General features: G+C 40.0%; 5 protein-coding genes and 1 long non-coding RNA gene across 10 annotated transcripts; 3 read left to right on the plus strand and 3 right to left on the minus strand.

Moving 5' to 3' along the window:
* Window positions 1–379: 379 nt before the first annotated feature.
* Window positions 380–8,546, minus strand: SPCS3 (signal peptidase complex subunit 3). The gene is made up of 5 exons (XM_082680511.1): window positions 8,251–8,546; window positions 6,752–6,827; window positions 4,714–4,788; window positions 1,485–1,600; window positions 380–535 (listed from the first exon to the last, which is right to left on the minus strand). The coding sequence occupies exons 1-5, from the start codon at window positions 8,391–8,393 to the stop codon at window positions 403–405; spliced, it is 543 nt and encodes a 180-aa protein (XP_082536637.1). The 5' UTR covers window positions 8,394–8,546; the 3' UTR covers window positions 380–402.
* Window positions 8,547–14,629: 6,083 nt separating this feature from the next.
* LOC309838919 lies at window positions 14,630–41,137 on the minus strand. Its single transcript, XR_014298427.1, has 4 exons — window positions 41,003–41,137; window positions 31,770–31,911; window positions 17,412–17,537; window positions 14,630–15,762 (listed from the first exon to the last, which is right to left on the minus strand). It is a non-coding gene; the product is annotated as an uncharacterized lncRNA (long non-coding RNA).
* Window positions 41,054–91,927, plus strand: ASB5 (ankyrin repeat and SOCS box containing 5). Of its 2 annotated transcripts, none has more exons than XM_082680358.1 (7): window positions 41,054–41,491; window positions 83,199–83,278; window positions 85,932–86,039; window positions 86,965–87,115; window positions 87,284–87,418; window positions 89,401–89,592; window positions 90,599–91,927. In XM_082680358.1, the coding sequence occupies exons 1-7, from the start codon at window positions 41,143–41,145 to the stop codon at window positions 90,724–90,726; spliced, it is 1,143 nt and encodes a 380-aa protein (XP_082536484.1). In that variant the 5' UTR covers window positions 41,054–41,142; the 3' UTR covers window positions 90,727–91,927. The 2 variants fall into 2 exon arrangements, with proteins under 2 accessions (XP_082536484.1, XP_082536485.1); XM_082680359.1 differs by lacking the exon at window positions 41,054–41,491 and adding an exon at window positions 70,265–70,483.
* Window positions 91,928–101,562: 9,635 nt separating this feature from the next.
* SPATA4 (spermatogenesis associated 4) lies at window positions 101,563–106,882 on the plus strand (the record flags this gene model as incomplete). Its single annotated transcript, XM_082680373.1, has 6 exons — window positions 101,563–101,774; window positions 102,483–102,612; window positions 102,997–103,115; window positions 103,221–103,441; window positions 105,403–105,516; window positions 106,713–106,882. The coding sequence occupies 6 exons, from the start codon at window positions 101,563–101,565 to the stop codon at window positions 106,841–106,843; spliced, it is 927 nt and encodes a 308-aa protein (XP_082536499.1). The 3' UTR covers window positions 106,844–106,882.
* A 3,537-nt stretch (window positions 106,883–110,419) lies between these two features.
* On the minus strand, window positions 110,420–189,534 carry WDR17 (WD repeat domain 17). 4 transcript variants are annotated; one of them, XM_082680558.1, is made up of 30 exons: window positions 189,402–189,534; window positions 176,940–177,061; window positions 165,756–165,884; window positions 162,795–162,978; window positions 158,528–158,758; window positions 155,068–155,274; window positions 153,069–153,191; window positions 150,261–150,445; window positions 149,493–149,661; window positions 146,407–146,498; window positions 143,894–143,976; window positions 142,131–142,217; window positions 138,334–138,498; window positions 136,657–136,859; window positions 135,439–135,588; window positions 135,221–135,351; window positions 134,124–134,249; window positions 132,944–133,099; window positions 130,161–130,225; window positions 127,405–127,537; window positions 126,853–126,944; window positions 125,450–125,549; window positions 124,476–124,615; window positions 120,617–120,728; window positions 117,931–118,072; window positions 117,552–117,654; window positions 116,171–116,272; window positions 113,434–113,532; window positions 112,928–113,111; window positions 110,420–110,778 (listed from the first exon to the last, which is right to left on the minus strand). In XM_082680558.1, exons 2-30 carry the CDS (start codon window positions 177,003–177,005, stop codon window positions 110,659–110,661), a joined length of 3,879 nt encoding a protein of 1,292 aa, XP_082536684.1. In that variant the 5' UTR covers window positions 177,006–177,061; window positions 189,402–189,534; the 3' UTR covers window positions 110,420–110,658. The 4 variants fall into 4 exon arrangements, with proteins under 4 accessions (XP_082536684.1, XP_082536683.1, XP_082536681.1 ...); XM_082680557.1 differs by having other exon boundaries at window positions 155,068–155,319; XM_082680555.1 differs by having other exon boundaries at window positions 135,221–135,588; window positions 155,068–155,319.
* A 36,545-nt stretch (window positions 189,535–226,079) lies between these two features.
* GPM6A (glycoprotein M6A) lies at window positions 226,080–473,122 on the plus strand. The gene is made up of 7 exons (XM_082680420.1): window positions 226,080–226,182; window positions 438,863–439,055; window positions 448,446–448,602; window positions 465,021–465,174; window positions 469,178–469,254; window positions 469,788–469,853; window positions 472,756–473,122. Exons 1-7 carry the CDS (start codon window positions 226,179–226,181, stop codon window positions 472,906–472,908), a joined length of 804 nt encoding a protein of 267 aa, XP_082536546.1. The 5' UTR covers window positions 226,080–226,178; the 3' UTR covers window positions 472,909–473,122.
* The last annotated feature ends 103,594 nt before the right edge of the window (window positions 473,123–576,716 follow it).

A 576,716-nucleotide genomic window follows, 5' to 3' on the forward strand; every position in this document is an offset into this window, starting at 1 on the left:
TGCTTCTAAATCACATCCAATGTGAACTTGCATAAATGCAAGGCATAAATAGGGTTCTTATAACTCCACAGGCACCTGAAAGTTTTAACTACCCTTCATGCTCACTTCATATTCCATAAAGAATCATGGAAATACAGGGAATACTTCAAATATAAATATTTCACAAATCCTTCTCATGTGGCTGTCTTATTCTTATCATACTCCACTCTGATGGCCTTTGTTTGTTTTTGTTTGGAAAATTAAGTAGTACATTAACCTTTCCCTTCAAATATGCCTTTTGATGTTCATTCTTACACCAAAAAAAAAAGTTAACAACCCAAAACAAATAAAGATGCAAGGGAAGAGATAAACAAGATACAATTCATTAGGTACAAAAATATGCTGTTTCAAATTCAGAATAATTTAATAACTCTTCGTTATTTCATATGTATCTGGAAATGGGACAGATACATGTCCTGATCCTGTCACAAGAGGTAGAATTCCAGCATTTGGTACAACGTTCCAAGATAGGGTTAAAGTGACATTCCTGTTTCCCCTATAAAAAGATATAATAAACAGATGTCAGCAGAAACATTTGTAGTTCAATAAAAACATTTTAATTCAAGCACTGAGGTATCAAATACTTTATTTTTAACCAGCTATTCCTAATTGGAATTCTAATCTACACACAAGTTCTTCTCAAGTCGTTTGAGATCCGAGATGATGCTGGGAAACAGCAGCATTCTCACTGCAGGTCCCCCATAATAACCCTCCTCAAGTCACTTAAGTCACAGTTATTCGAGCCATCAACCAAAACGCTTAAATGAGTAAAACACAGAAAACAGAGAGATTTGAGCTAGAAATCAGGAGACGATGATTTGAAACCTAATTCTATCATTATCCAGATGGGCAAACCTGAATCAATCAAACTCTCTCAGGGCTGGAAACTTTTCATCTGCAAAACCAGGTTTGGTTAAAATAGCTCTCCCCTAAAATCCTTTCCAAAGTTGACCCGCAGAGCTTAAGAGCTAAAACTGACCCAAAAGATCAATCGTTCTAATTCCTTCATTTTGTATAAAAGGAAGCTGAGGTTCAGAGAGATTAAGTGAACCGAAACTAGAAACTTCAGCATCAACTCCTAGACCAACACGCGGCTTCCTCGTTCAGGTTCCCAGGCAGGCTCCTCTGACACCCCCGAAGGAGCCCTTTGACGACAGTCCCACTCCCGGGCCAGCAGCCCAGGCTCCCTGTACCCTTAAGGGCAGAAGCCCCAGGCCCTCCTCGTCTCACCATTACAGTTCCCATAATGCGAGAGAACTGGGCACTTTTTTAGACCTGGGTTTGCACGGTACTATTTCTACCCCATCTTCCAGTTCACATCTGTATAAATACTTTTCTTTCTCAACTTTTCTTTTTAGCTGTTTTTCTTTACAATAAAAACACATCACGTCTTTCTCTCCCCTTCATGTAACATCACACGTAAAAAATGACAAAGAATTGCTCACTTGAGACCATTTCCATCGTCAAAGAAAAAATACTTTGTTTTCATATCTTTCAGCAGCAGCTTTGGATTATCACCTCTCAGAACAATCTTGTCCCACAGAACAACCTGGTTCAGAGCCTACATTAAAATAAAAATTAATTAGATAATTCAACAGATATAGCATCTCTGTCACTTCAGAAGTATGTTAAGCGAAGAGTTTAATTTATATGAATGAATCCAACTTTGAGGGAACTGCTAAAATCTTAAAGCAGACAAAATGGTAACAAGTAGATAGACACAGGAGTGAAACTTCTGGACAAAAGAAAGATACTTCCCTAAAGGAAATCACCCCTTTCGCCAAGGCAACTGTATTATTTAGAGCCCTCAAAGTTTAATGCAAGGTTTTAGACTTACGTGCTCTCCAGAGTGAGGCCCTAGGAGAAACAGAAGGCACTAGAATCCCTAGAAGGGAAGCATTCTTTTAAATCACTTTTCCCTGTAAAATTTCTGAGACCCTCCAACCCTGTGGACACTACATGGTGCCAGGGAAACAGAGAGAACTAATCCCTGTAGATCACACTGCTAATACAGGTCACTGCTGCTAGATTATCTCATGAAAATTTATATATCTCCAAGGTTTTTAAATTATCAAGGCATCACTAAAGAAATGAAGACTTTTTAGGTTTTTTTTTTCCTTTAAGGAAACATAGGCACATTATTGTTTTACTGGCAAAATCCTAGAAGTCAGACAATTCTTTTAAGCCACTGCTTTGACATATCATAAGCAAGTTTCGTTTGGAAAATTAGAGTTACGAAATGGAGAAAAAGCACATTTGTAACCACTTCTAAATGCCAAGAAATGTGTTCTTATGAAGCTACCATCCATTAGCTTGTGAGGCCAACTGCTCAGCATTAACTAAAAAGAAATGTGGAGCAGTTAAGTTCTAAAAAGGGGTTCAAATCTTCACCTTAAACCCTCCAACATTAAACAGAAACATCAAGACTGAAGAACACAGAATCAAAGATATGCCAAAGTAAAATGACTTTTTATGTATATTTATTCATTCACCAAAGCAGTGATCTGTCAAATTCCAAACTGTATTAACTTACTGGCCACGCTGGAGTAAATCAGGGTGATGATCTGCTCAGGTGTATCCATCACCAAGAAGGTGACGTATTTATTTGGATCATTTGCTGAAACTTGTAGAATACTTGTGCTTACAGCTGTCACTCTTATCTAAAGAGCAGCTTTTTCTGTTTAACGCTTTGTTGATTCTCAAGGGCAGGGATCAAAACTTATTCAACCCAATATTCTTACTGCCCAACAAAGTATCCTCCATAAGAGATGTGCTCAAAATAAATATACAAAGAATTGAAGTGCTAATGATTCCAGTTAACTAATCAAACCAATCAACAAATAAAGTTGATTCATTTGTCATCCCTTGAAAATGAATATACAGTTCAAATACAATACAGAAGTAGACTCATCTCTTCACTACGAATTACCTCAGGCTATGCTGGTAACAAAACATAAGGGTAACTCAGGTAAAAACAACATAGAAGCATTTTGATTCCACAGATTTCACCTTTCGGAGTTAATGCACATACCAGAATCATTCACCTTACACTTTTAGGACCTAAGAAGATTTCTGTTTTATCAATATGCTATATAAGTATTTTAACCCTTACTCTTATCTTCAACAAAAGCTCTAAATCAGACTGGACTAATAAATTTCAGTCACAAACTAATAGTTTTAATAATGTTATAATAGGTTTTAATCTAACAGTTTAATAGCTTTTAATTATAAAACTTCTAATCAACTCTAATTTAAGATTAAAAAGACTACTTTAAGTGCTCAAACTGATGAGTCCTGTACAACTCAAAACAAAGTAATGTATTTCTCAATATAAATTAATTGTAGATATATGGCTTAATAAAAGACTATCAGAACAGCTCACATCACGTATTAAAAGAGGAAAAATATAAATATTTAGATGGATTTTAAAATAATCTAAGAGACGATTCACAAATTAGTTATCTTTACAGTTTTTGATTACATATCTGGGTAACAGAGTTGTAAGCACAAGTTACAAATTTCACTGATTGAAGTATCTTGCCGTCTATCTCTAATGGTAGCTGTGGAGAGAGTATCTTAGCTTAAAGAAGACTTAGCTGAGGAGTAATTCGACCGCCTCATTTCCTCATAACCCATAGTTCAGCAACATCCTGTTGGAGCTTATCACTGCAAACAGTCTCCAAAGATTTTTGATAATGAATTATTTTGAACCCAAACTACGCATCTTTATTTACAAATTACGTACATGATACACATTACTATTATCGTTAGATATATTATTATTGATAGTGAATGTAAATGTGCATTTCAAATAGGCTTCTTGACTAATGCTAAATTGTTCTCAGCCAACTATTTATTAGATCTCTTTGATTTTTTTTTTTAATCCTTTAACGTGGCTGTCAGCTCGGCCATTTTCCTGTCGCTCACACGTGTCTGGACCGTTAGCATTCTCTTCAATCTCTAATTTCTTTGAAAGAATTTTTTAACCATTTTTCCATTTGTGAGGATTAGTTTATTTAAAACTAGATGATATAATCTACTTAATTGGGTACACATTGCACAACTTTGCAAAATGCTGAAAGTGAACGGACACATGTATGCAGCAGGCTGACCGCTTGCCCTACAGAATTCCCCCTCTTCCTCCAGAGAAGGTGCGTGTTTTAGGAGGCGTGTGACTTAAGGACCCAGTAGAGTATCAGTGTCAGTCCACAGAGTATCAGTAAAATTTCACATCTTTTCCCTCTTACTTTAAATTGAGAAATACATAAATGGACTTTTGGCTTCCGGCGTGGCACACGAGGAGCTTGCAACTTGCCACTGCATCCTAACGCCAAGTAAAACGCTGAACAAACTGAAAATCTGGCAACTCTTCTTAGATCCATAAGAAAAGAAATAGTAGCTCTTAATTGTTTTCCTTATATATCTAGGCATTACCTTGCTTGCACCCCACTCTCGGGAACCACAATGCAGGGGGGCTGTAGAAGCAGACAGAAAAACAAGAAAGACAGAAGCTACCAAAGGAGATGAAGTTTTCTTAGTAGAGTCACCTTTCCATGGGCTTGTGATATTTACTAAATTACTCAGGTCAGATATTTCGAATATATAAAATTTATATTCTTTTCTAAAGAATGAGGTTTTAAATATCTATGAAAATACTTCTATACATATACTTACATTATTTTTTGTTGAATATTCGGCTGATAAATAAAGAAACAACTGCTTAACATTCCAATCAAATATATTTTCTAGATGTATATAAATTAAGGGATATATAAATCATAAAGCAGCATACAACTTTAAAACAGATTTTAGTTATTCTTAAATTAATTATTCATAGCAATACTGATACTAAAATTAAAAAAAAAAAAAGGAGAGGTGGCCCAGAAACATACTGGGCCTCTAATTTAATAAAAATATATAGAAGATGATATACTGTAAAATCCAGCTCATTCCAAAGTCAAAAAATATCAGTGAGATTATCAGTATCCTGCCCTGCTCCTCTAAGCATTACTACCTGAGATACTTCAATTAATACAAACTTAACCGAGAAATACAAAATTTCGTTTTCTGTAAAATCAACCCACTAAGTCTAAAAAGAAAGAGGACTTAGTATTTCAAGCACATATGATTCCACTGGAGTTCTGAGTATAACCAATCACCACAATATAACTTAATGTTAAGCAAAAGTGAACTAGGCTCAAGTAATTAAACCAAGTACGGTAAATTGTACATATTATTTTTGGACATATGCCAGTAGAGATCAAAATGTCTCAACCCATGAAGTGCTTTAGTAAGAGTACACAGCTGAATACCAATCTGGTTTCATTAGTTTGCACCCGAGTGAAAAAAACTCACCAGGATTAATTACAAGACTGGTGTGTCACTGAGAAATGAACTGAGTTAATGTTTGGATTTCATTAAGCATCATATGTAAATGGTTAAGTCATTTTATTATATCCGTTTATATACTAACAGCTACATGTTCATGACATTCCACTCTTAGATATGTGTATCCACTAAGAATCACTATTTTGGAATTCAGAAGCCTTAAATATCTCTCTATAAAAACAGGTACAATTTCAAGTTTTAGCAGCCATATTAAGAAAATCTAAACTACAAATGATGAAATTAAATTTCACTATAATTGCCCACATACACAAAGTTCCTACTTTCACACTAGCTCCAAACTCTCTCTCACTAGCTTAGATTTTTTTTTTTTTTAAGAGATGAAGACTTAAAAGCAAAAGTTTAACACAGGACTTTTCTGATGGTGTACTCTATTTCCTAAAAAAGTGCCTACAGAACTAATTCCTAGTCTACTTCTAAACCTAGTAATTTATTTCTAAAAAACTCAAGTTAAAAATAATTCCAGGCTAGTAAAGAGACTTGTCAGGTAAACTCCACAGGTAGATAATCTGCTTCCACTGTTCAGATAGTTGCTTTACACAAGTTCAAACAGTTCAATCTCCATAACCAACTTTAATCCTGGGGTCTTAAAAAGGCAGATGAGATCCCAGAAGTGGCAGGTAACAATGCTGCCAAGATAGTAATCTAAGACCCTAAGAGAAGATTAAACTGGCCCAGTGACCAGAGGTGTCAAAAGGTGGAAGTTCAAAATAAAGAGAAAATATTTAAATCACGTCCATTTTAAATAACTCTTTTAATTGTTACGATTTCTCTGACTCTTATTATAAAAGTACTTATAAGAAGAACGATAATGCTAATATGGTTTACCAATAATCATTTGACAATGACCTTCTGAATCACAGCAGATGCAATTCACTTTTTCAACATATGTTTCTCTCTGCTATCACAAAACATGGACATATTCTTGGGGATTGTACATGAAACGTTACATCTAAGTAGGCTGAGTAGTGGTTACATTCTTCCGTCTTTAATTTAAATGATCTAATTTTATCTTCTTTCCTAAATACAGATTCAAACTCTCTTATAGCTTTAGATCTATTTAATGTTTCTGTGAAGAATTTAAAGTGTGTTCACACAATAATAACTCATCAATCTATAAATACAAGTTTTCTCAAGGTTGAACGAGGAGGTATTAACACGACTATACTGATGAAAACATAGGCATAGAAATTTCCAAGGTCTGACTGATTCAATGGATAAACATACTTACTGTCCCCCAAATCACTAAATATGTATATCATTGTAATACTAGAGAAAGAGCGATGAAATATTTGCTAAAAAGGATATCAGCAGTTATATCAAATGTAATGAATCCCAGATCACTTCTTTCTCTAGGTCCAGTGAAGTCTTCTACATTTTTTCTAGAAATAAAGATAATAGTTTCACCATCCTTCATACATAACAGCATACAAAACTCACAAAATTCCTTACATACGTGAAAGACAGGGTCTAGCTGTATCCCACAAAGAAAAAAGTAAAAATCAGAGAAACTGGTAAGTGTGACAATAGAAACATTCTAATCCACTATAGAAGTAGGTCTTCAGCTATTTTCATTTACCTTCAAAGAACCCCTAACAAAACCCAGGGGGAGAAAAAAAGTGCTCATAGAATGTGGAAATACTCGATGTCAAGTGATTTGGTAGACTGGGTAGAAGAAAATTACATTTGACTGCAAGGTGGTATGGAAACCAAGATTAAATGAACAACTACTATTCACTGAGCACGTACTACGTATGCGTCCGGGTCAGGGCCACTATGTGTTTTTGACAATTATCTCAATCCTCACAACAGGCCTACGAGTTGGGTATTACTTCCACTTCAGACAAAAGGAAATGAAGACCCAGGAAGGTAGGAAGCTTGCTCAAGGTTCACAGTAGCTAACAGCTGTTCAGTGTGTACCATGAGCCACCCTCTTCTAAGCCCTCCCAGAGCAGACAGCGCTCGTGATGTCCAGCCTGAGTCTACCGGAATCTAAAAAAGAGTACCTAACAAACATCAATGCAGGGAGGAAAAAAAAAAGTAAGTGGGGAATAGCCATTAGATGACTGGCTTGTTGGCGTTTGTGACTTATAAATAAAACTAAGGTTGAAGACGAGGGAGCTTTCGTTGGAAGATGGCACAGATAAGGAGGACACGAGAACCAGGGGGGAAAAAAAGCTACGAATCGAAGAAAGTGCCAGAGAATAAAAATCAGCATAAAAAATGGGCATTAACGAAAGGACAATGTCATTTCAAAATTCTACTTCGGGCATTTTCGCAGATTTATTCAAGCGGCTAGCCCTTCACAAATAAAATTAAAAGCACGCCGCCTGGGAGCGCTGGGAGGCCGACTCCTCCCCGGGCATCCAAACCTCTCTTGCCAACTTCGCAGGCGCCGCGGGTACCTTCGGCGGCGGGACGAGGGGGACGGACCCCGCTGAGGGGCTGTCGGGGGGCGAGTCGGGCCGGGAGCGCCCGGGACCCCGAGCCCCGCGCCGGCGGGGGTGCGGCCGGGCTGGCCGCTGGGCTGGTGTGGTGCTCCCTTATTGGCCGGGTGCGGGCGAGGGAAGTGAGGCACAGGAAGGAAGCGGAGGCAGCGACCCGAGCAACGCTCGAAACGAACATTTAAGAGCAAGCCCGGGAAGGTGCGGCGGAGGGTGGGAGTCGAGGGAGAGCCCCCAATGGATCCGCCCGGGGGCGAAGGCCGCTCGGGGAGGCGGGGAGGGGAGGGGGTTCGCGCGGCAGCCCGGCCTCGGCGCCCCCCGCCCCGCCCCGGCCCCGCCGCCCGACCCCGGCCGTACTCACAGCATGATCCTCGAGACGTGCAGCCGCACCGGGACGCTCCGGTCTTTGAAGGCGGTGGTGATGAAGCAGCCGAAGGTGAGCGCCGCCATCACGCTCAGCGAGAAGGCGAACAGCGAGTTCGCCCGCGACAGCACCGTGTTCATCGCGGCCGACGCCCCGAAACCCGCTCCCCACGCACACCCGGCACCCCGTTCCGGCCGCGGTCCACCTCTCTGCGAGCCGCGCCGCCTGCGCCGAGCGTTCCAGGGTGGGGGGAGTGGGGCGCGCTGCCGCGGCCCCGCCTCCTTTCCGGTCCCCGGACGAGAGCGAGCGCGCGCGCTCCCGCCGCCTGGACACACCCACCAGCGGGCGGGACGCGCCGAACCGGAGAGCCGGAGCCGCGCGGGGGCCCGCCCCTCCTCGCGCGGCCTGGCGCCGCCACCAATCAGCGACCAGCAAGGGAGGGGCGGGGCTTCGCCGCGGAAGGCCCGCCTCCTGGGCGCTGGCTTCCCGTCGTTCGGCCCGCGGCTCGCCCACCATCCTTTCCCCGCCCTTACGGCAGGTGCTCTGGCGCTGCGGCTTTCTGGGTGCTTAGGTTCCGTCGATTTGCACTTTAAACCGGCAGCGGGGCCAGGTAGTTTGGTTTGTGTCCTGGCGTGTCGCGTTTGGAAACAGAGCTTTAGAAAGCGCCGAGTCTTCCCCTTTGTCAAACCTGGTCAAAGTTAGAACTTCGGCTTTTTCGGAGGGCGTGGGAGCCTTTACTTTACTTTCCACGCCCAACCTTAGACCAGTTCCTATTAATGCTTTGCCTTACAGCGGCCGCTAACGCTGTGTTAGCCGATAAGGATGCTGCTACCCAGTTTAAATAGTCCATTTAACAAGGTGTATTGGGGAGCTGAAAGGATGACCTCACTAGGTCCTTAGGATCAAAGGCGGTGGTGGCTGTGGAATCGCTATGTCTCACGAAGTATAATTTAAGTTTTATTTACATAAAATATTTAATATGTATCATATATAAAGAAGATATGTACTATAAAATACATAAACTTACAATTTAACATTAGCAAGCCCTCAATACATAATGGCCCTTAGGGGCCGTAGGGTTCATACAGTGCCAATCCCTGAGCTTAAATATACCGTCTGCCAACACCTTTGTTCCTTTTGCAACGAGGCTTTTTCGTACTTATAAAAATGGGATTCAGAGGGCCCAGTAATCCGCTGAAATTATTTTTTTTTTTAATTCTCTGTCCGTAAGCCAGAAGAGTTTACGAACACCTGAGATACCTGCAAACCAGAAAGTGATGGTATGATCCTGATGCTGGCTTACGTTGTCTATCGTTGAGCCCTTGCTTCTTTGCATTATTCATTAATCACTCAGTTTTCATACAGCCATGCAGTTAGAATTATTACTAAGTGCCTACTGTTCCAGGTAGAGTTCTAGGCTTTGAGAGTACAGGACTAATAAGGCAAAGTCCCTGCTAAACTGGAGCAAAGCCAAGTAATGAAAAATGGATAAACTATAAACTAAGGAGAGATCCTTAGTTGAGTTAAAACCTTAAATTTTTATCTTCCAGGCAGCCAGAGGTTATTCAATAAAGCAACGATTTATTGAATACTTAGCACAGTGCATAAACAAAACAATTAGGTATTCTTATTATAGGATGACTTAGAGAAGGGCTGCTTGTTGTTACAGGTGTTGATGTCCAAAGAGAGTATTCTAAAAGATACGGGACTGCAAGTATGGGTTTATGTAAGAGATACCCAGCAGAGTGGTCCAGCTGAACAATGTATGTATAAAGCATTAGGTGGAAAAGAGTCTGGAAAGGTATATTAAGGGCCTTTTGTAGAAAACCTGGCCAAGGAGTTAGGATCTTATATCACAAGAAGTTACATGTTAAACAAGAGTGGCATCACTGAACAGACAGCCATTTATAAGTTACATGTAGAGAGTAAGCGTCTGATGTTGACCACAAAGGGACAAAAAAAAGAACGATAGGGACATTTCAGAGTCAAAAATCTATGATTTAGCAATTGCTTAGATAGGGGTGTGTGCAAAATATGGTGGAAAGGAGATTGTGAAAGCACAAGTGAAATTAATATTATTATTATGACATCATGGCTTGAACTTGAGTGACTGGAAGTTCCAAAAACACATGCAAGTCCACGATAGGAGCAGAATAGGGTTGGGGTGGGGAATTCTCTTATTCTGTTGTAATTCTCCCATTGTTTCTTTGGATTGTCTAGATACTTAATCATACCATGTACATTAGAGAACACTTTACCTTTTCCTTTCCAGTTTTTAAATTTCTAATTGCATTCTCTTGTCCATCACAGTAGCTAATATTTCTAACAAAATCCTCAATAATGGAGATAATTGGCATCCTTTCATTTCTCCAGCAAGTAAGATAGTGGCTTTGTGATGTAAGTGGTGTGTGTGTGTGTGTGTGTGTGTGTGTGTGTATCATATTGATATCTAGGAAATATCCATTAATTCCTTTTTTATTGAGAAGTGTTCTTTAACATGAATGAGTGTTGAATTATTTTCACATGTGTTTTCTGTATCTTTGGATGTGATCGCATAATTTTTCTCCCTAACTCTATGCCATAGACTGAATGTTTGTGACCCCACCCCCCAAATTCATATGTTGAAATCCTAACTCCCAGTGTGATGGTATTAAGAGATGGGACTTCCAGTAGGTGATCAGGTCATGAGGGTGGAGCCCTCATGAATAGGATGAGTGCCCTTCTAAAAGAGACCCCAGAGAGGTCCCTTACCCCTTCCTTCATGTGGGGACTCAATGAGAAGACTGCCAGTCTATGAACCAGGAAGCCGGCTCTCACCAGACACTGAATCCACCGGCACCACGATCTTGGACTTCTGACCCTCCAGAACTGTGAGAAATGAACTTCTGTTATTTATAAGCCACCCAGTCTATGGTAATTTGTTATAGCAGCCAGAACAAACTAAGACACTCTATTAATATGATGGATTATATGAACAGATTTCCTAATATTGAACCATTGCACATTCCTGGAATAAACTCCACTTGGTCATGATGAATTAATTTTTTTTTTTTGCGGTACGGGGGCCTCTCACTGTTGTGGCCTCTCCTGTTGTGGAGCACAGGCTCCGGACGCGCAGGCTCAGCGGCCATGGCTCACGGGCCCAGCCGTTCCGCGGTATGTGGGATCTTCCCAGACCGTGGCACGAACCCGTGTCCCCTGCATCAGCAGGTGGACTCTCAACCACTGCGCCACCGGGGAAGCCCATGATGAATTAATTTTTAATATGATCTTGGGCTTTCTTTTCTAATTGTTCTTTTAAGTTTTTGCCATAAATATTCATAAGTGAAATTGATCCATGTTTTTCTTTTTTGGTCATAATATTATACTCAGAATATGAATTTGTAAGTTTTCCTTGTTTTTCTATGCACTAGGATATTTAAGTGGCACTTGGATTTATCTGTTCTTTAAAAATTGGGTAGAAATTACCTTGAGATGCTACTCTTCTTTTTTTTTTTTTTTTTTTTTTTTTTTTTGCGGTACACGGGCTATCACTGTTGCGGCCTCTCCCATCGCGGAGCACAGGCTCCGGACGCGCAGGCTCAGCGGCCATGGCTCACGGGCCCAGCCGCTCCGCGGCATGTGGGATCTTCCCGGACCGGGGCACGAACCCGCGTCCCCTGCATCGGCAGGCGGACTCTCAACCACTGCGCCACCAGGGAAGCCCTACTCTTCTTTTTTGATGGTTATTGATTTTTCATTGTAATTACCTATATGTGTGCTTTCTCCCTTTTTAATTATTTTAATTAGTATTTTTTCTTTGTTGAATTTTTTCAAAGAACTATCTTTTACATTTCCTAATTAAGTCTATAGTTCTTTGTTTTCTTATTCATTAACTTTTGTTTTTAACATTATCAACTATTTCCATTCCACTTTTCCTTGGTTTTCTAGCTTTAAGGATTAGACATTTAATTGACATATTTTCATTTTTATTGTTACGATAACCACTTCAGCTGTATCCTAAAATTTTTGATCAGTTGTGTTTAAATTTTGTATTTCTCTTCTGAGGGGTAGCTTAATTGTGTGTGTGTGCGCGCGCGTGTGTGTGCATGCGCACACGAGCTACATTTCCAGGAGGAGGGACCTTTTTCCTTTTGATGGTTTTAAATTGATGTCTGATTTTATTTTATGTAGACAGAGAATGTTGTTTCTACTCTTTGGATTACTGAGGTCTTCTTTGTGGCCTAAAATGTCACTTTTGTGAATATTCAGTGTGCACTGGAAAAGGGTATGTTCTGCTAATGGTATACAGAGCTTGATATAGATCTATGAGATCTATCTTATTGATTATGTTATCTGTGTCTTTTATTTCCTTATTAACGTTTTGTTATCTTTGTTTTCTTGGATTGAGAGAGATGTGTTAAAGTCTCCAAATTATTGTGTTTTTGTCTGTTTTTCCTCTCATCTTTATACTTTCTGCTTTATACAATTTGTTAAGTAATAGTATGTCTTCACTATGAATGGTGTCTTTAGCATCATAAAGTATTCTTCTTTTCCTCTTAATGCTTTTCGATCGGAGTTCTAGCTTGTCAAATGCCAAGATTGCATGGAAGGAAATTGACGCTGTTATTTATCTAAAATAATACTGTAGACCTCAGTTAAGGTTTAGCACTTTTTGACTAAATGTCTTCTCCTCTTTGATAATTTCTACTGAGAACCTGATGGCAGTTATGAGAGGAACAGCTGGAGTGCTTTGTCAGCACTTGAATAAATAGGGAGTGGTCGACTGGGGAAGACATGCTTAGTTACATTTTCCAAGAGTAGGAAGAACCACAGGGTAAAGGTAAAGTCTCCATCTTCTTATTTGCAAATAATTATTCTTCTGTAACACTGAGCCAAGAAGAAGGAAGAGGAGTGACTTAGGGAATACTTTAAATAAAGCTGTGTGCACATGGACAGTTAGGCTGTGGAAGAAGCAGATAAGCCTAAAGAGACAGCATTGTAATCACATATGCTATTGTTCGGGATGTGCAAAGTGCCCCAGAAGCGCCAGGCTACCCAAGGAAGTTGCTGCGGTGGAGTGTGTTATAGGTCTGACCCACTGAGGACTCCCGTTAGAACTATTTTTCATAAAGGGACTATAAATTACACTGTCCATCATGGAGAGTCATACATTTTTCTATCCCTTTCAATGTCCAGGACAGAACCTTGTACCTAGTAGATGCTCAGAAAATTCTAGTTGAATTGAGGTGCCCTGAATCCATAAACTATATTTTTGAAGAATTTTCACAGAAAAGATATACATGTCATACGCAAATAACAAGTATTTAAAGTATAAATTGGTAAAATGGTATCAAGTGAAAGCTAACTTGGATATGAAGGCTGAGGACAAATTGTAGAAGGCTTCAATGCCAGGGTGATAAGTTTGAACATCACCCAGGAGACAGTTGGAACCTTTGGGAATTTTAGTTCATTTGAATATAAAGGCCATGGGGTCTCTAGGTAGATAAGTAATTTCTTAGGGAAGAATGAGACTGCCAGCAAGTAGACCAGGTGAGAGATTATCACAGTAGTTCAGACATGAGATGATGAGCGTGTGAATCAAGGCGATGGCAGTGCAAATGGAGGGAAGGAGCAGATGCATCTGTGAATTTCCCTCCAATTTCATCCATAGCCTCTAGGTTTTTACTACATTGAGAGTATTTCCAAGGACTCTGGGAAGTATCCATATCAAGTCATTCAGCCCAAATTCCAGTCCTGGCACCAATTCACTGGCATTTCATGGATGCAGTTTCATGGAGGACTGTTTCACGGGTGAAGTCAGGAGATGTGAGACTCGTGGGTCAGAGACTAAGGACTTTGTTACTGGTGGCACAGCAAGCAACCCGAGCATCACGTTTGAATTGGTTCTTCTTGGCCTCCGAGTCCCTCGGGGGTGACCCAGAGGGCCCGGATGTCAGCTGTGCCCACATCATCTGCATTTTTGCTGAGGAATGTTAAGCTTGAGGAACGTACCCTTTTATTGCAAGCAGTAAGCAGAGAGACATCACCTCCTCCCTCAAGGTTGCCCGCTGCAAATACAACTCGAGAGATGGCCTGAGTAAAGAGAAGTCAGGGCTTTGCATGGTTGGCGTACCCAGCAAAACATGCGTGAACGCAGAGGTTCAAAGACTTCTCTCCCAGTGCGTGGATCCACAAGTTGTATGTGTTTCAAATTGCGATAAATGACAAACAGCCTTCAAAAGGTGGTGCCCATTTACCCTCCCAGGCACGGTTAACAACCATGGAGCTTTTGTTTTTTATGCTGAGCTGATTGCCAGTTTGCATTTCTGAATGTAAGGTTACAGATGAAATATGTTTATCGCTCATTAGTATTCTCTGTGAATTGCCTCTCCAAAATTGTCAGCCCCCTTTCTGCTGTGAAATGCTGTCTCTGCCACTTCCTTGATTTTTCTTGCCTGATTTTCAAGACCTCAGAGCTCTAAGTCCAGCCCACGTTGCCAAGTTTGTCTCTGCAACACTCACGTTCTCCCCTAGCCCCCAGTGCCTTGATCTGTCAGACTCCTTGTGCCTTAACTCTCGTTCCCTTCACTTAGAACGCTCGCCCCTTCTATTCTCCCCCTCCACTTTCTTCCCATCTTTTAGGTTCCAACTCAGGCTTCCCTGCCTCTTTCAAATATTCCTTGACAAGTTCTACTTACCTGGATTTCACTGCTTTGAACTTTTTCAGAAACTTCTTTACATTAACCAGAATTTATAACTTAATTTTATGTTATAATAAATTTTTATGGTTGTATCGTCTATGTCACCCTTACCTCCTAGGTTTGATTGCATGGATCTATGACTTCTTTTATATTCTATCTAGAGCCTCTTGGAGTACATATTATCATACGTGTATTTAACCAAACAGATAGCTTCAAAACTATTTTTTTCAAGATATTTGTTTAGTTAATGACTATTAAATAGACCATGCCAGTCTTATAATTCTAGTTCTATTCCTATGCATTTCTTTAAAGAGAGAAAACCAGAAAAACAAAAAGCTTAAGCAGAAGGAAAACCACTTACTGGGAATTTGAGGGGACAAAGAACTATGTAATTTAAACAAAACAAAACAAAACTTGTTGCTTTCAGGTCATTTTGTGTCTGTTAAAGTTTTTCCAAGCATGACTCCTATGGCACTAAGGAAATTTAAGAATATGTTTCAATTTTTGTTAGAGTATGTACCTTTATTTTCCTTGTTACTTACATGAAAATTACCCGTTCAGCCCAGGGCCCTTGGAATGAAGCAAAGAAGCAAATGTTTCCACTCAGGAGGCTGTGGGGCTTTTATAAGGTTCATCATCAGCCTCTAGAACATTCCTCCAAGCAGCCACTCATCCATACTTTTGTCCTTCCATTGTTGTCACTCTTTGCATCTTGGCTTTGCACTCTGGGTCTTCGTTCCTGTCTCGGGCCCTCCTTTCTCAGGCTGGCTTTTTGAACCTAGCCTTTCGGTCCACTGTCTTTGGCCCACCTGTGTGCGCTGTTAGCCTGCATGAGAGGTTAGCGCGTGGGTTCACAGCTGCCTGCCCCTCGTGCACAGGCCAGCATGGTTTATGACGCCTCCTCGGTCGGGGCATGGTGGCTAATTGGAAATTATCCCAGAGACCCTTGGTTTCCGTGGAGCTAAATGTCACCCTCCCAAGGAAAATGAAAAGCAAGAAGTCCTTCCGTATTCTCTAGACAATCAAAGACATCCGGAAGTTATTGGGATTCTTTGGATAGAATAGGCAATTACTATCCACCTTCTCTGCTCGTAGCATCTAGACAACTGTCCTTGCAGGAAAGTGAGAAGCTGCTAGTGAAGCTGAGGCGTTCTCTTAGTTGGAGAGCCTGGGCAGCTCTTCTCTCTTCCTGCGCCTCAGACTCACCCAGAAACCCACCGTTCCGACTGTATCTCTAACATGCTAGACATCTGGCTACTGGAAAATCCAGCTTCTAATCTGTATCACTGCAATCACTGCGCACACATCCCAAGGAAGCTCGTCCCAGCTGAGGAAAAGGGGCCTGAGAAAGGGCTGTCAGCCTCAGGCCAGCTTTGGGGCATCAGGTCCTAGTATGGACTTGGCCCAGGACCCTGCTATAATGAGTGCCGACCACCAAAGCTCTAAAGTAAGATCCAGACATTCAGACCATGCCTGGTGAGGTTTATTACTTCTTGCTCCTTTGCGTTCTCTTTAGTATAGAAAAGTTTTTAGATACCCACTGGCAAACAAAGCCCGCTGCATCTGGGATGGATATAAACGGGAAAATAGTTATGGGAACTGTGTCGAAGGGTTAACCCAATAGGCCTGAGACTGCTGTGCTTAGAAGTGCCTGCTTGCAGGGTTGGCCGTTGGCTGGCATCTGGGGACTCGGCTGGTAAACGGTTCCCTGAACTGGTATAAAACTTCCCCTAAATGATAAAAGCGGCTTACTGTCCCTAGACTGTGGGTAGAACCAATGTGGTTCGTGCCACACCTGCTCTCCTTCTGAGAGTCTGGAGTATTGGTACGTGCTAGGCAGAGGGTGACTTCATGACGATTCCCGTGTAGAAACCCTGGGCACTGAGTCGAACGCCTCCCTGGTGGACAGCACTGCACATGTGGTCACGGCCCCCAGCTGGAGGAATTGAGCACATCCTGTGTGACTCCACGGGGCGGGGGGGTCCTGGACGTCTGGGCCTGGTTCCCGCAGACGGCTTCCCGTGCACAGTTGCGCTCGGCTGATTGTGTTTTGTAATCCTTTCAGTGTCGTAAACCTTGGCTGTGAGCATGACTGTATAGTGAGTCCTGTGTGTCCTTCTAGAGAGCCACCAAAACTGAGGGGACCCCGACACAAGGACTATCTCCCATGTCATGAATCTTCACATTTAGAAAGTCCTAAAGGATTTCTACCAAGACATATGGAAACAGCCCCAGTCTGTTTTGTAAGGGGAGCTGCTGTCCTTGTCTGTGTTTTACCCTAAGTCCTGCACGTGCACTCGGTCTTGTGTTCCGGCCCGTGCTGCCCACATGCTCTGACCTACCGCACCGGGCACTTACCCCGTCTGGCCTTCAGGTTCCCTGCCTTTGCCACTCTGCTCCCAGTGCCCACTTGGGCCCTGCTTGTCCTGCCAACTCACGCGAGCACATCTGCCGGCGTGCTTGACCTTGAATTACCTGCTCAGTCCTGATTTTCACAGTCTTTTGCCTCCTCTCGTGTCCATGGCATTGGATGGAGACGCTTTCGCTGCTGCTTCTTAATCACTGAGCGATGCAGCGGCCTCATCAGCTCATCTGATCGCCCTGCAAGAGGAGTGAATTAGGCAAAATCCATAATTCCAGCCAAGTTCATCATTCTTTGTGTGAACGCAAAGCACCTTCATGCTCCTTATTTATGTGCGTAAAGCTGAAAAGAATTTAGAATCAATATATATATGTAACAGAGAAGGTTAGAAAACTCAGGGTAATACCTAAAACTGCTATTTTTTTCTGAGATTTTTTTTTTTTTTAGCTACTGAGAATACCTTAAAAAGTTAAAAATCCATGTAGAAATCTATTATTCTGTCTTAGTAACTTACAGAAAAGGAATAAGGAAATATTTGAATTCTTTACATCCTTACTTTGCAAGGTCCATTCTGAGAAAAAAAATTGTTTCAAGAGAACTTATTAGATTTCAGCTTCTGGGTGCTGAAGTATGTTCAGATTTTTTGCACTATTACATTTCTATGAATCCTTCTGTTGGAAGGAAGTAAAAAGTACCATTCAAGGGATGTGAACACACTACTAAAACTGGAATTCGTGAAGCACAAATTCCACTTCTGTGGTTTAATTGTGAGTGATATTGCGTGAATCAGTTCATACGTGTATGGTATTGTAGGAGCAGGTGGAGAAGCAAAGAACTTGTGACCTGGAATAAGAGCTGTTAACAGACGCTGAGAAAAGGTCGTGCCACGTGCACGGACGCAACCATGTCAGCAGGCAAGACCCAGCGCCCCAGAGACAGCTGTGGTTCGGGTGACGATCTGCATACGGGATTTGAGTTGTACGTGAACCCTTTGCGTGTCTTTCTGACCTTAGGCTGCTGATTTGTATAAGACACGTTTCACTATAAGTTATCATATTTAGCAGCTGGTAGTTTTTGTGACAACCTTCCTGGGAAAGATCCCAAGTGATTCCTGACACCAAGTGATTCTTGACACCAAGATCCCTGGAAAAAAGTGGTGAAAGGTGTCTTCCTTCTTTTCTCAAACAAATATAAAGAAAAAGCAAAATGTCAGTCAATCTGCAAACTACATTTCTTCACTTTCTATCTTCGTTGAGGCTTTGAATGTAGATATGGGTACAGAGAGGGACCCACATGACACATGTACTTCTCTTTGGTTCAAAGGCTTACAGTGAACTTATAATTCTCCTACCGAACCTAGAATTAGTGTTTTTAAGCTAACAATTATTTCTTATGTGTGTAACACCTTTGAAAATTTACTTAAAGGTTTAGGGAGAGAGTTGCTGGAATAAAACATGTAGATGATGGATATCTGAGAATATATCTTGATCATTTACATTAATTCTTAATGAAATAATTCCTGGTAAATCTTTTTTCTAAAGTTGGGTTTTCTAGCCACATAGCCTTGATGTAGGACATGTACTCATTGGGCTTGATTTTCTGATTATAAGAGAAGCTTTGCAAAGCTGTACCCGCATTTGCCCAGAACTGTTCTGGTTTAACCTTGTTGTACTTGAAAATTTGTGATAGTATTTCATTTTCAAAAATGTCTTGGTTCATAATAAGTTCTAAGATTATGCTACAAATACAGCCGATGGTAAAGAATTTGGACTTTATTCTAAGTACAGTGGGATGCAGTCTTTTTGCTCATTTTGTGTTAGTACAGCTATAAGGATTTTACAGTTGTCTCACACTTTATCTTCTGCCTACTCCCTTGTTTGTTCTTCTGCGTCAAGCTAGAAAAATTTTCCTGAATCGCTCCCAAGGTCATCTAGCCACAAAGAACAGATAAAAGCCCATTTCTGCCTTTCCTGGGCCACTTGACATTTCTACAAGATTACTTCTCTCTGCCTGGATTTCTAATCCTGCAGTTCAATTACTGTGTAAGCAGTCTTGCTATGTTGTTATAAACCATATCTCTATGTTTTAAATATTCTTGCTTATGGTACTTCTTTTCACATATTTTCTAACTTATTTTGACTGATCTTATAGCCGTCCAGTCTGCTGAAAATTATTCTGCTGTCCGCTTTCTGACCGTGGGCAGGTTATTGTACCTTTCCTTTGTAAAATGGAGCTATTAACACTACTACCTCATAGGGGTTATATTAGTCTAGGGCTGCCATAACAAAATACTACAGACTAGGTGGCTTCAACAACAGAAATTTATTTTCTCACAGTTTTGGAGGCTTTAAGTCCAAGATCAGCGTATGGTCAGTCAGGGTTTGTTTCTGGGGAGGCCTCTCTTCCTGGCTTGTAGACAGCCACCTTCTTGCTGTGTCCTCACATGGCCTTTTCCCTATGTGCCTGCAGAGAGAGAGCTCTCATGTCCCTTGCTCTTCTTAGAAGGACACCAGTCCTACTGGAGTAAGGCCCTACCTTTATGACCTCACGTAACCTTTATTACTTCCTTATAAGCCGTATCTCCAAATACAGTTAGTTGCATTAGGGGTTAGAGCTTCAACATATGATTTGGGGAGGAGACCCAATTCAGTTCATAACAGGAGTATCATGAGCAATAAATGAGATATTACATGAAAAGATACTTGGAGTAGAGTTTCATATTTTGATAATTTTAGGATATACTGAAATACATAAGATATTTCTATATATTCTAAATTGATATAATAGTGCTCAATAAACGTTATCTGCTACTTTTATGTTTATTATTTGTTTTTGTTCTTGTCTGTCCCTAAGACTTAGCTTTTTTATTTCATTCCTGCCCTCCTCTCTAAGTCAATCTGTAGATCCAGGCTCTCAGCCATTGGGTTGATCATGTACCAAACAGACTTTAATGAGTCGTTCTTCACCAAAATCAGTGATTCTCATATGTAAAATTTGAAACTGCTGTTCACACTATCTACAGGAAAACAAAAACTTGGAATATGAGGTAGTTGCTTCAATTGACCAGGGTGGACTCGGGCAGTATTATATACAAAATTAATTGGGAAGAAAATGGTATCTTTGACACAAGTCATACTAAGTATTATCTGAGAGAATAATTCAGTACAAACAATGATAACACTAATGATTCTTGTCATGATCTGTTGACTCAGAAAAGAAAAAGGGTTTAATTTTTAGTGACTTAAGTACAGCTGATGCAATTATGATACATGCAATCTTGCTATTTTATTATCAACTGTATTCATCTCATTCATCACCTCTGGGTTTTAAATGGTAACTGCACTCATAATGTAGTTAAATGCTGTATTAATTCTCCATCAAATATATTACAGATCCACTCCAAGTGCTAGACCAGATGTTCTTATGCCTTACAATGTGAACCATCAGAGCCAAGGTAGTCAGGAACAGTGGTTCCCAAATGTTGCCTCATCAATTGGCTGCAAAAGAATTATCCGAGATATTTGTTTAGATAAAGCTTTCTGGACCCACTGATTCAAAGCTCTGAGGATGTGTCCTGCAGACTTCTCTCCCAGTCAGACTCATTGCAAGGGCCCTAGCTTTCTAAGCACTGAAGCTCATGAACGCCACCAGCATGTGTGGTCAGGTGGCACCCCACCGTATTTACTCCTGAGATTCTTAAAACCTAAGAGTTTCGTGGAGAATGATTTGAATGCTGCCCGTATTTGTGGTTATAGATGGTAAGAAGGAGGGAACAGAAGGGGTCTATGAAAGTCATAGTATAGCAACGGAGAGCAAGGAAGCCGATCAGGGAGATCACTGAAGCTTTATTCCCACTGGTTTTCTCAGGCTAAATTGACATTTTTATATGAAGTATATATTCGACCCACACAATGCTTTTGTTCAGTCAATGCATTATGAGAATTAATAAGGTAATCTATTTCAAAGTTATTTGAAATGATAGCATTATATATATATAAAATCTCTAAATCCAATATTTATATATATATATATATGTTAGTAGTGTTTTTATTCTTAAATATAATAGTATATTAGACTGTTTAAAACAAAATATAATTCTTTGGTTAAGCCAACCACGGTAAAGAGGAGGAGCCTTTTATGCGTCATGAAACACTGGCTTAATGTTCCCATTGTGTTTTTTTTTAATATCTGATTGTTGTTATGCCAGGGAGATTTTGTCTCTTTAGAAGACTTGCTTTAATTAAAACGTGTTCATTATCTGTTTTATTGCTGCCTAAAACAACAATGTTTGGTGACAAAGAAGAGAGTCTGTTAAAAAATAAAAAAAGTTGAACAATAGCAGGCAGATTCGCTGTTACTATTAAAAGGATTCAAACAGAGCCTCCTACCAGAAACTGTAATAAATAGTTTCCAAAAATCTGCTTTGGAAGGTGCTAGCAAACAACCAATGCCAGTCCGCCTACTTCTGAAAATTCCGCTGCAGAGCGATGAACTCTAGAAGCAAAGAGAACAGAAAACCCTAGCACCAGCATCCTGAGCTTGCCTACTGAAAGTGGTGCCCACGCACGTCCTCACTGCCCCCGATTCACCTAGGAGTAAATTATTTGAAGACCCTGTGGAATTATAAAAGAAGCATTTCATTAGACCCTCAGTCCAATGTTTAGATCTGAGACACTATAAGTAAATCTCTCAAGCGGCAGCCCTCTCCAGTGAACTCAAATAATCAATTATAGTTCCACCGAGAGAAAGGCTTCTTCTGACTTTGCCAAAAAGCAGGCTAACAGCTGATCCATTCCTGAAGATATTCGTGCAGATTCTCAAATAATCACTATTCATAAGGAACATTCTAAGTCAAGCATCCGCAATTCTTTGGTAATTTTTTTGATGACTCCTAGATGAATCGGAGGCAATGAGGACTGACATCCATGTTTGCAGACACGGGTGTCTGACTGTGGGGGTGAGTGAAGCAGCCTGTAGAATCACAGCAGAGGCAGTGTAGTTTGGGTGGTCATTGGTGGCAGCAGTTCCTTCTAGATCATGGTAGAAGGTCTGAGGTCAGATAAGGCAGCTGCTCCCAGGACCCTTCTGTGCTGTTTAATTTCTACTTTCTTTCAGTCCAGTCATTACATAAAGGCTGACCTTGTGCAATGCTGTTTTGCAGTGATTTGATATGATTTCAAATCTGCTTGTTAATGACCAAATGAAGTTGTTTTTACGAGTGAAGTGGTTTTCAAGAATGAAGTTAGTGTTTTGCTGTAAAAGTGAGATCGCCTGTCAGGACGTCATCATCCACATCTGTGGTTGCCAGTGACCACTCAGTAGCTCAGCAGCTGAGGGACAGTGCTGTGGACTTGTGGGTGGGCCTCGAGATTGTTATATTGAGTGAAGTAAGTCAGGGGAAGACAAATAGCATATGACATCGCTTATATATGGACTCTAAAAAAATGGTACAAAGGAACTTATTTACAAAACGGAAGTAGAGTCACAGATGTAGAAAACAAACGTATGGTTATGGGGGGGAGGGGTAAATTGGGAGTTTGGGATTGACATATACACGCTACTATATATAAAATAGATAACTAATAAGAACGTACTGTATAGCACAGGGAGCTGTACTCAATACTCTGTAATGACCTATATGGAGAAAGAATCTAAGAAAGAGTGGATATATATGTATGTATAACTGATTCACTTTGCTGTACAGCAGGAAGTAACACAACATTGTAAATCAACTATATTCCAAAAAAATTTAATTAAAAATTAAGAATGGGTGAAGAAGCAGCTGTGACAAGGGGACATCTAGGTTATAAATACTCAGGAGTGAGTGAGGGCTGCCCGACAGTGTTCAGTCTGGGCAAGGCTGCCGTTCGCTCATCTAAACAGCTCTCCAAAGACCTTGGGGCATTAGCTCCTGCCAAGGTGAAGGCAACTCTTCTACCAGGAGTGGCCCCGGGAGGGGAGGTCTTCTTGCCCGCTAACACCACTACGGTCATTTGGAGCTACAAGCTCTAGCAACAGGGGACTTTTCACTTCTGTGCTGGCTGCTGGCCATCAGCTCTGGTTGGTCAACCTGTCTCCCCTGAGAGCCACTTCATAGACAGGTACAAGTCCCCTTGTCTGGAACAATAGCAGAATTTATCTACCGTTGGTTGGGGGTATGTTATTTCTTTACTGGTTTGTGAAGAGACATTATCCTGTATGCTATTGGCTTGTGAAATTATTATAATCCCCGCAGTGAACCTGTGTTAAATAAGTGCTTGGCAAAGACAACCTCCGTCTCCGAATGAGCATAATTTGCCACGAAACTAAACAAATACCTATTTCAAAATGACATTTAGTGGCATTTGACTTATCATTACAAGCCTGTCTTCTGGAATTTCAAGCCATTATGGACTTCCGAGCCTATGCTGTTACCTCATAATGAACCACGTTTTCTTACTGTTTTGTCATTCAGTTTACAGTATTTATGCTCAGCTTAGTTACAAAGTGCCAGGTAGCAACCAATTGCCAATAATTTATTAGGCAAACACCACGTAATATATAGTACTAGAATATGGAAATCATAGTCATCTGTGGCCATGTTTTCAAATTTATACTGATTACATATTTCTTTGGGGACAGTTTTCTAAAATGAAGCCCAACTATTACCTCACAAGATGTTTAGCACTGGAGTCTTCTCTCAGGACTTCCTTTTACGCAGTTGTATCCAAGCTTCACAAAGCACTGTCGAATTCTGGTGCCCTGAATCTTCTGCCGCTGCACATTCAAAATTGTGTCGTGCCGTCACTTTGATGTTATTCTTTGATGCCCGCCTTTCTTGCACTATCCAGTTAACCACCAGGTTCTGTCAAAATGTATCTTACGTTTATCCACTTTTCTCAATTTTTACTTCATTACCCTAGTTCCAGCCACCGCCTCACCTGGGCTTCCTCACGCACCCTCTGGTTCTATTGCTACTCTCCCGAATTCAGCACACACCAGCTAAAACCACCCTTCCTTGCTTTTAGTAAAGCCTTTCAATCACCTTCCATTTAATTTGGAATTAAATCCCATGGACTTGTTGCCACGTTGCAGTTTGCTCCTTCAAGAGGAAGTCTCCAAGACAGAGCCCAGCACGCAGGCGGGTTTGTAGAGAGCATCATGGGCAATTCCCCAGAGGACTGACAGCCAAGGGCGGTCAGCAGGCGGCACCGCCAGCAGCTGGGAGAAGAAATGCTTCCGTCCTGAAGGGGAATCTGGGTGACACATGACATCGGCCGCTATCCGTGGCCCTATAACAGCGGTCACGCCCCCTGCGTCAGCACCATCTCATGCCCGGCTTCAGGCACAGCGGCCCTCCATCAGGTCCTGGGAAACCAGAATCCTGGACTGCCCCAGGCCACTGAGCCTCCTCTTCGGTGCCTGGCCCCATCTCACGTGGCCGGCACTCTCATTTTTCTGGGCTCTGCTTAATCTTCTCTGAAAGGCGTCCCCTGGCTTCCCTGGCCGTAGGTCACGGCCGTTACTCTTCGTCACAGCACTGCCCCTTGTTTCCTACATTGCACCCATCGGCCTATGTATCTTTTAAGTCATTAGTATTCAGGTTCTCCACAAGAATATAAGCTCCATGACAAAAGGGAAAACTGTTCTGCTCACACTTGTTTCCCCGAAATCTAACACGGTGTTGGCACATAGTAGGCATTCGATACGTTTTACTGAATGGATGGATATAAATCCTCAGCCCACGTTTTCTGCTGTGGAAGCTTCGCGATTGCCTAGCTGAGACGATCAGTCAGACAGGCTCCATCGTGCTGCAGTAACATGTTAATCTCGGTGACCCGAAGCCCAGAGGGCCTCCTGCACCCTCTCTGCGTCCTGCTGGGGACACATGCTGTACTCACTCAGGTTCCCAGGCCAAGTGAGGCCTGGTCTCCTGGCTTCGTATTTGCTGAGGCGAGAAGGAGGGCAAATGGCCGACTGGGCACCTCGTCCTGGAAGTGACACGTATCCACTCCCACGTCGCCTGTCAGAGCGAGTCATGTGGTCCTGCCCCGGTCCAGAGGCCGCGTGGATTCCAAATCAGCCCTTGTCTTGCAGACATTGGCCAGAGGCCTCTGTCTGTGGAATCTCATCTGTTCATCGCAGTTAACACAGTTTTGACTTCAATGATGAAACCGTATTTTTATTTCTGGTCAGGTCTTAATATGTATGGCAAGTCTGGGCACATCACATGACAGTATTCACGAGAAGCCATTGTGAGGCACAAGCATTACCCAGCGCCGACACCAAAACCCCCATGGAAATAAAGAACTTAAGAAAACCCATTAGTATTTGAGAATCACTCCGACCGAGGAAAAATAAAACCTGCTTTAGCAATCCATTTACAAAGTTACTCCAAGAATTCCTAATTTTATCTCAAATCTGTAACAAATATTTTTATTGTTTGGATTGCCAGAAAATATAATTTGTGGCATTATTTCTTTAGATGCGTTGAGTTTAAGGAATTTGTGGCAAGTATCTTTTCCAAGTTATCAACCAACTGTGTATGTGTGTGTGTGTGTGTGTGTGTGAGAAAACGTGTGTGTTCACATGTGTACTGAGAGTTGTATGTATTTCAGGGACATTGTAGCGGTGATTAGCACTAATAATGTATCAAAGCAACTTTAAAGTGATTATTGAACATATAATAATTATTACAGTAACTTACTAGAAAAGCACAATATTGTTGCCATTAATTATAAGCACTAAGCAAATTAATGATTGAGCTTTCCCAACTAATGAGTTTTTCAGGTACAAGATTGAGAAAGAAGAAAGAAATGGGTTAAAAGCAGAGCTTGAGATATAGGTGTGTGGTTACTAGAAAGCATACCTGGCTGAAGAAAATTTCGATGATAATTGCCTTACAAGGTCACCTCACACAATTATACAAGGCGTAAAACATAAATCTGACTAGGAAACTTCGCCAGGAGTTTATTGATGAAACAAAGCTACCCTCCACTAAGGCTTGAATGCATTTTGACCTAGCCGGACATAATTGATAAAGTGGATTATCGTGAGATAAAACTGTGGAAGCAAAAAGCCTCAAGACTCCATATATTAAAAAGTTTCTAAAAGGGGATATTGTAGGCTATTTATTCCAATTAAACTGCCGTTGAATAAAGCTGCCCCCTGTTGACTGTGACCTAATGATGGTAATTCTGTGCTGGTGATTTATGATGATGTATTTTTATATCTACATGCAGAAGTGAAAGAGAAAAATGGATCAGCAATTGATAATTATATTTATGACTCATAACTGACCAACAAGTATCATTTTTACCAGTCACAGTCGTCCCAAGAATTCAAAGGCTACTTTTTATCTTCCCAACTTCCTTCAAATAATATTTATTGGTTTTTTTTGTCCTTGGGAAACCTATGGATCAGGGTGTAATTTCTCTTTAATGTTCAAGCCCAGGAACCTGTTTTGTTTTAAGAGAAGAATGCAGGCTCCATACGGACAGAGGCTGTCTTGTTTACCACCATCTGCCCAGTTAACATGTAGAGGCCCTCAGTGAATATATTTTTATTGAGCAATGAATATCACAGAGATTTGATGGAGTTAGACCAGGATCTTTCTATAATCATAAAAGGGTAATTTTATCAAAGACTTTTCTTCTCTCTGCCTTGTTTGTTTGTTTACTTTTAGTGCTACTCAACCTAGCAACAGAGACTCAAGTGCAAGGCATCACTTTCCTACTTTTTATGAATATTGTGATTGTTTGTTAAACTCCAAGATTCAACGCCTGTTCCTCTATTACGTGTATTGAAAAAAAAAATGCTTCAGGTATTTTGAACGGCCTTTATTTCAAAGGACTTAGGCGTAACCATTTTACTAAATATTATTGATCTATTGAGTGAGTGACATAGAGCTTTACCTTCGTTCCCTCGTTCTTCTGCCTGCGGATTATGCTTAAAAAGTCAAAATAACTTTGAGTGTAATTCCTCTCCTATTCTTCCAATCCTTTGAGAGATTCTAAACATGCTTAAAGTTTAACAGGGACTCTTTGGAGGGGAATACTTCTTCTGAACTCCTTATGCCTTTTCCTAGGTATAGACACTCAGGTGATCTCTCTCCCCCCTTTCCCTCCCCTGCACTGAGAGACTATTCCGATTGCTAAGTGTAGGGAGAAAAATCTGGGCATGCTCCCCAGCATTCCATGTTCTACCTCTTGGGAGCTAGCTTCTTACCAGGAGGAGGCATCTCTGCTGCCCCGTCAGGGGCACACTGTTCCCTGCCTTGCAGAGCGGTCTAATTCCATCCAGCAGTTGGGGGGATAAATGTTCCTAATTCCTAGAGCAAATGGATGGTATCTTTCAACCTAGCCTCCCTTGGTAATAAAGGTGATACATTGCCCCCCATCTTCCTAACTATTTGTCTTGTTCCTTGGGGAGGGATAAAAGGTGTTATTTACTGGACGCCCTCAAGCCTTCGTCATTTTGTTACATTGGCCGGGATCCCTGAGAAATAAGTGATAAGGAACAAAACCCAACACGGAGTTGTCAGAGCCTGGGCTTGGGGCTTGGACTTCCTGTGGGGCAGGGCATGTTGGCCTGATGTCAGGGACAGCTCACCCTGTAGACACAGTAAGCATGGCGCCTAAAGCCACGATACTTTCAGGGGCCCCTGAAAGTGTTTTCATTTCTCTTAAAATCTGAAGAAAGAAAGAGATATAATCCAGTTTGGATTTGTCTTTATACCAATGCAGTCATAAAGCATAATTTTTGATAAATTTGTAATAATGTTTTTAAATTTCAGAGCAGTGGTCCCTGAAGGCATAGTGCCTAGGGTCCACAAAAGACTTAAAGCAGCCATGCTGGGTGGCCTGCAGGAGCTTTTCTTAGACTGGTCAGCCGCCCACAGTGGTGCACTCAGCTTCTCACTGCTCCGACCTAAGTTACTCTGGCCGTGTGGATGTGGCCCCCGCTGGGGGTGTGCAGCTGTGACCTCTCTATTCTGCCCACGGGTGAGGGGCTTCTCCTAATAAAGGTAGAACTGCAAGTAGGGGAGGCTCTGAGCAAACAGTGCCCGGTCAGCGTCTTTCTGAAACAAAGGCACAAGGACATCAGCACAGGTGCAGTCTCGGAGTACAGGTCACTACAGCTTGCCCCCGAGGTACACCCGGCAAACATTTGCAGAGTGTGCGACCTCAGCGATGATAGTGCGACATGAGCCGGAATGAGCATTCATTATAGAGAAACAGGTCTTTCTGGAAAGAGACCTTTTAGGTACTAGAAGACAGAAGGTATCTGCTGCTTTCAGAAGGTAGGACAGCTGATTGCTGTGCTCCCGCAAAACACTAGAAACGTTTTAGAATTAAAATTGAGATGCCCCCGGGCTTCCCTGGTGGCACAGTGGTTGAGAGTCCGCCTGCCGATGCAGGGGACACGGCTTCGTGCCCCGGTCCGGGAAGATCCCACGTGCCGCGGAGCGGCTGGGCCCGTGAGCCATGGCCACTGAGCCTGCGCGTCCGGAGCCTGTGCTCCGCAACGGGAGAGGCCACAACAGTGAGAGGCCCGCGTACCACAAAAAAAAAAAAAAAAAAAAATTAAAGACCCCATTCCTGCTGAGATGTTGTTTGGCATCTGTCTCTATAAGCTTAGTAAAATACTTGAAACATGTTAGATTTCTGGAAACTTCACTATCCTCAATATTTATGGGTCTCTTTCTGTTGTTCTTTGTGCTGGTTCTGATTCATATCGATACACCTTTTTGTGTGTTTCCTTATTTTTCAGTGAGTGCTAGATATGTTTTTAAAAAGATGTATAGAAATAATTTAAGGCCTGTGATACTGTCTTCTTCCAGAGAGCATGCTTTTTGTTGTTTCTTTCTGACAGGTGCCTATGAGTACTAGCAATCTTGAGTCACCTTAATCCAATCTGCAGGGTAGAAATTTTCTAGACCATGTAGGTTGTAGTCCTTGAAAGCAGCTGGCTTACTTCTGGTTCATTCTTCTATATTTTATGGCTTTTGGATATCAGCTCTAAGTGTGAGCCCTGTACCATGGTCCTCGATTTGGGCAGCCCTTGTACTTCAACTTTTGTTTGTCCTTTCCTCCAGAGACTGTTAGGAGGATTGGTTAACCTCTCTGCCATCTCTTCCTGTTCCTAGGGCAAATGTGGCCCCAAACCCCTTGCTCTCCTCTCTGGATTTTCCTCTTGTCCTAAATTCTTGGTCCAATTACTTCTCACTTTCTTCAGAGTTTGTTGATATTACTAGGAACAGGGTCTTAATATTTCATCCAGAAATGTTTGTTGTCTCCACTGGGAGGTCTGCTCTGAATTAACTAGCCTGCAATTACCAGAAGCCAGCATTTATTTATTTTGTCAATTTTTATTTTATTGCATGTAATTCACTTAGAGTAAAATGCACAGATCTGAAATATACACTTGAGAAGATTTTTTTAAAATATCTATTCCATGTTACCAGCACCCAAATAAAGATAGATAATACTCTCATCTTCCTGGAAAGATACCTCATTCCCTTTCCAGTCAATCCTCAACTCCAACCCCAGAAATCATGCTTTTAATCCATATCACCATATATTTAAATTGTAGATCTTGAACTTCATATAAAAGAAATCATATAATTTGTACTCTTTTGCTCAACGTAAGTTTTTGAGACTCTTCTATGTTTTGCACACATCAGTAGCTTAATCGGTTTCTTGTTCAACTGTATTATATTTTATACATGTACCACAATTTGGTTATCCATTTCCTACTGATGGACATTTGGACTGTTTCCAGTTTTGATTCATATGAATGTATCCATTAGGAACTTTTTTTAGGATTCATCTTTTCTCATGGAAAATGAAAGGGCATTCAGATTTATAGTTAGGGCATCTCTGTTACTGGAGATTCTTACACCAAGTTACACACCAAGCTAATCTTCCAACCTCATCTTCATCCGTTGTTTCAGTTGCCATAGTTTTTGTTATTTTTAAATTTATTTATTCAACAGATTCTTGTAAAGCACTTAGTATGTGTTAGACATTGTTCCAAATACTGTTAAATAGTAACTTATTTAATAGTCCTGACAACCAGTTGATGTCGTTATTATTACTATTCGCATTCTATGAATGAAAACACAGAGGCACAGAAAGCTTAACTGACTTACTGGCAGTCCCAGAAATGGCAATTCAGAGGGTCAGGATTCAACGGCCCCCAGAGGCGTTGCTGCCTCTCCGGAAGTGTTCATATATGAGCAGGCAATACCTACAACATACCCTCAGATAACCCAAGAATAACTAGGCCCGTTAAATAGGCTGCAGATGTTCTTTATGAGAAACCATTGTCCAAAAGAAAGTGGGTCAATATTAAATGTGCTTGTTTGAACAGCCAGATTGTGAAACGGAAGGGACTTATCCCAACTCAGAGAGAGAGGAAAGATACACTTTAAAAACCTATTTGACCCCAATTAGCTCCTCACTGATGTTCCCTCACTTACTCAGACACTGATCTTTCGCTTTCTCCACATATGAGTTGCCAAATCCCCGTGACAAATACGTGAAGGGGTGAAGGGCACCCCGGTCTTGCCAGGACCCTCAGTCGTCTGGTGGAGTCTGCCTTCCCCACCCATCCACAAGAGTAATCTTATCTTGGTTTCGTGGACCTCAGCGTCATACATATTCATCTTTCTTTGTTTCTGCAAAATATTTCAAAAGCCCACTCCTGCCTTTGGTGATATTACAGACTAAGGCCAGTTTGAGGAGCTCCCCAAGGAAGCTGGACCAGGCCAAACTCAGAGGCAGTTACCTTGAAAAAAATCAAGCCACAATGTGACTGTAAGGAAAAACTGAGGGTTAAGAGTGTTTCCTGCATCAAGTGAGAAAGACAGGCGAGAATATAACACACTGAACCAACGTTGAGGTTGGTGGTCAAACGGAGGCTTCTCTTGACTTTTTGCCCCTTTTACATTCTGGGCCATCAGATAAAAGAGCACAAAAAGTTCCACAATCTCAAGAAAATCTACTGTAAAAAACTGGATATTTTATTTGTTCCGCGTCCAGGCTGAGTCAGCTGATGTTGATTTAACAGTGTGAGAGCAAGGACCTTGTCTGCCTGCTGTGCGTCGTTTCCCAGCTCACAGGACCTGCCCCAGCAGATTGTGGTGAACCGGGAGCCCTATCTCGACCTGCTCAGCAGAGGCGTAGGTTGTGGTTACTTAGTAGTCAGAAACTGCAATTTATTACTGGAGGGTGAGCTTGGTTATGATTTTAGAAACAGTGATAAAATCAGGGGCTCTCAAATTCAGGGGTTGCCTTTATTTAAAAGGAAATTGAACAAAATTCAGGCCAAATTCTCATACACTCTTACAAGTCTGTGATAGAACTATCATCCCATTTCATAGGTAAGAAAATAGACCAGAGGTTTAAGGAACTTGCCCAGGTTCACAGAGTTCACAGCTAGAGCTGGGTCTCTGAAAGACCTCACCCTAGCACTTTGTGCTGCCTTACCCAGTTTATCCTGGGACATGTGTGATGCCAGCTGACAGATGCTCCTCAGGGTAAATGCCCAGGCTTTCAGATGGCCATACAGCTTCCACTGTCTGCATTCCCCTACTTGTACAACTTTAATTCACGGGCTGGTTTAGGGTTTCTGTAATACATAACAAAATATATTGCGCTGTTACCATTGCCTTATTACCATTGCAATGATCACATCTTCAGATAAGGTTTTGCAGTTCCAGAACCTTGGTTTCTTTCTTTCTTTCTATTTATTTATTCATTTATCTTTGGCTGCATTGTGTCTTTGTTGCTGAGCACAGGCCCCCTCCAGCTGTGGCGAGCGGGGGCTACTGTTCGTCGCGGAGCACAGGCTTCTCACTGTGGTGGCCTCTCCTGCTCCGGAGCACGGGCTCTAGGCACGCGGGCTTCCGTAGTTGTGGCACGCAAGCTTCAGTAGTTGTGGCACACAGGCTCTAGAGCGCAGGCTCAGTAGTTGTGGCACACGGGCGTAGTTGCTCCACAGCTTGTGGGATCTTCCCGGACCAGGGCTCGAACTGGTGTCCCCTGCATTGGCAGGCAGATTCTTAACCTGTACCACCAGGAAGGCCCCAGAACCTTAGTTTCTTAAACGAGGAACCATGGATTCTAATCTGAGATCAGGTTTATTTCTAAGACCTGGAGTGTCTGCTCTCTTCCCTGTATCCAAGACTGTTGAGCATCTTTGTCCTGGGCCTGGGAAAGTGAATAAAATATTCCAAAATATTTGTTATGAACAAATTTCTTAGGAAGTTATAGCTATCCTTCATATCTTGAAGCAAAATATATCATTTAAGAAGACGTGTATATATATATATATATGCACACACACACACACACACACACACACACACACACACACACACACAAAGGAATATTACTCAGCCATAAAAAGGAAATAATGCCATTTACAGCTACACGTATGGACCTAGAGATTATCATACTAAGCAAAGTAAGTCAGAAAGAGAAAGACAAATACCATATGATATCACTTATACATGGAACCTAAAATATGACACAAATGAACTTATTTGTGCAACAAAAACAGACTGACAGATATAGAGAACAGACTTGTGTTTGGCAAGGGGGAGGGAGCGTCGGGGAGGGATGGATGGGGAGTTTAGGGTTAGCAGATGCAAACTAGTATCTATAAGGATAGATAAGGAACAAGGTCCCATTGTACAGCACAGGGAACTATATTCAATATTCTGTAATGAACCATAATGGAAAAGCATATGAAAAAAGAGTATATATATCTCTGAATCACTTTGCTGTACACCAGAAAGTAACACAACACTGTAAATCGACTATACTTCAATAAAAAAATTAAATATATCATTTATTTTATATAGAACATTGGTTATGAATCCCAGTTCCAGAAATGGGCCTATTTTCTTTTTTTTTTTCATCTTTATTGGAGTATAATTGCTTTACAATGGTGTGTTAGTTTCTGCTTTATAACAAAGTGAATCACTTATACATATACATATGTTCCCATATCTCTTCCCTCTTGCATCTCCCTCCCACCCTCCCTATCCCACCCCTCTAGGTGGTCACAAAGCACCGAGCTGATCTCCCTGTGCTATGCGGCTGCTTCCCACTAGCTATCTACTTTACGTTTGGTAGTGTATATATGCCACTCTCTCGCTTTGTCACAGCTTACCCTTCCGCCTCCCCATATCCTCAAGTCCATTCTCTAGTAGGTCTGTGTCTTTATTCCTGTCTTACCCCTAGGTTCTTCATGACATTTTTTTTCTTAAATTCCATATATATGTGTTAGCATACGGTATTTGTCTTTCTCTTTCTGACTTACTTCACTCTGTATGACAGACTCTAGGTCCATCCACCTCATTACAAATAGCTCAATTTCGTTTCTTTTTATGGCTGAGTAATATTCCATTGTATATACGTGTCATATCTTCTTTATCCATTCATCTGTCAATGGACACTTAGGTTGCTTCCATGTCCTGGCTATTGTAAATAGAGCTGCAGTGAACATTTTGGTACATGACTCTTTTTGAATTATGGTTTTCTCAGGGTATATGCCCAGTAGTGGGATTGCTGGGTCATATGGTAGTTCTATTTGTAGTTTTTTAAGGAACCTCCATACTGTTATTCATAGTGGCTGTACCAATTCACATTCCCACCAGCAGTGCAAGAGTGTTCCCTTTTCTATTGGGCCTATTTTCTAACACCAGAGGGAGTTCAATAGATTTCTTTTATGTGAGTACATGTCTGTAGTTGGCAGAGAGTAAAGTACTGTTGGAATTTGGACATTAGACAAACACACAGCAAAATTGTAGTGTTTATTATGCAATGGATTCTAATTTAAATAACAAAATAATAGGAATCATTATAATAAAACTAATAGTTGCTGAGCTCCTATCATGCACCGTGAATGCTGTGCATTACTGCATTTAAACCTGACAACATGTGAGGTAGATTCTTTCATAATAAGGCTTACAATTGGAGATTAAAAAAACAGATTTAAAAGGAGAGCACACAGGCAGTACACGTGCTGTCAAAGACACTGAAATCTTAGCATCCTAGACAGGGGCACTTGTAGATCCCAGTTTTCTTAGCCAGTTGGCAACATCCCAGGGCAGTTGACATGTTTTAGCTCTTTGAAGAAATGATAACTATTAATTGTAAAAGTATACCTATAAAAGTATACCTATAAAAAAGTATACCTAGGGGCTTCCCTGGTGGCGCAGTGGTTGAGAGTCCGCCTGCCAATGCAGGGGACACGGGTTCGTGCCCCGATCCGGGAAGATCCCACATGCCGCGGAGCGGCTGGGCCCGTGAGCCATGGCCGCTGAGCCTGCGCGTCCAGAGCCGGTGCTCCGCAACGGGAGGGGCCACAGCAGTGAGAGGCCCGCGTACGGCAAAAAAAAAAAAAAAAAAAGTATACCTATAAAAAGGCAGATGAGATCGCCACGTTGTACTTGAAAGATCATTGTAACATCATTTCACTGTTCACACGGCCTCATGCTTTGGATCTTCAAAACGATGCCATAAAGTGAAAGTCTTCCCTTTAAATCGTCTTGAAAATAGGTGGTTTGTTAAAATGAGAAGGTTACAACAAATTCTTAATCATCGACGATTTGGGCGGGGCCTGTCAGCTTCAGCCCAACGATATACTTGAGTATTCAGTTAAATACTATTTATAACCCAAATATGGCACAAACGTGCACTGTAGCTCAGGCCGAGATAGGGTGGGAAGACAGTGAGTACCCCAGACAATACGAATGTTGCAGCTCTAACCTGTGAGTGATAACATGAGAAGAGCTGCGGTGACAGAAGCTCAGGCATGAGTCCCAGCACTTCCACTTGAAGAGGCAGAATCTCAGCAGATTGCTTGGTCACTAAGTCTCTGCTTCCTCACCTTGTACGGAAGGGATGAATGATGCCTATGGTGTATTTTCTTTATAAGGACTCAAGAAAATATAAATATATCAGGACTTTTCCTGTAAATGTGAGAGAAATCCCAATCCACATGGGTTTAATTAACAACTAAAAGGAATGTATTATTTCATTTTACTGTCAAATCTGTATTACCATCAGATCCGGCTGCTTCAGGTGCAGCTAGATCCAGGTATTCAGATAAACGTGCCATGACACTACCTCCCCACATCCTGACTGTGCTTTCCTTCCCATAGCTCCTAGCATCTCTAGGGTTAGATCTTGCTGTCTTAACTTTCCCTGCTGAATAAAAGCATCTTTCCCCAAACTCTAGCAGCAGTTCCAGAAATATCTTCATTGGCCTAATTTGGTCAACTGTCCTTTTCTGGAGCCAGGAGGTCAGGAACATGGACTGAGGTTGGGTGAGATATGATCCTCTAAACAAAAGATGGGTTTGCAGAAAACCAACCAACAAACAAAAACCTCCATTACAACAGATGAAATATCTAGAACAATGAGTGCTTGGCATGTAGTAGGTGTTAATAAGTATATATTAATTTAAAATTAGAATATAGTTTTTAAACCCTCAACTATGTAGAGCTGCCAGCTCTCAGCCAGGTTTTTCTGGACCCCATATATGACTAGAATCTTTTTAACCTAAAGGAACCTCTACTCAGGGCTGACCACATAGGTCGATTTAACGTGACTCAGTTTTTAGGATAGAGGCTGTTCTGAGTTTTGGAGAAAGCCTGCGATTTTTCCCCAGAGAGCCTGGGTGAAATCCAAGTCAATCACAAGTTTGTGGATAGTATTTTATTCTTCTTATGGATTCTTCTAATGCTAGCAGGAATTACTCTTTTGTTCCATTATACTGGAAGTATGGCTAGAGGCCAGAAGCAAGAACTTACCCCCCAAAAGTACAGTCAAACAGAATAGAACACCTCTCATCCCAACTTCCCCCAACTAACAACATAAATAATTAATATGATGATTATAATCTTTATGAGCATTTATCCTTCATCAATAATCAGAGATATCTAATAGGAACCCAGGGCATCAGTATCTATAGTTCTGCTGTGAGTACGTTATTTTTTTAGGACAGAGGCATTACATCACAGTGCCTAAGTCCACGCCAGGAGTTTTGACAACGTGCTTTGTGAAGTATCTATTTCCATGATTACAGCTTTTGGGTAAGTGTAGACAAACTAATTAAACAGAACCTACAGAATGGAGATAAGGCTAAATTCAGTTATTAATTCCCTTTAAGGATTTCAACTTCAAGTGTAAACATTTCTGTTTTTCTTCAGATTCCTATGTATACAAACATGTAAAGCTCCCGCGTATTTTAACCATCTCAGACCTTTATTTTTTTCCTCGTGAGATATCATAAAATTAAAAAACAAGAGCTCTGTTTTTAATGGTGTCTTAAGCACAGCAGTGAGCTATTATCCCACCAATAGCAACTTGCATAATTTTTTCTCTTTCATTTTATCAGCCCGGCCACCATTGAATTTCAGATTTATGAGCAGATGACTTTTCTCAGTTTGTATTCACCGTGCACAGACCCTCCTCAAAATCCCTGTTCCGGAGCAGGGAAGATGACTGCCATTGTACTGAACATTAGCAACTTTGCTATTTGAAATGTAGCGCTGTCATTTTATTTTTTGGAAATTAGCAATAAAAAGTCACTTAGAGCCTTTAGATCTCTACCAGAGAATATAGGATCACATTTTTCTTTAAAGGAAATGGTTGTTTCAATGGGGTCACTCTATTTCCTCTACATAAACATCTTAAAAAAAAATCTTTATGCTAAGATCTATCAACTGGAAAGCACTAGAAACAGGCAATTTTTGTGATGTCCCCTTGACATTTTTAGTATAACAGCTTGGGTCAAAACTGCAGTTAGGTCAAAACAATTTAGCGCCATAATCTCTGGAAATGAAGTTCTCTCTTCTATGAGAATTGGAAGACTAATCTGGCCACATTTGAAAGTCATTATGATATTCAGCATCTGAATGACATGAAATTAAGTCTCTGAAGCGCGTGCGTGCGCCCACACACACACAGACACAATGCCAATTCACATAGTACCTGGGATGCTAAAGGAAGCTGATCAAGAACCTGGAAAGGCGAAAGATTAGGGGACGCAGGGGGCGCCTTACAGAGGAACTGTCCTCTGACAGCTGTACTGCGGGGAGGAGCAGAGACAATACCCAGAAAGGTGACAAAAGGAGGAACCCCAGGGGCCCTTTTTCTCTGGACGTTGCTCTGAGGATCACCCCTGATCACTGGAGTCCTAATTCCCATTCCATTATCCTGTTGAGATACTGAGTTGAAGGTCACCAGCGAACGCCTCCTGTCCTTTCCATGATCCTCATTCTTTTTGTTTTTACTCAGTGATTTGACCCTCTTTTGAACATTCAGCGTTGTTTTCAATGAACTAACTCTCGACTGCCCTGTTCTTTGGCCCTTCTATCGGCTTCCTCTCTGCTGTTTTAATGGGAGCTGCTCACCGACTCTTAACCTTGAATAATCGAGAAGTATTAGCCCAGTCACCAAACATTCCCCTTTTCCTTGGTTCCCAGGTGTCAAGCACACACAAGATTCCATCTCATGTAATCATCAGAGCATGAATAGCTGCCCCACTCATTTAGGTGCTAATTTAGGTACCTGATTAAATGCAGTCTTAGACCGACCTCTCCACTGTGTGTGTAAGTCTCTGTGACTCTGTCTCACTCTGTATGTACAAATCGTACTTGCTCGTTCAGACGGTAAGTGCTTAAAAATAGAAAATATGGGCAGTAACTTGAGCACGTATTTTAGAGTCATAACTGTGTTCAAATACTCTTATAGGTCACTAACTCCCTGAATTACACTTTCTTCATCTTTAAAATGTAAATGACAATAATACCCCTCCAGGATAGAATAAGATAGTAAATGAGAAGATTTATGTAAAACATGTGGCTTATAGTGAACTCTCAATAAATGATTTCTGAGTTTCCCTGGTGGCGCAGTGGTTGAGAATCCACCTGCCAATGTAGGGGACACCGGTTAAGCCCTGGTCCTGGAAGATCCCACATGCCGCGGAGCAACGGAGCCCGTCCACCGCAACTACTGGGCCTGAGCTCTAGAGCCCGCGAGCCACAACTGCTGAGCCCACACACTGCAACTACTGAAGCCGGCGCGCCTAGAGCCCATGCTCTGCAACAAGAGAAGCCACCGTAATGAGAAGCCTGCACACTGCAACGAAGAGTAGCCCCCGCTCGCTGCAACGAGAGAAAGCCCACGTGCAGCAACAAAGACCCAATGCAGCCAAAAATAAATAAATTTATATAAAAAGTGATTTCTTCCTGTGTTTTTATCTCCTCTCACATCGCCCATTCTAGTAACAAAACTGTTGAGCTCAACTTTGGTTTGATTGATCAAAACTAACAAGATCAGTTGGGATATACTGGCTAATCACCAAATCACTCTACCACATCCTCTCAACATGGTAAATGATAAAAGTATTTATCTCAATAAATCCCTTAAATTACTAATCAATATTTTATTTTTTAAGAAAACACAAATGCCAGGAAAATAGGTGCACAATATTTTTCATGTGTCTTTTAAATATTAATAAAATATGATGTTGCGTGGAAGGGTCTATAATGTGAAAAATACAGCATCTAGTTTATATTTGATGAGTTCACTTACTATGAGTTATTTTATTTAGCCTTAATTTTTATTTAGTGATACTAGAGCTAGAGATGGTAAAAGTTGCCAAGGGAGAGTTTGTGCTAACGAAAGAAATAGAGGTGGGAAATCAAGGAACTCATTAACATAAAGCGTGACATCTTGACCTAAAATCCTAAATACTGGAGAGCAGTATTTTTCTACTAGTAAAAGTATAAGGAGTTAAACTTACTGCTCCAATGATAGCAGTCTTATTGAAATAAAAGTGTTCCTCAACCCAAAAGAATCCAGTCCCCTGATGAGCTGATGTGGAGATAATTATAATAGCTCTTACTGGTAGAGAGGAAAGAGTGAAACCTTAGAAGACACTGAGGCATGACTTAGGTGGGTTTTATTTCTGATTCTAAAGCACTGAACTGGATGTGGGTGCAGTGACTCAGAGTATTGTGATGGTCCAGCTGTCCACGGGGCATGCCTCTCTGGTGCGTACTCATGCATCGCCACGCCTGGGGAAAGACTAACTGGAGGGTCATCTCCTCCAGTCACTTAACTAACACAATCTCACATTTAGTTACTTCGTCTTCTATACTCTGCAGTGCATTTTGTGTGTGTGTGTGTGTGTGTGTGTGTGTGTGTGTGTGTGTGTGTGTGTGGGGTACGCGGGCCTCCCACTGTTGTGGCCCCTCTGGCCGTGGAGCACAGGCTCCGGACGCACAGGCTCAGCGGCCATGGCTCACGGGCCCAGCCGCTCCACGGCATGCGGGATCCTCCCGGACCGGGGCACGAACCCGTGTCCCCTGCATCGGCAGGCGGACTCCCAACCACTGCGCCACCACGGAAGCCCTGCAGTTCATTTTCATTGCTTCCCAAAGCACATGTGAAATGGCACACTGGAGCCAGTGGATAGCTGCTTAGTCTAGTTCTCTGCCTGAGAGAACAAGACCAAGGGGCATTTCCAGAAAGAGGGCAGTGACTGCTTTCTAATATTTTATTTTATCTAATTTATTTTTCTGGGAACCACGCAGTCACTGGGGAAAGAAGAAGCCTGCTTTATCTGACACGTTTACTTTACAGCAATACCTCCTTTGTCTTAGGGATGTTTCATATAAATCAGTGCAAGAAACACGGCATGAAAAGCATGCAGCACTGACCACTATGACCAATCACTGATATGCTCCTTTATTCCCAGAAAAGCCACTTCTGTTTTCTTATGTTTTTGTTATTATTTGTGATTCCGGAACTTCTCGGAAGAATCGGGAAGCAGTACGACAATTAACAGGCCCCAAGCCTGGTCATGTAAATGTATAAACAAGCCCCCTGTATAATATGTCATTTTGTATCTTGGCGTATTCTTGTTGGCTTAAATGCCAAAATACTGTCTGTCACTCTACATTATTGTTCTTAAATAACTTACTCGATTTCTCTTCTAAACAGATAGCTTGCCTAAGGATGCCCTTATAAACAGTTGCACCTCATTTCTAAACTACATCAGATCGGGTTTAACAAAGATTATGGGGCTAAAAAATATATTGTTTTGCTTGGTTTGGGAGAGTCAAGATGAAATACTTACATTTACTTGAAATTCTCTGGATATTATATGTCCTCCAGGAAGCCTTTCTGGACTCTTCGCTACCAGGATTAGGCCCTTCCTCTTTGTGCTACCCTGTCCTCACTTGTATTTATTTTATGGTTGTTTTCTCCTCTAGACTCTGAGATCCTTGTGGCAGGGATTGGTCTGCCAGCATCCAGCAAAATACCTGACATATAGCAGGTGCTTAAAAAAGTGTTCAGTGGATGAATAAACACTCTAAGGTTATGAGCCTGTGACTTTCCAGTCTATCCACTTACACATTTTATTTTTCCTGACAACGGTGGAAGCCGCAATTTGGCGAATTTGATGAGTGATCATTAAACCATCAAGTCTTGGACTATTTGGTAATTTAGCTCATGGCCTACAAATACGACCATTTTCAAGGTTTGAATTGATGGGCGTAATTTTTCCTTGATATTATGAAGAGCACTTACATTAACACCAGGAACCCCTTTTACGCAAAGCCTTCATAGTGCCGCTGACACTGACCCCCCCCCCCCGCAAAGGGAAACAACAATCTGTATATAAATTTCAGTACCTGATTCTGAATTTCAGGGCAGGGGGGCGGGATGTCATTTTGTAGCCAGCACGGAAAGTCAGGAGTGTCGGGAAGCGGCACGTGTTGCCATTGCCCCCGCGGAAGAGTGTCAGACCAATAGCCGTGTGCGAAGCACTTTTATGGACGGTATAAATATTTTGAGCTGGAGGCATCGTTACCAGCTGCTATTTTCCTTCCTCAGGACCAGCTGTCCAGGAGCATCCCGGACCGGAGCCAGGCACATTCGGGACTTGGATCTGACCAAGGGCGGCAGCAGCCGGGCTGGTGCAGCGATGTCGGTGGTCGAAGAAAGCCGGCCCTTTGCTCAGCAGCTCTCTAACGTCTACTTCACCATCCTCTCGCTGTTCTGTTTCAAGCTCTTTGTGAAAATCAGCCTCGCCATCCTCAGTCACTTCTACATAGTGAAAGGCAACCGCAAGGAGGCGGCCCGGATAGCGGCTGAATTTTACGGAGTAACCCAAGGACAAGGTATGTGCACGGCCTGCGCTCGTGTTTCGTGTTGACTTTATCTTGCACGCACAGTCCAAGCAAACATCCCATGTTTCCCTTAGGGACTGCTTCAGAGCGAATATTCTGCCAACTTCTCATTGCGGGAAATATTTAACTCCCTTCATGGCCTCATAAAAAAGAAAATTACTTTTTCTGGGTTAATGAAATCAAGGCATCATTGCAGAAGAGCCTCACGGAAGCATAGTTTTAAATATATATCAATATTTTCCTATTCATAAATATTTCCTAACTTTTAACATTTCATGGGCCAAGCCATGCATTCACAGGCTTCAGTTACTGATTGCACTTCAACTGGCCTTTAATATACCTGAGATTTTATAATTTTTTAAATCTTTAGTTATATGGAAAAATAATTGTTATAAGAGAAGATTTGAAGGTTTTATTGGTTTCTCACAATTTTTATTTGACCAAGGTTAACCACTTCATTATAAAGTAAAGCACAATGTGGTGAATGTTAAGATTTATGGCATATGTTTTCCTGATGGAATTGTTGCCTTTGCTCAATTTGTAAAAAATTGATTATATGAGGGTAGGAACATGAATTAACAAATGTTAACATGTAGGCGACCAAGTACATCCATCATGCTTCCTACAAGAAATTAAAGTGTGAGACTAAATGAGAAATGATCATTTTGACCCTCAACCTGAAAGGCTGCAAAACCACTTCCATTCTATTGCACTGATATTCTGTATAATAAAAGCAATTCTTAGGATGGGCTTCAAGTTGACATTTTAATTTCTTAGAGCCTTTTGGTTAATTTCTGGTTTGAAAATCATCAGGCAAGCATGCACATTTTACAGCCCTACCTACCTCTAAAGTAACTTTAATTTTCAGAATCAAAATACACTATCACATAATTAGAGAGTGTAATTTATTTTTTTTAAAAAAAAAGAACGCTTAGAGTAGAAAGCTTGCCTTCTTAAAATCTGTTTTTCTACATTTTTCAATGTGTGGAATAACTTATTTTAAAATCTAGGCGACTCTGTAGATACATGGAAAGTTGAATAAAGGTAGAAAATCTTTTTTGGTGTATGAGATAGATAAGGAGAGTACATTTTTCCTGAGGAAGATTTTGTTCTTATGCAAAGTGAGGAACTTAATCTAAATGCCAGGATGAAACTCTCACAAGGAAGATGGAATCTAGAGAAATAGACAATATTTAATCCTTCACCCACCAGCTCTGCTTCAGACCAGGTATAACTATTTAAATGTGGCATACACCATGTTGGGAAATGGAATATTTTGTTGTTTAAAAACCGGCAAACATAGGAGACTAGATTTTAAAACAAAATCCATATTTTAATTTTTTAAACCCGTATTTTTAGATATAAGACTAAATAGGCTATGTGATCATAAGGTGAGAAAATTTACTGTCACGGGCAGCCCATAGCTCATTACCTTATACTCAAATCTCGTCTACGTATTGTGAGAATTGCCGTGCGTAAAAACAGAAGTATTGGCTAAAAACCCACCATTTTTGGTGGATTGAGAAGGGTTTTAGAGGAAGCTTTGGAGTCTCCTTTTGTACTTATTTACAAATATAAAGAAATACTTGTCCCCTCTTTAGCCTGATCTCAGTGTGCTCATGCTGGGAGGTCATGGGAATATGTGAAATGGCTTCCATGTTCCCGCCTACTTTTATGAGTCTGTGTTAAGATATATTAGAGCTCTAGGATTATATCCCAAAAAGGAGAGAAAGAAATCCACACTCACTAATAGAAAATACTTTTCCTGGGAATAAAAATGGGGAACATAGAGTTTTCAAATGTTTGTTTTCTGTTATTTTTAATTTTGTATCTGTTTAACAAAATTCTCCCTCCCTATAGCTTGCATTAGTCTATATACTAAACAATACAATATATTATTATAATTTTTATTCAGTGTAAGCATAGTTTGTCTCCAATTTTATTTTAATATTAGGAGGACAGTCAGGAACCTTACAAGCTCTTTCTTGGTCTACCTCTAAGAATTAATTCTTCCTTGCCTAGGAAATTATTACTGTCTCTATTTTAACATAGCTTTTTCTTTTATTTACTACTACTAAACTTATTTTTATTTTGTTTATGTTTTTATGATTTATCAGGCTTAATCATCTTTGTTTAATCTAGCAATTTCCTCCTTCCTAGCAGAGATTATCACCTTCATTCCATTCTGAATTAGGTTTCTCATTCCTGCTTTCAAGAATTATCACCTTCATTCCATTCTGAATTAGGTTTCTCATTCCTACTTTCAAGACTTAGCCAGATCATTCCACAACATTTCTGATGTGGAGCTGCCAAAATCCATGAAATAGGAGATGATGTGTGTATTTTCACGTCTTTCATAATCATGGAAGACCCTGTTGACAACTTTCTGGATGTCCTCCCCATGAGCTGTAGTGCTTTGGTATGAAATAAAAGGAACTCTGTCTTCCCAGATACGGTTGCAAATCAGCTCATTGTATTAGACAAATATGGAATGAGCTTTCTTAATGCACTTTCCAATCAGGCTTGAGACCAAGGTATGATTACACAACAAGAATACTGAAAAGCAACATGGTAACTAAAATCGCTTAAGATTGTTCCCTTCTTGATCCCTTTGCTATGCCTATAAACCTTAGAAATCTGCCTTTTCATCCCTTTATTAACTCTGCCATCGTATTGAAGGGGCTCGATAGGATTTTCTGTGTATCTGTCTCCCTGTATGGTTCTTGCTGTTAAGTGTCCTGGTGATAGTGTCCACATAGCAGAGGTCTAGTCTGTGTTTAAAGCTAACACTTGACTTTGAGACTGAGTGAGACTAACGAGTGGAACGGTGTCTCCAGCTGTAACATCAGACAGTACGGAGAGCAGGGGAAGACGCAGGGGAGAACACTGATCTTCTGGTATCACTCCAAGGGCTTGGAAGAAGCCATGTGCCACTAGTAACCCACGGACACTTGGAGAGAGAGCTCCCCTCCTCTGCTAAGGGTCATGCCTTTCAAGCTCTATCTTAGGCTCTGAGGAGAGTTCAGTAGTTTTACCTACATGTGGACAAGGTCAGTTCTAAGCACCTGTTTACTGAGCACCCCTGGTATGGAGGCATTGAAGAAACAGGATATAAAAAAGGGAAAATGTATTGTTCCCAACTGTAAGTAGGTTATTCTAGTTGAGGAGATGGTATATCTACATATAATACTTACTTTCCAGATACACTAAATACCAAATGAGCCTAAAGACCGGAAAGGTCAGTTTCCGATTTGGACCTTCAGAGACATTTTTATGGAGGAGAAAGATCTTGAGTTGACCCCAGGAACCCAGGAACGAGCAGAGGCAGGAGTTGGAGTGCACCTAGGATATTAAGAGACAGTAGATTTGACTGGAGTCGAAGTTTCATGCAGGAGAAAAATGGTAATAAATTGGGCACAGATATGAAAGAATTTGAACATCAGGCCAAGCAATTCAAACTCAACTTCGAAGGCAGTAGGAGTCACTGAGAGTGTTTGGTATGAGTGAAGGTAGGAAAATGGGAAGAGACACGTACAAAACGCTAATTTAAGGTTGATTTATATAGTAGTGATCTTTGGAGTTGGGCAGTGGGACAGGTTTGAAGTAGGTAGACCAGTTAGGCCCGTGCCCCTCATAAAGAGATGAGGACCTAGACTTGTTTGGTGGTGGTGGTGGTGTGGATAGAAAAGAAAGGATGACAACAAAAAATAAATAAAAAGGAGAAAAGGAAAAAGAATGAATCTGATGATACCTTAAATAGCATTGGCAGAGAGAGTAAATGTTACCTTAGGGTTTCCCAGAATTAGTTATAACAAAGGAAAAGCCTGTCATTCAGAAAGATGAATTACCCACCCAGGCGAGCCTGCAATTCCCAGCCTCTGCCACCCCAGAGAGCTGGGTCTTCAGCGGCTTGGTGAGTCTGGTGGGTCACCTGTCTCTAGTGTGAAATGTCAGTGTGAATCAGGAAGTCATAGAACTAGAATCTGAATTCCAGCCTTGCCCTTGATTTATTTACTGTTTATTCCCTTTGTTCCACCTTTTTATCACCAAGCGACATTCTGGTTATGACTTGGCTCTCCATCCGCGTCTGTCCACAGAGAGAGAATGTGCTGGCTTTTGCCCCTGGAGTGTTTCAGTCCATCTGACATTTATGGTTCTCGCTGTAAATTACTATGTTTGCATCTTGACATCACTCTTTAGTGCTCTGTGCTCTTTGAGTTGTAAGTCCACCTCTGAGATGTGATTTTGCTCCAGCTTTGCTGACAGATCAGGTTTCCAAGCCTGCAAGGCCATGGGCCAAATGTTAGAGGGTGGAAAATTCATCGAGGTAATGTCTCTGTGAGGCTGCTTGAGAAACAATCTAGGGACACCCAACCTCTTTGGGTGCTCTTTTCAGGGTTGAGGCTTTATATAGACTACAGAATGTATGTAGAATCATCTGGTAGAATATTTGTGCTTGTGATTTCATAAATTTGATTTCAGGGTTGCCATTAAGCATGCTTTGTTTGTTTTTTGGTGAGTCTGTTGTTGACACTTGGAAATAGGATATGGGGTAAACGTGCACCACTAGTCAAACGGCAAAAGGACTTGTCATTCCAGAGAATTAGTGTAACCTGGGTAGGAAAAGCAGCTAGAATTTTGTATGATGTAATATTCTTTCTCCATCGGTAAAGTCCATCCCAGGTTTAAAAACAGCTTTAAGAATTTAACTTTACAGCAGACGCCAGCAAGTGCAGCAGTCATATCCATTATACCTGTGCCCAAGGAACAACTTGTTTCATATGATTTTTCGTGCTACCATGTTGGTTGTCTATGAGGTTAGTTATGTTGGGAACATTTCTCAGAATCTCAGCAATGACACACTTCAAGCCAACCTGTAGAATGACTTCTTTCATGCTGTTCATCGTATAAAGGTGTAAAAATACCTTGAAGATGTGAGAGTTTGGGGACACATTTTCTATACTTAGGTGGGAAAACACCACCTGAGAATAACTGGAATCAATGGAACTGCTCTTCTATCACAACAGACACGACATTATAATCAAAAGTGCTACCAAAAAACATTTTAAGAGACTTTAATTCTGCCCATGTTCTGCTATTTTTTGGAAATGCCAGAGCACTTTTTTTGGAAGGAACCATTATAATACTGTGAATTAGAACAGGAATCTGGGAACAAACTTTCCAAGTTTACAAGAGACTTTGTCATAGTTTAATGTATTAATATTGTTCCTCTTCCTGTATATTTGGAGAAATGCATGGAGTTTTGGAATTAAAGAACTCGGCATAGCTCATGATAGCTTAGGAGGGATGAGTTTTCCTAGGGCTATTCTTCCCATACCTTTTACTTGTGTGTCTTCTATGTCAAAGGCCTGTGCTAGGCATGAAGGATAAAATATACAAACAAACCACAGTCCCTCTCCTAAAGATGTGTATAGTGTAGTGGGAGAGACAGAGAGAGAAAATCAAGTAATTTAAAGCATGGTGAGTGCTATTATACAAAGTGGAAGAGGTGCTCGGGGAGCACGGAAGAGCAAGTATGCAGATAAGAAGAGCTCTGCCTGGGGTTCACCAGTTAAATAAAAGCTGTGCTAAGCCCATGCATATTCTCTCCACAATCGTGCATGTGTCCTTATTCATAATGCTTGAAAGCTCCCCTGTTCCCCATTGTTACTCTCTGTTCTTTCCATCGCTCAATCTACTATTATTATTATTTCTAAGAATTTGGTTTTTTAGGAAAGAGCAAGTGTGCTCATTGCTTATCCACTAAGCCTTTTGAAGAATGACAAGTATTCTGGGGAACAATTTCAAAATGAAGTTTATATATAGGTGACATTGTTATAGTCAACTCTTAAATTTTTATATAATGAGGACAGTTAAAGGATGAAAACTAGGTCTCTGCTTTCCAATCTGCTATCTTTTTCAGAAGGTGGTAAATTATTAAAATAAGCTGCTTTTCTTATTAATTGACATAACTGATACAATTTTGAATTTAATTCAGTTCAATAAATACTTGGATACCTACTCTGTTCCTGGCACAATATTATGTGCTACATGTACGTGGACGGATACGTATATGTGTATATATGTGGGTGTACATGCAAATAGTTACCATATATAGTGTATGAGTTGCTTTTTGAGTAACAGGAGACTTGGGTCAGCGGAGCCAAACCTTGCACATATAAAACAAGCAAACAGCAAGCAAGTAGAAATTCATAAGGTGCTAAATTGAACACAGTGAAGTTCTGCAATGAATGTTCTCTAAGAAAGTCCGTTGGAAGTATCAGGCCCTTCCTGAGAGAAGGTGGAGCTCAAGGTGAAACTTCAAAGGCAGGACATATCTGGTTATGTACAAGTGTGGATGGAACCAAGCTGACTCTAAAGAAAAAGAGAACTTTTAGTTGTGGAACTGAACAAGCGTGGCTCATGGGGGCAAATGTTAAAGGATAAATGTTAGGTGAGGAGACAGAGACAGATGGTTGGTGCCAAAGTGAAAAATAAATACACATGTTCTCAAATCACACATCCAAAGTAAAGGGTTCTATTAAGAGTTTTCTAATGCCTTTACTGGATTCAGCCTACAAGAAAGAGTCACTAGGTAATGATGAAAATCAGTGCCACCATGAGTATTTTACAAAATCCTGTGTGTAATGAGTCAACATGTCATTACATGTGTTCCGTGAACTACATCTCAGAGAAGGTCGAATACCTCCTGGGCGCTGAGTCAGCTGTGCACATCCTCAGGGTGGCTCCATGGCAGCTCCTTGGATTCTGGCTTCAGTCTCAGCACATTAAGCTCATTTTCTAACCTGGGGAAGAGAGAGGAAAGTTTATCCCCAGTAACACATGGACCATGTCAATGAAAGCAGGGGGGTTATTTGGAACGCCTCTTCCTCCAAAATCACCCTCCAATAAATTTTTTTTAAAAAAGAAAGTGTTTGGTTACAGGCTATGTAGAACTTTTGGCATTTCTTCTTTACCAGCTGCATAAAGAACAAATCATTCATTCTTTCCAGCCCTCTCACAGCAACGCTACAAAGCAGACCACTGGCTTTTGAGACTGGAAGTGCCCCAAGAACATCAGCTCAGGGAAGGAGAGGCTTACAGTCTCATAAATTGTTAAATTGTTAGCTCTTCCAGGTGGCCTGTAATTAAGCCAGTCCATTCTGTGAAATTTAGGTTGAAGAGGACATATATTAGAAGGGTCTCTTCTCTCAATCCTGTAATTCTTCATTGGCTACTGTGGGATGAGATTTTAAAAATCTGTCTGCTAAGTAGATTTAGGAGTTTTCTAGAAGAGCCTCAGGGACTGAGAGACTAGGGCGGTGCCTGGGGACAAGTTCCCATGGGCCCCCTTTCCCTCCCTGAACAGAACAACTCTACTTCCGTGAATCTTCGGACGTTGGACTTCAAGAGACATTTTTCCTTAAACAAAAGAAGAAGATAATGTTTAAAATTAAACTGTCCCAGTTTATTTAAAATATTATGTGAGTTACATGCATCTTTACAGACCCTAACCACCCTGTAAAATGAGTCATAACTGAATATCCGTTCCACATTCTTTCCTAGGGATTAGAACAACAGCAAACATTTGGGGCCCGTCAGGAATGGACATAACTATGTCAGATGGCACAAAGGCAAATCTCTCTCCATGCGAGCAGCTAAAATTTCCATGTCACCATTACTTACTGAGCAAAATAGAAGCATTCAGAAATACATAAACTCTTTCCAGAAGGCTCATGGTCTTAAACTATGGGCAGAGTACAAACAAACTGAAATTCAATATGGAAATGCCATTGATGTTCTTAAATAGAAACACCAGGTCATCTCCGTCCTCAAGTGTGCAGCTTGATTTAAATGAAAACTGACAATGATGCAATTAAAGTTAAGGCCTGTGCGTTGAAACTCTGCTCCTCGAACGTTCCTCGTTAGTTGATCGAGGCAGGTCGTCTGCTGCCAAAGTGCTAAAGGATGCCGTTCTTCCTCTAAAGAGTTCTCAACACACTGTGATAGCAGTTAAGTAACGAGCATGTAAGTCCTAATGACGCTGTGAGTGAATTCCTCAGGAACAACCCCACACATCTTTGATTAACCGCTGGAAGATTGATGAGCCACTTCTGTTTTCCAAACTCGACCTCCTTCACTAGAGAAATGATGATTCCCCGTATCCATCAAGAGAAAGTAGTGATTTATAGAACGAAATGATGCACCGAAGGAAATTCTGAATTTCAGAATTTCAGAAAGCTTGGTGTCTTATTTCCCTCGTGAGCCGTGATCCAGGATGGGGAATTAGGACAAAGAAAAGAGCCAGTTCCTTTAGAGTGCAAATACATAAAATCACAGATCTGTTGAGTCTGGGAAGGGAATGAATGCTTCTTCATAGTGACTCTCCAAGAACTAAAAGAAAAGGAGCTAAAGGAAAATTCGAGCATTTATCTCTGTGTCTTTTCCCTGTAGTTATGATGAAACTGCTCATCCAGTAGAATCTAGTAGGGGAGTGAAGTTTTAGGGCTACTTACCATTTTTCAAAGAAATCAACAAAATGAGACTGGTTGGCGTTGGAGAGACTATCTCCTGTATAGTGAATATTAAGTCCTAAAACGATGCTTGCGTATCTAATTGGTGTGACATTCTAGGAATGTGAAAGAAAGGGAAATCTGTTTAAGTAAGCTCAAATTTAGGGTCCATTGAAAGTAACGAAAATATTTTTTAAATGATTTTTGTTTATGAAAGTTAATTAGATTCAATGATTGAGATTTTTGTAATCATCTGAAGTTTAATTTTTAAAAGCACACACATGAGCAAAACCCTGATTCTATAGCATTATAATGAATACTTTGATTATTTTAAAAAAATAAGATTTTCAAAAGACAAAGTATTTTACTAGAAGGAGAAAAAAAGTTTGTAATTATCTAAAAGCTCATGAGGCAAACTTGATTCCTGCCAAAAACTTGGATATTGAATTGTAACAGGACTACGGGGGGAAACTGCTGTTATTCTAGAGAAAGAAATTATAATTTACTAAGCGAAAAGTCAATTGGTCCTTGAAATAACTGAAATGGCAAATAGGAAAAACAATGCCTTGAATATTGAAGAAACTCAGCAAATATTTGTGGAATGAATGAAAGACCCCTGCATAAATCACACTGCTGGTAACATAGCGATTTAGTCACACATAAATTTTTCTATCATGGCACTTTTGAGATGTGTGGTCTTAGGAAAGCTGTTTAAAGTCTAGCCTCAGTTTCTTCATCACTAAAATGGACATAATGATATTTATTTCAGAGGGTTACCGTAAATTTTATACGGGATATAGTGTATTACCTAAACCACATGCCACAGTGTCTGGCCCCATGAATGTTAATTCTTTATATTGTACTTTAAAAAATTTTTAAAAACAGTACAAAAGTTCCCACAATTTAGTAACACAGAGAAGCATCAATAAGAAAACATGGTGGAATTATCATGTTAAATTTGCTAAACAGTCGCCATAAGCAGGTAATCACACTAGGACAAGTAAGTGTTCTGTCCCAGCGTCATGCTGGCTCTTCAGGTATATGATTTCAGAACTTACGTGGTTGGTTTTATTTAAATGTCAATTTAAGAGTAACAAGCCGGAGCCCAGTGAAAGTTTAAGTTAAGTTGTCAACTGTTTCCAGTTAGTAACGAAAAGCATAGAATTTCAAGCCAAATCCAACCGGCTCCTGAGATTTTTCTCTCAACCACGTGGCTCTCCCACCACTGGTCTTTCACATGGTGTGAACAGCGGCCTTGACAAAAGCAAGCCTCAGGCTCCCCAGGTCTCTGTGCCGTCTGCGGGATTTGTCTGCTGGCCCCTTCCAAACAGAATTTTAACTATTTAATATGCAAAATTTCCCCTAAATACAAGCAAAAAATGAGAAGTTGGTTCTGTGTCTTGAAGACTCAAGATATTCTTGTGATTCAGACATTTTTCTCTGACAGGCTTCACAAAAAAGAAGATTTTCTGAGCCATCACCTGGGATCGGAGCAAAGGGAGATAGCAGGCTTGGTTAGGATGCCGAGGACCTGGAGGGGATGCTACGTGGGTGGGCCAGTTCACAGCACAGGGTTTGTTTTGTTTTGTTTTGTTTTGTTTTTTGCGGTACACGGGCCTCTCACTGCTGTGGCCTCTCCCGCTCCAGAGCACAGGCTCCGGACACGCAGGCTCAGCGGCCATGGCTCACGGGCGCAGCCGCTCCGCTGCATGTGGGATCCTCCCGGACCGGGGCACGAACCCGTGTCCCCTACATCGGCAGGCGGACTCTCAACCACTGCGCCACCAGGGAAGCCCCAGCACGGGGTTTTAAATGACTTGCACACATTTTTTCTACCATCATATTACTCTGTCTAAGAAACTCCTCTTGCCAGAAATTCTTTGGACAGAAATGTTTTCCTGGGCAAACTGGTCAGGTACCTGGTTATGAGTAGACTGTAGAAAGCCTGGGCTTTTCTGGAAGGGCTTTATGATGAGTGTGTCACGGCGTGTGACAGTGACATGGAACAGCACACTTCCGGCTGCTCTGTTATCGTGGCCACCAGAGAAAGGGCTGAAGCTTCTTAACCTCCAACATCGCAAAGCCCGGGATGTTAACTTCCTCCGCCAAACTGTCCTCCTCACCCTTTTATTTTTTTCTTTAATCCCTGGCAGCTTTTTGGAAAGGGAAGACAAAAACCAGTACTGACAGCACTAACAGTGAAGAGCTGAGCCAGCCTGTTCAGGGATTTGGCTTTTTTCCTTTATTTTCTCTGTTTTTTTTCTGCCAGCTGGTCTCTCCAGGAAGCAAGCAAAACATAGTTTTTCACTGGACATACCTTACAAAAAAGTTTTTTTTTTTTTCTTATGAAGAAAGAGGGAAAAAACCCTTTTTCTTAAAAAAAAATAAGCGGACTGTATCTGGAAAGAGGATGCAGAATTATATCATAGAATCATTGAATAACCTCAAAGTCTATCAGTATTTTAAATTATCTGGGAACCTAGGCACAGGTTTGCAAAATAGCCCTCCAAGAACTTTTAAGGAACCCTTGCTTCTTTATTGGGCCACGGCAAGGATTATCTGAAGCTGACTAAGCCTCTACTAAGAGAATAGTAAATCACAAATAGTGATCGTGTCTTCTTTCTTCAGCAAGAGACCATTAAGCTGTACATAGTACCATGGGGGAACAGGAATATTAAGGCTGTTCATTGGCAGGTCTCGGGCTAGCGTCCCTCCTGCAGTGTCCATGACCAAGCTCAAGCGCAAGTCAGAAACCAGCTTTACTACTGAAAGCTTGGCAGGAACATGGTGATGGACAAGGAACTTGCTCAAATCAGAATGTCTTACGGTGACTTCACAAACCGGAAAGTAGCATTTCTGAGATCACAGCAGTAAGTGACGATTCCCCCAGATTTTCGGAAGGTAGCCCAGACTAGCGTAGTCTTTGGTAGACTCTTAAGGAATAATGCTGCAGATAGAATACTGGCCATTCGTTTTATGAGGTGATAGAAATCCAGCTCCGTGTTGTAATATCAGAAATTGAAATATTCTATAAGATATGCTATTTTTCAAAATAGCCAAATCTTAGGAGCTTTTAAAGCTATGTTTACAACTTGCTAAAACACCAATCAAATGTATATACACCAGAATACGTGCACAGTTTTGCTTCATACATTGTGTATAAAGCAGCTTTTGGTAAATTACTGAATTTTTATATGATCATGTAAACTTGTTACTTAAAGGAGTTCCTTTGGAAATAATCAATTCATTTTGTAAATATACATTTTTATGTACTACATTTTCTTAAATTGAGGTACATCTGTGTTGCTTCTCTAGTAAATATTCTGTGGTTAATAATTGTAGAAGGAGGAGAAAATGAGAAACGGAAAAAAGTAAACATCCTCTTTACCATAAAGTGAACCCTTAGTTTCTCAAATTCTCAGCAATTGAACTTAATAGGGGGTGGTCAGCAAGTGTCTTTCTATTTCTAGTTTTGACTCGACCTACCCCACACTTTCTAGTGATAATGTCATATTTTTATTGTAATCCACGAAGTCTTTCCACATACACGATCCTTTTTCATCTCATCACTGACCTCTACAAACTACTAGATGGTATTATGCTTCTTTTACAGAGATGGTAACAGAGGCTTAAATACATAGACTTGCTCAAGGTTAGTGATCAAGTTAGAGGAAAGTGAGTCATGAGCCCTGGTCTTCTGACGTTGCCTCTGACATCGCCCATCTTGACCATTTGCAGCATTTTGTTTGTTTCGTTTATACTATGAAACAAGCAGTGTTCTTTTTCCAGAGCTATCTCTGTGGCGGGTTGCAGTCTTTGTAATAATCCTTCCTAGACCCAGAATTACTTAATACTTTCTGTGCTGTTTTTTCCCCATCTGTGTGGTATCCCAAACAGATTCAACATTGACTGTCCCACCAAGTCAGCTCATCACCAGCTTGTGCGTCTCGTGAAGACAGAGGTTCCTTTCACTCTCAGAGGTTGGAAAGATGCCTAGCACATGGCGGGTCCTAAGTAAATATCCAAGGAAGGAAGGGAGAAGGGAAGAAGGGGAAAAGGAAGGGAGAGGGTGAGGGGATTCAAATTTAAAAATACGGATCTTACTACCACTTACCCCGGGGCATTGCCAATTCTAACCTTGCCTCGGCCAGTGGTGTGGCCCCTCTACATGCTGAATAAATGTTAACGGAGGGACTCTCAGAGTTAATTCTCAAAGAACAAATGAAGACCGAAAGTCAGTACTGCCCAGAAATTAAATCTATCACAAATGCCCCCACTCCTTCTTCTTAATCAGACCTACTGTCCCTTTTCTCTGATTCCTTTCAACTTTATGCCTTGGCATTAGCCCGCCTCCCCAAATAAAACAGACCCTCAATGTACATTTTTTAACAGGAATAGTTAATGGCTGTAAATATCTTCAAACATCTTCTTCATTTCATGTCAACTCAAAGATCTCTTGCCTTGTGGTGAGGAAAGCTAGTTGTTTACCTTTTGATTTCTCATTTTAAGTGAGTGCATTTTTATTCTCAATATTTTAAACTCTCTGAGCCAAACTTCAACTATTATGAAACGTTTTCTCTCTGTTCATTTAAAATTGAATGCTCAACATGGTACTTCAGAGTGTGTATCGTGAACTGAAAACACACCAGACACCAGATATCAGAACTATAACTGACAGGGGATCGCTCTTTTTCTGTCTCTACAGCAAACCAGGAAATTGTCAAGTCTTAGAAGGTGTTACAGAAGGGGTTTGGCTGATGTAACACTTGTTCTCAATACCTGCTGAGAACAATTCCTCTGGACTTCTGTTCTTCATCCTTTAAGCCACTCTGTATGTTACTCCTGGACCCCAGATTCTTTCTTTCTTTATTTGGCTGCACCGGGTCTTAGTTGTGGCATGCGGGTTCTTAGTTGCGGCATGCGAGCTCTTAGTTGCGGCATGCGAGCTCTTAGTTGCAGCATGCGGGATCTAGTTCCCTGACCAGGGATCCAACCCAGGCCCCCTGCATTGGGAGCGCGGGGTCTTAACCACTGGACCACCAGGGAAGTCCCTGGACCCCAAATTCTTTAGTACCTGTTTAAGTTAGCAGAGTGGTAGGAATAATAAAAATAAGTAAAATTTTAAAAAATCTTGCTTTTGCCTATACACACAACTGGCTCCTCATACACGGGCAGCTAGAGGATTACAGTAGGAGGAATGGTCTGTTTCAGTGTCAGGAGCTCTCTTCTCTGGGGTTAAGGTAACAACAGGGAGAGAGAGAGCCGTAGCCCCCCAGCGTGGGGTGGGCCTCCTATTGGGACGTAGTTGGGTGAGGACAGACTGCCCGCAGGACACTGGGCTGCTCTGCCTGAGTGTATGGGACGTCGCCTTGCCAGGCAAATTTGGGGCTGAGGCCAGTACCCCTGGGACTCTTGACTTCCTATGCTCTCTGCTCTAAGACCTACTTCTGCAAGCATGTTCACATGTCAGAAACACACATCAGTGTGCCCCCTCTTCACTTTTCATGACAAATGTCAAGATAAAACAAACTAGCTGCTGCCAGCGCCTAAACCTACCCTGAGCATGTGGTTAGTGGTGATAAAACTATTTGTGGCTAGAACTGCGGGGAGGAGATGCATTACGTGTAAACTGTTCGGCCATTAAGCCCTTGTCCGTGGCGCATATCAGATTTTCCTCCCCGCAGCTGTCGTCCTCTGACTGGAGAAGACGGGTTGCTAGTTTCATTCCTTGTATGGGTTTGTGGCCTTTTTAAAACTTCACTCTGGCATTTGGGAGAGCTAGAACAGTGTGATAACAAAGTGTGTAAAGAGAAGGAAAGGACAAGAAAAGTGTCATTTATGAGAAGAGTAAACACTACCCCAGTTCTTTGTTACTGCTCCAGGGGCTGTTCTAAACGTGTACAATTATAACCTCATTTAATCCTGACGAAAGTCTGATGACGTAGGTGCCATCGGTTATTAGGTCTGTTTTCGCCTCCCTTATTTTATGTTCACTGGTTTCGATACGTCTGCCTGTGGTTAAGGAGCAAATGTCACACGTTGGAAAAGCACATGCAGGAAGCAGACAGTCTGTTCCAGTCTTGCTTTGCTGGTAGCGCTCTGGGTTGCTCTGAGGACATCCCCTACACTCTCTCAACTTCAGTTTGTTTGTTTGTTTGTGTCTTCAACTTCAGCTTCTCTATCTGCAAAATGGAGGAGTTGGGCAAGATCGGTGGGTTTGGGACCTTTTATTTTTAAGCCATTGACTGTGTGTGTGTGCGCGCACGTGTGTGTGTGTGTCTGAATCTGGAAGCTCAAATTGTAAAGCTGCTGGAGTGGAAGCTGCATCGTTGGAAGAGAGAACCCGTGTTTTACAGATGCACTCAAGGTAGCTCTGCTGAACTCATAGGGCTTTTTGAAGCCATCCGTAAATCACAGAAGTTGATGGTATCTGAAGTCCACTCTTTGCTCTGAAACACATAGCGTTTCTTTCACGTTATGTTAACTACTGGTGAATCCTTTTTGTACCAGAGAAGCTTTTAGCACTCAGAACCCAAGCTACTCGTTGTGAATTTATCACCCCCGTGACGTCACCTGCCTTAATCCAGAGCATGTAGAATGTTCTCACCTGAGCTGCTCAGAACAACTGTCGTGAGTCACCGAATACGTGTAACTGCAGTGATTTGCGAACAGTCCCTGCACTCTTGCAGACGAGTTTTCACGTTTTTACTCTGAGGATCACCCAGGGTCATTTGACGCATGCTGTTGGCAGTTTTGCCCTCGAGCCACGCTTGGGCACTGTTCCATCCTCCCCACTGTGCACACTTTCGGTGCTAAGAGACAGTCCCTGGGTCATCTTGGGTGCTCTGTGTGTCCCGTGGAGGTGAACAGTAACCCCTCTGCACATCTGGGAGAAGGTCTGAAGTCTCTCACTGCCCTCAGTCGTAGAGCAGGTGTTCGGCAGATTTAGGCTGTCAGGGTGAGCAGGGAGGCCCCAAGAGTAAAGGACATCAGGGTAAGAAGAGCCAAGTGCTTCCTTATCTCTTACTGGGGTGTTATGTTTTCTGCTAACCTCATCCTCTATTTTAAAATCTTTTTGGCTGCCCTCTCTTTATTAATTCGCATCTTCTTAATCAAAAAATAAACTACATCAGGAAAAAAAATGAACAGAACTCATTTATAGAATTTAATAAAAGACTGTAAAGCAGAAACCTGTTTAACCACAACCCAAGTCAAGAAGTGGAGCATCGTGGGAAGCCCAGAAGCCCTCCAGGTAAACCTTTATAACCACAACACCCTCCCTGTCCCCAAAGAGAGGGCGACTAACTTTTATTGTAATCATTTTCTTGCCTTTCTTTCTGGTTTTCACTCCTCTGAATACATCCCAAATTGATAAGGTTTCATTTGGTCTGTTTTTGTTTTTTTAATATTTATTTATTTAATATTTATTTTTGTCTGCGTTGGGTCTTCGTTTCTGCGCGCGGGCTTTCTCTAGTTGCGGCGAGCGGGGGCCACTCTTCATCGCGGTGCGCGGGCCTCTCACTGTCGCGGCCAGTCTTGTTGCGGAGCACAAGCTCCAGACGCACAGGCTCAGTAGTTGTGGCTCACGGGCCTAGTTGCTCCGCGGCATGTGGGATCTTCCCAGACCAGGGCTCGAACCCGTGTCCCCTGCATTGGCAGGCAGATTCTCAACCACTGCGCCACCAGGGAAGCCCCTGGTCTGTTTTTAAATTTTATATGCGTTGAGTCATCCACTAAACACTCTCTCATGACTTGCTTTTTTTCACTAAATGATATGATAGGAAGATTGATCTATGCATATATGAAGTTCACTCATGTTCAATGCTATAAATTCCATTCCCAAGTTAGAGTAATTACAAATGATATTGCTCTAAACGTCCAGTACAAATAAGTTGGTATAGCTCTAGGACTGGAATTGCCAGGTCAAACAGCATGAATATCTTTTGTTTTTTTACCTAGTGTTACACTGTTTTCCAACAGGGTTGTATCTATAGCGAAACCAGCAGCATATAAGAATTTGTGGTGCTTCCCATTGTTGCTAATATTTGGTATTGCCAATATTCTTAATTTTTGCCGATCTAGCGAGCATGTAGGGATATCTTGTGGTTTAACTTTCATTTCTCTAATAATGCCATTTTCATGTTTATTAGCCATCTGTACTTCTCTTTTGTCATGTGCCTGCCAAATATTTTGCCATCTGTTCAACTGCATCATCTGCTCCTTTTTTGTGGGTTTTTAGGAGTTATTTTTATATTCTAACAATTAGATAGAAAATGAAAAAAACACTTGAAGGAGCTCCTTATAAATATCCTTTGTGGCTTGTCTTTTTGCTTTTTATGGTTTTTCTTTTGGTGAACCGAAGTTCTTAATTTAAAAATAGTCAAATTTATAAATCTTTTCCATTTTGGTTCATATTTTGTGTGTAATTTATTTGTTACAACCCTGCTTATTTCAAGATAATGGAAGTATTTTCCTGAATTCTCTTCTTAAAGCTTTCCTTTCCAGTTCTCCACTTGGAATTGAGTTTTGGAATGGTATGATGTACAGTTGCTGCAGACCCACTCTGAATAAGTGTAGGGCCTATCATGGGCTTTCTAACTGGTTACGTTTCCCCAGGCCTAAACCACATTATATTGGTTTCTACAGCTTTACACTATGTCTTGATACCTGGTAGAGCTATATCTATTTTAGAAGCAACTTCTGTGATTCCCAGAACACTTGTTGAGTTTACTGTTGGAATTCATTTAACCTGTCAGTCATTGATTTGAGAGAGAATTCACATCTTGGCAACACTTGACCTTCCAGTGAATAAACATGATATGTTTTCCCATTTATATACGTTTTCTTTAATGTCTCTCAGTATTGTTTTATTATTATCCCCTGAGAAGGTCTCACATATTTTTTGTTCAATTTATTCCTGGGTACTGAATTGTTTTATGCTACTACTATAAATAGTATCTTGTTAGTTTTTTTCATTTTCCACCTATACGTTGTAGGTTAATTTGTACAATTAATACAAATGAATTGTATTTACAATTAATTTTTGTATATTAATTTTATACCCAGAAACTTTGTTAAACTCTCTTATTAATTCTAATAGAAATCTGTAGGTTCTGTGGGGTGTTTTCAGTAGAAAATCATAATATTTGTGAATAATGCCAGGTTTCTTTCTTTCTAATTGCCATGCTACCATTTTTTAATTTCTTCTTCTTCCTTCAGTCTATGGATTAAAACCTTCAGCACAAAAATTAATTGACTATGATTCTGTTCTAGGTCCCCTTAAAGCTTGAGTCTGAATAAAATTTAAGGCACAGATATGGTAAAAAATAAATACAATATATAACTTTCAGAGAAGAGCAGGAAACAGAATTATAAAATTAATCAAATCAAAAGAACTAAAGAAGGAGAACAAAGCTACAGAAAAGGTGGAGAAAATACAAACTAATATAGGAAAAATAAATCTAAATCTATTAGTAATTTAAATAAGTATAAATTGAGTTCTCTAAAGATAATTTTCAGATTGACTTTTTTGAATGGCCCTTCTAAAACATAAGGATTCAGAAAAGTTGAAAATAAAAGGATCATGAGAGATGTGCCTCAGGAAATAAAAGTGTTGTCACTATATTAATGTGAGATAAGTAAGATTTTTAGGCAAAAAAAAAATTACTGGATGCCACCATATAATGATAACAGGTTGAATCTACTAAGAAACTGTAACAAGTCTGTGTATTCACCCAGTAAAATGGCTTCAAAATAGAAAATTGAAATACTGGCATAACTACAAGGAGAAAGAGAAAAAAATATATATATATATTTTTTTGCAGTACGTGGGCCCTTCACTCTTGTTGGCCTCTCCCGTTGCGGAGCACAGGCTCCGGACACGCAGGCTCAGCGGCCATGGCTCACGGGCCCAGCCGCTCCGCGGCATGTGGAATCTTCCCGGACCGGGGCACGAACCCGTGTCCCCTGCATCGGCAGGCGGACTCTCAACCACTGCGCCACCAGGGAAGCCCAGAGAAAACATTTTAATAGAATTATCTTAGTAATTGATAGATTAAGGAGACAAACACTGCTCACTATATAAACATATAGAAGAAATTTAAGAGGTAGCTCTTATTGGTAAATGGAACTCTAAATTCACATTCTTTTCATGTAGCTTTTGAACATTTACGAAAATTGAGCGTACACAGGGCCATAAAGCATGTCTTAAGAAATTTCAGATGTCTGGTATTATACAGACCAGAGGTTGGCAAAGTTTTTCTGCAGAGGATCAGAGAGTAGATATTTTCGTTTCTGTGTGCCATGTAGTCTCAAGTCTGCAGTTATTGTCTCAAAGCAAACATAGATGATGTACAACAGAATGGGTTTTGCTCTGTTCCGATAACACTTTATTTACCAAAACAGATGGTAGGCCAGATGTGGCCCAGGAGCCATAGTCTGCTGACCTCTGATATAGAACACATCCATTCCTCTCAGTTAAATTAATGTAGAAATCATTCACAAAATGCAATGAGAAAAAATCTCTTTATGTTTGGAAACTGAGAAAATATCTTTAAGTAACTCATAGGTCAAGCAATCAAAATTATGAAAAGAGCAAAATCAACTTCCACAGACTGAAGGAAGAAAATAATAAAGCTGCAAGTAGAAATTAATAAAGTAACTTTTTATCAACAAATTATAAACAAGCTAAAAGATAACCTGTTGAAAAACTAGTAATTAGTATACCTCTGTCAGAACAGAGCTACAAATAAACAACAGATGGAGTCAAAGAGAACAAAATAGCAGACGTTGCTGAAATTTTTATAAGTGGTTGTTATATAACAACTTAATGCCAATAATTTTGACTATTTGGATGAAATAGACAATTTCCTAAAACATATAACTTATCAAAGCTGAGTTTTTTAAGAAAGAAAGAACCTAAGTAGTCTGAAAATCACTAATATAATCATTAGTTTTTAAACTTCCTCCAAAAAATCTCCAAGAGTAGGTGATTTTACCAGTGGCTTCTACCAAGCACCATAGGCAGAAATATTTCTAACAGGTGAACTATGACAGTAGAGAAAACAAGAGACTAGCCTCTCTCATGTCACGGAGTCAGTGCCCTGTTACCTGTGGCGTCTTTGTACGGTGTCACCTTAGTTATCCTGAACTGCTTCCCAGAATCCCCTCTCCTCTGTTGTTCTGGGTTGGGAGCAACCAGAAGAAAAATATGTACAGAGTGAAGAGCCACCATCTTTACGCTCTGAAGTCTGCTGTGGACACGGCCCCACGGCTGCTGGCACAGGCCACTGCTCATCCAGCAACATCCAGACCCACGACTGGTTCAGCTCCCTCCCGACTGCCTCTCAAGTGGTGAAGGGTACCGGCTTCTCCTCGGGTCACCTGCATCTTGGAAGTTGGAGGTGATGAGAGACAAACACCATCCAGGTTTCCTTCTGGGTTCCAGTACATCCTTGCTCTCCCCTACTTCACATTCAGCTCTCACTGCAGACCTGCAGCCAGACAGTCTACAGTAAAGTCAAGCCCAACATACATGCAAAGACAACAGCCTTGCAGAGACTTCTTAACCTGCAACTGTGGAAGGGCCCATTGGTGTAAGAATTCCCTCGTTCTAAATATTGTATTCAGAGGGATCGAAATTTAACTGATACATTACCAGAACTTGAGAAGGTCAGTATACGGAGAATCAAAGGCTAATCTCACTCAGGAGTGTAGCTGCAAAAATCTTAAGTGAAATATCAGCAAACCAAAACTAGCGTGAGAAATCATCTTTCTAAGAAATGTCTTATGGTAAGGTTTCCTGTTTTAAGTAACATCCTGGCCCATAAATTGAGCAGAAAGATAACATCCTATTAGGAGATACAACCTTGCTTTTGCAGAAGCACACAATCAAAGCTGCTAAAGTTACCTTGGGACTATTTTGAAGCAGATCCCAAACATATCACTTGATCAATAGAGAGAAAATGGGTTGAACGATAGCCAGAATGAATGTAAGCAGAACAGGGAATGACTATTACCGTACGTAACGTACAGTAGCTCAGGCTAGGCCCTTAACTACAGGGTGGCGGTGTTGGAAATGAATGTATACGGACATAACTAAGGGAATTTTTGCGGGGGGGATTGGCATGATGAACTAACAGGTTGGTTTATGCACAGTTTCACAGCAACATCTGGGGTAGAAGCCCTGGGGTAATGTTTAATGTTATTAAAAAGTTATTAAGTTATTAAAAGTTATTAAGGCACTTCCAGTGTAGGACATCATGGCGCATTATTGCACATTTAAGAACTGCCATCAGTTCTTTGTCTGTTCAGGAAAAAACTTAGGTAAAATCCCACTTGACTGAATTCAGTTCGACTCGGCAAACCTGGGGACTGTCCAGATCATCTTGGCTTCATCACCACTGGCAAAACCTTCCGGAACCAAGGGGCTGTTGATAAGGATATTTGAGAGACTGCCGTCTTCCAGAATATTATTACCTCCAAACATGTGGCTTCTTCCTCTTTTAAAAAATTTCCTCATTTCTAATATTTTTAGTGTTTCCTAAATTTTTGACTTTTACATGAAAATGGCTGGTCTGTTATACATCAATGAGCGTTTCTTTCTTTGCAACCAGTAGACTCACCTGTGACATAGGATGGATGTATTTTTGAGCCTGCAACTTTACTTCAGCAGTGTTTTCTGTTGCTTCATTTTCATGGGCTGTCTTTGTTTGGTTGTTTGTTTTGTTTTGTTTTGCTTATGAGGTAGCAAAGTCACATCTAGTATACCAGAAATTGTTTTATATACACCATAGTCACTAAACAACTAATGAACCATGAATATCTGTAGGATTTACCAGTAACTGAAGTACTTGAGGGTTTTGAATTTGCTTTTCAACTTTGCCACTAGATAGAAAGACAAGATTTGATGAAGAAAGCATGAACGATGCATTTATATCTACATTATAAACTAGTAAGAATAATGCCATAAAAACTAACATTAATAGGGGGCTCACTGGGTACCAGGCATTGTTCTGATGTATGTATTAATTCATTTAATTCTCAGAGAAATCCTGCAAGGTAGGCTTGTTATCCCATTTTCCATGTAAGGAAATTGAGGCACAAAGAATTAATTAATTAAGACACTAATACTGGAACAAGTAGTGTTGCTGAAATCCGGCCTCTGTGCACCGGTGCCGGGCTAAATCTCGGAGGCAGAGTTTGGGGTGAAGTGGAAAGAAATAGCTCTATTGCTTTGCCAGGGGAAGGGGGCCACAGCGGGCTACTGCCCTCAAGACTGTGTGTCCCACCCGGAGGGGTTACTGAGGAGTCTTACAGTGTCCAAGGAGCAGGGCGTGGTCAGCTCGTGGACATTCTTCTGATTGGTTGGTGGTGAGGTAATGGGGAATCAGCATCATCGGCCTTCTGGCTCCACCTGGTCTGCGGTCTACGCTGGTGGGCAGCATGCGGTTAACTTCTTCCATCTGGTGGGAGTTTCAGTATCTGCCAAACAGCTCAAAGGACATGGCTCAGAGTGTTATCTACGGTCCTTGAGGAAGAGCTAAACGTTCTTGACTTTGTTCAGTGGCTAGAGTATTATTATTTCGTCTTGCTTGACTATGTTCCTTTCTTTCTGCATTTTCTCACTTCTCTGATTAGATTTATTCTTTGACTGAAGTTTTTCTACAGACAAAAGGCAGGTGGAGGACACAGGTGGGGGGTCTGTTCTGGGAAGGCCTCGTAGGGTCCTGCTCGGTTACAGGAGCTCCATTAGAAAGTGGCTCTCCTGACATCTATCAAATCAAATGTAGATAAATTGCTGATGTAAGTAAAATTGGTTAAAAAAAAAAAGTCACATCGATGAGAGTTTAAAATCTTTTTTCCTATGTATTGTGATTAAAAAATTAAGAATTTTTTAATGCAATATGTACTTTAAATATATGCTTAGCAGAGGTCTGAAAAATGTGGAGTCCTGCTTTCAAAAACAGAATCGCTCTCTTTGGTTAAATCTTCCTTGTTTATTTTTTCTTTTACAATAGTATCCTTCATTTTGCTGTTTTTCCAGTGATTTCATAGCTTACAGGCTAGCCAAGTGCTTTCAAAGATACCACGTTAAGAATAACAGCAACAGCAAAACTTGGTTTTTCCTTACTCTTCCGCAAAGATCTGGGCTTCACAGAAGTCCTCGTGATGGAAATATACCATCTGTGATAACGTCGTGTCCTCTTTATTGAGAATCACTGTTTACCACTTACGATTTATTAAACGTCGGTGAAAGTTATACACGTAAATCAGATAATTTATGGAAATCTCTAGCAGTTAAGGGGCACTGCTGCAACCTTGCTGTGGGAATTTCTGAGTTTGGCATGACTTGAAGAGCCTTTGATTCCCAGACATACAAAGGCTGCTTAGGTAGTGATCGAGGTTCACTCAATTCTAAGATGCCTCTGTAGAGTTTAAGGTTCAAGTGGGCAGTGACCACCTTTTCACTTTGTGTCCCCAGGAGGTAGCACCTGGTAGGCACCTAATAAATATTGAATGAATGGGTGAATGAATGAGTGAATGAATGACATCTCACTACCTTTATTCATTCATTACACAACTAGGAATTAATATACTTAGTAGTTAGAGTTTATGCTAGTCTCTCATGGCTTAAGCATTCAGGTATTTTGAATTAAAATTGTATTTTATTACTTTCTACATACAGGGATTATTTGTGTCTCTTAAAAAATCGTTTGCGTCATTTGGTATAATTTGAAATATTCCAAATTCAAGGGCATGTTTTATAACGTTATACAAGATGTTTGAAACATTTTGAAATTTTAGCTCTCAAAATTAACAAATATTTGAGTTTGGTGGAAATCACCTGTAAGAACAGCTAAAGGAGAATGACTCCTCATAATTTAGTTTCCTAGACAATGCAGACAGGTATATTTTCCTCAACAGAAGCCCCTTACCATCTTGTTTCAGGATCTACCATGAAAACGTGTTTTGTGTGGACATATATATTATTATTTCAAACTATATTGAACCGGAATTTTTTATTATGCTTATGGTTTTTTTCATCATACCCCCCCAAAGTTGGTAGCATTGGAAAGACCTTCTTATATGACATTTATTCTCCAAGGCTTGTGCACGCAAGCTAATAAAATATCCTTCATCACATGGTTTAGGCACCACCGTTACACGTGTGGTTTTGAAATGATACCAACTGTATTTTCGTTAATTGGGATTTTTCAGGCCTCTTTGGCCTCTCCTAACCACTCGGTTCCAACTAAGACAGGAGCTGTCATGGACCACAAGATGTCGCTATAGGTTTCCCAGCAACCTTTATGCAAGAGGTAGATAACCTTTGAAACAAGGGTTAACTTTAGGTAACAATCCCTCTATTTTTCCCAAGAGACTTCGGTCAGGTTTGCCCCCAGACCCCATCTGCCCTCATTTCCCATCACTAGGCCAATAGATGTAGGTACTCATGTTTAGACAAAACAATAAAAAGTAAAATGGACCAAGAACGGGGCTCAGAGATTCTTAAGAGTTATACGTACACGTGGCTTTGTAATGAGGCGCACAGCAAGGCAGCCACCAAGACCTGAATAATGGCCTTTTCCAGATGAGACTTTGCAAGGGTGGAAATTTGGGACTTACAGGTAAAGGGGCTCTACCTTATCTTCGTGATGATTTAAGACGATGATTGTGTCTTGTACTTAGTGAACCCTTGGTAACAGAGAAAACAAGCAATCTTTTTTGGGGGGGGCTTCTACGTTTTTTAAACAGACATTTAGAAAAGGGAGAGATCACTGGTTTTTGCCCCAAGATAAAGGAGTTAACGGTTACATCAATTTAGATATCGTTATAGAAGGCAGTTTATGAATTGAGTGTCTCTTTAGAAAATAAAAACTACTGACCTGTAGATGCTGATATATTGGAAGTACTGTTTTTGTGGGATTATGGTATAGTAGTTATGACTGCAAAGAGTCTGCATCTTTTTCTTTTTTTTAACTGGGATATAGCTGTTTTGCAATGTTGTGTTAGTTTCTACTGTACAGCGAAGTGGAGTTCCCTGTGCTATACAGCAGGTTCTCATTAGTTACCTATTTTATACATGTTAGTGTATATACGTTAGTCCCAATCTCGCAATTCATCCCACCCCCCACCTCGCCCCTTGGTGTCCATACGTTTGTTCTCTATATCTGTGTCTCTATTTCTGCCTTGAGTCTGCATCTTTTAGAGGTCTGTACTGAAATATTTATGGGTGGAACAATATGATGAGGTTTGCTTCAAAATAATCATAGGAATAGGGGTGGGGAGAGATGTGGGTAGGCTGTATATGAAACAAGACTCAGCATCAGCTGGTAACTGTTAAACTGGGTGGTGGATGGCATATATGTCGGAAATATTCCATGGTCATAATGGGGGAAGGTGCCAACCCAGATCCAAGCAAGAGTCTGTTCATCTTGATCTTCTTTTTCTGACAGTGGAGGGACTCCATGATCAAGTCCCCCACCTCAGGCACACACCCTTAAAAACCTTCACCTATGGGTTATTCACTCATTAGTTCACCTAAATACCACCTTTCCAGGGCAATGAGCTCCTGCACTTTGTTACTGTGTAAACTAAAAATAAATAAATAAAAAGAGTTTACTTTTTAAAAATCTAATTTAATTTAATTTTTTATACAGCAGGTTCTTATGAGTTATCTATTTTATACATATTAGTGTATACATGTCAATCCCAACCTCCCAATTCATCCCTCTCTCCCCCACCAAGTTTTCCCCCCTTGGTGTGCATACGTTTGTTCTCTGCCTCTGTGTCTCTATTTCTGCCTTGCAAACTGGTTCTTCTCTACCATTTTTCTAGATTCCACATACATGTGTTAATATATGATATTTGTTCTTCTTTTTCTGACTTACTTCATTCTGTATGACAGTCTCTAGGTCCATCCACGTCTCTACAAATGACCCAGTTTCGTTCCTTTTTATGGCTGAGTAATATTCCATTGTATATATGTGCCACATCTTCTTTATCCATTCCTCTGTTGATGGGCATTTAGGTTGCTTCCATGTCCTGGCTATTGTAAATAGTGCTGCAGTGAACATTGGGGTGCATGTGTCTTTTTGAATTATGGTTTTCTCAGGGTATGTGCCCAGTAGTGAGATTGCTGGGTCGTATGGTAGTTCTATTTTCAGTCTTTTAAGGAAGCTCCATATTGTTCTCCATAGTGGCTGTATCAATTTACATTCCCACCAACGTGCAAGAGGGTTCCCTTTTCTCCACACCCTCTCCAGCATTTGTTGTTTGTAGATTTTCTGATGATGGCCATTCTGACTGGTGTGAGGTGATACCTCATTGTAGTTTTGATTTGCATTTCTCTAATAATTAGTGATGTTGAGCATCTTTTCATGCGCCTCTTGGCCATCTGTATGTCTTCTTTGGAGAAATGTCTATTTAAGAGTTTACATTTGTGTCCCAAATTTAGCTTTTAAAACTGTCAGAACATGATCTAACTTCCTAGTATTTCAGAATGTCTTGAAAAGTTTATTCACACCGGTGACTTGTATGATTATGTAGATTTCGATCAAATTCCCTCTTAGATGTCAACTTTCCATTTTGAAGTATCTAAAAGTAATAAGGTTTCTCTCCTGTAGAAGTGCTCTGTCTCTCCGATGATTTCCAGTGCCCTTCTTCGAAGCTTTTGCAACTTTAGTATCACTTTATCACTGAGGATTGGCAACCAGACTAAACATAGATCCCCATGTTTTCAGATACGCTAACGTTGTTAAAACGGGAATAGAATGGCTCCTGGGAATAGAATTACCCTGTTTCATTTCCCATGTCCTTCTTACAAGGGTTCAAACTTCATTTTAGCCTTTGTGGGTAGTAATAGCATGCCATCTCCAATCTGTAATCTATCTCAGATACTTTTTCTGAGTCATGTTTAGAGTTCATTATCTTCTGTGAAATAATTTTTCTTTTTTTCCTTATTGTTTTATCAATACTGCTTTCTTTAAAACTTCTGCCTACTCGCAGAGCCCGATGATATCCCGCAATTGATCTAATCCACTTTTTTATTTACACTAGGCAAGATGCTAGATGCTTCTATATGTCTGGAGATTTCACCATGAGTTCTTATTTATACAATCATAGATACCCAGCGTTTAAATGATTCTGTGCCAAACATATTCACTTCACTGTGCATATTTTAATGAAATCATACAGCTGTGCATAATCGATGCAATCTTTCGTCCCTTATTTTCTCCAGTAAATAAACTGAAACATTTTCTTTCAATTCCATAGAGTCACTTTAGAAAACTACTTATACTTTTGATGTATTTAAAATTTATGTGTTCTGCAGGCCACACACACCTCAGTTAACTAAGTATGTGGTTATGGTCAAATGCAATGGCTTCTTTTCCCCCCGCTGCACTGGAAATTCGCTTATTACCCCCCATGGACTATAGAAAGCCTTCTTAAAGTATTCTTGGGAATTCCATTTGCAAGCTACATTTTAAACTAATAAGTTTTTCACTGCCCATTGTAAGAGGTGCAGTGGTGGACCTGTTGAATAACAGGTGTATGTACTCAGAGTACACGACATAGTGTAGGAGACAGACATAGGAAGAGGCCATTAGAAGACCAGAGGTCCAAGATTGTTAAGACCAAAAATGTCCCAATTCTTATAAGAAAGCATCCCATGTTTATTTTACAATAACAAAAGAAAAGTGCAAAGCCAAAAATTCAAAAGTTTAAAATTGAAGTTTCTTTTAGAAACAAAAATTAGTATTTACTTTCACTGTGTGGCTCGTGTAGGTCCTTGCACTCCCCTTATGGGTACCAGTGAGGGCAGAGAGCCAGTGGTTCATGAAAATTGGCTCCTGTAAATATGCTGGACTCCATAAGCCCCTTCCTGGACTACCTTTAAGGTTTTCTCACCACCTAGGAATGTTTCCCCCGTACAAATAGCCTCGGCTAAGTGTACCCCGAGTTCCAGGTTTACTGGGAGTGTCTGGCCTCCTTTGTGGTGATATAATATGCCCAAAGCTCACATACCACCCTGCCCTTTCATGTTAGTCCTAGACTCTGAATCAAAGAACGCTAGAGCCAGAAAACAACCATCTTCTCCAAGCTCCTCATTTTATAGAAAAGGAAACTGAGTTATCATTGTGCTATTTGCACCAGGTCACATAGTTCCAAGGATTAGAAATCAATCCAAGATAAGGAAAAGATATTCCCGGTATTCATTCGTGATAACTTTGAAGTAAATATTGGCAATGAAATGCAACAGCAGATATGAACACGGGAACTTATCTTACTCATGAGATGTTTTCTTCTCTTACTCAGCTTGTTATAAGAAGGCAGTACCCCCAATAATTTTTTTTTCTGTGTATACCAACAGAAGGTAGACCCTGGTAAGAGTGATTGAAAAATATAGATAATAGAATCTGTGACCATTTTTCCTCTAGACCAATCTCAGTAGGTTAATACCATGTAACAGGATCACCAGCTCAGTTAATCCCTGGTGCCCTGTCATGGTTCAGCCACTGCTCTTGACTCAGTCGTGGACCACGTTCCCAGTTCAGTTTTACGCACCAGCAAACAATACCAGGCACGTGTTTGGTTTTTCCTCTCTTCTCTCCAGCTACCCTTTCCTCTGCCTTTTAGGGTGAAAACTCTCAGCTGTACTTAAATTGACTGCTGACGTCTTTTGGTCTAGAAATGACCTCCAGAAAAAATCACAATGGAGAGCTATGCCTATATTAATAGGAAGACTGTGATTCTGTACGGAAGCCAATTCTAAACTTAGATCCTTACAAGATGAAAACATGAGCTAGCTACCAGCTGACCCTAAGGCACACACACTATTTATTTCTGAGAATGGAGGAGACAAGGCTCTCTGGTCACCGGCCACGATTGAGCTTTCTGGCTGCAACGGTGTTTATTGCTATCATCGACAGGCGATTCTACTTTGGATTGATTCGTATCGATAGATATTTCAAATAGGCTCTCATGTTTTAAAGACAGGGCTGTTTCTATTCTGTTTCCGACTAGCAAAGGCAATTTAACACGTTTTTACTTTCTGTGTCACTCAGGTAGTTAAATACTCAGCTGGCAGCAGCCGAGTTTCCACTTTAAAAATAGAAAAGCTACTGCCTTTCTGACCCAGTCCCACCCCTACCGGCCCTGCTCCCCGTGTTTCTGAATAGAGTTCAATGTGGAGGCCATCCTCCAGTCAGCACGCAGGAATCTCTGTGAAAGCCCAAAGGGAAGGGAAGAAGTAGTTAGAAATCCAGCCGCTGACCTTTTTGTTCTGGCTGGAGCCCTTGCACTGTGACATCTGGTTGTCTGGGCAGAAACGTCGTCCCCACTATGCCCACAGACAGTGCTGTTGAAGGGAACTGCATTAAGCAGACCCTCCCGAAAAGAAGGCTAGCGAGTGTAGAAGGATGCTCTTCTGAGCGAAAAGCTAGCTGGAGTATTCTGACCAGTCAAGGTTAGTAGAGCAGCCATTGCAAGTCTGTTGGTGTCCTGAAATAAACGATATTGACCTGTTTTTGCAAATACTAACTTGAAGCTGTGGGTGCTTTCCAGAATGCGGACTCTGACATGTAAACGTATGGCATGGCAAAGGGCTGCACTGTATCTTCACCTTTTAGCGTGTGGAAAATGCACCCGTGGACTCTTCCTTATGACTGTGCAGTAAACACTGGGTTGTTTACCTTTCTGGGTCAGCAGGTGTTTCTAAGTTGATGTGGGAGCAAGGAAAGCTGCTATTAAGCAGGAAAAGACTGTTGCCAAGCAACTAAATCTGGAAATTTCGAATCATTTAAATTGAACTATAAAGTAGGAGGGTGATGTAGGCAAAAAAAATGAATAGAACCACTTCCCTAAAGCACCCTGGCGTGAAGCTTTTAATTTTAATACTGGAAACATAGGAAAGCTATCGAGGAGAATAAGCACAGTACCAAAAAGCAGCTGTGTAAGGAGATTCTTTTTTGAAAGAATAAGTGTCAACTTTTGTAGAACATCAATATGGTCGATGATAGACTTAAAGGTTGGAAATACAGGTTTAGACATAAAAGTGACCCCCTACTCCCCACAGTGTAAGAGCTGTATTTACTATATAATGGTTGGGGCCTGATGAATATTATTTAGAAATTGTTATAAATTTAGAAAACATGCAAAACAAATTTTTAAGGAGGATAAAACACTGTCATTCCTTTAAAAGACCGAGAAAGCAACTTGATTCTTCCCCCTCACCCCTGACCCCAAAGTACATTTCCTTTTAATTTCTCTTTAACATTAAGATTGTCAGTAAAGATTAAGAACAAATTAGCATAGATAAAAAGCGGGTGACTACAAAGACAAGTTAATGATTCAACAAGTGTTTATTGAGTACTTACTATGTTCTGGGCACTGTGCCAGCTGCAGGGAAGCAGTAATAATAGTCTCATCATTCTCAGACTCTTTAAAGATCCAGGAGGAGTGCAGGCAATTATCGTAGAAAGATTATTCTGCCATTTCCTACGTGAAGAGTCAGTTATCTAAATATGTGCTTGACCAGAGTTATGAGCAACAGAGTTGGACACGGTGGTAAAAAATTTAAAACTAAGTAAACTCATTCACCTGGATGGGCCTCACACGCCTTCACTGAAGATAGACTCCAGGAGAAGTTGAAAATAAGCTTTAAAATTATGTTAAAAATCTAATTTTCTGTAAAGGAGATGTAGTTTTAGACAGTCCTCTTTGACACAGCTTAAATATATTGAAAATAGAACAAAACAAGAAATGGTCCATGCTTCAATTTAAAAAAAAGGAAAATGTCTTGGCAAACATTCATTAGATTTAATTCAAATTTTTCCAGCCTGTTAATGAGAATGTAAATAGGTCCAGTCTTGCTGGGGGTAATTTGATGACATGTATAGAAATTTTAAGAATTTACCCTAAGAAGATAATTAGACACATTCACAAAGATAAGAAATAATGTTGATTCCTCCAAACTAAAAGCCACCTAAACATCATTTAGTAGGGGATTAACTAAGTAAATAATAGTGTACCTATACAATGACATACAATTCTACAATATTTTAAATGACTAATTTATATCATTTAAAATATTATAAAATTATATTTTGTGCAGTGGAACAATGACCATGTGATATCTATAAATGAAAACAAAAGGTTAAAAGCAATATGAGTAGTATGGTTGCATCTTGATTAAAAATTGTAAATTTAGAAAAAAAGTTGGGAAGGATGTACAACAAATGTTTGTAATGGTTATATTTGGAAAATGGCATTATGATTTTTTGTGTGTTTTACAATGTATTTATTGTCCTATTTAACGTACCACTTTTATAATTAGATAAGAATACAGCTATTGTTGCTGTATTGCTATATTGTTGCTACTACTTCAAATATACATTATTATTATTATTATTATATGAAAATGTAGAAAACAGAATTCCACAGTTCTTTTCACTCTCAGGAGGTAACTCTTTGCTTGTTGAATTAGTTAGTTAGTTATAATATTTCTTATGGGCTCATTATGGATTAACAGCCCACACAGTACACTATAAGTTCTGGGGTTGAAGAGAAACTGTTGTATCATAAAATTGCATTGAACATTCCAAAGAACCAAATGTGTTTCCCGCTTTGTCAGTTACTGATTATAACTTGAGGCAAATCATTTAATCTCTGTCTTAGTCTGCCCAGGCTGCCATAACAAAATACCATAGACTGGGTGGCTTAAAGAACAGAAATTTATTTTCTCACAGTCTAGGGGCTGGAAAGTCCAAGCTCAAGATGCCAGCATGGTCAGACTTCGGTGAGCGCTCTTTTCCTGGCTTTAGACAGCCACCTTCTCACTGTGCCTGATCATGGAAGAGAGACAGAGACAGAGACAGAGAGATCTTTCTTTTTCTATAAGGCCACCAACCCTATCGGATTAGGGCCCCATCCTCATGACCTGATTTAACCCAATTACCTCCTACAGCCCTATCTCCAAACACACATTGAATGTGAAGGCTTCAACTTAGAAATTTGGGGCACACAATTCAGTCCTGTTTTAATCCATTCAGGCTGTCATAACAAAATACCACAAATAGGGTAGTTTATCAACAACAGAAATTTATCTCTGTCAGTCCTGGAGCCTGGAAGTCCCAGACCGAGTGCCTGCATGGTCATGTTCTCATGAAGACCCTCTTCCTGGCCCATTGCTAGCACCTTCTCACTGTGTCCCCACATGGTGAGGGGGCTGAGGATCTCTCTGGAGCCCCTTCTGTAAGGCACTGATCCCATACGTGAGGGCTCCACCCTCATGGCTTAAGCACCTCCCAAAGTCTCCATCTCATAACACCATCACATTGGGCACTAGGGTTTCAACATGGTAACTTTGGGGTGACACATTCCGTCCATAGCACTTTGAATCTCCATACAATGAAAATAATAATTTTATTAAGTTTTAGCAAGTTTTATTAAGGGCATGCTTTGTGTCAAACACTTCTCACATGGGGCCCATTGACCCTTACAACAACTAGAAAATGTAGATATTATCGCCCCCATTTTATAGATGAGCAAACTGAAATTTAAAGAAATTTACCGAGTTGCATTAGCAAATATGTGGTAGTCAGAGGTCCAGTCTAGACATTCCTTCCTGCACAGACCGTTCTTTAACCCCACTACACAGCTCCCCATGGCCTCTCAGACAGGGTTCTTGTGAGGATCAATGTGATTATGTCTGAGAAAGCAGAAAAAGCCCGAAGTAGAACAGCGGTGAGTGAGACTGATTTAAGAAAATCCGAGTTTGCAGACTCTGTACTAGCCGTGTTGGAAGGAGCAGAGGATTACAGGAGGAGAATGGGGCACTCTTGTTGGGGCTATCCGCGGGATTTTGGGAGGAGGAAGCTTGTGAGCTGGGTTTTGCAAGACGGGCGGGATGGAGCTTAGGGAGAAGCCCGTTCTAGTCTAGGGAGAAAGAATCTGACTCCAGGAGCTGACGTGGTCGAAAACGGCAGCCTTCTGTAGCTTCCGGATTAAATCTGGCCTCAAACTCCATCCCCCAAGCTTCCTTGGGATGCCGTCTTTGCAGCCACATCTCCTGACATCCTCTCCCTTAGACCTGGCGCAGAGGCTGGAGCTGAATCCAGCCCCATGAGGGAGGCACAGCCGGCCTTCAGCCCACGCGCTTCCCCCGATGAACCCATTGTTCAAGCCCCTTGTATCCCTTGAAAAAGGTCCAGCAACTCAGCTGCCTCCACGCCAGACTAAAGCGTGTAACTCTGTCCTGAAGGTGGGGACACAGGAGCTTAGGGCCCATCTGGTTCCTGTGTCTTATCAGCGCTCGGGTGCAGCCAGGGCGTGGACCTGGGTTCCTGCCCTCACGCAGGGCCAGCACAGTACACTCTGTCTCTTGCTCTCTGCCTCTCCCTCTGTCTATTCCTATCTCTCCTCGTTCCTCACAAGCCCCTCCCCCCTCTTTATTCTTCTTCCTCTTCTTTTCTCTCTCCTTCTCACCCTAAGGTACCTCCCCCCTCCCACCCACCCACCCAGGAGCCTAACTCTTCACTTAAGAGAAGCTATCTTCAAGCCACTTCTAGTTGGACTTAACCAGCCCCTGGAAGCAGGGCAGGAAAAACAAGAAGCAAAGCACAGATACACCTCAACAAGTCACTCTGCGATATGAAAAAGAATTGAGTTGGGGGGAAGAGGATAGAAAAAGGAAGGACAAGAAATTGTTTGGGGGAACATGCACAACCGTCCAGTTTAGCTTAAATGAGGGTATGTGAAGGTCAGTGGTAGAACATAAAACAAAGGGGAAGATCTAATCCATATTGTAGGTACCCTTTACTTCCAGGATCAGAATGTTAGACTATATTCAGTGGGGGACAGGGGGCAGTAACGTTTTTGAGCCTGAGAACGACAAGATTCCAGAGGGGTTTTCAGGGCAGCCACGTGCTGCTGTGAAGATGGAGCATTGTGCCCAGAGCAGGGGGGCTTCGCTGCCCCAGGAGAGGGGCGCTGTTTTCAATTTCCCAAAAGGCACTCTATGGGCTAGCTAGCCAGAACTCTAGCGCTTTTGGAAGTTTAATTCTGTGGCAGCATTCAGGCACGATTGGTGAGATAGAGACTGGTGTCAGGAAAACCATCTGGAAGGGTAGAGTCCAAACTGAATTCAGGAGGTTGCAGACCGTACTTCATTCATCTCTGTGTGTCTCCAGCACCCAGAAGGGTCAGAATTGCCTGGTAGGTGAATCACCATTTAATGAATGAATAAATGGCGGATGAACGTGAGGCACAAGATTATTGCTTAAGGAAGTACTCTCAGGGCCCATTGATGGGGACAGCAAGAGGCCTGGCACAGTTCAAGAACCAATGAATTTAGGAGCCAGAGCACCCCAGCTCTGAAGAGCCTCTACAGCTCACACGACTGTGCACATTCACCCATCAATAGATGTCACTAACGTGGCAGGTACTGGGCATACGGCAGTGAGCAAACTGCATTTCTAAGATCTGGTAATAAGCGCTATGAAGAAAGACACAGCAGGGAAGTGAGACAGAAAGAGTGCTGGAGAGGGGCCGGAGAGGACATTCTCACAGTCAAGGAAGGGCTGTCCCACGAGGCGCTTCCAGCGGAGAGCAGGAGTCAGCGATACGCCATGTGTGTATCTCAGAAAGAAGCCCCGCAGGCAGAGTCGACAGAAGCACAGATGGTCTGTTTGTTCAGGGTGGCTGAACTAGGACCACGGACACAGAGGACGTGTGGACACATCCTTGTAGGTCATAAGTCCCTTGGAGTTTACTGTGGGTGAGCAAGGAAGCCATCGGCATCTTTCTGACTTTACAGAGATCCTCGTGTTTCGGACAGACTGTTGGAAGCGCATGGGTGGAAACACACAGACCAGTCAGGAGGCTTTTGCAGTGAGTCAGGCGAGGGTTATGGTGGCTCGGACTAGGGTAGTAGCAGTGGAGGTTATGAGATAATAGTCGAAGCTGGGTTATATTTGAATGGCCAAGGCCAACGGACTTATTGGTGTTTGCCTGTGGGGTGTGAGAAATAGAGACAAATTCAGGCTCACACTAAGGCTTTGGGTCTTGAGGTACCTGGATGATGGAGTTGCCATTTACTGATAGGAGATTTGGGAGGACCACAGCCAGAGTTCAGTCTGGGGCATGTTAAGTTGTATTGTCTGTTTAGATATCTAAGCGGAGACGTTGAAGAGCCAGCTGGAAATACACGTCTTGAATTTAGAGGAGAGAGCTGGTCTGGAGATATAAATTTGGGATGATCACCATGTCGATAATATTTTTATCAGTGGGACTAGAAGAGATCCCCCCAAGAGTGAGCGTAGATTGATGCAAGAGCTTGCAATGAGGATCCGTGAAAAATAAAAGTACTACGAAGAAGTACCTTGTTTAATAATAACTGCCTCCCTGCAAAAAAAGCACAGGAAATAGTCAGTACATATGAAGTTCCCCTGAAAACTGCTGTACTTAAGTTGAAGACCATATTATTAGTGCTGGGTGACAGGAGGAAAGCTAACACCGTTGAAAGCAATCGAGAAGCAAAAAGGAATGGCTGGTTTTGAGAGAAAGGTGATGAATTTGCTTTTAGAAATGTCTTGAGATGCCATCAAAATATCTACGTGAAGGTCAAGTCAGTTCTGTAATGTGTCACTAAAGTGTGTAGGGGAGTCCAGGGAAGAGCTCTAGTTGGGAGCGCTATCCCTGTGCATGTGATGATTGTCTCTGAATTGTGACCATTTCCTACCCACTTATATCTCCTACAGGTATATGTAAGAGGAATAAGGTGAGCTAAAGCTTTGTTATCTTAAACAAGGTAAACTGCTCTATCTCCTGTTGAGAAGATGTAGTGAAAAGCTCATGGGACAGATATACGGAGGTACCTGTTTATATAGAATTAGGTTTGTCATATTTGAAACGTGTTTAGTACAAACGTGCTAAGTACTTTCACGTTCATTACGGCCCTGTGATGGAGATAGAATTATCCTTCCCTTTATGGTTGAGAAATCTGAGGTTCAGAAGCTTAAACAACGACCAAAGCTCCCATAACTAGTGTCTGTGCTGGACTCTGAACCTTCTCTCTTGATTTTGGATATTCATGGGGGAAACCACTATCTTCACTTTGTTGAAAATCTAGTCTTTTTTCTTGAGATAAACCACAGCGATGTTTTCACTTATCTGTGGTTTTTTTTCCCGTCCGGGCCCATACCCTGTCTTCTTATAAGATCAGGAGGGGCTCCTAGATCGTGAACAGGAAATCAGTCAGAGCAAGTGGCACATCCGTGCAAGTCAGTACATATACCTGGGGTTCCCAAGGCACAGCTCGCTCTGGTGGTTTCAGATCCGGACTTGCACTGTTCTTAGGAAATGAAAGACAAGCACATGTTCTGAGAATGGAAAGACAAGGACGGTCTCAATCTCTGAAGAGACGGCTTTTGGCAACATGTTACTTCCCCACTAATCAGCCACGTCCTCCAGGATTATGTGGCTCTGTTAATCTGCTAAACAGGAAAGTACCCAGTAAGGGTCAGTACATCCCTGGTGATTTTAAAAGTGTTTTATAAACTTGTGAATAGGGATGGGTCAGATGTTGTTGAACCTGAAGCTTAGCCACATCTTCGGATCTTCTTTAAGACAAATAACGCAAAACGGCATACAGAGTCCTAGAAAGTGGCCGCGAAAGTGATGGGTTCTGAACTTCACGGTAAATCGAGGTCCACCATGAGGAGGACTGTTGATTTAAGATCGACAGTCTGTCAAGTGTATTAGCGTTTTGCACTCTGATTCATATATGAAGATGTCATTGCTTTTCACCTTTCCTTGTAATCCCCTATTTGTGATAACTGTCCTGGCTTTCCCGTTCGGGACCACTGAGGGAAACTGGGTGTGACCCAAACCCTGAGTGCCATCTGCACCACTGCTAAGTCTGCTTTCCTATGAGTCTTGCTTCCACTTCTGCGGATGGGACCAGGATGGAGAGAAGGCAAAGACTTTCTGAAAACTGAAATGGTTTCATCATAGCCCCGAGCAGAGATCTAAGTGTAATGTTTTTATTTCATTGCACAGCACATACTGTGAGGAGAAAACAAAATGAGTTAGGAACAGCCAGCTTCTCAAAGAGCAGTGAGCAATAAGAAAAGGCAATTTTGAAAAGAAATCAGATTTTTCAAAAGTTGTTTTTCCTTTGGGAGGTGAAAGGTCATGTTACAAGGAGCTTAGAGCTCCATAAAATGGCCGAACAGAGCTAGCACGTGGCAGGTGATTTTTTGGCTGTTGTTAATGCTGATTGGAAAACGACATGAGTTGGATTTACCTCAACAGTGGCTGGCTTGAAGTACCGTGGGGAGATGGTGATTTAGGTATGGTACAGACCCCCAGCAATCTGTAAATACCTAAGAACGTAAATGTTTTGCTCTGGTAAGGTGATGTTTACAGAACAGGGCAGGCTCTCTCCCTGTAAATGATATACCAGATGCCTGGGAGCCCGTGTTGTTTCTAAATATAGGCGGTCACCTCCACTGTTGCTGCAGTGAGACCGTAACCGTAGACATTAGATTAGCTGGTGAAAGTGACAGGTATTTTGTAAAACAATTTTCACACTGGATGATTTATCCTAAGGAGTTAAACTGAACATTTTTTTAAAATCTTAGATACCCAATTTAAAGTCTAACAAGATTGTAAAGTTAAAAAGTTGCTGCAAATGAAGATGTTTATCTTCTGTTTGGTCTTGAGAAAGCTTATAAATCTTTCTACTATAAAGCATATCTGCGTTGAAAGGTAAGATATTTAATATTGAACACATTTGAATGGAAATTTGCAGTTGCTAACTTTCAGATATTGAAAGGGAGAAACAGGGAGGGGTGAAGATTTAGTTCAGAGCGGAAACTGGAGCGTGATGTATCCTTTGATTCTCACATGTTACCAGATTAATTATAGAAATTCATCTGAGGAATTAGAAGGAAGAAAATGAGAGGGGGGTGCTTGGGAGTTAAGCAAGCAGAATTCAAAACAAAAACTTTTTTTTTTCATTGACCTCAAGCATGTACTAGTAAATTACTAGTAAATTACTCCTTTACTGGACTGATAGGACTTTATTTCTTATACCTTACTTAGGAAAGAAACATACAGCAGCAGTGTTGACTGTTGGCTTAAAAACATTTATAAATCATTCAATCGCTTTATATGGTTTATTTAATTAAGTCGATAGCACTGACAATCATTTTGGTCAATAGATGCTGTTATCTATGGCTTGAGTTTCCCTACTTTTGGAGAAAAAAGGATTGTTCCTTAAAATTCATATTAAAATGTCCCCTGTCGATCAGTCCATATTTAACGAAGAACGCTAGGTGTTATTCGTGCATTTACATGGCAGGCACGCACTTGGCATGCTCATTGCTAGTCTGCCCTCAATCCTGTCTCATAGGTAGTGTTTTTCCTATTTTATGGGCAATCTGACTCGCAAAGGGGTTAGGTACTTCCCGAAGACCACCGCCCCAAGCTGGGCTGCAAAGCCAGGCCTTCCCGGCCCCTCGGTCTTTTTCCTGCGTGAACTTCTGGGCTCCGACCCGCACCCGGTTTCTCACTTCCTTCTGGTTTCCATTTCCTTCTCCTCCTCTCCTGCCCACCTCCTTCTTTAAGGCACCACAGGCAACAGGGGTCCTGTTTAAGGCAGGTGAGCAGAGCTGAGTTCATCCCAGGAAGTAGCAGGGCGGTGGCTCTCGGAAGCCTGGTCCCTGCCCGATGGGCCAAGGGAGCCCTCATCCGACACTGTGTGTTCTCGGTGCTTCTCTCACTGACCACCACCCGCCCTCTCCTGGAGACTGTGTGACACTTAACTCCTTGTTCGTGCCAGTGAGGTCATATGGAAGAGAGATAACAGCAAATGCACCTACAAAAGTTTTTCTTCTTCCACTCTAAGGGACTTAAGTCTTGGTGATCAAGAAGATGACAGCGGGGACAGAAAGCTATGTGACAGTCTTGGGGGAGAGCCCGGGCTGTGACGGGATGGTAAATTCAACGAATACTTGCATTTCTTTATTTTGGCCCTGGAGTGGCCTGGTTTCTAAATGGCCCTTTTCCTGCTTTTCTCTCTCTTTTGAACATCTGCAAGCAATGCTGAAATGGTTCAGAAGACTAACGCAGTCGTTTCGGTGGATAAATTGTATGCAAAACAGGAATACCTAGTACCCTCAGCTGCAAATATTGTTAGTTTTGCTGCCCCTTACATGTCTTCATGATGTACTAGAAAGAAATAAGTCCAAAATGAATCCAAAGGGCCATTTCTATAGGCTTTTCCCAGTCCCAACATCTGGCTAATTGCTACATTAGCCAGTGACAGCGGAAGAATAGGCGGTGATAGCAAATCGGCATCGTCCAATTCAGCAAACAGCTTTCAGAGGTAAATTAAGGATAATGACATTTATTAACCCATTATACAGGAGGGAGCACATGATCATTATAAATATTATAAATGAATATTTAACTTCAAACATATATTTAAGCGTTGATTACTTAAGACCTTATCAATTTACTACTGCTCTGCTGACTAAACTGAATATAGAGGTTTCACACATGCAGTCTGTTTGGAAAGTTAATATTATAATTTTCTTATTTAAATAGTCGCAATGAAAACTGATATGTTCTGAACTCCTCTAGAGTTTCACACTGCCATCAAGTTGTGTATGATTTTTAAAGCATTGAATATTATCTTCGTAGGTGGAACTTGAAACACAGTTGTTCGCCAAAAGAATATTATTTATGATGGTGACTTTTGCATTTTATTTGGTGAGAACATAATGTTTCAATTTCTTATAAATTACTATTTTGCTGCCAAATTTTGTCCTATCAACACATATTTACTGGGGTGCATTAATTCAATTCTGCTTTTAATAAAGTACAGGAGTGTTGCCCACTGGAAAGAAATAATACACAAAAACTAGTAACAGTAACTCTTTGTTCAGTTGAGAATTCTAAGATCTGGACGTTGGCTTTATTAATCTTCTGGGCAAGCAGGAAATACTGCTTGATGGGAAGGCGAAACAACGGCAGTGCAGTTGGAACTATAGGAGCATCAGCTCTGCAGTTAGACTATGTGACTCGTTTTAAATGTTTTCATTTCTTCTACAGCTCTCATTTCCTCAACTTTAAAACAGAAATATTAATTATTTATTAATACATTATTATTAATTAATGTACCTCAAAGAGCTGTGAGAACGAAATGAGATTCATACACACTGCTTAGACCAGTATCACACATGTAGTAAACACTATTCAACGTCAGCTGTGATTTCCGTCACTCGAAAATTAGCCGTAAGGAAAAGAAAGATTCGTATTTTCAATAATCCCCCATAATATCATGGGATATAAAAAGACTGATGGTTGTCAGTTGACTTCTGCCCTCTATACTGGGTTCACTGGGTCATTTCATTAACCTTGTGATATCTGTCCCACATTTTAGCCAGTGGAACTGTTTGGACCTCACTTGTGGCAAAGTTCTACTGTAAGACCATCATACAGAAGCATAGGTATATGTCTGGGCATCTTCAAAGATACGAAGTGTAGGAATAATGAAGTGGTTTCCTGACCTATATAAGCAAGCTTTACGCATGCTTTTCATGAAATTTATGTTTCTGACCAACAGCTAAGTGACTTTATTTAAATCGCACTAGGACTGATCAGCAGTTTATTTTTTTAATTATTTATATTTATTGCATCCTATGGACCCACAAAAAGGGTAGTAGACAAGGAGACAGGTATTCGCAAACCGTCACATTACATCGGGAAGACGTTCTGTCTTGTCAGCATTGCTTTACTTTATCAGCCGATGATACCCTGTAAGTGAGTATTTTTCTGATTGGCATAGTCTGTGTGTTTAATCACTCTAAGGTGATCTCTCATGTCTGTTAAATAAAACTGACAATGCTGGTCTTGCCTACAAGAAAATCACTGTGCACCAACCCAGTATCTTATAAAGTCACCTGGGTGGACCACAGCGGGGGAGGGATGGGAGGGGCAGGTGATGGATGGGCAGGTGCTGGCTGGGTGCTGAGAGGGGCCTGGGAGAGAAGGAAAAGGGGGCTTCTACATGGGAGGGCACTGATTTTCCTAATGGGGAGGGGCCAAAGGCTTGTCAGAAGAGGGGTCACTCACGGGGCACATGACAGGTCAGGACTTTATCCACCAGGGCACACGGTTGGAGGCTTTGGTACCTCCATCCGTCCACTGCTGGCACAAGGAGAATCAGTGACCCCGAGCAAGCCCTTGGTGCTCTCAGCACCATTTCAGACACCGATGAGAAATATCGTATGATATCAGTTATATGCGGAATCTCAAAAAACTGATACAAATGAACTTATTTACAAAACAGACTCAGAGAACGAACTTATGGTTACCAGGGAGAAGGGTGGCGGAGAGGGATCTTGGGGAGTTTGGGACTGACATGTACACACCGCTGTATTTAACATGGGTAACCAACAAGGACCCATTGTATAGCACAGGGAACTCGGCTCACTATTACGTAACAGCCTAAATGGGAAAAGAATTCGAAAGAGAAGAGATACATGTATACGTATAACTGAGTCACTTTGCTGCACACCTGAAACTACACTCCAATATAAAATAAAAAGTTAAACCAAAACCCCAGCGACAGTCTGCCCCTCCCAGCTTGTGACACCCCCTTTCTGGGACCCGCCTGGCGAATTGCAGTTTCAGGACTTGGAGCTCAGCTCCTTGAGACACTTGCAGCCCCTCACACCGAGGGCAGGCCACCGTCGGGGTGCAGAGAGCAGGGGGACAGCAGGGTGGGCAGGGGTGGGGAGAGGTCGGTGTGCCCGCTGCCGTTCCTGCTGATGGTGCAAAAAGTTGTTTTTCTGGGGTCTGCCTGAAAAACCATGAAACGGGGGCTTCTGGGCAGATCTAGTGACTTTAATCCTTCTCTTCTTTGGAGGGTAATGCAAAAGGTACAGTAGGTCTGGGTTAGGCCTATTCCAGAACATGCATCACAGCCCTCTGGGTTTGGAAACTGCCCATCGGGGTCCCTTAGATCAGCATGGAATTTCTGGGACGTGGTGAATCATCCTGGTCACTTCACTGAACATGGAGCCTCAATAATGCCTCTTCCGCGTGAATTAACTGTATCTCTCAGGGTTTACTCTGACTCACAGATTTTTGTTTTCTTTCTTTTCCGGCAGGTTCCTGGGCAGATCGGTCACCACTTCATGAAGCGGCAAGTCAAGGTCGTCTTCTTGCTCTGAGAACATTATTATCGCAGGTAAAATATAACGTGTAGTTTAAAATATGCCCTCGTCCCATGAGCGCATGAACGTTCGTTGCCAATAGTACTCAACTCAAAATAATAAAATTGCTTAATAAATTTGACTAGTCTTTTTAACTCATATTATTAGCCAAATTCACAGTTTCTCACTTATCTCCAAAACTTCTTTTTCAATATTTTGGTGTAGTCTTAGGTCTTACTGTTTCAGATTTCTCATACCGTATATTTGTTCATTGATAGTCATATTTAAGCAGGAAGTACTTGGAGGTATGTATTATTCATTACACATTTGTAATATGCTTAACTCAGCACAACGTGTACAGCTAATTGCAGCCTTAGTTCAGTCATAAAACATCCAAGAGGAGGTGATCAGACCGGATGCCTAAGCAGTCTTTTTTACATTATGGTGATCTGTAGTATGTTACAGGGATTTGCCTATGAAAGCTACAAAACAATCATTTTTACACCTGTCTGTGCATCAGACTCACCTGAGGAAAAACTGAAAAGCACAGATTCCTTATTGAAGTAGAAGGGACTGTGCCTTGGCCAGCATGATTTAAATGCACACCCAGATCTGGAAGTCCTTGCCCTGGTGCTTCCCAGTATCAGGCAGACAGGAATTTTCTCGGATGACTCCAAGGGAAGGAAGGGCTGTCACCCACTTTAAGCAGCGTTGCCGGGGGCTTGGAGCACTTGGATTCCAGGCTGGCACCTGAGGTGAATCACAACCTGTCTGAGCCTTCTTTTTCTCACCTGTACAGTGAGGATGCAGGTACCCCCTGTGGCCTTCCAGTTCTGGGATAACCCTGTGACTATGTTGTTTGCTCATGACTTGATGAAAAATACAATAAAAACTGCAAAAACGTCACTCACTTCTAAAGGGTAACCTCCCTGAAAGGGTCGTGCAGTTCTTGGAGAGGAGAGGAATCTTAGGATATTTCTCAACACGTAGCTCATGTCCATGGATAGGCCAGCCGAGAGGAGTCAGAGGATGCCCCCAGCCAGGCTTTGTGAGGCGGAATCTTGACCTTCACAGAAGCTTCTGTCACGGGTCACCTTAGTGGGCAGCAGCGGGGAATGAGCTCTCCAAGTCTGGCTGCGGGCTAGCCGATTCAAAACCCCCCAAAGGATAAGTTAAGGGATCTTAAAAAGTGCCACTTGCTAGTGACAGAGATTTGGGGTGATATTTATTTTCTTGCCTTCATTTTAAGATTCTTCGTGTCCATTCTGGTATTATCACAGAGCATGGTAATCTATAAGATGTTACGGGGGTTTGGTCATGAAAATCTTCCTATTATATTGCTTAGAACGATTGTCAATAGACAATGAATTACCAAAAATAGCAAGAAGGCTAGGAATCTCATATCCTAGCAATATTTGATTATTTTAGTCTGATATCGTTAGTTTAATTGGAATAAAAATATTTTAAGTTGTACTTAGTTTTCATTGAATAATAAAATAAAATCAAACATTTCCTATATGCTGGGCATTGTAATCATTATTGCTTTGCATATATCATCTCATTTAATCCTCATGGTAACCCTAAAATTTAGCGTTAGAGTAGTTGTCCAAATTAAAATAATTACTGCATTATGGAGCTTCAAACCCACATCTAACTGACTCTGTATTCAGACCTCTTAACTGCTGACATACAATCTCGTTGATGGGATTCAGAGCAGTCTGCCCCAAAATACACCCAGATAGCATATTGATTATTTTGAATTAAAGCTATATGAGAAACAGCCAGTATAAAGAAGGACACTCTGCCTCTCCTTTGTCCCCCTGAAATCGGGAAACAAAGCTCCCAGGGGAGGTGTCCTCCCCATGCTGGGCATCCTTGTCACCAGGGAAGGCGAACTTGGGGTGGAGGAAGCTGTATAAACAAACTTTACTTACTTTTAAGTTGCTACTCCAAAAGCCCAAATCCTTTTGTCTCGTCAAATCTTCACAAACAATTGATTCTTTGTTTATAAAATTACGTAAACAGCCTACGTCAGACAACTTCTAGGTCCTATACCTAATGGGGCCTCCATACGTATGAAATTAAACTTGTTTTTCTTCTGTTCATTGGTCTTATGTCAATTTGATTATTAGACCAGCCAAAAGAACCTAGAAGAGTAGAAAAAAGGTTTTTCTCCCCTACGTAGTCGTACCTATTTAGTGACAAAAATTCATGGAGCAACTTAAGACAATTTATTTTTACCCCAGTCTAGGCTGACCTGAAATTTTATATCCCCATCAAAACAGGCGATCCAAAAAAAAAAAAAAAAAAAAAAAAAAACAGGCGATCCAGCCTAGAAACAGTCTTCAGTTCTACAAAACAAAAGACAAAATAGCAATAGCAGCCAAAACAATTCATAAAGACAAAAAAAAAAAAACATTAAGGAAGCAGAACTTAGAGAAAACATTCAGAATCCTTTGGACACACTACGTAAGGCAGCGTGGGGTGCAGATAGGATGGTCACAACAGTTTGACTCAGGGGATCTGACAGCCGACTGGCTGTGGGCATTTGAACTGGCCGTTCCTCCTAACTAAAACCTGACGTGCCTGCAATTCTCTGATCTTTGATATCGCCCTCTAATGACAATTAGAGAGAGGATGTTTTCTGACGTTCTGCTCACATTTCAAAATTATTGATGTCACATTTAGGGCTATAATGTCAATGCAGTAACCATAGACCACGTCACCCCGCTACACGAGGCCTGCCTTGGAGATCACGTGGCCTGTGCCAGGACACTTCTGCAAGCTGGAGCCAACGTAAGTGCCTCTGAGAAGCGTTAGCCGTTTCCACATCACCCGGCTGAGAGAATCAAGCAAAGTGCTCAATTTGCTTCTCTTTCCTTCTTCGTAGTTTTCAAAAAATAGGAGAACAAAAATAAAGCTCTCAAATCGCCCCCTTGCCCTCTAAGCGGGCTTTCCAGTCACTGCAGAGGAATGGGTAGCGCGCTGCGGGATACGGAGTGTTCTTCAGGCTATTGGCTGCTTTCGAGATTCGAAATAGCCGTAGATGAGCATCGTTATGCCTGTAATGTTTGCTCATCTTTTCAATGATCGTTTTAAGATAAATTCTCAGAAATGGAATTTCCAATTTCAACTGCCATGAGCAAAATGGCTCCACCACAACTGTCATCACTATTACATTTGTACCTTTTTTTCCTAATTACAGAGTACCTAATCATTGAATCCTTTTTTTTTTTTTTTTTTTTTGCGGTACGCGGGACTCTCCCTGTTGCGGCCTCTCCCGCTGCGGAGCACAGGCTCCAGACGCGCAGGCTCAGCGGCCATGGCTCACGGGCCCAGCCGCTCCGCGGCATGTGGGATCTTCCCCGACCGGGGCATGAACCCGCGTCCCCTGCATCGGCAGGCGGACTCTCAACCACTGCGCCACCAGGGAAGCGCTGAATCCATTTTTGTGTATTTGATCCTCCGGTGTTTTCTTTCTCATGAGTCCCCTAGTTGCGCCCCCACTCCTGTGGATTACCTACCACATCGTATTTCTATTTATCCTCGTAGTGTTTAAGCTTTGCTTATGGATATGTGTGAGCTGAATAGCCTTTGTCATCTTCACTGGCCACATGTTCTCGATGATCTGTTCCCAGGTCACGTACCTGTTTTTAAATGCCTGACAGCGAGTGCTGTATGATTCTGTGACTCTCATTCTCAGAGCTCTGGTTTGGTTTAGGTAAATGCGATCACCATAGACGGTGTGACCCCGTTATTCAATGCGTGCTCACAAGGCAGCCCCAGCTGCACAGAACTGCTTCTGGAATATGGTGCCAAACCCCAGCAGGAGTCCTGTCTTCCTTCCCCTACACACGAGGCCGCCAGCAAAGGTACCCGTGACCCCAGCTTAAGTGACAAGGGGAGAAAGCTCCTTTGGCAACATGCGGTGCCCTGTTTATAGCAAATAACTGCAGGGAGAAACCTAGGTGGAGGTGTACGTTTTGCGGGGGGAACAGGTATTCAGGAAACATAAACTCACCTGTACTTTGTGTTGGCAGGTCACCACGAATGTCTGGAAATCCTCATATCCTGGGGCATAGATGTTGATCAAGACATTCCTCATCTGGGAACCCCTCTGTATGTAGCTTCTATGTCTCAGCAGTTCCACTGCATCCGGAAGCTTCTTTACGCTGGTAATTTTCTGTACAACATCTTCCATTCTGTTCGTACACACAAGCAATTATTCAGCTCCCTATTGATTTCTGTAAATAAGCATCTTTAAAAATTACATCGCATGGCTAAAAATGTTCTTATTCTAAGCATTCTCACATATAACTATAAAACCCATAAAAAGAACCTCATTTATGGTAACTCCACCTCAAAACTCCAAAAGCCATATAAAAGGTCATAAAATTAAAATCCTCAAGGGTGAATATAATGGTGCCAAGTATGTTTATCTCTGTGAACAAACCCATCAAAAGAAATGTTAGGGATTATAACTGATTAGATACCTTTTCTTCCAAGACTTTCCCAGACTTTGTAATCTACCTGAAAAGACTTAATCCCTCTTCACTTACTTGAAACAAACCAATTCCTCAAGGTTCAGCTTTAGCCCCTGAGAAACTACTCCTAATCTTTTGAGACCATAGTGATCTCTCCCACTATAGAACTGGGAGCCCTTTTAGGATATAAATTATGTCTTTTTTTTCCCGTCATCTCTTTTCCGTAGCACAATGCCTCTCACGTGGCAGGTGCTTCAAATATATATAAAATTAGTAAGCGGATTTCTATGGTTTTTATTGTCTATGACACTCATTTGGCCTCTGATATATACGGACATATATTTTTAGTAATCCCTTTCTGCGTTACTCACATCATCTTGGCAAAATTATAAACTTCTTCAAGCAGCGTCTGCATCCCTTTACATCTAGTAAGAGTCTTAAACGTGAGTTCTGCTAATAACGGCTGACAGATGGTTATTTTCTGGTTATATTCTCCCATACATTTGTATAACAGAAGAGTTTATTCTTTATCACCTTCTTTTACTTTGCTAGCAATATTCTTTTCCAAATATTTTATATTAGGTTAAAAAAAACTGGAAAAGTATTGTTAGTAACTGTGGATCGATTGTTATTCTCAGGCTCTGTTCTCCCATAAAACTGATATAACCAACAGAGTTTATGCTTTCTCTATGGAGATTTTGCTATGGAATATCATTTTTCCACTAACTGTTTTACATTTGATTTGAAAATATTGAAAACAATTACATTTATTGAAACTTGGCAGTAGCAAGAGGGCCGTAAAGGGACTATTAAAATATACTGCTTCTCATAAGCATCATTGGTTTTACCGATGGTATCGGACAACAGAAATGAGAAGGACTTGATGGATTTTTATTAATAGACATGTCTTGGTGTTGTAACTATTTATGTCCTGGAAAATGGGATTATTATTGTTTACAGTATTAAACAGTATGTATTCATTGCACATGATGACCCCCGTGTACCAGGGGCTTGCACTAAGATAAAACAACTATGTAATAGATAATTTAACTTGTAAGAGTATTTTAATATAAGCATTTAAAAACTTGCTTGGCATGCAGAAATATAGTGTGCCTTTCCGTTTAAGAGGCTCAGTGCCCTTATATATTTATTGAATTAAACTACATGAGTGAGAAGTAAGGAGAAAATCTATATACATTTTACCCAAAGAGCTCACCTATCTAGATTCATGAGTTTTCCAAGAAACCAAAGTACTTTATTGCCTTAAAATAAATGAAAAGAATAAGAGCAATAAGCTCTTGAATAATCCTAAAAACTATCCATGATGATGAAAAGGGATATGAGTCAGTCTAATTGTGCGCTCTTTGTAATACTAATTAATATGACTCCTTTGGGAACTGTTTAAAATTAAAAAAAAAATTTTTTTTATTATGAGATCTTTCAAGCACAGAGAAAAATGTTAGAGAATCTAACAGAAGTGTGCATTCTGCAACCAGCTGTATCACATTTTAAGATGAAATATGCATGTTTATGTATATTATACATAAAGAACTCCTTGCAGAAAGAGTTGAGGCCCTCTTTGTGGCTGACACACCTGCCTCGCCTTGGTGAGGTTAAGTGACTCATCTAACTAACTCTGTTTGTATCTACCATCATTCCTCATTTCCATGTAGGCGCTGACGTACAAAAAGGCAAATATTGGGATACCCCATTACACGCTGCTGCTCAACAGTCCTGTACAGAAATTGTAAACTTACTGCTAGAATTTGGAGCGGACGTCAATGCCAGAAACACAGAGCTTCTGAGACCTGTCGACGTAGCGACCTCTAGCAGTTTGGTGGAAAGATTACTGCTTCAGCATGAAGGTAAGAAGAACCCATGTGGGCATTAAAAAAGTTTTGTTTGCCTGAAGTAGATGAAATTTAAAGACTTTTTGTTGTAAAATAATGGGGGCTTCCCTGGTGGCGCAGTGGTTGAGAGTCCGCCTGCCGATGCAGGGGACACGGCTTCGTGCCCCGGTCCGGGAAGATCCCATATGCCGCGGAGCGGCTGCGCCCGTGAGCCATGGCCGCTGAGCCTGCGCGTCCGGAGCCTGTGCTCCGCAGCGGGAGAGGCCACAGCAGTGAGAGGCCCGCGTACCGCAAAAAAATAAAAATAAAATAACAATGGCATAACATTTGGAATATTTTTTGAAAGAAGGTAATTTTTGACCTTGGGCTCCACCTGTAAAGAAGGGATCATCTTGATTTCCTTTGTGCTCATCTTACCTAGATTCTATGTTCATTTGGTTAAGTTAAACATAGTGTTTCTTTTGACAATAAACAATATGTAATTCTGTTTAATATTTTAATAAATATTTGGAAACATGCCCCATTTTATAAGGGCATGCATTATCTATAACGTGTTATAGAAACATAATCATGAAGTCTTTTTGTTCTAAAACAGAAATTCTAAAGCCTGGTCCAGACACTGTAGTAAAACTTGCTATGTCTTAAATAGTAAACCTAATCTGAGAAAAAAAAATTTAAAAAATTCCCCTTTTAGTGCATAACACTTCTTGGGGCTTTTGATTTATATCTCCTTCTAAAAGCAGAAGTTTTTGTGAAGGTTGACATGCAACAATAATTTCATAAGCCTGAAGATTATAATGTTTTAAAGAACATGCATGGGCATAGACTATACCTCAATTATAATAAAGTGTTATAAATAAAAGCATTACAAGTGCTTATATAAATTTTCCTGGGATAATGGTCATACTCCTCTAGTTTACTGCAAAGCACTGTAGTTTTTTGTGGTTTGATTTCATGCATGTTACAACATAGAAAACTCCATTTTGATTTTAATGAACAAATACTTTCATGTCTTTTGCAGCTACCCCAAGCTCTCTGTGCCAACTTTGCAGACTCTGTATCAGAAACTACATTGGAAGACCAAGATTACACCTTATCCCACAGCTCCAGCTGCCAACATTATTGCAGAATTTCTTACAGTATCGATAAGGCAGTAAAATAATTCTAAATGTTTGAAAATCAAAAATTTCTATTTCATCTGCATAGTGTATATTTCATACTAAAATATGCTAAAGATAGGGGAAAGAGCTATGAGAACACCCCAGAGCAGAAGTGAAATAGCAATTTTAGTTAAAGTGTACTAGTACATACTATTGTTTTATGCATTTTTACTGTTTTTGAACTATAGTATGTTTAAAATATCTATATATTACTAGCTATTCCCATATATCCCTTTGTTGATTTAGAAAAAAATGAGAAATTCACCATTTCATTTTTAGAATGAAACAGAAAAATGTGAACCCTTACTAAAAGTATTTGTATATTATATTTTTAAAGGTCTATATTTTTCAAATAATGTGTTAGCTTTTAAATTTTGGCCTCTGTAATTGACTATCTCTGTATTTTTTATATTAATACGAAATAGGAGTATGGTTTAGAAAAGAGTAAGTCATAACCTTTTTGAAATAAAGTTGACTCTCATTCAGGAAACCCACCCTGTTAGATGTACACTTGTCATTGTAATGATTAATTCCGTAAAGAAAGGATAAATTGCCCCTTCCCTGCAAAGATCCCACTGGTCACTTCACCGCTTTAAATGGACCTATTTCAGAAACTGGTAGGACTAAAATGGTCGCTACTGCCCTCTCACCCTGAGAACTTTGGAACATTACACACCTGCTCAAACCATCTGAAGACCCTCTCCTTCTCAAGGGTGGCCTCTCAAGGTTTCCCTTCTGTGCCTTTACACGTATCACTCCAGCCTTCCCCCAGTTCAGAGACTGCTGATAGCTGGTGATACCTGGACCCAGGAAAATGAACTTCATATCTAGTTGATAAAGAGGCCCCGGGTCACACTTCAGGGGTCAGGGCAGTCCAAGGCTGTAGAAAATAGAAGAAGAAAAATGCCTTAACTTGTGGGGTTTTCAAAGAAAGGGACAAGGGGGTATCACTTAGCAAATGTAGAAAACTCAGAAAATGTACGCTATCTGTGGACCTTCATTGTGGTGTTCCTAACCCTTCTTACACAAAGCAAGGGTTCTGCATAGACTGTACTGCAAGGGAATGCGGTACGCCAGAAGGTATTAGTGTAGCGGTGTCCCCTAAAGGGGTGTATTCTCTTCTGCTTAACTGTACTTGAGTGCGATGTAAAACATAACTTAAAAAATTAAATAAAAATTTTTAAAAAGCCTTTGTGCCTTCTTTGTAATTTAGACTATATTTGAGTTTATTATGGATTTAGAAATAAGATAATCAAGATACTTATAACACTGTGTAAACTAGAAGAAAATATTTTGATGAGTTGTATATTATAAATTTATCAAATTTTGATAAAATATTTTGACGACCCAGGGGCCTAGTAACTTAGTTCTTGTTTGACTTTCAGAGACCCATGGGAAATAAACTATTATTGTATGTAACCCCAAAGTTACTAAGATTTGCATTTTTAAAAAATCATTTTAGATTTTCGAAAGTAGAAATAAGGCTGTAGCATGTTTGTTTAAAAAATGTCTTCTATGTGGGTAGAGACTTTTAACTTAGTCTGTTTTCCAAAATATCTCAGTTTAATAAATTTGTAGTATCCTCAGAAGAATATGCATTTAACTGTTGTTTTATTATAGAGGAACCCTATTAAGTATAATTATGTATTAAAACTGCTTTTATAAAACAGTTTTCTACTAGCATTTTCCCTGAGCTAGAGGTCATCTTGGAGTATAAGAGTAATGCAGGGCATCCCTCTTAATTGATCTTGTGCCAATAAGAGAAGTAAATATCAAATATTAAAATAAAAATTGACACTTGAAAATTTTAGTATGCTGGTACCTTGTACCTTAGCTTGAGTACAATTGTCTTATCAAAGATGTGTTCTAATTTACATATATCATATTTGTTAATATATTAAAGTGGGATGTTTATCCCTGGAATAAAGCACTTTTTTTTCCTCTTCTAATTAGTATTTGATTTTATAATGGAAGATAATGGGAGAATATGACTCAATTGCCCTAGCTTTGTTTACCACTGGTTTTCAAATCACTGTATCACGGGCAGTGAGAGTAGGATGGTGCAGATTGAAAATTATACCTTGAAGGTCCTCTAATCCAAATCTTATAATATATATGTCTGTAAAGGTGCAAGGATAACATTCCACAAAGACAAAGACAAAAGAAAAAAATACTACAGATCTTCCTATACTTAGTATGAGGTTACCTCCTGATCAACCCACCTTAAGTTGAAAATACCGTATGTTGAAAATGCATTTAATACACCTTCCCCACAGAACATCAGAGCTCAGCCTGGCCCACGATGGTAAAGTCAAAAAACTGTTAGGTCGAGGACCGCCTGTATTTGATACGAGATTAAAGAAATATAGTGAAATAAATACTGGAGTAAAGCACTGTTGAACACACTTATTTTGTAGGAAAACGTATTTAATTTCTATGATTGTTGTAACCACAGAGTATATTTGATGTTTCTGAGTCAGTAAACGGAAACACAGTGTAAAAGGATGGCCTCTTCTGAAAAGGTCTAAATGTATCCATCGTGTTTCCCTGGATGGCCCTGAACCCAGATGACTGGTTCTCCATTTACAAACAACTTAAAACAGTATCCTCTCCCTTGGGTTATTCACACTTTTTCACTCTAATTTCTCTACTTTCCTATTCTTTATAATTGGCTTATTTTAAGGTTTGCCCTCTCTCTTAAAAACCTTAATAATCATTCTCAGTCTTTTTCAGGAGGAAAATTTATTCAGAAAATTCAGGCCTTGCTACCTTTCCATCTGCTCTAGGATTTCAACAAAAAGGGGTGCATTCCAGAGACTATAAATGACCTAAATACATAAAACAAAACATCTCCTGGAATTTCTGTGCTAAATGGAAACATTCACTCTGTGTCATACAAGCACAACTGATTAGGTCCGGTTGCTAGAAATAGGAGATTTTAGTGTTTCTGAGCCCAAACACGAACAGATCATGCTGGCGAATCATCCGCCAGACAATGAAGGTTCCCAAAGGCTCAAGGAAGGAAAGGCTGGGGTTCTGGGGGGCGCAGGACTTGATATCAACCGGGAGAGGATCCGCCGGATGCGGGGGAGGAGAAGTGAGTCCGCCTGCTCACGGTCAGGACCGCTCCCACCACGGGAAGAATGTTTCCCTTCCGCAGGGCTCTGCAAAATCCTCCCACGTGAGGAGTGTAGGCGGAGAACCTATGAAACGTGAGGAAGAAAGAACAGGGTTACTTCCCTGCAGGAATAGCTCGGCTGGAGGGCAGGATAGGCCCTCGAACTTCCTTTACCCTGGTGCCTGCCTCCTGCATTAGACCAAAGGGATATGAGGATATATGTATACGTATAGCTGATTCATTTTGTTATAAAGCAGAAAGTAACACACCATTGTAAAGCAATTATACTCCCATAAAGATGTGAAAAAAAACAACATCAACAAAGGGATAAAGATGTGGAGAAAACGCTGTTTCCGATCTTCCCTTACCATAGACAAGAGAGAATTAGCACCTTACACCAGACTTTTAAAAAGAAAAGTTTGGGGGTTTGTGGGGGGTGGTTTTCAGAGTAGAAGCGTGCTGTGGACATGGAAGGAGCCATGACTTCATCTCTCCGTGTATTATTCTTGTGCCCGAGGCAGGATCCTTAGTTTTTGCCCTTTCCTCAAAATGGGCAAGCTAGGGGCTTCCCTGGTGGCGCAGGGGTTGAGAGTCCGCCTGCCGATGCAGGGGACACAGGTTCGTGCCCCGGTCCGGGAAGGTCCCACATGCCGCGGAGCGGCTGGGTCCGTGAGCCGTGGCCGCTGAGCCTGCGCGTCCGGAGCCTGTTGCTCCGCAACGGGAGAGGCCGCAACAGTGAGAGGCCCGCGTACCGCAAAAAAAAAAAAAAAAAAAAAAAAAAAAAGGACAAGATAGCATTTTGGGCCTGACGTCATCTCGCGGGCCCTGAACTTCGGGGGACCCAGGGGTATTGAGAGTGAAGGCTGGCCCTCAGCAGTTGCGTCTGGGTCCAGGGCTCAGTCTTTCTGTAGCTGGCCGCCTTGTTCCCTCCTCCCACCCTTGTCGTTACAAGGAGGAGGGGCTGCATCACCACTAGTCCCCTTTCCCAGAGGGCAGTGACTGACCCACACAGAGCATGCGCACGGGGCTGGGCCCCGGATGTGCCCTGCCCAGGCCCAGCACTGCCCGGGACTGAGCGCATGCTTCATTCTAGCCCCCGGGGCTCAGTATTAGGAGGACCCTGACTACAGACAGAAGCCACGTTCTCCGACCACAACTTGGTCAGTAATGGGCTCGATTTTTCCCAACTGCCTCAGTCTTTTGTCTGAGTTCATAATCGCTTGAGACTTCAGGAGGAAGGGTGTTTTGGATCCCCTTTATAGATCAACACAGTAGCTCACTCCTGTGCCCCAGGCCCACAGCCGCGGGGCTGACACATCTTACAGTCGACTTTGTCTCGCTGCAGCAGCGTGTAGAACAGCACATGGCGAATCTGAAAAACACGTGCACGACCTAACTTTTGTTGCTTCCCGGGGTTCCCACCTTCACGAGCACATATGCCGCCCCCTCATCCATCTCTCTGGGCACACGTGTGTACAGAGCCAAGTTCAACGGCGCTCGCCCCCAGCCTCTGTCCTCAGGCCTGGGAGGCTGTTCCCTTTCACTCATTGTGTTATCTTCACAATGAGGCTTTCCAGAACCCTCACTCTCCACACCCACAGCAGCGGACTTGCCTGCGCATCTATGCCTCTGCACCGCGGTTTGGCAGGTCTGAAATCAACCAGAACAGGGCCTGGCAGCCTCTACAGGAGGGACACTTGGCATCAGGTCATCATTGTCTTGACCGGCCGTCTCGTGCCTCATAGGATGCTTCCCAGCATCTCTGGCCTTGACCCACTCAACGCCTGCCCGCGTGGGCCCCAAATGTGTCCAGACATTACCAAGTGTCCCTCTGAGAACCAGTGACATAGAGTAATCCCTCAGGGACCGAGCTCACGGAGCAGCTGTAATTCCTCTCACGGACAGATGCCTGAAGACACATGCGAGGACGGTGTGGGGTGCTCAGTATTTGGATTTGCAGCATCAGCAGGACAGGGACAACTCTATAGGCCAAGGACCCAAGGACAGAGCCCTCTAAGTGGGTGGCCTCAGGTCGCTGCATAGTCTGCAGGCCTCTGGAGCCAGCAGACCTGCCCTGGAGTCTGGGACAACTTAACGTTGAAAACTGCCCTGGTGTGGGAGCACCCCGTCAATGTGAGGGGCAGACGTCCTTCTAAGTTCCCTCCATTGCCCAGAGGGTAAGTTAAATGCACACACACACTTCTACACTTCCCAAGGACAAATGTTAATTCTCAGGGACAGGATAATTCAAACACATAAGGGGGAAAAAGAAGTATTTTCCTAACTATCTCATGTTTTTGAGGCATCCCTCTCAAAGCAAAGTCAGCATTTTACATTGTTATGTTTCAAATTATTAGAAGATCCGTATCTATTATGTACATGAAGGCATAAGGCCTTAGGTACAAAATGACTCTTTGAAAGGAAGGACTCAACTTAATTCTCAGCCACAGGGTCTCAGTCTGGGGGAATGAAAGGCAGTGATTTTGGACTTTGTTATGTTCTCCTTAGGAAAAAAAAAAAAAAGGAAGGTATTAAAAGGAACCTCAGGGCTTCCCTGGTGGCGCAGTGGTTGAGAGTCCGCCTGCCGATGCAGGGGACACGGGTTCGTGCCCCGGTCTGGGAGGATCCCACATGCCGCGGAGCAGCTGGGCCTGTGAGCCATGGCTGCTGAGCCTGCGCGTCCGGAGCCTGTGCTCCTCAACGGGAGAGGCCACAGCAGTGAGAGGCCCGCGTACAGCAAAAATAAATAAATAAATAAATTTTTTTAAAAAGGAAACCTCACAAGATTTCTTCTTGATTTGTGTATGCAGAGGAAAGTTACATGGTCACCACAGCCATATATGCTAGTTCTAGTAACACTGAGTTGAGCTCCGCTCAGAGCCCTCCACTCAGAGGGCCCCATGCTTGACTTAATGGTGGTCTTGAAATGCTTAAGTTCTGAACAATGGGCCCATTTTTATTTTGCACTGTGCCCTGAAAATCATGTACCTGTTCCGATTCTGCTGTGACCCTCTAAACACACCAGTGAGTACCATCCATCTGGAGGGGATTCCTCCTCTTTGGGTAAGTCACACGGAGCTTTCTCAGGTAATTCCTTTGCCCCATGAAAAGAACTAGAGGGAGAACTTGAGGTCTCTTTTCAAATATCACCTCAATATGGACATAGTCTAAGTAGAAGGACGTGGCTCAGTAGGAGGCCGGAGTGAACTTTCTGTCTGATTCCAGAATCAGGGAGACCTCCCCACCTCCCCGTGGGCAGAAGCAGGCAGGGGCAGGTTACGTCCATAACAGCACAGATGTCCCTGGTTGAGCAGAGCACAGTAGGTGCTCACCCTCTGCATCCCCCCAACTCCAGCGTGCAAGAGAGGTGTGGTGTTGAGAAATCAAAACCGAGGCCACAGTTTGAAAATGCCCCTAGACCAAGTACCCGTAGCCACTCAACTAAAACTTGAACTCTCCAGACTTGCCCAAATGCTGATGCTGACCTGAAATAAACTTTAAGCTTGCTCCCTGTCGGTGTGACCTTGCAGCTTCCTAGCTAGTTGGCTACCTGTGAGTGAGCTTATACAATGAAAAGGAGTGTACGTTTCCAGTAAACAATCACAATAGAAAAGAGTGCACCGTCGCCCCTTAGTATCTGTGGCGGATCTGGTTCCAGTCCCCCTGGAATGCCTGAGGATGCCAAAATCCCGGGATGCTCGAGTTCCTTATAAAAAATGGCGTGGTACTTGCTTACAACCTATGGACACCCTACTGTATACTTTAACTCATCTCTAGATTACTTATAATTCCTAACACCACGTAAATGCTATGTAAACAGGTGCTGGCAGGAGGTAAATTCAAGTTTTGCCTTTTGGAACTTTCTGGAATGATTTTTCTAATATTTTCTATCTGAGATAGGTTAGATCCACAGATGTGGAACCCACGGGGCCAGAGGGCTGAAGGTCCTCACACGTTTACACTTTATAAACTGCGCTGTAATTGCCGAAAGCCAGCTTCTAGGCACTTTCTGTGGGAAGTCTCCCTGTCTGACATTGGCTTCTCAATCAACAAAATACTCATATCAAGTAAAGCTCTTCTGAATTTTCTCATGTTGACATAGGTCAACAACAGTTACTGACTGCAAGGGCTGTTTGGCTTGCGCAAAAGTTGGCTGGGTCTTAGAGGATGACTGTGGATTAGTGAACTTGTTCAGGAGGTAACTTCAGTTATAGCTGCTTTTCCATTTGAGGTATTGTAACTGAAAGCGGGGTCCGGCTGCTCGCCGCTCCAAAGCCAGTGAAGACGCCAGGCTGGTGGAAAGTTTGCTTTATTTTGGGTGCCGGTAACCAAGGCGGGGAGGGGAGGGCGGACTCGTGTCCAAAGGCCAGCTCCCCCCAGTGGCAACCAGTGGGCAAGTGCTTTTATGGGCAGAGAGAGGGGGCTGCCTGCAGAAACAGCACAGGCAGTTCTGACGGTCATCTTGAAATTGGTCATCTTGATTGTTTTAAGTACAGTTAATCTTCGGTTCCAGGGTTGGTTTGTTTCCATTTCTTGAGGCCAGTTCTCGGAATGCGGCAGCTTATGTCATGGCTACAGCCTGGTCACCACGTAGTTAACTTCCCCACCTGGTGTGGGTTTCGGTATCTGTAAGACAGCTCACAGGGCACGGCTCAGAATATGATCTATAGCCCTTGAGAAGGAACCAAAGGTCCTTCATTATGCTTAATGACTAAACTAGTATTATTTGGTCTCCTTTGCCATTGTTTCTGCATTTTCTCACTTCTCTGATTAAACTTATTCTTTGGCTATAGTTTTTCCACAGACAAAGGGCAGGCGGAGGACCTGGGGGACAAGGACCATAGGGTGCTGCTGTGTTTCAGTATCTTTACTGGAATAAATCGCCACAACCCCTAGCAGCTGTTAGGCTGCTACTGATCTGCAAAGTGTTTTTTCTCCTCTCTAACAGCCTGCAAGAACCACAGAAAGCCGCCTGCTTTTTTTGAGCAGGACAATAGTGCACGTTCATCCTCCTGCCGCAGGTCAAATCAATTTTCTGGCTCTCTGCCACGAGATCAGCAGAGGCTTTTGAGTGTCGTATCATCCCACAGAATACCCGGCTGGTCCACTCTATTCGTGATACCGTGGATCCAGTGAACGGGAGTAGCAGGTTCTTTAGCTGCCCTGGTAACATGTAGATAAGCTACTCTGAGTACGAAGCAATGTATGATTCAGCAGGAAAACAGAGTAACTCCACGAATTCAACAAGAATTTAAGATAAGGAAACGGTCAAACGGAACAAAAATGAGACCATCAAACGAACAGAGATAGACCCCTAGGGCTGGAGATTCTGAGAGTCTAGAACTTGAAGGGAAAGCCCTACAGACCTTTGCAGGGGCAGCGTATACAGCAGATGCTGATGCCTAAGGAGCTCAGAGGAGCGGTCCTAGAGTAAAACCCGGGGCTTGGAGTTCTGAGCGCTTCTCAGTGGTCGCTGAAACCTCTGAGGGAGTACGATGAAACCTGCTCCGGGAATGGAAAACAAAAAACAAAAAGCAAAAAAACAAAACAAACAAACAAAAAAACCCAACCTGGACGGTGGCACCAACTGCCCCTGCCCGCCGGAGCCTTGTTGCCATGGCAACCTTCATCCAAACAGCCCTTCTCCTTTCCTCTGGTCTCCTGGTTCCTCTCTAGTGCCCCCTAGTGGCGGGATTTAATACAACTCAGCAAAGGAGAAACTACAGTGCCGAGTTCCAGCTCCATGGGGCAGAACCTAGAAGGGTGTATTTGAAACAGAGACCTATTTGCTTCACAATTGGCACATTTGCTACAGGAAAAAATTCTAACTCCTCAGCAAGACTGTTCTCAGTCCAGCCCCAATCTATAGCCTTAACTTACCTCTCTAGCCATCATCACCGAAATCTTAGGGTAGCCCCACATGCCAAAGCCTAAACACTTTCTCTGACCTTAATGGGTTATTTGTTATTCCTTAAAACTCATAAAAACCTATCATATCATAGATCATGTCTGCTTCTGCTCACACTAGTAACTCTGTGTGGAACTGTCCCCTCCCCTCTTCATTCCACAGATTTCCATGATAGTCTTAGAAATATCATTTAAACTTACTGAGCCCTATGTGTGTACACTGTTCCAGGCTCTTCACTCATTTAACTTAATTTAATCCTTCAACACAACCCTGTGAGGTATATCCTATTTATTTCCATCTTTTACAAATAAATGTGGTTAAATAACTTGCCCAAAGTCACATAACTAATAAAAAATAGACCTGCTGCTCCAAAGCCTCTGCCTTAACCAGTTCAAAATACCGCCTTATAAGATTCACATCAAAGGTCACCTCCTCTGAGAGGACTCCTACACTCCCTCAGGCCAAATTATTTGCTTCCTCCCTGATACTAATATATTTTTACCATGGCAGAGCTTTTCAGGGTGCGTGATCTTTTTTCACGTATTTATATCTCTGTACCTTCTATAAATAATCTAGTGCACAGTTGCCCAATAGATCTTCCTGCAGTGATACTGCGGTATCTGTGTTGTACAGTGTGGTGGCCACAAGCCCCATGTGGCTACTGAGCAGTTGAAATGTACACAGTGTTACTCACTTTATTTTATTGAAGTTTATTTAAATTTCAATCGGAACAGCCACGTGGGGCTAGTGGCTACCATATTGAATAGTGAAGACCTAGTGCATAGCAAAGCACCGAATAATAATTCCTCAAAAAAAAAGGTCACCAAGTGAATGGATCATCCGTGAAAGACACATTGGGCAAAGTAAAAACACTTGTAGAGCTCCGTTTTTGTTTTTCTTTTTCACCACATACAGACTCACATTGGTTTACTTGATTAATAAACATGTCTATGAATACACATTCAACAAAATATTATATAGCTCCACTCTCAAGACCTAGCCCATATTTTATCTTGCACAATAATGTGTATTACGAACCACATTATTTTTTTTTACTGTAAGACTTTTTAAAGGATGTTAACAACTCTGCTGTGTAAATATTTAATTTACAATTGTCTGTCCCTGCTCTGCAATCCTTTTTTTTCCCCCTCTGTACTGTTCACTGATAAATCCCAAGTGACTAGCTCAGGGTCTAGTAGGGACTCAATAAATATTTTTCGAATGAATGAATGAATCATGCCTACTGGGGCATCTTTGTGAAGTGTGAAAATCGAATTTACAAATCGCTTTCGAATATGTAATTTTTATGAACACAGCGTAATAATTAAGGAAATAGGTACGTTAAATTTTGTAGCCATTAAGCATCTATTCATTTTAATTTTGAAGATTTTTTTCATTGGCATTTTGGAACAAAACCCTATCGTTTCCAATTTCCAAACAAAAATTGTCTTTGTCCTCTGAAAGGTCCTCACAACCTCCTCCAAATGCTTGACTGAAACTAGGCCTTCGACGGGGCAGAAACCACGATATTCAAAATGTCCATTTCTAAGGGAGGGCTCTAAATCGGTTATTCTTCACGCCAATTAAAACGGAGATTGAAAGCTCCGCCCAAGGCTTAAGCTCCCGGAACCGAGTCCTCAGTGAGGCCAGGGAAGCGCGTCCGCCAACCCGGAGCCGCAGGACCCCAAACTGGAGGACCCGTGAGGCCCAGGGCGCCCGCGCCGAAGCCCCAGCCCCACCGAAGCTCCGCCCCGCCGAGGCCCCGCCCCCGGTGCTGCCATAGAAACCCAGAAAGCGCCATGGCTGCCGCCGGTCTGGAAGGAGAGCTTTTGACACTGCCGACGGTACCCAAGTCACCGTCACTTGCGCCACGTCCAGCCGCTCCCATGCGCGGGAGGCCTAAGAAGTGTCTGGTCTATCCGCATCCCCCGAAGAGGTCCCGCGTGTCTCCGTCGGTTCTGCGCTGGCTCCAGGGCCTGGATCTCAGCTTCTTCCCCAGAAACATCAACAGGTGCTGGAGCAGGGCCGGCCCCCGTCGCCTGGCGGGAGCCTCGGTCGGAGCAGAGCAGCCCCGGGGTCCGCGCAGGGGCTTTCTCCTGGGATTGCCCCCGCCCACTCACCACACACACACACACACACACACACACACACACACACACACACCGTGCTTTCTTAGGGAGCTGACCTAAAAAAAATAGGATGGAGCATTTCACTCAATCGGTCAATCAGTCAATCAATCATTACAGAGACTTGAGCTAATACAGACTGCTTTGGTGACTACAAAAAAAGTAAAAGTCCAGGCTCTTTCTTCAGAGACACTGGACATTAATACTAGTGGCAGTTAATATTTGCTCTGGGCGTGCAAACTAAATTCCATAAAAATAATGACTTTGTTGCAGGCAAGGACTCTGGTTTACTAATTTCGGTATTCCTCAAGAAAGACACGCCTGAAAATTTCAGGGTACCTAGGTATCACATGGGCATCTTGTTAAAATGCAGGTTCGATACAAATGAATAGTTTGGGGTTCATAAAAAGAACACCGTGGCCTTTGGTGTGTGTCATCTTACCCAAAGGTTATTCCATAGCAGGTCCTCCTTGGAGCAATGGTACAACATTCTGTAAGTTGCTGCCAGTATAGTATATTAAATTGGTGTTAATGAACCATAATCACAAACTGTGTAAGTAACTGCATTTTATTTCCTTATTTTTGTGGATCAGGGATTTTTCAAATGGCTTCCTGATAGCAGAAATATTCACTGTACACTACCCCTGGGACCTTAAATTGTCATCCTTTAAAAACGGAACGTCTTTAAAAGTCAAGTTGGATAACTGGGCGCAGTTGGAAAAGGTAAATTAGCAACCAATGACACTTTTAACTGTTGAAAAGTTTATGTTTGAAGAGGTGTATTCTTGAGGTCGTGGATTTCTCTGTATATGCGTGTGTGGCCGTGTTTTAGGACGCAGTGCAGCTGGGTAGGCAGCTTGTTTCCTTGTATTGAAAAGAAGGTTATTAAAGTTTATGTCATGAGTCACCTGTGAAACTGAGCATACTCATTTCAAATTGGAGCGGGATATAATGGTTGATTTTCTTGCTGAGTAATAATAACTTAATTAACATGTTAAACCTCAAAATATTAGTTGAGGATTAAAGGGGGATTAAAGTGAATTCACAGTAATTGGAGATTTTTATAGAACTTCTTATGGTGAAAGTATTCTCTTTCTACTATTACAGTTCCTGGCGAGAAAAAAACTTAGATTACCTAAAGAACTAATCCACGGAACAATTCATTGTAAAGCCGGAGTACCTGAAATACTGATACAGGAGGTGTACACCTTGTTAACACATCGAGAGTGAGTTATTTGGAATTTTCTAGTAATATAATATGAAACTTTTGATAATATAAATCTTATTACTAAAATGGGGCTTGTCAACAATATTTATTTTTTTATTTCCAGAATTAAAAGTATCCAGGATGACCTTGTGAATTTCACAGACTACAGTTACCAGATGCAGTTGCCCCTGGTCTCCAGATCGACAGCTTCAAAGTCTATTAAAGATAACATTAGGTTATCAGAATTAATAGGCAATCCGAACAAGCTCAATAATGAACGTAAAGTAGAGTTCCTCCTCCTTTTACAAATGTTGCAAAGAAAATTGAGCAGAAAACTGAATCCAAGTAAGTTTTCTTGGAAATAGTCAACTGGGTTCTTCCAAGCGTAAGAAGGCTCTTCTTGAGCACAGATGAAAGAAAAGCCTGCCACTGTGCCCTGATTCACAGACTTGTTGTAATTTCATCTACTGTGACTTTTATTGTTATTAATTCAGTCATACTTATTACCATATATGTATTCATATCTATCATATTATTTTGTGCTTTTAATTTGTTCTCTGTTTCTTGTTTTTGTCTTACCTATTTTTCTTCTTCTTTTGGACTGAACTTTTATTCAAAGACTTTTTTCCTCCCTACTAATTTGGAAAATTATAAATTTCTACTCTCTTTAGTGCTACGCTAGAAACTTTAACATGCCTATTTATCTTAGTCTAAGAGTAATATCTTTATTCTCTTCCTCAAACTGTAAGGACCTTACAACACTAGGACACTGACCAATCCCTACCAGCCCCCTCCCCACTTCAGTTCTTTTGTTCAGCATTTTCGTTTTGTCAAGTTATTTTTTTAACACTGCAAAATCAGGTATCATTATTTTTTATACCGAATACTTGCTTACATTTAATCTGTCTCACTATTACTTCCACTCACTGGGTCTTGTCGGAATTCCTGGAACGAAACACAACCATTCCATTTAGTCATCAGTTTAAATGTCCATCTTAGTGCAGAGCTAACCTCTCTCTCTGCTGTCTTCTTTGGAACACATGTTCTCTTTAGCCACGGACATACCTCAACACTTTCGATTCTTGAACTGAATTCTGTTATCACCGGTGTTGATTTTTGAGAATGCTGATTTTAAGCTGCCCAATAATTAATTGTGATAATCACAGTTCTGGGAATGACCAGGGTGGTGTTTAAGCATAAACAGGGCATGGCTGATGAGCAGAAATGACCTTAGACACGTCTTCCAGCCTCGGTGAGGGTGAGCTGCTGAGGGGTAGGTGATCTTTAGAAGCACAGTGAAGCTGATGCCCAAGTGCTGCAGTTGATAGAATTAGTTAATAAGACATACAGGAAACATGGAAAATAATTTTGTCACTATTTTTACAGTACAAAAATGTTTGCAAAATGAAATAGATACTGTATGGTTTTACTTATATGAAATATACAAACATGTAAAGCTAACCTATGATGACAGAAGTCAAGACAGAGTTTTAGTTTTAGGATACTGTATGGGAGAGACAGGAAGCGATTTTGGGGTGCTAGCACTATACTATTTCTGGATCTGGGTGATGGCATCCCAGGTATGTATTCACTCCAAAAATTCATCTGTAAACATAAACAAAATTCAACTGTAAACATACGATTTGTTCATTTTTCTGTACATATATTACTACTGAATGAAAGCTTATTGGGACTTCCAGTGGTTAAGACTCCGTGCTTCCAATGCAGGGGCGTGGGTTCAATCCCTGGTGAGGGAAATAAGATCCCACATGCTGTGTGGCCAAAATATTTTTTAAAAATAAAATTAAAAATAAATTGGCTGAATTAAAAAAAAAAAAGCTTAACAAAAGACTAATAGGAACATAGGGATACTGTCTTTAAAGTAACTTTTTTTTTTTTCTTTTTTTTGCGGTACGCGGGCCTCTCACTGTTGTGGCCTCTCCCGTTGCGGAGCACAGGCTCCGGACGTGCAGGCTCAGCGACCATGGCTCACAGGCCCAGCCACTCCGCGGCATGTGGGATCTTCCCAGACCGGGGCACGAACCCGTGTACCCTGCATCGGCAGGCGGACTCTCAACCACTGCGCCACCAGGGAAGCCCTAAAGTAACTTTTTTAAAGCAACTATTTTGTGCATCAGAGATGTGAACCATGGTGGAGAGGGTTATTAACCTACATATCCACACTGCTCTCAGGAATATGATACAACAGATGTCTAAATAATTTGCTTAATTTCAAATTGTGGTGTCGTACTTTGACCATGGCCATAGTGAATTTTTAAGAAAGAATTTTTGTTTACATTTTATAGAATGGTTTGAGGTCAAACCAACACTGGGAGAATCGACTTTCAGTCATGGTCCTGCCCAAGCCTGTGGGTGCAAATGTAATTCAGTCGTTTCGAAGGAAAGAGTTGCTCCTGTGTGTAAGTTTTTTAAAAGTTTTTTCACTTGTTAAAAATGATGTTTTTGGGTTTTTTTGTTTGTTTAAAATTTCAAAATAGTTAAAATGTTGGTCTAGGCGTTCAGTCTAGGACGGTGCGGTAGGTTGGTGTGTGTGCTTTTGGATAGGTGGCGGGAGCATGCTGTCCGCTAAGAACCAGTCACAACAGGGGAAAATCCCAGGCCAGCGCTGCCCCGCCTGCTACTATAGGAGCCATTTCAATTCCGATTTCAGCTTAAAAAAGTGCGCCTGAAACGGGGGAAGCTCGTTGGCAGAGCTCAAAACTCAAACCTGTAGCAGCTGGATGATGAATCAGTCCTAAGGCAGATACAGACAACCTGCACACCTAGACTTCCCCATCATCTGTTTTACAAGAAGCCACGAGTTTAAATCCTGTTAATTCAGAAAGCACTTAACACCAAAGCAAACTGTAGCCAAACAAGGGCCGAAGTCAGCCTCTGCCTGACTTTTTGGTACAGCCTGCAAGTTAAGAATGGTTTTTACATGTTTAAATGGTTGACAACATACAACAAAATTGCACATAATGGTTCTGAAATCACAGCCTGTTCATCTGAGAAGCTTCTAATTATCAAAGAGAGTGGCAAAAATTAATTGTAAGAAAGGTTACCCTTTTTTTTTAACACTTAAGTTCCTCTCTTTGTTTACCTAAATCTAGCATCTAGCAAAATAGCGCGCCAAGGGAATGTAGATTTCTTAGTTGTCACTGCCCCTCATGTTAGAACTGAGTCACCTCAAGAGTCTGAGTGGCCGGCTTGGATGCCTCAGTGCAGAATTCTAGAAACCGAATTCTGAATTCTGCATAGTTGCCAAATCTAAGCACTATTAAAACCGCGGCACTGTTGCCTCACCTGCTTTCTGAAGCAACATCTAAAAATAGTTGAGTCATATTCAGTATCAGAGGCACCAAAATAAGCCCTGGGTATTTTTAGGCTCCACCGATGACTTTTGGAGATGGTGGCATTCAGGTTTTGTATTTCCGACTACTGTCATGCATGCTTTAAATATTGTTTACCAGACACTTAGACGAACCTGTGCTCAGCCTGTTGCCAATCGTTCTGAATATGTCTGGTATGTTAGAAACACAGATGGTCGCATACAATAGTTAGTAACCACAAATGGATTTTAATGTTGTTTATTTAAATATTACACCAAATACAGGTAATGGTGGCAATCCACTTAAAGAAATTCACATGAAGCGAGCTGGAAAACGTTCTTCTGACTCTATGAAACCTATCAGATCAGAAGCATGGAAAGGGGACCCAGAAGAGCGCCTGTCTGATGGGCTTTGAAGAAGCGATGCCACCACCTCTTGCCACTCTAAAGGGATACCGTCACCTAGTCTTGGATATATGTCAATAATAAGTAAATTAAAGGGGTGTCTTATCTATAGTTGGGCTGAAGAACGTATTTTTTAATTCAATTCAACAACCATTTATTCAACACCTGCACCTAGTAGTGTTGAAAATACAAAATCAGTTTAATTAGTATAGAATGAACAAAAATAATTTTAAAGGTACAGTTAAACATAATTCACCAAGACGGATGAGAATTCTTTCTCATAAATTTTGTAGGAATGGCGAATCTACTTTGTGATACGTTTTCCTCACTAGAAAGAGAAGAGCCATGCTACGGATATGCCCGGTAGTATTTATTTACACGTCATGTTCATCAGCAAAATTTATTCTGAATGATTATTACTGTTATACATAGAAAATCTTGCCCACTTCCATAAATAACTTTACTTAATCCATCAAAAAAAAAATAGTCATCTTTCCTGTTGATACTGAGTTGTGGGGAAGGAAAATCATGGTTTACTTGGTGTTTAGCAAACAATTCAGTTTGATTTTAAAAAATGCCTCCTGCTTGCTGCCATGCCCCATATTTTTACTGAAGGGAGACAGAAGCAGTGATATACTGACAGACTGATGATCGTTCATATATTCTCGGTAATTTAAAATTCATATTTGGAAAATTTCCTTCAAGTGGAATTATTCACGTTTTTATGCTATCTCATTAATAGTGTCATTTGACTTCCAAGATGAGTATTACTAATGCTGAATCCCATGATATGCTTGTCAATTTCCAACAAAACTCTATTCGTCTTTCTGCATTTTTGAAGCCTTAGAGAGTTTAATTCGAATTTCTACCTCCAGAGACTTCCTTGTTTAATCTTACCCTTCTGGATAGGTAACATTTAATAAAAGAAATTAACGAGAGCCCTGATGAAATCGATGACTTCTTGGGAAAGGTTTAGAAAATTATGAGAATAATTTTTAAACCATAAAATATAGTTCCTTAGGAAAGGATTTTAGAAACAAGTCTTCTGAAGCTCAGCTAGAGAAACGTCCAGAGAAAAGGATTAGATTTGGATAAACAGTCAAATAATAGGTTTCTTTATTCTCTTGACTCTGTTCAATCTCCTGAAAAAGCTACTCACTCATGGCCTGACCCTGGTTAAGTTCCCAAGACCCCTGTGGGACCTACGGAGAGTTCTGAAACTACAGGAGAGTCTGGAAGCTTCATATCATAGTGACTAAGGACATGAAGGAAGTGGGGATATGGTGAAAGTAGGTAACATCAAGAGCTTCTTAAGATGAGTTGTGTCAACAGAAGCCAACACTTCAGGCAAATCTAAGGAAGGTCGTTTTCTTCACAAAGATCTTTGACAGAAGGAAGCAGTGAACTATTCTCGGAGCTACAGCTGCCCCTATAGGAACAGAACCTTGCAATCAACTGGCAGAATGCTTATCATGGGAATGGAAGCTTCTGTGATATGCTGTTTATATTAATTAGTAAGCCTCTTTTTTCTCTCTTCTATACTAATTCTGGGGTTTATTGTAGTCACTGTTTCTTACAAGTGGAGAATCATCCTCCTGAACAGCCCAATCACATGATTTTTCTAGGTTTCTAAGCAGGGTCATAACCCAGATGGACAGCGCAGCCCTTCATACCTCTGATGACTTTAACCCAGAATTTAGCGAGAGATGGTGTCCTCTCACTGGTGGTTCTAGGGACAAGACTGATGTTCATCTTAGCAGTTAACTGTGTCATATCTGGCTTTAACTGCAGTATTTATTAAAATCATTGTCTAATGAGACTTCTTTCATAAAAGCATACTTAAACTTGCAAAATAATTTGTCCACATTATCAGTAATGTCCACATTATCAGACACCTTCAAATAAAAACAAGTTCATGTTCTTTGTTTGGGTTTTCATGCATACTAAATATAACAATGAAATTTAACTTTATAAATTTTTAAAACTTTTGCTTTTCACATTAAGACACATACAGATCAACATAGTCAATGACATTTTATGAAGAATTAATAGTCATAATATTAAGGTATAGAACATTGTTGAAGTCAAGGAATAACAGAATTGCATTTGAATCAATCAAATTTAGGCTTTAGACAAATACCGGGTTATACCTCAATGGTCTTCATGTGCTAAAGAGTTGTAAGATCTTTTTCATACTTTATACATTAAAATATTATTTCTTGCATTCATTAAAAATACAGAAGAATGTAACAATTGTTTATATATGTATAACTTAATACCTTTGAAGTATTTAAAGCACAGATTAGGGTTTTTAATCTATTTTAAAACAAAACAGAGAATGATAGCAGGATTTAGACTGCCACTTTTTAAGTGAGGAGATTTCAGTGCATATATGCCAATTAATAATACCTCTCACCTAAAAAAAAAAAAGAAATCTGAATTACACGTATCACTAAGGGTTAAAAAGTACTTCTCAGATACGATTTACATTACCCATTGCATCTCTGAGTTGTATACATTCTCTTCTATAACATTAACTATTTTCTTTATAAAATGGAATTTTAAGGCTAAAATGCTTTTTTTGTGGAGTTAGTAGTAGGTCAGTGTGATAGACAGGTACATAATATATATTGTTTTCTGTTTTAAGAAGCTTAAGAAAAATTTTAAAGTATTTTAAATGCAACAAGTTTAAAGATAATAAAAACCACCATTATTCTAGTTATATGAGCTCACTCCCTAATTAGACAAAACACCTGTATCATAAATCTTGTAAAACAGCTTGAGTGTCAAAGTACTATTCCTCCTAGTGTGGATTCATTTCGTAAATTTTGAAGTCAGAATTCTAGTACAATTGAAATACTTGTCACGCCTCAGGCTTTTTAAAAATATCGACAGATGCACTATTTTAATAAATATTTTTAAAACTTGAATTTACATAATATATGCCAAATTTCAACTAATACCCTATTTACTTACAGAAATTTATTTGAAACTAATTTTCATCAAATAAATTGTTTATTATAACTATATTATCATGTAACTTGATTAGCGATTATGTGAATATTAACTACATTAATCAACATTAATATTCATAAATACCAAATATCTTTTTAAACAGTGAATTATCATCAAATGCAAATTTTCACATAGATTTCACTGCATTTTGTGTTTTTCGCCTCCAATTTTTTTCATGCTTATATAGCCTATTCCTTTATAATTAGACATTTGAGTTTCAGCTACAGAACTTGGGAATGTTTTCTCTTTAAAAAAATAAAACTCAAAAGTACTTTGCGTACCCATTTATTGATATATATTAAACTTATAACTGAAAACTTCGATTAAATATGAGCTAAAACTAGTGGTTTACTATACATTTTATAGAGGACAATACCGGTGTTTGGTAACTGGAAGATCAGTTGTACACACCTTACATCTGGACACTTCAAGATATTCAGTCACCCAAGCACTCCAAGCGCCCACTGCACGTCAAGCACGATTCTAGGCGTTGCACTGTTTTATAAGTTTCAGGGTTTCAGCGATAGAATATTTGGGACCTTTCGTGCTTTGTGAAAAGTTGATATGCTCCTTTAGATTTGTCAGTCCTTCATAATTTAAATATTACCTTCCTCCCAAATAAGGAGACAGCTATTTTTCCTTGAAATTATATAAATATTTTATTTGTTGAAGTTGACAAATAAAATCAACTGTGAGTCCCCACTTCCCACCTCCTCCTCCAGACCTTTGGCTCTTGGACAACAAAGGTTAAAGGTAATACTAACCGGAAAAAGGTCTTTAAAAAACAATTAAGTGTGAGAAAAACCTTCTGTCAAAATGGGTTGAGTCGTATTCCAGTCCCCAAAGGTGAGAATGGGTTCACCTTTGCCCACATCAGAGCGTCATTCAAGGAGATGGTGGATTTCCCATCTTCAAGGAAAAATACAGGGCCCTGCACAGTGACAGTTAAGGGAAGAGAAGATGAGATTATGAATTTGCAATATGTTTTTAAACTTCCAGAAACAGACTCACGCGAATAAAAAACCACTGGTGATATTTAAGCAACACTGATAGGAAATTTATAAATAAGAGAAAAATTAGATTCTTTGAATTGCCACCAAATAGAGAAACATTTTAAAATACCTTAACATTATGCCCTGATGTCTTTCAAAATAGAATTTAGTTTTATAATTTGAATTCGTTAATTACAATGGCGCTGTCAGTGGCAATAGGTATTGCTAACCTATTAATTACTACAAAGTTAACATTTATAAAGGCATATATGCCTAATAATAGACTTTAATATACTTCACTCTTTTAATCATACAGCCTACATCAATACAACTGGGAAAATTATTTAAGCCAGAAATTCAACCTGCTCTCCAGAAGATGAAAAATACACTGCTATATATGTGTATATATAATTCAAAGTCCTGTCAACCCTGTGATTTACTAGCATATCTATAATTTAGTTATATCAGCTATTTTGTATGTCGAGGGTAGTTCTGAAGAACTAAATCCAAAAAAAACTTTCAATGTGTATCTCCCAGCTCTTAGAAGGAAAAGCATGATTTTACAAACACAGAATGGACTAAAAACTTACTTTCTTCATTACTTTCTAAAGTTATCAGGTTTTTTATCATGATTTCAAATGATAACAGCTTGTTGTTAGTAAATTATTTCTAGATATTAGGAAATCTATTATATGAAGTAGGCAGCTTCCTATTCACAGGGACTTGAAATTTTAGTTTTAAGCAGAACACATTGATTTTCTGCAGGAACAGAAATATCCTAGGAGGGTAGCCCCCCTCCCGCACCTCTGAATAAGTCATTTGCTCCCTAGTGTATGTAAGATAATGAATAGATCCTTTCCTAATGTGTGTGTGAGTGCAGAGAGGTTAGCCTGTGGAGTAGGTCATCTGTCTGTCTCAGATGGAGAAAAAGTCCTGAAGAGGAGAAAGAAACAGGAAAGTGTCCACTAGAAGTACATGCAGGGCAGTGAGTGGCACTGAAAATGTATTCTGAAAACTGCATAATGGTTTTTGCTCTTAATCATAAGTTCTTGAATTTACTGCTTTGGTTCTTTATCTCTGAACATAAGTGGATAAGCACGTATACAACTAAGTGTTCTGTCTGTGGTTTGGAATATATTGCTGTGTCTGAAGACTTAGTTTGTTTCTGGTGTCAAGTCAAGCTATAGATAGAGTTTACATGAGCAGCAAGATATTTAATTGGAGTGATTATCCCCCCACGTACCTTTCTCCATTGACCTGGCATGTCAGTGTTAGAAATGTAATTAGCTACGTTACATTAGAAATACAAGAGTCCACTTAGTGAAATGTGAATGTGCCCAAGAGGTGGCGTTCTTTTAGTCCCACCTGGTCTCCATTAGCATTTCATGGGGATTCAGCTCGGTTTACTTCTTGGGGACACCTACAACCGGTCCTGGCTCTGGGATGATGAAGGCTCCTCTATTTTCTGGAGATAATGGCACCCCTGGGTCACACTGGGAGGCTCTGACATCGTTCACCATCATTACTTTGATTGGGCATGAGGGACCATTCCTTGGGAATTAGCCATCCCTCATGATTGATCCCCGTGATTTTTAACTGCTGAAAAGTTCCGTAAGTCAATGTAAGAATATGCATAATATATCAATGATATATTATACATCTAACAGTTGTTAATTGCTTTCTTTGTGTTTATAAAATACAAATGGAGACTATAAAGTTAAATTTAATCTACTGAGATATAATAATTTGTAACTGTGTTGATTGTTGCTTTGTCTTTCTTATTTAATTTCCCTAAGGATATGATCTATATGTATTTTAAAACATTTGTTACTAAGTATATCTATTATATGAATTGCTTTTAGGAAAACAGTACCATGACTATGTCTCTGAATTTATTTCAAGGAGAGAGAAAACATTTATACCAAATATGGAAGCATTGAGGTCAATACTTTCTCACTGGGCCTCAGGTCTCTTTATAGGTACCTACTTTTATTCAGGTTGTGCTTATTTTAAGATCACATTTCAAAAAATAATGAAACAAATAAAAATGATGAACATGCACAATTTATGCCTGACATCATGCTGTACCTGGATTTTTAATCCTGTAAAACAAGAGATGTGAATATCAGAATGACTCGGTAGGTTTGACCCGGTCACATAATCTGGTCCAATAATTCCTCTGAGCGGTTCTTCTTTTAGTCTCTTCAGTAAAGTTGCATAAACCATTCTTTGTGAATCAGAAGGGGGTGTATGTGGAGATTCTTCTGATGATCTGTATTTTCAACAAATATTCCATTTTTAGTTTTGCAGAATCACAGGGTTGTTAAGGTTTAGATTAGAAAACAGTCCCTGATGATTATTTAGTTCTCCTTTATGAAACATGGCAAATCAACTTTAGACTCAATGTATAGTAAAATGAAGGACTTAAAAAAGGCAGGAAAGAGCGTTGTGAATTATTACTGAATATAGGCTCAACGACACAAGATTCATTATCCTGCCAAGATAAATAATGAGACAACCAAATTGTCAATAAGTCTGTCTGTCATATTAAGTGATACCTTCTGTATCCCAATTTTTATATCAGATTCACTCACCGGTTGATGGATCGTGTGCAAGCTCTCCATGCATCCAATTCCTCAGAAAGGTGTTCGATTTTTATAGGCACTGACACCTTCCGGCGTTTCAATAGCTGACTGAAACATGCGAAAAAGACATTAACATCTACCATCCGAGACAAAGACAGCAAAAGAGCAAATGAACTTTAAATAACTGCAATTTCAGATTTAACAACTGTTGTTCACAAATCTATGTGTATATGTAAATATATACACGTAGGGGGGTGTGTGTGCGTGCAAGTCCCTGGCAGGTCAAAGATATCCAATAAATATTGGTTGGATGACAGGCCGGGTATTGCTGAGTAACAGCCACGGCCAGCTACGGTGTGGCCCAGTGTGTGTCCGTATTAAAAATGACTCTTAGAAAGCAAGTGGAACAGTAAGAAAAGAATGTCAATTAGCGGAAAGCAATGGAAATGCTGATTTCAATTCTTTAAAGACAAGGATGTGTGAAAAAAAAGCAGTGAGACAGTGACAGCAGTGATCCATCACATCTGTGTATAGAAAACTGGAAAACAGATACAATGTTGTTAATTACGAGGCTGTAGGTAAGGAATTACTAGTCCTAGTTTCCATAAGTTACAAACTCAGTATGTTTTTCAAGGAACTAGTTGGTTGAAATTTAAAAGTAAAAGCTGTTTAGGAGATAAAAAGAAAAAGAACATAAGACCTTACAGGTGATATATGACTAAAAGTAAGCATTTCTATAATTTATATCTTGTGGTTAACTCTTGCTGGTTTGTCATCATTCTGCTGGGACATGATCAGAATTGGTGAGAAAAAATATAGAAATACCCTCCCCCCACACACATACCCCTAACATTTCAGTAATATTATCTCAAATCAGTTGGTAGCTTGTTTTTTTTTAACCTCAAATTATTGACTTAAAAATTTTTTATTGATAATGTAACTTGGCTCCAAAACAAATTCTTTAAATCCTATGGTTTCCCTGTCTACAGTTCTGCACTTGGTAGTACTTTGTCTGCCCAGTAGTTTTTGATGATCTACTGTAGATAGAGCACTGTTAAAGAGTGAGGAGAAAAACCCAGGTAACTAGGTGGACAGAGCACTGTGAAAATACCAGAGAAAAGCTTACATGTGTACACGGGGAATCACAAGGGTTTCACTCTGGCTGGAGCAGAGAACACGTAGAAGGACACAGTGGGTGATAAGGATGGAATGTGACTTCTGTGGAATTTCAAATAAGACTAAGGATCTAAAATGTTATCTGTTCACTAGTGGGGAGTCTCACCATCAGGGAGGCTAATGCAACTGTTGTAGGGGTGACAGGAGGAGCGGGGGTAGGGTGACTAGAGGAAGGGCTACCATAGGGGACAGTTAGTGAAGACGGTAAGTGTGGGTCCCAGAGAATGAGAAACGTGCAGGTGTGGGAACTTACTGCATAACTGGATGTTGACAGCGAGGAAGAACACCTAACCCTGAACCTGAGCATTTAATTCTGGACGACAGAAGTATAATGACATCATCAGAAGAAAGAGCGAACCCAGGAGGAATAGATGTGAGAAGGAAGATGGCTTTAATTCTGAGCGCACTGAGGTTAGCGAGCTGCGGGGCGTCCAGCCAGGCGCTGTACCTGCCTACAGAAGGGTGAGTCGTCCGCACAGAGGTGAGAGGGTGGGTTCTGAGGGACAGAGTATAGGCAGGTCCCGGAGCTCGCGTTCCTCTCTCTGGGATAACACGTTTCTAACCCAGCCACACTGTCCCAAGTCTCTCCTGCCTTAGGAATAAAATGCCTTCCTTGCATTGGTGATATGTTTTCAAGGGACCATTTTCTCTTTTTCATTACCAAAGTCATATAGAGCTGAACATAGCTCATTAAATAATATTAATTCCATGTGATACATCCTAGTGTTCTTACAATATATTTTCTAAATATTGTTAAAAGTTACTTTCGAATTGTGGTCATGCTGCCTGCGTAGGTCTCTCCTTGAGCGCCCTGACAGCAGGAATCTCTGTGCCCCCTGGTCAGGCCCACAGCTACACCAGACCTCCCCCCGGGGGCACTGGATTTTATTTTTGAGTACGACAAGCTTTAAGCACAATGGCCGATGGTCAGCAAGCTGTGAGAAAACACAGGAGTTTGGCAGGTAGGTTATACCTGAATACAATATGCTTCGCACTTTTGTACTGTAGAGATGGGAAAGCTAAAAGACACAGTTTTTCATCTTCTTTGGAAAGTAGGGTTACACCGTCCTGGCCAGTGGGTTGCAGATGCACAGCCCTAAGGAAGACTTTCCTTCCTGAGTCAAAGGGTCCTGCCCTCTGTGGTCTCCATCCTTTCACCCTTATCACTCCTTCTGCTTCGAATGTAGACCTAATACCCAGAGGGCTGGGAACTACCTGGTAACCTTGGGTCACTCAGGCAAGAGGAAGGAAGCCAAGAATGTTGGAGTTGAAAGCAGCGAAGAATCCAGATCCTTGATGGAATCTGCCTGAGAATGCCTACCTCGAGTGTCTTGACGTAAGACCAGGAACCCTTAGTGTTTAAGCTAGAATTAGGATTTCTATTATTTACACCCCAGTTCACTGCTAATTCATATCGTTTACTGCTGCTTTATTATGAAGCACATGCTTAGTAAATAAATACATGGATGAGTGCAAAATGTATTCGTTGCTTCTATGATGCACTTAGACACTAACCATCTCAGTGAAAGGTACTTCTCTAATTTCACAGTAGAAGAGAACCTGCTCTTACCTCGTGTACTCATAAAGTGCCGGGACGATGCTTTGGTACTGTCTTCTGATAGCCAGCAAAGCACCAACGTACCCACATAGTATCAGCAGTTCATTTCGAGCTCTAAAAGAGAATATATTTATTTTGAAAGATTCCGTAACTTGAGGTAAGAACATTCCTCTCATATACAGTTATTCTACTTGTGGCTCTATATTTTGATGGGTGACATTTATAGCAAAATATGCTTAGAAAGTTTTCTAAACTTGAAGATGTTTTATTCATCAGTTAACTCCTATTCAGACATGTACACAATAACATAAATTGTATTTTGAAATAAAAGTCTTTAAGTAATATTTAACTCTGCCTTCTTGTTTTTCTCTCTTCCTTGTCTGTTCCTTCATGTAATTTCTCCCCGAGTGATGCACTGGGTCGGACTGACGGATTCCTGGCATACTGTACAGACTGCAGGGGACGGCAGAGAACACCTCCTGCACACCCAGCTGGGGAAGTTTGCCAAAGTTTCACAGGCTCTGCACCATCTTTTCCACACGGCATTGCAACAAAAATAGCCCAAAGCCTCTAGTATAAATATATGTGGTCTCGGGATTTTAGTTACATGGATAACAATGTCCTTAAATGATACTTGAATTCAAGGATAGTGTCTATTTTTCAATTTCTAGCACTTCCACTTCTTTCCCCAACCTAGTAAGCTTTGCACACATGGAGATTTAAGAGATATGACCACTAGACAGACCACCGAGGACATGAGGTCCGGAACCATCCCAAAGCTCCGAATTGGCCCTATTTGAACCAGGTGTGTATGTGTGTGTCTGTGTGTACATACACATAACACACTAGGTATTAGGAAATGGGACCACTAAGATTCACTATTTGTTTCAAACTGACCTCTGTATTTTTACTTAAGGATAACACAAATTAAAATGGAATTTTTCTACACATGCACCTATCTGTTCAAGATGATCTTATTTCCTGATCTGAACACCAAAAACAATACAGCCGGGACCTTCCCTGGTGGCACAGTGGTTAAGAATTCACCTGCCAATGCAGGGGACATGGGTTCGATCCCTGGTCCAGGAAGATCCCTCATGCCGCGGAGGAACTAAGCCTGTGTGCCACAACTTCTGAACCCGTGAGCCACAACTACTGAAGCCCCTGCACCTACAGCCCGTGCTCCGCTACAAGAGAAGCCACTGCAATGAGAAGCCCACGCACCGCAACGAAGAGTAGCCTGCGCTCGCCGCCAACTAGAGAAAGCCCGCGCGCAGCGAGAAAGACCCAACGCAGCCAAAAATATATTAATTTAAAAAAAACAAAAAAACAATACAGCCATTCCGAAACATTACGTAAGCTCAGTTACGCATTTTGGAGAAAAAGTACTCACTCAGTACATGTATGCAGGAGTAATTTTTCAGTACGAACATAACTCAGTAGGTCAAGAACGGGGTAAACGGTATCCAAAGTCCAATTGGAACTACTGATGGATCCTGGCAAAATAAAACCAAATAAAAGATTCTCTAAATAATAGGATTAAAACTCGTTCGTCCAATTTTTAACTTATGTAATTGATTCTTTTCTGGTCGACGCTGTCTACTTCTTTAGTTTCTAGATCACAATCAGGTCCCGATACCAAACACGCAGCAATCTCTTTCCTCTTTAAATTCAGGACAGCTAGTGCTTGGTTTTAAGCCTTTTTATCAATATGAATGAAAATACCAAATAAAAGAGCAGATTTTAAACTATACTACCAACTGAACACGTACCTTTGATGAAGTCAATACCAATAGGAAGGGCCTTCTCAGGTTCTTGACTTAACAAGTAGTACTTTATAGTTTCAAACATATCGCCATCGGCGCGGGCTGCCTCAGCTAATTGCACACATTCTTCTACTGTGGGCAGCTTGCACTAGAAAATAATTGGTTTGATGACACTGTTACTAAGATTTATAGCGATAAAAGCAATAGCATTAAGTGCTACATGTTTCCAATATGCCTCCTTATTAAAGTTGCTGAGAACAGATGTAAATGAAACAATTTGTACTAAAAGCATACACTTATGGGAATATCTTTAAGATCTAATAACAGTAAATAGGGTATTACCTAATGAGTCAGTAGTTTTAATCACACAAATACCTAATAAAAGAGGTGAAAGTAGGGCTTCCCTGGTGGCGCAGTGGTTGAGAGTCCGCCTGCCGATGCAGGGGACGCGGGTTCGTGCCCCGGTCCGGGAAGATCCCACATGCCGCGGAGCGGCTGGGCCCGTGAGCCATGGCCACTGAGCCTGCGCGTCCGGAGCCTGTGCTCCGCAACGGGAGAGGCCACAACAGTGAGAGGCCCGCGTACCACAAAAAAAAAAAAAAAAGCAAAAAAAACAAAAAAAAAAACCCGAAAGAGGTGGAAGTAAATTGTCCTGATTGTGACACTAGAATTAGTACCTGCAAATGTAATTGAGCAGGAAATGCTGAAATTAGTTACTTTAGAACAAATATACTGACCAGTCTCAAAAACTACATTAAATGTAGAAAACATAAAAGGTACATGCTTACGTGTTCTCTACACAGTGATTTACTTTCACTTGGCCTTGAGACAAAGCAACTTTATTTCGAGTAGGACAAGCTCTCAACGTTTTTAGCTTTGGCATTCCGAAATGCCACAAAGTGGAGATCTGAGTCTATGAATTCATTACTGTAAAATGAAAAGCAACACTCCCAATCTTTTCAAATAATGTTTTTTTCTGTTAAAACTGAGAGTCTACTCCACCTTCATGTTTTTCTGCTTCCATAACGTAGACAGGAATTAAGTTATAAATTAGTAACTTAACAACTCAAATCAATATTTTAACTTAAGTTATAAATTAATTTTAGATAAAATTCTGACTTGTTCATGATATGTGCAGTTTAGGTGTTAAAGTTTGTTGGTTTGTTTCTAAGCAACACAGGCATAGTTTACTGCTGTCTTACTAGTCTTTGGCAACCACTGAGACGGAGCTTCCGCCGCAAAAAATATTTTGTGCTGTGACCGCAGATGAAGTGGTTTATCCACAGTTAGGTCATCTGTCTCCTCTCCTTGGAGATTTGTCACTCTATTTCCTTCTCACTATTTTTTACACCCCCGTAAGTTACTAAAATGGTTTATTCAATTTGTTTATTCCACAGCTTCATATTTTCCGTTGTTTAAAATTTAAGTAAACTGAATATTTTAGATCCCTCAAACTCTCTCAAAAAAATTACAACAAACTAAACTAAAAGAGCTCTCATGTATGTGACATTTCATATTGTTTCCCCATCTTTATTCACTGAATGCCAGTTATTTACTGAGCAACTACTATGTGCTAGGAACTGTGCCTGGTTAGAAAGAAAAAAGTTTCTTCACTTTGCTATATGTTCTGAGAGTAGAGGGAATTAGCAAATGGTTCCCACTGAAATTTCATTCTGACACATAATATGATAAGAAGAGTAGGTTGATCATTCCTGTAATTCTTATCCTATCTTAAAATTCCAAAAGCTATATGACTTAATATTTAAATATAATTTTTAGGGGAGTTCCCTGGTGGCCTAGTGGTTAGGATTCTGGGCTTTCACTACCATGGCCCGGGTTCAGTCCCTGGTTGGTGAGCTGAGATCCCGCAAGCCACGTGGCACAGCCAAAATATACTGTAATTAATACAATCTCCCTATTGTTGAACATTTTGATTGCTTTTATATGTAATCTTGGTATATAAATTCCTGTATTCGTAATGGAGCATTTTTAAAAAGCACTTTAGAATAAGCATGCCAATTTTATTATACTTCGCTGATTCTTTTAAAGATCTTAAACTGCCTATATTTAAAGTTAGCATACATGTACCTTAAGATGCAAAGTGGAAAGGGCTTGGATGTGAAGTTACAAACGTTGAAGTTCTCACCCCACCGTTAACTAGTTAAAAGTTCCGGGCTTCCCTGGTGGCGCAGTGGTTGATAGTCCACCTACCGATGCAGGGGACACAGGTTCATGCCCCGGTCCGGGAGGATCCCATATGCCGCGGAGCGGCTGGGCCCGTGAGCCATGCCGCTGAGCCTGCGCGTCCGGAGCCTGTGCTCCGCAACGGGAGAGGCCACAACAGTGAGAGGCCCGTGTACCGCAAAAAAAAAAAAAAAAAAAAAAAAGTTCCTTACCTTCTCTGAGTTCACTTTCTTTATAAATTAGGAACAGTATCCCCTGCTTTTCAGAGTTTCATGAGAATTAAGTAACAGATAGATAACAGATGTGAAAATTTAGAACAGTTCCAAACGTATAGTAGAAACTCAATAAATGTTCTTCCTTATTGTTATAATTTTTGTTGTATTTATGAGGGGATTCTGACGGGACCGTATATTCATTTCTCTGTGTGCGTCACTATTTGACCAAACCTAAAGCTAATGAAATCACAGCACTGCATTCCAAAGTAGAATACTTAATATCGTCAGCATACCTTCTCATGAAGATCATTTATCTCTTCGATACACCCCGGGTAGAAAGCACAGAGTTTTACTAACTGTAGTTCGCTGTCAGGAGTCATCAGGAGAAGATCAACGGCCAAATTCCTATTCACATAACAAAAGGGGAAACTTCCGTGAGGAAGAAAAAGCCTAAAAATAACATTTTAGAACTATTTCAAAGGAAGAAGACTCATTACACCTCCCTTGCTTTTCTATTTACATAAACAGTACTAATTTCCTACTTAGTTATGAAACTCCTCTAAATGTAGATTACAGAAACCAGAGGACGTGAAGAAAAAACATATTATGAAATTCCTAAATACTGAGCCCTTATATATTTACAATTAATTTTGTTATTATAGAATAATTCTCTAACCAAACTAAGTAGTATGAGACGTGTTCTTTGGAGCGAATTATAAGGCAGACTCTGTGAAAGCTAATTCTCACCAACTTTTGCTACACTTGCCAACAATGGACAACTGTACCTTCCAGCGCATGAAGCTAATGGATATTTAGATATTTTAAGTTTAGATGTATGGGTATTCTGCATATTTCTTAAACTTTAGGTGGAAATCAAAGAACAGAAATGCGGGTTCCCGATTTGCTTTCTAAAGATTTAATCAATGGAATAGATCATTTTGAAATCAGACATTTAAAAAATGTGTGGACTTCCACAGCTTTACATTAAAATATTTTGTATAAAATCATTTTTAAAAATCAGGAGGTGAGGAGGTTTTGGTTTCATGCCTCGTAAGAGAGAAATCACTAATTTTTAATGGCTTACGATATTATTATTCAATTTTCAAGAAAATGATGGACATTCCGCATGACTTTAGACAGTATTCCAAATGTGAAGTTACCACGGCTGTGCTGTGGGCTCTGAGTAAAGCCCCCTCCGCCTTCTTCGCGCAGCCTTCAGTAAAATCTAAATTGGTCACTCAAGTGAATAAATTATTTTAGAAAATATTAGGGAGATGTTTCATCAGAATACACTGAGTAAAGAACAGGAATAGGGATAAGTTGTACGTGTCAAATTCTCTATCATCATTGGGCAAGTAAATCTTTGAGTGTTCTTACAGGTTCCAAATTAGAGTAATTCATCTGTTCTTGATAAAAAGTATGACTTTATGTTTTCTGATACTAACATTTAATAGCAGTTTTTAATCATGTCCATGAGAATATCGAAATTATCATTTGCTTTTATAGTGTTTTAAAAAGCTGTGCTAAAATTCTACTTTAACTTCTATGAACTACAGACAAAAGTCTGACTTTCTTATCCTAGAATCATATCCTGACACAGAGAAATTTACAGCAATTCTAGCTAATTTTATTTACTTTTTAGGCTAGTTCACTATTTATTGAAAATTCAGTATGCCAGTAGGGGAAAATGTGTGTCTATATTTCTATATACTGATATAGACCATGAGTGATTTTGTACCTAGGTTATAGGAACTGTTCTCATTACTTTGTAGTTAGGTTTTATATAAACTATATAAATGAACTGGCATTCTGCAAAGCAATAAACCAAAAACAGTTAGTGATCATTTCTTAGTAAAGAGTTGGTATTCTAAAAACAAAATATGTGAATTTTTAATTGAAGATTTTAATAAAACTCGATAATACCTGTATCCAGTGGATGGAAAGCTAAAAAGAAAATAAATTTGAATACCGTGAATAGGCAATGACAACCAAGAAAAAGCAAACTTTTACCAGTGACTGTAAAAAAAAAACATGAAGTGTTCTCGGTTTATAAAATTACATTAGGATTAGATTTCGCTCAGAAAAAAAAAAAGCCAGATGCATGTATTTCAGCGTTTGAACTTTATCCTGGTTTCTGGTGCACAAACCTATGGCTATATTAAGAAAGGACTCTTGGAGGGAGTTAAAAGGAAGGAGAAGTTTGTTTTATATTAAAAGCAATAAGACATAGAGTCAGGTGGAAGATTTTGAAACCTCTTTAAAATTTAATATCCATGTTTCGCTACTTTTTTACCTTTACTTCTTTTTAAAGAGTAATCACATTGTATTTGAATTAGATGATGACTTTTAGCACAGCGTCAGTCAGTCACCTTTGTGGGTTAAGTAGTGTGAGTTAGACCTCGTGCTTTCGGTTGGGTCTGAGCCAACGACCATAGTTCTTGAGAGACGGCACTGGGTCCTCTCGAGGGATGGCCTGCGTTAGGTACACTTAAGTCTGAGACTGATGGTGGGGCACCACTCCATTCTGATGGGGGAGGGAGCTCTTACATCACTGTAAGATATGGGTAAACATTAGAATGACTCTGAGATTCCCGAATCTCTCTGAAGCCCCCAGATCCAACAGGAAAGGAGTCCGGGAAGCACTGCTCTTTTTCTGACTCAGCCCTGGATGAGGGGGCGGCGTAGTGTGACAGCTGCCATAGACTGAATGTTTGTGTCCCCCAAAAGTCCTATGTTGACATCTAACCCCCAGCGGGATGGTATTAGGAGGTGAGGTCTTTGGGAGGTTATAGGGACATGAGGGAAGAGCCGCGATGAATGGGATTTAGTACCCCGATAAAAGGGGTCACAGGGAGCTCCCTCACCCCTTCCACCACGTGAGCACAGCAAAAACGCAGCCAGTTACGAAACAGGAAGCCAGCTCCCATCAGACACCGAATGTGCCAGTTTATCTTGAACTTCTCACTCTCCAGAACCATGAAAAATACATTTCTCCTGTGTATCAGTCACCCAGGCTGTAGCATTTTGTTACAGCAGCCCCAGCTGACTAAGACAGTAGCTAGGAGTGCAAACACTGGAGCCAGTTTATGTAGCTTTGAGTCCTGGCACGACCAATTACTGAGACCAGAGGCAAATCAACATCGACCGCATAGTTCTGAGTGAACTGTCGCATGTTGCACGTAAGTGCTTACGACGGTGCATGGCGCACAGTGAGCGGTAAGGAAGCGTTAGCTAGCGATGACGATGATTCTCATCTGTAGTGTTCAACAGTGGCGTCTGTATAGCTCCATCGTAAGAGTGGGGGCCTGTGTGCAGGGAGTGTAGAGTGGGGAGACGTGAAAGTCCTCATAAACAAGCTTATGTAGAAATTTCCCAAGGTTCTACGTGAGAAGACAGAGGTCTAAAATCATCTTTATTCAACAAACACGTGAGTGACAGCACCATCTCCTTCCTCCACGATGAAGGACTGTCTGCCCTGAGAAGTGAGGGAGAATTGCTGTGAGCTGGAGCTCCAGGTCCCCCAGGGACTCTCCCGGGTCTGCCTCTTACAGCACAGCCCAAGTTTGTTCCAAGTGTCCGGCTATACCATCTTTATTATTACTCTCCATTAGAAAAGTGACTTTATTTTCTAAACCTCAAACTAAGACCCAAGATCTGACAAGAATGAGTGTAGACATGCAGAATTTAAAAAGTGGGAATGTTGGGCTTCCCTGGTGGTGCAGTGGTTGAGAGTCCGCCTGCCGATGCAGGGGACACGGGTTCGTGCCCCGGTCCAGGAAGATCCCACATGCCGCGGAGCGGCTGGGCCCGTGAGCCATGGCCGCTGAGCCTGCGCGTCCGGAGCCTGTGCTCCGCAATGGGAAGTGGGAATGCGTGGTCCTGATAATCTTAAGAAGTGCACATTTACTGTCTCATGGTGCTTTATGTGTTTGAAATATCACACGTTACAACTGGGCTACTTCAGAATAAGTGATGGCAGATTTCGCTACATAGCCACGGTAGTTCTCACTCTTAATTCATGCTCACATCTTATCTTTATCTAAAAGGGAGCTCCTATATTCTCCCAACACACATCTTATCAAGAGCAACTTACCACATTCAAAAAATGCTTCCATCACTAGGAAACTATTCTTTGACTTTAGAAATGCTCACCACATTGGAATCATCATGCACTTTCTCGCCAGCAGCTCGAGGGCATAGTGGGTTGCGGGTCCTGCCAGCTCTCCAAGCACTGTGCCCACACAGACTGCCAACTCCAGCTCGTTTCCGCGAATCAGGTACGCCATAGCCAGCTTGCTCAATGAGAAAAGAATTCCTTCAGTTTCATAGATGCTGGGCAGCCTCATCATTCCCCTACTGCATCTCATGAAGCAGATAAAGTTGTATTAACCTATAATCGATTATTCTTATAAAATACCGAGTGTAACATTTGTCTACAGTACTTATGTCAGGGCAACTACGGTTTTCAGATGGAAAAGCTGATAAAGGGACACAGAGCACATTTTATAAGGTCAGAATTTAAGAGTTTCGAGCCTTTGCTCACATTTTTGTAATTAATAACAGTCTCTCTGCAGTATCCGCCACATGTCCTTCAGTCCCTCTATCAGAAAAAAAAGTAAATTCGTAAAATCTTCCTCGATACTGTACAATGACTATCAATTATCCTTTAAGGCCAACACAGCTAAGGATACACGCAAAATAGAACCCACATCTTTACTTAATGGTTTCCTATTACATTAGAGGCTCAAATGAAAAATACCTCAAAAACATAACTTGCGAAGAATATACTAAAGTATCTATAAAAATAACTGCTTTCAAAAGTCAGGTATTCTGAGTCCAAGTCCAGTGACTCTTCCCTTTACCACACTCCTGCTTCTCATATATGATGAAATACTTAAAGTAAGGTTTTGACAAATATGTCTCTTGTAATAAAAATAAATAAATAGGTAAATAAAAAGATCTCATAGCCTGTACAGTTTATCTGTGTTTATTGGGCATGTCATCGCTCAGGCTTGGAAAGCACGCAAAAACCAGATCTTACATAGAAAGTCACCGTTTTATTCCCCCTCAAACATCATGACGTATCTTAAGAGCTTTTCATTCACATGAGCCATTTTGAAATGTACCTCGATATTATCCACAGCGAGGTGGCAACACGCGGCTAGGACTGCCCGGCCATCCTGAAAATACCATTCCGCCAGCTCTCTGCAGGCTTCCTGCAGGAGTCTAGGAAGAAAAAGTGTACGTACTGGATATAAACACAAGGACTCCATCATAAAAGTGAACTGATGCCTTTTTATAACAAGCTGCTTAAGGGATCCAACAAGATTTAATTTTATATCCTTGGTATAGGTAGAAAGCCTGATTTGGGGGGAAAATCAGGAAAGCAGTCTTTCTTAGCAGATGAGCTGATAAGGCTACCTGCTCTCCCCTGCAATTTTTCTTCTTTTCAGAAGAAAAGCCAAATTTTCAGAATTTCCCATCCTACATCGAATAATTTATGCCTCAGCTATAGGGGCAGTTAACCTTAGAAGAATTACAGGTTGAACAGAAACTTTTCAAGATTTAGGTGATGACTGGAACAGGGGTGGTGTAATGTTAGATCTTTAAAATGCCAAGTTTAGAAATGGCAGAGAATAACAGCAAAAAAACAGGAAGAAATGCGTTAGTCCCAACACATTATTTGCCTAACATTTTGTGATCATTTTTACTTGTCAAGTGTCCCAAAAGTTTAAATATCCTATTTCCTAGGGCCATGATAGGAGCTAAGAGAAGACGCAGAGGAAGGTAGATTACTGGACTTGAAAAAGGTCAAAAGGCTGGCGAATCCTAATTTCTATTTCTTTTAAAAACGTTAGTATTTGGATTTCATTTTTTTTTAATTTTTAAAAACATTTGTATTGGAGTACAGTTGGTTTACAATGTTGTGTTACTTTCTGCTGTACAGCAAAGTGAATCAATTACACATATACATATATTCACTCTTTTTAAGATTCTTTTCCCATAGAGGTTATTACAGAGTATTGAGTAGAGTTCCCTGTGCTCTACAGTAGGTCTTTATTAGTTACCTATTTTATATATAGTAGTGTGTATATGTCAAGAGACCTAGATGTTGTTCCAGATGCTAATACCAGGGTGTCATGGATTTTGAGTGATGTCAGGGAGATGTTATCCACACTGAGTCTAGGGTGAAACATTAATAAACAGCACATCTTACTTTTACTGCCTCTCCTCCCCAGCAGGTTTGATCAGATTTTAAAGATTTAGGTGCTTTATATGCAATTTCTGTACTGAAATGCAGTTTTTGCTTTTCTGGAAGCTACATAAGACGTGTGGCGGCTGTGTCTATGTGCCTGACATTTCCCTCCTCGTCTAGGGACGGATGCTGTGACGGAACATGACTGTGGTGAGAAATGCAGTTGAGGACACGAGACAGACAAGTCCTCTGCGTGCCAAGAAGGATGAACTGCCTTAAAGGGAAACCAGCCACAAAAAAGTATTGATCCCCAACAAAGAATGAATCGCTCACTCGTTAAAGTCTTCCTTGTAGATATCATCAGAATAAGAAGATCCTTTAGGTGTTGAAACATGGAAGGTTTGCATATTTCCCTCACAAGCAGCCTGGAATTTAATGCAATCTTTAGTTAATCTGTAGCTACCTGTTGATAATGGACCGATTTCAGAATATTCTTTTGAACAAAGTATATTTAAATGATGTTTGAAATTTATACTACGATTTGGAGATAGGCTTAGAATTAAAAAAAAACCAAAAAAACCAACCCATGAACTCTGTTGTATCAACAGGAAGCTTCAAGTGAATGATTACTAGAGTTGCTCAAGTGTATACAACATTCAGCAGCGTAGAAAAGGCCAGAGTTCAGAGATGCCTGCATGTTTAAAGATCTAAAATAGGTTCAGTGTGGCCAGAGCAAAGAGAGGGTGACTGAAATGTCCAAGAAAGAAGGTCAGGAGGTGGGCAGAAGCCAAGCCATCTACAACTCTGTCCATCACGTGAACATGACCTTCCCCCTCCCACACGCCCCTCCCAGTGTGTCCGGCCCGTGTCGTTACGTGTTTGTACCTGTGCAACAAGCAGAGCTTCTTTCAGCTGACCTCGTGACATAAAAAAATGGACTAATTTTTTCACATCGCCAGTGGCTATGCAGTATGGAATGACATCATCCTTATCTTCCTGGATCAGCTGATCAGCTCTCCTAATAAAATAACAACAAAGCTTTTTTTTATATAACATAGTAATTTCAAGGTTCTCAGTTTGACTGAGATTCTCTGAAGTCTCTAAAATTTGCATCAGAATCCACAAAGACCTAGATTTATAATCATATCACATAAGGAGGACAAAAGTTTCCTGAAATAGTAAACACTGTTAGTACTTGTTTCCCCTTAGGAAACTACAAATTTTCATATTTTAAAGGCAATGAACATTTCAGGTCTTAAAATTAATGTAGCTTAGCTATTAAAATAAGGAATATATCTTTCTGATAAGTTGTTACCTAGATAGGTGTGATGGGACATCTACTCTCAATTGGATTAATGCATACGTGGGTGTCTACTTCACTAAAGACAGAATTTTAAGCGCTTTAGTGAGCACAGCGACTGGCGAGCCTCTGAATGCAAGTAGCTAAAGAACCATTAAAAAGGATAATTCAAGAAAATTTTATTTCACTGTTACTTATATTTAACAAACATGAAATTTATTTGTTTTGATTTTTTCCCTACTCACTGTCATAACTGGCTATGTTTTTGCTGTGCTCATATGCTGGAAAGGGTTAAGGAGCTTTGCCCCAGGCAAGGTAGCTTGAAGGAAAATAATGTTCCCAATATGTGAGGGGGGAGCGGAGGCCTGATCTTGAAGATTATGAAGGATATACATGTGTCTGTCTCTGTCTCTCTACATCCATCACTGTCTGTCTGTCTCTGTTTCTCTTTTCCTGTTTTATGTCCCCATTACTTTCTCAGTGACCAACCTCGTTAATGCCACTCTTAACATTCAATCTCAGTTTTACTGAGAACTAATCTGGTATATTTAATTTACGCTGGCACCTGCATTAAACTCCATTTCAATTGCCAACCTTTGGGTGGGTGCAGTAGACACTTTTTTATTTAATAATAAAACAACAATTTTATTATTGTTTGCCTAGATCACTGTTAACAGTCTCCAGTTCATGGGGTCACTGGAGTCTTCCCTAACAACCAGGCTTTTACCATCTGACCCTGATTTCCCTGTTATAGCTGTTTAGAAACAATATTCTCTTCCTGGGCATTTAGAAATAGGACTGAGAGACTGCCGATCGATCTTTCTGAATGGCTGGATGCATAAAACATGAACTTAGGAGTTGCAGGGAGATGATTTTCTGGCCACCATGTGAACTAAGGAGCAGAGAAAATCAGGTGTTGGTTTTCAAAGATAAATGAAAAAGACTGTTGTTTCTTAGGTTGAAACAAAATTGTTTTGTGAAATAAATACCCTCTGCTAACCTGACTTTACTAAGGTTTCAGTGGGAGCAGTGACATTTACAATCGTGTAGTAATTGTACACACAACAGAAGACACATGAACTTAGAATTACTTTGGATTCTCAGAGCTTAGTCTAAGGAGCCTGCAGTCTGAGGGCTGGAGCTAGCTAATGCTTAACTTATTTGGGGAGAGTAGGTGCTGGGGAATGGTCCACTTTCCCACGGCTAATGCGTTAATCCTTCTGTATTTCATGCTTAGTCTCTGATTGATTTTATGGGTACACGTGAGTTACAGTTGAATTTTTTTCTAAACCCTGTCCCGTGAAATGAAAACCAAACTTCATTTTTAATGCCAGAAGCAAGGTAATTACTCATTAAATAGTCCTCTACGGTAACTGGCACGTAGTGAGTGCTAAATATCTGTGGAACGAATGAATAGAACAGAACAGAGAGCAGTCTATGTTTCCCCCTCAGAAGATACGTGGTGGAAGCCCTAATCCACAGTACCTGTGAGTGTGACTTCATTTGCTGATATAATTAGTTAAGACGGGGTTGTACTGGATTAGGGTAAACTCTCAATCTGATATGACTGGTATCCTTATTAAAAAGGGGGAATTTGGACCCAGAAACGCACGGAGGATAATGCCACGTGAAGACTTAGCAGAGCCTGCAGTGCCAAGGGCTGTCGGTAACCACCAGAAGCCAGGGGGAGAGCACGGACCTGATTCCTTCTCAGAACCTCCAGCAGGAAGCAACACTGCTGACAACTTGAGAGCCGGGAGAGAATACATTTCTGTTGTTCTAAGCACTCGGTTTGTGGTCCTTTCTTATGGCAGCCCTAGGAGACCAATACACCTCAGAAGAAATCTTGTTTGTTTATTACATTCTAGAACAAGGACATCCGGTTAACCTTGTTCAGTGGTAAAACCCTTCTTCATCATCAGAACTACCTTGTATACATGCAGAGGACATGGCAGGAATTAGTGTCCACAGAGAGAATTTCTGAGATTATTTATAGAATGACTATTTCACGAACTTTGCTAACCTTCAAGAAATCTTACCACTTATATTTCAATAGCAATACATTAACCAGTGAGTATGTTGACTGATCTGTCATTTCCTCCATCAACATGGGGGAATTTGCCTTCTACCACTGTTCTTATCAGATGTCAGCTCAAATATAAGAACGCCAAATGACTTATAACCGATTCATTTAATTTACTGTATCAGGAGATATAAAATTCAGTTATCATTTAAAACAACATAAAAGTAAAAAATCTCAAAGGCTACTAGCATACTTATATATTGCTTCTATTTTAACAAAATGTAAAACATCTGTTTGGACACAGACTCTCTGCCTCACCTCTGCATCAACTTCTTCCAGTATTTCACAGACACCCCTGGCGCAACTGACAAGGCTTTGTCCCACTAGAACAGGAGAAGAGAAGAGCAGAAACATACCCATTTTGATTGTACGGGCTAACTCTTAACAGACTTTTTTTAAAAATGAACTCATATTTATAACACAAGTTTTTATTAGAGTGTTTGGATTTCCAGGCATATTTTTTGTATACTATCTCATGCATTCCCTAGGGTATAAGTATTACCATAGTTTAAAATAAAATAAGATATATAAATTCCCTGATTTAGCAGGGAAAATCCCAAGCCTACAGAGAAAGAAAGAGAGGTGGAGGGAAGGGGGGAGCAGAGAGAGAAAAAGAAAAGAGGTTGGGGGAAGGGGTAGTACATAAAGTATGTAGTTTGAAAAATATACTAACTCACCTTCCCACACAATACCAGAGTAATCTGGTCTATGGTATTCTATGTTCTATTTTCAAAGTCATATATACACTGAAATTTTTATTTCACTGTTACTTATATTTAACAAACACGGCATTTACTTCTATTTTTATTTTTTCCCTACTCATTGTCATAAATTTTATTCATTGTCATCTCTCCCTTTATAATTGATATTCCTGTCTTCATATTTTAAAAATGAGACTACTACTAAAAGAAGCTCGCTGTTCAATTAAGGCTGATTGTGACTGTTGTTTGAAGACACAGATTTCACTGAATTCAAGTCTAGAAGGGAACTGAGGAGAAAATATTCTGAAATATCACTACAAAAATCAAAACTTCATTTTAATTAAGGCTCTCCGAGACAGGCAAGTTCTACTGCAAATAAAGCTAGAAAATTGGTAATTGGCCTGAAAATAATAGGTTAGGGAATTTTTAACACTACATTATTTATAATCATGTTTTTTGGGGGAAATTCATCTTTATTATAGTAGGGATGAATGGAAGAAAGAAATTGAAATGTAGATTAAATTAACTTTAAAATCACCAAGCTCTTTCAATAAAAACATGTGTTGCAAGTGAAAAGAATAAATGTTTTCCTAATCTCATACTATCAATTTTACAGAAATAGAAGCTATTTGTAAGGCGGTGATCATGAACAATTATAAGGACACCTATATTTCTAAAGGGTTGGAAGCACAGTTTTTTGGATCATTAAGTCCATTGATGAAACTGCACAACAGCAAAATTATTAGCTCCATAAGTAAATGCCTGATTAAATTATCTTGAATTAAACTGGAATTAAATATAATTTAAAATTATATACACCCAAATATATAACTCAGAAAGATAAAGAATTACACTGTTCTACCAAATTTATTTATTCTTTTTCTCCTTCACTTTTGATATTCTTTCTAGAAGTGCCCTGTTAATAAAGAAGTTACTTTTAAGTCATACCTTTATTTCTTCATAAGAAAAATTTCACACTGCTCCTAAGTTAAACATTTTTTTAGTTTGCAATTCCTTTTAAATAACATTTTTAAATGGTACACTTTATTATCTTAGATCAAGGAGTAATTCATTGTTTTTCTCTAATGTATGGGGAAATACAAAGGTGAGCTAAATTTAATTTTGATACAGTTTAATGTAATGTTACGGCTTAGTTTTACTTCATATTATTTGTAAGTATTCTTTTTTTTTAAGTTAGTTTTTTTAATAGATCTTTATTGGAGTATAATTGCTTCACAATACTGTATTAGTTTCTGTTGTACAACAAAGTGAATCAGCCATTTGCATACATATATCCCCATATCCTCTCCCTCTTGAGTCTCCCTCCCACCCCTCTAGGTGGTCACAAAGCACCGAGCTGATCTCCCTGTGCTCTGCGGCTGCTTCCCACTAGCTATTTTACATTTGGTAGTGTATATACGTCAATGCTACTCTCACTTCGCCCCAGCTTCCACATCCCACCCCCGTGTCCTCAAGTCCATCTTCTATGTCTTTATTCTTGCCCTGCCACTAGGTTTGTCAGTACCATTTTTCTTTTAGAGTCCTAACATCATGCTTTGTAATTATAAAATTAATTAACCAAGAGCTTTTCAGAAATTATCAACCATGGAATGAGTCCATGTCATTCTAATCTTTTATTTTTCATGGGTAGAATTTCTGTTGACCTAAAAGTACACATGCCAAAAAATGAAAGGCTCAATAAATCTTCCCAAACTGAATACTAATGTAACAAGCTCCCAGATCAAGGAACAGAAGCCCCTCCTCTCTTCTGCTCTATTTTAGTCACCACCCATTTCCCAAAGGAAACCACCATCCTGAATTTTAATAGAATGGATTCATCCAAACCTTTTTGGAAAACTCTGTTTTGTTGATTCAGTGCTCTCTGAAGATCAGAATGCGCCTTCACCAGCTGACCCTCAGAGGGGGTCAGTGTGGGACTGACAAACAGTATTAGCAAGGGGAATTCACTGGGAGCAGATTAGCCAACATAGATTTTTTTAGGAATCAAAGACTAGAGTCGAGGACAGTGGTTTTCACAGGTTAGCTTGTTGGGAAGAGAAGCTGGAGGGCTTAGAAAGGCACCTGTCATTGGGCTCCATCCCCCGAGTTCCTGATTCGGTAGGTTTGGGTGGGAAATGCACGTCTGAGGAGTTCCCAGGCATGCTGATACTGCTAGCCAGGATCTCACTTGGATAGCTACTGCTCTGAGGTATACCCCTGGTATCAGATTGGCAGAGAACCAACCAGGCCTGGAAGAAGATAAGCTTGATATTTAGTATCTAACTGAGACTTGGAACACTGTGTGAGACTCCTTGGTTTTGCTTTAATAGCACATTTTACCTCTCCAAGTTCCACCATCAGCTCACAGTATCTCCGGATCTGTCCTAATCGCAAGTGTATTTCAGCAGCTTCCTTCAGTCTTTCCTCTTTAGTAGGGACACCAATACCACCACCAAATTTAGACATCTTGACTGTGGTTAGTTCTTGGGCTTCAGACTGGTTAAGAAGAAAATGAAATGATCTAAATTTTATTATACAACAGTTAGTGATAACAGATCATTATAAAAGCATTATACAGACACATATTTTATAAGCATATAGCACTGGAAATTAAATATTTTTTTAAATCAATGCTTTTTATCTATAATATATAACACCTCTTTAAACACAATATTTTGGTGTGGTGAAGAGTAGGGCTTGGATATGCCTGGTGTGGGTGGGAAGAAGCTAAATCCCATTTTCCTTAAAACTCACCAGAAGTCCAGAGGCCAAAAGGTAGTGAGTGCTAAAGTGGTATATAACTGGTGAAAAAATATATAATAAATAAATAAATAAAAATAAAAACTAAAAATTATTCTAATTGGTTTCTATACTATCAATAGGTAACTGTTACAGTCATTAGGTGTTTAGTTTGTGACTTAGAAGGGTACTTCTTTATGAAAATAGCTGCTTCCTATCACCATCAAATCCACATCCCTGGCATTATTCTCTCCATGGTCTAACAATTAAATAGTCACCCATTGATACTTCATTGCAAATATAAAAGCTTTTTCTTCTTTCTGGTCTCAGGACTGGTTTACTGTTGGAACTGCATATCGCTTCATGTATAAGGTGACTAGTAGTTTTGTACTGAAATTCATTAAGGGATAAAATATGATCAGTTTTAATAAAATATATCCCAGAATACAGCCTAGTAGGACTCTGAGACAAAGATCAGAGTAGCCCATACATACAATCATCTGGGAAGAGTGTAAAAGGTAAAGCATTTCAAGGGCTTTCCAGGTGACCTTTGAAGAATTTCACGAGATTCAACCTATGAAAACCATGGCTGCCTTAATCTGTTCCCCAAATAATTGATACTCTCGTGATCAGTTTTTACTGAAGGTTTATGTCCTCAGTGTTCACTTACTTCAGTCTACCAACTCTAATTATATATGCAAAAAATAATATTCATATTTTAAGAGTGAAAAGGCGAAACAATTTTGTGTTTGAGTACATCACATCCGCATACTTTACTTACTGTTCGGAATGTAATCAGATGTTTCAAATGCATTATTCCTTTACAGTAGTTCTGAGGAAGTAAGCTATCATCTTGCCCTTTTATCACAGCAACTAAGTCCCATAAATTGTCACTGCCACCCGGAGGCTAAAAAGTTGATACAGAACATCCAAAGATAGAATAATGAATTAAAAACCCCACAGCATTTTGCACCTTTAAAAATATAATGCAGGCATATCTAACTTGAAAAATCACCAGGATAATAACTATACTCTATCTTATTTATTGTTTCTGGTTTCCATTTGCTTTTATTGTTTGTTAGGCCCTCTGAGATCCTTGTTGGATTAATGCATGCACCCAAATTGTCTATTGAGGACCAGAGGGGAAAAGCTTTATTCGTTGCAAAAGATCCTTGAATCACCCACAGTCCCAACAAATAGCCTCTATATATACAAATGTGTGTGTATAAGCGTGTGTGGTATAATATGAAAATTTTGGATATTTTCAAATGTATATAGTAGAAACTGTTATAATTTATAAAATAACACTAAATTTAAAATCATTTAAGGTCGGTGGCAAACTTTTTTGATTACATATTTTGTTAGCTCAGAAATAATCTCAGCTGTCTATTACCATGTGGAAGATCACGAATAGTTCTTGAGGTGAAAAGGGTCTTCAAAACAAAACACGCGGTTCTGAAGTGCAAGTAATAATTAAGAAGGAAAAGTTGATTTATTGCCAATAATAAAAGATAGTAATATCAAGGCGAGGGCCAGAATAGAAGGTAAGGAAGCATGCTGCTATAAAAGCAGACATGGAGACCACACAGCCGCAGCTGACAAGTTAGGAGGTAGATCGGTAGCTGAAGTACCCTAAAGGCTGTCAGAAATGCTACTGATTAGTCAATGATCGGTTTTATCAGTGTTAGTAGGGTGGAAACAGCAAATCGCCTTCTTCTGTCTCTTTTTTAATGTCTCATTGCCCTCACGACTTACGGACCATTTGCTTTCTTACACTGGGATGACACATGTAAATATGTGATAACTTAATGACAAAAAGTTGTCATGATTCACTTTGGCAAAGGGGAGATTTTCACATTTAATTCCTCTAATACTTACTGATAAACATTCTGAAAACCATCTTAGTTTTTTCACACGAGGGTTGCCACTTAGTTTCTCTATCTCCTGTTTGATGTCTCTTGACACTTTGCCACACAGCAGAGGGGGCATGCCTTGTTCTACAGCACAATCTGGAGAAGAGACACAACTCAGTGAGAAAACAGCGCTTATAAAATCGTATTTAGAAAGAAGATCTAATACACGCAGAGTTTCCATACCAGTGTTCCCGATAATTTCTTCCCAGGATCTATCTGCCAGAATATTTATTTGTAAAGGAGTGATTAACGGCGTTAATGACCAGAGTCTCACCGTAGAGTCCCGGGAGCACGAGGCCATAGTGAAGGGGCGACGTGGGTGGCATGTTAAACCTGATGGAAGAAATAAAGCCATTTACTAAAGGAAGCACTGAAAAATATGTTTTATTGATGTGTACCTCCTAACCCTTCCACAGAACTGAAGTTGTGGAGAAGTGTTTTAAATAATATTTCTGTCCTGGCTGAAAACAATACACAGATGTAAAAAAAGTATTTAGCATCTTCTGTAGATATGAATACAGAGTTGAATAATTATTAGAAAGCAGACGGTCCTGGATGAAAGTGTTGAAATTACATTTAGTTGGTATGTCAGTGAGCTGACTGTCATACCCATGGAATACACAGTGATCCACGGGTGGGTGGATGTTCTCATTACACGATAAGAAAGACTTGAGGACCCTTCATTTTAGAATGTCCAGAAATGGGATTCTCTCCCACCCTCAGTCCCACACTGCAGTAACTAAAAGGCCATTGGCGTAAAGCATATGGATACAATGACTAGGTTAGGGTTAACTGCTCTCAATAATCATTTTTGCATTCTTAATTTACCTACTCAACCCCATCAAGGTTTGGGTGCTACAAATGAGGGTAAAATCATGTGCAAAAGGTAAGGAATCTGATTTTCCATTCCCAACTCATTTATAGTAAAAAACTTTGTACTATACTAAGAAACAAAACATTGCCCCAAATATCCAAAAATAGAGGTAAAGGAATGGCTAACTACGTCATACCTAAGTTATTAAGGACTTCCTGTTTTACAACTTACCTTTGGGGTGATGGTAAGGTAACGGAGAAAAATCCAAGCCATACATGAGAATATGTGCAAGGGTATATGTGTGCGTGCGTGCATGCGCGCGTGCATGTGTGTGTGTATGTTTCTCTACAGGGATAGAGAGAAAGACACCACGGTGCTAACAAGAGTTAGTTTCTGATTATTTCTGATGACATTTTCTATTATAGTCTGTGTATTCTGATATTTAAATAGTAAGCATGTATACTTTCTACTAAGATAAATGTTATTTCAAAATGAAACCCTGTAAGACTTCTTCAAAAATACTGTCTTGCTCAGAAATTATAATCATGAATATAGCAAAATTTAAAAGTACATGAAAAACACTTTACCGTATACATCTGCGCCATGATCGTACACGGTATCCAAACAAGCTCCTTCCCGAGTGTCCCACACTTTTATAGTATAGTCCCAGCTGCCAGATATTAGTAGGTATGGGATCTCAGTATTCCACATTAATCCCCGCACAGGTGCCGTGTGTCCTCTAAGAACGTTTATGCATGCATCTTTAGTATAATCCCAGATTCGAACAGAACTGAAAACAGAATATTATGTATATAATACAAGTTATAATTTATCTAGAGTATCAGCATATTCTTAATGGAACACAATGATTATTTCTCAGTATATTGAAAAAACATTTTATGTTTCAATATATGTTATGATTCTCTTCTTTTTAGCAAATAATAATGAATTTTATTTATTTTAAAATGAATAACTAACTAGGCTAGAGCCATCCTATTCAATATTTTTTCCTTACTTTTACTGGTCATTAACCCCTGATACTAAATATATGATTTCTCAGTTTATGTGTTTAAAAAATTGCTTTCTTAAAATAAAATATCCAGAACAGGTAAAGCCAAAGAAAAATATGACTAATAACATGTATACAATAACTTAAGAGCACTCAAATTATTTGTGTAACTTGAAAATACAGCATGTATGGTGACGGGTATTATTTGAAAAATCAATTCGTACCTATGCTTTTATCAATACAGGAAACACTTCATGTTTTTGTCAGTTAAATAAGTTTCTTAGTCTGTGGAATCACTCTCAGATCAAGTACAAAATTTAAATATAAATGGGTTCATAATATTACTTGAATCTACTGACTGTGTAGAGTACAAATGTTACTGAAGGACAATTTGAACTCAAAATCAATTTAAGACCTCCAAATGCCAACTCTGCTTGGACAATTCATAATAATCTTTTAGTTAAAGATTTATATAAACCTGAAAAATATCAAAATATTAATACTCCAAAGGTTATATTACACTATTAGGAGACATACCACATATTTTATTTCTTAAGGCATATCTCTTTCTGCTATATATAAAAGACTCCTTTCTTCTTTTTCCCCTTTATACCAGGACAGGATAATGTGGTTACTATATACCACAACTTTTACTTGCACCAAGTAAGATTTTTCTTACCTAAATTTATCTCATATTCAAACAGCCCAAACTGTACCATGCAAATGTATCTTGTCTGGATATAAAATATAGACAAGATTTCAGAAACTTTCATAAACCCAGAAAAAAATGTTATGTCACTCTCATTTCTAAAATATCTTCTTTTCATGCTAACATACATAATCATCTTCTTTTATTCCATTCTTAATGAAAACAGAGTACAGCTGTTTTCCACATTAAATACGGGAACATTATTAAAAATCAACTCGTCTCTACATGTTACAAAGGTTTATTGTTTCAGACGTTTTTCCCTTTCCCAACAGATTTCTGTTAACTTTGTTCCTAATAAGAGAGAAATAAGCATCTATTGCAAGTACAATAAATAAGGAAATAGAAATCATGAATAAGATGCTAAGTATGGAAAAATTTAATTTACTTTTAGTTGGATGCAACTAGATACTTGTTAACTGCCTACTTGTTAAGTACATGTTTAAAATAGTTCCACATACACGTTGGATCATATAAATAAGTATACTTCTAGAAAATTACAAGCTTATGAATTTTAGGACTAGAAAATTAGAATCCAAAAATACATACCCGTCATCAGAGCCACTGCAAAGAACTCCCTCCCTCAGAGGAGACCACCTAACATGGAACACTTTCTCTGTGTGCCCACTAAACACTTTCAGTGGTTGATCCGAACTGGTGGCCACATAATAGACACGAACATTTTTGTCTTCACAGCCAGTGGCTATCATGTCTCTGAAATATCACCCACGGCACATAAAAAAATAAAAAGTTTGATATTATTTGTTACTGATAGCTTTTAAATGCACACAGTTCTAACTTCTAAAACGAGAATTTTTTGCTTCCTTAATAAAGTTACACTGAAAACTTACATAAGTAAAAACATCATTTACAGCAACTGCTCTAGTACAGAGATTCTCAATGTTTCCTTTCAATCAGTTGTGTTTTTTATTTATGAGAGATAATGGCACAGTCATTTTATACATTCTTTTTCAAGATGTCTAGATTCATAACTTTAGTATTTCTCAGACCTTTATATTTTGCAACTACTGGGTCTTAAGAAGGGTCTTGAATGGTCAGTGACTGAGATTTGCTTAATCGCTGGTAGGCACGTTATTAATTACTACATGCCCTGACCGTTGGTAAATTTTGTTGTGGTAGGGATATAAATAGCAATGCTTCCCCCAGAAGTGTGCTAGGAAAGCTCCCCGCAGAGCCAGGGTCGTCTCATCTGACAGTAAGTCACATTCCTGGTTTTCCAATTCTCTCTGGTGAGATGCTTAACTGTTTGATCCAACAGAATCCTCTGGGAATATAATACGTGGATCTGATCTTTTAATGATCTTGGCTCTATCTCTGAGAGTGAGATAGCTAAGCAACTATTTGTACCCTAGCCGTCATGCCTGGAATACTGTTCCCAACGGAATTCGAGTACTAGGCAGACCTGTGGCATCAGGTCCCAGCCAGAACAGTCTCCCCGAGGAACATTAACAACCGTATAAACAGTCCCCAGACTTTAAAGGTAAAGAGGGGAAGTTACACGTTTTGGACCCAGCTGTTATCAAAACCTTCTCCAAACTTCAAATTGTTGATTTTTGTCGCATGGGTTGTAATACCTGTATTTACTTAACCTTACATGCATAAATACACCAGTTGGTAAACTGCATGCCAATCTATAAATGTGTCGATTACATGTGCCCAAGGCCCACTGATAAACAGCCCGTTCCTCTATGTGGGAAAATATACTTTGCATAATACAAATATTTACACGTATACACGAGCATATTTCTGTATATATGTCTATGCGGATACATAAAGATAAAATCTTAGAAATGAAAAAATATTCAAAGAAGGTACATACAGATATCCAAATTATAAATTCAGAAATATCTTATGAATAAACTTTTATAAGTTCAAGGTGTTTTTCACTTATCTCCTAGGATGCTAAGTGGAATATAAATACAGAAATTAGAACATTTAGAAAAGATTTTTAAAAATAATAGTGAAATTTTAAAATAAAAAATGAAATTTATTAGGTAGGCTTGGTAGTAAACACAATAGTTAAGTATAAAGCACTTTTTTTAAAAAAAAAAAGTTTTCTTAACCAACAAGGCATACTGCATTAATTTCTAATTTTTATTCCTACCGGTCATATTCTTATTAACCCTATAAAACAGAGAAATAAGAATGTGGAACCGTTCCATTGATCATATGCAAGGTAATTCTACTCATTTTTATATTCAACAAATATTTATTAAATATCTGGTTTTTTCAAGGCATAGTGAGGGTCAGAAGTACAGTGTTTTGCTGATAATATACTGCTAAAAACAGATAACCACTACTGATCTCATGGAGCTTACATTCTACAGGGTGAAGCAGCCAATTCACAAATAAAACTTAATTTTATGATGTTAAGTGCACCCAAGGCTTATTATACCATAGGGGAAATTTACCTAATATGGGGGTCAGGGAAGACTTTTCTCCAAAAGTGGTTTTTTGAGCTGAGAGCTGAAGGATAGGGAGAAGTTACTTATATCCGGCCCGGGTTGGGAGGAGTTGTATGTGGTGGGATGGGAAGTAGAATCCTAGATGGAAGGGGAAACAGGAGTGAAAGCCTTGGGGTGAAAATGAGCTGGCTGGTTCAAGAAATCGAAAGCCACTGTGGCTGGATATAAGGAACAAGGGAAGCAAGGCTTGTAATGTGATACTAAAGTACAAAGGAATGGGATTATACAGGGACTCCCTTGTAGGACTGGCTAAGATTCTGCACATTATCCCAAGATCAATGGGAAACTGTTGAAGGATTTAAGCAGGAGAATGCCGTGCTCACATCTGCGGTTTTAAACGCTCACTCTGACAGCAACCTAGAGAACACAGAGAGAGGAAGTGGTGGCGAAAGGTGTGAATTCTGGAATTGATTTAGAAGACTTGTGCAGAAGTCCCCAAACAGACAAATGTCATTAGTTTAGTCGCTGGAGGGATGGTTGGGTAAAAAAGGATATTTAGATGGAGGATATGACAGGAATTGATGGCTGGCTGCAAGTGAAAATTGAGAGATAATACGGTCTAAAAGAAGAGGGTTTTCCTGGTGGCGCAGTGGTTGAGAGTCCGCCTGCTGATGCAGGGGACGCGGGTTTGTGCCTCGGTCCGGGAAGATCCCACATGCCGCGGAGCGGCTAGACCCGTGAGCCATGGCCGCTGAGCCTGCGCGTCCGGAGCCTGTGCTCCGCAACGGGAGAGGCCGCAACAGTGAGAGGCCCGCGTACCGCAAAAAAAAAAAAGAAGAGGTCAAGGATTTGGGCTTTAGCAGTTTGTTGTTTGCATTTTCAGGCCACTGAGGTGGGAAATACTGCAGAAGAGCTGGTCACGAGCTCATTTTAGAGCCTCTAACCGGGGACCTCCCTGGCAGTCCACGGTTAAGACTTTGCCTTCCAATGCAGTGGGTATGGCTTCGATCCCCAGTCGGGGAGCTAAGATCCCACATGCCTCGGGGCCAAAAAAACCAAAACATAAAGCAGAAGCAATATTGTAATAAATTCAATAAAGATTTTAAAAATGGTCCACATAAAAAAATTTTTTTAAAAGTACCTGTAACTGTGTAATAAATGCTTCTGTATTTACTAGAAGAAACTCAGAGATCCATCATTTTGTATAATATGTGATTTGACTCAGAACACAGTGTAATAAGGTTTTAATATTTTAGTATGTATATTTTACGACTCTAATATGGAAAAGCATAATTCACATTGTTTTCACAATATTTAAAGAAAGTTTGAATTTTTAAAGATAATTTATATCCCATCAAAGAGAGGTTTGAAACACAAGATTCTTGGAAGTGCAGGGGCTTAAAGGATCAATTTTAGTGGAGGTTTGACTTGGATTAATTTTTAAATCTAAGCTGATCTTTAATGCCAGGCTCTTAAGCAAGGTTGACCTTTCAAAACCATTCTAAGTTCTGTGTCATGGGAAATCACCCAAGGCCGTGGCATTTGCATTAGGTGGAGGCAATGGAAAGTCACGGGGAACAAAATACCATTGCACAGATTCCTAAAAAGGGTTCAGAGAAAGGGCCACGTTCCTCAGAAGACACACACAGATTGGACTGATTTCCATGTTTCATTAGTTAGTCATATGCTTTTCCTTAAAGCAGCAGGAAATAGCTTGAAAGTAGGAAATCAGTATTTCTAAATCATATAAAAACCTCACGGAATAAAAACAGACGGTTACACATGCAATTACAAGGCTAGGCAAAGGGAATATTACCTAAAAAGAGTCATGAATATTACCTATGGAAATAACCTTAAACTTTATGGCTATTCAAAATCTCTGAAATGTAATTATTACTTATTTCCGGAAAAAATACTTACCTGTTGTTTTGGCTCCAATCACAACCAAACACTGCAGCTGGATGTTTGTATTTGTGTAGTACTTTACCATCAACTGTTCGAATAATACTGAAATTAAGTATAATATATTAATAGAAAATTACAACAGTCTAAATACATCATTCAAGGGAAGAAAGCCAGAACTGTAAAATTTGAACATAAGTGTTTTAGGAAAGAGACCTTGTCTGCAAAGCACAAGGAACATTTAAAAGTACTGTGTAAATATTACCGATTATGAGTAAGGATATTTATATCACATAGTATTAATTATGGTAACCCACTGAAACCAATTTAAAGGAGATACATTTTTATTTAGAAACTATTTCTTATATTTTTAATTAGGGAAATACATAATTTAATACATATATTTTAAAATATATGCATTAGATTTCAGCTTCAAAATTTAACAGTTCAAAATGTATGTTTAAAACAACTCATTTACAGTGTTGGGTGCATGCACTATTACACCAACTGCAAGACATATAATATTTTCATGGCATATTTTAAGTGATACAACTAGAACTTCAGAGGACCCCTTCTCCCAAAACAGATCCTATATACTTTCACTGCAAAAACAAAAGCAGCTCTAATACCCTTCTATTATATTGCCATAGTGCAAGGGCTACTGATTCCATAGGGACACAAAGCTGTGTATAAATTAACATATTGCAAAGTTTTAAAAGTCTTTGGAAAAGACCCTTTTAAAACATCACTAGGCCCACCAAAACTTTGAGGTTACTGGAGAGTGGTGGTGATCTATGCTTCCAAATATTTAGTCATTGACTGTGGTATTTATCAAATAAGTAATGCCCTGAGAATATATGGTAAAGCTAATCATGTATCACCTAGTCAAAAAACTCTTACGTACACCTTTCGTATTTTGGTATGTATCAATGAGCAAACAGTCATTTTCAAGGGAAAAAAATCACTAACTGTCGTTTCTGAAAATTTTAACTTCTTGGTAAAGATCTTTGGTTTCCATAACTACTGTATTTTCCACTGAAATTAAAAAGTGAGGATGAGAAGATTTGGGGCTGGGTATAGCAAAACCTAAGAGGAGATAAACTTTACTACTTCTCAACAACCATAAGTGCTTATACTGCCCGTCAAAGATGACAATACCTATAGCTATAGGGTAGCACCATTGGATTAAAAACATTTTTTTTAACTCAAAGGCAATTCTTCCTTACATATATTTCTTGGAAGCCTCCTTTTTCCTGGGACTCAACAGAATTAAGAAAGCACATATTTCTGAGAAGTTAGTCACTTTCTAAAAATAGGCATTTCCCACAGGCATGGTCTTATTGCTCCTTACAAAGCCTTTTTTATCCTTTTAAAAATAATAACACCTACTGTGAACAAGTTTCTAGAGCACTTGATACCTCTTTAACCACTTGCGAAACTGAAATACCACTCCCTCAAAATGTGATGAAAATTAGACTCTGTGAAAGTCCTTTAAGTTTCTTTGAGGTAAGTCACGGTATTCTAGTTAAAATTCGAGTAGCATTTTCATTTAGAAAGAATTAGTGGTTTGTTTATTTTTAAACATCATTGCATTGTTATTTATTACTGATATATCATAGCAATGTAGCATGTGCCTATGCGGGCTTATAATATTTATGATAGTAGGTAGAGCTGTACAAATGGAATCTCATCGAACATTTTAATGTATGTGCTAACATGATACAATTGATATTATCAAATGTATCTTTTATAAACAGTGTAATTTCATACATAGTACTTACCAGTAACCATCACCACTGCAGGTTGCTATTCTTTTGGAATCTTTATGACTCCAGGCAATGCAGAATATTCCATTTTTTCCATGCTTCAAAAAATGTAAAATACCTATCAATAAGAAATAATTCACCCCTTTTTCCTCTTATTTATTTATTTCTTCTAATATTACTTTGCTATTAGGAACTTGCTCTAGATGATGCTACAGGGACACTACTGTCAACAGCAGAAGGCTGAATACAAACTTTAAAGAATGTGTAACGCTGTCAACACTTAAGAAACAAAACCATTGTTTTAAGACATAAATGGGTGGCTCTATTTCCTTTTTGTGGACACTGGTAAACACCCAGAATCTGCTTCCTCAGCCATCTGTAGAATTAACCTCTGCTTAATAGCTTAATACCTTTTTCTGTAAAAGCCCTTCTGGAGATGAAGATATTTATCTATCTGCTTTCTAACCCAGTTAGGCTCCTAAAACTACAGTATAAGAGATGCTGCAAGCAGCTGTTATTACTGATTGTTCTTCTAAATTTCAAAATTTTATTTTTATGAAACAAAGAAGGTTTAAGGTTATTATTATAACAAATCACTCTGTATTTACCTGTACTCTATGTTTATCTGTATTCTTGGACGGGGAAAGGGTAAAGGAATACAGTCACAGCTGGTATGATGAGAATTTTTAAAAACACAAAGAATATATTTTATACATAGGAATGTCATTCATCAACTAGGTAATGGGTGAATAAAGGTTGCAACCAATCCATTTCCGAATTTTGTTTAAATCATTTCCGTTTTATACAGCACTTAAATCGTGGCTGCTCTTAAGGGAAGACTAAAGTGACTTTTTACCTGGAGCTTTAAGGCTGTTTTACTAAGGTGGTCTCCAGTTTGCTATTTTTACCTTTCTTGGGGGATCAAGGTGGGTAGCTTTATAAAGATGAACACAAGAATGGAGGTAGTCTCTATACTCACTCAGTTAAGGAGGGGAGGTCCTCCATCAGCTGTGCTCGTCCCCATGAACGGGGCACTCATGGCTCCCTCACGCCCTGCATTTTATTTGGTGAGGCATGTGTAACTTAGTTAACTGAAGCTGGCACTGTTCATTTTCCCCACATTTATTATCCTAGATGTAAGCGGTTTCGATATTGGTCTTAACTATGCTATTGGAGCTGGGAAAGACATAAATGGACGTAAGAGATGTCCCTGATGCTCAGGGCTGGGCTGCTGGAATCAGGCTGCACCTGCCGAGTGCTAATAGGAAGATACTTAGTTGACAGGACGTCAAGATGCTAGAAGAAGAAATCGACAGATTTGACATCCAAGGATAAGATTCTTGAATTAGGTCCAAAGTTGCTTTTCCAGATTCATCTTTTCTTCTTATATCCTTACTTATTATGGGATACGCATCGTTCTGGTGATGGGGAGGGCAGAAGGCGGGCTGGGGGAGTACTGAACTGAGAACATTGTTGTTAAGTAGAGAAAGGGAAGGATGACCTGTAGTTTCCTACAGGAAACTCTTTTGAGAGCAGAATTGCACACTGGTGGTTGTTGAAGTTTCCCTACGGCTCTGCATTTGTCACATAACTTCCGTAACCCCTGGAAGATCAACGCTACTTGATTTTCAGAGAGAGAACAGTCTTTTGTATAAATGGTTTTAAAGCCTCAATATATAAATAATTATCAACTAAGTTATATGTTTGATAAACTTCAACAGTAATCATTTGAAATGAATGAAATTTCAAGAAAGTGACAGACAATCCTAGATGCTGTTCACATTTCCCTCCATTCACAACTAACATACTGTAACGAGAGCATACATATTTACAAAATATTAACAGAACTCAGGGAAATATGAGATGACAATTTAAGTCCAAGCAGAAGGAAAAGTACAATCTGTGACACTACAAATAGGAAGAGAGGAGCTATTGGAACTTGTCATGGAAAAATGGAATTTGAGACTTGGAAGGAAACCTAAGAAATTATATAATCCAACTTCACCACCTTATAAAATGAACAATCAGAAGAGATATGGGAACATATGTACATGTATAACTGATTCACTTTGTTATAAAGCAGAAACTAACACACCATTGTAAAGCAATTATACTCCAATAAAGATGTTAAAAGATAAATAAATAAATGAACAATCAGCTTCAAGGCAATAAAATTATCCTCTCTATGTCAAGAGCTAATCAGTGACAAAATTGGGACTATAATTTGGGTCTTGTTCTGAGTTTAGTCTTTTTCCAACTTTTGAATATTTGCCTAGACAATTTTGTGGAAGGCGACCCAAAATTCCTTTGAACCTCTCAGGCAACTTGAGGTGAATTTTTGTATCTTAGGCTCAGCTACATTTTTCAGAATTCATTTTAGCAAGTGCATGTCCTCTTGGATTTTCTTCTAATTAAAAGACTACAATGCCACCTGGTGACTCACTAATAAATTAAGAGAGGAAAGCATTTAAAAAACGTGAAGCCATATAAGGCATTATGTTATTTGACTAGCAATAAATACATCTTACCTCATTAAATCGTTGTACGATTTTGCCCTTTTTAATATCCCAAATAAAAGCACCATTTCGAGAAGTTGCTCCAGCAATACAATTTAAATCACCTTAGGAAACAATTTGTTAGACATTATATGAAATGTTTGCCACAAATGTTAATTCTTTTCAAAAATGTAATTTTTGAAAAAGTAAGACTTGAGTTTGCAAAGTGGCTCTTTTTTTAAATAATGAAAATTATCAAATGTATGCAAATATAGAAAGAACAGTATAATGCATGAATCCATCATACAATTTCAACAATTATCAAAATATGGTCAATCTTATTTTGTCTATAGCCCCCTACTGGATTTCTTTGGAGCAAATCTCTAACATTGTATCCTTGAGGATGGATGTCTAAAATACAGGAACTCTTTTATTAACATGACCAAACTACTACAATCACAAATAGAAAAATTATCAAAAATTCCTCAATATTATTACATATCCATTCGGTATTTACATTTTTCTGACCATCTAGTAATTTTTTTAATGGTTAGGAAAGTATTTCTCTAAGCAGGACACATGAAAAAATTCATTTTCTCCATCAAAGACATAAACAATGCTCTTTGTTTTTAAGAAGTTAAAAAAAATCTGTTAAAATTGAACTGCAGCTAAGTTAGTAGCTGGTCTTGAATTTTTTGCAAGGCAGTCAAAGAAGAGGTTTGCTCCATTTGAAGAAAGAAATAGCTGTTATCTGTCTCCTAGGAGTAAAAATATGGAGGAATTATTTTGTGATAAATGACTATGAATACTAAAAGAAAAGCCCTCACCAGTTTTTTCTAGGGTTTTCATTCTGCTACCCCTTTAGTGCTCTAAAATTATTGGGGGTAAGTTTCCATATTTATATGCACTTCTAAAAATTTCCCAGTGATATCTACTCTAAAAATAAAGGAAATTCTGCAATCATCTATAACCTACTCTACTTCCATCCAGTGTCAACCTTTGCTAATCTTTTAAGTTTCATCCATATTTACCTAACAATAGTGATTCATCAGTAATCACTTTGCAAAAAGTGGCAGAATTTCCATTTTACAACATTTTTATTTTCTTAAGGCAAATTCTCAATGTAGAGAGCGAAATAAGCTTGAAGTAAGATTGGGCCTTCTGTGTTATGATTTGAAACAATGGTTTTCACAGTCACAATTTCTATTCAAGCTTTAGGTTTGAGACTTGAACACGTTCTGTAGAAGAAAGAATGATCAGCTCGTTGCTGTTACAGTGTCACCACACTGGTGGCCCAATTCCTGTATCTCAACCCAGCAGGCCCTGCTGTGACGATGCAAACTACCATGACTAAGAGCACAGGCTTAAACATCAAATTGATAAGGGTTCAAATCTTGACTCCACCACTACTCCCTCTGTATATAATCTTGGGTAAGTTACTCAACCTCTCTGACCTCAGGTCCTCTTTAATAAATGTTGGCTCTCACAATCGAAAGTAAAGTGAAGATGGAGGTAAAGAAGGGAGCAGAAAAGAGTGCTAGTTCTTTTTGTTCCTTACATCTTTTTTTTTTTTTTTTTGCTGTATGCGGGCCTCTCACCGCTGCAGCCTCCCCCGTCGCGGAGCACAGGCTCCGGACGCACAGGCTCAGCGGCCATGGCTCACGGGCCCAGCCGCTCCGCGGCATGTGGGATCCTCCGGGACCGGGACACAAACCCGCGTCCCCTGCATCGGCAGGCGGACCCTCAACCACTACGCCACCAGGGAAGCCCTGTTCCTTACTTATTAATTAGTGAAGTAACATTTTTTTCCAATTAGCTTTGGATCTATCATGGCACTAAGTATTTTCTGCTTCAGAGAACAGCTGCTGTCATTAAGACTTGGAAGTAAAACCTTCTTCTAGATCTTCTCATGGTAGGAGATAAGGGATACAAAAATAGTAGTTCTTTACCTTTTTTGTGTCATGGACTTCTCTGAAAATCTGATAGCTATGATAATCTTTGACAGATATAGGAACATGCACACATATGCTAAAAATTATGCATAAAATTCCAAGAGAATCCCAAATTCTCTGAAGACATCAAAACCCTGACAGCCCATATATTCAGGGCTAAAAATCTCTGTGCACAAGGAGATAAGCTAAAAAAATAAGCTACATCTTGGTTATAAGTGGGTTTTAAATTAATATGTTAGTATTAGGACAAATAAGTAAAGCATTCTACATAGTTTATAAAGTGAAAAATTCATTTTAGGTGTGTAAAATTATTTATTACAGGAGAAAATATTTGGGAAGAAAATGTCAGCGGTTTCAAAGGACATCTCTTTTTTACGTACAGGAAGGTATAAAGGTAGCATCATTCTGAGATCAAAGAAAAGACCCTATTATAGCATAAAAGTTCTTCAATATTACAAAAGCAGAGTTTATATAGAATCACATGCTCACAATTAAACTGTGATGATATATAATCATTCATATTCACAAAAGAGATGTATCAGAGAAAGACAGGTATTATAATTTTTAGAAAATACATGTTTTATTTTCATATATTTGATTCACATGAAAATTTTAAGGAAAACTTCTATAATGTGAAATACACTGCACCTTCATAGGCACATCTATACAAATGCAGCTAAAACTAGATGCGTCAGTATCATCGTGATTTACTGGGGCTTTTCTTCATGACTATGTCATATAGAAAGGCCGAGAAATCAACGTGCTTGGGCAAGCAGTCTACTCTACAACCCACAAAAACTGCACCAACAACTATGATGGTACTAATCTGCCTCCACAATCATTTGGAGTAAGATGACACTGTGAGGAAGAAGATAATACAAATGAAAATAAAAGTTAGGAAAGTCGGGCTTCCCTGGTGGCACAGCGGTTGAGAGTCCGCCTGCCGATGCAGGGGACACGGGTTCGTGCCCCGGTCCAGGAAGATCCCACATGCCGCGGAGCGGCTGGGCCCGTGAGCCGTGGCCGCTCAGCCTGCGCGTCCGGAGCCTGTGCTCCGCAATGGGAGAGGCCACGACAGTGAGAGGCCCGCGTACCACAAAAAAAAAAAAAAAAAAAGTTAGGAAAGTCATTTAATTGTATTCCTGATTTTAATAAAATACTTCTTACCTGGAGCCCATGAAAGGGAATAAATAACCCCTTCATTCCCTGGGGAAGTGTACACTGCCGTCAGTGTGTTTATATCCCAGACTTTTATTGTGCCGTCAAAGGAAGCTGTTGCTAAAAGATTGGGATCATCAGGTTTGAATTTGCAGTCAAAGATAGTTTCCACGTGACCCTAGGGATGCAGCATAAAAAACATAGAACAAACCCAGACAAAATGTGAGTCCTCAGCAGGGCTGTATTCTATTTTACACAGAGGCTTAAGGATCATGAGAACAGAAGTTCGTAGACTCATAGAATTATTATGACTCCATAATAGAAATAAATCTTAGAAAACACTTAATCCAAGCTTGCTCATTTCATGAATGAGAACAAGAAAGCTCAGAGTAACTGGCAGAGGTGGACTTCTCCTTCCTTCTGAAAGAATATTCTATTTCTCATTTTGCTTCCAAAATATACTACAACTATGTGGTTTTCCACTACACAAAGGAGTAACGTAGCCCACACGATAATGGGAAAACTACCAAATGCAGAGTAATTCTGATAAGCTAAACAGACATTAATATTTAAAGAAGTTTAATGTTTATAATGTTTACAATTAAATAATTTTAATAGTTCTATACATTTTTCTAAAATGTTTCAATCAACCAAGATAAAGTCCTAATATATGATTCTCTATGAAAATAATTTTAGAATATCATCAATAATACAAAAGTAAACATCATTTTATACACAAAATAAGTATTGTGTATAAAAGAATGACCACAGACATACCAAGTCCCTAAGAAAATCCCACTTCTTAGCTCCCATATCATAAAGTCCAACTCCACCATCCAAGAAACAGCACACTGCGTGACCAGGAGGAACAGAAAATGCTTGATTCTGTGTCAAAGTTGGGGGTGGTACTGCTTCACTCGTTGAGGATGTATAATGATTTTTGGTTGGGGACTGGACTGAAACTAGAAAAGAAAAAAATAAATAAACAAGTAAACATTTATGCCAGTATCTTCCCATAGGCTGGAATGAAGCCACAGGACTTAATTTACAAAGACGCTCTTTGTTTTCTTTTATCCAGAATTTATATCAGTAAACTCTTAAGCAATGATCAGATTTTCTGCCACAGGAGTACTTCAGCAGCATTGCCCATATTTATATATTTATATATACAAAATGGGATATTATTTTGAAAAGAGGTGTATAGAAGTGCAGGTGGTGCAAAATGAATGAAAATTAGTTTCTGAGGAATCACAATATGTGGTGAGTATTTGGTTTCTTATTGCCCCATAAATTAAAGCACAGCACGATTATTTCTGAATTAAAAGTTTCTTTCAAAGTGCTGATGTAATAGCTTACTTCTTCCTCTATACAAGCAAACACACACGCACCTGAACTTTTTTCTTTTAAAACTAATAACTCTCTTCCACTAATTTTCAATCCAATGAAAATAATTTTGTTTTTTCTTTTTTTTGCGGTACGCGGGCCTCTCACTGCTATGCCCTCCCGTTGCGGAGCAACAGGCTCCGGACGCGCAGGCTCAGCGGCCATGGCTCACGGGCCCAGCCGCTCCGCGGCATGTGGGATCTTCCCGGACCGGGACACGAACCCGTGTTCCCTCCATCGGCAGGCGGACTCTCAACCACTGCGCCACCAGGGAAGCCCGAAAATAATTATTTTTGAGATTATTTATAATTCACTTTAATTTAGCACCTAAATTAAGAATTACAACTGATATACATTTGCATCTTAATTTCTTCTTCCTCAATTTTTACTGTTCATACACTTTCAATTACATAACTGTCTCCTTGTTCAGTTATTTCCTTTGTATTCTTTATCACATATTTTGTCTTCTTTCAAAAAGCTTTTCCTTAGAACATAAATATACTCTTGTAAATATAATTCAAAATAATGATACCACCATAAATTATCAGACCAATCTAGATTAATTACACACTGGAATATAAATATTTCCCAGTATATTATCTTTTTTGACTCAAATATAATAGTCTTTCTTATTGCATTCATTAGGATAATACTCATTTCTTAGAATCGGAGAACGACAGGCAGTCCAAACTAGAATGAACCATTAATAACAAAAGAAGCATTTGGTTCAATGAAATTTTGCTGAAAGTTTGGTTAAAATTAATATAATCCATGACTGTTTTCTAATATTTTAATTTGTTGATATTATAGGTGGTTTTGATACCCTTTATGCTCCTATCAATCCGTAATTCATCTTTTTTTCCGAATTTGATGATTATGTCTACATTTAAAGTTTTTCATTTTTACATAAATTTTCTTACTCCACGCTTTCTGTTACATTAAAAAATTGGGAGAAAAAACTATCAACAACCTGAAAGGAATGACTCAAAAATGACAAGATCAGTATGTGCTTCTTTATATTTCCTGACTTTTCTCTAATGGGCCTGGACCACTTTTGCAATAAGAAAAATATAAGGAAGTAAAGAACCTACGATATTTCAGTCATCTTACGAGATGGGTGTTCACAGCAAATAAACAAAGAAAAAAATAGTTCCAAAAAATGCAGGATTCGTAAACATATGCCAGTCCCCAGCATACTATCAATACTTCTCCAGTCCTAATGCTTCTAGACCCTCCAGTTTCCAGGATTTAGAAGTATCAGGAAAAGCTTAAATTTGTGAAAAGACTGGAGGTTCAAATACAGAGAGTTTCTACTACTTGCCATTGCCCACAAAATTAGATACTAAATTTGCTAACCAAAACAGCATTATTTTGAACAGGTCTCACTAATTATTTAGTATATCATAGACAGCAGTGAGTAAGGAGGAATCAATAACTCTAGGTTGTTCAATCACTACTCTTTTCCCCAAGTTTTTTTATGATCCACACAGAAATAAAAGAAACACTACCAACCATGCAGAGTAACCACAGTTGACTTCAATAGGAAGTCAATTTCTTTTCCCTCATATTTAGGAAAAATTCTAATTCTAAACCTCCCCCCACCATACTCCAGATTTTTCTTTTATACCTTAAATGTATTTTATAATTTTTTCTTAATCATAGAAGTAATAAAAGGTAATTAGAAAAAAAACACAAAAATAAATGAAGAACATCTATAATACTAACTACTAATCCTGCAACAAACATGCAATACGTTCAAACACGGAATATATATTCTAGATCCTACATTTCCAACATTTAGGTTATTTTAACTTTGTTATAAACCATATAGATTGTAAAAGAGCCACGTTTAAAACAAAGTCCCCTAGTTCAGACCAATTTTATTTAATCCCATCACTCTTGATATTTTTTATTTTCACCAATATCATTGTCTCATTTTCCCCATGTAGATCTGAGATTATCTTAATATCCTCACTTAATAGCATTTTTAAATGTAACTTTGCTCTAAATATTTTCAATTTAGCAATATTAGATATTGTGTGGTTTTGATGGTACCTTTAGCATGTATATTGTCAAAGGCTATTTTTTAAATTTGCTTTTCAGTAGCAGTATTTGATACATTTATATCATTATATCACTCATTTTATTGGATAGCAGCAAGTACGATATTTTAAAATATCCAATTTTGATATTTTTACTTACATTTCTTCCTTGGAGGAGAATTCAGTACATGTAAGCAGTGAAACCCTGTTTTCTTTAATTTAAAATTATCAACAGGTGTTGCTCTAGAAACATTCCAAACGCGCAAAACACCCACTTGAGAATCTAGTCAGATCCAGAAAAAAGCATTATATTAACAAATTTTATTTGAAACATAAAATGCCTAGATATAAAAGTAATAACAAAATTTCAACTTGCCAGATTTTTAGCACCACTTACTGACATTCTTCACACAGTAATATTATATCATAATACAAAGAAACAGCCGAAGTGATATTCATCCTTTCAATTTTTGGCACGTTTTGTCTTTTTTTTCCTGTTCCAAATCCCCTTCTCGGGTGAGAGACTGCCTGCCTTGGGAGCTTCCCCGACAAAGATCATTATGACAATGTGACCACAAAAAAGCACCCCAGGGACACACTTGCTCTAGGAAAGCCAGCCACAGAAAACTTTCCACCTCTACCATTAAGTAACCCTTCACCTTTCGAAATGCTTGTACACTGCTTCCTTGCTCACTTGCAGCCAAACAAGGACTGCCTGATATACCTGAAGATTAATTAGAAAGCCCCCTCCTTCGAAAAATCCTACCTTAATAAGCTGCTCTGGAAAGAGTCTGGCAGTTCCTCAAATGATTAAACGCAGAGTCACCATGTGACCCAAAAATTGCACTCCTGCATATACACCCAACCGAATTACAGACATGTGTCCCCATAAAGCCTGCGCACAAATGTTCCCAGCAGCATTGATAACCACACAAAACCGGAAACAAGATAATGTCTATCAGCTGATAAATGGATAAACAAAACCTGGCATATCCATACCATGGAATATTATTCACCTATAAAAAGGAATGAAGTACTCATCCATGCTACATCACGGATGAACCTTGAAAACTCTACGTTAAGTGAAAGAAGCCAAACATAAAAGGCCACATGTTGAATGACTCTGCTTCTATGAAACGTCCGGAACAGGCAAATCCACCAAAAGAGAAAGTAGATTCGTGGTTTACGTACACACAGGAGTGACTAAGGGGTGTGGAGGGCGTAATGAAGAGTGACTTGCGGATGGGTCCAGGGTTTATTAGGGGGATGAGGAAACGCTCTGGAGTTAAATGATGCTAATGGTCGTAGAACTCTGTGAACACAGAGACCACTACACTGTACACTTTAAGTGTACACGGTGAGTTTTTATGGTATGTGAATCTCAGCTCAATAATGATGATAATAATAATAATAGGTATATTATTATTAATATATATCTATAATTAATTATATCCTGTGAAATTAAAGGCAATGAAGATACATCAATAAGAATCCGTCTACTTCTATGTGCAGTTTAAGTGCTTAAAGAAGTAAAGACTTCTTTAAAAATGTTGAAAAGGTAAACTCTTTGTCTTTCATTTTACACTTAGCGAATATGGGAAGTATTTATACAGTAGCTGAAAGTGCTGTCTCTTCAGAGACCTCTCTCTCTCTGAAGCTAAGTAAACGGTAAGAGTCATTTAATTCCTAATTTCTATTTTAAATTCCCCACCTTCCCATCCCCCATCACTTCTTAGTTTTGCTAATTCTCTTATGATTAGGAAATCATGACTGTCAAAATCCTCAGTGAGGCTAACAGACTCCTCATCCAGACAGACTGTTTTTCTAGCCAGTATTTTTACTGTCACCCTGCCATGGCTGAAATTGAACTGCCTTTGTCTTTTGTATACACACAAACACAGACATGCACACATGTGTGTACATATATAACATATCCCAATGTTACCAGAAACCTGGAAAACCGGGCCTTCTTTTCATTTTTATTTGTCATTGTATTAATGATGCACTGTATAAATAAAAGTAAACGAGCTATTTACTATAATAATAATGTTTGAGATATTAATAAGCTTTACACAAAATTAACCAATAAAAGTACAATCTTCCTGATTCAGTTAAAGAATATACACATATTTAAACCTCTGGGAGTAGGGTAAAGTTACCTCCAGTTATAAACATGCCAGGAGCACCGGGAACCCAGGCCAAGCACTGCACAGAAGCTATTGCACTGGGAAAATTAAATGTTGTTATGCAAGAAAGTGATTCCGAATCTACCAGGCGAATTCCACGATGCAAATTAGCCACTAGGAGGTAATCAGTAGACAGTGGGTCCCATTCCAGGGCTGTAACGGGATCCTCTTCGTCGGTCCCTTCAAGAGATTCAGGTCTCAGAACATGTTTCTGACTTTTACTACCTATTAAAATGTAAAGAGCATGATTTTAAACAAAATTTCCAAAATAAGATTAATCATTGAGATCACATGGACTTTCTCCTTGCATACCACTGATCTCTGAGGGTCCTGGGAATACAAGTCTGGCATTTCTATGCAGAAGTCATAACTGACAAGGGAATGCAGGGGAATTAGAGTTTGCCCTAAGGATGACAGTCGTACTGGACTGCTTTGCCTTGGCAATCCCCAGTACCCTGCATGTTTTTCTATTTGTTACTGAAAAGCTGTAAGAAAAAGACGTAGGAAAATAATATACATCATCTTGTCATCAACTACAATTTCACTGAGTTACAACAGCATAGGGATAGGGAAGTGTTTACCGAAGGGAAGAACAACGCGTTCTGACTAAAAGCACAGACTTTGGAGGGCTGCCTGGGTCCAGATCCTAGTCCCAAGATACTTAATCTCTGTGTGCTCAGTTTTTTATTTTACAGTGGAGAACATAACGATACCAGAGTTTGTTTGTTTGTTCAAGAGTAAACGAGTTAGTTGCTTGAAGTGCTTCAAACAGTGGGGCATACGATAAACAGCATACCAATGTTTATTGTCATCCGTCCTCATTCATCCTATCACTTGTCATATCATAATTCGCTCCTGGCTACCAGAACAAAGAGGCAGCCAGAAAAACAGGGAGATGAAACAAGTGAGATTAAGTGAAGAAAAGGATCAGCAAACAATCCTCTTATTTCTTCCAAAATATATACACGCTGGCGATACGGGAAAAAAAGGCCTTTGCTCACGCACCAATGGGGACTCCAATTAAACAGTTCTCTCGTTCACAAAAGAAAGGCAGTGAAACACTAAGTTTACAGATTACAACCTTAACAGAAGTACCAATTATTCCTAAGTACTGTAAACGTTGAAGAAGTGTCTATTTTTAAAATAACACTATTGAAAGATACCATAGCTCTTCCTGCAATGTCTTCGTTACATACTGTTTTTCAATGTATCAGATTATAAAAGCAGAAAAAATAGATCTCCTTGTATATATAAGATATTTGTAAAGCTAACTGAAAAATCTTATAGTTTCTGGCTTGAGGTTAATTCGTCAGAACATATTCTTTCAATATAATGGTATTCTTAGGTAGGGAGTATTTTATTTAGATATTTTGCAGATATAATCATAGAAGGTGCATGTGAAGCTTCTCTTATTGGACTTTATCAAACTTTTGCAATAACCATCAGGAAAAGTTTGCTTGCTTCTTCTTTCCCAAAATAAGCATCTTTAAAGTTGCTATTTGATAAAATAAACAGTAATGAATATTAATATAGTTGATCATTACAAACCACAGAGAGGTAGAAAAATGATTAACCTAAGTTAATCAGCTATTTAAGTAATTATTAGGTATTTGAATGTGCCCGTTAGTATCTATGGTTATTAAAAATATTCCAGGGCTTCCCTGGTGGCGCAGTGGTTGACAGTCCGCCTGCCGATGCAGGGGACACAGGTTCGTGCCCTGGTCCGGGAAGATCCCACATGCCGCGGAGCAGCTGGGCCCGTGAGCCATGGCCGCTGAGCCTGCGCGTCCGGAGCCTGTGCTCCGCAGTGAGAGAGGCCACAGCAGTGAGAGGCCTGCATACCACAAAAAAAAAAAAATGTATTTAAAATAAAATGAACACACCATTGTAAAGCAATTATACCCCAATAAAGATGTTAAAAAAATAAATAAAATAAAATAAAATAAAATAAAATGGTCCGATGGATAAAGAAGATGTGGCACACATATACAATGGAATATTACTCAGCCATAAAAAGAAATGAAATTGAGTTATTTGTAGTGAGGTGGATGGACCTAGAGTCTGTCATACAGAGTGAAGTAAGTCAGAAAGAGAAAAACAAATACCGTATGCTAACACATATATATGGAATCTAAAAGAAAAAAATAACGGTCATGAAGAACCTAGGGGTAAGATGGGAATAAAGACACAGGCCTACTAGAGCATGGATTTGAGGATATGGGGAGGGGGAAGGGTAAGCTGTGACAAAGCAAGAGAGTGGCATGGACGTATATTCACTACCAAGCGTAAAATAGATAGCTAGTTCCCACTAAGCAGCCACATAGCACAGGGAGATCAGCTCGGTGCCTTGTGACCACCTAGAGGGGTGGGACAGGGAGGGTGGGAGGGAGGGAGACGCAAGAGGGAAGAGATATGGGAACATATGTATATGTATAACTGATTCACTTTGTTATAAAGCAGAAATTAACACACCATTGTAAAGCAATTATACTCCAATAAAGATGTTAAAAAAATAAAATAAAAATAAAAAATAGTGTTAAAAAATTAAAAAATAAAATAAAATGGCCTGACTTTATCAATAATTTATATAGCTTTTTTTTTAACATTAGAAAAATCATTCCCTAAGGAAAGAAAAGATTTATTTGGATGTTCACTGTTCTGTTCAATTTCAATTTCTTCTTTCTTCTATTAATTTCAGATAAATTGAATGTAATACGCCTTGTGAAAGTAGTTATTCTAATCCTGAAGCAGCACTTTCATCCATCTACCTAGTGAACCAGGAGTCACATCCATCAACAGATACCAATGGCGAAAAGCACGTTTTTCAAATGTCAGCAGTGCTGACTTATAAGTGGAGAACTGTTCATCTAATTTTTCAATTTTTTATTATATATTTTGTTATTGTTTAAATTTTAAAAATACACATAAACTAATTTCTCAGACCTTTCCACTGAGCCATGTTAATTAACTAATAGAGCTACACGGAGTTATTGTTCCTTTTTATCCCAAGTTCAAACTCTTTGCTAAGGAGCTGTGACAACTAAATGGTATTTTACAAGCAGGTGCGAAAATATTTTTGAGTAGTATTAGTAAGTTATTATATAATCCAGCTGTAGGTCCTTTGTCATTCAGGCCATTTTCTTAGTAAATACGCAGAATGAAACAACTGACTTTAAAAAGTAAAAATGCAGGACAAATGCCTGACAGGGGTTAACTCAAAGTAAAATCCACAGAGCTGAGTTAAATGTACCACGACGCCTTACAAATAAGATTTACTTCCAATGGTTATTTGGAATTGGCATAGTGCTGGATAATATTTGCACAACTATTATTTAAAAATTAAAATACTGTTAACTTTCTATGCTGTGTAAATAAGAAATTATATATGCTGAGAAAAATAATATTTAAGAGACCTGACTAGTAAAATTCTTACCTGGTTGAAAAATTGATAGACTTCCATCAATATGACCGAAGACAACTTTCCCCTTTTTCTGGGTATGCCATCTGAATATACAGATATCAGACAGGAAGCTATGGGCTTCTCTGTGCACAGTCACGCCACTGTCCGGTCCTGAGATGGTCCAGATGAACAGTGGGCCTCTCTGGGAAGCAAACGCCACTGCGTCATCTGCATTCCAGCACCAGCTGAGAGAGGCAGGCGTCCCTGGAATAAATTAGATACAGATACACAGTAGAGACACATGGCATAAGATCGTACCGTTAAATGTTATTTGCATCCTACCTTTCTACAACAACTAAAATACAAGACTGTGTTCATTATTAAAAAATATTACCTTCTTACTTGGAAATTTGATTTATAAAGTAACCCTAAAGGCTGCAGGGAACATATGCAGGGTACTTCTATGATGAAAAAGTACCTAGTTTCTGGTTTGAAACTACTAATATGATCATATGCTTCACATACTCAAAGAAATGTATAGAGTTCTTTCTTTCTTTCAGAAAACTATATATTAAAGCAATAAATTCTTACTGAGTTTTTGTGTATAAGACCTGCTTTAGGCGTTCTAGGTATACAAGTTAATATAGGAGACAATTCCTGCTTTAAAGGATCTTAAGTATAAATTGGGGAGATGATTACATTTATGAAAAGTTGCATGCTACTATAAGGATTTTTTTTTTGCAGTATGCAGGCCTCTCATTGTTGTGGCCTCTCCCGCTGCGGAGCACAGGCTCTAGACGCGCAGGCTCAGCGGCCATGGCTCACGGGCCCAGCCGCTCCGCGGCATGTGGGATCTTCCCGGACTGGGGCACAAACCTGTGTCCCCTGCATCGGCAGGCGGACTCTCAACCACTGCGCCACCAGGGAAGCCTCTATAAGGATTTAATAACAACAAAATTAACACTACAAACTACTTCTTATCAGGAGCTGGATTTAAGTCTTAGTTTTGCCTCGGATGATCTAAACAAGCCACTTTACCTCTGTAAACCTGTTTCCTCACATAAAAGAGACATGACTAAAAAATAGCTGACCACCTGTTTCACATGAAAGTTAGGGCAAGAAAAAATAATGATGTATGTAAAAATCCTTTTTAAACTAAAAGACAAAATACGAAAGTTAACTGTTAGTCTCCTGTTATTGTGATCAAATAAATAATAGATGAAATAAATGTTATGGTAAATTTATGACTCAGGAGACAGACTGTGAATCTCCCGACATAGAACCGGAATCATCAAACTGAATATGCATATCTGATCGTGTGGAGTTAGGGCCCAGGAATCTATTTTTAACAAGGTTCTCCAAATGATTTTTATGTGTATAAGGGTTTGTGACCGTTTAGGCTACTGCCCGGGAAAGAAACTGGATTTGAATTACACCTTGAAGGAACAGCGGAGTTTCAATACGTGGGTCAAGACGTATTTCCCAGGAAGAGGAAACGCTATGAACAAAGACACAGGGTTGAAAGTTGTTCATTGACCGTAAATTCAGTTTGTGTCAGCAGCCTACAATGTGCTAAGAGGCAGAAGCTAAAGCTGATTCACTTGGTTATAAAGCAGAAACGAACACCCCCCTGTAAAGCAGTTATACTCCAATAAAGATGTTAAAAAAAAAGAGAGAGAAAAAAGAAACTGTTTCAGGGCTTGACATACAATGGGAACTCCATAAATACTCACTGAATGAATGAATGAGTACACAAATAAGGCCAATAAAAAAGCTGTTTGGTTTTCGGATACATTAACAGAAGTAGAATTTCCCCAATAAGGGACAAGACATGATGTATGGGTCAAACCACCATAGCCCACTTGAAGGAAGCCACTGGAATGATGGCTCTCGGAATGTGTGTTTTGAGAAGCACAGCAAGGAAGAGAAAGGACCAGAAACGATGTCCTGTAGTTATAATAGAAAACACTGCTATACTGGCTTGTCACACGCAAGCACTTCTAAGAGCTCTACAAATATCCACTCATTTAATTCTCCCAACAATATTCTGAGATAGGCAGGTAGTATTATTCTCCACTGTTAACAGTTTTGTTTTTTTTTTTTTTCTGAAAGTGTATTATTAAGTGTGACATTTTTCAGGTTGGTGACAATTTTTTAACCTTTTACATTTAAACAAAGTAATACTCATTTTCTTTTAAGTGACTTTTTTAATATTAAGAAAAAAGAATGATGAAGTAAAAAGAATACAGAGGCATGTTCAAGTTCAACAGCCGGATGTGGAAGTTCTAATATTTATTTTTTTTTAAGTTGACAATGCAAACTTCTACTTTGTTTAAACTGGATTCTGAAAAGAAAAAAGGAGTCTAAGCCTTTTCAAAGGGGATTATTTTAAATAAAAATGACCAAAAATATTCATAATTTTTGCAAATAAAATATCAAAACTTTCAATCTTCAAATTAAGATCTTTGAAAACATAAGGAATTTACCCTAAAATTTTTCAGAAAAAATATATTAAATTGATCAAAATTGTTACAATTATTTAATCATTCTACACATGTTAATGAAAAAGTCTTATTTAATTGCATATTCAGTGGCAAAGGAAGCTATGGTGCACACAGTTGATGAACAAAAATCTCTTCCACAATGAATGGATGTGATGCATATGGTGTTTGATGACAAATCAGTGGACAAACTAGGTAATGATACCATAATATGCTGTCTAATCTGTCCTTATGCATAACATTTAGAAAATGTTATTATGCAGTTACAGTCTAGTATAGATTTTGTGCGACAACTTTATAAGCACAAGGGCATTGCATAACATTTTTAGTTTATGGCGCATAAAATATGGAAAGAATTTTAAGGAGTATTTATTGTGTTATTTAAAATTAATCTCACACAAAGCTGTATTTAAAGTAGTGGGAAAGTGCACTGTTGATCAATATAAACAATACTGGTAAAACCGTAGGATCTGTGATTGGTGGAGAAAGGGCTATGACCAGAAAAGCTTGAAATCTTGATTGAGGCTATTAATCACTGTTTATACACCACAAAGCTTTGTACCAAACCTAATTTGGCTTTTTCTCGTTGGAGTAGTGAAAACCTTAAGGAAAACTGTTACTTACATTAATGGAAGCTCACTGAATAGATGACTTTTAAAAAGATTTTGCTCGGACATTGAAGCAAACTACTCACTGTCTAATACTGAAATTCATTGGTCGCTGCAAGTGAAGATAATAAGCAGCGTATATGAACTTGGGAAGGAGATGCTCATTTTCCTAGCTGAAAATATTTGGTAAATATTTTTTAGGACAAAAGTTACATAACAAAATTGGTGTGTTTTTCGGGTGTTTTCAGCATTCCTAACGACCTAACTTTGAAAAGACAAGGGAAAAGCCATACTCAATCTATGTCGAACATATTCAAAGGTTCCAAAAGGCATCATTACTGTTATATTGGAAGCAAGATTTAAATACAATTGCCTATGACTTCTCAATATTGTTGTTACACACTGAAAAGAATATTATAAAGAAACTCTGTGAAAAGTAAAGTTTGTGACACTGTCACATCTCAGTTTACTATCTCAAAGTTACAACCAGTATTTTTTAGAGAAAAGGCTGAATATGGAAAATATATCCAGCAGTAGCTTTCAAAAACATAATCGGTAATTGAGCTACACTCAGCACTCAAAAAGAGAACTGAATTATTATGACATTTAACACAGAAAAATGATTATTTAACTTCATCATCATTATGGGGTAAGATGCTAGGTAGAAAGAAAGTAATGATATTATGCCATTCACAAAGATCTATCTGCATAAACTAGAACTTTCTACTTTGACCTAAAAATATAGGAAAAAGTCAACTCAGCAGAGCAGTGACTACATGCGTCATACTGTCTTTGTATGTTTCAAGCAAGGCCAATTGTCTCATTGAGAAAATAGTATCTAATTATTATTTTTATGTTTATTTTGGAATTTTTAATATTATATTTAAATATTAATAAAGTTATTTGGTGTTGACTATGTTTTTTAATTGATCAGTGTACTAAGTCTGATAATTTCATGAAATTTTGTTTCAGTTTTGTACACATGCACATACACAATAATGAGTCATGATGTGAAATGTGTTTCTTATATAGATTACCATTAGAAAGCTTGAAAAACACTACTTTAAAACTTGAGCTAATTGAAATAAAATATTTTGCTTATTGAAATAATAGAAAAAAACTGAGGTATAATTCACATGTAACATTCTATTTATTTTCATTCAATAAAATAAATCCCAGTTATAGGTATACCTTTCGTATTGTCGAGTTTAGCAATGACTTTTTGTTCTGCAACATTCCAAATGATCACTAAATTATCGGTACTGCCACTTGCAAACAGATCAGGGTTATGTGGACACCAAGAGATAGCTGTGATTGTTTTTTTATGTTCAGACATAATTGCGTGAAGTTTGAATTCATTATAACGGTGATCCAACTAAAAAATATATAAATAAAACATGTCAGTGCTTCTTTCTTTGTAATACACTTTCCATTAATAATCACATTATTTTTTAAAAGCTACATATATGAAAATTAGTACACCCAATAACAAGATATGAACATAATTCAAGCCTTGGTCTACTTTCAAGTGAATTCAAATGTATTCAATGTGAAAGAAATCATTTTTCAAAAAAATAAAAGAGAATTGAAATTAAACATACCAATTTTAAAAAGAAGTAACAATAAATGTACATTTAAATATGCATAATAATTCAGAGACTTATTTTCCATAGCTCTGTTTATGAGGGAAAAACACCTTGTTCTTAAAATATTTTTTCTGCAAATTTTTAACTTATATTTGAGTCAAAAAAATGTAGGTTAAATAAGCCAGCTGCTCATTACTACATTATTAAGATGTCCAAAGTTTGCAGAGCAATGGTATCATTTGGACCTGTTTTATGTTATTGCTTTTTGGAAGGGGCATTATGTTGTGTTTTTATACGTAAGTGGACGAAAGGAATAGCCTAGTTTTCCTATTTTCTTTGTAAATGTGCCATTAATTAGTGGATCAATTCATCTTTCTATCAGTTTTACCATGTTTGAGATGTATATACTGTATACGTCATTTTGTTGAACCTGGTTTTTCCCTTTAACACATAACAAACCTTTCACAGTGTTACATAAGAGTTACTCAAATCATTATCATATTAACTATTAACTACACCAACCTTTCTTTAACCGTATACTTGCAGTAAAATCCTAACTGCTAACTGTCACCCAAGTTTATTTGTATTAACTTCTAAATCAGGGTAATTTTTAGTTTGTTTTAGTCTTTAACAACACGCAAACTTTCTTCATAGGTTTTTTAGATTAATACTTTTAGCTTAATCTTCCTAAGTATTCAAGTCATAAAATGTCATCATTAAACAAGATATATGCAAACATTAAAAAAATTCAGTTTCGCCTTCATCCACTTTCTTACCTTCCTGACTCCTCAGAGGAATAGTTTTCCCTGCCTGATAAATTCTTCTTCTTTAGGAGGAAGTAAAAGACAAGACAATAGGGACCAAAGATTAAGGGAGAAATTTCTTAAGAGGAAGCTTAGCAACACACACAGGGTGGTAAAGAGGTAGATGGCAAAAAAAAAAAAAGAGGTAGATGGCAGAACAAAAGGGGCATTTAGAAGGCTTGCTCCTGTCTTCTGGGGAACGGGAAGTGAAAAAAAGATGTGAGTTACATTGAAATTGCATTTTGATTGCTAGATATTTCCTCAATCTTGAGAAATGGACTACATAAAATCTTAGCATTGTGGAAACTTAATTGGTTTATAGATGAATGCTATTATTTCTTAAATTTTCAATAAACTACAACACTATTAGCAATTTAAAGGAATTTTTACTCCAGGATAAAGCAATAATTTTTTTTTTCGCTCTTAACTGAAATGAGTTGGTATTTCAAGATAAAAAAAATTCAAGAAACATTTACTAAGTGGTTACTAAGTGCCAGAGAGTGTGCAGTAACTTGAGAATTCAAAGATGAGAAAGACCCATTCTGGTCAATGGAAGCATGTAGAGACGCAATCCATTCCATACGGTCCTTCACTAAGAACGAGGAAAAAGCAGAATGTAGAAAAGAGCTTATACATTTGAGCTGACATTTGAAAGATGAGAAAACGTCTCTGGACAGGCAATGTGGGCAAACTGAAAAATTAGTGCAAGCACAGGCAAGATACAGAAGAGTCTGAGTAGTTTTGGAAAAGGCAATGATCTCAGGGTCTGGAGCACAAGGTGACAGGGAGACGGAGACAGGAAGATCATGAAAGGATGTCATACCATGAGGTTGGATGTTAATATTAAGGAATGAGGAGCGACTGAAGACTGAAAAGTTTAGATTTGCATTATAGATGACTGATTACACTGAAGGATAAATTAGAGGGAGTCAAGATAGAGGCAAAGAGAATATTAAGAAACTGTTATAGTAGTTTAGGTGAGAAGGATATGTAGAAGGGAGTAAAAGGTAGAAAGTAGCAGAACCAGTCCTGGTTACCTAGGGTGCAGGACGTGAGTAGAAGAGGGAGTCGGTGATAACTCTCACATCTGTGGTTTAGACTAATGGTTAGTGGGTGACACTGAAATACTGGCTCCAGGTTTAAGAAGAAAAACCGGACTTGGATTTATGATGCTCATGTCACCTCTATATGAAAAAATTCAGAAGGCCGTTGGCTGTGTAGATTGGGAACTGATAAGAGATGTCTGCACGGAGCCAGCACATGAAAAAAGGTAGTGATAAAGGTGTTTATTCCAAGACTATCTCAAAATGTGTTACAACTGCACTATTTTTAATAGAAGGCTCTCTAAAGGATGACTCACTTCTTCAACTGATAAGACTATTTTCTCGTATCACATGTTACTGAGCAAGGTTTGAAATAAATGGGCACATGAATTCCATTTAATTATATGGGAATATAGTTTAAAAGAATTAAGAACTACTTGTTCACCGTTCATAAAACAGGATCTTTAATTCTTGAAGAAATTCTTTTCGATGAATAGCATCAAAATAGGATTACTAAATCAATTAAGAATTTGCTAATAATTTAATATTATGATACGAGCATTTTCTAAAAGCTTGACTTGGAAAACTAATAAATAGTAACAAAATATACAATAAAATACCAATATCAATAAAGTTACAGCATTAAGCTTTTCAAGTATTAATTAAATAGTAATTTTACCTGATAAAAGGAAAACTTGGAAAGAATCAGCATTCTTTTACCTGATAAACATAGATGGCCAGGGTAGCACAGTACGCAAACCTGTCTCCATTGGCAACGCACACATCTTTGTTCCATGGCTGACATCCAGCAGCCAGCAGTCCCACTTGTCTTACCTGGGACATGTTTGCCTTGAGAAACAAATTCAGAGGCATATCAGTCAATTCCATTATTCAATAAACTTCCTCTTCTTTGTTTTACATCTGTTTTCTTCAATCCTTATCTTTACGCCCTGAAAACATTTTCTACTAGTGCTATCAATCTCAGCGTCTACTTTCAAAGAACAGGAGTTGAAATCTCCAAATGTCAACGAACATCAAGGCAGGTCATTTCAGTTAAGGAAGCGAGAGATTATAAAATAAATGACGACTGACATTTGACCAAGGGTTGGTAATCCTACCAGGAGTGACAAGGACCAGAGTGAAATAGAAAGTGTATATCCTATCGAAAGGGTCTAGTACCACTGGAGAAGGTTACTCCATGTTGCCAGATTTCTGGAACTTCCCAAAGAAATGGAACTATCCAGATGTTTATGTAAACGTACCAATTTTTATACACTGGCAATTCCTTCAAGGCAGCAAATTCAAGTGAAAAACGCTGTGAGCCAATACAGTATTGGGAGGATTGTGACCTCTGTCTCAGAACTCCAGCCTTCACATTGACGCTACGTCCTCACGGAAACTATCCGAGGTACACGAGGCAGGCATACAAACTGGCTTAACAGTAGTGTTCATTGTGAAGAGAGGACAGAAGGAAGCTGGAAATTACAGAATATAAATTGTCTATGTGGCAGGGCAGAGGATTTTAGAGTAAAAGAGCCCAGAGTCAGTTACGTTCTATCTCATTTATTTATAAAGCTACTTTCCTCTTTATATCTTTTCTCGTTCATATTTCCACTTCCTGAAAAGATCTCTTCTTTTTTCCTCTTCTCTTTCTTCTCCAGTTTCTATCTTCATCCCATTAAATTCCTTTATCTGGGTGGAACTAGTGATATATTTCCCCCAAAAAGTAAATAATTTGCAGTGAAAACTGGCAGGATAAAAAAGCGGTGCTACCAACCTTTCGGTGCTTACAAGTATAAGAAACTGCTACAAATACCTGCTTTCTTCCTCCTCTAATGACACCTAGCATTCTGGATAAATTTTAAAAATACACTTTTTTTCAATTAGTAATGTTATGACAATATTACTTTTCATTGAAAATATACATTATCTCAACCACATGTGAATTAAATAGGCTGTTATAGTTTATCCTTGGTATGTACGATTACTATTAATGTTTGTGTGTAAACAAATTTTGAGTTTATATTTGGAAAAGAAACATAAGGGAAAGATATTTAAATATACAGGCAAAATGCAGTCATTTAATTTTCACTTTCTTCTAACTTTGTTTTACTTTTTAAAAAATTAATAAACTTTATTTTTAGAGCAGTTTGAGGTTTACAGCAAAACTGAGTAGAAATTACAGAGATTTTCATTCGCCCCCCGGTTCCCCAACACGCACAAGCTCCGCCACTATCAACATCCCTACCAGATGGTACATTTGTTATAACGATGAACCTACCCTGACACATCATTACCATCCAAAGTCCAGAGTTTACATTAGGGTTCACTCTTGGAGTTGTACATTCTACGGGTTTTGACAAATGCATAACGACATGCATCACCATTGTAGCATCATACAAAAGTTTCACGTAACCATTGATCTTTTTACTGTCTCCATAGCTTTGCCTTTTCCAGAATATAGCTGGAAATCATAGAGTATGGTGTTTTTTCCAGATCGGTTTCTTACACTTAGTAATATGTATTCAATGTCTTTTCATGGCTTGATAGCTCATTTCTTCTTAGCACTGAATAACAGTCCATTGTTTTGATGTACCGTGGTTTGTTGACCCATTCACCTATTGAAGGACATGTGGTTGTTTGCAAGTTTGGGCAATTATGAATAAAGCCACTATAAACATCTGTATGCAGGTTTTTGTCTGGACGTAACTTTTCAATTCATTTAGGTAAATAAGAAGGAGTGGAAAAGGAAGAGATTGCTCGATCCTGGTAAGGGTACGTTTATTTTGTAACAAACTATCGAACTGTCTTCCCAAGTGTCTGCCCCATTTTGCATTCCCACCAGCAATGAATGAGAGTTCCTGCTGCTGCACATCCTCACCAGCCTTCGGTGTTGTCAGTGTTTTAGATGGGCCATTCGAATAGGCACGTAGTAGTACCTCCCTGTCGTTTTAATTTGCAATTCCCTAATAACTTATGATGCTGGACATCTTTCCATAGCTTACATGTCATCTTCTTCAGTGATGTGTCTTTTCAAGTCTTTTTCCCTTTTATTTTTATTGAAGTATAGTTGATTTACAATGTTGTGTTAGCTTCAGACGTACAGAAAAGTGGTTCATATATATATATGTATGTGTATATATATATATATATGTATTACTTTTCAGATTCTTTTCCATTTTAGGCTATTACAGGATATTGACTATAGTTCCCTGTGCTATACAGTAGGTCCTTGGTTTTTTTTAATTGGGGTGTTTGTCTTTTCTTGTTGAATTTTAAGAGTTCTCCACATATTCTGCGTAACAGTTATTAGATGGTCTTTGGCAAATATTTTCTCCGAGTCTGTGGCTTGTCTTCTTTTTCTCTTGACATTGTCTTTCACAGAGGAGAATATTTTAATTTAATAAAGTTTAGCATTCAATTATTTATTTCATGCATCATGCCTTTGGTGTTGAATCTAAAAATTCATGGCCATACCCAAGGTCATCTAGGTTTCTCTTACGTTATCTTCTAGGAGCTTAATAGTTTTGTGTTTTACCTTTAGGGTCTAAAATCCATTTATGAAAGACGTAAGGTCTAGTCTAGATTAATTTTTTTGCATGTGGATGTCCAGTTCTAGTACCATTTGTTGAAAAGACTACCTTTTCTCCATTGTATTGCCTTTGATCCTTTGTTGAAGATCAGTTGATTATATTTATGTGGGTGTATTTACGGGCTCTCTATTCTGTTACACAGATCTATTTGTCTATTATTTTATCAATACTACACTGTCTTATTCCTGTAGCTTTACAGTAAGCCTTGAAGTTGGGTAGTGTCAGGCCACTGACTGTTGCTCTCGTTCAACACTGTGTTAGCTGTTTTGGGTCTTTTGCCTTTCCATATAAACTTCAGAATCAGTTTGTCAATATCCAAAAAAAATAACTTCCTGAGATTCTGGCTGGGATTTTATGACATCTATAGATCAAGTTTTAGCAATAAGTGACATCTTGACACTATTGATTCTTTCTATCCCTGAACATGGAATATCTCTCCATTTATTTAGTTCTTTGATATCTGTTGTCTGAGTTTCATTGTTTTTCTCATATTGATCTTGTACATATTTTGTTAGATTTAAACCTCAGTATTTCATTTTTGGGGTGCTATTGTAAATGGTAATGTGTTTTAAATTTCAAATTACACTTGTTCATTGCTGGTACACAGGAAAGTGATTGACTTTTGTATATTAATCTTGTATTCTAAAATCTTGCTAAAATCACTATATTGGTACCAGGAGGTTTTTTTCTACACAGACACTAAAGTCATCTGTGAACAAAGACAGTTTGATTTCTTCCATGCCAATCTGTATACCTTTTATTTCCTTTTCTTGTCCAGTTACATTACTTAGGACTTCAGTACAGTGTTGAAAAGCAGTGGTGAGAGCAGACATCCCTGCCTTATTCCTGATCATAGCAGGAGAACTTCAAGTTTCTCACCATTAAGTATGATGTTAGTTACAGGGTTTTTGTTCTTTATCAAGATGAGGAATAAATATGTTCTTTGTCAAGTTGAGGAAGTTACCCTCTATTCCTAGGTTGCTGAGAGTTTTCATCATGAAGAAGTATTGGATTTTGTCAAATGATTTTCAGCATCTGTTGATACATAGCTCTATTCAGGTCTAGATACACGTCTACACAGATTGTCTATTTATACTTGTGTGAGTTTTGGCAAACCGTATCTTCAAAAAATAGGTCCATTTCATCTAGGTTATCAAACTTGTGGGCATAGAATTATTGATAGTACTCCTTTATTATCCTTTTAATGTCCATAGGATCTGTAGTGATACCTCTTCTTTCACTACTAATATTAGTAATATATTTCTTCTCTTTTTTCTTCTTAAGTAGCCTGGCTAAAGGCTTATAAACTTTATTGATCTTTTCAAAGAAGCAGCTTTTAGTTTTGTTTTCTCTATTGATTTTCTATTTTCAATTTCATTAATTTCTGCTCTAATTTTTATTATTTCTTTTATTCTGCTTACTTTGAATTCCATTTGCTCTTCTTTTTCTAGTGTCCTAAGGCAGAAGCTTAGATGACTGATTTTAGATCTTCCTTTTTTTCTAAGAAATGCACTAAATTTCCCTCCAAGCCCTGCTTTTGTGGGCTTTTACTTCATTAAGTTGTATTTTCAATTTCATTTAGTTCAAAATAATTTTTAATTTCTCTTGAGAGTTCTTCTTTGATCCATGTGTTGTTTAGAAAAGTGTTGTTTAATCTCTAAGTATTTGGGGGTTTTCCAGCTATGTTTCTGCTACTGATATCTAGTTTAGTTCCATTGTCTCAGAGCAGACCTGTATTATTTCTATACTTTTAAAATTTGTTAAGGTGTGTTTTTTGGTCCAGAATATGGTCTAGTCTGTGAATGTTCCTTGTGAGCTTGAGAAGAATGTGTAATCTGCTGTTGTTGGATGAAGTAGCCTATAGATGTCAATTATATCCAGTTGATTGAAGATGCTCTTGAGTTCAGCTATGTCCCTACTAACTTTCTGTCTGCTAGATCTGTTAAATTCTTATAAAGGGATATTAAAGTCCCCAACTATAATACTGGGTTCATCTATTTCTCCTTGCACTTCTATCAGCTTTGCCTCATGCATTATGATACTCTGTTATTAGGCAAATACACATTACGGATTGTTATATCTTCTTGGAATACGGACCCCTTGATTATTATGTAATGTACCTCTTTATCCCTGATATCTTTCCTTGCTCTGAAGTCTGCTCCATCTGAAATTAAGACAGACATGCCTACTTCTTTTGATTAGGGTTAGCATGGTATATTTTCTCCATCCCTTTACTTTTAATCTATATGTGCCTTTATATTTAATGTGAATTTCTTGCAGAAAACATATAGTTGGGCCTTGTTTTTTGATCCACTTTGACAAACTCTGTCTTTTAATTGGTGCATGTAGATCATCAACATTCAAGGTGATTATTGATACAGTTGGATTAATATCTACTATATATTTACTGTTTCATTTTGTTGCCCTTGATCTTTGGTCCTGTTTTTGTCTCCCACACTTTCTCTTTCTTTTGTGGTTTCAACTGAGTACTTTGTACGACTCAATTTTTTCTCCTTTCTTAGCATATCAATTATACCTCATTTAAAAACATTTTAGGGCTTCCCTGGTGGTGCAGTGGTTGAGAGTCCGCCTGCCGATGCAGGGGACACGGGTTCGTGCCCTGGTCCGGGAAGATCCCACATGCCGCGGAGCGGCTGGGCCCGTGAGCCATGGCAGCTGAGCCTGCGCATCCGGAGCCTGTACTCCACAACGGGAGAGGCCACAACAGTGAGAGGCCCGCGTACCGCAAAAAAAAAAACAAAACATTTTAAGTTCTTGTCCTAGATTTTGCAATATACATTGACAACTAATCCAAGTCTACTTTCAAATAATACTATTCCACTTCTCAGTACCTTATAAAAACAAAATAATCCTAATTCCTCTTTCTCATCTCTTGTATCATTGATGTCATTCATTTCACTCACACATAAGCATACCTGACACATATATATGTAGGTATGTGTAAGTGTGTGTGTGTACACACATAAGCTTACATAATTAAAGACACTGTCACTAATTTCATTTTGAACAAACTGTTATTTGTTAGGTCAATTAAGAATAAGAAAATGAAAGTTTTTATTTTACCATCACTTAGTCATTCTCCACTGTTCTTCCTTTGTTTATGTAGATCTGAATTTCTACCTATTTAATTTTCCTTCTCTCTGAAGAACTTTTTTTTTTTTTTAACATTTCTTGCAAGGCAGGTCTACTGGCAACAAATGCCCCAGTTTTTGTTTGTCTAAGAAAGTCTTTATTTCTCTTTCACTTTTGAAGGATAGTTTCACAAGGTACAGAATTCTAGGTTGGTGTTTTAGTTCTCCCAACACTTTAAACGTTTCATTCCACTCTCTTCTTGATTGCATGGTTTCTGAGAAGTGGATATAATTCTGACCCTTGCTCTGGCTTCTTTTAAGATTTCTCTTTGTCTTTGATTTTCTGAAGTTTGGATATGATTTTCCTAGGCGTATTTTTTTGGGGGGCATTTATCCTGCTTAGTGTTCTCCAAACTTCGTGGACCTGTGGTTTGGTGTCTGATGTTAATTTTAGGAAATTCTAAGTCATTATTGTTTCAATTATTGCTTCTGTCCCTGTCTTTCTTCTTCTGGTATTTCCATTATGTGTATGGAAATGTAGTTGTACATTTGTAGTTGTCCCACAGTTCTTGGACATTCTGTTCTGTTATTTTTTTCTCTTTTCTTTTTAGTTTTGGAAGTTTCTATTGTCATATTCTCAAGCTCAGAGATTCTTTTCTCAGTCATGTCCAGTCTACTAATGAATCTATTAAAGGTATTCTTCATTTCTGTTACAGTATTTCTGATCTCTTGTATTTCTTGTTGATTCTTTCTTAGAATTTCCATCTCTCTGGTTTAAATTATCCATCTGTTCTTCCATGTTGTCTACTTTTTTCATTAAAGCCCTTAGCATACTAATCATACTTTAAAAAAAATTATTGGTCGGATAAATTCCAACATCCCTGCCGTATCTGACTTTGGAGCTGATGCCTGTTTAATCTCTTTAAACTGTGTTTTTTGCTTTTTAGTGTGCCTTGTGATTTTTTGTTGAAAGGAGAACATGATGTTACTGGCTAAAAGGAACTGGTAAGCAGACCTTTAGTAATGTAATGTTAAGTTGTGGGAGAAGAGAAAGCATTCTGCGGTCCTATGATTAAGTCTCTGTCTTCTGAGGAGCCTGTGGCTGTGGAATGGGAATTTCACCAGTTTTCTCAGGGATCTTTCTCCCCTAGGTGGGACAGGATAGCTAGTGAGCAGGGACTGGGTATTTCCCTTCCCCCAGATAGGTTAGGTGCTGATATAATCTCTGCAGATCAGGCTCTCCTCACGGGCAGCCTTGTGAAGAAGAAGAGTGCTCTGACATATTTCTAAACAATCCCTTTTCCTCTCCCTTTGCCAGAAGCAGGAAGGGATCTTTCTCTGATATTTACTGTGAAAACTTGGTAAAGGTCCTGGAGGTAAAACTCAGAAAAGCCTGGAGGCCTCCTTATTACTCCCCCCGCCATCCAGAGTTTTTAACTCTCGGACTTGATATATGAGCCTCCAGCAATTCATCAATTACAGTTCAGGTTTTCCACTGTGGCTCTGGTTCCCACAGAGGTTTCTGCTGGTGGGTTTCTGCTCTGGTGCACTGTGATTCTCTGTATCTGCCTGTCTGTCTCTCCAATCTGGGGCAGCGGTTTGCCTTGTGACCTCACTTCTCTTATGAATCTAAGAAAAGTTGTTGATTTGTTTTAGGCCAGAGTAAAGACTTCTGAGCTCCTACATGACAAACTGCAAACTAAAAGTCCCTCTGCTAACTCTTTATTTATTGAAAACAAATAAATTACTTCTAAATCCATGCCAATACTTTTTATTTTATCAGTTTATCCTGATTTACTTCTTTTTAGTTTCTAACTTCAGATAATATAAACATTTCAATATTGTCATACAATTTGGTATGCCTTCGTACGCTCCTAAGCAGCTTTTATAAGTCTTATAGTCCAACAACTTAAATCCTTCATAATTCAGAGTTGAATAACTTGTCTAAACCAGCCATTAAAATAATAAACAGGAGGGCTTCCCTGGTGGCGCAGTGGTTAAGAGTCCGCCTGCCGATGCAGGGGACATGGGTCCGTGCCCCGGGCCGGGAAGATCCCACATGCTGTGGGGCGGCTGGGCCCGTGAGCCATGGCCACTGAGCCTGCGCGTCCGGAGCCTGTGCTCCGCAGCGGGAGAGGCCACAACAGTGAGAGGCCCGTGTACCACACACACACAAAAAAATAATAATAATAATAATGAACAGGAAAAAACAAAATGGCAGCTTCTTAAAAAAATTAGGATTTTGAATGAGGTATTAAAAAATCATGCATCATTAAACATATGAATACTATTGCATCTATAATTCTGAATTATGTATTTAAACTGCTAGTATTTGAAACTTCTATATTATTTTTCTCAAAAGTATCATAAAATATATATATATAAAATATTATGTAGCCTTTATTAAGCAATATCTACAGTTACCGAGGATATAAAAAGAAATGTCCAGAAGCTTTTGATATCATTGTGGTCAGCACGAATGTTTACACAATTAGTGATTCTGCATTACTAAAAATAGAAAATGTTCAACCGAAGGTCCATTTCAAAATACATGTTTATATTTTAAATACAAATCCTACAAATATGTCACATATATAGGAAATCAAATATATTTTAACTGTATGTGACAGGTAGTTTTATATTTCAGGTAAATATTATGTACCCTTTTATCTTTAGTTAAGAATACGTTTCCTTCTTATGTGAACCACCTAAGAATTTCCATGTCCATTCTAAAGATTTGCTATTTCAGAAAACATCATCTTTCTGGCCCAGAAACAATATACACACTTTAAAGATAAAGTACTAAACCTTGCAGTTCACTGAATAATGCAGATTTACAAAGGATTCAGGAAGAAAGTCTGAGCACTGTGTCACCTCACATGCAACTGACAGTGTCAGTAGCCTGGCAACTACAGCCCTACAGAGATATTATTTGCATTTTTTTAACCTAAATTCTATTCTTGGTTTCAATCTTATATTATATGAAATACACAATACATACATTATAATTACACTGAAGTGTAAGTGTATGAAATGTAAAAAAGCAAGTTATAAGAGTATATTTGCATTAGATTTGTATAACAATAAAGCTCACCTCTGAATATGCAAGATTATATGACATAAGCATGAAATTTAAATATAGCTAGTTACAATACTGCCAAAAATAAAATTATAAAACTAAGTTAAAATCAAGTTCATAAAAGAAAAAAAATAAAAATCAAGTTCATATACATGTGCTGTGTGTGTAGAAATATATACATATGCCATAAATATTAATTATATCAAAGTATAAAGGCCACTTCAGTGATCTAAAGATAAAACTCATACTTGTATGTGACTTTTTTCAAACACTACATTTCTCAATTATAACTTTTAGCTCAAAAACCAACTTACCTTTTCCAGTAAGCATTAAAAATGTAACAATGGAAAAATCTGGTGTTCTGAATGCTGACTATATAGGGTATATGTGCACATATATATCATCTGAAGAATTTTAAGCTGGAATTTTAGAAGAAATTAAATAATCATGTTTCAATTTTCATTATTTAGAATAAGCTGCTTCATTGTCATCTAAGTCTGTATAAGAACTGATCAAAACTTGAGCCAAGAAAAGCTTAAACTCATGAAGAGGATATGGTAATTTTAGGGTTGGACTATATCTATATATGAGAATAGTTATTCTTTTAATATGTCTCAGAACAAGGAATTCACTTACAAAGGCCATAGCTTATTAAAGGGCAGATTGGGGTTATGGTGGAGGGAAGGATTTTGAATCCTCAAAATCTCCATGAGCTGCCTCAAAATCACTAAGAAGAGACACACAATTTTAGCAAAACGCATTTTCTTAAAATCAGTCACCCCCTCCCTCCAAATTAGATTGTCATCCCTTTCCTTTCCCGTACAGGAATATATGCACTACACTTGAAAACAAAAAGCCTTCTGTCTGAACATCAGAAATGCACTGTTATTACATTTTAAATGCACACACACAATATAAAAAAGGATGCTGGCATTACAGTGCGTGCACGCGTGTCTCTGTGTGTGTGCGTGTGTGTGTGTGTGTCCAGCGCAACTTCAAATACTGCTATTAAACTCATAAGCTGAAACATTTCTATCATTATGGTTAAGGCTGGAATTCGGGATGGTGAGCTACCCAGTAATTCTCAACCTCCCTTCTGAAGAACGCTTTAGGATCCATACCATGAGGGTTATTCTCCAGAGTTAGATATTTACTGGCTCCTGAGATGTTTACCAGCCTGTTTCACAGCTGAAAAAAAAAAAAAAAAATCTGAAGAAGAAAACCCAAGAGGCTTAAACTGCTGAGGATTGACAACTAAAAAGATAATCTAAACGAAGTAAAATGCTGAGAAAATATCTTTGATTGATGTGATTAGAACAGTACCCTGAAGAAGTAAGGAGGAAGGAAGAAGAATTCAGCGCTGCATGTCTTTAGTAGTACACGCCCTCAAACAACAATGGGGATAAAGCTGGTAAAACTCCATCAAGATATTCTGGCTCTTTTGTTCCACTCATTAGTGAAAAGAAAAGTCCACACATCTCCTTCATTTAGGTAATTAAGAAATCCTTCATTGAAAAGGTGACCATAATCAAAGAGAAATCTTATGTTATTCTAAACTAAATCCATTTTGATAAGGTGCATTTAAAGATGGCAGTTTTCTGCTGTTGCAGTAGAAATAGATCAGAATAGCTGTGCTGCGCAACAGTTGCCATAGTAACAATGCAAATCCCTTTGAAGCATAATTAATTGCCTAAAAATTTACCAAATGGAACATGGCACTCTTCTTCAGAACGTTTTTTTCATTTTCTTTTACAATATTATTATAATACGTGGTATTATCATACATATTTCTATCATAAAATTATGTAAAATTACTTTCTTGAAATTATTGCTATTTTCATACATTAATCACATTAGAAAGAATCCTATTTTATCTTTAAAGCCTAAAGACAATCTGAACACGTTAAGAATTCATCTGAAATCAGGATAGAAAAAAAAACACCTTTTCTTCAATAAATGACTCTCCTTATATATTTTCTTACCTCTGCTTTTAAGTCTATCAGATAAGTATCCTATTTACCCTCAGAATCCTGCAATGCAAAAATGTCCGCAATATAAATGACACAGAAATAAAGCTGCATGAGAAATAAAGCAGGAAAAAATCACAGAAAATTAGAATTACAACGTAAATATATCTTACTCTTTGTAGTCCTTCATAGCAATCATCTTGCTCAAACCAATGTGAAATGTAAGTCATCCAAGCCATAGAATGTTCCTACTTTAATCAAGGCAATTGGAAACCGGCTTCAGAACAGTCAGCACCTAAAGTAATAACAATGTGTTTCAACCAAAGGGGTTTACCAAACTCTGCCTTATGAAATGTTGTTCAGTACAAGAAACTAGAAGTACATACACATTTCAGCTGAAACAGTTTTAATAATTTATAAATAACAGTGTCTGTAAAAATAATGCTAAAGCAGAAAGGTAAGCCTATAGTCAAATAAGAAATAAATCAAATGATAATTATGTTGTTGTACTAGACAATGCTATGTCAAATACTTCATTAGCCCTTCACTTTTCATTGTTCTGGCATAGAAACACATGTATGACACATACACATCACTGCAGCTAGTTGAGAACATCTTTATCTCACTCTAAAAATATACCAAATGGGACATGGCACCCTTCAGAATTCCTCTTCTTCCTTATTCCCTAGAAATATTTTCAATAATATCTGCTTGAAGCCCCAGGTCAAAATAGTTGGGAATAGGCTTCCACAGGAAGCTCCAGGACTCGTACACTCTGGTGCTCAATTTGTTTCCATCTTGCTGACTTCCCCGAATCTGGACCATGCTTTCTGTCCTGCCCTTGGGTTCCCACAGAGCCCCTGGTTCCTGGCTAACTGCTCAGAATTTGCATCTCCTGCAGGGTCCCACCCTCTGGACTGGTGGTCCTTCCTTGCTGTCTCTCTTGTCATTGCCTATCCTATTCTGAGTTAGAGATCTGTGTCTGTGTCCTGCCTTACGCTTTTTTACCCCACCCTGGATCTATATCTAGCGCCTACCCAGGGTATATCTAACTATCTTGCCACCATTTCAGTGGTTGCAGTCTCTCATGCCAAGCCCTTAAACTCCATTTTAAAGTACCTACTGTACCTAGATCCCGCAGCCTTGTATCTGGTAATCTCAATATGAACATCGGTAAAGCCAAGCTTATCCCTTTCGAGTGATAAGAATCCCTTTCTACTGCCCCCCAATAGTCTTTCATTTGCCCTGCATTCCCTGTTCCAGTGACCAAAACTATACTCGACGGTAACCCGAAATAAGAACAGGGAGCCATCTTTGATTCTTTCACCACTTTCCCCTCCACCTCCTGCTACATTTGATCACCAAGTCTTAACTACCTTTAACATGTCTCTTCAAAAGCCCCTTCCCTCCATCCCTAACGCCACTGTCTTGTACAAACTAATGAAATACTTTACTTACTAACCTCCCTGCTTTCACTGCAATTCCTAAACATGTTCTCTACCAGCATGGCTTTATGCCTTTAAGTTGTGAAACGCTTGCCTGAGCTGTCTTACCTCTTCCCCTTTTTTTGTGACTAATGAGCTGTATCATACTTATCAAGACCCAACTTAACGTCCCTCTTCTTTGAGCCTTTCACAAATGCACCAAATCCCTCATCTGTATGCCTCTAAGTCTATATCTGTGTGCACTGGATAGTGACTATTTGCAGAGACAAAAATTGTGAGCTGCCCAAGACAAAGGAACATGTTTTATTCATATTTGCATAGAAGGTACAAAATGTCTGTTGCGTGAATTGACACATGCTAGAAGAGTTTGTCAACTGGTGGTAGTTCACATGAACCGAAGGGGTGTGTGTGTGTGTGTGTGTGTGTGTGTGTGTGTGTGTGTGTGTGTGTGTGTGTGTGTGTGTGTGTGTGTATAACTGCAACTTGGGAAGGGGCTAAAGAAATGTATCCAAATTACAGGTAATATACTCATCAACAAGGGAAATGGGATTACCATTCAATTCCTTGCAGAGAAATGGCTAATCAAATGATTTCAGAAATTAATTTTTAAAGGGAAAATAAAATGCAAACTTGAATTGGTAAAATTAGTTTATAATCATATAAGGTACCAAGTATTTACTATATCACTATAAATACAATATAGTTAAAAGTAATACCTTGTCTGTAGGGCACATAACAGTTCTCACGTTATACTTCCTGACCTTTTTCCATGAGCACTATTTACCATATTTGCAACAACTAAGAAAAGTAAAATATTTCACATCATGGAATCGCAGATGAATATTATCTTGCGTAAAAATACATATTTTTTGATTGTATTTCAGGTATTTTGATTATCTGAGAGTGTATAGAATCTGGTTCATTTAGTATAAGAATGGCCAATAGTGTTCAACTCTCACAACTCCTTGATGGTCTGGAGCGCAGGGTTGAAACCTTTAGCTGATCTCAGAGGGGAAGCATGTCACGATCACTTAGCAGTAACTGAAACAGGAAGGAGGAAGTCATGGTGACATTTACTCCACATCTTTACATCTGTGTATTCCTCCACAGGTCTAACTGACTAATTTATTGTTAAAATCACAAATTTAACTTAATTCGTAGTCAGAAAATTTTTCCTGCCTTTTAAGATTAGTGATGGAAGGAAATGAAAAGAGCCAAAGGCTAGATGTCATTGTGTTAAAGAAAATAAATAAATAAAGTAAAATGGCTTGCAGTGTCAGAAAACTTACTGCAGGGATTCATACAACACACAAGTAACCTGTGGTCTGACTGCAGGTCGTGACCTTTTTATATCCCTCTCTGCACCTATACCTTTTTATGAGCTCATCACGGGCTCATATATATCCGACTATATATCCTGGCCTGTTGCCTTTGGACTTGCCGTATGACTTGCTTTCCCCAGCGATGTGTGGGCAGAAGTCAGAATGTTCCAGCTCCAAGCTCTGGCTGTAAGGCTTGCTTCCTTCCACACCCATCAACATGAGGAGGACATTCCACAGCTACCCTCCTGTAGGGAACAGGGTGGGGCTGGGGAGGGGGGAATGCTACTTGCCCCCCAACAGGATCTGACTCTCTAAAAGTAGTGGCTGAAATACTAAGACGCTATGGAGAGCTTTTCATAATCTCATGGGACTGGAGGGAAAAAAACTGGCGTCCATATGCTGCCAAGGAAGAAAATGGCCTAATAATGGTGCCCTTTCAGTGAGAACCACGTGGGTCCACACCTTAACACTAGCGTGAAATAGACTCTCCTTTACAAAGACTGAAGTTCAGCTTCAAATAGATTCATTCAATGATTGCATTGAGGGGGTCTTCCCTACCCTCATACTTTCCAAAAGCAAAAGCATATTCTCTCTGGAGAAAGAGAATATTAAATCGTCAGGCTGCAAAGCGATCAAAGGAATTCCAAAGAGTGAGGAGACCAGTCGGGGGAGATGGGGAGACAGACAGACTAACGGCTTCGCCTTTGACAGAGAGTGGGAGAAAGAGGTGACTGCCATCAAGGCGGGGAGGAGAAAGTCAGATAAAATCTGCGAAAGTCCTAAAGGCCGGTATGAGCTAGAGCATCAGTTCAGAACAACTGGAGGTCCCCGGTGCAAGCTGAGTTGCACTCACCTGTCAGATCTTCTCCTCAGGCCTCAATCGGGGGCTTAGGAGAAAGAGGGGGGCAAATCAGACATAGTCCCCCTTAGTGGCTCAGGCACATAGGAGGCACTTGGCTACTGAGAGCTGACAGGCATGCAACTCTGTATAGGTCCCTGAATCCTTCTCCCAAATGGAGCACAAGCCTTCAGCTACTCGGAGAGAGGAAATACATACCCTCACTCCCAGGGACAATGGGGAGGGAGTAAAAGCAAAGCCCATCTGCTTCTAGGGAGGGACAGATAACCCTCCTTCCTGCCCACAGAACTGGGAGAAGGGAAGAAGCAAAAGCTACCAGCCCCTGGGGGGTGGGCAGGAAAACATCTTGGGCTCCCATCCTGAACCAGAACGAAGCCCAGATCTGCCGCTGAAGAGGTGCTTTCTCTCTTACTCAGCACCCACCCCAGATATAAAGTGGAGTTTGGCTGCCTCAGAGCGGGGTTGAGGAGAGGGAGACACACAAGTCTCCCCTAAAAACCAGATTCCCCCAATCTGGGAGATCAGATGATAGGACAGTCATACACTGGGGTACTATACAATAATTCAAATGAACCATACACAGCGAAGTGGATGAACCATACAATGTAATGACGACTGAAAGTCACACATGAATATCATAGGATTCTAATATTTATAAAAGTTTAAAGACCAGAAAAGTTAATCTATGCTACTAGAAGTTATGAGAGAGTTTTCTTCAGGGAAAAGGAAGTAGTGACAGACAGGAGCCATGAGGGAGATTTCTAGGAAGCTCACAATGTTTCTTTTATGCTAATTTTGCTGATGTGCAAATTTGCTGGTACAAAACAGTAAATTGCACATTTCTGCTGTCAGGTATATAATCTAAATAAAAAGAAATTATACACTAAGAATCCACAGCAGTGCTTTCTAATACGAACAAAATTAAGAGGGGAAAATAAACTGAAATGACTTGTCCACACATAAGTAGGTGTTGTATAATTGGATTATATTTTCTAACTTCACTTGGACACTTTCATTTATCTTTTTATTTTGCCCCTGGAGTTTCCTGCCCCATTTACCACCCCCAGCCATCATATTTTGCAACATGTTAAGTCTTTCTCTGAGATATGCACTAATGCTGCTTTAACCCACAAGTATTTTTAGAAGCAACGTCAGGGACAAGCGCATGAGGAAGGTGGACACAAGGAATAAATAATCTCACAACAGGAAATGGGTAAAAACCAAAGTCTGCAAAGCAAGCAGCAGGGGACTGAGATGGGCTAGATTAAGGATATGCATTTGGGGGTCCACAGAAACACCCACAGAGTCTGATGACTCAGCGTGATGGTTCACAGTGGATGCCTGCTAATGCCACGCCCATGGCAGATCCTCGGACTCCTCAGTCGGTACTATTCCACAGGGGTGTGCCCCAGAGCAATCTCCACCAGCACGTGCCTAAACGCTGGCAGCGATCTGTAGCGACACATAGCTTCCATCCCAGCATTTCATGCCTTGACAAGACCTTCCAAAAATATTAAACAGCTACATCCTAAGAACACTTTGAAAGCTCACCCTTGGAAAACAACAAATCAATACAGCTGACAACACCCTCCAGTTACTGGTGATTCTAACCACTAGTAACAAAGTGACAATCTATACAGTATACTTCTCTTAGCTTAGGTCACATGATATTTTTAATATGTAAGAACAAAATAGTTGAAAATGAAGTATTTTTACCAGAAAATCTGACTATATGAAAAGTAAAAATAGGGCTTCCCTGGTGGTGCAGTGGTTGAGAATCTGCCTGCCAGTGCAGGGGACACGGGTTCAAGCCCTGGTCTTGGAAGATCCCACATGCACCGTGATGAAGACAGTGGCTCCCGCTCGCCGCAACTAGAGAAAGCCCTCGCACAGAAACGAAGACCCGACACAGCCAAAAATAAATAAATAATAAAATTTAAAAAGGTACTATAGTCGTGTCATAGGTACTACGTGAAAGCGCACTAAACAGAGGGAGCAGCAAAAGCAGAGACTCTGACCCGGAAGCACTCCGGGGAGCCTTGAGAAAGAGAAAAATCGATCAAAGTATATAAACATGTGTATTCAAAGGTCAGGGTCACAAACATATCACCATGCAGAGAGTCAGGGTAGTTTTCTTGAACTCCTCTTTGTCCTATTCAGAAGTTTGTTAATTTTCTTAATAGAAATCTATTGCCTATAGTAATTTTTTTAAAAACCTAAAAATATCATGTTGAAAATCAGTGTTTAAAATTTGAATACACTATATGCTCAGAGTGATGCAAAAAATTCTAGTGAGCACATATAGTTAATATATTAGTATTTACTATACGTGCTCATTAGAAAGCATTTGGAAATTGCAAAGAAAAACAAAATGGAAGTTTTTTTTTAAGCAGCCACTAGCCCACTGACTTGAGATCTTCTTCCTCTGTCTAGTATCCATAATTCTAAATGAGCACTATTTTCACTGATATGTACAGCCATAGATTATCAAGGATAAATATACTTTCAAAAATCTCTAAATCGGTGCATCTCAAAGTGTGGTTCTCGGGTCTCTTGCATCAGAATTAACTGAGAAACTTGCTAAAAATGAAGATTCCTGGATCACAATCTAGGGCCAGTGGATCTTGGGGTGGAGTCTGGAAACCTGCTTTTTAACATCATTTCCAGATGATTTACATAGCACAGCAAAGCTTGAGAACTACTTACTCAGTTCAACAATAGCAAAGATGTTTATCAGATAAACTGCCTCTGGTAACTTCTACTGACCAGATTAATCTCTTAAATTTCAATCATTCCTAAATTTACCTTTCATGTGCTTGGCAGGACATTATATCTCAGCATCCCCAACATATGTCAAATCCTAATGTTCTTAAAAGCTTAGATGATAAAATAGGTCACAAAGTACAGTATTAACCTATGTTAAAATCCTGGATTAGATAGCAAATAGAAAAGAATAAGGTCATTATGGTTGTTCTAGTTTGGACTCACAGAATGACCACTTATACCAGTATGAATTCCAATTTGATCAGCAAAACAAAGGATTATAGGTAAGACGGAGAAGACCAGAACGCTAATTCAAAGATGTGGCAAAGTGAATGCAGTTATTTCATCATCCATCTATATACTTAATCTATCATTCATCTATATATTTATTCTTATACTTCCTACATTTTAACCACCAAAGTGAAAATTATATGGATTTGAATTATGAAATTAGATTTTCAAGGCGCCTGAAGGATTACAGAATCTCTTGACCTGCAATGTGGAAAAGATTTTTAATTTGATCAAAGATGTAATACACTTTTCTTGAACAATAGGGTCATTCATTTACCTTCAATTAACCATTCTGAGAGACTCAGCCAAAGAGAAATAGAAGAGTGAGATCACGTATTTTTCACCCATAAACTAAGAAGAGGTAAATATTCCACGGAAAGAGACATTATGAAAGTAAACATGTGAACATTGTCATAATAAAGATGCAGGATTATTTTTATAATAGGGTATGGCAAAAATAAGTAGCTTTATTTTTATAAATAGGATCATTCCTCATGAAGGAGGACTTGAGAAGCTATGGCATGAATTGCTCTGTAAACCTGAGGATGCCTGTCCCCCTTCGAATTCATCTGTTCTGTAAGTTGGACTTTGTATATGAGTTTTCAAAGTAGGGTGGGTCTTTATGTTATCTGTATCTGAAAATCAGGATTCTCATTTGGCAGAAACAGTCAGTTAGACTGGCATTTTCATGTTCTGGGCCAAGGGTGTTAAAATTTATTTTTGTCAAGGGCTTCCCTGGTGGCGCAGTGGTTGAGAGTCTGCCTGCCGATGCAGGGGACACGGGTTCGTGCCCCGGTCCGGGAAGATCGCACATGCCATGGAGCGGCTGGGCCCGTGAGCCATGGCCGCTGAGCCTGCGCGTCCGGAGCCTGTGCTCTGCAATGGGAGAGGCCACAACAGTGAGAGGCCCACGTACCAAAAAAAATAAATAAATAAAAATTTATTTTTGTCAAATGCTGAGAAAAACCAGCAAAGGAAATCAAATGGATTTAAAGCTTGAAAGCTTTAAGAAACAGCTCACACCAAGTCACTACATCCAAAATTTCTTTTATATATGCATCCATACATTGATAGGAGGCCGGAAATAAATCCTAAAGTTTGATAAGTGAAGAGTTGTATCAGCTAAGGCAGGACCAGTGCATATATGAGACAGGTTACTAATCTACTCAACGGGCCACCTGTCAAAAATTATTCCCTTAGCCACCATAAAATTCCCACAAAGATGAACTAATGTAATCAATAATGCAAGTGAGATATTGTGTCCAAAAAGCTACTATTGAAATTTAAATGTATCCACGATTGTATTCAATATTTTCAGGAATGAGTTCATTTATTTAGTAGTTTAAGTAAAGTTTCAAAGGTGGAGTTGTATACGAACACTACCAGTTCAAGAGAGGACTAGGTCCAGTGGCACAATGTACCTTCTATCAGTACCTCTAAAGCGTGACCTTGCGTTAGAATCACTCGAGCCTCCTGAAAACACTGATTCCAGGTGCTCCCTCAGATATCCTGATTTGGCAGGGCTGTGGCCTGGAAGTATGCACTTCTGACATGCTCCCAGGGGATGCTGGTCTAAGATACATGTCGAATAACACCATTCTAGATGGCGTCTAGTACCAAAGGGTCAGAAAGTCTAGAAAATAAATGCGTCCAACTTCAAAATTTTACCCAATGGTAACCATAATCCAGGCTTCAGATGTAACTTCCAAAAGCTTCTTATTTCTAACATTCAATTGTAGATGTGATGGCTCTGAACACTTAAGTACCATTGAGGTGCATTAGGATAAAGAATTTATAAGATAACTGGATCCCCCCCAAATCACAGAAGACTTTGCAGAAAAACTTAAATCATATTAATGAGCGAATCAAAAAATTTTACAAATTGTGGGAAAACACTTTTTAATTAATATTTTAAGCAAACTTTCTATATGATGAGACCAAACACATGCAATTTGTTCATTATGTACAATAGTCACTTAAAAAATATAAAAGTGATCTAAATCTTAACTACTCAAACTTTTGAATTAGTCACTTGAAGAAATATAATAAAAGAGAAAGGTGATATATTTTTACACCTCTTTAGGGAGCAGCACAATGCTGAGTGTTAGAGCCTGAGGTTCCAGACCAGCTTTCCCATTGAAATTTTCCCAATTTTGAGCAACTTAATTTTTGTTTGTTTAGTGTTAATGGTGTTAGATTGACTGGTCTCTAAGAATCCTTCTAGCTTAAATTCTGAAATGACTCCTTAAAACCTGCTACCATGTTTATCTTAAAAATAAAATTTGCATAACTCTTTTCATTAAGACTCATTCAAAAAGTTTTATCTTAATGGGCCAAAATTAAGTATTACCTACTTCTTATTAACCAACTATTCAATTTTCAGGGCTCCATGTGGCGCTGTATTGTATTGAAAAATGAAGTTTTTCCAACAGCACATCATACACGACTGCTCTGTGTAGTGAGAACTATTTTCTGCTTTCCAATTGGAAAGTTTTTTTGTGTATGAGATAATGAAATTGAGCTTATTATACATAATTGCAAATGAGCCCACCTGAGATACTGGTACATGCTCATAACTTAAAGTGTCAACAACTGGAAGAGAACAACAAGTCTGAACATAAGGTAAATTACTTAACAACCTCCACTATGAGTTCTCCACATCTGAGCATTCAAATTTATAAACCAAATTTTAAATGGTGTAACATCCTCACCGAAGCATGGAAAATTATTTCTTGCATCTTTTGATAAGAGCTTTCCTGAACATGACAGTTATCAATTATCCCTTTAATAGCAAATAACATTGCTGAATTATCTCCTATGATCTTACTGTGCAAGATTTGCCTGTTTCTGTGACACATATATTTCCTAAACTAGAATACAGACTTCCAGAATTTTAGGAGATAATTAGGCTACTAAATCAATGTTGTAAGTACCTGTAAAGTAATAAAAAAGTAAGCCTTTATCATTATTAAAAAAAATTATCTCACTCAAGTAGCTGATAATGTGATATCTAGATGCACGTGCCACCTGTGGCTCCAATTCCAGGTTGCTTTTTTTTTTTTTTTAACAAAGTCTAGCCTATTTCAAGTTATATTTGTTTAGTCATTGAGATCAAGTAAAAACAACCTGAAACTTGTCTCCTCATGTGACAGCCCATGTTTTACCATGAGAAGTTTTGAAATTCTTCTAGTCAGTCATGATGGGATTTTTTCCCTTTCAATACACAAAGGCAAAGGTCAAAGTTGATCATTTTAGTGTATTTCTCTACCAATTTTTATAACCGAAGTTACAAGTCCTTCTTGAACAGTAACAGTAACCTCAAGCAAGAGAAAGCTTTTCCTTTAGGATCTGTTTCTCTACAGAGTAAATTCTTTGGGGAATTTCTAAGATTCTCTCCAGGTATCCATATCTAATTTCTTGCTCATAAATCTCCAAGGAACAGTCTCATCAACAGTGAGAGAATCATCTCCATGTGATTATCACAGAACACAGCATGGTCTTGGATGCTGAAAAATGCCAGCCACTCTTGGTCTAATATATGTTTCTCACATGAAGAAAAGGAGGTGTCAGTTAGTAAGAAATGCCTCCCAATCTCCTAATATGATTTCTATGGATTATAATATTCTCAGTAAGATCTCTGTTCCTGAAGACACACTGGAAGCTACATACATAATTTCACTTTAATATTTCAATCTGCTACATGGAATAGATACAAAATACAAGATGAGATAATTCAGCAATTGCAGAAAGTAGTAGTAATGTTTGTATACTCATCATTACCATGAATGGCTGGGTAAACACGTTATTCAGTAATCTGGTAAACCATTACCTTTCTTGCATATTAGATCTGATTTTGAATAAATTCTGGAATACAGGAAGGACATGTGAATCCTTCCAAATTGTTTGAATTTCATTTTAGTCTTCATTACAGAGTTTAGGCAAGCAAAATTACGTAGTATGGAGAATTTGTACATATTTTATTGACAGGGACATCTAATCAGTCATGTTGGACTTCCAGTATCTACTGGGGCAAAAGAAACAAACAAACATACTCTTACTCTTCTCTGAGCAATATAAAAGCTGCTGCAGCTCACCCATGCTCAGGCTAAGGGCTGCAGGGTAGAGTCCACAGAACACAACAAAAAACACTCTAGCCCTAGAAGTCCGTCTACTGGGAGCAGAGGAATTTAAAAACATTATTTTCTAAGCTAAATTGATTTGCAGCTTTCGAATATATAGGATTATTGTGTGAGTAGTAACAAAAGTTTTTAGTACAGCAATATTTAATCATTAAAGATAAAAAGAATGAAGAATTTCAAACTTTTAAGTAAATATATCTTTTTTTTTTTCAGAGATACCCACAGTTCTTTAAGTATTCCTATTACTATCAACATAGGGAAAATCAGCTCAATATAAGTAGCAAAATTCAACTAGCCATTTTAATATAGAGTAAGTTTGTGGAGCTCACTTAAGAAGTATATGAGTTTTCTTTCCATTGGGCCCTTTCAAACAAGCCTTGGTTTATTCCAGTGGAGCAAACTTCCCAGGAACTCTCAATGCAATGACCTAAACCTAGCATTTGTAACATTAATCTCTAAACTATCACCTAAAGCACGGTTCCCCAAACTCTGATGAATTAACTGACAACTTTTCAAAGGCATTTAATTACTGTATTTAATTTTAGATCACAGACCAGGAAAGACTGTCAGACTTATTTCTCAGATCTCTTCCTTCACACAGGTAAGATGTGACCATGCTCACTTTCTTGCACACTTAGGCCAGTGAGGCAGAATCTCAACAGGATGTAAGAGAGCTTTTCTGCAGGGGCTGTCCACACCACAAGCCCAGAATCAGCTCCACTAATGCCAATAAGAGGGAGACAACATAACACCCAAGGCCATGCTGTGTTCTATGATAATCTCACCAAGACTATCCTCTCACTGTTGATGAGCCTAGGAGATTTGTGAGCAAGAAATCAGATATGAAAACCTGGAGAGAATCTTTGAAATTCCCCAAAGAATTTACTGTTAGAGAAACAAACCCTAAAGGGAAAGCTTCTTCTCACTTGAGGTGACTTAAAATGTTCAAGGAGGACTCGTAATTTCGGTTATAAAAATTGGAAGGGAAATGAGTTTCTCCGAAGGGTATCTATTTCTGAAATACTCAGACAATGAAAGAAATGTAATCTCTCTCTTCAAACCATTGTTGGAGACTTTTAAATAAAAAAAGTCAACAAATACATATACAAATGGACATGGAAGTTACAAAACAAGGGTGCTTTACTTCTGATACATGATCCAAGGCATCACTAAACTTCATTCAAATCAACTGCTTTTACTTAATATAGTAAAAAAAAAAAAAAAAAAGTCAGCTCCAATGCTTGCTCCTTTTAATATCTGCATGCAAAAAAGTAAGTCTGGGTTTGTTAGCTTCTGAAAAATAGGAAAGATTATATTTTTAAGATTCGCTTAGCACACAGTGCGCCTCTGAGATTCAATACTGTCTTTTTTCTGGGACGCGCTTCCCTTTGACCCCAGGGTTTCTTGCCGCAGCCTGAGTACGAAGGCCACCTTCAGGGGGGCGGGGGTCCTTACAGAAGCGCCCGTGGGCACAGTAACGAGAGCGACAATCTAGACTCTATACGCACTGAGGCTGAATAAGCTTAAAACATAAGGCAGTGTCCCCGGTCAGGGTCGCAGGTGACACTCCAGGGGCAGTTCAGAGGCGCAAGGGCTGCTGCTGCTTCTGCTGCGTCCCGTCGTCGGCCGGTGAGCGGCGCGGGCGCTCGGGGCCTCATCGCCCGCCAAGCCCCACAGGACGCGCGCACGCGGGTCCGCGACCGTCGCGGGGGCGGGCGGACCCCCACCAGCCCCGCGACGCCCCATCGCTCGAAGATCGCCCTCCTCCAGCCCGCGTCCGCCTGCGTCTCTCGCCCTGCGGCCCGCAGGCCCCTACCTGCAGGACGAGGCGACCGCAGCGGCGGACAGCGGAAGGTGCTGAAGCGGGCGCGGCGGCCGGACCCGACCCGCACCGCCCTCTCCTCCTGCGCCGCAGGCTCCGAGGCTGCGCGGCCGGGCCGCGGGGTCTGAAGGGCGCGGAGGCGGGCTCCGCAAGCCTGGCAGCGCGCGCGGCACTCCGGGTCCCGCTCCGAGCCCCACGTGACAGCCACACTGGCCGCTGATTGGAGCGCCTGGGGAGAGGCGGGGGCGGCCCCTGACCCCCGGAGACTGTGCGCGCCCAGGTGGTTACCTGGCAACCGGGAGTCGGCTCTGAAGTTGTGGTTCCCAGGCCCTGGGTTAGGCTTCAGCAGAGTTTACAGGGAGGCTGAAAGTGGAGGAAAGAACAGTGAACCGCCAGCGTTCTCACCACCTAACAGATTCCGCACACCGGGTTTGCACTTTCTAGGAAAATGAGTCAAGTATACAATAAATAAATCACCCCATCTTCTTGAGGAGCCTGAGGGAGGGAGTTGAGCCTCCTTCAGAGTCTAGGCTACACTAGCCTTGATGCTCACCTCGAAGGTGAGTACAGAATGCGGTCTCTTCTGCACTTCGTTATCGTCTGATTGGGCTCAAGAAGCTCTGTGCAAAACTCCTATGAATGCGATTTGTCTCTGTTGGTGGATTTGTATGTAGTTAATACACCTGCCCTCAAAGTGTGCAAACTGACATTTTCCTTGTGGAATCTGGTTGAATGGAAATGGCACTGTCATTCATATTTCCTTCTTCGTATCTCTGAAATATCTTCACTACCAATGACCTTTATCAAACACCCAGGAGAAAATAAACCTTCATATACTCGGAATATGTGTTTAATAACATTTACTGAGCTCTAATTATATGTCAGACTCTGAATAGTTAATAAATTTTTTGGTTTTTTAATAGCATTTTTCAGATCTTTTAAAAAATTAATTAATTAATTAATTTCTTCATTTTTGGCTGCCTTGGGTCTTCGTTGCTGCGCGCGGGCTTTCTTTAGTTGCGGTGAGCAGGCGCTACTCTTCGTTGCGGTGCGTGGGTTTCTCATTGTGGTGGCTTCTCTTGTTGCGGAGCACGGGCTCTAGGCGCGCTGGCCTTCAGTAGTTGTGGCTCTTGGGCTCTAGAGCGCAGGCTCCGTAGTTGTGGCGCACGGGCTTAGTTGTTTGGCGGCATATGGGATCTTCCCGGACCAGGGCTCGAACCCGTGTCCCCTGCATCGGCAGGAGGATTCTTAACCACTTTGCCACCAGGGAAGCCCCTGAATAGTTAGTAAATTATGGTTTGCCCCAACCGGCCAACCAGCGAAACTCCCTGGACGTAATTCTGACCCTCCTATGCCATACACTTTTTTTTTTTCATACACTTTTTTCTTACAAAGTATTCTGTGCAGACTGTTCCCTATCACGGCACTTAGCATTCTGTTTTGCAAATTAAAATTGACTTAAAAGTTACCTCTCCACATAGACAAACTTGTCAAAAGCTAGAATCAGTTCTTACAGGTCTGTTCTCTGCATTCTAATGAAGTGCCTGATGAATAGCAGATCTTCAATAAATGTTGGATGAATGGATGGATAAATAAAAAATTAAGCACATAATCTACCAGAGAAAGTATAGAGGACAACACCTAAATATATGTGGTGTGTTAAGTCCTAAAGTAGGGTTATATAAAAGTTCTGTGAGATAATTTCAGATGAGGGAAGGAGAAAATTTTCTTTGTTTTCAGAGTAACTCTCAAGAAGGGTGATATTTGGACAGGAACTTAAGAAACAAATAGATTTCACCTGTTGGAAAAAAGGACTGGACATACTATGCATCAGGAACAGCATGGCCAAAAGCACAAAATGGGGAAAATGCATGATTGATTTAACTAATTTTGACTTGTTTGCATTCTCTGGAGGAGGTGAAGGTGAGTATCTAAAGAGAAGAGGAGGGAAAGAAATTGGCAAAGGATTAAACTGAAAAAATAATAAAACCAGATTTAAGAAGACATTGGACTCCCTGATTAGGTTAGACCTTAGACCTTAACCTCTAAAACCAGAGCTTTTTCTTGAGAAAAGATACCTTACAAATGTTGGGGGTACATAAGGGTGCAGAGAAATGAAAAGCATGATGGAGTAGGGAAAAGATGCTGATGGCCTGAATTAAGATGATGAAAATAAGAATGATGGAGGGGAGATCGAAAGAACATTTCTGGGAAAATAGACTGTCATTTTCATTTATGATCAGATATTTGTTCGGTACAGTGTCAACAATAAACATGAAGAGAAAAGGTTGTCAAAGACCCAATGTCTAGCTTGTTCCATCAAAGTCTTTTACAACTAATTGGTTCATAATTGTTTCAACTCTCCAGTTAAGAATCAGAAAACCGAATGACACATTAGAAAATACCTGGTTATGCATTCACAACTGAAAGATGAAGGTCTTGAGGCCTGGAAAGTTCTAGAATTTGTTAAGATCCTACAGCTATATTAGCAGCAGGATTGATATCATGATCCCAGACTCCCAATTCAGTACCCTCCTCCCTTGACCATGATTTGGTTCACAAGTTTTGAAAGCGAGGTTTAAACAATCACAGATATAGTTAGATCCAAAACCCAAAGAAATAGGATAACCTAATTTCTAAGGAAAACATCTTTTTACTGAGATTTTCATTCTTTTATTCAACAAATATTTAATGTGATGCTCTCATCTCACAACCAAAAAAGTCAGACACTCAGGCTGACAGTTTCAGGGCAATCATTAGTTCTTAGCTAGAAGAGGGATTAGGGGAATCAATTGATTCTAGTCAATCAGTCTTCAAGGGTAGACATGTTCTGTGAGAGCAGTGGCTTTGAAAAGGTGTTCCAGGCCATTTAATGTGACAGGTGCATTTTTTGTGGATATTCTAAAAAAAAAAAAGCAACCAGGTAGAAATTCTTGAACTTAAATTTTAGGAAAATTTAGCTAAAAGGGCTTTAGATTCACCTAAGTGAAAAGCTTTCTCACACTATTTTTAATGTAAAAATGGTAAGAGAACAGAAATAAGCATGACAAAAAAAGCGATCAAACTGATATGCAGTAAACACATAGAGAACTAAATACTTAGAGACTTACTGTGTATAAAAACACTGGCTGAAACCAGATTGCACTGGCTTGAGAGAGACAGCTGTCATAGTTTTCAGGGTTTTAGCAACCCATTGCTGTACAGAGCTCTTATTAAAATTAAGTGATATAAACTTATAATTTTAAAATGTTATTAAAAACAAATACTCAAAGCTCATCACTTTCTAATTATTTTTAGTATTTTATCTGTATCTATGTCATTGATGTTATTTATGTCTATTATGTCTATTTATGTCTAAGTCTGCATGGTGGAAATACTATATAATATTGTATATTTCTTCCCAACTCGTCATTCCATGATGTGATATTGGATGCTTGAAACTAGCCAAAATCAGTGTATTTACAATCCCCAGATCAGCAAATGATGCAAATCAGGCCGTGATTCATGGTTTTGTTGACTGTCTAGACCTACACTGTCTAATAAAGTAGCTACTAGCAGCATGTGGGTTTTTTTAATTAATTAAAATTAAAAAGAATGAAAAGTTTAGCTCCTCAGTTGCAGTAGACACATTTCAAGTGCTCAACAGTGAGTGTGGTTAAGTGGCTTCTGTATTAAACAACACGGGTAAAGAACATTTTCATTATCACAGAAAGTTCTGTTGGTAAGTGCTGGTTTATTTCCAGAGTCAGAAAACTGTTCCTGGAAAGAGTCAGAGAGTAAACATCAATATTTTAGGCTTTGCAAACCATACAGCCTCCATCTCAACTCCTCAGTTCTGCTTTTGTAGCTTGAAAGCAGACAGACAAGACATAAATAAATAGGTGTGCTGTGTCCCCGAAAAACTTATTTACGAAAACAAGCTGTATTTGACCAAACAAGTTATTTGCCAATCCCTGGTATAAACTTAAGGAAATGATGGAGAAAATATTAATAACGCAATTCAACTGTAAAGTGTGATATGCCTATAGTTATTACAATATAAATAGCAAAAAAATTTGAGGGACACTGCTTCTAATATTCAAAACCTATTATGCAAAGACGTTGGTAAGGTAACAACTAAATAAAAAGCCTTCATTGTTGCCCTGTTGACTCATTAGCATAAACAAAAATATCAATCAGCATCAAAGCACTATGTTCATTTGTCTATTGCAACTGTCATTCAGCTACAAATAGAAGAGTTTGGCAAAAATTCAGAAAGAATTCTGTGAAAATCAATTAGCTATATGGAATATAAAATAAAATATTGCATTATTATATATAAACATGCAACACAACCTTTATCTCAGCAAAATCTGTAATAAACTTGTGTACATATATGTACACATTGTTTTATTCAGAGCACTGGTTGTTAAACATTCATTAGCACACCACTAAGAAGTACTTAAATGTGTCTAAAAATGTGACACAGGGTGCATTATGATTCTTGGTGTTTCTAAAGCCATCAATCTATCTATCCATTGATTTGTCTTTATTTCTGTTTACCTATCATAACCTTGAAAATGTGCCACTCATCTCCAGCTGTAGGAAACATCAAAGATAGATGACCTCAGGTGTTGTGCTCTGAATCCAGCACCACTGGGTCTGGCCAAAGCTGCACTTTACCATATGTACATTGTCTCTCAATAATTACTGTTTCATCTTGGCAAATGACTGCCTCCAGTTAACATTAAAATATCCCAATAGTGTACAACTGGCCCATCAGACTGAAAGAAAATTAGGTGAATACATTTTTTATTTTAAATGGAAGATGCTTTTTGAACATATATTTGCAGTGAGTATTGGGAGTTAATAGAAACTAGGCAAAATAATTCTTGTTTGCTTGGACAGCTTAGCTTATATCCTTAATTTTGGCATGAGCTTATACCCTTAATTTTACCATGATCCTCTTAAATAGTATGTTTTTGGCTTATTGTATCCCAAATGGAAATCTTTTTTGGTATAAGATACAGGCAAATGTTATCTGAGATATTATAACTCTCTAAATCTAAAATTTCCTTAATATGGGCATTCCATTCCCGTGTGTGTGTTGCATATACATAACTATGTGTCTAAATAAAATGTATCAAAGCTTTATAAAGAGCACTGAAGAAGTGTACGTGTGAGACTGACACAGTGCAACAGACAAAGCTGAGACAAAATAAAGCAAGGTTGAGACTTCTGGTTATGGAAAATATGCCTTAGATCATCCTGCTGTGAAAACAAGACAAGATGTTGTTGCTATGAGTGGGAGTCCCACATGATGCATTTGCCAAAAATATCTCAGAAGACTTCGGGCCCCTAAAACAAAGCTTTTTGTTCTGGGGATGACTGCCAAAAACTTATCTTTAATCCACAATTTTAATCTTTTAGTGACACCAGGATGAAGAGCACGTAATCATTTTTCACATGTTTTTAAAATTCTTAAGATCATCTACAATAATACGTGAAAATCTAGCATTTATAAAATCTTGTTCAGTGTATGGCCAAATTTCCTTTGGCTATGCTTTTTGAGAGCAGTTGTAAAATTAAACCTTAGAGGATTTCTTCTGTGTTACTGTATTTTTAATCCTAGCCATCTTGCCAAAAGGAACAAAAAAAAGAGAAAAGAAAAATCTCTGAATATATATTTTATGAAATATGAAAATAATATGTTACATTGTGATTTTCCAGAGGGAAAACTTATAAACTGGTCGATTTTATGGCCTAAAAAATTTTTTCTAAGGAGCACAACAGTTTAATAAAGAGTATGTCCTATTTTTTTTTTTTTTTGCATGTTGTTTTTCCACACTCCCTTGTCCCTATGCCACTCTGATTCCACAACTACATTATAGTTTTAGGTTTTTTAGAGATGAAAGAGGAATAAGAAAGCAATGGATCCAAATTCTCTTCCGGAGATGTTAATATTGAAAAACTTTTTTCTCAAAAGCAGAGTGTGGACAAAGTAATTAAGTAAATAAGCAAGTCAATCTTGAATGTCTATTAAGCAGGTCGGTGAACATCTAATACTTACCACTTACATAAATTGTTCTGTTAAATGAATGTTAAAAAATTTTAATTTATGATTGATAAATTAGTATTTTTAAAGATGGTTATATTTAGCTTTTCAAACCTTTACATTGCATAATGCTTTATTTTTATGTTGAAACTTGAGGCAAGATCCTTAGGGATTAATTTGTAGGTATTCTCGAACTCTCTAATTGCCGGAGTATTTTAGTATCATTGCTTTTGGTGTACAAATGGATTTCCCCCTCTAGTTCATGAAAACACAATTAAATTTTGAGAAGTGTGTTGTTCAATCATATGCCGTTTCCCCAGTTACAAGCATTTTACTAGTATAGAAGGGAACCAGGCAGATGTTATAACCAGTTCAAAAAAAATTCAGAATTAATGTATATGGTGAGTAAAGGAATATTGAAATGACTTTCAAATGGAAGCAGAAATTGTGTTTCTGGGAAAGAGGAAGAAGTCAGCTGAATCTTTGCCAGATAGGACAGAATTTACATATCTATCAGTTACTTACAATTTAAAAGAGAAGTGCAAAACAGCGCACAGACCATGAATAGGGTTGGAATTGGGCAGCCAGAAGGAGGAGCGATAGTCAACGCATGAATTTCCACTGGCTTTTCAACAGTTGTGCTGGTGATATTTAGGGACCTAGCTTTGTGTACATAATACACTCATTGAGATGACAGATATGTAGACTTTAAACTTAATCAACGTGATTGATTCCTAACATCACACGTAGGTTCACTGGGGGAAGAAAAGGTAATCTCTGGTTATAAGAGAACTGAAATAATGCTTAGCTTAAAATAGCATATGCATTGGCATGATTATAAACTAGAATTATCTAATAGATATCATTAAAAGAGGTTTTTAGTCTATCAATTCACCACCGCTTTTCCCAAATCTTTATTGTCAAATTTACAGGGGTTCATAGCTGAGATTTTTTTGGTGATGGGAATAGATGGAGTGTATTATGATTATATATAATGGGAAAAGTATTAATCTCTGGATACTGAAAAATCTTGGTGATTTTTTGCTTGGTTAAGGTATGGAGTTTAAAAATAAAGCTTCTGACATTATCTGAAAGAGTATACCTATTGTCTTAACAGGACAATCCTAATTTTTCTGATGATTTTTGTGACAATTTTGAGTTGCCACTAGGTGGCACTGCTGCATCCTTAGTCAATGTAGCGGTTGATTCCTCTTCCACCCCGAAGGCCGTGCAAGTTCTGTGAGGCCAGGCTCGACTTCTGGTCCCTTCTCTCGCTTCTGTTTGCTTGCTCGTTAAGTTCCACTCCAAGCAACAATCAAATACAACTTGTTGCTTGTTCAGCCCTCAGATGATATATTGATTCTGATAACTGTGATCCTACTTAGTTACTTGAGGACAAAGCAATGTAAGCTAAGCATTCGTCTTCCTCTCTACCAGGGGCCAACTGGCTCGGCGTTGTGTGTATCTGTAAAGCAGTGGGTCATACCTACGTCCCTGCTACGTCGCCCACCTGGCAGCTCTCCTCCCACCGCCTGCCGCTGCACCGTGGTCACTGAGATGCACAGGCATGGTTCCCTGACGGGATGCCCTCCTCCTCTGAACGCAGCAGCAGGAGGGCGAATACTCAGCACCCTCAGTTCCTCTGATCTTTCCATCCCTTCACACTCCCCATCAGCAGCGCCCAATGCTGAAAGGTAGAGCTGACTTTCTGAAGGGCTGGGGTAACTAACCCAGGAGCTGTCATGCAGGAGGAGAGCAACTTCAGACAACACGCTAAAGGTGCCTTTTCTCACCACCCAGAGGAAAATTGCCCAAGATCTTAAGTTACAACTTTTGCAGGGTTAGGGTTTTGAGTGATGGGCACACTGAAGCTCCTGACCTTGACGCTCCTTCCTCAGTACTGACTACTTCCTAAAACCCGCGTGAAAATTGAAAAAAAATGATTTCCTTGCAAGTCTGTGTGTGTGTGTGTGAGAGTGGCACAGCTCTAATGCAGCCATTTTTTAATGGTGTCCAAGTGGTTTACAATAGCTAAGCATCTTTGAAACCACGTATCAGTTAGATCCGTGCTTTTCAAGATTTTCACCTAAGAAAAAAAAAGGAGCATGAACCAGAGGGTTCTGTGACTATAACACTTTTTGGAAGTTTCAAAGTATATTAGAAATCAATGAGAATTTCACGTTCTATGCCATAAAAATGTCTCCATATTTTTAATTTACAAATATTTTTAATTTACGAAATACGTTTTTAATAAAAATTTACTATTCACTAAAACTGAGGTTTCAGGAAGACGATTCTCGCTTTTTTCTGGGACCTTGAATGTACCCCTAAGGTGAAAAACCAGCCATCCTGGTTTGCCTGGAACTACAGTGTTTCCTGCGACACAAAACTTTCAGGGCTAAAACCAGAGCAGTTCTGGGCAAACGGGGATGGTTGCTTACCTTATATGTGACTTTGAGAAGCACAGATAGGACAGGGGTTAACATCGTTTAGGAAGAGGGATCCTAAAAATTCTGCCTAGCATCCCTTCCCTATTACGATAGCAATTACATCCTGCTTTTTTGGTATGTGATCTCCGCCCTCTCCCCTGCCTCAGCGTGGGCACATGAGTTCAGCTGTCCACCTAGAGTGCCCTGACCTCTCCCCACCATGCTTGGACCCAGTCCTTGTTAATAAGAGCACTTCGCTTCCTGCCCACAGCGATTGGTGCAAGCAGGGTCAGGGGACCCAAACAAGACTTGAGACGGGTACCTGGAGATGGTGAGATGGAGACGGTGAGAGAAAGGCTTTCTTCTGATAGGGTTGCTAAATCAGGAGGATAGAGAAGGAGCTATCTTGATTCACATGAAAAGAAAAGAAAAAAAATCATTGCATGAAGAATGGAGGCAAGAGGGTTTACCCAGAGCCAAGAAACCCAAGACTTGATTTATTTATTTGAGCTCCTGCGTCAAGTCATGCCTAAAGCTGGACCCATTTCTAGGCTTTAAACCCTACAAGCCAATACATTACTTTTTAGCTTCAGCTAGTATAATTGGATGTATATAATTAGCAATGGAAGGAATCCTAAGACACATGCTGAATTTATTTTTCCTCAGTTTACAGAAGCAAAATTAAATATAGCCTCTTGAAGATTCAGGCTTCATAGCACATGATTCCCCTGTGCCTTGAGGCCGTATTCCTCCAAGGAGCCTGTGAAGGGTAGGAGGGGCGGAGTGAGGGGGATGGGAAAGCTAACCGTCAGCTGAGACTCCAGGGGGCAAGCCGTGTGCAATGTCCATCAATGAGGGCTTGGAAATCTGCAGGTCTGCTTCAGCAGGGGGTGGCGCCAGGTGTGCCAAAGATGGGTGCAAAATGGTTCCAAGGAAAAGCAACATGGGAGATTTGCTACGCGGAGCAGGGCCCTAACTGATTGAGTACGGCGCTGTCTTAAGTCCTCAGGGGAGAGTGAGAGGTAGACCAAGATAGGAATCAGTCCTACAGCCTAGGACCGACATCATGAGGAACCAGGCTCAGAGACTCTGGATAAGCCCGAAGATCAGAAGAGATTGGCCTGAGGAAGGGAAGGTAGGACCGTGAGAGCCTCTTTTCTTGAGGGAGGATTGGTTTGGTATTTGAATGGGGAAAAAGCCCAAGGAGGGGACCAGCAGCTGCAACCCTAAGACGCTGGAGAAGGCAAAGACCTAGAAGTGCAAAACATGGAAAAGAGGGCGGTTTTAATGATAGCTTCCTAAACTAATTCCCAGAAAAATGTTATCTTTACAACTGAATTCGAATTCTAGTGATTTTTCGTAAAAATAACTTTTTGTCTATATGCTCATTCCCCATGTTGAAACTCCACTCTCCGTTTGGACATGTATGTTTACTGGAAATTTACAATTCCACCTGTGAATTCATTTCTATAAGCCTTGAAGCCACAACTGAAGAGCTGCCTCTCTATCCCTCTTCTCCTGTGCTTTCCTTAACTTAAAAAGAAAAAAGCTCAGTTCACAGAGCCGTGAAACATGAAAAGAAACAAACTCGATTACCGTCGTGAACAAGCAAGCATAAACAAGCTATTCCAAACGTTTTCACTGCCTGAGATTTAAACGCCGCTCCTTTGAGGTTGGGTTTCCACGTATGTACTGGGACCGTCAAGTCAAAAATTTTATCGTTTCATAGATGTTTTAATGAAATAAAAGGGCATCTAAGAATAACCTGAAGCATTAAATGCTTTCATTCTATCTCCCTGGTTTTTAACAAAACAAAAATGCAGGTCTAATTTATTTCATGTCATTAAAAGGATTAAAAGTTCTCCACGGACCCTCTGCTCCCAGGTATATCAGCACAACACACTTAGCAGCCTTGCTATCTTCACCTCAGGGTGTCCTCCCTTTCCCTTTTCTTTCCCTCTCCCCACCCCTATCCTGAGAATCTGAGTGTTGTAGAGGGAAAAATGAATATATTGGTGTCCCTGACTTTCTGGAGTTCTTTTTCACTCAGAGGAGACGGTGACATGCATAAAAATGCCAGCATTTTTTGAAGCCTTTGCTCTCTATTTATATGACTTTCTGGGTTTTATATGTCAGTCTTCCTTTCCATTCGCTGATGTGTTGAATACTTTAGCTCCCAGCACAAGGTCTTCCCCTCTAGTCCTTCTTCTAAAATCAGGGAGCTCAACATCCTTTCGGGTGGCCTGTGCAGCAGTCAGGACTCTCAGCCCGTCACATTCACCTCCGACCTTTTGCTCTAGTGCCCTCAGCTCTGCACTCAATGCATCTTTGGGTCATCAGCGTTAAAACTGGAACTCTGAAGGGTCTAAGCTAACCAGCTGGCCCGCCAGTCTTATGTCCGTACATGTGATGTTTCATTGTCTGTGTTAACTTGGCTGGGCAAGGGTGTGACTGGAGAGCTGGTGAAACATCATTTCTGAGTGTGTCTGTGGTGGGGCTCCTGGAAGAAATTAGCATTTGATTCAGTAAACTGAATAAAGAAGATCCCCCCTCCCCAATATGGGTGGACATCATCCAGTCCACTGAGGCACCTAATACACCAAAAAGACAGAGGAGGGGCGAATTCTATCTCTCTGATCGAGCTGGGAAGCCTGTCTTCTCCTGCCCTCGTACATTAGTGCACGTTCTCAGGCCTGTGGGCTCTGGGATGGGCACTGTTGGTTCCTCTGATTGTCAGGGCCTCAGGCTTGGACTGAAACACATGACCAGCTTTCCTAGGCCCCCAGCTTGCAGACAGCAGATTGTGGGCCGTTCAGCTCCTGCATCATGTGAGCCAATCCCTCAAAGCAAATCTTTTTCTACATATGTATCTATATATATCCCATTAGTCCTGTTTCTCTGGAGACTCCTAATCCATCGTGTGTGTGTGTGTGTGTGTGTGTGTGTGTGTGTGTGTGTGTGTGTGTACAGAAACATGAAACTCTGGATCAGGGAACAGAACTTTCATGTACTCACAGAACATCTGTCCCCCACACCCCAATTCCCCATGGCGAGACAAGGCAAGAGGCAGACTTATCTGTGTCTGCAGGGGTTTGTATCACAGCAGAGAAACTGAAATCATGAAACCCAGAGTTTATATTGGAACTGCTGGCATATCTTCCCAACCTCCCCTCTGGAGACAGAGAGAGAGAGAGAGAAAGACACTTTGTTTTTCACTCTGGAATATAAACAGATCCTCTCTTGGGGGAGGATGGGAAGGTCTTTACTGGAATGTAGGAAATTGACTCTGGGGGAAGCAAGAAAGCTATCTTTAAATTTTATTATTCATAAAATGTGAACAGTTGTCTCTGGGGAAGAGGAGACATTCTGTATCTTTATAGTATGTCAACTTCCATTGTTCAGAAAATCCTGGCCATGTAGGAACATGTAGAAATTCAGGAAGGATTGTCTTCTTGCAATCTACACCTACACGACCTCTAAAATCTCCATACCGAACATCTCAGTTTCTGACTACCTGCTCATGTTTTTCTAGCTCACTTATTCCAGTACCCAGACTCTAACAGACTCTAATTCTTGCCTTCTTTAAGATATCTAATTCACTTTTTGATTTGTTTGTTTATTTATTTTTCAGTCATCCGACCCACCATCTGCTACTTTCACTTCCCTTTTAACTCAGCCTAAATTTCATGTCCCATTAGTATCATTAGTATCAGTGTCCTGAGAATTCCCTTAGTCCCAGGCAAACCAAGATGGTTAGTGGAATTTATCACCAAGAACTAGCTACGATAACAAAAACAGCACAATGGTTGCAAAGCCTTAGCATTTCAATTAAGCTTTTGGAAAACGAGAAGGAAAGGAGAGATTTGAGTCATAATTTCACTAAAATGCTTTTTTTGTGAAGTCTCAAGACCGGTTCCGTTTGAAGAGCCACAATCCATTCATGTGGTTAGGCTGACCTCTGTTGGGGATGGGCTCTCAACCACAGTCACTTGAGAGGTGATCAGTGAGCTGCATTTTTCTTTTAAAGTTTTTTATTTCCTTTTCTATTCAGAATGAAATATGCCTCCCATAAAGTTTCTCCTCTGACATTAAACACACGGGGGAAGCTCTCTGCAGTTGTGCTGCTGACGTGTTTTGTGGGCCTGCCGTGGAACCGCAGAGTGGCGAAGATCAGGCCTTTGGTTCCCATGTTATTCTTAGTTATTAGCAGGGAGAACCCAACAAGATAGTTAATTTGAAATTGGATCTCTAAGTGCTCGTCTTTGCATCTGGTGTGTCCTCGGCCTTGACATACTGTTATCCCAGATTTCTATGTGTGTTTCTCCTTTGCTTCCTTCAGATCTCTGATTAAATGTTGCCTTATTAGACAGCCCTTCTTGACTACATTGTATAAACGGCATCTCTTTCCCTGATACTTTCTATTATCCTTCGCCTACTTTCGTTCTCTTTCGACCAGTCAACCACACCTGGAATCTGCTCGTCTCTCTCTCTCTCTCTCTCCCTATCTATCTATCTATTCATCCATCCCTATTCCCACTAGAAAAAGGCAGGGGCTTTTCCTATATTGGTTACCGCTGTATCTATAGCATCTCAGACAGGACGCCTGAGGGGACCAGTAGATGCACAATATATACTTCTTGAATGAATGAGTGAACGAATGGTCAGTGTTTCATTAACATAAAGCCAATCATCTGAAAGACATTGAGCGGCCAAAAACAATGCCTCAGTCCTTGCAAAGGAAAGTGGTCATTAAAAGAATCACACAGCAGATTGTCTTTCCACAAGTTAATGGCCTAGTTACCTAATTTCACCAAGTGGAAACAGAGTGGTAGTGGCAGCATGTGTCACTCACAGGTCTCTGAATGCAACTTTGTTCATAAACAGACTTTGCTCTTGTTCTTGTTCTTGCTATTTTTCCTTTCTCAAACGGAACTGTAAATTCAGGGCAGTGATTCTTCTCTCATTTATCTGTTGACGTTAAATCAATATTAAGACTTTTTAATAGCCTAAAATATTAGTAGGCATATATATTATGCCCTTCAAGATATGTTTACTGCATATAGATTACTCGTGTTGTCCTTATTATAGTCTAGCCAAGTTGCCACTGGGCGTATTAAAAACTCTCTAGTGCTTATACCTGAGGCCGCACGGACAGAGGAAACCATGCCACACAGTTCACACTGGACAGAGAATAAGAACTATTTTTCCTGTTAATATTCCTTGATTAAATAGGACTTAGATAAACATTTTTGGACTTTTAACTGAAAATACATCTAAGAAGATCGTAACAGCTGACAGTGCTTGAGAAAAGTGGTAAAAAGCAGTGCTTTAAACTTCTATTCAACTTCTTATTCTGACATAGTTTCAGACTTGTAGGAAAGTTGCAAGAATATTGAAAAGAATTTCTCTAAGCCTTTTTGTTTCTTATAAATTTATTTATTTTATTTATTTATTTTTGGCTGCGTTGGGTCTTCGTTGCTGTGCGCGGACTTTAGTTGTGGCGAGCGGGGGCTACTGCACTTCGTTGCAGTGCACGGGCTTCTCGTTGCGGTGGCTTCTCTTGTTGCGGAGCACGGGCTCTAGGCACGTGGGCTTCAATAGTTACAGCACGTGGGCTCAGTAGTTGTGGCTCGCGGGCTCTAGAGTTCAGGCTCAGTAGTTGTGGCGCAGGGACTTAGTTGCTTTATGGCATGTGGGATCTTCCTGGACCAGGGCTCGAACCTGTGTCCCCTGCATTGGCAGGCAGATTCTTAACCACTGGGGCACCAGGGAAGCCCCTCTCTAAGCCTTTTATCCAGGTTCCCATGTTAACATTTGCTACCTTTGTTTTGCTCTATTGCTCTTTTCATCTCAAATATGTTACACACGCACACCCCCGGAGTTTAATCTTCTCTCTTTGTATATGTTTTTTTCTTCATTTTTTTGAAAGTAAGCATCAGACATGATGCCCCTTTACTCTTAAATACTTCAGTAAATATCTCATAAAAGCAAAGATATTCTCTTTCTAATCAAAGTACAACTGCCAAATAAACAATTAATATTGATATTATGATCTAAACTACAGACATTATTCACATGTTGCCAGTTGTTCCAATAATATCCTTTCTAGCAGAAGAAAATCCTGGTTCACACTTTGCCCCCTGCTGTTCTGTCTTCTTGGTCTGCTTTAGTCTGAACACTCCTCAGTGTGTCTTTGTTTTCATAACCGTATAAATTTGGAGAATATAGGCCAGTCATTTTGTAGACTGTCCTTACACTTGTTTTTATGGGACACAGCCATGTGATTGGGTTCAGTGTCTGCATTTTTGGCAGGAATATTGCAGAAGCACAAGATGGCATGTGTCCTATTGCTAGTGATATTGACTTTGATCATTTCATTACAGTGGTGTCTGCCCGTTTTCCCCATGGAAAGTTATATTTTTTCATTGTAATAAATAAGCATATTATGGGAAATAATTTGTCAGTAAAGAATATAAAATTCCTGTGACTCATCAAACTTACTTTTTATCCACTAGTTTTAGCATCTGTTAATGATTCTTTTGAAATCAATTATTACTATGATGGTTACCAAACGGTGGTTATCTAATTCCATAACAGTGCTGCTTTAATCAGAAATAAGTTATTATGTAATAGCTTTTTATCTTTTCATAGTTTAATTATTTTCTTAATGGATTTGTATGCTCTCATTTTTTCCCCACTGCTAGTTTCCCCACTGCTATCTAAGGGATCCGTAAAAATTGCCTAGGTCATTTGGTAAAAAGCTACTGATTTTATAGATCATTTCCTTCTTATAATAAGTAATTGTTTGCATTAGCCATATTATTTTAATATTTTAAAAAGTATAGATGCTGTCTGTTTTAAGAGAGCAACTTTTTTATATGTAAAGCGATATCTTAGCCCTGCTCACTATCTTGGGGTTAGGTTCCTTCACTAAAGCTTAAATTTACCGGGCATGGGTTGATTTTTTTTGCCAAGACTCTGATATTAGCAGCAGGGCGCACGAGCTGTCGATAGAATTTTTTTTTTTTTTGTCACAAGTGGCATTCATCTTAATTTCTTTCTTTTTCTTAACTATATGACACTGTGTGGTAAATATTACATGATATAGCAAAGAGTTTCCTATAACTTTTATATTATGACTCAGTTAAGGACACTTTAAAACCAACACTACTGGGCAAAGAAGTTTTTAAAATTATATATCATTGGGTAGTCTTTGCAATGGCATTTAAAAAATTTACTAACCTGACTGGCTAAATAAACTAGACTCTGCTCCTATACTAGAAATTTTTCTCTCTATATATGTATTTCTATATATACATATAGTATGAGGATATGAAGGGTGAACATAATATTTACCAATCTACAAACACTACCTCTAAGTTTATACACACTTTATCTCTGGATATTAAAATGTCATAATTGCTAAAGTTTAATGACCCTGTTAAGAGGAATGGAGTAGGTCTTCATCTTTTAAAAATATATATAAAGTAGTGATAGTACCAAGAAAATTTAAAAATTACTTTGTGATAAAATGGGAAAAATTCTAGCATGGAACTCTAGATGCTGCCAAAAGAGCATTTGTTGGTGGTTTGCTGATAATCATGTATAACTTCCACTCTATTATCAACACCATCATCAAATCATGCCTGTAGGAAGGCTCAATGAATACTTTTGGATGTATAACTTGTTGTTACCATAGATGTGTCCTTCCTATTTGTTCATTGGGTAAATTGTTTAAATTAGTAGCACCTTAATATATTCAGTCCATGATTCTTGAAAATTCAAATTTAACTTACTTATTTTTGTTGTTGTTTCTTTTACTTTGGGTTGGCAAAAGTTGAGGAAATAAGTTGATTGAAAGGATGTTAGCACTCACTTTTATCCAAGATGAGCCTTGTTGGTGACACTGCAGTGAAGTAATACACTTTGTATCGATAGCAAGGGAGACAAAGGTATCATAATTTTGTGAGGCTAGAGACCACGTACACCTTTTCTCTCTCTTCCTTTATAGCTTTATAATAACTTTATAATTTTCTCTGCCCAATCCCACCTCACCTCCTCATCCCCTCCATTCCCATCCCTTTTCTCATCCCCTAACCCTTCTTGACCTACTTCTCTTATAGCTTAACTTGAACTAGTTTTTATGTTCAGAGATGGGTGTTTGTAATACATAGTCTTCACAGATTAAGTATATTTATGGAGCCGAAGTGGAAGCTTTATTCTAACCATCAAGAACTTTTCGAATTGCACAAAAAACTCTCAAATTTATGGGAATACAAGGATTCAAAATATACTATTTTTAAAATTATATTTTAGAAATTTTAAACACTCTTAGTCTTAAAGTATACTGTTGGCAGTGAAATAAACATATATATATATTAATTAATTAATTAACTGTTATTCTTCAGCCAATGCAATTTTTAACAAGACTGCAGCCGACAGATTAATAAGACGTCTCTAATTCTGATGAAATGATTCGTTATACAGCTTGTCTCTATTTTCATATAATTTAAAGATCAATGAAGCAACAGAAAAATAATGGTGACGAGAGAGCTCTATAGCCTCACGACTGTGTTCTGATCCTATTTTTTTGCTGTAAGACTAACTAGCTTATGATTGTTGCAGTTTGCTGCAGTCAGTACAAACAATCAGATCATTTTTACAGTGTTTCTTACACTAGAGTCAATTTTTTTTCCTGGAGTGATTTCTTTTCCCTGCTAGCTCTCCAATCTATTCTCTCGCCAGAATCTAAACTGCTCAGGCACCTTTTTGTCCAAACGGATCCACGCTCAGCAACAGTAGATGCCTGTCTGAATAGCAGGGAACATCCTAAGGGTGGAAGTGAATCCCAATGAGAAGAACACTGAATTCAGAGCCAGAGGCCAGAGTGCTTCCGAGTACGGTAGGCTGATAAATGACAAAGTCCTTTCCAGTCTCTCCTTACCCTTCACGCAGGTGACAACTTAGTGCTTCCTTGTCTCGGTGGAATTTTCCTGTAGCGGGTAAAGGAGGTGTATGGGTACATCAGTTCCCTTTTGATGTGTAACCAGCCAATCACCCCAAAATGCAGTAGCTTGAAACAACCATGATTGACAATTTCTCATGACTGATTGTGTCGTTGGTTCTTCTCTCCACAAGGAGTTGGCTGGACTCACTAGTATAACTGTGTTGAGTTGCGTTTGTCCGAGAAGGTCTCTCTCAAGTGTCTGGGGCTTCGGTGCCAGCCATCGGCGGAGGCATCTCATTCTCTCCCCACTTGCTGCCCAATTCCACGCGGTCCCTCTTTCTATCAGGACGTCCTGGACTTTTTACCCAGAAGCTCAAGGATCTAAGAGAGCAAACGCCAAAGCTTCCGGGCCTATTAAGGGCTAGTCCCCAAACCAGCAGAGTGGCTACTTCTGCTGAAGTTATTGGGCAGGTCAAATTCTACTGGACAAGGCCAGCCTGCTTCAAGGGGAGGGGAAATTCCACCTCTTGATAGAATTAGTGTCATGCGCACACAGGGAGGGGAGGAATTGTTGGCAACTCATTTTTGAGACTATCTATAAGAAAGGTACGTTATTTTTTAATGCTGCCCAGATTAATTTCTCCCATTTTTTTCAGTAGTCATATCCATTTTCCCTCAGGAAATTATTCTTCCTACTCTCAATCCACGTGCTTTGGGTGAAGTCCCATCCCCAGCTCAAGTATAACGTATGGGACTTGGGTTTAGGTCATTCAGTGCATCGTATTACATTAACCACCGAGGTCAGGAGTGAAATGTGATCTCATCAAAGTCAAGTGAGTGCAATAAAGTTTGTTTCCCTGGTCATTGTGGGATAGAGAGCCTCATTCCCTTCCCTAGTGGTCTTGAAGCTAAAATGGTGATGGTAACAAGAGATAACAGAAAAATCATCAGAGAACAGATTCAAGCAAGAAGTAGAGCCCTAAGCTGGAGAGGGGAAAAACAGACCCTGATGACATAATTGAGTCCTGGGTCTAGCTTGCTGAGGCCAGAACCCCACCTTGGTTTTCTCAGTGTTGTAATGCAATACATTTCTCTCTGTGTATAACGCCCGTGAGTTCACTGGATGGGAAGAGTTCCAACTCATAAAAGTAGAAAGTTAAAATTGTCTGCAATTCCGTTCCCTTCTTGGCCTCTGTAGCCCAAAGTTTAAATGCCTTGAAGAGAAGGGAGTGAGGAGAAAGAATTCCTCTGTTAGAAACATGAAGAAAGAAGGAAGGGTTTTTCCAATATTAAAAACGAGGTTTTGTCAACTTGAGCTTGGGAGTGGGTGGAGGAGACATCAGTTAGGATCTGACATTGCCATGTGCCCTCAGGGGGTGGCCAGGCCTCAGAAGGGTTGACAGGGTAGTGCACATTGTGAGGCAGGACCCTAGGCTCCAGTGCACTCACTTTTCCAGAGAAACCCCAGCGAAGCGTGGCACGGATGCTGCAGAGCCGGCTGGCTTGAAGGACTCACGGAGAATGGGACCGTGACAGCTTGAGAGCAGGCTCTGAAAATAGCACACTGAGCCCCAGGGGTTCTGCAATATCCTCGCGAGGAGAGACCTTGGGACCCTCAAGGTCGAGTGGCCTGCCGTCCTGAGGGAGTTCAGCTTCAAGTTGATGTCAAAATCACTTTTAGAACATAAAACAATGACTTTGTGTACATTGGAATTTGTAGACTGGGATTTATGCTTATTAAGCACTAATAAAATACATGAATTAAAGCAAATTGTTTAACATTTCTGGGCAGGAGTGTTCTCCCATACACCAGCTGGAAGATGAGGGATCATGAAATCAAAATATCTTGTACGCCTATGATAACCGGAGATTATGTGTGTGTAAAATTTCAGTGAAAATATTGAGCACCTACTGTGTGTCAAGCACTATGCCGGATGCTGGGGACACAGTGCTGAGAAGAATAAGCCTGGTTCCTGCCCTCCCAGAGCCTGTAGTTTAATAGAGACGCAAACAATTAGAGATGGAACCACAGTGCAGTCGGTATGATGGGAGGACGGGCTATGTTTGGGGCATTTAGACGGTGGTTGTGCCTGTCCAAGTCTGCAGGTCATGGAGAGCCACTGAATCCAAGTTGGAAAATAAAGACAGCAGATCTTTACAGAGCAAAGTGGGAAAGGAGGTTTGTTGGGGGCAAGAGTTGTTATAAGCCGAAGGAACAACATGTTCAAAGGTCAGAGTGGAGAGAAAGCATGGCAAATTACAGGATCCTGAACGGTGATGCACAGGTTGAACATAAAGATTGATGTGGTGAATGACAGCCATGAGAGGTAAGGCTGGAGGGCTGAGCGGACGGCAGCCATGGCACCAAGTCCCTTCTATGCTGCTTAAAATGTTTGTCTTGGGCTTCCCTGGTGGCGCAGTGGTTGAGAGTCCGCCTGCCGATGCAGGGGACACGGGTTCGTGCCCCGGTCCAGGAACATCCCACATGCCGCAGAGAGGCTGGGCCCGTGAGCCATGGCCGCTCAGCTTGCGCGTCCGGAGCCTGTGCTCCGCAGCGGGAGAGGCCACAACAGTGAGAGGCCCGCGTACAGCAAGAAAGAAAAAAACAATGTTGTCTTAATTTACCAATTTATCCCTACCCTCACCTGCCGTTTCCCCCCTGGTAACCATAAGTTTGTTTTCTACATCTGTGACTCTCTTTCTGTTTTGTAAATTGCTTCATTGGGATTGACATATACACACTACTATGCATAAAATCGATAATAAGAGCTACAGTATAGCACAGGGAACTCTGCTCAGTACTCTGCAATGAGCTATATGGGAACAGAATCTAAAAAAGAGGGCATATATGTATATGTATAACTGACTCACTTTGCTGTACAGCAGAAACAAACACAACATTGTAAATCAACTCTACTCCAATAAAAATTAACTACAAAATGTTTGTCTTGGGGCTTCCCTGGTGGTGCAGAAGTTAAGAATCTGCCTGCCAATGCAGGGGACACGGGTTCGAGCCCTGGTCTGGGAAGATCCCACATGCTGCGGAGCAACTAAGCCCGTGTGCCACAACTACTGAGCCAGCAAGCCACAACTACTGAGCCCGCACGCCTAGAGCCCATGCTCCGCAACAAGAGAAGCCACCGCTCACTGCAACTAGAGGAAGCCCACATGCAGCAATGAGGACCCAACGCAGCCAAAAATAAATAAATTAAATTAATTAATTAATTTTTTTAAATGTTTGTCTTATTTTGATGTTTAGGTGAAGAATTTTAAACCAGGAAATTACATAACCAGATTCACATTCTTAGGATGATCAATTGGGCTGCTGAGGAGAGGATAAAATGGTGGGGGGAATTGTATGCTGTAAATCGAATGGTTTCTGGCAGGCCACTCCTGCTCTGAAATGCTGTTGTCACTTCCAGGCTGTCATTTCCGACTCTGGCCCAGATGTTCCCCGTCCAATTTACAGAATCAAAATCTACTAGCGCTCTTTGGTGGTCTCAGGACAGCTCATTTCTTTCCCTATTCAGCTTTGCCCATCGTATTTGGCTCTTGTCCTCAGAGCTCTGCTAGCAATGCCACTAACTAGTCTCACACAGACGGATAAGTCACTGCAGGATCTGAGCCTCACTCTGCTGTTGGGGAACTCCTCTGACTCTGCCCCAAAATATAGCAGCATCATTATAAATTAATAGTAATAATCCACTGAATTCAGAGTTGTTGGAAGAGCTGCATATGTGATGTTTATGCAAAGGACCTAGCGCATAGCAGGCACTACAATACATGACTATTATTTATAGTTGATCTGATCTTTCTAACAATTCCATCCTCCTTGCCCTGATTACCTAGAGTAAATATATGAAAGGAATCAGGATAAATTTATACCATATTTAGGTCTATCAGCACAAGAAATAGTATCATACCTCAAATGTTGCAGCAAAAACATAATACCTGGCATCTCCAAAGACGCAAAGGAATAAAGAAATTTGAAAGTGATTATCTTCATTAAAGAAATATATGAGGTGTGACTGAAGTGATGTGGCTTAAATGGGACTGTGAAGGCTATAGCTCCACAGCCACACAAACAATGAACCTCCTTATTTTACAGTTGACAGCAGGAGTACTAGATAGATAAGGGATGTCTGGTACTTCTACATTAAGTGTAGATCTCATCTGAATTGCATTTTCACTATTGTGTTTCTGATGTCCTGAAATAATTTATTATGCTACAAATATGCTCATTTTTTTTCTGGGAATTCTGGACAATTTTTGTATTTATGAAACAGAAGTAGAGATGTGGAGTCATGGATGTAGAAAACAAACTTAAGGTTACCAGGGGATGGGGGGGGAGGGATAAACTGGGAGATTGGAAGTGGTGTATACACCCTACTATGTGTAAAATAGATAACTAATAAGAACCTGTCATAGAGCACAGAGAGCTGTACTCAATCCTCCGTAACGACCTCTATGGGCAAAGAATCTAAAAACTACAACAACTACGACAAAGTATGAGTTTGGAAGAGAAATATAGATTGGTTCATACTGGAAAAGAACTATCAAATCATTTTTATCCTTACTATATCTAAAGTAAATTGAACAACATTTAAAACTGCTTTAGTGGTGGAAAAAAATGATGTCTCATTTGCTTCTGGTAGTTGGACCACATTTCACAATAGACTGAAGGTGAAGTTTCTTAACTTTCCCCCCTATCCTTTGGGGCATGTAGAATGGCATACCCTTCAATGAGCTTATTTTACATGCAGAATCTACATTTCTTCTTACATAAATTATTCTAACTTCTGCCTGTCACACTTTACTTTTACTATCTAAAGGGCATCTGCGATCTCTTAAACATTTTTATGTGACTTTGAAAAATGGTGTTGGTTGTGCTTATTTACATAATATAGCACACATGTGATAATTTACAGTGTACCACATCACCTAACACTTTTGGATAAAATTACAGATCATGGTCATACTTCCTGATTTTTCATTTAGATCAATGTCAAACACTCTTAAAAATATTAAAAAAAAATTTTTTTTCTGCAAGTCTGGGAAGAAAGACACTAAATTTGAAAAGTTTTTTTTTTTAATTTTGAGGACAATCAAAATATACTAATGTTATCCATAAATATTTATTGGTCTTTGGCAACATTTTTTCTAAATTATTATCAATGAGCCATAGTGTACGTCTTCCCAACATGGCTAGTTTTAAAGAGGAACTGTCTCTTATTCCATTTTGTCCTGATGGAGCTATCAAACCCAAAATTTTATGTTCAGCGTTCCCTCTGTCTCTCAAGTGGTAGCTCAGGGCTGGTACATGAGCCATGCAGACTGATGGTAGTGTGTCAACCTCTTGACAAAAGCGAGCAGCCCACAGGTGGTCACAAGACCTCCAGCAGAGCCAATCAGACTCCTCCATAGACTGTGGTACAGTGTCCGGAGTGAGAAAGGTCCTTTGCTGTAGGGCTTCTATGCTGGGAAAAGGTAATCACAGAAGGTTAGTGCCATCTTCCATGTCACATGTAGAAAACAGAGACACCTTCTGAGGGATTTTACATCTGAGAGGCACAAAGTGCCTACCCAGGGAGGAGGAGAAGTGTAATTGGTATTGAAATGTGTTAAGACAACGTTACAAGAATGAATTGTTCTGTAGAGAGAAAGGAAAGGGTGGAGATATTCCCGAAGCAACATCCACGTGAAGTTCTAAGCTCATAGGCACCCATCACAAAAGATGCCCCTTATTTGTGATCCATAGAGGAAGGGCCTCCGACGACAGTGAAAGGCAAGCCCAGGGACAGTCAGCTGTGAGTGTTGAGTAGGGTCACTGGCCAGAGCCACCAGACGTCAGGGCGTCACTCGGTTCAGTCTTCTGACCTATGACCCCTTTCAAGGTGTGGTGGAGTTGGGCCCCCCTGGTTTGAGAATAGAGAGCTGTTGATAGGAGTACACTGTGGGCAGCCTGGAGTGTCTGGAGGACGCTGTGGAGACTTCGTAGAACCTGCTAGGGAGGTGTGTTCACAGCCTGCATGTCTGCCTGGAGGAGACGCGCTGATCAGAGCCATCGCACCTCTCGTAGGTGTTATTTAGTTCTGCTTGTCCGCAGGCTAAGCATGGATAGCTTCTTCCCTGGCTGTGCCCCCTGAGCTCCTGCACTGGTTAGGCAGCAGCTGGGAGGAGGGTAAGGTAGCTGAGGATTTAACACGAGAGTGACCATCGCCCAAATGTCTTCAAGAGTGAGCTAAGCCTGACATCTCCCAATAGATGGAGGGGGGCGGGGAGATAAAGACATCTGTAATGAAGCATAAAGTATTTTCCCTGATCCACTGAAATGTGAGGTGAGAGAAAAGAGCATTGGATGGAATTAGGGGACTCCTAACCCCTTCTCTGTCAACGATCGATGCTTTGAAGGACACATTAAAATTATAATAATCATTTGAGTCTCAGGGTCTTGATACATCACATTCTAATTTCCCTGTAATGATTAACTTCAATTGAGTAAACTCAAATGACCACTCAGCACTCAGAGGTTTGCTGTTATCACTCTCTTAGGTGACGTCTCATACTCGTCTCCTTTCTTCATGCCTTACACAGCCCTTCCTTTTATAATTCGTAAAAGAGGAACTCATTTAATACTTAGCTGAAAAACAACAACCAAATGGAACAAAAAATGCTACGAGGGGCTTCCCTCGTGGCGCAGTGGTTGAGAGTCCGCCTGCCGATGCAGGGGACACGGGTTTGTGCCCCGGTCTGGGAAGATCCCACATGCCGCGGAGCGGCTGGGCCCGTGAGCCATGGCCGCTGAGCCTGCGCGTCCGGAGCCTGTGCTCCGCAACGAGAGAGGCCACAACAGTGAGAGGCCAGCGTACAGCAAAAAAAAAAAAAAAAAAAAAAAAAAAATGCTACGAGCGGGAAACTGTTCCTCTGACAAAGCCCACTGCAACATCCTTGTCTGTAGCTGTCCGCCCCCTCCTCCCCTCTGTGGACGGGCGTCCTGCCAGTGTTTACCTTCCCTCTCGCAGCTGCGATTTCTCCTGCCCCCTGATTTAGTCACATAAGCATATAAGCACGCTCTGGAATCCACCTTCCTCTCATCATGCCTTTCTATTCCCAACATCCTTGCCCTGTTTCTCTTCTTCCTCTCAGAGCAAATTTTCTAACAAGATGCAACGTTTTCACTTTCCCTTTTCTTTCACTCTTCAGCGCAATCTGTTTGCTTCCATTCCCACCACTCTTCAGATATTACCCTTATCAAGGTCACTAGGAATCTTCAATTTGCCAGATTTAAAGAATACTTCTTCGAGCCTTCCCTGACTTGTCCCTGTATCACCCCTTCTTTGGAACAATCTCTTCCCGCCCCTTCTCTCACTGTTTCCAATCACATCAGCCACTTCTCTACTTCACTGATTCCTACTCTTCTGCAGTACATCCAAGGATAATCCTCAGGTTCCTTCCTGGAATCTCTCTTTTACCCTCCCCCCTAAGTAAGTCCTTCTATTTCTGTGGCTTTTAATAACATCTCTGTGCTGTGAAGACATACAAGTCCATCTGCAGCTCAGTTCAGTCCTCAGTTGTCCAACTGGCAACTTGACATTTCTACTGGGATGTTTCATAGGCATCTCAACACTTAACATGTACAAATGAGGTCTGTCCAGGACCTCTATTTCCTCCCTACAACTCCTTCATTTTAATAAATGGAGCCTGAACGGGAAACCCAGGAGGCATTCTTGACCCCTTTCCCTTCTTCAACTCACATCAATCAAACATCCCATCATGTCAGTTTTATGTCCAAATTGTCTGTCCAGTTTTCTCCATCTCTCCCATTGCTTCAATTCCAATCAACATCATCTCTCAACTGGCCTGGTTTTTCTGTTCCTTTCTCTTCCATTCCCCTTTTCACAATGCAAACAAAATAATCCTTTAAAAGTAGGAATCAGCTCAAGTCACTCTACTACTTAATATACATTAACATTTTCCCATTGTAGTGAACCTGGTTTGCAGACTCTCTACAACGGCTTATAATGTCTAATGTGGTAGGACTCCTTGCTGTCTCTCTAACCCTACATCACCTCTCCATCGCTCCTCACCAGCCATACTGGCCCACGTCAGCTTCTGGAACAAGGTAAATTCTTTTCCTCATAAAGTAAATCTGAAGTGAGGCCTGAAATCTACATTTCTAACAAATACCAGGTGATATGAACGCTACTCTTTCAGTTGCAAGGGCCTAGATTGACAACCAAAGCTTCAATTCACTTTTCTATTTATCCTATAGATGATCTCTATTGGCCATCCACTTAGTGTAAAAACTACAGGGAGGAACGTAGGTAATGAAAAGAGAATAAGGCACTCTACCCAGAGAGGAGTGATGCTCTGATTGAAGGATAAGGTAAGTAAGCTAGTCACTCCAGGGAAAACGGGATCCATTTAAAAGGATGTGGAAGAACAATTGATTAGGAGATGGTGGATTATAAGAGGACAAAAGATGCGAAAGTTCTGTCTCAAAAAATAGGTATTTCCACAGGTGAAGGAGAAGTAAATGACAGAAGTAAAGGTTCTTCGGACATAAATTATGGAAGATGCTAATTATAATAATAGCGTTAATAAAACTAATAGTGGGGGCTTCCCTGGTGGCACAGTGGTTAAGAATCTGCCTGCCAATGCAGGGGACATGGGTTTGAGCCCTGGTCTGGGAAGATCTCACATGTCTCGGAGCAACTAAGCCTGTGCACCACAACTACTGAGACTGCGCTCTAGAGTCTGCACTCTAGAGCCCACGAGCCACAACTACTGAGCCCGCGTGCCACAACTACTGAAGGCCGCGCGCCCAGAGCCTATGCTCCACAGCAAGAGAAGCCACCGCAATGAGAAGCCCGTGCACAGCAATGAAGTGTAGCCCCTGCTCGCCGCAACTAGAGAAAGCCCGCCCACAGCAGTGAAGACACAACACAGCCAAAAATAAAAATAAATAAAATAAATAAATTAAAACAAAACAAAACAAAAAACTAATAGTAGCAATAAAACTAAAATTCATTGAGCCTTTACAATATGCCAGGTGATTTCAAAACGTATCTATTTATTATTTATGTACATAATGTATTTAAATATAGGTTTATGTATTATATATTTATACTTCAAGCCATATATATTAATTATATATAGTATAATAAATATATATTAAAATTATAAATGTATTATTTATTATATATAATATAAATTATTTATTATATAAGTTCATTTAATCTTCAAAATAACCTAGAAGTTGGTGCTATAACTATGCTGTTTTCCGGGGGCAGAAGTGGAGGAGAGAAGTTAAGCCACTTGCCCACGTTTACCTGTTTAGTCAGTGGCAGAGACAGGATATGAACGCAGGTGGTTTGTAGCAGTTGGTGATTACAAAACTCAGACTCTAGACTCCAAACCATTGCATCAGATTCCTTCTAACATCCTAAGCCTACCAAACTAGAATATATACTTCAAGTCGACCCAATGTTATTTATGCATGTGATGGTTTTAGAAGCTCTGCTCCAAACTAAGTGAATTCTGAGAGCTCTTGTAATTCTGAGGTTTTATTATAAAGCTTCTGAGGAGTATTTAGTGGCAGCAGTGGGTGCTTGCTCAAACTATAAGCATTTAATGGTGAGAGGATATTAACTAGAAAACTCCCTTTTTTCCCTAAAAATGGGTGGTGATGGGGCAAGTGCAGTTAGAAAATATCTCTCGTGGGTTAAACATGTGAACAATACATGAAATAAAATAAGGACTAAAATGTATACTGAAGGGTCACCTAGCATAGTTTTTTTTTTTTTCACATATCTGAAGTGTTTGTCTTTAATTCCATATAAATTTCTTACAGATTATACCATCAGTTAGCTGAAGTGAAAAAGCAAAAGGAAGAGAAAGCAAAGCAAGATGCAGATGCCCAAAACAGAGCAAGGGCAAAAGAATTTCGTAAGGTGAACAGCCAGCCTCACAATTTTTCATGTCTAAGGCACATCAGAACTATAACTGATAAATTGAGGGAACTCCACAGAAAACACTAGAGAAACTTCGAGCCAAAAATATATGCTGACTTTCCACACAAAGTGTAAAGGTTTTTTTTTTTTAAATTATGTGTAACATAGACAAAATTATTTAAGTCAATTTTTAAGGAATTTCGTGTTCTGATTCTTTCCAAGACCAATCACCTTAGTTCCTCCAAACTCATAATCTTCAAGATAAAATAGCGCTCTCTGAAAGAACTTGTCATGTGAATCAACCCACAATTCTTTTAGTTGGGCTTCTTCGATCTCCAGTGGAATATGGACACACTTCAGAATGCCCCACCTGGAATCTTTGGGATCCAATTTCCTCAAGTGATTTACTTTAGGACCATATTTAGGGTCAGGGGATGGATCTGCCTGGTTCTGAATTTGACAGCCTCTAAAAATGTATTAGGTTCAAATCATATTCACTCCTAAGCCATCACACCCTAGAACAGTAGAGATGATCGGGATATGCCAATACCTAAGATAAAAGAAGTTTGACTGTTAGGTTTTTCATAGTTTACTTGGCCGCTCTGTCGTGTAGTTCTTTCCCACAGAACTAACAGGTAATTCTATGAGTAAAGGAAACCACACAGTTACTCTATGAGGCGTTTCCAACGAAGGTTTTTTAAAAGATACACCAATGAGCCTAACTCAAGAGAGATGCTAACATGATTATAAACGTCAATTGCATAGAGGACAGTGCAAGAAACATGCCACATTCTTTAAAAGTGTGTGAATACAAACCAAGGCCATAGAATATATAGGGCACTGAGGCCTGATACTTTCCACACCCTTAAGTCTATGGGCTCTAAATACGAATCTGGTGTGTTTACAAAATAAGTATGGATACAGACCAAACATTAAAGAGCTGAGAACGGAAGTAATAACGAGAACAAACAGAAGAGAGGAATCACGTCACCATCCGGGGTTTCTGGTGACCTGGGGGATCTGACCAAAGTTAGCTATTTTGCTCTTTGACTTCCTCGTCTATTTTGCTTGTTATCCCCTCATCCCGTTTTTTTCTTCTTCTTCTTTTTTTTTTTTTTTTTGCGATACGCAGGCCTCTCACCGCCGCGGCCCCTCCCGTTGCGGAGCACAGGCTACGGACGCGCAGGCCCAGCGGCCATGGCCCACGGACCTAGCCGCTTGGTGGCATGTGGGATCCTCCCAGACCAGGGCATGAACCCGTGTCCCCTGCATCGGCAGGCGGACTCTCAACCACTGCACCACCAGGGAAGCCCATCTTCTCACTATTTTTAATGCCTTACTCTTTTTTCTTTTTTAAAATTTTTTTTCTCATTTTATATTTTTTTGCATTTTTGTATTTATTCTTTTTTTTATCTTTTCCTTTTTATTTTCTTTTTCTTAATTCTTTTACTCTTTTAATTTTTCTCGTTTTAAAATTCTTTGTGCCTTTTTTCAGTTTTCTTTTTATTCTTTTACTTTTCTCACATTGTTCGTTTTTCTTTTTCTCAGTTTTCTTTTTCCTTTATTCATATTTTCTTACTTTTACTTTTTAATTTAGTTTGTAGGGTTTTTTTTTGTTTACTATTATTTTTGTCTGTTATTGTGGATTGATCCCTTTATAATGACCAGTTAATTGGGTGAACTGTATTAGTCAGGGCTCAACAGAGAATAAAACCAATAGGATATATATGTATTTTATATATACATATATATAATATGTATATATGTATTTTATATATATAATGTATACATATTATATATGCTATGTATCGTATATATTTTATTATAGGTTATATAATGATGTATTGCTATTATATAATAATGTAATTGTTATTTATAATTTTATATTATAGTATGGATTTATTATAGATTATATGCATATATGTATAATAAGGAACTAGCTCACAGGATTACGGAGGCTGAGAAGTCCCATCCCACCATCTGCCATCTGTGAGCGAGAGCCCCAGGAAAGCCAGTGGTGGGATTCAGTCCAGTCTGAGCAAAGTCCTGTGAACTAGAGGAGCTGATGGTATAAATCCCAGTCTCAGGACAGAAGAAGACGTGATGAGCTGTCCCAGCTCAACAATGAGACAGGAAGAAGGCAGAAAACATTCCCCCACCCTCCCCTTTCTGTTGCCTTCGCAGACCCTCAGTGGAGGGGAGGCTGCCCACCCACACTGGGGCAGCGGAGCTGCTTTCCTGAGTCCGCTGGTTCAAATGCTCACCTTCTCCAGAACTGCTCTCACAGACACACCCAGAAATAATGTGTAATCTGGGTCCCCTGGGCCAGTCGAGTTGACACACAAAATGAGCCATCATGTGGACTTTGGGTCCGGCCTTACTTTGAGGGGTCAGATTTTCACCCTTTTAAACTGACCTTTTAGAAAATGGAGCAGTGAGCCCCACGCACTGCGGGGCCTCTCGGCCACCTCGGGTTCGACCCAGAAAGGCAGCCACCATCTCCTCAAGCCTGTTGGCGATGGTGGGTGCACATCCTGCCTGGGAACGCGGTGGCCGTGCAGATCAGTAACCTGGTTCAGCAGAGCTGCACCAAGCTCCGGGGACGGTCACACAAAGTCCAAAGCACGAAGGCCTTGAAGCCCTTGCCGTGCAGTGAACCAGTGGAGGAGACTTGTCCCATTCCCTCGTGGCCCATGGCAGCAAGAAAGAGAGAGAGAGAGAGAGGCCTGAGGCAACCTCCACCAGATCTTGTCTGCTGTACCGTCCTGTCCTCAGGGGTGGCTCGTCCTCAGGGACTGTCGTGGCCTGATTGTCTGTGTCCCGCCGAATCCATATGTTGATGCATTTGGATCCCCAACAGATCCCCCATGGATATCCTAACGTGGCGGTATTTGGAGGGGGGCCGTTGGGAGGTGATTGGGGTCAGAGGAGGTGATAAGGGTGCGGCCCCATGATTACAGGAACAGGAAGTGAAACCAGAGCTTTCTCTCGCCACCATGTGAGGACACAGAGAGAGGCAGCCATCTGCCAGCCAGGAGGAGAGTCTCTCCAGGAACCAGATCCACTGTACGTTGACCTTGGACCTCACAGCTTCCAGAACTGTGAGAAAGAAATATCTGTAGTTGAAGCCACCCAGGCCGTGGTATGTTGTTACAGGAGCTCAAACTGAGTGAGAGATCCAAAGCAGAAAACCTATTTTTGGAGGCTGATGGTGCAGGTTTTGGCCCCAGCAATGAATTCCCCCAGGGCAGCAAGCTGGGCACCTTCTGTGGCACTGCCCCACATGCTGCCCGGAACTCTTCCAGGGCGAAAAGTTACCACAGCCCTGCAGTGCATGTGTATGGCCTGGGAGCCATCCTCTACAGGCCGGTCAGCGGGTCCCTGCCTTTTGATGGACAGAAGACAAGGAGATGTAGAAGCAGGTACTGAGTAGAGCAGACGGTATCCCACGTGTCCACGGAGTGTGAGACCCGCTCATGAGATGCCTTACCCTCACCTCCAGCAAGAGAGGCACTTTAGCAGAAACCATGAGCAACCATGGATGAACGTGGGCCTTGAGGATAGTCAGGCCTTGCGCCGAGCCACTTCCTGACCGCAAGGATCCCTGAGAGATGGAGTAATGGTGTCCGTGGGTTAGACACGGGAAGAGGTCCAGGACTCCTTAATGGAGCAGAAGTAAGACAAAGTCATGACCACCTGTCTGCTCCTGGGCTACATGAGATCCAAGCAGGGGGGCTACGCCATCACTCTGAAGCCCCCAACTTCAGCTGGTCCCACCAACACCTGCACTTCTTCCCCATCCTGCAAGGTACAGCGCAGGGTTTCTGCCAACCCAAAGCAGCGGAGTTTCAGCCAACGTGTCATTCTCACCTTTAATTCTTACTCGAAGAGAGTCAGAGTAGAAGCAACTCAGAAAATCAGTGGCTGATGAGGAGTGGAAGTCAGGACAGAGGCCAGCAGCGCATCTAAAGCGCCTTCCAGGGCTTCCCTGGTGGTGCAGTGGTTGGGAGTCCACCTGCCGATTCAGGGGACGCGGGTTCGAGCCCCGGTCCGGGAAGATCCCACATGCCGCGGAGCGGCTGGGCCCGTGAGCCATGGCCGCTGAGCCTGCGCGTCCGGAGCCTGTGCTCCGCAACGGGAGAGGCCACAGCAGTGAGAGGCCCCCGTACCGCGGGAAAAAAAAAAAAAAAAAGTGCCTTCCAGCCTTTTCTCCTGCGCGGAGACGAAGACAACCTCCCTAGCGGATCCCCCCAGGGTGGCCCTGTGCCTGCCTCTCCTCCACGGCACCAGCAGCCGTGTAGGAACCCCAGACAGTACCATCTCCCCCCAGGGCGTATCCTCCAAAGGACACTCCCTTCCCTGTGGGCAGCTGGTGCAGGCGCAGATCCAGTGGAATTTGCCTGATGGTGTGAGGTGTGACCCAGGCCCTTCTTCAGGTGATATCCGGGGCTAGCAAGGGGCCACTGGGAGGTTTTTCATCTCCTCTGCAGACGCTCGCGTTTCAAGTCGGCCAGAAAAAAAACGAGCATCAAGTTGAAAGCAGACTGCAGTAGATCAAACATCACGCGGTGGGCAGCAGAGGCAGGCGGGGCAGTGATAAAATCAAAAGTGTCAGGAGGTCATTATGGTCTCTGCCCTTCACATGGAGCCAGAAGGTCATGAACTCCACGGAGCCCCACAGGGCGCTGCTGGAGATGAGGCAGGTGTGGACCAGAATGGCTGCGGGTGGGAGCAGAGCAAGAAGTACACGCTCTGTGTGTGCATCGTACACCAGCCAGGAAGACTTCGTGCAGTGGAGCGTGCAGGTGTGCAAACTGCCCTGGTGTCCCCTCCACAGGGCTCAAACTAAGAGGGTACCCAGCACCTCCATGGCCTTCAAAAGCATAACTGCTAAGCTTAAAAGTCTGCCAGGAGCAGTCTGGGACAAGAGGGGAAGCCATGTTTGTGGAAGAGGAAGGATGGCTCTATAGAAATACACACACACACACACACACACACACACACACATATATTCTAACTTATATATTGTGTTTAAATACAATAGTTAAAAACAAACAATAATGCCCTGCTTTATTGTTACAGCTGTCACAAGACACTTGTCCACAACTTTGCAAGAGAAGGTCTTGACTCCTTCAAAATTCTCTTGTGATCCAACCGAAAAAAAACCCCCAAACCAAAAACAACACCAAAAACACCAAACCCTTCCCTTCAAGGTGAACGAAAGCCTGGTGAGACTATCCTAAGAACAGGACTCATGTCAATGGACTGGAAAGGGGACTATATTTGGAAGGTGTGGTGTTGTTTTTTCTTGCTTGAGGGAAAACAAGGCTTGAGGGTCACATCTATATGATGAATATTGCTATGAAAAGGCCATTCCAATATTTTAAGCCTAAAAGAAACAAACAGAAAATTAAACTAATCAGCAGAAATGATATGAGTCTTGTGGATGGCATTTCCACTCCCTGAAAAACCAGCTTGCTCTCCAGAAACCTCCCTTTCATCATCATTATCCTGCTCGAGGATCCATGGCTTCTTCTTGACTCTTTCATATATAAATTATTTTGACTGGCTTTTAGGGCCACCCATAAACTATTTCCATTCATGTTCTCTATGAATATTTGCATTTGCAACTAACATTTGTATAGCTCTTTAACATTTTCAAGGTCTTTTTCAAATGCATTATCTCATTTAAATTTGACTCAGACTTTTTTTTTCTTTCCTTCCTACTCCTAACATCACTGCAGTAGACTTCAGAATCCCTGTGGATGACCTTCCCAACACCTGTCCTCAAAGTCCCTCCCCTCCATACCAATTACCATCACCTCCACTGCACTTCGAAAATCCACTCCTTTGGTCTTACCCTGGGCCTTACTCCCAGTTGTTCAACTTCTGAGATCTTGAGGTCTAATTCAGCAAAATTTGAACATAAGGTGCTGTCTGTCCCCATCTTTCAGCTTTATTTCCACTAAATTGGCTTTTAAACTTCATTCACACTTTTAGAAACTTTACCGCTTCTGTTCCCCGAGTCCCAATCTACTTCCCTTCCCTGCTGAGCTACAAATAGGGTGTCTCCGTTCCCTTCCTGCCCCTCACTTCCTCATTACCTATTGTCCTTCAAAGTTATCTGCTCCTCAACTTTGACAATACTCTTGCTAATTGTTGGAGGAGGTCATCGTGAGGACGGACGTGACTGGAGAGTTGAACCCAGGCAGTGGAGGCTCCTCACCCCCTCCCTGTCCTTGGACTGTACTTTCTGCCCACTGTTCCCACACTCGGAGGCATTTTCAGGGACGCAGCCTTGAGAGAGCAGTGCGTTATTGAGACCATCTGGATGGTCTGCATTGCTGAACCCGCTTAAGGGCTCTCGCTATAAACTCTGAAGAGTCTGGCGGGCAGGGGTGGACATCTGCTGGTCTTGTGGCCCCCAAGACAAGCCTCCTAAGTCAATCCACTCCCTTATTACACCTGCTACCTCCCAACCTGGAGTGGCTGCCTCTACTTTTTGGTCTCTCTTTGTCCCCCATGTACGGGGGCCAGTTTCAGATTTCACCCAGGAACCCTTGACGTATTGAACCGGCACTCTTGTTTCACCAGTGACTTGATAACTGCTACACCCAGAGGGAACTTCTCAGTCCTCATCTTATTGGCTCTGTCTGTGAAATCTAATCCAGGTGACACTACTCTTTCTTCCCGACACTCCCCTCGCAGGACTTCCTCTGGGTTCTTTCCCTAGACTGAGATGCTATTCTTGCACTCCTATTCATGGACTCCTGTGGCCCACACTAATTAACGTCTGTGTGTTCCGATCTCCCACTGATGGTGTTCCTTCCTTTTCATTCTACATTCTCCCAAGATGAATCAAAACTGTGGCGATGTTGGAATGACATCTGACAGAGCCAGAAAAGGCTCACGCAAACTCCAGTCACTCTGTGCCTAGGTCAAACCCCTGAAGTTTGCAATAGAATGTGGAATGAAACGCCTCCACCCATCTCAGGATTTAGCTAAATCCTCAATTTTGAGTTCGGTGGTGGATTAGAACCTCCATATTCTAAAAAAGAAGTGCTAGTCTCATCCGCACAGGACTTGTGAAGAGGTGGCCCAGGCAGTGGGGTTGGAGAAGAAGGACGAGTGGGGAGATGGTTTGGAGGCAGAATCAATCGTAGGGACTGATGGACAATTAGGTGAGAGGAATGAGAAAACAGACATACTGGAGAATTGGCGTTATGAATAGAATATATTGAGGCAATGAGTTAATTGAATTCCCATATAAAATTATGTAATTTATTAAAGCTCAGGTGAAACAATGGCTTCTTTGTATCTGAGATCCAGAATATCTATGCCCATTTGTATGGTCACTGTAAGGGAGATTACTTAAACGTTAAATTTCGACACATTAATTTATAATCAGCCAAAAGAGAGACAGCATCAAGATCTTGATTATTACATAGCAGTATATAATGAGATCTATCTCTATTGTATTTCAGAATTCCTACTGGGAGTATCTAAAATATTTATGAATTATTCTTAATATTGGAAGATGATACCACCATCTTTCTCGAGCATGTGGCTATCCACATAACTATTGAGAGAGAGTGTGGTGAACTGATTAAGCTCGTGGACTCTGGAGCATTTCTGCTTGGGTTTGAATCTCACGTTTCTGTTTATTATCTGTATGAATTTGGGTAAGTGATTTATTTCTTTGTGGCTCAGTTTCCTTATCAGTAAAGTGGGAATAACTGTATCTCCCTTATAAGTTTGTTGTGAAAACTATATGCGTTAACATAAAGCCTTTAGAACAGTGCCTGACACAATAAACCACACTTAATTTATAATTATTACTTTGTATTTCAGAATCATGGTATAATTCCACTGGAAAAAGAATAGTTCTAATTTTAGAATTATAATATCTTGAAATAGAGCCTCAGGAAATAAGAAGTAAGTTGTCTGTGGCGATCCAAAAGCTGTGCTTATGAATTAATCTCCAAACATTCATCATTTATCTTTCTTGGACCCAGGTGTAAGTATTATGCTTTGCTGCAATCACGGCTCACGTTCGTCAGTTTCCAGAACGGTGATGCATTTCTCAATGGTACGTTGAACCCTTTTAACTTTTATCGACTACTTCCCTTCCCCACCCACAAGAATAACTTTCTATTTCCGTTTAACTGAAAGGCATTCACGGCATCCTTCCAGGAGTGTGCCTCCTCCATTACGTGAGAAATAGCTGTGCAAACGTTTCTGTGCCGTTTTAATGATATGCTCAGTATTTCTTCATGTTTTTCTGCCAAACGTGCTCTGAATTATTTTTCGTACCGTGTCTTCTCCATTATTTAGCAGTGTTCCTCAAGGTTGGTAACCATGCACTTCACTTCATTCTTCTGCTTGGTCATGGCATAGATCTGTATACTTTAGGGTGTGTCCTGTACGAAAAAGGAGCTTGCGATACTTTGGGGACTGACTTACTGAAATAACTTCTCCACTATGAATCCTGAAAGAACTAGGCCAATAGCCCAAGGAATTATATAATTTTTTTTTTTTTTTTTTAGCTTGAAGGGACCTTAGAGATCACTTTTTCCAGATCTTTCATGTTACAAATTAAGAAACTGAGTCCCGGTATGTTAGTAGTAGAGCCAGAATCACAACCGATTCCTCCCACCTGGCAAGCCCAGAGCTTTTTCAGCACTACCTACTGCTTCTTGCACTGAGTCATTTATTTTCCAGGTGACTTCTGCATATGATGATGATGATGATGATGATGATGTGTGTGTGTGTGTGTGTGTGTGTGTCTTTTAGGACTTTATAGCTTTACCAGGTTACAGAAACAAATTTATTCAACAGAGAAGAAAGAAGAGAGACATAAATTCAAGGGAGAATTTTCTCTTCCTATTGCCTTAATGTTGTTGTTAAGGGAAAAACTGGAATACTGAAAACAAGAGAAGATTTTAGGGAATGTAGAAATCATCCCATCAAACTCTTCTGGAAAAATCTTTCCTGGTCTCCACATTGGGGATGATTATCTCGTCTACCCGGTTGTCCGTGGGGCGCTGAGACGGTGCGGGTGTGTAATGTGTGTTTAACGTATGGGGGGCGGGGAAGGGCGTTTGCACGTGGCTCGCCCGGGCCTGAGCAGGGAGGGGAGGGGAGGGGAGGGGGCCCGTGGAGGGGGGCGCGGCGGGAACCGCGAGGCCACAGCCAGTCACCCGCGGCGCAGGTGGGAAGAGGGAGGGGTCTGCGCGGCAGCCGCGGAGGCGGGAGCCCCGGGAGCCCCGGGAGCCGGCGAGGCTGGGAGGGGCGAGGCCGTCACTCGCCGCGGCGCGCGGAGTAGGGGAGGCGCGCGGAGCCCTTGGCCCCGGGCTGCGCCGGCCGCTTGCGCTCCGGAGGGGCCGCAGCGAAGGCGGACGCGGCGCCATGGGTGAGTGAGGCTCGGCCTCGGGGGCGGGTGTGGCGGGAAGAAAGTGGGTGTCGGTCGGCCCCGGACTGCGTCCCTCCTCGCCTCCCCCGTCCGTCTGTGGACTTTTCCCGGGCGCCGGGGGAGGGTCGCGGCCCGGGGGTCGCCGCGCGTGAGCGGCCCGGGGTCGGATAAGGAGAGTCGGGGGGCGGGGTGGCTGTCCCCACGTGTGCCACGTTTCAGTGTGCGGTTCGGCGAGCAAGTTGAGACGGGGCTCGAGGAGTGGCGACGTCGTGCACTTTCCATTCGCCCAGGTTTGCGTGTGGGAAGGCGCTGGGACGAGGCGAGTTGGGGACCCTTTCCAGCTCGCGCCTCAGCGGGCCGGTGGCGGCACAAAAGGCTTGACGTGGAGGCTGAAGGCCAACCTGCCTCCAGCAGAGCTGGGCCGGTGGCGAGGGACGCGGGCTGTCCGTCCCGGCCCGGGTCCCCGGGCGCTGGGGCGCGCGCCGCTCCGCTCAAGTTTCTAGACGGGGTCCGCCCGCTTCAGAGCTGAGCTGCTGCGGCTGCAATGGCCCGGGGAATGTGAGTGGGCGGAGGGGGACCGGGTGTGAACCCGTCGGACCGAGCGGAGCCCAAGGAGGCGGCGTCCCACGAGAAGGCTTGGGAGCCGAGCAGGGCGCGGGGTCCGGAGAGCAGGCGTCACGCGCCCTGCAGAGGCGGCGCGGCCCGTCCCGGAGGCCGGAGAGAGCCCGGCCGTGCCGCCGCTCACGGTTACGGATCAGCGACCCACCGGCAGCCCGGCTGGCTAGTCGACGCCAGCGTTCTCGTTTCTTCGCGTCCGAGCGCGTTACGCCCCTCCCCCGGCCTCTCGCTTGTCCTTTGTTGTCAGGGATTTCTTCCAGGGTACAGGAGGCCTTTGGGATTGACGTGCTCGGGTGGAAATTCCTAAGTTCCCACAGGCTCGAGGGTTAGGGGACGCTTTGACTGCTAATCGGTGCAGTTCATAGACGCTGGCCAACTTGGAAGAAAGGAAAAAAGAGAGAGCCGAGGACATTTTTGCCTGTGAATGTTAATTGTGGTCAAGACATGTATAGTCTCTTGCGTGATTCTGGAGAAGTTTTAGAAAGACCCATTTTTAGGGCCTTTGAATAAAATAGTGTTGCAGATGATCTGCAGGAAGAACTGTCTTTAAAAGTTTTCTGAAACGGAAGGAATATTTTCAAGTTAAAAAGGAAAGATAAAACATTTTCCCAAGTATGGCAGAATGAGTTTCAGGCTCTTCCTTCCTTCCTTCCTCCCTCCCTCTCCCTCCCTCCCTCCCTCTCTCCCTTCTTTCTTGCCTTTCTTTCTAAATACAGGGGCATATAAACTCCTGTTAGACTAGCACATAGAGGGAAAAAGCTCTCATAAATGGAAAACCAAAGTAATTGACTTACATAACCCATTCATTTTACTAAAAACTTTTAAGATGCTATTTGGATCCAACATAAAATCTCTAGAAAGAATGACATTTTTGCCTTGTAACCGTAAGCTTGAGTGGACTATCTATCAAGGGGTAAAGTACACATAATTTTGCAGTTAATTATTTCTCTAGGTTGCATTTCCAAACTATAATGAAAACAGTTGGTCTTGGCTTTTACCTCAATATCCTCGGGTAAATTACACACGATCCCAGGTTACAGGAGAGTGTTCTCCGGGACAGGGGGTGGAGTCAGCACCCGAGCTCTTCTGCTAATCCTGAGCTTGAAGACTTCTCTGTCTTACCTGTAAACGGACAGATACCTAAAATTTGTCTCTTCCTTTTTCTGCCGGGAGTGGACTACCTTTTCCTACTGTAATCAAGGTCACTAAAAACTCGTGTAGGGGTCAGACGGCTAGTAGGAGAGAGTGGGTAGAGGAAGCAGGTGAGAATCCAGAGGTCAGGGAAGTAGAGAAAGGAACAAGTGGGTGGCTCTAGGGTGAGAGCATGAGGCCAGCACTCAGGACAGTGACCCAGACACGCGGTCCACAAATAGGAAAGCCAAGGAAGGAGCCGAGGGGGGCCGATGAGAGAAAGAAGGAAGGAAATCTGTCCAGAAACTAGAGAGAAAACACTTGGTCACTTAAGGTCATCTCTCTCTTCTTCTTTTCATTTACTTGTGAAAAACACATTACTTAGAACTTCTTTTATTTAGAGGTAGTAGGGGGGTGAGGGTTTAGCATTGGAGTCCAAATTGCTAGGATAACGGGGAAAGCAGTGTAGCAGAATGCCTGACTATGCCAGCAAGCTGAATCCATCTTTCTCTGGTGTCATGACAACTGAAATTTATCATTTGAAAAAAGGAAGATGGTGCTATGGGAGTGAATATAGCAATCAATTCTTGCTTGACTCAGAAGAAGAAATCCATACTCTAGCATCGTGGAAGAATGAGAGTAATTGGTTAATCAAATATTCTGAATAATTGATAGTTATTTATAATGCACAAGGCTAATCCTCAAAAAAAAGAAGTTATTTGCGAAGTAGGCAAATTGAGATTTTGGGATCCCTTGCTTCCTTCCTTTCATGTATTTTCTTTCCTCAGTGATGCCTTCAGCTAATCTAGGTATGCAACAGGCTTTCCCTCTGCACCTAAATTTTGCTCTCGAGAAACGATGTGATGAAGCATTTCATACTGAAAAAATGCAGGACTGACTCCTTGCTAAGAATATTTATATTTTAGCTGCAAGGTTAACTTTAACCCACATGGTCTCTAATTATGTAATTCCAGGCTCCAGTGTGAGATGGGTGGGGGGATATTTTATATTTCTCCTCTAACCACGTCACTTACGTAGTTCTTTGTTTTATCTAAAAGGTGATGTTGGACATTATTTAGTTCATTATTTAGATATTATCATGGAAAGTTTCATGGAGGGAGTGGTATTGAACCTGGTGATATTTGGATGGATGTGAAGGATTCGGGAAGAGGTGTTCTAGGTAGAATAATGGGCCCCTAACCCAAAGCAGGAAGGAATTTGGGGGAGCGGAGCAGTAAGACATGGACCTGAGTTGACCAGATGGGACTTGATTTTGGAGAGCCTTCAAAAGCAACCAGAGGAATTTAGAATTTATGTAAGAGGAAATAGAGAATCATGGAATGTTCTTGAGCAAAGAAGAATTGTAATGAACTTGGTGTTTAAGGAAGATAAATTGAGCAATGTTGTTTAAGACACAAGATAAATTGGAGAGGACAGAACCAGTTGTCACAGTAATCCTGAAATGACATGGTACATGTCTAGTTCAGTCCTAGTGGAAGAGTGGCGATAGTGGAAATGGAGGGGAAAAAAGATAGATGAATGATATTTCTAATGAAAAGTCTATAAAATTAGGAAATTAATAAAGAAGAGAACGAATAAGAGGTATTTTCTGGAGATTTGAAACCTTGAGGATTGGGGATATAGTAGGTCCCTTGATAGATTATTTAAAGGATAAAACAGATGGTTTCTTTTCTGGATGCTTTGGACAGAAGATTAATTTCATTTTTGAAGTGTTAGTTCAAAAATGATGGCTAGACATCTAAAGACGAATGTTAGTAGATTGGAAACATACAGTGAGAAATTAATCAGAGGGCAAGAGCAAGAAGGAAAATAAAAGTTAGAAGGTCACCAATCTTTGTTTTGGTGAGAGGTAAATCCATATAATATATGAATTATCTGTTCGGAGGCAGGAGTATAGGGAGGTGGGTCGAGGGAAGGGGAAGGAGGATAAACACTGTTCGCTGGAAGAGAAACATCAACTACATAATGTGTATCAATGCCCTAAAATTAGAACAGTGAAATGTGACATCTTTAACATTCCATGTTAGATCTAGGAGTCGGGAAATTTTGACAAGAGGAGAACATCAGACAGAAATATTTTGCTGTCATTCAATTTCAGTCAAAATGGACTTAGTTAAGGATCTGTAAAATTATTTGCAAACTTAGGCCAAGAATAATGAGACATGGTATTGTCTTGAACTCACACTTCGTTTTTTCAGGAAAATATGACCCCTAGAGGCAGTTGTCAACAAGGTACAGAGAGCCAAGATACGAAGTAGGAGAAGCAAATGATGGTCTTTGGGTGGATTATGCAAATCCTGGGGATCCTGTTTCCTCTTTTGTTTGATGAGAGGTTGGGCATGATTCTGTACGTTTATGTAGCTCAGATCTTGATTCAGTAAGACTTAGAGGAAAAAACATGGGAAAAGATAAGCTCGAGCTCTTTCCATTAAACAAATCAAGAACATGTTAAAGATGCTGGACTACTGGGCAAAACTTTTTAAGGGTCAGTTGGCCTCTAGTACGTTATATTCCCTAGAAAATTATAAACGTCTGATAGTCTGAACCTGAGCAGAGAAAGATGAATGTTCTGGTTATCTTCACTGCATAATAACTGTCTCCATAACTAGTTCATTAAAACAACAGTTTTTTGTTATCTCTCATGGCTCTGTGGACTGACTGCTGAGCGGTTCTCATTTGAGGTCTCCTGCCTTGCAGTTGTGTACCTGCTGGGGGTTCAGGCATCTGAAGACGTGATTGGGCTGGTCGTCTAACGTAGCTCCCACCTGTAGCTGACAGCATGCTGGCTGTTGGCTGGGACTTCAGGTGGGGTTGCCTCCAAGTGGCTTGGACTTTTCACAACATGGTGACTGGGTTCCAAGAGGGAACAGCCCTAGAAAAGTGTTCCAAGAAAAAATCCGGCAGAAGCTGCAAGGCCTCTTATAACCTAGAGCATCTTAGGTCCCCATACGTCACTTCAGCTGTATTCTCATGGTCACAAAAATCATTCAGGACAGTCAAATTCAAGAGGAAGGGCATTAGACCCCCTTCCTCCTGATTCCAGGAGAGAAGGAGGGAAGGAACTGAGGTAGGCAGCTACTTGGTCTCGTTCCTAGAAGAGATGTAAGTGTGTTTCACCGTAGAGACATCCTCAGGTTTGCAACTGAAAATCTGATACAAGTTTTCTGAAACACATATGGTAAAGCATTGAAACTTTAGTGAGAACTATGAAGAAGTCCAGATAGTCACACTAAAGTTTCACAGTGAAACATTTGAGTGGAAATTCATGCCTGGGTGGAAATGTGTTAGTAAAATGCCGAGATAAGCTCTACTCAGAATAATTTCAAATACGATCAACTAATATTTCTTATTTTAATTTAAATTTGAAGTTTCTAAGGCTATTGTAAATTACTGTTTATTTTACTTAAATTTGAGTTTATGTTATAAATTGGAAGGTAGGTCAATTAGCATAAATCCTTTATTCAATATCCTCTTGTCACAATAAACTAAATGTTTTGTAGTGAACTAACTGTTCAGAAGCTTGCTTTATTTTTCAAAAACGTGTTAACTGTACAAAATACGTAATTGGAATTGGTATGGTGCAACTAAAAGTAAGTGTAGTCTTAACTGTACTTACTTTTTGAAAGATATGTTTCTAAATTAAACATGTAAGATTGTTTATTAAATCTTGAAATGTAAATCTCGTTTTGTTATTTTTAATGGGAAAGAGTCAGAGCTGTCATGATACAAAAAATACAGGTCTTTCTCCTAGACAGTCGAAAAACAAAGAAAAATTAGGGTAAATGAGATGGGTTTAAAGTCAGGGACGGAATTAGTTTCAACCTAGAAACTTAGAGGCCTTAAAAAAGAATTAGATTCTGTTTCAACCTGACTGATTTGAGGTCATTCTATTTTCAACTGTTTGACAAGAGGTGAGGAAATGAGGGTAGATGATATGAAGCCACATACTTCGTGCACAGTAGTCATGATGTGGCAGACACACAAAGCCCACATCTCAACGAGAAATAAAGGCCTGACCTATATAACCATTGGAACCGGAATAATGCCTGAGGAGTTCAGAAGGCACTATGACATGGAGTTAAATTCTTCTTTAGTTTGTTAAGATGACCTGTCAGAATAGTCACTCACTACCTCCTCTACAAGGTACGAGATCTACCCAAACTGTATAATGATAGCACAATAAATATCTCTTGCTGTTTCTGTAAGACTTCTTTTTCTAGAACCTCCACGTTTATTGTCTAAATAGAATAACTTAGAGAATACGTTCAGTACTAATTGCTGGGTCCTACTGCCAAGATTCAAATTCAGAAGGTTTGGGCTTGACTGGTGGGCCTTCAGTTCTCACGTGGTTCAGCCAGTGTTGAGGATGAAGCCTAGGACACGCTTCGGGAATTGGCTCTTCCAGAAAGCCGCTGTCCCCCATCAAGCTGGCTGAGCGCCGTGACAGCTGCTGCTCATCACTTGTGTCCTGTCGAGACTTAACCTGATGAAGTCTCTGTCTAGTTGCCCTTTCCTTCCTTACCAGTCACTTCTTAGCCTTAGGATGGGGTGATGCTCTCCAGAGTTTACTGAAACTCTCCTGCTGAAAATTACTAATGATTTCCCGTCTCATGGTTCCAAGGGTAACTTATGTGCGCATAACTCCCGAAGCCGTGTCCCTGGGCTCCCTGTCCCTGTCGGCTGTCTCCCCCCAGCCGTCCCTCTAGTGCTTCAGCCTCAACGCCTGCAAAACGGAGTTCCTCCTGCCAGGATCTGACTGGTTCCCTCTTCTCTTCCTTTGCCCTCTTCCTCCTCTTTCTTTTTCTTGATGACTCGAATAAACCTGGCCTTGTTGAGCAAACGTCATTAGCCCTCTGGCCGTCCACACTCTCTTGTCCCGTGTCATTGCAGTTGCTTTCCGCCAGCCCCTCACCCGCTCCAGCCTGGACCTTAGTGGTCTTTTCAGTGCCAGTTACTTCCCCGCTTTGGTCTCCTCCATGTGATGATCAAGACACCCCACTCAAGCACAGCTCTTAATCGCGTCGCTGTCCTCCCCAACTTCATTTCCTGCTCTTAGCGCTCATGCATTTTATCCCTTAACCGAAAGAAACTACAAATTAATTTCATCTACTCACCCTCAGCCTCTTCTTACCTCCAACTATTTGATCATGCTCGTTTTTATTACTCTGTGGCACGTCCTTTATTTCCCAGTGGAAATGCAAAACTATTCTCAGCTTAAATATATTTCCTGCATGAAAAATGTCCACTATCTGCCCAGCTTAGTGTTTTCCAAAGCGTGGGATATATGCTAGTGAAATGCAAAGTATTCTTTTTTAAATGTTCGACAAATGAGTTATGATAATGCTTTTTATTTTTTAATATCTATTTATTTCTTTGGTTGTGCCGGGTCTTAGTTGCGGCAGGCGGGCTCCTTAGTTGTGGCATGCAAACTCCTAATTGCAGCATGCATGTGGGATCTACTTCCCTGAGCAGGGATCGAACCTGGGCCCCCCGCACTGGAAGCGCAGAGTCTGAACCACTGCGCCACCAGGGAAGTCCCCGGTATTTTTATTTTATATATTTCACAAATACTTCTACACTGTTTAATATGTGCCATGCACTATTTACAATGCTTTATAAGTACTTAGTAGTTTAATCTTCCAAACAATCCTATGATGTGTGTTATCATCATCTTATTTTTACACAGAGAGGTTTAAATAATTTACTCAAGGTAACCTAACTAGTAAACAGGCAAGAGGGATTCTGCACTGAGGCCCTCCGGCTCCAGAGGCTCTATGTTACATCACCTTTCCATTTTCGGTGGTTCAAGGACATGGCATTAAATAAAGTTGAATGTTACAGTGATAAAGTTATGCTCTTCTCAATATTCTTTCAATTCTTTTGATTAAGTCAAAAAGAAATCCTAATTTAGTGTTACTGGTTATATTCATTTCACAGCAGTTACCTTAACAGATCTCCCTTTGCATAATACAGGCATCCAGGTTTAAATAAACTGAGAGGTAAAATGGTACTCAAGTCAAAAAAAAGTCGGATACTTAAAGAGTATCAATGATATTTCAGAGAGTTCCCCTTTTTAATAAAGAGAGGGCGGGACCTAGACTTCGAGCCTTTGGTAATCATTGTTTTTAAAATAAGAAATACTGACTTTCTATTTAAGGTAGAGATTTAAAGTTTCATTTAAAATATATTTTAGTAAAAATGTAAATTGTGTTTTAAAATACCAAGTAAAGGAGAATAATGATGATACTTAAATATGGGACAAACCCTATACCTGGAGGCAATTTTGGTCTGTAGAAGTAGTTAAAATATAAGTATTTCAGTAAATTTTTATCCTAATTTATCCACTAATTAGCCATGGAACTTGGGCACTTTTGTCACTCAATTTATAATTGGCGGGGCTTCAATTTATAATTGGTGGGGATAAAACCAACAATATTTATCTTACAGGGATGCTTCTAGAAAAAAAGATGGGTATTTGAAAAAACTTTGAATGTAATAAATGCTGAGTAAAGTATTCTATTTTTACACATTGCTAGGAGAATCTGGTATGGTAAAAACCATGACTATGGGGCACAAATGGCTGGAATTTGGTAAGCACTGCATCTAATGAAAGTCTGCCTTTTCTGTGCACTCTCAGTGCCTTACTTCTACATCTGTGACGCTTAATTGTGAATGTGTATTTTCTCCCCCATTATTTGAGGTCACGTCCAGATTCTGAAGACGGCACCTTCCAGTTAATTGGCATAAACACAGCAAACACTCTCACCCTTAAGCTGTTTGTCTAACACTGTTTACCTCACTAACTTAGTAGAAAGTTACAGAAATACAGCATTTGACTCTTACTGATGAAAACTGTATTTAGAATTAGTCATGGCAGGAGACAGGAAAGAAGGCAGAACTGTGGAATGACAGGGTTAGGGCTGTGGTCCTGGGAGGGTTTCAGCACCGGGCCAAAGGCCTCAATGAGATGGGAAACATGAAGGCAAACAGCCCTAGAAGAATCCTCTGAAAACAGACGAGACAGAGTTAGTTCGACTGCAGGAGAGTCCAAGGAGGACAGCGTTTTGAGAAACCAGGAACCTGCCTCATCTAGCCCAACAGAAGGAAGAATAGAGGAATGACATTCCTTTTGCATCGACGGATTTTTCCGTCGATGCAAAGCCCATTGAAGTTACAGTACTTTTAATAAAGGGGTGAAGATACAAACCTGCTCTCATGGAGCAGATTTCAAGGACTAAAAAGAAGAGAGAGGACAGAAGGAAGAAGGGGGAAGAGGAAGGAGAGAGAGAGAAAGAAAGGATTTGGGTGGATCCAGGGTCAAAGAAGATTTTTATCAGGTAGAAAAGAACTGCAAGTATTCCTTCATATTTTAAGAAAAGGGGAGTGACCTCAGGGAGAGGCATAAACCACTGATGCCTTGGAATGTCAGGATCCCTGGGCAACGTCGTACAGAGCGATTAATCACAGGAACTATTTGGTACTACTTAAACAGGGTTTTTAAAGTAAAAAATTATATATATTTTGTCTATAAAAATGATGCCATTTGAGGATTTTTTTTAAACTTTATTTATTTTTGGCTGCATTGGGTCTTCATTGCTGCGCACGGGCTTTCTTTAGTTGCGGTGAGCGGGGGCTACTCTTCGTTGTGGTGCGCGGGCTTCTCCTTGCGGTGGCTTCTCTTGTTGCGGAGCATGGGCTCTAGGTGCGCGGGCTTCAGTAGTTGTGGCTTGCAGGCTCTGTAGTTGTGGCTCGCAGGCTCTAGATGCATGGGCTCAGTAGTTGTGGTGCACGGGCTTAGTTGCTCCGCGGCATGTGGAATCTTCCCGGAGCAGGGCTTGAACCCGTGTCCCCTGCACTGGCAGGCGGATTCTCAACCACTGCGCCACCAGGGAAGCCCTGAACAAGTATTTCTTAAGGATCAACCACATGCCTGCCCTTCTACACATAATGACAGTGAAGGACGCAGACTATAATTTCTGCTCCAAAAGGATTTATGTATTAATTGGGAGATAAAAAACTCACCCACACACAGAAAACTACTTGATAAAATTAGATAATGGAGATCTAGACTAAATAATAATTGCTAAAAAAAGCTATTGGTCCAGAATGGAAGAGACCAGTGGAAGCTGCAGTCATCAGGGAGGTTTTCTGAATAAGGGAGGGACCTTGAAGAGAACCTGGACTTTCTGTGAATCTGTCAAAAGGTAGGGTGGGAGTAGGTGGGCGTAACCCAGGAGGAGCAGAGGTGCAAAGCCGTGGAGGTGGGGTGAGTGTGCCCTGGGGCCCACCTGAATCTGCTTTCTCTCCAGCTGCCTTGCATGAAGGCTCCTGACCTTTCCACGCTCCGTGACCTCTGGACTGGGCCGTGGGGTGCCACCCTGGTAGAAGTCTGCCTCTGCCGTTCAGGCTATCTGTGTACTTCAGTTTCTAGTTGGCCTCTGCATGCATTATTCCTGCCAGTCCTGTTCATGTATAGACTACGCCCTCAGCTCTTTTGTCCTCTTACTCTGTTCCCCCAGATCTTACCAGCGTGTTGGCCCACGTGGGCATCCCTTTCAAGACTAGTCATTTCCATCCCCGTACCGCCCTCAACCCTGGCTCTCCCAACTCACCCCTGGATTCTGTCCTTAAGTGGGATTTGCTGACTATGTAAATTAAAACCGGTGTCATGCTTAGAGCATCAGTAATATTGCACAACACCAGAGGGTGTGATTCCCATCGCACTCTATGTGCCCCGAGGGCTTCCTGTTGGGTAGAACACGTGGGAATGGTGCCCGGCGGTGGGCAGAGTAGGGTCTGCTAGTCACAGCATCAACCTTTGTGCTCTCACTCTGTTTCTCCAACTCTGACCCTTCTCACTGGCCTCCTAGAGCCCTGACAGCCTCATTTGCTTTCCCTCTGCTCCAGCCCATCGTTATTTCCCTTCTCTCAGGCATGGCCCAGAGCCCCGACCACTCTGTTGCAAATCTTCTTAACTCCCTTGATCTTTTGTCCCGGAGCCTGGATTATTGCAGCACAGATGGGAGGAAGCCTTCATGCAAGGACTGAGAAAACGGTGCTAGTGCATGATCATGCAGTTGTAGCATCTCAGCCAGGGAGTGATAAAGAAATTAGCAGATTTTGTTACAGATGAAGCAGAAAGGAAGGAAATGTGAGAGATAATGAAAAGAAAAACTATCTTTTTGTCTGTTGAAATACCAACCAGAAGAAATTGTGTTCTGATGAAAGAGAGGAAGAAGCCATCAAGGATGAGCATAAACAGACTGAAAATATTCACAGTTCAGGCAGTTGCCAATTAACTGTATATATCATATCTCAAGTTATTAAATAAGAGGGTGATCTGGTATGACTCCTGTCAACCCAGGGATTCAGGATTGCTGTGTTGATCTACTTGTCCAGAGGGATGTTCTGTTACTTCCTGCTACCTACATGGTCCTCCCTGGAAACTGTGCAAGATGACAAACTTTCCGGATGAAAGAGTATTTTACTAAGGTTATGCAATTGGCTTCACTCGCTATCTAAATAGAACCTTCAAACAAGCTCTTAAGATCAAATTTCCTATTGACTGTGTGATATAATCAGAAATTTATAAAATTTGACTCAGATGTAAAGCCATCCACTTAATTACAAATGAAATAACTTAATTCTACATATTTAATTACAGATTATAACAATGGACAATTATACTGTTCGAGCTAAGTTGAAAAATTAAAAATTTGAAACTTTAGGTATCAAAGAATGCGATATAGTTAAGTATTGATAATGACAGATTACCGAGTTTTTTTATCCCCAATTATTTAGCATTATGCAATATTTTCTCCTTTTTCCTATTTTTTATATTTAATATGCATGATTTGAGATGAAGGGCAAAGAAGAAAGACCCTTTTTCTTAACACCTTAGATTTCACATTCTTACTTGTAGGTCTCCCTAATTTTGGGGCTCCCTTCTGTTTCCCTTCTTTTTTGCCACTCTGGTTTTTTTTCTGTTTCTTGCTTTTGCTTGGCTTTTAAAGTTCCAAATGATGAATATTTGAAGAAGGCTATATCCTTGGGGTTGAAAGACTCATTCAGTTCCCCCGCACCGTCTTCTATGTAAGGGACTGACCCAAAGCAACGTAATTAAAATAAAACACCGTATAATTAAAACAATGCATTCTGGATAGGTGAATTAAAAAAAAAACACTAATTGGATATCTGTAATGATGTCTTTTCATTTTCCACTGAAGGTTTCTTAAATTAATATGTGCTGCTACAGGCAGGTGAATCTCTAGATTCCGATGTGTACAGGGAGTGTCTCTCTATCCCTGATTGCTCAATAGGTCCAGCAGGCATGCCTCTGGTCTTCCAGTTCCTGCACGGACTGCAGAATCGAGGTGCAAGTAGCTGTTTGCTCTCGAGTCCAGCCAGTCCTTCTGTTTTCTCGGTCACTGGCTTTCTTCTTCTGTCCCAGTGGCTGTAGCTCACTGTTTATTTTTTGGGTGTTTAGTATGAGAAAACATCTAGTCTTTGATCATTGACAACAAGTGAGAGCAATGAGCATGCCCATCACGGCACATTGGGTATAATCTTTGGCTGTTAGGCTCTTGGCTGGTTTGCTGCACTTTACTGTCCTGAAAGTTTGAGAAATCTGACTGCTTTGTTGGTTGTTGTTTCCCTATTCTTATTAACACTTGCCAAACCTTTTGTCAAGCATCTTTAGAACCATGACAGCTTCTAGGTCAAATTTCAGTTTTGATCCCTGCATCTTTAGAAGTAAAACTAAGAACTAAAATAGCCATTTCCTCCCAGTGATCGCAGTGGATGCTGATTAAGCTGCCTGCTGGTTTTTGGAGTCATAGTAACAAGTCCTACTTACTATCTTTTAAGAATCTCAATTAAGTTTCTTTAGTCTTTGAATATCTAACGACAAAAAGTTTAATTTCCTAGGGAAAATGAATATGTTCTTTTGTTGGAGAACAACACCATAGAGTTAATTAAGCATTCCTTTCAAAGGTTTATTTGTGAACTAAGCTAGAAATTATTTGCACTCCTTTTTTTTTTTTCTAGTTTTCATAATTAGGCTTTCAGTGGACTTAATCTTTTAATTTTAAAGTGATTAATTGCCAAGTTGTTGGGTACCATTGCTTGGGTTACAAAGGTAAACATACCCGGCGATAACAAGAAGTTCATTGAACTTGCTACAGTAACAGCAAATACTCAGGTTTAATTTTCAACAAAGACTCAGGACATGTTGCACTTGACAGTGTTATCTTGAGAGGAGCTATAGTTATTTTATTTTTCTAGGGAAAAGGTAGATTTGGGGAGTAATTAATTTTTTGGTATTAAATTCTACTATGATATAGTAGCATGCCTCTTTGGAGGCATAGAATTACAAAGTTTAGACTTTTCCCAGATGGGTTAATGGTGGAAAAAAAGGTTAAGTTATTTTACTTTTTAAATCAACTTGAAAAGAATTTTGTATTCTCCAATTCATTAATTGCTAAGTGAATCTGAACAAATCCACCTTCCCTGGCAAAGTCATGGCACTTTCTTTGCGTTTTTTGATTTAGAAAAGTCTGTTTTCAGTTCCTAGACTCACTCCTTTGGAAAGGTGATCTAAACTCCCTAAGCTTCAGTGATTGTATTTTGTTATCTGTAGGCACAGTACTAACGCTGATAATAACACTGTGTACTACCTGGAGTTGTTGAAGAATAAATGATGGAATATATTGAAATAGTATTAAAATAGTATAACAACATGTCAGACGAAGAGATAATACTCAATACATATAAACACACGTGAGCACGTGTGTGCACGTGCGCGCGCGCGCGCACACACACACACACACACAACCATGAAAGTTAGTTTGTCTTACCAAATCTTTAGTCTTAATTTTTTTTAAGTCTATCATACAGGAAACTGTAGATTTGTGAGTATAATGCAAACTTCGATCAAATCCGTGCTTATTTTTCAAAACCAATGCACAGTGTAGTCATATGTTTTCTTAGGAATAAACTGATTCGCTATGGCTTTTATGGTTAGAAGATATTATCAGGAATAGGCTAGAATTAAGAGCAAGGTTGCTCAAAAGATGTCTAGGAATGGTCTTAAAAATCAGAACTTGTACAGTCTGTCTGTATAATCCATTCATCAAGCAATTTTAAACTTGTTATTTGCTAGACAGCATACTTAGTGCTAGATATTGCCAGTACAAAGATGAAAAAAATGTGATACTTGATACAGTGGCAAAGCAGTTGGAGTTATAAGCTATAACAGATGCTGCAGTGGAACTCTATAGGGTGCGTATGGACAGAAGAGAATAGTTAAAATTTCTCCCCAAATGTCAGTAATGAATTCCTAGAGACAGTCTGGGGCTGAGCCATAAAACCTGAAGATGGTTTTCCTGACACATGGATCAGGATAAAGGCGTTCTAGCCAGGGGAGTAGTACGAATAAAGCATTGAGGTGAAAGCATGAAGTTGTTCAGTGAATTTGAAGCACGTCAGCTGACGGGAGTACAGAGATGCGGGTGGTCTGCATTGATCGGGAGGACTGAAGAGGTAAAAAGGAGGCAGACTAGGGGGTCTTGGTCGACATACTGTTGGCATTTAGGAAGCATGGGGAGCCACTGCCGGGTATTCAGTACGGGGATAAGATACTTAGATTTTTATTTTATTAAGATTATTCTAGCAGCATTGGAGATAAAAAATATTATAAGTGGGAGAGTAGAAAAACCAGGAAAGAATACAAAAGATCATTTTTCAGAATAGAGGTAAAAATGTCAAATAAAAGACTAAAAGATCTAACCTAAAAGTGTCTTAAAAATAGTTATGTCCAAATAACATGTATTGGAATGGAAGGATGGTTAAAGATCTGGAAGTTAATTTTTTATGTTTAAAGGGGAAAAGCCATATGATCATCTCATCAATAGATATATATTTAATAAAATTCAATAGTAATTTATGGTAAAAATTGTAAGCAAGTTAGGAACAGAGTAGAACGTCAATAAGCAGATCTAGGCTATCCTACAGAAACCTGCAAGTATCATTATATTTAATGGTGAAACATTAAAAGCATTCCCAGTACAGGCAATAGCAGGACAAGGATTCTTACTCTCACTTTTACTATTCAGCACTGTCTTAGATGTCCTAACCAATGCAATCAGAAAAGAAAAATAAATTAAAGAGGAACAATTGGAAAGAAAGGCAAATTTGTTGTTACTCAGGATGATATACTTGTCTCCGTAGTAGAGTGAAGAGATACTACAGACAACTAGAAATAATAAGAGATACCAGCAAGGACACTTGGCATAAGGTCACCACATATGATTAAGAGTATTGCTATATGTCAGTAATACCAAAGCAAGGTTAATTAAAAATCCAATTAACAGTAGCAAAAATTCTAAAAGAATCTTATAAATAAACATACCCCCAAATATATGGGATTTTACTGGCAGAAAGAAAATATGAAACATGACAAGATATATCTGGTTAGTGTCTGTGAAGTATCATTATCAGAAATATTCCAATTCCCTTTCAAATGAGTTTATATATTCAATATAATAATTCCAGTAACACTCCCAAATAATTTTTTGGGATTCTAAAACTCTGTATGGAAAAGTGGTGTTCTACAAAATTCTGAAAAAGAAAAAGAAGGAGGTGGGGACTAGGCCTTCGAAATATCCAGATTTATTTCTTAAACTATAATAATTATAACTGTGGTTTAACAGAGTAAACACAATAAAGTGGTATCTTCACTGGGACTCAATAAAGATACCAAAACCAGATTCAGATTTCTGTGTGACCTTGATGTGTGTTAAGAGAAGGATTACTAATCCTTGTAGGATTATTCAGCAAATGGCATTGGGACAAGTGGTTTGCATATAGAAAACAAGTTATTTTAACGCCTCACACATTACCTAATACCTCACTCCATACATGAAAATAATGATCTAATTGTGAAAAGCTGTCTTAAAATTATAAAGTTCATAAAGTTGAAACAATGGAATGTATGTAACAAAACAGAAACAGACTCATAGATACAGAGAACAAACTAGTGGTTACCAGTGGGGCAAGGAAGCCAGGGAGGGCAAGATAGGGGGAGGGGAGTAAGAGGTACAACTATATATAAAATAAATAAGCTACCAGGATATACTGTACAGCATAGGGAATATAGTCAATATATATATATTTTTTAAAATTAATTAATGAATTTATTTTTGGCTGTGTTGGGTCTTCGTTTCTGTGCGAGGGCTTTCTCCAGTTGCGGCGAGCGGGGGCCACTCTTCATCGCGGTGCGCGGGCCTCTCACTATCGCGGCCTCTCTTGTTGTGGAGCACACGTTCCAGACGCGCAGGCTCGGTAGTTGTGGCTCACGGGCCTAGTTGCTCTGCGGCATGTGGGATCTTCCCAGACCAGGGTTCGAACCCGTGTCCCCTGCATTGGCAGGCAGACTGTCAGCCACTGCGCCACCAGGGAAGCCCCATAGTCAATATTTTATAATAACTTTAAATGGAGTATAATCTATAGGAATTTTGAATCCCTATGTTGTATACCTGAAACTAATATACTGTAAATAAACTATACTTCAACAAAGTTAAAAAAAAGAAATAGAATCGAGGTAGTCTGTGATGTTTGTAAACTTATACCTCATGAAACTGTAGTTAGTTTTTACATTATTGTGTCAGCTGTTTCTTGGTGGAGACTAAATTTTTCTTCAAACACTTGCTTCTTGTCATATGAGTGTTTAATTAAGGGAAGGCTAATGTTTGCCTGAACTTGAAGGACAAATTTATTGGCAACTACTGTAAAATATCTGTTGGGTGTTTTTTCTGTAAGAGTTCCAGATTTGTAGTATGCAGAAATTTTGCCTTAAATTGATAGCTTTAGGCTTTACATGAGCCATGATGAAATGGATAAAATACTGTATTAAGATACCACCTTTATTATACCACCTTTATTAAGATACCACCTTTATTATAATTATATAATTAAGATATTAAGATACCACCTTTATTATAATTCAGTGTAAATTTAGCTCCATGGTCAGCAGTGGTTCTCGTCCTTTAGTGTGCTTCAGAATTACTGGAGAGCTTTTTAAAACTAGTGGTGTTTGGCCCACTCATAGAAATACAGTTTCAATTAATTCAGATTATAGACCAGACACTGTTTTTGTTTGTTTGTTTTTTTTGTTTTGTTTGCGGTACGCGGGCCTCTCACTGCTGTGGCCTCTCCCGTTGCGGAGCACAGGCTCCGGACGCGCAGGCTCAGCGGCCATGACTCACGGACCCAGCCGCTCCGCGGCATGTGGGATCTTCCCGGACCGGGGCACGAACCCGCGTCCCCTGCATCGGCAGGCGGACTCCCAACCACTGCGCCACCAGGGGAGCCCGACACTGGTATTTTTAAAGAGCTCAGTACTTGAATCCAATATGCAGCCAAGATTGAGAGCACCTGAATTGAACACTAGGGTCTTTTATTTCTATATTATTCACTTATTCTTGATAGACTAATTGCTGTTAAAAAAACAACAACAAAAAAACAAAACCTGCATCTCAGTGGCTTGCAAAATAAAGATTTATTTCTTCCTAAGTCACAGCCCAGTGACTGTGGGTGTGGAGGCTAGTGGGGAGGGGACCCACCCTTTTATTCTGGTAACGCCATCCTCCTGTAAGAGTCTCAGAATGTTTCACATGGTAAATGAGGGAAGAGAGAACAAGGGAGATCAGTGGGAGGTTTTCTGTTCAGCCCTGAATTGGTAGATACACTTCTATCCCTATTACCTTAGCCAGATTCAGGCTTAAGGTCTCCACTTAAGTTCAAGGAAGTCTGGAATTCTAGTCTCAATTTGTGCCCTGGAGGAAAGGAAACTGGGTTTGGTGAATACGGGGCCACCTCTACCTAAAACCGATTTTGATGAAAACAAGCACAGAGATACTCTCAAAGACAATAGTAAATGATAGCTCGTCAAAAACTGCTTTATTCCTTAAACTTTTGTGTAGTATCTTGCAAAAACATGTACGTATTTATTTTTACGTGGTCACAGGGCTTGCATTAATGGCTTTTGAAGCCGAGAGCCATGCAGGGGAGGAGCGTACAGTCAGTATGTGGAGGACTGTGCAAGTGTGCACTTGAAGTGTTTAGGAATTCAGGGAGGTAGGAGAGAAAGCAGAGTCACATTTTCCCACCCTTTGGTTATCAAAGATCACCTGTTAAGTAGGACCAGAGATCCTTGCTTCTGTTTCGGTGTTAATATCAGTGCACCGTGCAGATACTCAGTTTGGTTTCACACACTCTACTTTCCAGTCCCTTGTTGATAATCTCACTGTAACGCTGCTCATATGGGAAAGAGAGAATTATTGAGATTGTCTTTAACCTTTTATATGAATATTGTGTTGCATAAATGTAGGTTTTGAATCACAAGGCTGTTTCTGTAGAGCTTCTATTTAAAACAGGGTTACTTTATCGCTGTTTTCAGATATGGGGAGGAACATGGTGTATTTCCATTCACCAGGAATGTCTAGGTTCTTCCAACAGTTATGTAGACTTTAGGTAAATTAAACTTCACATTCCAAGATATTATTAAAGAGCGATAAGACTTTTGTTATCCTTTATTCTAAACTCAAGACATTGAAATAAGTTGCTTATTTTAATAATATTTGACAGCACTCGAGAGAATACTGAATAAAATACTGCAAACACTTGGTTTTACATGGATATTTTTAACGGCTGTAGGAATGGTAAAGATACGAAAATTGTTTTCCAATTCATGATAGGAATTTCCATTATTAGTACGTCAAAAATCATTCTGATTATTTTATAGTCGTATCATATTCTAAAGTCTGACTTCGATGAATTCTTCTGTCTCGGTTGTGATTAATTTTGGTCACTAATTATTCAAGCTTTCTAAAATCTATTTCTTTGATTTGTCTATTAATCATTTCTCCAAAGAATAAAATATTATTTTAGTATTGAAAACCAATTTCAGTGAGTATATTACATATTCGTCTGTTAGTCTGCAGAATATTTAGATGATTTTTAAAGAAACAGTCTCCAGTGGCTTAATTATGTAAATGTACCTACACGTCTCGTATCCCACCATATTAGGGAATGCAGGATTTCATTTTTTTTTATTTTTCTAGATTTATTCAATTCTGTTTTTTTGTTGTTGTTGTTTAAATCTGGGCACTTCTACTTGTTGGTTATGCCGTTTGTGTAATTTGTTGGAATTCCCTGAGTTGCAGCTTCTCTTTGTGGCAGTTCTAGCTTACTCATAGGGTCTTAATGATGATCCGAAGCAGTGGGTTCTACGTGCACACCTAGTCCCTGACTCAGGGCAGGATTCAGTCAGTGGAGCTTACTGCCGGATTACCAGTCATCTATGCCTGTTACACAGACAAGCCTCTACGATAGTTGGCCCTCCTTGTTGTAAACCTTCACTTAATGAATATGCGTGGTACATACCACTTGTTCTGAATCACAGTGTCGCACTATAACGTCTGGTTTATTGAATTGCCTACCAGTGACCAAAAGGACAGTTTTAACATAAGAAACCAGTTTGAGAGACAACACATTTAATTTAATTTATTTATTTATTTTGCATTTTTCATATAGAGTTTTATTTGCTCTTTCCGCAAAAATAACAATCTGCATTTTGTAAAGAGTGCACACAAATTCGAATGTCTCAAAATATGTGACTTTTTTACTTATCCAAGAATAAATGGTATTCATCATACTTAGCAGGAACATCATGGGTTTCATTTTCAAAGTATTTTGCAAGCATCAGCTAATTAAGCCTCCTGTAGTCTTCAGTTTGACAGTTGTTTTCAAAAGTTGAGAGACAACATATTTTAAACCACAGACAATGAGTTAAAAACTGAAGTACAAAAAACCCAAACTGGTGAAAAACATCAGTGTAAAGTATTTTAAGATGATTTATTAAAATTGGATAAGACAAGTCTGAATTAGAAGAAAGTCCAAATCACTGAATTTTCAAATGCCAATAGCATGTTTTTAATTCCTAGCACATATGAGGCCTTCAAAGCAACTGTTACCATGGTTTTGGAAAGAAACAGCTTCTATTTCTACCTCAGTGAATGAATCAGAATCATTTTAAATTACCTCAGCACCTTTTATATAGAAATTAATTTAGTATGATTTTAGTATAGTTTGTTTTCCAGATAGATAACTAACAAAGTACTAAGACTGTGAGTCTAATTATATTACTTTATCTTTGATTAATAATTTTCGTTGAATAAAAGTGAACATTACCTGTGATCAAATAATAAATTAACTGAATAAAAATTATTAATGTTTTTGTTTACAGTATAAGAGTTTAAATATTTCTGAGGAGTTAGCTAGAAACTGGTGAGAACTGAAACTCTGGCGGCATTAATGCAATGCCAAGGAGTTTGGGTTGTGTTGTTGTTTGTCCATTCATTTACTCACTAAATAAATATTGATTGAAGGCCTACTGTGTGCCAGGCACTCTGCTAGGTGCTCAAAATATAACAGCGATGGAAATAAACATGGTTAGTGACATCACAGATATTCATAAACTAATAGGGGAGAAGCACAAGTAGATAATTGCTACGCAGGCATTGGTATTTGAAAAGATCCAGTAAAAAAAAAAAAAACGACAAAACCCTTATTACTCACCCAAGTTTGGATTGAAGACAAATGCTCTTGCAGAAGGAGCTCGAAGTGTTATAGCTCTTTTACTACTGATAGTGAGCTTAGAGAACAGGATTTTAGCTAGTCCGTCCAAGGGGGCTTTTTAGTACGTCAGCTCTGAGTTGGACAGACTCGCTCAGATGCAAGCATCGTGGACCAGTGGCCACCTCTCAGAGCCTGCCCTTCTACTGATGTGTGGTGCGGAGGGGCAGAGAATTATAGACAAGTATGAAGGCTGAAGGTGGAGACGTGCGAGATCGTGGACTTTAGGGAACTCACTGTAGTTCAGATTGGTGTATAAAGATAGGAGAGATGTCTGCAGGAAGAGGGGGGATCCGTATGGCACAGGGCCTTGGGGTCATGTTGGCCAGTTTCGATTTTATCCTAAGAGCAGCATGGAGCCATAGGTTTTAAATAGATGGTTGACAAGGTCACATTATTATTATTATTATTATTTTTGCGGTACGCGGGCCTCTCACTGTTGTGGCCTCTCCCGTTGCGGAGCAACAGGCTCCGGATGCGCAGGCTCGGCGGCCATGGCTCACGGGCACAGCCGCTCCGCGGCATGTGGGATCCTCCCGGACCGGGGCACGAACCCATGTCCCCTGCATCGGCAGGCGGACTCTCAACCACTGCGCCACCAGGGAAGCCCCACACTATTTTTTTAATGTCATCTAGGAAGCATTGCTCAGGGTGGATCTGAAAAGGACAAAAGAGAATGAGCACCTACTCTACAGGCTGTTTTCATACTAGAAAATAGAGGCCACACAATGTGAACCAGGAGTAGTAAGAGTCTGAGTGGAGAGGTTGGAAGACATTTGCCGTTTCATCTTTCTAGCCTCTTGTAGCCATTTCACTGCTCTTTAGCACCTCCACCGAGAGGGGGCGCAGAGGAGCTGAATCGGACCTTCCCGGTGTTCTTGCAGAACCACCATTCTGAGGAATGAGTAGTCATTTTTTTAATTGCAATGAATAGTCACAGAGTGGTTTGGGATTAACTGAAAATTTCATTTATTCATCCTGTCCCAAGATCTCATTAGTATGTGTGATTGAGTTGGAAATGATTTTAATTATTTACTTGACCCTTTTAATTGCCTCATTTTTCCTGTGATACTTTGTAAGCTTTCTGCATATTTTTAATTGATCACATCAGAGGAGTCGCAGCTTCAGTAAGATGGGTCCTGAAAACAACAGCAACACAAGCAGCAAAGCCATGTTCTAAAGTTCTGTGAAGTTCATTTTGGGATTAGATGAAAAGCAAAATCATTCTTGGACCATGCTGTTTGTTTAAGATTAAACCTTTCCTCGTTGAAGTTGGATTGCTTTTGGTTTGAAGACCTAGAGTGGACACTGCATGCCTAAAGGCTCAACAGTCCCAATGTTATCTAATCCTTGACCTAACTTTAGAAGCTTCTGTATCTACAAAGTTAAGTCCTCTTAATTTTGCTGTGTCATTTCTGTAACCGTCTGCTTCTGCGCTTCACCATCTTTTTGAGATGGGTATTCACTGTTGTGTACACATTTTTGTCTTCACTGACCTAGCACTGTACGTGTATCATTAAGAGTCAGAGATGATAGTCATGTGATCGTCCATTCATTCCACTACCACTCAGTGTGCACTCCTGTCGTGCCTGGCACTGTTTACTGCTCTGTACACCCAAAGATAATAAAATGTAACGAGTGTAGCTATAACTGCTCATGATAAATGTTAACAGAGGTACCTGGCTCTCACAGCATAGAGAAGGGAATGACTCATTTTCCTTTCATTATCTAAGAAGGAAACTTTGGATAAGGGTTTGAGGAATGGAAAGGAGTGTGTCAAACTACAAAAAAAGTGAGCATATGCCAAGTAGAGGTATTAGCATATGTAAAAAAAAGCCCAGAAACAAAGATAATGGAAGTGCCCTGTATTTTTATTTTCCACTGTGTTATCAAGGCAGAGTCTCCCTAAATTTTAGATTATAGAGTATGTATATGTAGGTCTTGGAGCTGTGAGAGCTATAAATTATGTTTGGAGATCCTAGCCCAAACCACTTGCTTTATAGCGTAGAACTTGAGACCCAGGAAAACCAAGAGACTTGCCAGAGGTGACGTGGCTGATCAAAGGCAGAGCAGGGTCTCCCCACTGTCAGTCAGCAGCTCTAACCACACTGACATCCCCAGTGAAATCAGAAGCCTCTTGGTTGTTATCTTTGATACCTTATTTTCTGTCTCTTGTTTGTGAATCCTTAGGAAAGGCTGTGAAGTTTGAAGCTCAGCTCTTGTGAAAACAGGGATGTTATCAGCGTGATGTAAGCCACAGTTTTGTTTGAGGTGTTCCACTGCATCTTTGATCGGCACTGTTCACTCTACCACATACTTGCCACTGAAGATAATTTTGAGTGGAGGCTTATATCCAGAGCATCCAGAGAAGTGTTTATAGTTAGCTGAAGATGGTTTTAGTCTCGGATCAAGATAAAAGCTCTTGGGAAGAGTGATGATCTGTTCTACTTTTTTTTCTAGTGTGGACAAAAATATGTTATGAAGGAAATAAAATTACAGTGTGAGAGAGGTTTTGAGTCTGAGATTCAGGTCCCCATAGACTTCTAATAAATAAAGGAAAGCTGTGTAGAAACATTTACACTCATCTTTCAGATGAGCAAGGGGAATAGCAGAGGCATCCATTCTCCTCAAGAGGTTTACATTTTCACAGCTACCAGTTCAACAGTTGTAGGGCACAGGGATTACGCTGAGTATCTACAATGCAACTGCCATATTTCTTAGAATATATAGATATATACCAGCTCTACTTTCTTAAATTATAAAAGGTTTTAGGGAGTTTTTTTTTTCTTTTCCTTTTATCTGCCCAGGCAGTATGGATTACAAATTTATCTTTAACAAATCCCATGTCATTTTTAAAAAGACGTCAGCTAACAGTTTTCAATAGCAAAGATTTCAAAGAAAGTTTAAAAGGATTATTGGTAAAGTAAAACAGTTTGCAAGTGAAAATGTCCATATTTTAAAATTTCATGTTCAGGAATTTTTGTTGTTACTTCTGTCAGTCTTGCTAGAAATAATAATTGGCATGAATTGAACAGCCATCAAAGATTTTGCATTTTATTGCAAATAAAATAATTTCTGAGCAAAATGTCTATATGTTTTATTGTTAGTAGTAGTAAGATACACTGGAACATTGTATTGTTTGTGAATTTATTTCCAGCACAAGAAAATTTAAAACAAAATATCTAGTGCTTAGTAGCTGCATCTGATACAAATCTAAAAACATTTTGCTTTTTTAAAATACATTTTAGAGCTAAGCTAGGGTCCTTTGAACAAACTGATGGAGAATAAAGTATATGCAGAGAATCTTAATGTGAAGGGGGGAATGAATAGTAGCCGCATGGGAGAATTTAGGTCAGTTACACTGCACATGATTCTCTTGTGACTGAAAATAGTTTTCAAGTAGGGAACAATGTACTCAGCTCCTCCCCTACCGCCAGCAGTGTGGCCGGCTTGTCCTGCCCAGGAAATAACTGTTTCCACCGCCCAAAGTACGGAGAACCCGTAACTGACTTTCCCAAGATGTACTTTTTATCTCTATTTGTTTCTCTTTCTGAAACCCCAGAGCCACACATTATGTACATTGTAGCCATACTGTACTGCCGATTTCAACACCATCACTATCCTACTTTCATTTTTTTGGAAAAATACATAAGTACTCTATTTCAAAATCTTTACTTTAAAAAGGGAAAGACAGCATCAATCAGAGGCTTCTGGGCCGTATCTTCCCTGTAGCATCTCTTTTATTACCTTGCCCATCTTCTGCTCTTTTTTTGTTTGGTTCTCTTGTTCCATCCTGTTCTGCTTTCTGTCTTAAGATGGGAAAATACACTACCACGTGTAAAATAGCTAGCTAGTGGGAACCTGCTGTATAGCGCAGGGAGCTCCACTCGATGCTCTGTGGTGACCTGGATGGGTGGGATGGGTGTGGGGAGGGAGGCTCAAGAGGGAGGGGATATGTGTGTACATATAACTGATTCACTTCGTTGTACAGCAGAAACTAACACAACATTGTAAAGCAATTATACTCCCATAAAAAAAAATTTTTTTTTAACGGGAATATATCAATAGTAGAGTTGGGCAGAAGTATAAAGGGGAGAGGAAATGGATTTGGGGAGAGGAGTTGTGGGATGTCTTTATGAGTGTGTTTGGTCTTCATTTTTACATGGAAGAGATGAATTTTTAAAAATACGTTGACACATTCTTTAGGCATATAAGCATCTACTCTATTTCCTTGGTGGAGTCCAGCTTTGAAAATACATGTGACTCAGAGAATAGGCTTACCTAGGTTTGGATGAGTAGTAACCTAAAGGCAAGTACAAGCTCCTTTAAAGAGCCCGTGTTTTCATAGCAGATCAAGGCAAAGCGTGTGTCAGTGCCGCCCTGAAGGACAGGTTTCACAGGAGATGGCAGCAGGGGTGGGCCAGTTTTGATCCGAGCTGCTAAGATATTAGGGCTCTAGAAAATCTAAACATGTTCTCTATTTTAAAATTGGGCCGAAGATAAATGCCTGAAGGTGATGGATGCCGCGGACAAGTGGGCTTTCTCCAGCAAGTGGTATCTTGCTGAGGTCCGTATCCTTGACTTTCCTAACTAAGGCAGCATTGTATTTGCGACTTTTGCTGAATCCCCCAGGAGTGCCCCGTGCTGGTCAGTGGCAGGATGTGGCTTCAGGCCCTGGCTGACTCCTTTGTCCTGCGACCGTGCTCTTCCATTGGAAAGCAGTGGGCTGTGAGTATCAGATGATGCTGACGACCAGGGGAGCACAGTGGATCTGCCATTCAGAAGACACGTTCTTCCAGCAGTTTGCTCATTTGAATAAAGGGGTGACAGAGGACATAGAATCTTGTTTTTCTTACAGTTGCTATTCCTGCCTTTTAATGTGACCTTTTATTTCAGAACAAGGGAGTTTGTTGTGGCTTTGAAGATGAGGCTTTCCTGGACTCCTTTCTCCTTTTTCCTTTTTCACTTGTGATGGTATTAAGCTACACAACCCTGCGTATGACCCTTTAAATCTAATTTGAATTAGGAAAGCAATAAGCTTAGAACGAATTTGTTTTGTTCTTTCAAAGAGGGAAGGAGCCACGTCCAACTTCTTTTGTATGTATTCCTTTTAGCTCCCTCTTCAATAAACATTTCTCAGTGGATACATATGTGAAAACACACACATGCCCACACACACACACATCCACAAACACATATAAACTAACCAAGAGCTATATTGCAGCCTGTCATTACTGTTTACTAGTACTTTTTCTTCATTATCCTTGATTTCTCTATTTTTTCTTTTCCGTTTGAGAGTCTCCTTATTGTAGCTCTGAAGACTGCCATCTTCTGGCAGTCAAGTGGCCCATGTGTTCACTGCAACTAGAATGTGACCTTCAACCTTCGTTTCCTTCTCTGTTGTAAAGCACAAGTCTGGTGTGTTTTTGTAGAAGCCCCCAAAAGCAGATTTCCGGTGAAAACAAACTTGTTTATTGAGAGGTGGCAAAGTGCGTGGGCAATAGAGTTTTATTTCCAGAGAATCTGCCAAATATTTTTTTGGTAGGAAACGTTTTCTTTGATGAAAAGGGAAAAAAAAAAAAAGGAGAAAGGAAGGACACAGTGGAATATTTCAGCATCATTGTGTTTTGAAGAACAATAATATCTGAAAGCTATTGCTGAATTGGCCTTGAAAGTAAAAAGAATTTAATAACTTTATTTTTCATACTTAATGATCACTCATCTTCAAACTGTCATTGTGTGCTGTTCTGTGGCATTTATTGAAAAAATTCATAAGCATATTTTTTAGAGCAGTTTTAGGATTACATAAAAATTGAGCAGAAAGTACAGAATTCACACTTACCCCATCATCCCTCCTCAGAAACACAGTTTCTGGCGTTATTAACGTTTTCCATTAGTGTAGTACATTTATTACAATTGATGAGCCAATATTGATGCGTTAGTATCAACTAAAGTCCAGAGTATACATTAGAGTTCATTCTTTGCATTATATGTTCTATGGGTTTTGTCAAATGTATAAAGATATGTGTCTACCATTATAGTGTCATACAGAATAGTTTCAGACAGTAAAAGTCCTCTGGGCTCCACAGACACATCTCCCCCTCCATCACCCCAGATCCCAGGCAACCACTGATCTTTTTACTGTCTCCACACTTGTGCCTTTTCCAGAATGTCATATAATTGAAATCATTCCGTATGTAGTCTTTTCAGATGGACTTCCTTAACTTAGTAATAGGCATTTAAGAGAAAAGTTCCTCCTTGTCTTTTCATGGCTTGATAACTTGCTGCTTTTTAGTGCTGTATAGTATTTCGTTGTTTGAGTATACCACAGTTTTTTATCTGTTCACCTTTTGAAGGACATCTTGATTGCTTCCAATTTTTACAGCTTTGAATGAAGCTGCCATAAACATTTGTGTGTAGCTTTTTGTGTGGGCATAAGTTTTCAGTTCCTTTGCGTAATTACCAAGACGTGTGATTGCTGGATCATGTGGTCAGAAGACTCATCCCTCAGGATCCACGGGGGATGGTTTCCGGGATCTTCCCGCATGTACCAAAATCCTAGGATGCCCAAGTTCTTTATACAAAATGATGTAGCATTTGTGTATAACCTACACACATCCTCCCATATACTCTAAATCATCTCTAGATTACTTCTAATACCTAATGCAATGTAAATACTGTGTAAATAGTTGTCTGTGAGCTGCAAATTCAAGTTTTCCTTTTTGAAACTTTCTGGAATTATTTTTTCTAATATTTTTGATCCAAGATAGGTTGAATTCACAGATGCAAAACCCATGGATACAGAAGGCCAATTGTATGTTTATTTCATAAGAAACTGTTAAATTGTCTTCCAGAGTGTCTATGTCATTTTGCATTTCCACCAGCAATGAATGTTTCCCTGGAAGTTCCTTCTTAAATAAGGTCTGAGACTTGTAGCTCTCTCAGTTTTGCTCCCCTGCTGTTACCCAGGAGTCCTTTAATGTGGTAAGGTGGGAGGGAGAGAAGCATCTGTAGTCCTCCGATTAGGTATTAGTGTTTTAGTGAGCCTCTGCCCTTGGGCTGTGACCTTTCCCAGGGCCTCTCTGTTTCCAACACCACCCCTTGGGTGAAACTGAAACTCAGGAGTGGGCTGGAATATTTCCCTTCTTCCAGATCAGTTTAGCCTTGGTAAAATATTTTGCTTGAGGGCAGGTCTTGTTTAGAAGAACAGGATGCTCTGGGTGTATTTCAGAAAGGCTATATTCCCCCCGCCCCCTCCCCGCAATGGAAGCACCGAGGAATTTTTCTCTGATCTCTGTGAGAACCTAGCAGGGCTCTGGCTGGTGAAGCTCACAAAAGTGCAGGGGCCTCCCTAAGACTGGCGCCTCCTGGAGTTTTAAACTCTCGTTAAAACTCAAACTGAGCTTCCAGCAAGCCATCAAGTACAGACAGTTGAGGTTTTCTTCCCATGGCGCTGGTTCCAGCAGGGTCTCTGCTTCTGCAAACTGTGGTTGTCTGTATCTGCCTATCTGTCTCTCCAGTTTGGGGGACACAGGTTCATCCTGGGACTTCAGTTCTGGTGAATCATAGAAGAGTCGTTCATCTTCAATCTTTTCAGCTCTTGTTAGAACAATGTGGTGACTTCTAAGCTCCTTACATGCCAGACCAGAAATGGAAGTCCATTCCATGGTATTGTGACTTTTGTTGAATGAACACTCCTGCTTAAAAGTAATCTGCAAGCACTGTAAAAATTTGTTTTTCAAATGCATGGTATTTCCAATAAAGGGGTTTGTGTGAATATCGTAAGAAGTAATCCAATGATAGTGTCATGACAGTATCATGAGAAGTAACCAAATGACAGTCCATCAGCTCGAAATGTGCTTTATAGCGTTAGCTATATTTAAAGGATGTTTGGGTTAATAAAACTTCAGAAATTAGCACACTGGCTCACCCAGGCTTTGGAATGCAGAAGCCAATAATAATGCTTATAAGGTATACATATTCATACATTACACAGTATGCATGTGTCAAACTACATTACAGATCTTCCTCGACTCACGATGGGTTACGTCCCGATAAACCCATCAGAAGCTGAAAATATCCTAAGTTGAAAATGCATTCAATATACCTACCCTACGGAACTTATTAGCTTAGGCTCGCGTACCTTAAACATACTCGAAACACCCACATTAGCCTACAGTTGGGCAAAATCATCTAGTACGAAGACTGTTTTATAATAAAGTATTGAATATCTCATGTAATTGATTGAATACTGTACTGAAAGTGAAGAGCAGAGTGGTTTTATGGGTTCAGGATAGTTGTAAGTACATCCCTTGTTGATTCTCGTGATTGAATAGTTGTAAGTATATCCCTTGTTGATTCTCGTGATCACAGGGCTGACCGGGAGCTTAGGCTGCAGCCCTGCCCTGCATCACAAGAGAGGATCAGACCACATATCTCTAGCCTGAGAAAAGATCAAAATTCCAAATTCGAAGCATAGTTTCTGCTGAATGTGTATCACTTTCACACCACTGTAAAGTCGAAAAAACGTTGTCGAAACCTATGCAAGTCAGGAACTGTCCATATTTACCTTTATCCCTAATTTTCAATAGAAAGGTAGCTAATCTTACAATTAACTGTCATTTTTCCAAAATTGAAACAACTTTGTAGTTAAGATAGCATGAAACTTGTGCACCCTAATGCGGCAGTGCTCTGGGATTTGTCTTTTGACACCACAGACATTTAGAATTTGAAGGGATCTTTAAAATCACTTAGCGTTTCCCATATTGTACAGATCAAATGTATAAAAGTTACGTTTCTTGTCTAGGATCAAAAAGCTGGGATGTGGAATGACTTATTCTGGACTTGCGGTACGCGGGCCTCCCACTGCTGCGGCCTCTCCCTTTGCGGAGCGCAGGCTCCGGACGCGCAGGCTCAGCGGCCATGGCTCACGGGCCCAGCCACTCCGCGGCATGTGGGATCTTCCCGGACCGGGGCACGAACCCGCGTCCCCTGCATCGGCAGGCGGACTCCCAACCACTGCGCCACCAGGGAAGCCCTATTCTAGACTTCTTAATGGGATTTTTCAGTCTTGGTCCCGAGACAGACTTAGATCACTTTGCTCTTATTTACTTGATTAGGGGACTGGTGGAGAGTAGAATATATAGTGTTGACCCTGCAACCCTGAAAGATTTCAAAGCCATATCTGACTCATCGCAAAATGGCTAAATTCTATGCCTAGAATTCGATTCTACTTTTAAAATGTTTAATTTTATTATATTCAAACTATTTGAAAATTTACCCCAAGTTTGGCCAGGTGGTTTAAAAATGAAAAAAAGAGGTTTAGTTGGAACACATTGGTGCCAACCTGTGTGATCTAATAGGAGCTTATTTAAGAAAATTAACCAGGGTGGTGTTGACTTCCAGAGTAGAGTATTTGGCAATGATTTTGTGGTGTTCAGTAGGGATGCCACTTAACCTGTGGGCACCTCAGTTTTCTCCTCTCTAAAATAGGATAATAGTTTCTATCTCATAGTGTTATAATAATTCAACAAATTAAATGTATACATTACTTAGAAGAATGTCTGGCAGTAGTTTCCTAATTAACGTTAGCTATTATAATTAAAGAGAACAGTGAATCAGGCTCTCGGGTTTTGCATTTTTGGTCCTCTTCCATTTAAAACTCTTTCTGAAACCGTCCTGGATGGATGACTGGCCATTTCTGGGTTATCTCTGAAACAGTTCCTTTCATTCACCCATTCTGTGTGGATATCTGTGGGGAGTGGCCGTGAGGCAGAAGTACATCTGAGTTTTGGTCACTGATTCTGTGGTCACGCAGGGCAGCAAAGTCCAGTCTTAAAATGCATTGCACACACCCATGTGTCTGTAGGGACTGAACTACCCCCCAAATCGCCAGTTCTGCTAACATTCTGATGTTCGTCTTTTCTGTTAGCATCTTTTTGCATAACGTTAAGTAAACCAGTGTAATTACAGCAGTCACTGAATTTTATGCATGTGACGTGTGTGTGTATGTGTGTGTGTCGAGGATCAATTCTAGGTGCATGAGAGGTTATGAAATGGCAATCGTGCAAAGGTAATGAGCCATACATCCAATCGTGACGTGTGAGCCTGGCTGTGCTGTGAGCTCTCATCACGTATAGACCGTTACACTATGTATTATGAAGATAGGGGCATTGCTGTTTATGAAATGTGAATATAGGGGCCTCCCTGGTGGCGCAGTGGTTGGGAGTCCGCCTGCCGATGCAGGGGACGCGGGTTCGTGCCCCGGTCGGGGAAGATCCCACGTGCCGCGGAGCGGCTGGGCCCGTGAGCCATGGCCGCTGAGCCTGCGCGTCCGGAGCCTGTGCTCCGCAGCGGGAGGGGCCGCAACAGTGAGAGGCCCGCGTACCGCAAAAAAAAAAAAAAAAAAAGTGAATATAGAGTTCCCCAGGACTTCCAGTCCCCACCTATCCGGACGTTTTGAAAGCAGTTAATTTTGTTTGTTTTTATGTTTCATTTTGGCAGTGTCTCTGTTTTCTGTCCCTGCTTCTTGAATTGATTTTGTAGAATGATTTGGTTGTTCTGCCAGCCTACACTGCAACTGTCCGGTTCTGCTGACAGTCGATTAAGTGGAAGCCTTTTTTTGAGCTGGAATTCCAAGCAGATGTAGTATGTATTCAGACACCAGTGGCACTCTTCATTCATTTACCTCACGTGCAGCCTTGTGATATTAGGCCTCAATCTGAAGCCAAGAAATCCTGGTCTGTACAAATGACGAGGCAAATGGATCAAAGTTGATTTTCATTCCAAAGTGAAGGCCATGGTGACGGAGCAGTCAGAGGGCCGCCGTGACTCTGGAGGGTGAAACCAGAGAGGGTTCCTTTGGTGGAAACCTGCCTCCTTCTGGGAACCCTAGTGCTCTGGCAAAGCAGACATCGTGGGTCTAGGCAGATAACACCACAGTGCATTTTAAGATACGATCTAGATTCAGGCTTTTAATGGACTGCTGATGTATACTCAGAGTGACCAGGGGCAAAGTTCTCCAGAGATCTCCAGAGATCTGTGGAAACCTGTCTTTCTGGTCAGAACAAAAAGAAAAAAAAAAAAAAAAAAAAACAAAGAAAAAGAAAAAGACAACATCTCTGTTTAGAATACAGTTTCGGCAGGTTTTTTACACTTTGCCCTATCGCTTAGCAAATGAATTTGGAAACAGGGTTTGAAAGCTGCTTTATAGTTCTCAATGGCAATGGCTTTGAAAATGCATTTCAAATACAACTGCAGTTCCTACACCCAAAACTCAGTACTACAAAGTAGAATAGTAAACTTGCCTCTGGATAAACAACGGTTTCCTAGACTCTGCGGCACTCCTTTCTTTGAGGGACCATCATGCGAAAAGTACTTTGAAGGTGAATGATGCCATTCAAGTATTTTGTTTGGCCCAAATAACTTTTTACAGGAAATATAAAAAAAAAATACATAGTGATCTAGCATTCAGAGTCAGTAGTGACAGGCCAGGATCACAAGTTACATTGCTGTTCTCATTGCTGTAGGCACAAACAAAAATTAGGCTACGTGTGTGTTTCATGTCTTTTGAGCACAGATCAACACGGGGCAAATATATTGCTTTGGCTTTGCAGAGAATTAACACACAGATGTAACCCACTGCTTTACATTTTGCAAATCTGGAAAATTTACATAACACCATGTAACAATCTTGTTTTTGATTTTGTTCTTCTGCATTTTTAATGGGAATGCTGTTTGATGTTGATTTCCATTTTCACGTGGCGTTGGGGAAACGGGCACCCTGACACACAGAATTTGCTTTGGATTAGTGGTAGTTACTGTAAGCGTGAGCGGACGTCCTGTATTTCTGGCTACCCCGAGACTTAACTCCAAAAGGGATTCTGTCCTTTGATTCAAGCTTTCCTCAATATTTTGTTCAAAATATTTTCCTGCTTCAGACCGTGCAGTAGAGAAGCTATAGAGATTTCTCTTCCCCTTGGTGATTTTCATTCTACTTTGTGATGTTCATTACATTTTTTTTTTCATACAGATAATCACAGAATAGACCTGCTCAACAGCTCTCTGCTTTGATCTGGAACTTCGCGCAGCGTTTGCCTCTTAGCTTACTGTCGTCCTAAAGGTCTTTGAACTTCTACATCCCATGCACGACACACATATACACACACCTTTTCACAGGATTTTTGAATCCTGCAGAACTCTGCAAAAGATATCTCTGTCTGCCTTGCCTCTTTGTACAACTAGACAGTTCCCGTGGGCCCGCACGTAAGTAGTCAGCCTAAAACTTAACTCTGACCCTCATGCCTGATCCAAAGTGAATGACTGCAGAGTAGCTCTGTCATTACGATGATCGGCACACATCGGCTTCCCTCGGATCCCTGTCCTAATTTGGTTTGGTTTTCTTGTCCAGCCTTCTCGTTCCTTCTATACCACACAGTTTTCGATTTGTCGTAAAAATTCTTTCATTTGGGGTTTCAACCAGGCTATGGGTCATTTCTGGTTGGGGAATTAAGGATTTCTCCTGAGCACCTTCCGCGTCTTGCAGAATGTCAGGTACATAGGTGTAAAGTCGGGGTTGATCGACGGGTATGTTCAATGAAAATGAAAATAAATGAAGTTCCTTGAGGGCAGGTGCCCTGTCATGCGTCTTTGGTATCTACCTTCCGCTTAGCTTATTGGGAAGCACAGAATTTTTGCTCAGTTTGTGGTGTAAATGGGAGTGTGGGGTGGAGAAGAACTAATGGAAACAGACGGAGAGATCAGAGGCTGTAGTGATGGGTAAAGTGCATCTATTCAGTGTGTTACATCTTCATTTGTCAGCTTCCTTTCAATCCTGATGGTTCAATTCTGGACATTTCAAAGCTGCGTGCTCTGTAAGAGCTAGTCTTCTCTGCAAGCCTTTCAGGTGGCAAATATGTTTTTTTTCCGTTTCCCTTTTCTCCAATGTTTGTATGAACAATTGTTAAATATATTTCGCTAGGCATTATTTTAGTCTGGACCATTGAGTCATTTCTGTGTATTTTCTCCAGTAAAATATTTTGAGGTAATCCCTGACCATATGCACACTAGCATACATGATTTGTCTTATTCTCATATTTATTTATAATAGAGAATAATAAATACCATCACATTGTTACTTGTACCAAATGGTCCTCATTCCCCCCATCACCTCCTTTTAGTATGTATTTTGCTGTCATAAAATGGGATTAAAATTGCATTACATTGCTTAGGAATATAGTATTCAGTTGAAATGAGTACTTAAACATTTAAAAATTAGAGTCAGAGGATGAATGGATCAACTTTCCAGCCAAGCCTCATTCACTGAACACCTCTGTGTGCGGATTAACTGGGGAATAGCTTCCTATCTCACGGAATCTGTGCCTGAGTAATTAAAAGAGTTTTATTTGAATAAGAAATAATTTAGGATCTGACAGTTAAATTATACAGCCTAATTATTTATTTAAAACATTATTTAAAACGTGTTAGTACCTTGCAGAGGTGTATAAATTCCTACATGTAAACAAAGAAGTAGAAAGATGAGGTTAAAAAATGGTGAAGGGGAAAGAGGGCAAAGGGAATTTAATTTAGAAAAATGAGGTGAAGCTGGGTGAGCTTCTTACACAGAGTATATATATCATTAAATTCTATACATTTGTAACCTATAAATTATGTCTAGTTTTTCTAACATCCGACACGAAAGGGATACAGTTACGTGAACACCATTTTCTGCAGGATAAAAACCAAGCCAGAACACGTGTCTTTCTGGTATGTAAGGGAGAAATTTGGCCAGTGGGTCCTCAAAGAACAGGAATTTTAAAAATTGGATGCCAGTATCGTCAACAAGATCCTTCTCATACATCTGGTACAGCGTTAGACTTTGTGTGACTCACGTCCACTCCGGCTGATGGCGCTCCGTCCCGTGCAGGTCTGTGGCCCCAGTGGTACGGTGGTAAGTGTTTAACAGCCAGTTCTCTGGTGAGGGTGGGGTAAACCCTTATCTGAAGTGTTTGACCACTTTCACGGTGTACTTCCACAAAGTTCAGTGTCACTGAGGGCGGAGCTGGAGAGACTGCGCACTTGGCCCTCTAGAGGCCGCACCAACGAGCCCCGGTAACCCCCTGGGTGGCGTCCTCACAGCTCTCCCCGGATCTTGGCTTTATCCCAGACTGGATAGAGACTTTTAGAAATGGATGGTTTATTCATCACACTGAGGAATCAGGCTCTATCAGTACTTATTTTTCTACTAAACCAATTGTTGCTGTTGCCACTATCAAGTTGCAGTGATTTTGAATTATTCTACTTAATAATTACACTGAAGTTATTCCTTAACACTGGTTAAGAGCACAGCCAAATGACTTAACAGTCGGGTGAGCCAGAGGTAGACTGGATGCCCATCAATAAAACTGAGAACCCTGAAAATGACCTCTGCCTGAGAAGGTTTTACTTTACCTCTGTACTGGTCAAGATATATGACAACTAACATTATATTTGAGCACTTGTTTTGGGCCAGACACAGTTTTTGTTGCTTTACATATATTAGCTGGTTTTACTACTGTCAAAATCCTGTGAGTTGGGTACTATTATTATTTTCTCTTTTACCACAAGGTCAGACCTAGTGAGTTGTGCCTTTGGGATCTGATCTCAGGTTGCCTGGTTCCATTAGTCCAGCATATTTGAATTTTTGAAAACATAGTCTCTGTTTGCTATTGAATATTTGTTGAATAAAGCAAAGGACACAACGCCATTGAAATAAGCTGTTCTTTAAAATGGGCTTAGGAGATGTTTGCTCTCTCCCCTGGGAACCCAGGATTAGGTACGGTGTGTAAGTGTTGGTACAAGTAGAGAGGCAGTCCCTCGAGCTATCTTGAAAAGGTGAGATGTCAAGCGTGGGCTTTGCCTAGTCGTGGATTATCTGTGTGGCAAAAGCCCAGCCACTCTTCCAGACGATTTGTCTCTTCTTAGGACGCCGTCTAACAAAAGTTGTGGTTTATCTTGGACTCCTAAAAGACAGAGAGTGTTTTACCTGTTAAAGGTCACTGTCTGACGCTCTTGACTTAAATGTTTATTAGGCTCTCCCAGCCCCCTGCACTGCCTCCTCTGTGCTACCGGTGTTTGGTTTAGTTCCTGATTATCTGTCTTTGGTTGTGACTGCATGCCTTGCTGTTGCTCAGACAGCAGAGGTAACGGGTTACTCTTACCCTGGTTAAGTAAAAAATGCCTAAAGTCTAAACTATGTTTGAGACCCAAAGCAATAGAGAGATATGAGACCCTGTGAGTAATGGGGACAGAAATATAGCTGGGCTATGAAGGCTGAACTACAGCCGTACAACCGTAGACACCTAATAAGCTTACTTTTCAAGCTGTCCTTGCTCTCAGAAAACAGAAATGTATCACCTTCTTTAATGATTGAAGGAAGAATGGAAATGATGACTTCAGTCCTTCTGAGGAGATGACAACCTGACTCATCATTTCAGATTCACTAGTCTTTAGCCTCTTGGGTTTTACTTGACTTTTTTAGTGCGAAGATAATAGATATTTCTGGGTATTTACTTGAGGGAAACAAAAACACGAATTTGAGAAGATACATGCACCACCATGTTCATTGTAGTATTATTTACAATAGCCAGATATGGAAGCAACTTAAGTGCCCATCAACAGATGAATGGGGAAAGATTATACATATATATATATATATATATATATATGCATGTAGTGGAATGTGTATATACATACACACGCATACATATATACACATATATTATATATACACATATATATAGTGGAATATTACTCAGCCATAAAAAATGAAATCTTGCCATTTGTGACAACATGGATGAACCTAGAGAGTATTATTCTAAGTGAAATAAGTCAGACAGAGAAAGGCAAACACTGTATGATTTCACTTATATGTGGAATCTAAAAAACAAAACAAAACAAAACAAAAGCAGAATCGTAGATACAGAGAACAGATTGATGATTGCCAGAGGAAAGAGGGTGAAGGGTGTAAGAGGTGCAATTGTAGTTATAAAATAAATAAGCTACAAGGATGTGATGTACAGCAAAAGGAATGTTGTTAATAATACTCTAATAACTTTGTATGAGGACAGGTAGTTACTGGACTTATCATTGTGATCATTCTGTCATGTATGCAAATATCGAATCACTATGTTGTGCACTGAAACTGACATAATACTGTATGTCAACTATATTCCACTACAAAGTTTAAAGGTAAATAGCTACATGTGACTGGAGTCTACATTATTAGTGAAGCTCTAGACCAGGCTACCTCTCTGGGAGGAGCGAGGTTCATCCTAGGTTGGCAAGGAGAGCCAAGGAGAGTTAATTGGACACGTTTCTGTTACCCAGCTTTCATCGCTGCCAGTGTTGAGTCCAACTGTGAAAAAAGAGGATTATAAACCAACTGGGTTAACATTACTAACTCCCTTTTAACGATAACCGTGGTAGCACACACTGTACGTCTGCCATGCGTCCAGCAGGCTTCAAAGTTGTGTGGTGTGTTGTAATCAAGAAGGCGATATTACTGTATTAACTAAGAATAATGGCAATTAAGGGAAGCATCAATTAAATTTCTGCCATGTTTCTGCTTTGCAGGCATTTGGCTGCCCTTGTTGTGGTTAGAAAGTTCTTTCTCCTCCACCCTTTGTACTACATATCTTAAAGTGGATGTAAATTTAGGTTTCTGAAAATGCTATTTCCTGGGCCATTTTCACATCTAGCGCACAAATTATTATTCTCCTAGAATACTTCTCTGTGGAAAATTGTCATGGTACAGTAGAGGTTCCAACACAGTCTATTTATAGGTTTTTCAGGTACAAAAACGATAGAATTCTGGGAACAGTTTGATGTAGAATAAAATCTCCCTGCCCTTGATATTCTTCTTTATTTGATGGAAATTAGGATTGTAGATACTTAGAATGCATGCCATCTTCCATGGTCAAAGCAGAACCTTCCCATTATTTAACTGTCATGGTGAGGGGATTTCTGTTTTCTTTGGGCCTTGTACTGCAGCAGGACAGGACTCATTAGTGGAAGAGATGGGTCACTGTCCACATTACTGTATGATTTCATGGGCTCTGGAAAGGCACTCGCATAAAACTTTTCACAAAAGAGACACTCAGAAACATTTGTGGAATAGGTGAATGAACTAATGCTTTCTAAATATTCCTAGTTTCACGTTGCCTAAATAGAAGAATTTAAATAAGCTGTTTGCAAAACCACCTCCTCAAGGAATGTACTAAATGAACAGATTCGGGGAAGCCCGCCAGTTGGACTTTATCTTCTAAGTGCACTTGAAATCAAACGGGGAAGGACTCTGGAAGGATCGGCCAGGGCAGATGCCCGTGTTTCTTTGCCAGTTCCAAGGAATCTCTACTAAGGTCAGCTCTTGATAAGAAGAAACAGGGAGTACTAGGTACGACTCAATCTAATAGCACTTGACTATTTAGCTTCTTAGATTGAACAACAACAAAAAAAACAGCTTAACCTTTTTTTACAAAAAAATTATTTATTTATTTATGGCTGTGTTGGGTCTTCGTTTCTGTGCGAGGGCTTTCTCCAGTTGTGGCAAGCGGGGGCCACTCTTCATCGCGGTGCGCGGGCCTCTCACTATTGCGGCCTCTCTTGTTGTGGAGCACAGGCTCCAGACGCGCAGGCTCAGTAGTTGTGGCTCACGGGCCTAGTTGCTCCGCGGCATGTGGGATCTTCCCAGACCAGGGCTCGAACCTGTGTCCCCTGCATTGGCAGGCAGATTCTCAACCACTGCGCCACCAGGGAAGCCCTTCACCTTTTTTTTTTTTAACACAAAATATGTGCCAAACAGATAATTTTAAGATCAGATATGAAATTTATACTACTGGAATTAAAAAAATCTCCCCCTGGTTCAAAAAGTAATTCATTTTTCATTGTGAGCAAATTGAAATGATAGGAAAGCACTAAAAACACATCAGTATCACTTGTAATAACATCACTCATTGATAAGGACTTTTAAATTTCTGGGTATTTCTTTTGAAAATATTTTATGATATGTGGGAGTATATGAAATTTTGGGTTAGCTGTTCATTTTAGGAGCTGTTTCTTGATTCCTTAGTTGCATGGAAGAAGTTTAACTGAGGGAGAAAACGTAGCTGGTTTCCTCTCCCCACCCCGATCCCCATATATATACATACCACCAAGTGCTGCCTTCTTGCTAGAATAGGAAAAGTATCTGGTCTTTCTCAGGAAATTATCACTTGTTTTCAAGAATCTTTAGTTAATTTCAGTTATTGCCCTTTACTTACTTTAATAGCAATTAATTGGTGGTAATTATTATTAGTTATAGTATCAATATTTTTATTTCACTTGATGGGGCATAGGCCCATAATATAACTTTGTGGCAAATGTTCCAAGATTCCAGCAAAAGGAAGGGGTAGCGTCACAATTATAATTCTCCTTTCTTCTATTTAATTGTATCTGCTTTCCTCTGAGGTTAACCCATGTGATTTAGTTCTATATTTGTTATAATAATGCTTTATATAAGATTTAGTGGAATAATCAGAATTTTCTAAAGTCAAACAGTATAGAGAAGGTGGAACAAGATGAAGTGTATTAGTCAGTTTGAGCTGCCATAACAAAATATCATAAACTGGGTGGCGTAAATAACAGGTATTTATTTCTTGCAGTTCTGCAGATTGGAGGTCCAAGGTCAGGGTGCCAATGGATGGCCATCTTCTTCTATTCTCACATGGCAAAGAGAAACAAACCTTCACTCTTCTTTTAAGGGCACTAATCCACTCATGAGGGCTCCACCCTCAGGACCTAATCTCCTTCCACGGGCCCTACCTTCTAACATCATCACATTGGGGCTTAGGATTTCAACACAGGAATTTTGGGGGGACACACAAACATTCAGTCCATGACACAAGGATTCCATGATATTGGAGAAAGGATTACAAAGTTCTGTTCTTCATAAGGGCTTATTAAGCTGCAAGTAATATCCTTAGGCATCCTTGCAATTACTAACTTGGAAATGAGATGTGGTTGGAAAAAAACCAGGTATCCTTTTGCTAGGTGCTGTGGTAGCACACACCGCTGCAGAGAAACAAGAGGGGAACTTCATTCATTCACTCATTTTATTCATATGTTAATTCATCCATACATTCAGTGATTATTCAAGTGTCTACTGTGTTTCCAGGTATCTTGCTAAAATTCTAGAATATGATGAGAAAACTGAGACTATAAACTTTCTATTTTCCTAAAAAACCTGGTGGGGAGACCGTATAACATACTTGAAAAAAGTACTCAGACCTTCGTTCTGCTATTGATTGTGCAATTAAAATCTTGGCTGTCTGGTTAAATCAACATTTTAAAATTTCACCTGAGTGGTCATCATACCTGCTCTCTTAGCCGTTCATTTGGAGAAGCAAATGAGGTAATGAATGTACAAGCCTTTGCAGAATATGTATTATAGCACAAATGCTAATTATTATTGGGACTCATTTGAAAATACCTATGAGATTTGCGAGATGCTTGTATATATAATCTTTCATCTTGGAGACATCATTATTTTTGAGTTCTTCAGATTTAGGAAACATATGAAGATAATACTGAATATTTTTAAATGATTTTCTTCAGTAGAAGTTTTCCCTCTAGCTGCTGTGGAAATCACATGAGGAGTTTCTGTTGGTACACATCAAAATGGAAAAGAAAACAATCAAACTAAAGAGAATTGAAAAGAAAAGAAAACGAAACAAAAAAACATACTCTGAATTATTGAGAAGATGTTAACTGTTTTTTAAAGGCTCTCCACTTGGACTTTTAAAGTTACATGACATTCAGTTTTCGAAAATGAGGAAGAACAGTCTTTGCTCCTTTCCTGGTGCCTGGTTGATTTGAATGGAGATGGTGGTTAAGTCATCTTTGGTTTGGAAGAAGCAATAAAGAAGGCTGCCCTCTCCACCTTGTAATGTGCATGAAGATTTGGGACTGCAGGTTCTGATCTGCTTCCAGTACAGCAGTGATCTCCAATCTTGACTTCCTCGCAGGAAGCTGAACAGAAGTTCTGGGTGAGTAAGCATATTTGGTCTTTCTAACAGGTACTTTTAAAGAAATGATTCCAAAAGGTAAAAATAAAAAATTTCATTTGTTGGGAAGATTGATACATTAAAAAAAATCCAACCTCTAACATGGCCTACCAGGTCACCCGTTATCTCTCCCTTGCCGGCCTCTGCAGCTGTGCACCGTCCTGTTCTCCTCTTTGACCCCTGTCCCCGTTTTCTGACTGCAGTCATCTAATAATTAATTAATTTATAGCTGCGTTGGGTCTCCATTGCTGCGCGCAGGCTTTCTCTAGTTGCAGCGAGCAAGGGCTACTCTTCGTTGCGGTGCGCGGGCTTCTCATTGCGGTGGCTTCTCTTGTTGCAGAGCACGGGCTCTAGGTGCACAGGCTTCAGTAGTTGTGGCTCACAGGCTCTAGAGCGCAGGCTCAGTGGTTGTGGCACATGGCCTTAGTTGCTCCGTGGCATAAGGGATCTTCCCAGACCAGGGATTTGAACCCGTGTCCCCTGCACTGGCAGGTGGATTCTTAACCACTGCGCCACCAGGGAAATCCCTGTGCTGTCATCTTATGTCCCTCAGACACTGCACGTTTGGACGTGCCATTCCCTATTCTTGGGATGCTCGTTATCACATCACTGGCTCCTATAGACTGAAACCTCACCTACCTCAAAAAGGTTTTCCCTGACCCACCTAACAAAGTAGGCTTTTGACAATTAATCTTTGTCACCCCCCCCCCATTTATTCACACAGAGCTCTTACCACAATCTGTTTACTTACTAATTTCCTGTCTACATCCCTGCCCAGAATGGAAGCTATGTGAGGCCAGAGATTTGTCTCTCTTATTCACAATTGTATCCCAGAACCGAGAGCAGATGCCTGTTATGGGTTGACACAATGCATAAATGAATGGGAAATGATATTAACATTAACTCATTGGGGTCAATTGCATAAAGCTTTTTCTGAAACATTAGTCTTCGGTGCCCGGTCTTAGTTGACACTAATTTTTCCGCCTTTGAAACCATTTAACTTCCTAACTTACTTCACATTGAAATAAGCGTTGTAAAACATTTGCAATTCTTTACTCAGAAGCTCTATTCCAGAATTACAAAATTGAAACATGGGGGGAGAAATGTTTAGTGAGCTCTGTTTGTGCTGAATAAGAACATGATGCTTTTATTTCTGTCTGTTATTAAATTCAGCTTGATTCTGACAGCTTGTTTAGTGATATGTTGTTTCTTATATCTGTACAATAAGAAGTCATTTCATAAATTGAAGTTGTTTTTCTGAAACTCACGTTATTCCGTCTTGCTCCGTCTTCCGTAAAGAGATAATTGCTGTTCGCGCTCACATGGTTGGCTTCTCAGAATCTTTTCCAGCCTCAATAAATGATAAAAAACAAATCAAAACAAAACCTCTTCAAAAATGGCTTGTTTTTTATACCCATCATCAGTTTTGATTGATGTTCTCTTCTGAAACTGCTTTAAATATTCCTCCTATTCCTGCATGGTTTTGAGGCTAAAAATGTACACTGAAGGCCAAGGATTCCAGGTCTGGGAGACTGGGGTGTCCGTACTGCTGTCTCTCAGTGGACTGCCCTGGGAGAGCCTCTGAGACCTGGCACTAGACATGGATCTGGTGGTTGCCTTCTATTCATGTTTGTGTCCTGCTCACGTGAGCCTGTTGCCACATGCAACTAAGAAACAGGTGGTTTTGCTATAAATTAGTAGCAAAAAGGCTAAGACACCAGAAACTGTGAATTTCTTACTTAAATTTTCTGCTCTGTCACTGTCTCCATGCAGCCCCGTGAACACAAGGGCAATGTGCACGAGGTTGTATTAGTGCTTGCCTGGTAGTGTGTGTGTGTATGTTTAAGGTGATATGTTTTAATCTATTGGCAATGAATGATAGGAAGTAGAATAAAGTTAATATGCGTTTTATAGATAGCTCTGCTTATTACAAAGGCTCTAAAAATAAACAGATGAAGTGCAACTTATCATTGGCTTATTCAGCCTCTCTCTTTTTGCACTTATGCTTTCCTGCTTTCGTTACCATAGTTACTGGCTTAATCATGATGCACAGAACCATTTCTAATTACAGTAGATGCCAGCACAAAAATTAATTCTTTGCATATCTTAGGCCACAAACAGCTTGTATGTAGCTCGCTTTTTGGCACTTTATTACCATATATTCTGAAACAGACGTTTGTACATCATTTTAAAACTGTTCTTTTCTGCTATTTGTTATTAAGATGAAAATAAGTCTCTCAGGTGGATTGATGTTAGAACAAGTGACGCAGAAGGTTTGGAAGAGAGGAGGGTTTATTACAAGTGAGACATCATCAATATTATCCCTAAAATATTAGTTAGTAGCAGTTAATACATATTTAACATTCTTTTCCCATCAGAAAATATTACTGAAAGGATATTCATCATTTAGAAACTAAAATTATTAGATTGTGTGACTAAGCAGTTGAGGCAGATACCACTATTTGAGCATTCATATTTTCTAAAAAATGGGCAATTTACCTCAAAATTCCCTCCTAGCTCCTCTTGCAGTTATCCTAATTATATCAATCTAGTTGGAGCAGATAGCACAAAAATTTTATAAGCATTTCTATTCACTTTCATTATTATTTTGCAGCTGAGTAGCAGTTTTAAAATATCAATAAATTATTATCAACAATAGAGATTTTAGAATATAATTACTTTTATGGACATTTTTCTTGTTAATGTGAAAATGCTGTTATTCTTAACTCAAATGTATTACCCATCTTTTCTGCCTTAGTAAAATGTTTGATAAACCAAAAGGGCATTATTTTCTCTCACAAAATTACAATATATCTTTTCCCCAAACTTACAGGTAAATGTTTTCTATTCGATTTTTGCTCAAAGTAATTTTTTAAACAGGTTGTTATTATGCTCCCAAATGTATTTGAATCATATTTACATTGGTTGATACATACATTTTCTAAAGCAATCAACATATGGTGCTTTCATGACTGCTCTGGTTCTAAAACCTCTTCTGTATTTCATAAATGGTAGTCCACCAGGCATGTTCAGTTTCACAGATAAAACCGTTCACAGTCACACAAACAACATTTCTATCATAAAATAATGAAGGGACTAGTGCACCATCATTGATCTAACCTTGTTTGGCGATCTTTTGCTGCTGTGTTCCTACCTTGACTAGCGTGGGATCTTTAAAGCATGCGTGCATCTTCCCAGAAATAGCATATATAGCCTGGAACCAGGCCCTAGGGTTCCATTTGTGCTTACAGGAAAACCTCTGACTGCCAAACTATAAATGTTTTTCTGCCGGTTAAGACTGAAGCAGATAAATGTAAAATAAAAACAGGAAAGGTTTTCTGCTACAAAGACTAGATTCTTTTTCTTGTTGCTTCTGTTTAAATTCATCATACTCTAGTTCTACGTCAAGATACGTATCCACTCGTAGTTTATTACAAAATAAATGTTAATTTCCAATTGAATTTTTTCTGACTTTTTCCATCTGGTGGACTTATATTACTGTTAATGGACACATACAATGCATATATTATGTTATTAACTGAAATAGCTTTAAAATTAGTGCACTATTTAATTTGCCAGTTAAACTGGTAGAGTGGCCTCTCTTTAATTGGGGAAGACATATTTATTGGCTTTTTTTTTTTTTTTTTTTTTTTTTGTGTTACACGGGCCTCTCACTGTTGTGGCCTCTCCCGTTGCGGAGCACAGGCTCCGGACGCACAGGCTCAGCGGCCATAGCTCACGGGCCCAGCCGCTCCGCTGCATGTGGGATCTTCCCAGACCGGGGCACGAACCCGTGTCCCCTGCATTGGCAGGCGGACTCTCAACCACTGCGCCACCAGGGAAGCCCCTGGCTTTTTAATTCGGTATTTTTAACTTGTCTGGCAGCAAATGTAAATCAGTTGGGAAAGCATAAGTCTATTAATTAGCTGAACTGATTTAGGAGAGACAAAAGTCTCTTAATTTGGATAACAGGTTTTCCATCAGGAAAAATACAGATTATTAAGTTATTCACAATTCTAAATACTCGGAAATGAAATTGTAGACATGAAGATTACTACACGAGCTTGTCTGTTTTTTTTTAAAGGATTATTTGATATTCCTTTGGACTGCAGCAGTTGAGTGCCATTAGCTGTATTTGCCAGAGCCATATTGGGTCTTCTCAGAATGTATTCTGAATTCAAACCGTAATCCATATGTGACAGACATAATTTAGACTTCTATGCAGTGTACTGTCAATTTGCAATCATGATAAACAGGGTTGACCTTTTTGGGTACAAGCATTTTCAAAACAATGTTAATGAACAAATTTAGAAAATTTGCATATTAAATCACTTAATCTTTTAATATAAAATGATTTGAGGGTAAGCCTGAGGTATAGTAAGATGAAACCCAGACTCTTTGTTATCCATTCATTCACTTGAGGTCACTCACATCTATATAAATAATTGGCTAACAATTTTTAAATTAAATTGGTTGATTGAGAGTCACCTTATTGATCAAACCAGTTACATTATTTGATTTCAGCTTGTGATCTCAGTGGCACTTGTCAATTTAAATGCTGTTTTTCATTGTGAAAATTGGCCCATTCGTTTAGCCTTTGGCTTTGTTCTGAACTTAATGCTTTTATGTGAACAGTTTTCTGATAGGTTACTTTCTTCAGATTTTCACTGAAATTAAATTCAACTCTTCAAAAATAACTTGTTTAAAAAATTCAAGTAAATATGTAATATAAAATGTGACAGTCCCCTTCATAGCCCCACAGTGTTTTCCTCCCCCATTTTGCTCTCCGGTCCATAGGTAATCACTGTTATCAACATGCTTTCGGATTTCTTTCTAAGTATTTATTCAGTGACTTGTTCATTCAGTAAGCCAACATTTTAAGTACTGTCATGCAGAGTGTCATATCCATTTGTATGTGTTGGGCACATTCGTATTTTTTATAACATGAATTTGGTCACACTCTACAAGCTATTCTATAACTTGTTTTTTTACTTTTTATTTTCAGTAACTTTTTCCATAGAGGTACATATAGACACAACTCATTTTCTTTAAAGGCTACATAGACCCATACTAGGTGTGCAAAGTAATGTGCTTAATGGAGTGGCATATGAATTCATTCCTTTTTGTTTGTTATTTCCCAAAAATGCTGTAATGAAAAGTTTGTCCTTGCGTGCAAGTCAGGATTTCTGTAGATTAGACTTCTAAGAGTAGAACTGCTAAGTCAAAGAAGAGGCACATTTATAACTTTGATATTTTGGTAAGTTGCCTCCTGCCACATTTATTTCCATTTTAAATTCCTCTAAAAGCAGATGATGGTTTTGTTGTCCTGTACTCTTGGTGGAGCTGGAAGTCATCAAATCTTAATGATAGGTATATAGTAAAAGATGTCTTTTAATTGAAATTTCTTTGATTTTGAGTCTTTGAATTCAGGGAATATGAATTTATTCAAGTCATGTTTCATTCCTTGTATTTAGTATATTTAATGTTTTGTGTTTTTCTTCATAAGTAATACATATATATGTATATAGTTCTACTTTGTTGGTATTTAAATGGGGATTTAGAAAATTCTTTATTTCTCTCAGTGAGTATTTCTTTTCTTCTGGCAGTGGTTTTAGAAATCCGAGTCTTCCAATGGCTTTGGGGTGGCTTCAGGGAATACAGAAGATGTACGCCTGGGCAGGCTTTCTTTAATATTGGAGGGAAACTTCCTTTCTGTGCAGTGACGGGTTGTACCTTTGAATGAGTAATTCCTGAGAGTTGTGATAAACAACCGTGGTTGGAAGGGATCTGCCACCTAAGAGGCCAGTGGTGTCGGGGAGGTGAACTGCAGGCTCTTACGTAGCGGTACAGACAGTGGATTAATGCCCCATTGCTGTTGGGCCTCACGGTAAAGGCACATTATTCCCTCTGCGGTGTCAGTGCTCAGCGCAGAGCCCCACACAGCGGGTAGGTTAGCAATCATAGCATCAGTGTTAAACTAATCACGAAATCCACGTGGAATTAAATGGGACTGAGAGATTATCATTCCTTTTTAAAATAAACGGGTCTTAATATCCGCTTTGGAAATTTGTGCCTGGTTGTGACCCCTGAGCATGAGATGGGGATTTGAACAATAATTGAACTTTATCATTATTGTTTTTAAAAATATACACAGAGGGTTAGCTAGCTTAGGTGACAGTCTAAAAACGGGAACTATGCTTTATGGCTAACATAGGCATTATGAAGAAGTTTGTTATACAATTTGTAAATATTCCTGGAGGCATAAATGATAGCTTCAGAGTTATCAACAGAAAGAAAATAAATGTGAGGGTTTTACTGCCCTGCTGTTATGGGAAGGAGTATCTGAAAGCATTTATGCAAAGGTAATTTCCTTTTTTTGTATTTACTTTTATTGAGCTAGTTCATTTCGAGCAAACCCCCATACATTTTGGAACCAAATGTATATGCCCTCGAACAATATACATTTTGGTGTTCAAGCAGTATCTTCTGAAAATTCTGGTGCCAACATTTATTGAGAGGAATACAGTCTATGTAATTTCTCCTGTATCTTCAGATTTGGGTGATATTTTAGAGCAGTCCAGTCACTACAACTTCAAGTTAACAGCTTAAGTAAACAATTTAGTTTTTACTGTCATAAATTAGTTATTTGATCTATAGCCAAAATTTGGCATATCTGTGGTTCCCTAGATTCATGGGTATGACGCTTTTCCTCCTAGGTGTTAATTGATGAGAGTTTGGGAATCACTGGCTTACAAAAGAGAATAAATGCTGTAAAATTAACATTTAAAATAACTTCACGGAGGAAAAATTTACCTGTTAAAATGCACCCATTTCAAGGGTAGCATGACTTCTGGCAAATGTCAACTGTGTCACCACTACCAGTCCTCAGAAAGATCACTTGTGTCCTCTGCTGGTTATCGCCTGCTCCCTTGTCCCCAGGCAATCGCTGATCTGCTTTTGCCACTGTCGATTAGTTTTGCCTGCTGTAGAATTTACTGTAAATGAATGTAGCTTTTTGTGTCTGGCTGCTTTCACTCAGCGTAAAGCTTTTGAGATCTGTACATGTCGTTGTAGATATTAAAAGTCCATTTCTTTTATATGCTGACTAGGAACCCATTGCGTGGAATTACAGTTTTTCCACTCACCCATTGATAGACATTTGCGTTATTTCCAGTAGGGGTGTATTAAAAAAAAAAAAAAACTTTTAAGAACATTATGTGCGAGCCTTGGTGTGGAGATACGTATTCATTTTCCTTCATTAACTACCTAGCAGCATGATTGCTGGGTCGTATGGCAAGTATACGTTAGCTTTGTAAGAAACGGTGAAACTGTTTTCCGGGGCTCCACCATTTTACATTCCCACAGGCTGTGCAGGAGACAGTGTGACTCCACATCATCGCTGATACCAGACATTGTCAACCTTTCGTTTTCAGTCGTTCAGAACGTGTGCACTGGTACATCATTATAGTTTTAATTGGAATTTCTCTGAAAACAGATTCTGAGAATCTTCATGAGCTTATTGATCATTTGTATATATTATTTTTTGAAGTATCCTATCCTTTGCCCATTTTTTATGGATTTGGTGGTTTGCTTGTAATTGGGATTTGCATGGAATAGCTTTTCTAATCCTTTACTTTTAACCCTATTTCTTCCTTTATATTTAAAGTGTATGTCCTACAGAGAGCATATAGTTGAGCATTGCTTTTTTTTACAGTCTGACATTCCACATTTTATTTGCAGTATTTAGACCTTGACTATTATTGTAATTGATAGTATAAGTGGGTTTAAGTCCTCCTTGTTATTTATTTTCTATAAGTTTCATCTATTGTTTGTTCATTATTTAATTTTTCCTGACTTCTTTTGGGTTGAGTATTTTTCCTATTCTTCTATTTTGTTTATCAACTATATCATATTTTTAATTTTTAGTAGTTGCTCTATGGTTCACAATTTGCTCTTTAACTTCTTATGGTATAGCTTGATATAATATATATCTTCATGTATAATGTAATAATCTTAAAACAGTGTACCATTTCTACCTTCCTTTCTTTGTCTTATTGTTGTCATACATTTTACTTTTGTATGTATTATAAATCCAGAATACTTCGCTATTATTTTTGTTTTAAACAATTATCTAATCAAGAAATGTTTTAAGGAGGAGAAAGTGCCTTTAAGGTATACTTACCTGTTTATCATTTCTGGTGCTCTTCAGTCCTTTATGTAGACCTGGGTTCTATCTAGTATCATTTTCTTTTTGCTGAAGGGTTTCCTTTACTATTTTATTGTAGTGCCCCTACTAGAAGTAAATTCTCTAAGATTTTGTTTGTTTGAAAAAGTCCTTATTTCACCTTTATTCTTAAAGTATATGTTTCCCTGAACATAGAGTTTGAGGTTGACAGTTTTTTTTCTCAGCACTTTAAAAATGATGTTCTATTGTCTTTTGGATTGCATAGTGTCTGATGAGAAGTCTGAGATCACATCTTTGTTCCTTTACATGAAATATGTCTTTCTGGTTGTTTTTAAGATTTTCTTTTTTATCATCTGTTTTCAAAATTTGATTATATGCCTTGGTATGATTTTCTTTGTGGGTATACATCTTGAGACTTGTTAAATTTATTGGATCTGAGGATTTAGAATTCTATTAAATTTGGAGAAATTTTAGACATTATTTGTTCAAAATGTTTTTACTGTCTTACACTCTCTTTTTTCTTTCTTAGACTCCAATTACATGTATATTAAACTGTCCCAGAAGTCACTGAGATTCGGATCTTTTTTTTTTTTTTTTTTTTTTGCGGTACTCGGGCCTTTCACTGTTGTGGCCTCTCCCGTTGCGGAGCACAGGCTCCGGACGCGCAGGCTCAGCGGTCGTGGCTCACGGGCCCAGCCGCTCCGCGGCATGTGGGATCTTCCTAGACCGGGGCATGAACCCGCGTCCCCTGCATCGGCAGGTGGACTCTCAACCACTGCGCCACCAGGGAAGCCCTGGATCTTTTTTTAAGTCTCTCTGTAGTTTAGTTTTCATGTTTTCAGCTCTTCTTTTCTTCATAGTAGATTGGGCTATTAGGTCCATCCAAGGCTCATTTTTAAAAATATTATGTTCTTTATTTCTAAAAGTTGCATTTGTCCCTTTTACATCTTTGTGCATTTTAATAATAGCTGATGTAAATTTTTGTTTGCTAATTCCATTGTCTCTGGCACTTATGACTTAAGGGTCTGCTGTGTTGAATGATTTTCCTTCTGGTTTTCATTTTTAGGAATCACTCACTGGATGTCAGAAGTCGTGAGTGTTTGGATTTTGCGTCTTCCATTAAGAGCGCTGAAGTTTGTTTTAGCAGGAAGCTAAGTTACTTGCAGGTCAGCCTGATCTTTCTGGGCTTGCTTTTAAAATTTGTTAAGGTCTGTTTACAGTTGTCTTTACTTTAGGGCTGGTTAAGCCCTGGTGCTTAGACATGACCCTTCCAAGGTGTCTACTGATTGCCTTGAGCCTCAACAAGGATTGTCTACTGTGGCTTTTTGAAATTAAAAAACTCTCTGCACTTTGTTCAGCATGTGTCTCCCTGACTGTTGTTCTATATAGAATAGTGATTTAGAGCAAGACCTCTTAAGCTGATTGCCTGGGCTCCCATCCCACCAGTTGTCATGGGCTTTTGACCCAAGAATGTAACCCCTCTGTCTTAGCCTGTTTGGGCTGCTATAACAAAATATCACCAAGAAGGTAGTTTATAAGCAACGGAAGTTTATTTCTCACAGTTCTGGAATCTGGAAGTCTGAGATCAAGGTGCCAGCATGGTTGTGTACTGGGGAAGGCTGTCTTCTGAGCTGTAGACTACCGACTTCTCACTGTGTCCTCACGTGGTGGAAGGGTCTAGGGAGCTCTGTGGGATTTCTTTTATAAGGGCATTAATCCCATTCATGCAGTCTCCACAGTTATGACTCAAGCACCTCCTACAGGCCCCACTTCCTAATAGCATCACCTTGGGGTTTAAGATTTCAGCTTATGAATTTGGGGGACACACAACCATTCAGACCATAGCACTTTCCATGCTTCAGTTTCTTCATCTGTAAAAATAAGACACATTATGGTACCTACATCACAGGGTTGTTGTGGGTGTTAAATGTATTAAGACATGTAAAGCGCTTAGAATACAGATTGTAAGTGCTCAGGAAGCTTTGAAAACTATTATCAAAACTTTAATACTCTTATTAAACGTAGGATATTCAAAATTATTGTATTGTACAGGTGTGTTTGTGTGTTTATATAGTGATTCATGTATGTATGTATTGTGTATGTTGGTTATTGAAACCTCAGGCATAGGGTCTGGGTTGGCAGTGGAAGGGGTTAAAAACTGCTAATTTAGGGTTGCCAGTTTTTTTTTTTTTTTTTTTTTTTTTTGTGGTACACGGGCCTCTCACTGTCGTGGCCTCTCCCGTTGCGGAGCACAGGCTCAGCGGCCATGGCTCACGGACCCAGCCGCTCCGCGGCATGTGGGATCTTCCTGGACCGGGGCACGAACCCGCGTCCCCTGCGTCGGTAGGCGGATTCTCAACCACTGCGCCACCAGGGAAGCCCCGGGTTGCCAGTTTTTAAATTTTAGCTATTAAAATAAAAATTGAATTTCAGATAAACAACAATAGTTGTTTAGTATACGTGTGTTACTTAATTTTAAATGTTAAATGTTGCATAGAACGTAATTATAATAGAAAATCATTTGTTATTTATGTACAATTAAAATTTAGCTAGGCATCTTGTGTTTTATCTGGCATCTGTAACTGCTATCCATGAGCAGAGGAAGGATGAAAGCAATCTTAACCTTTAGACCAACCTAAACTCAGGCTTCAATAGGGGTTACATTAGATAATATTTATTCAGTGTTTCTCTCTGCCTCAAGTTCCTCCTCTGTAAAATGGGCACAAGAATAGTGATTACTGCATAGGATGGCTGTGTGGATTGAGATAGGAGAAATAAGTGGTTAGTCTGTGCCTGTCTCAATCTAAGTGCCCAGTAAATATTCACTCTGATGTCAATGACTATAATAATGACGATTATACCAAGACAGTGATTACTACTCTTACTGTTTGTTTTCATTGTTGTTTTTGATGGTCTTAAAATTAGATATGATTTTCCGTTTCAAGAATCTGTCAATTTAGCTAGGAAGAGTAAATACCATCACAATAATGGATAATTCATTTATAAAATTCTGTGCCATGCATTGTCCAAATCTCAGATGTTGCACCACACAGTTATTTATCAGAGTATCAACTGTCTAATAATACATCCTACCAGAATTATGTAATATTAACTGAGAAGAAAAAGATCTATGTTTGGGAAATAGTTGTACTGGCTTCGCTCTTCGGTATGTGGGAGGACTGGAATGCCCATTTTATCTGCAGGACAAGTGCCAGGATTCTTGATAGAAGTTTCGAATTATTTGAATAGTTTTTATTCTGAAGAATTCAAAGGGAGTAAAATGAAGTTCAGCGTTAGAGACTCAAAAGAACCTCACCAAGCCCCCCCCCCAAAAAAAAGATTCTTTTAAAATTTAATTCAGAGTTGAGTATAATTGTCTAAATTTAGCTTGTGAAGTGCATAAAATAAGCTGTATAATACCCAGAATGCTCCTTAGGAAGATGACTTCATGTTGAAACCTTTTTTCAAAAATAACAGAAGACAGGTTTATGAAGTTTTTTTTTTTAAGTTTAGATTTATGCTTTTTGTCGTTGCTACGCTGTGGCTTGTCTGAAAACCTCTTTAAAAAGAAGACTGTTTACATGGAGGTAATCTTCACGATGAGCTTCTGTTCTGTTTTTTTTTTTTTATTTTGAAACTTCTGGTGCTGTTTTCAATCAGAGGCAAAAAAAAGGCACCGTTTTTACAGGGTGCTTTTATTAACGAGAGAATCTTGCCTCAGCGGAGAGTGACCGAGTGTTGTGTCTGTGTCCATGACGGGGACACCGTTCATCTCTGGAGTGCCCACTGCATGTCCAGCAAAATAAAACAGCTGCTGGCGGGGGGGGGGGGCGGCAGCGCCGTTTGTGTGGAAATTGGAAAGAGGAAGGAAGTTGAGATGAAATGACTTGTAGGTTTGCCTTTATCCATAGGGAGTAGGTACGTTCCTTGGGAACAGGGGTGAGACAGACAGGTACACGGCCCTGACATTTACAGGGGAGCACACGCCTTCCTACGTGATGTGAGAGTTCCATTATACTCCGCACTCAGTGTGTCTACCTCCCAGGCACAGTGATCACATTCTGCTTTATAATTTAATGGTTTAAATACTTCTGTTTCCGGCTAAAGTGGATGCACGAGACGTGAGTAGCCTAGTTTTGTCTGTATTTACATCTGTTGCATGAACTAATAAGGTGATGTACACATGCCCAAGGCTCTGTACACATTTTTTTGAGAATTGATGGGTCGTGATAGCTGAAAGGGGAAAAATAAACAACTATGTTGACTCCTGAATACTCCGTACTCCACGTGTGTAGGTTCCCCCTAAACCAAGCCGCTCTGGCACTACCTGCCTGCAGTTAATACCACGTCCCGCAGTCCCAGAGACCTGCACCCCACCTCTTACTTACACGGATACATGCCCCCTCAACGGATGTGTTCCAGGACAACTGTACAAATGCAGAAGAGTACTATTTTATTGTATTTTAGTAACCGAATTTATCTTTGTTTAACCCAGAGTCCTACCAATAGGGACATGCATTTCAGAAAATAGCTACAGTGCAGTGGACCTCTTAGAAGAGCCCACGAGAGCCCACTTGGCTTCTAAGTCCTCCTGGCTTCTGGAGGCATGAGCTAATGAGGTTTCATGATGAGACTGAGCTTCTTTTGACTGAGATAGGTGATTTCAGGCATATAAAAATGTTCCTTTTTGTTTATGAAAGCGTTCTAAATACAGAAAAGAAGTCATGGGTGTTTAGAAATTGAAGCCTGCTCTTGTGCCGCGTGTCATAGAGCTGTCATCTTTGACTTTCGTGGCTATTTCTGGGAAGGCTGTTGCTTGGATAATTTTGTTTATTTATTTTACTTAATCACAGGCCTGAAACTATTGAGAGCTAATGTATGTTTATTTATTCCACATAAGCCTTCGACTTCCAGCGTGAGGAAGCCCTATTCATGACTCACTTCTGCATTGGCCCCCTAGTGAAGAAGGTGCTCCTGGGAAGTGTATATTGTAGAGATGCGTGATAAAATGTATTGTCAGACAGCCCCAGCCACCAAAATGAACCAAGGACATAACTAATTAATTAGTGTTTCCCTTAGAGCTTCGTTATTTTAATTTTGAGAGTTTGATGTTAAATAGAAATTGCTATTCTAAATCGGAGTTCTTTGGTCAGACTGCTCTATAACAATGAGTATAGTGAAATGTGATGAATGGGAGTTAAATATGTTTATTCATATTCTCTTTTGCATACGATAACTCAAACAGGGAAAAACCCTGACTTTTTTTTTTTTTTTGCGGTACACGGACCTCTCATTGTTGTGGCCTCTCCCGTTGTGGAGCACAGGCTCCTGACGCGCAGGCTCAGCGGCCATGGCTCACGGGCCCAGCCGCTCCGCGGCATGTAGGATCTTCCCGGACCGGGGCACGAACCCGTGTCCCCTGCATCGGCAGGCGGACTCCCAACCACTGCACCACCAGGGAAGCCCTCCACGCCTCTTTTGTGCCAAGCTTTTTTGAATGAATTTTTAAATTTTAATGTTTATTTTTGGGTGGGGGAAGTCATAGTGGAGTGGGGAGTAATTTCCCAGTCTCCTAAACTTGTAATACTTGTTATCAAATCATATATCCAGGCACTGCATGTGGACAAACAGATAAAGAGAAAAAAGCTGGATGATTTTCCCAGGTTAGGGATTATGTCACCAGAGCAAGACTTTTCCAATATATACATTTTTTTTTTAGAGTAACACCTTCCAAACTGTATTATTTCATTCCATTTATTCCAGCGTTCTTGTCCCAAGTCACCATCATGTTGTTGAGGAAGCTTATATCATTAAAGGGCATATTGTAGACTTCTGTGCAAAACCTGAGTCTTCCCAAGCCTTCAGGATTCAGAAGGGAAGAGTTTCCTCACTTCAGGACACTCATTTTATGAAGCAAAATGTAAATTTATGAAAAAAGGAGAAACTCTTCTGTTTTCTGAATAATCTGTCTTCTCTCGAGGAAGGACTGTCGTTACACATCCTCCTTAAAAACGAGGACAACAAACTTCCTAAACAGAATAATCCTTCCGCAAGCGAATTAACCTCAGGGAAACAAGTAGGTAGAAAAAAAGATTTGCTAGCATGAGATGAGTTATACCTTTTTCCTTAATCAGTGCCTCTCCCGTTGTGGAGCACAGGCTCCGGACGCGCAGGCTCAGCGGCCATGGCTCACGGGCCCAGCCGCTCCGCGGCATGTGGGATCCTCCCGGACCGGGGCACGAACCCGTGTCCCCTGCATCGGCAGGCGGACTCTGAACAACTGCGCCACCAGGGAAGCCCCCAGTACAGTTTATTATATGGTTATTAAATTTGAAATTAGTACTCCTTCAATTGGCATTTCTCTGTAAACCATAATATTTTGAATTGTTGGTATCCTCTCTATAAATGAGGTTCTCATAAACTCAGAGAAAATTTGGCTAAATGAAAAATATTCTTAATTAAATATTCTCATTATAAAATAATAAACATGTCAGGTCAGCTATTTCCACAAATACTGTCTTTGTGCCTCAATTCAGAGTAATTTTCTTGGACAAATATATAAAAATTTGTCAAATAAGTTGATTCTTTCAAATGTTTTATCAAATTTAGATACCATGTAATTGTAGGTCGTCTCAATTTTATTTTGATCTCATACACAATACAGAGTTATCCAGTAAAATATAGGGGCTTTATTAAAAGATTCTTCCACAAGCCAAGCTATTCCTAAACACAGAGAATTTAAAAATTAAATCTTGGGCTTCCCTGGTGGCGCAGTGGTTGAGAGTCCGCCTGCCGATGCAGGGGACACGGGTTCGTGCCCCGGTCCGGGAAGATCCCACATGCCGCGGAGCGGCTGGGGCCGTGAGCCATGGCCACTGGGCCTGTGCGTCCGGAGCCTGTGCTCCGCGGTGGGAGAGGCCACAACAGTGAGAGGCCCGCGTACCGCAAAAAAAAAAAAAAAAAATTAAATCTTGCAGTCCATTTTGATCTCGCATGGTCCAACTTGTTCACTTCTTGTCTTGCTCTTGTCTATTTTTTTCTGTTCCATTTTATTCTCAGTAACTGCAATTGACCTGAAGCTTCAAAAGCCAACATTTTTGGCACTCCATTTTCTGAATATTTTGAAAAAGCATTCAGAATTTAGAGATATACATTCAAAATTTAGGGAACTATATAAATGCACACAAATACATAAACACACGTAACTTTTGACAACTACAGCTGTATTTTCGTTAGTACAATATTGAACTAGAAACTAGGTTGGATATAATTATGAATTATAATTCATTTCAACCAATTGCAAATACATTTCTTAGGAATACTGTTTTCATTCAAAAGCTGTGCTCCAACAAAACTTGTATTCACGTTATTACCATAAAAACAATTCTTTTTTGTCAACAGTGAACTTTCTAACTACAGTAGTATTTACCATAATGTTACATGTTTCGGTTTCAACAGAATGAGCTTCTAAAAGCTTTGTCCCAAATATATTAAATTAGATTTTAAAATTAAAATCAGTCTGGGAATTAAATTTAACTGAGTTTCATTTTTGTGCTTTTCTTTTTGAAGCATTTATGACACAGGATAATTTAACTGTGAAGTTCATTTGCTAAATGAACAACATACTAATAGCTTTTCCTATGTGCACAAGATAGTGCACAAAATTAATCTAGAAGTCAGGCATCTGATGTACTTGCAATCATGCTTCACGGAGTGAAGTGTAAACACCTCCTCTGCAGCTTCTCATCCTAAATCATTGTGTTCAGGTCCAGGCTTCTTAACATAACTGCTGCCTTTTAAACAGTTACTCTTCCTCAGCAGATTGGTGTCTTCTGATTTTCATGTGGTCAGACATATTACCGTGACTCTCAGTGGACAAACATTTTGAAAAGTTACACAGTTATCCTCAACTTCTTCGAGAAATGGAAATTTGGTACTTAGTATTTTCATTGAACGTGGCCTTTAGCTAATTAATGGCAAGATGGTTCATTGCAAAAGGAAGAGCTTTACCAGAATAAGCTATATAAATAACTGTAGGTTTAATGACTCAACCACTGTAGCCCGAGTGTTGGGACGCCTCTTGGTGTGTTCTCAGGAGAAACTGCTCAGGCTCTGCTTCCTCCTCCCTTTCCCATCCATCTAACCTACAACTTCTCAGAAATCCGTCTGGCTGGTGGCCCGATAGCTCGGTCCCTCTCACAGTCTTTAGCAAGGGCCACCGCACGTCTGGTCAGGACAGCACGCGACCCAAGTGGCAGCTGCATCAGATTACTTCCACCCCACCCTCCCCGCGACTCGGTCTGCCCCTACCCCTGGCATTGGGTGTGCTGCATTTGATCTTTGGTCGTACCGCATGCTGTCTTTGTCGGGAGGATTCAGTCATATTTCATTTGGAGAGGGTCATCGGTAGAGACAGTGTCTGCAGGAGGTACTAGTTTTCTTTAGATGTAACCGTGTTTTAAAATGAGAGAGCTGTTTGCTGCGCAGCGCGCCCTATGCTGCTACATACGGCAGGACCAGAAGCGGGAAGTGCAAAGTAGAGGGCTACCCGATCCATCCTGGCTTATCTGAGCGCAGTTACTAATAGTGACAGTTGATTTGAAAAGAAAAATGCCAGGGCAGAGATGGAAGTAGAGCATACCAGGCGAACCTAGATGGCTCCCACAGACTGGGAGTTATGACCCTTGTTCACCCTCATGCTCGTCATCTTGTGGCAGCAGGATGGCTGCTGCGCTGACGGCCATGGACTCCATTCAAAAGCAGCAAGGTGAGCGGCGTGTGGGGAGGGAGACAGGGACGTATAGGAAGGACCTTCCTTGGAACCTTCCTCACGCCCAGCACACGCCTCTGTTCAGGCGGCAGGTGTCCGCTCCCTTCTCACTGTTGAACGTCTGTTACTCTCTGAGGCAGCTCATGGCCGGAACTTGGATGCTTAACTGCAGTGTTCTTCCCCGTACACATCCCCACAGCTCTCTTCCTTTGGAGTAAAGTGTTCTTCTAAAGAAAGAACGTTCTCACGTTATTCATCTCTTCAGTTGTATGGTGTATATAAATTATTCACACTGCCAAATGTCAGGAACTCTAAAGACTGCCTTTGACAACACGTGTAAGATCTGTTTAGCTCAGGTATTGCTAGAGATTCAACAATTTTTCTACAGAAAGATATTTATAAATCAGTGGTGATATGGATAATAACAGAGTATCTAGGACCTGATGCTATTATTATAATATCTTAGCTAAATGACTAGTGTGGACTGCATTGTAATTCAACAATATTGAGATAAAGATGAGCTCAAAAGTGCACTGATTAAATTATAGGGCAGCAGTATTTTGGGGAACAGTGATGTGCTTTCCATTTATAATTGCTAAATCAGTATCCCTTTCCATCCAAAAAATGAATAAAAGAGAGCAAAAGAAAATTAAAAGGATGGTTATGATCAGTTAGATTTTATGTTAGGTTGATTTAAAATTACTAGTAATTAGGGATTTTGCTTAAGGGTTTACAAAAATTGTATGATGTAAGTATTACTGGTGCGGACACTCCAGTAGGTAAATGCAAAATCCCACCTCAACAGCAACACAAAACAAAGGGTAAGAAACCTGATGTAGCAAACAATGATAGGTCGTGATCAGATACGAGTATGTTCTGTAGAGTAAAATCTGTCCCCTTCTATTCTTCCATAAAAAAACTGAATTTCCAGAAGGTGTGAAACTCACTGCATACCCCAAATTAGGTCCACATGGTACTTTCTCAGGAGTTCCTTGATGATTTAGGTATTTCCTGGTCTTTAACAGATTATGGAATATTTCATCTTCTTTGTATCCCATTTTTTCATTAGGAACAGCAGTCCTTGACTTTTTGGTAGGATAGAGCGTGGACGTTCTGGGAGAATCTGATTAAAATATTGAAGTTCTCCTCTCCACGTGTGAACAAAATTTCATTTTAACCATAGGCAGTTTACAGGTTTTGGAAGGCATCTGTGAACCCGTGGAATGCAGATTAAAATCCTAGCACATTGCCTGGCTAGTTAACCAAATGAATCTATGATCTGTTTGCACATTCCTTTCTTCTTTTTTTTTAAGGAAAGAAATTAGTCATGGTTGTGTATTGTAAGTGTTCTTTTTAAAGGATGGTTTTAATTTAACCATGTTTATGATATAAAGTTAGCATAGTCTGAATGGAATCTGTGCCTGCATATCTTGGATGATTTGCAGTGTGTGTTTAATCTTAAGATTTTTTTCCTAATACGTAGTTTTGCTATCTCATGGCATTTGCAGAGTAATTGCTTTATCTTTTACAACTCCTGCTTTAGCAATATTGCAGAACCATTTTCACATAAATTAACTAGTGCATCTCAAGTAGGAAACAGACACTCATCTCAGAATTAGCAATAATTTCCAATTATCCCTGCCTTATCTTACCATCTTCTCCCAGGATACTCATGTGGCCCTTAAGGAGAACCTTCCTGGGGTTATTTATGGAGAGATGATTTTTGATACAGTAGCTATGAAATGTTTTCGGGCATTTCATGATTAAACTACAAAAGCTATTTTGTTGTAGACGTGTGACGGAAGTACTACTGTAGTGCCGTGCGGCTGAATTTTTATATTTTTATTAAGCATGAATAACCACAAGGGCCCACATGAGGGAAGGTTGTTTGACAAGAAAAGCCAATTGTTAAAGCATAAAAGCTACAAACTAGATTGGTCCATGCTGCATCTGTTTGATGCCGATAATATGCTTTGAACCTCATCATAGCAACAGCTCTACCCAAGACTCTACACTAAACAGAAGTCTCTCTAAGAAACTCCTTTCCTCAACTTTCCAGGGTGTGTCTAATTGATAGACGTCATGCATGTATTTGTAGCCTTTTAATTCCTTCTCTTGATGTGTCCACCTATCATTTCTTAACTATGTTTTCAGCTTTATTGAGGTATAATTGACAGATAAAGTTGTAAGATAGTTACAGTGTAGATCATGGTGGCTTACTCTGTGTCCATACTGTGAAGGGATTCCCTCCGTCTAGTTAATTAACACACCCATAACCTCACCTGTTACTCACGTGAACATACTATGAGTGGAGACCAGGCTCTGTCTGGTAAACAGTAAACCTTTAAAGTTTACTTCACTTTCAATGCGACTTTAACTCATGACCAGAGATGGCCAGATGTGAGAAGACAAAAGGAGAATCTGTGAAAGAAGCCTGTCTCTGCTACATGGCATCCTTCAGAGGGGTCTGGACGAGAGAGAGGTCTGAACCAGAGGGAGTGTGCGCTCTTTTACACAGAGGACGCGCCGTAATCTGGATACACGAGGAGATTCCTGGAACTGGATAGCTATCCCTTCCCTTACAGGGAAGTTCTGAGGTAACAGCAAGGTTCCAAACTGAACTGGATCTCTGCTCAGCTACACGGAGCAGCTCACCATCCTTAACTGGTCTGGCAGTGTAACCAGTGCCACACAGGCTGGGAAATGTGGTCTTTTAGTAGTGTGCTGATTCTAAGTGGGAGTTCTCATCATTTGAAAGAAAAGGAGAGAATGTGTGTTTGGTAGCAATTAGCAGTCATGGGCTCATCTATTGATTATGCCTTTTTTTTTTTTTTTTTTGCGGTACGCGGGCCTCTCACTGTTGTGGCCTCTCCCGTTGCGGAGCACAGGCTCAGCAGCCATGGCTCACGGGCCCAGCTGCTCCGCAGCATGTGGGATCCTCCTGGACCGGGACACGAACCCGCGTCCCCTGCATCGGCAGGCGGACTCTCAACCACTGCGCCACCAGGGAAGCCCCTGATTATGCCTTTTTATCAAAGATGAAAACTTGGGCCCAATTCTTCTTTATTTACCCTTGTGTACTATTAAGTAGAAGCCCGCTCAGAAGTCTCAGGCAGACTTCACTGATGCTTCTAATTAGGGTGAGTTTTGTTGGTGATTAAAAAAATAAAAAGACCTGCTGTTTTTAAGTTAGAAATGTTTGGGTGAAAGTGTCAATTGCTATTTATAGCTTATTCTAACTCAGTCTCTTTTTGTACGTGGGTCTTACTCTGTCACGAAGGTGAAGCCTAGATTTGAGGATCACGTAAACATCATAAGTAACTTTTATGATGCACAAAATGTTTAGAAGTTCCTCAGCAGAGAGCCATTACATGCAATTAGACTGCCAGAGACCTCATTCTTACAAGACAGATCACTAGAAGAGTTGAATTTTTAAAATAAGTGGTGGGCAACAGTCCTAAGCAGATATTTTAATTAATTATACAGTTATTTTTAGATGTACTAAAAGTGTACCCCACCATATCCTAAGTATAAAAGGTGATCTTTCCACCTTCCCCAGTTTCATATCAGTTTATTAGTATGCTCAGTTTTGCTTCAGAACATGAGGCTATAAAAATCAACAAATATGAAAAAGGTCTTTGCCTTATTATTCTAAGATAGCTTATGAAATAGTAAGACAGATACATCTCAAGTAAAAACTACCAAAGGACATAAATAGACAATTCAAAAAAGAATGGGGATAGACGTGGAATAATTCTTTCTTGTTAATTTCAAAGCTATACTAGATAAATGATGTGCTGGAGCTTAACAAATTGCTGATGATTTAAAAATATACATTTCTGTATATTTCACATATTGCATTATAGACGTATTTTTTGAAAAGAATTAGGAAACACGGTAGGCAGCTTTCTCAGTAAACTCTGGGAAACCAAGTTAAGAATCTTTCAGTCCAAACTCTTAGGTTAAGGAAATGCTGTCTTTAGTTACAAGCATTCTGTTAACTCTTGCTAAACTTTCTTCCCTGTGGAAATGGTCAACAGTAATTTAAGACATTTTTTTCAGAATTTGTCTAACATCAGCATTTTTGGTTAAAGACAGGAGCCATGCCTATACCTTCTTGATATACACTAACGTTTCTTCAGAAACCGTTGAAGTATTATCTCCCTTTTTTCCCCTATTTAAACATTTTTCTTCTTGATTCTGTTTTTTTTTTAAAAAAACTTCTTCCACACGTAACTCAACAGCTGCTGCTCCCAGCACCAGTTTCATTACCTAAGCAAAACTTTGCCTTTCTTAAAAACTGACAGATTCCCAGCTTACATCCTTATAGTTTGTCCAGTGTTTTTAGAGAAAATTCAGAGCTTGCACATATGATTATCATCAAGTTTGTGTGAAATAGCTCTTCATTGTAAAGTTTCTCTTTTTCTTTTTTCCGTTTTCAGTGTCAGGGTTTTAAATTGCATATGCAAAATATGCCCCCATAAACTCTTCATTGTGAGAATATAATATGTTAGAAAAAGAATTATTATAATTTACTTTTTTACCTGGTGGGATTTATTACTAAAGCATTTTCTTTTCAGTGAAGTTTAAAATGAGATAGCTGTTTTGAGTTTCATGAAATAAAGAACTAGGGGAAAAAGGATCCAATTTTTAAAAAATTACAATAACAGTATATAATTCCTTACAAATTACCCACCTGTAAGGCTACTTTGTCTTTCTGTGTTGTGTTGTTTAGAAAGCTTTCCTCTCCTTGGGTTGAGGTATCTTGAACCATTTGGTATTATTTTTCCATTGCTTTTTTTTCCTGTGTTTTTTGTACCAACTCATTTCTCCCACATATTAGAGTTTTTAACTCTAATGTTATTAGATATAAAGTCTAATACAATATTAACTCTAATATAACATTAAAAAGTCACAGTTTTTAACCTGTTGTCCCTGAATTATATATATCATGATTCTTCCCCCCTTGTGCATTTTACAAATTTTGTATCAAGGAGGACGAATGAAAAAGAAACATCTGATCAGCAGGTTTTTAATAGCTGCCCACACTATTATGATCTCATACGGGGACAGATAAAGTCTTGTCAGCCTTTTTTGTATTTCTTTGTGCTTGTGAGAATTACATGTATGCTACCTTTCTTTGGTCGGTATTCGTTTGCTGTCTCAGGCCCTGCCATTTCATTGTTTTGCGTATTTAGAGCTGATGTTTCATTTCTTACAACATGCAATCAACAACAGCTGCTTCTAGCAGGGCCTTACAGTGCAGGGCCCTAAGGGCAGTGCTGAGGGGAGGAGGTGACTCATCTATGGGGGGATTAAACTGAGGAGGGCATCTTAAATGTTAGGACCCCTACAGATAAATGTGATCGATCTTGTGGAGGGCAGCCTGTAAGAAGCTGCCTGTGATCCATTCACTTGTTTTAGCTGCGAGATGACTCCCTCCACGCCCCCTGCCCAGGGAAAGGTAAACAGTCAGGTGATCCTGTCTAATTTCCTGGCTTAGTGGACTCCTGCAGACTAGTGATATTTGCCCGGAGAAAGAGACTGTTATCTCTTCAGTAGGAATGCTTTTAGCAGGATGTCCTTGGCTAAAGGATTGCCTGTATTGCAATAGGAAGTAAACCCTAGGTCTGTGGATTCACGAGGCAGGAAAAAGTCTGTCAACCAGCGAACACTTTGGGGTATAGAATAAAGATAGTTCATAACTTAGAAATTCCCTTCAATGTGTGTAACAACCTGTAACACGTCTCCTCCACTCACCCGTTATTCTGGGCCAGAGAAAACACGTCCAGTGCAGGAAGGCGGGACCTGGGGAGCCACATGGGATGTCCCAGTCTTCTTTATCTGAGCCCCTTGATTGTTCTTATCCTTAAAATTATTAGTAAAACTTGGTACTGGGAAAGAACGCTGATTTAGGGAGTCTGATTTGACAGTTTGAAAGCGTGGGCTACTTTGGATTATTACTTTTTCCCTCACGGTGTGTACACTTTCTAGACCACCTTCCCGGGTTATTTTCTGTCTCAGGGCTGCTCCTGATGTGATATCAAATGAGGGAAGCAAAATAAAACACAAGATCAGTACTGGAGTCAAGGGAGTGATGCTCAGGGCCCCTGGGTGATATGATCTATGGCTTTCTCAGGCTCTTATAACTTTCCTCTAAAATGGCAGGCACAGGAAAAACACAATGTTCTAAACGATTTGAAAGAAAAACTTAAAAATTTGCCAGAAAATGGGGTAGTTTTGGTTTACTTCCAAAGCTGATGGGATTAAGTGGCCTGTATATGTTACATCCCTGGAGCCACCCTTTCCGCTGTCTGTTTTGTGGAAAAGAGAGTCAGGGAATGCAATAAACAGAAAATTAGATTTTCTGTATCTGTACGGATGGTTGTGGATTTTTTTAAGATTTTTTGGTGTGGACCATTTTTATAGTCTTTATTGAATTTGTTACAGTATTGCTTTGCTTTATGTTTTGTTTTTTTGGCCCCGAGGCATGTGGGATCTTAGCTCCCTGGCCAGGGATCAAACCCACACCCTCTGCATTGGAAGGCCAAGTCTTACCCACTGGACCGCCAGGGAGGTCCCTAGTTGTGAGTTTTAAACGCATACTCCTCGCTGTGTATTGCAGCTCACAGGAAACAGGGAAGGAGAACCATGTGGGGAGGGATGGGAAGTGTGGTTTCCACTGGGGGGACCTCAGGCCCTGGGTCTCCGGGCGTTCTGAGGAGTGCAGTGTTGCATGTATCTACTTTCTCGTTTGCTGTTTTATATTCATGTCCTCCTGTCCTTGGCTGGGAGCATTCCCAGCATTTCTCCTCTCTCTTCCCTCCCTTCCCGTCCCTTCCCCTGCCCTCCCCTCTTCTGTCTCTCTATTCTTTTGCTCTGAACTAATCCTGTTTCTACTCAGTGTCATCTACTTGTTTAGGTTTCAGAAACTCTATACATGTAGCCGCATCTCAGCATTAATTCTAATGACACATCTGACGCTGCCTCCTGGGCAGTCCCAGTTTGGTGTGTGGACATCACCTAAGCCATGCCTGTCCTGGAAGGGAGTAATCATCTTCCTCTTTGCTCCTTTTTATCCCCTTCTTGACTTTTCAGTTTCCCTCTGGCATTTTTCTGGCATCTTATCTTGAAGAAAAAAGTTCACTCACTCTTTTCATTTGATGCAATCAGTCATCTTCAGATTTTTTATCTCTTTCAAGCACTCCTTTTTTTGGTACCATTTTCATGCGTATAATCCTAGTTTGAATTATCATATTATCTGTATGAACCTTCAAATTATTTCCCTGCTGTCAGAATAACTACTGTTTTTTTTTTTTTTTTTTTTTTTTTTGCGGTACGCTGGCCTCTCACCGTTGTGGCCTCTCCCGTTGCGGAGCACAGGCTCCGGACGCGCAGGCTCAGCGGCCACGGCTCACGGGCCCAGCCGCTCCGCGGCATGTGGGATCTTCCCGGACCGGGGCACGAACCCGCGTCCCCTGCATCGGCAGGCGGACTCTCAACCACTGCGCCACCAGGGAAGCCTTCTACTGATTTTTAATCCATCCAATTCATTGCCAAATTTATATTTATTGAACAGTAGTTTCCTTATATCATTCATCAACTCTCAACCCTTAAGTACTTCACTGTTACGCAGTGAATAGAGTTAAACTCACTTTATGTTTGGGGTATATGGCCTGATACGATCTGTGCCAATACTCGTATTAAACCTTTACAACATGATGCTAAAATGGACGTTTCAGCTAAAGTACAGGGAAGTATTAGGCCTTATGTAGTATGATCAGATTAAGGGGGAAAAACCCTCTTGACAACAGTTAGAACATAAAAAGCGTTAGAATGACTTGATTTTTTAAAAGGGCAGCCTCTGTACTCTGAGTCTCGTCCTCCTCACTTACCTCCCCTTCAAAAAGAAGGGTTCTAAAGGCGAGCGCTTGGATAGGTGAATATAGCCCTTGCCATCTGGCGGACAGGGTAGATTCGTGTCTAAGGCACCTGAGAAATCTAAACGTCTAAGCTTCAGAGAGTTATTTCACCGTCCCGGGTAAGCAGGTAGGATATACGAGTGTTTACTATGGACCGTGTGTGAGAGTGAGGCAGCAAAGGCCAAGATACATGATACCTCAGGCTCTAAAGCAGGTGTAGGCAAATCCCAGCTCTCCGGCCAAATGTCACTGCCTCTTTCGGAAAAAGAAAAATTTGAATATAGTCACGATCATTTGTTTTATCTATTGTCTGTGGCTGCTTTGGGCTACAGTGACAGAGTGAGTAGCTGCTGCAAAGATCAGCTGGCCCACAAAGCCTAAAATGCTCACTGTCCCTTACGGAAGAAGTTTGTTAACCCTTGTTTACAGAGGTAAGCAGTTTCAGCAGAAGAAGCCTGGAATTGTTGCTTGATTCCTAAGTCCAGAGAGAGAAAAAAGCCGGTAACTAGACTGTGAGGGCGATCAACCTGATACCCATGGTGGTCTAGTTGAGCGACGCCAAAGACAGAGAGATTTCAGCAAGTGTGGAAAAAAGCTACCTGCTGTTTGCATCTTCCATCCTGCGATGACGGAGGTTTATGAGAGTCTCATCTGAGTAAGTGTCTGCTGCTTTCCTTTTTTCTTCTCCATTCACCAGCACAGGAGGGCTGAGAAACTGGATTATCGACCAGAGGAGTGGTACCACTGAAAGGGAAAAGAGAAGGCACCTGCCCCCTTGCCCAGCTTTAAATCAGGTTCCAAGCTTTTATTATTACGTAGTTTTCACCATTTTAATTCTTAAAATTAGACTGTTTTACAACCTAAAGAAATCATGCGGTTTTTATGCTATTCAGAGTAACCAGAGAGGACACGTGGAAAACGCAGATTTTCATCAAGGGGAAGGGGAAGCCAGGGGCATGTGGGGTCAGGCCCCAGTGGTTTATGAGGGTTGGTGGTTCAATATTCAGAAACTCTGTGAGCCTGTGGGTAAAGCATTAGGTGCTTGAAATTGGCCGCAGTGGGAGTATGTACACCGCAGAAATTGGTAAACGCTATAGATCAGGTCTTTTTTCCCCAGAACGTCAATTTCTTAGCACACCACTGGATGGTCACAAGTCACACTGACGACTTTGAAAGTGCAGTGGGAGACGAAATGCACCTGCTTTTCATTATACCCTATGAGTTATTCATGTTTAATGTAATGGTTGTACTTGATTCCTTTCCCTTTGATTCGTAAATATCTTGTTGTCATTTTCACTGTTCCCTAAACATACTATGGCTGTTTCTCATTAAGTATGTTGTTTAACCTATGTTATTCAAAGTAATGTTTCTCTCTCTCAGGTCGTCCTATCCAAACCTTATCAATTTTTAAAACTCACTATAGACTCTGCCTCTTTCTTAAATCTTTCCCATATGACTCCATTTGATATTGAATTTCTCTTTATTGCTCTTCCTTTTGTATTTGTGTTTCAGTGTATAAATATGTAATGTAATGTGCTGCGTGGCTTTTAAATTTGTGTCTTTCATGTTTTTTCTTCCCTCGCTTTTACTGTAGGCTAATGGAAAGTAGAAATCATGGCTTTTTAAATTCATGTATCAATCCCATGTTCATAGTTAGCATTATGTAAACTTATTTCTAATAAATATATTAATAAAAATTTATTCATGAATGGATATATTAAAATACTCTACATTTAGTTACTTTCACTATGGTATTATGGTAGATTGAGGGTCTTGGAAATTTCGCCAGCAGATGGCTGTACCTATGTAGAAAAAGAAGAGCATTACAGCAAAAAATTAGAAAGCTTAACTATGTTCCCTTCCATATCAGCTTAGACAGTGAATTTACTCTCTGAACATCTGCTTTTTATCTGTGAGCTGAATTTAATAATATCTACCTTCCTAGATTGTTGGGATGATCCAATTAGATAAGGCATATGAACTCCTTTGATCGATGTTGGGTAATTAGATGTTTGCCCTGACATACAGGTGGGCCACTCAGATAAATTTTTCTCTCTCGTAATAACTCTTATTCTGGGAAAGACCTCCAGTTTAAGCTCTTCTGGATTGTTAAGGGAGGGACAAAAGTTTCTCTTGAATCTACAGGATCTCGATTGCCTTTAGCGCAAAATAATCGTCCCGGTAAAGTGGCACGCTTGGGGGAGGCTTGTTCTGAACCCCTTCAGGTGGAGTAGAGTGGCAGCTGGGCACAAATTATTTTGACTATAATAGATTGCATGTAAAAATGATCACTAAACAAATGGAGTTTCAATTCATGATGTCATAAATATGTTATTTAGTTAATACAGTCTTTTTTTTTCCTATATTTACTTTTTTGTATTCTTACATTTGCTCTTAACATTCATTTCTTCCCTGCTTCCTATTGACGTCAAAAAGCCTTTCCTCTTCAGCGGTTTGGATCTTTCATTCTGAGAATGGGACTGACTGAGCATGAATACTGTGTAGATTTAGGATTCATGGAATCTCAGAGGACATAGATGTAGATGCAGGTTCATTTGGACCGTGTCTAGAAGGTCCGCTACTTCAAACAAATGAGGTTTTGCGGTACACGGGTCTCTCACTGTTGTGGCCTCTCCCGTTGTGGAGCACAGGCTCCGGACACGTAGGCTCAGCGGCCATGGCTCATGGGCCCAGCCGCTCCGCGGCATGTGGGATCTTCCCGGACCGGGGCACGAACCCGCGTCCCCTGCATCCGCAGGCGGGCTCTCGACCACTGTGCCACCATGGAAGCCCACAAATGAGGTTTTGAGATTAGATATTTAATAAAAGGCAAGGGGAAGCAAGGAACAAAGGAGATTTGATCAGGATGGAGATTGGAAAAGAGCAAAAATGAAATGAGAGGATTCATGGGAATGCGTGGTCCTTTCAGGCATGAGTGTGTGTGCACACACGCTTAGAGGTGGGAGAGTAGCATCTTAGTCTGTTTGTGCTGCTGTAACAAAATACCTTAGACTCAGTGTCCTATAAACAACAAATTTATTCCCTACAGTTCTGGAGGCTGGTAAATCGAAAATCAAGGTGCCGGAAGATTGGGTGTCTGGTGAGGACCCACTTCTCCATTGGCAGCCATCCTCTCACTCCATCCTCACAGGGTGGAAGGGGCAGGGGCTCTCTGGGTCTCTTTGATAAGGGCACTAATCCCATTCACAAGGGCTCTGCCCTCGTGACCTAATCACCCACCAAAGACCCCGCCTCCTGACACCATCACATTGGAGGTTAGGATTTCAAACTACAGATTTTGGAGGGACGTAGCCAAGTGGTATGTAGATGAGGAGGACCAGATCATAGGCAGCAGGTGCTCTCTAAGACAGACCAGGAGGAGGTGGCATGACAGGCCGGAAGCTACGCAGCGAGCTGGGGGGCCACGGCACTCTTGAGGTGCCCGCTGAGCCCGTCAGCTGTAATGACTCGGAAGCAAGTTGTGTCTAGGACGATTAAGGAGAAACATATTTAACTGAAACCATCACAGGTCGTTTGTCTTTTGTGGTGGGTGGTGGTTCTGCTGTGGTTCTAAAGGTCCTCTTACAGATTGGCAGAATCTGGTAGACAGTATTTGCTTTCAAAAATGCCATAAATGCCCTTCACTTTGACCTACTTCGGTGGCTGAAAATGTTCCTAAACATCTGTAGCTGAGATTTCCCAACTTATTTTGGTTCTCATCAGAGTAAATTTCCATCCAAGTCAGTGGCAGCATCTGTGCCTGTAGCTCTGAGAAGGAAAAGATGTGTTTGATGGTCTCCCCAAGTGGGCAGCATCAACGTGAACTCATGAGAATTATAAGGAAATGAAGTAAGGAAAGGTAAACCTGGATTTCAAAGGAGTCTGGGTTGGGCTGCTGTCACGGAGGTGATGAAAAGCAGATCTGCAAGCTAAGAAGCTGTGCAAGGAACAGAGCTGTGTTTCTGAACAGCACCATGGTTACGGTCTATAAAAATAATAAAACTGGAAGAGAAAAATAACAGCGCAGGAGTTTGAGAATTTTTTTTTTCTAAGATTGGTTTTTATCTACTTGTCTGATCAAATGAAAAGATCCTGTGATTTGCATGATCGTACCTAAATCAAAAACCAAAAGCAGATTATAGCTGTCTCTTCAAATGCTCATTGCTAAATATTCAAGAATGTCTGTGCTCTCTATCCCTCCTCTAGACACCACGAATGTTATGTTTAACAAATCATTGTGAACTATCAAGTCTCCCTCTACTCTGACTGCAGATCTACAATCAAAACTCAGTGATGACTTTGTATCTTTCACCCACTACTTCTTAGACTTACTATCACTGATGCAGGGAGAGAGTTGCTTGAATTTCAATGCTTCTTGCATCCAGCTGTGGCCATTGATTCACTCATTGAATCTGATGGTGTTAAGCACAATAAGGGAGATGACTTAATGGGTCTTAAATGTTTACTGTTATCGAAACCGTTCTGCAATTTTCATTACCTAGAGAAGTCCCTGCTGGAATGTTATTCTTTCTACTTCCCGAATGCTTCTTGTAAGCAGAGATACAAGGAAATTCAGTCCACACCAGCTGTTACAGGCTAATTTAGAGAGAAATGAAGTGCCCATATTCAGTAAAGCCCCACTAAAATGCTCTTCTTTTCATAATGATGAAAAGACAAAAGGGCATTGCGTTTTCCCAGTTTAATGTACGCCTAGCAGTTGACAGTTTTTTCCTCACATTAGCATTCTTATGTAATGTGAAGACCAGTTCCTTTAGAAGATGTTTCCTTAACGTGAGAGGATATATTCTGAAGGGGATCAAAGTACAACACCCCCAAATATGCCGCTGTGGCAGAAAGATTATTTTGAGCTGAAGGAAGTGGAGAAGGAACAGACAGAAACGTTCTTTACCCTCCCCATTTGCCTAACAGCAGGGCATCCATTTCCCTGTGTATGAACCCAAGCCCACTCTGTCTCGTGCACCAGGGAGGGCAGAATGGGATTAGCCCGGAGACAACAAGGAGAGGAATCTGTATAACAAACCTTACGGAACAAACCTTATCTTTAATTAGCTTCCCCTATACATTTCCCTTACAATTTACCAACCTTAAAGGCTTAACACTTCTTTTCTTTCTGTTGTTCCCACAGTTTATTTCTCTTGGTTAAAATGGTATATAAACCCCTGGCACTAACTGCTTCTTTGGGTCTTCAATTTTTTTTCTAAAATAGTTGTACCATATTAAGTTCCCATCAGAAATACCTGAGAGTCTGGTAGCTGCATGTTCTAGCCAGCATCTGGTGGTGTCATTCTTTTTAACCCTGGCCATTCTAATGGATATAGTCCAGTTCCATTTTTTTATAATTTTTATTTGCAATTTCCTGATTACTGATGAGATTGAGCACTTTTCACGTGTTTTACCATCTGTTTGTATATCGTTCTTTGTGAAGTATCTCTTCATGTCCTTTTGCTCATTTTTAAAATTAACTGTTTGTCTTTATGTTATCGAGTTGTAGGAATATTTTATAGAGTCTTGACGCAAGTTCTTTGTCTCTGGTTTTCCAGGACTAGTGGAGTGCTCCAGGATAAGGCACGTAAATACCAAGTTGCACAACACAGTAGAAGCAGCATGAGCTATGGAAGTCATTAATGAGGAATTACTGAAGTGATATAGGGAGAGAAATGACATGGTCAGATTTACATTTTAGATAGGTCACTTTCAAACGGTGTGTGAAGAATGGATTGAAAGAAGACAAGATTGATACGGCAAAACCAGCTGCATTAATTGAAGACAGAAATGATTAAGGAAGCCAGAGGATTTCCACTCAGAATAATAGCTTTCATTTATCAAGATTCACCAACAATATCAAAGAAACTTGATATGATTCTGGTTTAAGATAGTTGTACTTTGCTAATCACTAATTATTCACAGCTTGAAATTGAAAAGAAATGCTTAGAACTGTGTTACTTGCCAACTTCGGTAAAATATATTCGGTAAAACGTAATATGATATAATATTTCAGTAAAGTATAGTATCACTAATATAGCAAAAATAAAATGGATTCTAATTTAAGTACAGTCACTGTTCGGATTCAATAGCTGGTGGAGAGGACCTCATTCTGCCGTTCTGAAACCTGGGCTGATTTTATTCTTTAATCAGAGTAACTCAGTTGACTCAAATGACAATGCCTGTGCGCATACACTTTAGAGATTTTGGAAGAGATTCTAGCATGAGAGGAAACGCAGAATCCAATCCCTACATTTTTCTCTTGGGTCCTCCCTTGCATGCCTCCCTGATCTTAAACCATCTTCTGTTTCCTAGAATGGCTCTACAGTACGTTTCCAGTCTAGGCAAGAAGCAAATTCACTAGAAGAACCCAGTGGTGGCTAGAAATGTTGTTCGGTATCTGAGGGTAGTTCTGCCCCGAGTTATGCTGGGAGTTCCCGGACAGTCCAGTCTCTGGACTGCTGACGCCAAGGCCCAGGCCTCACCCTCCCGTGCTCGGTATGTGGGGGATGCCGACCTCTGCAGAAAGCAGGCTGCTTATCCTCTTCTTTCTCCGACTCCAGGGCTGCCTCTCAGCACTCCAGTGGCTGCTGCAGCTCCTGCCATTTAAGCCCATTGTGGATTCAGCTACTTCCACCAGCCCTGGACTCCAGGAACTGCAGCTGTGGGACCACATCAGCCTCTTGCTCTTACTAGCCCAAGGACCCTTCACTGCCCTCTGACTTCTCAGCAGTTCCCTGACCTGGGCGACCTCTGCCCTGTACTGGCATCTCTCATTTCAGTTCTCACAGTGGTTTTTTGTTTTCCAGGTTGAGCCCTGACTGATGCATGAGGCAAACGAGTTCTTTTAAGGGCTCGAGTTGATCATCTCAAACTGAACATTTTCAGTGAATATAATCATTATCCCTGATACACCGTTTGGACGAAAGACGCCACTCCAGAAAAGAGGATTTCTGGGTGATAGAAACACAAATAGACGCACCAAAAATCTTGTCAAACTTCATCCTCTTTTCATTGACAAGTACAGAACTTGGCCTTGAGTAATAAATACTGTAGCAAGCTGCTTTACTGAAATATTATCTTTTTGCATTTCTTCTCACATTCCACTGTGCCCACCTACTCTTCCCGCCGCTGACCCCAACCCAAGAAGATAGGCATGTCCTTTTGTGCGTATCTAACTGGGGTTTTTTTTTGCAAGGCAGGAAGCAGAAGTAGAGGGCTCCTGCAACAGCACTTTGAATTCTGTTCAGCTCTTTAAGCAGTAATGCCGGGTCCACGACTAAGGTGGAATGAGGACAGCAGTTGGGTGAGAAAGCTTTGGAGGAGCTGCAGGAAGCCTGAGGCTCAGAAGAGGACAGAGATCTCTGGAACTCAGTGGGCCTCACATCCAGCTCCTGGGCACCTCCCTGAGCAGAATGAAGGGTCTCAGAGGATTATTATCTGGTACATTCAAGAGGTGATAAAGGAAAAATTTATTCATGACACTCGTTAAGGCACAGTGAGATAGACTTTATTCAAGGGGGTGCTGTCAAGACAGGCATGGGGACCACTGACTGGGAGAGAGATTGGGGTCAACTCTGAGCACAGGGTGGACAAGTGGAGGGTTCACGGCCACGGAGCAGGGTGGGGATCAGTGGATGGAAAATTCCTAAGAGCAAACTTCAGGGGGAGGAGGGATGCTGAGTAAACCGACCTAACGGATTCTCGCTGAAGGCAGGCCAGGGAGGTGACACATCACCTGGGAGGTGGAAAGGGGTAAGGAACCTGCGACCATGGCTCACGGGCCCAGCCGCTGTGCGGCATGTGGGATCCTCCCAGACCGGGGCACGAACCCGTGTCCCCTGCCATCGGCAGGTGGACTCTCAACCACTGCACCACCAGGGAAACCCAGGATTCTTGTTAAAATTGAACAATGTCGATATGAACACAGAAGCCTGAAAGTCAGTTGAAAAGGAGCTCAGAAGCATCTGAGTAAGGTTTGGTCAATGAGAGAACATTATCGGTGGCGGAGTCCCAGGTAATTGTGACTTTAGTGTCCTAAGCCTACCACAGACTCTGCAGAGGTTTCTGACCTGAGGGACCGGAGCAGACAGATGGGGGCAGCCTTGCCATCTACCTTGGCGCTCCTTGAGTCCAGAAAAGCTCTGAGCCTTTTTCAGCCTGAAAGTTGAATTTCCATACTTCTAGATGGAAACTAGAAGTCAGAATTAAGTTGATTTTAAGAAAATAAATAAAAGTAATACTAAATTATATCTAGATCTGCTGACTCAGATATATACCCATTGCAAAAGTAATCATACTTACATTATGCTTTTTAATTGGCAAAGCTACTGCAAATCATATTTTAAGTACCAGATGTTAACATCACATTTGCTTAATAAAGCCAAGTGTAAAAGGCCACAAATGGAGGGACTCAGGACCAATTGAAGCCAAAACAGGATAAATCAGAATAAAATTGAATGCAAGGTAGATCAGAGATTTGGGGGTAAGAGTTTATGCTAAGGTACTATTAGGAATAGTTATTTTAAAAGATGTTAAAACATGTTTTAATTTGAAGAAGTAACTGCAAAAAAGGCCGCTATGCTTGTATATGATAGATTAATGCCAACGTACTTAACACAGTTTAGCAAATATTACAAATCCCATAAATATTAGTTTTTCAAATCTTTTCTATATTATTAAGCACCAGAAACGATTATTGAGAATATGGCTATGTGTTACTGTATGAATAGGCTGGCCTGGAACTTTTAACCTGCTCATAATGTGTTTTGTTTTTAATTTAATTTGTTTATTTATTTATTTTTGGCTGCGTTGGGTGTTCGTTGCTGCGCGCGGGCTTTCTCTAGCTGCGGCGAGCGGGGGCTATTCTTTGTTGCGGTGCGTGGGCTTCTCATTGCGGTGACTTCTCTTGTTGCGGAGCACGGGCTCTATGTGCACGAGCTTCAGTAGTTGTGGCGCATGGGCTCAGGAGTTGTGGCGCACGGGCTTAGTTGCTCCACGGCATGTGGGATCTTCCCAGACCAGGGCTTGAACCCGTGTCCCCTGCATTGGCAGGTGGTATTCCTAACCACTGCGCCACCAGGGAAGCCTTCATAGTATGTTTTCATCTGTTTAAATTTATTAATAGCTGTATATATCTTGGTGATACATTTATATGTCGATATCCTTTTTCCTCATCTGTGTTTTCTAAATTTTCTACAAAGTACATCTGTCGCTTTCGAAATAATCATAAAATATTTACTTTTAAAGTCTTTGGTTACTGCAAATTGGCATTAGAAAAGATTAATTTATTCGCTATTTAAAAAAAACAGTGCAGGGGCTTCCCTGGTGGCGCAGTGGTTGAGAGTCCGCCTGCCGATGCAGGGGACACGGGTTTGTGCCCCGGTCTGGGAAGATCCCACATGCCGCGGAGCGGCTGGGCCCGTGAGCCATGGCCGCTGAGCCTGCATGTCCGGAGCCTGTGCTCTGCAACGGGAGAGGCCACAACAGTGAGAGGCCCGCGTACTGCAAAAAAGATAAAAAAACCAATGCATTCTTTATATTAATATCACTTTTATTGAGATTAACGTAAATTTATTTTGAGAGGAGAAATTTAAATAGAATTTTGAGTTCTTTATATTGACCAAATGGAGTCCTTTGGCCTTTATTCCATCCCATAAAGAAAACTCACCAAAGAGAGCAAAATACAGACAAGTTGGCTTCACCAGTAGTAATCTCACGGCATTCATTGACATTCCGGATCATAAGGTGATCTTCTTTTAAGGATAAAGTAAGATTTTGTTTTGTATTTAAGTTGTATTTGAGTTTGCTTTGAAGCTGACTCCATCCCATTCTAGGTCCCCTGAAATACTAGGTGACACAATGAAATGAAGCAAGGAACCCATCACAGCAGGTCTCATCAGTACTCAGTACTGACCAAGGAAGCAGAGTGTTGTAGCAACACTGACTTAGGTCTTGGAAACAGAGACTGGCCTAGAACTTGGATCTGCTACTTATTGGCTGAATGACCTTACACATGATGATACTCAGTCTCTGAACTTCAAAGACCCCTCATGTGAGAAAAGGGGATCATATATCCCCTGTATATTTTTTTATGTATAGGTTTTCCCCCTAAATGATATGATTGTTCTGAAGCTTTTTTTTTCTACTTATTTTGTGTTGGAGATCTTTACATATCATTATATGCACAGCTAACCTCTTCTGACTGCTGCAGAATATCCTTAAAATGAACTCAGCCAAAATGACTTAACCAACCCCGTCCTGATGAACTTTTGAGTGGTTTCTAGTATTTTACTATCCTAACATGAAAACCCTCATGTCTGGTTGTTTGAGCACGTTACTCTGAAGAAGCAATGATGACAAGGTGGAAGGGTTTATGATAGAGAATGAAGCTCCATTATCAACTAGAAATAGAACATTCTCCTTTTGCAATTGCATGGAAATCTCTTCCTTTTTGTGAAAAAAAAGTTGTGGGCAGAATGGAGCAAATACTTCCTCAGAGAGGTCTCATTCTATCAGACAAAATTAGTCTTTATTTTGTGAGACTATCTTTTGGGCTAAGGCAGGGCAGCTGCTTCTTTTCTAGAGGTCCTTTTCTTTGTAGTATACTTTCTGTAGATTAGATATAGATGATTTCTCATTTTTGGATTTAACTAATCACTTAATCTGAGAGCATTTAATTAGGTCTGTGACTTTTTTGAGTGAAAGTATATCTTCAAAGAAATCACACAAGTCTTCCAATTCAGAGACGGGGATGGTCTGCCACCCTATCTTCTGTTCTCCAGCTAGATCTGCCACCTCAGTCTTAAGACTGCCAGCAAAGAAGGTGAGAAGGTGAAATTGTCACCGTCGTTGAGACCAGAGTATTCTTGGAAGGTGGGAGTTAAATGGTTGCTGAAATCAGAGATGAACTCATCCTTTTTTAGGACTAGATTTTTGACTAACCAATTTTGACAGGTAAGATCTCAGAAATATAACATGAAGTTTGGAGTTATCTGGGGTCAAATTTTTATCATTGTATTTGGTATCATTTTGCTAATAAATAACTTCACACTGCTTTTACTTACCAAGTTTTAGCATCTCCAGGTTTCACAAGGAGGTGAGTGAATTGATAGATATCCGGCATCCTAGACTATAAATTCCTAGGGTAAACTTAAATTCTTTAGTGAACTTCTGTCTCTTCTTAGGAGGATTAGGGAATTTCTTAACTAGATTAGGCAAATTTGATTTAAACTAAGATTTGAAGATATAAGACCCATAAGGCTGTTCCTCACCCCCACCTGTATTATAAGACATTCGGAAGGAATCTCATGCATTCAAGGGGATGTGGTTAAAAGGAAAGAGAGTACCGTGAATGTGCTGGAGGAACAGGAAAAAAGAACAGACCAAGGGGGAGGGAGACGTCAATCTACAGGGGGTCAGGAAGGAGGCTGACTGGAGTTGGACCAGGAGAGAGAGAGAGAGAACAGTGTTTAAGTTTGGATGTTAGCACTGCCTGTATTTATTACCTTTTCTAAGGAGTTCTTAACAGAAGCAATTTTAAGTGTTAGAGGCCTCTTCATAACAATAAAAATGTAGCTCATTGAATATTTGGAATTTTTAACCCCCTTTTTTTCTAGGGCATCTCACCAATGATTATTTCATTCATACACCAAGTTCCCCTAGCATGGTCCATCAGAGTCAATATTGTCTATGATGAAACCCGGCCGCAGTTTAAGAAGCTGGACAACAGCCCACGGGTTCATTGAAATGACCAGGCAGTTGGTTGAAAATAAGAGAATCTGAGAATCAGACCCTTTGAAACTTGGGTCTGCCACCACTGTCCTCCAATCCCATTTGTCTCTCTCAGTAGTGAAACTAAATGAGACAAAAGCCTTCTACCAAGGACGATAAAGATGAAAGAATAAAAGTTTAGGCAGTGTTTCCAAGCCAGGCGGCAGAGTGCTGGTCAGGAGGAGGCTGCTAGCCCATCCACGGTCACGAGGACTCCTGGGACATCCACGGGGTGCCTGCCTACCCAGCCCCGACCTGAGTCTCGGCATCAAAACTGCAGAAGGAAATCAACCAGAACAGGAATAAAACCTTTATTTAAAATGCCAGCAGGGACAGCTCAGAAGAAAGTTGGAATTTTTAATGAAGTTTAACAAAAGGGCACAGTTGATATTCACCTAATAGTAGGAATAGTTGGTACAAGATGGTTCTGGTGCATCCCCTTCCATCGTTTGCACAATTTCAGTTCTATCAAGAGGGGGTGAAGGAACCATTAGAGTGAAGGCCACGTGCAAGAGAGTATGGGGCTGGGACACAGCTGTGCGGCTCGAGGACATGCGAGACCCACTGTGGAAAATGATTAGTTCCTTCAGCACCTCTTACAAAGCGAGAAAAAAGTACTACTTCCAGTAAGACTGTTCAGGAATATTTATGAAATAGCACATAAATTACATACTGAAGGTTAGAGAGTTTGGAACATGGGAGAAGAGAGTAGAACATGGCAGAGAGAAGAGAGTATAAATGATGCTTGAGACCTGAGAAAAACTAGGGAAGGGACAGAAAACAATGAGTAGCACATTATTTTTCTAGGCCTAAATTTTTTTTTAAGGCTAATAAAGTAAATTGGAATGGGACGAGAGGATACACTGAATTCCTATCCAAGGATTTTAATTATTCAAATGCTGGATATCTGTGACATCATCTCTCATAGGTGACGATTCCTATTAACAAGATGCCATTTTGTGAATTTTGTCCTTCTTGAGTGGAGGCTGTAGTTTGCTTGAGTTTCCGAAAGGTGGCAAAGTTACATGCTCAGTGGGTTTAAACAGTAGCTTGCTTCCCGACGGAGCCTTCTGATTCCTTTCAGTCTCAGTGGCAACGCACAGACAACATGCAGCAAAACAATGGGGAAAAGCCACACAGAAGCTTTCAGTCCCTTGTGTTGATCTGTGCTCTTGGCAACGCTGCAGCATCACAGCTTGCAGTACTATGAATCATAGCCTTGCCTTCTTATTTTATTCTTTATTTAGTACTATCATTATCTAAATGAGCTTTGAAATTATGAGTTGACGCTTCAGGCTAGTCTCTGACTCTGCTTTTCCCATCTGAATTTGGTTCAGTACTTTGTTTTTTTCAAAAGAGAAGAGAGCAAAGTAATTTTTAAGAGATAGCTCAAGTTCTCACCGCCTGCCCTTCTCCCTTATTCTCTCCCAAGGAATAACCACTGTCCTGAAACTAGGGCGATATTTCTTTGTATGCTTTTGTGTTAATTACTTATTGTAAGTGTCAGTGCCCTCCAGAGACCACCAGGAACATGCCTGTATTTGAATAAGTTGGGTGTATTTCAGTGATGGAGAATGCACGTTTTAGGGAAGTGTGTGGAATCTTAGAAAGGACTTGTAGTTGGACTTGGGTTGGGTGATAAGGGGGTAGGATTTAAGGAAATGGGGCTCTGCTCTGAATTGTTCACTGTTAGGAAGCAGGAGTAATTCTATTATTGAGTATCTTAATAAATCTTACCTAAAAGGAGAGAAGGATGTGATGCGAATAAAGCTGTAATTGGTAAAGAAGCAACAGTCAATTGTATTAGCCAGGATGGGGGATGCTTGGTCAATACTCCTGGTTTTCCTTTGTTCAGCATGAATTCCTAGTGGTCTTATTTTTTTCTCTTCATCCATCATGGTGACAGTGTGGTCTTGTTTCATGTTGACGTTCTGTGAAGTTATTTATGTTCAACAGAAGAACATAAAGGCCATGTGCTATGAAACTCATAGAGGGAAGTACCAGGCCAGGTCCTAGTTGATAGAACCAGGTCCACTCACAGATGTCAAGGGCTGCTTTTTTCAGATATCTGTATACATATAAGTATCCATGTATATAATTTATTATAATTTTGATATTTTTCTTTAAACTTTACACAAATGACATCATGCTATGCGTGTGATCTTTATTAATTTGCTTTTTAAACTTCTCATTCTTTTTTTTTTTTGCGGTACGCGGGCCTCTCACTGTTGTGGCCTCTCCCGTTGCGGCGGAGCACAGGCTCCGGACGCGCAGGCTGAGCGGCCATGGCTCACGGGCCCAGCTGCTCCCCGGCATGTGGGATCTTCCCGGACCGGGGCACGAACCCGTGTCCCCTGCATCGGCAGGCGGACTCTCAACTACTGCGCCACCAGGGAAGCCCCCTAAACTTCTCATTCTTGATGCATCCGGTTCCTTGCTTTCAACGGTGCATATGGTGTTTCGTATGAATAAGCCATATTGAATCTTCTATAGGTGGACAGTTTAATTACGTGGGTTTCCTATTATAATTACTGCAGTAGTACTGTCAAAACATAAGTATAAATATCTGTTACATAGGTATTTATTGTAAAACAAAACTACCATCTCAAATGTACTAGGTGTTGTTAAGTTGGTCTCCAAAAATTATTTGTAAACATTTGTACTTTGTACTGTATGAGTTTCTGTTTCCCTGCATCTTCCAATGCCTCTTGTTATCAAACTTAAATTTTGCCAGTCTTCTGGATGTGCAGTAGAATCTCATTGCTATTTTAGTATGCTTTTCTCTAATTATTAATGAGCCTGCATATTTTTATGTGCTTTTTGGCCATTTGGTTTTCCAATTTTGTGTATGACTTATTAATATTATTTGGTCATTTTCCCCACTGAATTTTGGGTCTTTTGTTTATTGATTTGTAGTATATTTTTACATATTTTGGACACTAATCATTTGTACAGTCTGTGACTTATCTTTTCCCTTTTTTATGATACTTTTTCACACAGAAGTTTTTAATTTTAATGTGATCAAATGTAGTAATGTTTTCTTATGGTTTGTGTTATTCATTTCTTTAAAAAAAATCCTCCTCCATCCTGGTGGCATGAAGTTAATCTCTTTAATTTTCTTCTGAAAGTTTTAAAGTGTTATTTCTTACATTAGGTCTTTTGCTCACCTGTTTTGTTTGTATGGGTGGGGTAGTTTGAGGTAGGTGTCTATTTTTCCTTTTTAACCATATGGTTAGTCTATTATCCAGCACACCTTTCCCTTCTAATTGATGATGTTACCTCATTCCTAAGTCTAGTTTCCATATAAGCAAGGATCTATATCCAGGGCTCTATATTTTCTTACATTCTTCAATTGGTGAATGGCAATATCACCATGTTTTTGTTATTCTTTCTTCTTCTATTTCTTTAAAGCTACTTCACCTATTTTTGGCTCTTTTTGTTTCTGTATTATCTCAGATTCACAGTGTTATGTTCTTGAGGTGCCTTTGGGAATTCAGTATGAATTGCATTCGTTTATAGAATTATGGGGAAGATACCCACCTTTAAAAACTGAGACTTTTTACTAGGGAACATGGTATAATATCTGTGTGTATTAGCGTAAGATTTTCTAACGTTCAGCCATCTTTGTGTTCATACGTTAAGCCATCCTTGAATTCTACTTAGTTATTATGTATTATTTTTACATTTTAAATTAGATTTTTTGAATTTCTATTCATAAGTAAAATCCATCTTCAAATTTGTTTTTGATGATGTCCTTATCTACTGTTGGCATTAAGATTGATCTGGTATCATCACATTTAATTGCAAACTTTGCTTGCTTTCTCTTCTGCGAAACAATTTGTTTAAAATGGGATTATCTTTCCTTAAAGTTTTCGTGGGGTTTTCATTTAATAACGGTTTGCCTCTTGGTATTCATCAGTGGGTAAATTTTAAACTACTGATTTGTTATTTAAGTTGTTATAATGATATTCAAGTTTGCTCTTCCCTTTGAAACATTTAAAATGTCCATTTCATCCACATTTTTGAATATACTTAAAGAAATTGTTTTTAGTGTTTTCTTGTTTCAGAAGTTTTCTCACAGTTATACTCTATTCCATCGAGAACTCTTTGCCTTTGCTCTTTTGTTCTTTGTGAAACTCGCCAGTGGTTGGTTTGTACTTATGAGTCCTCACTAGGTATGAACTCTGCAGTGTCTAGCTTCCATCACCTAATTTTCTTCTCGTGAGACTGTTCCTTTTTGTCGCATACAGTAGTAGTTCACTCATTTTCATTGCTTTATAGTATTTCAGTGTATCATTACACCACATTTTTTTTTTCTGACATGAATGGATATTTGGGGTGTTTCCAGGCTTTGGATACTGTGAAAAGGGCTACTTTGAACACGTCGTATACATCTTTTGCTGTGCATACATGTATACATTCCCAAAAGGTGTATTCCTGAGGAGTGAAATTGTTGAGTCATGCTTTAGATATGCTCAGAGTTAGTATCTAATATCAAAGAGTTTTCCAGTTGACATTGTTTCCAGCAGGTGTATGAGAGTTCCAGTTGCTCAGTATTCTCACCAGCACTTAGTTTTCGCCTCTTTCATGTTACCATTTCATCTCAAAGGACTTCCAAATTTACAAAAACATTTGAATTCCATAGTAGGTATTTTTGAGTATTTGACATATGTCAAAGAAGCGTTTCATCTTGATATGAAAAAAACCTCTAACAATAAATGGTGCTCCCGGTATGTTGGGTCAAATATCAGATTTATTGGAATTTTCAAACAAGAGACTGACCTTTGCCTCACTGCTCTGTTCCATTGCTTGATACATTTTGAAAATTTTTGTGCTCAGTTTCCTAAAGCAGACTCTATGGAAGAGTCATAGATGCAGTTGTTAAAATGGTTCAGAATGTATGTGTAAATGATCTGAATCATCACTAGTGGATGGAAATGTTGAAAGAAGTAGAAGACAATGAATTCAATCATCTTGTGTTCTTTGCCAGTGCTTGCTAGTTGAGTCATGGAAGAGTCTTTATAAAATCTACAGTTCTGTTAACTCCATTCAAAATTTCTTGAAACAGAAATAATGCTTGCCAAATATTTAAAAATCAGAGACAAAAACGGCAATGTGATTTACATTTTGTCGTCAATATCACACTGCATACACGTAAGCCAAATTTGAAACTCCAAGGAAAGTAAAATTTTATTTTTTGATGTAACTAGATAGCAATGAGGATTTATTTTGAAATAAAAACTTCATAATACAAATCAGTAATGATTTTTTTACAGTTTTCTAATAGGAGTCAGTGTGTAGAACATTTTAATTGTAGTTAACAGAATTATATAAATTGGCTATAAAGCCAACAAGAAAAATTTGAGCCATACGTTCTTGCTATTGATAAATTTAGAGTTGCTTTTCAATTCATACGATATCTCTAAATTTGGTATTAATACTGAGTTAACACAAAAGTTAGTTAATTTACTTATCTTGGACAGATGTACCTTTGAAACATGGTTTTGAAACTGATAAGCTTTTGTTGACATCCAAATCTATTATTCTAACAAACGTGAATCAGTTTTATTAATATTATTGCAAAAATCAAAGAAAATGATTTTTGGATCTCCAATTCAGTTATTAGGAAACTTTTAACTATGTTTGGAATAACTTGGAAGTGTGAATCTACTGTTCCTACTGTAAATTCTGTGAAGTATAAATACAGATCAATGTATTTCTGATGAAATTCTGATGATGAAATACATCAATTTCTGATGAAAATTCAGCATCCACGTTGAGATGCGCTGTAAGCAGAAAAATACATAGTGGATGATGAAGACCGAGTAAGAAAAAAGAACAACGTGAAATATCTTCTTAATAATTTTCAATATTGATTAGATTTGCAGCAGTAATATTTGAATCCTTTGGATCGCTGGTTAAATACATTTTATTATTAAAATTAATTTCCTCTTATTTTTACTTTTTGAAAGTTTGGCTACTAGACAGTTTAAAATTACATGTGTGGCTCCCTTTATATTTCTGTTGCGCTAGAGTGATAATCTAGAGTAGTAGCTTACATGTGCATATTTTCAGAACAAAGAGTCCCAAACCAGTATGCTGCAGAAGAAATTGGGTGGATTATCATCTCATGTTTTGATCCTGTGGGTTTCCATTGGCTTCAGGAAGTAATACAAGTTCTCTAAGAGGGTACGTGTTCCACGATTAGCATCTGGCTACTGTTGAGCAATGTGATCTCATCTCTCCCCCTTGCACTTCCGTGTGCATTAAAACATGAGTCTTTTAAATATCGTTGATCATGTCATGCAGTTTCATGAGTTTTTAAAATTTGCATACATTGTTGCCGCTGCTTATCACCTTGACTGCTTGGTGAATTCCTCCTCGTTTCTCCAGGACCCTCCCCTTGTTTTTTCTTGTTTGGTATGTTCCTTGACTTTTCCCAGTGGAAGTTTAATCTTCCTCTGTGTAACCATTGTAAGTTCCTGACACCTCTGTCATTACCCTTTTTCATGATATTTTTATTTTACAAATCTATTTCCCTGCCAGACTGCGAATTCTTTTTAGCCTCGTTCCTTACACAGTATAAATATTAATATATATACTGTGAGCTAGGTGTTCATTACAGGCATAATACCTAGATCATAGTATATATACTAATGTTTTTTAAATGTATGACTGAAGAAAATAAAGTAAAGCAAACCATCAGATTCCAAAGAGAGGATGAAATGGATAAAGGGAAAATTTTAAATTTCAAAGTTTATAAAAATGGTAGGCTGAGTTTCTATGGCAATCTTTTGAAATATGTGGAAGAATAATTTTAACTATGTCAGAACTCTGAGGGTAAATAATATGAAAAAGGATGAGCTTTTCAGTTTTTTTTTTTTTGCGGTACGCGGGCCTTTCACTGTTGTGGCCTCTCCCGTTGTGGAGCACAGGCTCCGGACGCGCAGGCCCAGTAGCCATGGCTCATGGGCCCAGCCACTCCGCAGCATGTGGGATCTTCCCGGACCAGGGCACAAACCCGCGTCCCCTGCATCGGCAGGCGGACTCTCAACCACTGCGCCACCAGGGAAGCCCTTCAGTTTTTATTTAATGTGAAATTCACCATTATATAAATTCAAGATATTAATATTGAATCCTTACCATTCTTTACTGATAGTTTTATTAACCATCCAGTAGCATAAAATAATTTCAGTGCTCACTCATGCATTAAATTACTAGTTGTGTCAGCTACCTCTAAATATTTTGATAAGTATACAGCAGACCTCATGGAAAATATTACAGACAAATTATGTCACTAAAATAATAATAGGTATTATTAGAGAAGCACACTATCTTAGACAAAATGGAAAATGTATATTCTTTTTTGCCTTATATTAACTGGAAATGGATGACATGAGTGATAGGGTTTCTAATTTTAATTGATTAGAATGATAATAAATTACTAATATATTCACGTTAAAGTAAAAAATGAAAATTATACATCTGTTTATAAGGATAAATATATATTTCTTTATAAATGTATAACTATTAATCTAAAAAAATTAGGTCTAAATTAGTTTAATCAACTACTCCACTAAATATTTTTTTAACTCTGTTGACTCCAAGTTATACGTTGATTGTTGCTTGACATAGTGGGTGTTTAGAAAAAGCTGTTTCAATATGATTATTATCCTTATTATTTTGATTTTCTCAAACATTCAATAATAAATAGCATTATTTTTTAACCAAAACTATTTATCAGAAATAACATGAACTTCCTATACATAACATTTAGCAGAGGAAAGAAAGCCACTTCCTCCACTATTTTGATGTTCCTCTATGACATTACTGACTTTTTTGTTATAAAGGTATAGAACACTGCAGCTAGATTGTGGTCCTGCTACATCTAGAGTCATTTGTTTTTTGTTTTTTTTTTTGCGGTATGCGGGCCTCTCACTGCTGTGTCCTCTCCCGCTGTGGAGCACAGGCTCCGGACGCGCAGGCTCAGCGGCCATGGCTCACGGGCCCAGCCGCTCCACGGCATGCGGGATCTTCCCGGACCGGGGCACGAACCCGCGTCGCCTGCATCGGCAGGCGGACCGTCAACCACTGCACCACCAGGGAAGCCCTAGAGTCATTTGTTTTGACTGCCACATTAAAACGACTCTGATTTACTGTCCCCGCTCTTCTCCTGGAGCTGAAGCAGGAAGCAGACTTCTTCCCCAGAGGAGACCACAGTGGCCTGTGCCTTCCATGTGCCCACAGATGAATCTGCTGCTGCCTTCACCTCAGGGCAGATGTCACCTCCGGCTGGATTTGCTCTTTGACATCCACTGACTTTCATTTCCCTGATGGCCGGGACTCATCAAGGTGTACTCTTTCTAGTAATACTTCTAGAGCCTCCAGAACTGGACCTTGAGACACACTCTGCTTGTGCAGAATCCCATGGGGACAGTGTCACTGGTCTTTTTTTTACCTTTCATACCCCTTAGCTGGAATCTTATCATTTCTGGTCCTTCTCTTTTCTAAGGATGGGCTTCAACCCTGGTGCACAGAACCAGGAGAGGTGCAAACAACAGTTGAGGATAGACAGAAGAAAAAGAAAAAGAAAGAAAAAGAAAAGGAGAACTGGATTGTTCAGAGCAGTGACAAAAGTGGTACTGGTTGAACCCCATTCCTCTTCCCCATTCTTGGCATTTCATTTTGGCTAAACTAGCGATGGTCCCACGTTCGTATGAAAGCACGCCCTTTCTGGTCTGTTTAGTGTGATCTTAGGTGGCATTTGCAAATGTCTTAAATTGCGCATCTGACAGGACAGACTTAACAGCAAGGATGTGGTTACCATGATACTCAGAAAACAGCTTTCAGAGAGAAATGTATCTTCTCCACAAACAGAAGCAAAGCCTGAAAATAGATTAGCGTGTTTCCTACCCCAAAATTGAGGACATAAAGTACAGTGTACATTAGTGAAATGCAAAGTGTAATTATAGTTTTTAAAATGTCCTTATTGAAATCTAATCTATTTTATGAATTTAAAAAAAAAAACTATTTATTTATTTAGGCTGCGTTGGGTTTTCATCTCTGGGCACAGGCTTTCTCCGGTTGCATTGAGCTGGGGCTACTCTCCATTGTGGTGCGCGGGCTTCTGATTGCGGTGGCTTCTCGTTGCGGAGCACGGGCTCTAGGCACATGGGCTTCAGTAGTTGTGGCTCGCAGGCTCAGTAGTTGTGGCGCACGGGCTTAGTTGCTCCGCGGCATGTGGGATCTTCCCGGACCGGGGCACGAACCCGTGTCCCCTGCATTGGCAGACGGATTCTTAACCACCGCGCCACCAGGGAAGTCCCTGAATTTTAATTATGCCGTTGGCCCTTGCGTGAGTCATGTTATTACCCCTGTAGCTCATTGTGGCAGGAGAGTCAAGGCACTTCATGAAACGGCTCATCTGAAACTCATGGGACTGTCACCACACTCCTCCTAGGTTTCTTCCCACATTAATACTATTTTTAGGGTTATGTACCATATGGGAATCAAACTACATAGAGAAATCACAGCACAGATTCTGGAAGACTTGAGCTGGGTGAAAATTTTTGACAAAAACCCTCAATTTACAGATGAGGAAAATAAAAGACAAAAAAAGGTATCAGACTTTTGTAGTCAAGCAGATGATTAGGAATAAAACCAGCCCTTGCTGTTAGATCTCGGGTTCCTTTTCTTGCACTGGTTCGTAGGTTTCTACTGCTTGTTTTGTCATGACAAGACATCAAGGGTTAGTCTACCGCAGGGGAGTCATATTTCTTAATGACAGGTCCTCCTCTTTAGAGTCTGCCCTTGAGAAGCAGTGAGCTATTTCTGCTTCCAAGACATCCATTGTTTAAAGGGTTTAAGGGACCTTGGAATGGTCTTGAATGACCAGCTACTGCTTCTCTACAGGTCGCTGAGCTATAAATCATTTGGCTGCGGATATCTCTGCATTTTTGTTTGGCAAATGCAGTGGTGTATTTAGGGAAGCAATGTACAATGCTTTGACCGGTAACCAGCCTCTTGACCGTCTAACTCTTGGAGTACGTCGCATGATTTGTTATACAGATTGTCAGGTGTGGGAAAGAGTTACCATGTAGGTCATTACATACACTTGGCCATGATAAAACTGTAAGTTTATGTTCTTTCATTTTAACTGGGTTTTCAGGGCTATTGATGATTCTCTTTCACCTTGAATTGTCTCTCTGTTAATTATCTCATGATCACAATTATAGCTGCTTTCTTCCCTCCTTTGATCTTCAACTCCTGTGCCAGTTACATCTGTGTGTGTGTTGCGGGAGGGGAGCGGTTGCGTGAAATACAACTGCTTATGGATAACTTAAGCCAGATGACACCTACTGGCTTGATATCCAAAGCTCATGGAATTGCAGGAAGGCTGGAGAAGCAGCTTTGGAGGGGACAAGACCGAGGCAGCTTGGAAGCCAGAAAGCAGGATCTCTGAGAATGGTCATTTGGCAGGCACGTGTCGGCACAGCTGCTGGGCAGTACGTACTCCCACCCTTTCTCCAGTCTTGCATCATGGTTCAAAGTCCCAGGAGTGAATCTGGCTAAGCTTAGGCCCCATGTCCTCCTCTTGGCTGTAGGGGGTGGTGAGAAGTAAGATCTGCTTCTTCAGCTTTTTTTAGCGGAAGCAGGCACCAGGGTTTCATGTTGCAGCACGTCCACAAAGGTTGGGGCGTAGGCAATGCCACGAAAGGAAATCGAAGTAGGAAAGAGGTATTAAGAAGTGGGAAGGAACACAGTGTGGAGAGCAGCAATTGTTCAGTGGTCCTGCATGCTTCCCTTCTAATTCTTGGCAGACGGCTGGGCTTCTGGATTAATCGAAATGACGAATGCCCACTGAAGAGAGCTGTACAGATTTCCCTCTTCTCCCATTTCCCACTTATTTCAAAGCAAGGATCTCTTATTTTCAATCCCATCTACTTTTTCTGGAAGTTTCTGTTGTCACCTGTACCTTCTCTCTCATATTCAATCTCATTGTCACTGTCTCTTCCCTCTTGACTTTTAAGAGATCTGTTTCCAAATTATTTTTAAAATGTTGCCTTTGACATTTTTCTTGTCTTGAAGTACCATCAAATCTCTCCAGTTTCTCTGCAAGTTTCAAGTCGAAGTCATCCCCGCTAGCTTTGCTCCTTCAGTATCTCCTCTTCTCTTTCTTCTGAAACTGTTTTTTTGGGTCAGAGACCTGACCCGATGCTAAAGGTCTCTTATCTATCCTCACTCTCTCTGAACTCTCAGAACAAAATGGACCACTTGTCTTTTCTTGAAAAATTTCTCCTCCTTTGATTCACAGCGTTATGTTCTATTTTTTATTTTTATTTTTCTATTTATTTATTTTTGGCTGCATTGGGTCTTCCTTGCTGGTTGCGGGCTTTCTCTAGTTGCGGTGAGCGGGGGCTACTCTTCGTTGCGGTGCGCGGGCTTCTCGTGGTGGTGGCTTCCCTTGTTGCGGAGCACGGGCTCTAGGCACGCGGGCTCAGTAGTTGTGGCTCTTGTGCTCTAGAGCGCAGGCTCAGTTGTTGTGGCGCACGGGCTTAGCTACTCCGCGGCATGTGGGATCTTCCCGGACCAGGGATCGAACCCGTGTCCCCTGCACTGGCAGGCAGATTCCCAACCACTGCGCCACCAGGGAAGTCCCAAGATTCGTTTTAGAAAGTGTGTTTTGGGAAAAAATGTAATTAATTCACTGACAATTATTAATCATCTATGAGAAAAATCAGTGTTGATCTTTCAAATCTTTGATTTATTACATTAATTACTTCATAACTTTATCATGTTTTTATTAGAATATTTTTCATTAATTTTATTAGAATATATTTTCTTATTGTGGAAATTATAATAACATAACTGAATAGCAAAAACGGTGGTGGCTATATATATTTTCAAAGGTAAACGGCCACCTATTATAGCAGAAAATGTGATTATATTCTTAATTGTAATTTAAACATCTCATACAAAATGTTTATGGTGATCATTTTCTTGTTTTCTTTACTAAGCAATTTGCTGACTTGTGGATAAGTTTTCAGTACATATAAAATTACAAATGATAAAGTAATTAATTTAATAAAAAATATCTTAATGTGACGTTTAATTATGAGTAGTAGGTAAGTGATTGTCTTTAAAAAAAAAAAAAAAGACCTGCTATTGTTAACTCATTAAGCTGAGGAAGGTACACACATTTCCCTTTCATGTGAAAATCAACATATTGTGTGTGTGTGTGTGTGTGTGTGTGTGTGTGTGTGTGTACACATATATACAGGTAATTGAAATAGCTAAAATGCAAGCATGTACATGCACATATGCATAGAAAAACAAAAATTTTTTAAATATGGCTTCATATTTTATCCTTCTTCTTCCCCAAAATACCTTAAGTAAAATCAGTTGGTATGTTTGTCCAGTACACATGCCATTTATTTTTAGCCCTCTATGAAGGTTAATTAACATTAATTCTAAACCCAGAGGAATATAATTCAATCAGTCCTAATAAGACTTGTTAGAGAGAACTCTAGTGATCACATTTTGGTTTCAGAGAAGTGTAAATTTTAGAATCTTACTTTCACAGGAAGGTTATACCATCTGTCTCCATGTTAATTTATTGCTTCACATGCATTAATTTTTTTGCACCTTGTGTCACATAAATGTTGGCATTGCTTACTTATTAACTCTTGTAGTCCTAAATTAGAACAGAATCACTTTTAATGTACATGCTCCTAATAATAAAGCAACTTTAAAGACAAGAGTATTCATTAATACTGTATTCACTATGATAGAACACATTTAATATGCTGCTTCTAATTCTCAAAGAAAGTCAACTGGAGAGAATCCTATTATATGAATTTTGGAAATATTTCAGTCTCTCTCTTTGCCTCAGTTTTATGTATAATTTGTATGGCAATTCAGCATACCTACTTTTTAGGAATATTTTAATGCTTCTTGGGCAAAACCCAAGATGACTGATGCCTCAGAGAGAAAGAAATAAAGAAACTTTCGAAGCAATTTCAGGAAGTGCCTGGGAATAAAGGAGAAGAGTATAAGTCTGGAGGGGAGTAGTGGGGGGGAGGTGGAGACTAGAGCGGGGCTGGGGGGTGGGGTGCACCACGGTGCAGAATAAGGACCAGAGACGCCACAGAGGTGCACAGAGCTGAAGACCGCAAGTCCCGAACCTGATGAATATGCACACCTGTAATCTGTAAAAATGAAAAGAGAGGAGCTTTTTTTAAAGTTACTTTTAATATTGATTTAACATATAAGCTTGACTAGTTAACCAGGAGAAAAAGGAAAGGCCAGTTGAGGGGAAATGAATGAATATGTGAAATCTCGGTGAATAAGAGAACAACAGCAAAAACAAAACAGAGAGAGATTATCCTTTACAAGTCATAATTGTAAATTCCCTGTGGAATGTGTCAGACATTTTCTCTGAAAGCACATGTCAGGGACAAAAAGAGTGTTAGTTAAGCTTTAGTAATGAAATGATCTGTGATCTCTTTGGGAATATCTGGAGGAGATATATATTTGCTTAATTTCCAGATATTTGGGATTTTCCAGCTATCTTTATGTTTTCCGTTCTTTACATTAGAGCTCTTCATACATTACCAAGAGCTGTGGTAAATTCATGGAGACACAGCATGGCTGGTTTTGTTTCTGGACATCAGGCTCCTACCAGTTTGATGTTTTGTGATAGATACAGGGTATTCTTCAGGAAAATCCCAGAGCACACCGTCTGGATTCTTGTCACCTGTCTTTGTATACTGAAAGTCACATTCTACATTGATATTATTTTTGTTTAACCAATTATACTCTTTAAAATTTAGATGTTAATTTTAGGTTTACAGAAGAATTGAAAAGATAGTGCAGAGAATTCCCATATACTGCTTACACACGGTGTCTTTGATTAATTTCCTCTTACATCAGTATGCCATATTTGTTAGAATTAATGAACGAATACCGATACATTATTATTAATCAAAGTCTATACGTTATTCTGATTTCCTTACTTCTTACCTAGTGTCCTTTTTTCGGTTCCAGGAAACCACATTGCATCATCAGCGTGTTTAGCTATATATTTTTGCTTTTTGAGCAGTTCCTTGCTTTCTAGCACTGTAAGATACTCCAGGCTCATCCTGTATCTTTCCTGCCAGTTCTAGAATTGGCCATTTCTCCAAAGACTCCTGGTTCAACATCCTGGAGGGTGGAAGGGTTACCGTTTCCAGCTCTGTGTGAGTCATGGTGATGTTCTTCCTGATCTTTGCAGATGGTCTTTTCCTGCCTGAAACTCCAGGCAGACCCTGCGTGGGCCCCAGAGCTCTCTCTCTGTTCAGCTCTCTCCTCTCTGGATCTCCAGCCGTTGGCCTTCTAGGTCTCTCTGTGCCCTCAGCCCAGGGAGTTCAGCAGGCACTGGCTGGGTTTCCCTTCCCAGCACATGAGATGAGCCGCGGAAATTCTTTCAGGGTGGTACCGGGGCAGTTACAGGGCTCACCTCATTTATGTCACATCTCTCTGTCTATTGTTGCATGGGGTCTTTTATCTTGAAAGCCATTGTTTCAGATCTCATGTTCAATCTTTGGTTGTCTCAGGTGTGAGGGTAAATCCAATCCTAGTTACTCAATCTTGGCCTGAAGCAATCGTCTGCCCACGAGTCATTCATTAGAACTTGCCTCTTTCGTAAATCCTGGGATTTCTACCTGTCTGAGCTCTCAGTGGTATCAGATTAACACAGTTCTTTATGAAACGTAGGTTCTGACCTCAGTCATCTTTAAGTGCAAGAGGCTTCGGGTAAGTTTCGGATGACGCCTTCCACTCTGTCTTCATGGCCTTCTACTTTCTTCCCTTCTGCTGCTTCCTTTCTTGGTTTGCCTTTGAATTGTTTCTAAGAAACTGATGATCTCAGGGTCTTTCTCCTGGAGATATTTACCTTCTGCTAAGTTGTGCTGATACACACCTATTTCCAAAATACGTGCTTCTTTCGTAATTAAAATTAGGTCCTCAGAACTTTGTTTAGCAACATTTTCAGTTGACCTGGCCAAGTCAGAAATATGCTTCCCTTGTTCATCCTTTTTTCCTTTCACGGGAGTCCTTTTTTCCTTGTAATTTATTGGCTTAAGGCAATTAGCAGCTTGCTTTGAGTGTCAAGGTAACATGGGTACCTAGAGTTCAAATGAACATGGACCAGTTATAAAATATATTGCATAAAGACTCTGATAGTGAAATAGTTAAGAGTGTTTAGGCTTACAACAATTGTTCAAACTTGCTAAGAAGGCTTAAAGTTTTTATGTTTGGTAACTGAGTGATATTAATATCATAATATCCTCACACAAAAGTACTGCTGAGAAATAAAGTCTCAGAGAGTCATGTGAGTTCTCAGGTTGCCACCACTCATATGTATTGGGTTTGTCCTTTCCCTTAAAAAGAAAAAACCTAACCCTTACATGAAAGCGAATGATTCTGCTTGTGATCATGTTAACTGTTTGTGAAGAGCAATGAAGATTTCCTGATTTTCTTACTTCTTGATCTCATTGTTTCTGAGGCTTTGCAAAGCGAAGAAAAACAAACAAAAAAAGAACTTGTTTGATTTCCCAATTATTGTCTGATTTGTGCTGCACTGTTATTTAATACTTCCTTTATATTGTGATAAGCTTCAACTCAAGTTTTTAGTTAAGATCAGGTAAAAAGGGGGAAAGAAAAAGAAAAGCTTCTTTTGTTAATACTTTCTTGTAAACTTAGCTCCAGGGTTTTTTTGGTTTTTTTTTAATTAAATAATCCTTTTTGATACAGTGCCCAAAAAACCTCATGTCAGTAATATTCAAGAGTGCAGTTGAAGTAATCACTGTAAATATGTATTAGTTATTAACAATAGAAGTGATCTCTTTGAACCAAAGTGATTTGAAAATTTTTCCTTAAATTATAAATAATGGGGAAAAATAAGGCAAGTTAACTGTAGCACTCAATTATCTCTGTAATTTTCTACAACTTGATTTTTGTAGGATTAGAGTTAGATCTGAGAAGAAAAGTGATGGCAGCTGTAACCGGATGGCCCATTTGGGTACAACGTTAACAGAAGGAAAACAGTGTTTATCATTGTTGATGCAAAGTCTTTGCTAGATTTTACATAATCTGTCCCTTGTTTTAAACAAGGCTGTATATCTTTTCTGATGTTCAATTTGCTGTAAGAGGGACTTCCCTGGTGGTGCAGCGCTTAAGAATCCGCCTGCCAGTGCAGGGGACACGGGTTCGAGCCCTGGTCCAGGAAGATCCCACATGCCGTAGAGCAACTAAGCCCATGCACCACAACTACTGAGCCTGCGCTCTAGAGCCCACGAGCCACAACTACTGAAGCCTGCGTGCCGCAACTACTGAAGTCCAAGTGCCTAGAGCCTAAGCCACCGCAATGAGAAGCCAACGCACCGCAACAAAGAGTACGCCTGCTCACCACTACTAGAGAAAGCCCGTGCACAGCAATGAAGACCCAATGCAGCCAAAAATAAATAAATAAAATAAATAAATTTTTTAAAAATGTGCTGTAAGAATGTGAAATATTTTCTTTGATTAGTGTTTCCGCATTTTCATGAAAGCTTCAAGGTTTTCTTCCTTCATGTTTTTTTCTGAGAGCAAAAAAAGAGTTTCCTTTTTCTATGTTAAAGGCAGCAGAATATTAAACGAGTAGGAAAGAAACTTGAATGTTATATAATTAGTGCTCTGAAATTATTTTCCACACTCCATTCCTTAAGTTTTTTTTAAAAAGCTAAGTGCATTTTCGAATTCGGGAGCAGAAACACTTGTTATTAACATGAGCTCTAAGAGCTATCAGACTGGAAGGGTTTGGGATGAAGCTATGACAGGACGCAATGGAGGGGTGTTTCCATTTTTCTTTGTCATCTCTAATAAAGTGCAAATTAGAGCAAGAATGAAGATGAGTCTTTGCCCTGAAAGAACACTTTAATTTTTAATCACCAGTCTATATTTAGTCTCATTGCGTTGGCCTCTCTACCACAGTGCTTTCCAGTGGTCTGCCTGTCTCTATAACTATCCCTTCCTTCCTATCCATCTCTTTTCTTATTACTACCTTTTAATAATATAGGTCTTCCAAAAAGTTTCTTTCTTTTTTTTTTTTTTTTTTGCGGTACGCGGGCCTCTCACTGTTGTGGCCTCTCCCGTTGCGCTCCGGACTCACAGGCCCAGCAGCCATGGCTCACGGGCCCAGCCACTCCGCGACATGTGGGATCTTCCCAGACCGGGGCATGAAGCCGTGTCCCCTGCATCGGCAGGTGGACTCTCAACCACTGTGCCACCAGGGAGGCCCCCAAAAGTTTCTTTTTTCCATTATCTTTTCTCTCTCAATTTTCTCCATCAGGATCTCATGCATTTCTACTTATTTATACATTCATTCCAAACTGATTATCTATTTTGTTCCAGGAATAATACCAAATGCTAGGGATATTGATTCTACCTTCTGATTTCATCCCTTTATTTAACTTCTAATAAGATGACTACAGGTCCCATTCTAATTATGGGGAGGTCAACACCCTCTCCTGAGAGCTTGCTTTCCTGTAATCCTTGTGTCTTTTTTTTTATATATATATATAGCTCTTGTGTGTGTGTGTGTGTGTTTTAATTATTTTTGGCTGTGTTGGGTCTTTGCTGCGCACGGACTTTCTCTAGTTGCAGCGAGCGGGGGCTACTCTTCGTTGTGGTGCGCGGGCTTCTCATTGTGATGGCTTCTCTTGCTGCAGAGCACGGGCTCTAGGCACGCGGGCTTCAGTAATTGTGGCTCGCAGGTTCAGTAGTTGTGGCTCGCAGAGCTCAGGCTCAGTAGCTGTGGCACACGGGCTTAGTTGCTCCGCAGCATGTGGGATCTTCCCGGACCAGGGCTCGAACCTGTATCCCCTGCATTGGCAGGCAGATTCTTAACCACTGCGCCACCAGGGAAGTCCCAACCATCACTTCTGAATAGGAAAATTCTTTACACTATGAAACTATAAATATTCATAAAATTAATTACCAATTTTGAAGTTAATGAATTTTATATAGAGAACAATATTTCATACCATTTAACATTATCAGTTGAACAACAACAAATCCAAAATTAAAATTGAGTCTCATCACTTTTCCTAATATGAATCTGAAATATTTATTTTATTAGTTTCTTACTTGCTCTAAAATTATTGTAATATCTCCTTAGCTTAATAATGACAACAATAACAAAAGCAATAACAATACTTATTAGGTTTTATGTTTATTAGTTCATAAATAACAATACTTCTGTGAACTATCAATAGAAACACATTGCCAAAAATTTTGTGTACGTAATCTGAAATTTTCAGAACATTCCCCTTTGGTAGGTAAATTACTATTATTCTCATTTTATATGTAAGGAAATTGAAGTTAAGATAGGATATTTCCAAAAATACCACAGTTAGTGCAAGGTAAGGCTAGAATTTGATACCCAGTATGTCTGACTCTAGTCTCTAAGCTGTAATGTGTTCTCCCGTAGACTACTAAAAGTCCTAATCATAACTTAGTTTGCCTCTTAATCTCCAGAATATTATATTTGATTTTAAAGTCTGTAAGACAGTTAGATAGTTTTAGAACTTAAATATAAAACAAGAAAGAAGGTTTAAGACCTTCCAATTAAGAACTCATTCATCTGATGGGTCCTCAAAGGCATCTGATAGTTTTAATTCATTGATTTTTCAGAGGCAAAAATGGAAATGTATTCATGTGAGAAAAGGCTTTTCTTTTCATTAGGGGCTGCTGTCTTTGAAACTAGAAAGGCAAGACAACTACAAAACAAGCTGTCATCAACATTATACATAACTGAAAATGTTCAAGAAAACACTGTTTCAGCACGAGGCTGCCTAGCCCGGTAGATTACAGCCTTGGTGTTTTGACAACTATTCAAGAAGAGATATGAGCTTTCTTGCCAACAAACAACTAAAAACAGCTAGGAATTGGGGAGTAGGCAGAAGGGAAATGAAGATATGATCTTGAGAGAGAATTAAAGACTTTATTGTTTCTTTTACAGAATACTGCTCTTGGTTGGAAAAAATTACTGTGAGCTCCCTCAGGAAAGGAGTTTGTCTTTATGGGCTTATATATATGTGGAAACCTTGTTTGTAGATCAAAAGAAACGAGGGTCATCCAGTGGGTAGTTTCAAGTGAAAATTTGTATTCCAGTGCATAATTCTTGAGTTCATGTATCAGAATATGTCCTGGATGGAGGATTCTATTCCTTGTTCTCTATTAGGCCAAGTAACTGCCTCCTACTGGCTTACTATTTTGATTTGGTAACTCTGTATCTGGGCTATATCTTTTTTCTGTATGTTCTAGTATGCTTTAAACCAAAAAGGGAAATCCATTGATTTCTGGCTTTTGTTTATATAGCTTACATTGGCAACAAAAATATTCCAAGAATATCATTTGTTTTTGAGCTCAAAATGAAGCTGTGTAAAACAGATGTAATGAACTCCCCTTCATTTCTTCATATGTAGACTAAGCCACATGGAGGCCCATATCATACAGTTATGAAGTTGAAGAAACATCTAGAGGCTTTGTGTGCTTGTATGAAAGTACTTGATATAATGGCTACATGTCTGAGATGATTTGATTTAATATTCTGTACCTCAGTTTCTTGATACTGGGTGTAATATTCTATTTTCTGGGCTCTTGAATTGTCGTGCAATATGGCAGAACCAGTCACATGGAGTAGGAGACTTTGTGCTTCCATACCTTCATTCCTTTAATCACTGAGAAAAAATTATAGTTTCTGAATATTAAAAGTTGTACATTTTGAGTAATTATTTGCTATGTAATAGTTTTCTTTTGGAAAAAAAATTAATGATTTACTCGGTATCTAATTGCCTCTTGTATCCAAGTGCCTCTTGGGTTAAAGACCTTACAACATGTGCAAAGAGCGTAGTGACTTGGGCTACAAGGATAAACTAGCCACACTGCCTGTGATTACTGCTCCCTCTGCATTTCTTGAGAGAAGAACCAGTGTTTGAATTTTCCTTCCAATATTGCAGTTTTTTAAACTGAAGTTTATAGGACTGTAAAGCATGGTTTCATATTGGGCCTCATAAAACACCAGAAATGTACACAGGACTTGATAGGTTTTCATATATTCATTTGTAGGGGGGCGGGATAGAAGATCCAAAGCTTTTATCAAATTATCAAAAAGGCCCATGATGCACACGCAGTTGAGAATCATTGAAATGATAATTTCTTTCCTTCGTTGTTAAGTATAATGTAAACTGGAATAAGTGACTTAAGAACAAAGTTGAGAACAGAGATGCAGTGTTGTGGAATATTAGGATTTGAAAAGGGTACTTGTCTCAGTCCGTGCAGGCTGCTATAACAAATTACCATAGACTGGTTGCTTGAACAACAAACATATGTTTCTCACAGTTCCGGAGGCTGGGAAGTCCAAGATCAAGGTCCTGGCAGATTTGGGTTTAGTGAGAGACCACTTACTGGTTCATAGATGGCCGTCTTCTCGCTGTGTCCTCACAGGGTGGAAGGCAAGGGAGCTCTCTGGGGTCTCTTTTATCAGGGCACCAATCCCAATCATGAGGGCTCCATCCTCATGACCTAATCACCTCCCAGAGACCGCCCCCCACCTCAAATACCATCACATTGAGGGGGTTAGGTTTTAACATGAATTTGAGAGGGGCAGAAACACAGACATTCAGTCCATTGTGGTACGTCACTAACTATTTCATATAGGAAGTATGCTATGAACTTGAAGTTGACCAATATTTGGAAAAGTAAAGTGGAAAGAAGGTGATCCAGGCCAAGAGAAGAGCTTGAGACCATATGGGGTATATTTGGGGGACAGCAAATTATTTGATTTGTTCCTACTATTAAGTACAAGAAAGGGTGCAGTGCAATATACATTTGGGCAGATAGCCTGGAGCCGGCTTCATGAATTCAATCATTTGAATGATGGAGAGAAGCCAAAAATGTTTCAGAATAAGAATAATGTGATAAAAATCCCTGCTATGAGGGTTGTCTTAACGTTAGAAAGGGGAGCTTTGGAACCATAGAAATTAATTGGGATGTTATTGTAATGATCCAGATGAGGATTACTAAAAGTTGAAATTGTGGGGAATAGAAAGGTCTAGATTATTATAGACATTTCAGAAAAAGGAATCACCCCCAGACTGGATGAGGGAGAAGGAAAGAGCAATCTGAACTGGAACGTGGATATTTAGTTTCAGGTTCTTTGTTTTGAGGGGATTAAATGTAGTTCCACTCACTCAGTGGTCAATATGCGTTCTATGTAGAAGGGCAGCTGTGCACCTGTAGATGTTTATATTGTTAAAGTGGACATTTAGTGTGGACGAGAAGTTACTAATCAAGGTATCATTTATTCAAGAAGTTAAAATAATGTAACATTGGATTCCATTGCTGTTGGTAAAACAGTGAAGTAAATTCGGGAATGTCATGTTATTCCTGTAAGTCACATATTTACATTAGAAATGAATAATGTGGTCCACCCTCTCCTATACAGTAGGAATGTGTGTGTGTTCATTGTAATTAAAAACTCTTTGCTGGGAAGCCCTTGAAAATATAATCCTATATCTCTTCTGCATAGACCCACGAGGAGGTAAGAGCCTTTTGAGGACACACTCATGTTTTCCACATAACTAAGAAAATGTTCTCAATTGACTTTGTCACACAGACACACACAAATATCTGTTTCTTTTCTGGTGTTGTTATTGAGTATAAGGGAATCATTCAAGATACTGGCAGGGTGTCAGTTGACTTTACAAAAAGAAGAGGATTGACTAAAGCTGACGTAGAGCAAGAATAAATGCAAATACTGTACAATAAGAGCCTTTTCTCAGCAAGTCTATCTGGAAAAGACGAAAGAGCTTAAGATGATTTTCACCTATACCTATCTTCATAAGAAATAGCAATTTGTAGGAAAAAATTTAAAAAAATAAATTCAATTAAAAATAAAATAATAAAAAACAGACTCAACACCATGAGCCCAAGACACTTATAAAGTCTTGACAGTGATAAGAAAATGAGACATAAGTATTTAAAAGAAAATTAAGTGGAATTTAATGAATCCTTAGTTAGTTTAAGATAATTTAGCTCTTGTGCTACAAGACTTCTTTAACTTCCATTTCATGATCTGAATGATCGCGGATGGGGGAGGGAGGCGGCGTCCGGGGGAACCTCTTCTCAGTAGGGGTCCAGGTCCAGATTCAGCTCCAGCACTTTCCGTGGCAGGAGGAAAGTATGTGCAAAGAAAAGACATGTGGAGAAACTAAAGGTGGTGTTTGTTAATTCGTCTCTGCTTTTAGGTGAAGTAATTTTTATGCCCTGTATTTTGTTACATGGCTTTCATCTTGGAAATTCCGCATTTAATTTTTGGCGCAAAAATAATTTTCCTAGAATTCCTGGGTGTAGAGAGATGGACCTGTTAACTTTGTAGAGTTAGAGATGGAAAGTTTCCTATTTGAAGATTGAGATCTATCTATCTATCATTGATCTATATCTGCAGATGGTATAAAGAATAGGCACATAGCTAATAATTTTGGTAAGCCTCAAATCAAAGACAAATTTTGCATCAATTGTTGCTAAGTAATTATCATTCTTCTTATAATTAAGTTAGCAAATATTGGTGATTAAAAATGTCCTCTTTTTCTTTTTTGCATAAAACTATTAACTGACATTCTTACTAAAGTATAACTAAAATGAACTATGATGATAGTTCTTAATCTTTTTTTTTTGGGGGGGGGTACGTGGGCCTCTCACTGTTGTGGCCTCTCCCGGTGCAGAGCACAGGCTCTGCACGCACAGGCTCAGCGGCCACGGCTCCCGGGCCCAGCCACTGCGTGGCCTGTGGGATCTTCCCGGACCGGGGCACGAACCTGTGTCCCCTGCATCGGCAGGCGGACTCTCAACCACTGAGCCACCAGGGAAGCCCGATAGTTCTTAATCTTTTAAGTTAAGTGGGAGATGTGGCATCATAGAAGAAAAAAGCTGAGCATAGAAAAATGAAGAACTATGTTTAGTCTTCTTATGGCCACTTAGCATGTAATGCGTGTGGGTGTCATATACTTCACCGATGGAAAAAAGTTGGTAACAGTATCTGCCCTTTCTACTTCACATTGAGAGTTTCTGTGAAGACCAAATTTAATCACATAATGCCTTTAAAATCTATAATCTCATATATATAATTTTACATTGCACAGTCAAACCTGTCTTACATAATTTAATGCTAAATTTGCCTTTGGAGAATATTTTTAACCTTGGAAACATCTTAAAAAGGAATTCTGTACAAAATATTGTTATTACTTTAGAGAAACAAAGCTATTTTTCCAGGATTTTCTCAAATTTTTATATACGCAAAACCAAAAAGAACGAGTCTCTAATTTTCAGAAGAACTGAGTAGAAATGACCATGTATGTCTTATATTATAATATAGTATTTTCTTCTGAATAAAAATTTATTTTAGCTACTTGTGTATTCATGAGCAAGCACTCTGTATGTTATCTTAAAACAAAATAGATTAACTGGATTTTGTTAAAATGATAAATGGAATGACAAATATGGAAACTACAAAACTCATTTTGTATGCAATGTTAGTTTATATCTTGCCTTTTATTTCCACATTTTCTAGAATCAGAGAACCTGCTGATCTTGTATATAACTATTAAGAACGTCAGCTTTTTATCTCTGTTTTTAAAAAGGGATAGCATTTTTTATATGTTCATACACATATTTTAGCATGTATGTGAAAGATTCTTACTCTTCTCGAAAATATGTCAGATGATTGAATGCGTCGGCAAGGAAGCAGTGCAGAGGTGTGCTGGCCCTTTAATGCTGTTTCTGTTGTCATGGAAATAAGATTTTCAAGTAGGTTTATCTGCAGTGCTTTGCTTTTTATAGATTCCAGATCATTTTAAGTTGGTTTTAGACAAGCATCTTTATCCTTTAAATAAAAACACCCATCGACCAACTTTCAATGTTTTCTCCAATAAGATTTCTTAAAAACCTAGGAGTAAGGGAGTGTAGATTTTTCAGGAGTGTACATTACATATACACATGGCAAACGAAAAAGCAGGATCCAGCTCCAATGTCAAGCTTTTAAAATGAACATCTCACATTATTGTTAGTTGTTTAAGTACAGTTTACATGGGAAAAAAAATTGAAAAGTGAACAGAATCCTGTCACGACTCATGTTATTGGTCCAAATTCCTAACCTGGGCCTCCATTTTCCTTCATGACTCAGCAGCCGCTTAACAGTGAAGATTCATTACTACAGAGAGATTTGCTGGGACTGAATTTAGATTCTCCTCCTAACCAGCTGTGTGGGCTTGGCAAGTTATTTCAACTCTCTCTTCCTCAGTTTCTTTCTCTTTTTCCATCATGTGATAAATTTATGTTTCCTCATCACTTAAATGTGTTCTAGTCAACCATATTTTCATGTTATTGATGTATTCACATGTTCCTAAGGAGAAACATGATAGCAGTGGTTTTCCAGGATAAAAGGACCTGGGAGATGTAGTCCTAGTGGGTTTTCCTAAGCTCCCAGGAATTGGCAGTTTGCAACAAGCACCCAGGAAAAGAAGATCTAGTTTACAGTACCCTCTTCTCAATGCCAACACATGAACACATGGTGGGATCCCATGGTGAGGGCAGGCCGACCAGGAGAGACAAATAAAGGAAAGGAAGAACAGCATGGTATAGAAAGTGCTAGAACAGAGGAGAGAGCAGGTGCTGTGTGGCGCAGTCATGGGGCTTCTGATCCAGTCTGGGGGATTCAGGTACCAAAAGAATTAAATTGACAAGTAATCAACCAAATGACCTTCATGCTTCTTTATTCTTCTCGCTCTTTGCGTGGGTGAGGGTGATACATGAAGCAGAGGAGTCGTGAGAGCTTCAATAAAATGAAGAAGGGCTGTGCCTTTTCTTATTATGTAGTGATGGTCATCATAATTCTGATATTTATTATAATTATTGTCTTCATGATTCAGACACTCTCAGCTCTCGTCAGTGTCAACTTATAAACAGGGTTGGTTTTTCTTCTTCTTTTTTTTTTTTAACTCCTGTTAAGGAAAAAGTGCACGGATGAGAGAATGTGATAGTGTAATCCATTCCATTCAGGATTAGAAGTGTGATGGGGCCCCTGTGTACATACTCCAGCATCGTGAGTGTACAACACACATTCAGTACAAAAGGAAGTCAGGAAGGGAAAACAGTCTATGAAGGTCAGAGATGCAACCCTCCACTGTGAACACGCCAGCTGACTGCATCCTTGAGTAGGAAGGACTGAGAATTCGGCCCCATTTCTCACTTTTTAAAGATTTCGTAACCACACGAGCAAACAAACAGGCCAAGAACAGAATAAACTAAAAAAAGTAGCTGAACAATTCTGTGGGAGGGGGGAGCCTTTTGTCCTTTTGCTGATGTGTGTACTTGCCCCTCCCCCAGGCCGGGCAGGGAGCCAGAGGGAGGTGTGAGGGGAACATTCTATATAGGAGATTGCACTTTGCCTTGGGAACACCAAACCATCACTTTCAGATGAAAGGCCTGACAAATATTTGAGTAAATCTTAACGCATCTCTCTCGGTTGGGTCGTCAGAAGCCACCCGGGTGGCTCCAAGTGTCCACTGGCCTTTGAAGTTGCTGTGGTGTCAGTCCCTCATTTACCTCACACCCTGGCTACAGGGAGCCCAGGACGCTGGCTTTCTTCAAGCACGCTGCCTCGGAGACTTGGCCCTGCAGCATTTCCCTGAAGGACCTGGGAGGCTTCTAGCCCAGTTTCTCCACTTATCATTCAAGAAACGGTGACCTAAATCTTACTGGCCCAAGTAAGGGCTTAATAAGACAGATTTTTCTCTCTGTTCTCCACTCACTCAGGCCTGGCAACTGTTTGTTGGTTTTATGTACTGGGTATTGGTGATTTGAGGCGCCACGCCAAGTCATCTGAGGCTGGCGGTTAGGGAGACAAGTTCAGAGCGTCAGGCTGATTCCTGGTTTCTGCTGTGATTCAATCTACCTTCGGAGCTTGCTCCTTCAATTCTCCGCCCCTTACCTTCCTTATCTGTCAAATGGGAAAATAATATACCTTAATTTCTCTACTGGGCACAATGCGAAGCGGAATTAGACCTGATTAAAGGTATTTATCCGTTTGCATGTTCATACCTTGCCTGATGCCCCTCAAGATACCAGTTGGCTAGGAAGACATAAACCTGAGGGACTGAAGACTGCTTTATAAGCTGGATTAGGGATGTGGTAAAGAGACTTCACAGTAAGCCAGGTGAAACAGACCAGCATTATATTGAGTCTCTGCATTTCTCTTCGACACTGCACGTCTTCAGAAAGCCCAAAGGAGCCCACACGCCAGGAGAGCAAAGATAAGCCCTTGGCTGTGAGTAGAAGAAAGAAGGACGCTGATCAGGCACGCGTCCAGTTTTGGTTTTGACTTCCGGGTTGGAGGGTTACGCTAGGCTTGTGTATACTCTGGCCTTTTAACTTAAGTGCTAGATTTACCGTTTCGTTTCCTCTATGACGCCGAGAATCTCCGCGCAACCTCGTGCCTTGGTAGAGATTCCTAAGTCCACTGTAGGTGCTGCCTCTTCCTTGATCTTATCCCAGATGAGCTGATCTACTCCACCCTCTCTTCCGTCTCCAGTGGTTTCTTGTTGATACCAGTCTAGCGGTGCTTAATAACCATATGAGGTAATGTACCATGTATGTTAGCTTCCTCCAGATCAGGTTTTTGAGGTTGGAATCTGTTTCTTAGTCAACTTTTTTCTTTCTTTAATATTTGCAGTTCCCAGGAGAATGCCTTGCACCAGGTATTTTGTTACTACGGATTGAAAGAATTTAACTCATTATCAATTTTAATGCCTTTCTCCGAGGGTCTACCAGTTTTCCTATGTTATGGAGTGATTCTGCTGTGGTTGGGAGTAGGGGGCTGGGAGGAAGGGTCCTCTCTAAACCTGCCTGACATGCTGTTTTGTTTCACTTTCGATCATTTTTCCTACCAACTCTCGACTCTCTGCCCTTTTCACTGGCTCACATGCTTGAACATTTTGTCTCCTTTCTTTACTTTCCTCGCTAGGTGTCTTTTAATAGTTTTAACCAGAATTTCTCGCTGATGATGTTTTTGCCTTTTTTTCAAAAGCCTATCCAGAGAAGACATTTCCCATCGCCTGCCCAGCTCCTCTTATCTCCTGGGAACAGAACCTTTTCATGTTTTGGTGGAAATGGTTCTCCCAGTAAATTTTCCGCCAGATGGAATGAGGAATGACGCTTCTGTTGTTGCTTTGAGGTGAATATTGAACATTGAGGCTAGGTGGTGTTAACCATATTCCCTGCTTGGCAGGGAAAGCCTGGAACAGAGATGGTGGTGTCACATGACAGAAGTAGTAGAGGCTGGAAACCCTTTCTCATCTTTTTGGGTGTAGGCAGGTGTTCTTGTGACCAGACACTCCTCTGTCATGACAGGTCCACTTTGTGGATGTACACGTGAAACTGTCCTTTGGTTTAAGGTTGTAGGAGTTTGCTTTCTATCTCTTGCACCCAAAGAGCCTTGAATAATATACCAGATAAATGTACTATTTATACTTTAATAAATTCAAAAAGTTTGTATGGTTTTTGGAAATGGGAAAATAGAGATCAAGGTATAAAATCATCTAATTTCTGTCATCTATGTTAAAATTTTCTAAAAAAATAAAATAATACACAAGTTAATCCTTCCTTTTGCTTCAGCTACTGTTGGTTCCTTCTGCCAGACCCTAAGCAGATGTTAAGTTCTTGGTGGGCAGATAGGCTTAATTAATTTCCGTGTTGTTGGTACCTTGCACAATTTCTGATGCATAATAAGAACTACGCTAGTAATTTTGAATTGAAATAATATATTAATATTAGTATTAACTAGTTATAATATAACATAATAATATATTGTCCTGAAACAAAATCCTTGGAACAGCCAGGATATTTCTTAGATGTCCATTACTTTATATACTACACTATTTTGTTTTATACTCCTTGTATTTATAAAGAAAAAAATATTTAGCTTCCCCTTTTACTGTCTATTAATTTATAAAAGGGAAAACTATCTTACCTAGTAATTTATTAACTTATTAATTGTAATTTATTAACATATTTAGTTGAGGTGAAGGCTTATATCTCAACTACTTGGGAGAGGTCAAGATTGAAAATATTTTTAGAGTCAGTCGGCCTAAGAATAATAGTTTTTTTGTTTGTTTGCTGGTTATTAAATGAATTGCTGGATTCTCTAAGCGATTAGAGAGCCAGCATTTTAAGAAACAAACAAGACAAGGAGACAGGGAATTGGCAGTCAGAGGAAAGATGAACAGGGTGCTGATCTAGACAACGCAGCATCAGTGAGGCACTTACAGCGTTGAGAAGTCATCTAGAATGAAAATGGTAAACTGGCCCTTAAAGTCAGAATCACAAGTTCCATTCCTGACTTTTGAGAGCAATAGTAGGGGATGAAGTGAATGGAAATCAAATTGCAGGGGCCCTTCAAGGAGGTGGAGAGGGGTTGGAGAAGCCTGTCAATTAATCTAATTAAAGCGTGGATTTGCTTTGCAAAACAGAGAAAGAAGATGTTATGTTCCTGACATAGAGCCCATCAGTGGAATATTTCCCATTTCATGTTGAGGAATTCGTATTTGATTCCCTGGGGCACTGGTCTGTTCAAAATAAATTACTCTCTACAGTCAAGTCATAAAGTAATTGAGACTCTGGGAATGTAAGCCAAGTGCTTTAAGCTTTTGTTTAAAAAAGTGTGCCAAAGGAGGTAATGTTATTATAATAAATAGAGCAGCCTCTCAAAAGCACCTTCGGGTGACTAATAATTTTTTCTTGTCCTTTCTTGTTGTCTTCAGATTTAAGTATGTAATCTGTTAGATTCAAATATCATTTTGTTTCCATCTAATGGGTTTAATTTATCCAGATTGTAGCTCTACAGGGATTCACAGTAATTAAATAAAGGGCATTTCTCTCAACTACTGTTTTGATAAAACTCTAGCTTTAATTACTAGTTGACAATAAAAGCGCAAGAAGAAATAGATTCTATGTTATTTCCAATTAAAAGGAATTTTTGTATAAGTTTTTTAAAAATAAATAAATGAGATAAGTGAATCAAGTGTGATCAGCATTTGGATTTATTTAAGTTCAGGGATTGAGTAAAAATCGCCAAATTAAATATAAAGTTGTTCAGTCCACTTATTTTTTTCTTAGCCCAGTTAGCCAAGGACCTGTATGGGACTACAGACAAAAATAAGTCAGAAAATATAAGTCAGTGAATCAGTGGAGAAATAAATCAGAATGATGGAGTCTGCATATGAAGCTGAACAGATAAAATAAGGAAAATAAATGAACACAGAGCGGTGGCATGCGTCCCTCACAAGCAGAATAAGAGCCCTCTGTTTTATGTGCTCCCTTATTTTCTTAAAATAGATGGAAGTCTGTGGCCTCTGCAGGCAGACTGTCTGCTTTGAGTCTCAACTCTGCCAGTCTGTGCTTCAGTTTTGCTCTCTGCAAAATGGGAATAATAACAGTACCTACCCCATAGAGTTGCTGAGAAGATTAAATGGGGAAATACGTGTCATGTTCTTAGAACAGTGCCTGGCACGTCAAAAAGGCTCATCTAGCATTAGCTCTTATTATTATTGTCACGACCATTGTTAGGGATTCTGTTTGGTCTGTAAACAGTAGAACCACTTTGCAAAGAATAACTGTTGTCTTGAGACCACATAGTGAGGTTGTCACCTGCCTAATTTTTTCTACTTCAGGAACTCTTAAAGTTTTAAAATGCGGTTATGTCAACATTACACCTTTTACTAAGCCTTGGACAGTTTATAGTATGAAAAGTCACATGGTCTCAGTTCTATCATAGTGGCTTACGAGCAGGCTGTAGGTATCATGCTTTCTACCCAACCGGATAACGGTTACAGGACAATTCTGCTTTGTGGTCAGTTTGTTTAGGCAGACCTATGGCTTGGGCAGGTATAGAATTGACCCAGGGTTTGCTAAGCTGGACCAGTCCCCCAGTGTATCAGAGGGAATCTACTGACCCCTGAGAAAATCAATACGCACTGTTTTAGGAAGAAAAAACAATTCCTATTTATAGATACTCAGGATAACATTGTTTTTACAAAGTGGATTACCTTATGACTCAAGACAGTAATAGTTCATTTCAAGCCTAACACTTCATGACCTGAAGCCTTTCTCTCATCTTTTCTGAGCAGTTTATGGGAAAGTAAATTATCTGAAGTGATGTCACATTTGAGAGGTCAGAGGGAGGGGTCTCATACGCACTGAGTGCCAGCCAGCCGTGCCCTGTGCCAAGATTTGTGCCGAATGCACTTGGTCCTGCAAAACCCCTAATGAACAGGCTTTCTTTTTCTTCGCTTACAAATGAGAAACAGACCCGTAAAGAGGTCACAGAGGATGTATAGAGTTGGCAGAGCTGCCCTTGGAGACCGATTGCTAAGCTGAGCCCCTTCCAGGGCACGGTGCTGACCTCACTGAGCCCAGAGAATGGCCAAAAGGCTTCTACGAGAGGAAAGATAATCCTGCCATGTGTTCCGTAAGCTGTGGATAAATAGCTTGTTGGTTTGCATCCCTCAGAGCCCACTTCACAGGAGTGGTTTAGTCTTACAAGTAGGAGCACAGGCTTAGGAACCAGACTGTCTGGTCTCTCATCCCAGCTCTGCCATTCACAAGCTGTTCCCCGGAGTTCTTTCTCTTCCTCTGTTTCCACATCTGTATAATGGGGGTAAAAATAGTGTGTGCCTCAGGGAGTTATTTTCAAGATTCTTGAGTAAAAGTATGGACAAAAGTGCCAAGAACTGGGACTGGCATATAATAAGCCCTAAATGTTTTGCACTGTTTTTCTGAATTGTATCAGGTGGACGGCTGTGCTGCTGTCAACTTGCAATTTCCAGGATACTCTAGCGCTAATATTTTTCATTCAGCATGATTTCCTTCTTCCCATTTAATTATAGCCATGGTTATAATTACATGTATTTTTAACAATGGTTATAATCACACTATTTTGTACAGCATTTTATATTTCTGGAAGAAGTGTTTCATCTGCTTTCATCTGGAGCCTTCTTTCCCTCACCTGCTAAATGGCTTTAATTAATGATGCCTGTCTCGTGAAGATGTTGGAGGGGGAGAATGAGATGATGTATATAAAACACTTAGCACGGTATCTGGCACCTGGTGCAGTCGCCTTGCGAAGACAGCAGGGCAAGTATTAGTACATTCATTTCGTATTTGAGGAAATGGAGAGAGACCATCCTAGCCTAAAATCATATAGTGGATAGTGGTACAGTTAGCACACAGCAGAGTACTACCTGACAGGATGCCTGTTGACCAAGTAAATCACCCATAGAACTCGTTTTTTCACCAAAGCTCCTCATTTGATTGTATTGCCTGATTTGACATATTTGGATCTGGGGGTTATGAGTTCATTAATGAGAATCTCAGTAAGCTCTATTTTTTGAGACCCGAGAAACTCGTTGACTAACAAAAGGTGTTTTAGATTTCACTGCACAGATCGGACATTTTTGCATTCCCTTCTCTCTCGACCGTCCAGAGAAGCTGCTTCTTACCACTTGCTTCTAGGACCAAGTTCTGTGCACTGTTTCTGTTTTATATATGTCAACATCTACCTCCTTTCGGTGAATGTAATCAAAAGTCAACATCATGTTGAAAACTACTCTATTAACAACTCAGAAATGCTGAATGGCCACCTGGTTGTTCTATTTAAAGAGCAGAGCTTTATAGTGAAAATTATGATAGCCCGGGTGTTACAGACTTGCGTCTCAACCCTGATCCTGATGCAGGACACACGCGCACACACAGAATGGATTCAAGCATTAGGTAATGTTTTAGGGTGTTCTAAGCCTCAGGATACAGATGGATGACAAATGGTGTTTGAGATTGAATACAAGCCACTTTTTCTTTTAAACGACAGCCTTGATTTCAACCTGACTTGAAAATGTTCCACTTAAAAAAAAATGTTGCACCACATCCAAACAATGACAAAAGATCCAATTGGGACAGAAAACATAACATTTATGAGCACTGCTGATTGCTCAAGCCTCTCTTTCATTGTTTTCCTTCCTAGCTAATAAATAATAAAATTCTACTAGAGATTTTTGGATATGCACTTATTATTATGGCTGTGGATAATGTTTAAGAACCTCATATATTGGCAGCACAAGCTACAGGACCCTTTTGAGCACTCTTTAGTGTGTTTCCCTGATTTATTTTCATCATTGCACATATCAGAACCTGATACTGCCTTTCTTTATGTGCTTGTTTATTTAGCCTCTTATTTTCTTCTTCTAGAGTGTAAATGCCAAGAGAACAGGGACCTACTATATGTTTCCACTGAACTTGCCCTAGAAGTTAGATTTGTATCTGGAGGAAGATAAGCACTCAATATATAGTTGATGAAGGGCTTCCCTGGGGGCGCAGTGGTTGAGAGTCCGCCTGCCGATGCAGGGGACACGGGTTCGTGCCCCGGTCCGGGAAGATCCCACATGCCGCGGAGCGGCTGGGCCCGTGAGCCATGGCCGCTGAGCCTGCGCGTCCGGAGCCTGTGCTCCGCAACGGGAGAGGCCACAGCAGTGAGAGGCCCGCGTACCGCAAAAAAAAAAAAAGAAGAGTTAAACCTGGGCCTGGGAAGCCTGTCACTTCAAAGTAGCTCTATCCTCAGTCTCACTTCATGAAAGGTTAGAAAGAAGACAAGTGCAACTTATGGTTTCTGCTCTCAGTGACAGGCAGAGGAAATACATATTGAAATAGCATCTGTATTGAGATGTTAAAAATGAAAAAGATGTGTGATACTTGGCAAATACGTGTTGTAGACAAATGATATTGAAATTCAGGCAGTGCGATGGAGGGAGCAAATAAATCAGGTTTCCCTTAATATTTGCAATATCAGAGCCTAAAAACAGCTTTGCATTTATCTCGGACAACTGCAGTGGGGTGCTGTGGGTGACCTGAGCATCCCGCAGGAGACCTAAAGAACAGTTGCAAATGGATGGCTTGTGTGACTGAAACCAAGGGATATTCTCCAGGGTTCATGGAACCTAACACTGTGTACAGGGAGCAGAGGGACTGTTAGGACGGAAATTTCTTGTGTTGTTTGAAGGCTTGAGTGTGTCCACCTTCCTGGAGCCACGGTCTCATCCAAATGGACCCTGCGTCATTGCCGATAAAACTTTCTTGGGAGAATGTTTTCTGGCTGTTTCTGGTACATGAAGGACTTGGGCATATCTGTCTTCTCCTTAATTCATGGAGAGTAGATCACAGTCAAAGGCCTCTTGCTGAAGATTAGTAACCCACCCAAATATCTTCAGATATCCAACTCCCCAGGAAGGAACGGTGCATAAAGTCACACACCCCTCATAGAGGTAGGAAAGGAAGTGACTTTCGTTTTGATCTGCCCATTGGGAGAAGCCCGTGGTGCCCTGCATGAGCCATGAGTTCAAATGTGTTGGTAGAAGGCATTTTGCAGACAAGTTGTCAGTCTGTGACTAGTTTCCTTTCAGGATAAGAGAACGTTTAGGTTACCCGAGATGATCTCTGGAAATGTAAGAGTAGACTCCAGTATATATTTTTCTGCCGTGAAAGGACTTGCAATGTAATGTATAACCAAAAAGACCAAAATGCTCATTATAAAGCTGAGAAGGCTTGAATCTGATTTTTCCTCATCATTGCTTTTTGCACCATCTCGTGTAATCAGCTCTTTCAAAGGATTTTTCCTGTCATCTGTGTCTGCAGGAACATTCAAAGCCCGATTTAAAATCAGTATCTCAAAACTCAGAACTTCGGACAAGCTTTACAAGCATTATGTCTACCTCCCTCTCTTTCTTGTTCTCTCTCTCTCTGTCTCTGTCACTCTCGTTCTGTTCTTTCTTTATTTTTACCGGCTTGTCGTTTGCAATATCCAATGAGATGTGTAAGGCTGGGCTTACTTGAGATTTCCAAAGTGTTGACCTTTGATTCAAATGAATGGAGCAAAACAAGTCATCTGTCAGCTAAGGTATAACTTATGTCTGTTGTCATTAATGTAACACCAAGACTTTACTCAAAAATGAAGAAATGCTAGCATAACGTGCCTTATGACTGTGCTAATTAAGGACTGAATGACTTACCTTCTTATGGGGGGTGAGTTTAGAATTAGGAAGACCAAAATTCAGATCCCAGTTCCTTCATTTACCAGTTATGTCACCCGGAGAAAGTTGCTTAAGGTTTGAAAGCCTCAGCTTTGATTTACAATAAATCCTTATAATTGATTCTTCCTATTTTGAAAGGGCAAATTTGGTCTAAAGGGTGTTCTCTTGAATATTTCTGTCTGTCCTTACCATAATCAGTGTTTATGGCAATAAAGCCCTCCCTTAGGAGGCATGGCACACAGTGAATGATTTTCCACCTGCCTTTTTGTTTTACAATTTGCTTTTCGAAATATCTCTGTATCATTCTGTCATCAACTCCTCAGTCATGGCATTTGTTATATATGAATATGACATGTGTCTCCTGGAACTATTGTAAATGATGTTCACACTCCAAAGTACTTTGTGGAAGTTGCTAAACATATGATAAAGTATATTTTAAGCCACTGGATTTTTTCGTTATTCGTCACTATTATTTCATTCACGCATGCATGCATTCAGTAATTATCTATGGAAAGCTTACTATGTGCTTGTCTTGTGGGAGGTGGAGACAGAGGGCACCTGACCTCCCGGGGCTTGGCGGCTGCAGGTCAGTGGGGACAATAATGGAAAATGCAAACACCAGAGAATAACTGTAATGACATGTGTCATCAGTACTAAAGGATGCTTATTCTGTGGGTCAGGGAAGATTTGCCAGGGGACATTCGTTTATGCTGAGGTCTGATAAATGAGTAGATCCAGCTATCTAATAAGGGTGGAGGGAAAAGTGTTTCAGGCAGAAGGAACCACATTTAAAAGTGGACAATTTTGAGAAATGAGAAGGGGTGAGTGAGTGAAGGATAGGAGGGGAGGTTCCTGCCATGTGTGCCCCATCTTTCCAGCCAATCTCAGGAGGTTGAACGTTATCCTAAGAACACGGGCAAACCATCGACTGGTTGTATACGGGCCACGAAACTGACATGACAGGTGGCTTGGCTGACTCTGAAAACACAGTACTGCTAGATTGCAGAAGATGAGTCTTTGTGTGAAAGAGCCTGAAATTCCTGGAGATGATTTCTTGATGAAAATATAACAGGTTTCTCATCTTTTCCTTGTTAAGACTCCAACCTTAAGGCACAGGACATGTCTCTGGAGTGTCTCCCTGCCTCTCCAGTTACTCTAAGGAAACTAAGGGCCCTGACTCAGAACTGGATTTTCCAGCCCAGGGCTCCTGGACACCTTGCCTCATAAACAGTAAAAGAGGGTCCCCTCCACGTGGCCAGGTGTTGGTCTCTTACACGTTGTCCGAAGAATATGAGCTTTTAAGTATTCAGTGTCGACCGTCTTGAAAACCTTTCCCTTCTCCCCTATTCTATCCGCTCCCTTCTTCCTAGAGAATATCACTTACTTTGGGTATCAGGTCAGATCAACCTCACCCTCTCAGAAAACAGGAAAACTTTCCCAACCATCAAAACTAAAGAGTGGGTAGGCATCCTTGCTGTGGGCTCATGTAGCAGCCTGGGTATTTTGTCCTTAGTGGGTATCACTTGTCACAGTGTTGAGATGCTCCGGATGCGCAGGCTCAGCGGCCATGGCTCGTGGGCGCAGCCGCTCCATGGCACGTGGGATCTTCCCAGACCGGGGCACGAACCCGCGTCCCCTGCATCGGCAGGCGGACTCTCAACCACTGCGCCACCAGGGAAGCCCTCTTGCCTTTTTGATAATAGCCAGTCTGACAGGTGTGAGGTGACAGCTCATTGTGGTTTGGGTTTGCATTTGCCTGATGGTTAGTGATGTTGAGCATCTTGTCATGTGCCTGTTGGCCATCTGTGTGTCTTCTTTGGAGAAATGTGTATTCAGCTCCTCTGCCCTTTTTTTTAAACTGGGTTTTTGTTGTTGTTTTCAGTTGTATGAGTTTTTATATATTTTGAATATTAACCTCTTATGTATTATTTGCAGACATCTTCTCACAGCGGGTTTAAGTTTAGTGAGCAATGTGTCTTCTGGTTTACACAAGAAAATTGTCATATATTTCACAAATATTTCTTAGGTGGTATTTGAAAGGGAAAAATCATACTTAACATTTAGTATATTTTTAAACTCCTACTGGTGGACCGTCATACATTTTAAATCAATGACTGAAAACAGAGTGTGGCAAACGTAACGTGATGCGATGGAAAGAACGTTAGATGAAGCATCTCGTCACCTCAACTTGAAGGTCTTGAAAACAATCTAGAAAATAGAGCATTGCCAGTTCTTAGGGTTCATGTAAGCATATTTACGAATTCATAAAGTTAATCTGCAGTAATAGCAACCATTTTTCTTTTTGAACTAGTTTTGAATTACTTGGTAGTTCAAAATATTTTTAATTTAAATGAGATCAAGACTTTAAAAAACCATTCTAAACACAACAATCAGCCCCAGGAACTCAACTGCCCTCCAGTGGGAGAGAAGGACGGAAGGAACTGGCGTTTAATGGGTCAGAGTTGCTCTTTGGGGAGGTGAAGAAGTTCTGGAGGTGGAAGTTGATCATGGTCGTACAATGGTGTGAATGTACTTAATGCCACAGAACTGTCCACTTAAACATGATTTAGACAGTACATTTTATGTTCTATTTTACCACAAGAAAAAAAATAATCTCCACTTACTGAGAGGTGATTGCCGTAAGGAAGCTGTGTGCGTGCTTGTTTCTCCTCGTTAAGAGTCTCTTCAGCCTGGATTTTAGGTGGTTCTTTGCATGTTTGAAAAATCGGTATAAGTTGCTATTTCTTCTTTTAAAAATGTGTGCGTGAAAACGTCTATTTAGACAAAAAAAAAAAATAATCATTATAGGAAGTTGTTGCTCTGCTGGAAAGTTTCCAGAAAGAAAAGCAGTTATAGTGACTTTTCCACTCATCTTTTGCCCAATGAATATGTTTTACCATTTCCTTTTCATCTTCCTTTCACTCGTTCCCGTGGTGCACATGGTGAAGCAGGAGGCTGTGGACTGAGTCTGATTTGTGCGGGTGCTGGGGACACTCCTAATGGGATAATGCAGGCGGGAAAAGCAGCCTCAGGTTCAGAGCATCAGTTGAGGAACTGCTGACGTGGAACATTAGACTTACTTGGTTGTTTACTGGCCCAGTCCAGGGTCTCCCTGAGTCTCAGTTTTTTCCAACATAAAATGGGGGGAAAAATCACACTTTCCCTCTTTGTTTTGCGAAGGGGTTAATGCATGTGCCTGTGTCTTGTAGATTGTAAAGTGCTCTAAAGGCTTAAAATGGCCTTATTCTTTCCACTGCTATGAACTATTAATGACTTGTTTCACTGATGATTCCTGTGGTATTAAATGAATAGAGAATATCACTGAGAAGTAATGCTGCATTCTGTGTTGACTGGATCCCAGGTGATGTCAGCCTGGGGAGAAGTGGCAGCCGAGATGCTGCTATGATTTGACTCTCTGATTTCCCCCTTGGTTTCCTTATTTCAATCCATGCCCGGAGCAAGCAGCTCTCTCATGAACCCTTGAATACAGATTGAAATATATTCAGAGGAGATAGGCGTTTGATTTATTTGATTATTATATTTACCTTTGGGTTAAATTCTTTTGAGGAGAGAAAATAAATAGCAAATAATCGTAGACGTGAGAAGGCTAGGCATTCTTTTAGGAGAAATCTTGGGAAATACAGAGGACTGTTGTACAAGAATTGCCTTTCTCCCCAATAGTTGCTTTTGTGATGGTTTTGAGGGTGATATGGAATTTGCTGCTGACCCACTTTAAAAAACGTATGTGAAGTATATGCTCTGATGCAAGAAACGTATACTGTGGGTGATGAGGAGACGAAGTCTTTTTTATTAAAGGTAAGGAAGTACAGTTCTGTGTGTGTGCACACATGTGTGTTTCTCTGTGTGCTTGCTTCTTTAGAGATGGAGACGGAGACAGGGATTCTTCCTTTCTTTATACTCTAGGCAAGGTTTATGCCCCCTGGGAAGGGATACTGTTTATTTTTCTTCCCGTACCTTTTGTGAAGCATGGAGACCCTTGGATCGCGCCCTGTCACTCAGTAGGCTGAAGTGCAAATGCTAATTTGTTGCCATACTGCAACGTTGTGATTTGCATTCCAAATCAGACTGCAGAATCCCATTATAAATCGCTTATCCTGTCGTTCCTCATCTAGCATTTGTTCTTTCTCCTTCCCCAAGAATGACCCTTGAAACAATTCTCTTTCAAGACATTCCCATTTAAAATCAGTTTTCATGGCCGAAAATCACAACAGTATATCACAAAGACATCCAGAGATTCTTTTTACAGAAATTGCAGTGTTTCTCTCCCTTTCTTTCAAGAGTTTCGTGGCGCTGAAGTGAACTAATGACTTAAAACATATCTTTCAGGCTTAAAGGTTTATACTCATCCTTTTGAAAACCATCCTTCTCTATCTTTTTAAACCTGAGAGGTGTGAGCTTACAAGTCCTCTCTCAATGATCATCTTTTACAGATAAACCCTGAGATGGTATAATTGCATCCTTTCTTGGCACTTTTAAATCAAATTAGCCAGATACGTGGGGAGGAGAGAACAGGGGAACGCAGTTTTGAAAGGTATCTGACTGGGTGAGCAGTAAGACCGCAGCATAAAGAACCGCCGGGAGTCTGGGCTTTCCCACTCTGGTGGCAGGGAGGGGGAATTACGGGTTGGTGGTCTGCTTCCTGTTAGGAGAACACCCCTCCATCTGTTCCCAGCTCAGCCTGTTTCCAATTTAAAGCCCAGATTTCAATACAAACCTCAATTTCTTTTCCCCATTTGAAATGCAAAGCAAGCCTTTCACGTCCTAGAGCCTCTGCCACTGGGATTCAGACCAAATTTCCCCCCAAAATTCTCAGGCTCTTTGCTTGAATACCTGCTTACAGTGGTGCACAATGGACAGCATTGAGAAGAAAAATTAATAATCTTCACGGAAGAGTAATTTGAATGAAATTGCACTTGACAGCCTGTCTCCAAGCAAACAAGAAACGCGAGGGAGCCTGAGCTAAGCTCCGAGGACTTACCCAAGCCACTGCTGGGGGAGCTTCCCAGGGACAAAAAAAAAAAAAAATCGCTCGCTTCTCCTCCATCTAATTGAGCTTTTGATTAATTCCTTGTACCAGATTCTACTGAAGAAAGGTAGCCATGGAAGAGAATATGGAAGAGGGACAGACACAAAAAGGTACTGTGCTAGAAAGGGGTTATTTGTAACTAAGTCATTATTTTGCAGTTTCCTTGTTTGCTTTAGACACTTGCCAGAAAGGCTAATGAATGTTTCTGTCTTGGAAGGCGTTTTTTGTTTCGCCTTTAGTCTGTTCCCCACTTGCGTTCATATCTGGCGTGAATGTTGCCACTATTTGCAAATCTTTCAGATATAAGTATCCAGACGCGGAGTTGAGTGTTAGTGATGAGAGCATTGCGGTATTGTTGCGAGCTGTCCCTTGGACCTTTGTTCATCGTCATTTATTTCATGTTTTCACGCTTGTCGAGCTGGGTCAAGGGATTCCTGGTGTGAGCCATAAATGCAATATTGGGAGCTGGTTGTAGTTAAAAATCTGGTGATGTAACCATTATCAATACCTCTGAATGGACATCTGATAGAACAAAGACCGAGAGTGTATTTATTATATTTTCCTTGGTGCGCCTTTTTTAAAAATCCTTTTTTCTTTGAGTGGATGCAGTTGAGTTTTAATAGAGATGGAGCAAAGGTTCATAAATTTTCAGAGTGTATGTACGGTGACATGAAGGTTTCCCTTTCTATAGAGTTGATTGTCATCAACTTCTGCATAATAAATGTCAAGGATATTCTCTGATGCATTTTCTAAGCGGGTGAGGTATATCTGGCTGTATAAGTTAAAGTGAAATTGTCATTTTTATAGGTTGAAAATGGCCAGATATTGGCAATTTTAAATGATTCTAATACTGTAGAATTTGTGTGTGTGTCAAGTGGTAGCTTTGGAGGGAATGGTAGCTTTCACCCCAGAATCAGCTGCATTTTCTCTCATGTCTGTTCAAGGCTTATGTAATGGTATAGAAAACACTCTTGTGTTCTTAGGATGGAAAGAAGCGTTAACACAGGTAATGCTACTTAAAGGTTACATTTAAGAGTAGTACGGAAAAGATTCAGCTATCAAATTTGATTTCAAATGTACGTAAATGCATTATTTTAGAAAATTATATTTTATGTGATAAAATAGGTAGGTTGGAAGTATAGCATAGTTTTTACATTATTTTGAACCATTCGGCTTTGCTGGGTCTTTCACCTCAACACACACGTACACACACTCACATATACATAATAAGAGACATTAAATACATAAAGGTTTTATAGAAGCAATAGAGGAAGGCAGTAGATAAACCAGTGCCCAGATTTTAGACATTAGCACACTTGTTAATGATACTCTGTAACAGAAACACAATAATCTACCTCGATAGAATGTGATCTATTTTAAATGAAAAGAAAACCTCAACTGCCTTTACTATGTGAACAGACAGCTGAAGTGTTCATCAGTGATATAAAATGGCAAATTTTCATGGTAATTTTCATCCTTAAAAGGCATCTCTATTGACTGTTTTATTTTAGGAATAAAATACCTTATTTTAATATCTTTTTATAGCACATAAGAAGATCGCTTCTCGGCCAGTCAACCTGTTTAAGGAAATAGAAGTTTATCATTTTAAATAGAAAAATGGTATTCCTTACACTAAATAAAACCTTGAGATAAAGCACGGATTGTGGTAACAGGTTGAGTATGTCTGAGCGTGCCTTGGTAGATGCAAGAAAAATGATGCCAAGAAAAATGATGTAATTAGTTGTGATGTTTTTTTCTCCAGTAACACTGAAAATCTTTCCTTCATTGGGGTCGGGGTAGCGGTGATGTGATGATCACCTCCACCTGTCTCACCGGGTTCTTTTTCTCATAGATGTGCATACTTAGTTCAGGAACAGCAGTGGAAAACAATTTTTAAAACTTAAAATTTGTATAATGATCTCTAAGTATATCGAGATATATAAGTAAAATATCTGTGATTAAGCTTTTTTTTCCTTAATGGAGAAAGAGAAGGTTTAATTTTCTTCATTCCTGGTCTTCTATTCCTTTCAGCTATGCCTATGACACCTTTTCTATATGTTTGTTGTTAGAAAGTTATATTTGAATGTAAATGCTCTCTCTGCTTGAGTGGAGGCAGGAAACAATGTGATGGGATCTAAGTTGGAGGAGTTACTTGACAAGCAGATAAAAATCATTAGAGGTTTTTACAGAGTTTAGGTGGACAGATCTGATGATCCATCCACTTAAAGGAAGGCAACACTTTGCATCAACCCTTATCCTGTTTTTCTTAAATTGCATAGGACTTTCTTAAGTAATATTTCAGATAGCACAGAATTCTCTGACGTTTGAAAGATGCTGTCCTGTCCCTTCGTAACAATTTAAATCGATTCTTCCCTGTTACAAATTTAAAGGACTTCAATTCATGTCAGTGTTTACTCATGTCACCTTCCAGGTTCAGCTAGCACGTAAAATGGAAGGCAGTGGTTTCATAAACATATTTGGAAAAATGCAATAGAGTTGATATTTAAGGACTTAAAAAGATCTTCCATAGGAAATGTATTTTTCTTCAAAATGAGTTCTCCCTTCCCCACTTACTCTGAAAGGCAACCGAAAGCAGTCCTGTGACATTTGCACTAATTTAACTCTATGTGTTCAGTTCGGGAGAGACGATAATAATGGGGTAACTTCACCGGCCGTTCTGCTCGGTGAACCCATGCCTTGGTGTGAAACGGAAATGGGGTCATTAGTCTGTTATTCCATCCATGTGTGCCACCCTTCCCAAAGGTGAGTATATCTCATTGTGCTGAGTGGGAGTACAGTGTTTTAAGGAAACATGTTTTTTGTAAAACATGCCCTGTAAATGAAAGCCAATTATTTTCTCTCGAGTTCAACCAAAGCAACCGTGTTCTGGTATTGGAGGAAAAAAGAAAAGAAAAGAGGCTGTTTTGAACTTAGCCCTTGGGTTCAGCCATAATAAACCCAGCATCACTGTCATGAAAAAGCGAGATACATGGTCACCAACTCCAGCAACAAGGGCTTCAGTTGTCATAGAGAGTTGGGCTACGTGCATGAAGAGATTTTTTACAAAGATTTAAAAGGTATACGTTTATGACTTGTAGATATGCAACTATATCTGGAACATTTGGCCCAGTCCTCTGGGAAGAGATGTAAATGATTTGGGGGTGTCTGATCATTAGAGAATTAGTGAATGTGTGCTCATATGGCCAGCCAAGTGGGTAGCCATTACTTCGTAGATAACCTCAGTGAACACATTACTGAATTAGGAGAGGTCACAGAGAAGGTCACTGATGAATCAATGATTAGAAGAAGTGATTTAAAAAAGTGATTATATAGAGATGAAAAGAAAATAACAATGGACAGAAGAGTGAGCAAGTGGGAATCTTCATAAACTGGCTGAACTCTTCCAAACAGCCAAAAACCTGATGGATTTCATTTCTGAATAGGAACATCATATATGAAAAAAGCCTCAAAATTACAAGCTGTGTACCGGAAATGTTTGATCAGCTCAAAAGATAGCTTCGGTGTTACTCACCATGTTTTTCTAGCATAATTAACTAGCAGCATATGCGTCTACGCTGTCAACTTCTCCAGCTGCACAGAGTCCACCGCTGGCTTCCTCTGAGAATCAGTCCTTGGTGACCCTGAAGGACTGGGTCACTGCAGGACATAGAAGGTCACACTTGGTGGGAACAGCCCAGCTTCCTCACCTCAAAGCCATCACGTGGCCACCGCTTAATGGTGCTCACTCAGCCTCAGCGCGGCACCACTAACATAGGTGTCGTGTCAGCATCCTTAACGTGTTAAAACCAGCAAGAATATCTCAATGAAAGGACAGTGCACAGATCTGTCTTTTCCCGGTCAGTTGTCGTGTCTGTCTATCTCATAATTAACAACACCGTATGATTATATTTATGTCTGCTCATAATTATATACTTTACATTCGACAAGTATACACACACAGGACAAAAGCATATATATCATATTTGTGGGCTGACAAAGTCTTTTCAAAGCTTTTTTTGACTAGGGTTGTTTCTGCCTTGCCAGATGACTTGGGAGCCTAACTCTTCCTTAAACAGATGTCATCCCTGAAGAAGAGACACCGCTGTAGTAACTGAGAAGAGAGGCGCCTTCAGCTCATCATCTCTAGATGATGTTGGTCAGTGTAAATTACCCTGGGATTTTGGTGCCAGACAATGGCCTAGGGACTTTACATAAATTAACTCATTGACTCTTCACAGTGACCTTTGGTGGTACTAATATTGAGAAGACTAAAAATCAGATAGGTTAATTAACTGGACCAAAGTCTCATAGTAGCAAGTAGCAGAGCCGGGGTTCGATACAGTCGGACGGTGGCCATGGTCTGACTTTCAACTACACCCTGCGTTGCGCTAGGTGTCAACGTGGCCTGCCTGCCACACCCCCTTCGTAGTGACTCAGCTCCAGCCACAGACTAACACTGCACTGTCAGCTGTTCTTGGTAACTCACGGCTGTGTTCTTTATCACCAACTCTGGCTTGTTTGGCCAGATGTGAACAGCTTCACCAAGGGCAGCCAATCCGTAGGTGAGGCAGCAATCTATGACCTGTAAGTCTTGACTCCAAAAAGATGGGCTTGGTCAATGGGACTCCTCTCTTGAGGTTGGGAGTAGATGCTTCTTTGTGTGTTGGGAGGGTCTCTTTATCCCTCCATGTATCTTTCTAGTGACTGTGCTGCCCATCCCCCCGCTAATCTGAGTGAGTCTCAGTTCTTGGCAATCAAAAGACCTCTAAATAAAACAGATGCCCAGATCCTGTTAGGAAGCTGATATGAAGGGACTTAATGTTAAGAACTTTTACCCAAGTTTAACCTGCTAAGTGGCAACTGAACCAAATGTACACTTATTGTATACTTAAATGTCAACTTGACACACTGCTCTTGAACACATCCTAGGTGATGCTGAATTTTTCCCTCACCTATATTTTATTTTTATAATTTGAATAATTAATTCACCCTAAAACTTACCGAGTAAGCATTGGTAGTAAAATATTTTGAGAACCATTGCAAGAGAAATTAAAGAACCAGAATGAGTCAAAATGTCTGCTTTATTAATAGAATTAGAATCTTTAATAGTGTGCCATTGAAATCCATAGGCCTGTGACTAGGAAAATAACAACAACATCAAAAACCTTCGAACAGTCATGGAAATGGAAGAAATTAATTAGCGTCCTTTTGCTTTTTGGATGTTAGCTACTTGTGGACTCATGAAAAAGGGAATTTGTCTTGTCTAGACAGTAGCTCCAAGTGGACAAACTTCATCTCAACAAGCATTGTCAGATGTCATCAGCATTTGGACAACAAAGCTAGAAGAAGCTTAGAGATTGAGATTTTATAAAGCACATAGGAAAACTCTGTCCGGTGATTTGACAGCCGTGCTTTCACTAGTGTTTGCTGCACTTTAAGAAATTAACTTCATGTTGTTATCAGATGTTCTAAGACACATGTCAGCAGGGAAAATTAGGTGTATTTTTCATAAAATTTGGTAAATATTCCCAGAACTTCCGCATTGCCCTGGTTTTTACGACTCCTGTAGTTTAGATTTTTTTTTTGGAATTTCTGAATTTTATTTTATTTATTTTTTTATATAGCAGGTTCTTATTAGTTATTCATTTTATACATACCAGTGTATATATGTCAGTGTAGTTTAGATTTCATGTTTTAGAATATTGTCATCTTATGTTTCCATTGGATCTGTTGCTGATTATGTTTTTTAAAACTGTGGGTGCTGTTTGTCTCTGAGACCCACATGCTCAATAACACAAGTTCTACCATCTTGTTAGGATAAAGGATAGATGTCAGGTTTTTTTTTTTACCGTATCATTAGAATGAGTGTATTCACCTTTTAAAGTGAAAGCGCTTAATATAGTTACTTCATTAACTCCTTGAACTGAAACTTCGTCTTAAACATTTAAGGAAACTGAGAAGAACAGTATGGTGGACTGACATACTGATACAGAATGAAGGTAGAGTGATGACTTCAAAATGGTTCTTGGAAATTAATTATTCTTTAATCTCAAAGGCAGTGGTGCGTGTGGGGTTCACAGGATACAGGAGATGACTCCTAGTTTGTCAATTTTGGCCTCCATTTTCCTCTACACACACACTCCTCCCAACCCCCTCCTCCCCATGCAAAATGTTTGACAGTTTTCTTTTTCATACATCGAAGACAGACTGCCTGGCTTATTTTCAGAATCCTTTTGGATAGCATCCATGCTAACAGGTGGCACAGCTGTGGATTAGCTGACATTGTAAAAATAATTCACGTTTTCCCATGTGTTCGCTATTCAAATGGGGACCATTGTCTTAGATATTCTTAATCTGAAAGAAACTTTCTCTTTTGCGCTGAGAAAATAAAGGGAAAGAAAAACAAAAGATAGCTGACTGTTTCTCTCAGCTTGCAAGTGGGAAATTTAACTTTGGTCACAGGTGAAATTCTGTTTTCTGGGGCCCGTTTATAGAGTTCACTGGGGAATAAGTTACAATGTGAGCAAATCTGAGATCAGAGAAAAAAAAGAAGGAGGCCTGTTGGGTTTTAAATGATTTGTGTTCCTAAAGTATTAGGACATATCAACCTGCCAGAGCATCACTGCTGTGTATAACCAGAAGAGTTTCCAAAAGAGAGAAAGACATTTTTGGCACATTGTTTAAATCACTTAATGTGTTTGGACTTACATTTCTATCATATGAGAAATAATAATCTTTTAGTACACCTACTTCTACAAAAGAGTGATTTGGTGGAATCAGTCCCTGAGAATGACTTTAGGAACGTAAAACATATTGTTCACATTGCCTCCTGTTATGGAGCATGTGTGCTTTTATTTTGTTCACAAGTAAAGGTGAGAGAATTAAAAATTTTTGCTAATTACCATTTTCCACTAGTAATAGAAATTTCATTGTTTTGGCAAATATTTTCTCTCTTTTAATGCAATTTATTTTCTCCATTAGAAAGGTCCTTTGAATGAATTAGCTATTTTTTCTTACTAAAATAGAATGTGGAAGAAAAACTTCATAATTGTTTATATTCCTTTATTGTTATTTGATGAGAAAAAGTTCTAGTAAATTATTCAAATAAAGAAATAGTACATGATCAAATCCCTTTCCCTGAAAACTTAGACAGTTTTTTCAATTTTGGGGACACCTCTCCACATTTCCTGTATCAGCGGATGTACATTTTCATTGGCAATAATCTATACCATATCAATTTTACACTTCAACTTAGTGACTGACCATCTGAAACATAGCTAACTGCCTGTACTAACACGATTTATTTTTCATGGAACAATAGTAAATATAATAGCAAATATTTAATAATCTAGGCACTGTCCTTAGCATTTCATGTTAAGTGTCTAATGTCAAATATATATGTTAACATGAATTCATAATAAAACTGTATTAATTATAGTTTTCTTATCAATTTCAAAGGTTCTTTGATTTTCGAGGACACTATCTAGTCAATGGCTATTTAGTTCAAAGTTAACTCTACAGGGAACTAGAAGAAAACCTTATACAAATATCCAGAGAACAAACAGGGTTTTAACTTAATGAAATGAGATGGTCTTCATTTCAAAGAAAATAAAATGTGTCTAGTTCGAAAAACCATTCTTTCCCATAATAAAAACATTCAAATACAAATTTTGGAATTTTAGACTGGAAATTTCTTTTTCAGTGCTAGTAAAGAACTGTATATATTTTTGATGAAACATCTTTCAGTATTTTGCTACTAGAATCAGTTTTTAAAAAGATAGGATTGAGCATTGTTTGAGCAATGGAACGCTCAGATATGACATTGAATAAGGTTTGTCCATTAAAACCAACCTTAGGCTTTGAGAAGTTCTGAAGGTCTTAAGCAGAGCCCATATATCATTAAACCCAGATTCACTTAATACTTCAGAAATATTATTATAATTTTGCATCAATTTAAAAAATCTCATCCTTTTACAGGAAAGATGACTTTGAATGCTACTCATACAATAACTGAACTTAAAACATTTTAAATCTCTTCACTCCACCGCCCATAATAGAAAGTGGTAATTAAGCCATAAGATCTGGAATTCAGAAACCATGTACTGGATTCTCTCCATAAACCATAACCGTGTAGAAGACGCAGACATTTTTGTAGTCGGCCATCATACTGAGTGGCCCATTAACTTGTGGGTTTCCAGATCAGGTGACTTTTGCTACAGCTGTCTTTTCCTGTAGCATAACTTGATTTCTGTATAACTTCATCTGCACTATTCAATCCTAGTTTTCTCAAAACCCATTTTTTATTTTTTTTTGAGAATTCGTTTTCTCTACCATTATCTCTAGGATTGATGGGTTTATCGTGAGTATTTGATGGAATAGTGAATAGGTGAACGTGCGTATCACAGAATCTCCAGCAGAGTAGGAGTGTAGTCAGTTCAGGTTCATTCTCCATGTCTCTTCCCTCTCATCATAACACATTGTGACCATTTACACAATAACCAGGCAACTTTCCTTGAGACAGAGAGCCAGAACTGCAAATTAAACAATACTAGATTTAATCACTTGCTTGAATTGTTGTGACAGTCATTTTCTAAATGTTGGTTTAGCATTTAATAAATGACCTCTCATATTATCTTTTTATATAAATGTTATGTCCCTTCTTAGGGGTCTTAGGGGTGTAGTGTAGATTTTACCGTTTGTTCTTGAACCCAGTCTGCAAAGTCTCGTTCGTGTCTTGTGATGATGATGATGGAACCTCAGAGGAGAGGAAGAGAAAGAGGAGGGTGAAGAGAAGAAGGAAAAGATGGGGTCAACCATACAGGCTAAAAGGATGAAACACGTTTCCTTCCTAAATAAAGACAGACCTTACAGAGCAGCTAAACCTAGCTTGGAAGAATGCTGCCATGACTCCATTTTATGCCATTAGATTTGAATTTTTAAAAGTTCTTTTTTCTTCTGACCTGCAGTACATTCCGTAGTTTGACAGCAACCTTCGTGAAAATGAGTAGACTTTCGTTTTATTATGAAAGAACCCACATATTATTCACATTCCAGTTTTAACAATTCAGTGAAATTCATTGAACTGTCAAGTTTAGCGGATGGTTACTGCAACTTTGAAAGTTATGTCTTAGAACTTTTTATAAGATGCTGAGAAAGAAAACGTAACATAATGGTTTATAAATTTGCCGACAGTAGGCTCACTGTTCATTGGAGTTGAACAAAGAAAAAAGTGCAAGAGGAAGTAACAGTTTTAAATTACTGAGGACAATTTAATAAGATGAGGTCTTCCTGAGGCTCTATCTAGTTCGTTTTCAAGATGATAAATTCAATGACTAACACGTCAATAAGGAACAGAATTTCTTTTTACCTTCTTTTATGCTTTCCATTCTCATATTCTCATCAGTATGTAGTCTGTACCGGTTGCCCAGCATTGTGGCCGTGAACAAGGCAGAGTCTGAAAAAAAGGGCATTTAAGCTCTAGTCAGTGGTATGTGGGGAGGATTTCCATACAATATTTGCATGTTTATGCCTTTCTCCCTGCAGTTTGATGTACTAATTTTTTGGTATATCATCACTGACTTATGCTTGGAATCAACGTATGATACATTATCTGGTGAAATCGAGAGGGAGTTCTTATTGAGCATCTAAAGTTATGTAACGTTTTGTATGCCAGTTACATAGTGAGGTCAAAAAAGTAAAATCTTGGGAGAAGATAAACTTATTTATTTATATGTTCTTTTTATACAGTGATTTGTTGCAACCCTAGATAAAAACTTAGTCATCAAAGAGGTGACAGACACTTACTACTGTTACTGATCTCTACTCCACAAAAGAGTGAGGGAATCCGCTAATATATGACATATGTGATTCTTTCATAATGATGTTTGGAATATCATCTGTATATCATGTGGATACCACTTTAATATGAATATTAAAAGTATTTATTTTTTTTTTTTTGTGGTACGCGGGCCTCTCACTGTTGTGGCCTCTCCCGTTGTGGAGCACAGGCTCCGGACGTGCAGGCTCAGCGGCCATGGCTCAAGGGCCCAGCCGCTCCGCGGCGTGTGGGATCTTCCCGGACCGGTGCACGAACCCGTGTCCCCTGAATCGGGCAGGCGGACTCTCAACCACTGCGCCACCAGGGAAGCCCATATTAAAAGTATTTTTACCCGTTGTTTCTGGTAAAGTTGGAGGAAAGTTTATGTCACATTCACAGAAGGGTCATCATTACAATATCTGGCCTCAACTCTAGTACTTTATTTATTCTTTCAAATTCTGCAATAATGCAAAAGCAACATCATTATAACCTAATGATTCTGAGGTCTCTTCAGGCAGCTGGATTCCCATGCCTCTGTCCCACCAAGCATTGCACAGTTTTTAAAATATTAAAAATAGAGTGTATTTCTTCATCTAATATGCTCAATTAAAAAAAATCAAATCCACTGGCCACTCCATTCCATCTGTGTCAGATTGTGGGCACAGTTCCTCCTGTTTATTGACATATGTTCATTTTGCTTCAGTCTTTAAGTATTAACAGAATTATTTTTAAGTGTCTCCTGGGTGATTTGTGACTTATTTGACTGTATTGTAGATGTGTTAGTTTTGACCATCTCAAATTTCTAATACCAAACAATTTGTTCTACAAAGATGACATTTCAGTATGTCTGTACTGTCAGTGTGGTACTTTTAATGAAAAAATTTAATGAGTTCATAGTTCCTACATAGGAAATAGAGGAATAATATATGCTATGACATGATTAAGATTTGCAAATCATATTTACATGGAGTTTATAGTAAATTTATTGAATATTTTCCCCAGATCATTGTGAGCTCATTAATTTGCTGTGCTATTTTACCTTTTTAGCAAAAATTGGCCAAATGTTTGGAAACTTGATTGATGTATTCGTATGTAATGACAAAGCTAACATTTTTGTCATTTTTGAAGTTGTACGAGTTTGGTACTTTGGTGGCCTGTTCAACAGTACTACTCTCGTGTCTATGATTTACTCTGCCTGCCTCAGAGAAGATGGTGTAGAGAGTGGAACATCTGCTTTGTTTTTCCTTGGATTAAGTAACACTCCAAAGATCGTTTTCCGTACATGTGGCATGACTCAGTGGAATCTCAGCTCCCACAAGCTGAGAATGCCATTCTGTCATGAGTGGTTCTTTTTTTATATCATCTACGATACGTTTACAAGGCTGTTTGTGGTCCTTGAGGTACAAAGAATTATGTACCATTTCAATATTGAATGTAACTCAGACTCAGAGATAATAATAATTTAATTTTTATCGCTGGTAATTTTGAAGTTTTATTGTGCAAGAAACAGAAGCCCTCATTGAAAGGGTCTTACAATCTATGTTTTAGAAATGTAATAAAGCAGTCATTTTAAATAATAATTTTTAAAAATTGGGCTTCAGTTGCACAGTAATGCAGGACAGCGCTGGTGAACAATGGAGTGCCCTTTAGTTTATGTAGATGCATAATTTTATCTGTTAATTTTTAAGCGTGGGTGTGAGAAAAAGTGGGAATGGATGGGAAAGACTTGGGTGCCCCTGATCTTACTATAGGGTGGTCTAAATAGTTTTAGACCAGTTCTGACCCAGAGGTTGGGGAGTCCCATCCCTAAGTTAGATGATTTACATTTAGTACAATAAATATAAAAATCACATTATGAAATTGGATTTATGTATACATGGTTTGCATACATTGATTAAGTAAAGCAATTTATTTCTCAAACCCAGGTTTTGGTACATGTATAATTTTATCTTTGTTATATTTTGAATATTCTTTTTAGCTCTTTATGTTTCCATTTTGTAAAATCAGAAATAAGATCCCTCTTCAATCTCTGTGACAATGTTTAATCATCCACTCCAAATTATAGAGCTACTGGAGTTATTTAATGACTTCCTGACCATGTAGAAATCCATATAGTTTAAAAGAAAATTTTGTACTCTCAGGATTGTATTATTTGAAACAAAAATTGTTTTAATTTCTTTAAAATTTATTATCAAAAAATCTATCCCACTTAAGAGACCGTAACAAGTTGAACGAAAAAAGAACTTACCTGGAAAAACATTTGAATCTTATGCTTATGAAAAGGGTTTTGCAGTATGCCTTTGGCTAAGGGTTGCTCGTGTGTTTTTGAAAATATGTTCTATTTCTAGGGTGACAACTAGACGTCTTTCGGAGGTGTCCGTTGTACCTGTGCCCACTCCGTCTCTCACTACGTTATTAAATTTTTACTTTTGTTTATAAAAATGTCAGTATTGTCTCTGTGCCCTATATGCTTTAACTTTGTTGCACGAATATCAGTCTTTATTATAAGTTGAGTTTCCACAGTTGTTTTCAGTTGATTTTTAGGTTCATGGAATTTTCTAGTAGTTCATGGAGTGACAGGGGAACATCAGCTCAGTGTCTGATGCATTGAAAGAGGTCATTGAATGCTACACTCCAGAAATGACAGTGGTTCAGAGTCAGTCATTAAAGAAATGGGTATATGTTTGCGCCAAAACAGAAATGATGCGTATTTCAGAAGAGGGCTGATGCCTCTGAGAGTCTAGAGAAGAGATCTGGCTGGAGCTTCCGGGAGCTGAGGACAGAAAAGTGTGGGCTTTGCCTAAGGTCTCCAGGGGCCGGCAGTGAGCCTGGTAGAGCTATTTAGAGGGTATGGTTGGGAAAGAATAATGTTGTTTCCCATTTTGCAAAATGAGAAGAAAAAAAAAGGATGTTACTGTGTATCCAGCCACTGAAATCTTTGTATTCTTAGCTCCTAAGTAGCCTCTGGCAATGATTTCCAATTTGCTTTATTTTCTTTTATGTGAAATACAGCTGAGGCTTTGCCAGACAAAATATGCCAGACAAAAATTGAATACCTCTTTCGGAGCGGTGTAAAAATTGCATTTTACACCTTGGTAAAATTGCTTTCCCGAGGAAACCCATTGATTGTTAATCCATTGTTGATCCTCAAGTTTCCTTCATTCCATAACCAAGAGCTTCTGTCTTGCTAGTTAGATGCAGTGGCACTAAAAGGAAATGTTTATCCACCCCTCTAACTAGATTATAACTGTCACTAATGGAGTTTTATTCACCTTAAAATGGTGAATTGAGCACTATTATAGAACATTTGGTTTAAAGAAAATCTCAATATCAAGTTGAAAAACTGAGCTTCCGTAAAAACTGTTAAATGATACACAGGCAGCCTTTGGGGGAGATAAGGTGATGATTTTGCCTTAATTTATTAGAAATGAATAACTTGTAAGAGAAGAATGATTGTTAACTGTACTTTGCAATGGATGGGCTATTTTTGTGCCTCTGGGATTTATGTGTCTTTGTAAGTTGCACAAGGGTAGCAGTACCAGAGTCTAACAGAGTAGTTCTGCCTTTGGTTTGCTGGATGCTCACCAGTTTTGGGGTGTGTTAAAACATAGGTTGCTGCCCCTCCTCCCCTCACCTCAAGTTTCTGATATAGTAAGCCTGCGGTGGGGCCCAAGAGTCTGCATTTCTAATACTTTCCCAGATGATGCTGTAGTGGCTAATCCTGGGACCACGCATAGAGAACCATTGGTCTAGTATATTGCTTCCACTGGGTAAAACTCACGGTGAATTTCCCAACTGAGGTTTATAATTTATATATATCCAAATAAAGATAGTATGGATTTGAAACCCGAAAGCCTGAGAGGAAAACATAGAAATGGCAGTCATTTAAAATAAGAACCTTCTGGGTAAATAACTCAAACATTTTGCTTTTGAAAATCAAAAGGATTTTTGAAATCTGTGATAAGTTCTTGATTACTTCAAAAAGTTTTGTGAAATGTGCAATGGTATAGAGTCCTTCATCTGGATTATTCAGTAGCTGTAGGAGAAAATTACAATCATGGGATGATGGGGGAAATTGACCGAGTTAGAAGACCTACAGTTATGGAAAATGTTAATAATGCGTGCACCAGGAAAACAGTTATCATGTATTCAGTATACATGGGAGCTCAGTTATCTTAGGGGGATCAACTCCATGTCACACCTGACTGCCAAGACCTGTTGCTGGTATTAATACTATTGTTGATCTCATTAGCTAATTAACAAATATTATAAATAAAGAAATTTCATGTCAGAGATCATGAAAGATCCCATGAAGACCAGCTCTAAACTAAGTTGAAATAGTTGGTGATCACTCGTGGTAAACAGTTGGTTATGACTAAGATCACAAGGCATCTTTTACTGGCAAGTTAAATAAAATGGAAGCAAAAACTGTAACTGTCAACATACCAATTATCACCATGTATTATAGAGTTATTTACTTGGTTTTTTTTTTTTGCATTCTCTTTTTAAATGTACATAAATTATCTTGAGGAAGTGAAATAACTAGCAGTTTTTTTACATGTTGCTATGGAATATAATATCAAATTAGCTAATTTTTCTGGAGAACAGAATGCTTAAGAATCTAAGGTAATTGTTTTACTATAAAAAATGAAGACATAAGCTTAACACGCACACGAAACATAGTTGAGGACTTTATAGAAATTCTTGAAATTATTGTTTTGGATGAGAACAACTTTCAGGGTGAATTCAGTATGCTCTGGGGAAGGAAATGCCTATGGGAACTTATTACATGTTCATTAGCTTAAAAACAAACCAGCAAACAGCTTGCATAGATGGAAGAGCTTGAAGACTGTGTCTTCCATCAGTACTAGCCCTAGGAATTACACCTCTTCTCTTCCAGAATTCCCAGATGTAAACATCACTGCTGAATTATGATCTGGTTTTGGTAAACACAACCCAAAAGCTTTGTTAATGCACCAGCATGGGGCAAATGACTTATATTCTAGCTTTTACATATTCATAATGAAAAACCCTCAACTGCCAGAGGGAAGGTGGTGGAAATAACCAGAACCATTCAGACGTGGATCCTAACTCTTCCATATACTGACCTTGCTTTTGGTCCTGTAACTTAGCTTCTGATCAACAGACTTAATTTTATCATCCATATGTTGGGATTGATATATCGTTAAATGAGATAATGGTTGTAAATCATCTGAATCATCGGCACTACTTGGTAAATTGTAGAGGATCAAAATGGATTTTTCTTCATCTTTTAGAATATTTTACTGTTTTCGTTCCATCATGCTATAGGGTCTCCCTGTCCATGCTAAAAGACATCTCAAATCTGAAAACTTTGTGATTATTCGTAGATAATTATTTTAGAATGACTATGTGCCAGCCACTCTGCTAAGTGTCACTGAACAAGGCTAGATTATGGGGCTTTCTTTTTTTTTTTTTGCGGTATGCGGGCCTCTCACTGTTGTGGCCTCTCCCGTTGCGGAGCACAGGCTCCGGACGCGCAGGTGCAGCGGCCATGGCTCACGGGCCCAGCCGCTCCGCGGCATGTGGGATCCTCCCGGACCAGGGCACGAACCCGTGTCCCCTGCATCGGCAGGCGGACTCTCAACCACTGCGCCACCAGGGAAGCCCAATTATGGAGCTTTTGACGTGGAAGTGGAGGCAGACGATAACTGAAACAGCATCCACACACAGATAGATATGAAAATATCAGGGATATGCTTACGAGAACAACGGAGTGACAGGTTAGAAAGTGACAGGATTGCAATCAAGCTGTTGGCCGTGGCTGCAGCCTCATCTGAAGGCTCAACTGGTTGGAGCACATTTGCTCAATAGCTCATATGCCATCTTGCTGGCAGGCTTCTTACTCCAGGGTTGCCTCACGACGTGGTAGCTGGCTTCTGAACGTAGAATCTAAAAGAGGTGGGAGGAGAGCACGCCAGGTGAGAGCCACAGTGCTTTTACGATGTAAGCTTGGACACAACATTTTATCACTTGTACCATATTCTCTTCATTAGAAGCAAGTCAATAAATGTAGCCAATAAATAAGTAAATGAGTGAATGAATGAATGTAGCCCTTACTCAAGTGGAAGAGATTTCAGAAAGGCCGAAAGGCGTGCATGCTATGAGGCAGGATCACTGAGTACCATCTGAGAGGCTGCTCCGTAGGTGGTGCCTCAGGTGCAACATGTCCTAACTGAAACGTATCAATTTACTTCTGAATCTACTCTGCATCTGTGTTCTTGACTCCCATCACTCTGTCACCATGTATATGTGGTGTGTCAAAGCCTGAAAGCTGAGGGGTCATTGCTAATGCCTTCCACATTTCCATCTACATCTAATTGGTTACCATATGCTTTTTCCCTCAGAAACATCTTTTAATTCTGGTGTCTCATCTCCATCTGTTCAGTTGTAGCCTTGAGACCTAGTCAGTTCTTGTCTTAAGCTATTGCAATTGTCTTCACTATGCGTCTCTTCATCTAATCTCTACCTACTTTAGTTATTTTTCTCAAACTAAATATATTCACGAATTCTGTGGTTTAAAGGCTTCCATTATTTTCACTCCCTGTATGTAAGAGTAAATCCATTATCCTTATGTTGGCATATCAGGCCCTTTACAATATGGGCAAAGTGAACTCTCTAGCCCTATTTTCTGAGATCATCCTTCACACAACGTAGGACTCCTTACTCTCTTAGCATGACACAGCCTCTTATGATGTGTACTGCCCCATCCTGATTTCCCTTTTTATCCTCTTTCTTACCTGCTAATGTCATTCACCGTTCGAGTCACTCAGCTCATTGAGTTATTGAGTTATCCTTCCTAAACTTCCCTTTCAAACAAAATCCAAGAATTATTAATTCTGAATTCAAAGTTCTGAGTACAATGGTGTAACAATTGATGCTCAATAAATATAGATTGAATAAACGAGTCCTCCTTCAAGTTATTGTATGTAGGTGTTTCAAAAAGAAAATAGTTGAACTATAGAGGTTCCAAAGAGGTTCCAGGGCTATGATCAAAATAAATGTTTGATTTTAGTTCCTACTGGGGACTTAGAACATGTAAATCTAAAAGAAATTATAATATTTAATATTTGTTAAGATCACACTATTTGCTAGGCACCATTTCCAGTGCTTTATGTTTAATTTACCCAATCCTGTCAACTCTACCAATTAGGTACTTTTTTGATTCTCACTTTATAGATAATGAAACCAAGGCACAGAGATTTTTTTTAACATCTTTATTGGAGTATAATTGCTTTTACAAGGGTGTGTTACTTTCTGCTGTATAACAAGGTGAATCAGCTATACATATACATATATCCCCATATCTCTTCCCTCTTGCGTCTCCCTCCCTCCCACCCTCCCTATCCCACCCCTCCAGGCGGTCACACAGCACCGAGCTGCTCTCCCTGTGCTATGCGGCTGCTTCCCACTAGCTATCTGTTTTACGTTTGGTAGTGTATATATGCCACTCTCTCACTTCGTCCCAGCTTACCCTTCCCCCTCCCCGTATCCTCAAGTCCATTCTCTAGTAGGTCTGCATCTTTATTCCCGTCTTGCCCCTAGGTTCAGGCACAGAGATTTTTAGTAATTTTCCCAAGGTCACGCAGCTAGTAAGTGGTGAAGCTGGGTCTTCAACTGTGGTGGTCTAGCTCCAAATACTCTTATTCCAGAAAGAAATTGGTTTCCAAAGATACCCACATCGAGAAAACGTAAATTGAATAGGGTTAAAAAATAAAAACTAAAAGGTGAAGGCTAATTATGACAAATGGATGAAAATTGTGAACGAATAGAATCAAGTTTATATTATCATAAAAAGTATTTTCCAACTTTTTTCTCTCTAAACCCCAGAATTTTAGAACATTGGAAGGACTTCAGCATCTTAAAAGAATTTAAGGAAGAAAAGAATTACTGTTACCATACACAGTGGGAAATGACTTCAGTTATCAAGGCATTAGGTGCTATGAGTAAAGAGTGTACGGAGTTTCTGATGTCAGGATGAATTCATGAATACTTTATAGAACGTGATAGCGCATTCTTAATTGTTGCGAGGCGGGAAAGGTGAGTATTCAAGACGTTTCTAAGAGTTTACCAACAGGGTCCCACATATCTTAGAAGAAGCATATTCCCATTGTATGGAGCCGTAGAACACACTGCAGAATGGAAATTAGTAATAGTTTGGGAAGCAGGCTACCCAAAGTCCGTAATATAGTCCATAACAGTGGATTCATCTTTACTAGTTCAAAGAATATATCAGTATGGGTACGTTTCTAAAATACAGTATTAACTGAAAACCGTATTTAAAGCCAACACAAGTACTATTTATATGCACATACATTATATTGTTTATACTTGCTTGCTATATTATTTGTTTTGTGTTTGAAATCTCATAATTAAAAAAATTAAAAAGTAAAGACATCAATACAATAAAATGGAAATAGTACGTATACTTTTACCTTTGATTTCAGTTTTTCCCTTGAAATAGGCATATGTTAAAAATATTTTTTATTAAACATAAATTGTTTATAATTGTATAATTTTTATTAAAACTTAGAAGTTAAATTCCAAGATAGTCTTATATTGTATTTTAAAACACATGATTGAATTAATAAGCACAATGGAATTGAATACCCCCAATTTTATTAATATTCATCAGTTATCATTATCAACTGCTGTGCACTAAGTAAACTTGGTTGCTATTTTAAAAGCTAATGCCATTTCCAACTTTGTAGACTATTTTTATAAGAAAAGTTGTATTTCCCAAGTACATTAAAGCTAAATGTATTATAACAGCAGTAAAAAGACTGTATGAGATTACCTCTTCTTTTTGGTTATTTTCTTCCTTTAATTATTTCTTAGTCTGATTTTTTATTTTTTTTTTTTATTTTTTATTTTTTTTATTTATTTATTTATTTTTTTTGCGGTACGTGGGCCTCTGACTGCTGTGGCCTCTCCCGTTGTGGAGCACAGGCTCCGGACGCGCAGGCTCAGCGGCCATGGCTCACGGGCCCAGCTGCTCCGCGGCATGTGGGATCTTCCCGGACCGGGGCACGAACCTGCGTCCCCTGCATCGGCAAGCGGACTCTCAACCACTGCGCCACCAGGGAAGCCCTGATTTTTTATTTTTAAGTGCACTTTTAAGAGTAGACACCAACTATCCTATGTAAAATTCTGGACTAAAAAGAAAATTTGGTACAACCTGTACTCTGAGCTGAATGTTTCCCACAAGTTTGACTTGGCTTTTTATTGCAATTGTAATTCAATGCAAACCCCGAAGAAATAAATGCTATATGTTACTACCAGTAAACACAGGGATTGAAAGTGCACATCTGAGGTTTGAAATCCCAAATGAAAATGAAAAAGACTAAAATGCATTTTTGTAGTAAGATCGAATTATTCATCCAGGGTCAAGGTCATACTTTAAGCAAAACAAATACAATCATTTATTTGTAACATTATTACCTCCCTGAATACATCCTTTTGTGTCTATGCTGATTTTAATGAAGACTTCTTAGGTTGTGTGAAGACTCCTCAGATTATATAATAAGTAAACATGATCACAGGCTCTGGTGTCAAGACATTAATTTGATTAAAAGATATGCTTCCCGGGCTTACCTGGTGGCGCAGTGGTTGAGAGTCTGCCTGCCGATGCAGGGGACACGGGTTCGTGCCCCGGTCTGGGAAGATACCACATGCCTCGGAGCAGCTGGGCCCGTGAGCCGTGGCCTCTGAGCCTGCGCATCCGGAGCCTGTGGTCCGCAACGGGAGAGGCCACAACAGTGAGAGGCCCGCGTACCACAAAAAAAAAAAAAAAAAAAAAAGATATGCTTCCCATTAAGATGTTAATATATTAAAACCTTTTTGGAAGGTGTGGGGAACAATATGTTAATGTTCAGAGAGGTGGTCAAAACCAAAACCATTTGGAAAGTAATTGTTCTTGTGGAAGTATGTGTGTGTGTGAGAGTATAGTACAAAGGTGCTAAGTATTCCGTGTGTTTTAGACTAGCGCTTCCCTTTTAATATAAGCATTCTCTGAGTCACCTATTAGGTAAGAGATAATTGATGCTCCTCTCCTTTAATGGATTAAGATGATTACAATCAATTCCTGAGTTCAGTTTCACACAAGTAAAATTAGCCTTTTATAAAGGCTATGAAAGCATTTATAACAGCACATCCAAGAACTTGACAAATTCATGTGGAGTAATAAAGTTAGCTCCAAATTCTGTGGCTGCCAATGGTTGGATGGGTGGCCTATGGCAAACCATTTAACCGCTGTGACCTTAAATCTCCTATTTGCAATATTAAGGAAGTGTGCTAGAATTCCATATCTATGAATATATCCATATCTATGAATTTTAGACATGCTCTTTAAGCCCGGTATTTTCGAAGGTAATATAAGAACATTATTACATTCTTGTCACCTTACTAGACTAGAATATTTTATTTTTAAAAAAATTTTTATTGTAGTATAGTCGCTTTACAATGTTATGTTAGTTTCTGCTGTACAGCAAAGTGAATCAGTTATATGTATACATATATCCCCTCTTTTCTAGATCTCCTTCCCATTTAGGTCATCACAGAGCATTGAGTAGAGTTCCATGTTCTGTACAGTAGGTTCTCATTAGTTATGTATTTTATGCATAGTAGTGTATATATGTCAGTCCCAGTCCCCCAATTCATCCCACCCCCGCTTCCCTCCTTGGCAACCGTAAGTTTGTTCTCTACATCGGTGTCTCTATTTCTGCTTTGCACATAAGTTCATCTGTACCATTTTTCTAGATTCCACATATAAGCGATATTATACGATATTTGGTTTTCTCTTTCTGACTTACTTCACTCTGTATGACAGTCTTAGGTGTGTCCATGCCTCTGCAAATGGCACTATTTTGTTCCTTTTCTATGGCTGAGTAATATTCCATTGTATATATGTGCCACATCTTCTTTATCCATTCACCTGTCGATGGACACTTAGGTTGCTTCCATGTCCTGGCTATTGTCAGTAGTGCTGCATTGAACATTGAGGTGCATGTATCTTTTTGAATTATGGTTTTCTCCAGGTATATGCCCAGGAGTGGGATTGCTGGATCATATGGTAGTTCTATTTTTAGTTTTTTGAGGAACCGCCATACTGTTCTCCATAGTGACTGTACCAATTTACATTCCCACTAAAATATATATATGTTTTCTATTCATACATTGTATTTATCTTTACTTATTTCTTATAAAATAAGCTCATTTGTCATCTGATGTTATATACAGAAGAAACTCATCTGAGTGTCAATATTCTGTTAGCTAATAGATAGAGCCTACACATAGAATAATTATATTAAAGTGGAATTTCTAGTCCAAAACACACAGAAGTATTTACCAGAAAATAGGAACATTCACAATTTAATAATTTATTCTCTCTCTCTTCCTTTTTCTTTCTCTCTCTCAGACACAGATACAGACAGACACACACACAAACACACACATAACAAAAGCAAATTATTATAAATATAAGAAAGAAATTGTCAGGTGAAGGCAGAAGATTTTATATGTTTTACATCTAAAGGATTAGTGTAAACATTTCTTTCAATCCAGGTTTGGTATTTATGCTGGCCTTTTCCTCTACAAGAAGGAACAATACGTCTTTTTTTCCAATTAATAAGTGACTTCACTGTGTTGCAAAGTCCTTAAATCTTTAGCATTTGTTGTTCTTGCCTTTGAACTAAAGACTTCCTTAAACAATAGTTAACAGGATTATAACAACTTAACCCAGGCCTTCATAAGTTTTCATTTTATGATACAGAATTGAGACAATTTTGCTATTCGGTGATTTCCTATTTGTCGAATATGGTGTCTTCACACCAGGGATTAGTAAATGCCAAAAGGAACTTGCTTTTGTAGTAAAAGAGGAGCTAAATATATATTGACTTCAGGCTTTTTTTTTATAGAAAAGGAACTCTTAAAGGAAATAACCAAGGCAAAGGATTAAAAGCATCGTATTTGTGATGCTTAAAGCATTCTGATTATTTTTAAAAATGATGATGGTCTTATTGCAGACATCTCTATAGTTCAGACTCAGGAAATAAATCTTATTTATTTATTTCCTGAGTTCGTCCCTTTATTTTGCTGGTGAATTTGTTGACAGATAGTAATTAGGTCACTGTATTGAAATGTCCATTGTAAGCTCAGAATTCTCTGTGTTGGTTGGCGTGACAACCATAGCGGTCAATTAAACATGCTCAGAAACTGAGAAACTGTGCTGCTCAGGTTAACTGGATGGGGAATAAGAGCACCATCCAGAGGAAGGCAAAATGGACAGAGACTTCTAAGAACTGCCTTGGATGTGCTATCCCATATTTATTTGTGTGGTATTGATAAGATAAACTGCTAATATGTACAAAAAGCTAGATGTTTAAAAATTCATTTAGATTACCAAATATAGTTTTGATTTTATATGGATTTTTCAAAGGTTGAAAAAGCCTTAAACTATTAAGCCCTCTTTTAGAGAAAATGCTTAGTATTCTTTGTAACAAATATACTTGCTATAAATGATCATTTCTATCCAGCTAGTTCCCTTTTAAGTCGTTCCGTGAAGTGCATGGCAGATGACATACACAGATGGTGTAGATTGGCACTGCCTTTGCTGGCCAGTATAGCCATAGCCAGATTTAGGGACCAGGGAGATGGTGAAAGGATAAATCATTAACGACAGAGACAGAGCGTTGGACAAAGACGGGATGGTACGCTTCACTATCTTTTTCTTTTTTTTTTCTTTTTCTATTTTTCAGCTCCACCCCTTTGGCTGGTACATAGCTATTAACCTAAGACAAATTTGGAGGTAGTCGGTGAAAGCAAGTTATGCTTCACAGGACACTTCATAGTTTTTGCCATATATTTTATTTCTAATACAGACAACATTTGGGGGTTAGGAGAAGGGATTGACTGTCTAGCAAGATTCTTTTAAAGTTAGTTTGTTCTGATCTGGCTAATAAAATTAAAAAGACAAGATAAAATGAACATCAGAGCTTTGAACTGTTTCTGTAACTCAGTTTAAGCAATTGATATCTTAGGTAAGGAAGGTGGCATATTTTAATTCGATTCTTTTTTATTAGTATGCCCGTATGAAAATTCAAGTACGGCTGTTTTAATTAATCAATGAAAAAATATGAATATCAACTATAAAAATAAGTACTTTTAAATAGGCTAAGATCATTCCAAAAATCCATTGTCAAAATCAATTTAAAAAGTCAGTATCCATTATAACACTTTTGAGAGGATGAGATATTACAGATCGTCTTCACTGTACAAAAGGAAATGAACTGTATAGGATTAAGGAGCTAACTAGTGATAGAACTGAAAGCCCTGCTGGCCTCTTTCAATTGCAGGCTCTTTTCTTTTTTTTTTTTTTTTTGCGGTACGCGAGCCTCTCACTGTTGTGGCCTCTCCCGTTGCGGAGCACAGGCTCCGGACGCGCAGGCTCAGCGGCCATGGCTCAGGGGCCCAGCTGCTCCGCGGCATGTGGGATCTTCCCGGACCGGGGCACAAACCCGTGTCCCCTGCATCGGCAGGCAGACTCTCAACCACTGCACCACCAGGGAATCCCAGGCTCTTTTCATAGCACCGTGATGCCTGCTAATCTCCCTCCCCATCCATGTTGTGGTCAAACATAACTTCCCGGAGACATGAGATGTCCATTGAGTGCAAGGGAAACCAACACTGTTTTATTTTGAAATTCCTTTTCTTTCTTTGTCATGTTCTTTTTCTGGAGCTGTGAGCTCTAACTGATTACTTTATGTGTTCGTTTTTGCTTCTTTTTAATTTTGAGAGAGGCATATTAATATTTTCACTATATCTAAATGTCTGATTTGCTCATGAAGAATTACTGAAGGATGGACAGGGGTAAATATTATCCATCATTGACTGGTATTTAAATATTAACTCTGAAAAACAAAATCAACTTTTGAAATTACCCTGATAGACACACACTTCTGTAAAATTTTCATTGTCTGCTATGCAAATGATTAATAATAAAATGTAGCTTCAGTTTGTTTTAGAACTGGCACTCATTAAATTTTCCAGTTTTGAGGACAAATGTTTTGTCTTTCTTGTATTATCCTCATGAGGTTTTGGTTAAAGCTTTCAAGTGTTGGGACTAAAAAAATGTTACATTTAAAAGAAAACAACAGTGATCTGTATATTTCTATTTTACATTTGTTATTTCTGTAAACAGATATGAACTGAATATATCTTAACCAAATTCAAGATATTTCTTTGAGAAAAAAATTGGCCATTTTCCTTGATTTCAGGATTGAAAATACGCGTCTCTTGCCTCCCTTTCCTTTTGTTTGTTTCTGACCTATCAGTTGAAAATCTTTGTTTTCATTCTCCTTTGTTTCCTCTTTTCGGTCTGTGCGCAGACCTTTCTCATCTTCCTTCCTTTTTAAAGTCTCTTCCCCGCCTTGTCCTTCCCTTTCAGATCCATCCCCGCTCTCCCCCCTTCCCATTGCTTTGACTAGATCAGCACACTTTAATGAGCATCTTCGGAAGGGTGGAGGAGGTGGGTGAGATGGAAAAGCGATGAGCAGGAAAGTAAAAGCTGAAGTGAAAGATGAGAAGAGTGTGAATTTTATAAAATGGGGGGAAAAGATAAAACAGTGGACAGGAGTGTTATCAGCAAGTTAAAACTTCACAGCGTGTATTTCTGGTTTTTCATCCTTTATTGGTTGGATTCTTTCATTCATTGATTCATCACTTAATAAACGTATAATGAGCACCTACTTTTTGCCAGCTCTAATTGAATCGTTTGGGATGTAGGAGTTAAAACACACACGCACAGACACAGACACACACACACAAGACACAAAGTCCTCGTCTTCCCGGAGCCTGTGTTCCAGGGGATAAAAACTGAGCTTAGAAAATGGTGCTTTATGTTGTTAATGAGTATCCTTCTTTCAGAAGTAAGAGCAAAAGGAAAAGATTTTTCGCAGAAAATTGTCTTTCATAGATTAAATTTGTTGGTGCACAGTGATGTCCAGTAAGCAGTTCGATGCATGAGTTCAGGATTTGGGAGAAAAACCTGCATTGAAAGTCTGCGCCTGTAAGTTATCAACAAGTATGTGATCCTTGATGACAGCAGTATTGATTAAATCAACCTAAAGGTGTTTGTAGACCTAGAAGGGACCGGAATAGAGACTCAGAGCAAACATTGTGGAAAGAAGCTGAGAATAGGAAAGAGAATGTTAAGTTGCGCAAAAGCATGTGTTGGGTCCTTGAAGAAAGCCAAAGACAGGTCACGAAGAAGTGGCCAGCAGTATCCGATGCTTGTGAAGACCGATAAGATAAGGTCAACAGTAACTATGTTGACCTTAGTACAGTGTCAGTCAAACCTTTGAGTGAACCTTTACTGCTCTATTTCTGTAGCTCATACCGTGTTAACTATATTAAGGTGTATTTTATTTATTTTATTTTTAAAATAAATTTATTTATTTGTTTATTTTTGGCTGCATTGGGTCTTCGTTGCTGTGCACGGGCTTTCTCTAGCTGCGGCGAGCGGGGGCTACTCTTCGTTGCGGTGCGCGGACTTCTCATCATGGTGGCTTCTCTTGTTGCGGAGCACGGGCTCTAGGTGCGTGGGCTTCAGTAGTTGTGGCACACGGGCTCAGTAGTTGCGGCACACGGGCTTAGTTGCTCCGAGGCATGTGGGATCTTCCCGGACCAGGGATCGAACCCGTGTCTCCTGCACTGGCAGGTGGATTCTTAACCACTGCGTCACCATGGAAGTACTTAAGATATATTTTAATACCTAGTATGTCACATCTTATGAGAAGGATGATATTTTTTTCCTGTGTTGTTTGATGTTTCACATGATAGGGATGTGAATGTGCATTTACGTGAAGAGCAAAGAATCAGGATAGTGGGAGAAAGAGAAAATAAAAGAAAATAAAAGAGGGCGGTCAGTTGTGAGAGGTGCTGAAATCCAGAATGTAGCTGGAAAGGTTAATAAACACTCTGAAAGATGACCACAGATTTTTTTTTCCCATCCCTATTAAAAGAATAAAGTTTAGTTTTGTTTCTTAACACAAAGACGGAAGATGTATCTGTCTCATATTTTGTGTGTTACACATTTCTGATGGAAAAGCACAGTTGTGGTGAAATTAGTTTGAGGTTGTGGTGAAATGAGTCTGGAATTGTGCAGGATGGATGGATTGGAGGATAAGAGGCTATAGCTTGGTGGTCATAGAGGCTAGACTAAGTTAAAGGCTATAAACATTGGAAGGATTCAATTGAATTGATTCCAGGGAACAATGTGAGGGAAAATTGATGAGATACCTCGTGTCTCTAGACCAAAAGCAATACCTAGCACATTATCTATTAAATAATGATCTTAATAATTGTAGTCTAACAGTGTCTGACAGATGTCACTGTATTTTCAGTTGAAAATTTTAAATATCCAGTGGTATCCTGTGAGTATCCTGTAGGTGCCTTGGGTCACAGGCTGGAATCCATAGGTTGATGCTCCGCTTTCTCCTATCTTGTTCTTCTTGTTGTGTTGGAATATATATTGCACTGTACCATAATTGCTTACGTGATTTTTTCCGTCCTTCTTGCCGGACTGCAAACTACACGAGGAGAGGACGACGTTTATCTTGTTCATAGTTGAATCCTTCCCAACCAGCACTGGCTTGTGGTGGGTCTTAAATAAATAATTGTTGAATTAATCCAAATTATGAGTGGGTTAATTATATACAATGCTAATTTGACTGCGTGTATTTTTCAAACTCTAAGTTAGTTTCTGGCATATTTCTTTTAGTGGAGTCATCTTAACAGTCTATGTGAAATCTGTTAATGATATCTGAGTAGACTGAATGCGAGTGCCAAAAAAAAGAAATACTTCTTTGGTTCTGCATAAGAGAAGGTGAATTAAATGAATTAGATGTACCAGTTTGGGCACACTTTTAGGGGAATTGCGGTAGACATGAGAATGAGAACTCTAACCATCGTTAGAAGTCACAGAATGCACCTAACTCACTCAACTCTTCACACAGCTGTAGGAAGCACAATGCGTAACAAACCGTCCACCGAGTTACTGGTTTAAGACAATATGGATTTCTTTTCTTTCTCACAGTTGTATGGGGTGTTTGATTTATTCTGCTGCTTCGTGTGGTACTGGCTACAAGACACTGGGACATTTGCAGTCACCTGGGGTTTGATGGAGCAGGAATGTCCCAGAGCGTTCAGTAGATGTTGGCTGTGGGTCGCAAGCTTAGCTGAGACTCTGCGCCACTACGCCCACGTGTGTCCTCTGCATGTGGCTTGGACGTCTCACAGCATGGAGCCTGGATCCTGAGAGGGAGCATCCCCAGAGCAAGCGCTCTTAGACATCCAGGCAATAGTAGCAAGGATTCTCAGGATCTAGCCTCAGAAATCTGAGAACTTCTCCTCTGCCACGTTGTATTTGGAAAGGCAAGTTGCTAAAGCTTACCCAGATGGGAGGGGAGGGGAATTAGATCCTTCTTTTCAATGTAAGAGGCAGCATGCATAAAAAGAGAGGGAATGAGTCAAGAGTGGCCATCATTGACCATCTACTACGTGTAGTGCTATTATCTTTCTTATTTTAGAAATGAGGAGATGAATTCATGGAGAGCTTGGTAACTGAGATTCATAGCTGATAAATGCAACATCCAGGACTCAAACTCTGGACTTTGCTCCCAGAGTCTCTGCTCTTAATCACAACCTGTTACTGCCTCACCTCTAGCAATATTGTTCATTCATATATGATTACGCACACACACACACACACACACACAACCTGTTACTTCCTCACCTCTAGCAATATTGTTCATTCTCATACATTATTACACACACACACACACACACACATACGTTCAGTATATTTAGAGGTCATGGTGGTAATGATAATGGCTATAGTCATATAATTCTTTGTTTTTGCATAGTTTATTAGGGTTCACATTGATTATTTTATTTATTCATAGAATGCATTTTTTGTTCAGTAGTTTAATTTTGACATAATTTTAAATTTACAAAAGCATTGCAGAGAGAGTGCAGAAAGTTCCAGTGTAACTTCACCCAGCTTCCCTGAATGCTTACATAGCCATGGCACATTTATCAAAACTTAGAAATTCTAACATTGATACAACACTATCCAACTACAGACTTTATTTGGATTTTCAAGTGTTATTGACAATTGTCATTTAATGTTCTAGGATCCAATCCATCGTACTAAATTGCATTTAGGACTATCTCCTTAGGTTCGTCCAATGGGTGAATGTTTCTCCATCTTGCCTTGTTTTATGTGACCTTGACGTTTTTGAACAGTACTGGTCAAGTACTTTGAAAGTTTTCTCTCATTTTGTGTTTGCCTGATGTTTTAAGATTGGCCTGGGTGATGGATTTTGAGGAATAAAACCAAAGAGATGGTATTCTTGGTATACCAAGTGGTATCACTGGTCACTTGGTTAAGGTACTGCACTGTCTACCACTTCTCTTTCACACTGTTTTTGTTGGAAGTGAGTCATCGAGTCCATCCTATCCTTAAGGAGCTTCACTTAGCCTCCTCCTCCTGGAAGAAGTGCTGTCAAAAAATGTGTGAACATGTTAAAACCACCGACCAACATTACTAAATATTTCAGAGCGGTCCTGTGAGGCTATGCAAATTTGTTTCTACTCAGAATGAATTTGAACCTCTCCAGATCGATCCTGATTTTTCTCCTCAAATTTGAACTTTTAGTCACAAAATTCATTTTTATAATTATTTAATATTTTTGTCTGTACATCTTATGGTATAATGTGACAAAATGCGGGACCGTAATATAGTGCAAATAATTCTTATCAATGTACGTAATTCCTAATATAATCTACTTACCAGTTAAAATATAAAACATATTCAAAATATATAGTTCACAAAATTTTATCCATATCCACATATTTTGTTTACTAGCTCTGCCTTAACGATCAAAATAGGCATTCATCTTATGTAATTATATCAAAGCATATAATCTGGTACAAATAAATCTTAGACCTTAGTGTTGTGCTTTAATAGATTGTTTTAAGCCATTAATTAAGTTTTCTTTCTGTATTATTAGATTTGGTCTTTTACAAATATCAAATTTCTGAAAGAATTTATGGAATATTGAAATCAGCAAGCATTTTTAAATTTTTGATGAAAACAGAGAAATGTACACTTACCATGAATAATTCATAATTGTTCAATTCCTTTATCAACTCTTAAAATTTTTTTTCACCAGTGAAATTGATACTACTTAATCTAAAGCAAATTCTACTTTGAGTAAGGTTTCTTATGCAGGTAAAAATGGGGATGTCAAGGCAGTGCCTAATTATTTTATAATTTGTTTTTCTGTTTTACGTTACTTTTATAGCAAAGGAAGGAAACAGAAGTATTACTTTCTAAGGAGGCAAAGTTAATTCAAAGCAATTTTCATTTTAATAAGTAAAAAGGGCACAATCAAGTTTAATAAACTTTTTAAAATAGGAAAATATTGAAAATAATTTAGAATTAGTAATTTTTTTTGAGTTTTGTTTCATTGTTGCTGGCAATGTAGGGCAGTGTATTTTTTTCAAATGTACATTACAGACATTGGTATTACCAGTTATGCACTGATTATTTTTTTTTAATAATTTATTTATTTTGGGCTGTGTTGGGTCTTCATTTCTGTGCGAGGGCTTTCTCTAGTTGTGGCAAGCGGGGGCCACTCTTCATCGCAGTGCGCAGGCCTCTCACTATCGCGGCCTCTCTTGTTGCGGAGCACAGGCTCCAGACGCACAGTCTCAGTAGTTGTGGCTCACGGGCTTAGTTGCTCCGCGGCATGTGGGATCCTCCCAGACCAGGGCTCGAACCCGTGTCCCCTGCATTAGCAGGCAGATTCTCAACCACTGCGCCACCAGGGAAGCCCCCTATGCACTGATTTTACTCGGTGTATTCAGAACAAAATAAATGTATATTTTAGAATGATAATCATTGAACCTTCCTTTCTGAATGTAAATAGTATTTTAGTAGTTCAAAGGATAACACCATATCTTAAAAGGGGAAAGGAGAAAAATATGATTATTTTCTCTACTTAACTTTGAAAATGATTTCTTAATCGACTCTATTCCTTAAGGTATATGCAAATAATGTAATTATAGTATTAATGGAATACAAATTATTAAATTGTATAATGTAATTTATACAACTTACCTATGATTTCCATAATTGCAAATATTTTGGGATAATAAAGTGCTGTTTCTTGTTTGGCTTGTTCTGCTGGTTAATCAAACCTAATGAATTTATGGAGACTGGAGAATATAACTGCACTTGAGTTGTATTAATTTGCTAAGTTGTTTAGCGAAGGATCATCAAGAATACAGCAATAAACAAAAACATTATTTCTGTCTCCAAAGAACATGTACTTTAGTAGGGGAGGGGGCATACATGTGAACTGTTACCTTACAAGACTGGATATGACTTTCCTTATGCCCTTTCAATTGGGACTTCAGGGAGTTTCCAAGAAAGGTGATTGTTTTTTGTGAACCTTTAAGGATGGTTAAGATTTTGAAAGGTGGACATGGGTGAGATGATATTCCATAAAGAGAAGCAGTCTTAACAAAAGCTCAAGGTGGGTAAGGAGAAAGAGTTTTGAGAAACTCATAATGTTGTCTTTGTTGTCCTAGGGTGTATGGAAGAATGGTCTGTGAAATAAAGTTGGGGCCAGATGATGGGATGATGTTAGCCTAAACATTTTAGCCTCTAGGCAGCAGAACTTGGTGATAAAAATGATGGGGCTTATTATTCCCGGCACTTTTTGAGCCTTCCTGTTTTCCAGGCCTTGCAACAATCCAAGGAGGTAGATGTCACCGTTATTTAATATATTACAGTTGAGAGATTTGAGGTTTAGATATGTCACTACTTGCCCCTCTGCTCGAGTTCATTATCTGACACCACCTTTGCATCTTTATAAAAGTAGCAGTCATAGTGTAAAACCATGATTTTAAAAAGAAGGATTCAGAAATGCATAGTGGGGAGGAGATCTGAGGTCGGTGAGGAAGTGGTTGCAGCTATCTACGTATCTACTTTAGAATCAAAATGTTAATGGAATGATAGGGATGTGATGAGATTGGACAGACATGGGCTCTAGCAGCGCTGGCTGGCAGAACTTGATAGATGACCGATCTGATGTAGAGGGAATCAGAAAGAGAAGGACCAAAATCACGAGATGGTTTTGAGTTTTGGTAACCGGGTGAATGATGCATCTATCACTGTAAATTGAAAGGTGAGTTTAATTTTAGGCAGGGAGTTTGCCCTGGAGAGTCATCCACATGACCATTTATACCGCATAAGGAAAGTCCAAGGCATTTGGAAATGTGAAAATGGGTCTCACGTGAAAGGTCAAGATTATGAATGAAAAAAAATTTGAATAATCTGCCTTGAGACAGTAATTAAAGGTTTGGATTGGAGGATATAAGAGATGGGAAGAAAGGGATCGAGGGAGGGACAGAATTCAGTGAATACTGGTATTTAGAAGACGAAGGAGGAAAAAGAGATAGCAAAGCTATCAGAGAATTGTACTGGAAATTAGTTAGTGTGGTGAGGTAGGAGTTTAAAAAGGAAGGCATTTGAAGAAGCTTGATACGGTGGAGGTTGAGAATGAAGTAATTTCAGATCCAGAAATTAAGATGTTAACTATATTAAAAATGTGTTTCCTGTTCTGGCTTCACGGTTTTTTATCAACACAACCACAGAGGACCTATGGATTCCCTATCCTCCATCCAGTCCCTTCCTTTGTTCAGGGCATCCAAACACACTGCTTGAGTTTCTTGATGCCACTTGGGTCTCTGATTATAAAACTGTAGGTCCTTATATGATCTTATTTTCCACTGTTGGTGGTGTCATTAAAACTAAATAATGTGACGATTGTCATTTTTGTTTTATTTTTTTATTCCTGTGCCTGAGTCTCTTTGCTTCATTTATAGACTGTTGTAGTCATTTGGTGTTGCCGGTGATGAGCTACATATGTCATTTCTTGTGTCTCCGACATCTTACCCTTCCAGTTGATTGAACATATACTTACTAAGGTCTCTAAATTCTTCCTCGTCACGCTGGTCTTTTGTGCACGTGTTATCACTTAATCTGACTAGTCTGAGTAGTTAGAACTGAAGCTTTGGTTTAGTCCTACCATAGAAAGGTATCTATTGCCATCCAATAAAATACAACCTTACCGTAAATGGTGATTACAAATTCACTGATTTCGGAGGTAGGGAACACATTTGGAACTGATTGTGAAACTGGTTTTCTTGCTTCTCTAAAGCTTTGTAGGATCCAGGTATTCTAGGCGTTATTCAGAAAACATTAGCTAATTTGTGTTGAAGAAATTCAAATTGTCGTAAACTTTAAGATCATTTTTAAAATAAATTTTGTTCTTATTGAGAAATACTAAACTATTAAGCAAAAACCATAAAAAGTAAGCAAGTCAGCATAGGTTTGAATATGCATGGGTTGAATGTGACATTTGTATATTCACTTTAGTTTTTAATTCTCACCGTACCTGCATGATAGCTGTTCACTCATTCAGCGGGTATTTGTTGAGTGCCCGCTCTGAGCCAGACACTTGGGATGGACAAAAGTGACAGGAAGCTGCACTCTTGCACATATGTCCTTCTTTTTGCAGAGGAAGAACCTTGAAGCCCCTGCAGGTCATCTTTCAGAAGTTAGAGCGTGTATTAAAATACTGTTTTTTTTCTGACTTCAAAACGGTCTTTCTATGGAGCGTACTGCCACCTCTAAGTTATTGTATGTGATGACAGTTTTATTTTGTTTTTCAAAATGAATACAAATGTATTGTCTTCTTTGAAAGAAGTTATACTTTTCATAATTTTCAACTCATAGTTTTCCTCTTATTTCCTTTTAACACTTTCACCCTCATATTTCCTCACTTAGAATATATGTAGAACTAGCCTGTTAGGTCACATAATCACACCGCTGCCAGCCTGGTGTATTTGTTGCCAGAGAGGGAAAAAAGCCCATAGACTTGTTCATTTTTATTCTGTTTATTAGAAGAGTCTTTTAAATTTTAAATTTTTTGACTGATCTTCAGTGTTTGCTTCTAGAGGAGGGTCAGGAAAGCTGAGCATCTGTGTTGAAACAGTACCTCAGGGCAAAGCCACATACATGTTGCTCCACGTGAAACCCACCAGCTAAACTGGGAACCACTGGAATGGTATCGAATATCCTAAGCACTGCCGTGGAACATACTGTGCTTTTGGAAAGAATGAAGTATCCACACAGAAAGACGTGGAAGCATGTCCAGTATACATTACAAAACCCAAACAAAATAGAAATCATTCTCCATTTGTGTGACAGCTTTCAAATATTTTTTGGTAAGGGAATATTTACAGACTTATACATCCAATAGTCAGCAGTGATTGCATCAAGCTTGGGAAGATTATACTGGAAATATCATGAGAAACAGAATTGTTCCCAGGGATAAAAGCCAGTGTGGGTGCTAGTGTGAAGACACGCCCCCCATCATTTTCACAGACATTTATGAGAACTTGATATCTTACCAGTAAGTTTTTTTTTTGCTGGAATATCATTTTTTAAGGCAGATTTTACCTCAATTACTGACTAATGTTATATAACAAATTTGTAAATAAAGAATTAGTGAATTTTATTCCAGTCATATAATTAATGTAACAATATTTATGTTATAATTATATGCATAATTATATAGTAATGTATATGCTATTAATATATAACAATTATATTATTGATATATTTATATATTATAATTATATTAAATGATGTATTTATTATATATAATTGTACTATATTTTATACAGATAATGGATTATATGTTAATAATGAGAAAGAATTATTAGGTAGTTATAGTCACCTATGTCATGTTAAGTGGAAGAAAACAGAGGAATGTTTAATCAGGAAATCTCTATGGTGCTTGATTTTCACTTAAACTACAGAGTTTTCTTTGTCATCATCTTAAATATTTCACTGGAGAAGCTCAGTAGATCTGGACTATTAGATAGATGTCAGTGACAGGTACCCAACTTGCATTTGAAATATTAATTACCCCAAATCCCTTACAATCAGTGTAATATTTATAGCCTAGATTAAATGCTTCACATGACTTTAGTAAATTTTCCCCCAGGAAACCTTGATCCCGTAAGAAAAGAGAACACTGGTGGGCCTGCCCTGCTAGTCCGCTGGTTACACGCCGATGTTCATGAATAAGGGTTAAAGCAGGGTTGGAGTTGGGAAGCCGTGAAAGGTGAGATGCCAGTCTTTGCTCCTTTCTCGCCCATTCAGTTAAAGAAATGAGATAAATAAGTAAATGCTAAAGAAAGTCATTTATGTGATTGCTGCTCTATAAATACCAAATGGATTAATTAAAGACATTCTTTTAAAGTGTCACACTGTCCTTTTTGGGGTAGTTCTAGTTGATAAGTAAAATGTATAAAGCAAAGATAATTGCTCTGGTATATTTGAAGAATTAAAAAAATTAAGTGATTCATTAGTTATTCTTCACAATTTCCCTACGTCAGAATGAGATCTATTCTTCTCTAAGAAAATTGATTCGTTCCTGTGGTTGATTAGTTCCTGTGTGATTGATTGATTAGTTCATCATCGATAGGTAATATATTGAACACATTATTGAATTTTAATAACACTGAAGCAAAGGCTTAAGATTATAGTTTAACACATTGATTTATGCTAATGTAATATACTGTTGGAAAGGTATGTTTAAGATTTGCAATGTTTTGATGTTTTCTAATTAAAAATTGACTTTGTTACTAATTATAAAATGTGAAGTCTAACCCTGTAACTTACAAGTAGATATAACACACTCACTTACGGAGTTTTGTAGAGAAAATAAGAAAGAGAACGTTCCCTCTCGTGATTGCATGCTACACAGAGAAATAACTTCATGTGTAGGGTGTATCGATAAAATATATATTCCTCGTATAATTTACTGAGTTCCTACTATATGATAGGAACTCAGATATATCAATTTATTAATTATGTATTCAGTGTTAGGTAAAATTGCACCCATTTGCAAAGACTCTGCAAGGCTGACTACTATTTTTCTTAAAGACAAGTAAAACCTGTGGTCTTCATGATCTCTAGCTAATATAGTAGGCCAGTTATTGAATATGGTCTCACAGTTAGTAATTGCTAGGACTGGAATTCACATCCAAGCCTGTTTACCTCCAAAGACTATGTTTCCATAACAACAGCTGGCCTCATATCTTGTGTTTACTTATCCTGTGCCCTGCCAGTAGCTCCTCCCACCCATGCCTCCATAATTGTCTGGAAAGTCTAAAATTAAATTGCGAATTTATATTGCTATTCAATATATATAGTCTTTGTTCTTTGCTTTGGGGAAGGATAGAATTTCTCTATAGGGCTTGCTGTTAGAATTTGAGCTGGACGCACAGGCCTCGAGGGCATGTGGTTTGCAGACGTGTATCACTATTGGAGTCATTATTCCAGTGCATAGATTCTTAGTTTCCCATGGTTCCCAGGACTTCCACTTATTTTCCATACCTATTCCTTTATGTGTACGTGTAAATGTGTTCGGGGTTTTCAAAACCACGGTGGGGAATGCATCCGTCATATGTAAGTGTGAAATTGAACGGTCACCTTCAATACAGAAAATTAAACTTTGTTAGAAATGAAATAAATATACAGTGAAACTAACTGTTGTTTAGGTGGGGATTCTTACTCCGCCTATTCATGGAATTGATTTCCCAGGGCAGCTTCTTCGCCTTGCTAAGACTTAGACTTCTCGTCATGCTTCCACGATCAGTGCTTGAATATGTTAGGGACTAAGCTAGAAGATGCTCAGAGGTCCCGTACACACCTGACTCTTTCGGCAGCAGCTCAAGTTTTGACATCATGAATCAGCACAGTTTGCTCTTTCAGTCAGAGCTTCTGTTACTCTTCTAGATTCCCTTCCTCACTCCAAGGCTTGGCTGGGTCTTTGTTTGGAAGCCAAGTGGAAAGATACATTGGCTCTTAGCTGTCAGTTAAGTGAAAAAAGGCGCATTAACCTAATTCTCCATGGAATTTACATATAAATTGACTTAACACACTGGGTAAGTCAGTTCAAAACGGGACACTTGTAGGATAGACACTTTAGTCTAATGATTCATATAATATTGAACTGAAATTTTTATCTAAGAAAGTTTTATTGAGGTTCTTGCCGTGGATCTCTTTTTGAAAAAGCGTTTCTCATCAGTGTTACTGCTTTGCCCCTTTAAAAACATCTCCTGCTTCAGCCTTTTGCCATTCTGATGGTAATTCTCACACCACAAATTAATAGTGAGGCCAGGCATATTGTGTCCTTGGTTTTTTATGATCTGAAGATTTTCCTCTCATTTAGCGTCAGTAGTGTCTCTTGACGTTTTTATTTTTTCTCAAGGTTTCCTCTTTCGTGTTCTACTTCAATGTCAGTCTATAAAGGATAAAATATAACCTCTCTTTTTTGTGCTTTCATCCCAATGAGCTGATTTATAGATTTATAACTTAGATTTTCACAGCACGTTGATCCAAGGTGGCAGAAAAAAACAGCTCTATATTCATGAAGTTTTAATTGGCTTTTCTGAAGGCTGTAGGTTGTGTTTTGGTGTGTATCTCACACATGACTTGCTTTATAATAATTTGTATACTTTTTTAATCATCAGAAGTGTTCCTGATTTCTGTCTTTTAATTTAGTTGTTTTGAATTTCACCAGATAGTCCTCTGCACGTCCTTTAAGTGGCTTTGAAGGCAAGGCATTTGGGAAGGAAGCAATCATTATTTCCTCTGCTCTGTCAAATTTTTTACACTTGAGTTTGAAATATAAGATATTTGGTAAAGGATAGGAGAGGACTGAAAATTACTAGCAGGCTGAAATAACATTTAGGTTAATGGAAAAAATCTCGAGATATTAATAAAATTTTGAATAAAATTCTAAACATCAGAGTTCCTCACTTTCTTTTTTTGGGCCATGACTTTGGAGAAACGCCAGTATAGAAATATTTGGTTTTTTTACGTTGATTTTTAAGTAGGAATCTTAGAAACAGAGAAAACACTTTGTCTTTTCCCATTTGTGTTTTTTAGTGGCTACAAAACACCTGGGGGTCCTTCTCAGATGTGTGCTTTACACATGATTGAGTCTAGATTCCTCAACTTTCTGAAATTTTGTGAGGTTAGTATTGAGTTTGACACGGCGATATTTCTCTCAACTGCAGATATTTTGGCGATACTAATTTTATATGGCCTTGTAGATTTCTAGACCAACTGTAAGTACTTCCAAAGGTTTTAGCCTAACATCTAAACTGATATGAGTGTGAGCCTTCTCAGCCCTGGTAGGTTTTACACATTCACACACAAGACAGACAATAAAAATGTTAGCACTATATAAATCTGCTCACTTTATATCATGATTTTATTTTATATCTACGTCGAAGTACGGTGTGGTCACAATTTTGGGATCATCAGGTTAACTTAAAAACTATTTTATGGACATCCTTCATTAAAACAGTGGATAAGTGAACAAAATTCCACCTATTATTAATTCAACCTATTTGAGAATATAATTTTTTGTATATCACCAGTTTTATATTGTAATTTCAGAGATAGAAGATAGCTGTATTTTACATATTTCTTTTAGTGATTTGTCAGTTATTTCCTCTTAAAAATGCCCTTTATTAGACAGTCATGGTTGTAACATGAGATTTTTTGTTTACTGATTTATTGTAGTTTGATAATCCAGTGTTGATACAGACAATTATTTTTTGCTCTGTTGTTCAGTTGTTACAAGGATCTATCATTATTTATGATACTCTTCATTGTATAAAATATTTGTGACGTTCACTCATGACAAATTACTTTATCTAAACAGCTCAGTGTCTGATTGCTTTCACTTTCTCTTTGAAACTTAGGTATTGCTGGATTCTGTATGTCAAAATAAAATATGTTAGTTTTTTTCCAAGTTAATTAGATTGGCTTTATTATTTGACTGTGTTAATATCCCCATTTTGTAAACATGTATTTTAAATACTTCAGTGCCAGTATTAGAGATTGGGTGGGGAGGGGAATCTAATGACATATTATTTGAAGCATTTAGATTTCATATGGAAAAACGTAATGTTTATTAATACTTTTAATTAATTACCATGGTGAGTTATAGCAGATACTGTGTTATTAACCCAGTGGTTAATTGCTGACCTTTTCTGGGACTTTTGGTACAGCAGAAGAGACAAACAAAAGACAGGCTCAAATGCAAATTTCCCCCTCACTTGGCTTTATCCACACTAATGGGATCGTAATTTACTAAGCAAATATCTAAATTAAAAACAGTGGCATTGACAGAACTCAGTCTACAATCCTTGATTGTCCTTGATGAACATTAAACAACTGGGATTTTCAATTTTGCTGCTGAACTTCAAGACGTGTTGGCAACAAACTTGATAGAACTGGGTTTCATTATTTTGATATGTGGATTAAAGAAAAAAATTAAGGGGATTCTGTTTACTCCATTCCAGTTAATTTGTATTGAAGGATTTATTTTTAAAGGTATTTATGAAATATCATTTTGGTTTTGCCATTTAGCATATTAAAATTTTTCCTTTCTGTTTTTAAGGATAAAGGCTTTTTTTCCTAAGATTTTGGTGCAGTGAAATGAACGCTGAGGCAAGCCTTTTGTCTGGAGATAACTATTGCTTTTACACTAGCCATTGCCTTGTTTCTATGGAAACTGCAGGACTCTGAGGTATAGAGGTTTTTGTCCAACGATGCACAGTGATAGCCAATCAGAGTTTCTTTCCCTATTCAATTTATTAACTCACAATTGTGGTTTCAGTTGTTCCGTATAGAATCCAAATACAATTGCATTCATTTTTCCCACAAGTGTCATAATCTGCCTATGGCATTTTGCATCAGATTAGTTTTACTTAGGATTAGTGTTACTATTATTTGAAAAGGTAATTTTATAAACACAAAATCAGTTCTTACCTCGCGAGTTGTCCTTTCTAGTATCAAATAAAAATATTTTCTTAAATTTGAATGTTAAGATTTTGTTTCTTTTCTAATTAGCAACCAGTCTATTCCAAACAGGCTCTCCTATTTTCTATATTTATTGTGAAGATGCAATATTGAGTCTGGTACTAATTTCAGTGCAAGGCATTTGTTCTCTAAGGCTTGGAGTATATGAGAATAGAGATTTTTTTTGCCACTGCTCCTGAATGGCGTATGCAATGATGGTAGTGATTAATAAGCCTTTAATGTAGAAAATTGATCTCTTGAAAGCCCACTCAACTATTTTTCAATATGTGAGATGGCTGGTAAACATTTGCTTATATGAGCTGATGGTGCAAATCTATAGGGATGTATGGAATCTCCGCCAAAATGACAAGGGGCTTTGAATGAAGATGTACAAACAGAAGGGCATTGGTGGATTAAATAATCATATAAAGGGCTTTTAGTATGCTGATTTATTCCAGTGACCTGGTCATGACCTAGGATGAATTATTGACCAAGGGGGTTCAGAGAAATTCAAGAGACCTCCATCTGTAAGCACATTACTTTATAGTAATTGGACTTTCCCGGCTTCCATTTGATTTCCGAATACTAAATAATTATGTTTTCTCCTATATGATGAATATCTTTCTCTCTCTCTCTCTCTCTCTTTCAGTATATAACAGTAGGAAAGCAAGATGGATGCTAACCCCAAGATAATGTGAAACGTGGACTAGAGTCTGTTCTGTGTGATTTCTCTTCCCTTTGTCTCTATTTTTGTTTTCCTTTTCCCTCTTTCCCCCAGAGGGAGTGGATAGAAGCCAGTTAGGAAGCCCTGAGGCTCAAACTCAGCACAGAGATAGGAAGGCAAGTTGGCCATCTAAATGGGGTGATTTGGATTGGGACAGGCTGAAGTTCCTTCTTCTGCAGCCTCCTTGTGGCGTTTCTGGATCAAACACTGGTGACAGGATACAAAGGAGCATTTGCCACGGATATACCATTGTAAGCTCACAACATTCTTGCTCTTCATCCTGTACACCCCCTAGGGCTTTAGTCTTTCCTGGAGCTTTTATTTCAGCCAGAGCCTCTCTCTCTCAAAGTGGCTGCTGCTCAGCATTCATCCCTCTGTTCCCAATTAAAACCTGCCATTTACTGGGATAAGCCCAGGAGCAGTGTCCTACTTGAAGTAACTGAGAAGCTGTGACTGACAGATACGCTGACCCCGTATGGAGGGGGTCGTGTCTGCAGCCCCAGAAAGGTGTGTGGTGGAAGTGTTCATGAGTAGAATATCCTTTCCCTTCCTCTGATGGTTGACTGGGGAAAATCAACCCATGTGCACTGAGCACAAGAATAATAGAAGAGGCGATTCCTATGCAGAGATGAAAAACAATCTACACAGGTAATGCCTGAGCATGTAGAGAGATTATGGCTAAGGAACTAGCAGTGGGAGAGGTGGTAAAGATGCAGGAATGGTGATGTGAGCTCACAGATGAGGTGGGAAGGATTGAGACTTGGCAGGGATGTCAAAACCCACACGAGAAAACCTTGAAGGGGAAGGTTTTCCTAGCACCAACGTAGCACGTGTGAAATCCTGAGGAAAGAGAGTTTAGAGTAATTCAATATTATCAAGTGTGAAGAAGCAAGTTTCAGAGGTGAGACTGGACAGCTAAGGAAGTGCCCCATCAGAATGGAAGTTATAAGCCACTCCGAGGAGCTTGAAATTCATTCTGAGGTGTGGAAAACCTCTTAGAAAATGCCTTCATAATGTAAGTGATGTGTTGAAGTTAGCATGTTGGAAATATCACTCTGGCTGCAGAGAGATGAGATTAAGAGGTAAGAGATTAAAGGCCAGCAACAGTGGTGGCCGTAGGGCTGTGAAAAGCATCCTGGTATCTCATTCACAATGCCTAGAAGTCAAGATAATAGGCCATTTAGGGTAACAGGTCCTAAAATCTTATAACATTTACCATCCCATTCTTCTTTTTGAATATTCTAGCAGAATGTCACTTAGAAATAAAATTCAGCCATTTACTGAGACTGCTAATCTGTTCAGACGATGTCAGATTTTTCTTAACTTTTAATATATAAATTTAATTTTTTCCTCGACATTAATTTTACACTGGAAGAAAAACTAAAAATATAAAATATCACAGAATGAAATAATTAGCAGGCAAATTTAGCATTTACTCTAAGTATCGTGGTCCGTGGCCTGGCTTTCTTTGGGTTCAGTGACAAAGTATGAAATAGGATAAGGGAATATATAATTTATTTGGTACATGGTAGACCCTCAAGTGCTGCCCTGGCCTCACTTATCTCTAATGGTCTAAAAGTTGGCCAGTGCGCAGCCCTGGGCTCCCCAGACCTGGCTGAGACTGTACTCTGAGCCATTTGAATCACCTGCGTGGAGTGAACTCTCAGGACGCACAGAGAGGTGCTGGGGAGAAGTTTCCATTCATTTGTAGCCATGAACTTAACCTTTGTCTTTTGCACATCTTATTTGCTGGTCTGTGTCATCATTGCCTGTCAACGTCAAGCCCAGGCTGGCCTTTATGTTTAATTCAGGTAAACACTCGAAGAAGTGTTTTTGTGCATTATCTCATTGAACTCTATAAGGTAAGGAAAATTATCCCAGTTTTTTTAGATGAGGCTTAGAAAGATGATGTGGTTTGTCCGAAGTCACACCATTACGCATTTGAACACTTGCATTGGAAAGTTAGGGTTTAAACCTAAGGTTTTCGAAAATAATGCACAATCCCAGTTAGTAAACCACCTTTCAGTTAACATTCTATTAGTTAGGAATATAATATTTCTAAAAACTACCTTTCAAATAGTACCTTACTTTCTTCTTTTGCATTACACATAAATGTCTATTTTTTACCTCTGAATGTTTATGTTCAAAATGATAAATGATGCCCACATATTTAAACTCAACTTTTGTAATAAATGTAAAGTTCAGTATATTGTATAATAAAAATTAAAAATCCACAAACTACTTTTATTGGGTCACAAATTAAGTTTGTAGGCAATGGATCATTGTTCCTTTTTTTTTTTTTTTTAACTTTACCGTCACTATATCTTCTCCACCTTCTTTGAGTCTGGTCACTGTACAGAACTAATTTTTTGGTTTCTTTTCCTTCCCATTTTCTCTGGCAACTCCTAAATCCCCAAGAAATATAGTAGACACTTGAATCTCCCCCAAAGGGTGCCTCTTTTTCCTGTATTTGTAATATATGGCATCTAGGACATCTACACAGTTTATATATTCTTCCAGGAGAAGAAATCTGGAAGGCACAATCTGTTTAATCAGTGACACAAAACTGATATGATACTTCCTTTTTAAAATACTTTGTCCTCTTTTATAGGACATTCACAGTCTAAAAATAGCGTCTTTTTGGAAAAGCACTTGTAAGCATTTCATGTCATTTCTTAATCGCGTAAAAGCTTTTTCTTAGAATTATACTTGTCAACTTGAGCACCATCGTGTAATCAAGCAGTCATTCAAAATCAGATGATAATTAAAATAGAAATTCTTTCACTTTCTAGATAAACATGAAGCATACTGTTGTTTTTAATGGAGGTTCCTATTTAGTTGTGTTTTTACCTTGATTGTAGGGTTGAATATAAAAATACCGTTCATTTTGGAAAATGCCAAATGCTGTAACCCTTAAGCTCCTGAAAATTGTGATATCCACTTGAACCTCCCAAGCAGACGCCTTGATTTTTCTGTATCTCTAGTATGTGGCTTCTTAGACATCACCCATGGGTTTAGATTTTCTCCCAGTGGTAGAAACCTGGAGGCCTTTGAATGTCCTGGAGTGAACCATTCCCTCTATATCAGTATCACATCTGGATTCGTGGGTGCCAAGCCTGTGTCTCGTGAATATACCTCAGCAGACTCAGACTTTCTAGATGGTCCATGTCATGAACAAAATAGAAAGAAAATTTAAAAACTCCTCACATGTGTTGTACAGTGGCTGAAGCCATGACGGCAGCCCCCTCTTCGACTTGATGGTGCACAATATGAAAAATCTCCTATAAAAAAAGAAATTAACAAAGATCAAAAAGTATTTTCTCTGAGAAAATGTCCTTTCTAAAATGTGTTCGTCTTCTGGTTGGTAAGACCAGACGGTGAATTGGTAAATGGTCCTTTCAGGTTTTAATGGTGAAGCAGCCCAGTCAGGGGTTTCTGGCTTGGGTAGAGGTTTGCTGTACGTAGCGCAAACACATTTTCTTTGGCTGGATTACAAGTAGTTTTCAAGTATAGAGAAGTCCTCTTCCTGTCCCCCACAGGAGTGTCACCTCGACACAACATATGTAGCTTTCTGTTGCCAAAAAGGGGGCAGATTTTGAATCTTGGCTTTCAAAACCCTGTTCCATCTGCAGCTCTTGATCATTTCTATAAATTCTCTAACTTCTTTTAGAAGAATGGTATGTGTCTTCAGGAGAACCGATGTGCCTGCAGAATGTTGAAACAGTTCTGATAGGTTTTATTTCAAGAAGCTGTGTTGGACTCATTCATTATAAAAAGAAAGAAAGGAGAATAGCAGTCTTTACCTCTGACTGCATGTTCTCTACATGCCCTGGAAGGCAATGGCTGAAAGCCAACTGGTTTGGTCCATTAAGTGCAGAGAAAGGTTATGATTAGAGGGGCAAACTCAGACGTAAAGCGTGAGTGGACGCACTGGTATTCTAACGCTCCTCTGGAAATCATAATGCAAGGTGAGAACTGCCTCAGCAATAGGTGTATCTGATGAATTTAACTCTATTAAACTTATGAATTGATAGTTAAAGACGATCAAGTACAACTGAGTTGGGGGAAAAAGGGGGGAAAAAAAAAGAAAAATGAAGCTAGTGACCAAAAGTCAACTGATTAGTGTAAATTGAAGTCATTCATGTAATTTGAGTTGAATCCCTTCAGATATTTTTCTCCAGATAAAGGCTTATTTTACTGAACACTGTTTTTCTAACTGACCTGCTGCTCTTCCGAATCCTTACCTTGGCAAGGGTTATATTTTCTTCATCTATAAATCTGTAAAAAGGGGTAAAATCAAGTTAATGAAAACACTGTCCCTCATTTCTCACACTTTTTGAAACATCTGAATTAAATGACCTATTTTAGAGACCAAAGAATAACGTATACTTAATTGATTTATGATCATTTTACTCACAAGAGGGATATTTTTTCTTACTGTAAAAAGCCCCAAGAAGTTTACAGTCTACTGTGGGAATGGGAGATTGAACAAATACGCCGCCAAATGAATGTGTAATGAACTACGTTAAGCGCTAAGAAAAAAATTAAGTTCATTTCGAAGGAAAAGCATTGGGACCCCCTAATTTTGGTCGGGGGAATTGAAAGGTGGTTTGGAGAACATGACATATGAGTAGAGGCTAAAAGATGATTGGGAAATTGTTTAGGTGAAGAGTGATTTGGTGACAGCAGGGGAATTAAAACAGCATTAGGTAAAGTTCTAGAACAGTGCGGTGGAGGGAGGATGCTGACAGGCCTGGTGTTGATGGGGTATAATACGGAAAGGGGAGAACTATTAGATGAATTTGTGGTGCAAGTCGGAGTCTGGGTAATAGCGATTGACAAGTTGTATTGAAGATTGGGTTTTATTTTAGAGGTAACAGTTTCCGAAGGGTTTAAGGCAAGGGAGTGATGTAATTTATGTAAATTCTTAAAAGCATCTCTCCGGTCTTTTCAGTGGAGAATAAATTTGAGATGGTCAAGACAAGAGGGAACAGCCCAGGTAACAGGTGATGGTGACCTGTTCTAGTTAATGGCAGTGGACATAAAGAAAAGCAGAAGAGTTCAAGGCATTTTGCACATCGAATATGTAGCATTTGGAGGTGGAATGTACATTGGTAATGAGAGAAGAGTGTGCTAAGGACGGCTACCAGGCTTTGGGCTGAGTCACTAGCTGAATGGAGTTGCCATTTCATAAAAATGAAGGAGGCCAGAGAAACTTTAGTGTGGAGCTGGAGAGAATTCACACATACTCAGTGGGAGGTGTGCACAAGATGCCCAGTTGATATAAAAAGTGGATTCTTGGCTATCAGTGTCGGCCTTTTATTTTTTCCTTGAAATTCAACAAGTTTCATTCTCCACTGAAGGTATGCATGTTGTCTTTGGTGTGTGAAGGATGAGCTCTTTAATGGACAAAAAGTTTTCCTCTTTAGAGAGAAAAAATTTTCCCCCAAGTTTTATATTCTTTTTTTTTTTTTTTTTTTGCGGTACGCGGGCCTCTCACTGTTGTGGCCTCTCCCGTTGCGGAGCACAGGCTCCGGACGCACAGGCTCAGCAGCCATGGCTCACAGGCCCAGCCGCTCCGCGGCATGTGGGATCTTCCCGGACCGGGGCACGAACCCGTGTCCCCTTCATCAGCAGGCGGACTCTCAACCACTGTGCCACCAGGGAAGCCCTCAGTATGTTATTAATAGTTAAATTATACATTTCCAAATTATTTAATCCAAAATTTGAAATGTGTTACCTATTTAATTATCCAACATAGATACAAAAATTGAACAAAAGTGTGTAACTTTCGTGGATCAGTGTCTACCTGAAATATCGGTAGAAGGATCTTATATTTTAATACAAATACAATGTTAAATTATAATAACATAATCATCATTTCATTCATTCAACACATAATTATTGGAGATCCTATTGTCTGTAGCAGAGTAGTGGTTGAAATCCTAGACTCTAAAGTGAGGTCCATGATTTTAGTTTCTAAGAAAATGCAGTGTGCAACTTCACCTCTTGAATTTTCGAATGGGTCTTTACTTCTTTCCATGAGATTCTGCGTCAGTAAATTCAGGATGATAATAGCACCTTCCTCATAAGTTTTTATGAGGGTTAAATGAAATAAGATACCTTAATACAGGACCCTGGTATAAAATAAGCTTTGAATATCTTTAGCTAGTATTCCTGTGTCTTTTGATCTTCCGTCATTACTGTTTACATTTCGGACATACCCAGATGAGCATCTCCCATTTTAAAAGTACTACTTTTCTATATTTTTATCCCCAAGCAAAGATCTTGACATGTATCTCTATCTATCTTTGTACCTTTCTTCCTTCCTTCTTCCCTCCCTCCCTCCCTCCCTTCCTTCCTATCTATCTGCCTTTATTTAATGACTGAACAATTAACTACTCCTGGAGCTATAGTTTTATAAATATTCCTTAGATGTTCAATTTATATAGAGAATATCCATCCTTTTCCTATAATTTTCCTCTAATTTATAATCTGCCTTTGAATCTTGACTTTAATCTTAAATCTTTTACTGTATTTCATCAATCGCAGAGTCTTTTGAATATATTTTTGTAAAATACCCTAGAATTCTATAACATGAAAAGGTATAAAAGATAAAAATAATGCTCCGGGAAATTGTATTACTTGGTTGTGCTTTTCTCAGATGCCTTCCTATAGATCTGTCCGTTTTGAATATCATCGGCCTGCAATTCAATATCAATAACCTGTTCTTGGGAATTACTTGGGAACTGTCAAAAGTTAAAAAAATATACATGTGGGTCAATTTGATTTGAGGAGAAAATGTTTTAGATTTAGGTGAAAAAAAGAGCATTCTTATATTCTTTGTGGTTATATTCCAAAGAAAATTCCTTCCTCTGGAAGAGAGAACTGTTATCTCCCTTTGTTAAAATAAAATTCTTCATATTTTAGATACTAAATTTTTTATTACAAAGTAATGCACAATCATGGTAAAACATCAAAAGCTATAGGAAGATATAAGACAAAAATTAACAGCCCCATTTTAGTCCTCCCCAAAACCCAAGATTCATTTCTGGGCTAACAATCATTAATAGATTCACGTATGTCTATAAATTTTCAATTCAAACACAGAATATCAGTTTATACACATAATCTGTCAGTAAGTAAACTGAGTTGTCTTTTTAAGTGGCATCAGTAGACTTCCAGGATAGTTTTGAAGTCTTTTTCTAGAAAAAGACCCTCAAAATTCACAAAAATTATTTAGCCAGCTATCTTCAAAAGGGAGAAAGTGGGTACAGAAAGAGAGCATTTTACAAACTTTCTATAAAAAGATTCAATTCCTTATCATCTTGATCTTCTATCTTCAATGCTAAGTTGTCTTGAAGAATTATCTATGTGTAAGTAAGGTCATTATCTTGTCTTCTTCTCATCTTGGATTCCTTTAACTTCTGTTTTGTTTGGTTCCATGCATCAAAGTCACAAAAGTCACTTCCTTTTCTAGAGGAAATCACCATCATAAGGCAGATAATCTACGTAGCTACAACCATCTAATAACTGGAGATTTTCGTCAGACACCGACGGTATTGTTTTCATCATATAACTCGTTTGTGGTGTGCCCTGTGTTACAAACAAAACCCAGTCCATACTGTCAGGGAGTGTAGAGTCTAGCGATTTTTGTGACTTTGATTTGCTTATAAATGGAAGAGACAGAGCGCCTTGTATAAATTCACGTGGACTTGGAAAGAAAATTTGATATCCCGGTAGCTTTTGAAGGGCTAACTAGAAAGCCGGCTGCCTCCTGCTGGCTGCTAGTACGTGGTTTCGTGTGTGGAGATTTTGTATATCCTGCTGGGCCCCAGGAGAGGACCAGAAGATGTGCTCATTATCTTGTATTTATTTTTATATACCAGGAATTTCATACTGTTACAACCCCGGGAGCAATCACTGAAAAGCACTCCTTGTTTTTATAAATCTAAAGACGTTTTCTCAGTGTTCCTTTTAGCCTCTACAAAAATGGTCATTTCTAGATTTAATTTGCTGTTTTCTCCCTGGCGGCTCTCTGCCAGTTTCTCCTAAGTAACAAGTCACATTTATGCAGTGCTGTACAGTTAGAAAGATATTTCAGGTATATAATCACGTGCTTGGAATTAACTGGTGAAGCCAGCGGGTTTGACTGATTCTAGCCACATTTAAGGCTTTTTTCATATAATGTGTTACTCTGGATTGACTTCTCGAAAATTTATTCATTTTCAGAAAAATATGTTACTGTTGAGAAAGCAAAATGCCTCTGTTTTCTTATGTCTTTATCTAATGTTTCCAATTTTTAAAAAGGAAATGAGGTAAACAAGGGGGAATAATATTTGCTGAGCGCTTTGTTCGTATGTCTCAGGCTTGTGCTGAGTGTTTTAAACTACGTAACATATATTTTAAACCTGACAGTAGCTCTTGGATACTATCCTGGTCTAACAGTGTAGGACACGGGGGGCTTGGAGAGGTCAGATGTATCTCCTGGGGTCACTCCACCGGCTGGAAGTGAGCACGGCCTCAATTAGACTGAGACCTCCCCCCCCCCACCCGAGGACCGCCCTCCTTCCATGGACAGTCTGCACTGTTCATTTTCCCATGCTTTTGCTGTGGTTTGAAGTGGAAGATTATATCATGCATTTGCAATTCTTATCCTTTCCAATTCAGTGGATGGTTCTACCATATCCCAGTCGCACAAGCCAAACATTGTCAGTTATTTGAAATTCTTGTTTTCAGACTCAACGTGAACATGTTTCCCGTCCCCATTGCTATGGCCTTAACTCAAATCTTGTCATCTCTGACTGGACTATGTCATTAATCTCCTAAACGTCCACCCTTGTTTCTATCTCTCCACCAAAAATCCATCCATCAGAGTTCTTGCAAAGCATCCTTCAGGGCTTCCCTGGTGGCGCAGTGGTTGAGAGTCCGCCTGGCGATGCAGGGGACGCGGGTTCGTGCCACGGTCCGGGAAGATCCCACATGCCGCGGATTGGTTGGGCCCGTGAGCCGTGGCCGCTGAGCCTGCGCATCCGGAGCCTGTGCTCCACAACGGGAGAGGCCACAACAGTGAGAGGCCCGCGTACTGCAAAAAAAAAGCATCCTTCAGTACCTCCTCGTCATCTTGTAACATAATTCTACACTCTGTTCTTTCTTTAACGTTTACTGCTCCCTTTATCACCACCGCTAACTCCTGTACCTTCCAGAACATACTAGAACCCTCATCATCTGAATAACTTGAAATTCCTTATGCATCTGACCTTGGGTCCCATGGTGACACGCTCAACCCTGAAGCCTCTTCTCTTATTGTCTTTCACCTATAGAATACCTGCTTATCTTTCAAGGCTCAGTGCAAAGGTTACCTGTTCTAGGAAAGCTTTCCTTCGTCTCACCTTATAGCCAATACCTCCCTGTCTCCCTGCAAACTAGTTGGTGTCAAGGATTATGACTAATTCTTCTTTCCTAATCTCCTGGGCTCATTGTAGTGACTGAAACACGGAAGTCATCAAGTAAAATGCTAATGAATGAAAACAGAAATTCATTCATGTGACCTGGGTAGATGGATTACTAGACTTCTTGGCTCATTCAGGAACGCTACAGAATCACCTATAATACATTCGGTTGTGTGTGTCTATGGTATTTCCAAGAAATTCTTTATTGGGCTGGCAGAGAAGGAAGTACTATTACCACTTACACATACAATTTTATATGGAAGCAATTCATAGTTTCTTTATTATCAGATTGAACTTAAGGAAAACATGATTTAATTTTATTTCAAACATATTAAAAGTGTTTGAAAATAAACGTTTTTAGTTACTCTGAACCTCAGCAATTGAGAATGTTACTATTGGTTATATGGTTCCAAAGTTTTATTCTAGAACCGAAAATCACTTTCTTCTTGAAAAGTATAAGATAAATTCTGTGTCTGGTCTTCTTGACTGCATTTGAAACCCCAAATTTTGATTGTGTTATTCTTGTAATTACAGAGAAGAAAATAAGAATTTATTTTAGCTATAGCTAAGAATGCCATATATATTTTTTTCATTTAAAACACCTTTCAGTACATTTATCACAGTGGTAACCAGAAATGCCATGCTGTTTTTTACAGTATTAAGATTCTTTTTCCCTCATAACTACAACAAATTACATTTCTGAGTGTTTATGTTTTTATAATACAAGAGAGAATTTTAAATTATAAAAATGTTAAATGTTTTCTTTTGCCCTTACAATATTATAGTGTTCAAATTACACAAAAGTTTTTTTTTAAAGATTTTCTCTCTGTCTCTTTGTCTTTAGAAACAATTGAAAAGTGCCTAAGAGAAAAAAACTGTGTGTGTGTTTCTGTGTATATATATGTGTGTATGTGATATATACAAAAAAATATGTTTATTTGATTTAGAGCAATAAGAAAATGGAATCAATGACTATTTCACTTTGTTGCTGTAATAAAATTGTTGGACACCGACATCTGGAATAAACTGAAGGCAGAATAATTAACTGCATATTTTCTCTATTTTAATTAAATAAATAGTTTACCATTCTTTTTGCCTTTTCTTTGTCACTGGCGTATAGATTCTGTATGTAGGTAAAACAAATGTGAACATCTTTCTAGACACTGGCTTTGCGTATAATCTCTTCTTCAGTTTGAAGGCTGTTATTGTGCTTTGAAGTAAATAACCAACACCTTGAAAGGAAGTACATTTAAAAACATAGTTAAAAAAAAAACATATTAGGGGGAATGGATATGGGGAGTGTGACACTCAGAGCCTAAAACCTAGGTGGGAAGTATATGCAGCTCAGCTCACCATTCTGCAGGGGGGAATCAAGAGGCACTTCCATTTGTACAAAAGAAATGGTTCTCATCAGAAGCACAGAACAAAGATTTCTTTTTCCAAATAAATAAATTAATTAAATAAAAAATAAAAACATAATTACTTAAGAATCTGAGCTCTAAACTTTAACATTGAGAATTTGGGGATTGTTTTTATTTCTGCTTAGGTTGTTGCTTTGAATTGAACAAAACGTGTTTAAAATTATGAAATCGAAATCCGAATTTAAGGTTAAACCACTGGTATACAGAAAGTCAGAAGCTTGGGGGTGTTTGTCATCCTCAGATGTTCCTTTATATTTTTGTTTAGAAACTACTTTTGTGATTGAAAGGATTGCGTGCGGCACTTTTCACGGGGCTAACCTATACCTTTCAATTAATCCCTACCTTCTAAACCAAGGACCTTGTAATTGTTGTTGTTATTGTTGTCTCTTTAATCAGCTAACTTGAGCACATCAAGAAGATTTTTTATTTAGCACACGAGGCACGTATGCATGCATCTAGCCAATACGTGGTATTATTCAATACTAATGTTCTACTTGGAATTAGCTTTGGGTGGGTCAGGGATCCAGATGAAAAGAAGTAGTTGACATATCTGCTTATTAAGATGAATTGAGAAATAGTGAGTAGGCAATGCTTTTAATGGGGAGTTTGGAGACATATGACATGATGGAGCGGAGCCTAGAGCCTTCTAGGGAGAGTGATGGGTGTAAGCAAAGCACTGAGGAGAGAACACACTTCTCTATGAAGGCTGGACCTACCTGGTGTTTTGATATGGGTTTGGGCACAATTGCATAGCTCAGGGAACAGTAGATGCTGGAGTACTTAAAAGGTGGTGATGATCCTGGATGCAGAAGGCAAACACAATCAAATGTTGGACATGACATAGGTCCTTGCAAAGTAATATGTATGTACGAATGTATTTATTTTTGCGGTACGCAGGCCTCTCACCGCTGTGGCCTCTCCCGTTGCGGAGCACAGGCTCCGGACGCGCAGGCTCAGCAGCCATGGCTCACGGGCCCAGCCGCTCCGCGGCATGTGGGATCTTCCCGGACCGGGGCACGAACCCGCGTCCCCTGCATCGGCAGGCGGACTCTCAACCACTGCGCCACCAGGGAAGCCTAGTAATATGTATTTAAATGGAATCAAACACTTAAAATGGAAATAGAATTTTCAAGGGGAAAAAAGGTCTCAAAATTGTATGCATAGTGAGTTGGAAAGTAGAGAAACCGGAATTTGGAAGATCATTTAGGAGGTTGTTGGTTTAGACGTGAGGGGACAAAGAGTTTGCTAGAAGATAACGAAGAATTAAGATTTAAATGCCAAAGAGTAAAATATCTTATTTAGTGAAGGGAATAGGAAAATTGGGGCTTTGAATAAGATAGTTTATGAAGGTAAACACAAATTGTTTCAGGGCTTATTAATTCAGTTAAAACTATTTACTAGTGAGATTTCCTTTTAAAATGACATTCCTATTTTTATCTCTGAAACGTAATTATCTCCAGTCTATTTCACTTTCATAGTTTTCATTTGAAACCTGAGGTAAAAGCTGTTTCTCTGCTTGTATACGAATTTTAGTAACTCAGCTCTGTTGATTTGTTCATAAATTGCTTTCTAATCATTTCGAACAGCTTTCTCCTAATAAACATAAAACGTCACTGGATATTATTTTTAGGATATATGTAAATATAGATTTCATGTTAAAACTAATTTCTTCTTTATGGTCAAGAACAACTGAAGGATGTTGAACGTAACACATCAAATATTGATGACGTCGAAAATGTCTGCGATTGTTTTATGTAGCATAACAGGGATACGGTTGTGGATGTACCTCTGGAAGTGAGCTAATATGTGTGGGTTTTAACTTTGTGTCCCATATGGGAAATGTAGACACTACCTTTCAGTCCATGGGAACACGAATGAAATTTCTGAAATGACACTTTCCAAAACTGGAGAGCATTCTGTCTTTTAGATCTTAGCACACTGCCAACCATGAAGCTTGCCTTTCTAACCACTGGATTGGCAGGAGGCATTCACCCTACACAGATGGAACGTTACCACAGCCCCGTGGAGGAAGCTATTCCTCATCTCACGGTCTAGGTGAGGTACCCAAGTCCCTTTTAAGGAGAGAGACATTATAACCAAGAGGGAGATGCTGCAGGACACAGCTTATAAAACAGGAAGAGATCTTTGTCTCTTAAGCTTTATTTTCACGTAAGAGAAATGTAAGCAAATAGAGGGAGACAAATCCTTAATTATAATGGGTCAAAAGTGGATATTCCTCGCAGTTGAGGGCTAGCAACCAACCTTCGAACTCTTGGGAAGCATGTCTTCTGCCAAGGCTGTTTCTTTGGCCCAATCCTTCCTTCTTGGAACAGACTTTGTTAGAGGCTACGGAAGGATCACCCTGTTCTCCTTGATGAGGACAGAAGGACTGAGTGTGACGGGGTTTGAGAGGCAAGTGGACATTAATCAGGCAAACATGGGAGAGTTCCAAGTGGAGAGGACACAGGTGTGAAACCACAGGATTGTAAATAAGCTCATCTAAACTGGGGAACTCTTCAGTGTTCTGTCCACGGAAGAGTTTAGATTCTGAGAAGACCAAGAAGAGCACTGGAGAGCTTCACAAAGAGCAGGGATTTGATAACTTTGTATTTTAAACCGTCATCCTGGACTGGTTAGACGCTAACAAACTAGGCAAGAAATGAGGAGAAAATAAATAATCTTCCTAAGCAAGAAAAGATCTGTGTAAATGGTAAAGGGACAGAGAGGCAAGGACAAATTGGAAAGTATTACTGGGTAGAACGGACTGGATGTGGCTCGTGGGAGCGTTCGAGGAAAGGAAAAAATGGAAGATTCCATAGGTTTTAGCAGCTGAGTATATGCTGGTGCCGCTAAAGAGACTGAATCCAGAATAAAATAGGCCAGGGAAAATTGATCCCTGCGTACTCTTACAATACCCTCTAAGCGCAGAGAAAGCGCCGCCTGCCATCATTGCTAAGGCTAACATTTATTCATGCCTTTTATGTCCGGCATTCACTAAATTCAGGGTCTGCTTCCTCAATTCTCCCTTCTTTCTCCATTGTTTCTAGTCTCCTTCCTGTCCCCTTATAAAACATATATCCGTTTCGTCTGAATTGTGAAACATAAGCATATTGCCTTCTGTCACCCTGGGTCACCTTCTGTTTGTCGTCCGTGGTGTGACCACAAGTAAAATTATGTGAGTTCTAAGTTCTCCACAAAGGTCTGCACCTCCTCCAAGTAATACCAGCGTCCTTACTATAGACAGTATCACTTAACCCTGTAGAGTGTAGTAAACCTGTTTATATCCAGTATAGTCGAGTTACCTTGGTTGGATTATAGTAAGAGTAGTGACTAGAAAAACCCAAAACAACTTTTTTTTTTTTTTTTTTGCAGTATGCTTGGGACAGTAAAATGCCATTTCTAGGTTTTAAGGAGAGATTTGAAAAATTAACTTATGTTATTGATTGAATACAATTTTCATATGACTATCCTCCCGTACTTCCTAAAATATAATGACTTTACATCATTATATTCTGGGTTTTATGACAATACACGTCATTCACGTTCCCGATGACGTTGAATACTATCTTACCCTAGTCTTCATCTTTCTGACTCTTCAGACACTTCTCTTTTTTCCCTGGATTTAAATTATTGTTAATGCATTCACGCATTTAGAATTGATATAGTTTACAAGACTGTAGAAATAGATCTTTCTTTGTTCCCCCTTCCAGTCACACCACCTGAAGTCTCACATTTCCAACTTATTACCGTTTAATATGCCGTTGCTACTACTGAGGATGCAGTATGTCTGCTTTATTTGTGGATCATAGATGAACTTCCCTGAAGATTATAATCATAATTATATTCCTTTCTAGATTTCATCTGGAACTGCTTAAAGAGCTCTAGTTAAGAAAAAGCTGAAGGGGCTTCCCTGGTGGCGCAGTGGTTGAGAGTCCGCCTGCCGAGGCAGGGGACACAGGTTCATGTCCCGGTTCGGGAAGATCCCACATGCCGCGGAGCGGCTGGGCCCGTGAGTCATGGCTGCTGAGCGTGCGTGTCGGGAGCCTGTGCTCCGCAGCGGGAGAGGCCACAGCAGTGAGAAGCCCGCATACCGCAAAAAAAAAAAAAAAAAAAAAAAAGCTGAAATTGAGACAGGCAAGCTCACTATGCATACACTTTTACAACCTCCTGTGTGTTATCATGCGGATTTTGTCTCTCGCGTTTCTCAAGAGCGCCACTGTTCCATCTAAGAGCGCTCCTGTACTCATGAAAGCCTAGCCTTCTAGAAGTTATAGCTCACATGAACTTCAAGGCCCATGCTTTGGTTTAGAAACAGGTGTACTTTGAATAAACATCAGGAGATATTTTTAACAGGAGTGTAGTTATGGGATCTGACCTTTATGCACATACCAAAACGGCTAAGGCTGTGAAAACTTCGCCTGTCAGCCAAGTGCTAAATGGCAGGTCCCAGAGAATCGTTAGACCAGGAGGAGGCACAGGGAATAAGTGATGCTGGAGCAACTCTTTTCTTCTCTGATAACTCATGCTGCCCATTAGTTGGGGGAAATTGTCCTCAAATAGTTATCAGAAGAATGTCTTAAAAAGAGGAACTCGGGGCTTCCCTGGTGGCGCAGTGGTGGGGAGTCCGCCTGCCGATGCGGGGGACGCTGGTTCGTGCCCCGGTCTGGGAGGATCCCACATGCCTCGGAGCGGCTGGGCCCATGAGCCATGGCCGCTAAGCCTGCGCGTCCGAAGCCTGTGCTCCGCAGCGGAAGGGGCCACAACAGTGAGAGGCCCAAGTCATCACATCCAGATGACCATGACATTATACTTAAATATGAAAAAAAGCTAAGAGTGATTTGGCGATACTCATCAGTTTTTACTTATACGTTTGTCGTAAGTAGTGTCATGAAGAACTCTGCTGTTATCAGAGTCAAGATACAGTGCTCTGCTCTGGGTTCATCATTTGAGCAGAGGAAGGAAACTTTTTCTAAACATAAGTTATTATATAAAGGGTCTAAAGAACATACCAGTATATGGCTTAACACAGTGATCGCCCTTACACTTCATCTTCCCTCGTTTGGTGATTTAATAGTGAATTCAGTCTAATACTTATTATAAAAGGCATGACAAAGGCAGTGTGTTCTAGGTTTCTTTTTTAAAAATGCATTTAAGTATTGCAGTCTGCATGACAAGAGATCATCCAGACTATTTCAATGAGTTACAGTTTGCCACGTGACTTACTTGGTAGCAGGCAAAGCAATAAGATTGGCTTTCTCATTTTGTTTCAGTAGTGTATTGATAATCTAGTAGATATGTGTGTACAATCGATATGTATTGATACATTGATAATTTATAGATCTAGCCTTACATCAGTTTATAAAGATTCAAATTGATGTATAATATTTAAGGTTTTCAAAAGATATACTTAGTTATCATCTAGCTAATCTTGGAAACTCTTAACCTTTTAGACGTAATATAATCTGGTATGGGTTTAGAATATAAAAATAAAGTTGCTGGGGAAAAAATGAGTATATAGGGCTTCCCTGGTGGCGCAGTGGTTAAGAGTCCGCCTGCCGATGCAGGGGACGCGGGTTCGTGCCCCGATCCGGGAAGATCCCACATGCCGCGGAGCGGCAGGGCCCGTGAGCCATGGCCGCTGAGCCTGCGCGTCCGGAGCCTGTGCTCCAAAACGGGAGAGGCCACAACAGTGAGGGGCCCGCGTACCGCAAAAAAAAAAAGAGTATGTAAAGGGTCAGTGCTCCAAATGGTATCACATTTCTGATGTGTCCGTTTTGAGCATCCGAAGCTTGATTCTAATTATGATGGGTTTCACATTTCAGAAACTTGCCTATAAGAATATTAAATAACATATTTGCTTCAGATTTTTAAAAATTTATTTATTTTTGGCTGCATTGGGTCTTCGTTGCTGTGCGCGGCCTTTCTCTAGTTGCGGCGAGTGGGGGCTACTCTTCGTTGCGGTGTGCGGGCTTCTCATTGCAGTGGCTTCTCTTGTTGCGGAGCACGGGCTCTAGGCGGGCAGGCTCAGTAGTTGTGCCTCGCGGGCTCTAGGCGCACAGGCTCAGTAGTTGTGGCTCGCGGGCTTAGTTGCTCCGCAGCATGTGGGATCTTCCCGGATTGGACTCGAACCCGTGTCCCCTGCATTGGCAGGCGGATTCTTAACCACTGCTCCACCAGGGAAGTCCCTTTGCTTCAGATTTTGATCTTTAATTCTGGTCTTTCAAGAGACCACACAAGTTTGATTGAGAATGATTAAGATCATAGTAATGTCTGACTTACATACAGGTTAATACACAGGCAACTTAAGAAGATGTACATAAGAAATTAACAAAATAACTCAATATTTTCTCACTAAGAAATTCATAAAACTCCAGTCAAAGATGGTTACAGAATGTGTTTCTACAATGGTCCTGTTTAGATCCTCTTCCTTGTTTTTCTTAGTGGTTCCCCCGTCAGGTACTAATTTTCTCTCTTTTATCAATCTACATCTTGTCTGTGTCTGAACCTGAGTAAGTGCTTCTGGAGGGGAAACTGATACTGATGTTTACATTAATTATATGGAAATTTTAGCGTGTCTCTCTGGAACTGCTCAAGATGTACACTTTTAGTTCAGCAGATGATGAATCCACTCCCCTTTCTTTATTCCTCCTACTGTTTCTACTGTCCTAACAAGAACCCTAGTCATCTCTCATTTGGGCTATTAAAACTGACGCCAGATTTCTTAGCCTCGGGTCTTGTCCCCGCTTAAATCCACCATGCACAGGGCAAACAGTGTTATCTCTCTCAAATGTAAATCTCACTGTGTCACTCTCTGGATAAATGAAACTCGCCCTGGTTAGCATGAAGAAGCCCTCCCCAGCCCTCACATGGCTCACATGCTCCAGCCTCAGATTACATCTTCCCTCACTTTGCATCCAGTGCATACCTTGGTTATGTCGACAGTGACTGTAGCTGTCTGCACATACTGTGATGTTCCTTGACTAGTTTGTGTATTCGGTCATTCTGTGCTCTCGGCCAATCTCATCTTCCTTTGCTTGAATAATTCCTGTGTATCATGGAATAACAGTAATGCAGGCATCCCCTCTTTAAGAGGATTTTGTGAACTACACAACATACCATCTTAGAGGGAAGACTGCAGTGTCCCTGTCAGGTCCCTTGAGGCAGGGGTTTCCTTTGTTTGTGGCGGTACTTCCAGCACCTAGCTCAGTGCTTGGCACGTAATAGGCAACAGACACGTGTTGAATGGAATCAAACAAAGCTCATGTTTTTGCTCTTTGTCATTTGCTAATTTGCACATTAAACACGCCCGGGACAATGGCAGCTGCAGCTGACTCACAGTAGGGAGGAATTGTCCCAAGAAAACACTCTTCACCTGCTTAATTTTTCAATGAAGTTCATTAGCTGAGTAATGGATAATTGTCATGGGTCTCTAAGATGAACCTTTTGCCTGTCGTCTCCAGTTACGCTGTTTAAAAGGCAGACACTTAACGTATGTCGGGATAACAGATTTAGCACATAAAGACTTTCTGTAAGTGGTAAAGAATCTGGTGTTTTGTGCCTTTTCTGACTTTTCATCAAAATACTCTCATGAGTAGTTAATTTCTTGTCTTCATCTTTGTAGCGTGGGCAGTAGATCAGGCAGAAAGGAAAAGCTTTTTTGGCTTTACTTTAGCGAAAAGGAATAGTGAAAAGAGAAATTGAGGCCTTGGCAAAATTTCTTATTTTTCTGTCTTTTTCTTTTCATTATGCTGAACAACTTAGAGTTCTGTGCAGTAAAAATACAGTCATGGGCTTGCAGTCTTTCTTACTTTAAAACTTATGTATTTATGAAAAAAACTTATGTATTTATGATCATAAATTCTCTGTAACAGAGATTTAGTGCATACCAGAGGTTTTGAGATATGCCCTCTTTTCATTATTATTTATTTCAAAATACATTCTAATTCTTAAAATTTCTCCACGGGTGATATTGGAAATATATTGCTCAAATTTGACATATTTGGAAGTTTCCCTAGTTTAAAAACTATTCATTTGTAACAATTCCACTTTGGTGAGAGAATACAATATATTTCAAATTTTTTGACATTTGATGAAACTTATTTTATTGCTTACTCTGTGGCCTATTTTGGTAAATGTTCCATGTGCGTATGATAATAATGTATATACTGCAGCTTGTGGTTGTGCTATTAAGTGTCAGTTCAGTCAATTATTAATCATTTTATCGCTTGTGTACTGGTCTTGACTTTATGCTTTATTGTTCATTCAGTTACTAACATATACCTGCTAAACGCTTCAACTATGATTTTGTACTTCTTTATTTCTCCTTTTAATTCTGTTATTGCATTCAATGTTTGATGCTGTTTAATTAGGTATCTAGAAATTTACAATTATTTTATATTCCCTTTGAATTAAATCTTTAATTGTGTGAAATGTTCCTCTTTTTCTTCAGTGATAATTGTCTCCTTAACATTTATTTTGTCTGATATTAGGATTGATGTATGACCTTTTTTGTTCAGTATTTGTGTGTTATACCTTTTTTCCTGCCCTTTTATTTTTCATCTTTCTGTGTCCTTATATTTAAAGGGTTTTTTTTTAATTGTAAGAAGCGTATCATTTTCCTTTCTGACCTTTGTCTTTTAATTGCAGTATTTAGTCCATTTACATTTATTTGAATTAATAATATATTTTTGTCCAAATCTACCATTTTTCTTTCTTCTCTTTGTCTTTACTGCTGTTTGTTCATTCTTTTCTCCTTTTACCTTATATTAATCATATTTTTAAAATTTTCCTCCTTATTAGTGTGTTAATATTAATTCCTTTTAAAAATTCTTTTATTGGTTCCCCTAGAAATTGCAACATGCATTCTTTTTTTTTTTTTTTTTTTGCGGTACACGGGCCTCTTACTGTTGTGGCCTTTCCCGTTGTGGAGCACAGGCTCCAGACGCACAGGCTTAGCGGCCATGGCTCACGGGCCCAAACGCTCCACGGCATGTGGGATCTTCCGGGACCGGGACAAGAACCCATGTTCCCCGCATCGGCAGGCGGACTCCCAACCACTGCGCCACCAGGGAAGCCCAGTGTATTATTGATGTAGCCGTATATCTGCATATCAGTTTCATAAGTGCTTTTGGGAATTTAATTTACATTTTAAGCAAGTGAGACATTGTGCAATTTTATCTACTCCATGATACAATAGAGCATTTGCAGCCACTTTGGAACAAACCAACCTGCCCTGAAGGAGTAGAGGGAATTCTTTTATATTGTGGATGTACATGGTTCAGACATCAGAACCCGCATCCTGCCCCACTTCATAAAATAAGTACTCCAAGGAAATTATGAGTATCTGGTACTTACTTGGGTAAATACTCTTTCAATTTAGCCTAGTTCAGGCAAAATTTTTTATACGTGTTTTGCCCCGACAGATTTTATTTTCAAAAACTATTCAGAATATTTTTTATAAAATAATGACTATAAATATTACATTATCAGTTGGTTCCACGGAGCACATGTGGGCTTTAGTTAGGATAATTTACTTCTTACCTCTAACTCTCTCTGATTCTTACTCTTCCTTCCATGAATGCCATTGCCCTGATTCTAAGTTACCATCGATTGTTAATTTACTAAGAACTTTTCAGGGGAAAAAAATGAATTTTTGCTTTAAATTATACAATAATTGTAAGACAGATCCCCAAAATATTAAAATGTGAAACAGACATATTATGAATTTGAGAAGTTATGGAATATATTATCGCCAACTAAATGCTGGTTACTGTGGTGATCAGTGAAGAGAAGTAGATGAAACATTTTAGGTTGAACGAGTCCGAAACCTAGCTAGGCATTAGCAATGCAAATCCATAAGTATAACAATCTGATAAGTCCATTGACTTGTTATGTCTGAAGGTCCCATGGGAGCCTGGTAGAAGACGAGGCTGTTAGTCATATTCCAATAATGAAGGGTCATGAATTTCCTGTGGAGAAAGTTAGGATGGCTTTAATTAGCAATTATATCCGCAAATACATACTTCAGAAGCTAAGAATAGCGGCACTGTGTAATGCATACAATCTTAATAGTCTGAACTAAGATGGTAATGATGAAGAAGCAGACTAGATGTGGTTTTAGAATCAATTTAGGAAATTCAGATAGCGAGAAGTCTGGTGACTGTGGGGAAAGGAGGTATGCAGGGACAAAAGGAAATTTCTCACGTTTCTAACGTGTGGTTTTGTGTTTCTGATTTGAGTGGTTTTGAGCCCTATCAGCGTTTACAAGGTAATGCACAGATAATTGATCCTGGATTATGTTGAGTTTAAGGTACCTGTGTATATGTTGGAGAAGCAATTAGACAGTTCTGATGCATAGGAGACCATTTGTACTACAGAGAGAAATTTGAGACTAAAGAGGTAATTTTTGAAATTGTGATAACAGGTGAGATCATGAAGGAAAGGGGTGCATTGTGGAAAGATGATAGACTCCTGGGAGCCAGCAGTATTTATAATATGGAACAGGGAAGGGAGCCCGGAGGGAGATGAAGAAGTTGGAGAGAATGGAGAACTGGGAAGGAATGGTGTTAAAGAGGACAGATCTTCAGGACAGCAAAGTTAGTGATGCCAGATGCTGTGGAAATCTTCAAATGAGGGAACTGAAAAGCTTTACTTAGATCTGGAATGTAGGGGACTGCTAGTGGCCTCACTGAGAGCCATTTCAATGGAATGATCAGGTGACCTCAAACTGTAGAGTTAAAATTGTCGAGTCAAATCTGAGGACTGGGGGAAGAAAGGGAGTAGAAACAGCGAGTGACATTTCAGTAGTATTTATTAGGCAGTTGCGCTCTTGAACGTTAGAACTAGGATAAACTTACAGTCTGGGTCTTTATGCATTTATCTGCATACTTATGCATTTATCTGCATATTATCTGCATATCATACTTTCATTCTTTTCATACTTTCCTTTTTGCTGGTGACATTTAGGGGGCTGCTTCTAAAACGCCTTTCATCGGTTTCTGTAGCGCTACTTAAAATGCCACCCTTTCAAAACCTTATTTTGGTAGCCCTTTGCATTTGACAGTTTTTGAAAGAAACATGAACATGAAATAAACTTCTCAAAGCTAAAACAGTAAAATCAATTATAATAAAATAAAAACGAAACGTTTTTCTAATCTAACAGCTGCTTATCTCTCTGCATAGATATATACATAAAGCAAAAGTCATCCACCTCCGAAATGTTTCCAGGGCTCGAACTATATCACTACGGAGGTATATTCATTTAGTTTTTTCTTCATATTTAGAGGCATTCATAGGAAAATTTTCAAGAAAACAGAATTAGAGATTTTTTTCTGCTGAAGACGTTTGTAATAACATTTGCCAGTCTTTGACACTAGGTTCCACAAAGGAATTCATTTTAATGGTTTTAACTGAAATTTCTAAATTTAAATTCTGTCCATAATTTGCATGTACTGCTCATTCTTCACAAATTTAAGTGGACACAAAGTATCATACAAAAATGTGTAGTGGCAGAGTGTTTTAAGACTCATGTCCCCATGTGCGTTATTTTTATTATACAACTAGTGATTTTAGTAGGATTTCTACCTTAAATTAAATATATTACCCAACAGAATGTGGTTCCAGCAGCCATTTGGTAATTTTCGAGTGTTTGTTCAGATCAGGTGAATCAAAATATGTTTGATATGATAACCTAAATTTATTAACCTGTTCCTTTTGAACTCCCTAAAATTTAACTAAATTAACCAAAAAGAAAAATAAACCCTGTGTTTTAGAGACAATTTTTTCTGTATATTTATTTTAGCAAGCCATTGGTCAAATATTCTTTACTACTTTTTAAGGTATTTTTGGAGTACTTTGCTTTATACCTTCTATTTTCTGTAATAGTTTTAGATAATTCTCACATTTGTCTGAGGAATAAAATGATCAGTAACAAAACGCTTTTTGCAAAAAGAAAATATGGTTCGATAATTTCTAAAACTTCACTTCTTCATACTTAGAGCTGGATTACCGTGTTAAAAGGAAAGTCTTAAATGGTGGCTTAACACACTGGGAGAAGCCAAGTGTCTCTGGCTTCTGATGGCTTATCAAAGTATTTTTATTTAAAAAATTTTTTGTTCTATTTATTTATTTTTTTGCCGCACCATGCAGCTTGCAGTTTCTTAGTTCCCCAACCTGGGATTGAACCCGTGCCCTCAGCAATGAAAGCTCAGAGTCCTAACCACTGGACCAGCAGGGAATTCCCTCATCAAAGTATTTTTAAATTGTCCTGTTTTACTACCTTATGCATTAGAGGTTTAATATTATAGGGTCATTTACTTATAAAAATGTGACTCATGAATGACATTCATTAAGAAAAAAATTCTCTGTGTTTTCAGAACAACTTAGGCAGTCTGCCAAACTTTACATTTCATGTATAAAGAATTTTTCCCCGTGCATGTAGTTAGTACCTTTCAATAACACTTGGTTCTTAATTATTACTCGTTCTCAAATTGGAAATTGCCAGAATTAAACTACAGGCATTTGTGATATGGAAGCTTAGAGAGAACATTTGTTTTTAGGAATAGACGGTGTGTGTGTGTGTGTGTGTGTGTCTGTGTGTGTCTAGAAAATACGGTAGATTTTTGTGCCTGAGACCTTGTGAAAGAAACCTCTGTCCATAGATACTTGACAAAATGCATCTCATCTATTACTATTTATAATTGAATTTGCATTTCCTTAGCAGAAATACATTCCCTGGTTGACTACATGACATGACATTAAATTTTGAGAGGAGCATAAGGTAAACAGAAACACATATACCAATTTTTAAATTCAGGCAACAAACTTAGGGAGAATAATTGGGAGCTGATCCTGTCAAATGAAAAAAACTAAAAGAAAATAACTTCTATTCAACACCTTGTCAGCCACAGCTGTGGTTTTCTTTAGCGCTTGCTTTAGACTTACCAAATGCTCTCTAGTTTTTTAGAATAAGACCACCTCCACAAATTATGTCAGTTTTGTAGTTAAATTTCTTTTTCATGAAAGCAAAGGCTACTAGCCTTCAAAAACAAGCCATGAGTTTTTAGAATTAAGGTTTTAAAAATCAACCTGATTTCCACCCCACCTATAACTTTGTGTATCTAAAACAAGTAGCAGATGGTGTGTGGGGTGGGTTGGAGTGTAGAATGCATCTGAAACGAAAAGTCATGGAATTCCGTTGACTTAATCAAATTATCTGCACATTTACTTCTTTACAACATGAACACGCTGCTCCGTTTTAAATTCAGAATTGCACTTAAAAATTATCTTTGCTTTTGTTTATTTACCAGCGTACTTATGCACTCCTTGTCTAGGATAGAAAAAAGTTTTAAAATAACCTCAGGTTACTCTCCATTCTGTCTCTGAACCCTTCGTCTTCCCATTTCTTTTGGCCCCACTTTGCCATTTCACTCCGTCCTTGTGAATACCTTCAGAGACACAGTGCAGAGTACAGCCTTGCTGAGGCCTCTGCCTGCTGATTCAGTGTCTGCATTTAGTTTGTTTGGCATGGTTTCAACAAACGGTAGGGAGGAGATTTTCTCAAGTGAGTGCCACCCACAAAAGCAAGATGGTAGTACCGGCCATAAGACATACTGGCGTTTTCAGGAGTTGTTAGTGTTTGAAGGTGGGTGACCAAGAGGTGCTTTGGGATGGGAGCGCACCAGAGCGGTGAGCATTCCCAGCTGCTGTGAATTTCTACAAGCCTCCTCTGAACCCTATAATATGTAAATATGATCATATTTATTGAACATTTCCTGTATACCAGGTTCAGTGGTAAGGACTTACGTGTATCAAGTTTGTCCCCCGTGTAGCAACTTTTAAATTAAGTAAGCTTTCATTGTTGGCCCAGTATTGCAAAGGCCTAGCCCAAGTCCAGAGGCTGAGCCGGGCCTTCGTAGGTTATACTCTTCTCCTCCTCCAAAGGGGCAGAAAGAATCTTTCCATTTGAACTTATCCAGACTAAAATGACATTATTGATTCCATAGTGACAAATTTCCAAAGTATTTTTGAAGCCTGTCAAAATGGGATGTTTCTCCAAATGAAATTTTTTGATTTAGTCAAAGAATATTATCTTCCTGATCATCAGTGATTACCTATTTCTAGCTAGTCTCATCAACTACGGCAGAGGTTAACACCAATTACCAATAGCAGAGGCTTACGAACTGGTTCGTTCTGAAAGATTAGCACAGTTAGGAATGTGATGGTAAAAACGTTGCTGGAGCTGCTCCCTCTGCCCTGGACATTCTTCCCCAAATACCCACACTCGACTCTCTCCCACCCCCATCAAGAGTCACGTTTTTGTTCAACTCTCACCCTTACGATGAAGCCTGCCGTCCTGCTCTGGCCACCCTATTAATACTGTCCCCTCCCCATCTCCGCCCCCCCAATCTTTGGATCACCCCTTTTCCTGCTCTGCCTTTTCTTTGTGCCGTTGCTCTTGTCACATTTTCACCTACTTAATGGTTTTTAATTGTTTTCTTGCCTATTGTTTATTGTCTCTTTGCCACTCTCCAGGATGTAAGACCCATGGGGGCAGAGATCTTGGGGATGTTCACCCATGTAATCGAAACGATTAGGAAAATGCCACTAAATGAGTGCAAGGATATTAGAATGATTTTTATTTGGGGCATTGGCAACAGACTCCCATCCCACAGTTAGGCTTTTCAGAAAGCAGTGTCATTGATAACTCGAGAATATTTAGTGGATGTGGTTAAAAATAGTCAATAGAAGGCTTTTTTAGTTTGCTTTAGGCAGTCTCATGGCTGGGGAAGTAGGTTGAATTCCACATAATTTCCTCCCTAGAAGACATGATCTCAGGCAACCTGCCAGGATGGGTTTCCTCGGAGGCTCAGTGAAAACATCACCTTATCTAAAACCCTCCCTGCCTTCCTTCAGCTGTTAGATTGAACTGTTCCGGTTTGTGAACCACGTACTGCTGGGGGAGAGCAGTGAACAAAGGAGACAAAATCCCTGCTTCACTCAATTTACATTGAGGTGGGAGGAGACCGGCAAGTGACAATGAAGTAGACAATTAAAAAAAGATCACCGGAAAGTTAAAAAATAATTAAGAATGGAAGGAGAGTAAGTTGTCCCCAGGAGTCAGGAAGATGACAATTTTAATTTGGGGGAGGTGTTGGGGACACTCCCACAGAGCACATTTGAACAAGAGCTTGAAGAATGTAAGGGACTGAGGCGGGTAGAAATTGGGATGTTGCATTGGTAGAAATTGGGGTATTCGAGGCAGAGGAACACAGGGTGAAAAGGCAGGAGGTGGGGTGGAATCCCATGCCTTGGGGGTCAGGTTGGCTGGAGCTGAGAGTGAGGGCATGAGGTCAGTGAGACAGTGGCAGAAGTTTTCAGGGTCTGTCGTATGTCTGTTTGTCTTGCTGGATTAGGAACATCTCGAAAATAGGATAAAGTCTTCCTGACACAAAACTGAGTGTTCCGTATACCGCAGGTACTCAGTAAATGCTGTTCAACATTGACTAAAACTTTCCTCCCATGCTTTACTTTTCTTGGCCGACAATTTACAAATCAAGACATCATTTGCAATAAATAAGCTTTTACCAGGCACATATCTCATCAGCTATTAAAATATCTCCTTCAAATGACACTTTCTCTCTTTTCACATTTATACCAAAAATGCAAAAGGAATTAACAACATGCCTTCAGCTAAATAGAAATAGTAGTAAGTTTTTTAATTTCCTGAAGTCAGTTTCTGGATACTGTCATTTTGATTAATATTTGTAACTATTTTTTCATAGAGCTAGGAATAGGATAATAATTTTATTTTAAGGGAAACACATTTCATTTCATGAAAATTCTTTTGACCCGAAAATCCATGTATGTCAGAACTGTCTCCTATAAAAACAGCATGCAAATTTATCTTGTAATTAATACAGGTTGGTTATTTTTGCTTGTTTTTATCTTATTACCACTAGCCTCTAACTGTCTTTAAAAAGTTGTTTTATGCGAGTAAGCATACTTGCCAAAATAAGTCTTATGGCTGTGTTTTGCTAGAAGTTTTCAGTTGGTGAATTTAGCTGTTTGGAGATATTATTTAAGATCTATTTTTATTTCAACAACATAAAGCTGCTTTTATAGAGAAAAAATTATCTTCTTTATTAGAGCATTTAAATCATTTTCAAAGAGAAATTTTTAAAAAAAAGAACAGCTTGGTATTGTTTATGCTATTTGGTTCCCCAGGAGACAATCATTTGGTAGTGAGCTGGTGGATCTAAGACAGTAAGCAGGGTGGAGCCTCGTGTGTCAAGACCTCAGGTTGGTTTATTTACATTTTATAGGCTCCTCCTGCTAAGAGTCCTTTCTATAAGAGGCCATTCTTTTAGTCTCAGGGAACTCTTGGGTGAAATCCACCAGATTGAGTTTGGGAAGTGATGTGATCGCCTTTGTATTTTTATGCAGATGTATTTTTAAATGACTCTATTTATTTTCCAGGCCCATTTGTTCTCTCAGAATCATAAATATGGTTATTTGTAATATAGGCCCCAAATTTGTATTCTTTGGGTTAATGATTTTTATTTGTGAAAAACTTACAGTGGTAACATATGTGCCTTCACTACATTTACAGCTTGATGACAGTATTTGTCCTTCTTGGAGACTAAGAATGGACCACTTAATAGCAATCATTTGGAATAACAGCTTCTTCTTGTTTCCCAAATCAGACAGAATTAAGGACCAAATCTGAATATGACTATAGTCAATTTTATCTTTATATGACTTTGAAGATCTTAAACTCTTACAATCTAGACTCAGTTGTTTTTAGTTTTCCTGTTTAATGCCCACACTCTCTTCAGGGTGTAAATTTGTGGAAGGTATTTTTTCAGAAAGAATAAGTGTTGCTATTAATTCTAGATTTTAGAAATTCAAAATACACTGAAGCAATGGAACAATCCAGAGGGATGTACTTTGAAAACAGTTTAGGTTGTGCTAAGTGATCCACGTAAAATATAGAATAGAAAGCATCATTCTGAAAAAAGATAAATACTGTTTCGTGACATTTTTAAAACAAGCATTCAGCAATTGCTTATTGGTGTATTGGAAAGCATATGTAGGATGACAAAGTTCTTATAAATAGATCATTCTCAAAGGTATAATGTAACTCCAGGAAAAGTTGAGATTCCAAATACAAAAACAGATTAAGGAATAGTTTACCTAAGGTAAATATTAAAGCATTTTTTTAAAGTGAGGGACTGGCTGCGTTTGAAATAATTTGATGTAAGTTGAGGAACCTTGAAAACTAGCAAAGATCGACAACTATACATCGAACAGAAGACCAGTGCACATTTTTGAATAGGGAAATGACGAATGGAAGGTGGTGAAACATGTTAATTGATGACTCTTTGGATGTATATTAGAAAAAAGAACAACTAGAAGCAAGGGAGCAGAACAGGATTCTGAGCCATAAATCTAAGTAAGAATTGAAGAATTACAAGTTACAGTGGCAGCACTGGAAATTGCAAGGAAATGTTGAACTAAAGAAAAAGAATATGTATTTGGCAGAAAAGAATATAGGCAACCAAAGAGAGGGATTTAATCAAAACACACTTTAGGGCTTCCCTGGTGGCGCAGCGGTTGAGAGTCCACCTGCCGATGCAGGGGACACGGGTTCGTGCCCCGGTCCAGGAAGATCCCACATGCCGCGGAGTGGCTGGGCCCGTGAGCCATGGCCGCTGAGCCTGAGCGTCTGGAGCCTGTGCTCCGCAATGGGAGAGGCCACAGCGGTGAGAGGCCCGCGTACCGCAAAAAAAAAAACAAAAAAAACCACACTTTAATTTTTCTAGCTTGGAATAATGGAAGTAACTTGAAAGAGATGATAAAAGTTCAATTTTGAAAATTTTGAATATGACAAAACATCAAACTTGGCACACTCTATAGGAATTTAGATGTTTAGGCTGAAGGATCAAATAGGAATGCTATTAATATGATTATAATGAATGACAACATTTTAATCTAAATGAAACAAGTTCTCAAACAGGAATTAAAGTACTATTTTAGAGATAGTTTAAGGTTACTTTTTAAGCAAAATTAAATGTCTGTACTATGTACCCACTACTCTTAAACATGCAGTCGGGCTAAGAAACTAGGCAGATAGAAGACTTAGTCTTTAACCTGGGTATTTGTATCCTATTCTTCTCCTGGTCTCTCAGAGATAGAACGACTGAGTTTAGATATTGGGTGAGTAAAGTAAAAAGCACATGCTGACTTGTGAGAAACATCTGCTTCATGGGGGAAAGCTATTAATATTGTTAAATCTCCAAGAGATACTTCTCCCCATGTAGGTTAAACAAAAGCAAAGACAAAGGATAATTGAGTTTACTTTCAAAAAATAGCTTGAACTGTGTAGATAGCTTGATTTCTCAGTGTTTTTATGTTTTTCACAAGCAGCGTATTTTTCATAGAGAGGTAATGTTATACAGTAATAAACCGTTTCACCACTGGGCTAAAATCTTCAAGAGGGAAGTAGCACGTCAGTTTCACTCATCATTACATTGCCTGAACCTAACATGGTTCTGACACTCAGTAGATCTGACTTATAGTTTAGCTCTGCTCCTGCAATCTGCGTGGCCTTAGACAAAGCAGTTCACATCTCCATGGCTGAGTTTCCTCAGGATATAAAATACAGATAATAACATAGAACCATTGAGTAACCATTGGCTTAATAGATGGGAAATCTCTGCAAAATTCAAACTTCCCTATATAGGTACATCCCAGTATTATTTCATAACATTTCTGAGACAAGTGACAAGTTAATGAAAACCTTCAATTATATAAAGGTATATTATACAGAGACATCAGTAAGGTCTCGTGGTATCAGCTACTGCAAAGCAACCTTAAACTGGAGCATTAAGTCTTTGAGTTAGTTACATAAGGGTAATGTTTTCATGTCAAAGGATTCTCTCTATCTGTATATGTTTTTAAGATACAGGATGGAATATGTCTTATCTGTTGTAACATAAATGTGTCATTTACTGAAACTAATGTAAATCCTCCAACATCCCTTGCTACTTGAGATTAGATGGATAAGCTTAATGAAAAAAAGGTACATGTAGATATACACACACATGTACACACATGTTCTCATGGAGAAATCTGTCCCCCTCTTTAAAAAGTTATGGGCATTGTGGCATTTGAGAATTAAGTGACCTACTCAAAATTAGGTAATTAATTTATACCAATTGTAACATGTAATTTGAGTCTTTTTTAAAACAAGTATTTGTTGAACACATGCTCGCTGCCAGACGTTTCCAGATGCATAGTCTCCTTTAACGGGGGTTACCCTATATTACAGTTTTCCAGGATCGTCTCAGTTTATCCAGAACAATCTCAATTATTGTTGTCCAAACTTAATTATCGAGAGCACCCTCTCCTATTCTCAAAAGCATCCTGAATTGGGAGTTAATTTTATTCTCACATTTCATACTTGTAAAAAAAAACCCTCAGAGGTGGGTGTTTTGTAAAAGAAAAAAATGACTGAGCTGGTTTTAAACCCAAACCCCTAGGAAGTGGCTGGCCTAGAATTTTCAGCCAGGTCTATTGGTTTCCACACCTGCTCGGCTTTCTCATTTCTGATGCCTAGTCCAGTCCCACAGATATTCAGCATCATTTGTTATTATATCTGAAAATAAAACTAAGACAGTTTGAGGTGCCTGTCTACGATTTGCCAAGATTGTGGAAGAGTGCCAAGTGAAACATCAAAGTTTAGCTTCCATGCCCGCAGTCTACACATTCTGCTAGGGTCTCCATGCATTTTGTTTGTCCTACAGATGTGCCTATTGATTCTCGTGCCTTTATTTCTTTATGTTCATATAAAAATCTGTTCCACGTGTAGATAAAGCCTTTTCTCTGGGTTCTGACTTTCATTTCTCATAGTTATGAAGGGCAGATAAACATCTGATTTTATTAACTGTAGTATAATGACAGGCTTACAATGACAATTAGTAAAAAAGAATGTATACATATATATTATTTTTCTAAGAATATATATTTAATCTACATGGCATTTACTGGTTAAGACTCCTATTCCCACTTTAGTAGGTAAGAGAGATTAATCTGATGGTCATGATTTTTTATTTAATCAACAAATATGTATTGAGCATGTTCTATTGTATATCCCAGACACTGTCCTAGGTGCTGAAGATACAGCAATGAACAAAGCAGGCAAGAAGTTCTTAACAGATCTTACATGCTAAGAGCATACACATATTGAATTTAAATAGTATGCTAGAGGTATACTAGAAGGCAGTAATTACTATGGGAAAAATACTGAAGAATGGGGAATATCAGAGTTTTAGATAAGATTTTAAAAGATGGGCCCTACTGTAAAAATAACACTTGAGGGCTTCCCTGGTGGCGCAGTGGTTGAAGGTCCGCCTGCCAATGCAGGGGACACGGGTTCGTGCCCCGGTCTGGGAAGATCCCACAGGCCGCGGAGCGGCTGGGCCCCTGAGCCGTGGCCGCTGAGCCTGCGCGTCCGGAGCCTGTGCTCCACAGCGGGAGAGGCCACAACAGTGAGAGGCCCGCGTACCGCAAAACAAACAAACAAACAAACACTTGAGCAGAGATGAGGAGATAAAGGGAAAAACCATGCAGATATCTTCCAGGCCTTGTGCTGAGCACTAAATATATGACATTGAGCAAAACCTTATACTTTACCCTTGTGCAGAGCAACATTGCTTAAGAGTCAAACACATGCTTGAGGCCACGGCCTCAGTGAAGTGACCTTATCAGGGAGATCAGGGAAGGTTGTCTCATGAAGTAACCATTAAGCGGGGAGATCAAAAGAGGTATAGAAGTTAAGTAGGTGAAAATAAATGTGCAGCGTGTGTGTGTGTGTGTGTGTGTGTGTGTGTACGTGTACGTTTGGGAGTGCATTCCAGACCCTGGGGCAGGGCAGCATATAGTCCTGTATCAGAGAGGAACTCCAGGAGCCCAGTGTCAGCTGCCACAAGAGATAAAGATCCGGTAAGCAGAGACCTGAGGATGAAGAGTTTTGAAAGCCAGGCTAAGGGTTTGTCCTTATTCAGAGATCAGGAACATTATAAGCTCTTCTAAGACAAAAGTCATTCATGTATTATAAAGCAAAGAGAGGACATAAAATTTATATTCAAAGTATTCTGATTGAGATGGGCCAGTGGAGATGATGCAAGACCCATTAAGGGCACTTTCAGTGTCTGAAAGAGAGAGGGTGGCAGGAAGGATGGTCAGGATTTAGAACCTTGGTAGAAGAAGATAGAGGCAAAGAAGTAGAGGAGGAGATGCCAGAGAGGCAGGGAGAAAACCAAGAAGCCAGACAACTGTAGGGTCATGAAACCCAAGTAAAAGCAATGTCAAGAAAGCGGGAGGGGTGATCGGTGGCCAGTTTAGGGAAGAAGTGAATCCTGTACATTGGTGAACGTAGGAAACCATGGGAAATGGTTTCAGTGTAGTGATGGATCGGGAAGCTAAACCAGAGGGATGGTTTGCAGAGCCAGATGGAGATGACGGCAAGAGGCAAATATGTCAGCAGCAGCTAGAAACCATTTCTCTGTGAAAGGGAGAAGGAAACCATTTCTCTATGAAAGGGAGAAGGAAACTAGGTCAAGAGCCACATGTTATGTGCCAGGATATGTTGAAATACAGGAGAGCTTTTAAAAATTTTGTTTTCAAACTAAAAAATATTTAAGGACTTTTGGAAGCCAATGGGAAAATCCAGTGGAGAAGAAGTTCAATATGCATGAAAGCATAAACTGATTATACAAGAGTCTGTAGATATCAGGAGGGGAGGAATTAGCTTTAAATAAGTACAGAGATCTTCTCACTTGTCACCTGTGAAGGGATTTCCATTTCTGAAATAGGAGAAAATTAGAACAGAGTCAAGAGTGAAGGCATTGGCAGATCGACGTGATTGGCGCCAGGAGGAAGAGAGCGTTCTAATCCCGTGGTTTCTATATTCCCGACAATGGGATGACCATACAGTTTGTCATCCAAACTAGCACACTTTGAAGAATAAATGTAGGTACTAGTAATAATTAAGCTGGGATTGTTTTGGCAACTGGAATTATTGTCCCAGTCTTTGAGTTCCCCTAGAAACTGCCCCTGATGCAGAGATTTGAGGTTTGTTATTTATTTGAAATGCAAAGGAAATACCACTAGAAGAGTGGGAAACTGAGGCAGCTAATGAAGTTTGGGGAAAGAAGGACACTGATAAAGCATGCATTATCAAGCCAGCTATCACTTAGAAGAGTCGGGACCTCATCCAGCTGGGGAAACATTGAGGGCCAATGCAGATAACACATCTCTAGAGCTGTCTCACCCTAGGAGAGAAGCTGGGATATTTATACTCAACTCTGTCAATCATTAGATGGGGGTTGTTCTCAGGTGGACATTAATTTCCCTACTACGCTCACCCAACTGGCAGACAAAACGTTTGTGGGACGAAAGACACCTGTGGGGAAAAAAATGCAAACGCTAAAGGCTGGAAGTTGAGCTATCACGTAACTAAGAGGAGATATAATACGGAGAGGACACCAAAGGCTCTCATGATACTGAGTTAAGTGCAAGTTCAGGGGAGCTCTTGAGAGTTAGGAGATGGATGAGAAGTTGGAAGGAGCATAGAGCAAATATAAACAATGATATGAGGAAATATGACTATTACTATTGTGGATGCTATAGGTCTCTACACAACAGCTAGGAAAATTTTAGCCATGGTTGAGATGGTAGTGATGGTGGCTTTTATTTTCATCTTTATCTGCATTTGTCAGACAGAACTGCACCATGGAAAAGTAAATATATAATAAGTCACAAGGACCATGAATAAAAAGCCTGGAAAACCAAATCGTGCACTCTGGCTTCAGATGCGATGCTCTAGGTTCTTTTCAAAAGAGCACCTGTCAAAGATCTGTTCACTGAAGTTTTTTAATATGTTTTATTTAGTTTGGTTCGACTGGTGATGGCTCACTTTTAATCTGTGTTTTTAATGGGAAAGACTTCCTTGTTCTCTTAGATTCTCACAGGAAAATGACTGTAATCCATTTGCATGGATTCACATGTTTTATGTTTAACTCTACCCAATAGTATTTCTAAATACTTACCTATAATTTGATATGATAATATTCCTTCTGATGATTAATAGTAATAAATCAATTAAATGAGTGCAGAGTTGCTCCATTCCTGTGAGAAATATGTAAGAAATGAGATTATCTGAAGTTATTTTGAATATTTTCTAGACACACCCTGTTAGAAGTTTCTGTAATTGTATAATGACGTTAGTGGAAGAAATGAGTGGATAATTGGTGACGAGATGGCAGTGTATCACTGGGGGATAGGTTTTCTAATCTACTGTTAGACACATGCACAGCAAACCAGGCCACATTGGTTTACAGTTTTCCCCATGGAACTTACTCATAATACTTGGCAAATGAGTTATTTAATTAAAAAGACAGAAATTGCCCTATTTCTTATCTTTCTCATAGATTTGTGACCAAAAGTTTATGATACTGAATGACTACAGACGAGGTAACTTTGTTCTTTGCTGTGTTGCTTTCTCCATTAAATATAATGAGCATTTTTTTCTTCATTTGCAACTTTAGAAGATTATTGGCTCTTCCTCATTTCTTTTTTTTAAAGAAATTTATTTATTATTTGTTTATTTTTGGCTGCGTTGGGTCTTTGTTGCTGCGCGTGGGCTTTCTCTAGTTGCGGCAGATGAGGGCTACTCTTCGTTGCGGTGCGCGGGCTTCTCATTGCGGTGGCTTCTCTTGTGGAGCACGGGCTCTAGGCGCGCGGGCTCAGTAGTTGTGGCTTGCAGGCTCAGTAGTTGTGGCGCACAGGCTTAGTTGCTCCACGGCACGTGTGATCCTCCCAGACCAGGGCTCGAACCCGCGTCCCCTGCACTGGCAGGCAGACTCTCAACCACTGCACCACCAGGGAAGCCCATATTTCTTGTATTTTTAAATGTATCATCAAATACTTGCGAAGTGAGAAAATACACTAGCGTAGCACATTTTCGAACCCTACCCTTTGAAAGACCTCTAACGTTCAAAACATCACACTCGGCTATAATATTACACACTTCCTGTATAGAATCTGGTGGGTGAACCAGTGACAGCAGTGGACCAGGTCATGAGCACCCCTTATCCTCCCAAAAGCCTCCTGGAGAAAGGGAGACTCAAGGAGCCATGGGTGCTTCTTGAAGACAGGTCATAGGTAGACATGAAGGGCAGCCCAGTACTCTGTCCTCCAGAGGCACTTTCTCCCCGTGTCCCCCTGAATGTGGCGATGAGTCTGGGAAGCCCCTTCTTGTCACGTGATGCTCAGTCATAACTGGGTTAAAGCTTTCTGGAGTAATAAAAAGACTCTCTTTCTCCCTGTGTCCGGAGTACATTGTTATGATCTCCTGAGCATTGGAGGAAGAAAATCAAACCCACTGAATCTTTTGAAAGATTGTTAAAAACGTTTTATAAGCAGAAAGAGACCTTAGAGACCATTCAGTCATTGGATCCTTTAACAATGAAGGAAGGTTAAGAGACTTGCCCTTAGCAGCCAAGTTGCTGGCTCCCTGCTCTAGGCTCTTTGCCACTGAATCTTAACTAGCTCTTGTCTTGTCTACCATAGAATAATTTAGAACATATGCTTAAAATTTGTTGTCCTAGATAGTAACTCTATCTGTACCATTTTCTTTGTAACAGTGCAATATTTATGGCTACAGTACAAGTAGACTTTCTGTTTTGATGTGTTTCTTTGTCTTTTAAGCTAAGAGGAGAAATGTTCCACAGAGTGAGACGAGTGGTAGCTAAACCTTATGCTTCCTTCCGTTTCTGGGAATACCTGTCATTTTTATCAGATTGGTGGTTGCAGTCATCGGGAAATGATATCTTTATGTATGGACTCTATGGGAAATTTCTAAAGTCTCCAACTAACGCTACAGTTTTACTTCCCAGGAGTTTTGTAGGAGCTCTTGCGGTGTTGTGGAAAACCAGGATCCAGTCAAATGGCTGTGCACTCTTTTCTTTGAGGTTATGGAATATATAGTGCAGTTTTTAATATGAGGTTATCGTGTATCTTTCTGGCTACGGATTTGATTTTTTTTAATTTTAATTTATATTTTGACTAGGAATATGTAATATATTAAATATAGTTTTTTATCGCTAAATAGAAATGCATTACTTCCAAATACACATGCATGTAGGATATTGGATATAAACTCTGTATCTTTTAAGCAACTTCTTTTTGTTATTTTCCTTGTTGACTGTGAATTCTAGGTTTTTACCTGGCAGTCATAAGAATAAACTTATATGTATATAAAAGGTAATATTCAGTCAACAAATGTTAATTGAGGACCAACTGTGTATGAGCTTACACTCCACTGGAGAAGACAGATAAGCAAGAGATAGTACAGGGGGAGTAAACTTCGTATCATGTGGGTAAGGAATGTGGAAATAAGACAAAGCAGAGCAGAGTCACAGGAATTGGAGTCTTCAGCCGTGAGGATGGGGAGAGCAGGACACAATTCGTGAACTGGATAGGCAGGATAGAAATTGAGCGAAAACTTGGAGGACGTGAAGAAGTCGGGTCCCCAGATATCCGAGGGAAGAATATTTGTGAGAGAGAGCATAGCTTCTAGCAATGCCCAAGGCTGGGTATTCATCACAGCACGGAGGTCGGAGAGATGATGAGGGAGAACCTCAGGCAGGGGCTCGGAAGCCCTTGTAAGGCCTTTGGCTTTGCTCCAAGGGAAATGAAGTGCTGTGCAGGTTATGAGCTGTACCCACCCGCAAGGCCTGTCTTTCTGTTCTCACCTGACCCTTGAGCTCTCTCATTGCCGTAGTCACGCATGTTCGTTATTCACTAACAAGCCACACATAGAATATAATGCACAGTACATTGTAATATGCTTTTTTCAATATTAGAATTCCAAATATATTGATGTTAATGTCTGGACTCCTAGATATTTTTCATTTATCTATTATTTGTCTAGCAGTAGAGTCAACATTTAGTAACTTATGTCTTTACAAATAAAAGTTCAGCTCTCTCTTCTTCTTTTTCAAAAGCAACCAGGCTATTAGATGAATGTTTCATATTTTCTCTTAATTTAGGTTATAACTGATGTAAATATAATAAGTCTACCTGCTCAGACTCTGGGACTCTTTGGGAAAATGCAGTATTCTGGCCAAACTCCTCCAGAAATATCCTTTTCGGTTGTTCTTTGGAACTATAGCACCTGCTCAATTTTTAAATGGACAGGCTTCCTGATTAGTTAGCTACATCTATATAGTTTACAAACCAAATACATGGTTGAAATGGGAGTCATGATAATGCTGAAAAAGAGGGAGAAAATCCCAACAGACAGTGACTTTGCTTTCATTGAACGTTTGGGATCAAACATAAATAGAGCCCAAGTCCCTGGGGGACATTTGCTTCCTAGTCACGAGATGGTCAAGGTGCCTTTTGTAGCGTATTTCCCCTGGATTTTCCTCATTCAGTTCTGTTTGTGAAATACTTCAAGTGTGGTGGTTTCTTAAGTGAAAGGAAAATAATCTTAGGCATGTGTATCATCTTTGTGTAACTAAACAGCAGGACGTATACATCTCATTTACAGTCTGATTATGAGAGTATACCACTGGAGTTACTGTAAACTCTTCTCTCAGAATATTATCTAAAACTGTTAATAGGATTTTTTAGAAAATGTTATTTTTACCAGTAGAGAGAAATCTTTACATATGATACATTATCCATAATATAATTTTATAAATTATTGTAGGGGGTTTGGTCACATTTGAGAGCTCAAAGGAAGTAGCAAAAATTACCATATCTTTGGAATACATTTGTCACTGTCACTAATTAATTTTAAATGTCCTTCACTACCATTCCTTTCACTCACTTCCAAGCTCAGTCTTAACATGAACATTGTCAGATGTGTTGGATAAAAATAATCCTTTCAGTTATCTAAATTTGACCATATATACCTGTCAAAACTGCAGAAAGTGTCAACAGTTTTTATCATGAATACAAAACACTGTCCTCCATGTTTTAATGCCAACGTGTTTATTTAGTAAGCAGAGTCTTTAAGGATGATCCAACTTAGACTTTCCAATGATTTGAGAAAAACATTAAGCTAATGAGTTTATACAGCAGCTTTAAGGGTAATAAAGCCAGTTCTATACCCCACACAGTCCCTCAATGGAGTTTTTTAAAATTAGATTTTGCTTATTTAAAAATAGAAAAAAACAAACACTAGGTAAGTTTAACTAACTGCTACTTATTGAAAAAAGCAGAAATATAACATTTCTGGTGCTACTGTCTTCAGGGTTCTTTTCCATCATACCTCAGCAGTGACCAGTCCTGGCCAAAGACAGAAATTACTATTTTTCTTTACATTGTGAAATATACTTCTAAGGTTTCCTCGAGTTCAGCTCCATCTTTTGATTCTATTGCTGTGACTGTAATATTTTTTTCCAATATAATTTGAATGGGCAACATATTGAAATTGAAGTTTACTTATCCTTCCTGTACATAGGTAACTAAAAGAAGAAAAAAACACACCAAATAGAGGTAGAAGGTACATCCCAGGGGTTATTCCATGCTTGCTGTGTTCTTGAACCAAAGTATAGGAAATCCTGGATGTGTAAAGATGCATGATCTCAGAAGCTGATTGTTAGCTCACATGCAAACTGCAACACAGGAATGCTATACCCAAGCGTAGAGTATATCCTAGAGATTGTAAAAACCTAATGCTTTATGTAATGTATCTGTCTCTGCAGTTTTCCATGGACATTCTTTTATTACTTTTGCAGCAATTCTTACTGTAACTCGACAGCTGCTCGAAGTGACTGGCAGGAACTGGAAATGAGCTTTGTGTGTTTTCGCAGAATTCTGGGGATTAGTAACACGAAATAAAAAGATTTATGGGAAGTACAGGTTCTCACACGCAGGCTGAGCTCTCTTAAAGATGTGCCCCGTGGTGAGCAGAATACAAAAACAGCTAAAAGGCGGATTCCCGTGTAACATGTTCACAGGCTACTTTGTTGTCGTTTTATCTCTCTCTAAACCTTGATTTCTCAACCACCACTATCTAGGAGCCATATGGGATCTGATCAAAAGGAGCAAGGGACATGAAATATGTGGAGTATGGGACAAATTAGTCGGGAATGAAAATCGCTGTTAATTAAAAAACTGTGCATCTGTATTTTGTGATTACAGTGCTCATTCAGATTGTAACAGAAGCAACAAAATGGCAGGCCTCTGCTTGGCTCAGATAAAATCAACATTTCCTCTACAACATTTAAAAAGATTTACTAGAGACTTTGAGCTAGTGCTTCCCTGGCCTTTAGGGAGCCGAGCATAGCACCATAGCTCCTCTGATGAGAGAGGGAGAGGGAGAGAAAAGAAAAATATCCTGTTGGTTAAAAAAATCTATTTTCGCTTTTTAAAGTCTCTGGCACTTGAGAAAAGATAGCGCTTGCAGCAGTGACATTTCTACTTTGCAATGGTGCCATTTTGCCTACTTCCAAATATACATTAGACAATTCAGACGCCCTTAACAGCACTTCAGGACTAGGGAGGAGACTTTTCCTTCTAACAGATTATGACGGCTTGCGACTAACGGTCAAAAACCAACTGACTGTGAAACTAAGTGTGAAAAAATATACTCACTTTGAAAGTTCCGCTAATGTTCATGGGGAAACATCTTAATATGATTATCAGGAGATGATTTGCTTTTTTCTCTATTCCATACAGATTCTGAAATAACATTTTGATGTAAGAAACTCTACTTCAAAATATTCTTATCATGTTCATGTTTCAGACGATGACTTTACATTTTGTCTCATACCAAATTTTTGTATACTTGTAGTAACTATGAAATAGAAAATGTTAGTACCTGCCTTTCTGAAAAAACTATTTTTAAATGTAGAATAAATATGTAAATCCTAAAATACCAGATTGCATTAAAAAACCTACCATTGTGTTTAGAGAAATACGGTTGTACCTGCAAATGCCATAGTGAATTTCTACAAACTAAATTAAAGAAATAAATTTTCCATAAGTAATTCACACTATGTTTAAAAAGAGAATTTATATTTTTTTATTTTCTAATTTTTCTTCCACAACTTTAATTCATAATTTGGGATTAGTACATAGTTCTTTTTTTTTTTTGCAGTACGCGGGCCTCTCACTGTTGTGGCCTCTCCCGTTGCGGAGCACAGGCTCCAGACGCACAGGCTCAGCAGCCATGGCTCACGGGCCCAGCCGCTCCGCGGCCTGTGGGATCTTCCCGGACCGGGGCACGAACCCGTGTCCCCTGCATTGGCAGGCGGACTCTCAACCACTGCGCCACCAGGGAAGCCCTACATAGTTCTTTTAGTCACTAACTTCTAACATTATACTTTTATTTTCAAGAATGTCTTCAAATTACTCAATTATATATATATATCTTTTTTTATATTCAGCAATTGGAAGTATACTTTAATGTCTCTTACCCATGGAATGTTACATGAAGTTTTTATAGAGATATATATCTGTTTGTAACATGTAGTTCTGATGGAAGAAGTTATCTAAAGAAAGACATGGAAGCAAAGAAAAAATATGCAGGAAATGCAAATTGATTTATTTATTTTTATATATATATATATAGTTGACCCTTGAACAAGTTAGGGGTTAAGGACACAGATCCTCCGTTACTCAATTATATTTTAAGTATACTCCAGTTGGATATAAAATATGTATTTGATCATTTACTTGAATTATGATAGTAGATGATGATCCCATTTTGCCTTTTTTCACTGGAGTTTCAAAGAAAACACTGATCGATACTTTTTTAAAAAAATTGTCATAGGGTTTAAACATGGAGCAATATATTTTTTAATTTTTTTCACCAATTTAATTTTTTAAATGTAAATATTATTTTTTAGATTAATTTTTAAAATTTCCTTATTCTTTTGTTATTTTTTAAGTAGCAATATAATCGTAGAATATTAGGATACTTGATCTAGAATCCAGACTGCTATATTTAATTGGTGCAATTTCACAAAACCGTATATACTGTTTAAAGTTTAAAAATAACCTAATGCCATATTGCTTCATTATGTAACGCATAATGTTTATTTCACAACACAGAACACCTTATCACACTGAAAATTCTGGGCAATTATAGCAGCTCCTTCGTGATGTGCAGAAGACATTTAAAAAAATTTTTATAATACGTGGTTCACCATATTAGCCAAGAATGAAAAGTGCAGGCTTAATTGTGTAATTCACATAAGTATTGAAGTATGAAGTATTTTTCGTTAAAACAGCATATCCCCAATTTTTCCCAGAGGATCCATTTCATCACCAGGTCCTTCCTTTTTCTAGTTGTCTTGACAAGTCTGTTTATCTAAAGAGACTTAAGTAAAGATTATTTTTAATTTTATTGCTCATGTATATGTACATATATGGAAATGACAGTTAATACCACTGCTACTCTGCTGTAGTATAAAATTCCAACAAAAGCAAAATGTTGACAGTTGGGGCGGTCTCGTCATTAGTGACCAAGTGATAAGTACTGATGTAGAAAAATACATCATTAAAAAATAAATGTCTGTTAATGAATGATGAGCTTGAAGATACGCTGTGCTTAAAGGAATTCTACCCTATCATCAGTGAATACACCATTTCCACTAGACTTGTTTAGTATTGAAAATAGGATCCTCTTTCATGAATGATAAAGGGGATTCTCACTAAGGAAGAGACGTGGAGACTTGGGGGAGGAAGGAGCCTAACACGGGGAGAGCGTCGGAAGCAGGCGGAGGGGCAGCATGGGTGCAAAGGCTTGTCTTCAAGGCACTGAAAGGTGGCCATTGCGGCTGGTGTGCAGCGCCGGCCACGCAGGGTGGGAAGTGATGCTGCAGAGATCACAAGCGGCACTCCGGGGTGCAGGCAGCTGACGGAAGGTGTACTGGTGAGCAAACCTGATAGAAAGTCAGGGAAGGATTTCAAGCAGGAGAGTGATACAGCTCCACTTACGTTTTGAAATACTTCCTCCAGCTTTTGAATTAGTGTTATGTGAGGTAAGACAGAGAATACACCCATTATTAGGAAGGCAAAGCTGCTTCAGAAAAAACATATCCAGGCACCACAATATTTTGCAGCAGTACTTAACAGATATTTTCAAAATCATGTAAAATTTTCCTGAGCACGAGTAAATATCTTAAATTACTTTAAGAAAAACACTATTCTCTTTTCCTGAATTAGTTTGCTTAGGAGGCTGGTGACTTTTACCTTTATTGTCAATATCATCAGCTTCTTCTGTTTGGAATTTAATTTTCATCTGTTTAAGATGTAAGCGCTCAGAATCCTCCTTGGACTCTTTCTTTGTTGTTCCTTTTTTTTTTTTTTAACATCTTTATTGGAGTATAATTGCTATACAATGGTGTGTTAGTTTCTGCTTTACAACAAGGTGAATCAGTTATACATATCCATATGTTCCCATATCTCTTCCCTCTTGTGTCTCCCTCCCTCCCACCCTCCCTACCCAGCCCCTCTAGGTGGTTACAAAGCACTGAGCTGATCTCCCTGTGCTATGCGGCTGCTTCCCACTAGCTATCTATTTTACATTTGGTAGTGTATATATGTCCATGCCACTCTCTCACTTTGTCACAGCTTACCCTTCCCCCTCATATATGCTCAAGTCCATTCTCTAGTAGGTTTGTGTCTTTATTCCTGTCTTACCCCTAGGTTCTTTGACATTTTTTTTTTCTTAGATTCCATATATATGTGTTAGCATACGGTATTTTTTTTTCTCTTTCTGACTTACTTCACTCTGAATGACAGACTCTAGGTCCATCCACCTCCCCACAAATAACTCAATTTCGTCTCTTTTTATGGCTGAGTAATATTCCATTGTATATATGTGCCACATCTTCTTTATCCATTCATCTGTCAATGGACACTTAGGTTGTTTCCATGTCCTAGCTATTGTAAATAGAGCTGCAATGAACATTTTGGTACATGACTCTTTTTGAATTATGGTTTTCTCAGGGTACATGCCCAGTAGTGGGATTGCTGGGTCATATGGTAGTTCTATTTTTAGTTTTTTAAGGAACCTCCATGGTGTTCTCCAGAGTGGCTGTATCAACTTACATTCCCACCAACAGGGCAAGAGGGTTCCCTTTTCTCCACACCCTCTCCAGCATTTATTGTTTGTAGACTTTTTGATGATGACCATTCTGACTGGTGTGAGATGATACCTCATTGTAGTTTTGATTTGACTTTGTTGTTCTTGATCTAGAAGTATGTGTTTTTATTTTGTTTGGTGGAGAGTCATATTGATAGTCCTTAGTGTGGTGTATTATTAAAGCAAATATATTTTACAGACAAATATATTTAGTACAAATCCAAGCACTGGCAGCTACTTACGCATATGATACTGTATGATGAGTATCCTAATCCCAGTTTTTTCTTCTACAAAATTTTGATAATACATTACAGGAAGGCTTGTTAATTATCTCCCCTGCAAACCTGCATAAATAACTCTTTACCAATTATTTCAAAAGAAAAATAAACTTTTTTTTTTTAAGATATGGGACAAAAAAAAAAGGAAAAACAATGTTGCAACCAATTTGTATTCCCCAAGTTTCTCTTCTTGGTCACAAAGTAGGAAATTTTCATGATTCTGACATTTGTCTGCAGGGTAGACATGGTGGAAGGTTTGGAGCTAATGACCTCTTTATCACCTGTCCTAACTGGTTTTTGGGGACAGATGTTCCAATTAATTCATTTATGCAACACCTGTGAATTGAGCATCTACCACGTGTGATTCTGTTCTAGGAAGTAGGTATACAAAATGAACACAACCCAGAAATTTTTGACTTCACGGCTTTTCATTTTGGCGAAGAGGTTCAATAAAGTCAACAAATTAGATTAAAAGTTTGTCAAATGTCAATGAGTGGTGTCCTGGACAAAAACAACGTGATCCTTGGGGTAGAAGGTTCAGTTTTTGTTTTGTTTTGTTTTTTTGCGGTACGCGGGCCCCTCAGTGTTGTGGCCTCTCCCGTTGCGGAGCACAGGCTCCGGACGCGCAGGCTCAGCGGCCGTGGCTCACGGGCCCAGCCGCTCCGCGGCATGTGGGATCTTCCCGGAGCGGGGCACGAACTCGCGTCCCCTGCATCGGCAGGCGGACTCTCAACCACTGCGCCACCAGGGAAGCCCGAAGGTTCAGTTTTAAACTGGATGATCTTGTGGCAGATTGCAGATGGCTGCGCATTCTTTAGCACTCCTCCCATCCTGGCTTGGAGTCAGTTTCCCTACACTGGAGAATCTGCGCTTCCTGTAACTACTCTGACAGCACAGCGTGGCCCATTTCTGAGCTCAGCCTTTAAGAAGACTGGAAATGTTTGCTTTCTCTGTCTGGGAGCTCCTGCTTTGATAGAAGCCATCCATCATGCCTCCCCTTGCTGTGAGACAGCGTAAGTAGCCTCTGGGAGAGGCCACCGGAAATGAGATATTCCTAGGAAGTCCTCCGCTGTTGCAGGCGTGCTAGCTGGGGTGCTTGACGACACATGCAGGTGGAGGAACCAGCTCAATCAAAGAATCAGATGACTCCTGACCCCATTCATCTTTTGGCTGCAAGAGCTTGAATGATCCCACGTGAAAACTGTCCATCGGGGTCCAATAAACCCGTGCAACTATGAGAAACTGTAATATATTTTCGTCTTAAGCTAACACATCTTTGGGATGGCTCATTAGGCAGCATAACCCCCAAAATAAACAAACGGCATTTGTTTGAACATAGGCCTGAGTGTTGTGAGGACGCAGCCATGCTGGTATCTATGGTGACTGGCTCAGTCCCTACAGGGGAACGTGAGGGTTTTAACTGGATCTCGGAACATCAGCTGAACAAGGAAGATGTCTTCTGCAAACACCTCCCAGGTGTCTGCAGCTCAGACCAGTTTGGGGGCCCCACTTTTTTACCTTCCAGGGATTGCTCTGATTGCACCTCAGAAACCTTTCTCCACCTGACGGCTCCCTCATCCTAAGGGCTTATTTATCACAGTGGGAAGAGTATGGTTCTAATCATTACTGAAACAATTAACTTTTCTGCCTTAGGGAAGTGAGTTTAATTAATCAAAACATTCTTGCTAAGTCATGTTGACCAGTACAGATTGTTCTGTAATTAGCGATATATTTTTTTAAACTCTCAGTTGTAAATAATAATATAAAAATGTCCATAATAAAAACATTTTTAAAAGGAAAATGTCATCATTCTTCTGGAAAATTCACTATACACAGGCTTTCACATACTTTTCAATACCAGCCCTCAATAATCATTTGAGAAATTACCCGTATGGAATTATACCCCCTTCGTAGGGTTACTGTGGAGATGACACCCATCAGTACATTAAAAGACTTGGCACTGTTTCTGATGCATTGGAACCGTTAAAAAAAAATTCTTATTGATGTCATTTAGTTATAAACTGCATACTTTGTTTAATAATTTGTACAAAATGCCTAGAGTGAATCCTTCTTAATCCCTGTATTACATGTATATCTGGTTTATCAACTTGTTTTAAAGTAGGTTAGATATTTAATATGATTTTATATAATACTGCGTGGTTTCTGTATGCTGTTACATCTGTACATCAGAAGCAGCTGAGGTACTTGATAAAAACAGCAAAGGTTTCAATGGAGGGGATCCTAGGATCTCTGTTTTTGAGAAAATCCCACAAATTTAGGAGGGTATAAAGAATATCTCCAAACTCTGCGTATTCTTTCCCTTCTCCAAGATGTTCCTTTTAAAATTAGGAACTGATTTGTTTAAGCGTAGTACTGTAGCAATGACTAAAATATTTAAATTTAAAACCTGTTATGTGCGTTAGTATTCTTGATAATCCCACTTGGTCCTGCATTATTCAAATATTTAACTCTGTACTTTGTTTAGGCCAGGACTATATTTAAATAAATGTTAATAGCATTTCAATAATATTGGGGGATTATTTGAGCTATATTCTAAGAGCCTTTAAAAGTTTAGATGATGGGGCTTCCCTGCTGGCGCAGTGGTTGAGAGTCCGCCTGCCGATGCAGGGGACACGGGTTCGTGCCCCGATCCGGGAAGATCCCACATGCCGCAGAGCGGCTGGGCCCGTGAGCCATGGCCGCTGAGCCTGCGCGTCCGGAGCCTGTGCTCCGCAACGGGAGAGGCCACAGCAGTGAGAGGCCCGCGTACCACAAAAAAAAAAAAGTTTAGATGATGGTGTCATTAATCAGAGAGTTAGTGTTAGAAATTCTGTTTGCTATAAACTTTACAGTATAAAAAATTCTTCACAAGCACAATTTTGAACTCTTACCTTATTGCCCATCTTTCTAGCATGCTACACTTCCCACCAAGGGCATTTTCCATTCGCTGAATAACTTTGAACTCCAAGGCCGCTGCCACTCTTTCTGGTTTGCTGATGAATATGGTGATTCTGGCTGTGCAGACTGAACACGCACGACATCACAACAATACTAAATATCCAGGTAGAATATTCTTGGAAAACTTTGTGAAAAGGTGCAAGAAATTTCTGATTTTATTTCCCACTAGTATGTAGGCTTATTTGTTTCTCACTACTAGTAGGTAGAGATCATATTTTTTGTCACTCCTGTAGACTCAGGATGTAGAACTAGTAGGTGCTTAAAAACATTCACAATTTTTATCATCAATATCAATATCATTCAATATTGATACAGTGATTCGGTGCCCGTGTTGCGAGCAAGACATGGAACAATGGAATGAGCATGTGAGATAAACCTAGTACAGTCAAGTCTTGACTTAATGGTGGCTATACTATTTCCACGCACGGGACATGTTTCCTTGTATAATAGGATAAGAGAAAGTGAGGTTGTCTTCATGCCACTAAGATTTCCACAGACACTTAAGGATCCTAAGGCCAAATGGCATTGTTACAAGTCTTCAGAAATAGTCCTCTGAAAAGTCATCTGCTTTCCCTTTAGTGGATAACTTCCCATTTCCCTCGTCTGACGATGGCTTTGTCTAAGACACTTGTTTCCATGACCCCACTTGCTGTAATGGGAAGAGCCACACATCCAGTCCCAGGCCTCTCTTCTTCTTGGTATCGCGTGGCTGTAGGGGAAGCAGTGGTGTGTGTGTGTGTGTGTGTGTGTGTGTGTGTAAGGACCAGGAAACCAGCCCATGAAGAAAAGTCCTGTCCATCTAGAGATGCGCGATCTTCAATTCTAGAGTTGATGTACTGTTTCATGGTATTTGATGATTGGCTGGGTAGTCTTCATTTTCTCTGGTTTTCTTGTTGGACGTCATTCTCTTTGAAGGTCGAAATTGGACTTCATCTGATCTTCTCAGTTGCTCATCGTTTCTGTCCAATTTCCATCTTTTTGTTCTTTGACATAGATTTCCTTTTCTTTGTCTTTTAGCCCATCCATTAAATTTTAAACTTCTGCCATCATATTCTTACTTAATAAGAGCTTTTAATTTTTTGCAGTTACCTATGTTTAGCATCCACTCTTACTTCAAGAATACAGTGTGTTTAATTATATCCTAGGGGAATATAGGAACGTGTGTGTGTGTGTGCGCACGCGCACGTGCGTGCATGCTGCCTGCTTTGCCTCTCGTATCTCTGAGCTCCCTTTGCGTTTATTTATTTTTGTTTCCTTCTTTCAAGTTGGAGGTGTTCCTCAAATACCTAGTGATCTTTTGTTGTCCCTTTGTAATAAAGAGTGAACTCGCAGCAGTATGGTCGACTAAAAAACATAGAAAACTTTGCTTTCGTAAAGCAGTTTAAATTGTGGAATTAATACGTGTGTGTATTTAAAATATACATATTTAACATGTAGATATAACTAAAATATATTTACTTATGTAAGTATACATTGGTACACTTGCAAGAGAGTAAGCAGAGTCCCCAGAAGCCAAAAATAAAGTTAAAGAGGAGTTCAAAGGGATAAGCAAGGTAGCTTTGCGCTAACGGCAGGCTCTGTGGTCACCTTGATGTTCTGGTCTTCTTGGCTTTACATGTGATGTCCTAGAAGCAGGGATTAGGGAACAGCCGAGTTCCTAGACAGGGAATCAACTTGAGATATACAGTACAACATCCAGGACTCTAAAGGTCTTTTGCAGGAGCCTAAACCATGAAAAAAAATGAGATGAAACAAAAAATAAACAGAATAGCAATGATGACAAAATTTCTGTGTAGGACAGAAAAAAGTGACCTGTCCTTTACCTTGCGTGGGTTGAGGGGGGCAAATGTTGCCTCAGAATCTGAGACGGCTCACAGGCCAGGTTTCCTGTGAGTTTGTGACCTTAATTTCTGCTACCTTTAGAGACTGAGAAACTCAAGTCTAAGTTTTGACCTAAAGGAAATCATCATAAATTCCAAGACTGCTGCCCCGTAAGCCATTTTCTCTACATAACAACCGCGCAATTAAGATACAGACACAAAACACGCGAAAAAAATAGAAAAAAAGCCTCATGTATTTGGAAACTAAAAAAAAAAAAATTCAAAGAAAACAAATATATAAATAAATTATGTTTCAGAAACAAATCACAATAGGCTTTAGAAAATTCTTATAACTGGACAACAATGAACAGTTTGCAAATTAGAACTTGTGGAACTCACTCAAGCAAACTTAGAACGGAACCTTATCTCTTTAAATGTTTGTATTAGAAAAGAAGAAAGACTAAAGATTAATAGCTCAGCATCCATCTCAAGACATGATGAAATGTAGAGCAAAATACACCCATAGAAAGTGAAAACAAAAGAGGTAATTTAAGAACAGAAATTAAAGGACTTCCCTGGTGGCGCAGTGGTTAAGAATCCGCCTGCCAATGCAGGGGACGCGGGTTCGAGCCCTGGTCCGGGAAGATCCCACCTGCCAGGGAGCAACTAAGCCAGTGCGCCACAGCTACTGAGCCTGTGCTCTAGAGCCCGTGAGCCACAACTACTGAGCCCACGTGCCACAACTGCTGAAGCCCACACGCCTAGACCCCATGCTCCGCAACAAGAAAAGCTACCACAATGAGAAGCCCGTGCACCGCAACGAAGAGCAGCCCCCGTTCGCCACAACTAGAGAAAGCCCACACGCAGCAATGAAGACCCAATGCAGCCAATAAATAAGTAAAAGAGTAACTTAAAAAAAAAAAAGAACAGAAATTAAGGAAGCATAAGGTAATCATGCAAAATGAGTTATTTGAAAAGAAGAATAATATTGAAAACCCATTGGCATTACTTATTACAATAGCCATTAAGGCTATTGCCTAAGCATTTATGGACCCCTGTCCTGTGCAAACATGGTAGAATTGCACTTTTTGTTCTGTGCGGTTGAGGGGAGGCATGTGACTTTCTAGGCATTGGATTGCGAGTAGAAATAGCACTATCATTGCAGCCCCGGGTATTTGTCAGAGTGAGACTTTCCTGATGTTTTTAATTCTGATCTGACGACTGGCAGTGCTCAAAGTAACATCCCCTTCATCAGCCTGAGTTTCTGAATGGTCAGAGAACCCCACTAGTAACCTTGGATGGAAATATTATCATCTGATTGAAAAATAAAATGTGACGTTTGAAGTCACTGATTTTTTGGGGTAGCAAACATAGAACAAAACCCATGCTATGCTGACTGATGCACTTTAAGAATAGAGAAAGAAAAGAGAGAAAGAGGAGGAAAGAGAGGTGGGGTCAGAGAGGATGGAAGGAAGGAAAGAAGGAAAGAAGGGAGGGAATTGAAATCATCAGGGAAAACAAAAGGAAATATATGCAGGTGATGAATAAGTTAAAAATACTATAAAAGTTACCTAAAACTTCATCATAAATTTTAAATCTTATAATAAGTTTACAAATGCCTACAACACTGAACTTACTAGCAAACAACAGACTTAAGAAGAAATAGAAAATTTGATTAGTTCTGTAACTAATTAGATCAGTGAACTTCTTCCCGTAAAGTACACAAGTGGCCTGGATGGTTTTACCGGCTGGTTCTACCAAATATTTCTTATGCAGCTAAACCTGATGGAAACAACTCCAGGGTGTAGAAAAAGGAGCTCACCTTACCAGGCTTAGTATAAACTTGATTTCAAAGCAAGAAAGCAAAAATTAGATGCCAGTCACATTCATTAGCATCCCTGTCCTAACCCACTGCATTTTTCATCTCATCATCTCATCTCATGTTCTTTTGTTTCAGCTTCAAGCTATTGTGCCGCCCCTGACTTCTTAGATTTTCCTCAAATAAGCTACACACACCTGCCTCAGGACATTCACATGCACTTTTCCTCTGTTGGAAACCCTCTGCTCCCAGAGAGTCTCCTGCCTGCCTCCTTTACCTCCTTCCCACCTTTTAAAAAACGTCGTCTCAGGGCTTCCCTGGTGGCGCAGTGGTTGGGAGTCCGCCTGCCGATGCAGGGGACACGGGTTTGTGCCCCGGTCCGGGAAGATCCCACATGCCGCGGAGCGGCTGGGCCCGTGAGCCATGGCCGCTGAGCCTGCGCGTCCGGAGCCTGTGCTCCGCAACGGGAGGGGCCACAACAGTGAAAGGCCCCCGTACCGCAAAAAAAAAAAAAAAAAAAAGTCATCTCAGTTATTCCTTCCCTGAATTATTCCGATATTCCTTACCCCTCTTTCATGTTTTGCTTTTCTTTGCACTTTTCACATTCTCACATATATTACTTCTGCATCTTGTTTATTGTCTGTTTCCCACCTCTAGAACGAGAGCAGCAGTTTTTTTTTATTAATTCCACAGTTCCAGCAATTAGTGAAGTTCCTGGCACCTGGTGAGGCCCTGATAACTATTTGTGGAATGAATCGATACATACAAAAGCATTGAGCAGAATGTTAGCATGACAAATTCAGCAATGTATTAAAAAATACAGTATGACTCAGTTGGAATTTTCTCAGGAATACATTTAGTTGAAAATTGAAAAAAACATTGAAATGGCAGGTAAAAAGAAAAAACATAAAATTATTTCAGCAGATGGGGAAAAGCCTGTTATGGAATTCAAAATTGAAGAGACCTTCTATAACCAAGAAACCAATAGCGAACATCACACATAATGGCAAAGGAACAGAGTGAAGTGAAGAGAAAGGTCAGTAAAAACGTATAAATAATGAACAGTAAGAGACAAAGCTCAAAATTTTCACAGATGGAATGATTATCAACACAAACTTAAACTAATTCCCAGAATCAAAATAATTCATAGGATCAAAAAAAGAATTTTGCAAAATTTCTAGATGCAAAATCAGTATAAAAATACCAATCGGGGCTTCCCTGGTGGCGCAGTGGTTGAGAGTCCGCCTGCCGATGCAGGGGACACGGGTTTGTGCCCCGGTCCGGGAAGATCCCACATGCGTGGAGCGGCTGGGCCCGTGAGCCATGGCCGCTGAGCCTGCGCGTCCGGAGCCTGTGCTCCGCCACGGGAGAGGCTACAACAGTGAGAGGCCCGCGTACCGCAAAAAAAAAAAAAAAAAAAAAAAAATCAGAACCCCAATAAATTGTGGAATCAGACAAACTGTTTCTAAAATGTCTATGTTAATGCAATAGAGCCATCCACGAACAGCATGATACACATGAGAAGATGACCAAGTTTGGGGAATTTTCTCCACCACAAACCAAGACAGATTCCAACGCCTGGGGATAGACCAATAGACAATAGACCAATGGAACAGAATAGAGAGCCCACAGACAGACTCAGACCTCTGTGCATACTTGGTAATGACAAAGGTGATAGGGTAGGTTGGAAGAGAAAGAATCAACTCATTGGTAAACGATGTTGGGAAAAATTTATCAGTGAATACATTGTCAGCCTCTTGCCAGTCTCTCTTCCAGGATCTGCCATTGTGCTGGCCTCTCTTCTCAGTTCTCTGTCTCTCAGGCTCTCTTTCTTGCTATTTAAGGTCTTTCTCCTTTATTTATTTTGATGCACTTTGTGGCGTGAACAAGGCTTGTGTTTATTTCACAACGTTTAAATGAAAGCAAATTAAGCACATATCTCATTTTAAAAAAACGTAGACTATCTCAAGAGCTTTTATTTTCTTTGAAAGTTTCAGACACGTTGCAGAGTGTGTTGAAAAGAAAGTCTCGTAATTTCTTTTTTTTACATGAAAGTAAAAGCATAGTATTAATTCACTGTGAGGAAATACAGGAACTGGATTTGAGAAATGCTTCTTTGTGTATACAGGTAGGTCTGTGGCATGTAAATTCTGGGTTCAGTATTTCAACCACTAGCTCTATTTGAGAATCAATCATCATATCTAATATTGAAAATGTTTCCTGTGCAAAGTAATTGTATTGTTTTTAATAGAGAGTTTTCTCAAGCAAGGTATTTTCTCCAGTGCCAGCATTCCACTTATTATACTTTCACTGATATTCATTTAATGGAGTGGTTTCTCATTTGAGGTGCAGTAAAAACATGGTGATGGGTGGCAGCAGAGCCCTCAGCCTTAAAAGATTATTGTTGAGAGCATATCCTGGACCCCGGAGCTCGGTTGCTATGGTAACTGTGCAGCTCTGCCAAGGCTGGTCCTCACTGTGGGCGGAAAGAAGCTCCCCTGCCAGCAGCTACGTGGGATTCTGGCAGCTGGAGGGAGTACTGTGAAATGGTGCGCTGCTTCCCCCGATGGGAGTTCTGAGAGCCTTCTTTAAAATCCAACAGCAACTCGGGACCGCGGAAGAGTGAGGGCAGTTAGGATCCAGCCCATTCTGGTGCAAAATGTGCCTGATGAGGTGCTTGACGTTTCTTACTTTGAGTAGAAGTTTTGCAGAGGATCAGGACTGAAATGGAAAGATTCTAGCCTGACCCGGCAGTAATGGAGCCTTAGAGGAATTTGTGCTTATCCGTAGGGGTAATATAATCCTGAGGAATTTAAGGGACAGCATTTAAATAGAAAGTAAAAGAAACATTTCTATTTAATTTGGAGATCTTGGGGCTTCCCTGGTGGCTTGGTGGTTGAGAATCCGCCTGCCGATGTAGGGGACACGGGTTCGAGCCCTGGTCCGGGAAGATTCCCACATGCCGCGGAGCAACTAAGCCCGTGCGCCACAACTACTGAGCCTGAGCTCTAGAGCCCGCGAGCCACAACTACTGAGCCCGCAAGCCACAACTACTGAGCCCTCGAGCCACAACTACTGAAACCCGCGCGCCTAGAGCCCGTGCTCCGCAACAAGAGAAGCCATGGCAATGAGAAGCCCACGCACCCCAACAAAGAGCAGCCCCTGCTCGCCGCAACTAGAGAAAGCGCACGTGCAGCAATGAAGACCCAACGCAGCCAAAAATAAATAAAATAAATAAATTTATATATAAAAAAAGGTCATCATAATTTGGAGATCTTAAACTCATTTAGAAATGCCTATTAACTCAGGCTTGTCAATTTGGGTTTTCTCAGTATTGAAATTTATCTCATGTTTTTCTAAATTTAAAAAGCAGTATTCAGTGAAAGCTATACTTAATGCTATAGAATACAACACGAATATATAGTGTCCCCTCCCACCGCACATATATAGTCTAAGTAACTAAGCTTGCTTGCATGGAGGCTAGTATTGGTCCAGCTAAACCACAGTAGAGAAAACGTGGAATAAGCAGAAAGTGACTCTGAATTAGTAACAAAATTAGTCAGAAATCCTTGATAGCAGTTTGGTGACCACCAGTGGGCTTACCACTTCATTTGCTCCTGAGCCATTCTCGTTCTGATTTTATCTTTAGTCTGTTAAAAGCTTTAAGTGTAGGATCAGCAAAGGTAATTCCTATCTACGAATTTGGTGTTTGGACTCTTCCCCTGTATATTTGACTCCTACTCTTAAGGGTTTTGTTGGATACTTTCATCTGGTTTTGACACCTCAGTGTCTGCAGTAGAAAGTCCTCACTCTTAGATTCTTGAAAAATAGGGAGGAAATCACAAAGGACTGGGATTTGAGATCATGGGGCTGTTTGGGGCACTTGCCAAAGTTAGGAGTAACTCTTCTTTGGGTTGGTACCAATTTTAGTTTTTCTCTTTATTTTTAAATGATCAGTAAGATGAAAATTTTACAGCATGGTGAGACAGAGACTAGTCCAAAGATTTTTCTGCTACCCTGTTAATCTCCACTCGAAACTGTGTTCAGTGACATTCAGATACTACACACAGTGTCTCACCCATCTGCCAGTGAGATTTCTTCCTATCACGTGAAGTGTCAAGCTGTTCTAACCTTTTCTACTTCCCCACATTGTGTGTGTGTGTTATGTGTGTCGGGGGCAGAAAGTTCAGGAAATGATTCTTCCTATGCAAGCAAGAGCTACGGAAGTGGGGAGGTGTTCAGACTTCTTTTTAACCTCTCCTGGGACAGACGAGATGATCCATGATTCTTTTAAGAAAGTTAGTTAAATGATCAATATTACAATAGCAGACTAGCCCACCTTCCGAATGTAAAGTTACTTCACACAGGAACTTTGCGGTCACTGCATGTTTCAGATATTGCTATAAACATATATGCATTATTGATAAAACACACTAGAGACTGTCATACAGAGTGAGGTAAGTCAGAAAGAGAAAAATAAATATCATATATTAACGCTTATATGTGGAATCTAGAAAAATGGTACAGACGAACTGGTTGGCAAGGCAGAAATAGAGGCATAGATGTAGAGAACAAAAGTATGGACACCAAGGGGGGAAAGTGGCAGGGGTGGGGGTGGTGGGATGAACTGGGAGATTGGGATTGACATGTAGACACTAATATGTATAAAACAGATAACTGATAAGAACCTGCGAAAAAAATAAACAGTAGCCGTATTTTTTTCAGGGAAACACAGATCCTTCCATGACTTAATTAAGTACAATACCTAACAATCCATTTTCCAATATCATTTGTTATTTGTTTCTGAAGAAAGAAAAAGTCAATCACACGGAGAGAGCTTGAGAAGTTTCAGCATTATAAAAGAAAGTTTGATCAAAAATTTGCAAAAGGAGAGAAGTAGGAGGAAATCTTTGGAATAGGATATGTGTGGGGAAGCAGTGAAGGACAGAGGTGGACAGAAGTAAAACAGATCACATAGGCGTTCCTCTTAGTTGTCAGCCTCTAATCTAAACGTTCCTTTCTCACCAGTGTCTGGCAAATAGTATCTCGTATTTCTTATTGCAAAACATATATACTCAAACATTTCTAGTTAATCCCTTAGAAGAAGATACCTAACAGCTGACTGACCAGAAAATTCGGATCCTTATTTTGAATATTAACAACCAAGGTTATCTGATGTTTCAGACTAGTTTAAAGCCATCTTTTGAAAATGAAGGACTAAAATGATGAAACTTCAAAAAGCAAAAGTAATTACTGTGGCCAATTTTTGGAAACCATATTACAACACAGTAATACTTAATAATAGTTAAAATTACATCCAATGATGGTAGACGTAACATTTACTGAGTAGTGACTCTGTGTCATGCACTATTTTATTTTTTTATTAATTTTTATTGGAGTATAGTTGGTTTACAATGTTGTGTTAGTTTTGGGTGTACAGCAAAGTGAGTCGGTTATACATATACATATATCCAGTCTTTTTTAGATTCTATTCCCGTATAGGTCATTACAGAGTATTGAATAGAGTTCCCTGTGCTATACAGCAGGTTCTTATTAGTTATCTATTTTATATATAGTAAAGTGTATATGTCAATCCCAATCTCCCAATTTATCCCTTCCACCACCCTTTCCCCCTTGGTAACCATAAGTTTGTTTTCCACATCTGTGACTCTATTTCTTAGTAAATAGGTTTATTTTTACCATTTTTTAAGATTCCACAAATAAGCAATATCATATGATATTTGTCTTTCTCTGTCTGACTTCCTTCGCTCAGTATGACGATGTCTAGGTCCATCCATGTCACTGCAAATGACATTATTTTTTATGGCTGAGTAATATTCCATTGCATATATGTACCACATCTTCTTTATCCAGTCATGCACTGTTTTCTGTATTAACTCATTTAATGCTCACAAGAACATTTGAGGGAAAGCTTTACTGTAACCTTCTTTACTGTCACCTTCAAATGATGAATTCAAAAGAATAAACTTGCCCCAAAACACACAGTGGTGGAGTCAAGATTCTAACCCTTTCCAGGTCTCTCTTTTCTACTCTGACAGTATCTTACTGAGTTGGGAAGGAAGGACTTCTCTGGTTTGGGGTAGAAGAGGAAGCCCTCAGCAGAAGTAATCATTCTCGGGGCTTCCCTGGTGGCGCAGTGGTTGAGAGTCTGCCTGCCGATGCAGAGGACACGGGTTCGTGCCCCGATCTGGGAAGATCCCACATGCCGCGGAGCGGCTGGGCCCCTGAGCCATGGCCGCTGAGCCTGCGCGTCCGGGCCTGTGCTCCGCAACGGGTGAGGCCACAACAGTGAGAGGCCTGCGTACCGCTAAAGAAAAAAAAAAAAAAAAAAAAAAAGAAGTAATCATTCTCCTGTCTGTGGAGCATGGGATTATCATTAAGAAACTTGATTTTTATACCTTCCAGGACACTCTAGGACTTGATTTACATGGTTGACCTGATGTCATCTACAAATGCAAATATGTTTTCCATAATGCTTAAGTTTGGAAAAAAGTTCAATTAGATTAATAAAAATATGAATTTCTAACTTTTCTTCTGTTGGACTTTTGCAGGGTATTTTGATTTACATGGTTGACCTGATGTCATCTATAAATGCAAATATATTTTCCATAATGCTTAAGTTTGGAAAAAAGTTCAATAAGATTAATAAAAATATGAATTTCTAACTTTCTTCCTGTTGGACTTTTGCAGGGTGTTTTGAGTGCTGTATTAAATGCCTGGGAGGCATTCCTTATGCCTCTCTGATTGCCACCATCCTGCTCTACGCTGGAGTTGCCCTATTCTGCGGCTGTGGTCATGAAGCTCTTTCTGGAACTGTTAACATCCTGCAAACCTACTTTGAGATGGCCAGAACTGCGGGAGATACGCTGGACGTCTTTACCATGTAGGTCATTCTGGTATCGCTTGTTATTTTGAGAATGTATGTGCACATTGCTGTGTGTTGAATAAATAGGGATCTAGAGTTAAGCGAGGCAGTGTTACATAGAAGAAAAAGTACTCTTAGGGTATATACGTGAGTCAAAAGGACACTGACCCTTACCATGAAAACAGGAAGGTACACAGCAGAAGATCAGAGGCCAACTTAATCTGGACTTAATTTGTGTTTTAATTTGCCTGTAAAGTTTTATCCAACATTCAGTTACCATTAAGTGGAATACTTGCATTTCTCTCGCTCTTCTAATTTGAGCAGAGGCTGTTCTAGCAGAATAGAACAGGATATAGAATCAGAGCCAGGTATAAGTGTATACTCTGCTGCTTATTCTAGGAAAATCACCCAAACTCTGTGGCTACTCCCAACTTTTAAAAAATTTTAACTCAACCATGGGTGTGATATCATCATTATTTCCTGCCTCCTAGAAATGATGTGACTACCTAAGTGAACATTTTGAAAGGGTCTTATTGACTTCTGTAAAATGATAAACATAAGAAATATTGAGCACCTTTTTACAAGCACCAATTATGCTTAAAATATACATTTTACCCATAAATGTAAACTCCTGGGATCACTAAACTATGGTGATGTTAATATTTTAAAAAAAAAAAAAACATAATTCAAACATAGTCTGGAAGTAGAAAAGAGTTTAGTGTTCAAGTTTCAGTCCCATATTGCCTAAGTTTCCAGAGAGCAAAATTTTAAGATTGAATTACAGAGGAATTTTTTTTCCAAATAAATTCCGAATTCAAGTCATTTATTCAGTGATTTCTTGCCCACAAAAAGAAAATAAATTATTTACTCACTTTATTTTATAATCTCAGCTGATAGTAAACTTTCTATTGTATTGTGTGTTGCCCGTACAACTTCTTAAATCTATTTCATGCTTCTGGATACTATGTGATTATAATGTTTTTCACGTTGCTTTATTTTGTTATTCTCAATAAATTCAACACTTCTTAATTTATATGTACTTCTTTCTGGCATAAGATGCTTCTAGAGTTACAAACCGGAACGGTCGTATGGCTGGTTAGGATGGCGGTGCTTTTTTGCTCTTACCACTTCCACGAAAAGAGGTTAATCACACTTCTTATCCACCCGGGGCAATTCCTTCTGACAGGGTAAACTATAAGCTAAGACCCTAATCTAAGACAACCCTTGGTCACCCTGGACACCATTCTAGATGGAAGATAGCTTTTCTCCAACTCCAGTATCAGAAGATACATCATATTTCTAAATTTTTTAAATAATCCATCAACTGCAGTCAGATCGTCTTGAACACAGTATTGCTCATAAACTGTGTTTGTTATTTTATTCATTAATGTTGCTGAGTTCCATGAAAATGAGAAGTGAAAAGAGATGCACGTTTCTATCAAGAAATAGAGCAAGAATTCCCTCCTTGGGGGCTGGAGGGCACGTTCCCAGGGACATAGAGATAGCAAGATTTTTAGGAAAAAGAGAGTTGAAAAATTTTATGTTTATCTAAAATATGTTGGCACTTAAAATTTGAGCGATATTGGTTGTAAAATAAGAAATATAGGGCTTCCCTGGTGGCGCAGTGGTTGAGAGTCCGCCTGCCGATGCAGGGGGCACGGGTTCGTGCCCCGGTCCGGGAAGATCCCACATGCCGCGGAGCGGCTGGGCCCGTGAGCCATGGCCGCTGAGTCTGCGGGTCCGGAGCCTGTGCTCCGCAACGGGAGAGGCCACAACAGTGAGAGGCCCGCGTACCGCAAAAAACAAACAAACAAACAAAGAAATATAACAAACCAAGTGTATCACACACACACACAGTGATTAAGAGGAGGTGGACGTTGGTTAGCCACTCAGATAAGAAGTTAAATTATTTAAACATAGTCCCTAACTTGGAAGCATCCGTTTATTTCATCAATGTCACTGATAAATGGAAATGAAGAATTAATAGCAAATTTGCAAAATCATGGGAAAAAAAGAGATGAGGGAATGATACCACTTATATTTCCCAATGTAACTTTATTTTACAAATTAGTTCCAAAAATTTAGCGTTATTCATTAAATGAAATTTTTTTAAACCCATAGTAGACAGTTCACCAGTTTCCATTGAATCAGTTTCTAGCATGAATTGATCCTTGAGAGTTTATGAGTGATAGTCATCGTTTGGAATATAATTAGACTATCTGAAAATGCTTTGGATTATTGTAGGTTAGTTTGCAGAGAGCCTGTAGACACTGACTGCATGAATATACTTTAATGTGCTAATACTGACATTTTCTTTTCAGTTTTATCTCAGCCTACACTGGACAAAATACGTTTTCACTGTGCATTATTTTAAGCTACCACAGATGTCCTTAAAATCTACAGATTCTCTATATTTAGGCTACATCCAAATTGCTACCTTTAGTTATAGAAGTTTATAAGAAATCATAAGCCTAGTAAGTGGCATGGGGTGATTGTATAAATCGATCAGAAACCAATTGTCAGGATGTTTATTTAACATTTAGACAACCAGCCTTAATAGATCACAGACCTCGACTACAGCTCTGAAGGGTAGTGAATGTGGGAGTTCAGCAGAGAAATCAGAGATCATATACTTAATTTGGAACTTTTGGTCTCTTATATTGGGAGTTAAATGTGAAATCAGTAATGCATCTTTGGCATGGGAAGCATACCATTTTCATTGGAATGAAAGCAAGTGCTCAAATTATCTCTCTTTTCGTATTTCAAATAACTAAAATTCCTTATCCTAGACCCCGTGGAGCTACCAAATGAATTAAGACTCCCTGTCGGCAAACGGTTCGTGAAAACACAGAGGGAAGGTGTGTACAGATAACTACCGGGTCTGATTAGTACCAAGCGGTACCTTCCAGTCACGTAGCAGTTGAGAGGAAGGTAGCGTTTACTCTATGGGTGCTGCCTTACAGGGCTGTTAGCGGACTCCATACGGTGAGGGGCAAAGGGGAAGTAAAATCAGGACTTGGGACGCAGAAGTGAGTGAGAGACGCGATTGCAGGCAATACAGCTTCCTTGAAAATAAGCTAAGGTAAGTTTGGAGAAGAATGTGTGAGAGAATGATTCTGAAGAAAGGACTTGTTGGCCAACTTTAGTAATTTACAGGGTCTATGTCTTGTCTCCATAGTTCTCGGGCCTGATTCAACCAAATTAAGCGCTCCTACCTCATATACTTATAAAGGAAAAGAAACCTGTTCTCTGGGTGTGTGAACGAAGAGATAAAACGAAGTGCCTAAGCCCCCGTCTTCCACCCAAGGTCCTCAGGACTCCCTTCTTTGTCTCAGCTTCTCTCTCTGTCTCTCCACCGCATCTCTCCTCGTAAATATATACACACACCTGTCTCCACGTGGTCAATATGCAAGTCTACAGGGGGACATAGGAAGGGCAAACACACTGGAATATGCCTACTCCATTTCATTAATCATCTTTCCAGCATGTAAAACTTACTTCTCATAAATAAGTTTGCAAATAATCTCTGTTCTCATGTGATCTATATTTTATTTTATTATTTTTTTTTTTTTCGGTACGCAGGCCTCTCTCTGTTGTGGCCTCTCCCGTTGCGGAGCACAGGCTCCGGACGCGCAGGCTCAGCGGCCATGGCTCACGGGCTCAGCCGCTCCGCGGCACGTGGGATCTTCCCGGACCGGGGCACGAAGCCATGTCCCCTGCATCGGCAGGCGGACTCTCAACCACTGCGCCACCAGGGAAGCCCTGTATCACAATTTTAATGCCCAGTGTCATGCTTCCTAAAGTCTGTTTGTCCCTGGACACACCCTACTTACCATAACACTGTTACTGACTTACTCTTTGACTAGAGTAGGTGAGCTCCTGTAGTGTCAGACTGGATTAGAATTCAAAGACCTAATTTCTGTTCTCTTTTCTAAAACCTAGGAATACGGCAACTCTAGAAAAAATATTTACAAATAAGAACATGATGATTTCATTCTATGAATATTTGAAGGGCTATCAAGGAAAAGGAAATTTGCTTTGTTCTTTGTGGTTTAAAGAGAGAGATTTGGGTGAAGGGATTTCAGTTTGTAGGGAAAGAGTTTTTGTCTCAGAATACAGAACATTTCTACAGTGTTCTTGTTTTCAAATATTCAGATTTTTTTTCAGGTCAATCTTTTGTCTGGTTTGTTTTTTAATGAATTCATTTACTCAGCAAAAAATACAGGGTTATACTATGTGCCAATCACTGTGCTAATCTTTAGGGATAAAAAGTAAAACAAGACAAATTATTTTTCCTCTCGTACTGACATAGGAAAGATAATGTCAGCAAAGTACCATCCACGTTAGACTCAGCAGATATGAATCAGGTAGTGGTAGTTAGTACTTGAGCTGATTTCTAGGACGCATCAGGCTAATGAAGTAGAGACAGTTGAGGAGCTACAGTAATTCATACTACATGGCATTGGCACAGACATACATACAAGTACTTGTAAAGTACTTACATGTACTTATAAGTACATATAAAAGTATGTTCCTACTCCAGGTTTTACCAAAATGTTTTCAGGTGGATTTAAAGTTAAAATTTAAGAGTAAACTAATTTGTGAAAGCTAGAAGAAAATACAGATTTAAGATTTTACTTATTATGGGGCAAGAAGCATATAAGCAATATAAGAAATCACAAGGGAAAAAATAAATAGATTTGACATAATGTAAATTAAATTTTACTCATTAAAGTGTTATAAAAAATTAAAAGGTGTGCAAAAACTGAGCAATATATTTACCACTTATATAACAAGATTTCCTAATTGTAATAAACAATAAATTCAACAAAAAGATACATATTCTAGTAAAAAAATTGGCAAAATATAAAGACATATTTCTTAGAGAATACAGATGATTAATAGCTTGTAAACATATGTTCATCCACACTGCTAAACCAAGAAAATTAATTAAAATGATAATACCGTTGCTTTTTAACTATTTATTAGAAGAATTGAATGGTAACACTCAGTATTGGGAAACAGACGATAAGCCCTCTTCCTCATTATCAGTGCATCTTTGTTTTGGCACAAACTTTCTGGACACCATTTTCACAATACATGCCTTAAAAATTTCTAGGAATTTATGCCAGGGAAACAACCTACACCGCCCAAAGATTTATCCTAAGTGATGTTTGTAATAATGATGCATAGCTTCCTGTTACTGCTGTAACAAATTACAACAGACTTAGTGCATGAGAAAAACACATTTATTAAGTTTTTACAGTTCTGGAGGTCAGAGGTCTGAAATGGGTCTTACTGGGCTTATTGAAATGGGGTCAGATCAAGGTGTTGGCAGGACTGCACTCCATCTGGAGGCTCTAGGGGAGAATCCGTAGTTTTACTTGTTGCAGCTTCCAGGAGCCACCTGCATTCCTTGGCTCGTGGGCCCCTTTCTTCTTCAAAACCAGCAGTGGAGCATCTTCAGACTTCTCTCTGAATCTGACCCTGACTTTCCTACACCTCTCTTTCACGAATTATTAGGACCCTGTGATTATATAACACAGGATAATCTCTGAATATCAAAATCATTAATTCAATCACATTTGCCACGTCCCATTCAACAAGATAGCATATTCATAGGTTCCGGAGGTTACAGGCAGACATCTTTGGGAGCGGCGTTATTGTTCCTACCACTGAGCAAAAGTAGAGAAGTGGTAAAACATGTCAAACCTTCAAATAATAGACTGTACCAAAAAAATATCCTGATACAACTGTGTAATAGTATCATGTAGTTAATTGTAATTCATATAAAAAAATTGGGAGAAGAAACAGTGAAGAGTCTGTTTTTCCGGTTTTATTTTCATTTTTCTCTGCAATGAATATAGATTGCTTTTAAAATCAGTAAAACAGTGGTTTACAGAAACATTGTCAAATTTGAAAGTTTGCATTTAGAAAGGAGGTTAAGTGCTTTCATTTTTTCCTTTAGAAGTAAGGTAATATGGATTCTTACTTTGCAAAGCAAAAGTAGTACAGTGAAGGTAAGGCTTCTTCTGATTCTCTGCTGTTTGATCCTACAGTGGACACATAATCAGTGACTTCATTACCAGAGGGTTTTTATTACTGCATTCTGTTGACGTATCATTGACAGGAAACTCATCTTTACAGAGAATAAGAGTTTAATTTTCCCAATATCATATTTGAAATTCTTTGTTAAATTCATATATTGCATGTTTACAAGAAAGAGTACTTTTTGTGATAAAACAGAGGGATTCAAGCCAATAAGATCATGACAATTTAAATTATATTATAATTTAAATATTTTGATGATTTAATTTTGAAATCCATTTTGGAATGTAACATTAGAAAATGTCCATCCTCAGATTGTTGGAAGAAAAACTTTATGTAAGAGTTTTTGAATGTCAAGAAATTAACATTCAGCTTCAAGAAAGTATAGCTTGTGGCAGGCTGAAATAATGACCCCCAAAGATATCCAGAACCTAGTCCCTGGAATCTGAGATTTACTTTATATGCAAGAGATTTTGAAGTTGTGATTAAGGATCTTGAAGTACGGTGATCCTCCTGGATTATCCAGCTGAGCCCGAAATCTAAGCACAAGTAATCCTCATAAGAAGGCAGTAGAGAAATATTTGTCCAGAGAAGAAGGCATTGTAACTGCAGAAACAAGGCGCTATTTACTGGCTTCACTAGGCAAAGGATGCAGCTGCAGCTCTAGAAGCTGCAAAGTATAAGGACGCTGTGCCCTAGAGTCTCTGGAAGAAGTGAGGCTCTGCCAGTCCCTCGATTTCAGCCCAGTGACAGTGATCTCAAACTTCTGACCTCCAGAACTGTAAGGAAAGAAACGTGTGTCAAGCCACCAAGTTTGTGGTAATCTCTTAGAGAGACCATAGGAAATGAATCAACAGCTACACCTCTTTACGCCAGTACTTACTACCAGGTATTCTTACACGGTGTTTGAGCTCAATTTCAGAAAGATAAAAGCAAAGGGTTTGTGATTGCTATGTAATTGCCATCAATAATTTGCAGTTATACTTTAGTGTAAATAACCGGATGATGTACACATGAACTTTAATTGAATTAAACATGAATTTGGAAGGAGTAATGTCATCAAGGTGGTGATAGGAAGTCCCAATGCATGTTCCCACAGAGAAACACCGACTTATCAGTGATACACAGACCGAAATACTTTCATTCCTTTATTAAGAAGTTGCAGTACCCCCAGACAAACACAAAGCGAGAACAGTCATGTTGAATTGGGTAAGATGGCCAATTTCACTTTACCTGCATCAGTCCCTAACCCCAAACCAGGGCCAGGTGAGAATGCCCTGGATCGTGACTTCTCCTTTGTGGGGAAAGAGAAGATTGGAGCTTTCATCCAACGTTCTGGCTTTCCTGAGGGCTGCCCAAGGAACTGGTTTCTGTTTGGCCTCACTCAGAGCGCTGACAGAGCAGGTGTCTAACTCAGGGCACTGATGGGGGCCTGGCGTACTTTGCATGCTGGTTGGCCACTGAGAACAAGAGAGATCAGGGCAGCTTGCTACTGTAGAACCAGAACTTGTAGTGTCGCAGGCACAAAAGAAGCAAGATTATGAGATCCTGAAAAAGATACCAGTGAGCCTCTCTAGTTGAGAAAATTGCACTCAAAGGCCTTCAGAAGTCACATTCCCTCCAAAAGTTTTTAGAGGCCCACATGATGTCTAGGCAGGTTGATTAGGGAGGGTCTTCTTCTGTACAAAGCCAGTTCCTTAAAGACTGGCGGAGGTAGCTGCTTTTTCAAATGCATGGACCCCGACACTAAGTTATAAGACACATGAAGAAACAGGGAAACAAGACCAGAACAAAGGAACAAAATTAATCTCCAGAACCCAGTTGTAAGGAAATAGAGCTGTATGAATTACCCGACAGAGAATTTTAAAAATTATTATAACGATGCTCTATGAGCTCAAGAAAACAATGCATGAACAAAATGAGAATATCAACAGAAAGATAGAAAATATTTTTAAAAATTGGGAGATTGAATAAATGAACTGAAAAATTCACTAAAGGGGTTCAAAATCAGGTTGATAAAGCAGAAGAAAAAATCAGCAAGTTCAAAGCCAGGTCATTTGAAATTACCCATTCAGAGGAACCACACGAAAAAAGAATGGAAATGAGTGAAGCAAGCCAAACGGACTTTGGGACACCGTCAGGTGGACCAATGTATACATTATGGGAGTCTCACAGAAGAAGAGAGAAAGGGCAAAAAACTTATTTAAAGTAATAACAACAGAAAACTTCCCAAATCTGGGTAAGGAAATGAATGTCTAGATTTAAGAACCTCTGTAGGCTCTAACTCATATAAATTGAAACAAATCCACACCAAGAAATATGATAATCAAATTGTCAAATGTGAAAGAATTTTGAAAGCAGCAAGAGAACTTGTCCCCTACGAGATAAACTCCATAAAACCCTCAACGGATTTTTTGGCAGAAGCCTTGCGGGTCAAAGGGAGTAGGATGATATAGTCAAATTGCTGAAAGAAAGAAATTTCAACCAAGAATAAATACTATATCTGCCAAAACTATCCTTCACATATGAAGGTGAAATGAAGAATTTTCCAGATAAAACTAAGCAGAGGGAATTTATCACCACTAGACTTGCCTTACAAGAAATGCCAAAGGGAGTCCTTCAAGTTGAAATGAAAGGATTTTAAATAGCAACACAAAAGTCTGTGAAAGTATAACGCTCACTGATAAAGGTAAATATATATACAAATACAGAATACTGTTAATACTGTAATAGTGGCGCATAAATCATTTGAGTTCTCGCATAGAAGTTAAAAGACAAAAGTATAAGAAAAATCTATAAAATATGTTAATGGGTTCATAATATAACATGATGTGATTCGTGATATCAATAACAAAGTGTGTGTAGGAGAGAAGCCAAAGTTTCAAGTACGCGTATATGATTGAATTTATCAGTTTAAAATAGATGGTTAACTATGTTTCATGTAAGCCCCATGGTAAAAACCACAACGAAAATACCTGTAGAAGATACACAAACGAAAATAAGAAAGAAGCAAAAGCATGTCACTACAAAAAAAAAATCAATGTGTCTTTCAGGGGTGTTTTACAGTTTCGTTCACGTACCCTTTGAGCATTTCTTATTCAGGGAATGGGGGATGGTGCAGGGGAAGAGGAAGAAACTTACAGGCATGAAAAACCCTTGTCAACAGATACTAGAAGTGGCAGAACAAAGTGTACACACGTTAGACATATAAAGCAAAAGTGTTTTAAAATCCAGCCTCCATTAGGAACATAAAAACTCCATAGGTTTCCTTCCAAAGGAACCCTGAGCACGTGGACGTCAGTTGCTGCAGATCAGCCATGAAGAGTTATTAAACTAAACCACTTCATCTTTTCTTCCCAGGATTGACATCTTCAAGTATGTGATCTATGGCATTGCAGCTGCATTCTTTGTGTACGGCATTCTGCTGATGGTGGAAGGTTTCTTCACGACTGGGGCCATCAAGGATCTCTATGGGGATTTCAAAATCACCACGTGTGGCAGATGCGTGAGTGCGTGGGTACGTTACCTGTCTTTCCTCAGGAGTTAATGTGGGCTTATCTCAGGAGCACACAGGTGTTTGTGTTCATCTGCCAATAACTGGAGGGTTTTTTTTTTTTTTTTAACACAGTAACATTCCCTGCTCTGGTGGCTATTTTAAATCTTAATAGTATTTTCAAAATAACGATTCCATGTGAAAATTCAGGTTCAGATTCTCAAATCATGTGCAACACAACTCATCTTGCTTCTAGAGGCAGCAAACTGTTGATTGATTTATGAACTGTGTTTCCCAAATGGCTCTGGGCTTCCCATACAATATTTAAGATAACAGAAAAATCCATCTGCAACTTATAACAGTGCAGGTCTCTCTTCCTTAAATACGTGTTACATGTATTTTACTGTAAACTTTGGTGGGAACTATATTATGCAATTTCTGTTTAATATTGACATAAGGTAAGAATTACTCTATTATACTAATTTAGATTTTAAATCGTTATTGATATGATATTTAACGGTAACTCAAACTTATGGTCTAGAGCTAATGCAACGCAGAAAATGCATGTATATCTATTAAAGCACAAGACTGATGAAAATTAAGAGTAATATGTTAAAAATACATTCACGTTTTTATGCAGAATAATTTTCATAAAATGAACTTTGGAGCTTCCATCCTTGACCAATGTATTTTTATTATTTCCCAATGTTATATGAGAATATCTGCTTAATTACAGCATATATTTCCTATTAAGTAAGATGTCTCTAATAAGGAATGGTGCAATTTATTTCAGTCTTACAGAAAAGTTCAAAAATACCTGTTAACCACCAACCATTTTTTCCACCAGCTTGTAACAAGTTCTAATATTCTCTCAGTGTCAATAATGATAATAATCTTATAAAATAGCCTGTGTTGTGGGTATTTGTAGTTGTTGCTGCAATAATTTCTTGGGAACAATGTTTGTTGTATAATCTAATTGTTTAGGATCAGTAATATCAAATTACAGACCCAAAGGAAGTTTAAAGTTTAAAGATCTTGAATTAATTTAATAAGTAATATATGAATATTCAGTGGGCTAATTTTCAGTGATACCTGAGGGATTTCTCTATTAAGAAGGCACGTTTGATTTTAGATTCACTTATACTCTGCCAGTAGACTATGGTGAATTCAGTTAATGATGGGCTTTTTCTTATAATTAGGACAGTATCATTATAACACCACTCGTATGTCTTAGCAAGTCACTTAACTTCTCCGGATCCCAGTTCACTCTCTTACATCACAAAGACATTAGATCATCTCTAAAGCTCATTCTAGCTCCAAGAGTCCATAATTCTAAAACACGAGTGAAATCATAGAGAAAAGGGGTCTCTTTTACCATTGGGAGTGACCTTTCGCCAGGAAGAGTGCAGTAGATTAGGTTGTTTCATTGAGATTGTGAAATTTCTGCAAAAGATTGTATGCAGAAGCAAAAAGTCATGGAAGAAAACACCTAGCTATGTGCCGTTACTAATTATCTGCTTGCCATTGACACTTCAAACCCATCTCAAATAAGAATTTTTAAAGCAAAAATGAGCCACATTTTTTTCTATAATAGTTACAATTGTGTCACCAGTCCCACCCAACAGCCCAGAAGGGTGGCAGCAGCTGCGTGGGTCCCTCCAGAGGCGAGGCAGCAGGGAGTCAGCCCCCTAAAACACCCCGCCCACGCCTTTAGCACCCCTCCGCACCCAGGAATGAGCACAATTGAGGGAGAAGCAGAGCTGCACTCTTGTGTGTCTTACAAAAGCAGCAATGCAGCGCACGGGCGAGGCCTTTGAGTCAGGCGCAGGCTGTCCCAACATGGCCTCCATGAAGGGGACCAGCCCCTGCAAAAAGGGGACTGGCTGCACTGCCTGGAAGTGCCCTGCACAGTGCACAGCCTTGCAACCGTCTCATGCAGGATTTAGGGCTCCATGGAACCAGAGGAAAAAATAATAATAATGTTTTATCGGAGATTGCCAACAAATACAAGAAAGAATGCTCAACATCATTAATCATTAGAGAAATGCAAATCAAAACTGCAATGAGAAAAAAGAAAAAAAAAAAAAACTGCAATGAGGTATCACCTCACACCAGTCAGAATGGCAATCATCAAAAAATCTAGAAACAATAAATGCTGGAGAGGGTGCAGAGAAAAGGGAACCCTCTTGCACTGTTGGTGGGAATGTAAATTGATAAAAGCCACTATGGAGAACACCATGGAGGTTCCTTAAAAAACTACAAATAGAACTACCATATGACCCAGCAATCCCACTACTCGGCATATACCCTGAGAAAACCATAATTCAAAAAGAGTCATGTACCAAAATGTTCATTGCAGCTCTATTTACAATAGCCAGGACATGGAAGCAACCTAAGTGTCCATCAACAGATGAATGGATAAAGAAGATGTGGCATACATATACATTGGAATGTTACTCAGCCATAAAAAGAAATGAAATTGAGTTATTTGAGGTGGGGTGGATGGACTTAGAGACTGTTATACGGAGTGAAGTAAGTCAGAAAGAGAAAGACAAATACCGTATGCTAACACATATATATGGAATCTAAAAAAAACAAAAAATGGTTCTGAAGAACCTAGGGGCAGGACAGGAATAAAGACGCAGACGTAGAGAATGGACTTGAGGACACGGGGAGGGGGAAGGGTAAGCTGTGACAAAATGAGAGAGTGGCATGGACATATATACACTACCAAACGTCAAATAGATAGCTAGTGGGAAGCAGCCGCATAGCACAGGGAGATCAGCTCGGTGCTTTGTGACCACCTAGGGGGGTGGGATAGGGAGGGTAGGAGGGAGATGCAAGAGGGAGGACATATGAGGATATATGTTTACATATAGCGGATTCACTTTGTTATAAAGCAGAAAGTAACACACCATTGTAAAGCAATTATACTCCAATAAAAATGTTAAAAAAAAATGTTTTATCGGTCATTCTCTCCTGCTACTTAGTCTTCCTTGCTTCCCTATTTCCATTCTGCTGCCTTTTTTCTTTTTCCAATTTGTAGGTAAATTGTATCTTACAGTCTACTTTTTGTTCTATGAGTTCCTTAGCTTTAAAAATGTCCTTTTTTAGAAAGCTCAGAGATAAACCCATGCACATATGGTCACCTTATCTTTGATAAAGGAGGCAAGAATATACGATGGAGAAAAGACAGACCTTCAATAAGTGGTGCTGGGAAAACTGGACAGCTACATGTAAAAGAATGAAGTTAGAACACTCCCTAACACCATACACAAAAATAAACTCAAAATGGATTAAAGACCTAAATGTAAGGCCAGATACTATAAAACTCTTAGACAAAAATATAGGCAGCACACTCTATGACATAATCACAGCAAGATCCTTTCTGACCCACCTCCTATAGAAATGGAAATAAAAACAAAAATAAACAAACGGGACCTAATGTAACTTAAAAGCTTTTGCACAGCAAAGGAAACCATAAACAAGATGAAAAGACAACCCTCAGAATGGGAGAAAATATTTGCAAGTGAAGCAACTGACAAAGGATTAATCTCCAAAATATACAAGCAGCTCATGCAGCTCAATATCAAAAAAACAAACACCTCAATCCAAAAATGGGCAGAAGACCTAAATAGACATTTCTCCAAAGAAGATATACAGATTGCCAACAAACACATGAAAGGATGCTCAACATCATTAAATCATTAGAGAAATGCAAATCAAAACTACAGTGAGGGGCTTCCTGGTGGTGCAGTGGTTGAGAGTCCGCCTGCCGATGCAGGGGACACGGGTTCGTGCCCCGGTCCGGGAGGATCCCACGTGCTGGAGCGGCTGGGCCCGTGAGCCATGGTCGCTGAGCCTGTGTGTCCAGAGCCTGTGCTCTGCAATGGGAGAGGCCGCAACAGTGAGAGGCCCGCGTACCACAAAAAAAAAAAAAAAAAAAACTACAATGAGGTATCACCTCACACCGGTCAGAATGGCCATCATCAAAAAATCTAGAAACAATAAATGCTGGAGAGGGTGTGGAGAAAAGGGAACCCTCTTGCACTGTTGGTGGGAATGTAAATTGATACAGCCACTATGGAGAACAGTATGGAGGTTCCTTAAAAAACTAAAAATAGAACTACCATACGACCCAGCAATCCCACTACTGGGCATGTACCCTAGAGAAAACCATAATTCAAAAAGAGTGATGTACCACAATGTTCATTGCAGCTCTATTTACAATAACCAGGACATGGAAGCAACCTAGGTGTCCATCAACAGATGAATGGATAAAGAAGATGTGGCACATATATACAATGGAATATTACTCAGCCATGAAAAGAAACGAAATTGAGTTATTTGTAGTGAGGTGGATGGACCTAGAGACTGTCATACAGAGTGAAAGTAAGTCAGAAAGAGAAAAACAAATACTGTATGCTAACACATATATATGGAATCTAAAAAAAAAAAAAATGGTCAGAAGAACCTAGGGGCAGCACAGGAGTAAAGATGCAGGCGTAGAGGATGGACTGGAGGACACGGGAAGGGGGAAAGTTAAGCTTAGACGAAGTGAGAGAGTGTCATGGACATATATACACTACCAAATGTAAAATAGATAGCTAGTGGGAAGCAGCTGCATCGCAAGGGGAGATCAGTTCGGTGCTTTGTGACCACCTAGAGGGGTGGGGTTTGGAGGGTGGGAGGGAGACGCAAGAGGGAGGGGATATGGGGATATATGTATACATATAGCTGATTCACTTTGTTATACAGCAGAAACCAACACACCATTGTAAAGCAATTATACTCCAATAAAGATGTTTTAAAAAATGTCTTTTTGAAGCTGAATATATTAATGAATTTCTATTTGGAATTCTGAGTAATATTAACAGGTGGAATAAATTTTTTTGGAACAACCATATTATTGTACGATAAGCTTCCAGAATTAGTACTGAAAGAAAGTTATTTTTATATCCGTTTTTCTGTGCTGTATAAAATGTAAAATGGTTACCAGTAAATGATTCTACTCAAAAAATGCAGTTGTGCACAGTGCACAAATGCAGTTCCTTTTAAAGCAGCTTTAGATCACTGAATCCAAGACGCTGATCCATATTCTCTTATCCTAATGAATACTCTTGAAAGCATAACGATCTGCATTATGCATTTCTTCTCATGCAGCATCAAGACCACTTCAAGTTCATTTCAAATTTTTAATGCTGTCATTCGAAATCCTTAATGTGAGGCACATAAAACACAACAGCACAGTATTAACCTTTGGGGGGTAAGAACCATTAACTAGCTTATTAAGATCATGTCAAAAGTTACTAAAATATTTTAAGTAACAGATTATATTTAAATTAAATGGCAAATGGCCCTAAGTTGCATACACGTCAAACATGTTACTAAATACATTAAACGTGAACTTCAGTTTAAAGAATATGGAAATTTATTTTCTTTGAATTTCTTCCCCATTAACTTTTTAAACCAAAAAATATATATATTTATTCGGTTGTAACGAGAGGCATTCAGTGGCTCACATTTTGAAATCATGGGATAGTTGTTACACCCGTCACTCTTTTCTTATTTCTAACAATTTCCCACTAGTATTATGATAGCAATATGGATCTCAGAATTTATCTATGCTTGTTCTGACACTTCAGATTTTTAAGCCCAACACTTTTGAAGTAAAAGAGTTCTTGAATGTGCTACTCTCTGTGGAAATTAATACATTTACTTTGCATAAATCCACCTGCTCTAAGTGTTACATAAAGCAGTAAAAATTTTGAAAGTATATGTATTCATTTGCTAGAGCTGCCCTAACAAAGTACAACAAACTGAATGGCTAAACAACAGAATTTATTGTCTCACGTTTCTGGAGGCTTGAAGTCCAAGATCAAGACGTCAGCAAGGTTGGTTCCTTCTGAGGGCTCTGCGGAAGGTCTGCTCCTCTAGCCTCTGGTGGGTTGCTGGTAATCTGGAGATCCCAGCTGATAGAAGCATCACCTCAGTCATTGCCCTCATCTGCACCTGGTGTTCTCCCTGTCTGCATGTCTGTGCTCAAATTTCCCTCTCTAAAGGACTCCAGTTACATTGGATTAGGGCTCTCGTTTTAAATTTGCTTACCTCTGTAAAAGCCCTATCTCCCGATAAGATTGCATTCTGAGGTACGGGGGTGAGGAATTCATCGTATGAATTTTGGAGGAACACAGTTCAACTCATAACAATGTGGCTTATAACAGCAACAGTATGCCACACACAATGTTTAAAGCAACAAAAATAAGCAGTTACCTTTGTTACCCCCGTTTTACAGATGAAGAAACGTATTCTATTTATAGCCCTTCAGTATCCAAGGGGATGGGTCCCGGGACCCCCATGGATACCAAAATCCATGGATGCTCAAGTCCCTTGTATAAAAAGGTGTAGTATTTGTATATAACCTACACACATCTTCCCGTATACTTTCAATCGTCTCTAGATTACTTATAATACCTAATACAAAGTACACTCTGTAATGGATTGTAGATACAATGTAAATGCTGTGAAATAGTTGCTGGTGTGTGGCAAATTCAAGTTTTGCTTTTCGGAACTTTCTGGGATTTTTTTTTTTTTTTTTTTTTTTTTTTTTGCGGTACGCGGGCTTCTCACTGTTGTGGCCTCTCCCGTTGCGGAGCACAGGCTCCGGACGCGCAGGCTCAGCGGCCATGGCTCACGGGCCCAGCCGCTCCGCGGCATGTGGGATCTTCCCGGACCGGGGCATGAACCCGCGTCCCCTGCATCGGCAGGCGGACTCTCAACCACTGCGCCACCAGGGAAGCCTTGGGATGTTTTTAAAGAATATTTTCCATTTGTCGTGGTTAAATCCAAGGACGTCAAAAAGGAAGGCGAACTGTATTTATTTTAATCCTTCCTGTTAGCCTCAGATGTTTATAGATTTTGACTACAGCATATTAGACTAGTGTCCGTAAGACATACTCTATAGAACTCCCTTTACATCTATTCACTATGTAATGACTCCTGGCTCATTTTCATAGCTTAAAGTTAAGTTTTAATAATAAATCCAGTATTAATAATAGGAAATGGTTGTTAGGTGCTTACATATGCCAGTTGCTATGCATGGGACTTTATGAAACACTAGGGCATTTGATCCTCCAAACTATGTGAAGTAGATACCAATATTAGTTACCTTCATTTCACAGATGAGGAATCTGCTAGCAAGAGATGAGTACATAGTGGGCAGTGGAGCCAGATTTGGATTTGAGCATCTGGCCCAGAGCCCATGTCACTAAACTCACGGTCAGGATTTGCCTTGTCATTTTATGTTTTATAGGAGAATTATCTGGTTGTGAGAGTTGTTAGTAATTCACCAGTCACTTTTGTTTTGCCCTTTGGTGACATCATTCATTGATGGTTGGAAAGTTCCTTCGTTGCAGAGATGTCCTCATTTTAACCTTTATCCACAATCATGAATTATCTCTTTTTACAAGACAGGGATGCTCTGTGGGATATGAAATAACTCAGTCATCAAAGGTACTTTTCTATTTTGATGACTCTGCCGATAAAGAGTTCTAAGGTAACTTCCTAACTAAAGTGTCATCAAGGAACTCTGCATTCTAGTCTGTCTCTAAAATCCAGTATCTTCCAAAGTAAATTAAAAAGATAGTAACAGTTTTGATCCAAGACTGCCAAGTTCCTAGAATAAGGCTTAGTTTCTCTCTAGGATATTCCAACTCTAACCTGAAGGAGGCAACATGATTTGTTTCAGGTTACAACAATGCACTTTAACACTTTCTCAGTAGAGAAAAAAGGGGGAGGTTAGGGGGAACATAAACTGCTTCAGGCATAGTGGTAATATTTAGAAATAATGTTTCAAAAAGCAGTTCATGTGGAAGATGGCACGAGGAGCTTGTTTGCCACAGGTATCTGAGGTGGATCTCCTGCCTGCACTTACAATTTCAGAACTGGTCTGTAAATACAGGACAGTACACCAATCTCAGTGTGACCATCCAGACGTTAACTCTGCTGGTACCTAAATTATAGCAAAAAAAGAAAACATGGGTGTCATTCTTTTCAGATTTAGGGCATAAAACTTGACAAAAAATTTCAGTTAGCCTTAGAAGATGACATTGACAAAATGGGAACATCTCTTGTAAAAAAGTAAATCTTCTGGTTTTAGAATTTTTCATGCAAGAGACTTAAAACTGCTGGAAATGAAAAATGGAAGAAAAAGTTTGAATCATCCTGATTCCTCTCCAGTCACCATAAGTCATCATTGGAATTCTATTCAAATAAAAATAACTTCTCGAAATATTGAGCCAAGGTTTTGTTTTCTGTTTGTTTTTGTTCTTTTGATCACTCAAGTCATGAAATACAGTCTTCTGCTAAGCCTTTCTTTTTTAAATTCGTATATTCAAGTGGCATTTTTAGACTTCTCTATGTATCAGATCATCCTAGGATATAATTTCATAGCATTTATGACTCCTTATATTTTTAAAATCCTAAAGTATTTTTTCAAAAATAAACTTATAGTTTTACAGTAGTTTTAGATTTACAGAAAGATGAAGATGGTACCGAAAGTTTCCATGTATATAAAACTCAGTTTTCCCTATTAACACCTTAAATTAGCATAGTACATTTGTCACATTTAATGAACCAATATAGAAACACTATTATTAACCAAAGTCCATACTTTATTCAGACTTCCTTAGTTTTTACCAAATCAAATGTTCTTTTTCTCGTCTAGTATCCCACTCAGGGGATACAGATACCATACTACAGTTTAGCCATTTCTCCTTAGGCTACTCTGATCTGTGACTTTTTCTAAACTTTCCTTGTTTTTTGATGATCTTGAAAGTTTTGAGGAGGAGTAGTTAGGCATTTTGTAGAATGTACCTCAGTTGAAAATTGTCTGATATTTTTCTCATGATTAGACTGGGGCTTTGGACTTTGGAGAGGAAGACTCAGAGATAAAGTATCTTTCTCATCACATTATTTCATATACATCTAAAGTACTATTAATTGAAAAAGAAAACTAAAGACATTAACACATTCTCTGATCCATGTTTTCCTAAACAAAATAGATCTATTCAAAATAATCATGCTGGGCTTCCCTGGTGGCGCAGTGATTGAGAGTCTGCCTGCCAGTGCAGGGGACATGGGTTCGTGCCCCGGTCCGGGAGGATCCCGCGTGCCGCGGAGCGGCTGGGCCCGTGAGCCATGACCGCTGAGCCTGCGGGTCCGGAGCCTGTGCTCCTCAACGGGAGGGGCCACACGGTGAGAGGCCCGCGTACCGGAAAAAAAAAAAAAATGCTAAAATACAATTTATCATAAATAAACTGTACATAGCAGGATAATACTCTATGGACCTCTATTTTCATTTCTGCAGAATCCTCAAAACCCTCAGTTTCTTATTTAATTAATATAAAATTAAATCTTAGACTTTGATACCCACTGAAAATTTCTAAGGGAATATCTCCATAACTAATGAATTTTCCATTTCTGCTTATAAAGATACTCTAGTTTAAATGAAGTCATTTGCAGGTATAGACTGTTCAAGCAAATTTTATAATAAAGCTAGAAATTCATCTTAAGGATAGATAGAAAATGTCCTCAAATTCATAGATTTTATGAATCCCTGTAACATCCTGAATACATTCACTCACAGTAGCTGCTTGTACTGTGAGTAACCTTGATTTTATATGTTCGGGTGACACTGCAAATAGAAATCTAATTTTTAAAATTGGTTCAGATATTTAAATTGGTTCAAATATTTCCATACGTGTAAGAGTTATAAATAGACCACGAGATTGGGGATGAAATAATAACTCTGGATTACAAATGGCCTTTTAAAACATTGATTAATAGATACTTCTCTTTTTCAGTCAGGAACTTCATGCCCACTGTACTGGGAATAATCTCCACACAAAAGATCTTTATTTTTATATTTTCTTTAAAAAAAAGCAAGGGTTATATATTTTTCTGACTTTGCCTTTAAATCAGTAACATTTTACAAAACATATGAAGCTTCCCCATATTTTTGAGACTCAATTTCTTTATCTCTTTTTCTCATTTTGAGATTAACTACAATAGTTTATGTTTTTAAATTACCTTATGGGGAAATGGTATATTAAGGATATAAAACTCAAAAGTTCACTGAGGAGTGACTAAGCCTAGTATTATTATACTGGGATTCTTGGTCAAAAATACATTTCTCAGCTATTTACAATGTAATTGATACTAAAATAGTATTCACTAAGAGGAAGTTTCCTCTGTAGTAATATTTGCTGGAAAAGGTGCCACTGATGCTTTTACCTTTAATATAATTTGATTTTGTTTGAATTCTGTTTTCACTTGAAAACGTAAGCTCTACGTAAGCACATACATGCTGAGCACGTTGATGGACATGGGTGACTTACAGTGTTTGCACAGGGAGCAGTTAAAGTCTGTGATAGATGTTGTTGACCAGTATAATACCTAAGGCCTCGTACAGTACATGTTGTTGACACACGAGATATTTTCATTATTAATGAGTAAGTGACTTTCATCTGGGGTTCGGAAGATAGAAAGAAGTTCTATGAGTAACCGTCAGGGTGCTAATTAGAATGAACTTTTCAGAATACTGCGGTAATCCAAGTGTTAGATAAGGCAGGTGGAAACTCGTAATGGATCCTGTGTTATATTCTGAAGTATTTTAATTTGATTTGTTGAATGAATGAGACCAATGCAAGGTAAAAAGAAGAAAGCATTACAATTAATATATTTTAAAATAGATTTTATTTTTTAGAGCAATTTTAGGTTTACAGCAAAATTGAGCAGAAAGTACAGAAATTTCCTATATCCCCCCCACCCCAACATATGTACAGCCTCCCTCACTATCAAAATTCTGCACCAGATGGTACATTTGCTACAATTAATGATCCTACTCTGACGCATGATAGTCACCCAAAGTCCACAGTTTACCTTAGAGTTCACTCTTTTTTTTTTTTTTTTTGCGGTACGCGGGCCTCTCACTGTTGCGGCCTCTCCCGTTGCGGAGCACAGGCTCCGGGAGCGCAGGCTCAGCAGCCATGGCTCACGGGCCCAGCCACTCCGCGGCATGTGGGATCTTCCCGGACCAGGCACGAACCCATGTCCCCTGCATCGGCAGGCGGACTCAACCGCTGCGCCACCAGGGAAGCCCTAGAGTTCACTCTTGATGTTGTAACTTCTGTGGGTTTAGACAAGTGTATGACATGTATCCATCCTTATAGCGTCATACAGAATAGTTTTACTGCCCTGAAAATCCTCTGTGTTCCACCTATTCATCCTTCCCTCTCCTGCAACCCCTGGCAACCGGTGATCCTTTTACTGGCTCCATAGTTTTGCCTTTTTCAGAATGTCATATAGTGGGACTCATACATTATGTAGTCTTTTCAGACTGGTTTCTTTCACTTAGTCATATGCATTTAAGTTTCCTCCATGTCTTTCCATGGCTTAATAGCTCATTTCTATTGTCTGGATGTAGCACAGTTTATTTCTCCATTCACCTACTGAAGGGCATCTTAGTTGCTTCCAAGTCTTGGCAATTGTGGATAAAGTGGCTATAACTAAGCAAATAATTTTTTAAAGAAAGCTTCTGATCACTACTTGCGCTAAGGTAGTTTTGGGCCATGATGTTGACAGTGATGATACTTGTATATTTTCAAGTAATTTACATAATAACGTAAAAATTTTTTCTGCAGCTAACTTTACACTGTATACTTCTCAGAGCCTACTGAGTTCAGTATTGTTAATGCTGTCCCATTTTGCATTCTTAGTGATAGTATATTCAGGTGTCCATTTGCTTTTTTTTGACTTGGTATTTTCTCGTATGAGAACTGTGGTTCTCAACCAGGGGCTAGTTCCCTACGCCACCCCCAGGGGACATTGAGAAACTTTGGTTACACCACTGTCATCTATTGGGTAGAGGCCAGGGATGCCGTTAAACATACTGCAACGCATAGGACATTCCCCATAAGAAAGAATTTTCTGGCTGAAAATTTCCATCGTGCTGAATTTGGGAAGTCTTGATTTTGAAATTTGGTTCACGTCCAGTCCCTCACTCATCCGTGCATTTGGCTGTTTTGTTGACATTGGCAAATCATCCCAATTGTACTTTTTTTTTTTTTTCTCCTTCCGGTGTGGTACCCTGAAGAGCCTAAAGATAAAATAGCAAAGATGTTTTCACATCAAATGGACTCACGAGAGCTTTACTGATTCCAGTAGAGCAGTAGTTCTCACACTGGACACGCACGATTGTACATACAGATATAGTTGGCAAGAGCAAGGCCTGAGCATCTCTTTCTCAGATTTGCCAGATGATCCTAACGTGTGGCCTCAGGTGGAAAGCACTATCAGAGGCTGTGCACCCTCAGTGCATGTCCATGCAGTGAGACTGCTTTAGGACAGTATCTCTAAGCCTGGAGCTGTTTCTGCCTTTGATGAAATCTAAAGCTGTTTCCTTTTTTTTTTTTTTTTTTTTTTTTTACACTCTTTCCTTTTGCTGTTCAAGTGGGGACATGATTGAGTCGATACTCTTTAAATCCATTCACAATGAGGAAATGTCATTGAAAACATATTATTGTGAAATGAGGGGGCTCTGAGTTAAGATTTAGCTAAGTCCTTTTATATCCTGTGTCTCGAAACATTAATGAGAAAGGGACCTTATAGACAGTAACCTGAGTGGAACCCAACAGTATACGTTTGGTATATGTTTGCATAGATCCATTTTGTTCACTAAAGGTTGGGTCTGCCTCATGCCTGAATTTGTTCATTATATCATAACATTCCATTTGGTATGTGGCTTATTTTTTCAGTGTTTACATAGTTCATAGACTCAGAGACTTGGGAGTCAGGGTCAGCTGGCTCTTTTTCATCAGGGCTGCTAAATTCTAAGATGTTATTTTTACCCTGATTGGTGCACATCTGCTAAAGTTGCCCAGAAAGCCTGTAGCTCAACCAAGTCTGATTTCCTTAGACATCAAGCCTAAGTTCATAGGAGTTCAGACGAAAAACGAATTACCTTTTACAAGTCATTCTCCAGTTAAATACACTGTAATCTCAATAGCTACGTAAGCAAGGATTAATCATCTATTTTAGCCTTCTTTCAAAGGTTATAAAAACCTTGTCTGCCACAGTTCTATATTTCAACCTCCCGTCTAGATTTCTAACAATGATTAGAATATCCAGGTTGAGATCAAAGCAATAATTACATGTTTCTTTTAAAATTTTAAGCCACTAAGAAGTAATTCACAACAATTTTGTTGAATTTAATACTAACCATCAACAAATGTATTTTGAGTAAAAACAAAAACAAAACAAGAAACAGGATAACAAGAAGATGCTATTGTGAAAGTCATTTGCATGTTCTGATGAAACGGTACTCAAATAATGATGTGATAATGAGATTGCTGGATACTAATTATGAATCTGGCACTCAGTCCCTATCATTTAATGGTGGCTTTTTTTACCATCGCAGATCAACAAGTTAACTAATCTAAACCAAACCACGGAAATTTTACTGAGATTTTTTTTCTTTGTGAATTAGGAGGAAATGGTCAGCATTTTAATATGTGAGTGATATATTAAACAATGGCCGAAATAAGAAAAGCCACTGAGTCTCCTTTATATGTCAAACTCCCACAAGACCCATCCCTCCCTCCTTTCTTATAAACAGGGCCACAGCTGTTGAATTTAGAAAGTAAAATTCCTTGCTGTTCAAGGCAATAAACACCAAATGCAACGTAAATAGGTTAGTCTGTCCATACCTCACCTTTAGAAATGAAAAATAATTTTTTGCTGAATCAAACAACTTCCTCTCTTGGGATTTCTTCCTAAGTAAGATTTACCGTGGACCATGTTTACTGTTAAGTGATTTCATATCTGAGCCCTGTGAGAGAGGTCTGCTAATTTCCAGTTTGTGAATGAGGAGGTGACTGTGAGCCTTAAGTGAGATGTCAGTGATCCAGTCCTCTGATATCAAGTCCAGGGTTATTTTATTTCTTCCAGTTTTTATTTGTTTGTTTTCACTAAACTCCCCAAACAGATATTGCAGAGTTAAATTTCAGAAAGTGTTTCATCTGAATAGATGTTAATAAAGGAAAAAATAAGATTTTCAAAATCAGAAGAATTTTTCAAATGCTCAGAGATTGTTCTTATAAGAGTAGCTTATTGAAGATACAGAGAACAGACTGATGGTGGCCAGAGGTGGTGGTCAAAATGGGTGAAAGGGGTCAAAAGGTACAAACTTCCAGTGATGAAATAAGTAAGTCCTGGGGATGTCATGTACAGCATGGTGGTTATAGTTAATAATGCAGTATTATATATTTGAAAGTTGCTAAAAGAGGAGATCTTAAAAATTCTCATCACACACACACAAAAATTCATAACTATGTCTGGTGACAGATGGTAACTAGACTTATTGAGGTGATCATTTCACAATATATACAAATATCCAATCATTATGTTGTACACCTGAAACTAATATAATATTATGTATCAATTATACCTCATTTTTTAAACAAAGTAGCTTATTTATTTATTTAATGCTCAGACAGCAGAATGCATATCTGTCACATTTCTAGTGCAAAGCTAGAAATAATTTATGATAATCATGAGATATTTTATTACATACAGAGAATTTTTATCTGGAATCACACTTGATCAATTTAAGTAATTCGTCAGTCTTAGTAATTATCAGACTCTAAGCGAAACATAAAATAGGAAGATAGACTTATATTTTTCGCATCTTTAATTTGGATACTCTAGTGACCATGAACTGCTGCCCCCTGAAATGTAACTGCTTGGTACTCCAATTCAAAAGTAAAGTCTGCTGTGTCTTAGAACAAAAGTTATGCACTAGTCGTCATGAAAAACATTTTCTCACAGCAAAGATTTACTCTGTAACGTTCAGCTTTACTGCCGTGCCATAACATTATGGCAAATAGGAGTCAGAACTGTGGTTTAAGAGTCACTCCTTTCATTGCCTTGTCAGGTAGCAGCAGCACCATGTTTCAGAGGGCTCCACGCCACTTTGAGTCTAAACCTATTGAATGCTAAGTCCCATCCTGCAGTGAATAGCACCTTCAAAAGAAGCTTTTGAAAAATCCCGTGGGACAGAAAGAAAAACAAGATAGAGAGGACGAAGCCAAAAGCACACTGATTACTCTCCCGTGGGTTCCGAGTTACTAGCTCCCTCCAGAGAACTGGGTCCGGAGGGCCATATCATGTTCATTGTTCCTGAGACTGTCAATTAGCCTGGAGAGCTACAATGGTGAATAATGAAAATGTTAATAAACAGGGCTTTTTCCACTCCAAGGCGTCCCATTAACAAGATTTCTTCAGTTTTGGGGTGGTTTCCAAACTTTCTAGAGTCTTTCTCCTTGAGTGGGAGCCCTCTTTGAATAACTTTCCCAGACTGAAGAAGTCCTCATTCTTTTTATTTTCTCCAAACGTGAAACGAAGCCTAATTTCCTTATTGCGTAGAGTCCTATCATTCAGGCAGATATATATATTTGATGGTAGTAGTAGTAACCAGAGTAATACTATCTAGAATAAAAACTAGCTAATACTTTGTCTGGGCTTCTTATGTGCCAGATTCGATGCTGAATGCTTTTCCCATATCATCTCATTCCAGCCTCTCTGCAATCCTGCAGTGATTGTAATTGTAGATTACAATTGTGATTGTAATTGTAGATCAATTTAGGAGGTATTCTCTTGCAGAGGCAGACACAGAGACATAAAGAGCAGCCTAGACTCGTTCCAGCCCAGGAGTCTGTGCCTTTAATCAGTGTGCTCTAAGGCCCCTGTGATTGCTAAATAAATGTGACATTTAGGCTGGGGACACTGTAAGTGAGTGGCATATCAATCAATGTTTGGTCAGTCAATCAATCAGTCAATCAGAGGTAAAATTAATATGCATGAAAGAAGACTTAGATTTAAAGTTTACAGAAGTCATTAAAAAGGAATAGAAATACACACTAATATTATATACTAAAATGACTTGTGAATCATCATATCTAGAATGTTAAATGTAAACACAATTAAGTAGCTTAAATATTTATGATATAAAATCGTGCCCATTTAGTTGTAACATAAAGTTATTGACAAGGTTTTAACTCACTGTGCAGAATCCCCTGTAAATTTACCAGTTAATATTTTCTAAAGTTTAAAAAACGTGCGGTGAGATCTTTAAGATAAATACATGAATGAAACAGGCATCAAGATGCAGCTCGATGGTCTCTTCCTTTGCACATCAGAAGCTCAGTTTTCTGGCAGGTTTCTTCCCGTTCCCCATGATATTCACCATCTCTCAGCTTCCCAGGTTGCAGTGCCTACCTGGGTTGTAATCATTCAGACCTTTGATATTGAGCTGTGTAAGTTAAGCATAAAATTCTTCTTTTCCGGTAGATGATGTGTTTTCTGTCGCGACTTCTCTCTTGCAGTTTATTATGCTGACATACCTTTTCATGCTGGCCTGGCTGGGAGTCACGGCTTTCACCTCGCTGCCAGTTTACATGTACTTCAACCTGTGGACCATCTGCCGAAACACCACCTTAGTGGAGGGAGCGAATCTCTGCCTGGACCTTCGTCAGTTTGGTAGGTGGATCTCTGGCTCATATGGTTTCTCCCAAATAACTGCCTCTAAAATAGTGTAAGTCACTGTGGAACCATCATTGCCTCTTCTACCAAAGAGACAGATGTATCAGAGTCTTCACGTTTAAGTCATTCTTTTAAAACGGAAACAGGTAGGCATTTCAGAGTGACTGGAAGTTGATTTCACAACATAAACCCGCAAGCATGTGTATGTGAACAGGCTGTCAGGTTGTGTTTCCTGGTGTTGGCAAGTTATCATTTTGATTTTCCTGTCGTGATTCCTGTGAACTTTTCCTACTCAGTGTGATGTTTGCATAGTATTTTCATGCTCTCATGATAAACTGTACAATCTGTGAAGTCTGCTATGAAGGTCATCTAAGAAATACGTACTTCATCGTCTTCTGAAATAGGGCAAAAAACAAAACAAAACACCTTAGCATTTCATGATAACAAAATCAAAAAATGTTAAATAAATCAGTAGTCCTCTTTGGTTATTTTTATTTAGGCCTAAAACCTCACATAATAATAATACTTTCTTATGTAGATAGGGACTTACAACGTGTAGACCCTATTCTGAATGGTTTGTATATGTTGACATGTTTTAATTCTTACAATAATTAAATATGGCAGACACTGTTATCCTCTTTATAAATGACAAAATTGAGGAACCAGGAGATTAAATTACCTGCCCAAGGCGATACAGCTAGTAAGTGACAGAGCCAGGATTCACCCCCAACTGGCTTCAGTCCGTTCTTAGCTAGAAGTTAACTGCCTCTCCTGTCAAAACAAGTACTGAACTATGAACGTGTAGAGTCTAATCTCACCTAACCTGTTTAGAATTCTATCTCATCATTTGTAAAAACATGGGGCTACAGAATTTATAAAAGATATGCAAATTCACAGGCTCAAAGGGACTTTTTTTCACAACACAGCTATTAAAATCTAAAGAACGTTCTAAATGTTTTTCTCTAATGGGGGTTTCCTGATACTTCAGGCAAGTGGGAAACATTTCAGTAGATGGTATGTGCAAGCCTGTGACTCTAAGTTTATACTGTAGACAGATTGTAGGGTACAGATAGAACTAGTCTATCCCCAGCTAGCCGTGTGTTCCAAAAGTGTGGCCCGCCCACCCTCTTGTCAGAAGGAGTCCCCAGCCCCCATTGTCTGGCCCGAATGAAAAGCAGGATGATCTGCTCTGTGCATGAGGTTCTTGGCAAGAAGATGATGGAGGGAATGTGGACAGCTCTTCCGCTGGGGAGGTTTTAACTTCAGAATCACGTCCCACGTAAACACAGGAAAAGGAAACGTCGGCCCCAGCTGCTGGATGCAGGTCACTGGAAAATACCTGCTTGGAAAACCACGGCCCTGACTTCAGTAACCACCACCCCACATACTCCAATGTCTTCCTTTAATTCTGCTGATCTGAAAACTTAAGATTGGAAAAGATGTGACTAGTGTCACAGAGAGGGTTGCCAGGTAGATTACAGGACTCCCAGTTAAGTTTGAGTTTGAAATAAACAAGCAATATTTTTTTTAGTCCAGTATGTCTCAGATATTATACGGGACCTAATTCCAGTAAATGTAAAGCATGACTATGATTAAAGCTGCTCTTTGAACCTTAGCACTGTTTACAACATAGTTACCAGGATTTACGCAAGTTTAGCTTTTCTTTGTGACATGGAAGGGAAGGCACTTTTCAGATGTCATGAAACCTTTTACATCAGCCTTAAAGACTTTCTGTTTGCTCTTAACACAGAATCTACCGCCTGGATAGCACTTATTTACCCTCCAGATAATAGGTCCTTAACAGGAATGCTGAATGTTCATATACAATCAAGTTATAAACAAGGGACATCAGAATAGAAAAGAACGTTCACTCCCCAAAATGTGGATTATGACGGGTACAGACAGAGACAACAGAATGTCCTGATAGATTGTATGTGGGGTTGAGAGAAAAAGAAGATTCAAGAAAGAATTCATTTTTTGATTGAGCAACTGGAAGGATGGATTAGCTATGAGATGAGACGGGAAAGCCAACCAGAAGAGCTTACTCAGGAGTGGGGCAGGTGAGGGAGAAGATCAAAAGTTCAGTTTTGACAATGTTAATTTTTAGATGCTTATTAGACATCTCAACAGAGTTGTCAAGTAGGAAATTGGATATATGGGTGTCAATTTCAGGAGAGTAGTATGGGCCTGGCTATATGGATTTAGGAGTCTTGATAATGTTTGAAGTCTTTAAAAGCTCTGAGACAGGATGAGATCAGCAAAGGAGACAGATGACTGAGGACTGAACACTGGGAAGCACCAATGAAAGGGGTCCTAGCGGAGAGGAGGAACCAGACAGAGATGCTGAGAGGGAGAAGCCGATGAGAGCAGAAAGGCAAAAACAAGAGACTGTAGAGTTTGAACCCAAGAGAAGACACCATGAAGGACGCAGAAGTCACCACCTGCCTCCAGTTCTGCGGACTGGCAAGTACAAGGAGAACCGAGAATTCGTCTTCCGCTTTCACCATTTGGAGGGTATGGGTGACCTCTATAAGAAAAACTTCCATGGAGGATTGGGGTGAATTTGACTAGAAAGGGTTTAAGCGGAAATGGAAAGAAAGAAATTGCAGACTGAGCAAAGGCAACACTTCCTGGAAGTTTTGCTGTGAATGTGAATAAAGAAACGGGTGAGGAAATGTACACGCAGCCAAGGTATTCCACGTGAATGAATGAAATCTGTAATCGATCAGCATGGAGAAAGATGGCCTTTCCTGGGAAGCTTTCTCACTAATGATGGTTCACTAGTCACATCTTCTGGAGGTTCTTTTTCACCCCCTCTTAGAGCTGTCTTGGCAAACAGGGAAGGTCGCAGAGAGGGATCTCTGCATTCGAGGTACTGCAGGTAGGTTTTTTTTTAACTGAAATAATTGCCCAAACTCTTGGCAAAGCAGGACGGTAGCAGCTCCACAGAGATGGACAGGGGACGGTGCACCTCAAAGCTAAGAAGGTGTGTATATACGTACATATTAAAACTCAATAATATGTGCATATATTATTATGCAGCAAGTACTAAACGCTTAGGTATTAGTTTGCCCAGAACTTGTGAATTTTTCTGCTCATGTATATATGTGTTTAACACTTCAGTAGTTCTCCAGACAAAATCAAAGACCCATTTTAGGATGAACTTGATCACTTCTCTAACATGAGGACTGTGGCAGCGTATCACCTATGTGCTTGTTAAAAATGCAGTACTCCTGGCAAACAGTCACAGATTCTGATTTAACAGTCCTGTGGTGGAGTCCAGAGATACATATCTGTGATAGCTCCCCAGGAGATGCTGATGCAGTCGGTCCATAAACCAACTGGAGCAAGGGTAAATAGTAGTGAAATGGCAGCTTTTTATTTCCCCTTACTAATAGCGCTGTTTTCAGAATTAGCAGAGAAAAACTGCTCCTTTGGGCAATACATTTTATAGACTAACAGAGGCTTTGTACCAGCAGAACACTTTTATTTATTTATTTGCGGTACGCGGGCCTCTCACTGTTGTGCCCTCTCCCGTTGCGGAGCACGGGCTCCGGACGCGCAGGCTCAGCGGCCATGGCTCACGGGCCCAGCCGCTCCGCGGCATGTGGGATCTTCCCGGACCGGGGCACGAACCCGCGTCCCCTGCATCGGCAGGCTGACTCCCAGCCACTGAGCCACCAGGGAAGCCCTGATGCCTACACCATGACATTAATGGACCAAACCAATGAAGTAGCTACAATTGAATATGAAGATTCTGGTGGCTAGATTCCATTGAATTCAGATTGAAAATGTTTTTAATTGCTTGAGGCCTAAATAGTCTTGATCTTTCATTCAGTTTTTTCATAATTATTGTCAAGCAATGAAAGCTTGTAACAATTTTTGTTACAATATAACAAAATGAAACTTGCTTAGATTTTATCAGCTCAAGTTTCTTTTTCTCTCTCTGGGATCTTGAAGACATTTATAATGTTAAACTGTAATTTTCTCCATGTTGCAGGGATTGTGACAATTGGAGAGGAAAAGAAAATTTGCACTGTCTCGGAGAATTTCCTGAGGATGTGTGAATCCACTGAGGTGAGTGTTTTTACAGCCTTTAATTTTGTCAGAATTTGAGGTTCATTTCGTTATTTGAGGAATATATAATTAAATCGACATTGAGTTTCCCCCTCTTTCTTTCAGAGGCAAGGTCACATCCAGTGATGTTGTGCAGAGGGACTAGAAAATAAATATGAGATACTCTGCATATTTCGATAAAAATCATAATTTTTTTCTAGAAACTGTCATTTTAATGAAAGTTGAAAAATCATAAAGTTATATTTTAAAGGATATAACATAGCCTTCTGTGGTTATACTGTTACTGGAAACCATCATTATTAATCATGATTTCATCTTTAAAATGAAATTATATTAAAATGGTGCAGTTGCAAAGATTTAAATAACTTGCAGGAGAAAAGATACTGTAATAATGTTTTTGATGAAGTCATTTGTCACGGGTGCACTTCTGTTAAAGGTGAACAGAGTTCTTATTTGTAAGGCAGCAGGCATCCTTATCTCTCTTCTGTTGTAACCCTGATGTTCATTCTGTTTCTCTGTGGTTTCCTTTGCAGCTGAACATGACCTTCCACTTGTTCATCGTGGCCCTTGCCGGAGCTGGGGCTGCAGTCATCGCTATGGTAAGACCTCAAGCTTGGTGTTGCACTTTGCCTGTAGAGACGATAATTTACCTCTAATGTCTGAAGTCTATACAAATCATATGTATTTTAATATAAGTAAAAAAAAAAGGTGGAGGAGAATGGGCAAATAAATAAGTGAAAAACAAGGCTTAACCTAAAGAAGGACTATCATTACAATAGAGCTAATATTTGGTAATCAGTTGAAGAATTCAGACACTCCATAATATTGGTAACACTAACCAAAATAAGTAGCATTTTAGATATGGGTCTACTATTAACATAAAAAATCATTTCTTTAGCATATAAGTATGTATCAGTGGGATAGTCAAGTAATTTAATCAATTCCTTGACTTATATTATCCTTTTTTCCTCCTTAAATCAGAACGTATAAAAGCCACACTGAGTCACTTAGGAAAAAAGGATTCATTTATTTCTCCCCACATAAACCTTGGTAGTCTCATGTCGTGTCTTCTGTATCTAACTTTCTTCAGAAATATTAAGAACGAGTCCGGAAAGTCAGGCTTTTACTGAGTTTTGAGGACCTACAATGTGCTAGACACCATCCCTTCTTCGTAACTCACCGTGAATTCCGGTTTGTTCAAGGGAATGCCAAGTGGCAACAGTGAACAATGTACTCTGCACATCAGTCAGAGCTTTTGCAGCCCAGTTCCTCAGTCCTTGTGTCCTAGAATATAAGTAGCATAGAGCTCTAGAAGGTGCCCAGTAAACTCACCCATGGTATAGCCAGTTCACTACGCAAAAATGATGAGTTAATTCTTATTCATTTTCTTATTGGTATACATCTCTTTCCTGTATCATTGTGTCAAAATTGTTTTGTTAATTTCTTTCTGCTGTCCATTGACTGCCTTAACATACTACAGTAGTCACCATTTAGAATTGACCTTGGATTCTTTATGTCCATCCCTACTTTTCTAGAACCAGCCTACCTCCTGTTTTGACTAATCAAAACTTTAACGTTCTTCAAAAATAGAACTACCATGTGACCCCGGAGCTCTACTCCTGGGTATATATCCAGAAAAAAAAAACAACACTAGTTCAAAAAGATACATACCCCAGTGTTCATAGAATTATTTACAATTGCCAAGACATGGAAGAAACCTAAGGGTCCATCAACAGATGAGTGGTTAAAGAAGATGTGATACATATATATATATAATGGAATACTACTCAGCCACGAAAAAGAAGGAAATCTTGCCATTTGCAGCAACATGGATGGACCTGAAGGGCATTATGCTAAGTGAAATAAGTCAGAGAAAGACAACCACTGAATGATATCACTTATATGTGGAATCTAAAAAGTACAACAAACTAGTGAATATAGCAAAAAAGAAACAGACTCACAGATATAGAAAACAAACCAGCAGTTACCAGTGGGGAGAGGGAAGGGAGGAGGGGAAACATAGGGGTAGGAGATTAAGAGGTACAAACTGGGCTTCCCTGGTGGCGCAGTGGTTGAGAGTCCGCCTGCCGGTGCAGGGGACACCCGTTTGTGCCCCGGTCCAGGAAGATCCCACATGCCGCGGAGTGGCTGGGCCCGTGAGTCATAGCCACTGAGCCTGCGCGTCCGGAGCCTGTGCTCTGCAACGGGAGAGGCCACAACAGTGAGAGGCCCGTATACCGCAAAAAAAAAAAAAAAAAATAGAGGTACAAACTATTATGTATAAAATAAGCTACAAGGATATATTGTATAACACAGGGAATATAGCCAAATTTATAATAACTATAAATGGAATAAAACCTTTAACAATTGTGGATCACTATACTGTACATAATATAGAATATGAAGTATACTTCCATAAAAAATTTTAGTGTTCTATTTTACTAAATTATGGATAAAAATAATGCCTACCCTTTAGGGGTTTCCCTGGTGGTGCAGTGGTTGAGAGTCCGCCTGCCGATGATGCAGGGGACACGGGTTCATGCCCCGGTCCAGGAAGATCCCACATGCCGCGGAGTGGCTGGGCCCGTGAGCCATGGCCACTGAGCCTGCGCGTCCGGAGCCTGTGCTCCGCAATGGGAGAGGCCACAACAGTGAGAGGCCCGTGTACCGAAAAAAAAAAAAAAAAAGCGTACCCTTTAAAGCTCAGAGAAAGTATATACCTGACAACTTAGTTTCTTTTTCCTATTCGTCCATCAAAATTCACCATTTCGAAAACTACTTTTTCTCTCTCATAGACTACGAGGGAGGGAAAGAAAGAAAAACAAATAAGTGATCTCATTGGTCAGTCTATTCAGGAAAAATCAGGAGCTTCCTTTTTGAACAGGGCACTATTCTAGCTATTATGAACGTATAAAAATATTCATGATTCGTATGACACAGTGCTTGCTTTCTTGCAGTTGGCAACATAAAATTCATTGTGCAAAATTCACTGTATGGAAAATTAACTTGTTAATTAAATCTACAGGTTTATTTTGGGGTTTCCATGAGCCCTCTTCCCGTTGCACTGTGGGCAATATATCATCTCATTAATTCAAGTTCACTGGACTCCACTGTATGTGAGACTGTTTCCCACAGTGGATTAGAAAACATAAATACATAAACATGAAATGTATAGTCTGGGTTTGAGTAAATGAGGACAAAAGGACAGGAAACATCACATAAAGATTAAAAATATTGAATTAAGACCCTTGGGTACTTCGGAGTTGAAAGAGAAGAAAGATACTGAAAAAAGGGAGCTGAGAAGACAGTGTCATAGTTGGAGGATTGAGGAAGGAATATATTGTATTTATATTCTTTGTGTTATAGCAGAAATCTTCATTCCATTTTGTTAATGAACATATTCTATGTAAGTATATAATTAGAATATTTCTTTCCTGATAGCAAGGTGTAATGAAGACACAGAACAGACTTCCAGTATAAATTATCTTTGTCTTTGATTAGGTCCACTACCTTATGGTTCTGTCTGCCAACTGGGCTTATGTGAAAGATGCCTGCCGGATGCAGAAGTATGAGGACATCAAGTCGAAGGAGGAACAGGAACTTCATGATATCCACTCTACTCGCTCCAAAGAGCGGCTCAACGCATACACATAAACAGCGCCTTCCCGTCCTTTCCACCATTCAAATGCATTGGTGATTATCTAAGGGCCATCCAACCATCCAACCTTTTGAAAAAGAAAATGAAAGTGCTTCTCATCAATGATATGGAGGGTGACTTATGAATCACCTGAATACAGTTCTTTGTTGTTTAGCACTTAATTTCCTAATTTGTTAAATTGGTGTAATCAGAGCTCTCCTACAAGCTCCTATCCAGCCTTTTTTTTTCTTTTTTAAATTTCTCAAACTCATTTAATAATTCTGTAAGATCAAAGAGACTAACATTGTCAAATGCAGAGATTTCTTTGATTTTTAACCACTTCCATGTGTTATACATTATACCTTTTGCATTATTTCTTATGTTTTGAAAAGAAAAATAGCTTTTTATACTTTTTAGTTTTGATTTCGGTAACTAGTTTAACTACAGGTAACCTTCAAAGGGACCATTGTACATTATGAACGATAGACAGAGATGATATCATGATGACCCGAAACATGCAAATCTTGTCTGAAGATCAGTGGCCACGTTGCTATAGGCCCTGGTTAATGTTTTCATCAATCTAAGGTGCAATTTCTAAATTTGTAAGAGTAGGTTTAAAAACAAAAGTGCTTCTTATCTTTGTTAACATTGTATTTTTTCTTGATGTACTTAAAAGGCATTACTCTCTGATGACTCATGTTTCTGTCGTGAGCATGTAGAAACAATGATGCTTATGCATGGCTACTTACCTTTTTAAGATTGTGACACCAGGCTTACCTTTTAAAGTTTAGTATAGAGACTGTTTTAACGGAAATAACTACTGTGGACTATTGGCAAATGATCTCTTTGTGATTTAAGCAGTGGCTGGATTGGAACTTTTAATATGTTAATGTGGGACATTAATTACCTTTATGAAGGTGGTGTATTAAAAATAAGCACACTAACCCCTCTGAAGTTGTTTTACCTACTTTAAAAAATTTTAATGGATTGCACCTCTGTAAACTATCCCTCAAATTGTGTATGATATATTTGAAAAGGTTTCCATTAATACAATAGCTTTGCTTGCAGCCTTCCAATCTATGTCGGTTTACCTGTAGTGTTTTTTAAAGTGTGGTCAGAGGCCACTCTACAATGTATCCTTTTGAAGTGTAGTGATATATTTGTGTTTTTATTTCCAGTAAGTCATTTTAACCAAATGTTCATTCGTATTCATTTATAAGACGTACCTATATCAAAAGAATAAAAAAAAAGCAATCAGTATTATTGGACCAAATTTGGTGTTTGTTTTAACCTTAACTCTTCTTTCGGTTATTTCTAATGCTACAAGAATGCTGTAAAGTGTCTTTTAAAATGATATAGCCTGACGAGACTTTGCTGTCAGTGTAAAAACTAGGTAGTATTGTGCACTGATTTGACCATTGTGAAATCTTTTCTCAGTGTAAGTGCATTTCTAATAAAATTTATTGAGTGAAACAATCTTTGTACAATGACTAGTCATGCATCATCCATAATTTTACAAGTTCTTGTAGTAGGAAGGGGGGTATTACTAGCTTATCTGTGGCATGATTATGCATTCTGTAGTATTATTTAATTAATTTGGGGTTTTGCTTCTTTTTTTTTTACGCTTAGATTATCCTACTGGTTCAACATTTTTCTGATACATGCAGTATTACAGATATTCAGCAAAAGTATTAATGGGCTTCTTTAAATTCTATATTGTAGTGTTTCGGTTCTGTGTCTTAATAGTTTGTGATGATTTTTAAAACTGTCTTTTAAACTTATGTAATGATGTTGATGTTTTTGGCGCTTTTTTTTTTCTGGTATTAGAGTTTGTATTTTCACAAAGAGTGCTTTGTAGCAGGCATTACAATTAATCTGTTTTGTACATAAATGTGCCAACAGCTTGATGGTGGCGTTTTTGAAATGTAGAACAAAGTGCTTGCAAAATGTAATAAATACACTTGTGTACTTTGTGTACTTATTATTAGTTTCTGCAGTGTTTCTTTTTTGTTTTTTTCTTTCTTGTTTTGTTTATTCCTCTTTCTTATGTGTGTGCATTCTTTCCAATGCAGTAGACGCTATTTCTTTCCGATGCTTATTGCCTCGGTTGAGCTGACCTGATACTTCAAAATGCAATGAAAATTCTGTGCATGGACCGTACCATGGGGGTGCTGAGTGGGGAGAGGGTGGAATGGAGACTGTGGAGGTCATTTCATTTAGCAGATGATAACGATTCCCAGTTTATGCTATTTCCTTGCCTAATGTTTACTGTTTTGTGTTTTCTTTAGTGCTTCGTAAACTAACAGAGAAACTAAAAAGACTAGTGCAATTCAGAAAGAAAAATGATTCTTGGTTGGCTTCAAAATTTCAAGGTGAGAGCAGTGGAATGAAAAAAAAATTTTTTTCCAGAGATTTTGTTTGTTTTGGATGTAATTCCTTCTGGCCAAACCAGAAGGAATGGCAATTTTAAAATAATAAAATAATTATCTAAAAAAACTTAATTTTTATAAGGCCTAAGGAATTATATTAGCCTTCAGTTATTTTTGTATTATTATAAATGATGACTTGGAAATTTCATAGACTTAGGTTGCTGATATCTACAATAATTATAAGTAGATCTGAGGAAAATGTCTTATGTTTTAAAAAGTCACTTTGAAGACAACACAAAAATTACCCCTAGCCAAATCTTATGAAATGATAATTCTTATTCCTTCCAGTGTTTATGAAATTCTTAGCATAGCAGTGAGAGAATAAAGAATGATATGTTAAAGAATATCAACATGAACAAGAATTTCAGAACATGTGCTTTTCAAAAACTGATCATCATAAGATAATTGTAATCTTTGACAACTTAGAAATCCATTTCTCTTTGTAAAAATACACATTTATCTTTAAAGTGAGTAATTTCCTTTTGGGAACTCTTTTGCCCCTAGCTTTACTGGGATATAATTGACATATAATCCTTTTGAGAATTGTAAAGCTGATGTTGAAGCTAAGGAAATTACTCATTTTGAGAATAAACGTGTCTTGGCCAGCTGCAACTTGGGGTTAGTCAGTTTACTTCTTCATGTTAAAACTTAGGTATTAACAGATTCTGATTTAGTCACTCAAAGATCAAGTAAACTTGACTTTTTGTTTTATTTGTTTTATTTTTGCCTTTTAGACAAAACAGAAACAATCATTTTAAAGTATATTTCATTTAAGTTACCTGATAGCTGAGATATGCTGAACAGGATAAAATTTGAATTAAACTATCATACCTTGAAGAAACATTCTACTGCATTTTCTGCAAGGTTTTTAGATGACAGATCATATGAATTCAGTGGAGGCAAGTCTGTATAAAATGCTGCTAGCTCAAATGTAAACATCTTTCGCCTAGCTTAAATAAGCCCGGGACCTTGAGTTTTCTTCTCTCAAAAGTGAATTTTGCCTGTTTGATCATTTTAGATTCTTTTGCTCTTTTCCATAAAAATCCATCATGCTTGGAAACTGAAAAGAATTTAGAAAATGAAATAAGTTCTATTATTTAATTCATTAATAAGTGAATTAGTGAAATAAATAAAATAATAAGTGAAATAATATTAAAATGAAATCGAAATTTTCTTGACTATTTCTAACCTGCGGAAACTCTTAAAAGTGGAAACACCAAACAAAATAAAACAGATAAACAAACAATGCAGGAATGAAAAATAGGAAAGAGAAGAGATCCAAGTAATTCTGCTATTATTCTTTCAATAAGAAGGAGAAAGAAAAGAGCATGTTATTGGAAGATATCTATTGCATGGGGAGATCATTTTAAAAAGAAAGTCAAAAATACAAAAATCAAAACTTAGACCAAGAAATAACAGCCTACAAAATGAAAAAAAACTGTAAAAAACAATTGAGACCACAGGTGTTATTTTCTTCAGCATTTATTGCCCTCTATTCAAGGTACTTGAGCAAACACTCAACCCCCAGGTTGTGCAGAATAGAACACTCTCATCCCGTAAAAGTTGGGGACAGGACAGTAAAGGAGCTGATTCCATTTAGTTCCCCAGCATTGCTGCCGACCAGAAAATGGGAACATGTTTTGACTTTTAGAGTGGTGTTGCGATCTATTTGCTTTTTTTATTTGATTGAGCAACTGTTTTTGTCTCTTGGGGCCACCTTGATGGGAATGTGGTTTTTCCCACCACAGATTCAACTCCATGAGTCAGCCCCTCCGAACCATATCATGTAGATTGCAAAGGAGCAGTAATCAAAGGAACACACTGAAAGATGGAGCAGAGGTGCTGCTGTGTGCGTTATTTAGGATACTGATTAAGTGTATGTAAACACCAGATTTGTTTTATTAATTTTTTTGGTATGTCCAGAAGGTACTGATACTTTTTTCTTAAAAAGGTTAACGCAAGTTGTTTAAATATTAACATTCCCCTTTTGACTGATTCATGTGTTAGTGGACATGCCAGTGAGGTTTCACCCATATGATCCAACAAAAATACATGTGACGTAACTTTGTGCTTTCTAATAAATGAGCATTTGGAATGAGCATATTTCTCGTTTTTTGGATCTTTTTTATTTTTTATCTCTGGCATCAATTAATCTCTGTATGAAATCTGTTAATCTGTACTTGAAATCTTATATAGCATATATATAGTGTAATCTAGTTGCTATATTGAGAAAGATACGATGCCAACCTAGCCCTTCCATATACAAAGGGAGAGGATTTCCAGAAACGAGAAGTGGATTTTAAGGATATTGACGTCATTTAAAGGAAAACTTGAATAGCTCAGCAGATTAACACAAGCTGGAAGTACCACCTCCTTCTCAGCTTGCCATTCACCTCCACCCTGAATGAACCAGCAATACAAGGCCAAGTTCTCCAGCCTTTGAGGTTAGAAACTACATTTGCTTTTCTCTGTGTATGCAGTGTTCACAATGATTATTGTGTTTGTCGTCTTTCTTACTACTTTATTTCTGAGCATGGGATCAGGTCTTAGAAAATACAACATGCAGAATGAGAATTGAGTGTTCTTGACATGTGAGTGAAGCTTACAAGATAATAATTTTCCTGAATGATACCTTCATGGTTTTAAACTAATTGTACTTTCCAACCCTCCTAGATTGTACCTAGTAGGAAGTACACATAGTAGATTAGAGATAACAATGTAATCAATGCAAACGATGTAAAAATCACATTTTGAACATATAGTGATGGTGTGTCTATAAGTCAACACAATTAATTTTAAGATTTTTTCCCCGATTTTTTAATTTTCACTACCTAATATTCAAGAATCATCAGGTACCTTGAGAAAAAGAGAAAAAAACCCTGACTGCTATCAACTGGGAGGTAGCTGGTCTGGGTCTTAGAGATTTTCTCTAGATGAACATACACAATTTCAAAAAACAGCAAATCAAAAACAATCAATGACCATGAAGGAGCAAGACAAAACCAAGACCATTCCAGAATTATCTGGGCAAAATACGAAACAAAAACTGTCCAGAACAACCTCATCAAAAGTCTACTTCTCCCTCTCATTGCTAATGCAAATGACTGCTGTTTCTTTACCACCTGACCTCTAAGGTCACCATGTTCTTCCTGCCTTTTAGATAAAAATTATTAAGATGCCCAGTCATAGAATTGTCCTCACTTTCTGACAGCCTCCAATCCAGAGGATGCATCTTTGAACACTGCACTGAATCTCCCAATGCAATGCAAATCCTACTACAAGCCTGTTGTCGCTGTGTCGTTCTCTATTGCTGCCCAACAAATTATCCCAAATGTAGTGGCTTAAAGCAACATTATTGTGTTTCTGTGGGTCAGCAATCCAGGCACGGTTTGTCTAGCTTATCTAGATTATATGGTTCTGGATCCTCTTAGAACACCACACTCATCTCAAGCCTCACCTGGGATGGAGCTCCTTCGTAGCTTTCTCTCTCTCTCCCCGACAGCGTTGTTGTCAGGATTCAGTTCTTTATGGGCTGTGCTCTGACACCTCACTTCCTTCTAAAGCTATTGAGGGAACTTCCTGAGGTGATGGAAGTATCCCAGATCTTTACTGGGATGGGGGTTATTTGGGTTTGTCCAAAGTAATGAACCTCTACACTGAAATCTGTGAACTTCATTTCATGTACATGATGCATGATGATTTCCTTCCATTAAAAATCAAATTAAGCCGAATGAAAGGTAAGAAGGAAAATGCAGACCTCTGAGGACATCTCTCTGGGTTCATATCTTGTTTCTGCCCTTGTGATCTTGGGGAAGGTATTCGTCTCTTTTTGTCTCAGTGTCCATATCTGTGAAACTGAAATCAGAATAAAATATACCTACTTCAGAAAGTTTTGCAAAATAATTTGTGTGAAGTAGCTGATAGATGATGAGATCATTATATTTGTCTTAAACAGTTAATTATGTCACTATACTCATTGGATTTGGGGGTTGAAAAGGACTATAGAGGTCATTTTTTAATTTCTCATTTATAAGTAAACTCAGAGACATTAAGTGAATTGCCCAAGAATATACAATAATTTATTAAACAACCTTGTGTTATATCTCGGGTTTTCTGTCCTTATGATTCACATGAGTTGAGGAATAACTGGAGTGGGTAACATCATACTGTCTTTTCTTTGCTTCTTTGACTTCGACAGGACCTTGGGCTGAGTGTTTCACAGTGAATATGCAACCGTCTGTAAAAAAGTTAAAGGAACAATATAACCAACTATATTAAACTGATGACAGCTTGTTTCTTATTACAACTATTTCACGGACATCTGCCCAAATGACTATTTTAGCAATTTACCATTTTCCCATCTTGTTCATGAAAAAAAAGGGGAATTTATGTGTTTATAATTTATAATCTTACAATAAAAGGCAAAAGAGTTGGCCTTCTGTTGCCGTCTTTTTTGTAAAATCAGAGTTTAGAAATTAGTCATATTCGAAATGGAAATTATTTTACATAAAAAAATAAAATATTAGTTTTTGAAGGAAAGAATTCCCTCACCACGTGGTCCTTTCAACAATAATATTCTGCGAAGGGGTTTACAAATGATTATAATCAACTGTTGTTGATCGATGTACACGTGATTGCATATACCAAAGGGTATGTCTTCATTTTTTTTTGCATAAATAGTATCTTGTATTTTAGCCCTTAGTTTCAAAAACATTACAAAGGCATTGGGAAAATCGCATGTCTTGGATTGAAAACCCTTGTGGACTTAGTGGTCTCATAATCTCAGATTTTTCGTGATAAAGAAATAGTTTAAACCTCAAAACAAAGATTTCCAGTGATGAGTGAATTAAAATATGAAGATGATGTCAATGTAAGCTACTTTTGCATGGAAGCTTATTTTTTTAACCTTTTTTATTCTCATACTTTAAAATGGCACTATAGAATCACTGTCAGAACTCGATAAGCAGAGTAGGTCTGTGACTCTCCTGTATTTTGAAATAAACCCATGCGCTCTCCTGGTCATTTTATTACAGTGGCTCAACCTCTGTGACCAATAGTATATGTGTGTTTCTGTATTGTCATCAAATCTATCCCTTTTAGAACGCTTTTCAGTTTAAAGGTACTTAGGCATTTTTCATCACTTTTCTGTGGAATCATTATTTTGTAGAATTCATACCTAGGAAACTGACTTTAAATGACCTGCCTTAGCATAGTTTTGTAACTGATTTGGGAATGCAAACCTGAGGTACCAAGCTCATATACCGTTTTATTATATTTCTATTTTTGTCTCATTATATTCAGTTAAAATTGTGCTTGAGAGAATGCTTACCGTGGCTTGTTAATTTTCTTTAGTGTACTTGATAGCATTTGAAGAATGAGAACCAACGCTAATGTCATGCTGTCAGGGTAAGCTCACCCTCTGATATGAAGTATTGATCCCTGGGACAGTAAATAAGTCGCCTATAACAGAGATATTTGACTGCGTCTGCTATTTGGTAGAGTTTTGTTTTGGCCGAGAACAACATGCCACGAGGGAGTATTTGTCTACTAGCTTTTTCTGAAAGTGTGTTGGCTTTTCCCTATTTTGCCCTAAAACACGTTAACAGTTTGCTGGTTTAATAAGAGATAAGGTCTATAAAAACTGTTGTTCGGTTTGTATACGTCTCGATTTTTGCTTTATAACTTTGGAAAAACATTTCGAACTGGAAGAATTCAGTGACAACTTTCAGCTCTCATTATGTTAATGAAAATCTTTGTGAAGGGGAGAGGGTCTTCTGGTGCAGGCATATACATATTGGATTGGCCAAAGGTTCCAAACCAACCTTTTGGCCAACCCAATACAGAGAGAGAGAGAGTAAAAATATCAGTGGTGACCAGGGGTTAGTGGGGGGTGGGGTGGGGTGACTAAACGGAGAGGATTTTTAGGGCAGGAAAACTACTCCATGTGCTATTAAAATGGAAGATGCATATCACTATCAATTTATCCAAACCCACGGAATGTACAACACTGAAAGTGAACCTTACCATGAACTGTAGAATTTGGGTGATAATAACGTGTCAGCGTATGTTCATCAGCTGGAACAAATGTGGCATCTGGTGGGACTGTCCATAATGGAGGAGACTGTGTGTGTGTGTTGGGGGGTATATGAGAAACAATACTGCTGTGAAGCCAAAACTACTCTAAAAAATAAAGCCTATTTTTTTAAAAGTAAATAGTAAAAAAAAAAAAAAAAAAAGTAAACAGTAATAAGCTGATTAGAGAAGTAACTAGACGTTGAAGTACTCCTAAATTAGTGGTAGTTTTACCTAATTTTTTTCCATTCATTACCCTCGGCCTTGGCTCAAGGCAGCCCCATGTTAGGAAATAGCATCAGTGTGGACCGAGAAAAAGCTCCAGGAGGAGCCCTCCAACTCTGGTTTGAGGAGCATGAAATGGGTCTCTAACATTCAGAGAGGGTGGGGGAAATATCCCATTTGTTTTCATTTTCTCTGCTTTCTCATGCCCCAGCTCCCTAGCAAGCCTAGGGTAGAGACAGTGACAGCCATGACAGCAGCGCCCCTTTTTCAGAGTGAAGGAACTGTTGTCTCTAGAGGATGGTGTGATCGTCTTTGCACTTTTAACAACTGCCTGTCCTCCTGCCGCTTGGCCTCAGATGCAGGTGCAGTGACAGAAACGTGTCGGACAGAACGAGGTAGCAGAATCCCCAGCTTCTGGCTGGAGGACCAAGGAGAGCCCTGGGGAAACTGGTGAGTACTGTGTAGAGAAAGAGAAGGGGGGTGTGTGGGGAAAGTGACCTATGAAGTCGTCGTGAGCTTCTAGGCTCCTCCCGAGGTGCACACCTGTGGGTCTCGCCGTAAAGAGATTTATGATGAATCACCAGAGACTCCAAAACTCACTATGGGACGGACTCAGGTCTCAGCCGGTCCCAGTTCCGTGTAGGTAGTTTGGAATGCTGCCTGCTTACGTTAAAACCAGAAAAATCTTGAAACGTGATATATAAATATACGTTCACCAAAAATTCATTTTACATTTATGAAGGATGCAGTTTTAATTTTAGAACTATATTTATTTGGCGATATTCATTTGAAAGGCTGTTGAAACAAACGAACAAATTAACTCAAGAAATTGGATTATATGAGGATTACACGAGGATTGAATAGGCACAAAGTGTTTAACAACAGATTGTTCAAGCCTTTTTAAAAACATGAAAATCTTGGTTTGGGCTCTGGGTGATGTATGTGCAAAAGCTAAACGCTCCACATCCACACAGGCATCTGGGCTTGTTTTCTGTCTTAAATGACGTTATGTCAAAACTGCTGTATAGTTTAGTTGTGAAAGGATAAAATCCCCTTTAATGAACAGAAAACGATGATGGTGACTACATCAGGCTTTGTCGAAGTGTATAATCCTAAAATGAGTATCCTCTAGCTACAAGCAAGAGCTAATTTAAAGCCAACGATACTTTAAGGTGAATAAGCAAGAATATCAAAATTGATGGTAATGTTCATTAATGGTAGACGCAAATCGTTATCACACACTCATGTGATAGATTGGACAGCTCATGAAATTGGTGATAAAACATAAAATGAGGTATGTATTAAATTGAGCCTTAAATGAGCAACGAGGACGTAAGAGTTCAACCCTGTCCTTACGACTAATTTTAATACTGTGAGAGAACAAATACAGAATAAGTACAAAGTGTTGATATGAGGGCCAGTTATGGGAGCACTGATACTTTAATCATCTTTATCATCCAAACTGTAGCTCTATATATTGATGCTTACTATTACAAGGCACTGCTGAGATTTTATTTCGTTATTATTTCCATTTTGCATATGAGAAAACAGACTTAGAGATATTAACTTGTTCCAGGTCCTGTTAAATGATGGTACTGTATTCAAAACCACAAATACGTGATTCCAAATTCCTAGTAAGAACTCTGGTTGAAGAGAATCAGTGGAACGCTAAAGTGTGGGGTACAGCCTAAGAGAAAGAAAATATTATGCTCTGGCCCATTTATTTATTTTATTTTTACTCCTTTTTTTTTTTTTTTTTTTTTTAGCGGTACACGGGCCTCTCACTGTTGTGGCCTCTCCCGTTGCGGAGCACAGGCTCCAGACGCGCAGGCTCAGCGGCCATGGCTCACGGGCCCAGCCACTCCGTGGCATGTGGGACCTTCCCTGGCCCATTTATTGATCTCTCTAAACTTTATTTTCTCTTCTGTAAAAAGGAAAATTAATAGTCATTCTTTCAAAACCGAGGTGTAACTGAGAAATGTGAATTCAAAACAAATGTAATTCAAAAACACAAGGTTGCAAATAGATTGAGCACCATGATGGAGTACACAGGACGGGGGTTTTTGTCCTGCCATTAACAACTAGAAAACTAGACAAAACATGAAACAATAGTTTTCCAACACTGGACCACAGGCAGCAGAGTGCTGTGATCCCTGACATAAAGGAAGCAGATGAGGCCTCAGCTAGCTATCTGGAAGCCATTGCACAGGTTTGGGAAAGCCAAGCAGTAGTTATCGGTTGAGGAGACAGAGACTGGTATTTGAGTCAACCAACGTGGCTTTAATTTGTGAGGCAGGTTATCTGAGAGGAGCGAGCTTCACAAAAGAAAAGCTTCATCCCTCAGCAGAGGGATGCACGTTAAGTCTTCAACTACTGATCCGCAAATGTGTACGAAGGCATCACCTGAAGATGGGGAAACACCAGAAAGCAATGGGACAAACATTGCCTGAGGCACATGCAGTGCAGACCTTAGAACCATTTGTGTTTCCACCTGCCAAAATAGAAGACTTTATAATAAACAAACATTGGGTGCAGTCCTTAGAAAAGCACCAGCTCCATAGTGGGCATCAACTAGCCCTGGACCAAGGGCTGCTTTGAATCGACCCTGAACAAAGCTTAAAAGCAAGCCTGATTCAGCAACAGAATACACGAATCTTATCAAGATCGTGCAGATCATTCAAAAGGATAAACTATATTCTGGGCGGTAGAACACATTGCCATAAATTTAAAAGCAGTGAAATCAATCAGAATGTGATCTGTAACCACAACAAATTGACCTAGAAGTCAGTAATAGAAAGGTATCTGACAAAGTATTTCAAAATTTGGAAATAAAATAGCACACTATTATATAATTTATAGGTCAAAGAAAAATCAAAACAGAAATTTGAACATATTTTGCACTGAATGCAAATGAAAATACAGCATATCAAAACTTGTGGAATTCAGGTGAAACAGAGCTTATAGCATTAAATCTTCATATTAGAAGACATGATAGGTCTTAAAGCTCTAATCTTCTGTGTTGAGAAACTATAAAGGTAAGAACAAATCAAACCTTGAGTAAGCAAAAGGAAGCAATAATGATGAAACAAAAATCAATGAAGTAGAGAACAGTAGAAATACAGAAAAGTCAATGAGCTCAAAAGTTGGTTCTTTGAGTAGATCAACAAAATTGATAAATATTATCCAGAAACCCCCCCCAAAAGGGTATAAATTACCAATATCAGGAAAGAAAATGAGGACAATGCAATAGATCCTCTAGTTAAAATGATAATATTTTTTAAAACTACGTGTCAATAAATTTGATAATTAACATGAAATGTACAAATTCCTTGAAAGACACAGGTACTAAGAAGCTACTAAGAAACTACTTAGGAAGAAATGGGTAACCTAAATAGTCCTATGTCAATTGAGGCAGTTAAATTTGTGGTTAAAAACTGTCCCACAAAGAAAATAGAAGACTGCAGTTGTTTTAAAAAAGAAGTAATGCCAATTTTGAGCAAACTTTTCCAGCTGATAGAAGAAGAGGCCAGCATTGTTCTGATACCACAGTCAGTTACAAAACGAAACAGAACAGAACAAAACAAAAAAAGACAAACATCTCTCATGAAATATAGATGAAAAAATACTTAACACAATTTTAGCAAAAATGAATCCAGCAATATATAAAAAGGAATAAAAGTTGGTAAAGAGGATTTACAAAAATCCATAGCAGTGATCACACCATAGTGACAGATAAATGTTTTGCACAAAGATCAGGAAAAAGCAAGAATGTCTTTATTACCATTTCTTTTCAACATTCTAGTAGAAGTCCCACCCAATGTACCTTACTTTATTTTTTTAGGGCAGTTCAGGTTCACAGTGAAATTGAGAGGAAAGTACAGAAATTTGGTGGGCTTATTCCTTTGAATCGTCCTGCCCTGGTTCTGCGGGGGCCCTACAGGAGCTATAAAACTGGATGTCCGTGAGTTAGTTAAAGTGGTGTGTGAAAGATTTTTTACTTTCATTGAATAATCAACTTAAAAAATATTATTTATACATCTCAAAGCATTTCCTCTACAAATAAAATTATCAGTGCTTCCTTTAGATACGTTTTTTTTCAAATGTCTGAGAATATTTGAAGCGCATAGATACAATGAATAGTGTCACAAGCTTGACCACTTTCAGATGAATCCTTTGCTCAATATGGTTGGTTTTCCAGGCTCAGTAACTAATTGGTTAGTTATTTATCTTCAAACTGATAGCTGGTTATTTTTCCAAACATTTTCTTTTGCTTATTTTCACCAGTCTTTCATCTCTATTTTATTAAATAATGGATACACACACATGCACACGCACACATACACTTGTCATATACTAGCATTAATGAGTCTTATCCAACATCTTGTCAATATCATGTTCAAAAATGTTCACAAATAAAGAATAAACGACAAGCTACAAGCCTACTCAAGGCTTTCACGTACAAGCCCTGTGAATCTGTGATTTTTGTTTCCTTGTGGTACATGAAGGGTTATCGGCTGATTAGGATGAAAGTTTGTGAGGTAATTCAATTCAACCTTCAGTTAAAGAAACTAGATATTTTTTCACGAAATCATAAACATGATGTGAAGGCGGATTGGAAACTAAATGGCTGTGGAATCTGTTCTCTTGTCTGAGTGACAGGTCTGTTCCCGCCAGCCCTCCGTTCACCAGCAAGAGGGAGAAAATATTTCCAGGTGCACATGGACACACCTGAGCTCTTTCCGCACCATCCTTGAGTGGATTTACTAAAAAGCGAATAGATTAAGTGAGGAAACAGCTAACAGTGGGGAAATGCTCCAGTTTCATAGATTTGAAGTAAAAGGAGAGGTAAATCCTACAGATCCTTCTGAGATAAGCTGAAATAAATTCGCCACCACCAAATATTTAGTGCCCAGGAGCCCAACTACAGAATTATTATATTAACAGTCATACTGAATGTACACACACCAAAGAATTTGCATTTTCTGTTGTACCTGTTGCTTTACAAATTGTTTTCAATCAAGATTTTATGAGTTAGAACAGAGTACGAGCAGCCTGCTAGTGAGAACGGTTATATAACCTCAGCTTATTCCATAGCCTGAAGCAAGCCATTTTCTTCTAAAAGTTTCAATTACCTTATCTAAAAAAGTCAGCTAGTAAGATTTGATTTCTCTATATGTTAAATGTACCAATGAGAATTTTTTGCAAGATGAGTCAATATCCTCTGCCTAATTGTGCTATGTGAGTTTCAAGTATTAATGAATTCTGGAACATTAAGACTGTAATATGTTGTAGTTTAGTTAGATGATTCATTTTAAGCTTCTTGGAACAGGGACTGTTTTGAATACATCTTTGTATCCCCCCATGGAACCTAGCACAGTGCTTCACAGAGAGCTGGGCTGAATAGACATTTGCTAAATGAATAGATTCTACAATCTCAGTCTGTAGCTACAGTTTCTCAGAGAAAAGGGGAGACCTTGTTTTAGAATTGGGATTGAAAGAGTGATCTCACCCAGTGAACTGAAGGATAAATACACCCAAACTGTAGCCCGTTCACAACAGGAAATCACTGCATAACTAATCTTTAAGACCTTTGTAAGTGTCAAAATTCTCCAGTTCCGTGCCCTTTTCCCCCAAACTGCTGCCTACACATACATAGAGTTTGTATAATATTCCTTTGTCAGCTGTAAGGAGAGGACTTTGGTAGGTCTCACTTGATTGTGTTGTTCACAGTTGGGAAAGACAGAAAATCCTCTCTGGCTCTCCTCTCTCCAGAGTCAGGTGTTGAGAGAAAGTGACCTAAGGGAAAAGGCAAACCGTAATTCCTTAGTTGTTAGCTGCAGATTCGTAATATCTGTAGTCCAAGGAAATTTAATGATATGTATTCTCCAACACACCTTCTTCAAAATGCATGATCTGGCTTTAGAGACATGACTTACTCTTGAAATTATTTCCCTATGATGAATTAATTAATCCGTACATTGATTCACTCACAAATTCACTGATTTTACCTTGCACACGTAATGGACAAGAGACTCTTCTAGCCCTCAAGGCAGTAATAGTCCCGCAGAAGTGTTGAGAGATCCAAAAAGACTCACAAAATGTTGAAAGGGCTAAATTTACAATAGAGTAAAAACAGGAAAGAAATCATCAGACATCTGCATTTTTCCCATGATCCAGCGGATGGGGAACACTTGTTAAGAGCTTAAGGGGTTAAGAATATGTTTGACGCGATTCCTTCTCATACCATGGCAATGTGTATTACATACACGCGCGCGCGTGCGCACGCTGATATTTTTATTAAGACCTCTGCTTAACATATCATAAAACTTGTGATTGGAAAAGTAGTCATTTCCAATGAATTGCTGATCTTCTTACGTTTTTATATGTATTATTTTAAATGGCATACGGTTTCTCATTCACTCTTTCTATGGATGGAGAAAATGGCTGAACAGAAAGTCGCTCGCAGCGTGAGCCTCTTTCAGAGAATTATCAGAGGCTGACACCTGGTGGCTCTCAGCACCATCGCGAAAGAACACGTTCAACAACAGTACATTACTTTCCATTTACATGCCCTGTGCCTCCAAGTTAAAATGCACACCTGTGACCCATGGATGTATTTTATTTTGATGACCTATCGTGGTCCTTTATATGTTAAACTTCTGATGATATTTAGACAGAATGAAAAACTGAAGCGAAACAGACATTTTGGGATCAGTTTTACTCCACATTCTGCCGAAAGCTGAAGAAAGCTCCCCTTTTCCTTTACTACATTATTTATTATGTAGGAGAACCTCTTTATAAATGGTTACTTATTACCCCCTGGTTTAGACCTTCTGTAATCTGAAATAAGCCTCTTGTGAGTTAAATTCTTCTGGCCATACAAATCTTAATATCTACATCAGCAGTTTTCAAACCATGGACTAGGGACCTTTGAAGGGTTGATGACGCCCTTTCAGAGGTCTATAAGGTCAAAACAATTTTCATAACAATACCAAGACATTATTTGCCTTTTAAGATTCCCATTCTCTGAGAGGAGTCTGCCAGAGGTAACAAGATGTAAACTCACAAGAGACTGAATGTAGACACAGATCTAAAAATACCGCTCTCTTCTATTAAGCCAGACATTAAAGAGATTTGCTAAAAATGGACAACGGTGTCACTCTTGTCACTTTTTTCTAACTTTAGAAAATTCAATTATTCTTCATGAAAGTGTTACTTATGTTAACATGCAATAGTTTATCATTACTGTTTTATTTAAAAATTTTTTAAATTTATATGATTTTATTTTTATACAGCAGCTTCTTATTAGTTATCTATTTTATACATATTAGTGTATACATGTCAATCCCAATCTCCTGATTCATCCCACCACTCCAGCCCCTCGCTTTCCCCCCCTGGTGTTTTAAATTAACTGTGAAATAAAGACTTTAAACAAATCTCTCAGCTTAAATTTCTGAGATGGTAAGTATCAATATATTTAACCCACATAAACAAAAGCTCTTTGGGGTCCCCAATAATTTTTAGGAGAGCCGTGAGTTTCCACGACCAAAATGTTTGAGAACTGCTGATTTCTACTAGAGTCAGGGAGCGTTTATGATTTTCCTCTCTCTGGGCTTTGATAAAGGAAGGAAGGAATAAGGATTCTGAGGGCACTGTAACTTGGATACAGGACTAGGAAAGAAAGAAGTTACAGAAATGGGGATTCAGGAGCGTTAGATAATGAATCCTCTATAGAGTTACAGATGTGGGCGGCCTCCTCTCATGACTTCAAAACTTGAGAGTAAAATTGTCCCTGATCCGAGGTTGGGCTTGTGGGATGGAGAAAAAACACACCCAGAGAGCTAGCTATTCCACATAAAGTCAACCGCAGTCTATGGTACTACGGCCTACTGGTCCCTTAATATGCATTTAACATTAGGTATAACACTATTAGAAAATAAAAACATCCACTTTATAGCTGTCTATAAAGGAATTGTACAGCAAGATTGTGTCTCTAAACGTTTTGCCTTGGATTGAAATGTTGAAAATACATGACACTTTCAAATGTTATTTCTGCATTTACAAAAAGTGTCTTCTAATCTATGCTGTGTTGTAAGATACCACACAGGGTAAAGGAGGATTACTTATTTTAGCTACGGATCAAAACTGGTAGCAGTTATTTGCTTCTTTCTAAAGTATTGCAGAATGTAGAAAACATGTAGGACAGCCACACTGCCTAATTTGGTGTAACTGGAGGGACAGCAGGAAAGAAGAGAGAAAAAGGGACAGAAACAATATTGAAAAGATAGACAGCATGAATTTCTCCAAAATGATGAGAGATAACAACACATAGATTGAAGGACTCCGGCACCCTGTTGGTAGGATAAAAACAAACAACAAAAAGAACCCCACATCTAGGCATATAGCCAAACTGCTGAAAACCCAAAACAAAGAGTAAACTTTAAAACCAAGGGTTGAGGTGCAGAGGCCTAATAAGGGACCAACAGTAAGATTTCCAGCTGCCTTTGCACTAAAAATGGAAACTAGGATACAGTAGTTTACTAGTCTTAGAAAACGGGTCAACCTAGAATTTTAACTCAGCAATATATCTTTCAAAAATGAGGGCAAAATGAAGATTATTCTTCTAGATAGCCACAAGCTGAGAGAATTTGTTTCCATTAGAACTGCACTGTATGAAACATTAAATGATTTAGGTAGAACTTAAATGATTCCAAGTAGAAGTACAAAACTACAGGCAGAGATAAAGTATCCTGGAAAGGGAAACTATGTGGGAAAATATGAAAAAAGTAGTAACCACTTAAAGTAACAATAATTGCTATGTTTAAAACTATGCTTGTAGTTTTACAAGATATAGAGTTAACTATATAAGAACAATAAAAGAAAAGGCAGGGGAGTAAATATAGTTAAACTGTGGTAAGATTTTGTATTTTATGGAAAGTGATAAAATTCTAATTTAAGGTACTCTTATAAGTCATGGATGCATAATCACTAAAATAATAATATAAAAGTTAAAATAAAAGATCTAAAAGAACATATTAAATGGAATAGCAAAAAAAAAATGGACTAATCCAAAAGAAAGCAAGAAAAGGGAATTAAAGAACAAAGAATAGATGAAACAAATAGAGAACAAAGAGGAAGATGGTTGGTTAAATCCAAATCACATCAGCAATTGAATTGAATATACATAGAATAGATACTGAATAAAAGAATACAGTTCTCAGGGTGGATTAAAAAAATAAAAGAACAGCAAGACACAACCATAGACTATTTTTGAAGACACACACATATGGCCACAGATAAATCAAAAGCAAAATGATCAAACAAGATATGCCACAGAAACCTAAACAAAAGAAGGCTGTCATGATTATTTAAATATCAGACAAAGTAGATTTTAAGGCAAACAGTTTTATTCAGGGAAAACAAGGATGTTTTATAATAGTAAAATGATCGATTCAGTAGGAAGACACAGCATCCCGAAATGTTCATGCACCTAATAACAGCTTCAGTTCTCAGATTTAAAATGTTGAAAATAATTACTCTGCTGTGAGTGATAGAAGTGGCTTAGTTAAATGGGATACCAGTAAACATTGCTTGGAAGATTTGCCTGATTTTCATGCACAGAAGCCAGAGTGTTATTTAGTCTTACTTATTTTGCTTTTTAAATGCATGGCTGACTTAGAGAGCTGGAGCTCAAGGTGACATCACTAGGAGTGACAGTATTTCCTAGTTAGATGCTTAATTTCTGTCAGAACTAGTAAGTCATAATTGGTGTTAAGATAAAGATATATACTTATGTAATGAAAGGTGTGCTCCTCAAACACGTCAGGCAAGCAAATGTATTATTTAGTAAATAGTTTTTTTCCTTATCAAAAATCTGTCAGATATGAGTATCACAGATCTCCTAAAGAATCCGTAAGATCATACCCATCATCACTAAGTAATCATCTGTATAATACATTTAAGCTTTTTTCTGTGGAATTTGTTAGCCAGATTATGTATGTGCCTATATATATTTTTTTAACTTTGTATTTTATATTGGAGTATAGTTGATTAACAATGTTGTGATAGCAAAGAGATTCAGTTATACATATACATATATCTATTCTTTTTCAAATTCTTTTCCCGTTTAGGTTGTTACATAATATTGAGCAGAGTTCCCTGTGCATGCATCTATTTAGAGACACAAAGTTTACATAAAATGGTGGAACGTCTTAGTTATGCTTTCAATTTTTGATACCTACAGTTTTCACTCATATCTGGCATACAAAGATAGCCCAAAAGATTGAACAGTGCTCAGGCACAGAAATCAAGAGTCATCTTTTCCAGAACAATTTCATTCGTGTGGTGAAGGCAAAAGCCAGATTTCAAGAGAGGAGGACGCAGACGGAGGCAACGCTTGGAAAGCACACTTGGTTCAAGTCTCATCTGGAACTGCAGCCACAGTGCCTTAGCATCTCTGTAGATATTCCTAGAGTCAGGGGTCAAACTATCATTTTCTGTCTTGCATTTACTTACCACAAAATGTCTTGAAATGCTAGCTTCAACTTCCTTTGATTACATCTTGAAATCTGCCTTTGGAAACTAACTGAACTCTTCATTCTTAAAGACCTCTTCACGGTCTCCTACTTTTCAAAGGCAGTGGCAAGTCTGTCCTCCTTGACTCGATAAACTTGCTTGTTTTGTCCAACTCATTGTCACCACTCCTCGCCTGGTCCACCGTGGTCCACCAAATTAATGGCGTGTGCTACAACTTCTCTGACGTTTTCCTTCTTCCCCTCAGTGCCTAAATACGGACATTTCACAGTATTATTCTTCCTTCCGTATGGTTATGGGCTGAAAGTTTGTGCGCCCCCAAAGTTCCTATGTTGAAACCTAATCCCTAATGTAATGGCATTTGGAGGTGGGGCTTTGGGGAGGTGATTCTTTCATGAGGATGGAGCCTGCTAGGAATCGGCAGAGAGCCAGCGCACTCCGTCTCCACCAGGTGAGGGTACGCGGAGAAGATGGCCCTCTACAAACCAGGAAGTGGGCTCTCACCAGACACAGGATCTGCCTGCGCCTTGATCTTAGGTTTCCCAGCTTCCAGAACTGTGAGAAATAAATGTATGTTGTGTTGTTTGAAGCCACCCAGTCTTTTTTTTTTTTTTTTTCCTTTTTCTTTTTCGGACAAGGGATATCATTTTAGTTGCTACAGTTACCGCGGGACGAAGGGGAAGGGGCAGGGCGTGGGTTCTGGCCAGAGGGCCCTAACGCCAGGTGCTGAAGGTGCAGCCCCGGGATCGGCCGCGAGGTGGCGCCGCGGCACAGGCCGCTCGGCGATGGGGATGCGCAGGCCCAGTCGGGCGCCTGGGGCGTCAGTGGTTCCCGGGGCCTCCAGGAGCAGCCCTCCGCTGGGCCCGGGAGGCCCCTTCCTCGGGCCTCAGAGTGGTCTCGCTCCATCCGTCGAGGGGCAGTGCGGCCTCCACAGGCCGGGGACCGGTCCAGCGCAGCCAGCCGGGCCCAAGGCCGGCCCAGTCGGCCCAGGTCGGCGCCCAGCTCCTCCCGCGCTATGGGCCCCCGGCCGCCCCCAGAGGAGGACACGGCGGAGACGCGTCCGCGGAGCCGGCCCGGCTCTCCAGGTAGGCCCTTCGCCGTCCCCCGGCCCCGGGCGTGGGTCGCAGCTCCAGACAGGTCCCCGCAGCCTCTGCCTCGGCACCCGTCCTTGCGCAGGTCGCCTGGCAGCCCTCGAGGATGAGGGGACCCGCTGCGGCAGCCACTCACTTCTGGGGACCTGGGTTAAAGTGTCCTCAGAGCCGGGCGGGCTGGGGACGCGGAAGCAGAGGGCAGGTGGGCGTCAGGTAGACGGGCCCGGGGTCAGCATCCGGGCCTGCGGCGTCCCAGGTGTGCAGGTGTGCCCGGCACGTGCAGGTGAGCGGTGCGCCGCCCGGCACTGGGCAGGGCCCACCAGGGCCTTTGACCGACCTCACAGCGGGAAGCGCCTCGTCCGCGAGCGGTCCAGAGGCATATTCAGTGTGAGTGTGCAGCACGTGCTGTTACACACGTGGGGCAGCCTTCCTGATGCTGATATATTTGGGCACAATATATGAAATACTACATATATACACTTACAGCATGTGCGTACCTCATATAAGCATTTTTATACATATATTATCTATAAATATTCAACATAGTAATACATTATATAATAATATAAATATATACACACATCTAACATTTTATAATATGTAATTATCTATATACATACTACATAAGTATCACTAAATTGTATGTAAATTAAATTATATAAGTTTGGTATGATGTGTATATATTATACATCAATGTGTTTTCGATTTAATATCAGTCTAATTAACATCATCACCATACGTATAATTTATATAGATATTTATATATGTCATCTATATATTATCACATATATTATGTATATATACCTATATAAATTTCATATGTGCATTTTTATAATTTTATACTTTCTATAATATATTTAATATATTATTACATACAAATATACATGTATTACATTTATATATTTGTGTTTATATATTTAAATACAATTATATATTACACATACATAATTGATCATACGGGTCATGTGTGACATAATTTTATGAAGTGTTTCACAGAACTAACCCCCGAGGTTTTTTGTTTTTTTGTGTTTAATAATTCTACAGCATTTCTATTGATTGATTGATTGATTGGCTGTGTTGGGTTTTTGTTTCTGTGTGAGGGCTTTCTCCAGTTGTGGCAAGCGGGGACCACTCTTTATCGCGGTGCGCTGGCCTCTCACTATCGTGGCCTCTCTTGTTGCGGAGCACACGCTCCAGACGCACAGGCTCAGTAGTTGTGGCTCACGGGCCCAGTTGCTCCGCAGCATGTGGGATCCTCCCAGACCAGGTCTCGAACCTGTGTCCCCTGCACCGGCAGGCGGACTCTCAACCACTGAGCCACCAGGGAAGCCCAAGCCCCGACGTTTAAAGCAGAAAGATGGGCCATCATTGTCAAGCAGATCTCTGACTTAAGGCTGGGAATCTCATGGGGTTTCTACCTACTCACCCGCTTCCCACCAGAAACCTGGGTCCAGCGTGTGGAAGGACCCCAGGCAGCCGGCAGATGTTTGACACACTCTCTTCCTTCCTCACTGCTGGCCTCTGCCCTTCTCAGCTGGGCGTCTGAGCATGGTGTAGGCTGGCATGTCATCTGGAGTGTGCCCCCAGCCTCCGTGCGCCGGGTGTGGAGAGGGCTCCCACGAAAGCTTCGTTGGCCCGAGCCCCCCGCCTGGGTGCTCATGTGTCTGCCCCGTGTGGGGAGAGCTCTGGGACTAGCTGTCCTGTCTGCTCCCCCGGGGTCTCTCGCTCCACTCTAGTGAGGTCTTTGGCCAACCTACCTCCTCGTGGTCAGCCATGAAATATCCATCCCCCCATGTTAAGAGAGGGCAGTGCGCTCTGAAGAGTCTCAGGCTGGGGGCTCAGTGCTGCTCCCAGTGGTGGAGAGGAGAGGTGCAGGCCGACCTTCCTCCTGGAAACCACGGGACGGATTGCCCCGGCCTGTATGCTGTGGCCCGCAGGTGGCCGAAAGGAGCGGGGATGGTGAGCCCTGCTCCAGCCCCGACTCACCTGGGGCCCGTTGCCATGACAGCCGCCATCTGAGTGATGGACGCCTGGTCTGAGAGGACTGGGGAAAAAGAGAGAAAGGAGGAGAGAAGAAAAAAAGAAGACATCACCCAGGTATCTTTTCCCTGAACATAATTTTGCTCTGGTATCTTTAAGTCTACAACTAGCCCTCTATTCAGCTGTGACCTCATTTAGTTAAATAGTTCCTCAATGCTGTTGGGTTTAAATTTTCTTCTCTCAAAATTCCACATGATAACAAACAATTGGCAAATAGCTTTGTGCACATTCCTTTATGTCTATTTTTATCATTTCATTAGAATAATTATTATGAATTTCAAAATCTCTTCTAGCTCACTATGTGAAATTGAGGAAAGCGTTAATTACCTTAAGACACAGTTTCCTCATTTCTCAGGACAATAATATCTCACTCCTCGGGTTAAAGACTAAATGAGACAATGAATGTAAGGCACATTGCATAGGGCCTGATATATTGGAAGAGATGAAATTTACCTCTAAGTATTATAGTATTTACGATGAAAATTCTTATTAGTATTCTTTTAGTGGTATCACTTAATTTTCTTTTGGCAAAATTGAAACAATTTAGACTTCTACCAGCAATGTATGAGGAGGTCCACCTTTTGATATTTCAACAGGGAATAGCATAATCAGAATGTTTACCATATGTGTCCTTTCGTCGTTGAAGGAAGCCATCATTAGAAGTCCTTACTGTGCTTCCCCATGGGTCTCACTGGTTGGACTGTGTGACTGCCCCATGCCTAGTGGGACGGTCATGGGGGAACAGGCCCATCATGATTATCTGTGACCGCTAGGATCCCTCCTCTCTCTTCCCACCCAAATGAGGCTGTGGTTCTGGGATCTCTCTTTGTAGGGGTGGATGGCCATTCTGAGGAAGGTGGAGGAACTGCAGTGGTCAAGTGCGCAGCTAGGCAGGGCGCTTCGGCCGTTTCCGTGGTCCGGGTGAGAGAGATGATGAGGGAGTGCCATCGGAAATGGTGATTCAAGTATCCTGGAAGAGTGTGGACTTGGAGTCGGCAGGGTTTGAGGACCGCCTAGACTTGGGGAGAGGCTGAAAAGAAGGAAACCGGGTGAAGGCCAGGTTTCTGCCTTTGATATTGGGGAAGGTCATGTTGACATTCACTGATATGAAATATGTGCAAAGGGAGATATTCAGTACATGGTGTGCACGTGAGCGAACAGCACAGTGAGGTCTGGGCTTCTGAAAATAGACGTTTGGTGGTCACTGCGTGTAAAAAGTAGGTGAAGCCATCCAAGCGAATGCAATTGTTCAGGAAAATGCCACATAGGCAGCAATAAATATGGTGATATAAATTATAAATATATATAAAATTGAGACCACTCTTTTTTTTAAATAACTCTAGACGTTTTTAGAGATTTGGTAGATTGAACAGGTTAAACATTGGGTGTTTAACACCCAACAGGTTAAACATCTCAAAATGTCCATAATTCAACCTTTCTATAAAATGTAATATGATACTTCTTCCGTTTTCCTAAATATAGCTCGTCATGGTCACTGAGCAGACTGGGTCATTTATTCTACTTATGCTTTCCTGTGGCTGTTTCCTTTTCCTCAAGTTTTCACTTATTTTTATTAAATGATATCACAGATTTTAGCCTTCTTGTTGTTTCTGGAACGTGCCAATCGTATCTTGTCTTAGAGATTTTGAGCTGGCCTCTGATTTAGACACTTTTCCTCCAGGTATCTGCAGGGTTAATTTTCTTTCCTCCTCTAAGTCTTTGCTCAAATAACACCTTTGCAATCAGGCCTCCTCCGATTACCTTTTTAAAATTGTATCCCTGCCCACGATGTCCAAATAACCCTTAGACAGCTGTAATATTATTTTTTCCCAAAAGCACTTGTCACCTTATAACAAATGGGCACATTTACTTTTATTATTTTTATTCATTATTTCCTATCTCACCCTCCTACAGTATGAGCTCCAAGAAGGCGAGGACTTTGTCTATTTTATTCACGGATGTATTCCAAGGACATATATTAGGCACTTGTTAGATCATTACATTGAATGAATGAATAAAATATGTCAGATGTGCTGCACACCACCTGGAACCAAACTGGCTTGCAGTAAATATTTGTCAAAAGCCCTGAAACAAAGCACGTGTAGAAAATCGTTAATGAGATCATCTAGTAGTGTGATGGTTGGCGTCCGACAGGGTATCTGATGGTATAAGGAATCACTGTGAAGTGTTTTAGTGTGATAACAGGATTGATTGTGGTGGTGTTTAATGAAAGAGTGCTTACCTTTTAGAGAAAATATACTGAAATGTTTATCAGTGGAATAACATAATCTCTGAGATTTGCTTCACAATAATTGTGTGGAGGAAAGAGAGCAGGTGAAGACTTAGCCGAGACAAACGTGGCCACAGGTTGCTGACGGCTGTCACTTGATGAGGGATGCGTGGAGTTTCATTGTACTATTCCCTATACTTTTGTGGAGATGTGATGCTTTTCAAAATGAAAAACAATAATAAAAGGCTGTAGATATTAAAATAAATCCCCTTCCTTCTGACAGGGTGAATACAAGAGATGTTCTTGGGAATGTAAGATTTAGTCTTATCCTTGTTCGGCAGCTTCATACCTCAGAGCGTGAACCCAATTTTAACTCTGTGCGTGAATGTAGGTTAACTTCTACTTGGTTCAAAGCAGAAAAATTATGTGGAACAGCAGAGGAAAACCCTAGGTTAATGCGAGACACTGGATTTTTATTTCAACCAGTAACTTGGCCTTGGAAGGAATCCTGTTTCTTCAAGTATTTAATTTTTGCGTTTAAAATGACTTGAATGGGATCAAGATAATAAGCACTTTATCTAAATTTTGGAGTGAAGTGTCTTCCTACTGTATTCAGCGCTAACCTGGATGTGCGGTAGATCGATAACCAGGCTGCTGGTGCAGAGCTGCAGGACTCCGTTCAAGGCAGCTTTGAGGACGCCGAGGAAAGCTGGTTCACAGAAGGCTACCCGCTACTACCGGTCCAAAGTGAAGCAAAAGCTTCACAGAAGGCTACCCGCTACTACCGGTCCAGCTTCACTTTTCCCTAAAAATTCAATGCTTACCAAAACTTAATGCGCACACCTGCCAAATGGCAGCGGCTTTTCGTATGTATCTGGGCAAAACGCTGAGACCCGCATCTCAGTATAGATCTTCCCATTTATACTAAAGCTAAGACAGTAGTCTGTAATTCATCCCTCAAAAGTGTCTGCCCTCTGTCTGTATTATAGTCCAGGCTTGGGACTCATCATTTGGGAGCTTTCAGTCTAGATGAACATTAAAAAAATTTAAGACAGATAATAAAAAGTTTCCTTGAGTTATGATCAGAGAGAATTGTCATCCTTAGAAAAACCATATATATCATCTTGATTGAAGGGTGGAAGAAACTCATGACAACATAATGGGGAATCTACAGTCTTGCTGAGAAGAATCGTAAAGCAACATCTCTGCATAATGAGGTGGAAAATCTATAGATCTGGGTTTTGGACTCGGTTCTTGTCTGGAGTTTCTAAGATGTTTGGCTTATATGTTACATGGTGTTCCCTTTATGAAGAGAACCCAAGCAGGAATTCGTGTCTCGTATTAGTACCAGTAATATCTGTGCTTCTCCTAAGCAAGCGGTTCAGTTGATTCTTTAAAAAGTGCAAGTGGCAATATTTCACTTTGTTATTTGGCTTCTAGAAAGCATAATGCCAAAGCTGTGGACCACTTCAAACAAGATACTTATCTTTACAGTATTGAAGTCTTTACCCTCAGTTCTCAACCTTTTATGATTCTTCTCTTGCTGTACAATCTGCACTGTTTCTATTTTTATTTTGTATTTTATCATACACCTTAAATCCTTATTATCTATAATAAACCCTTAACCTTATCACCCACCATAAATCCTTAGGCAAGATCTTTATCTTCTTAGGATCTTTTTTTTTTCACTTGTAAAAACGACATTTAGAACGTTTTATGTTTGCAAGAGATTTATCTTTTACGGTAATATCAGAACTGCCACCATCTACCTTAGTATTGTTCAAAAGGAAAAGATAATAATATAGTAAGGATTATAATTATGCTGCCTATGGTATTTCTCACATATGCAATATAGTAAAAAAATTATACTGTGTTGAATGAAAATTTTATCTAGTATTGTTTAGAATCTCTCCCAAAACTCTAAAGAGGCAACAACACTGGTATCATTCAAAAACTCAGTGAACAGAAATGGACATTATTCATGTATTTAAAAAAATTATTTCATTACAAATGATAAGGCTACCTGAAGAATCTGTATTAAAAATCTCATATCGGGCTTCCCTGGTGGCACAGTGGTTGAGAGTCCGCCTGCCGATGCAGGGGACGCAGGTTCGTGCCCTGGTCCGGGAGGATCCCACATGCCACGGAGCGGTTGGGCCCATGAGCCATGGCCGCTGGGCCTCTGCGTCCGGAGCCTGTGCTCCGCGGTGGGAGAGGCCACAGCAGTGAGAGGCCCGCATACCGCAAAAAAAAAAAAAAAATCTCATATCATTAAAAAAAACCCCATACTTCTTGGAATAAACCCCAAGTGTATTAATGGAAAGATGTAACTCTAACATAAATTTACTATTATACCCCTAAGTCTTGTCTAGAACTAACATCCTACCTTCCTCTTTATATCCTGCTGAAAGAGGAACAAATTATTTCCACCAATAGCCTCTATACTATGAGAACAGAAGCTTGTCAATTTGTAATAAGTGGGCATGTACCACGTTATACTTTCTGACAACAGAAACAGAAGTTCTATCCTCACCCATTCCTTGGACATATAAGAACCCACTGAAAGGAACTGTGTAATTCTTTTGGAAAATATTAAACTATTACATGTACAGTTATGCATGAATCATGATTTTCTTAAGTGTAAGTTAACAGGCAGAGGAAAGTGCTGTGGGAAAAGGCAGGCTAGTTTGTTCAAATTTACGGCATTGCCACACAACCTGCTGATCAGTTCAGCAAAGCAGAATCAACAGCTGCTGTGGGAATGAGATTATTTCAAACAAGCAGAGGGAGCATATTTATGCCCAGGTTCGGAGCCTGAATATTGCTCTCTGAGTAGTGCTCAGATAGCTCTGATGTATTTTGTCAGAGGAGAAATGCAAATTGGGTGAAATCCAAGGAGGACCAAGCGTTTGAGGCTCCCGATGATTCTAGGACTGTCACATTTAGCAAAAATCCACTGACCTTCATTTGCAATTTATGACAGTAATACCACGAGTAGAGATGGAAACCAGGCAACTGTCTCATCATGGAGAAAGACAGTCTGTGCATGATAAATTAGACCCAAAATACAGGGGGAGAATCGTTAAGCGGGTTTCAGCATGGTTGGCAGGAAGCAGTTCTGTTGAGCAGAGGTAATCCCTGGAATGTCCCACATATGTGTATTAAAAATAAGGTTGCCAGATTTAACAAGTAAAAAAACAGGACACAGTTAAATTTGAATTTCAGATACAATGGAAAATTTATTGTAAAAGTGGGCCAAATATTGCATATTCTCATGCTAAAAAATATTCATTGGTTACCTGAACTTTATATTTAACTGCAAGTCGTGTATTTTATCTGGCAGCCCTCACTAGAAATGAATCTTCACCGAGAGGCTTGGATAAACTGGATTGAACATTCCTGTCTCTAGGGTTCACCTCAGTATATTAAAGTCTCTCAGTCAATATTCGTTTTGGTTTTCTATTGCTGCCGTCCCAAATGACCGCAAATTTAGGGGCTTAACAGCCACACACATTTGTTATCTAAGCGTTCTGTAGGTTAGAAGTCCAACGTGGGTCCCACTGGGCTAAAATCAAGGTATCGCCTGGGCTGCGTTCCTTCTGGAAACTCTGGCAGAAAATCCACCTCCTTCCCTTTTCCGTTTCTAGAGTCCCCCGTGCTCCTTGGCTTGAGGCTCCCTTTCTCTGCCTCCTGGACGGAGCGTGACGGGCCACGTCCTTTTCTCATCGGGTGGGTCTGACCGTCTTCCACACGCCCATTTCCCTTGCACTCTCTTCTCCTGACCCGCCTACCACAGTCTTTAAGGCATATCTGCGTTGACTGAGACAGTAATTTTAAAGCTGCCTTATCTCGAGTGGCCTGACATTCTACTCTTGTTTGTTTGTTTGTTTGTTTTGGTGCCCAAAAGCACATCTTTATTTTTTTTAACTTTTTATTTTATATTGGAGTACAGTTGATGAACAGTGTTGTGTTAGTTTCAGGTGTGTAACAAAGTGATTCAGTTATACATACACATGTATCTTCTCTTTTTCAAATTCTTTTCCCATTTAGGTTGTTACATAACGCTGAGCAGAGTTCCCTGTGCTCTACAGTCGGTCCTTGTTGGTTACCCATGTTAAATACAGTGGTGTGTACATGTCAATCCCAAACTCCCTAACTATCCCTTCCCCACCCTTCCCCCTGGTAACTGTAAGTTCATTCTCTAAGTCTGTGAGTCTGTTTCTGTTCTGTAAATAAGTTTACTTGCATCATTTTTTTTCTGGATTCTGCAGAAGTAAGTCAGACATTCTACGCTTTTAATTGGCTAGTTAGATTCATTTTCTATAGGATGCAAAGAAAGCAGACTGTGCTTGTCGGAGAGATCAGACATTCTACTCGAGCGTGTTTGGAAGAAAGCAGTGCAACACAGTACAAAAATGTCAGTGGGGAAAAGCTCCAACTGCCAACACCAAACGACTTTGTTTATTCTCTAAACATCATTTTCTTAACCATGTACTGTGGAATCCTTGCATTGCATAATTTCATGAGGATGGGCATATAAAATGTAAGCAACAGTTTTACAGATATGAACCTTTTATGAAGAAAGAATTAGAACAAGGTGACAGTGGGGACAAAAATCCTAATTTTCTATTATTACTTATCACGAAACTTTGTTTCTTGATAGACACACACACATACACACACTCTCTTGGGTCAGATACGAGTTTACAAGTTTGAATGGGAAATTACTTGGAGAACTTCCATTCTTAGGACTCTATTATATTAATATGATTTACCAGCTAAGGCCACTCTGTATATGCCAGGATGTACTCCATCAGTGCCTGGAAAGATCTGCTTCTGCTTGATAAAATCATTTTTATCGTTTTCTTTTGTAGACAGTGGGGGAAAAAGAAGTTCCCTTTTATTCCCACGGTCTTTAATGCAATCGATGTAAATATCAGGCAATTCAGATTTCAGCTGGGTTCTCTTTAGGTTGGTGAGTTTAGGTTCTTGAGACATTTTAAAAATGATTCATTCCTTTATTACATTTTCTTTTTATGCTACAAGTTCAGTGATAAGTTTCTGTGGTGTATAATCTTCATTTAATTTCAGCTTTTATTGATTATAATTACTGTAATTATTGAACACTTTCTAGGAGCCACATTACGCTCTAAGCTCTATACATATTCTTCATGCAAAACTCATCGTAGTAGGTACTGTTCACATCTCATTGAAGAGGAAACTGAGACTTTTATACCACTTGATTTTATAACTACTTGATTCCAGACTGTTAGTCAGGATTTGAAACCAGCTCTACCTAAAGCCTAAACACCTTTCTCTTAATAGCTGTATAATCATGCCTCCAAAATACATGATTGTGCTTTATTTATACAGTCATGATTTGCTGGTTTGCTCTTATTGTCTTCTATTACAGTGGTAATTATTACATTTTATTGTCTCCTGCTGGGTTGCCAACTGAAGGTTTGAGAAATATTCTTGTTTGGCTTTGAAGCTCTTCCCTCATATACCGGGTCCATGCATGATGAACACATAGCTTGTAAGCCCTCTGAGGTCAGGGACTGTGATTTGTTCAAGTGTTTTATATTCTGACAGCACCTACCATTGATTGCCAATAAAGATACGCTCATTAATGAGGCAGCGATTAAAGGCCTTTATGTTAACTACATGTGTGATAAGAGTGTACCACCACACTGGACTTCCTTATCTCTGTAGAGTGAGGCGTAAGTCAAAGCTCTGATGAGGCAGAAGAGCGGCCCATCAGAGATGCCCATGTCCCTGTCTCTGGAAACGGTGAATATGTTAGGTTTCATGGAAAGAGGAATTAAGGTTGCAGGTGAAATTAAGGGTACTAACCAGATGACCTTAAAATAGATTATCCTGATGGGTCCAGTGTGATGACAAGGGTCCTTTTAAGTGGGAAATGGGATATGGAGGCAGAAGAGAGCCGGAGGGAGATGAAACTATGGACAGAGTTCAGATGATGCAGCGTGAGAAGGCGTGCGGGGCATCTAGAAGCCAGACAGAGCGAGGAGCCTCCAGAAGGGATGCAGCCTTGGCGACAACCTTGAGTTTAGCCTGGCCAGACTCATTTTGGACTTCAACAGGACTCTATGACAATACACTTTGCTGTTGTAAGCTACGGGGTCGGTGGTAACTCGGTACAGGACCACCACGAAACTAACACAGCTCTTAACTGATAGTACTCAGAAACCTCAAATTCTAAGCACACTTACGTCTTATGACTTCGGAATTTGGTAACTGAGCTGCAAATGCCTGTCATACGTTCTAAATGGAGCCCAGTGGGAACATGTACTTGAATGAATGCAAATTTACTGTAGCGCTAAGTAAATCACTTGGAACAGGGGCCTCTTTTGTTGATGAGCGTGATGTTCCATCTTTATTTGGAAAGAAGTGTGCATTCTGAGTTCTGCGTGCCATAAACTTTTGTAACGAAACCACTTCACTGATTTGCACCTCTAGCAACAAGAGCTGGCAGAACAAGTATAGTAGTTTTGTCTGTTTGGGGAATTGAAGAGCCCTGAAGGACACCCCCCCACCACCTTGCCAAACAAAACTGTGGCAGGATGCACAGTTAAATTTGAATTTCAGATAAACAATGAATAATTTTTTTAGTATAACTGTGTCCTAAATATTGCATGGGGCATACGTATGCATGGGACATTCTTATACTAAAAGATTGCTTATTGTTTATCTAATATCCAGCCTACCTGGGGCATCCTGTATTTGTATCTGCTGGATCTGACAGTCCCTACCCCTTCCCCGCTCCCAAAGGCCACCCTGGACTCCAGAACCCAGGATGCCGCTTTGGGTTACTGGCACGTGTAACATTCAAGCAGAGAAGCATCAGTGGGAGGCAACTACTCAGTCCCCTCAGAACATGAACTTGGACTAGTAAAATGATTGGACGTCTAATTCTGCAGGCCTGGAGGCCACATGATCCCAGGCCTTCAGGTTTTTCTGAGAGTAACTGCGAGAAACTTTGGGAAAGAACAGCAGGGTCTGGGGTGGGGTCCAGGTGGGTGAGGAGTGGTGGGGGAGGGTTTCTAAGGGTGAGACTGAGGACTTCGGCACAAGAAGGGGTACAGATGACAGCCAGAGAGGAAGGGCTTGACTTGCTTCACAATGAAGCTCCTTTCCGGCCCTGACAAGAATGTCATCTGTTCTCCCTTAGGCAGTTTTCCCATTTAAGCTGGAAATTAAAAGGCATTTCCCCTGGTAGCACTTGAGTGTTTCAAGCATTGGTGATTTTGATTGCCACTTGATCCCTGCCCAGTCTTTGAAAATTATTTCTCTCCATTCTAATTACTGTAAACAAAATCCACTTTGTGTCATTGCTCTGGACATAGGGATGAGTTCATGTAACTTTTCTACCCTGAAGGAAAGTGGAATCTGAATTGTCTACTTTGCTGTGAAAAATTCCAGTTTGCCCATTTCCAAGCTGAGCCATTTAATCCCATTAGTTAAAGTACTAAATCCTGCATCCTTATGCTGAAGAACTTTGGAAAACACGTTGAAGCATTTCATTTTTAGTTTCACAGTCTCCCCACCCGCCTACCACCTCCGCCCGAAAACTGCAGACTGCTCAGTTAACCCTAAATTCCTCAGACTCCATAGAGTAAACACACTAATCTGTGGGATCTGTGACTCCTTCAAAACTTACATTTGGGGCTTCCCTGGTGGCACAGTGGTTGAGAGTCTGCCTGCCGATGCAGGGGACGCGGGTTCGTGCCCTGGTCCAGGAAGATCCCACATGCCGCGGAGCGGCTGGGCCCGTGAGCCATGGCCGCTGAGCCTGCGCGTCCAGAGCCTGTGCTCCGCAACGGGAGAGGCCACAACAGTGAGAGGCCCGCATACCGCAAAACAACAACAACAACAAACTTACATTTGTTTTTTAAAAAAAATCAATCAATTGAAATGAAAGTTCCTTAAAGGATATTTTGGGCATTGAGTGACAGGCCTTGGAACAGTAAAAGACATCCTGGCATGCTAAAACAAAAACAAAAACAAAAACAAAAACGTAAGATGTGACTTTCTGTTTCATCTTTCTCAGAGGTCATAGTTTATTTGTTAAATGATCACAATGTTTGGGAAAACAAACCATCAAACATGGTTGTTCCTTAAAAACTTCAGGGTTTCAAGTGAAATATTGGGACTGATGCAATTTAATTTTACTTTATCTCACCAGACATTTTATTAGCAATGGGGTGGTGGTCTTCAGGCAAATACTTTAAGAGAAAGAGCTCATTGAATCTCCAGGATACTTGAGGTACATACTGAATGCCACATGAAGCCTGTGGGGACGTGAAGGGACTGAGAGCTGGTCTGTGGTTTCCTCTTTGAGCTACGACTGCTGTCTGTCTCTGAACTGTCTCCAGGTTGGGAAACTGATGCTGAAAACTCAGCCTCTGTGCACTGGTGCCAGATCGAGTCTCAGAGACAGAGTTTTGGGTGAAGTAGAAAAGAATAGCTTTATTGCTTTGCCAGGCAGGCAAAGAGGGACACAGTGGGCTCTGGCCCTGAAAAACTGTGTGTCCCAACCCAGGAGGATCTGGTGAGTTTTATAGCCATGGTTCAAGGGCGGGGTTGCTGTTAAGATGAGGGTGTGTGCAGGGCCTGCACTCCTTTAATCTGGCCTCAGGTGATATCTCGATGAGCTTCTCTGGTTCCTTTAGTCTGGCCTCAGGTGGTCTTCTCTGGAATGAAGGATGCTGACATCTTCCACCGGGGGGTTTTAGTTCTGCAAGGAGCTCAAAGATACCTCCACGTATATCCCTTTGGGCAGAGCAGGGCCCTGCCCCAGGCTGCACTGGCGTCTCCTGGATGCGCCCCCCTCGTCTCTGCATCCCCTCCCTTCCCTGAGTAGCAGCTGTCTGCAAGGTTTCTGTGCTCACAAGCCCCACACGCTCCTGCGTGGTTTCAGCACCACTGGTATTTCCCTCTACTATTGAGTCAGGGTAGCCGTCTTTAGAAAACTGGCTCCATTTGAATCCTAGCACCGCCACTTAGTAGCCCTGCAACCGTGGTGGAGATGCTTACTCTGTGCCTCCGTTTTCTCATCTGTGAAATGAGGGTGTGAAAGGAAAATCAAGATGGAGCCGGTGTGGCTGAGAGAGCTCTCTGAGCCGGAGCTGGAGGCCATGGAGAACGTGTGACTTACACATGTGTTGGCCCAGATGGGATCTGACCTCCGACTACGTGCTGTCTTAACACAGAACCAATCTGCCCAAAGTCCCAGAGCCTCAAGATGCTCATCAGACCTCCACCCTAACAGGACTCATGTCAGCCTCACCCCTTAAGGACAGATACTCCCTCTCTTGTGTCAGACTCAATCATAATTCTTACCCAGCAATGTTAACAATCTTGTGCTCTTGCCTTTGTGAGCCCCTGCCTCTTCCTCTTCCCCAGAGCACTCTGTTTTACCTGAATCTGTCTCCCAAATTGCACTTCCTAAGACCCCAAATAAACTCGTTGTTCTTTGCAGCCTTGATACTAATTATTACTATTTTTTGTTAAATTTATTTTTTTTAATTTTATTGAAGTATAGTTGATTTACAGTGTTGTGTTAATTACTGCTGTACAGCAAAGTGATTCAGTTATACATACGTATACATTCTTCTTTTTATATTCTTTTCCTTTATGGTTTATCACAGGATATTGAATGTAGTTCTCTGTGCTATACAGTAGGACCTTGTTGTTTATCCATCCTATATATATGAGTTTGCATCTGCTAATCCCAACCTCTCACTCCATCCCTCGCCCACCCCACCCCTTGGCAACCACCAGTCTGTTCTCTGTGTCTGTGATTCTGTTTCTGTTTTGTAGACAGGTTCATTTGTGTCATATTTTAGATTCCATGTATAAGGGATACCTTATGGTATTTATCTCTCTCTGATTATTGTTCTACAAGGGTAGTATCTACCACATATAGTCTTTTGAAGGAAAAAGCAAGAAGTTAAAATCATGTAAAGCACTTGGAACAGTGCCTTCCATGCAGTAAGTTTTCCAGAAGGAAAACTTGTAATTACTCATGCTACCATTTGTTCATTATGTTTTTCCCCCTAACCTGTTTGCTCCACCAGTGATTTGAGGGGCTTTTCAATAAGTTCACAGATGTGCTGGACTAAGAAACAGTTCAAATAGAATAAGGGTGAGGGGATCCTTTTTAAAGTCAGGGGGTCCCAGGAGGACTTCATGTGATTTAAATTGGAAGCATTTCTCAGAAGACTAAAATTGGATCTAGGTAAGCATGAGAAAAATTACATGATTCTCACTGATTCCTCAACTTCTTCTATCTACAAAATACAATAAATATTTTTTTGGAACTTCCTACTTCCTCTTTTTTTAATTTTTATTGCAGTGTAGTTGATTTGCAATGTTGTGTTAGTTGCAGGTGTACAGCAAAGTGAATCAGTTCTTCATATACATATATCCACTCTTTTTCCAGATTCTTTTCCCATAGAGGCCATTACAGAGTATTGAATAGAGTTCCCTGTGCTATGCAGCAGGTCCTTACTAGTTCTCTTACTATCCTAGTAGTATGTCTATGTCAATCCCAATCTCCCAATTTATCTCTCCCACCACCCGGAGGGGGGGTTTCATTCTTCCTATAAGAAAATGATGGTCTTTAGTAGTTCTCCTAAATAATGATTTGGAATATAAAAGTGCTTTAATCTAGGCTGAGAAATTCATGAGGGGATGGGGCAAATGTAAGCCTTTCTGTTTCTTTAGTATTTTGAGTAAATGTGATGGGCTCATATGTGTTTATGACAGAATGGCACAGCTGTTTTAGGTGGAGTTAGCAATGACAATTTTCCTCTTCTTTTGTTGTTTTGAATCTTAGCCAAAGAACTGCGGCTTAGAAATGGCTTTTTTTGGCTGCTTCGCATGTGGGCGTTGTGCTAATGATTTCTATTAGCTGAATCATGAAGCTGTGGGAGGCGCCTGGGCCTGTCGGTTTACCACATATAAATATATTAGATTACATGCGCATCACTTAAACTACCCATTTTCAATTTATTTTCGTTATTTTACTTTAGGTGGTCAATTTTGAATCACGTTAAATGTTAGGTTTCTAGAAAAAGGGAACCAGAATCAATCATCTTAATGAGTTTTATTTTAAAATCTCTCACTTCCATTAGTATGCAAGCTAAGCCTGTATTTTCAATTTTATTATGTATTTCCAGTTCTTTTACCTAATGCTCTGCTAGAAAAGCTGCAGCTTCTTAGCTGTCTTGGAAACTGAAAATTGTCAAAAATGGAAAAAGGCTTTTAACCACAAGATGGCATAGTTTGCCTTTTCTTGAGTGGAGTAGTGATGCCTGACTTGAGGTCTGTCGAGGCACATAGGGTTAGGAGGCGGAGTCCGCCTGGCTGAGCCCCGCTACTTTATTCCTTCAGTCTCATTGCCTCCTATTCTGTATCAGGTACAGTTTCCCACAGTGTATGCCAGTTCTCGGTTTATTGGGCGTACGAGTGTAAAATAATACAGTATCTCCTGCAGCAAACTGTGTCATATTTAAAAGTTTTTAAAAATTTTTTAGGTTTTTAAAAATTTAATAAACTGACAAAGTGTTCATTAAATATAACTTAAAAGGAACGTATCAGTTTGAATTATTCAAATCTAATAGGAACTTCAGTAACCAAATTGATTCTTTAATGAATTGTTTTATTTTGAGTGCATTAGACTTGTAAGGGAAAGAGAGATGGTAATAAACTAGATAGAAATGAAGGATTTATTTCAAAATGCCATTCTAGAGATCTGTATAAAAACCAATTTGTCTTTTCAACCTTTGACATTTATCTCTAGTCCTCCTAGAACAGACAGCATTACAGTTATAGAACTCTTCAGTTACAAAGGATATCTTAACAATTATGGGTAATCAGAGTTTTATCAAAACATTTATCCTCATAAGGAAAAAAAATCCAGAACGTTCTAGATAATTTATTATTAAAATATCAACATCTGATAGTTTTGTTATCTCAGGAAATTTCAGTGTAACCGAATTAAACCAAACTTGACTTAATCTAAAGCTAAACAAGGTTGGGCATTCAGTTAAAATGCCGAGTCAGCTTGTTAGTATCCTCAATTAACAAAGAAAATAGAACATTGATATCTAAGTAGATTCTATTTATAAAGTTATATATAAATTATAATATCCCGGCAAACATTTTTTTACTCCTACATTTGCCAAGTGTTGGCTTTATTAAATATGTCCAAACCATCTATTCCCAAATGGTGTTTCACGCAAACGTAGTGTTATGGGTTAAGTAGCATCTCTCCAAAGTTCATATGCTGAAGTCCTAACCTCCAGTACTTCAGAACGTGGCTTTATTTGGAAATAGGGTCATTGCAGATGTAATCAGTTGAGAAGAGAGCATACTGGAGTAGGGTAGACCCCCATTCTGGTATGATTGGCATACTTGTACATGGGGGAAATTTGGACACAGACACACACACAGGGATAACGCCGCGTGAACAGGAAGACAGAGACCGGGGTGCTGCTTCTGCAAGCCAAGGAATGGCAAAGATGGCCAGCAAACCAGCGGAAGCAGGGAGAGAGGCCCAGAACAGATTCTCCCTCACGCCCCGGACGGAAGCAACCCTGCTGACACCCTGATCTCAGACCTCTATTCTCCAGAACCGTGAGACAATAAATGTCTGTTGTTTAGGCCACCCAGCTTGTGATATTCGGTTACTGCAGCCCTAGCAAACGAATACAACTAGTAACTAGGTGTTAATAGGTGTTTCACGGAGGAATTTGTAAAAAAAATTCTAGAGTCACTGCCTTTTTCCTGAAACATCTTTCTTGGTTTCTCACCCTCTCTGGGTTTCCTTTTCCCCAGTCACCAGTTGCTGAATCCTCTCTCTTCCTTACCCTTAAACAGGGTGGTGTCCCAGGATTCATTCCGCAGGCTTCTGGTGTGTCTATCCTTGCCCTCTAAGTAAACTCACTCAGTGCCATATCTTTGAATACCTGCTCCCTCCCGAATATATATCTCAGTGCTGACGTCACCCCAGTTCCAAACTTGTGTGTATATTGACCCACCTCATCTTTCCACTTGCCTGTCACTGGGTGTCTCAAGCTTAACTCACCTGACATGGAGTTCTGACCCGCAAACCAGTTTCAGTTTCGGTCCCCTCCATCCCGCCGCTGGATTGCTCAGGCCAACACACTTGAGAGGCATCCTCGAGGCCTCCCTTTCTCTTACAATTTACTTCCAGTTCATTGGAAGATTTCATTCCTCCAGCTTCAAAGTATATTATAAATTGAAACCAAAAATTGGTGGTGTTTGAAATTTCTCAGGGGACAACAAACTGTTTCAAACCTAAGAGTTAAAAATGGATTTTACATTTTTTAGTGTTGTGTCAAACAAACAAGCAAACAAAAACAAGATTCAGGATTCATGACAGAGGGTGTATGTGACTGACAAAGCCTAAAATATTTGTCATCTGACCTTTTACAGAAAAAAATATTTCCAAGCCCAACACCTACTGAGCATTCAATAATCACTTATAATAATAATTATTATATTTATTATATATTTTATATACATTAAAATATATCAGAAGCTTTGAGAAATCCTGAATTAATTCAATTCCAAGCTTTTAATAGGCTGATTTTTATTGTGGATTTTGGTACCACGAGGTTCTCAAATGTATTAATCTATGTTTCGTGGCATGCTTATTAACTTCTCCTAGAACAGTAATATTTCTAGAAGAAACTTAGAAAATGCTGTTTAAAGTGTGAATCAGGAATGTAAGCAATAGACTGCAAGTGATCACCATGAAGATAAGTCGCCATCTTCCAGCAGCTAGCAAGAAACCTATTGGTGAGGGTCAGGCTGGGCCCCTGGGCCGAAGGCTCCCACCGTCCCGCACTCAGCGTTCAGCTGGGAACATCACTCTGTGCAAAACACATGGTGTCGCTTGTGAAATATTTTCTGCCACTGAGGGCACAATCCTTACAGCGTCAGAGAAAGTACCCTGTCTGTCCAGGCCAAACCTGGTAGGAAGTGACCGTAATACTCAGTCTCCGGTGGTCTGCGTTTCTTCCCAGGCCGGTCACTCGGAAGCCCCCTCTGCTCCCTTGGGCCACATTCCTGCTGTGTTAGCTTCCAGCCTCGCCGCACCAAAGCAGTAACAGCCTTCTCTGCGTCATCGGCGAAGTGCAATAGATAAGTTCTCATGGAGCATCGATCGCAGCAATAAAACCCGAAAATCATGGCCGGTTTCTGCTCATCTCACCCATAGATTCAACAGTCTTCCATAATTCATGAGGTGGTGAGCTGCAACTACAAGCGCCAGCCAGACACAGTGGTGTCCTCAGGAGGCTCACAATCTATGGTGAACGGAAGACATTCTTACAAGTGCCTGAAGTTCAGGTCTGCAGCTGTGCGACCAGGCACCCCTGCGCTCCTCGGCCAGTTCCAAGGGCACCATGAAATATTTTAAAAATTCAAGGGAAAGGCAGATGCTGAACTTTTTTTTTGGACTCTGCCGAAACTACTACCTCTAAGTACTTCTCACCTTCAGCATTAGACCTGCTACGTTCCTCCCAGTGACGTCAGACCTTGCTCAGCTGCGACGTCAAGCGCCACACAGGGAATCACTGTGGAGCAGAAAGCGAGGATGGCTGTGTCCCATCTGATTCCAAGATTTGAGAAGTTGTTCAGTGCCCAGTGGGCACATACCTACCATTAGTCAGTAATTGGATTATTTAAAAGTTAGAAAGTATTACTTTTTCTTTCGATTTGTGCGTGTTATTTTTCACATGGTTACTATGTTGTTAGGGCAGAGATAACTTAAGTTATTAAGATCTAATAACCGAAACTATTAGGCATTTCTTTTGGTCCAGGGTGCCTTAGAAATAATTATGAGGCATTAAGAGTTCCATGAATTGAGACACTTCTGAAACTAAGTTGAAATGAGTGAAGACGTCCACAGAGGTATGTTCATGTGTGGAGAACACAAAGGAGGGAGAGATCGATTTGCCTCGTGAGATGGGTTTGGAGGGCATCTGGGGGAAGGCTAAGCAGGGGCATGACAGTTGAACGATCCCTTGAGGCACGTGTGGGATTTTACCAGGTGAAAAGTTAGGGGGTGATAAGAAAAGGCAATTCATGATGTTGTTACTGCCAGTCATTCCAACATTTCACTAAACTGTTCTCTCAGCCTTTAGTGGGCTTTACCAGAGCAACATTTTCTCGCTTGGTTGTTCTCCAGATATGACGCTTCATTTCCGAGTGTGACTCTCTCTTTCCAAAGTCACCATCCCCCCTTATTTCAGAGGTCTCACAGCTCCACACACCAACACTAAGACAGGCAGGTGTCTCCCCTACCTGAAAGACACCCCCAGCCAAACGATTTCTCAGTCTCTTCTCCGGTGCCCACAAAACCCCCCTCTTCCTGGTGGCTTGATCACGGGTAGGGCTGAGGAGAAAACGATGTCATAAAACTGATTGACAGCAAAAGAGGAGTTATTTAAAGGCACCCTCCTATCCTCCAAGGCTAGTCAAATTCGGAAACAGGACTCATGTCAACACAACTGAGTTTCTAATCTGTGGTATTGCATTCTCCGTGGAGAAAACCCTGCTGAGAGGAGGGGTTTGTTTTTGTCGGATGGAGGGCTGAAGCTACCCCAGAGATTGTATCCTTGTAGCCAACACAGGACCCTTTTCTTTTGTACCTTCCCTCGCCAGCCTAGGAATAAAACGTCTCCAGAGGATTCACCGGAGAGCTGACAGCGTTTGGCTTGTGATTCTTTTAACTCTTAAACTTTTCCTCATCGTGTGACGACACATTTATCCAGTGTAAGTTTAGTTGTGGAAAACCGTGTCCTAAATTGCGATTCTCAGTGCCTGTTCTGAGAGAGCTCTTTATACTCGCAAGAAGAACAAAGTGATGGCATTAGGGATGGAAAAGCTAGTCTAGGATGAATCTAGAAAGTGGCTAGAGCTCCTTACCCAGTGTTCTCACGATGCTCTCTCCCTCTTTCCTCATCACTCCCAAGAACCCAGGATGGCCGAGCTTTGCTCTCACGATAAGTGCAGATACTGCCGTAAGGGATTTCTATATGCAAATTCATTTAATCCTCATAATAATCAATGAAGTGAGTATGGTTTTCCTCATTTTCCGGAACTGGCAGGCCATGGAGTTGAGATCTGCACACAAGCTGCCTGGCCTGAAGGCCATGTGCTTCATCACTGTGTCACCCTGCGCCGGTCCAGAGCTCTGAAGCTATGCTGTGCTGTATAAGTCACTAGTCACATGCGGCTATTTAAATTAAAATTAATTAAAATAAAATAAAGCATAATTTTCTCAGGCACACTAGCCACATTTCAGATCTTCGGATTTAAAGTGACTGTCTTTCTTTAATACTCCTTCCAACGCGTGTTAAATAATAGCTTAAAATATAGAACATATTAGTGAAGGATAATGACCTATTATGTTACCTCTTCCAGAAAACATATTTGAATTATGATAAAAATTTTAACATCTTACCCATAAAATAACTAACAGGGATTGCTTCCTACTCTGGTTGTGCACCTGGCTAGGCCTGTAAGTGGGATCAAGTTGTGATGTTACGTTATTGCTCATTTGAGCAATCTGACATTTCAAATGATGGCCCATGTCTAGGTCTCACCTAGACAAGGACATATGCCTTCAGGTTAGTGCCTTTGAATTGAAAGAGAAGAGACGCCTTGAAGTATTATTAATGTTCCAGCTAATATCTTGTTGAGAAAGCACACTCGCTTCAATTATGGCTTACTTCACTGCAGTTATATTTTTCTATGGTTAATAACTTCGAATTGTATTTTCTAAGTGTTTCTAGGTGTGAAACCAACAGTTCTTATGTGCATTCGGTGAGTATATGTCTAGCAACATTTTAAGTAATAATAAATAAAAAGCCTAAAGGAAACCTTTAAAATCTTTATACAATCTCTAGGTCAGAAAGAATAGAGATCTGAGGCTTTGGGAGAAGTTGTTTCTCAAGAGATGCTAGCCATCCATCACACCATTAATAAAATAACAATTCTAACGCCCTTTGTCATCTAAAAAAAGTCTTTCCCTTGATATTGTTACTTATTTTAATCTATTATGTCATTAGAAAGGATTGTCTAATGCTAATGAAATGTCAGTATTTAAGCTTCATTATCAATCCTGATGAAAATCTCCTTTAATATTTTTCCTAACATGCTTTTTTAATTTCAGTTTTCATAGGAGGTCACGAGACATATTAATTAAAGAAATGAAGCTTTAAATATCAGAAAACAATGGTATTTATCATAGAAACTGTAAAATTTTAACAGTTTGCTGTGGTTTCTTCTGAAATACCAAGAAATAGTTGTTTATCCATATATTCTTTCAATATGAAATCCATTTAGTTCCATTTTATTTATTTTAAACTGATAATCTATGCATCGTATAATAACAGGCCTATCTAAGTACAATGATTTATTTCCTTAAGGTATTTTAGCAACAAGAGAACAGTAATAATATTAGCGGTAAGCTTTTCTGGGTTTCGCCATGTGTATACCAAGCGCTTTGTGTACATGATCTCATTTCATCCTTACAACAAGCCCAGTACTTAGACTTATTTCACTCATTTATTGGAGAAGAATTTTAAGGAAAATGAAGGTAAATAAATAGTTCAAAGTCACATGACTGGTAAGCAAAGCAACTACCGTTTCATCAAGAACTGCACACGTCAACACTGTGTGTTCTGTGAGACCGTGTGATGCACGGAACACGCAGATGTGAATAAAGGCGGATTTTGTACTCAAGAAACTTATGGTCTTGTGGACACCTGATAGCCACATAAAAAATAGAAACATAAATCCTAAGACTATTAGAAGGTGAGATAACCCACCTTCTTCTGATGGACCACAGAAGACCAGCTTTACGGTTGAGGAAACAAAAAGCCTCGAACTTTGTTTGTGGAGTCATTTGGCCTCATTCAAAAGATTTTTTCCATCCTTGTGAAACTCATGTCCTGTAATGTTCTTGCCCTCTTTCTTGCCCTTTCATTTTCTTAGCCATAAAGTACAGATGATCCAGAATTATTATTCTGGTGGAAATGATTCCAGCCAGAAAGTGGAATTATCTCGTGGCGAATTTGGAAAGAACTAGCAGGGCACGCTGAGTCCTCAGCGCTCTGTTGTCTCCCTGTGGGCCTCCTTGCAGGGAGCAGTTCTTGCATTTCATCCCCCCAGGGCCCAGGTGAAGTGGGTGGGGGAGACCAGCCTCAGCCAGTGCTGACAGGACTGGGTTGGCAGCCAGCCTACTGCTGAGGTCACATAGCAGGACCATGTGATGAACAGACCTTGACTCACGCCACCCAAGTAGGTCTCTCTTAATAACAGAAATAATTTTTGGTCAGAGTCAGATGAGGAAAAAGGTTGATATCCCCCTTTAGATAATCAAACACTACCTACTGCTATTTCATACCCTTATGATTTTTTTTTCACATTTTAAAATTTTATCTTTTTCTTTTTTAAGAAAGTCGTATTCTGTTTAAACATCTTTAAGGTGTGAGGTGCCTCTGTTATTTAGTTTAGTCTTGTAGTTCTTAAGAGGTTTGCACGTGCATCAAGAAGAAGTTCCCCAGGGATGAGTATGTGTAGAATTAGGACATTTATTTCCAGTCAAGGGAGAAAAGCAAGTTTAAGAGGAGTCTGTATAATTTATCCTCGGGTTCTGGAGTTCTGAGTCAAACAGGAGTCTGTGAAGTTCATCCATGTGTTCTAGAGTTCGAAGGGCTCAGTTTGCTGTCATCAAGGAGATTTTGATTTGGGAACTGGCGTTGGATAGGGAAGAAGTACCCACCACCTTCTGCAACATTTTTTTTGATCATTACATATACCAATGGTATCATCCGTGCTGGTGCATCCTCCCTCTGTGCACACCCCTCGCAGCAGAATGCATTGTTTTTGTCCTGGAATAAGGCCAGTACTTGCTGCACAGAAAGAGATTTAACAGCCTCGTTAATTCACCATCAAATTATTGGTAATGTACGTAAAGCAATAAATTTAGAGAAGAATGGCTTTGAGATAGAATACATGATATTACCTATATGAAAAAATCCCTTAGGCAAAAGAAGTGGCTTTTTGGAGGAGGGGTGCTAAGAGTGTGGGACTATACACACCTTAGAGAGGGCAGGCTGGTTTCTAGAAGCTTTTAGAGAGTTGTCCTTATCAAGGGCAGTACAGGTTGAACCGTGTGGGGTGCTTTGTTGTCGCCATGACTGGGGAGATGTCCTTGGCGTTGGTGGGTAAGGCTCAGGGTTGGTAGATTTCCCTCCTAGTGAGCTGTCCTGCTCCAAATGCCAGTAACACCTGCTCTGAGACAGACTACTTCAGCCGAAGCATCCACCCTCTGCCACCTCGCCCGTGCTAACCTCCGCATCCCCATTTACAGCATCCTTATCGCATGGCACCTGTCCTCATTTCATCCCCTCTTGTGGAAAGTCTAGCCATGCTCCAGCTTTCACCTTGCCTAATCCCCCCATGTCAGGACTGTGCAGGAACCGGATTTTCTGTGTTCTTCAGTGCCCGGTGTATGCAGATGCATGGAGAGATTTTCTCTCAGAGCTGAAAGGTGCTTTTCCTTAACATACCCGTATGTTTTCCCGACGCACTGGGCTGCTGAAAAGCACGTAACTGAGGTGGGCTTCAGCACCGTTCCCTCGCACCCCAGCACCCCTCCTCTAGCGTTGCCAGCGCAGCCAAGGGTCCTTTTCCCCGTGGGTCATGGTGGCTGATACGTAACAGGACACTTCTGTTTGCGGCCAGCAACGGGGATTAGCTGGCTCCTGAACCATCCTGTTAACTCACCTGTGTCCCGTTTTGTCTTTACTGTCCAATAATGTACTAACCCTGACTGGCTGGCTTCTTTGGTCCCTAACTGCTACCGCGTAACTGAGAGTTTGAGCACTCTGGGGCTCTGAATCTTTGTTTGGGGGGGCGGTATTTAAACCAGGCCCTCATTATTATCTCACCGTCCCGTAGAAAAATACCCACAGCCATATACACCAATGCAGCCTCTTGTAACTGAATTTTCAGAACCTGTGCGAGTCTGTGTTCTCCGCCTGCTGCAGGATCTGACTCTCAGGCTAGCCGTCCGTGGGCTCGGGGCCTCGTGCGGCAAGAGAATGGCATGATGGGGAGCTGGTTAGCATCCTGTGGTGCTGCCTCTGCTCTGCCGGCTCTGGAGGCTGGAGCGTCTGTCTTTCAGGGAGAGCGCTGAGGGTCCCGCCGCTCTCGGGGACAGGGCTGAGGGTCTCACTGCTCTCAGGGAGAGAGCCGAGGGTGACCCCACCCCACGCCTGTCTACACAGAGTGCAGGCTTCGTACCCAGCAGTGCAGCAGTCCTCTTACCAGCTGTCGGTCTCTCCCCCGATAACCTCAGCCACTCACTTCGTGTAACATTTCGTGAGACTTTCAGGTTTTCTAACGAAACTAAAATCAAGGGTTTTTAATATCGGGCAAGGCAGAGTGAGAGGCAGAGTATGTTTCAAGGACGCATCTGGGTATAAACATAGAGGCGTCCCACGCGGTGCATCTCCACATGCCAAAGTAAGGTATCGTGACCTTTCCGTGTGGCTGCAATATATTCTCTTCCGAAAACACCTGGCCATTGAGAGTTTTTCCCTCCTGTGAAAGATTATAGGATCTTTGTTTAATCCATCCTCTTGGCATAACTGATTTGGGAGAAACCAAGGAGGACTGATCTGGAGGAAGGGGTCGGCATGACGCCTCCAAAGGGTTCTTGTCAGACTCGTGGGGAGCCCGACGCTGTTACCAGCCCCAGTAACCTCCTGCTCTTCACTTGTTCTTTCTTTCTTTCTTTTTTTTTAACTGTGGTAAGAACACTAAACGTGAGATCTCCACTCTGACATTTCTAAGTACACAGCATGGTACCATTATCCAGAGGCACAAGTCTGCCCAGCAGATCTCGAGAATTCCTTCATCTTGTAGAAGTGAAACTTTAAGCCCATCAGATGACAACTCCCCATTTCTCCCCTCCCCCAGCCCCTGGAAACTGCTGTTCTGTTCCAGGTTTCTACGAGTTTGACTATTTTTAGATGCCTCAGGTAAGGGCAATCGTGCAGTCTTTATCTTCTTGGACTGGCTTATTTCACTTAGCATCATGTCCTCCAGATTCACCTTCCAGATTAGTCTTGAAGTAGAGTTTGTTGTGCCTCCTTGTCTGCCTGTCCCACATCTATCATCCGGACCCTGGCGGGTTTTGCCTGTGAATTGTGAGTCCTTCATACCATCAGTGATGCACTTTCCTCACCACCTTTGCTGGTTTTGTCTTATACTTTGGTACCCTACTTTAATGGAGTACGAATCATGGTGCCTAGAGGGTAGGAACTTCCTTTGGAATACTGAAGAAGGGACCTCATCCAAAGGACGACAGAGATTTCAGACAGTGCATATTTTCAAGTCTAAACATGATCATGACTTAGAGAATCCACCTAGATAGATCAGACTTACTTAGCTTTGGACCACAGAAATGATCAGATTGAAAGGTTAGGAATTTTGATTTCCTAATTTCTCATGATTGTTATTGATAGCGTTTATCTGTTTCCACACAGTTGCTGGTGGTTTCCCAGGCTTCATTCTATGTGTGTACCTCAAAGAGTGATTGTCTCGAGATTAGAAAAGAAGGAAGCTCCTCTAAACTTGAAACTCCTTCTGTGGCAGAACGAGGAAGAGAAACTCTGAAGAAAGAATAGTGGAGGTAGTGAAACAAAAGGAAAGACCTATGGGGCTCGTAGGCCGCCTAGAACCCGTAGATGTTCCTACTTTAGGCATAAAGCGAGACCCAGCCCTGGTGATGGAGATACTCGTGGTCACCACGCCCGGCGCAAAGCTGGTAGCCTTGCCCTCGCTGTTCCCGAAGTGTCCCTGCAGATTGAGCCTTGGTGCCATGCAGCTTCCACTGTGGCCTAATTCCATGAGATGCTTGGCACATTTTCTGGTATGAACTAGTGTTCTCCTGCCGCGGCCTTCTTGCAGTTCCTTAAACACACGGTGGTTTCTTCTGCATCAGGGGCATTGCACCGGCTTCTTCCTCTGCCAGGAGTGTTGAGGTCTCCTTGCAAGGCGTTCATCAATGAACACTTATCTTCCCGTTTTCAGCTCAAAAGGCACACGCCTCAATGAACTTTTCCCGGATGTTGCAGATTGATGATGACCGCATGTTTCAGGCACTCAGAATACTCTGTTCCTTTTCATTGTACTTATTAAAATGTATAACTTATAGACGCATTTGTAATCATTTGCCTAATGTCTGTCTTCTCTACTGAGGGAAGACAGTCTTCCTTTCATTTCCCATTGTATCTTGGGTATCTCACGTAGCCCATGGAAAGTGGCAGATGCTCAGTACACAGTTCTTACCATTGAATGCAGTTAAGTATTCTTTGACCGCACGCACATTTTCTGTCTCTTATTCCTTCTAGAACTTCTTGGCTCCAGCCTATTTTTAACTATTTGGCCACCCACTCCTGGATGTACAATTGTATTTATGGGTGTCCAGTCTTGTTATTACCATAGGAACTTCTCTAAACCTTAGGCCTAGATTTCTTGGAGTCCTGTTTTCCTGTCAGTTATTTCTGGCCTTTGCTCTAGGACAACCTTTTTCTTGAATTGTTTTCCACTCTGAGAATGAACCATTGCCATATCACTTTCTCACTATAATGGTGACTTTTGGCTTGATCTTTACTTCCAGAAGTATCCCTCCTTAACCTTGAAAAACAAAGGCCCATAACATGGTGCATGACTCTGGATGGAGACAGTCATTTATGTTGAGTTGAATTTAGCTTAGGTGGTGGAAAGCAAGCATAAGCAAAATAAAAAAATTCACTCAACAACCATGCACACATAATTATCTTGAACCAAGTGCTTTCAGCAGTCTGATTATCACCATTATATGATTTTAAGAACAAAGATCAGGAAAATCTAAAGACTAGTGTAAGTCATCCCAATAATAATGCCAGAATGTTAAGCCGGTTCAACATGCCTACCACAGACACTGAAAAAAAAGGATTTAGAGGTAAGTGAAGTAACATGTTTCAAAGACATTGTAGCTTCCCAAAGAGGGAACTTGAAAATCTCCTTAGGGTCTTCAATGTCTAATTAGGGGACTTTGAGGTAAACAGCCTGACAGAAATTAGGGTTACCACTTTATGGGCATACCTACACCCTTAGATCGTTGGAAACAATGATGACCCAGATTAAAAATACTTGGTTCCAGCTGCAGTGTTGCCACTACCTATGTGACCTTAGTGAAATCATATTCTTTATGTGGACATGGATTCCCTTATCTGTAAAACTAAAGAATTAACCATTAAATTGCCTTCTAATTTTAAGTCATTAACATCATATACTTTTATATTAGCTGTCGCTACAAGTGTGTCTTCTTCTGACAGAATTGAGAGCCAGGTGAGAAGTACGTGAACTCCTTTAAGAGGGGGCAGCTATACATCAGATAGATCCCAAGATATTCATAGATTAGGCAAAGATCAAACATTTTAACATACATAAATATCTTTGATTGTATTTGAAAGAATCTTATAGATGAATCAAGGAAGAGGGAGAGTTACCCAGACTTAATCTATGTTCAGTGAACACAGATGTTATTTTGAGGGATGTGAACATCCTGACATCAACAGTGGAGAAAACAATCTTAGTTTTTACAAGGATCTGAATGAATCAGCCTGAAAATGGCCATGTTCCCTTTTCCCTGTAAGTCTACACTTTAATATTCCAACTTCTCCATCATGAGCACCAAGGGTGTAACTCAGGTTGTTAAAATGCTCCCTTCCTATTTTGCGTTCTGCTTAAAATTTTGCCATTGACGCGCCGTCCCAAATCCATGCTTTTTCCAAATTCCTCTGCTCCCTATTAATAACTTGATATAATTCTCTTTTGTTGAGCTCTGTATTATGCGCCTAATTTCTACCATTCACAAATGTTCCCTCACCAACAGACTGCATCACTTCCATTCACTAACCAAGTCTGACCCAGTAGCCGCCATTTTCACTCCCCTTTTTGGAGGTGGGGGCCCTTGTAAAAGCTGCTCCATTTGTATGCTGAGCCTGATGTCACATGTCAGAGCTGCTCCACTTCCACATCAGTTTGAGCCCCCTTTTCTAGTCATGGAGCTTTTGGAACTCATTTTCTGTTGGTGGAAATCCTTGTCCCGCTTCACAGTTTTGGCCTCATCAGTTCTAAGGAAGATGATCATGTTGGACTTTCGCATCCCTAAGACTGTGCATTCGGGTCTGAGATGGCCACAGTATAATGACGCATCCGAGTAGGTCTCCTAAGAAATCTGTCTCTACAGTTATTCACCGTCTTACCTTTTGGTATTATAGTCAAAGAGAGGAGGAGAACAGAAAGCAGTAAATGGAGTCTCATGGTTGAATGCCCGGTAGAGAAGTGAATAATCAGGAATAGCGGGATTCAGGGCCTTTTATTTACTTCTGGAGACTGAGGTTCCTTTTAGTCAGTGAAGCTTAACAAGTAAGAAAATAAAACAGCTTCCGCTGGAATATTTCCAAGCCCTGAACTCCCTAATTTGGTGACAAATTAACCTAACTGCTGCAGACCAGATGGCTAATCCTTTACTTTTTCTGTGGGCTCTCAAGTTTCTCAGAGGTCAGTATCTTTGGCCAGTCATCTTTTAAAGGGTCACTGAGTGTAATAGTCCTTGTTACCAAAGTCCTCTGAATTGCAAGGGAGCTCTTCCGCAGCAAACTCTTTTCCACAAGACGGATAAAATAATTGCCTATGGACCATTTCTGAAAAAAAAGAAGCTATATTTTGAAGGTATTCCTTTAAAAGAGAGGCCGGTATCACATATGTACTATGTTCTTAGTAGCATCTGAAAGGTAAATACACTTAGTTCACATTGAAAACTAAAATTTTCTCACTTGTTATTAATCCTTTGTATAACTGTCCCATGTGACAAGATTGATGAGATCAGGAGAGTCAAATAAAGAGCACAGTATTTCCTCAATAGCTGTGTATTGTCTAAACACTATATGCCGAAAGCTTAAAGAGGGACTTCCCTGGTGGTCCAGTGGTTAAGACTCCGTGCTTCCAATGCAGAGGGTGTGGGTTTAATCCTTGGTCAGGAAACTAAGATCCCACGTGCATGGCATGACCAAAAAAAAAATAAATAAATAAATAAGAGAATAAATTTTGGGGGAAAAAAACAAAAGCTTAAAGAGATCCCTAACCTTTCCCCCTACCCTACCATATAGAAACAAAGTATAGAAAGCCTAAGTATATGCCTTTGGCCAATAACCAATTGACCTAAAACCAGTTTATCTAAAGTTAATTGACCTATGATCAATGGCTTAATGACACATTTATCTAAATTTACTTATTTTTTCATTTATAAACTTTTATATGTGATATCAGCTTTTTACAGAAAAATTTTATATACTTTTATGTCTTCTATTATGACTACTTTTGATCACTTACATGTTTATTAACTAATGAGTTTATCTATTTTGAAAACTTGAGATACAGTTGACATATAACATTGTGTAACTTTAAGGTGTACGACATGTTGATGTGATACATTTATGTATTGTAGTGTGATTGCCACCACAGTGTTAGCTGACACCTCTATTAGGTCACATAATTATCATTTCTTCTGTGTAGCGAGAACAATTAAGATGTGGTTTCCTATGACTCTGAGGTTTATCGTACAGTGTTGTTGACTATAATCACTATGTTGCCCATTAGATCTCCAGAACTTACTTATCTACTGGTTGTAAGTTTGTACCCTGAAACAGCATCTCCCCAATTCCCCCACTCCCAGCCCCTGGTAGCCACCATTCTACCCTCTGTTGTGATGAGTTTGGCTTTTTAGATTCCACATCAAAGTGAGATCACACACTATTTGTGTTTCTCTGTCAGACTCATCTCACTTAGCATAATGCCCTCCAGGTACTTCCATGCTGTTGCAAATGGCAGGATTTCATTTTTTTTCTCATGGGTGAATAATATTTCATTGTGTATATACACACACACACACACACGCTTCTTCATCTGCTGATGGACACTTGGGTTGTTGTCATATCTTGGCTATTGTGAATAATGCTGGAAAGATCACGGGAATGCAGATAATTCTTCAAGATCCTGATTTCATTTCCTTTGTATATATGCCCCAAAGTGGGATTGCTGGATCATAGGGTAACGCTATTTTTACTTTTTTGAGGAACCTCCACGCTTTTCCATAGTGGCTGCACCATTTCACATCCCACCAACAGTGCACAAAGGTTCTCTTTTCTCCACATCCTCACCAGCACTTGTTATTTCTTGTCTTCTTGATGACAGCCATTGTAATAGGTGTGAAGTAATCTTTCACTGTGGTTTTGATGTGCATTTCCTGATGATTAGTGATGTTGAGACTCTTTTCATGTACCTGTTGGTCATTTGTATGTTTGGGAAAATCTCTGTTTAGTTCCTCTGTTCATTTTTTAAAATTGGGTTATTTGGTTTTTGTTATTGAGTTGTATGAGTTCTTTATATATTTATAAATATTAACCCTTATCTGATATATCATTTGCAAATATTTTCTCCCATTGTGTAGATTGCCTTTTCATTTTTGTAGAGTGTTTCTTTTGCTGTGCAGAGCTTTTTAGTTTGATGTAGTCCTGCTTGTTAATTTTTGCCTTTGTTGATTGTGTTTTTGGTGTCATATCCAAAAAATCGTTGCCAAGAAAATGTCAAGGAGATTTTTCCCTGTTTTCTTTTAGGAGTTTTATGGTATAAGGCCTTATGTTTAAGTCTTTAATTCATTTCAAGTTAATTTTTTGTGAGTGGTGTAAGGTAGGGGCACAATTTCAGTGTTCTGCATGTGATTACCCAGTTTTCCCAATACCACTTGCTGGAGAGACTGTCATTTCCTTACTGAGTATTCTTGGCTCCCTCGTCAAGCATTAGTCAACTGTATATGCAGAGATTTATTTTTGGACTCTCTATTCTCTTCCTTTGGTCTCTGCATCTGTTTCTATGCCAAAAGCATTTTATTATTTTAATTTTTGATGCTATTTTAAGTAGAATTTCTTTTTATATTTTCTTTTCAGATAATTATTTGTTAGTGTATAGAAACACTACTGATTTTCATATGTTGATTTTGTATCCTGCAACTTTACTGAATTCATTGACTAGGTCTTACAATTTTTTGGTGGACTCTTTAGGATTTCCTATATATAAAATGTCATCTGAAAATAGAGACAATTTTACTTTTGGTTTCCAATTCTAAAAGCTTTTAATTTCTTTTTCTTGCTTGATTTCTCTGGCTAGGAATTCCAGTACCGTGTTGAATAAGAGTGGTGAGAGTGGACACCCTTGTCTTGTGCGTGATCTTAGAGTGAAAACTTGTAACCTTTCACCATTGAGTATGATTTTGGCTGTGGGTTTGTCATATATGGCCTTTATTATATTGAAATACTTTCCATCTATACCTAAGGTGTTACAAGATTTTATCATGAATGAATGTTAAATTTTGTCAAATGCTTTTTCTGCATCTATTTAGATGATTGCATGATTTTTATCTTTCATTCTATTAACTTGATGTATCACATTTATTGATTTGCATGTTATTAACCATCTTTGCATCCCAATGATAAATCCCATGTGATCATGGTGAATGATTCTTTTAATGTGCTGCTGAATTCAATTTAGTACTAGTATTTTATTGAGATTTTTGTATCTTTAGGTAGATTTGTCTGTAGTTTTCTTCTAGTGTCCTTTTCTGGCTTTGGTATGAGGATAATGCTGACCTCATAAAATGAGTTTGGGAGTGTTTTCACCTCTTCAGTTTTGGGGAAGAGTTTGAAAAGGACTGGCATTAATTCTTCCTTAAATGTTTGGTAAAATTCACCAGTGAAGCCATCTGGTTTTTGATTACTGAATTAATATCCCTTCTAGTAATTGGTCTGTTAAGATTTTCTATTTCTTCTTCATTCAGTCTTGGTAGGTTGTATATTTCTAAGAATTTATCCATTTCTTCTAGGTCTAGTTTCTTGACATAGAGTTATCATAGTAGCCTCTTATGATCCTTTGGATTTTGGTGGTCTCAGTTGTAATGTTTACTTTTTCATTCATAATTTTGTTGATATGGATCCTCTCTCTTTTTTTCCTTGTTTAGCCTAGCTAAAGGTTTGTCAGTTTTGTTTATCTTTTCAAAGAACCAACTCTTAGTTTCGTTAATCATTTCTATTATGTTCCTGTTCTCTATTTCATTTATTTCTGCCTTAGTCTTTATTATTTCCTTCCTTCTGCTAACTTTGGTCTTGGTTTATTCTTCTTTTCCTAGTTCCTTGAAGCATGGAGTTAGGTTGTTTATTTGAGTTTTTTCTTGTTTCTTAATACAGGCATTTACTGCTATGAACTTCCCTCTTAGAACAGCTTTTGCCGCATCCAATAAGTTTTGGTATATTGTGTTTCCATTTTTTTCTCTCAAGATATATGTATAATTTCCCCTTTAATTTCTTCTTTGATACATTGGTGGTTCAGGAGAGTATTGTTTAATTTTCATGTATTCATGAATTTTCCAGTTTTCCTCCTGTTACTGATTTCTACTTTCATACCACTGTGGTCAGAGAATATACATAGGACTTCAATCTTCTTGAATTTGCCAAGACTTGTTGTGTGGCCTAACATGTTATCTAGTTGAGAAAATGCTACATGTGCACCTATCTATCCATTGTTGAGAGTGGGGTAAATATATCATTTCATCCTCTCCTGGTCTGAAAAGTTTCTGTTGAGAATTCTGCCCTTCTGTTGAGGGCCTCCTGGGAAGTGGCCATGATGCTTGGGAAGCTAGATGTCCACATCAGGCTCTCTTTTTCCCACTGGAGAATCACAGGTCCACGGGGGCTTTCTTGGTCTGGTTCTGTGCCAGCCTCGGGGAGGGGTGATGAGGTTAGAGTGTAGCGATCCATTTACCTTCTAATACCATCCTTCTCAGTGTTCGCGGTCCAAAGAATTTCTTCAGACTCACCCCCTGTTCTGGGATTTTCACAGTGGTGTCTAATCTGTGGATATTTGCTAGTTTGTCTTCTTGTGAGGGAGACTGAAGTCAGGAACGATTTATATAACCATCTCAATAACCAAAAATAGATACTGATGTCAGAAGGCAGGACCTACTGTCTAATGGAAAAATTACTTTCAGAGACCATAGGCTGCCCCTCCAATCGCTTTGCATCCCAGAGTACAAAGGTCTGGGGGTTAGAATGATTTCAAAAGAGGGGCCACCTGCTGTCTGGTGCCACCTCACATTACGGACTCTCTCCCTGCAGCTGTGGTCCTCAGCAGCCCCAGGTACAGCTCCAGAAGTCCTTGATGTGGTGTGTGCTGTGCACAGCAAAGCTGTGGGTGCATGGCTGCCTCTGCCTAGATTTCAGAAGATGCTCTAGAGAGCTGTGGGTCCCAGGCAGAGAACTGCTGCTGAGGCGTGATCACCACTGACAGCCCCCCTTTAGGGCAAAGCCCAGTGGAGCCATATGCGCATGGTTCCCCCAAACTCCAGGCATGCAATGCGTCTCCAGGCACGCTCAGGAGAGCGGCCCGTGTACCCTTCAATGCAGGGAGCTGTGGGGGCGGGGCTGCTTGGAGCCTCAGAGGCCCCAGCCCTGCCCAGGAGTGTCTGGAGAATGGGACCTACGCCTGGATCTCTTGACTGCACTCCAGACTCTCATAAAGGTCTTTCCATCCGTGTATAGTTGTTAAATTAGCCTTTGTGTGAGAAGAGGGGGTCTGGGACCTGCTGTTCTGCAGGTGTGCTTCCTGGAATATTTATGACGATCCTCTCTATTCAGATATTCCTATTCTAGTGTTTAAAGTCTGAACAAAAGAATTGGAAGCATGAAACACACACACACACACACACACACACACACAGTGTCTCCCACAGAAGTTAGCCAACATGTTGAATTATTAAAGCAAGTGTGGCATGTCCAACCGTCAAAAGGATTTAGACAGGATGCTAAGGACTGATGTAAATTAAGTATAAGAAGGATATTTTTATTAAAAAGGATGAAAAAATGCCAGAGACAAGACTTTATTACTGTACATGACTAACTAAAAGGTATTTGTAGGGAGACAGACACAAGTCAGGAGATTATTCTATATTTTGCAAGAGAAAAAAGAGAAAAACTATGACGAATACATCAGTGTTTCCAGAGTCTTTTGGAACACACCATGAGGTTGCTTCTTCTAGGGACTAGAGAGTCTGCTCATCCTGTTTTGATAGCACTTGTAATGTAGTCGAAGCCTGCTGTTCTTTCAAGGTTTTGAAATCTTTCCTACGTACCTGTAAGGGTTTTGCTATTCTCTTATAATCCCCCATCCGCACCCCTGAACTGTGATTGCATCTCATTAGGATAACAGTCTTTCAGGTATTTTTTCCTTAGTTATTTAAGACATCATGTTTCCATGATAAATCAGGAAAACAAGCGGACTTGCCAGCAAATTCCGAATTCTAGATAACAGGTGCCATGGTGTTTTAAATGAGCTAAAGCCAGATTGAGGACCTCTTCTGAGCTCTGAGACTCACGAGCGCTCACAGGCAGCTAGTCTAAGCTGAGGCGCCCAATTCTGCAGAGTCCAGGTATAGATCAGTAATATAGGGGCGAGATTGACTTGGTAGAGAGTCCCGGTTTCCCACCTGTATCCAAAAAGGACATAGTCTTTGTAAACTAAACGCAACTCAGGTGAGGTGCTTATATCTATATTCTCGCCAGATGGTGGAGATGAGGTAGGGAGGGAGAAATGAAAGCAAACCATCAAGCTGTCTCACCACTTACACACTTAATTCCTTACCTACAGTATACCTCTGCTGTTTTAAGGTCAATTTTGCCCTAAATCGAGTAAAGATTATACCAAATTATTATGGGAAATGTCCATACTCTGAGAATCAAAAAAAAAAAAAAAAAAACATAAAGACTTCATAAATACTGCATTATCGGAAGAGAGAAAGGGAGTCTTCACTGCCAGAACACATTTCCTTAATCATCGAGGTTTTATATATGACTGAAAAGTAAGACTCCTTCTAAGAACTGCTTTGAGGTATATAGTTTACTCAAGTCCTAAGGACATTCAGGAAAGGAAAGTGAGACCTTATGACACTAGGGAGGAAGATGAAGTTGTAGCGGAAGTTGTGAAGTATCAAAAATCTATTTAAAAGGGGTATTGACAGCGTACCCTTGGAAGAGGTTACTATGTTTTTTACAGTAAAATGTTTAGGTTCTATAAAAGGGAATTATTTGTGTTGAGGAGTAAAATATTGAGAATCTCTAAATGATCACAATGTTTCCTCATAGCAGTAGAATATCAAAATCTTTTTTGTTGTTGTTGTTAATTGAGGTTTTATTTGTTAGGGTACTTACTTCTGTTGGTCTTCAACCTTTCATTCTCCTTGTTTTCATCTCTTTCCAGTTATCTGCCATGCAGTTACAATCCTTACATATCATCCCAGATTATTTCCTCTTGCCTGATTCCAATTTTCTCCCCTTTCCCTGTTTACATCTCCTCCCCTCCCTGATATTTTCTAGATTTCTTCTATATTTGACCTTTGCATTTCCTTTGTACTCTCTGTATGTCTATTTAATTATGTTGCATATAACTATATTTTCATCTTTGCAACTTGGTTAATCTTTTGATCTTTCTGTGACAAATTTTTTAAAAATTTGTCAAATAAATGGGCTTTCTTACCTCTAAAGAGATTGTTTGGATCTGAAAATGAGTCACAAAGAAGTAGTGTCTGGGTAGATTTTAAATCAATATGTATTTATTTATTTTTCTTGACAAGGGATAATAGAAGTTGATAATAAAGCTAGCAGTGTTTAATATGTGTATTTTAAATTTTTAGATACAAAGACGTTTCCTTTTGATGTTTTTCCAAGTTTCATTTCAATTTATGCTTAATGGGTGGTTGATAATCTGAATAGATAATGGACGTTGGAATTGGCAGAAGAATCCACCACTGGCGACAGCATTTCCACCGTCTTCGGTAGGCACCAATTATATCCTGTTATCTTGCAGGTGTCTCTTCTGCAAAGGCCAGAGAGATTGAAACAGTGGTTTTCAGCAGAAGCCAAACCACTTCTTACTGCAGAAGAAGAGTCAGTGAGATCATTAGTCCATGAATGGAATGTAAACCTGTAAACTTAAGCATGAGAGCAGAAGCGTTCTAGGAAGAGCATTTCTACATGGAGAAAAGAAGCTGGACAAAGGGTCCATTCAGTTGCTTCGTCACACTCACTGACTCCTTTTTACCCAACAGCCAAAACATTAACAAACCCCTCCCTCCTTTTCTTATATGTCTTTGGCATTTTGTTAATTTAGTCTTCAAAAATAACTTTGGTAAATGTCAAAGTGAAACAACGAGGGGATGGACAAAATATATGTTCTAAATACACCAGTGTCTTTATTATTTTAATCCTTCATATGGATCTTCAACCAATATTTGCCAGATGTCTTCTATTCACCAGGCATTTTTCTTTGTACTAGCAATAGAACAGCGGAAATGGCAGAAATATTCTCACAGCACTTATATTCAGTGAGGAAAATCTGACCATACAAAAATAGAATGATAAGGTAATTTCAGAAAGTAATAAGTGGTCAGAACACAATAATACAGTAATGGGCCAGATATAGTCTGGAGGGTGGAGTTGATAAAATGGACCGAGAAAGGCTTTCTGAGGGTACAGCATTTGAGCTGAGATGTGAATGCTGAAAATGAGATAGACAAGCAGATACCCACGTGAGGGTATGACAGGCATGTAGAATAGCAGGAGCAAGGTCCCTTGCTTAGTTTACTTGAAGGACAGAAAGACCTGTGTGGATGGAGCATATTGGGAAAAAAATAAGTTTGATGAGAAATGAGGTGACTTTGGTTAAACAGGATCAAGATCAGATCCATCCATCCATCCATCCAGAAGCTTCCATCAGCTTCTATGTGCTCGTTCTTTTCTTAAAATGTTTAGCATTTCCGGACTTCCCTGGTGGTCCAGTGGTAAAGAATACGCCTTCCAATGCAGGGGACGCGGGTTCGATCCCTGGTCAGAGAACGAAGATCCCACATGCCGTGGGGCAACTGAGCCCATGCGCCACAACTACAGAGCCCACGCGCCCTGGATCCTGCGTGCCACAACTAGAGAAGAGAAAACCTGCACGCGACAACGAGAGAGAAGCCCACGTGCCTCAACAAAAGATCCCGCCTGCCTCAACGAAGATCCCGCCTGCCACAACTAAGACCCGATGCAGCCAAAAATAAATAAATAAATAAATAATAAATCTTAAAAAAAAAAAAGAAAAGTTTAACATTTCACCTCCTCTTTCCTTTAGATAAGGGGTAGGGGAGGATTTCAGGAAAAAAAGAGCCTGTGGGTACTCAGTCGTGGTACAGGTTTATTCTAAACAAATAGAAAACCTCTCAATCTCTTCATGCTTCAATGAGCTCAGAAAGAAGAAGTTATTTTTTCTTTCCAAATGTAGATGTGATCTACCTAACTCAAAGGACGGAGAAGTTTTCATCATGGAGTGTATCAATTAGAGGAAAAGTAAGTTTGTGGACATTCTAAATAATCCTTTCAATTGTATCTAAAATGTAAAGGGTATTAGAAAGCTGAAAATTGGTCATTGTGTCCAGACCATTTTATCCTCCAGATGACTTGTATGGTAGAAAAGCTAATTTAATAAATAACTCTCTAGTGGTAGAGCTGATGCCACAGTCCTCAACATAAACTGGCCTTCCAGTAGAAAATCCGCCTAAAACAAGAGTTAGGAAATGGACAGTTAATAGCTTCACTTTGGACTCATCTGTGTGTTGAGAATTTGCATAGTGTCAAGGTTTTACCACTCAAGAAATAACTCAAGGTCCATTTAATAATTATGGGGTCTATTAATAAGATAGTTTTTGGTGTCATCACATCAGTTTTATTTATATTTGCCTATCGAGGCCATTCCTAGCTAAGAATAATAAGTCAATAGTTTTAGATTAAAATTTGGTGATGATGTTCCTGTTCACTGTGACAGAATGACGTAGACAATATACCCACTTAATCAAGTAACTTAAATGTGTATCTGAAGGGGAGAATGGAAAAGAAAATCAACATTGACACCTGAGAAACATTATTTTTTAACTAGGAAGAGGACGGTATTGCCTTAACCAAGTTAAAGTTTGTCTGAACACAAAAATCCATGTAGTGTCTCGTAGTACAATATCAACCTCGATCTCACGAAGGTCAGAAAGAAAAAAAGAACGTCCACGGTCGGCACTACATGAACATAGCTCTGACATGTTTGAACCACGCCAAAAGTCATAAGGAGGAAAGTCAGTGAGGGCTTGAGCCTGCTGTGTTTCCTCTCCTTCTGTAACTCCCCAGACGCCATTGGAATGGTGTAAGTAGCATTTTGAGAGAATCTATAGGGGTGCCAGAAATCTATAGGGGTGCCAGAAATCCCCGGGTACCATCAATGTATCAGAAACCGAGAAATAACTGAAAGATGCAAACCAAACATGATCAGGTTGAAAGAAAGATTTAAACTTTGCCAAGATTACAGGTTCAATGCTCTCAAATGACTGCTGTTATAGAAAAAATAGACCCTAGAGAATATCTTTGAAATTTTTCTGTTCTTGAAAATGGTAGGGCAATTTCCTGAAATACTCCCTTCTTCAAGGAGAAAAGTCTGTGAACTGAAGCTTGAGCAGTAGGCCCTCTGTATTGGTCAGCTTGGTGAGTGCAGGGCTTTCCGGAAGGTCAGTGCTATCGTCACCCGTCCTAATGGGAGACTGACTCGGGCTTGCCACATTACCAGTTGGTTAAGACTGGAACCCAGGAACTGAGACAAAGAGGGAAGAGGTTTCAGAGCAGTAGCTTTGGTTGGTAGCAGAGACACATTGTCAAATGAGACTGTAAGAAAATGGCAGGCTGAGTATAAGCAATGAATTCATTATGAAAGAAGATCAGGAAGGCCAGACGCCATTGAGTACAAGTTAATGGAATAAATAACATACTTGGATCCTCAGGGACTATTGGAGTCGCCCATGTGAGCAAAGAATTATGTTCCTGCCCTGACAAAGAGAGCAAGCTGGGTAATTTGTAGATCACAGTTTTTAAGAGCCCCTCAGAGATCTGGGTTCTCAAAGAAAGCTAGTTAACTAAAATCCAAAGTCATAAGGTCCTACTAAAATGGAGGGGGCGTGACATCACAAAGGGAACGGTGTATGTCTTTCGGGCACCTCTCAAAGGTCTTATCTTTATTCTCAGAACATGCTAGCTTCCGTTTCCAGACTATCTTCAACTTCTTCTGAAGTTTCACAGACTCTTCTCTCTATAGGATTCTGGAAAATGACAAAACAAGTCACAGCTCATATTGTCCTCACGTGAAATAACACAAATGGAAAAAAAGAGCCATTTGCACTCTTGCTTGCTACAAATACTTAGCATATATACACTTGACCAGACACTGTGTCACTGGATCGGAGATGGAAGCATTGCCTGTTAGTGTGAACCACGTTTTCTTCCAGATAAGGATTCATTTTCTCGCCAATAAACTTGACCTTCAAAATAATGATTTGGGGTCACTCCAGCATACTGTTACACATAGGGGACTGAAAATGGTAAATGCAGTAAAGTTTCCATGGAGGTGTATTTCCACACACACACACACACACACACACACACACATACACATACATATATATATGTATATCTCCCATTTCCTTCACTCCTCAGCTCTTGGTCACCATGATTCTACTCAATATTTCTATTGAGTTTAACTGTTTTAGAGTCCACATGTAAGTGAAATCATGCAGTATTTATCTTTCTCATTTCACTTAGCATAATGTCTCCACTTTCATCCACCTTGTTGCAAATATATATGTATATCAAATCATCATGTTGTACACCCTAAATACATACAACGTTTATTTGACAATAAGGCTGGAAAAAACTTGTTAAAAAAAACGCAAAAAACCTTATGACCTGATTTTAGTCACAACATTACGATGTTGAAAGGGGACCTCATTTTGTTCCTGTCCAAATCTCAGAAACAAAGAAACACAAAACCAAACATTCTCATCACTGTGTTTCCTTTCTTGGTGAATGCCCTTTTACTTTATTCAGGAACCCAGTGCACCCATTTATGCATTAAATATAGTCAGTTATAGCTCTTCCGTATTCCTTTCACTTGTCACCTTCTCTTAACCCAGAGTTTGCCGTCCAGTTGTTCTGTCTCAGCTCAGTCCCAGTGATCATTCCCTTCCAGGCCGCCCCTTCCTGTCTGTCTTCTTCGTTGCCCAAAGACAGGTGTCTAAACTCAGACGAGTTTGTCCATTCCATTATGAGGACAAGCCAATGTATACAGCCCCTCCTACCTTAGCATGTGCCGTCAGGGCTCTCATGGGCGCCTCTGATTCTCCTCACCAGACTGCGGGCGTGATCGCTTCAGCTAACATCACTGTGCTGTAATCCACCACCATCAGTATACCGTGGTCATCACATCTCGGCGTCTTTCCTCATGTTATTTCATTTGTCTGAATTCCCCTCCACTCTCATCTCTAGTCCTCAGATTCACCTCACAAATCATTTTTCATTTATAAATATATGCAATCATGATTTCTTTTGTAAAGTTGGTGTTATGTTGTGGGTTTTTTGTTTATACTTTGACTAATTTCACAAAAAGAATTAGTCCTCTTTCTCTGTAACCCCGTGTTTCCAAATAGTCATGCTTTAACTTTTCACTTATTTTGGTATAATCATTTTTCCTATGTTTGTCTCTTCCCATAAAACTTTAAGATCCTTGTGAGTAGTTATGTGGCTTACGTGTGTTTTAGACCTGAAACTCAGAAAAGTGACTGGAAGATAGTATATTCAGATATAAGCTGACTGACAAATAACTTTATTGAAAACTGAATAAGCAGATATTTTCAAATGACCATTTGGGGTTGAAAAGTTAGAGGTGAAACTGCAAATTGGGAATCTCTTCCACAGGGGACTCAGAAGGAGGGATCAAAGTAAAAGATGAAGACATATAAGCAAAGAAAAGGAATAGGTGGGCCATGGGCTGGAAGCAGCAGAAGAGAAGAAGGAAGAAGGTCGCCTCTGGACTGCTTGAGTCTCAGAGCTCAATAGATATAGATAGATTATAGATGATTGATAGATACAATAGATAATAAATAATAGATGATAAATGATAGATATAGATAGATAGGTAGATACAGATAGATAGATACAGATATATAGGAGCTGAAATGTCTCTTACAGAGACATTTCTCATGGAGTATTCATTGTTTTTCCTTCTTCCAACAATCAGCATAAAGTTGAAAAAGAACCATCATGTGTTTGTTTATCACAGGGAATACTCTTGAACTAATGATTGCTTCTTATTTCTTTATTCTTTCTCTTTCCCTCATTCTCCCATTCTGTTCTCTCATTCATTCTCTCTCCCGCCCATCCCCTCCCCCGGTCTCCCAACCCCATCTCTCTCTCTTACACACACACAAACTCGCACACATAATTGTATGCAAGGTAGATAGGGTCACTTCCACGGCTACTTTAAATGTTGTTATACATTTATCTTTTTAACATATGGCTGGAAAAGACCTGAAATACAATTGTAACACCCTCATGATCCTCCCACCTGAACTTGTGCCCTATTAAAGCATGTTTGCTAGAGGACAGATGCGTACGTGTATTATTCGCTATCTGTTGCTATATAGCGTATTACCAAGAGTCAGTAGCTTAAAACAGTAAGCAGTTACTAACGTAATTTATGTGGTGAGACAGATAAGTGTCTCTGGCCCAAGAGCTCTTACAAGGTTGCTGTAAAATTGGGGGCCTGACTGGAGGTTCATCTGAAGGCTGGGGTGCAAAGGAATCTGCTTCCAAGCTCACTCACTCACTCATGCAGTTGTTCACAGGCTTCACGTCTTCACTGGCCATTTGCTAACGTCATCAGTCCCCTGCCACATGGGTCTTCCCATAAAGGAACCCAGCAGACCATGCGGATATCCTAAATCTGTGGGAAACGCATAACACTAACTCCTGCTTTCTCATCCATTGAGTTACCACCACATTGCATACTTTTGTCCCTGGAGATTTCCTGTGGAAGACTGAGTTATTCTCTTTCTGTTAGACTCCACTAATCATGAACAAACCACAGGTCCAGGGAGCATCATAAAAGGCCATGGATCTGCCATGCTCAGTGACCCCAGGCCCCGACCATGTTGATGACGCTTCCCTTCAGCTGCCGTTCATCCATGAGACTCCATGTGCTTCTCTCCATGCTCCTCTTTTTGACTCTCTTATCCCCAGGTAAGGTGGTGGCTGATTACCTGGGTCTGCAGTTTAGACGGCTATTGGGCAGGTCAGACAAGACCCTGGAATCAGTCTTACAGATTCGTAAACCTCGTATCAACAGCTTCCCTGGGATTACAATGGGGGAGGAGAGGAAAGAGACCTTTCCTTTGCCATTAGCCAAATTGCCTGATGAGGTCACATTCTGCTTTATCCTTACTTTGTGTCTTGGGATGCCTAGGTGAGGCACAGCAATTTATTTGTAGGCAGGTAGATCTGAAAGGATTGGATTTCATCAGCATCTATCATTTTATCTATTCAGTAGGTCGGAAAAAGAAATGGACAGAGTCTTATCAACAGGGGTTAGTGCTAAGGGGTGTCCTGGGGAACTCTGTCCTGTAGGTGTTTGTCTCCTTAAGGAATGGAGACATCAGCATAACGAGTACAACTCTCGCTATGGGAGAGGCATGTCCATAATTGTAGGAGTAGGGTGAGCATTTTTAAAATCCAAACTAGACACTTTTGGAAAGTGAAAGAAGCAGTCTTTTTGTTGTTGTTGTTGTTGTTGTTGTTGTTGTTGTTGCAGTACGCGGGCCTCTCACTGTTATGGCCTCTCCCGCTGCGGAGCACAGGCTCCGGATGCACAGGCCCAGCGGCCATGGCTCACGGGCCCAGCCGCTCCGTGGCATGTGGGATCCTTCCGGACCGGGGCACAAACCTGTGTCGCCTGCATCGGCAGGCAGACTCAACCACTGCGCCACCAGGGCAGCCTAAAGAAGCAGTCTTATAACTGTATCAGAACTAAGGCATAAACCAGAACTGTCTCATCTCAACTGGCCACTGGGCCACTCTATGTAAATGGCACAGACCCAGAATAGGGTTTCAGAAAGAGGATTACGGTTCCCAGGGAGGGGTTACTGAGAAGATCAAGTGCTGGTCCACAGTCTAGGAAGGGATTCTCACGTTAAATAGCAGTCGCACGGCATAGGTACCCCAACATAAATCTAGTCTCGCAAAAGGAGGCAAGAAGGAGGAAAACACATTTTGGAATACTGACGCATGAGTTCTGTAGGAAGAAAATGACTGGGCTGGGAAATGGAGACAGCAACACAAAATGGGATACTCTGTGATCATGGACGCTTAGGGCTAAGACTGTCAATTAAAAACTATCAGGCTCAAACTCGTCATTTTTAGATAAGATGACTGAGGTCCACAGAAGTACTTCACAATCTATAATTTAAGTATTCATACCTGCATCTGAAAACAACATGTCACGGTTGAGGAGGTTGATAGTCAATTCTGTAGAAAGAGTTTAAATAGTTTGTAGGTCATGTAAGACTAGCTGGTAGCAGTGGGAGCAAACATATTAAGAAGACACATATTGGACACAGTGATCTCTGCATTTCTTTTTTCATTAAAGAGGAATTTGTTTAGAGTATACTAACTGTCAGGTTCTGCTCTAAATTTCCTATTGGCTATCGTATGATTTCAATGAAGACTATGACTAGAACAGAGAAAACTTTCCTGCTTGAATGGTGCTTCCAATGCTAACCTTTATGTTGTTCACATGCTGGTATTCTTTAATCTCTACTCAATTTACTTGCACTCTAAGGACAGACTGACTCAAGTGGCGTGGATTCATTTCCTCTCGACAGAACGGGCCATTAACAAGTCAGACCTATGTGGGCGTCTCCATGCCCCCTGACCAGGGAGGAGCTCTGAGAAAGAGGTTAGGACACGGGGAGGGGGAAGGGTAAGCTGGGACGAAGTGAGAGAGTGGCACGGACACATATACACTCCCAAACATAAAATAGATAGCTAGTGGGAAGCAGCCGCATAGCACAGGGAGATCAGCCTGGTGCTTTGTGACCACCTAGAGGGGTGGGATAGGGAGGGTGGGAGGGACACGCAAGAGGGAAGAGATATGGGGATATATGTATACGTATAGCTGATTCACTTTGTTATACAGCAGAAACTAACACAACACTGTAAAGCAATTATACTCCAGTAAAGATGTTGAAAAAAGAAAAACTGGAGGGCAAGTACTATTACAGTTTTAAGAACAACGTAACTTGAAATAAAATATATAAATATGCTGTCAAAATCTAAAGACTTGATAGAAATGGCTCTAAAATTCATGTCTATAATTAGCCATAATATTAAGTAATACAGAACTTTTCCCTATCATTTGCTACTGTTTTAACTTTAAGATATAAGGAAAGAATTATCTATTTTTATTTGGGAAAAACATTTTTACATTTTACATTGTCTTACGTAATAATTCCACGTTATATAAGAGTAATGTTAGCTTATCTGATCAGTAAACCAGTATAAGGAGTATTTTCATTATTTCCTTTCTAGTTATTAAAATGTTTTTGAATTACTTTATACTTTCTTATTTCAATTTTCATTTGTTATTAAATTACAGTTACATGCATTATTATCAAACATACTTATCTGTGCTATTTTAAAATTGTTCAGGATCCTGAGAGGACTCATATGTAGTCAGTTCTTCTTTATGTCATGTGGAAAATAGAAACTGAGTTATATTTCACATTTATAATGTTTAGAATTGAAAGCGTTTGTAGATTTTACCTTAAAAATTGCTGTTTTAGGTGCGCTATAGTCTTAGTGTATTTTTACTGCTTGATCTGTCAGTTGTGAGTGAGGAGATGTCGTCTGTATTACTCTTTGTCAATTTATGGTTGGGTAACTAGACGTGTTACCTAGATGTGTTATCTAGGATGATAATAGCAGCAGTAACCGTAGCAACGACAGGAGAAACAATAGTAGTAGCAGTTCTATCAGTCAGGATCCAGTCAATTAGAATATACTAGTATTTTGGACAAAGGGGATTTATGTCAGGATTTGTTCAAAGAGAATGCTGAGGGAACCCAGAAATAACTGCAGGAAGTAGATAACACCACTCAGTGGGACAACAAAACGGAAGCAACCAGGAGCCTGGGAAGGAGTCCTGTGACCCTCAGGCCTCGGAGGAGGGGCATGCTGTGCAGCTGTGACTGGTGCCTCTGCAGCTCTAAGGGGAGGCCTTTCAGGGTCAACCCTCAGATCTATGAGGAAGGGGCATCAACTAGCTGTTGCTGGCATCTGTTTGAGGACATGATGAAATTGGTCCTGGAGTGCCATGAGAAGGTGGACCCTGGGGCCGACCGTTTCTTCTGGATGCAACCTGTCATTGCTGTAGCAGCAGTGACAGGAACAAAAATGAGGAAGGAAGTCCCTCCCCCTTCTCCAAGCTCTACATCCCCCTGTAGTGCCTGTCATTAAAGCCAATTGGCAAAGGAGTCTGGGAAATGTAATTTGCACAGTCCTGGTCCCAGCATCACTGGAGAGCATAGTATCAAGGAAATCGGAACAAAGAGACATTGGGGGAAGTGACGCCACAGTGGGTGCAATGTTATAAAGGTTGAGCAGTCAGATTTTCTTTGATGTGCAGATGTTTCAAGTGATTATGTTGTAAACGCATTTGTAATTTCCTTGACAGATTTTTTTTAAAGTATACATAGTTTAGATTCCTACTTTTAAAATATTTATTTATTTATTTGGTTGCACTTGTTGCTAGGGCAAAATACAAAGAGAAGTATGGAACTGGGAATGAATTAAGTCAGATTCGTTCAGGCAATGGGATCTGATGCTAATTGGGTGAGAAGGTGGTTAGGCACTGAAAAAGATGGAGAAGCAAAAACAGGAGAGAAACAATATGTAAGAATGAAAAATATCACCAATTATGCTGGAGTGTCTGAGACTTACTTTCACATGCTGCATGTCCATGAATTAAACGCACACCATTCTGAAGGATAGTTATGGGAGTGGGTGGATGCCTCACACCTATTTAGGGCTTTCCTAGGAAGGCTACAACATGCTCTTGAGACAAGATATTTATCCTCTTCTGGGTTTTGGTTCTTACCATTTTGTCAAAGCCTATAGCAGAGTTTTTTCAATCTCAGCACTACTGACATTTTGGGTCAGATAATTCTTTGTCTTGAAGGTCATTTCTGTCATTGTAGGATGTTTAGTAACATCCTTGGTCTCTATCCACTAGGTGCCAGTAGCATATTTCTGGTTGTCACAACTGAAAGTATCTCTAGACATTGCCAATTATGTGCCGGGGGCAAAAGCATCTCCAGTTGAGAACTCTGGCTTATAGCATCTGTATCCTCATGCAGGGTTTGTTTTTCTTCTAGCCATTTGGACCAATCCTTAGGGCTAAGTTTTGGCTGTAGGGTCATCAGGTGGTAGCTGACATTGAATGAACCCAGGAAACAGTTTGGGTTATATGAATACATCAGGAGCAGAGCCAGAGGGGATTTTTTTCCATCGCCCAGTATCAGTGCCCACTGTTTTATACTTTGAACTATAAGAGAGGGTGATGTAGGCTTTTCTGCATGACTGGACCTCCTCCAGATTTTTACCTGTCCCTGTAGTGGTGCCAGGCCTCAAAGGTACAGGAAAGGTATGGGGGTGGAAGCTGTGGTTACTCTGGAAGGCTGTGTTCTGGGTGGAGAAATATAGCAGGTTCTTGTAAGTGAACTCTATCCTGACATTCAAGCTTAACGAAAAGAAGACACAAGCTATTAGAAGTCAGATAAAGGGAGCAATAAAAGCAGAAGACAGGAACAGAATTGATATTTGTACTGTCTTTTAAGTCAGATTTATTGAGATGTCTCACACAACAGACATCTGAATTTTATTCCTTAAAAATTAGCTCAATTCTATGAGATTTAAAAAATCCATATAGTTGTATAACCAACACCACAGTCAATACATAGAACAGTTCTATTACCTACAAAATTCCCCTCACATCCTTTTGTGGTCAACGTCTCCTGTTCCTAGCCCCTGACAATGTCTTATCTTTCTGTCCCTGTAGTTTGTCTTTTCTTCTTTCTTATTTATTTCTTCTTAAGTGAGTTTGTTAGTTTGTTTCTTTAAAAGAATTTGCCTATTTTCATTGATCTTGTTGGATTTATGGACATATGGTTATGCCTAATAATGCCTGGTTATTCATCTTATATCTGTAGGATATGATGTCCTTTCTTTCATGGCTGGCATTGGTAATCTGTTTTCTTTTTGTCTATCTCTCTCAGATCAGAATGGTAAGACATTTATAAATTTTATTCATCTTTTCAAAGAACCGATTTTTGATTTCTTTTTTGTTCTCTATTGATTTTCTGTTTAACTTCTTTTATTATTTACATTAATCTCCTGCTTTTCTTGTTTTAGATTTAATTTGCTCTTCTTTGATGATATAAGCATTTGGATACTATACATTTATTTCAAAATGCTACTGGAGCTTTATTCCACACAGTTTGTTATGTTGTATTTTTACTCAATTCAAATGCTTATTCATTTTTATCCAGAAGTGTGTTGTTTAATTTCCAAATATATGGGAATTTTCTAGGTACTGAGTGTTGATTTCTGGTTTAATTCTAATAAGGTCACAGAGCATATTTTATATGATTTGGATAATTTTATGTCTATCAAGACTTGTTTTGTGGCCCAGAATACAGTTTATATTGGTAAGTGCACACTTAGAAAGAATGTTTATTCTGCTGTTGTTGTGGGAAGCTTTTAAACAATATTAATTAGATTGTTTGTTGTTAGTATTGTCCAGGTCTTTTATATACTTACTGAATTTTTGTCCTCTTATTTTATTGATTACTGAAAAAGAAATGATTTTTATTGAGATGTAAGTGACATACAACATTATATTTCAGGTATACAACATAATGATTCAATATATGTATATATTGGGAAGTGATCACCACAATAAGTCTAATTAACATCCATCACAGTGCATGGCTACAAACTTTTTCCTTGTGATGAGAACTTTAAGATCTACTCTCTTATCAACTTATCTACTCTCTTATCAAGCATGCAGTACAGTATTATTAGCTATAGTCACCCATGCTGTACGTTACGTCCCTAGGACTTATTTATTTATTTATTTTTGCGTTACGCAGGCCTCTCACTGTTGTGGCCTCTCCCGTTGCAGAGCACAGGCTCTGGAGGCACAGGCTCAGTGGCCATGGCCCGCGGGCCCAGCCGCTCCGCGGCATGTGGGATCCTCCCGGACCGGGGCACGAACCCATGTCCCCTGCATCGGCAGGCGGACTCTCAACCACTGCGCCACCAGGGAAGCCCTAGGACTTATTTATTTTATAACTGGAAGTTTGTATCTTTTGACCGTTTCACCCTTTTTACCCACCCCCAACCCCTTGACTCTAGTGACAACCAGTCTGTTCTTTGTATCTATGAGTTTGTTGTTTTTTTGGTTTGATTTTTCTTTTGGATTCCACATATAAATGAGATCATACAGTATTTAACTTATTGCACGTAGCATAATGCCATCAAGGTCCAGCCATGTTGCCACAAATGGCAGGATTTCATTCTTTTCTATGGCTTAATAATATTTCATCATATATATAATGTGTATCACATTTTCCTTATTCATTCATCTATAAGTGGACAAAGGTTTTTTCCATGTCTTGATTATTGTGAATAATGCAATGAACATGGGGGTGCAAATATATTTCTTTTTTTTTTTTAACATCTTTATTGGGGTATAATTGCTTTACAATGGTGTGTTAGTTTCTGCTTTATAACAAAGTGAATCAGTCATACATAAACATATGTTCCCATATGTCTTCCCTCTTGCATCTCCCTCCCTCCCACCCTCCCTATCCCACCCCTCCAGGCTGTCACAACAAATATATTTCTGAGTTAGTGTTTCTGTTTCCTTAAAATAAACCCCAGAAGCAGAATTATTGTATCATATGGTAGTTTTATTTTTAAAATAGTCTTTGCACATGAAATAACCTTATATATAGAAAACCCTAAAAGACTCCATGAATAAATGTTAGAACTAATAAATGAATTAAGTAAAGTTTCAGGATACAAAATCAACATACAAAACTTAGTTGCATTTCTATATGTTAAAAATGAACTATCTGAAAAATTAAGAAAACAATTTTATTTGTGATAACATCAAAAACAATAAAAGACTTATAAGTAAATTTAACCAAAGAATTGAAACACCTATACACTGAAAATATAAGACAACAATGAAAGAAATTGAAGAAGATACAAATAAATGAAAAGATGTCCCAGAATAATTAATATTCTTAAAATATCCATGCTACTGAAAGCAATCTACAAATTTTGTGCAATTCCCGTCAAAATTCCAATGGCATTTTTCACAGAAAAAGAAAAAACAAATTCTAAAGTTCATATAGAACCACAGCAGAACCTGAATAGCCAAAGCCATCAGCTAGAAGAACAAAGCTGGAGCATCACAACTTCCTAATTTTAAACTGTATTACAAAGCTATATTAATCAAAACAGCATGTTATTGGCATAAAACAAACACGTAGACCGATAGAATAGAATCAAGAGCCTAGAAATGAACCCGCATATATATGGTCAACTAATATTTGACAAGGGAGTCAAGACTCCTCAATGGGGAAATGATAGTCTCTTTAATAAATGGTGTTGGGAAACATGCATTGGGCATATACATACACACAGAATGGAATATTGTTCAGTTATGAGAAAAAGAAGGAAATCCTATCATTTGCAGCAACGTAGATGAACTTTGAGAACATATGCTAACTGAAGTAAGTCAGACAGAGAAAGACAAATACCATATGATCTCGTTTATATGTGGGATCTAAAAACATCCAAACTCGTAGAAACCGCAGGTAGATTGGCGGTTGCAGGGAGTGAGGTTGGGGTGAATGGGTGAAGGTGGTCAAAAGGTACAAGCTTCCAGCTGTAAGATGAATAAGTTCTGGAGATCTAATATACAGCCTGGTATATATAGTTAACAGTAAGTAATTTATTGTGTAACTGAAAGTTGATAAGAGAGTAGATCTTAAAAGTTTGCACCAGGCTTCTCTGGTGGCTCAGTGGTTGAGAGTCCGCCTGCCGATGCAGGGGCCATGGGTTCGTGCCCCAGTCCGGGAAGATCCCACATGCCGCGGAGTGGCTGGGCCCGTGAGCCATGGCCGCTGAGCCTGTGCGTCCGGAGCCTGTGCTCCGCAACGGGAGAGGCCACAGCAGTGAGAGGCCCACGTACCGCAAAAAAAAAAAGTTTGCACCACACACAAAAAATTTCTAACTATCTGAGGTGATGGAAGTGTTAGATAACCTTATTGTGGTAACCATTTTGTGATAAATATGTATATTAAAAAATCGGACAAAGGACCAGAATAGACGTATTTCCAAAGAAGTCATACAAAAGGCTAATCCATATGTGAAAAATTGCTCAACATTACTATTCATCAGGGAAATGCAAGTCAAAACCACAGTGAGATACCATCCCACACCTGTTAGGATGGCTGTTGTCAAAAGATAAAAGAGAAGAAGTGTTGGTGAGAATGTGGAAAAAAGGGAACCCGGAGGACTGGCTTTGAAAAGGGTGTGAGAATTGTCTTTTATCGGGGTGTTGCTCTGTCCACACTCAGCTTGCTGGCGAAATCTGGGAAATCCGATTATGCAGGTTTCCTGTGATCGGCCCTTTTGAGAGGGAGGGAGACCCCACAAGCCTGCATGGAATGAAGTCGTGCATTTTCCAAGTGGAGAAGGAGAGTAGTGTCCCCAGATGAAGGGTGGAGGGCTGCCCGGGCCAGGCAAAAACCGTAGGTAAGAAAAAAGGCCCCCCACCCAACCTGGAGCTCATCCAGGCCGTATAGAGAGATGGAGACCAAACCACGACCAAGTGAAAATACATCGTACGAATTCCTAAACTAGGTTTTGTGTTTGCAAGTTTTGTTTTTTTTATTTATTGAGAACTCACTAAGAATCCCTGTGAGAACAAAGACAGAAAGAGAGGCGAGAGCAAAAGCGAGCGAGGGAGTGAGGATAAAACATCCAAACAAACAAACAGCTTGAGAAGGGCGTCAGTGCTCCCTGGGTATAGCAGGGTCGACTTCAGGCACGTGCACCGTGGGCAGACGGCATGGTCGGCCGTCCACACGCCTCCCAGCCTGGATTTCTGAGTCGATGCAGAATTCCTGGCAGGAGCCGTTTGGAACGCTCACAGACTTCCTTGAAACCGGCCCTGCCTGCACAGAGAAGAGAGTTGTGGTAGCTATTTCCTGGTGTCCCTGAATTTTTTTTGAATTACATGGGAGGAGGGAGTATCTGCAAACAGTCTTGTGTGGATTTTTCATTGTTACTTGATTTCTTAAAAATCTGCTTTCACACAAAAATTTGGATTTGGGGCATTGCTGTAAAATCGGACGAGATTGAGTGCATCTGAGTAACGAAGGGCTAGCCGTGGGCAGCCCTGCCCCCACGCCAGGGCACACACACCCCAGCTCTTCTGGGTCTTTCTCGATCCTTATTATCTGTTAACACCGATGACAGAGGTCAGTTTTTATTTAATATTAGTCTTCTACTGCTGGTTTTCCTAGAGTAGAAGAAACTTTTTAGAGATATCTCTCTTTCTATATGTGTGTGTGTATGTGTGTGTCTTTCAAAAGTGGAACTGAAATACAGATCCAAAGGATAATATACATCAAGGAAATTATTAGAGAGGATATGTTTCCGGGGGAAGGGAACAATATTCCTACATATGTAACATGCAAACAGTGCCCATGTCAGTATCTCTTGCATCCTGGAGCTGCGCTCACTGCCTCTCTTCCTGGCTCTGGTCTTTGAGGTTGCAATCTGCTGCAGGAATCACTGCATACATTAAGATTCTTAAAGGCTAAACAAGCATCCTTGTTAAAAGCATTGACTAGTATTTGACTTCTTTCCTAATGTATTAGTGTTCGGGGGTGGGGTCATACACAATGAGGGGCTCAGTTTCGAAAGTGGCTTGATTCTGAGCCATCCCTGTATGTTACAAAGTGCACCTTTCCCCTGACAGCTTCTTAAGCTCTTTGCTGACATTAAGAGAGGTCTCCAAACCAACACTTCTAGATTTTCCTATTCTGGAACATAAAAGCCAATTCTTGAATAGCTTCAAATCAGTATAGGGCATTCATGGACATTCAACAAAAGTCCATTGAATTCAGCCGAAAATCAAATGCATTAACTTGAATTTAACTCTTTACTGTTCACAAGGCAATCGTTAATGGATATTTGTTAAGCATCCACTGAATGTGAGGCCCTTACTGGGAAGCAGGCATACAAAGAAAAAAAGATACGATGGCCTTCGACTTCCGAGACATCATAAGCCAGTAACCTTGGCTGCTAGATAGTCCGGGGAAGAGTCAGCTAGCCCTCAAAATAGAGTACTGGCACAAGGATGAGGGAGAGGCTTCGTAAGTGAGAGCCAGAGAGAAAGCACGACTGAAAGAAAGACAAAAGAAGTATCGCAGGGGTTGAAAGCTTAAGGCACTAGGCCTTGAAGGATCTGATGGTCAGAGCAGGCTTTGGAAGGAAAATCATGGGATCACATTAGTCCTAAGTGTTTGAGGCTGTCTATTCAAGGTTTTCATCTGCGTTTTTACCTGTAACCAGAATAGTGATATTCTGCGTGTGTGAATGCAGAATATAGTGAAATATATCCACTACCCCACACTCCGCAAGGAATTTGAGAGGAATAACAGGGCTGGGATTAAGTAGACTACCGCTCCTTATATGAGGACTGTCCCCAGTCACGCATCTGTCTACTTTCCTGCTCCTTTCCAACCCTTGAGACCCTGAATTCTCAGGAAAAGGTAAGACAATCCTCTTGATGTAGAGCAGTAAGTTGCTCATCCCTCCTTACATCTACATGTCCCGGAGATATACGTCTGTGCCTGTACCTGTGACCCACGTTCGCATGCAAAATGCAGGGGGTGCACTCACTGCAGTGCCACCTTGACCCCTGTGTTTAAAGTTCTACTTTAGGGGAACAGATGTTGAAAAGGAAGAGGATAGCCCGAGGTTGGCATGGAGCCTTCGGGGGCATCATCAAGGCTGGGCGGGGCAGCGGGTTGGAGGTCTCTCAGACTCAGGGCAAGCCTTTCAAGGAGACACCCCCACCCCGACCAATCCCTCTGCCCCTATAACTTTGGCATAGCTCTTACATCAGTATCTTAGGATGCTAATTTTTGCTGAAAGTAGAGGAGTTTTGGAGACCAAGTTTTAGTAGAAAAATGCCTCATTTTTTTGTTACCTAGATCTAGAAACTGCTAGTAAATTTGCCTAAATAATTCATCTTCAGTGCTGGAACAAAGAGGGTTTCAAGCGCTTGAAACGCCCTTGGCTTCATGTCATCTAACTGAGAGCTGCTGTGGAGAACTACTGAGTCAGTGGCTGCAGGACTTCTCAGGTTTCCCACGAGACCCCTGCTCAGGGCAGAGGTGATGCAGATGTTGCTGTGAACACTGGACCCCTGTAAGGCCTCAGGCACCCTACTCTTACCAGAGCTTCAGTAGAGTTTGTTTTGTTACCTGGTGGGACTTGGCCCATAAAGAAGAGAATGGTAAGCCGGGGAACCGCAGTCCTCGTGGCTGCAGAGAGGAGAAAGCTTGGCTTCATTTCCAAGAGGCAGAGAAAACTTCCGTCTGCGGCTCCCTGGCACCAGCAGAATGTCTTTGGCCGGATATCAAGTGCCCTCCTGTACCTCATTAGGGTACTTGTGGACAGGAGCGTTCTATGCGCACAGAATGGCCTTTGCAAGAAGGCTGAGAATCCTTGTTTTGTTGGACGCTCAGTTCATTAGGGAGATGTGGGCGCACACTTTTGACCAGAAAACCCTGTTAAATGGGAACATAAGCTACAAACACTTTGGCTCCAGGTAAGGTGTGTGAGCGAAGAGCTATCTATATTCAGTTACAAGGAGTCAGGCTGTGTACAGACACCTGCTGGTTTAGTTAGTGACTAGACATTGTGTTAGTGAGCACTTCCCAGGCTTTGCTAGCCGTCCCGGTGATTAATCGCCCCACTCACTCCTGGTCCGAAAGCCCACAGTGCTCTGCTCAGGATATACTGACCACACGTATGTTAGTTTGCTTAACAGATGCTTACCTCCCAATAAGGCGTGAGCTCCCTGTTGTTAAGACCAGACATCGCCCCTCAGGGCTGAGGAGGAAGTTGAATCCGGTGGTCATTTACTCTCAATAGCGCATCAAGTGCATACAACACTGGCAGGGCAGTCAGATGCCTCTGAACATGAAGGCAGGGGGTCTCTAGGCCTGCTTCTCCCCGGAGGTCCAGACATCGGCAGGAGGGCCGTTCCCCTTGAATCTCAGTAGCGCCCGTTCAGACCTAGATCTGTTGGGTCGCAATCAGGAGACTCTCAATCATTACGCATAAAAACAACTGGGAAAATTGCTTCAAAATGCGGACACGTCGACCCACTCCAGGCAGTGTTAGTTTGGGAGGGTGCCTACAAGGCTAGGTACACCTTCTAATGCCTAGAAGTCTGCATTTTTAACGAATTTCCCAGGAACCAATTCTGAAATGGATTCTGGAATACTCAGTGGAAAATATCAACTTAGATCACCTCTCAGCTTCTTTCTAGCTCTTATATTAGAGTATCCTAAGTGTTCTTGTCTTAGAATAAAACTCAGGCTTGGCTTTTATCACTGACAACAACATTTTGTGTGTGTGCGCACGCGCACACCTGCCTGTGTGCAGCACAGAAAGGTGAAGTGCACACCTTAATCTGTGCAAAATTAGATTCCAATTTTATAAAAACAACTCCGGAATTGGCCAGGAAGAGTAACTAAATTGACAGAGCAATCTATCTGGAAGAAGGCTGTTGCGGTAATAGACCCTAGATGAGGCTCCAGACTAAAACAGTGTGAGTGACAGAGAGAGGGTGGAGAATGTTTGAGAGACGAAGTGTAGGGCCATGATGACGTTTCTAATGAAAGTGGGCACATGTGAGTCATCCAGTAAGTTTAACCTGAGTGCCTAAGTAAATGGTAACAGCGCTTACCTGGAAATGGTGCTGGACTGAGAGGCGCGGCGGGTGGTGACCCTCAGCCTGAGCAAGCCAGCTGCTCCGGGAGTTCTAGAACCACTTGTTGGCCTATGCCGCCCCCTGCTGGTCCAGAAACAGCTGTCACTGACACCGTCCTGTACCCCGCCTCTGAGATACACGGCAGCCAGCTGTCTGGACCCCAGGGTTCTGGAGGAAGAGCTGGCAGAGGGCATGCAGGTGTGAGGGCTGAGGCGAGGCTGGGGCTTCCGGTGGGTGTAGCTGGGGCTTGCGCTCCGACTGTGGGTCTGTGGTCCTGCGTTCCTCGCCTGCAGTTGCCGGGGTAGAACTTCTGAAATCAGTGGGTGTGGAGGAGTGGGCAGGCTCAGGACCGAAGTCCCTCTATCTCTGTCCCTTAGGACATCCCTGTGAGATTTGTCCTCCGGGGTTTGTGCCAGAGTTCCCAAGGTCACCTGTGTCCTCCTCGTCCTTGTTTTTGTATTCTCTTTTCCTCCTACATTCTGCCTTACTTTCTTTTCTCTTTGTGCAGACCTTGAACTCTGAAGCCAAAATATCCCATGAGGCCAGAAATTAGTACCTGGTCAGTCATACAGGAGAGTCTGTACTCTAATCTCCCATTACCTTAAGGTTTATTTTGATTCTCATTAATAGTGGTGGTATTATTATTATCTTTATGATAGCCCTCAATTTTTATTGTCATTGTTAGTCATTATTTATTAGTATTTTATTAGTATTTATTATTCATCATTATTTTATTAGTATTTATTAGTAACATTATTCATCTTTTTTTCTTATTATGGATGATTTTGTGGTCGATTTATAGAACATGAGGGCTTCTTGCAGCACTTAGACAAATCCGCGGGTGGTGGACAGGCATGTCGGCACCTCTGTGCCGTCCAGTTTAGTAACAGAATTTCTGGGGCCAATGAGGGGACTGAGAATGTTTCCAGAGGCGCAGGTGGTCCTAGAATGCCCTAACTGCACCTCAATTTTTGGCAGTGTTGGCTTTCTGGTTCTGAGCTGGGATAGAAAATACCTGCAGGGACAGGTGGTGACACTTTCTAGAAAGCCAAGAGCGGTATTGCCCCCTAGTGGACTTAGAAAAAATGTATAGAGGATTAGTTCAAGATGGCGGAGTAGAAGGATGTACTCTCACTCCCTCGTGCAAGAGCACCAGAATCACAACTACCTGCTGAACAATCATCAACAGGAAGACACTGGAACTCACCAAAAATGATATCCCACATCCAAAGACAAAGGAGAAGCCACAATGAGACAGTAGAGGGGCACACTCACAGTAAAATCAAATCCCATAACTGCTGGGTGGGTGACTCACAAACTGGAGAACACTTATACCACAGAAGTCCACCCACTGGAGTGAAGTTCACTGAAGTGAGCCCCACGTCAGGCTTCCCAACCTGGGGGTCTGGCAACGGGAGGAGGAATTCCTAGAGAATTAGACTTTGAAGGCTAGTGGGATTTGATTGCAGGACTTCGACAGGACTGGGGGAAACAGAGACTCCACTTTTGGAGGGCACACACAAAGTAGTGTGTGCATTGAGACCCAGGGAAAGGAGCAGTGACCCCATAGGAAACTGAACCAGACCTACCTGCTAGTGTTGGAGGGTCTCCTGCAGAGGCAGGGGGCAGCTGTGGCTCACCAAGGGACAAGGACACTGGCAGCAGAAGTTCTGGGAAGTCCTCCTTGGTGTGAGCCCTCCTGGAGTCCACCATTAGCTGCACCAAAGAGCCTGTAGTCTCCAGTGCTGGGTCGCCTCAGGCCAAACAACCAACAGGGAGGGAACTCAGCCCCACCCATCAGCAGACAAGCAGATTAAAGTTTTACTGAGCTCCGCCCACCAGAGCAACACCCAGCTCTACCCACCACTAGTCCCTCCCATCAGGAAGCTTGCACAAGCCTCTTAGATAGCCTCATCCACCAGAGGGCAGACAGCAGAAGCAAGAAGAACTACCATCCAGCAGCCTGTGGAACAAAAACCACATTCATAGAAAGACAGACAAAATGAAAAGGCAGAGGACTATGTACCAGATGAAGGAACAAGATAAAACCCCAGAAAAACAACTAAATGAAGTGGAGATAGGCATCATTCCAGAAAAAGAATTCAGAATAATGATGGTGAAGATGATCCTGGACCTTGGAAAAAGAATGGAGGCAAAGATCGAGAAGATGCAAGAAATGATTAACAAAGACCTAGAAGAATTAAAGAACAAACAAACAGAGATGAACAATACAATAACTGGAATGAAAAATATACAAGAAGGAATCAATAGCAGAATAACTGAGGCAGAAGAACGGATAAGTGACTTGGAAGACAGAATGGTGGAATTCACTGCCACAGAACAGAATAAAGAAAAAAGAATGAAAAGAAATGACAGCCTAAGAGACTTCTGGGACAACATTAAACACACCAACATTCACATTATAGGGGTCCCAGAAGGAGAAGAAAGAAAGGACCTGAGAAAATATTTGACAAAATTATAGTCGAAAAATTCCCTAACATGGGAAGGGAAATAGCCACCCAAGTCCAGGAAGCACAGAGAGTCTCAGGCAGGATAAACCCAAGGAGAAACACACTGAGACACATAGTAATCAAACTGACAGAAATTAAAGACAAAGAAAAATTATTAAAAGCAACAAGGGAAAAACGACAGATAACATACAAGGGAACTCCCATAAGGTTAACAGCTGATTTCTCAGCAGAAACTCTACAGTCCAGAAGGGAGTGGCATGATATACTTAAAGTGATGAAAGGGAAGAACCTACAACCAAGATTTCTCTACCCCGCAAGGATCTCATTCAGAATTGACGGAGAAATCAAAAGCTTTACAGACAAGCAAAAGCTAAGAGAATTCAGCACCACCAAACCAGCTCTACAACTGATGCTAAAGGACCTTCTCTAAGTGGGAAACACAAGAGGAGAAAAGGGCCCACAAAAACAAACCCAAAACAATTAAGAAAATGGTCATAGGAACATACATACCAATAGTTACCTTAAACATGAATGGATTAAATGCTCCAGCCAAAAGTCACAGGCTCACTGAACAGATACAAAAACAAGACCCATATATATGCTGTGTACAAGAGACCCACTTCAGATCTAGGGACACATACAGACTGAAAGTGAGGGGATGGAAAAAGATATTCCATGCAAATGGAAATCAGAAGAAAGCTGGAGGTTCAACACTCATATCAGATAAAATAGACTTTAAAATAAAGACTGTTGCAAGAGACAGGGAAGGACACTACATAATGATCAAGGGATCAATCCAAGGAGACTGCTAACAGCTATAAAAGAGGAAATCGACAGTAACACAATAGTAGTGGGGGACTTTAACACCTCACTTATACCAACGGACAGATCATCCAGACAGAAAACTAATAAGGAAACACAAGCTTTAAATGACGCAATAGACCAGATAGATTTAATTGATATTTATAGGACATTCCATCAGAAAACAGCAGATTACACTTTCTTCTCCGTACTATGCCATCTGTATTTCCTCATCCCCTTAAGGCAATGTGTGTTCTACTGTCCATCTCTTTGGAGTTATGATTTTTCATCATGGTAAAATGTACATAAACTTACCATTTTAATCATTTATGGTCATACAGTTCAGAGACATCAAGTACATTTACATTGTTGTGCAACCATCACCACCATTCGTCTCCAGAACTTTTTTCAGCTTCTCCAGGCAAAGAAGACAAGAATGCACATCCACAGTCAGCGTTCAGACATCAGACGTGAAGCCCCCAGCACCGCCCAGACCTCGCCTGCTGTCGGTCCTTCTCATTCTGGGCACCTTGAAGTCCAGGCCCCTCCATTTGCACCTACACTGTCCAAGGTCATCATCTGTATGCTTCCTGGCCAGCAAGGGCAAAAGGGACTGGCAGCACCAGTTTCCCAGTTGCCAGGTGGACTGAAAACTTTCTGCAGTTGCTTGGGCGAGCGAACCACATTCTCCATGCCTTCAGTGTTGGCATCGGCCTTTCCTGGGCACCCGTGGGAACTGAGAACATTCTAGAGGCTCGGGGGGGATAAGATGACCTCTGTGCACCTCCGTTTCCAGCTATGGTGGTTCCTGGGTTCCTGATCTGAGAAGAAAATTCTGAAGATGCTGGGGGCAGGGATGCCACCTCCAGCCTCTCAAGGAGGGCAAGAGTGGTTCCTGGGCCCCCAGAGTAACCTTGACAATGCGGCTATGGTGGGCAAGCATACCCTCTCTGACTTCCTGGGAGACACAGCTGTTTCTGGGCCCTCAAGAGGACTCGTCATTTGTCCTATAGGCTCAGGTGGCCCATGGACATGCTCTTCGAAGCTCCCCTTCCAGCCTGGGCTGCTCACCGTTCCCTGAGGGGAAGGTGCAGGATTTCATGAGCCTCGTCCAGCCAACAGGTGCCGGCAATAAAGCTGTTGACAAAGGGCTGCTGTGTGTGTGTCTGTGGGGAGAACCTTCAGGAATCATCTTCAGCAAATCCAAAACACTTTTGAATAGAGCAGTATGCAAAAGTCCTCTATAATAAGTAGTGTAATAATAAAAATAATGATAATGATCATAGTGATGATGATGTTAATGATATTAATGCTACGATGGCTGTTAATAATAATAATAATCAACTTAAGGAAATGGAGATTAGGAAACAGATTCCCCCAAGTGATTGACAAGGATTTACATTGTCACAGTTTAAGTGACCAACATAGGTAGACTAATGTATTTCTAATTACCCTCGTGATCATTATATTGATGAGTTAAAATAGAGGAGGAGCAAAAGTGTAGAAACAAAACCACAGGACGATAATCTTTTTGTTCAGTATTTTTTGACCCTTCGTAAATACTGGCATTTGAGAAGGGAGTTCTGTCTACATAAAGTGTGAGCGTTGTACAGAAAATTTTCTTCCACATAATGGAAAATTTAATGTAAATGACACTGTTAGTTCACTGTTAATTCAGGTAAATGACACTATTAATTCACTGTTAATTCACTCCATTGCAAGGTGGATACATTCATGAACGACTTCCTTCTGAATTCTAAACCATCAAGGGAATCTGTTGGGAAAGATTGCCAAGGATATTCAGGGAATTAAGAAAGTGATCAGAAGTTTGCTTTTCATTTAAGAAGTGTCCCAAATGGCAGAAATCTCTTTGTTAAGTACAAACCATAATACATTAAGAATATTAGTACTTTGAAAATGTACATGCCTAAAGGTACCTATAAATACACACACACACACACCCCACTTATTCCCGCGGTCTTCCTTTTATTTCTTTTGGAGGGGCTAAGCAAAATGTATCCTCATTACCCGAACGCTGTTTTCCTCTCTCAGCATATTTATGCATGATGCTGACAAGTAAACATATTTTAGGTCGTCTACAAATAGACCCTTCTGACCCTTATCTGGACAGCACCCTGGATATCATGGCAGCTCAGAGTGTGAACCACGCTTTGAGAGAGTTGGAGAAGCCCAAAAAGCTGGATGGGGAAGATGCCCATCATTGTAGTGTTTGTCTCAAGAAGGTGCCCGCCACCAAGAGGTTGACTTTGCACAGCACCCCAAGGTCCTGATCCTTGTGCTGAAGCAGTTCATCGGATTTCACAGGTGACAAAATGGATAAGAAAGTTCTGTATCCCGGGTGCTTCGACTTGCAACCATACATGTCGGAGCAGAAGGCAGGACCACTGCATTATGTGTTCTATGCGGTGCTGGTGCCCTCTGGGGGCAGTTATCACCGACAACCCTACTTCTGTTACGTCAAAGCTGGGGACGGCCAGTGGTATAAAATGGACGATACCAAGGTCACCGCCTGTGACGTGGCTTCTGCCCTGAGCCAAAGTGCCTATGTCCTCTTTTACGTCCAGAAGACCTCATTGGAAGGAGACGGTGGGGGACCGTCGCCGGGAGGGGCACTGACATCCCTGGGGCTGACCCCGCAGGCATGGATGCAGCCCACGGGGAACCTGGAAGAGACGCCAGCGTCAGAGTTCCTGGGAACACCTGGAGGAAACAGATGTTCAAGAAATCACCTTAGAGCAGTGGAGATGCCACCGAGAACACAACCGACCTCAGCCTGAACCCAACCTCAGGAAGATCGAGTCTCCCCTGCCTGCCCATGCTGTCGTGATTCACCCGTCGAAATATGGAGATGGGATGAAAATGAAACTTCCTGAACAGGAAAACTGCCGGCTCAACAATCCAACCAGAGGCACCCCGCCTCAGGGACCAGTAAACATCGGCCACATCCCTTGTCTCAGAGGGAAGGACTTCCAAGAAGAAGAACGAGAAGAAGCTGAGGTCTCTGGATGCACTGCAGTAAGCTCTGCTGCACATCTGCAAACACACACGCCCAACACCCACAGTCACACACACACAAACCCAGTCGTGTATAGGAAATCGTGTTGCAGGTGTGAATAATCTAGTCTCGTGAAAGGACTGCGTGTCTGCAGTGTTCACAGGATGCGATATTCAGTGGCAACTTGTGCCTCCTTCTCAGGAGTGTGGTGTACACCGCAAAGCTACTGGAGCAGGTGGGGTTGATTACTGGGTCTGAGGACTTTCCACTTGTTCTGCGTTTGAAGACTCATTTGTTGACGGGGTGCAGGATGTCTGAATTTTTGCACTATGGAATTCTTATGAATCAGTTGAATGACTTTCCAGTATTGCACTTGGAGTGCATTAGTCAGAGATGGAGAATGGTATTAGCGCCAATTTTTCTAGGGGATTCGGTGTTGCACATACTTGGCAGTTGTCAAAAGAAGTCTGGTGGTGTGGACATACTTACTCTGAATATTTGGGGTCGAGTATGGATAATGAGCTGTGTGGCATCACCTGGGTAGATGGAAGGTACCCCACCATCTCAAAAGTGACAGCACATGTTTCTATTGAGCCCCAGATCAATGCTGTCTCACTAAACCCATCCTGTGTCCTGAAACCCTGTCCCCTGTATTTTCAGGTCCAAGAAAACCGAGCCCATCCCTAACAATTCCAATCCCAGATGGCTACGATGACAGACTCCTCTCCTTTAATCCTGTGATCAGAGGATTCCATAAAATAGAACATGTGTCAGGGCCTATTCAGACGCTTTGAAATGCCAGAAGTAAGGATCAGTGGTGTTTTGTTTTGTGAGAATCTGTAAGGAAGTGCTGGGACAGGACTGAGGTCATGAGATAAGGGAATATAAGGAATAAGGTCAGACCCGGATCACAAAGAGAAGGGTCATTCCAGAAGTTCCCGTAGGTGTGGGCACGGCCCCGAGTGTGCCGGCTCTGCTTTCCCGATATTTTAACAACCTTGTGCCTTCAACCAGCAGCTGCCCTTGACGTACAGGCTTCTGCGGAGTGAAGATGCTCTCCCCAAACAGTTGTTCTGTGTGGAACATGGTTTCCTCTTCCCGGGAAGCCCTCTTTACACAGCTCGGTGAAATAAGATAGAGAGTATGATCGTGGAAGGAACTCTTCATCCACTTAGATCAATTCAGAGGTTTTGGGACAAAATAACAAAGAGATTTCTGAGGTCTGGGAGGGCAGACATGCCTGTCTCTCTAGCCCCAGGTGGTTTCCATCTGCAGACATAGGTTGAGGGGCCTCAAAAAGTGTAGGACTAGATAGATATCTTTGAGACTTCCCCATGACCTTGCCTGACCAGGGTCGTGACATTCTGGGAAACATGACCAGTGGAGCTGAAGATCAGAGCTGTGTCACCACCAGGGCCTGAAAGGGTAGATGGGGTTGAGGGACATTGGAAGAAGTGGAGCTGAGTTGTGTGGAAAGAGCTGTGGAGAAAGGGGACACTCAGAGAGTGGGGCTGAGTCTCTGCCCACTTTCCGAGGGTGCAGACCTGAATCCCTGTGTTTACAGGGGCATAAAGAAGACCAGACACCAACACTTAGCTCCTTTAGCCACAGACTTTATTGTTTGAATAGTTGCAACTATTATTCTATACACAAATTTTAATTTCTTCCAAACTCTACATTCTATATTGCTAGATCACTTTACTCTCCTTTTTATGCCACATTTTCATGAAGAGGTATTTCACCAAATCACAATTTGCCTGAATGTGTGTTAAAGGATTCTTTTAGAGGCTCCTTCTTCCACATACTCAAGTCATTTTTTTTCTGATGTAAAATCTAGCTATAGCTCCATTTTGATTTTTAGGATTGCTGCATCCTCAATGTGAGAATTTAATGTTGACTAAGAAATAAGTGACCACTGAAAATTTCCCTTCCTTCAGAACACTGAAGGTGTGATGTACAGTCTGAGCACACATGTACCAGAGAGGTTGCTCTATGAATAAAGAATTTCTCATGACCTTACTTTGAATAACTTCTCCAGTATGAATTATTTATAAGTATGCTCTGGTGTTGCTCAGGAAACTTTCGTATTTCTCAAGAGTCTTCATCTTTGTTCTTGATTTAGTGTTTATTCTTTCACTGAGTTTCTTGTGCACATCAAACCTGGTGCTTGGCTGAATGTTTATTTACAGTTATTATAGTCTTAGTGGTTCTCCACTGGGAGTTGGCTCATGTTGACCATAATTATCAAAGGAGAACTAGGGGTTGGTTATCCTCTGCTCAAGCCCTCTGGGACAGGGGTCCCCAACCCCCAGACCATGGACCAGTACTGGTCTGTGGCCTGTTAGGATCTAGGCCGCACAGCAGGAGGTGAGCGGCGGGCAAGCAAGCAAAAGTTCATCTGCTGCCCCCCATAGCTTGCATCACCACCTGAACCATCCCCGTGGCCCCCCATCCGTGGAAAAATTGTCTTCCACAAAAGTGGTTCCTGGTGCCAGAAAGGCTGGGGACCACTGCTCTAGGGTCTTTAGAGTTGGGAGCTGTTGCTAAAAACACCCATACTGTATTTACAGAGTGAGTTCTGCTAAGTTACCTGAGGTCAGGCCAATGACTAAAGGCTTTGCCACGGAGACAGGGCACATATGGATCCACATCCACAGGTGATGCCTGTCTGGACTGAGGAGTGTGATGCCTGAACAAGTGTCCATATTGATTACAGACAGAGTTTCTTTACTGGGTGTGAACCTTGGTGTGGTTAAATGCTAAAGCTATGCTGGTGTTCCACCCACATTCCTCACATGTATGACACCATGTCATCTCAGGTCAGAACGTCTACTGAGAGCCCTCCTGACTTTCTCTCCAGTGCTGAGTTCCCTCATGTCGTCTAAGGGAAGAGTCGTGACTGAAGCATTTCCCACACCACTGACATTCATGGGGCTGCTCTCCAGTGTGGGTTCTCTCATGTCTTCTCAGGTTTGTACATTGACTGAAAGCATTCCCACACTGCTGACATTTATAGGGTTTCTCTCCTGTGTGGGTCCTTTTGTGCCGAGTCAATTCAGAACTGTGACTGAAGGCCTTCCCACACAGAAGACATATGTGTGGTTTCTCTCCAGTGTGGATTCTCTTGTGCTGACTAAGTCCAGAGCTCTGACTAAAGGCTTTCCCACACTGATGACATTCATAGTGCTTCTCTCTGGAATGGATTTTCTTATGTTTTCTAAGGTAAGAGATTTGATTAAAAGTTTTCTCACATAGATGGCATTTATATGGCTTCTCTCCTGTGTGAATTTTCTCATGTTCTTTCAGGTAGGAACTTTGACTGAAGACTTTCCCACACACATGACATTTATATGGTTTCTCTCCAGTGTGGATCTGCTTGTGATTTCTAAGGTTAGAACTTTGAAAAAAGCCACTTCCACAGAGATGACATTTATATGGTTTCTCTCCAGTATGAATCATCTTGTGTCGTCTAAGGCTAGAGGAATTACTAAAGGCTTTCCCACAGAAAGGACATTCACATGATTTACCTCTAGTGTGAATGTGACCCTGTCCGTCAAGGAATGACCCTTGACTAAGTGAATTTCCACACTGTTTGCTGACATTACGTTTCCTCCTTAAGTGAATTGATAAATGTTTAGGTGAAGATCTAGGAGTAAATTCATCACTCAAATCAGTCCATCCAACAGGATCCCGTTGCATGTGAGAAACCTGTTATGGGAAGGAGATATGAGGCTGTTACTGGTTCACCCACATCCATGCAGACACTCATGCCTCTACATTTACACCCTAGAGCATCAGTTGTTAATAGTCTCCTGTTAAAATGTTTCCAGTGTCAGTTGCATACAAATGTTGTGTTACTCCCCTGCAGGCACAAACATTCTCTTTTATTGTTTTCCAACCCAGATATCAGATTAATTTGGAAGATTTCAGTGTGTTTTAGAGACTATGAGATGAGCAATGTTAGTGCAACTGACTTTTTTTCTTAGGTTTCATGCTGCGGTTTTGAGCTCATATTAATTTCTTAACTGATTTTAGCCTATCCAAAAATTTCCCCAGAAAGAACTCAATCTCAGCTTAATTACATACCAGCAATTGTGCTCAATTACCAACTTACCTCACTGCCAGGTCCTTCATTTGGATGACTGGTGTTCCACCCATGAAACTTACCATTGGCATGGTGGCAGATATGTGCTTCCTGTAGACACTTTGCGTGAATATCATTTCTTGTTGTCTAAGCGGACTTTCACCATCTAAAGAAATGGAAAAAATATAGATTTTAGAATGGCATTAGGGAAACAGAAATGTAAACAAACATCAAGGTCCATGTGAGTATCTTTCAAACGTTGGCACTTAGTTGGAGAAACAATGTATAATAAAGAAGTACTCAAGGTAGTAGAAATATTTTAAAAGTCATTGTCTATTAGAAAAAAACAGGATTAAAATGTAAAAATGTAATGTGGTGGAAAGACATTGGGTCAGCAAATGATGGTAAACACATTAAATGGGGCGATCAGGACAAGAATCACTATGTGAAAGTTTAACTGCAGTGAGTCCACAAGCACACTTTTCCCTAAAGAATTGAAAATGGCAGGAAGTAATATGAATTGTGATTGGTAGATGCAAAGAATGATAACAACATGAAGAATTTCAGCCCAATGTCCTCACTTCCAGTTTAGAACATATTGCTCACTTCATAAAACTTTCATTTGGTGTTTCCAAGGACTTAACACACTGACTGAAACTCTTTTTCAGTGAAGCACAGGCCCCTGATTCTTACCTGGACTCTGGCCTTGGAGGCATCCTGTTGCTTCACTCCACAGCTCTTTTCCTTGTTCGAGCTGGGAAATCACATCTGATTTGCTGATCTGATACCCTGTTTGATACGAAAAAGAAAAAAAAAGTGTTGGATTTTGAGTCTGGGCTAATTACCCTTTGCTGTGCTCAAGTCCAGGGTAAGGGAAAGAGGAAAATACAGAGATGATTGAAGGTCAGTGCAGGCAACAACATCTTCAACAGACAAAACAGTGAAGGTCCTTCAGCAGACCAGGAGGAAATCCAGAGCAGCAGCAAACACAGTGAGACCCTCTAGTGTCTGATGCCTGTGCACAAGTTCAAAGAGAGATTACAGAATCCTCAGTGTTTTCCAAATGGGAAAGATTGAAGGACTCTACAGTGGGCTGAATATTACTTTCAAACAGGAGCCAGTAAGGATACGCCTTACAGGAATCATCAAAATTATGTCATATACACGACTCTGGTCTCAAGCCTTCATGGAGTGACTAGAACAGAAGACTCATTTTAAAAATATTTGATCCATTTACTTATGCATTAAAATATCCATTGAATCCCCAGTTCTGTTCTGAGTGTAAACGCTGAGTAGCCACAAAGATATGAAATGTGGCCAAGATTACTTTCCAGTGCAGTAATGAAAAGTGCCGTGAAAAGAAACGTCTTCGTTTTAAGTAGTTATGAGGACTATCAAAGAAGCAGGAAGGACTTGGAGTGGGACAAGGGGAAGCTGATCTAAATGCCTGTTCGGTGAGTGAATGAATGCAGTGAACACACGTGCACGTACATCCGTGTTGACAGACTCACCTACGGAGACCAGGTGGGTGATATTTTCCAGCATCACGTTTCTGAACAGGGTTTTCTGGGATGTGTCCAGCAGGGCCCACTCTTCCTGGGTGAAGTTGATCGCTACATCTTCAAACGTCACTGATTCCTAAAACATCAGGGATGTTCTGGTTTAGACAGAGCAGTCCCTACCACTGTCCAGGGTGGGAGGGTTGAGATGAGGAGGTGATGGGGTCTGGGTGGATAAAGGATCACGCTCTGTGTGGGGTTCCCCTTGGTTCTCTGCCAGCGCTGAGCTGGTGTCTGCCTTTCAGGTACATTCACAGAAACCTACACACTCTGACATCATGAAGCTTTATTTCACAGAAATATCACTTGAAGTGTGTTATAATACAACAGTGAAGTTTTTCAATAACCTGGGAATTAGGACTTCCAGACAGTTGATAGTGAAATATTCACTTGCGTATTCATAACTCAATCTCTCTTCCCTATTAATTTCAAGGAACTCTACAGATTCATGACAAGACAAACAATAACCATGATGGGCTACCTTGAAATCATGACTATTGGTTTAAATTATGTCACTAGAGGAACCTTTGACTCTCCAGATAGACACTGCTTTCATTACTTCTTATGAGTGTTGAATCATCCAATATATTATTGTATGAGGGGTTTGCTGTCTAGCAAACCTGGGTTAAATACAAAACATTATTCTGCTAATCATGCCAATTTCACAGAACCATGAAGGGATCCTTCATGTTCCTCAGAACTGAACAACATTCATACAGAACTTGGTATCAGTACGTGCTCTCTTTCTCAACACTACAGGTCGCAGGTGTTCATAACAAACTCTGAGGTCAGATGGTTCAGAAGCATAAGCCGGGGACTCAGGTGGCTGGAGTGAAGGACAGACCTAGCCTGACCATCGCTGCACAGCATAAGGATTCCCATTCTTGACCTTCTCAGGGACCTTGACCTTAGTTATCACTGTTTCTCTTGTAATCTAGTCTCATCTCCATGCTGAGGGATGAAAGAAGCCTAGTGACTGGTTTTTCTCCAATTTTTCAAAAATCTATTAGAGAACCTAATTTTATTCTACCTACTGTACTGTTTCTCCTTTCTGTGCAGCACAGTTAAGAAAATACTCCTCCCTACACATTCCTCCCAGTTATCGAATATGAATAAAAGCTTAATTACTAAGAGGTGGAAGGTGTGAATGAGGGAACGATTGCTAATGGCACTTGGGGTGTAGCTTCAGGAGAAGGAGGCGTCGCTACTCACCAGAGGCTCCATTGTCAACAACTCAGTCGCCAGGAGTCTTTCTCGGAATTTCACTCACAGCCAATCCAAGCACTGAACACGCAAATCTGAGGATGGAGAAGAAGCCATGAGACTCCAGTCCTGTGCACAACTTCCAGACCCACCTGAAATGGAGCCCTGCACCTCCACCTGGCTGTGACCCCAGCCCAGCAAACGGAAACCAGTGGTGCATCCTAAGAACATGGTGCAGTCTCTTCTCTCCCAGATCCCATGTAAGAAGCTAGAGCTGTGGTTGCTAAGACAGAAAGTCAAAGTTCAGAGAGTTTGCAAATAAGAATGTGCTAAGCATTGACTTTGTGTGTTCAGCAGCCTAGGGCATCCAGAAGCATTCAGTGTCCTCCTTGATTCAAACCCTCGGGAACCCTGACTCATGCCGGAGTACAGTTTGGTTTCCTCCTGTAGGAAACACTGGAAATCCCCAGATCATTCTTTTCCCTTATGCACCCACAGTGGTCCTCCAACACCCCTGGCAGCCCGCTGGAACCTCAGTGCCTTCCAGCTCTCCCTCAATCCTGACTTTTAGTTCTGTCCCCCATCTACGTGGATATTAATCAGCCGAGGACCTATTTCAGGATGCGGTTAAACCAAGGGCTTATTCCACTTGGAGGAACCGTGGCACCCACCCTTCCGGTCTCGTCCTTAACATCCGCTGCTCCAGAAGGAAGCAGGGGTACACGAGTCATAGTGTTCCGGTCGTGGACTGTCTCAACCCTCTGTGTCAAGGTTGCTCAGAAATATAAAATGACTGAGGTTTTGGAGGAAATTGGTTTATTTACCAATTTACAAGTGACACACAAAGGTTCCAAAAACTTGAGTATATGACAGAGTTACACATCTAGAAGAAGGATCAGCTGTCATTTAATTTTGCTCAGCCTGTGTCCTGTGCTCAAATTCCTTTAGGGTAACAAAGATCACCTAGATTTTACCTGTAATACGACCTCTAATATTAGTTATCAGAAGAAGCTCCCTGTTATTTCTCTCTTCATGTTTATCACCCAGATATAGGGGAAACCTCTCCATATAGCCACACTCAATCCCCTCATTACATCCTATCTTGAAACAGAAATCTCTTCTAAAGATATTTGCTCTCAAGTTCCTTCTCTCCTGTCCTCCCTCCACAATCAAAGTGAAAGTGCATTTTTCTATCGAAAAAAAGAGAAGCCCTGGATTAATGCCAGCATCTGCTAACTGTGGATAAACACACTCAAGAAAAAGCGTTTAGTGATTGTATTATCCACAGCACCTAGGAAAATGCAAGGTGGGAGGGACTATCTAGGAAAACCAATCAAGACTTGGCCATGGGTTATACCTTTGGTTTTGACTTCAAGACAAATTTCAGAGGGAAATGAAACTTTCTCTTTCACTCTTAGAATATTTCTTCTATTGATAATAGGAATACGTAAATCCCTATGATATCCAGGGAAACCCCAGGCATATGCAAAAGAGCCACCTTGCATCTAGAAGGTGGAACCTAGGCGACCCTGGCCATGTCCAGATTACAAGTTATAGGAATCAAAGGAGGTTAACATCTGTTAATTTAGGGGAAGAATTAAATATCTCAAGAGATTTATTTTACCTTGAGATAATTATTTCAACATAAAAATCTATCCCAAGACACATAAGAAATGAAATGAAAATCACTTGATGAAACCCATAAAAGGAAATTAATCCAGAGAAGCAGAAAATGAAGTATTTAGAAACAAATTAGTAAAAATATCAGATGTAGATCAACAGCCAATAGAACTTTCCAAGATGAAGAACATGCTCTACATATGCAATGTATGATACAGAAACTGCCACACACATGTGGTGACAGAACACTTGGAAATCTGGCTGGCACTACCAAGGATATGAAGTTTAGCTATTTAATTTCATTAATTTAAATGTTCATGCAGCTGGTCGTCACTGTATTGGGAGATCACAAGTTTAGGATCTTAGGTTAGGCAGATGAAATAACTAAATAGATTCAAGACAACTGTGTTGGAGTGGGAAAAAGGGACATGTACAGTCAAGAGTAGGAAATGATGGTGGCAAAATACATGTTGACACAATATGATTCAGAGACTACAAGAAGCTACTTTGATAGGACAATTGTCTAGAGACAGATAGGACTTAACAACGTTTTCATGGGATGAAACAAACTCACATCTCACAGTTTGTAGGACTCACCAAAACCCCAGTTGCAGGAGCTGGTGAAGCCAAATAGATTCTGAGCTAAGTTCCACAGCAAGCAGCCAATTTCTCTTCCTCCAAAGCCCCAAACTGTCCAGCTTCTTCTTCTCTGGACAAATGCATCCCTTTGCCTGTCTGACTTTCCTTTATACCTGGATAACAGTTTATAACCCAATCTGGGCTACATTCCAGGATCCACCCTCTCAGAAGGTTACAGACCCTAATAGGTTTCAGTCTGTGAGCCACACCCTGTTCAATTTGATTGGATTTTCCAGACTAATCGGAAATTGTAATCCTCACACAGTGTTGGAGAGCAAAGATGTAAGGTCATGTCCAGGGATAGTGAGACGATCCATTCATTCCCTTCTTCATCCGTAAACACTGTCGAGTGCATTCCCTATACTGGGAACCATTATGTATCTTCAGAATAACAGGGCATCAGACACACTGGGATCTGTGGAAATGAAGCTGGGATTCCCTGGGAGAAATCTGGAATTAAAAATAAAATGCAAGATGAGGAACTCTGAAAACGTGAAATATAAATAATGAGGTGACAAAATAAGATATATTGCTGGGATGCAGGACATGACTCTCAAGGCACTGGCCACGTAGTACTTTGAAGAACATGTTAAGAATCTATTAACTATGCAAAGAAAAAGGGAAGACAATTTTATACTTTAGTTCTTGGTTAGTGGGGAAATCCATACAAAAGTTCCTACATAGTAAACTATTGTAGATAATTTTTCTTCCATGTCATTCACAATTGATTTATACATTTGAGTGGCAATCTGACGAGTGTGGAGATGGCTGTTTAAGTTTAAAATTCCTGGTTCCCAAATGGAAAAAATTAAACCAGGGCACATGGTGAGTACTTCATTGTATCTGAGGACATTTTGCTTGTATCTCATACAATGCCTGGCAATCCTATTATCTCATGTATTTCAATTCCATCTCCCATACACATTAAAGAGTATTTCACCTGAAACAAATATATTAAGGTAAATGAACTATACTTCAATTTTTTTAAAAAAAATATTTTAAACCTTCGCCATTACCCCTCAATCTCCAAGGACTCATCCTTTTCTCTTACAGTCATCAGATTATGTGTAACCTATTTCCCAAATGAAACTGATATTTTGGATGTAGATACTGTCCACCACAAGATTTAAAGTACTCTGTTACTGTCATTCACTACTTATGCCATCTTCCACCTAAAAGGAAGGGAATTGCCTTTCCTCTCAGCTCGGAAATTTACTTCTACATTCGTATTTTTTCCTATTCTCTCCTGCCACGTCAGAATGTATGTTATAATTTAAATTGAATTCACTTTATTTTTCACATTGGTTGATTTAAAATATTATAATAGTTTCTGTAAGGTCAGATCTTAACAAACGGCACCGCGAAACAGAGGAAAGCTTCAAGTGAGCTTTATTAGGGAGTGCTCCCGGGCGAGGTTCACTGGTCCGAGAGAAAGGGGCCAGAGAAGTCGCACCCGGGCGAGGGTTGGGCAAGATTTTATAGGGGAAGAAGGGAAAGGGGTGTGGTGAATCTGGGAGGGCGCAGGGTATTCCTTATTTGGTGGTCTTTTCGGGTATCCTGGGGGACCGTTAGCCCTGCCCCTCGAAAGGCGGGAAGGCTGGGCTGGGTTCAAAGTCCCCAGGTCAGTTCCTGGAACTGGGTGGTCCGGAGAATTCGGTCTGATGCAACCTGTGAATCTGATTGTGTTCCCCTTCCTCGGGCCAGTTGGCCTTACATCCCGACATCTTTGGTGTAATGGGGCGGCGTTCTGATCTCTGGCTACTTCATGCTCAATGGGGGCGTCGAAAGGGGAGTCGGGCGACCAGAGGTCCGAGGCTTAGGGGCGACCAGTGGGGGGTTCTGTAGGAAGCAAGGTGTAAGGACCGAGGAGCATTTGGGTTGTGGCCACCCGAGAGACTTCCTCCATGTGCCTGCGAAGGAACCTAAGAAAACAGGGAGCAAGCATGAACAAGATACAGATGAGAATTAAGGGGCCTAAGATTGGTGTTAGCCAGGTATAGAGGGTGGATCGCCACCAGTCGGGAATTGGGGAGGCGGACTGTTGGTGTTTGCGTTGGAGTTCTTCTCTTAAGCGATGGAGGGCTTTTACGTTTCGATGAGTCCTGTTTCATTGATGTAATAGCAGCATTCCTCCTGTAGGAAGAGGCAGGTACCTCCTTTGTCGGCCATCAGGAGATCCAGGCGTCGTCGATTCTGGAGAGCGACTTGGGCTATGGAGGTGATTTGGTGCTGGAGAGAGGAGATGGAGCCGGCGGAGGCTTCAATGGCTAGCTGGAGTTTATGTTCTAAGTTGTGGGATGTTGAAACACTATGTGTTAGAGCTTCCCCCCACCCCGCCCCCGGGGGCCTGCAGCGACCAGGGAGGAGGCGAGAGAGATGCCTGCGACCAGAGGAAGAAAGATAGCTCTTTTCCGTCGGGTAAAGGGCGGCGTGATTAGCGAGGAAAATTCGGCTTGGCTATACAGTGCGAGTTGTGGGACGAGAGTAACGGGGATACATGGGAAGGGGGAGGAAGAATTGATCTCTTTTGTGAGGGAACCATTGCACCACAAAAACATGCCTGGTGGTGCTTCAATTGATGTGCTTACCGTGAGGGATGAGTTGCAAAGAAACCCAGTATCAGCTAGATTTGGGCGGCTGCCGTAACAGATGGTGAGATTTTTTGAATCAAGGAATATGGGGACTTTTAACGGGGAAAAAGGTGGGTTTGAGGAGGTGTGGGAAGTAGAATTGAAGGGCTGGTCGAGTGGGACAGCAGCCAAGGGTGGCCGGCCAAGCGAGGCACATAGAAAGCAGTCGGAGATGTTACCTATTCCTGTGTGGTTGAGTATCTGTACTGCTTGACGGACGAGGGTCAACGAAGAAAAAGGATCCTCTTTGTGTTCGGGGTGAGGTAGTTGGTGTCTTAGGGCTTGTTCTGTTTCCTGGATGGCAGTGGCTTGTTCGCTCAACTGTTGGATAACTTTGGGAATCAAACTGATATATGAGCGAAAGACCCCGATAGAGCCCACAGGGTAGGCATCAGTTGCCCATCGGTAGATTTCTCCTTGTACCCCTTTTACCCATCTTGTGTCCCAGGGATCTTTGATGTTGATGAATAATTGACCCTTGCCATTTGTGGTGAGCAGGTGGGATTGTCGGAGCGAGCTCCTGGTACCTAGTTTTGCCACATGGATGTTACATGAGTGATAGGGGCACCCCCCATAGGTCTTATTCCACCATTGACAGTAGTCTCGGGTCTGATCGTAAGTGAAGCAGACAGCGGGGGTGGACCATCCCAGGGGAACACCTTCTGTGTTAGAGATGGGGATCTGGACTGTTACCAAGGCCTGGCACCCATCTGGTTGGCAGTCTCCCGTGTCCAGGACTCGGGTGTGGGTCCGACCTTTAGCTTGCCATGTCCCGTGGACATGGAAGCACCATAGGGACATCTGGTGAGTCCTGGGTGGCAGGAGGAGCAGCAGGAGGAGAGACAGGGTGACGGACAAGCCGTAGTCTTGTAGACTCCGGTCTGGAGTGGGAAGGATGGTTTGCCATCAATACCCATGACCGAGATCTGGGAAGGAGAAACTGGCCTGGAATAAGTAGGCAGGACCGAATAGGTAGGGCCGTCCAAGTCTCTGGAGTTGGGGCCATTTTAAGGCGGGAAACATGGTGCCAGGAGGGGTGTCCCAAGAGTTTAGCGGCCGTGGGAGTGGTGAGGATCACCGTATGTGGGCCTGTCCACCGTGGCTTGAGAGATTGAGGGTGTAATTCTTTGAGGAGGATGCTATCGCCAGGTTGTAGAGGGAGAGAGGAAGTTTCAGAGACAGTCACTGTCGGCAGATGACGGTCAGCGTGTTCACGGAGAAGACGGCGAAGAAGGGAGAGGCAGGGAAGGTAGGAGGCTAGGGGTGGACTCTGGGTTGGTAGGTCGTGAAGGAGGAAAGGGCAGCCGTAAAGTAGTTCAAATGGACTGAGGCCAGTAGGAGTCCGAGGTGAGGCTCGGATTCGGGTAAGGGCTAGAGGAAGCAGGTCGGGCCATAGACACGGACCTCAAGGGACAGTTTGGTGAGGTGGTCTTTTAAGATCCCATTGGCGCGTTCAGCCTTACCAGATGATTGGAGATGGTAGGGGATGTGGAGTTTCCAGGTGATCTGAAGAGCCTCTGATACCTGTTGAACCACCTGAGAGACAAAGGCGGGTCCGTTTTCCTACTGAATGGAGACCGGCAGACCAAATCGGGGGATGATGTGTTGAAACAGGATGGTGGCGACTGTGTCTGACGTTTCTCGATCCTCGATCCAACCTGAAAAGGTGTCAATGAGAGTGAGCAGATATCGGAAGCGTTTGCAGCGGGGCATATGGGTAAAGTCGATCTGCCAGTCTTCACCAGGCCTATGTCCACGCATCTGGTGTGTAGGAATTCGGGGCCGTAGGCCTCCTTGTGGGGAGACGGATGCACAGGTTTGGCAGGCCATGTGAGTCTTTGAGATGGCCTCTCTAAGTCCTGGCAGATGAAAGAGGGGGTCCAAAAAAAGGAACATTGCTTTTGGACCAATGTGTAAGGATTTATGGTTGTCTGATAGGAGGCTGGCTGCTTGGGCCAGAGGTAGGGCAATTTTGTTGTCTATAAAAATCCATCCTTTGTTGTCTTTGTGTCCCCCTTTGGATAGTAAGGCAGTTCCTCGTGCAGGGTATATGTGGGTTGGGTAGGACTAGTAAAAAATAGGAGTGAGCTGGAGGATCCCCTTTTGTAAGCTCTCGGGCCACGGAATCGGCCTTCGAGTTACCTTGTGCTATTGGGTTGGATGGGAGTTGATGACCCCTGCAATGGATAATTGCTACTTCTTTAGGAAGCTGGAGGGCCTCCAGGAGTTTTGCAATGAGGGAAGCGTTGACCACTGGGGATCCCTTAGTGGTCAGAAATCCGCGTTCCCTCCATAGTGCTGAGTGGCTGTGTGCAATGACAAAGGCATATTTAGAGTCTGTGTAGACGTTAACCCTTTGGTCTTTGGAAAGGTTAAGGGCTCGTGTAAGTGCGATTAGTTCAGCCTTTTGGGAGGTCGTTCCTTCTGGGAGGCTGTTAGCCTCGATAATAGTTGAGATAGTTACCACCGCGTAGGCTGCCCGTCGGCGCCCGTCAGGACCAAGTATCGAACTACCGTCCACAAAGAGAGTGCGGTCCGGATTTGAAAGAGGGGTGTCAGAGAGTCCCTCTCTTGGTTTGAAGGCTTCTGACATGAGGGCAGGAATGGGATGGAAAACCACCGGTGCCAGAGATAGGCAAGAGGGAGGCCGGGTTTAGGCCAGGGGAGAGGTCGAGGGAGATAGCAGGGTTTTCAATGAACAGTAGGTGGAACTCCTGGATGCGGGAGGGGCCCAGGAGGGAGAGAGACTTGTGGCCTAGGAGGTTGACCAGCCAGTGGGAGGAAAACACGGTTAGTGGGTGGGCCAGGGTCAGTTTGAGTGTTTGGTCAGTTCGGCTGCCGCTGCTAGGGCCCAAAGGCATGGCTGCCATCCCCGAATGGTTGGGTCTAGCTGTTTGGAGAGGTAAGCCACGGGGCGGTAGGAAGGCCCTACAGGCTGGGCAAGGAGCCCAGTGGCTATTCCGGCCCGTTCATCCACAAAAAGGTGAAAAGGTCGGTTTGGGTTGGGCAGAGAAAGGGGAGGAGAAGATATCAGAGCGTTACGGAGGGTGAGAAAGGCCTATCGAATGGCGGAAGGAGAGGTGAGGGGTCCTTGAGGGGTTTCTTTAGCGGCTAGATATAAGGGTTTAGTGAGGAGAGCAAAGTTAGGGATCCAGTGTCGGAAAAATCCTATAAGGCCCAAAAAGGAGAGAATTTGTTCCGCTGTTTCCGAAGGCTGGAGTTCATGGATAATCCAGGTGCAATCGGCTGTTAGACCTTTTGTGGTAGGGGTAAGGTGGAGCCCCAGGTAGGTTACAGAAGATACAGATAACTGAGCCTTGGCTGGGGAGACCCGATAACCACGAGAGCCAAGGTAATTGAGGAGACCTGCAGTGTGTTGTCTAGAGAGGCTGAGAGATGGGCTACGAAGGAGGAGGTCATCTACATATTGAAGGAGTGTGCTGGGGGTAAGGGAGCAGGAAGTGAGGTCCCATGCCAGCGCCTGACCGAAGAGGTGAGGACTGTCGCGGAAGCCCTGGGGAAGAACTGTCCAGGTGAGCTGACTGGAAGTATGAGTATCCGGATCCGTCCAGGTAAAGGCGAAGAGGAAATAGGAGTCGGGATGTAGGGGGATAGTGAAAAAGGCATCTTTGAGATCCAGAACCGTAAAGTGGGTTGTGGATGGGGGGATATGGGAGAGCAAGGTGTATGGGTTTGGTACTACTGGGTGGAGAGGAATTATGGCCTCATTGATTAGTCGGAGGTCCTGGACCAGGCGATAATCCCCAGAGGCCTTGCGGGCAGGCAGGATGGGGGTGTTGCAGAGAGAGTCAGTGGGGATAAGGAGTCCCTGGTTTAGGAGTCTGGTGATAATAGGTTGTAGGCCCCTAAGGTGAGTCTCAGAGATGGGAAATTGGGGCCTTGATGGAAATTTGGAGGGGTCCTTTAGGCGGATGAGGGCGGGGATATGGTGTGTTGCTATTATGGGCTTAGAAGTATCCCAGACTTGGGGATTGATTGGGTTCGGTGTGATTGGAAGAGGGGGATAGGAGGGGGAGGGTTCTAGAGACAGGCCGAGGAGAGGAAGCAGGAGTTGGGAGAAGGGGACCTTAGGGTCAAGTTTAACCAGCTGGAGGGAGGCCCCTAAGTGGAAAAGGACATCTCGCCCTAGCAAGGGAACTGGGCAGGATGGTATGACTAAGAAGGAATGAGTAAAAAGGAGTCCTTCAATATGACATGGGAGTGGACCGGTCTGGAGTGGCAAGGATGGTTTGCCATCAATACCCATGACCGAGATCTGGGAAGGAGAAACTGGCCCGGAATAAGTAGGCAGGACCGAATAGGTAGCCCCCGGGGTCCACCAGAAATGAGATGGACTTACCCGCTACCTGTAGCGTTACCCTGGGCTCGGCGAGGGTGATGGGGGTCTTCGAGTCTGGGCGCCGTCAGTCGTCAGCCAATCCCAGCAGTTCGAGTGGGTCGGCCTGCCCCCCGTGTGGAGATGCTGAGGAAGGGCCAGTCGTAGGGCAGTCACTCTTCCAGTGGCCCATTAGCCCGCAGCTGGGACAGGGCTTAGAAGGAGGTCGGGGATTGGGACATTGGCGAGCCCAGTGGCCTTCTTTTCCGCATTTGAAGCAGGCCCCTGGCGGGGTTGCCTTTTGCGGACCCCGTGGATGCTGTGATCCATGGGAGACGGCCGGCCTTAGGGCGGCTACAAGAGCTTGGGTTTGGAGGGCCACCTTCTGGTGCATCCGAGCCTGTCGGCTGGATTCTGCCAAATCCTCACGGCCATTATAGACTTTAAAGGCCATCTTTACCAGATCTCGAATAGGGGTTTGAGGGCCGTCTTCTACCCGTTTTAATTTCTTTTGGATGTCCGGGGCTGATTGGGTGATGAAATGGGTGGCCAGGACCGCTGCCCCCGCCGGGGTGTCGGGATCCAGCCGGGTGTAGAGAGTTAAGGCCTCTGTAAGGCGATTGAGAAAGATAGCTAGATTTTCATTAGGTTCTTGGGCTATCTCTTAGTTTTTTTCAAAATTGACTACCTTATGAGCGGCAGCCTGCATGCCAGCCAGGAGGCATTGGATCATGAGGTCGCGTGTACGGCGGCCATCTTGGCCATCCTGAGAAGTCCAGCCTGGATCGGTGCCAGGTACGGCAGTCGCTCCGACAGGCATGGAGTTGTCGGGAAGGTGAACCTGATCTGCATGGTTTCGGGCAGCAGTTTGAATTCTTTCCCTCTCGTCAGGGGTCAGAGTAGAAGATAGGATCACAAAGATATCGTGCCAGGTTAGATCGTAAGCTTGAGAGAGCGAAATTCTTTGATGTAGCGGGAAGAGTCGGCAGAAAAGGAGCCTAATCGCTTTTCTATCAGAGAGATCTTGGAGAGAAAAGGGAACATGAACTCTAACTAATCCTTCTGCTCCTGCTACCTCCCTCAGAGGGCAGAGATTTGAATCGTGGGAGTCGTGAGAGCGTGTATGTGCACTGATTGGCGAAGCAAGGGGCGTGGGAGGAGAAACCGTTGAGGGAGGCGGGGGAACGGTTGGAGGGGCCGGAGCGGGTTCGGGAGGAGGAGAGACCGCTTCAGGGTAGGGTGGAGGTTGGAGAGGGGCTCTGGAGCGGGGAGAGGCGAGAGATTCGGGTGGGTCGGCTAGTGGAGAAGGGTCATCGTCAAAGGAAATTAGGGGCTTGGATGTAGGAGATGTCTGTTTGACAAGAAGGATCTGGGAAGTGGAACAATCGACGCCGAGGGAAGGGCGGGAGCGCAAATACCAGAAGGCCTGAACATAGGGGACCTCAGACCATTTGCCCGTCCTGCAGCAGTAATTATCTAGATCACGGAGGATGTTAAAATCGAAAGTCCCTTCAGGATTGATTGTCTAGAGGATATTGTGGCCAGGCCACAGTGGAATAGAAAATAAGCCGTCGGCGACGGAGATCTTGGGAGAAACCGAGGGCTGTAAAATTGGCTAGGAGGCACCCCAGGGGCATCTTAGAATCTGGTTTCGATTGTGAGGTTCCCATGACCCCCAGTCTGTCCCTGAGTGAATGGAGAGGGAGAGAGGCTTCCCTGGTCTCAGTCTCCAATTCACGGCAGGTCGGAGGGCGGTCAGGCGGTTGGGACGTCTCCACAGTTGCCGGAGGCCCGGAGAGAGGACGGAGGAGTCCCTGACGCGGCCGCGATTAAGGACAGGGAGTCCGGTGGGCAGGGACTCTGAGGGTCGGAGGGAACAAGGGAGGGGGACTTACCCCGTTTTCTGCCGGATCGGGTGGATGAGTAGAGGTTCCCTGGTTGTCTCCTGGGGGAGGGGAGGAGCGGCCCGCGCGGTAACCCGCGGGGCTTGGTACCCCTCCCGGGTTTTGGCACCAAATGTAAGGTCGGATCTTAACAAACGGCGCTGCGAAACGGGCGAGGTTCACTGGTCCGAGAGAAAGGGGCCAGAGAAGTCGCACCCGGGCGAGGGTTGGGCAAGATTTTATAGGGGAAGACGGGAAAGGGGTGTGGTGAATCTGGGAGGGCGCGGGGTATTCCTTATTTGGTGATCTTTTCGGGTATCGTGGGGGACGTTAGTCCCGCCCCTCGAAAGGCGGGAAGGCTGGGCTGGGTTCAAAGTCCCCAGGTCAGTTTCCGGAACTGGGTGGTCCGGAATGTCTCCAGGGCAGTTCCTGGAACTGGGTGGTCCGGAGAATTTCGGTCTGATGCAACCTGTGAATCTGATTGTGTTCCCCTGCCTCGGGCCAATTGGCCTTACAGTTTCAGGTGTACAACGTAGTGACTTAATTATTTTAAACATTATACTTCATGACATATATACTTCATTTAAAGTTATAATGAAATATTCCCCGTGTGGTACAATTTATTTTTGTAGCTATGTTTTTTTTATTTTTATACATACATAGTAGTTAGTATCCCTTAATCTCATGTTTTTAATTTCCTCTCCCCCTTCCCTCTCCCCTTTGGTAAACACTAGTTTGTTCTCTATATCTGTGAGTCTGTCTCTGGTTTCTTATTTCATTTTGTTTTTCAGATTTCACATACAAGTGATAACGTACAGTATTTGTCTTTTTTTGTTTGTCGTATTTTTCTAATCATAAGACCCTCCAAGTCCATCCATGTTGTCACAAATGGCAAAATTTCATTCTTTTTATGGTAGGGTAATATTCCTTTGTATATATACAACACTTGTTATTTATCCATTCATCTGCTGATGGACATGTAAGTTGTTTCCATATCTTAGCTATTGTAAATAATGCAGTTGTGAACATTGGGGTGTATGTATCTTTTCAAAATAGTGTTTTCGTTTTCTTGAGATGTATACCCGGGAATGGAATTGTTGGATCATATAGTACTATTTTTTAGTTCTTTTAGGAACCTCCATACTCTTTTCCATAGTACTAGGCCAATTTGTATTCCCACCAACAGTGTCCTAGGATTCCCTTTGCTCCGTATCCTGGACAACCTTTTCTGGCTGAAGAATTTTTTATGAGGGCATTCAGACAGGTGTGAGGTCATAGCTCACTGTGGGTTTGATGTGCATGTCTCTAATGATTAACGATGTTAAGCATCTTTTCATGTGCGTGTGGCCATGTGAATTTCTTCTTTGTGAAAATATCTGTTCAGGTCCTGTGCCCACTTTTCGGTTGAGCTGTTCGTTTTTTTGATACTGAGTTGTATGAGCTGTAAAACAACATGTACACCTTATTTTAAACCACTCCCTCTCTTTGAACCCTCGTCTTACCATTTAAATATGCTGTGGTATCACTCAACCTTAAATTTGAATTTAAAAAAAAAAGGTAAAATTTTGAAGTACTTTTATTCCCAATAGCTGCCCTCTCACTTTTAAAATCCAATTTGAGGGCAGAGTCCATCAATTTACATTTCTCCTCACCTCAAACAATCTTATTTTTTGTCTCCATTAATTCATGGATATTATTCTTTTATTTAAAAAAAAGTAAGGTTTTTCAAAAAAAATAATAAAGAAAATGGTCAGAAGAACATAGGGGCAAGACGGGAATAAAGATGCAGACCTATTAGAGAATGGACTTGAGGATACGGGGAGGGGGAAGGGTAAGCTGGGACAAAGTGAGAGAGTGGCATGGACATATATACACTACCAAACGTAAAATAGATAGCTAGTGGGAAGCAGCCGCATAGCACAGGGAGATCAGCTCTGTGCTTTGTGACCACCTAGAGGGGTGGGATAGGGAGGGTGGGAGGGAGGGAGATGCAAGAGGGAGGGGATATGGGGATATATGTATATGTATAACTAATTCACTTTGTTATAAAGCAGAAACTGACACACCATTGTAAAGCAATTATACTCCAATAAAGATGTTAAAAAAAAGTAAGTTTTTTACAACATAAAAATACAAACAGAATGAACCAACTTGTATAAACTGAATTTTGTTCCCCTCCCCCAAGTTCATATGTTGAAGCTCTAACATTTAATTCATCAGAACGTGAATGTATATGGACACAGAGTTAAAACTGTGATGAGATTAAGGTGAGCCCTTTAGGGTGGGTCCCTAATCCAATCAGACCTGTGCTCAAGAAGCAAAGTGAGAGACTGCAGAACTGTGTACCTCAAGGGCAAAGAGCAGCTGGTTGAAGGCGCGATGTGTATCTATTGATCAGTGGACCTGTGAGGGCCTGAGATGCTATATTTTTAATAAGTCTTAGGTTCCCCCCAAGCTTCTCTTTCTTCTCAGTTACATGAGCTTTGATCAGTAAAAATAAACGTTAAGATGATCTTCAAGGCTTAGAGATAAAAACCACGTACAGCATGTCTTATACGGTAGAACTTTATTAAAATTGAAAGAAAATTTGAAAACAAAGCTTTATAGTAACATTTAATGAAACATAAGAAGCAGAGCCGTGGGAGTGTCCCCACCGTGATTTACAGTGAAAGACTCCACAGAGTCCACGAGTCTCATCTCAGGACAGGGCACTGCTGACCTTCTGCAAAGCACAGCGTTGGGCCCTTTAGCCAGGTTCCAAAAGTTCAGACATTTGCACCAAGTGCAGATTACTACCACAGCTTCCTATTTACACAATAGTTAAAAGTTACTCCTGGAATTTGCCTCAGGTACTTAAAATAGATTCAGACTGACAAACGACTTGCCATTCCAGCGTGATAAGCACCGTTTGACAGATGGCTCTAGTTCCATCAGGAGAAGGTGCAGTGCGTGCACGTGTGTGTCCCTGGGGCTTGTCTGGGTTTCCAGCACCGTTCGCCCAGCAGGGGTGCGGAATCGCTGCTTCTCCAGGAGCAGCTGCTCTTCGTGACTCCCCCTCGTCAGGTGCACAGTCACCTCCAGGGCACCTGGGGAGTCCTACATGGAGGGAATGGAAAGTGATTGCGGCAGCCAGATAAGACCAGAAGAATCTGTCAGCTGAGCTCAGCCCACTTGCCAATCTGGCATCATGAGCTAAGCAGGTGGTGGTTGTATTAAACCATTAAGTTTTGGGGGATGGGGTCTTACAGAGTCAACTGATAAACTTTTAAATGACCCAGGAAATGGCTCAGCATATATGGAAAACAGAACAAGGTAAATTCCTAATTAAATATCCTGGCTTTCTCCCCTGCATACATGTCTGCCTGGTATAAGCACACCACAGGCCACATAAAACTACCTTCCCCAGCATTATGTTCATAGAAACCTCTCTTGTAGCACATAACGGAAACCCTGCCATTTCGACGTAAAGGCATCCCCCATTTCAGGTGCACCAGGCCCGCGCCCGACACACACGCCCCGCTGTGCACACATCGTTCCGTCTCGGCTTCAACACGCACGTCTCTCCCAAATATTCTTATGCACAGTAATTACCATTTGTAAAGACAGCACCAGGTCATTTCTTTATTTTCAGGAAATTATACAATAGAACTCACAGAGTTTAAGTAGTTGCCCTATTTCATTCTCCGG

Source organism: Grampus griseus (assembly GCF_964374135.1).
Source record: "Grampus griseus genome assembly, chromosome: 21".
Taxonomy (NCBI): Eukaryota; Metazoa; Chordata; class Mammalia; order Artiodactyla; family Delphinidae; genus Grampus; species Grampus griseus.

Coding starts and splice junctions, on each gene's coding strand:
- WDR17 (XM_082680555.1), bottom strand. CDS start 177,005: ATGGCTTGGATGACTTACATTTCACATTGGTTTGAGCAAGATGATTGC. Junction 120,729..124,475: donor TGCATGATGATTCCAATGTG/GTGAGCATTTCT, acceptor TTATGTGAATAG/GAATTTGGCCGTTGATCTTC. Junction 113,112..113,433: donor TGCACACGATCCATCAACCG/GTGAGTGAATCT, acceptor TTGAAAATACAG/ATCATCAGAAGAATCTCCAC.
- GPM6A (XM_082680420.1), top strand. Junction 448,603..465,020: donor GCAGATGCGTGAGTGCGTGG/GTACGTTACCTG, acceptor TCTCTCTTGCAG/TTTATTATGCTGACATACCT. Junction 469,854..472,755: donor GGGCTGCAGTCATCGCTATG/GTAAGACCTCAA, acceptor GTCTTTGATTAG/GTCCACTACCTTATGGTTCT.
- SPCS3 (XM_082680511.1), bottom strand. CDS start 8,393: ATGAACACGGTGCTGTCGCGGGCGAACTCGCTGTTCGCCTTCTCGCTG. Junction 6,828..8,250: donor CACGTCTCGAGGATCATGCT/GTGAGTACGGCC, acceptor CTTTATTTCTAG/AAAAAATGTAGAAGACTTCA. Junction 1,601..4,713: donor AATATTCAACAAAAAATAAT/GTAAGTATATGT, acceptor ATTTTAATGTAG/GCTCTGAACCAGGTTGTTCT.
- ASB5 (XM_082680358.1), top strand. CDS start 41,143: ATGGACGGTATAAATATTTTGAGCTGGAGGCATCGTTACCAGCTGCTA. Junction 86,040..86,964: donor TTCTGCAAGCTGGAGCCAAC/GTAAGTGCCTCT, acceptor GGTTTGGTTTAG/GTAAATGCGATCACCATAGA. Junction 87,419..89,400: donor CCGGAAGCTTCTTTACGCTG/GTAATTTTCTGT, acceptor ATTTCCATGTAG/GCGCTGACGTACAAAAAGGC.